This window comes from Sceloporus occidentalis, unplaced genomic scaffold (genome assembly GCF_023333645.1).
Source record: "Sceloporus occidentalis isolate IW3139 unplaced genomic scaffold, rSceOcc1.0.p SCAF_1, whole genome shotgun sequence".
Taxonomy (NCBI): Eukaryota; Metazoa; Chordata; class Lepidosauria; order Squamata; family Phrynosomatidae; genus Sceloporus; species Sceloporus occidentalis.
In genome coordinates, this window is record NW_028316981.1 from 71,510,668 (window position 1) to 72,026,879 (window position 516,212).

The following is a 516,212-nucleotide window of genomic DNA, read 5'->3' on the forward strand; positions in this document are numbered from 1 at the left end:
TACACTGAAGGACATTGTTTCTGGTACAATTCGGAAGATATATCTCCAACAGCTCTGCATTACTTTATCCTCCAGAAATTTGTCCAGTTCCCTTTTAATGTGAGGCAAACAGTCAACCACCATCGTATTCTACAGTAGTGATTTTCACCATTTAATTATGTGCTGCCTTCCTTTAACCTATCCCAGGTTTCACATGAGTCAGCTTGAGCAGCTGATCACAGGTCCAAGCATTATGAGAGAGGGATACAGACTTATGCCTAACCACTTTCTCCACAGTGTGCATCATCTTATGCACCTCTTTCCATATCTCCTATTAATCACTTCCTCTTTCTTTTCTTTTCTTTATCTTTTAAGCTGTACAACACCAAATGCTGTAAACTTTCCTTGAAGGGGAGTTACTCCAGCCCTCCTTGATCCTTTTGTTTGCCCCTGCCACTGTTCAGTTCAGTCCTGGGTAGCCTGAATTGTTGTTGCTGCTGCTGCTGCTATTGTGTTCATCTGAGTACTTTCCAACGTATAGTGACCCTGAGGTGACCCTATCATAAGATTTCTTTTTTAATTTTTTTTATTTTAATCAAACAAAACATATACCATAAGATTTCTTGGAAAGATTTGTTCAGAGGAGGTTTGCCGTTGCCTTTGCTCTGAGGCTGAGAGAATATGACTTGTCCAAGATTATCCAGTGGATTTCCAGGGATCTGAATTCTGGTCTCCCAGGGTCCTAGTCCATCATTCAAACCACTACACCATGCTGGTGTAAAATATCCTATTTTAGTCTTGTAAGTGTGGCCATCATTCAATATTTTTATATAAAACCTACCCTGAGCCTCCAAAAGATGATATTGACTTCTACTGGTTGAAATATTCTGTTGAGGCAAAATTAAATTTCCTCACATTTGAAGCAAAGAAACCTGAATTCCAAGTTTGTGTGTGTGCATGTGCTTTCAAGTCACCTGCCGACTTACAGCAACCCCATGAACTATGTAGGGGTCCCCCCCCCCCATTTATCTATTTATTTATTTTACTTCTTAGGCAAGGAATGCTCAGAGGTAATTTTTTAAGGGTGTATTAAACAATTTACACACTTGTTCCCTTTGCATGCTTTGCTTCAGTAGTATAGTCAAGGGCCAGGAGAGAGTGTAGTGTAGCAGAATGTAATGCTTCACTCAAATTTTTCGAACTCTAGTTCCAAACGCCCTGTGGAGGTTCGAAATTGGGTTTCTGTTGACTTTAATTCTCTCCCCAAGCTAAAGGTCTCCCCTGTTGCTGTTTTGTCTTTTTCCATTGCTATAAAGACCAAGGCCTCTGCTGAGCAGCTTGATGTGGATGTGCTTTATATAGCTGAAGGGTTGAGCAGGTGGCCATTACTATGCCATGCAGGTGGCTGCATAAAGGCGAGTGATATAACATTTGGGGACGCATTGTTGCAACTCCCCTGGGGAATCATGTTTCCAGCTACTAGGGCAGGCAAGTGGGGTTATGGTTGTTATCCAAGATTTCAGAATACATTGTTAAGGGTTACTACCGTGGCAATTTGTGATCCTCTTTGTGAGACAGTTTTGAGAAAGCGGCTGGGAGGAGAGAAATAAAATGTCAAAGGAGATACAGAGAAAGGCAAGCTGGGTATCAAAGAGATAGGGCAGGACCATTTGTAGATCTCACCTGCCTACCTGCAATCATTTTTCTGTGGGAGCTGGCTGCTCTGCTGGGCATAATTTATAGAGTATAATTAACTCCTGCTCCAGTTTTCACACCAGCACTGTTATGACTTATTGGTACTGCAGAGGTCCCTGGAGTGTATGATAGTAGGCCCATTCTGCTGGACTCTGTGGGTGCATATATGTGGAATGGAATGGAATAGCTGATGCTTTCAGAAAAGAAAAGAAAAGCTGTTTAAGATGGAAGGTGTGGGTCAGTAGATGGGTGGAAGAGTACAAATACAGAAACATTTCTGACCCAGGTCCTCATCATGGATCCTAGACTAAAAACAGGCTTGGTACTGTGTATAATCCTTCCAAACGAGGATGTGCTCAGAAGAATTGCCTGGGGCAGGGTGCTGCTGGCTGAAAGTGGGCTCACAGAACTAGATGTGTACTTTCCTGCATTTATTGTTGCTATTACTGAAATATGCCTTGTACTAATAACATGCTAGCTGTACAGTGTAGAGAGCCAGAGTAGCATAGTCTGAGCATTGGACTATGACTCTGGAGACCACAATTTGAACCCCAGCTTGGCCATGGAAACCCAATGAATGACCCTGGGCCAGTCGCACTCTCTCAGAGTATGGCAAAGGCAATCCCTCTCTGAAGAAACATGCCAAGAAAACCCTGTGATAGGTTCACTTTATGGTTGTCATAATTCGGAAATGACTTGAAGGCACACAGCACAGAGATGCACAGACAGAAAAGCATGTAAACTGATGAGGACATATCGTGTAAGTCATCCTAGGAGCTATTTTGGCTAAACCAAAGAATGTAAATGCAAGAAAGGAAGGAAGGACTGGCACTGCTGTGTTACTGATATTTGTTTGTGCAGGAATTCTTTCCCCTACCTCTCTTCTGTCACCTTGAACCAGCAAACAATTTAATATACAACCATCAACACTAGTACATACATATATTGCCAGAATCGTACACTGTAGAAATAGGTTTGCCATTTATTTTTCCTACTTGTGCAAAAACTGCCCCCAAAATGGCTAGAACACTATTAGCTAGAGAGCAGGACAGAAGAGTTAGTGAAGTTGTATTCGTTGGTATCCATATTGCACAATTAGAGCAGTTTGATACTACCTTATCAGCCATGGCTGTATTCTGTGGAATCCCAGGATTGGTATTTTGGTCACCAAATTTCCCCAGATTATGGTATGACAGTTTTGTGACAGAGAATTCTAAGTACCTCATGAAACTATACATTGCAGGATTCCATAGGATAGAGCCATGGTAGGGAAAGTGGCTTCAGAGGGCTGTAATGTATAATGTAGATACACCCTTAGAGTGTGGAAACCCAAATTCAAATCCCCACTCAACTGTGAAGCTCACATACCAATCAATAGTATATTTTGCCCTCCCCGACCATAGAGTTGCTATGATAATAAAACCAAAAACCAAAAAAGAGGATTAATGTACAGGTATACCTTCTTGTGCTTCATGGATGAAAAGCAGAATATAAATGTATAACAAAATCAATACAGATGTATAAATATTAAGCCAATTAATATGTTGAAAGAAAGGTTTATCATCAGCATCTATGGTCCAGTGACTCTCTCTTCATGATAGCTGTTCTTAATATTTTTGCTTCATCCTTTTTACCCTTTCTGGCTATGGTCTCTGCTTTGCACGTTAAGAAACAAAACTAAAAGTGATAGGCTAGCCCTAAACATTGAAAAACATGTGTGGGGATGAGAAGAGGAAAACAGAAAGAGAGAGAGAGAGAGATCAAATAGTTTTCATGTAAAAAAAAATTAAAGAGTTGGGTAAGAAGGATAGGAGAAGAAAGAAAATAAAGCACCGAGTACAGGATTATGTGAATGTGTACAGGATCAGATGACATGGGTGAAAAGAAAGCGTACAATGACTAAGACAGAAGACAGAACACAAATGGGCAAGATGAAGGGAGTTTGCCCAGGCACTTGTTTCTAACATCAAGAGGCACAAGTGGTAGGAATGTGATTTATTCAGTAGTCAGGCCACTAGCCTCAGCCTTAGACACCCTGTCTCAAGTGCCATAAGAAGCAAACAATGTACGTGTATTCAAATCTTAAAGAAATCAGGACTAACGATCTCAAGGGGAACAGCTTGGTATGGTGGTACTCCCACTTGTGGGTGCCATGGAGAAAATGAGGAAGTGACCCAGATTTGGGAGCATCAATAAGGCTGTTGATCAGCTACCCAAACTGCTGTCAGTGCTGCTGAGGCTTCTCGTAAAAGGGGCTGCAGAGCTTTCTTTGGTACCCTCAGCATCACACCATTAACCACAGTTAAGAATGTCACCCTTGTATTGGGAGCACTTTTTCGACTTCTGGTCCAACTGGGCTCTCCAGGCTTCCATTGATAAATTGTATTCCCTACCAGCACATGAATTCGTCTTTGCCACTGCACTGCACAGGGCGGCAAGACCAGGATGGGGAGCTCTGGAATGGCAACATCCTGGCTCACAGTACCATCCTTGCTGAGGAAAAAGCACTTATGGGTGCCAGAAATCAGAGCTCGGATTACAGTGCCAGGAGTCTCACGCCGGCTGCTTTCCTCAACTAATCCACCTATTACAAAAATCCCATTGTCCATGGTCACTGCCGTTGATTTGTAACACTGAAAAGCCAGGGGCACCTGGTTCCACACATTTAAGTTTGTATTATAAATCAGGATGCCACGATGAGCAAGGCCACTTGCCCTTGTGTGAGAGAATCCTCCAATTAGGTACAGCTTGTCTTTCAGGGTGGCAGAAGCAAAATGACTGACTGCAAAGGGTAGGCTGGCAATGGGAGACCAGAACTTCTGTACCAAGTCAAAGCTTTCTGCAGAATCAAGCACACTTCTTCCACTTCGTCCCCCCAGTGCATAGAGTTTCTGTTTACATGCTAGAAAGCCGTGTTCTCGGCGGGGTATGGACATGGAAGGCAGCTGTATCCACTGGCCTGTAAGAGCATCAAATTCATGTAGATTGCCTAAGACAGATCCATTGAGCCTTTGCCCCCCAGAGACATAGAGCTTGTGCCCCACAGACAAGAAGCCAGAGGAGTCAAGGTACATCAAAGGTGGGATCTCCTCCCAACTTTCCATCTGCAGGTTGAATCCCAAGAAATGAGTTTTCAGACGTTCAACAACTCCTCCTTGCATGTTGCTTACAAAAAGGCCCAAACTCACAATCCAGTCGTCATACATGCCATGCCTGAGACCCCCACACTTCAGGAGTCTCCCAGCTCCATCCAGCTGCTCCCATTGCAAATGTGCATGCCCATATTCTGCAATGATATCTTGCTGGACAGTAGCAACCTCCTCAGATGTTAGAAGTGGGAGGCGGACTTGTCTGATGAGCTTCTTGATCAGTGACAGATGCTCAGCTGGTTGAGACCTCACCCAGTGCTGCACAGCATGGTACACAGTCAGTTCTGAGGATACTAGAAGTTTGTCTGAAGAAATAATGCTGACCACTGTGCTAAGATCCAGGCCTGGGAAGGTCTCATGTACAGAAAGAGGTTCAAAGTTCAAGAAAATGTGACGTGCAGCCACACGGAGCAAAGCATGGTGGTTATGAGCATATGCCAAAGCATAAGTCCCTAGGCTGCTGTCCATAGAAATACTGTCAGCCAAGAATCTGGGAAAAGAGAGAGAAGAAATGAGCACCAACAGGAAACTGCTAAGAAATCTTACACTCCAAAAGGTAATGATCTGATCACACCCATTAGCATGCTGAATTGTGTTCCCCTGCATAGAAGGCCACATTGTGAACTTGGCAATGAATTTGTCAAGGTTTTTGAAAATCATGTAGTTGTATCTTTTGTTAAACCCTGAAGACCAAGATAGTTAGGGTGAGGCTGCAGTTCTTTCCATCTGTCTAATGGTCACCTCGTGGACCTAACAGTAAAGTGCCTCTCATCCCCATTCCATTTTAGAGTGAAGCATTCCCACTTTGCTTGGACTATAAGCTGCCATTCATCTTTCCCTAGGCTTCCTGTAGTTATGAAGTGACCTTCCCCATTCCTCACACACTTTGCCTAAACTTCTAAACAGTGAGAAGAAAAGAGGTGAAGGTATGTCTCTCAGAAGGTGATGAATGAGTGACTGTTTAGAATCTAAGGTGATATGGGCAACTACTGGAGTTTAGGGGGATACATTGGCTCCCTAAGAGACCTTGGAGGGCCACATCCTTCCACTGCATACATGCATCTACAAAAAGTTCACTTTTTGTCCCCAAATGCTCCTGGAGGGCACTTTTCCCTTGTTTAAGGTCCACTTCACTTCAGTTTCTAATCTACTATCTTTAAAAGGACCAAAGACATGGTAAAAATGCCCCCCTCACACCTTCAGAATGCATTTGGGAGCAAAACATTTATTTGTTTATTTTGCCATGGGGAGCCACATATTACCTATATGTTGTAGTTTCTTCATTCTTGATCTAAGGGCTTTTAAAGTTGTGTTAAAAAAAGGAATTCCTAGGAGAGGAAGATGTAGCAGATCAGCATTGGAAAGCAGCAGATCAGGACTTGATAAGAAGAGACCAGTAGAAACAGAGGTAAGCCATAGTAAGGGCAGGGACGTAGCCAGGATTTTGGGAAGGGGGGGGGTCAAGACTAAGTGCCACCATTTTGAAAGGCTAAGAGCCCTCCCCCAAGACACAAAAAGAGGGTTGAGTGTTTACCCTCGACACCTCGATGGCACCACTTTAACTTCCGTTATGGCTTCATGCTATGGAATCTTGGGATCTGTAGTTTTGAGGACCTGTTGAGTCATCTGTCAGGTGCCACAACAAACTACAAATCCCAGCATTTCACAACATGGAGCCAAGGGCAGTTAAAGTGGCATCAAACTGGATTATTTTTTCAGTGCAGATGCAAACTGAGTCCTTCCGCTGAAGGTGTTTACATCAGATAAATTCAGCTCGATAAAGCAAAGAGCAGCTGCTCACGCAATGAGCGGCAGCCACTCTGTTCATGCTCAGAGACACTCTGCTCATGCTTTGAGACACTGCATTCCAACTTCTGAGCTGAGCTAAGAACCCAGGCTGCATCCACACAACATTTCATTCCCACTTCCAAGAGGGATTTTTAATTCCAAGACACACACACACGATTTTTAATTCCAAGACTCATCTATCTATCTATCATAATTTTAAATTCCAAGACATTATACCTTCCTTTCTTTTTATGAAAAACAAACCCCTTTAAGAGAATCCTATTTTGGGAGAAAGGCAGGGTATAAAATCAATCAATAAAAAATTATAGTGCAATAGTCCATCAGTGCATGGCTTGCATTATAAGACTTTATACCTTTATACATTTAAAAACAATTAAAATCACAGTAGGCTCAGAGTGCTATAGAATCATGGAATCATAGAGTTGGAAGAGACCTCAAGGGCCATCCAGTCCAACCCCATTCTGCCATGCAGGAACTCCCAGTCAAAGCATCCCCAACAAATTATGTAATGGAGGTGTCCATCTACATTGTAGAAAGATATACTATAGATTAATGCTATGGAAAATCACCACCTTGAGTCCGTATATTGGGAGAAAGGCGGGATATAAGAAAACAACAACAACAACAACAACAACAACATCTGGGTATTGTAGTTTTGTGAGACATTTAGCATTCTTTGTCAGAGAGCTCTGGTGGCACAACATACTACAAATCCCAGGATTTTCCATAGCATTAAAGTGGTGTCGAACTGGATTATTTCTGCAGTGTGCAGCCTTATTACACTGCAGTTCCCAGCAGTCTGTGGTGCTGCTGGATGATGGGGCCTGCAGTCTAGCATTGCCTGGAGCAGGGCCATAGGACTCCACAGCCCCGATTCATCATCTTAGATTGATTCCATATATTAATTAATTAATCATAAAATCATAGAGTTGGAAGAGACCCCAAGAAGGGCCATCCAGTCCAACCCCATTCTGCCATGCAGGAACTCTCAGTCAAAGCACCCCCATTGACATGCTAAAAAGGGGCCAGCTAACTGTATTTTATTCTATTTGTCTTTTAAAAAAGAGAAAAAGCAAGGCTGGAAGGAAGCCTCTTGCCTTTTTGCATCACTGACCCTCCTCTTTTTTGTTGTTGCAAAAATCCAGAATGACTGTTTTTGAAAACCTGAGTTCATTATCAGAAGAAATGTCCAGAGTAGAGTCTGAGTCTCCATTCTCTGGACTTCTGAAACCTGAATTATTCCAAAACCCAAAACTGACCCTAAGAGCATCTGGTCTGACCCCAACTCAAGGATACCTGGGAATCCTGAAGGTTTAGATCAATTACTGAATTATTGAATTATACAAGGAATAGTGGTCTCAGGGTTTTGCTGAAGCTCAGTGTGCAGAAGCACAACATTATTTTGAAAATATTGTGTATTAAATTACCTTCAGTCTATGTCTATGAGATGCATATGAAACATACATGGATCCCATCTCCCATTATATCCCATTTGACATACTGTATATAAATATACCAAACTCTGAAAAAATCCAAAATACATCTAGTCCTCAGCATTTTGAGTAAGGGATATCATTATTATCATTATTATTATTATTATTATTATTTTACTATATTGTATATGGATATAACTGCTGAAAGGAAAGTTAAAAGTCACCTTTTCTTTCTTTTATATTTCCCTTTAGAAGCTTCCTTCCTTCCTTTTTCTTCCTTCCTTTCTCCCCTTCCTCTTCCTCCCTTTCTTTTCCTTCTTTTCTTCAGTTCTCCCTCCCTCCCTATCATTCTTCCTTCCTTTTCCCCCTTCCTTCCCTTCTTCTTCCTACTCCCTTCTGCAGGAAAGAAGAGACTTTTATTCTGGCAAAAGCACAAGGGAGGAGGGGGGAGGAGGCGGCGGAGGAGTGGAAGCCGGACTCCGATGGAAACGAAAGAGAAAGAAATCACAAGGACCCCCTCCCTCCCCTCCCTCCCCCTCCTCTCTCTCTCTCTCTCCCTCTCTCTCTCTGAGCTTGCAACTTTTCTTTTGTCTTTCCCCTTTTCCCCCTCCGAGTTCTCCATGGTTTTGATGGAGGGGAGGAGGGGGGAGGAAGGAGCTTGAAGGCCCCCAGGGCCTGAAGGGGGGGTCCGGACCCCCAAACCCCCCCCCCCCTTCCCTACGTCCCTGGTAAGGGAAGGTACCAGTGGGCCAAGCAAAAGATCAACAAGTCCAAAGATACTGTGGGAATGAAACAGTGAGCATAAATGTCAGATCACAGCTATGTAATACTTTTCTTTTGTGAAGTCAAGGAGAAGAGGCAACAGGAAAACTCTGCAAACAAAGGCATGTGTCTGCCGACATTCTCTAAAAGGCCTGGTGAAAATGGCATGGAAGGAAGGGCTGAATGAGGCCAACAGTGCCCTACAAAGGGAGTCAGTAAAGGACATCTTACATCACTTTTAACTAAGAAGATTCCCTAAACTAGCCCCTCAGCTGCAGGTAAATTCTTATGGGTTAGTGGGAGAGTCCTAGTCATTTTCCTTAAATGGTGAATTCTTTTGGTGAATAAGGAATGTGGTGATGCTTTCTATGAACCTCCACATTTAAGAGACTCCTGTATGAACCAGGAATTTTCCCATTCTTTATTGGCCCTACCAGTTCATGTCAAAACTGAAACTGACTGTGGACCAGGTGAAATATAGTCCTTGACCTTTGCCAAGATCCTGGACCTTGGTTGGGGTGAAGAGATTCATTATATTAAAGATAGGTATGAAAAGCCTGCTTAATATACTCCAGGAAAATAAGTGTGGGACACCTTCTATTCAGCAGATACTGGTACTGAAAATTCTGTGGCACATATCTCCATGTTCTCATTTACTATCCTGATATGTTTCTTATTCATTTCAGACTTGTTGCAAAAATATTAAATAAGTGGTGTTGTATAATGGTTTTGGGCACCAGTGTAGTGAGTGGTTTAAATGTTGGATCACAACTCTGGGGACCAGGTTTTCATTCTCTCTCAGCCATGAAACCCACTGGTGACCTTGGGCAAGTCACATGCTTTCATCCTCAGGCGAAGACAATAGCAGACCTCCTCTGAACAAATTTTGCTAAGAAAATCCCATGATAGGTTCAAGTTGGAAATGACTTGAAGGCACACAACAATAACAACAACAACAACAACATAACAACAACGGTCTTAAAGCTTTTGGGATCACAGACCTCTATGAAAACCTGATGAATGCTAGGGACCCCCCCACACACACCTGAAAAATGTACCTAAGGTGCAGTACAGACCACCCGAAAATGGCGGTCTGCAGGCGCTCATTTTAACTCCGGAGGGACGCCACAGCTGCCAAACAGCGTGATGTCCCTCCAGAGTAAAAAGAACCCAGTACTTCCAGGTTCTTCTTGTGGTGCCTGGGTTACATCGCGAGTGCACCACTGGTGCACTCGTGACGTAACGGACGCACAGCAACGTGCATATGCTGCACATTCCTTACGTAAAGATGGTGGTGCCCATGTGGATGGGACACTGCCATCAGGACACCGCCATTACATACTAGGGTTCCAGACCGTTCGGTTGCTGTGCAGTCCAGAACCCTAGGATTGCCATCACCCTTTCAGCCTGTCTTTCTCGGGCTGTGGTGAAGTTTTCAAAATAACAAGGAGGAAATTGAAAGGAAGGAAATCCACTTTCTTTTCTTTTTGGTGCTTGGTTCACAGGTCCTCTGAAGGCTACTCATAGACCCTCAATGTCATTTATGGACCACAAAAAAGTGTGCCTTCTCCTGCAAGGGTGAGCTCCATATCTCTTAAAGCAGTGGTTCTCAAACTTTGGCCTGCCAGATGTTTTGGACTTCAGCTCCCAGAATTCCTTATTGTTGGCCATGGTGGCTGGAGCCTCTGGGAGCTGCAGTCTAAAATAACCTGAAGGATCACAGTTTGGGAACCACTATCACCAGTAACTACCCAAACATAGCCCCTCTTCCATTTCTAAAACAGGATTCTGTCTTACTTGCCAATGATCTCCTGTAATGGGAGGATGATAAGCCTGCTAGCTGCTGTGAAGAGATCCTGAGCAGTTTCAGGTATGAGCAATAATTCCCCAGTGTAGATATAATTTAGGATTCTCTGAAGGATGGAAGATTTCATCTCTTCAAACACAACATGTCTTTCCCAACATTCCCTAAAGGGCCTGGTGAACATAGCATAGAAGTAGGGGCTGAATGAGGCCAACAGAGCCCTGTAAAGAAAGACAGTAAAGCAACGGCATCAAAACATGAAATGAGCTCATGCTAATTATAAATACCCTAAAGCTTTTGAATTCATGTAATCCAGCTAAAGTGGGACAGGGAGAAACTCATTCAGTTTGCATATGAATGTGAAACTACCTAGCATTACTCTTCTTTAATATGCAAACAAAAACATATTTTCCCCTTAATATTCCAATGTATTTGAATTTTGGGATGCAACTTTCCAAATACAGGTGTCTACAAAAAAATGTCTATTATTGAGCCTCATGAACAAATATGGATTACATTAAGAGAATATGGCTTGCAAAAGTTTGTTTCAGGCAATATTATTTTCATAAATACATATATTAAGATAAAATAATGTAAGCATCCTTATGTCCACCTAAAAAAATCATAGACTGATCCAGAAATGGGACACAACAATTTTAAGATAATAAGTAATTGGGAGTAACTAAAATTAAAATAACTGAGAAAAATGAAATTGATAATTTGTCCATTTCTGTCTCTAAACAGAAATGAGTACCACTCAGGATGGAAGAACTCTAAGGACATAGTTTTTTGTGGATTTTTCGGGCTATGTGGCCATGTTTTAGAAGAGTTTCTTCCTGACGTTTCACCAGTATCTGTGGCTGGCATCTTCAGAAACTCTTCTAGACCATGGCCACATAGCCCGAAAAACCCACAAAAAACTATGGATGCCGGCCATGAAAGCCTTCGATTTCACAACCCTAAGGACACTTATATTCAGCTTTTTCAGGGCCAAACCATATAATACTGTACACTTAGAATGAATTTGGAAGAGGTGCTCCCCCAAGTGGTAAAATATGTGTTTGTCATAATACATACCTTTCCTCACTAATGTATAGCATTCATTTTTGAAAAGCATAAAGAGGCTTAATTTGCAGTTCTGACCGCTGGATCACTTATTTTCTGTTGTTAGAGGGGAAATGTGTTCAATCACAGTGAATATGCTGTGCCCATTATGCTTAGTTTGACCCACAATTAGTGTCATTTGGAATAACTTGGAAATCCACCTTACCTCCCATGTACCTCTGGACTAGTTTACCTGTAAATCTGCTAGGAGGAGAGAAATGTCAAGGATATACATGAAAGAACACAAGCATTTTGAAACAAGTGGTAGGGCTAGTCTATACTTCCTTTCAAATGTACATTTCTCTGCAGGCTAAATGGTTCATGTAGAGATCTCATATTTTTTTTGTGAACAGAGGTGTTCACCTATTACCATGAGGCACAGTACCAAGGAGAATATCTACAGAAAATCTCCCTATTTGAAAGGACGTCAAGAGCATCATGTGCAGGTGAAAAACAACAGGAGGAGGCCATTGTCATCTTTCCATGCTTCTGAAATACCTGAAGCACCTGGCTGCTTATTGTTAGAAAGAGTAGGACACAATCCTGAGTTATACCTGCTGGACAGTACCAGTGGAGGCTAAAGATACATTGTTACTGGGGATCCAAACAGGTGTAGGATGGTGTAGTTATAAACCTGTGCTTGCTAAAGGTTTGGTCCTTCCCCCTGGGCATTTGTAATGTTATGCCTGCAAAAGTCATGCTCATTCATGACTAAAAATGGAGGTACCATTTAACTATCATAGCCAATAACTGTGCTATTCCTTTTTGGAACTACAGTTCCCAGAATGTCCCTACCAGCAATGGGCATGACCATATTGGCTGGGGGATTCTAGGAGCTATATTCCTAGAAGTCCCAAGCAAGTTTTCAAAGTAATTCATAATTTTATCCTTCATGATTTTTTCTAATCCCCTTTTAATGTCATCTAATGTTGTGGTCATCACCATACTGGATGGCAATTAAATCCATAAATTAATTATGTGTTGTGTGAGGAAGTACTTTGTTCTGCCAGACCTTAATCTCCTGCCAATCAGTTTTACTGAATGATCTTGAGTTCTATTGTTAAGAGAGGGGGGGGGGCGAATCTATCCACTTTCCCCACAGTATGCATAATTTTATAAACCTTAATTATAAACTGTAGTATTACCAAGAGCAGGGTTTGTGCTAATCTTACAAAAAATATATAAAAATAAAAACTGAGCTTGTGTCAGACAAGAATTACAAAATTTAAGCTTTTCCAGGCATCTAACTAGTGCTAGAACAGAATCATTGGCTTATTAGGGGAAGTGATCTGGTAGGATTCATGGTGACAAAGTTTGTTATATGCAATGCTAGTGGTTATAACATTCCCTCAAAACTGGAGCATCTCTGTGCTGATGTGTGCACTCTACTTTTGGTTAGGCAACTCCTCCTTCCTAAGTAAAGCACCCTTTTGGTAACTATAAGGACATGCCCTGATTTATCAGGCCAATATTCACCAAAGAAGCTAGTAAAGCAGCAAATACAGAAACTCACCGATGACATGGGAATTTCCTTCCTTCAGCGACCAAGGTGGCATCACAGAGCTGATGGTTCTCATAAAGCTGTCTTAAACCTGTATGGATGGAGAGACAGAGGCTGTGTCTGAACAAGTCAAATAGCAGGTCTTCCCCACACCCTGTTTTTACAGCAATCAGTCGAGATGACACAGGGCCTGATTTTGGTGCAAACTGTCCGAATAACATATGGCCAGTTCAGCACCAAACCCACATTATATAACCCTTAAAACAGATGTTGAAAACTTACGTTTTGCTCCAGATCTTCCCAGAAAATCCAGAGACCTCCAGAGTGATGCTGGGTGGCTGTTCTCAGTGTCCCCCACTACCACTGTGACAAGTTACTCCCTCTGTGGTCAGAACGAGGTGCCCAGCCATGTGATTGATGCTGGCCATTTTCAGCCTCAAAGGGAGTAACTTGAGCTGGCAGCAACAGGTGGCACAATGGGATGTATGTGAGTAGATAGCCACCTGGCATCACTCCAGAATGCTTAGGTAACAGGGGGAATTTAGGGCAATTTGGGAGCCAGAATACTGCTCTTGCTGTTCATGGGGTTTTCTGGTCCATGTAGACATGGTCAAAGGTAGGTTTGTGTTACATCTTGATTTAGAAACAACTAGGGCAATACACTTGGCTAACTGCCTATGCCAGAAAGACATAATGATAGCATTAGACCTCCTGTTTCCAATGCCATTCCTATTCTGAGCACATATTGAGGCTATTTTTATTGTACTGAGTATGTTATGTTCAGGAAATATAACGCTTCTGCTAGAAATGCCTTGGATTCTATTTATTGTTTTAATCTCCTTTCTGTTATGGTGAAAGCCGGGAGAGTAGCATTGTCCAGATGCAAAGCTGAAGGAATCCATTTACATTCAGAGCATAAATCCAGGCATCCAGTAAAGGCGCGCCAATGCACAACATTACAGCCCTAAATCACTTCCAGACTACATCTCTCTAGAACACTGAATGTTCCTCACCGTGTGTGAGAACAAGAACTTATGATGATGAGACATAGCTTCAAGTTAAAAAACCAAAAATTAAGGAACTGCATAAATTACAGTGAGACCTTGTTATCCACTGGGGTTTGGTTCCAGGATCCCCCGTAGATAACTCAATCAGTGGATGCTCAAGTCCATTAAATATAATGGCACAGCAAAATGGTGTCCCTTATATAAAATGAAAAATCAAGGTTTGCTATTTGGAATTTATACTTAAAAAATATTTTCAAGCCGTGGATGTTTGAATTCATGGATAAAAAAATCTATGGATAAGGAGGGCCAACTGTAAATTAACATTTCTGTGGATCCAAAACACAACTGTAATTTTTACAGGAAGTAATGCTGAGCCCTTTCATGCAGCCCCTCTAGGCTGAAAATGCTGAGGACTTCATAGCAAAGGCAATCATGAGTCTGTTACAAGTGGTGTCTGGCTTCGCTCATAGTTCTGGGCCCTTTCTAGGCATTGTTTTCTGTTCAGGATGTGATGATGATGATCTGGGAATGGAGAAGTGTTCTGTTGTTGTGGACAGATCACTTTTTGATCAGGTTTAGACATGCTAGGACTCAGAGTCTTTGCAGGGGCAGGTGACCCATTAAGATGGAACACACCAGGAGATTTAAGATTCTAGATGGCTTCCTGATACAGTTTGCTGTTGCTTTGTCTTATAATCTTGATGAAGCCATGATTGATCTCTGGAATGAAGAAATGGCCACATCACTGGAATAGGTGGTGGACACAACCACTCCTAAGCATTCCTTCTCACAGAATGGAGGTAAACCTGCCCCCTAGTTTTCAAAGGAGCTGACAGCAATGAAACAAGACAGAGATGAGAACAACACAGGCAGACAACTCAAAAGTGAGTCTGACTGAAAACAGGATAAAATCTATCTGAAAGCCTATGGTAAGGCAATAAAGGTAACAAAAAAGACATTTTTGTCTAACACCATAGCCTTCTCACAGAACCATCTAATGGAGCTGTTTCAAGTGATCAGAGATCTGTTACCATCTCAACCAAAGGAAAATGTAAGCCTCTCAACAATCCACTGTAAAGAATTTTCTCACCACTTTGCAGATAAAATTGCTTGGATTCACTCTGACCTGGACACCAGAGTTGATACAGGTCCAGTGGATATAACCTTGGCCCCTGCTTGTCCAGTGTTGATGGATATTTTTCAATTTGTGCAGCCTGAGAATGTGACAGGATCCTTGGAGAGGTGAGATTCACCACGTGTATACTAGACCTTTGCCCTCCCTAGCTTATTAAACAGACCAGAGGAGGACAGGCCGAGTGAGTAAGGAAAGTTATTAATGCCTCTTTAGGACAAGGAAGACACAACTTGCCTGAATGAGGTTGCTGTAAGATCTCTTTTTTTTTTTTTGGGGGGGGGGGGGAACCTTTCGTGTATCCTATTGTTCTAGATAACTATAGGCCAGTCTCCAATATCCCTTTTTTAGCTAAGGTAGACAAGTGTGTGGTGGCTTCACAACTCCAGGAATTCCTGGATGAGGCAGATTATCTATCTGTGAGCTATTGCCCAGAGTTTGGCAGTCAGGTATCACCAGTATACTGAGGATTCCTAGCTATATTACTCCTTTCCACCTAATTCAAGGAAGCTATTCTTGTGCTAAACACAGCCTGGCAACTGTAACTGAGTAGAGAAGAGGGAACAAATTGAAGCTTAATCCAGGCAAAACAGAGGTGCTCCTGGTCAGTCAAAAGACAGATCATGGAACAGGGATTCAGGTTTGCACTTTAGGAGTACTCCGGGATTCAACTCTGAGCCTAGAGGCATAGCTTTCAGTGGTGCCCAGAAATGTATTTGCACAGTTAAAGCGAGTGTACCAACTACATTTGTTCCTGGAGAAATTGGATATGGCCACAGTAACATATGCCTTGGTTACATCCCTTTTGGATTACTGTAATGTGCTCTATATGGGATTGCCTTTGAAAAGTGCTCAGAAACATCTGTTGATCCAAAAGGCTGGAGCCAGATTGTTGTTGCTGGATACAGAGAGCACCCAACTCCTTTGTTGCAACAACTCCACTGGCTGCCAGTCCATTTCCAGGCAGAATTCAAAGCACTGGTGATGACCTATAAAGCTCTATATGGCTTGGGTACAGGCTACTTGAAGGATGGAGAGACTGTACAGATGGGTGGTGGGACGCCGCCCCTTTTTGCCCTGGATCGGTGCCTCAAGAGCCGCACGCAGCAATACAAATCTGTTCCCTGTAGGGAGCAAAAAGACGCTGCTCTAAGCAGCTTCCTGGAAGGGGCATCATAAGTGCCATTTGGGGGCTGTGCCTGACGTGCGTCATCATGGGCACATGCCATAATGGTGGCTGGGCAGCGCAGTAAGAGCTTCGATCGTGTGGACACTCAGCCCTCACCATGTGTACAGGCTGGCACAAAGTACCGGTCTGTACAGCCCCTGTATTTCTCTTTCTAAGTCAGTTAGAGTTCTGTGCTCTTCTGGACAGGCCCTTCTCTCAGTCCTACTAGCTTCTCAGGCTCATTTAGTGGGAAAGAGGGAGAGAGTCTACTTGGTAGCTGCTCCCAGTTTTAGGAACTCCCACCCTGGGGAGATATGGGTGGCTCTCTTTTGGTTTCCTTCCATAGGCAAGCGAAAACTTTCATGTGCCACCCAGCTTTGGATGTGCTGTTTTATGGTTTTTATCATCTTTTAATTAATGTTGAGGTTTTAAAGGTTTAATCTTTTAACTTTATAAATTGTTTAATTTCTTTTAAAGTAACTTTTATATTTTTACTTTTATCGAAGCTTTGTATAATTTTTAATCTACACTCATAATAATAAAGTGCGCCCTTGCTTTACACAGGGGATCCCTTCCGGACTCCCCCATGTAAAGCAAATTACGCATGTGCTCAAGCCCTATTTAACCTAATGGGGCTCATGCTTGTGGTGGTGCAGCAGCATGCGCATGCATGGGCACACATCCCATTAGTCCCTATGCGACATGCCGCCCCTTCCTCCCCATGTGGCTTTCAGCGTATGCTGAAAGCTGCGTATGACACGGGCACACTTATTATTATTATTATTATTATTATTATTATTATTTGTATTCTGCTTTTTCACAAAGGAATCAAAGCAGACTCCAACAGTATAAGTAAAACATCAAACAATTAAAAATTACAATTTAAAAACCCCAAAACCTCAGCCCTCCCCTCAATCATAAAAACAGTGATCAATCCATAAAAAGAGATTAAACATAAAAAATTAAAAACTGTCCAATAGAAATACATTAAAATTTCGGGCAGATTAGCGGAAGAAATGAATCTTCCTCTAGAGGAGGGAGGGACGGGAGTGATGGTATTAAACAATTTTGGTATCAGTAGCAATAGAGGTGTCAACAGAAGGGGAGGCAAGTCTAATGGATCTAACCTAGTCTGGGAAGGCCTGCCAGAATATCCTTAATAGCCTTTTTAAAGGCTTCCAAGGTGATAATATGGCGAATCTCGTCCAGCAGGTCATTCCAGAGCCTGGGGGTAGCTGATGAGAAAGTCCTCTGGGTCACTGCTGAAAGTCTGGTCTTCTTAGGTTGTAGCAGATTCTTCCCAGAGGTCTGAAGTGTGCAGGGATGATTGTATGGAAGTAGGCGCTCCCGCAAGTAGTCAGGACCCAAGCCATGTAGGGCTTTAAAGGGTAGAACCAACACCTTCTACCTTGCCCAGAAACTGATAGACAGCCAGTGAAGAGATTTTAGAACTGGTGTAATATGGACAGTTCTGGATGTGCCCATGACAACCCGGCTGACATATTTTGTACCAATTGAAGTTTCCGAACTGGGTACAAAGGTAGCCCCATGTAGAGAACATTGCAGAAGTAGAGTCGAGAGGTTACCAGTGCAAGTACTACTGTTTCAAGGTCTTGTTTTTAAGTATGTTGTTAGCTGCCTTGAGCCCCATTATAGTGCAACCTTCCCATCTGCAGGAGTTTGGCTCCAGGAGGCCCTGCAGATGAGAAAAAATGTGCATGCTCAAGCCCATTATAGTAAGTGGGCAGTGATGGGGCAGGGTGATCTGTGGACTGTTGAGTCCATGGATGGCTAGCCCGCTGATATGGTAGGGCCACTGTATTAGGAGAAAGGCAGGATATAAATGAATAAAATAACAGCAATAAAAGTAATATACAATTGTAGCCCTATGGTTCCATTTTACTTGCCATTCTGGCCTTTGAGGTTTGGTGGGGCACTATTGCTCTTTGGCTAAGAATTCTAAACACATCTAAACACTCAGCGGCTTTCGATACCATAGACCATGGTATCCTTCTGGAGCGCCTGGTAGAGGTGGGAATCGGTGGCACTGCGCTCCAGTGGTTCCGATCCTACCTCTCTGGGAGGTTCCAGATGGTGCAGCTGGGAGACGTGTGCTCCGATAAGAGGGCCCTTACATCTGGGGTCCCTCAAGGAGCCATTCTGTCTCCCATGCTTTTTAACATTTACATGAAACCGCTGGGAGAGATCATCCGGAGACATGGGGCGCGGGGTTATCAGTACGCTGATGACACCCAAATAGTCTTCTCTATGTCTCCGACTGATGCAGTGACTGGGGATGGCGTCTCTCCTCTCGTGGCCTGTCTGGAGTCGGTAATGGGCTGGATGAGGGAAAACCGACTCAGTCTGAATCCAGAGAAAACGGAGGTGCTCGTGATAGGTTCCCCTGGCCCAGGGATGGCGGTGGTTCCACCTGTCCTGAACGGGATCACGCTTCCTGTGAAGGACTCGGTATGCAGTTTGGGGGTACTCCTTGACTCGTCGCTCCACCTTACATCTCAGGTGGATGCGACGGTCAAGGGCACCTGTTATCAGCTTCGGCTGATTCGCCAGCTGCGTCCCTACCTGGACTGGAGGGACCTTGAAACGGTAGTACATGCTCTGGTAACCTCTCGTTTGGACTTCTGCAATGCGCTCTACATGGGGCAACCCTTGTACCATACCTAGAAGCTACAATTAGTGCAGAATATGGCAGCCAGACTGGTTACTGGCATATCCAGAGCCAGTCACATAACACCAGTGCTAAAAGATCTGCACTGACTGCCTATTCGCTTCTGGGCGCAATACAAGGTGTTGGTTATTACCTATAAAGCCCTAAATGGCTTGGGCCCAGGATACCTTGAGGACCACCTCTCCCCATACAATCCGCCCCGCACTCTCAGAACATCTGGGCAGCAGCTATTGAGGGTTCCAGGGGCCAGATTAGCCTCCACGACTAGGAGGACTTTTACCATCTCGGCCCCGACCCACTGGAATTCCCTGCCCATTGAGCTCCGCTCGGCCACCTCCCTGGCCCAGTTTAAAAAGGGGCTGAAGACTTTCTTGTTTAAATCAGCATTCCCTGATACAGGCCCCAACTAGTTCTTCCCCCCCTCTATGTTCAGCAGTGGCAAGCTGGCTAGAATGTTTTTAATGTATTGTTTTAATGTTTTTGTAACCCATGTATTTTATGATGTTGTACACCGCCCTGGTTATATAGAAGGGCAGTATATAAATAAAATTTTTATTATTATTATTATTATCTTTCCCCCATCCGCAGCTCCCAAGATTCCACAGTATGTTGCTACAGCAGTTAAAGTGGAATCAGCACTATAAATGTGTATTGTGAAAGAATCCACTGTGTTATGGTAAGGCCAGCCTCTACATATTTATATTAGAATGCATCCCTCATAGGCAGATTCGTGAGTCTTACACCCCAAGAGTCAGTGTGTACCAGCTTCTGCTAGGAAAACAGACTGCATAAGAGTATTGAAGGGCACTTTATATTGCCGTGTTCTTCAGTAAACTTACCCTGAGTTGTGTAATGTCCCAAAGAATAAGGCCTCATATTTATGTCATTCTCTTCACCATCATACTGGTCCTTTTTGGTATCCATAATCCACAAGCAGATTCAAGAATCTCCAAAAGAAGGACCTTCTGTGAGATTCATCAATTGGTCATATCTAGAGGACAAGATAGAGCAAAAGAGAGCATTTAACTGGCAAAAAGGTGTTACTAGCAGCCTCATGTGAGTTGAAATACTAATGATGCACAGCTGCTGGGTACAACAATATCAGACCAAATATAGCCTTACTAATGCTTTGCTGTCCCATTGTTATATATAACACATTGGAAATCTGGAGGATTTTTACTTAATTCTTTCAGAAACAACTAGAAGGCACACACCACTACCACCACTACGAACAACAACCACCTATCTTGCACTTCTGAACTACATGGACAATGATAATTCTTGCAGATAATCACCCTGAAGTCTGATCTAATTCTTTTTCTCTTCTTCCACTCACCACTGATCATGTTGTTTCCTCTTCTCACAGGACTTTAGAAATACCATTCTCTGGATCAGGCATTTACTGATGCCTTTCTCTTTGTCTGCCCTTTTAAACAGCCACCTTCCTGGCCTTGTAGCTCAAGAGAAAGGAGGCAACATACTTCCATAGCAGAGCAGGTACTTTGTATGCAGAAGGCAACAGGTTCAAGATCTGGCATCTCCACTTCAAAATGAAAAGGATGGGGAAGTTGGTGATAGAAAAGACCCCTTCCCAAGACTGTAGAGAGCCACTGCTAGTCTAAATCCTACTGACTTAGATGGACAAATAATCTGACCTGGTAAAAATGCAGCTTCTTATGTTCTATGCAGAAAGGTGAGAGCTTCAAGGTCTCAAAGATTCACAGATCCTCTTTCTACCATGTTATCTTAGTTGATGTTCAAATAACTATGCAATCTATATACCTATTCCACTATTAAGACCTGGCTTCAAGATGGCACCTGTACCTGAGACAGGGGTTTGTTGTTGAGTAGCCACTTTGGGGTATTACTTTGGGCCTGGAACAAAGCTTGGCACAGGAGCAGTCCCCCAAACCAGTGAAAGAAAGGCCCAGTGCTACACACAACATAGTATGAGATGGTTTCACTTATGAAAAGGGGTTGGCCTTGAGTGTTTGGTTGCTGGCAGTTGGTGAAACCAAGGTTTTTAGGCCATTGTGGCCAAAGTCAAAAGTACAGAGCACAAGAATAACCCTAAATCGCTCAGGACATCTAGACCCCCATTATGACTGCCAGCCTTGAAACAGACAGGCAGCAGCCAATGAGCTGTTACTATTATACCATCCCTATTCCTTATTTGCATACTGGGGAGGGAGGGTGGCTTACAAGGGATGCTTTCAGAGAGTGTTGGCTCACTTGATGACCAGACTTTGGCAGGCTAGGTGCTGGGTGACCAGACCTCCTAACTGCAAAGGAGGGCAAAGCACTGTAAAAGGTACATCATTCAAGAAAAATGGAGGACATCCCAACATAAAAGCCAAAACCATTCATAGAAATATAAATTCATGCTTCTTAGGCACATTCTAAATGGAGGACATTTTGGAATTTCTCCTTGACAGAAGGTTGAAATAAAGGACTTGTCTTGGAAAAAGAGGCTCTCTGGTCACCCTGGTAAGTGCTGCAGATTTGTCTCCACGTTTACTCGTGGCCTCTTTGGGTAGTTTTTCTCCCCTTTACCATTGTAGATCATTAAAGAAAAACAAAATGGAAGGATAGCATACAGCTATTGAGTTCTAGAAAAAGGGAGATCCTATAGTTAAAGAATTCCCATACCTAGGATCAAATATAGGCGTGTTACAGACCGCCCCTTTGGGGCGGCCTGTAGGCGCACCTTTTCCCGCCGGATCGGGGCCTCAGTGTCCAGAGCGGCAGCCGCTGAGGCCCCGATCCGCCGCTTTCCGGGCTGCGGGGAAGCGGCAAAAGGCCCCTTCCCCGCAGCCTGGAAAGGGGTGTCCTTGGGGCTTCAAGCCCCAAGGACACCCTGCGGTGGCGGGGAGAAGGAGAAAGGGGCCCTTTGGTCCGCTGGGTGCAGCCGTCTGAAGGCTGTGCCCAGCGGACCAAACCAGGATGGAGCTCCGAAACGGAGCTCCTTCTGGGGTCGCGGAAAGGGCGCCCTAGGCGCCCTGCCGCGACCCCAATACATCACAACTGCGCCGCCTTGTTTGGAGGCAATGCGGTCATGACGTATCGATGGCGGCAGCTGTGTGGAATGGCCGGTGCCATTTTGTGCGCGCACAGCGCGCACTAGGGTTAGGGCAGTGCGGAAGCACCGCCCCGCTTTAACCATAGTACGCACTCCGCGCGTACTTTTAAGCCTGTCTGTAGTGGGCCACAGACAAGAATGGTGACTGCAGTCAAGAAATAAGAAGAAGATTGGGAATGGGAAGGACAGCTATAAAAGAACTAGAAAAACTACTGAAGAATAAAGATATACAGCTGAGCACAAAAGTTAGAATTGCCCAAGCCAATGTATTCCCCATCACTATGTATGGATGTGAGGGTTGGACAGTAGAGAAAGCAGACAGAAGAAAAATCAACTCATCTGAGATATGGTGCTGAAGAAGAATGCTTAGGATACTGTGGACAGCCAAAAAGACAAACAGCTGGGTCTTGGAACAGATCAAGCCAGAGATATCATTAGAAGCCAAGATGATAAAATTGAGACTGATGTACTTTGATCATATAATGAGAAGGCATAGATCATTGGAAAAGACAATAATGCTAGGAAATGTAGAAGACAGAGGAAGGAGAGGAAGACCACAAACTGGATGGATAGACTCAATCAGGGCGGATATGGGCATGGGATTGCAGGAACTAAGCAGCCAAGTGGAAGATGGGGGTTCTTGGAGGTGTCCCATCCACAGGGTCGCCATGGGTTGAGGTCAACTCGTGGACAGTTAACAACAACATTTTTACATTCATGTAAGATTAAGTGACAAAATAGTAATAGCCACATGATGGTGAATCATTCTCCATCCTTTAGGCTATACAAAGTGGTATAGGTGGTAAGGGTGCTTACCAACCTGCTAACAACCAATGCTAGAAGACACACACACACACACACACACACACACTTACAACAACTCTTGAGTGGGTAAGTGACCTGTGAGCCTGCTGATTCTGCTGAGGTGCTAACTGTGGCAACAGCCCTTTGCCAGCCCTTCAAAATAAAAGGTTCTCCTTTGTAAAAGGGGACACTGGTCATCCCAGCAGGGCTAAAACATAGCTTCTGTGTTGAATCAGATTCTTTAGGGATATCAAACTAATAAGAAATATTTCAAAATTTGGAATACCTATTAACCCTGGTGATGGAGCGGAGTAGTGGTTTGGGTGCTGGACTACAAGTCTGGAGATCAGGGTTGGAATCCCTGCTCAACCATGAAACCAACTGGGTGAACTTGGGCAAGTTACATGCTCTCAGCCTTAGGGGAAGGGAATGGCAAACCTCCTCTGAACAAATCTTGCCAAGAAAACCCCATGACATGGTTGCCTTAGGGTCATCATAAAACTTGAAGGCACACAACAACAACAATGTGGTGGCCTAAGTTTCCACACACTGCCTGTAGTAAAGCTATAGTCCCACTATATGATACTTTGATACGTGAATGGTCACTTGTAAGTAATGACTATTCTCCATACAGGAACAAATGAATATCAAATTGTACAACTCTTCTATTGATAACAGCCTTTCTCAATAGCAACAAATCTTTTTAGGTGAAGTTGAAGGCTTTCGTGGCCAGCATTCATAGTTTTTTGTGGGTTTTTTCGGACTATGTGGCCATGTTCTAGAAGAGTTTCTTCCTGACATTTTGCCAGCATCTGTGGCTGGCATCTTTCACATTATAAAATAATTCCTTTGAATCTTCCTTGGTTTTGTTGCTGCTCTTTGAGGTTAGGTATGTTTAGAGCTTGAAAATAATTAATTACAAAAAAATTGTCTTCCCAATTTGTTAAAAATTTTCAACACTAAATTTAAAATTCATTATTTTAATCATTAAAAGCCAGCAACATTATTTTTTTGAAACATGATTAACAGTTGACACTATTTTAATCCATTACTTTTGGGGTACAGTTTAGGGGGTCATGGTGGCCATTTTAGTAATTCTGAATTAATTTCTAATTTGATGATTTAATGATGAATGAGTTTGTTAGCAATTTGGTGTACATGCTGCTTTTTACATTTAATATTAATGAACTGCCTTACTCTCACAATGTAACATTGATGCATTAGTGCAAACACTAACACTTCTCAGATCAGAGAGTGTTTTAATCACCCTGAAAAGGATTGCAGAACTTTAATCCATAAACTGAATTTACAAGGTCTGTTCTCCATTAATAATGAGAAAGAGTCTGTTTTTAAAATATTTTTTTCATAGCTAGCTTCCTTATCTCACAGTAGATTGGCTAAATAGAATCACTCTAAAACACAGTATCAGTTTTGTGATCTCATTCACCTCACCACCATTTACCTCCTTGCTAATAATAGACACACAAAAGTCATGAATCTTATGATGTACAGTGAGTGATGAGGAAAAGGCATGCTGCATTTTCTTAGAAATAGCCCGTCTGTTATTTCTGCACACATTTCATGGCTAAGCTGAGGCCCTGAAAGGAAGTTTCTGTGCTTTGTGATCCCCATCTCAGCCCAGGCCCAGCTTGTAGCTTTTGTACACTTGAAATAGATGACAGTACTGCCTAATGACTCGAAGAAGGAGTGGTGAAAAATGAGAGTATGATATTGCCCCCTGACACTAGTGGTGGGCACAATTAAGCTTTCAGTGCTTTGAACTGAGACCAATACTAAGTGTCTGGCCTTTGGTCCTTGCCTGATAAACAGGGCAAAACCTTTACATCAGATGTCAGAGACCCAAGAACCCTTTCGCAAACATGCATTGTGTCCTGGCTGACCTTGGCATGGCCCTCACGTAGGCTCCATAATTCCAGAATAAGAGCATCACAATCAACTTTAAGATGCCCAAGTACTGTAGCCTAGTATCTATTCTGTCCAAGACATTTATGTGCAGCTTATGTAGTCATTTATATAAACCAGCTGTAACCTTCCAACTCCAATGTGATCTTCAAAGCTAAATTCAGTATTCTGTCTTGTCCCCTATGAATTACAAAGCATCTAGAATGAGAGTTTGTGCAGTCTTATACAATTTTGATGTAGAACAGGAATAGGGAACCTTTGTCCATCTGATATGTTGTGGTCAATAATTCCTGATCAGTTCCAGTGTAAGACTTGTAGTCTAAAAAAATTGCTGAGCCAAAGGTTCCCTCCACTCTGCTATAGGATATAATCTTGAACACTGAGCAATTGACTGTACTGCTTTCTGGCTCAGTAGCTAATCAGCTTAGTTTAGTTTAACCCAGTTTAACGTTAAGTCACTATGCTGCTCCATACTGGCATCTCAGCTCTTGTTCCCAAATTTCCATCCTCCCTGTTCTGCCTCCTGGGGTGTCCTCATGGGTTTTTGTAGAGACTGATCCTTTCTCTGAGATTCTCCATGACAAGTAGCATATCTCATGTTCAGTGTTTATGTTCTTCAGATGCCAAACCATTTGCAAGCATACTAAAAGCAAAGCAGAAGTGCCACTCCAGGGAGAAATAAACATATGGACCTAAAGACATAATTTCTAACATTTTTTAAATTGCATTGGCCCACAAGTGGCCAATTCAGTATGTTCACATTTACTGAGCTGTGATAATCAAAGCTGTTAAAACAATGTTATTGTTTTTAACTGCATTTTCCCTCATTTTATTGTTCCAAAATTTGTGACATGGTATTTAGAGCTTTTAAGCAAGTGTTTTGTGCCACTCTTGATTTTATTTCCATATTTATTTATGAGTGCCATAAATGTTTATTATTCACCCTCACCCCTATTATGCCTTTGCCCTGGACATTTATGAAGGTGCTTAACTCTACTAGATAAAGAGTGAGTCATTCTCCCTTTTGCAAAGTTAATTGAAATCTGTTATCTTCATCTAAGCAATCCCTAAAGAGACACTTGTGGCCATCCAGATGTTGTTGGACTACAACCCATAGTATTCATGACCACTGACAATACTGGTCAAGGTGGATGGGACCTGAAATCCATCAACAATATCTGGAGACCCACAGGTTTCCCACCCCATCTTTAAACAGTTGTAAATCAGGCCAGAGGTCCACGTTATCCTAATATATCAGTATTCACTAGAAGCAACTTCAGAAAGAAAAATGTCCTCCTTCAGTACTTCTGGACTGTTTTACTTGTCATAGATACCAAAGATTGAACATGGAATCTTGTGCATGAAAAGTACCTGATATGACACTGAATTTTTTTCAATGACATCTAGAAGGTTAGGACTAATTCAAATGCTAGAGGTCGTGAAAAATGTTTCTCTACACCCAAGCTTCATGCAAAAACCATAATGTCCAGGAATGCTGCCAACACACACTCACACAGCTAAAAAGAGCCTGCTGGGCAAAAGGTAAACATGCGAAGCTGCCAAGAAGCAGTTCCTCAACAATACCAAACAATGTCCAATAGAATGAGAGAGCAATACTACCAATCCAGTCCAAGGTCAAGAGTGCCAGAGGGTTGGTCAAAGTGTCCAGTCTGAGGTCAAGGATTCAAAGGCAGTCAAGGGTCTAGGAAGCCAGGAGTCAGACCAAGCAGCATTCACTAATGAGAACTAATAGTCTGTGGCAAGAGAGCTCAGCGTCTGCCAGGTGCCTTATATCTAGCTCCCTTATCACAGCTGCTGATTGTCTAATGAGCATTTTTCAGCAAGCCTCTTGGAACGCTGAAGGCACGCCTTTTCTGATCTCCTCTGGCTAAAGGTAGGAACCTCAATGCTCTGCTGCTCTATGTCTCTCAGGTCTAATAATAAATAAATAATAAAAATTTTATTTCTATACCACCCTTCTATATAATCAGGGCGGTGTACAACATCATAAAAACATCAACACAATACAACAAATTACAATTACGTTAAAATTACAACATATTAAAACAATCAAGCCAGCTTGCCACTACTGGCCTGGGGGTGGGGGAAGAGCTCATTGGGGCTTGTGTCGGGGAATGCCGATTTAAACAAAAAAATTTTAAGCCCCTTTTTAAACTGGGCCAGGGAGGTGGCCGAGCGGAGCTCAATGGGCAGAGAATTCCAGAGGGTCGGGGCCGAGATGGTGAAAGCTCTCCTAGACGTGGAGACTAGTCTGGCCCCTGGGACCCTCAATAACTGATGCCCAGATGTTCTGAGAGCACAGGGCGGATTGTATGGGGAGAGGCGGTCCTCAAGGTATCCTGGGCCCAAGCCATTTAGGGCTTTATAGGTAATAACCAGCACCTTGTATTGCGCCTGGAAGCGAATCGGCAGCCAGTGCAGATCCTTAAGCACTGGTGTTATGTGGCTGGCTCTGGGTGCGCCAGTAACCAGCCTAGCTGCCATATTCTGCACTAGTTGTAGCTTCCGGGTATGGTACAAGGGCTGCCCCATGTAGAGCGCATTGCAGAAGTCCAAACGAGAGGTTACCAGAGCATGTACTACCGTTTCAAGGTCCCTCCAGTCCAGGTAGGGACGCAGCTGGCGAATCAGCCGAAGCTGATAACAGGTGCCCTTGACCGTCGCATCCACCTGAGATGTAAGGTGGAGCGACGAATCAAGGAGCACCCCCAGACTGCGTACCGAGTCCTTCACGGGAAGTGTGATCCCGTTCAGGACAGGTGGAACCACCGCCATCCCCGGGCCGGGGGAACCTATCACGAGCACCTCCGTTTTCTCTGGATTCAGACTGAGTCGGTTTTCCCTCATCCAGCCCATTACCGACTCCAGACAGGCCATGAGAGGAGAGACGCCATCCCCAGTCACTGCATCAGTTGGAGACATAGAGAAGACTATTTGGGTGTCATCAGCGTACTGATAACCCCGCGCCCCATGTCTCCGGATGATCTCTCCCAGCAGTTTCATGTAAATGTTAAAAAGCATGGGAGACAGAATGGCTCCTTGAGGGACCCCAGATGTAAGGGCCCTCTTGTCGGAGCACACGTCTCCCAGCTGCACCATCTGGAACCTCCCAGAGAGGTAGGACCGGAACCACTGGAGCACAGTGCCCCCGATCCCCACCTCTGCCAGGCGTTCCAGAAGGATACCATGGTCTATGGTATCGAAAGCCGCTGAGATGTCCAAGAGCACCAACAGGGACACGCTTCCCCTGTCAATGCCCAGACGGAGATCATCGACCAAGGCGACCATGGCGGTCTCAACCCCGTAACCCGCCCGAAACCCGGTTTGAAATGGGTCCAGATAATCCGTTTCATCCAAGATCGATTGAAGCTGGATTGCAACCGCCCTCTCGATCACCTTCCCCAAAAATGGCAGCAGCGAAACTGGCCGATAATTATTATGCATCAGGGGGTCGAGGGAGGGCTTTTTTAACAGCGGTTTTACTATGGCCAATTTTAAGCTGGATGGAAATTGCCCGTCCCTCAAAGATGTATTTATAATCCGGTATAACAATGAAGTTACCACCGGTCCCCCCTGAGCCGCTAGCCATGAGGGACAGGGATCGAGAGAGCAGGTTGTCTTCCGAACGCTTCCAAGGATCTTGTCCACATCATCGGTACTAACCAACTCAAACTGATCCAGTTTAATAGAGTCCACGGAGGCTCTGGACACCTCTACTCTGGGTTCTGCCCTAATGCCGGCTTTTAGACCTTCGCTTATCCGAGAGATTTTATCCGCGAAGAAGTTGTTAAATTGGTCGCAGCAGGCCTTAGAAGGTTCAAGGATCTGGTTCGGGGCAGGAGGGAGCTGAGTTAGCTCCCTGACTACCCTGAACAACTCTGCTGGACGCGACTCCTCGAACGCGATACGAGCACCATAGAACGAGTTCTTAGCTGCTCGTATCGCCTCTCCATAGTCCTCCAAAAGGCAGTCTAGGAGAGACTTGTCGGCTAAGCGTAGGTGTTTCCGCCAGCGATGCTCTAGCCGTCGCAGAACCCGCTTCCTCGCCCGGAGATCTTCCGTATACCAGGGCTTTCGCTTGGAAGCAGGCCTGAGAGGGCGCTTGGGAGCGATCCTGTGTATAGCCCTAGAAAGACCGGTATCCCAGATACCAGTCAGGGCATCAACAGAGTCACCGTCATTTCCAACCATGTGCCCCTCTAAGGCTTCCTGGAACCTTTTGGGTTCCATCTGCCTTCGAGGGTGGACCATTCTAACAGGTCTACCACCCCCGGGGGGGATCTGGGTAGGAGCCTTGATTTTCACCTCCACCAGGAAATGATCCGTCCATGACAGGGCGGAAATATTAGTTATTTCCGCCCACGGATTTTCCGCATCCGTACAAAAGACCAAATCGAGTGTATTACCCACGAAATGCGTCGGACCCGAGACCAGTTGGGACAGGCCCATGGCCACCATGGTATCCATGAATTCCCGAGCCGCACCGGATGGAATATAGTTGGCCGCGAAGGGGATGTTGAAGTCACCCAGGACAAGTAGCCTGGGTGTTTCCAGCATCAGCTCTGAGACCAACTGTGTCAGCTCGTTAAGGGAATCTGTTAGCGCACGGGGTGGCCGGTACACCAACAGAATCCCTAGACTGTCCCTGGCCTTCAGGGTCAAGTAAATACACTCGATGAAGGAAGTTTGACGGATGTGGTTCCTGGTGAAAGACAAGTTGTTCTTATGTACCAAGGCAACACCCCCCCCGCCCACCTAACCTGGACTGGTCCTTCACTGAAAACCCGGTAGGAAAGGCCTGCGCCCACACAGCATCCCCCTCAGGCCCAAGCCAGGTTTCAGTAATGCAAGCCAGGTCACAGTTGCTATTGTCCAGCAAATCATGTATAATGTGGGTCTTGTTGTTTATAGACCTGGCGTTGCACAGGAGCAGAGACAGGGTTTGTGGCACGGTTGGAGTGACCCTCAGGTCCTTTTGATTAGGAGAAGGACCGGAAGGAGAGATAGATATGACGCATCGATCTCGCCTTCCTCTGTAACGCAAGTCCATTCTCCTACCACCATACCTCCCCTTGCCCCACACCACCTCAATAGGAGCTCCGCTCATGCCGGTGTTATCCTCTTCCTCCCCAGCCGAAGCATTCCCCGCATCCATATCCTCCCCCTCCCCCTACCAAGCAACAAAAAGAACAGAGGTGTGCCACAGCAGACATTCTCTGTTCAATAGGCTGGCAAGGGCACAGTCCTCCAGCTATTGCACCGCTACCAAGGTGCGCAGTTGCGCAGTTGCGGAGCTGCGGAGTCCCAGAATGCAGTCCGTGGGCGGCCTCCCCGGGCCGGTGCGCAGCTGCGCACCTCCGACAACCCGAGGAGAACCGCCCGGCAGCAACGCAGCTCTTGGCAAAGTCCGGTGGCAAGGGGAGGCGTGACGGAGGAGGAGACCAGGCAGGCTGGCTTTAAGCGTGCTGCTGCCCCGACACGCCCCTCTCTCCGCCTTCCCCCCAGGTGTCCCAATTCAGCTCACCAGAGCCGCTGCCGAGATGCAAAAGGAAAAGGGAGTCCCAGAATGCAGTCCGTGGGCGGCCTCCCCGGGCCGGTGCGCAGCTGCGCACCTCCGACAACCCGAGGAGAACCGCCCGGCAGCAACGCAGCTCTTGGCAAAGTCCGGTGGCAAGGGGAGGCGTGACTGCCACTTCTCTATGTCTCCCAGGTCTGCCACTTCTACTGGGGCAAGGATGGGCTGCTGAGCCTCAGGTTCCACTGGAGGAGATCCCACAGAACTAGGGTCTGGCTGAGCCAAATCCACTGGGGCTGGGAGAGCAGAGCTCGGACCTAGCAGAGCAGAACTGGGGCCTGGCACAGCCTCAGGTTCCTCCTGCACCTGAGGAGCTGTCTTCCTCGTCGTCCTCTGAGTCCTCCTTATGGCTGGCCATGACATATAATATATATTTCCCCGAGTGATGACTCTTGGGAATCCCCTTTCCTAATTTTGGGTGGGGCAAAATGGATATTTGACAGTACTACAAGTCTTGGGGAGGGCATTTTCCTTTTATACAAAGTTCAGGAAACCCCACACATTTAAAAAGACAAACATTTTTTCACTCAAACCCAGAAGTGGATGTCTGACTACTTCTGGATATATTTAAATGTGCTGTGAATGCAGGTTTTTTTTTTTTGGGGGGGGGGGCAAGTTCAGAAATTGATCCCTGGAGCTTTGGCCACCCCCAATTTATCTTGTTATCATTGTTATCTGTTGTCAAGTCATCTTCAACATATGATTATCCTATGAATGAGAGGACAGCCAGCATGGAGTAGTGGTATGAGTGTTGGACTATGACTCTGGAGACCAGAGTCTCATTCCCTGTTCTGACATGAAACTCACTGGGTGACCTTAGGTAAGTCACACATTCTCAGCTTCAAGCAAAGGCAATAGCAAACCTCCTCTGAATGAATCTTGGGGGAAAAAACACCCTGTGATAGGGTTGCCATAAGTTGGAAACAACTTGAAGGCACACAACAACAAAAACAAATGAATAAGAGACCTCCAACTCACCTTATCAACAGCCATACTCAGTTTTTGCAGACTCTGGGCCCTAGCTTCCGTGATTGAGTCCATCCACATGAAATGAGGTCTTGCTCTTTTCCAACTGCTTTCTACCTAACCAAGCATTATTGTCTTTTCTAGGGAATCATGTCTGCTTATGATATGTCCAAAGTGTGACACTCTCAGTTTAGTCATCTTGGCTTCTAGGAAGAGTTCAGGCTTGATTTGTTCTGGACCCATTTATTGATCTTTTTAGTAGTCCACAGCGACTGTAGAACTCTTCTCCAGCACCATATTGCAAATGAGTTGATATTCTTCCGATCAGCTTTCTCCACTGTCCAGATTTCACACAGACAATCTTGACTTTAGTATTTATTCAGTAATGTGTCTTGACATTTCAAGCATTTGTCTAGCTCCGTCATAGCTGCCCTTTGAAGTCCTAGACTTCTGGTTTCTTGACTGCAATCTCAATTCTAATTAAAGACTGAGTCAAGGTATGGAAAATCAATGGCCCAGTACAGATGGGCCTCGTGGCACATCTTGATGACGTGCTAGGGTTGCCTTGGGGTGTTGCTTACAGATGCCCCGTAACCCTAATATGTCTTCCGTACAAATGGGCGCCGCTATTTTGACGTGACGGATGCCTAGCGTTTGCACATGGCAGCACCATAAGGATGTCGCGAGTGCACCATTAGCGCCTCTTTTTGCAGGTTCTCTTTGCTCCTCGAGGAAGCCACACGATTTGTCCACTGTGGCTTCCTTGTGGAGCAAACCAGGGTGCTGGCAGACCACCCTTTTTGGGTGGTCTGTACTGGGCCACTGTCTTAATTGTCTGCTTTAAAGTTATGTAAATTGTCTGTGGTCTTTCTTTTTTTTTTAATGTTCAACTGTAAACCTTACATTACACTTTTACCTTTGACTTTGGTGTCATCTGCATATCTTAAATTGTTGATATTCCTTTGTCCACATTTCACCCCTCCTTCCTCAAATCTAATCCTATTTTATGTATGATATGTTTGGCATACAAGTTAAATAGATAGGATGAGAAAATGCAGCCTTACCTGAATCCCCCTTGCCAATTGGAAACCATTCCATTTCTTCATATTCTGTCCTAACAGTAGCCTATTGTCCTGAATACAGGTTATGAATCATAAAAAATGTTGTAGCACACCCATTTCTTTAAGAGCAATCCATAGTTTTTCATGATCTATGCAATCAAGGCTTTGGTATAATCTACAATGCTCAGGCTGATTCTCTTTTGAAATTATTTGCTGTGCTCCATTATACAAGATAATGTTTTTGCAATATGATCCCTTGTTCCTCTTCCTTTCCTGATCCCAGTTTGGACATCTGGCATTTCTCTCTTTATATATATATATATATGGTAAAAGTCCTTATTACAGAATTTGAACAGCACTTTCCTTGTAATTAATGCAATGGTCCTGTGATTACTGCAATTAATGTTGTGCCCTTTCTTAGGCACTGGAATGTATATGGAGTGTTTCCAATATGTAGGCCATTATATTGTTTTCCATATTTGTTGACAGATTGATCCTATGGAGAGTCTCAAATTAGGTAAAGGTTCCCCATACCAGAACCAGAGCCAGCAAGTGTTGGTGTGGAGCTCTCCATAGAGTCAGGGTCATCCCTGTGGTAAGAGGATATGAAAAAGTACACTTCTTTGGAAAAGTATTATTACGTTCAGTGATTTCAGGACTGCACACTGTTGTCTTTGTATTATGCTTACAGGTGATGGCATATAATTATTGTACTATTACCATCATGTTGTAACAAGGGGAATCTGCACATTAGCTTGGAGTGTATCTCATGTACTGCACTCTTTTTGCCAAATGCTGCAGCCAAAAGCACTTTGTTTTCACCTGGAATAAGCTATGCAGTAGATTTAGAAATTCAGTTTTTAATTGCTTTGCTGATCTTCCTGCTAGTGGTTGGCCTCTCGTTAAAAAATGCCACCCAGCAGTGTGTGGGCTTGGTGTCAATGACTGTATGTACAGCCCCATCTGGCTCTATAATTACTACCTTCACATCAGCAAAAGAATGTTAATGGGTAATGTGTAAACACAAAATCTTTTATGTTTACCTAGCAAACATCTGGATGGGAGACTTTGGATAATCTCTTTGACTTGGTTGAAAAAAAGACAGTGGAATTGTTGGAAGTTAAACCAGCAAGACATTGACAGAGATCACTGGAAGACAGGATTGCAACATAAAGAGAAATGAGACATCCAAACAATAGGGGAGGAAAACATGACTAGAATAGCCAAGTATATAGAATTAGATGTAGATATACAGCAGGGTACAGTGAAAACCATAGCTAGTGAAACTGTTTCATGAGAGGAGTTGCATGTTCCCTGTCCAGGTCAGAAGCCTGGCTGCAGTGCTTTGGACCTACTAAAGTTTCTGAACTGTTCACAAAGGAACACAATGTGTGTTATACCAGTGCTTCTCAGATTATCTGGTGTAGGGGACTGGCACTTATTATTTTTTCCAATGTGCCAGGGACTGGAACCATATTTGTACATACTGGCTACAATTTGTTTTTCCTGGAAATTCTCCAGAGACCAGCAACCAATGGCTTAAAGATTAGCACTGGTCCAGAGACCACCACTTTGAACAGCACCACATTGCATTATTGTAACCACCACTTTGAACAGCACGGCATTACATCATTACATTATTGCAACGTAAACAGTAACAGTAAACCAAACATATTCATGGGCAGACATGTTGGCCATGAAGCAAAATACAACATAATCCAAAATCCACAAAACAGTGATACCTTTATGGGGCCAACCAACATGCAAAAAATACAAGCTTCCAAAGCTTCCTTGGCTTCTTCATCAGGCAAAGATGTTAAGGAATGGCAAACCTCCTCTGAACAAATTTTGCCAAGCAAGCCCCATTATAGGTTCAATCACCTTAGAGTCACCATGTCAGAAATGTCTTGAAGGCACACAACACACACACACACACTATTAATCAGACCCTCAATTTCTCAATTTCTATTTCCTTAACTGTCATCTTCAGAACATCATTCCTAACTGGATCTCTCATCTTAATTTTTACCATATCACACCAGCAAGACCTCTCTCCTCTCCATGGACTCTGCAGCTTGGGTCCTCCCATGAAATGATCTGACAAAAGTGGACCACAAAAACTGATGGGTAACTTACCTTCCTCAGGAGTTATCAATCTGATATGTACTACATGATCAAGCACACAAAAATGATGAAGACAGCTTTTGAAGTTCAGTCTCCCAGCTATAAATGAAGAGGTATGCAACCCTGAACATATGGGGGTGAATTCTAGGTAGTCATTCTGCTTATGAATGTTCATACTCAAGGCTAAATCAAGGGGAGGTAGAAGGAAAATAAGGTGAAGATCTTGCAGCAATCATTTTTATTCTGTGAACTAGAGAAAAACCCAAAAAGAAAAAGGCTACTACAGGGGTGAACAAAAGGTAGCCCACAGGTTGCATGGCATTCCCAGGGCCTGCCTAGCTAGGATCCCTCCCTTTTGTTGCCATTTTTATCCCAAATACCCTCTGTGATGCGGCGGGGGGGGGGGGGGGGGGCATTGTTGACATACTTTTAGGACCTCCTAGACTAATTTAGGCCCAGAAAGGCTGTTTTGAAACAGAAAGTGAAGCAACTTCTGTTTTAACTTGCTACAGACACAGTATCTATTCCAATTCTAACAAAATTCTGTCAACAAATATGGAAAACAAAACAGTGGCCCAAAAACTGAAATGCTCAATATATATTCAAGACCCACTAAAAGGGATACCAAGGACTAAAGCAACCAACAGACTATTGCACTGATCTCCTGTGCAAGAAAAGTGATTCTTAAGCTTTTGAAACAAAGACTTTTACCATATATGAACAAGAAATACCAGACATTCCAAAATGGATTAAGAAAAGGTAGAACCACTAGGAATCATATTGCAAACATAATTTGGTTAATACAATATAGCAAAGAATTTCAGCAAAAAATCAACTTGTGCTTTATAGATTATAGCAAAACCATTGACTGGGAGATCATGAGAAACTATGCTTTGCTCTAAAAGAAATGGGAATGCTACAGCTTCTGATTGCCTTGATGCATAATCTCTACTCTGGACAAGAGGTCCCTGGCAGGACATAATATCGAGAAACAAAATGGCAGTCCATCAACAAGGGGGAAGGGTTCAGATAAGGCTGCATTTTATCACCCTATCAGTTTAATTTCTTTGCAGAACATATCATACAGAAAGCAAGATTAGACTCAGTGCAAAGGGGGAAATGGGGGGAATAGCAATAATTTTATATGCATAACAGTATAATAATAACAGCAACAATAACAACAACATCTTGCATATTGTTTAATCTGCTAATAAATTAATGTTATGCTTTAATCAGTTTTGCAGTATTTCATTTATTGTTTTATTATTGCCTTCCTGGTAGTCATGATTCTAACTCCTTCCAAGAATGGTAAAGATGGTGATGATAATGTTCGTGATGATGAAATGCTTTTTCTGTTTCTGTTTTGTAAAAATGCAGATGCAAACAAACAAAATTCATAATGACCTGTCAGACAGTTTTGAGCCCTAAACCTTGAAAAACAGGATGCCTCCCCACCTCACTCTCCTATCCAGGCTGGATCTATATGCAAACTTCCTTTCTTCCAGCCCACACCTGACATTCTATCTTCACATACATACACACATACACACTCCTTCCACCTGGCCGACCCTTACTATAACACAGAAACACAAACTGTTTTTGTTTTGTTTTTTTGTTTTTTGTTCCCCCCCCCCCCAAGTAATTAAGGTGCTGATGCTAATTTTTAAAGGTCTTAATGGTTTGGGGCTAGAATATCCAAAATACTGCCTTGTCCCAGGTATACCTTTCCAGGTATCCCTATCAAGATCTGCGGTCCTTCAGCAGTCTCCCCACTCTCAGGAGTGAGGCAAGTGGACATGAAAGATAGTACCTACCATTTGTGATTCCCACATTGCAAAATACCCTGTCAGGGCAATCCATTTCTCTCAGTTATTTTCTGGTTAAAACTTGGTTTTTAAAAGAAAAGTGGGAACCTGGGTGACCTTGGGCAAGTCACACTTTCTCAGCCTCAGAGGAAGGGAAAGATAAACCCTCTCTGAACAAATCTTGCCAAGAAAATCCTGTGATAGGTTGCCATAACTCAGAAACAACACGAAGGCATACAGCACACATAGGCACAAACACAAGGGTAAATAAAAGATGTGTAATGTTCCATGTTGTTTTTAGGTTGTTACTTGTACTTTAGCACATTTCTGTGAGCCATGGGGGTCTTTCAAGATGAAAATTGAGAATATTTATTAAATAAACAAGCAAGCAAGCAAAAAGTAGAAAAGTGTCTTTGTCTTTGTTCAATATTTCCTATGGCTGTAGGAAACAATGCTTCCCACCTCAAATAAACATTGTTTATTTATTTATTTACTGAAATGTTGGTCTAGTAATCCTAAGGCTAAGGAAGATTTTCTTACTACACACCTGCAGGTGAAACAGTACTATAATATCTGCAGTATTTTATATATCCCTGTCACCACTGTCTCTGTAGTTTGTGTTGGGAGAAGTCTAAATTACAGAAAATGTCAGAATAATAAATGTCTTTTCAAAATACCAAATGGCTCCAGTAATTCCAATTACATGCCCAAGTCAGGTCAATTTTGGCATCGTCACTACGAAGAGATGCTCAGCTTGGCAAACTTTAAAGACTAAACCTGACAGACCAAAATAAATCAATCAATAAATAAATCAGCCATCTCTTCTCCCAGTTTCTACACAGTTATCTCCTCAGAGCTGATAATAAAAGGAGAGAGAGGCGGCAGGAGGGAAGGAGAGCTGAATGCTCAATAGCTTCATGAGACTAATTATGATAAACAGCCCCATCGCTGTTAATATCCGGCCATTAATTCCCAGATGGAGCTGTGGAAAATGTCAGGATTGCAAATGTCAACTCTTTAAGAGGACCTGGCAGGTACTGAAGTGGAGACTGAAGCCTGAGCTTTATATTTGGAGGGTAAGGACAGAGGCACAACCTAATGCTAGGTTATATGGCATGGTAATTGCAGTTGGGAGGAAGAAGAAGAGAACACAGTCATCGGGTCATAGAATCATAATGTTTCCTAATGTTTGGAAGGGGCTTCAGGGGCCATTGAGTCTAACCCTCTGCTCAATGCAGGATCTCCAGCTAGAACATCCCCAGCGGGTAGCTTTCCAGACTCTTTTTGAAGGCTTCCAGAGATCCCACCACCTCTCTAGGCAATTGGTTCCATTGCCAAACAACCCTTACTTCCAAGAATAATAGAAGCATAGAATTGGAAGAGACCCCAAGGGCCATCCAGTCCAATCCCCTGCCATGCAGGAACTCACAATCAAAACATCCCCTGTGACAGATGGCCATCCAACCTCTGCTTAAAAACTTCCAAAGGAGACTCCAGCACACTCTGAGGCAACATATTCCACTGTCAAACACCTCTTACAGTAAGGAGGTTCTTACTAACTTTTAGGTAGAATGTCTTTTATTGTTGTTTGAATCCATTGCTCTGTGTTGTAGTTGTTGGACCAGCAGAAAACAAGCTCGCTCCATCTTCAACATGACACCACTTCAAATATTTAAACATGGCTATCATGTCACCCCTTTATCTTCTCTTCCCCAGGCTAAACATAGTCAGCTTCCTAAGCTATTCCTCCTAGGGCATGGTTACCAGAGCTTTCACCATTTTGGTCGCCCTCTTCTGCACAACCTCCAGCTAATCCAAGTATAAGGATAGGTCAACCGGTCCTAGACGGGGTCACACTCCTGTTAAAGGACTGAGTTCGCAGTCTGAGAGTGCTCCTGGACTCGTTGCTTCAGATGTCAGATCAGGTAAATGCGACAGTCAGGAGTACTTGCTATCAGCTGTGTCCTTTCCTGGAACAAAGGGACCTAGAAACTGTAACCTCACGACTCGATTTCTGTAATGCTCTCTACATGGGGCTACCCTTGTGCCGAGTCCGGAAACTTCAACTAATCCAAAACATGGCAACCAGATTGGTCACCGGGACAGCTAGAGGTGACCACATTATTCCCATCTTAAAATCTCTCCACTGGCTGCCTATTAGTTGCTGGGCACAGTACAAGGTGTTGGTTATGACCTTTAAAGCCCTTCATGGCTTGGGTACAACCTATCTGCGGGATCGCCTCCTTCCATACAATCCATCCCACACACTTAGGTTCTCTGGGAAAAACCTACTACAACTAATAAAGACCAGGTTGACTCCGGTTACCCAGAGGGCCTTTTCATCTGCTGCTCCCAAACTATGAAATGGCCTGTCAGAGGAGATCCAGAACACTGCCAATCTTGACAGCTTTAAAAAAGCTGTCAAGACGGATCTCTTCTGAGAGGCCTTCCCCGAGTACCCCACCTGGTCTCCCATGGATACAGACTATCATACAGAACACCCAAAACTGCCCATCCCCTGTTGCTGACTGTTTCAAGTATTTAATTGTTTGAATGATATTTTATGACAGTATAGTTTGGGGGAGAGGGAATAATAGAGTCTATTTTAATATATGTTGTATTTTATATTGTATTTTACCGATGTTGTAAGCCGCCTCGATCCTGCAGGACAGGTAGGATAAAAATAAAATAGTAGTAGTAGTAGTAGTAGTAGTAGTAGAGTTTATTTATATTTCCGGACTCTCCAAAGATAGTAGTAGTGGTAGTAAAAAGTTCCTTACTGTCATGAAATAAAGGCACCATATACTGTCTGATCTTAGAAGATAAGTAGGGTTGGTCCTGGTTAGTACTCAGTTGAGTGATTACAACCTGCTGTAGGCAGAAGACAGAACTGGCAAAACCACCACTGAGTATTCCTTGCTTAAGAAAATGCTGTGAAATTTATGGGGTTGCCATAAGTCAAAAGGTGACTTGAAGGAACACACACTCACTGACATCACAGTGGGAAAAGGCTGCCGTCATTCTAATCTTTTGCACACATATTTTTTTCTTCTGACTTCACAGTACTGGCAAGTGGTTGGCATAAACAAATTTCTGGCATTGCCAGTAAGATTCTGGATACTACATCAGATGCCACAAGGTGGAAGACCTCCATCTGGGAGCTTGATGTCTACTTGAACATCTAAAAACCAGTGGGAGATTAGATGTTTTAGATTGATGAAATGGCTGCCAGGAGGATGAATGTTTAATCCTCTCTCCACCTGCCAGTCCTCCTTTGCCCACTGCTGTTTTTCTCCAGATGAGAAATTAGCATGTCTGCCATGTATAAGATAGAGAAAAATGACTCCTTCTCCCCATTCCTGGGGAAGGAAAGTCTACGGAAGAAGTGGTGGATTGGAAAAAGTGTCTGTCTTCCTGCCAACTTCCTCTTTGCTTCAAAGGATAATTTCCTCCATTTTTATAGATGCTTGGAGATTTAACCTTGGGTTTTCACAGGACATTCAACTAGATCTGTGATCAAGAAGAAAATCAAAGACAGCACTTTCTAGCATGGTCTCCAGAACAAGGTATTGGGGGAGGGGGGGAGCTAGAGCTCCTCCTAAGGCATCTCTGAGGGCATCTCTGAGGGCATGCAGAGACATCTGAAAGCACGGAAGGATGGGGGAAGAGGAGGAACAGGCATGCACCTGTTCCTACACTTCCCCCAGCCTCCCGTGCCTTTAACTGTCTCCCAGGAAGTCCTGCACCTGAAGTCCCACCCCCGGCACTGGGTGACACCCGCTGCAGGAATGCCATTGAGTTGGGCACTCGGTTTCTAAAAGGTTCACCATCACTGCCCTAAAGCTAGGCTAGGAAGGACTGACAACACTCTCAAACAGTGCACCAAGGACCAGAACCATGAATACTCTTGTGTAATTGGGTCCCCTGAGGAACTACCATTTAAAAGTGTCCTAGTTTGTAGTAATCTTTGTATTTGCATAATAGGATCCTTTGTGTGGAGAACACAGGCAATTTAAAATGTTGAGATCAGCCAATGGGAGTGAAAGTAGAAAAGGTGGGGGCTGCTGCCTGGAGCAGGAATAAACAGAGAGGTGTAGCCATGCATTAAGAGAGTGTGTCATTGCACCCTGAAGAGTTAGCAGCCAAGAAGTCTGAGGGAAACTGCTGTGAGGTGCAGTTAGAAGGGGTTTAGTTACCCAAGTTAGGGACTAGGGAATCCGGAATTATAGGATATGTGTTAATATCCTGCGGGATATATAGATTGCTAGGAGACAGTGGAGATTATTACGGTCATCTGGAGAACAGATGAAATAAAATTTTAAGAAATTGAGGAAGTTCAGTTAGAGTGGTTGTTGGTGTAAGAGATAACTAGAAGGGCTAGGAAATACCGAGTCTCAATAAAGATTCTGTGAGAACTAAGGTTATAAGGGAATGTTTATAAAGTCAAATGAAAGAAACTGTTAAACTTTGTAACTGCTGAAGCAATTTATACACTGTATCAAGCTTGAATATCATCCTAAAAGAAAGATACTGTATTTAATCTTGTTTGTAAATAAAATTAGTTCCTTTGTTTCAACAAGTAGTTGCCTGAAGTGTGCTTACAGATAACATCATCCATGCTACCAAACATACATAAAACACTACCAAAGGAAAATAACCTTTTATTATTTAGGACACTTCAGATAGTGGTGGTGTAGTTATCAGTTGACAATTGGTGTCAAGGTGTTGGGATTTTAAAACCCTAGAGTGCTGGCAGTTGAAGAGAGTTCTAGTGTGCGAGTTGTTTGTGAGAGATCTGCGTTCGAGGATCTCCACACATCATTCATCTCACGGTGTAAAGGGGTTTAAGAAATTTGAAAGTGAGGCATTGTCACCCCATCACATAATTGATGGCAGCAAGTGAGATAGTAGCAGTGGTCATTACATGATCTGTGGCAGATGGCAAGGTAGTTGCCAAGCCATCACATAATTGGTGACAGTGGTGGGATGACATAAGTAAGGAATCACCATAGGGTCCTGGTCCTGAGTGAGAGTCTCACTTACTCCACATCATATATTAGTGCCAAGCGGTGGGATTTGAAAGTCCCATTGTGTTGGCATCTGAGAAAGGTAGTGAGGCAGGGTGTGTCTCATCACACTTTGTATTTCCCCCTTTCATTGATACATTAATCTTATGATTTCAACATTTAATGCTTCTATAATATTTCATTTATTATTTTGTCATTGTCTTCATGGTAGTCATGTTGTTAACTGTTTTAGTTGGGAGTTTTAGGAGCCTTGGTGGCACAGTAGTTAAATGTTGGTACTCCAGCCACAAGGTTGTGAGTTCAGTCCCAGGATTCCAAGGTCCATTCAGCTTTCCGTCCTTTCATAGGTCAGTAAAAGGAGTACCCAGTTTGTTGGGGGAAGTTGTCTTACAGACTGTAAACTGCTTAGAAAGTGCTGAGTTCACTGATAAGCGGTATGGAAATGTAAATGCTAATGTTATTGCTATTCACTATATTTTCTGTTTTTACTGTTTGGTAAAAACATACATACAAGTGTGCAAATTTCATATTGAGCATCCTGCCTGTTTTGAGCCCCATTAGCACCAGCTCAAAAGCAATTGTAGGGTCCCTGCTTCTCATGTGATGCAAGGCACTGGCAATTATCCCTCCCCCGCCCCCCAATATGTCAGGAACCAACACTTTTGGAACAAAAAATTGGAAATAAATTGTTTTCTGGAAATTCAGCAGGGACTGGCAGCCAATGGTTGGGGAGCTGCTACTTTGTTGACTGGCACTACAGTGTATTCAAAGCAAGTTCATGGAATCAAGTAACTGCTCAGAACCAGGGAGTCCAACAATTAAACATACACAAAAACACAGGCTGAGATAGCCAGGAAAGACACTTAGAGGCATCTTAATGAACAGGCAGATTAAAGAGAGGGAGGAGGGAGTGTTGGGTTTTCATTCAAGGAATTAACATTTAACCTCTAGCCAAACTGTTCAAACAAGAGAGACAGAGTCAAGGAACAGGAAATTAACAAGTCATGGCCATCCTTCCTTGGTTGCTAGCTTGGATCTTGTAGCCTGACTCAGACATTCCTGCCCTCATATCACCTGGCAACTAACTGGAATGGGTAAGCGTTCATTCTGCTATTTTGATTTGATAGCTTGGTGACTGAGGAAATGGGCTTCTTTATATTATCCTTAGGTCACCAGGTTTAAAGTCTGCAGTGCCCAGTTAAGGGAAAATGCCACAATTATGAATACACACTTTACATTTAGAAGTGCATCACAGAAAATGTTTGACATGACTAAGCTGGGATGTAATCTGCTTCCTCCCAGTCAGTGTAACATAATGACTATGCTATCACCCTAACACGGTGTCTGGAAGCAGTTATGGTTCTCTCGCAATACACCTTCTCTTATATATTTAGCTATGCCTTAAGGGGAGCAGAAAATGTGCAGAAAGTTCTAACAGCACACCCTCCAACACTTGTCAAATGATGCTTGTTTTAGTTATATGGGAGTGTAGCTCCTCATAGTGGGAGTGAAAGCAACTGGCATGGATGGGCATTTTATATTGGCTGGCATGCAAAACCAAGGTATTTTTGGAAAATATGCTTCACATGTTGTATTGTTTTCACCATATATTAACATTTTGGTAGGGAAGATTTATATCTTTTTCAGTACATTATGAAAAGATAGTTCCCAAGTGCTATAATTTTGAAGTTCCAATAAAAGGTAACAAAAGTTATTGGGTCCAAAATGGATAGAAAACCAGTGGTCCCCTACTTACCAGTTAACTAGCTTCAAAACGGAGTTGAAAACCATCCTGTTCAGAGAAGCCTTCCCAGGCATTGCATAATTGTCGCTTACTATCTGATGTTCTTTTGTTGCCTGTTTATCGAACCATTTCCTGTATTGCTATGTACTGTATATGTATTATCCTACTTGAGAGTATGTATTTTCCCTGGATGAAGATTAACCTTCCATTTTGAAGCCAAGCCCTCCCTCCAGTCCATCTGCCTTGGTCCAGGCCTCGGAGGTAGAGAAGAACTGCTGGACCTCTTACCCTTTCCCGCCACCACTCCCTTCTCCTTCTGTGTCATGTCTTTTTAGATTGTAAGCCTGAGGGCAGGGAACCGTCTAACTAAAAAGATTGCATGTACAGCGCTGTGTAAATTTACAGCGCTTCATAAATAAAGAATAATAATAATAATAATAATAATAATAATAATAATAATAATAATAATAATAATTCATTCAGGGCAGGGCTGGAGAAATGTTGTTGGACTCTCATTCCAATCATCCTTCAAAGCTGGATAGATTTAATTATTGTCATGGTCCAGCAGCTTCTGAAAAGCAATGTTCTCTCTACCTGGTTTTGGAGGGCTAGTTCCAGCACAAGCCAAACAAGGATATATCAGTTCACTGAAAAGGTAAGGTATTCCCCGTTGAGAAGGCTGTCAAGTCATGTCCAACTGTAGGGGGCAGTGTTCATCTCCGTTACTAAGCCAAAGAGCCTGTGATCGTGTGGCCAGCAAGATTGCACAGAACATTTCCCACCGGAGTGGTACCTATTTATTTACTTTCATTTCCATGCATTTCAACTGCTAGGTTGTCAGAAGCTGGGACTAGGGATGGGAGCTGATCTCATTATGCAGCACCCGGGCCTCAAACTGCCAACCTGCTGATCTTGCAATCAACAGAGTCAGCATCCTAGCTACTTGAGCCACTGCATCCCTGACTAATATATTCTACTAATCTACTGAATAATAATAATAATAATAATAATAATAATAATAATAATAATATACTGATTAATAATTCCTAATGCTCAGGAACTACATAAAAGCCAAGTAAGAACTCATTCATTACATGGAATCTCCACAATGCATTTCAGCCAAAACCATGTTGATCTCCTGCTCAGTTTCCTGTAAAGTAGCAAAGAACTGTGGCAGAAATAATATAAGGTGTATTACACAAACAAACAAAGATACAATATTGGCTCAGGCTATCCTATGAACATCCTATCTACTTTTCAGAGAAGAATTGTAAACCTTCTAGTTTACTTTTAATTTGCCATCCTAGGAGCTGAAAGCACAGCACAAACTTAGAATCATTTCCACAGATTTAGAACTGGGGTGGGGTCTAGGATGTAAGACCTCAAATATATATATTCTGATCCACACAGTAGGCTAGGCAGCAAGGGTGTTGCTGAAGATGCCTTCCGCATGATTATAAGCCTTCTGGCTGCATGAACATACTTAATAAATAATAAGTAAATGCCTAAAAATACTAAGCACAACCAATCCCACCTCACCCCACCCCAGTAGAACAGGTTTGTACTCTTAAAGAAAAATGGCATAGCTAGTGGTGCTTGAAAGATTTCAAAATTTATATCCAAAATTTCATGTCATGGAGTACATTCTGTGAAGAAAGATGGCAGATGACAAAGGGGATGTGAGAAACAAAGAGCAACAGGCTGGTGCTAATTAACTTTGAAAGCACTGTTATTATATATTGACCTGGTGTCATTTTAATATATATATATATATATATATATATATATATATATTCAGAAGAAATAAAACTGAACTGTTCTATAAATAGCCTTCTTTCTCTATCACAGAACACTGGGTTATTTTTGCTGTAAAAATTAAGCATATTTCTCAGATGTATTTTAAGGCTATTGCCATAATATGTAATGTTTACTCCAGATTAACGCTCTACTTTGTGGGCGAGAATGTAGGGGTAATGTTAAAAAACAGAATCCTTGCTACTCCACGCAGCCTATGCAATCACACCCACCCCTGCAGGGCAAATTATATGATGGACATAAAATGTCAGCATTCAGATTTGGTGCAGTAGTACTCCTACTACACAAAATATAAATGATGACGCAAGGCAATAAAAATGTAACCCATAGTGCTGTGTTTGTTATTTTAAAGCATATAAAATAAGGGCAAGGCAAACAACTAAATTCTATTCAATCTCCTGTACCTTCAGTGATTATTTGCACTGATTAAGCAACTGCATCAATGATGACATTTTCTAATCATTTGAATTCTAGGTCTGCAGAACATAGACACATAGTCTAGATTATTTATTACTCAGAAATATCCAGATATCATATTACTTGTGAAAATAAATCCATCAAAAATATTGTATATGCTCGACTATAAGTCAACCTCATGTATCAGTCAAGGGCAGGTTTTAAGACAAAATTATGGACTTTGATATGACCTGTGGATAAGATGAGGGTAAATCTTAGGGGCATGTAACAAAGGATGAAGCAAAGCAAAACAATGCCAAAGGCCTGCCATTAGCAACAAAACAATATACATGCAAATCACTCCTCCTTTCCCAGGGTGACACAGTATATACTGTATATAGAATCATAGAGTTGGAAGAGATGGCAAGGGCCATCCAGTCCAACCCCCTGCCATGCAGGAAATCCAGATCAAAGCATCCCCAACAGATGACCTTCCAGCCTCTGTTTGAAGACCTCCAAGGAAGGAGACTCCACTACACTCCGAGGGAGTTTGTTCCACTGTCGAACAGCCCTTACTGTCAGGAAGTTCCTCCTAATGTTGAGGTGGAATCTCTTTTCCTGGAGCTTGCATCCATTGCTCCGCGTTCTAGTCTCTGGAGCAGCAGAAAACAAGCTTGTTCCCTCCTCAATATGACATTCCTTCAAATATTTAAACAGGGCTATCACCTCTTAACCTTCTTTTCTTCAGGCTAAATATACCCAGCTCCCAAAGGCATTCCTCATAGGACATGGTTTCCAGACCCGTCACCATTTTAGTTGCCCTCCTTTGGACACGCTCCAGTTTCTCAATGTCCTTTTTTAATTGTGGTGTCCAGAACTGGACACAATATTCCAGGTGAGCCTTGACCAAAGCAGAATAGAATGGCACTATTACTTCCCTTGATCTAGACATTCTACTTCTGTTGATGCAACCTAAAATGGCATTGGCCTTGTTAGCTGCCGCATCACACTGTTGACTCATATTCAACTTGTGGTCTACTTGGACTCCTAGATCCCTTTCACATGTACTTTCATTCAGCCAGGTGTCCCCAATCCTATATCTGTGCATTTCATTGTTTCCACCCTAAGTGCAGTACCTTACATTTCTCCGTGTTGAATTTCATTTTGTTAGCTTTGACCCAGCTTTCAAGTCTATTCAGGTCTTTTTGAATTTTGATCCTGTCCTAAGGGGTATTAGCTACTCCCCCTAATTTGGTCTCATCTGCAAATTTGATAAGTATGCCCCCAAGTTTTTCCTCCAAGTCATTGATAAAGATGTTGAATAGCACTGGGCCCAGGACAGAGCCCTGTGGGACCCCACTGGTCACTTCTCTCCAGGGTGAAAAGGAGCCATTGTTGAGCACCCTTTGGGTTCGGCCGGTCAATCAATTACAGATCCATTTAACAGTTGACTTGTCTAGCCCACATTCTATAAGCTTGTTTGCAAGAATGTCATGGGGAACTTTGTCAAAGGCCTTACTGAAATCAAGATATACTATATACATACCCAACTCTTTTCCAGGCAAGCATTCTCTGAAGATGCCAGCCACAGATGCTGGCAAAATGTCATGAAGAAAACTCTTCTAGAACATGGCCACATACCCTGAAAAACCCACAAAAAACTATGGATGCCGGCCATGAAAGCCTTTGACTCCACAATGCCAAAGAACTTACAAAATTCCAGCAGGCATAACTGGTTTGTGCTAACACAAAAGACTGGATGGATGAGAGAGTGAGGGGGGGGGGGGGGAGTCAGTGCTTCTAAGACACATTAGACTCTTGCCTTTCACCAAGATATGAGTCCTTTTAAAATAAGACTTAAAGTACCGTACTTACAGGACTTACCTATGGATATGTCAACTCAGGTTTTTTTGGTCAAATTTTTGACTAAAATTTCTAGACCTATACATGAGTATATACAGTAATAAAATCACAGAGATTTAACTTTAACACCTGTCTTATACTATTTTTATTTATCTGAAATAGTCATAATTCTCATTTTAGATATATGAGTAAAACAGTTGAAAAGGTAAATAAATTAGATCATCTTAAGGGAGAATGACAAAATATATAAAACAACATACATACATACATACATACATACATAAAATGTATAAAATAGTACACAAATGAAAGTAAAGATGGAAGTGCTGTACCTTTTACCAAGTCACTCTAGAAGATTTTTATCTCAAAGCACATTGGTCTGTATCTTTAACTCAACAATGTACGATAGATGGTTGTAAAATAGGACAGGACTGGCCTCCGGTCTCAGAGGTGGAAATTTCCTTTCTTATACAACTCTCCAAGGTTCAGCAGTCCTGTCCTCTTTTGCATTTGGCCCTGTTACTTTGCTGTGGGTAGTATCCAAAGGCTCTCTTGCCTCATTGCCACTTGCTTACTCAGAGGTGATGGCAGAAGGGCCTCCAATTTTGATTTTAATGCACAGACAGGTTCGTGAGGGAGGAGATGGTTCTTGAGATACTGAAATCCCAACCCATGAACTACAAAATGTTATGTGTCTATTCATACTTAAGCCTCATTGCTTTCAATAGCACTTACTCTCGTATAAGTATGGCCTTAAACTTTGGAAGCAGCACTTTGAATTGTACCCAAAATCAAATAAGAAGTCAGTGGAGTTATTTCAAAACTTCTCAATATTTGACTCCTCCCTTCCCACCCTCCCATCCGGGGCAATTGTAGTGTTTTAGTAGTTTTTGAAGGTAGACTCATGTATAAATCATTGCAATATAAAAGAATACTCTGCCAACATGCTCCATTTGTATATATATCCCATGCTTATAAACTTACAAGTCAGTACTTTGCCATCATGTTCCATACTTATCAACCCAAGCTTATAAACTTGTAAGCCAATACTCAATCAAAGATGAGATTCCACCTCAACATTAGGAGGAACTTCCTGACAGTAAGGGCTGTTCGACAGTGGAACAAACTCCCTCGGAGTGTAGTGGAGTCTCCCTGCTTGGGGGTCTTTAAACAGGGGCTGGATGGCCATCTGTCAGGGATGCTTTGATTGAGAGTTCCTGCATGGCAGAATGGGGTTGGACTGGATGGCCCTTGTGGTCTCTTCCAGCTGTAGAAGAGCCCTCCCTCCAGTCAACTTGCCTTGGTCCAGGCTTCAGAGGGAGAGAATAAGCACTGGACCTCATCCCCTTTCCCACCACCATTCCCTTCTCCTTTTGTGTCGTGTCTTTTAGATTGTAGGCCCGAGGGCAGGGAACCATCTAATTAAAAATAATAATTGTAAGCCGCTCTGATAGCTTTTAGGGCTGAAGAGCAGGGTATAAATAACCTTAATAATAATAATACAATTCCATGATTCTATCCCTGAAAGGAAATGTTGTTTCTTCAAGGATATATTTCAACAAATTAACCAGTCAAACATGTCAAAGCGATGGAGGCAAACCTTGGGCCCAGATGCTTGGTGTGAGGACAACTGGCTAGACTCTGACAGGGATGCTGTACTTTTCAGAGTTACATACAGTGCAAGGTTCTGAGAGCTATAGCTTCTTCCATCATGCCTGTGTAATACTGCCTTGGAAAGAAGGCAAGTATGATGTAGATCAATCTCTAGAAAGCCAAGGCAGACTTCAGATCCCTCACTCTATCCATTCTTCAAGCTATAGATAGCTTCAGGAAGAGACATAATGGTGTTGTTAGGTATGTTTTAAAGGGGCTATTGCTCAACAGACTCACATAAATACCAATAATGAAGCTCATAACAAAGGGAGAACTCATTCCATTTTGGAGATAATAAATTCAGTCAGCCTTTTTATCCACGGATTTAAGCATCCACAGTTTGAAAATATTTTTTAAATGTATACATTCCCAAAAGCAAACCTTCATTTTGCCATTTTATATATGGGACACCATTTTACTGTGCAATTGTATTTAATGGAACATGAGCATCCATGGATATTGTTATCCATGGAGGGTCCTGGAACCAAACCCCAGTGGATACCAAGAGCCCATTGTACAATCAGTTCTCCATATTTGCAGTTACTTTTGCATTTGATTATTTGAGGATTTTATTAATATGTTCTCTTGAGGACTCTTTAGGCCCTCCAGCATGACTCTATGGCCACTTTTTGCCAGATATTGTGCTGGAGGACCTAGAGCTTTCTAGAGAGAACACTTTTCTAGACATTTGTAGGTTTTCCTGCACAATTCTGTGGTCAGTTTCTGGAGGACCTAGAGATTCCTAGATTCCTAGAGAGGTGTTCTTTTGGGTTTAAAAAATGTGTGTGTGTGTGTGTGTGTGTGTGTGTGTGTGGTTTTTCCACTTTCACAGGGGTCCCCAGTCCCTAACTCCAGTAATGCGGAGGACTCATTGCAGTCACAGGCTGTTTGTTGATGGACCCCTCCACAGGATCTACTTGCACCTCATGTCTTGGAAGATATAAGCTTTCATGTTTAGTAAAGGCTAGTGCGTATGAGAATGCAATCATAAGCACAGACACTTATTTACCCGTCAATCACAAAACTGTTGGGCCTGTTATGGCCCAGTAAATTCTTGAACTCCCAGCTAGTTAAACTTCTATGCTTTAATCTTCTGACTCAGTGAAGCATTTTGTCTCAAGCCTTGAAACACACAGAAAAAAATTAGATGAGATGAACCACATAGACAGAGGAGACTTGCTGTGAATTCAGGCTTTGAAGGGTCTCAGATAAATCACCTGGATATTCTACAGGGACTGTACTTGGCCTGGGTTCATCTAGCAATCCTTTACTACTTTTCAAGAGGGGAATCCATCTCAGGCTGCAGTGGAAATTAGAAAACGATTAAGATATAAAGACACGCATTCCCTTTTACGTTGTGCTTTTGCTAGGTAGAAGTAAATGCTTGCAGGTTTCATAGTAAATATTGAAGTGGGCAGCTCTGTTTACAGAGTTTCAAACACCAGGGTGTGTTCTCTGTTAGTGGAAAGCTAATCATAAAACTGATCAGCTGTAGCTCTGTGTTTTTGGAGGAATACTTTCCCATGAGAGCAGCATGTTTCTGGTCTCCAGTTCTGTTGCAAGTGGGTTGCAGCTTTCCCATCAAAGCAGCAACCCCAGCCATTCTCTTCCATTCATTAAGGCAAGGACTTCACTTTCTGTGCATGCTGACTGGATTCTTAATTAAGAGAAGTCCTGGACCCCACAGAAAATGGCAATCGCCTATGGTTCATTAGGTGATTACTGCCCTCTTGTGGCCAAGTTGCTGGTCCCCACTCACAAGAATAAAACCATCTCTAGCATCTGAAGTTCTTTAGAGATGACTGATGGCTGTAATGCAAACCTCATAGTCGGCATTGGTTTCCTGCCTGCCGTGTCTTTTCACAAGGTTTTTTTTTAAATAGAAAAATGTTGTGACTAGCTCAAAATCATGAAATGACCAGATCGGTTTTCTTTCTGTAACTGTTTCTAATTTCTGTTTTTACAGAGTGTATCTACACTGCCCCATTATAACCCCTGGTTACTACTTTAACAGCCATAGCACAGTTCCATGGGGCTTATCATTTGATGAGGCACTTAGAATTTGTTCCTAGAGCACTGTATTGCAACTCATTGAACTACACCAGAGAAGTAACTTTGTTGTTGCTACTGTTGTTGTTGTGTGCCTTCAAGAGGTTTCCAACTTATGGTGACCCTAAGACGACCCTCTCATTAGGTTTTCTTGACAAGACCTATTCAGAGGGGGATTGCCATTGTTTTCCCCTGAGGCTGAGAGTGTGTGACTTGCCCAAAGTCACCCAGTGAGATTCATGGCCAGGCGGGGAATTGAACCCTGGTCTCCAGAGTCACAGTCCAGCCACTATACCATGCTGGCTCTCTTACAAAACTCATATTAGTCTGCACTGGTTTCCTGCCTGTCATGTCTTTTCACAAGGTATTTTGAAGTAGCTTACCATAATAACAAATCACCAAAATCCCTCAGATGGAAACTGTCACTATTACAATGGTATCAAAGTGTTGTAGCTGTGCAGTGCGGATGCATCGTTAGAGAAAAAGTGAAAGTATAGTGCCATTCCATGTGCTGCACAAACTCTAAAGCGAAACATGAAGGGTGCCTCTGTGCACAGCAATCCTATGTTTTCTCAGAAGAAGATTCAGTTGTGTAATAGAATTTATTCTCAGGACTGTAGCCTTCAACAGCAGTCCTTCACTTGGCAGCTAACCAGATGCCAAAGAGAACAGAGCTGTGACCCTTTCAATGGTTGTGCAAAAGAGGGAATTTCAACAGATGCTACTTGCCTGACAAATTACAACTGTTGAAATTCCTGCTTATACACAACCATTAAAGGTATAGCAGTCCTCTTTTCCAGTCTATTTGTGATGCATTTTTCAGACCCATTACTTCCTGCATAACTGTTCTTTATATTATCATTCTCTCACACTGTTGTTTTGCTTTTGTCTTTATTTTCATTGAATCACAGAATTGGAAGGGACCTCAAGGGGCATTTAGTCTGAGTTCCTGCCATGCAGTACTACACAACTAAATCACTCCTGAGAAATAATCATGTAACTTTTGTTTAAGAGCCTCCAAAGGAGAGTCTACCATCTTTTGAGGTAATCCATTCCACTGCTGAACAACTCTCACCATTAAGAAGTTTTTCCTATGTTGAGGTGGAATCTCTTTTTGTACCATTTAAATCCATTGGTTCATGTTCCAGTACAGCAGAATACAAGCTGACTCCATCTTCTACATGACATCTCACCAGTTATTTAAATATGGCTATCATGTTACCTCTCAGTCTTTTCTTCTCCAAGCTAGACGTACTCTACTCCTTAAGCTAGTCTTCTTAAGACTTGGTTTCCAGACCTTTTATCATCTTAGGATGTATGTACATTGTAGAAATAATGCAGTTTGACACCACTTTAACTGCCATGGCTCCATTCTACAGAATCCTGGGATATGTAGTTTTGTGAAACACCAGCACACCTTGGCAGAGAATGTAAAAGTACAAATTCCAAGATTCCATCTGGCTGAACAGAAGGTTTTCACTTGCTGGCAGAAGGACAACTGGGGATGAAATGGACTTATTCTCCCTTGGAAGAGAGTTCCACAGTCTGAGAGCAGCCATCAAGAAGATCCTCTCTTGTGTCTGATCAAACATTTCCCTAAATATAGTAAGACTGAAAGAAGGGTCTTTCCTGCCGATCTCAAAACCTGCTGGACTCATATGGTCTTTCAGACAGCCTGGATCCAAACCATATAGGCCTTTATAAATCATAACTATCACTTTGAATTGTTCCTGGAATGAGACCAGCAGCCAGTGAAGCAGTTGTAACAGGAGGATTTTATGAGTGCTGTATCCAGTCTCGGTCAAAAGTGTGGCTACAGGGTTTTGGTTCAATTTAAGTGCCCAAATGCTTTTTAGTGTAACCCCATGTACACCATGTACCAACAATCCAAACAGTAGGTAAAGAAGGCTATGTGTTTCTGTGACCAGATCAGACAGTTTCAGGAATGGACCAACCAGCTGTGCTAGTTTTAATTGTGCAAACGATTTCTCAGCTACTGCAGAAACCTGGAAATCCAGGTTCGGGGTTGAATTCAGGAGTAAAGTTGGCCCTCCTTATCCACATATTTTTTATCCATGGATTCAAACATCCATGGCTTGAAAATATTTTTAAAAAGTATAAAATCCCAACAGCAAACCTTGATTTTCCATTTTATATAAGGGACACCATTTTGCTATGCCATTGTATTTAAGGGGACTTTGTTAGCCATAGTGCATTTTTCTGAATTTTGGTGTGTGGTATTCCACATGACCCCAGATGGGCTCTGCCTTGTAGTCCGCCATGATCCTCAAAGCGGCAGGACATGTATGCACTGAAGTCAGCCTCATGGTATCTTTTGAGAACAATGCCCCTCGGACTTGCCCAACAGGTAATTTGGGAGTCACTAATGGGACTATCATCACCTCCAATATTCAGAAGAATGGGCAATGATTGTCTAGATGTCTCACCTGATGAGCCAACTATTAACTTAACGCCCTTCCCATTTCCCTTGATTATGGACAGACCAGATTACCTCACCCCAGACAACCAAACACCTTTGTCTAGGGGCTAGTTTTCACCCTTAAAAACCCTTGGAAATCTCCCCTCAGTGTCCTAGTTTAGATTTCACGGGGACTCTATGTCACTGTGGTCTCTGGTCTAGCTCCAGCACTTCCGTTCAACTAATGCTTTCTGAATAACTGTGTCTTATTCTATTTCACCCAATTGGACCTTGGAAGCAAACCTCATATATAGTAAATATCACATGTAGTGCTGCCTCAAACCTTTTCCACACTAACCCCTGATTTCCTGAGCCTTGAATGAATGAGTGTGTGATAGTGAATTGCTGTGTGATTTCCCCCTTTAAATAAAATATACTTAATTAGAGAAGCTTGCCTCTGTATTATTTCTTATATCCATCGGTCCCTTGGTATACAGACGAAAAACAATTTCGTAAGGTCCTTGTAGCTGACCTTCTCTTAATTTTGAGCTAAGTAAAAATCCCCCTGCATAGATTTTAGCTAAAACGTGTATATCCATGGATTTTGTTATCCAAGGGTATGTGTGTGTCTCCTGGAACCAAACCCCAGTGATTAAGAAGGGCCACTGTACACCTAAAGTGTGAACATGTTTCTTAAAGAAGAATGTAATAATTAATAATAATAATTTGTTTTATTTATATATCACTATTCCAAAGATCATAGTGGTGAACAGCAAGTAAGCTAATTAGCAAGTAAGCTAATTTGCCCCCAACAGTCTGGGTACTCATTCAACACAGACTTACTGCCAGATCCCCATTTCTGTATCTGACTTGACTGGTCGCTTGATTTTCTGTCTTGCCTTCAGTTTGTTTTCTGAGAGCAAATACTGGTTTAGTACCAAAACAACTTTCTCCAATTTAAATGGAAAGGAGAAATAGAAGTGAGTGGCACACAACCAGAAATCTCAGGACTACTTTTCCCAGTGGTTTCATATAAATGCTGAATAGTAGGGGGAACAAAGATAGAGCCCAAAGTGACCCCACGAGCCAATGGCCAAGATAATGAACAGGTCAGAGTTTCCCACATCACCATGGAACCTGGTGCAAATGTAAAATGGTGCATCTTAACCCTTGTACACACCGGCATTAAAGGCCAAGTTGGGGGCAGAGTTGGGTCGTAGTGTCTACATGATGCACACCCCAGCTCTGCCTCCAGGGCAGTGTGACACCATGTGCCGCACCACACGGCATGCAGGGTGTCACAGTGCTCTTCCGGTGTTTGCGTCCACATGACACAGTGCCAAAAGAGCACCATAGAGCCACACTACCACAGCTATCACACCCTCTCCAGGGCACAAAAAGGAGCTGCAGCCCTGATCTGGTGAAAATGGAGGCATCTGCAAGCCGTCCATTAGGGGCGCCTCAGTCTTATTCCAGCCCCTCACTCCTATCCCAGAGAGGAGGTCCAGATGGATACTATGACCAATGGTGGAGGCTTTTAAACAGAGCCTGGATGGCCATCTGTCAGGGATGCTTTGATTGTGTATTCCTGCATGGCAAGGGCTTGGACTGGGTGGCCCTTGGTGTCCAATTCTGTGATTCTGTGGTGTCAGTTACTATTGAGAAGTCCAGTTGAACCAGAAGGGACACTCTGTTTTCCAGTCCATTCCTCAGCTGAAATCATCCAAGCTGATTAAAGCTGTCTCTGTCTCATTGCCTCAAGAGAAGGCAAATTGAAAAAGAATTACATAAGAGAACTGTTGGAGTGACAGACCACCATACACTTCATGACCTTGCCAAAAATGTAACACTGGAGACTGAAGGCCCTAACACTCTACACTGTTATAGGACTATGATTCCACACTAATTGCCATGGCAACATAATATGGAATGCTATTATTTGTAGTTTAGGGAGGGAAATTTACAATTCTCAGCTAGAGGGCTCTTGGGCCTCAATAAACAACAAACCCCAGAATTCCACATAAGTAGAATATAGCACAGTAACAGTGAAGTGTGATAGGGCCCTGACTAGTAATTATCCAGTATAGTGGGGGTCATAGAGGGTCCCCCTTCAAGTAATGGTCATCTTTTGTAATGTCTCCATCTTTTAGGTGCATTGGGCCCTGTCCTTGTTGCAAGTCTACATTCACACCCAGGGTGACCAGATGTTCTCTTTTTTCAGGACATGCCGTACATATCAACCTTCTGTCAATACAACCTTCCACAATACATTGATGGCAGTAATAGAACATTACTGTTTAAAAATTACTTTCTCCATTTGTTTTCCAGTTCTCTTCCCATCCCTTTTTCTTTTAATGTTGTATCTTCCAGATTGTAATATGGTGTGGTAGCAATAGTTTCCCCCCTCCCCTGCTTTGGGAGTCTTTTAAACTGAAGAGTGGGGTAAAAATGTTTTAAATAAGTAAATCACTCCCAGAATATCATCTTCAGAACCTGAGTCATCACTTTGGAGTTGTTTTGGGCCTCACTGATGCCAAAGGATTGGTGAATAATCTAGTTAATAAATAGGAAAAAAGTCTCGTGCAATATTAAGGGCCAATGAATTTATCACGGCATAAACATTTGTGGACAGAATCAATTGCATCAGATAAAACTGTAGTGAATTCTAATACACAAAAACCTATCCTAAGCTATAACCAACATGAAATTTGTAATGTGTAGTGTGGTTCCAGTTGAGACTTTTACTGCATCCTCAGCCATGCTGCATTCACTCAATTTTATGGGGGCTTCAGACAACATCATCTTCCATCCTCAATCCTCCCTTGTTTTTCCTTTGCTTCTTCCATCTTTCTTGTACTGTGGAAATCAGTTGCAAGAAAAGATGGAAAAGGTACACAGGGCCTTTCAATTGCTAGGAGGATAAATAAAGCATCCTTAAGCTCTTAAGATGTCACAAAGGCCTGTGCTCTTTTTTTCTTTTCTTTTTTCCCCCTGTAACAGTCCAACATATTTATCCCTCTGAGAAATGTTTCAGTGAATGGAAATTGCTATTTCTCTCCTGCCCAATTGAAGCTGGTTATATTGCAGAACAAGACTACAGGGCAGTTCAAAATTAAGGAAAGGTGCAGAGACTTCTCACATACCCCAGATTCATTCAGAGAAATTATTCTGTGGTGTCATAAGATAAAATACCTGCTCTAGGAATTTACCCATTCAGACTTAAGCATTTTCAAATTAGTTTTCTCTGGGCATCTGCATATAGCTATCTTGGAGAAGAAAAACAAATACATTGGTTGCTTGCTAAGGAACCACAGGAGTCTTTGCTGCTTTCGCCGTGACAGAACTATCCCTTTGTAAACTTAACAAAATAATTCTTTTTCTTTTCTAATTTCAAATGTTTTGTTGATCAGTTTGTTAGAGTATCATCACTCTTCCATGAACTGTAAATTACTCTTAGATCATTTCTCTGGATAATTACAAAGTTTAAAACTTTGTTTTAATCAGAGCTTGGTAAAGTAACATTTTGGTCTTAGAATTCTCTGGCCAGCATAGCCAGGGGTGATTGTCAGAACTGCAATCCAAAAAAGTTACTTTATTAACTTCTGAACATAATGTGTACACACCACCTCAACTGCAACCTTCCTTATCATTTACCATGGAACCATTTCTTGTGCTTTACATAAAATCAGAATCATAGAGTTGGAAGAGACCACTATGGTCATCCAGTCCACATCCTGCGATACAGGAAAACAAAATCAAAGCATCACAGACAGATGGTCATCCAGCCTCTGTTTAAAGACCTCCAAAGAAGGAGACTCCACCACACTTTGAGACAGCATATTCCACTGTTGAACAGCTTTTATCATTTGTTTTATCCTTTTGTCATGTAACTGGGTAAACAGAAGCAGGGAAGGGGATTACACAGGGGACATGACATTGGGGGGGGGGGAATGTTAAGTGGGTGTCCATCTCACTCCCAATCTGAATTGCATCCACCTTTTCATAGTGGCTTCCACTACTACCACTCTCATCAAAATTAAAGGAATGAAAAATTACAATTCCTGTACTCCACCTTATGCATCTGAGGAAGTAGGCTCAAGTCTATGAAAGCTCATGCTACCTGCTTCTTTTTTCAGTTAGTCTCAAAGGTGTTTGTTGCTGTTGTGTGCCTTCAAATCATTTCCGACTTATGGTGACCCTAAGGCGAACCTATCAAGGGGTTTTCCTGGTAAAATTTGTTCAGAGAAGGTTTCCCGCTGCCTTCCCCTGAGGCTGAAAGCACATGACTTGCCTGAGGTAGAGTGACCAGCCGTCATCCTCTTCCAGGATGTGTCCTCCATTTCAATCTTCTATCCAGAAAGAATTTGAAAATGTCTTCCATTCTGAGCATGACTAAGAAGCATGAATTTATATTTATATTAATATTGTTAGCTTTTATTTTTCTAATGGCCTACATTTTTCTTGAACACCCTACATTTTGCAGTGCCTTGTCCTGCTTTGTGGTAAGGATATCTGGTTACCTTAGCCTGAGGACACCCCATGGGTTTTATGGCCAAGTGGGAAATCAAACCCTGGTCTCCATAGTCACAGCCCAACACTCAAACCACTATTCCATGTTGATTCTCTCTCAAAAGTGCTACTGTAAACTGAATCCTGAAACCATATGAGTAATTCAATGATTTATCTAAAAGTTCAAACCAAGATTCCCAAGTTCCTTGTAGCCAGGATCAGGCTGGTTGTTCTCAGGGTGTGATTTTCTATAATGAAGGGATTTTCACATTTAAAGGCCCAAAATCAATTATCATTAGCAAACTAGTATATTGTGCATTTTGGTTAGCCTATAAAGGCATCACTGATGGATTTTTGTTTGGATTTGTTAAATGGCCAAGACAGCTACCCCTGCATGTTTTCTGTATAGCAAACTAGAGTTCACCTGTGTTGATGATGGGGTTGTGAATAGTAAGATTGGAAAGTGACCTTAGTCAGTCTGGAATGTTACAGATGCTGTTGCAGCTGCTGGAAAACTGCTATGAACTATGGCTCCCTCCGCTCATTGTATCATTTACTATTAGATTTAGGCAATGTGGCGTGACTAAGGGAAAGTAAATTGAATGCTCAATTGTTGTTTGTTAAAAACTAAGACCAAGTAAACACATGCACCAAATGAAATCACGGGAATCTCAGTAACGTACACATGAATTTTTAGTCCTCTGTAACATCACTTTGCAAGCTTATACATTTTGGAACCCTATAAATAAAGTTGTTCTTCTTTCCTCCTGGTACAGACTACTTGGCTGTGCTGTTCTGGAGGGGAGAGAACCTCCTTGATCAAGGATAACAATCTTCCCACCCAGATTCAGGGCTGAAATCTGCAGTCCAGGTACATCCTGTGCTGTGTGTTCATATCTCATTCTCTGCTTAAGCTACTAAGTCCCTTTATCTACAAGAAAAATCAGCAGTAGCAGAGCATGTTATAAACCACCCTGGGCATAAAATGCTCCTTGAAAACACTGAAATTCTGGACCATAATTAGATTGTAAGCCTGAGGGTAGGGAACCGTCTAATTAAAAATAATAATTGTAAGCCGCTCCGATAGCCATTAGGGCTGAAGGGCAGGGTATAAATACCATAATAAATAAAATAAAAATAAAATACCAACAACTATCAGGTCAGAATGCACAGGGATGTCACTGAAATCCATAAACACCTGGACAACTTCAACAGAAAAGAAGAAATTCTTAGTAAACGAAGTTTGGCTATCGGTCCTGAAAAACAGCAAAATCAAGACCCAGCAAGTGCAAATGAACATCACCCAGGATTAGGGTTGCCATCCCTGAGGACCTCCAAACCGGGAAAAATGTAGGACAAGGTTTAAAAATGTAGGACCTTTTTAAAAAATATCCTGGCCAGGAAAAAAAGGTCCTACATTTTAAAACGTTGTCCTTTTTCCCGGCTTGGGAGGAAGCCTCGGCCTCCTCTCAGGCCGGGAAGGGGCGCGGAGGCCGCCCGTCATCGCGGCCATCACCGCAGTGGCAAGCAGCCTCCTCCTCCTCCCAGGCCCCGGCGAGGCCTTGGAGGACTCCGCGATCGCGGAGCCGCCTCCAGGGCCTCACTGGGGGGGGGGGGGAATCCCGGGGGCGGGGCCAAACCGGGGCAGGACCGTGCGGACCCGCCCCAAACCGGGAAAGTCCCGCCCCCAGGCGGGATATGGCAGCCCTACCCAGGATCAGCGGGGGTTCCCCACAGACAATGGATCACTGATTGATGGACACACATATCCTCCTGCATTGCCATGCACCAACACCCTGAGGCCTTGCCATGCACCAACAGACCAACACACAGATTAATGTGTCAATAAACTTTATTACGGTCAAAGACCAGCAAATCAATGATAAAAAAATACATAAGAAGTAAAATAACACACATATAAGAAACTGCACGAGTTTTAAAAGCAGGGGGATTAATGTGTAAATCATTTCATCTCAGCCAAGGGTCACACGGTGTGTGTGTGTGTATGCCAGCATTCTCTGAAGATGTCAGTCAAAGATGCTGGCAAAACGTCAGGAATAAATACTTCCAGATCATGGCCACATAGCCCGAAAACCCCACAAAAAAAACATCCACAGTTTGTCTAGTTTGGCCCTCAGGCCATCCATGATTTATGTTATGTCTCTTCTAGAATGGCGACACTTCTAACATGAGGTTTGATGTGATGCAAGGATTGTAACCCAGATGGCTTTGCCTAACCCAGAGTGAGGCCCTGAGGTTGCATGTTCCTCCTCAGGCTGTTTCTTAAAAATTAGGCACAGCTCCTCCGGACTCCCTGAATTTTCTTGCCCCTCCTAGGGATGGATTTCCTTTCCTGGAAACCTCTGGGTCTGTGTGACCTTTGGAGGGGCCCAGTGAGAGAATATTTGGGGCCCAGACTCATTGCAGTTGTCCTCTCTGGCCTAGCCCAAGCATCTGTGATTTTGTGTCTGTGTGCCTTCAGGTTGTCACCTTAAACCTCAGACAGGCCTGTCTTTTTTATGGCGATCCCATGAATTTAAGAGGCTTTCCATAGGCTAGGGTGACCAGTCGTCCTCCTCTTCCAGGACATGTCCTCCATTTCAACCTTCACTCCAGAAGGAATTTCACACTGTCCTCCATTTTGAGCAGAACTAAGGAGCTTGAATTTACTTTTTAAAAAATGAGTGCTGTTAGCCTTTATTTTGTAATGTCCCATATTTTTCTTGAATCATAGAATCGTAGAGTTGGGAGAAAGTCCAAGGACCATCCAGTCCAACTTCATTCTGCCATGCAGGAACTCACCATCAGAGCACCCTCAAACGTCCTACATTTTTCCAGATCCTGCCCTTTTACGTGGTTAGGACATCTGGACACCCTGTTTTATGCAGAGAGGACTCTTAAGAGGTGGTTTGTCCAGTTCCTTCCTCTTAAATAAAGCCTACAGCCCCTGATATTCATGCCATGATATCCTATAAGAAAACCTCCCCACTGAAGGTGCCTCTAGTCTGCAAACTGTATGAAATAAGGTAGTTTGACACCACTTTTGAGTGCTGTAGCTCTATCCTATGGAATCCTGGGATCTGTAGTTTTGCAAGGCCTTCAGCCTTCTCTCTGTCAAAGAGTGCAGGTGCCTCATGAAACCACATATCCCAGGATGGAGCCATGACAGCTAAAATGGCGTGTCAAACTGCTTTATTTCTACAGTGTAGGTCATGGATGGTCTCCAAACTGTGCCCTTTAAGGGAATTTTGGACTTCATCTCCCAGAATCCCAGACTATTGGCCAACGTGGCTGAGGATTCTGGGAGCTGAAGTCCAAAATCTCTCAAAGGGCACAGTTTGGTGGAGGAGGGACACCCTGAAAAGCTCTTGGCGGCTTCAACTGTCGCCAGGAGGAGCAGGCTTTGCTTGGAAGAAACCAATTTCTCGCCCGCGGGGGGGCATGGAGATATGAGGGAGAGAAAAGTGTGGAAAAGCGAAACTATCCGAGGCGTCGGAAAGGGGCTAGGTTTTAGAAAAGTATCCTCTAAGGCTTAAGGAAGAAAAAGCTCGACTTCGAAGGGCAAAAGGGGCAACCCTGTTCCCTCAGGGACCCATTCACCCCCCTAGTTCTGGAATGGTTTAACCCTCCCCAGAGCAACGGTCTCAGGAGGCATCCTGAGTCTTGGAGACAGTCAAACAGAGCAGTTGATCAGCGCCAGGGGCGGCTGGGTGCGTAAGATGGGGGACAGCGAGGGCTTTACTGGGTTATACTGGGATATACTGGGAAGCCTGGGGGAAGGAGGCACTCTTTGGGACCCCTCTCCACCCAGCAGTGACGGAAAAGCTCCAGAAACCCAGTGCCTTCCAGTGTTTCCCCACTTTGGGCAACCTTCTCTGCATCCACACTGGGGAAATAACCCGGTTTGGCACCGCTTTAACTCTTTTTCTGGCTCAAGGCTATGGAATTCTGGGAGCTGGAGTTTGTTGCTGGCCCGGAGCGGAAAGTAAAAAAACAAACAAAAAAACAACAACAACAAAATATTCTGTGAAACTTAAAGACAGTCTGTTTGTATCAGAACTTTATCTTATATAGCTTTTCATTCCATATATATATATATATAGTATATGTGTGTGTGTATATATATATATGTACACACACACTATATATATATATATATATATAGTGTGTGTATATACACACACACACACAATATATATATATATATATATATATATAAAGAATGAAAAGCTATATACGATAACATTTATAATGTTATAAAACTATAATTTTTTTATTTACAGTAGGACCCTTTTGCATCACCCAGTGACAGTGATACGGTTTCATTTCTGACCGTCATGAAAACCACCTGTAAATCGTGGGATCTGTAGTTTAGGGAGGGGAATTAGAGTTCCCCGCTGGAGATCTCCAGTGCCTTACAGAGCCTATGTAGGATTCTGCAGTAGGGGCCAAAGTGGAGTCCTAGTGCTACAATGCTGTAGCGTGAGAGACATTTAGCCTCCTCTATCAGAGAGCTCTGGTGCCACAACAAAACTACAAGTCTCAAGTTTTGTAACTGTTACTGTAGACTTTAATAAACAACAACATTAATAAATTTGATCTCTTTCCCACCTCTCCTCAAGGCAGGGTACAACAAGTTAAAATACAAACACAGTTTAAAAAAACACATAAACCAACAATACTATAAAAACATTAAAATACATTTATATAATACAGTCTTTACACTACAGTCACCCCTTGAAATTCACAGGGGATCCATTCTGGACCCCCCCACCAGTTCCAAATCTTGTGCATATTCAAGCCCCATAGGCTTGAATGGGACGTGTGCATGTGGGGCGTGCGCTACAGGTGCATACCCATTAAGGTTAATGACAGTCGCCCCTCCACAGATTTTCAAGTCCATGGATTTCAAGTCCGCAGACTTGGAGGGGCAACTGTATACCAATTAAAAAGTCATGATTTAAAATTGACTGGGTAGGCTTGTCTTTAATACTATTTTAAATGCTCTCAGCATTTTTAGCTGTCGTGTTTCCTCCGGCAGGTCATTCTACGAAGTGGGGGGGGGGGGGGGAAGCAGAGGAAAATGATAACCATAATTAATAATAAGAGTAATGCTTTATTACAGTTGGTTGAAGTAGCTTCAGAAATTGAATTAACCTGAGTTAGAAGACACAGATGAACACACTGTTTTAATCCTTTTAATTTTTCAAGTGCCAATAATCTGTTTATCTGATATTCTCCCGCTTCTTTCAGGAGATTATATTTAGGTATATTTAAGCTTCTGAGAACATACACATCCAGTTGAATTGAATCAGGTGAAATTCACATAAACTTCAGTTTACCAACTTCCCATTGATTTAGTGGGTCTGTTGTAATTGGCACTAACAATTGGATATAACTCATTGACTGTAAACCTTTTAACTATTGTGAGAGACTGGCACAATATTTATCTGCTGGCTGATTAAACTGAAACTGAATTAAATTCAGTTGCTCTTAAATCCATAGATTGAAGCAAATTGGATATAATTTTTTCTATGCAGGAGAAAGCTTTCTGATACAACATTTCATGTTTCCAGTTCATTGTTTTTATGCCTCTGTAGTGACCCTTCCTTAGTCTGCTGCTCAACTGTAATGAGCTCACAGTAGTTTGCAACCTTGCAGAGATGACACTGCCAAACAATATTCTTCTGTTTAGTATTACTTTTCTGCCTATTAAAATACCAATGTTGGAATATATCAATTTTCCATCGATGCATACACATCAGGACATCTATTCTCTGTCCTTTAATATATTATTCAAATTTATAATCCACAAGTTCTGTGTTTATTGTCTAAAAATAAGAGATGATGGGATTCAAGACAATCTGGAAGCTTTCCCCACAAATTTCAAAGAGGCAAAGCTGATCACAGATCCCCACTAGTAGCAGAAACACTGTGTATTTTGAAACCACTTTATGATTATTTCACATGTTTTTGCACTGAAATTAAAAAGATCCAGGTACATCCAACCTGAGAGCCTAAATGCCTAAAAGAACTAGGTCCTCTCTGATCTTGGAAGTTAAACAGGGTCAGTCCCAGTTAGTACTTGGGTAGGAGACCGCCAATCAAAACCAGGCTATATTTCAGAGGAAGGAACTGGCAAAGCTGTATTCTTTTCCTAAGAAAACCCTATGAAATTGTGGCATTGCCATAAGTTGACAGGCAACTTAAAAGTAGCAATAGCAAGTACATTTCTATACTGCTTATCAGTGCACTTAAGCACTCCCTAAACAGTTTACAAAGTGTAAGTTAATTGCCCCTAACAACTTGGGTACTCATTTTAGCGACTTCAGAAGGATGCAAGCCTAGTGGAGCTTGACCCCTTCTGCTGGTATTGAACTCCCAACCTTTGTGAGTGGCAGTAGTACAGGCATTTAACCACTGCACCAACAGGACTCTTACATGCGTGCTTCTTCTCCCCTCCCCTCCCCTCCCCAACATACCTCAACCAGCCATCACTTATATTTAGGTGCAACAGTGGGAGTGCCAGTGGGCTTCAATTCTCAACAGAAATCGGGATTTGTTTGTGTAAAGTTCTTTTTAAAATCTGGCACATCTCCCACCGCCCCCAGCCCATGAATGGGATGTTAAGTATGCCTAAACAGACAGAAAGAGCTAACATTTTCTTTCCCAGATTTATCTGTCAACTAGTTTGATGTTGCCCCTTTTTTTGTTGTTAGGACTGAATTTTAAAAGTAATTTTCTCTTTCCATTATAACCATTGAGTCATTTTGAACCTCATTAAAAAACAATTGTTTTTTTAGCCCACTTGGTTGAAGTATGGATCAAAGAGATGCAGCTAAAATACTAGATCAAAAGCCCATGCCAGAGCATAAGAAAAATGTGTGAATTGTAATGTCTTTAAAGTGTAATACTGGCTTTGATTGAGGAACTGAAATTGTAGTCTTGCCACCATGACTTGTGTTGTGGTTTTTGTTGTATCAGCATTTCTATTACAACATGATCATATTTCTCTTACTACCATGAAATAAGTACAGAATTATGTTCCAGGCTTGTTCTGAAAATGTGTTTTTAAGGTGTTGAAGAATTTGTGATATACCTTAATGAGCAACATTGATTGTGTGATGTATAAATGAACTGCAATAGCAGCAAATATACTGTGTCAGCATCAGTTTAATGTTTTTATAATTGTTTGTTCTGGATGAGACTGTAATGGATTTCATAAGAATGTAAGCATTTATTACCCTATTCAGGACAAACAAGAGATTTCTTTTTGTGCATTAATTAAATAAGGTAAAACAGACTTAAGGGAAATTTCCCCCCAATATACACAGTATAATCACGTTGCCAGTTATGCTTAAAAGTCAACATAGGCCAGTGAGGGCGAACCTTTTTGTGGCCATGTGCCCCAACCAAGTATTTTTCTGGCACCTTGTGTTACCTGGTGCTGGGGACAGGATTCTGCCCTCTGGGGGCAGGACTTCCGGGGTGGGATTTCTCCCCTTGTGCCTTTCCTGGCCTTCAGCTATCTCCGAGAGACAGCTGAAGGCCAGGAAATGTCCAGTACTAGGAGGCACAGGAGCATGCCTATGGCTCCTGCTCTCCCCACCCTGTTCGCAGCCCCAATTGTATGCTTTCTTGACTGTATTTGTATAGTACATTCCAAATCCTTTAGGAATGGAGAAATACTATCTGATATAGTATCTGCTTTGCATCTTAACCTCATGAAGTACATGTCAGCAGTTATTGTTGCTGTGTGCCTTCTTTTTTATTTTTAAATTTTTATTAGTTAAAAACATCAAACAGTCAGTCAAACAATCTGTTCAATCACCTCTCACCATTTTAAAACTTTGGGTCTAACATTCATCTTATATTAACATAAACTATAATACTGGAGGTCATGAGATTTTCATTGCTTCAAATCTTGTAGATTTTCTTATTCTTTCTTCCGTTCTTCTTTTCTCTTCTCTTCTTCCCTTCTCATTCCTTCTCTTTACATAACCCTGCTTCCCCAAATCCTTCTCCTTCCCCATCCAACAACTCTCACATCATCATTTTCCAATCTTCTTACGTACTGACATTTTCTATTCTCCCCTCTCTGACCTTCTACATAACCTGCTTATACCTTCATTCACCTCTCCTCACAAACTAATTTCCTCCTCAACCCTTAACAGTTTCTTTTCCTCATGACCTCTTGGATTTCCAAAATATTCTGTTTTATGTAACTTGATTTTATTCCCTAGCTTTAATCCCTTTGTATTTCTATCAATATCTTTGCTACTGTTTATACCAAATATCTATTACCTTTCTCTCTTAGTCTATGAAAATTCATGAGTTTATAAGCTACTTATTTTTATACGTTTCTTTCTAAACATAAACATAAAAAATTCAAAATATATGCCATTAAATAGTTATTCAATTAGTTAATTAATTAATTAAGCCATATAATAATTTCTCGGGCGGGTTACAGACGGGCAAAAATGGGTGTGCTCATGACGTCATGAAGGTATAGCCTTTAGATGGCCCTTACCTGAATGCCGCCATGAACGCGCCACCTGCACGCCCCAAGCGGGAAGAAGTGGCATTAAAAAGGTGCCGCTTTTTCCCGCTTCTTTTCTATATACTGCGCAACTGTGCATCTCCGTCTGTAAGCTGCTGCACCTGTATGCCACAATTGTCACGCCGCAAATTTAAGTTGCCCATTTAAAGGCTCCGAGTCAGCTGCGTCACATAATGAGTCGGAGTCCTGGAACATGCGCAGTTTGCACCGAAGCTCTAATTAGAGCGTCAGATGCCATGCAGATGTGGAAGCTGCAGCACAGCTGCACTCTATTTTAATGCTCGTAACCCTAACCCTAGAGCAACATGTACGCATGCGCTGCTAGAATTGTGGAAAGTTTGGAATTTAAAGTGAACCCCTACACACATTACTGCGCCATTTTCACCTAACAATAAATAAACACTAAAACTTTAAATATTTACATATGTACAAGGGAGGTGATGGGGGATGGCAGGGGGACAGCGGTGGCAGCGGCGACAGCTGTGACTGTGCATTGCAGATTCAGCAAGAGCACGGGGACCAAAGGAGAGGAGGCATCCATGATGCCGGTGAGACTGGCAACGTGCAAGTGGACAAGGATGCCAACACCAGCTGATCACCAGCTGGCAGGAGGCCACCTTTGTTCTTGGGTAGGGCGGGGGGAAAAGTTTAAATGGGCCTGGGCGCTTTAAATGTGCACATACGCTTTCTGCCGCCGGTGCTGACCGCCGCAGCTGCGCAGCTGCGCAGCTGCGCATCCGCCAGCCAGCAAAAGAAAAAAAAGCCGGGTTTTTGGCCGCCCGTGCGGAAGCTGCCTCTCTCTTTGCAGCGTCCTGTGAGGCGGCGGTATGGAAGCTGCAGGTAAGAAACGGCCCCAGGTGAGGCGTCTTCACTACCCCCAGTGTGGAAGCCCCATCCACCTTAGCCACGCCCCCAGGGCGGGCGGTCTGGAGGCTCCGTATTCAGGGGAAGACACCTTCAAGACGTCTTCCCCTGCCCATCTGTAACCCGCCTCTCTCTCCCATTCCCTCTCCGCTTCTTCGTAACCTCCAGCTCATACCTGTCAATTAAATATTAATTCTTTTTGTTAAGTCTATATCCTATTTGTTTGTTTTCCTTTCCTCAAAATATACTAAGATTGGTTCCCATTCTTTTTGTATTTCTTCCAGGGGTTTTAATGCCAATTTTTGAGATAATATATCCATTTCCAATGCTTCATATAGTTTGAGTAGCCAATCTCTTTCTTCTGGTATTGTTTTTAATTTCCAATGTTGTGCAAATGTAATACATCCCGTCATGGTCATGTAAAAACAATTTTTTTCTTTTTTTTTCTATTTCTGGTCTCATGCTTAATAAGTAAAATTCAGGTTTGAACTTAATTGTTTTCTTCAAGATTTTTGTCATTATGTTGTTTATGCTCTTCCAATACTCTTTAACTTTTTTACATGACCACCAACAGTGGTCAAACATCCCCCGTTCTCTATCACATTTCCAACATGTATCTGAATTATTTTTGTATATTTTTGCAAGTTTATCTGAGGTAATATACCAGCATAGATACATTTATAAATAATTTCCCTCCAACTTTGAGACTTTGTGTACTTTGTTATTTTATTCCACATGTTTTCCCATTCGCTCATTTCGATTGGGTACCCTATATTCTGCATCCACTGTATCGTTACATTTTTAATGGTTTCAGGTCCTTGATCCAGCTTAAGTATAACTTTATAAATGTTGCTAATCATTTTATCTTTGTCGCCAGATAAAAGTTTATCCAATTCATTCTCTTCTTCCTCAAATCCCTGCTTTTTGAGGTCTTGTCTAAAACATTCTCTAATTTGTCCATAATTAAACCAATTGATCTCTTCCCTTCTTTTTGCAGTTTCTCCAAAGTTCTCATTTTCCAATTTCCTTCTGCTTTTTTAATTAATGTTTTATATGTTAGCCACTTTTCACCTCCCATCATTTCTCTACTATAAAATGCTTCTTGTGGTGAAATCCACTTCGGGATTTTTCTATATAATTTGCATTTGTGTTTTTGCCAGACTCTTCGGCAGCACATATACTAAAATTGGAACGATACAGAGAAGATTAGTATGGCCCCTGTGCTGAATAATAATAATAATAATAATAATAATAATAATAATAATAATAATAATAGGTTTTATTTATAAACCGCTATTCCATGCTGATCATAGCGGTGTACAGGTAAAAATTGCAATATCAAATACAAAATACAAGATAAAAATTGCAATACATAAATAAAACCTCAATAAAAACATTTCAAAATACAGATTAAAACCATACATCAAATCCATACATCAAATCCAGGCCAGCTAAATGTGCTCGATAATGCTGTACATATAAGGGGGAGTCATATATCATCAAGGAGCATCGGGGAAGGCTTGCCGAAACAGGAAGGTCTTAAGTCTCTTTTTAAAGAGATCCAGGGAGGTGGCGGAGCGGAGTTCCTCAGGAAGGGTGTTCCAGATCCCAGGGGCCGAAATAGAAAAGGCCCTTTGTGAGGTTGATACATATCTCGTTATCGGGATGCTCAACAGATTCTTCCCAGACGACCTGAGTGTGCGGGGCGGACTATATGGGAAGAGGCGGTCCTCCAAGTACCCTGGGCCCAAGCCATTTAGGGCTTTATAGGTTATAACCAACACCTTGTATTGTGCCCGGAAGCGAACAGGCAGCCAATGGAGATCATGCAGAATCGGTGTTATATGGTCGGCCCTGGGACATCCAGTGACCAACCTAGCTGCCATATTCTGCACTAGCTGAAGCTTCCGGGTTTGGTACAAGGGTTGCCCCATGTAGAGCGCATTACAGAAATCCAACCGAGAGGTTACAAGAGCATGTATAATAATAATAATAATAATAATAATAATATAATAAAATTTTATTTATATAACGTCTTTCCAAGGATCAAGGCGGTTTAACAACATAGTTAAAAACATCCACAATACAATAAAAACCGACAGTAAAAAACAGGATAAAACACAGTTACATTTTCCCCTCAAAAAATAAAAAATCTCAAGCCAGCTTCCAATGCTGTTGAGAGGTAAGGGGGGAGTACTTCAGGGGTCAGGGGTATGCCTGCTGGAACAAGTATGTCTTCAACCCATTCTTGAATTGGTCCAGTGAGACGGCCGAGCAGAGCTCGCCGGGGAGCGAGTTCCAGAGCTTGGGGGCCAAGGTGGAAAAGGCCCTCTGGATGGTGGTAGTATATCTGGCTTCTGGAACCCTTAACAATTACTTCCCGGCTGACCTGAGTGTGCGAGGCGGATTGTATGGAGAGAGGCGGTCCTCCAAGTACCCTGGGCCCAAGCCATTTAGGGCTTTATACCTTGTATTGTGCCCGGAAGCGAATAGGCAGCCAATGAAGGTCTTTAAGGACCGGTGTTATATGACTGACCGGTGTTATATATGACCGGTGTTATATCACTGTTTCAAGGTCCTCACAGCCTGGGTAGGGTCACAGCTGGCGTATCAGCCGAAGCTGGTAACAGGTGCTTCTGACCGTTGCATCCACCTGAGAAGTCAGCTGGAACGACGAGTCCAAAAGCACCCCCAGACTGCGAACTGAGTCCTTCAGGAGGAGCGTGACCCCATTCAGGACAGGTGGACAAATTTCACCACCCGGACCGGGCGAGCCTATCACTAGTACTTCCGTTTTCTCTGGATTCAAGCTGAGTTTGTTTTTCCGCATGCCTTCAAGTAGTTTACAACTTACGGTGACCCTAAGCCAATCCTATCAGGGTTTTCTGAGGCTGAGAATGTGTGACCCTGTGGGTTTCCATGGCTGATTGGGGAACTGAACTCTGATCTCCAGAGGCTCTAACCACTATACCACACTGGCTCTCACTGTGACCAGCAGTGTATCTAAAGAAACCTCAAGCTAGTTGCTTGCTGAGGGATGTAATGGAACTTTCCCCTCCACCTCTTCTATTAAGTAAGAGAGTTTTTCAGTCAGATCAAGAAGCCAATACCTTTTTTGCTGCATTTAAAGGAGAATTTTGCCCTAGGACTTCGAAAGAAGGGCAAAGGAGCTTCCAGAAAATCCAAACATCATGCTTGAGGTCGGGTTATCACCTCTTAACTGGCCCCAGGCATTGCTACTTTTCAAAGTTTGCACAGCGGGGAGAAACGAACAGATTGGTATTTTTATACTCATCCTCCAAGCTGAAGAAAAATACAATATACCAGACTGTCTCTAAGAAAAGTAGCAGGGGCCATCTCAATAGGACAAGGGCAGCTGAGCTTCTTTCCTCTGCATTGCTGTTTTGTTTTGAAATATTGGATTCTTGGTCTTTGGTTTAATTAGCAGAGTCTTAAAAATTAAATAAATAGATGTTGAGTAAATTCTTTTTGGGCCTTATTTTATTTCCCCGTACTCTGGAAAGACTCTGCCAATTTCACAATTGTCAAGAACTAGCATGAGTGCATCCTCCTGTGCATCTGACAGATGGGCATGCTTTTGATCAGGATACTAAGCAGGAGTTTATTTTAATTGGTGAATAGATTTTGGTGATTACAGAGAACTTCAGTGAAGGACCAGTAACTGTACCAGCTGCACAGCAGTAAAGATACAGGTCCGTTGTGGGTAGGTGTATTGCTCACTTCCCCCACACAGCTGTCAATGGAATACAGCCCTGTCCTATAGCAGCATCTGTTGTTTCCATTGTGGGCAGAGCTTGCCAATCATCTATATACCATGCTTGGTCTACTTCCCACTGTGCATGTCCTTTTTGGGCATATGCTGTTGAGGTAGCTATGCAGACTGTGTCAGCTTCAAACATAAAATAGATATATTTATTTTTGAGTATCACACACACACACACACACACACACATTAAGAAGTGACAGGAACTTGACAAATGACCAACCCAAAATGAAACGAGAGAATGCCAACACTCCCAGGTTGGATAGCAATCTATTGGAGTAGAGCAGGGGAGAACTATGAGTAGTGCTGTGGCTAATGGCACAACTAGACTCAAGCCAAAAGGATGTTCACATGTTGTCATGCTCAAAAGCAAAAGAAAAGTTCAAAGCTTCATAATACTTATTATAGGAACATGGAATGTGAGAAGCATGAATCAGGGAAAGCTAAACATAGTATATCATTGAATACTAAAGTTAGAATTGTCCATGCCATCATATTTCCCATTTCTATATATGATTGTGAAAACTGGACAGTGAAGAAAGCTAATAAGAAGAAAATCAATGAGTTTGAAATGTGCTGCTGAAGAAGAATTCTATGGATACCATGGACTGTTAAAAAGACAAACAAACAGGTCCTAGAACAAATTAAGTCTGCATTCTTCCTAGACAACAAGATGACTAAAATGAGACTATCATACTTTGGACATTTAATGAGAAGACGTGTTGTTGTTGTTGCTGTTATGTGCCTTCAAGTTATTTCTGTGTCTAGTGACCCTGTCATAAGGTTTTCTTGCCAAGATTCTTTCAGAGGAGGTTTGCCATTGCTATCCTCTGAGATTGAGAGATTGTGACTTGCCCAAGGTCGCCCAGTGGGTTCTGCGGCTGAGCAGGGATTTGAACTCTGGTTTCCAGAGTCACAGTCCAACGCTTAAAGCACTAGGCTATGCTGGTTTTCATGAGAAGATATGACTCACTAGAAAACACAACAACGCTTGGTAAGGTAGAGGGGCAGTAGAAAAAGAGGAAAGTGTGTTCCAGATGGGTAGACTCAGTCAAGGAAGCTATAGCCCTGAGTCTGCAAGACCTGAACAGGGCTGTTGATGACAGGGTGATTTGCAGGTCTCTCATTCATGGATTCTCCATGAGTCAAAGTCATCTTGACAACATTTACGGTAATGACTACAACAAATAGCCAAACTAGTGAGTGTGTTCAGCAGCTATGTGGATGTCTGACTTGGATGTGCTGACATTCAGCCATTGGACGAACCTACTTCATATTGCTGAATATTTATGAATACATGTTGAATCTCCCTTATCTGAAATGTTTGGAACCAAAAGTGTTTTGGAGTTCTGAGTTTTTTGGAGTCTGGAATATTTGCATATACTTAATGAGATATCTTGTAGATGGGACCCAGGCTTAAACATGAAATTCATTTTTGTTTTGTATATGTCTTACACACATAGCCTGAAGATAGTTTTATACACAATATTTTTAATAATTTTGGGCATGAAACAAAGTTGTATACATTGAGCCATCAGAAAACAAGTGTGCCTCTCTCTAATCCATCTGCATGGAGAATTCTGGATTTTGGAATATTTTGTATTTTGGAATTCTAGATAAGGGAAACTCAACCTGTATTCTGTCAGAAGATGGAAAGGAGTCCAGTGAGGTGAGGACTGCGTTTGTTTCCAATATGAATACAGAGGTATTTGCATCATTTTTTTAAAGTGAATTTGATAGACTGAATTTAGAATTAAATAGATTAATAAATATATGTGAAATTCTAAAAGTCAAAACCTTTGCAAACTAAATTTAAAAGGAGTTTTGTCATATTCTCAAAGATGGTGTAAAATAGCACTTATGTGTTTCTTTTGGATTTTTTTACTTGAAATAAAAGGTATTGAACTCAAGACTGCCAAGGTGTAAGGTCAGCACAGTTGCTTCATGACCTTTCCTACCCCGTCAACAGGACACTGAACAGATATGAGGGGAGGAAGACACAGCAGGGTAATTTTACATTAGTGGTGTTTTATAGTAGCAGCTCAGCAGGCATAAAAGGTCCAGCTATGATTCCTCAGGAGGTCTTAGATTTCAGCAGCCAGTCATGCTGCACAGCAAAAATAGCTATAGCCAAAACATAAAATAGCTAATAAAAATAAAATGTGACAAACTCATTCTTTAGCTTTTGTAAGTTAGTAAAACGGACAATAGCTAGGGGTTACTGAAGGTAAGAGGAGGGAAGTTGATGGACTAAAAATCAAGTTGCTCACCCATTCCATTACGTAATACTTTTTTAAAAAAATGCTTATTGATAATATATGTGTTTTTCACATGGTAGCTCTCAATGCTGTCCTGCCTAAGAGACTTATTAGGTCTATGCTTTCAGAAATTTTCCAGCACTCACTGGGTGTTTCATTCAATTATTGTTTCACAGCTCTGTAACTATCTTGTTGTTGTTATGTGTCTTCAAGTTGTTTTTGACTTATGGTGACCCTAAGGCAAACCTATTACAGGATTTTCTTGTTAAGATTTGTGCAGAGGGGGGTTGTCTTTGCCTTCCTCCAAGGCTAAGAATGTGCGACTTGCCCAAGGTCACCCAGTGATTTTCCATGGCCAAGTGGAGATTTGAACTCTGGTCTCCACAGTCATAATCCAATGCACAAATTGCTACACTTTGTTGGCTCCACTATGTGTTTGTGTGCGCGGACTTATGCACACACACCTTCGTCTGCCCATTTTTGGTGACCCCATGAATTTATAGGGTTTTCTTAGGCAAGGAATACTCAGGAGTTGTTGCCAGTTTCTTTCTCTAAAACAGCTCCACTGTAGCTATTTATTATTGCTTTAATATATGTTTACTCCTCTCAGCATGCTCACATTATGAATTGATGTATACATATCCTTTGCCATGTAAGGGCAATTCCAGGAGTTATGAATTTCCTGAAAGGCAGATGCTTCCACAGAAAAAGCTCTCTCATGTTTCCTGTAAATCATAATGTGTGATGGTTATTCATGTGGCTGCATCATTGTGTGTAGATATCATAGGAAACAATCTTGATCCATTTCAAACTGGCTTCAGGTGAGGATATGGAGACTGCTATGGTCCTCTTGGTTGATGATCTCCGTCTGTGCATTGACAGGGGAAGTATGACCCTGTTGGTGCTCTTGGACCTCTCAGTGGCCTACGATACTGTAGACCATGGTATCCTTCTGGAGCGCCTGAGGGAATTGGGAATCGGAGGCACTGCTCTGCAGTGGTTCCAGTCCTATCTCTCGGGCAAGTTCCAGATGGTGTCGCTTGGCGACAGTTGTTTGGCCAAGAGGGAGCTAAAATCGGGCGTCCCTCAGTGCGCAATACTATCACCGGTGCTATTCAACATTTACACGAAGCCGCTGGGTGAGATCATCCTGAGACATGGGCCGGGGTGTTATCAGTACGCTGATGACACCCAAATTTGTTTCTCCATGTATTGGACTGCTTCAGTGACCAAGGAAGGTATCTCCCTTCTGAATGACTGTCTGAAGTCAGTAATGGATTGGATGAGGGAAAATAGACTTAAATTGAATACAAATAAAACGGAGGTACTCACTATAGGCAACCCCAATCCGGGTATGGTGATAAGCTCTCCAGTTCTGGATGGGGTCACGCTTCTCCTAAATGACTGTGTTTGTAGCATGGGTGTGCTCCTGGACTTGTCGCTTCAGCTGTCATCCCAGGTGGATGCGACAGCCAGGAGTGCACATTATCAGCTTCGGCTGATTCTCCAGCTACGAACCTTCCTGGAATGGGAAAACCTAGAAATGGTTGTACATTCACTGGTAACCTCTCATCTCAATTTCTGCAATGCGCTCTACATGGGGCAACCCTCATGCCACGTTCGGAAGCTGCAATTGGTCCAAAATATGGCAGCCATATTGGTGACAGGGAGTTCCAAATTTGATTCTATTACACCTATCTTAAAATCCCTGCACTGGCTGCCCATTAGCTTCAGGGCACAGTATAAGGTCTTGGTTATTACCTATAAAGCCCTGCATGGCTTGGGCCCAGCTTACCTGAGGGAATGCCTCCTCCCATACAATCCTTCCCACACTCTCAGGCAAGTTACATACCGCCATTTGGGACGTCCCCAGGACGTCCCAGTTTAAAAAAACTCCTATTACGGACTCTGTCTGTAACAAATGGCGGCGGCCATTCCACACAGCCACCGCCATCTTGACGTAGCGGATGCTGTGCGTCCGCATGTTGCATGGCGCTTATGACATCGCGAGGGCGCCATTGGCGCCTCGCGGCGTCATAACTGCGACGCGAGAAGAAGCTCCATTTTGGAGCTTTTTTGCTCCGCTTGGGAGCCGCGCGGTTTGGCTGCTGCAGCTCCCTCTCGGAGCAAACAGCAGCGCCGGCAGACCGCCGCAAAGCGGCGGTCTGTAACGGACCTCAGATCCTCTGGGAAGAACCTACAGCAGTTAGAGAGAACTAGACTGAAGACGACTTCCCAGAGGAAGTTCTCTGTTGCTGCTCCAAAAATGACCTGCCGGATGAGATCCGCCATCTAACATCTTTGGAGGCCATTAAGAAGGCAATAAAAATGGATCTCTTCTGGCAGGCCTTCCCAAACTGATCTCCTCAGAATTTTCACTCTCCATTTGTTTAGCTGTACCCACTGGACTTTGATCTCAATGTATTTTATTAACCATTTTTATTGGAAATTGTTTTTAATGGTATTTTAGAGTGGGAGGGAGATTGGGGAACTAGGATCTAATATGTCCTGCTTTTATCTATTGATACTCATGTTTGATTTTATTGTTTTTGTTTGTTGTTACCCGCCTTGATCCAATATAGGGAGAGGCAGGATACTACTACTACTACTATTACTACTACTACTACTAATAATAATAACTATCCCTTAAACAAATGACTTTTGTTTGCATTTGGGACTTTTTTTATTCTACAAGTTTTACTGTGACTCCCATTTTCTCCCTGAGAGTTTCTCCTCTAACATTCATATCCTTGTGTTTAGAGCTTCCTTTTGGAAAGATGTTTAAGCTGTTATCTCCACCCTCTGAAAGATTTAGTTTAACATCTTCTTGATCAGATTTGCAATGCTACTACTGAAGACATTCTTCCCAGTCTTTGTGAGATGCATGCAGCCTATCTATAGCCAGTAGTCCTCTGTCTAAGAAGTGAAGATCATGGTCATAGAAGTCAAACTTCTCCCATCTATACCATTTACATAGCCAGTCACTTTTAGTATCTTCCTGTCCCTGTATAGACCTCTATGCTTCACTGGCAGAATTGATGAGGACACTACCTTTGTGTCAGGGTCCAAGGAGTGGGTAGTCTGGATTCAGAGGTGGACTGCTGGGGCTAGGATTGCAAATGGTGAATTTATTTTAGAGAGTCCAATGGGACAGAGACCGATGGTAGAGTCAGGAAGCAAAGAGCTAAACACAGCAAGGTAGACTTCCAGGAGTCCAAAGTGCCAGAGGCAGGAGGTAGAGGCAGACTAAGGTCTAAGTACAGCAGGGGTTACCAAGACAAGGCAAAATGCAACCAGAACAGCTACTAGGAGAACAAGAAACCATGTTGCTGTGGCAAGGGTGGAGAGGCCAATGTAGCCTTAAATGGTTGTACCTTCAGCTGCCCCAGCTGCCTATCATGAGTACAGCTGGCTCTGCCTATTGGCTTAGCTCTTATCCTTCCAGGACTGCCTGGCAGCTCAGGCCGGATCCTGCAATGTTGTGTAGGGATTTCTTCTGTCTAAAATTTGCTCATGGTTGATTTGCATAGAAGGCAGCTTTCCTTTGCAGAAACCAGCACTTTCTGCACAGAAGTATTATTTTCTCATGCAGAAAAATGTTAAAATGCTGTTTCCTGCACAGAAAATGCTGTATTCTGTACAAAACAACCATGTGCAAATTTGGTACAGAATAAATCTTGAATTGTAAATAGCCACCATGTGGTTTTCAAAGTCCCCCTTGCAATAGGAAGAAGAGTGCTGAAATTATCTGTTGCAACCTTCAAGAAGAAACTTAGTGAAGAATTACATCCTTATGAGAATTAGACTGAGCATTTTGGCCCTCAGATTGTCTAGATAGTCAGGTTGCTTGCTGAGTAAAGCAGAAATTCATGCATGATTGCCCTATTTCTATTTCATAAAAATTAGATCACTACCAAAATAACATTATTGTGATACTGGCAGTGCTATAATTCCGCTACAACAGGAAGTTACTATTTTTCAAGGGGAAGGGAATTGTCTACTCCTTCTGTCTTTCTGTGTACAGAAAGCAAAGACATGGGAATTCTAGCACTGGGGAAACCTTCACATCTTTGTGGGGAAAATGGAATGACAAAACACACACAAAATGTCAAGAAATTATTGACCTTTTTAAAAATTAAAAGTCTATGAAAACTGACCCGTTGTAAGAGTACAGGCAGCACAATGGATGTTAGGTCATGAGTAAAGAGTTTTGTGAGGAGTCATTTTATAATTATTTTAATTCAATTTCTTAAGAGTATAGTGTATAATGTGGCAGCTTCTTGGGAAAGAATCAACTTGCTGAGCCGGCACATAATACATTATATTGACCCTTCTAAGGTATGTAGATTTTGCTCATGCCTAGATTTTTATTGCCATTTCACCTTCTAATTACAATACAACATCTGCTCAGTCACTGATCACCAAGTCTTATTTGCTGATGCCATCCTGCTATGGTGCAGCCAGCCATGTGTGCAGGCTGCAGCCAATCCAAAAAGATGTTGCTCTGTGAGGTTAAGTTGGGCACAGAAAGAATAGCTTTGGGGGCTAAATTTTGCACAACAAAAGGCTGCATTAGCCCCTTGCCAGAATGCTGAGGGCAGCACTTAATTAACACCATCATTTACATAAGTATCCTTATCTAGCTCAGATACCCAGGCTCATAATAATTGCTTGGGCTTGCATTTAACCTGACAGCTGAAAAGCAACTGAGATGAGATCACGCAAGAAAAACAAAAGCACCATCAGGCAACTGAACAAAAAGTCTTCTCGGGCCAATTTCGTTCTTAATTCTAATGACAAAAACGCTGAAATTGAACATTTAATGTTTCTATTGAGGGGATTATAAAAAAACACCTTTATCTTAATATTTGAGTTTTTAATTTTTTTGTGTGTGGTTTTGCATGGTTCTGTTGATTTTGTCTTAAGATATATCTGCCTATGTTGGGGTGTGATTTATTGTGGAACAGGTTTTTGTCATGTTTAATATTTTTTCATGTAATTAATGATTTATTGCCATTACTTAATGCATTTTGGCAAACTATGATTGTGAGAAGAAATCTGGTTGGCTATTGTTGAAGACAGATGGACTAGATGATCAGCTGTAGACAGCTTTTAAAAAGATGAATGGAGCATGTAGTATGTAGGTTGGGGTGATCACCAGTCAGGATGGTATAACAACGCAAGTGGGCTGGAACTGTCATGAAACATGAGTGTGATATTTTGCAGCCTGGCATGCTAATGGGAGCCACTTGGATATGGCCACATTAAAGGATTATTCTACTGTTCATGTATTCTTGAGTTTTTTGCTTAGATAATGTTGCAATGGATAAGGCATTCCTCTCATCAGGATTTCTGAAGTCAGTTTTGGTAGGCAGGTGACTGCCCTCCATTTGAGCATACTTGGTGTTCTGTCTGAGAACATTATTTTGTCTATTTCAATGTTTTCTACTTTGACTCTGAGACTACAGGCAGAGATTTTTCTCAGCTCATTCTTTAAATGGTAAGCACTTATTAGAGAGGCACATCTTGTAATCTCATCAGTCGTATGGCATAGGCCTTACAAGAAGGATACTGTAATGTTGTAATTTTTTTGCTAAGAACGAGGTAAAGGAAGCATAGCTCAGAGTAGATGACACTGTTTTAATGGAGAAGATCCAACGTGGAAACCTGTCATCTCTTACTAAAATGATTCCAAATGGATAGTGAGAAAGAAAGAGTGAGAAAGATTTCTCTTCAAGATCTTTCAGCATGACATCTTGGCTATCTGCTGCCTAAGTAATAATAGACTTGTTGTGTGTCTTCAAGTCATTTCCAATTCATGGCAACCCTAAGGCAAACTTCTTTATTTATTTTATTTATTTGAAGGATTTAAATAATAATAATAATAATAATAATAATAATAATAATAATAATTTATTTTTATTCAGCCCCTCTGTGCAACGCAACCGGGTTGGCTTACAACATTAAAATATACATTCCAATAAAAATATGTTCCATATCCTACAATCCTCCCCTTAAAATACAATAAAAGTTAATAGTTTAAAACATCTCTTAAAATAATAGCAAACAAACAACAGCAGAGTCAGGGTAAACAGGCTGGGCATTCTTTTGTATCTATTCGGGAAAGGCCTGCCAGAAGAAATCCGTCTTAACAGCTTTTTAAAAGCTGTTTAGGGTGGTGATATGACGGAGCTCATCTGACAGGCCAGTCCATAATTTGGGAGTGGTAGCCGAAAAGGTCCTCTGGGTGGTTGCAGACAAACCAGTTTTTATAGGTTGCAGCAAATTCCTCCCAGAGGACCTAAGTGCAAGGGGTGGATTGTATGGAAGGAGGAGGTCCCGAAGATAGGTTGGACTCAAGCCATGTAGGGCTTTAAAGGTAGTAACCAACACTTTGTACTAGGCCTGGAAACTAATTGCCAGCCAGTGAAGTGCTCAGTGTTAAGTGGTCTCTTCTCATTGTTCCTGAGACCAGTCTGGCAGCCATATTTTGTACTAGTTGAAGTTTCCGGACCAAGTACAAGGGAAGACCCATGTAGAACACATTGCAGAAAAAAGGCGGGAGGTTACCAGCGCGTGAACCACAGTTTCAAGGTCCCTAACTTCCAGGAAAGGGCGCAGCTGGAGTATATCCCCCCTTTCTCCCACAGTGGGATTCACAGGGTTTTCTTGGCACGATTTGTTCAGAGGAGGTTTGCCATTGTTTTCTCCTGAGGCTGAAAGCATGCGATTTGCCCAAGGTCACCCAGTGGCTGAATTGAGAATCCAGCACTCAAGCCACTATGCCACACTGACCCTCTTGGTCAGTGGTATTCAAACATTTTACCTTTGGGACACCCATTTACATCTGCATACAAACATTGCTCACATAGTACATGAATAAAAATATTTTGTTTATTTTGCATGTTTATTTTCAGTCATGTGTTCATATATATTCATATTTTAACATTTTATAAAGAAATAACATTGTTCACATTAGAACAGTTTTATTTAAGTAAATTTAGTATTTAACTCAGATAAAAACCTTTGGGAGGAGGAGGAAGGATCAGGGCCTCCAAGTCTCCCCCCTCCAGAGCCCCATTTGAGAATCATTGGACTAGATGGCCCAGTCCTCTAAAATGTAGCTTTATAGCTTCAGTGCCTTAAGCCTCTTGTTCTGTTTTTTTTTTTTAAATATCTTTGCTATTGGTATTGTAGAGAGATATTTATTGACTTGGAACACAATCCCCTTCTCAGTTGTTGCCTACCCATGGGAGCATAGTATAAGTTCACGTTAGCTTAATATGGCCAAATCATATCCATATTTTGCACATTTGCAGTCTCATTTTACCAGTGTAAACAGTGGCTCTGTTTCAACAGCCTTTTTCCAAATACTGGAATCAGCTGTAATAAGAATTCCTTCAGCAGTATACCTGCAGCATTACGGATTAATTCAAACTAGCCTCTCAACACTGGAGACCAGTCATAACAGGTTGCTGGTGTATATACTTTGTATGTAGAAAGTGTCTCTGATATTCACAGTAGGGATGGGAAGGACATTCTCTGTACCCTGAACAACTGGTGCCAGTCAGTTTAGATAATAGTAATATGGACAAGTGATCTGCTTTAATATAAGGAAGCTTCCTAGGTACCTATCAGGGATCTTGTGGGCAGCTTACAATTCTAGGTTAAGCCTATGGCTTACATGAAATTTCAACCCTCAGAACCTTTTCTGTGGAAATTAGTAATAAACATGCACAAGGCTCTTAATCTCTTCTTCTGAAGGGCTGTAGGTTCTTAGTAAAGATACTAAAAGCAATTTGTTTCCTCTACAGGATGCAAAGGTCTGTTCTGTGATGTCATTTCCCTATCTGTGAAATCAAGAGCAGGATGGATAAAGCCAAGAAGGAACTGACGAACTCTTTGGGGAGGAGCCCCTATCTCCCTTATCCCAGTAGTCCAGTATCAGACTCCTCCCCAGGACCCAGTTCATCCCCATCAGATAGTCCCAGCAGAACAAGCAGAAAAAAGTACCCAGTGATGAAAGAACGGGGATTTTACTCTGATGTCCTCGCACCAGGAGCTGCAGATCTTTTAGAGGTAAGTGTTTAGATTCCATGCTATGAAAGAAAACCCCTTGCTTCTCTGTCTCTTATTGGTCTGCAAATAGATCCTGTGTAAATAATATTTTCTAATGTAAAAACTAAATGGATTTTAAAAATACTGTATATATTAGTGATAAGCTCCTATCTCATCAATACAGAACAGCTTTTTTCTAACTCCACATGTCTCTCCTTTGCTCACAAGGCTTTTCATCATAGGCAGCAGCAAGTAGATATGTTGTTGTGTTTCCAATCCTCATCTAATAAATGTTAGAGTTATGGGCAATGAATATTGATGATGTTAATGAACGTAGCAGTTCCAATTCTCAAGTGTTTTTATAATTTTATAATGGCATGACTTTGCCATTGGTAGGGTTTTTGATTCAGTTTGTTATAGCTACTAGAATGGGAGGAAAGGCCTGAGATCTCTAAAAAGGGGGCAAAAATGACTTTGTAATGCTAAGGATATGAGAAGACACATCACTCCATGGTTACTGAAACCTCAAGGGCTTTTAGTATTCCTATGCCTTGCTAGTAATATATTTTATCTCAGGCTGCAGAAACCTGAAATTTGTCATCATGTAATTAATGCTGAGATTCTCATAGAGTTGCATAAGGCTCTGGATGTAACTTTTCCTTTGCTGTCTTGTTGCTGTCATGTAAACACCTAGATCTCCAAATAATACTGCAATTACTGCTTTGTTTTTTATTCATATATAGCAACATCTGTTTGCACATAGATGTTTTCATATTTTTTGGTGTCTCCTTGAAATGCTTCTTGTATTTAATTTCAGGATGTGTGTGCTGGTCCCAGTGTCTATAAGGATTTACTGAAACAGTCAGAACTTGAGGAGCACACTCCAAAAGGTAACAATACAGGCGAGGGCACTATTCAGTATCTTTCTTTCCATAGAGGAAGGGAGAAAGTTGAATTCATGAAATCAAAAAACTGAAAAATGTAATTGATCATTGACAGTACAAAGTGCAGCAAAGCAGTCAAATAGAAGAAGGGCCAAATGAACACCTGTGGATTTACAGACAGGAACAGATTTGAAGTATTGAGCATAATCAACCAGGAACCTGAGGAACTGTGGACAGAAGTCAAAGACATAATTAAGGATGAATGCAAGAAAACACTAACAGTGGCCAAAAAGAAAGATAAGAAACAATTGATGACAGATGAAAGACTTCATGCAATAAAAGAAGAAAAGCAAAAGGAAAGGGAGATAGGAGCCTGAGCCAGAAGTATGAACACAGCTGTCCAACGTCTGACACAGAGGGATAAGGAGAAATACTACAATGACGAATGCAGAGAAATAGAAGAAAACAATAAAAAGGGAACAACAAGAGATCTCTATCAAAAAAAATCTGAGAAATTAAACCCAAGTTCAAACTGAGGGCAGGGATGCTCTATGGACACCCCCCCCCCCATTATACAGGAAAAAGGAGAAATAAAAAGATGTAGGAGGCAATACACAGAAGAGTTATACAAAATCTGAGAGAATTAATGATATTTGGAATGAGGAGCCATGTGAAGATGAACCCCAAATTCTAAGAAGTGAAATCAAACCTACAATAAAGGAAATGGGAAAATATAAATCACCAGGAACAGATGATATCCCAATTGAACTACTACAGTTCCTACAGACAGATGCAACTTTAGTACTAACTGAAATATGGCAACAAATATGGATAACAAAGCGTTGGCCAACAGACTGGAAACGCTTAATATACATACCAACCCACAAGAAAGGAGATACAAAAGACTGCAGCAACTGTAGGACAATAGCACTAATCTCACATGCAAGTAAAATAATGCTCAAAATTCTGCAGCATAGACTACAGCCATACATGAAGAGAGAAATTCCAGAGGTGGAAGCAGGATTTAGAAAAGGAAGAGGCACTAGGGACCACATTGCAAACATGTGATGGCTAATGGAGTGCACTAAAGAATTTCAAAGAATCAGTATGTGTTTTATAGACAACAGCAAAGCATTTGATTGTATAAATCATGAAAAGCTATGTCATGCACTCAAAGACATGGGCGTGCCACTACATTTGATAATCCTGATGAGGAATCAGGCCACCATCAGAACAGAATTTAGGGAAACAGAGTGGTTCCCAATAGGAAAAGGGATCAGGCAAGGCTGAATCCTATTACCTTACTTGTTTAATTTATATGCTGAAAACATCATAAGAAAAGCAGAATTAGAATCAGAAAAAGGAGGAGGAAGCAACATAACAACCTAAGATATACAGACGACACCATAATATTAACAGAAGACATTCAGGAATTCGAACAGTTAATAAGAAAGGTCAAAGATGAAAGTGCAAAGGCAGATCTGATGCTGAACGTAAAGAAAATGAAAATAATGACCACAGAAGAAATACACAAATTCAGTCTAGACAATGAGGAAATTGAAATAGTTACCTTATTTAGGATCAAACAATAAGCAGAATGGAGACTGCAGTCAAGAAATAAGAAGTCGTCTAGGAATGGGGAGGGGCAGCTATGAAAGAACTGGAAGATACTGAGGAGCAAAGACATACAACTGAGCACTAAAATCAGAATCGTTCAGGCCACTGTATTCCCAATTACCATGTATGGATGTGACAGCTGGACAGTGAAGGAAGTAGACAGAAAGAAAACCAACTGATTGAAAATGTGGTGCTGGAGAGAAGAGTACAGTCATCTCTTCTCTTAGGCAGGGGAACCTTTCCGGACTCCCCTCGCGTAAGGGAAATTCCGTGTACATTTGAGCCCCATCAAAGCCAATGGGGCCTGTGCCCACAGTGGCACATGGTGCGCGTGCCATTACTCTTTCCGGCGCATGGCGCCGCTTCTTCCAGTGCAGCTTCCAGCATATGCTGTAAGGTGCGCCAGTGTATGATGCAGGCGTACTGTACTTAGGATACCATGTATCGCCAAGAAGACAAACGAATGGGTTCTAGAACAGATCAGACCAGGGTTCTCTTTGGAAGCAAAGATGATCAAGCTGAGACTATCATACTTTGGCTACATAATAAGAAGGCACAGCTCACTAGAAAAAACAATAATGCTAAAAATGGTAGAGGGTAGAAGAAAGAGAGGAAGGCCACCAACCAGATGGATAGACTCAATCGGGGGTTATGGTCAAGGGCTTGCAGGATGTGGACAGGGTTGCCATGAGTTGGAACCGACTCGAGGGGAGCTAACAACAACAACAAAGATTGCAGCAGCACTGTTTCAGAACAGTGAAGAAGAACCATGCTGAAGGAACAGAGAAAGAGAGGAGAGACAATTAAGAAGTCCTGATGGTTTGATTTGTTCAAATATCTTGATTTAAAAGGGAGATGCTTGAAGTAGTAGTAGTAGTAGTCATAGTTATTGCTATTGTTATTGTTATTATTATTTATTCTTGTCACCATATTGTGGGAGATAGTATAAGTGCAATATTTAAGATGTTTTACTATTTTTGCATCTAGTGTGCACTTTTTAAAATATGTTGAACTTGATAATCATAGAATCATAGAATAATAGAGTTGGAAGAGACCGTAAGGGCCATCCAGTCCAACCCCACTGCCATGCAGGAAATCCAAATCAAAGCATTCCCGACAGATGGCCATCCAGCCTCTGTTTAAAGACCTCCAAGGAGGGAGATTCCACTACACTCTGAGTGAGTGTGTTCCACTGTCAGACAGCCCTTACTGTCAGGAAGTTCTTCCTAATGTTGAGATGGAATCTCTTTTGCTGTAGCTTACATCCATTGTTCCGAGTCCTAGTATCTGGAGCAGGAGAAAACAAGCTTGTTCCCTCCTCAATATGACATCCCTTCAAATATTTAAACAAGGCTTTCATATCACCTCTTAACCTTCCCTTCTCCAGGCTAAACATCCCCAGCTCCCTAAGTCGTTCCTCGTAGGGCCTGGCTTCCCGACCCTTCACCATTTTAGTTGCTCTCCTTTAGACATGCTCCAGTTTCTCCACATCCTTTTTAAATTGTGGTGGCCAGAACTAGACACAGTATTCCAGGTGGGGCCTGACCAAAGCAGAATATAGTGGTACTGTCACTTCTCTTGATCTAGACACTATACTTTTATTGATGCAGCCTAAAATTTCATTGGCCTTTTTAGTTGCTGCGTCGCACTGTTGACTCATGTTCAACTTGTGGTCTACTTGGACTCCCAGATCCCTTTCACATGTAGTTTCATTCAGCCAGGTGTCACCCATCCTTTATCTGTGCATTTCATTTTTCCGCCCTAAGTGCAGTACCTTACATTTCTCCGTGTTGAATTTCATTTTGTTAGCTTTGGCCCAGCTTTCTAGTCTATTCAAGTCATCTTGAATTTTGATCCTGTCCTCTGGGGTATTAGCCACTCCCCCTAATTTGGTGTCATCTGCAAATTTGATAAGTATGCCCCCAATTTTGTCCTCCAAGTCATTGATAAAGATGCTGAATAGCACTGGGCCCAGGACAGAGCCCTGTGGGACCCCACTGGTCACTTCTCTCCAGGATGAAAAGGAGCCATTATTGAGCACTCTTTGGCTTTCCATGAGATATATATAAATTAATAGCTCTCTTAACTCATAGAATCAAGAATTGTGAAGCTGGAAGAGGGCCTAAATTTCTATATATCCAGATGCTAACTCCAAATTAGACTAACTCCAAATTCATCACAATATTACTTTTCCTTTATATCTCTTAATTGAGATTGCTTCTCTTTCCTCTTTTCCCTTCCCTTTCATTTCAGAAGCCTGGCTGATATTAAATCAAGTTTAATAAAATTGGTCTTGTGACCCACCATTTAAAGAGCAAAACCTAATACACAAAGTTTAAAATCAAAACTAAACCCTAGTTACCTATCATCTAAGACAAGAACTATTTCAGAAATGGGACCTGTTCTGTCCAAGATTAGTATGTGGCCACACAGGATTGTCACACAGATGTAGGACTCCTAAATCACAGTTTGCATAACCATAGGTGTATGAAATAGAATAAGAGTTTGTAGATCAGAAATGGGAACATTAGAATCATTTGAAAATTCAGGACATGCAAACTTGCAATTTGAGATGGTACTGAATTTCCAAATGAGTGTAGGGTATGGAAAAATCAACACAGAAGCCTTTCACTCCAGCTCCTTTGAGAAATGCTGATGAATTAGTGTAGCCCAGCCTGCTTCCGGATTTAACATGGGTTTATGCCTTCCTCTTACTACTTTCAGCATGCTTTTTTATTAGCTTGCTTGCTTATTATTATTATTACTGTAATGCCTTTCATCCAAGAGGCGATGATTATTTTCCCTTCACGTTATCCTAACATCCTAATTTTGTAAGGAGATTAGGTAGAAAGAGTGAGTAGTTGAAGATTACTTTGTGAGCTTTCTGACTGAGTGGTGATTTGAACTCGGTTCTTTCCTGTCGTCTAATAGTTGTACCACACTGGCTTTGTTAATGCTAAAACAGAAGCTAAAAACTCCAGAGTGTCATCTGAGAAAGACATATTTCTAAGCACATATATATCATAGAGTGTATGCATACAAACATGCTGGTATGAGGTAACTTATAACTGACTAAATAACTTTTAAATGATTGTGTTTTCCCCCCCACAATTTTATTTCCTGTCAGTCACAACATTTGCTACACCTGAGAATATTGGAAATATCTTGAATAACCAACAAATTGGACCAACTACAGAAATTATCAAAGAATCAGACTTTCCCTTGCAGGCATATAAGCCAAAAGTTCAAGTTCCCTTTGAGGTGCTTCCAGGACAATGCCCCAGAAAGATTGAGATTGAGAGGTAATTAATGGATGGGAAAAAGAGATAAAGCATTTGTTACAATATGGGAAAGTAAGATTTAGACTTTGCTTTTGCCTGTGAAGCTATCGAACTTGTGTATAAATAAGAGTCCAGTTCTAATCAGAGTTAGGTGTACATCCAGTAAATCTATTGATATGAATAATCTCACCTAACAGAGCTAGGTGTGGCTATTCTATGCCCGTTACAATAAATAGGCTCACCTAACTACAGTGCTGATGGGGCTGATTTTTCAGGCTAAAGGTCCCATTTCCTCATGACTAACCTTCTAGAGGGAGCATGACATTGACAAGTGAGATTACACTTCATATACACAACCACTCATATAAATTCATTTCCACACCGATGCACAACCAGTTGTAGAGTAGAGTACTGTGCTCTGTTTTGCCACCACTGTACAACTGATGTGACTAGCACAGCAGCTTCAGTATTGCTCAGCTGAGTGGTAAAGTATAGTAGGGGGGTGTATGAAAGGGAGATTAGTTAAAATTATGATCCCACCAGACTCTACAGCTGAAAAAATAATCAAAAATGGATAAAGTGGAAGATGCTCTGTTGGGAGCTACCACCTCAGGACATTTCACACTCTGAGGAAGTATTCACTGACAGCAAGGTTCCTCACTCCTCACATCTCCCATCATAAAATGTTACTAGCAAAGGAAATTTGAATTGAACCTTGTAGTATCAAGGTTCTCCAGGCAACATGAGCTGCTTTATTATAGGACAAGGCTTCAGGAAGATGGCAGGTTCCTTGCATGGGACCTTGTTGGACCAATTTTGAGACTGGCAGGCCAGGTCCATTTCATAGGTTGGAGGCTACACTCTATTGGTTCCATATTCAGGATAGAAAACAGTCTGGCATATACTTGTCAATAAGATAAGGTAACAGAAGCAGATTGATACATCATTAGCAATGAGATATGGGTATGCCCTTTAATGAATGTCTCTCATTAATTATTCTAACTCATCTCCTGCTGTTGACATGTGCCATTTAGTTTGGCTTCTTTGTTATTCACTGAAACAAACAATAGACTGTTGTTTACTCAATTTGTATGCCACCCTTCCTAATGAATGCTCAAGGTGAATAACAGTCTGTTTAAATAAAGACTTTTGTTTTGTTTTGTTTTTAGTTTATTTAGTTTTAGCTTATTTAGTTTATTAATAATCTTGTTATATTGATTGAAGAAAGCAATAAATATAAATAATTTAATATAATTGTTTAACCAGGAGAAGGCGATTATATCTCAGCCTAGATATCACTGAACTTTTAAAAAATGAAGGAATAGATTCCAATGAGCTGATGCCAAGACACCAAGACCCTGCCAATATGCCAACTATTGAGGATAACAAAGACCCACTTTTCCCTCTCTATCTCCCATTAAAGGTAAGACAGAGAACTGAGTAGTCTCTCTCTTCTACAGGTGTTCCCAAATATTTAATTAATCTGACATACCAGTTGCATTTGTTAAGATGGTGGTGACTATCCATCACATTTTCTGTGGAAGTATATGAATACTACATTACTATTTGAAAGTAGCTGCTTACATTGTGTTTAGGACAGGAGAGCCTTTTTAAAAACACTTGGTACACCGGATTTGGGATTTGAATGGGAAGGAGAGGTGGTGCTTAACAGAAGCTAAATATGTTTGGATAAGAGACTGATGTCTAGGAAGAGGTTTTCATCAAACAACATGCACATCAGATTACAGAACATCTCCTACAAAGTGCTGGGAAAGGTACAAAGAGCTAAGAGAGAAATGTGTAGGTATTCACACATGCACTCAGAGAGACCCTTCTCCTTCCTTCCATTGTCTTCATGCTCTCACACCATTATAAAAGGCTATGGACTTTCTGGAGTAGTTTTGCTGGAACACAGGAGCTGAAATCAGAAAGACAAAATGAACATGAACATGCTTAAATGCCTGGATATGGAAAGATGCCTCTGTGAATTCCGTCCTAGTGATTGCTTTTATAAGTCTTAATTTATTTTTTATTGCTTGCTTAGTTTTTTGATGATGAAGAGTATGATTGCCGGACCCCAGAAGAGTGGCTCTTGTTGGGGGTGGAGCCTGGCTCTGAAGATCGGAAACCAGTTCCAGGAAAAGCACTCCTACCTACAGATGATGTACTGGGACATGGTATGATATAAGTGGCATGGATCAGAGTTAATGTCATTTATGGTGGGAGGAGATACAAGACTGTATTTCCCCCATCCTCCTTTTAATTATTTCTATTACAAATGCTTTTTTGTATTCTAGGTGTTTCATAATTGAAGTTTATTTATTAATTGCCATAGGCCTAAACCCAATTGATAGTCTCACCTAGAATAGGCCCATTGAAATCAGTACTTAGGTAAGGGCCATTGATTCATTTGATTTACATGGATTGGGACTAACAGTTAAATTTAGGACATAATCTATATCCCACATTTTCAACAGTTGCAGGACAGCTAATAAAAATGCTTTAAAAACCCCACTAAAAGTAAAATAAATAAAATACTTAAAACGCGAAAACAAAATAATAAAAGTAGAAAATAATAAAGCATCAGAACTAACTTGAAACACTTTAAAAAAAACACTTCCCCCTTCAAAGAGACAGTAACATAGAAACTGCTCTAAGGTAAAAATGATTATGTTACCACTTCTGAAAAGCCAGGGGAAATAGACCTGTTTTTCCCTAAACTGTAGAAGGAAGGGTGCCAGACAAGCCTTCCTAGAGCGGGTCTTTTTGAGGAGCCACTTGAGGTGAGGAGCCACTGTTGAAAAGACTTTGGGGCTCAACAGCTGGGGAGAAAGGGGCGGCGTCTCGTCCCCGATGGAGGCCACAGCAACCAATGATGCACATGTGGCACGGCACTGTTTGGACGTGGCACCACACATACGTCATCATGGCAGGCCCTGTATGGATGGGCAAGCCATGAGGGCGCCCGGGCAGCGTGGTAGGGTTCAGGAGTGTGCAGATGCTCCGCTCTCCCAAGCAGTAAAATCGGCCCCAGGCCAGAGCATAGTGCCAGTCTGTACCAGGCCTTTGATTCCATTTGACATATATTGCATTTCAAATGTTGGGTCTCATGGGATGGGCAAATTGATGCAGGAGACAATGTCTCAGTTGGTATTTGGTCCTTATACATCATTGTTTTGCTTTCTTTTTATTGTTAGCTAAATGTTTTTAGCTGAAATTCACAGAAAGTCATTCTGCGACACTAAAGGTTCTGTACTACCATAAACTTTCATGTTTATAGAGCTAAATCAGCACCATGCTTCAATAGCTAAGCCTATTGTGGTGGTTAACTATTTAACTAACACAAAGTATTGGTACTCAGAAATTCTAAAAATGAAACCCAGAAGTTGTACACTTCAGGTAAAAACATTTCTGTATTAACATTTTAGTGTGACTTTTTCTTAAGATACTTTTATATGTTGTAATTTTCTTTAAAAAAATTAGAGAGCAAATATGGAACCTCGAACAAAATGAGGAACCATTAGGGTAGCACAACAGGGCATATTGTATTTTTGTTTATTTTAATGAAGACAATTGTGAAAATGTGTAACTCTCTTTGTCATTCATATATCAGAAGATCCAAAAAGTCGGAAACTAGTCTATAAATGGATAAATGTTGGTGTCTTGGATTATGATGCAGAGACAAAACTCTATTTGGTGCACAAGACAAACCATATGGGCCTAGTCCGGGACAAAAATGGGAGATGTGTACTCAATGGAGGAATGACTGAAGAAGGTGGGCTTTGATTAATTTATTATTTGATTATGATGGGATGGCCAAATTAAGAGCAGTTCATACATTCACCACTTTTCACAAAAGGAATGCACTATGATGAGTTTCCTGGCCTGTTTAATAAGAAACAGCTGAGCATTTTTCTTCTTTCTGTACTGGTTATTTTCAGGGCCACAAGAACAAATTCAAGATCATTTCATGCCCTCCATTCTCATACACATCATTTGACTATCTACCACAAGGTTCAGTATGGTTTATTGTTAGGAGACACAAACAGAAGAGACAGTGTAATCTCCATGACTGGATCACCAGCTTTTAAAAAATGGTTAATCTAAGTGGAGGGTAGAATGATCATTCTGATGATCTACATAACACTCCACCCATACAAAAGCTGCCAATTTGCTCTAAAAGTACCATATGATAACTGCATGTTTGCTATCATACAGCAAACGATACTTGATGAGTGGAGGGAACTGAGATTGAGAAAATAATTCAGGAGAAGGTTAACGGGCATCACTGCTTTTACCTTTAAAAAAGCTGCGAAAGATTTGATAACAGATTTCCCTCTATCTCTTGTGGTTAGGCACATTTATATTTCCATTCAGTAATCCTTTCAGTCTCAGTTTTGATTCTCTAATTCACCTTCTCTTTATAGCCATGAAAGATTCAACCTTATGCTAGTGTTATCACAGACCTATTTCATGTCCAGTTTTCTTTTATATGTTGTTATGGCCCTCAATGCATTTAATTTCTTTCTGATATTTTTTCCAGGGAGAGCCCCATTGATGCCCTGTCAGTATTGGGTGTCCCGAGTACGTTTGCTTTTTCTTGCTGAAGATCCCCGCATTTTTGCCCAGCGGGTGATTTCTGCAAATAACATGAGGAAAGAAACACAGGCTCTGTTGTTGTATAATTTGTATGTAGACTGTATGCCAGTGGATGGATTACAAACCATTGAAGAGAAGAGTTTGCAACACATGAAGCAGATGGCGATGGAGACTTCACATCTGAGAAAAGGGAATAAGTAAGTATTCCAGCAGTATTCATAGGTAATTAGACTGCCTTATTAAAACACTTTAACCTTCACTGATTTTTGTTTGTTTTTAAAATCTTATTTATAACTAAAGCCAAGTTACAGCAGGAGTGTAAAGTTACAAATTCCCTTCCTTTTCCTCCTCTTCATATGTCTTCCCCCTCCTTCCTCTGCACACCTCAGTAAACATAAACACAGGCGGATAACACTTGGCTGCGATTCAGATGCCATCACAGGTATAATGCAATAAAATAATGTGAAATCCTGAAGGTTTATTATATGTTTTATTCTTGTATACTGTTGTTGTTGCTCGATTGTAATCCCGTTTCAATCCATCTGGGAGAGGCGGGAAAATACAATTATTATTATTATTATTATTATTATTATTATTATTAGGTGTACTGCTCTAATTTTTGATATAGGATTTACCAGATGGCACCTTCTCCATCCACTGGAACTCACAGTTTACATGTTTTTCAAGATTTCTTTCTATGTGTGTGTGTGGGTTGGTGGGTGGTTGGAACCTAGTTTTGCTATTTACTGAGAACTGGTTCCTGACTAAGTTTGACTATATTCACAGCTCCTAAGGTTTTTTTAGGCCTAATTTCTAATTCAATGAGAGTGGAATCTGGGAAATGGGTGGGTTAAGTGTGGAAAGGGGTCTTGGCAGTTCTGCAAAGTCCATGACTCAGAGAAATTTGTTAGATCAATAAAAAGTTAGATTATTAATCTAACCTAGTTCTCCAAGTCATGAACTGTGAAGAACAAATTAGATTGTTCTGACATGTTAAGTTAGATATATTCAGCCAGTAGCATCATAGATATTTAAATCCATTGACAGGGAGGACTGCTTTGGTATTTTGATCTTCATATACTTCAGATGTAATTGTTTTCATCCTTCAGTGTAAATGGGACACACTGCAGAGCCTTAACTGGGAAGTATGAAATAATAGTGGAAATCTAATTGTCTTCCTCTCAGTTAGTAGTAATAGAATCTTAGATGCCACACAACTGTGTTCCACTGTCCCTTGATCTTTCAGCATCACTGGCTGTTGCACTTCAGGTTTGCTATCAAGGTCTGTTAATATGCTGTAAACACTTTTAATGAAGAAGCAAAGCATAAGTGAACACAGGAGACCTGAATATAGGTCTATAGATGTATGAATGACACAGATGTATCATATTGAGAGGTCATTGTTCATTCAGTTAATTAGTTTTTTAATTACATTTAGCATTTTAGATCGACTGTACCGCCTGGGGAGAGAAGTGTCTCTAGACTATGAACGTACCATGAACAAGATTAATTTTGACAGAATTGTCAGTTCCAAGCCTCAGACATTCTCTTATGTCACTCTACCCAAGAAAGAGGAGGAGAAGATACCAGAAAAAGGTAGGTGGCACAGCAGAGAAAGATAGTGTTTTCCAGGTTGTAAGAACTCTATAAAATAGCGTTGTTTGTTGTGTTTAGTATTAGATTATGCTTGATAGATATCACAGAAAAAGATAATCAATAGGATAATAGATTATCCTATTTGTATAGTTTACAGACAGCTAACAAGATAGGTGGATCATCTTGAATCTTTTTCTTGGATACACAGAAACTTCTATTTCCTAAATCTCCTATGGCAACTATGTTTTCCCTATGTCATGTATTGTCTTTTAATGTAAACACCGTTGGCACAGTATCTCTCAAACGTTTTGGATACAAATGAGGTGCTGCATCATACAAGCAAATTGCTGCCATGAAACCTTCAAGAAACAGAGGCTGGCAAAGAGTTGAGGCAGTGCTGCATATGATAGATGTCACCCTTACCTTACCCCCTTTTTGAAGCAGTACATCCATAGATACTTTTATTCTTAAATTCTGTGCGAGTGTAGAATGAAATATTGGATATGCTCAGCACTCTAAAGAATCATTGTTTGAACAAGTTAACTTTTTTATGTTACAATTACAAGACTAGATTTGAAAGTTTATGGGAGATGCTTGGTGAAATTTCAGAGGTAAGAAGGGAAACACTGGGATTTCCAGTAGTCAGGAGAAAGGAGAATAGTAGTTGACTGTAGTGCCTGGAAAATGTCCATGCAAAATAAGCAAGCATCTGATTTATGCAAACTTGTTTAATTTTCATAATTTAAACAAGTCTTCAAATTCAGCTTTTCTTGGCACAAATTATCCTGATTGAATCTGGAAATGCTAGCAGGCATGGTTTGAATAAATGTGACCTTGATGTTAGCCTTGGGTACTGTAGGCCATGGAGTCACTTGGGAATCTTTTTTGAGGAATAGATGAGAAGAAACCATCACTTTATTTAAAAAACAGGGTGATATGAATTCTGGAAGGTATTTGAGGATGGTGAGAAAACATGGAGATGGTATATTTCCTGTTTTAAAGGAAGCTTAGTTGGAGAGAAGAGAAGCTATAGATGGTAACCAACACTAAGCCCTTTCAAGTGTTCTCAGAGGGGCAGTATTCTTGCATGTGATACACAGATCTATTTGCTCAAGGTACTGTTGTTCTACTCCTAACAATAATGTATTGCTTCAGTGTTTGGCAGGAACTGTTGTGAGACTTCTTTTACTGCTTAAGCAACATTGCTTTTTCTGTCATCAGGTCTCATTGAGGTCCCAGAATACCCATTTAACGAGCAAAGAGAATCTTTTATATTTGTGTCTCTCTTGACCCGAGCTGAAGTCATCATGGCTTTGTGTCAGGTGCGGGATGAGTGTAATAAAACTGCAGCTATGTCACTCTTCCATTCAACTCTGACAAAGTATGGCCGGCTAGAAGAATTTGAACAGATCCAGACACAGACCTTTTCCCAGGTATAATGGTGGGGAGATTGTTCTATGGAAAAGTGGCTGTGACCAGTGTATGTGAGAGAGAATGCTAATATGATGTTGTCAAACTAGGACATTGAGTTCATAATTCCTCAGCCATGTGGTGACCTTTGTGCAACAGCTCTGTTTCAGCCTAAGCTACCTCACAATATAGTTGTAAGAATAAAAACAGGAAAGGCAGTGAGAAAAACTAGGCACACTGTCTAGAGTTCTGTGGACAGTGGTGGAATTTTAAAAAAAATGTAATTTATATGTACTAATAATGAATTCAATAACATCTAAAATCCTCAAAACAGTGATAACATTATTGGGCCAACCAAAATGCATAAAATGTACAATGAGCCCTCCGTATTCACTGGGGTTAGGGGTGCAAGACCCATGTGAAAATAAAAAACATGTAACATGAGAGAACACCTCTCTGGGAATCTCTATTCTTCATGGTCTCTGTGCCTCACACAATAGGATTTGTGCCTATGCAGAGACTCCATTCGAAAGTAGATTGGCAGGTAGCCCCACCCACTCCCATCTACTGAGCGTTCCTAACCCTGCCAATCTAGCTCCATCTTCAGTTCTCTTTTGTACACTGCAAGAGAAACTTCTTTCGGTCATTCTCTAGCTAAGCAGCACTCTGTGTACGGTCAGATTCAAGTCTCCAGCCAAGGCTTATAGGCTGTCTTTTTTGTCTCCGCTCCCATGCTCATGAGCTGCCTCTCCTATCAGGTCTCATAGCTCTCCAACTCCACATGGAGATCGGGCACATTCTGCTCCTGTTGATAAGGACGGGCAATGCCTGGACATCTTTGGCCAGCGTTTCTACTCTTCGCCAGCACACTCATCTCAAGTTGGCAACATGCAGGCTTGCATGGCAGCCTGTCACAAGTTTCTATGGGACTGAATGACAGTTTGCCTGAGGACCTAGTCTGCCTGAGGACTAGGAGGCAGCTGCATTGAACTTCTATAGTAAAGCCCTCTCACTGGTGAACCAGCAAACCCACTCAGCCAGACATTCTGTGGATTGTGCCTCTAAAGTCATCTCTGGTGCTGTAGCTCTCTGGCATTATGCCTGGCTAAAATCCACTGACCTCTCTGATGAGGCTAAAAAGCGTATTGAAGATCTCCCATTTGAAGGGGAAGGTCTTTTTGCTGCTAAAACTGATGAATCCATGGATCACCTTTGCAAAGCCCGGCTTACGGGGAAGAAGTTAGATGTCACTGGCCAGAGGCAACAATACTGTCCATTCCGCCCCCAATGACGCTCTAGACCTGCTTCTTCTACATATTCCTGGCCTTGCTCTTCTACATCTTCATCTCTCTAGAAAATGCGAAGTGCCCACTTTTTTGTACCAGGACCAGACAAACTCCCTAGGAGATGCCTTCTTTTTAAATTGGACCAGCCATCTCCTCTATGCCATTCCCCCACTTCACCTAGTGGTGAGGGTAGTGGTCAAGATGACAGAGAACAGATCCAACACAATACTGATTGCACTATACTGGCCAAGGCAACCTTGATTTGCCCCTATCCTTCACCTCTCCAAGGGCCGTTACCTCAAGCTTTCAGATTGGCCAGACCTCCTCTCCCTCTCCAGTGGGGCAGTCCTCCACCCAGATGTGCACAGCCTCTTATCTAACAGCCTGAAGAATCCAGTACTGATCTCTCCTGAACTTTCGAGGGTTCTCTCTGCCTCTCGTAAGGACTCTACCAAGTGCTCCTATTCTTACAAGTGGAGGTGCTACTGTGTGTTTTTTGAAGAATGTGCAGAGACTTCCTCACCTATGGCTCTGCCCTTCCTACTTCACCTACATGACCAAGGACTGGGTTTCTCTTCTCTAAAAGTTTATTTGTCTGCCATAGTGGCTAACCAGCCTCATGGCTTTCCTTCTGCACAACTCTTCCCTTCTCCTACAGTTAAACAATTCTTCAAGGGGCTACATCTCCTGTACCCTCCAGTTCCTCCATTAACACCTCCTTGGACCTCCATTTGAGCCTTTGGGTTCAACTTCACTGAGGCTATTGTCCTTTACTGGCATTATTGGTTGGTATCACCTCAGCCAGAAGATCTTCTGAACCCACTGCTTTGCATTCAGATGAACTCTATCTGATTTTCCACAAGGACAAACCTGTGCTCAGGCTAGATATTTCCTTCCTCCCCCAAGGTGGTCTCAGGACATCATTCTGCCTACCTTTTATCCAGAACCACCCACTCCTTTGGAAAAGACTATGCATGTTCACCATGCTTTGGCTTTTTATATTCAATGTTCTGCTGAGTTCAGGTTGACCAGCAAATTGTTTGTTTGTTATGGTGGACCTAAGAAAAGCTGTTTCTTCACAAAGGTTTGCAAAATGGATTGCACAAACTATTCTCCCAGCCTGTAAACTGGCTAAATGCCCTTCTCCTGTTGGTGTGTACTCACACTCAACCAGGGCGCTCTCCTTATCTGCTGCTTTCATCCACGGTGTTTCCCTGCCTGATCTCTGCAAGGCTGCTGTGTGGTTTGAACCCTCCATGTTTGTCCAGCACTAAAGGCTTGATTCCAGGTCTGGTCGGGATGCCAATTTTGGTTGTGCTGTTCTCTCATCCATTCTACTATGTCTTCCCACTGTCCTCAGGTAAGCTTTTTAATCATCTTATTGTGTGAGGCACAGAGACCATGAAGAAAAAGAACAGGTTCCTTACCTATAACTGTGCTGCTTAAAGTGGTCATCTGTGCCCTCACACAAACCTGCCCTACCTCCCCTCTTTCAGGTCACTGTAATTTTTTGTGGTGAACTTGAACTGAAGATGGAGCTAGATTGGTGGGATTGGGCATGCTCAGTATAGGAGAGTAGATGGGGCTACCTGCCAATCTACTCAGCTTTTGAGCTTCCAAATGGAGTCTCTTTGCAGGCACAAACTCTATAGTGTGAGGGCACAGATGACCACTTGAAGAACCACAGTTACAAGTAAGCAACCTGTTCTTCCTCCAGAGCAACTCTGGTCAAATTCTGTCAGAAGTTGACCATAGAATTGCTCTGGAGAACCTACAAATGCCCAGAGAACTGTACTCTTGAGGAATATCTAAGTCATGCAGCATGACTTCTGGTCAATGTTGACCATAAAGTCACACTGGAGGATCAAGAGATCTCTAGAGAGAATACATTAATCCAGTCTGTGAATAATCAAACCCACAAAAGTCAAAATTGCAAATGTGGAGGGATGACTATATGTTGCAAAGATTTTGAAGCTCTACTTGAAGCTTCTTCATCAGGCAAAGGTGTTAAAAATAATACAGGAGGAAAACATTTGAAGATGTTAGTCACAGACCTGCATTTTGTTTAAGATATTGGTGGTGTTCTTTTGAGCATGGCGGGACAGCCATGCAGGCAGACCACTCCTCCTTCTGGTCTTGTGGTACTGGGAAACATTTTTTTTTAAATTCCAGGAAATTTAAATTCCATTTGCAAAACAAAAATTCAGTTCTTCTAGTACAGATTTCAAAGAGTCAGAAAAACTTTAAAAGAGGGTACCCTCCTAAATGGTTTGGATCTCAGAGCCAGCCCACTGAGGTCTAAGCATGCTCATTGGCTATAGTATGTTGACTGACTTTTGGAATGAAATGGAAAACTAGTAGGGAGGGAGAATGGGATGGAGTATGCCGGAAAGGGGCTGGTTGCTTAAACTCTGAATGAGAGCACTCCACACTGGAATATTGTGTGGCAGGTTGGAATTTGGAATAAATAAATAGCCATCGAGCAAACAGCCACCAACTTTAAATTACAACTCTTAGATCCGGTACAGATGGGTCTTGTGGCATGTCTTGATGACATGCTAGGGTTGCCTCGGGGCGTCTCTTACAAATGCTCCGCAACCCTACTATGTCTTCTGTACATCAAAATGGCGGCGCCCTGTACAGATGGGCGCTGGCTTTTTGACACAACAGACGCCTAGTGTCCGCATGTCGCAGCACCATAATGATGTTGCAAGTGCAGCATTGGCGCACTGCGGTGTCATTATGGTGCCTCAAAAAGAACCTGCTTTTTGCGGGTTCTTTTTGCTTCACCAGGAAGCCGCACGGTTTGTCTGCTGCGGCTTCTTCGCGGAGTAAACCAGGGCACCGGCAGACCACCCTTTTTGGGCGGTCTGTACCAGGCCATAGTTACCACTGTGTGCAACTTAACCACAGATATATTGAGGACAAAGTTCCTTAGAGGAAGAAGTATGAGATGCTCCTTCAGCGTAAGCAGGTATTTTTAAAGGCAACACAGTTTTTCAGACACTGTTTTCAGTTTTGATTCTTGGGCTCCAGAGGTTTTACTTTCCCAAAGCAGGCACATTGGGTTGTTTGAAGACACTAGCTTCCCAAACTCCCCAAATGTCTTTAATCTGTAATCCACCTCACATTTAAAAAGCAGCCTGGAGGTTAAGAAGGAAACAAGTTTAAAAGAAAACAGTGGGAAATGTACATGTTGTTTTTCTCAGGGGATAAAGCTGTTTTGTGTGAAAGATGGGCAAGGTTCAGCATTTTGCTATTTCTTTATGAAATGTAGCAGCACTTGTATATTTCCCCCCTGAAAATGTAAATGGATATTAGAAAGAAGAGCTCTAACTCTCATATTTTAGTAACATCCAGATTTCCCCCCTCAGTTTTTAAAAGCCAGTGTTGCACACTTACCCAAAAATAGACGGAGAGATGAAAATAAATCTACAGGGAAATTTTTGTCTTGATGTAAATTGCTGTGGGAACAGTTGGTACCATTATCAGACTGTTACTGAAGTTGAACTTGCTGCATGCTATTCTGTGGATAACCCCCCCCCCCCCCCACACACACACACATATAGTAAGTCCCTAATGCCTGCTTTTTCAAAGCAAAGCAGCTTCACATTACAATAACATCTAAAATCCACCATCCTTTATTGGGCCAATCAAAATGCAGAAAATACATGATGCAAGCTTTCCAAGCTCTACTGGCTATCTTCATCAGGTAAATGCATTAAAATCATACAGGATAAAAAAATAAAATAAATATGATGCTGTTAGTTATAGGCCTGCATTTTGTCCCAGTGTTGTTGGTGTTGTTCTTAGTTGAGATGATGGGGAGGAATATCTATGGTGGCAGCCCCCCCTCCCCCCCCCCCCCCCCCCCGGCTGTGTGGCACAGATAACAAAGTATTCCAAAGTCCAGGAGATAAAATTTAAATTTTATTAGCAATACAAAAGGTACTTTAACACCTTTGCCTGGTGAAGAAGCTAGTGGAACTTTGAAAGTTTGCATGTGTTTGTGCATTTTGGTTATTAATAAAGGTATCACTGTTTTGTGGATTTTGGATGTTGTACTTTGGTATATAGCCAACACAGCTCCCCTGAATAAGCTTCATAGTGATGATTTGAGAAGTAAAGAGAGGAGACTTAACTTGTGCCCCATTCCATTTTTTTTTTTGCTGCTGTCTCCATCCACTGACCTCATACATCAGAACATTTCCAACCTTATGAATCCTCCATGTGATATTGCCTATTGAAAGATGCAATTGTTCGTTTATGATTTTTAAAATAACGTGTATTTAAATAAAATGTATTTAAAAAAGAAAAGAAAGCCAAATATATACAGGAAGCTCCTTACCTCATGCTCTCCTTGCTGTTTTTCCACTGGAAATCAGCTGCCGTTCTCCAGATTTTGTTACATAGTTATGTGTGTCTATCAGTATTGAAGCTGACGTTCTTTGTTGTGTTATTTTCCCCTAGATATCAATGTTCCTAAAGGATACTTGGATCAATACTTTAAAGATAGCAGTGAGAAGTAGTCTGAGGGACATAGGCAAAGGCTGGTACAACTTATATGAGACCAAATGGGAAGTATACCAGATGTCCAAGCTTCATCAACTGATGGAGCTTATCAAGTTTATGTTGCAGGACTCTGTACGTTACCTTGTCCAGGATTCATTAGTAAACTTCACTCAGCTTTTTGTGGATGCCTGCTACAGTGTCCTTAATTGTCCTGAAAAAATGGAATGGGGAAGTGACCTTGTTAATAGTCCGTACAGGTAAGGAGAGATGAGTGGAAATGTTTCAAGTTTGGGGAAAGGGGAAAACACACTGATCAATGTATTCTATTCATATGACTAGAGGTTTCCTTTTTTGTACTCTGAAGAAAAAATGTATATCTGGTCTGTCATTTATAAGGCCTCTGATGAGTGATATCACTGTGCATAGCACTGTCTGTCAGAACAGAGCACACTATAGTTATGTCCTCTCCTGTGGCAGGCTTCAGTTTTCCCGCTGCAACAGGTCTGATTAGCAAAGGCTGGGACATACTTCCACATTTCTCATTTTATGATTACTGGCTTCTGACAGACAGGAGTTTCAGGGTACAAAGTGAAATCAGCAGAGCACAGGCCACTGCGTTTATTAGAATATCCTATGTACACTGACCTAGAACGAAACAGAACTGAAATGTGAGATTGCCATGTCCTAATTACTGCCTACAAGGACCATCCCTAAAGCACCCTATATCAGCAGGTATAATGGGATTCCAGCTTCCCTCTTCTTCAGTACACCAGAGAATGGCAATCTCTCAAGTGTGTCTTGTTGGGATATAAAGTCACCAGGAAAATGTACAATGTGGGTTTTAATAGTAACCAGGCATTAAAGGGTTACTGTGAGCCTGGGACACACTGGTTTCACTAATTTGGGGAAACTGGGAAGTGTTTGTCCTGGGCTGAAATTGAATGACTGCAGGAATCATCTGGATTGTTCTGTGTGCAGCAAGATAAAGCTAAAGGCTTTTCCTGTTGTCAAGAAAAGCAAATGCATCACCCAGACACCTTTCCAAATGGTGCATGCTGATCTGGCCGGTCCCTTCACTAAATCTGTGGGCAACAGTAGATATCTGATGGACGTTGTCGATAGGCATAGTTAATTCATGTCATCTTGTTAAACTGGTGAAATGGGCTGAAACAATAGACTTCACATGGGGCATGTAATCTATTTTAAAATGCATATATTAAGACAAAAGTAAACAAATTGAATGTAACTCCATTGAGAATCGTAAAGATGAAAGTAAGAAAGCATAGTACTAAGAAAAGCTGAAGGAATGAAAACTATGGTTGCACTTTGCCTATACCTGGACTCAGTGATCTCTAACATTCTTTACAGTTCTGTGATTCTATCATTGCCAGCTTAGTGGATCTTTTAAAAAAAATCAACAAAGAAGGTACTGCTGGAAGCTATTCATTTTTAACAATCTCAGCAGTCTCCATGTGTTCTCCCTATTGCAGACCACGAAAAAATCCTCTGTTCATAATTGATCTGGTTCTCGACAATTCTGGTGTTCATTTCAGCACACCTTTGGAGAACTTTGAGACATCTGTTGTTTCTCTGTTTAATAAAGGAATCTTGGCTACCCACACCATACCACAGCTGGAGAAAGTAAGTTATTTGTAGAATTTGAGATACCTTACTCGAATCATATTATTTTATTCCACAGAAAATACACTTAGACCATTGCATTTTGGCTGAAAATAAATGCTTATACTAGAGAGGGAGGCTACAGAACTCCTGTTACTGTTCCTAATTATTACCTTATTATGACATTGCACTAGCACTGCAGGCATTTTATATTAGTTATTGTAGAGTAATATGACAAAACTAATGCTGAGTGCTGGAGATTTCCAGGCCAGTTCCCCTTTCTGAAAAACAGTGCTGTGGCTCATATTTCAGTGAAATTTGGAAAAGCTGAAAGTGTGTGGGAACACAGCTTAGGGATAATGAAAAGTCTTGAATGATTTTCTGTATGCATATGTTCATCCATTCTAAAATTACTGTATACTGTACTGAGATGTAGGAAAGGAAGAGTTGCTTTGATTTCTTAGCCTTAATGTGTTCACTGGTGGCACAATGTTTAAATGTCAGTACTGCAGCCACTCACTCACAAACCATAAGGTTGTGAGTTCAGTAACAGCCAGGGGCTCAGGGTCGAGTCAGCCTTGCATCCTTCCAAGTTATAAACCACTGAGACTGGTTAGTGTGGTATGAAGCGGTATATAAATGAAACTGCTATTGCAGTTCAGATAATATCAGCTGAATCTCAGTTGGCATTCCAGACGTCATATATAGAGCAACTAATGTGTAGACAGCAGGGGTTCATGGACAATTTTGCAGAAGGAGGATTTAGCTAATATTTGTGACTTATTTCCAGAGGATCCATCTAACATTTATAGTATTGAGTAAAACATACCTCATCAAATTACATGTGCTAGCAATAATGTCTGCTGTTTGTGCTGACATTAAAGTAAATGGCACTGTATAAGATGTGTGATTACATGTTTCATACATTTATTACCTCTTTATCTAGTGGTGCTTTATCTTCTTTATTATATCAGTATTGGATAACTCAACACACATCGTTATTAAAGTGACCTTCAGAATAAATTAAAGATTATTTGTCCACAGTTTTTGAAATGTGTTGCTATTGATTTTGGCTAAGGTGAGAAGTCATTTTTCCATCAAGAGCTGTCTTTCACAGCCCATTTCTTGTTTCCTTTATATTCTTTCTATAAGCATTGTTTAAGGAGGCTGTAAGGAGGGTTGCAGTACCATCTGTTTAAAGGAGGAGAATATGACAGGCAAAAACAGTCCCTTATTCTTCTTATACTGGCTCTCAGTCTCACCGTAATAAAAAGCCCAGCTCCCGTCCTTTCTTCAGCATTATCTCCTACTCACTGAGTGACCTTGGGCAATTCTCAGTCTCTCAGCCTCCAAGGATGGCAATGTCAAACTGTCTCTGAAGAAACATTCCAGGAAGACCCTGTGATAGGTTCACCTTAGGGTTGCCATAAGTCAGAAATGACTTGAAAGCAAACAACACACAGTTTCATCAGGGTCCCCCTTTGTGTCTAGAAACCTCAGTCTTACTCCAGTGTCCAGATAGGTTGGTGTAGTTGATAGTGTGTTTCTGACTGTTGGTAGTCTGTTTCTGACAGACTGTAACTTTTATTGTTGTAATAAGTATAAGATCTCTCAGTCAAGTTCGAATTCAATAACCCTTTAGTCATATCAGGTTATATGATTATATAACAAATAATTCCCCTTCAGATATTACTTTCTCTTTCTATCACATCACAATACACAACCACAGCCCTTCCCGTCTGAAGGTGCCTCTCTCTGAGGTCCCTTTCTGCTAATTCTCCTCCTTTAAACTGACATTATTTTCCTCTTCTCAGCGTTTTTACGCCTCCCATACACTTCTGCTGTGATAGTTTGGACATTTCATCTTCCCAGCTACTGATGTCAATTTTGGCTGCAGCTCACTAGGCAGATGTTCCAAAGGGGTCTGTGTCACAGAGAGCATTAGCTGGATTTGGTTGTTTTATCTAAATGCCAGAAAACGATAGTAAATGAGGCTGCAAGAAGGTGATGCTGTGTTCCTAGCAGCCAATGGGGAACAAGTTGTTTGCTTGGCTCCCATTGGCTGCTGGGAAGCCAACCAGAGGGAAGACTTCAATCTTGCAGTCTTCATTCTGGTCGGTCAGAGTGGCATATATTGCTGTGTTCCCAGACAGTTGGGCCAGTTCTCCTTCTGTGTGAGGAGCTCCAGGCTACCCTCCCACCCTAGATTCTAGGTTCATTTGGCAAATTGTATTTTGCTTTGCATGCTTTTGTCACAACTATGCAGGACAGGGCATGGGCTTGGGATATGGGAAGTTGGAATACTCTGGTAAATGTATGGATGGGGGTCCCCTTATGGGACCTGGGGTGGAGAATGTGGCAGAAATGGCTGGCCCAGGTGAGGGGTTTATGCATTTCCACTACCACTACCCCAAGAGGAGGTGTAGAAATTCTTGCTGAGAAAACTCCCGTTTGGGCGAATTCTCATTGCCCCACTTCCTAACAGAGACTGGAGGTTCATCTCATCTGGCAGAGGATAAAGGTTGGTCTCACTGGTCAGCAGGCGGGTTGTCCAATGCCCTGATCCAATCCCATGCTTGTTCTAACTAACTATACCTGTAATCAATAAATAGTTGTGGCCATTTTTATTCAATTCTGTGTGTGAGTCTTTATTCAGGCAGAAGGAGACTCACACCTGGACATGCACATGATACTGTATAGACAAAATACCTGCTCTCTGAACAGGATGGAATGTTTGCAACTATAGGTAGGCCACAGCTATTCATTACGGCTGCATCTCACTGCAGAAATAATCCAGTTTGACACTACTTTAATTGCCATGGCTCAATGCTGTGGAATTGTGGGAATTTTAGTTTTGTGAGACATTTATCCTTCTTTGTCAGAGAGCTCTAGTGCCACAACAAACTACAATTCCCAGGATTCCGTAGTAATGAGGCATGACAGTTAAAGTGGTGTCGATCTTTCTGCAGTGCAAATTCAGCCTTGGAACAAATGAAATTACCCTTGATGTGGGTAATTCAAATAAGGTTCTTTTATAAATGTGTTTCTATATTGTGATCCTTCCAGACCTCTGTTCATACTGGTCAAATTCTGGTAACTATTATTATGCATCAGTGTTCCTGCAACATGGAACTCTGAAGATATATGGGACTACAGCTTCCATCTTATCCGATAGCATGGCCATACTTGCTTGAAGAAATTGGGAAGCTGTCTTCCAACAAATTTCTAAGATATCATCTTGTGAAAGGCTGCTACACAGAGACACTCTCTCACACACAGAAACACTGGTGCGTTTTAATTTTATACAGTTGCTTTGTTGGAAAAAAATGGGAGTAGATGGCAATCTAGTTTATGATAAATGATTATTCTTTTTGTCCCCTTTTCAGTATGTGCTTGAAAATATATTCATCTGTGGCACACCACTGTTGGAGTCTGTGGGCATAAATGAGCCAGCAGTGGTAGAGCTGCGGAATACTATCTGCACATGCATCTGCAAAGCACTGATCCCACTCCAGGCTTATGCCAAGAATTATGAAAAATACTTAGAACTGAATAACCGTGATATCCATAATCTTCTAAAGTAAGTCTCTTTTAAATGATGCTGTGGGAACTAGTGTAGGAAATTCTAAAAACTGGGAGGATGGGTTGATGAACTCCCTGCTTCACTGACAAATGTTTTCTTTAAAAAAGAAGGTTTCTCAAAACACATTGACTTGGCTCCTAAACTGCTCTTCTCTTCACATAAGAAAAGGTCATTTTCATCACCTCCAATCCATCTGCAGCCCTCCTCCCCAGATATCTCACTCCACTCTCTGGATATGTCAGGCAGCAATCCACAAATGCATGGATTGTATCCCTTGCACCAGTTCCAGATTTAGATATACAATATTCTGTTCCAGCTGTGACCACTTAGGATTTTGTGTCTACTGAAGGACATTGTGAAATAGATCATATTGGTTCTCTTTGCTATAATATCTTTGTGGTACATCACTGGTTTTTTTTGCTAATGCTACTAAGAGTGTTTGAGTCCCTGTTTTTTTGTTTTTTTTTTTTACTGTAACAATTCAGGTTGATAACATGAGTAAGGTAATACTTTTCATAAAACTACCCATATTTTAGTGCAGTTTCACAGATCAGATAACAACTAACAAGAATTTTCCTCCAGTTGAACACTGAACAGGGAACTACAAGCCATGTCTTCTCTTTGTCAGATGTGATACCCTGTTCAAACTTTACCTTTTTCAGTTTACTCTTTAAAATCTCAGGTATATCGCTAAAAATCAAAATACTCAAAGTAACACTTCATATTCCTTTGCTTTTTTTTTAAACTGGTCTTTGCCCCAGAAGTACTTGCACCTTTCTTCAGTCCAAAATGCTCAAAGGCTGGTTTTTGCTTTTGTGTTTTTTTTTTAGAGTGATTCTGTCTTGTAGCATAACAAATTCAGCTTCCTGAGCCTATTCACCAAAGTTTAATATTGTTGGATATCAGTGAATATATTTTCTCACATACTTAATGCTCTATTTTCCTCCTCTAACATTCAGTTTGTTGTATGTGATTTTTCTTATTACCCTCTTATTAATATTTCTCTTGCTGTTCGATGAGCACTTGTAATCACCATCTAAGAACCTTGAATCTTAAAAAACTCTAGGTTGCCTTTCATAATCCATCTCTCCTTTTTCTCTCTTCACTCAGATGGGTTCGGATTCATTTTGTGGTTATTTGCCCTTGATATTTCTCTTTGTATTTTTGATTTGTGTAAGTATGATCTTTTTGACTATTTTCAAACCTTTCTATTTCTTCATCACTTTCTCCAGTAACAAAGTATATATGGCAGTGGTGTCGATTTAGCTGCTGCTTTTCTTACACAAATTAAGACCTACATCAAGTTCCAAATTAAAGTAGCCAACATGACCTTGAGGTCTTGAGACATGATCCCCGCTTTTCATCTTATTAGCACAGGCACTGAAAACTGTCTTCACCTGCACTCGATTCCTCTGTTCTTATGCAAAATTATAGCCATAATAATAATAATAATAATAATAATAAGAAGTTCTATTTCTATTTTCCCACCCCTCCTAACGGATCGAAGCGGGATTACAACAGTATTTCAACAACACATATCTAAAATTACAAAATGTCTAAAATTACAATTTAAAAACATTTTAAAACCTTGTAATAACAAAGTATGACAGTACAATATTAAAACCACAATACATCCTGTGATAAAGTTATCTTAATTTTTCCTGAGGTGAAGTTTTCTTCTGTTTTTATAGGAGATCAGGGGGGTATGTTTGCCGGAAGAGGTGTGTTTTTAGTACCTTCTTAAAGGCATCTAAAGTTGGAATCCTTCTGATCTCTTCCGGAAGATTGTTCCAAAGCGTGGGCGTCATAGTAGTGTATGCTCTTTGGGAAGTAGTTACTAGTCTGACTTTTGTGTGAACCACTAGATTCTTCCCAGTCGTTGTGTTTGTTTACCTAGAATAAACCCCATTAATTTTACTGCTACTAATTTTGGTGTAAACATGTATGAGAGCTGGCTGAACAGTCTATGGCAATACACAGATTTTTGAATGACAAAATCCTGGGAGATTTTGAATGACATCAAAGAGTGAAATCCTATGCATGTCTACTGAAAAAAAATGACTGAGTTCAGTGAGACTTATTCACAAATAGATGTGCATAGTATTACAGCCTGGAATGAAAATACAAGTTCATTTGAATGATCTTGAAGGCTTTTACTGGGGTAATACTGGCAGATGTCTCTTTTTGGTTACTGCAAGAAGTGGGGATTCAACACATCCTGTGTGCAATGATGCCAAACCGCCTTAAAAGCCATCTGTCTCATGTTGGTAAAGAGCAGAAGGCAATAGAAGAGCATCTGGATGTGTCCCTGTAGCTAGATGCACAATGAGAAAGACATATTCTGGACATCCTAGGATACCTCCAAACATCCCAAAGGATGAAAGGGGCATAGCCACCACTATCCCTTGCTCTGCACTAGCCATGCTTATTGAGAGGGTGGGACCAGCATTAGAAAGGTAGGTTTTAAGGGAGGGAAGAGGACAAAAGGAGCATGGTTCCACTTGGGCAGAATTTTTCTCTCCATCTCCCAGTGCAGGATATTGCACATTATTTCTCAAGTATATACAAATGTGAATACACAAGTATGTTCTGGAGTGTTGTGTTCAACTCTTATTTGGGTAACTCTTTCCTCAATAATACTTCTGTGTATTTCTAGACAATATGAAGTCCAATGTCCCCCTGCTCAAGAAGTGAGAGAGATCGTAAACATGCATTTAACAGAAAAGGACTTACTGGACAACAGTTTGCCCAGCAACATGGTCATTGGTCCCTTTCATCTCAGTGTTGAAGGTGTAAGGCAAAACCTCTCCAAGAAATGCAAAGCTTTGGCCACTTCTATGCTGGATATATTGGCTAAGAATTTACACAACCAAGTGGAAGATGTGAGTTTCATAGCTTGTACTTGTCACCTAAAGAAGTATTTTATAGCCAAGTTGGAAATGTGCAATTATAAGAAAATATTTTGGCTGCAGTCATAAACATTTTTTCCAAGACCTCCTAGAATGCATAAATAAAACAGAACAACTCTGGTGTGAGACAGAACAGCCAATTAAATCACATGGTTCTCTGCAAAAGAGTCAGTGAAGGGGAAGCATCAGACAGAAAGTTTGATAATTCTCCTCTTTCCATTCCTAAGCATATTCATGAGCAAAATTGTTATTTTTCAGTATTATCCTGTAAAGTATATTCAGTGTGGTCTGCTGTTTTCATTTTAGTCATGTCTAATGCCTTTCTAATAGTGACAGTCAGTTTGCTGCCTTGAAATGAAGACCTATGTCACAGAGGTTCAAGATCTAGGACCCAAACTGCACATTACAAGGAATGCTCAGTTTCCTCCACCTCACATTTTTTTCCTGATGTTCCACAATAATATTTAGAAGAACACACATGGTGTAATTGGTGTGATTAGAGTTCCTCTGCTCCAAATCCACTTTGTTTGTGGAGACATTAATAGGACAACATAAAGCATGTCACATGTTTTCTTAGGTAATTTTTGCCATGAGGTTGCAGGAAGATGTCACTATTCTTATAGGCAGCAGCCATATATTCTTCATAATATGTACTTCGCCCTCAGTTTCACTGATATTAAATATATTTCTTTTGTCTCAGTTGACTGAACTATTTGTTTCAGTCTCAACGTTCACACCTTCATAACTTTTTTCTGCAGATCTGTGAAGCCTTCAAAGCCATCAGCCGAAAAATTTATGAAAAACCAAACAGCATTGAGGAACTAGCTGAGCTGCGGGAGTGGATGAAAGGAATTCCTGAGAAGCAGAAAGCTCAGGAGGTAACGGGAAAGTTAGGCTTCTTTAAGAGCATGGTTGTGAGGCCATGAGAGTGATGTTAAACATACTGAACTTGCTTTTTCCTTGACTTTATATCACAGAAGCCATTTTTAAAACTTCTCTTAAAACCAATAAATATGTATAGACCTAATAAACTAATATTGAGTGCTTTAAACACAATGTTAGATATATGAATATCTGCCCCCTGGGAAGAAGCTATAAATCTGTGTTCTTGGTGAGAAATTCCTTTTGTTTAAGGCTAGATAGCTAACATGGAGATTCTGAGAACTCAGTTTGATTTTGGAAAACAAACAGTACCCCCAACCTGAAGTCACTACAGTACCAAAGGATGTTTCTACATGACCATGTATTTAATGAATTGGATTCTTTTTAGGACACATGAAAATAGCAGTTGATGGTTTTTTGCTTGCTGGTATGCACACCATATTAACCGATAGCCTTTCTTGTTTTCCTGTCCTCCTTACTGCCCACCTGCACTCCCATTGGATGGTTCCCTTGCCAGGTTCCCTTGCCTGGCTCCTCGCCCCATTTATGGAAATGTACAGCTTTCAGGAAAGAAGAAAAGACAGAGAAGGAAGGGCACAATGAGAAGGAAAGAGATTTCTAAAGTTTATTTTAGTTCCAACTGCTATCTCCCCACAGCAAATCACTCAAATCTGCCCTCTAGCTGCCATATGAAGCCAACTTAATCTGCTTTACAAAGGAGCCATTCAGACTACATTTTATCCCGGTTCCCAAACTGGTTTAAAAGTTGGAAGTTCTCACTCACACCGATTTTTCACTCCCCGATTAGGGGCTTCCACACCAGATCCAGGGCAAATCCCCCTTAGCGCAATGTTTATGAAAGCAGACTATTTACCCTTTCTTTCTGTAAAAACCGGTTCTTCCTTGCTGCCGGCAAATATGAATTCAGCCCCAGTAATGATCAGGTCAAGTTCAGGCAGGGATTTAGGTTAGAGAGCGGGCAGTGATAGGATCATGCCTCCCCTCTCCCATCGGCTTTTTGCAAGCGGCTTTCCCCCCCCCCCTTTTTTGTAATTTTATTGACAGATTATGCGCATGCTTGTGCTACAGATGGGTACATATGGATAGAATGTGTATGCTTTTGCTACATTTCTCTTTCCTTTGCTTGCTGCCACCCCCTCGCCAATGTCAGCCTCACCACTCTCATTGTTGCAGGCAGCAGAGGGATACCTCTTCTGTCTTCTTCCCCCTCTCCTCCTCCTCTTCCTCTTCTTCACTGTCGCCACTGCTGCGGCTCTTCCTTCTCCTCTTCTCTCACCTTCTCTGCTTTCCTCCTCCCCCTCTTTATCCCCCTCTCACCCTCCTGCTGCTGCTTGCCCTCCTTTTTTTCCTGCTCCTCTTCCCCTTCTCTGCTCTTCCTTATTCGCCCTCCTCTTCCTCTGCCAATGCCACCAACCCTGTGGGCTCTTTCTCCTCCTCCTGACCTCCTCTTCCTCCTGCTCTTCTTCCTTCTCTTCCTTTTCCTGTTCCTCTTCTTCCTCTTCTCCCCACGCCTTCTCCTCGTTCCTCCTCTTTTTCCTCCTTTTACCCCCCTCCATTGCCCTGTTGCTGCTCGTCATCATCGTCCTCCTCCTCCTCCTTTTCCTTCTTCCGCTCCTCCTCTTTCACCTTCCACTGCCCTGCGCTGCTCGCCCTAATTTTTTAGCTTCTTCATCCATCTCCTCTTTCCCTCTCTTCCTCCTCTTCCCGCTTCCTCTGCACTTGCAACCAAGAAAGAGGAAGAGCAGAGTAGAGGAGGAGGAAGGAAAAGTAGGCCAAGTGGTGGCAGCGTGAAGGAGTGGGGAAAGGGAGCAGGAGGAACTCACAGGAGGCAGGGTGGGCTGGGAGTGACACCCGGGAGCCGAAGAGCAGCATGTTTGCTTGACCCTCGGCCCCCAAGGCAGGCAGGCGGGCAAGGCAGGCCAGGAGGGGCCCCTCGACCACTCAGCCAGCTGGCATTCCCTCCTTCTGGAGAGGCCAAGGGCTGGGTAGAGCAGAGTGGAGCCGAGCCTATCGGAAGGTGGTGGGCACTCGGGTCTGAATCAGGCGGAGGGCACGGCCTCCTTCCCTGCCTCCCTCTGTCCCTCCACCGCCTCCTGGTCTCTGCCGGGTCACCATGCACCACGGGGCTGAGGAGGAGGACGGTGGCCGGTGGCCGCGGCCATGGAGTGCCGCTGACTGAGAGGCCCTTCCCCCTCCAAAGCAGGAGCAGGAGCTGGGTGGTGGCAAGTGGGGACAGGCACCTGGATCCTGCAGGAGCTGCCTGCCTTCCTGGTTCCTTCGCTTCTGCTGGCCTCCCAAAGTCCCCCGTGAACAAGTTGACAGAATATGCGCACACTGCCGCCAGTTTTTTTAAAAAAAGGAGGGGGGAAAGGCCCCATTCAGTTGGCCAATGGATTGACAGCAAAGGAGGCTTCATTTTAAACCAGTACCACATCAAAGTAAAAGATAGTGGGTACTTGTTTCCGAGCAGATTTGAGAGGGGGGAACCCGGATCTGCCCAATTCTATCCAGGGCAAATGAGTGAGTGGGAATGGGGCCAAAGAAGCACTCAGGGCCAGGAGAAGTCTGGTTTACCTTCTCATTCAAGCACTCCCCCCCCCAAAAAAAAAACTTGATCTCTCAGCTAATTATATATCCTCTTTGTCCTGGACATAACACTTCTTTCTAAAAACTAAAATTTCTTTCTGAATTTCTGTTGGTATTATTAAATATCACTAAATGATCAATTAAAATTGTCACAATTTAAACACAGTGAAGGTTAGGATTATTTCTAATTGCAATGATCACAGATTAATATAGTAGAGCCACTGGCCTACGGGCTCAGTCCTGTCCCCTATGCTTTTTAATATATAGATGAAATTGCTGGGAGAGGTTGTGCAGAGCTTTGAAGCAGGATGTCACCTGTACATTGATGATATCGAGCTCTATCACGCCTTTCCACCTAATTCCAAGGAAGCTGTGTCCTAAACCTGTGTTTCTGTCCTAAACTGTTCTGTCAGCTGTTTCTGTCCTAAACCCCTCAGTAGTGGCCTGGATGAGGGCAAACAAATTGAAGCTTAATCCAGATAAAGCAGAGGTGTTCCTGGTCAGTTGAAAGACAGATCTGGGAATATGGCTTCACCCTGTGTTAGATGGGGTTACATTCCCCCTGAAAACTCAGGTTTGTAATTTGGGGATACTTTTGGATTTAGCTCTGAGCATGGAAGCCCAGGTATTGGTGGTGACCAGGATTGCTTTTGCACAGCTCATGCACCAACTGTGCCCATTCTTGGAGATGTCAGATCTGGCCATGGTGGTACATGCCTTGGTGACATCCCATCTGGATTACTGTTATGTGCTTTATGTGGGGCTGCCTTTGAAAAGTGCTCAGAAACTTCAACTGGTCCAAAGAGCTGCAGCCAGGCTACAGGGAGCATAGAACTCCCTTGTTGAAACAGCTCAATTGGCTGCCACTTCGTTTCTGGGCACAATTCAAAGTGCTGATTTTGACTTAGAAAGCCCTATACGGCTTGGGTATCTGTATCTCCCTGTACTAGCCCCCGCCCCCCAAGTATTGAGATCATCTGGAGAGGCCCTTCTCTCTGTCCCACCACCCTCTCAGGTGGGAACAAGAGAGAGAACCATTTCAGTGGCTGCTCCCAAGCTTTGGAACTTGCTCCCTAGGGAGGCCAAGGTGGCTCCACCCCTACTGTCTTTCCAGTGACAGACATTCTTGTACCTGCAGGCCTTTGCAAACTGGTAAGGGCTGAGAATGTTGTGCTAATTACATTTTAAGGTTTGTATTTTTAACATATTTTATTTTAACTCATAACTGTTTTAACTTTTAAAATGGTTTAATTGTTTTTCAAATTTTATATTTATATATTTTAATGTTGCATTGTTTTTAAATTGTATTTTTAAATCTGCTATTCACCGCCTTGAGTCCCTATATTGGGAGAAAGGTGGGATATAAGAAGATGATGATGATGATGATGATGATGATGATGATGATGATGATGATATTTAAAGTATTTAGTCCTTATTTTGGGCACTGAATATTAGCATATTGATAAACTGTCCATTAACATTTACAGTACTTTTCTTAATCTCCTAGTATCAAAATAGTATCATATTAAATTAACCAGAGCAATTTTCTGATTAACAAAATGCATCATTGCAATGACCTAAAGGAACTTGCAGGTCCCGAGGACCCCTGTTTTGCCCCAAGCCTTTAGTACTTTTACTGAAGCCCCCCCCCGCCACTTTGTTTTTCCTTACCACCCCCACCACTCCCTTTTCCTTCACTGCCCCCCCAATCTTTCCATTGTCCCTGGGGGAGCAGTACCACCCACTTTGGGAATCACAGCCATAACCTAAGAGCTACCCAATAGAATACTTTCCCTCTTTTCATTTTACCAGAATCTAACTAGATTCAGAGACTCATAGATACTACTTTTTGTACAATAATAATATACCATGCATGGAATGAAATACAGATCATGCCAATAAAGCCTGCCTGTCTGCTTCTTTTTCCACCTGCCACTATGTAGGAGTTGATAAGTAAGGTCATGGAAGAATATGAAATCATGGAGGAATTCCTTTACAATTTGACTCAAGATGACTTCAATGACAAGTAAGTACAAGGCATTTTCCCTGCAGTCAGAGCAAGACCTTTGGCTTTAGTTACCATATTTTCTGCCTCAGGGCTTTATTTACACATCAGAGGGCTTCAGCAAATCTCTTCAGGCAGCCAGAAAAGATGCCCACTGAACTACCTGATTCAAATGCAGAAGCTGTGGTGGTGAGGCACTCCTGTAATTTCTGACCTTTTTAGAAAACTGGAAGCTTTTATTTTGTCTTGTATTTCAGGAAGAAACAATGAACTTAATGGCTGCACAGTATGCAGATGTACAGGGCTTACATAGCTCAAGGGTGTCAGCTGGCTGTCAGGCAGTGCCAGAGTTTCACAGATAAATTGTAATGCAGTAAGTCAAGCATCCAGTCTATAAAGCATAGCACATGCTTATAAGAAAACAGAGGCTGCATCCGTACTGCAGAAATAATCCAGTTTGAGACCGCTTTAATTGCCCTGGCTCAGTGCTAGGGAATCATGGGAACTGTAGTTTTGTGAGACATTTGGCTCACAAATATATTTCTCTGTGTCTCCGACTTATGCAGTGACCAGGGATGGCATCTCTCCTCTGGATGCCTGTCTGGAGTCGGTAATGGGCTGGATGAGGGAAAACAGACTCAGTTTGAATCCAGAGAAAACAGAAGTGCTCGTGATAGGTTCCCCGGGCCCGGGGATGGTTATTTGTCCACCTGTCCTGAACGGGATCACGCTCCCCGTGAAGGACTCAGTTCGCAGTCTCGGGGTGCTCCTTGACTCGTCGCTCCACCTTACATCTCAGGTGGATGCGACGGTCAGGAGCACCTGTTATCAGCTTCAGCTGATACGCCAGCTGCGACCCTACCTGGGCCGGGGGGACCTTGAAACGGTGGTACATGCTCTGGTGACCTCTCGGTTGGATTTCTGTAATGCGCTCTACATGAGGCAACCCTTGTACCACTCTCGGAAGCTACAATTGGTTCAGAATATGGCAGCCAGACTGGTCTCTGGATCCTCCAGGGCCAGCCATATAACACCTGTGCTTAAAGACCTTCATTGGCTGCCCATTTGCTTCCAGGCACAATACAAGGTGTTGGTTATTACCTCTAAAGCCCTAAATGGCTTGGGCCCAGGGTACTTGGAGGACCACCTCTCTCCATACAATCCGCCCCGCACACTCCTGGTCGGCCGGGAAGCAACTGCTGAGAGTTCCAGAAGCTAGATATTCTGCCACCGCACAGAGGGCCTTTTCCATCTCGGCCCCTAAGCTCTGGACCTTGCTTCCCAGCGAGCTCCGCTCGGCCTCCTCCCTTGACCAATTTAAAAAGGGGCTAAAAACATATCTTTTTCAGGAGCATACCCCTAATGCCCCGATGTAGCTTCTTCTCTCCCCTTCTGCTGCTTTATTGGTGCTAGTTGGATATTGTTATGTGTATTTTTAATCTGTATAATTGTACTTTGTTTGCTGCTTTTATTATGTGTTATGTGACTGCATAACTTATTTATTGGAACCCGCCTTGATCTTTGGAAAGGAGGGCTAGAAATAAAGTTTTTATTATTTATTATTATTAGTTAGAGAGCTTCTGGGGCCACAACAAACTACAATTCCTAGGATTCCCAAGCGCAGCCAAGTCAGTTAAAGTGGCTTCAAACTGGATTATTTCTGCAGTGTGTTTCAGACCAGAGTTCCTGTCCAAACAGAATTGTAATCAATAGGAAAGGCTGTAGAGGAGGGAAATAACTTGTTCAGGGTTGCACAGTGGGGCTAGAACTAGGCACCAAGTTCAGATCTTCCTGAATGCTGGTCATTCCATTGCATGTACACCACATTGTGATGTTTTCCAATGATTTTGTCTTCATCGTCCAAAAAAGGGGTAGGTAGATTAGAGGGAGAGAGAGGGCGAGACAGATACATGGGGCAGGGGTGAGATGAATGGAGAGAATAGAACAAAGGGAGAACTGAGTCCTATATCTGTATATAATAGTAACATTTACAGGCAAGAAATGCTACTTATACTATGGGCCAATTCACACTATGGTATAAACCGGTTTGCCATCCAGTTTAAAATGAAGTTATTTATACTTGCACCAGGTTTTCCCAACCTGAGTTGGGGGGGGGGGGGGGAGAACAACTCAAATCTCCCTTAACCTGGTGCTTTTGAAATCAAGGCATTTCCCACATCTTTTCAAAAGCACCGGGATTTTTTAGGGAGCTGCCAATGGGAATGCGTTTACAATCCCATTCAGGGCACCCAGGAGGTAGGGGTAATGAGCAGAAAGTGAGCAGGGGATGGAACTGTTGGGGCGTAGAGAGACAAGCTGTGTCCCCAACTATGATTCTATGAGGCACATAGGCAGGAGGCCTAGAAGAAGGTCTGTGAAGAGCGAAGCTTCTGCGAGGCCTGCAGCTGCACAGCAAATTTCACTCTCAAATAATCTTTATTAATTTTGCAGTACATAAAAATTAAGGAACACAAAATCTAGTTCATATACTTATGTCCTGTTGATCTTCATTTTCTTTATTTCCTGTCTTCTCGCTGTTTCCTTGAGTTGCTTCTTATATGTTTAATTCTTTTCTTGCAAATAATTCTATATACAACCCCAGATCACAAAAAAAGCTTCAAAATAATACATTTTTCCTTCTAATACAGTTGTATAACCACATGTATTCTCCAATTTCTATCTCCAATTTCCATAACCTTGTTCTTTCTTTTCTATATATATTTCTAACCCTGGTCCAGATCATTTCCTCTTTTTATACTGTACATCTATATATCATAAAGTAAACCAGCTTTTATCTACACACCATCTTTTTTCTAGGAATATCACAATTTGTCTCCATTCTTTTTCAATATTTTCCTTCTTCTTTATCATCTATTGCACATGAGAGAGTATGTCTGTCTAATTTCATTCAACTTCCATAACCACTCATCTATTTGCAGTTTTCCCTCTAGTTTCCAATTTTTAGCTATAAGTACTCTAGCCAACGTTATCATATATAAGATAATTCTCCATAGACTTTTCTCATCCTCTGTCTTTAAGTAATAAGTCATATTTAATAAATACAATTCTAGTCTTTTTCTATATTTAATACCAAATATTTGCTGTATTATTTTATGTATTTCGTCCCAAAATCCTTTTACCTTTTTGCACTTCCACCACATATGAGCCATTGTTCCTTTTTCTTTTTGGCACTTCCAACAGATATCTGAATCGGTTTTTAATATCTTTCTCAATCTGGCAGCTGTATAGTACCATCTGTTACTGATTTTCAAAAAGTTTTCTTTTAAAATTTGACTTTTCGTGAATGAATTTGTTCTTTTCCAGGCTTTTCCCCATGCTAACAATGGTATATTATGCCCGAAATCCTTTGCCCAGTCTATCATATATTGTTTTATTGGTTCTCTGTCTCTGAATAAATTATAGAATTTTGGTATTTTCTTTTCTTCCTCATTCATTATTATCTTATCTACTTCTGTTAAATTCAATTCAATCCCTGTTGTTTTTATGTCTTCTTTAAATCTACATCTCATTTGATAGTAGCTGTACCAATTACTTTCTCTTTTCTCCTTATCTAGTTCCTCCTTAGATTTCATGATTATCTCTTGTTTTTCATTTTTCTTAATTATATCTTTGTATTTCAGCCAGTATTCTTTTTGGTCCCATCTATTAGCAAATGCTTCCTGTGTTGACACCCATCCTGGTATTTTATAGTAAAACTTTAATTTAATTACATTCCATGTTTCTATTAACGCTCTTTGTATTGGGTTATAAAAATCTTTATGTATCTTAGCTTTATTGTACTAAAGATACGCGTGCCATCCGAAAGGAAGTTCAGCTCCTTCCAAGTTTAAAGTATCTTTTCCCTCCAATTTAATCCACTCTTGTAACCATAGCATATTGCACGCCCATCTGTACATTTTTAAATACGGCATACTACATCCTCCATTTTCCTTCTTCTCCTTTAGATTATTCCATCTAATTCTTGCTTTTCCTCCTTTCCAGATAAAGCTTCTAAATTCTTTATTCCATTGATCTAAGATCTTATACTTTATGTTGATTGGTAGATTAGTAAATAGGATTTTTGGTAATATACACATTTTTATTGCATATATTCTACCAAGGATAGACAGGTTTAGATTGGACCATCTAGATAATTCCTTTTTAATATTTTTCCATATTACTTTATAATTGTTATCAAAAAGATTCATATTATTATTAGAAATCCATATTCCTAAATATTTTACTTTATTTGTCACTTCACATACTGTTTTTTGTTTCAATATCTCCTTTTTCTTTTTACTTAGATTTTTAGTTATTATCATCGATTTTCCCTTATTAATTTTAAATCCTGATAGCTTTCCATACTATTTTAGTTCATGCATCGCATGTTCGACATTATTTATTGGATTTTCCACTATTACCACCAGGTCACCAGCATATGCTTGAACCTTTACCTCTGTTCCCTTTATTTTGATTCCTCTTATCTTTTGATTTTTCCTAATCTTGTTCAACAAAAATTCCAACACCAAGATAAACAGTAGTGGGGATAGTGGGCATCCTTGCCTTGTCTGCAAATTTCCTCCCACACACAGACTGCCACTTTCAGCTCCAGCCTGGGGAAATAAATCTCCAGACTGCGAGACTTCACCCAACACGAGGGCCTTTTAATCTTTGTTGCAGACTATTTACAAAGATTGCACAGAGTATCAGACAGCCATCTTGAATACTCACAGCTATACAAACTTAACAAAGTGCTTTGCCAACCACCAACCATAAAAACCCAACAACGGAGATGAATGGAGAGAATATAGGTGGTCTTCTTGGATATCATGTAGGTGGTCTTCTTGGAAGTCATGTGCTAGTCATGCCACCAATGAAACTTGGTTGGTTTCATATCCAGTACCTGTTGCATCATAACATTGCCCATGATGCACTGTAACTGTTACATGGATTTGTAATTGATTGACTAGATGAACCCAAAGGGTGCTCAACAGTGGCTCCTATTCATCCTGGAGAGAAGTGACCAACAGGGTGCCACAGGGTTCTGTCCTGGGCCCAGTGCTAATCAACATCTCTATCAATGACTTGGATGACAGAACTGGAGGCATACTTATCAAATTTGCAGATGACACCAACTTCGAAATGACCTAATAGACTAGAAAGCTGAGCCAAAGCTAACAAAATGAATTTCAACACGGAGAAATGAAAGGTGCTTCACTTAGGGCAGAAAAATGAAATGCACAGATATAGGATGGGGGACACCTGGCTGAACAAGACTACATGTGAAAGGGATCTAGGAGTCCAAGTAGACCACAAGTTGAACATGAGTCAACAGTGTGATGTGGCAGCTAAAAAGGCCAATGCAATTTTAGGCTGCATCAATAAAAGTATAGTGTCTAGATCAAGAGAAGTAATAGTGCCACTGTATTCTGCTCTGGTCAGGCCCCAGCTGGAATATTGTGTCCAGTCCTGGGCACCACAATTCAAAAAGGACATTGAGAAACTGAAGCATGTCCAAAGGAGGGCGACTAAAATGGTGAAGGGTCTGGAAACCATGCCCTATGACGAATGACTCAGGGAGCTGGGGATGTTTAGCCTGGAGAAGAGAAGGTTAAGAGGCGGTATGATAGCCCTGTTTAAATATTTAAAGGGATGCCATATTGAGGAGGGAGAAAGCTTGTTTTCTGGTGCTCCAGAGACTAGGACCTGGAAAAATGGATGCAAGCTACAGGAAAAGAGATTCCACTGCAACATTAAGAGGAACTTTCTGACATAAGGTCTGTTCGACAGTGGCACACACTCCCTTGGAGTGTAGTGGAGTCTCCTTCCTTAGAGGTCTTTAAACAGATGGCCATTTGTCGGGAATGCTTTGAGTGAGAATTCCTGCATGGCAGGGGGTTGAACTGGATGGCCCTTGTGGTCTCTTTCAACTCTGATTCTATGATTCTATGATGCACTGCTGGCTGGCTTAATCCACTGTGCATGTTGCATCAGACTTCCCATGATGCACAGCTCACCAAATGCTGACTCATGCACCTGCCACTTGAACTGTAGTAACCTCTGCTCCAGTTACACCTAGTGGCCACATCCATGTCTTTTGTCAGACTAGTGTGGCACATGGTCCATCCCGCCATTGTTTTTTCCCCTTGGTGCTCATGACCAACCTTTATATCCAGAGGATTTAAATTTCCCACACTGTCAATTTAAACCACCACACAACTGTTTTCTTCTGCTGGTGGTGAATTAGTCCCCTTTATCTGCACCAATGCTTGATGCCCAGATGTCGCCAAGGTTCAGGAGGCAGTTCTTTTGGGAACATGGTGTGGCTTGGTTGGTTTTTTTTTTTAAGTTTGACAGTATATGTGCACTGTTGCATTTGCACGGCTTCAAGGGGAGGTCTGGGGGGTGTTCTTGACCAGAGTTCTTCTTGAGGAGCTTGCCATAAACTCTGAGGCTGAGACAGGCTAGGGAGAAGCAGCCGCCTCTTGGCTGGGCTCCTCTCCACAGCCCGACCCCTGGAGGCCGGAGCCAGGCACCGGAGAGATGAAGCGGGGGGGGGGGGGGTTCTACTGGCCAAAAATCCCCCTGTAGCCACCTCATTCCCCCCTACTCTTTCTTTTGACTAGCCCCCACGGAGGAAGGCTCCTGTGATTCTCAGCCACAACCTCCCAGGGATTGGATGGGATGAGTAAACAGAGGGTGTTGTTTGGCCCCCTTCTTTCCATTCTGCCATCCCTCCATCCCTTTCCTGGACCCCCCCCCCCCCCCCAATTGCCAGGACTATCGGGACAATGGCAATAATCTTTGAGAGTATGCTTTGAGAGTTCCTGCATGGCAGGAGGTTGAACTGGATGGACCTTGTGGTCTTTTTCAACTCTATGTTTCTATGGCTTCAGGATTTCTTCATGTCCTGATATAGAGTCACGTCACCAACTATGACAGTGGAAGTGGAATGATACAGATGCCCATAATTTGATTGACAGGTTTAAAAAACCCTAGGACAATAGAAAACGTTCAATATGGTGGCTCCATATTAAATCGATACAAATGGTAATGTGAACATCAACAGGGTTAAATTGCCATGGAGAGATTTGATTGTGGCAAACGTAGCGTGAACTTCAGTTCGGAATCTCAACATTGAATCTACTTGGATCTCCTTACTACAAAAAACACTAGTATGAATGCTCCTTTTGTCTTTCTGCTACTGTGGCTCTAGTATAATGTCTTTCCGTACTGATTTTACCCTGAGAAGCTATCTGTCACAGTACATACCACAAATAAATACAGTTTTAATTAGGTCCTTGATCTACTTTGTTTGATAGACAATTATGATGAGAATTTTATCCTTCTAGAGTTTAAAGACCATGTAAAAAACTAAGACTAATTGACAGGGAACCAGAAGAACTCTAGATCAAAGCAAGGACATTGTCTTGAAAGGATGCAAACACTATATGTAGTCAAAAATAATTTTAAAAAAGCTTCAGTGCATAATTGACGAAACTCTTCAAATAGTTAAGGACAGGTGGGATGCAAAAATAAAATATGACAAAATCAGGATTAGAATCCACTTTGTCCCTGTTTAGGGAAAAAGGCAAATGTTATAATAATTAATGGACAGGAATAACAATAAATATACAATAAAAGATGGAACTAAAGACCTCTTCCACCAGAATTGAGAAATTACAGAGAAATTCAAACCAATAGTGGGGATGATGTATCACCAACAGGGAAAAACGTTTTGTTATTAGGTTAAAATTAAAAATTGATGAAAGCAATATGCTCAGGAATTATATAAAACTGCTGAAAGGATGAAAGGTTACTTCAGGGAAGAAGGTTTTGATAATGAACCTGCAATTTTAAAAGGTGAAGTGAAAGATGGCATCAAAGCACTTGGGAGAATTAAATCAGGAATAGATGACTTATCGATACATACCAATATAGTTGTTATGCTATAAAGGAAGAGTCCAGCCTAATTTAAAAAAAAACACCTTCCAACAAATATGGAAAACAAAAGAATGACCCCAGACTGTAAAGTAGACACTAGGGACAATTGCATTTAACTCCTATGTAAGCAAGATGATATTCAAGATTTTACATATGGAGTGAGAAATGCCAAAGAAGGAAGAGGCACTAGGGATCATACTGCAAGCATATGCTGGATAATGGAAAACAGCAAAGAATTTTGAAGAAAATCTACTTGTGTTTTATAGATTATAGCAAAGACTTTCGTTTTGTGATTACAGATTACAGCAAAACTATGGGTTCTGTAGTCCATGAGAAATTATGGTTTGCTGTAAAATAAATTGATTGTCCTGATGAATAATATATACTGTGGGCAAGAGTCCACTGTTAAGACAAAATATGGAAAAGAGGATGGTTTCTCATTAGAAAATGGGTGAGACAAGAGAAGAAAAATGAATGACATGGAAGGAAATATGAAGATAAACCCTAAAATATGAAAAGTGAGGTGAAATAAGAGAAATTGGGAAAAATAAATCACAGATGATATTCCAACTGAACTGCTAGAATCCACATAGACAGAATCAACTCTAGTATTAACTAATATATGTCAAGAAATCTAGAAAACAAAGTGGTGGCTAACAGACTAGAAAAGATAAATATACAACCCCATCCATAAAATAGGAGACAGAAGACTGCAACAACTATAGGACCAAAGCATTAATTTCCTACACAAGCAAATTTATATTCAAAATTCTACAACACGGACTCCAATCATACATGGAGAGAAAAATTCCAAAGATGAAAACAGGGTTCAGGAAAGGAAGAGGCACTAGGGACCACACCAAGGAATTGCAGGGGGAAAAAAAATCAACATGTCCTTTATTGACTGTAGCAATATTTGGATTAGCTAATTTGTTAAACATTGAATAGATAGGAACACTGTCAAATGGATTCATGATTGATTGGAAAACCGTGCTTGAAGAGTTGTGATCAGTGGCTGCACTTCAAACTAGGAAGAGGTCTTGAGTGAAGTGCTACGGGGTCCTATCCTGGAGCCATTACTCTTCAAGATTTTTTAAATCAATGACTTAGACGACGGGCTGGAGGGAATATTTACCAAGTTTGCAGATGACAAAAAACTGGGAACAGTGGCTACCACATTGGAATATGGGGGGGGGGGGGAATTAAAAACAACAACAAGATAAACTAGAAAATGTAGCTGAAATTAATAAAATTAAATTCATTAGGGATGAATGTAAAAATCTGTTTAGGCCACAGAAAAACAAATGCACAGGTATATGATAAGGCTCAGCAGTACTACCTGTGAAAAGGACCTTGAGATTATTGTTGATCTTAAGCTGAACATGAAATAGCAGTGTGATGGTGCAGCAAAGAAGGCAAATGCTATATTAGCCTGCATTAATAGCGGCATAATTTCCAAGTCGAAGCAAGTAATAAGTTGAACTATATTCTGCATTGATCAGGCCTCATTTGGTGTATTGTTCACTTATGGATCCTTCATTTTAAGATTATATATAGAGATAATTTGGAGCAGGTTCAGAGAAGGACAATGAGGATGATAAGAGGCATGGAGAACAAAACATAGGAAAGGCTGAAGGAGCTGGGCGTGGTCACTATGGTGAAGAAAAGACTGATGGGTGATATGATTGCACTCTTTAAATACCTTTCTGTCACAGAGAGAAGGGACAGCTGTGTTCTCTGCTGCCCAAAGTGTAGGAGCAAATCAATGGTCTGAAGTTATAGGAGAGTAGATTTCAATTGAACTAGAGGGAACTTATTGACAGTAAGAGCAGTTCATCCATACAACCAATTGTCTAGAGAGGTGATGGGGTCTCCTTTTCTGGACATCTTTTAAAAAAAAGACTGGTTAGCTACCTACTAGGGATGTTTTAGCTGGAGATCCTTCACTGACCAGGGGGTTGGACTCAATGGCCCATGAGGCTGTCAGGAATGATGGGAGTTGTTGCACTTCACCTCAGGCTGTAACTCACCACCTTGTTAATGAAGCTGAGCTGACCAGCTTTGGTCAGTGGTTATTGCTTTATCCAAAGCAGCAGAGTTTTCTGAGAATAGGCTGAAGACCCTGACAATCTTCTCCAAGCCTTCTCACTCTTCTTCTTCAGATGTCTCCAAACACCATCAGGATTCTGCTGGTTCTTGTATCTTCACTCAAGACACCAACACAACTCAGTAGTCTTAGATAAAAGATCTACTTTATTCTACTATATACAGTTACTATTTCTATATGCCCAACAATCCACAATATCTCTACACTCTACCAATACTCCACAACTACCCACAAATTATATTAGCAAAACTGGCAATTATTATAGCAAATGTTTGTTACCACCCACTAGACAATTACCACCCAGTGGGTGTGTACATTCACAATGATTGGTTGACTTTTGTTCATCCCATAGTCAAGTCCAACCCATGAACATCATCTGATCACCTTGTACATGTAACAAGTCTCAGGTGTTACCAATGTACATTCCATAATTTTGTCCTTGGCTCCCAAGACTTCTAAATTATATTATCCTTTACACCTGTGTGATTTCTTAATTGTTCATGCTTAGTCATTCTGACTCTCACATACATATTTTATTTCTATAACTGCATGTCCCATGTTGCATTTCCTTGACAGAGGCTTCTTCCAATTCTATGGTTCTAATTCATGCCATAGCGCCTAAATACCCTAAAGGCACCAGATCCCATCTGAACTTGGAACTATAAACAGGGTCAGCCCTGGTTAGTACTTGGATAGAAAACTGCCAAGGAATGCCAGATGCAGTAGGCTATATTTCAGAGGAATAAACTGGCAAAGCCATCTGTGAGTAGTTCTTGCCTTAGAAAACCCTATGAAATTCATGGGGTCACCATGCTATCAACAGGAAGCTTGAAGGCACATACACATGCCATAGTATTTCTGATTTCTACTTTTATAGTCTTTTCCATTGAATCCCGTTCTCTTGATACATCCAAAGTATGACAGTCTCAGTTTAGTCATTTGACTTCTGGTGAGAATTCAGACTTGTTTTACTTGTATGGTTGTGTATGCAGCAATGAAAGCTAACAGGAAGAATAACAAGTCATTTGAAGGGTGGTGCTGTAGAAGAGATCTACCGATACCCTGGGCCCTCAAAAAGACAAAGAAATGTGTCTGTTAGTAAATCAAATCTGAATTCTCACCAGAAGTCAAATGACTAAACTGAGACTGTCATACTTTGGATGTATCAAGAGACAGCAGGATGCATTGGAAAAGACTACAATTTTTCATAAATTGGAAGAAAATAGGAAAAGAAGACAATTACATTCCATATGGACCTAAGTTTGCAAGACATGTGCAGGTCTGTTGATGATCAAAGGTCAAGGAGGTCTTGTTCTTTGGGTCATCCTAAGTCAAGAGACAGCTAACAACAGCTGGCACATTTTGGTATGCAAAGTAATTACTCTCTATTATCAACTTCCCTATGAGGTAGGCAAGCATCATTATTTCTGCTTTACAAGCTGGGAGCTAGTGTAGTTTGATTTGGAACTCATTTTCCTTTGACTCTGTAGAATGGTATGGCACTCAGTATAGGTGAAACTATTTTATTATAGTTAAGATAGTTTATATCTTCTTTTAACCATTATTTGCACTTTAAGTTGGGACAGGAATTGGAGACTGAGAAATTATAGTGGTAACTGTCTCTTCCTGTTTTTATTCCTCAATTTTTGCTTACATTTAGTCTTATTGATTGCATTAACATTAACCTTCTGTATCCTCATGAAACATTTGTGTGACTCTCCTCCTGTTCTCAGGTGGGCTGCAAGCAACTGGCCTCTGAAAATCACCACACAGATTGAACTGATACGACAGCAGCACATTGAAGATGAAGAGCGGTTCCGTAAAATTCAACTCATGGACCAAACTAATTTCTTGGAACGTCTGGATGGACTGCAGGTACTGCTGTCTAGCACTTAAATGCTTCTCTACATTTGTCTTCAGTGCAAACAGTCATCAATAAGTAGATGCGAAGAAGCTAAAGCAAGTATAAGCATGTGCAAGCTTGGTGTTACTCAGAATTCTTTGGAAGTATCGGTACAGGAGGAGGAGGGATGTGCCACCTATGTGGAAGAAATCTGTATCAAAAGCAACTTTTTAAAAATGGCATACAAACAATTTCAGTCATGAGACATAAGTTATGAAAAAAAAATACAAGGAAACTGAGGTTATCTTTGTGAGAACTTTTCTTCAAATATTATAAAATATTACATTTTTTCCATATTCTTCGGGGTCCATATTGTGAGAAAGGTGGGATATAAATTAGAAAACCAAACAAACTTTTTGACTCTATACCAAACTTTCTGAACATGATGCCTTCTGGATGTGTTGCATTAAAGTTCTCATAATTCCCCATCTGATCTGATTATAGTTAACATCTAGCCACATTAGGAAGGTACCAGCTTGTCATGTATGACATTTCATATCCAATAAATTACTTCCAACCTGCTGGAAAGGATGACAAGTAAAAAATTCCATCTTGCCAGAACCAGCTGCCAATAGTTAATTATTCCACCTGAAGTGTTCAAAAGTCATGTTTTAGTTCCTAAAGTAAATGTAGACTTTGGGTTATTTTCTGTTTTCTGTGAATGCGAGTCACATCAGCATAATGCTTTCAAATTATTTCCACATCCTTGAAGGTTGGATTAAACTTTAAAAATATTTTGCATTTCTGTTCCCAGTGCAATAGAAAGTTCAAGCAATCTTTGTAGAAGAAAGTATTGGAGATTATGATGTCTTTGGATCATCTCTTTTATTTCAAATATTACAGGTTAAACAAGTATTGTGGGATTATAGCAGCAGGCATGCTTGTTTTCATGGTAATATTAATCTCCTAAATTAAATTTAAAGAAAACAAAATGCCTGTCTCAAGAATTTTCTGTTAGTGCTACCATTACCCATTAAAGACTACATTGAACCTGGAGAGAAATGAATTATTGCTGCAGCTAATTGTTCATTAATCAAGTTCATTATTGTCTTCATTAGTGAGCATATTCCATCATGAGAGGGCAGGTTTCCATCTTGCATAAGAGAAACCTATGGTCATAGCAATGTGCAACTTGAAATTCTCAGTATTCTGTCATGGATTTATGGCTATTCACAGGATCCTGTGTTAACATATTTCATAAACCCATTTCTAAACTTGTGTGTTTTGTCTCATGGAGTACCTCCCCACATATTGTGCCTGTTTTTCTTTTCACAGCTTGCTGTGGCTGGATTTTCTGCACACTCAGATATTAATCGTGCCCATGAGATAGCTAATGAAGCAAGAAGAATCAGGAAGCAATTGAAAGATTCCCAGCAAATGGCCCTACTTTACAACAATAGGGAGCGCATTTTTGGCACACCAGTGACTAATGTAAGTATCAAACTCCTTTAAACCTTAATCATCCCTTGCACACCTCTGTGAACTGATGATAATAAAAGCTTCACCAAATATTGCCAGTCTTTCTTTACAATTTCATGATAATTCTTACCTGTATCTGACCTAGCAGAAATTAGCAATCCAATATGTTTTCCATTCCACTGATTTCTTCTCTGTGCTTATTAGACATTACCTTGGAGTATTCATTCAAAAATATCCAGGCGATATTTATATTGCAGTGATCTAAAAATGTTAGTAGAGCAATGGCCATAGAATATAATGTTGGCATGGCTTTCTGGTTTAAAAACAACAGACAACTCAAGAAACTGCAATAAATGACAAGTTCCTATGATGGTTTCACTTGCTGCAACCTTAAAACATCCCAAGATGGTTTGTTTAATCGCTTGCAAGATTTTGCTGTTTCTTTATGTTTTTTTCTGGAAATAAGGATATTATTTTTATGCACTTATATGAACTTCTCTTCTGTAAGAGAATATGTAATGTTCCAAATCTTTGAGATTTATGAGTGCAAAACACACAACAGAAATAATTCATCTTGAGACAACTTTAACTTCCCTGGCTCAATGCTAGGGAATTCTGGGTACTGTAGTTTTGTGGGACATTTAGCCTTTTCTGTCAGAGCGCTCTGGTACCACAATAAATTACAATTCCTAAGATTCCCTAGCACTGAGCCAGGGCAGTTAAAGTGGTCTGAAACTGGATTATTTCTGCAGTGTATTTTGGACCATTGATTAGCTCCAGAATCTTAATCATGCCTTATTCTTTGGTAATGTATTGGGAATATTGTAATGCAGGAGTGTAGAGCCTATGGTCCTCCAGATGATTTTGAACTCCCAACTCCCATCAGGTCCATCTAGCGTGGTCAATAGTCAGGAATGAAGAGAGTGGTAGTCCAACAATTGAAGAACCAGATGCTCTCGCCTTCTATGGGAAATACCAGGAAAAGTATCAGTGGTTGACCATCATTTCTAAAAATATAAGGTCCAGCCATTGTTTAGATCTCTCTCTTGCCATCACCAGAGAAAATGGATTATCTACCAGTTGAAGTGGAACACTGTATATTAAAGATTGCGTTTCTTCCATCCATTACACAGATAGATTTGATTGACCTTTTCTTTTTACCTACTATTCTACCTAAAATTAATCTCTAGTACTGTTGAATCCAAGCTTGGCTGGGTGACCTTGGGCAAGTTGTACTCTCAGCCGCAGAGAATGGCAATGGGAAACCTCATCTGAAAAACATGCCAAGAAAACATTGTGATGGGGTTGCTTTAGGGTTGCCATATCTTGAAGGTCCACAGCAACAGCAAACAGCATTGTTGATTTAAGTACTAAGAAGTTTGTGCATCTGCTTTCTGCTTATTCAAGGAATCTGGATGTTTCACCCAAGAGAAAACATAGTTCCTCTAAATAATAGCCGCTTTTTGTTCTTTTTTTCTTCTTGTAGAAATGAGGCCAGTTTTTGCTTATTAAATCCAGATTATGGAGTATAATCTGATTACTTGCAGGGATTTATTCTTTCATTCACCAGTCTCCATCCTGAGATTGAATCTAAAGTGTAGGCTTCATGGCCACAATATCTTGGTTAATTTTGGGGTTCTGTTTTTTAAATCTGTCCATTCCTCACAGGATGAAAAATCTTGCAAGACGTGTTTTGTATTGTATATAGTGTATTATAACAACTTTTAATATATGCTGTCCAGGGAATATCACTTAGGGAAGACAGTGAATCAATAGAAACACTGTAAATAAATAAAAATGAATAACATATGGGAATTTTATTTTTAATGTTTGCTGGGTTCTCTCTCTGCTACATGTTTTATGTCCACTTCTATAGTGTGGGTCTAGGTGCATGCTGTTTTCATTTCTCCTCTTCTCTTTTTTCTTTTCATGTGAAAGTAATTCCTTGGTACACATACATTTTTTCTTAAACCTGTGTAATTCATATTATTGTAATTAATACCCATAAGACTTTATTTTTCCATTCTCTTTTGTCTTCTTTCTTTCTATTTCTTCTATAGTTGGTAATTCATGATTATAGCCATGATCTTGGTTTCTTTTCAACTGCTATAGATGCGATTGTTTTCTTCTTGGTTGGTGTGTTTTCACTTTACTTTCACTAAAAGCACTCAACCTTTAGTGAAAAGAAGTGCTTTTAGTGCATGAGTGGGAAACATGTAGTCCTCCAGAAGTTGTTGAATATCAGCTCCCAGCATTCTTCATCATTGCTATGCTCACTAGGGCTGCTGGAACTTGCAATAATATTTGAAGGACTACGTGTTTGCTACTGTGGATTTAAAAATCAGTTTTACTGATGTACACATATATTGAGAGCTAGATGTAACTAAGTAACTGAAAACAGTAACCAGGACGCCCACTGGTTCATGTCTCTGGAGCAACAAACTTTAGACTTAATGTTTGCCCAATGGGAACTTACACATACCCATCAGCAGTTAATAATATTTGTGGGGGTTATTTTGTTTTGTTTTTCTAGTATGATAAGTTGAACAGGATGGTGAAGGACTTTCAGCCTTTCTATGATCTCTGGACTACAGCATCAGACTGGCTTCGCTGGGCTGAGAGCTGGATGAATGATCCTTTGTCTGCAATCGATGCAGAGCAACTGGAGAAGAATGTCAACGAATCATTTAAGACAATGCACAAGTGTGTGAAACAATTCAAGGATATTCCAGGTAACAACGGACCTTGAACTGTTTGATTGCTTGTTGTTCTTGAGAGACGCAAGACAGAACTCATATACCTGTTTATGTAGCATTTATTCTCCTGTCCAACATGTGTTGATATAACAGCTCTGCAAAGCCAGTTTCGAAGAACTGCAAACAACAGTGAAGAAGTGTTGACCAAGATACTGGTGGTATAGCAAATCTACAAACTTTCTCAAAAACTACACAAAATATTTTTTGTTGTAAAATTTTCTGCGGTGTGGGATCTTGTTTCCTTTTTTGACTTGTGCTTTGCACAAAACAATGAATTCTGTACAAAATGCTGCAATGAATCAGCTTAACGGAGGAGGAGGTGAAGGAATATGTATGAGATAGGGTGAATCATTCAGAGCAAGAGGATTAAAAATACACACTTGTATAATAGAGTAATTCCTCCAAAACTTGGCTTTCATATATCATAATGTTCCAGTCTTGTCAATGGCAGTGCTAGAGTGTTACTCCTCCATTGTGAGAGCAGCTGGAGCCTACACAATTGTACATTACAGTTTGCTAGGTTCCACTGTTTAGAAGTAGATGTCTCTTGCCCTTTGCAAAGCCACTGCCTTTCTCATAGCTGTAATATTGATGGAACTATATATATTTGACTAAGAACACATAAATTTAACTTTGATTCAAATATGTTGATAAGTGATCTTGAGTCCTAGTTGCTGCGTTGTGTCCTAATTTTGGGGAGAAAGGCATAAAATGATTGATTGAAATAAGGAACGAATATGCTGGTCACTCCCCAGAATTTCCTTTTGGATCATATGTTGTTGCATTCCCAAGGTCTCTTACCTTTACCATACTGTTTATCCCTGTGCTTATGTTCACAGTGTTCCTGATTTATATTGTGTTATATTGTACTGATATCCTCAGCACCATCCTTAATGGTACATTTTCATGTTCTTTACAGCATGCCAAGATGTGGCTGTGGAAATCCGTGGCAAGATTGAGGAATTCAGACCATATATACCACTGATTCAAGGGCTGCGTAATCCTGGAATGCGCAACCGTCATTGGGAGATGCTTTCTGAGGAGATCAAAATCAATGTTAAGCCCAAGGCGAATTTAACATTTGCACGCTGTCTGGAGATGAAGCTTCAGGATCACATCGAGATCATATCTAAAATAGCGGAGATTGCAGGGAAAGAGTACTCAATTGAGCATGTGAGGACAACATTCCAACTGACATTCCTTGCAGTGTCAACTGTTAGGTTGCTCTCTCTCTCTCTCTCTCTCCCTCCCTCCCTCCCCCGCCTCTCTCTCTGTGTAAATATGTTTTTGTAATGGTTGTTCCTCACAATAATTATTTTAACTTTTACTAAGTACTAGGTTTCTAGCAAAAGTATTAGTCAGCTAAGAATAATAAGGCCTTTAAATAAGAGAGAAAAAGTCCACCGGATGGACTTTCTGCCTCATGCTAGGAAATTAGGATGATGGAATATTTGGGTAATCTTACATCTCTGTGCATTTAATCCGTCAAGTTCCCTGCACAAAGTAGGTCTTGTGGCAGAAAGTAATTTCCATTTTTAAATGTTTTCCTCTCTTTTCTGATGGTTTCAATTTATTACTAGTATCATCATCTCTATTAAGTTTTCCTTCCCTCTTGTGCTTGATGCAGTAATTCCTATGCAATGTATAATAATAAATAAGAAGTGGGTTTTTTGTTTCTTGTTTCTTAGGCCTTGGATAAGATGGAGAATGAATGGGAATCCATCCTCTTCAACATAGTTCCCTACAAAGAAACAGACACATTCATTCTGAAAAGTCCTGATGAAGCTTCTCAGCTTCTGGATGATCATATTGTTATGACCCAAAGCATGTCATTCTCGCCATTCAAAAAGCCATTTGAGGATAGGATCAACACATGGGAAAATAAACTGAAGATGACTCAGGTACAAACATTCATCAAAAGGCAAACCAGAATTCATATCAAAGATATCCCCAAAATAGTTTGGATGATGGAACAGTGGTAACTAGTGAACCAATATGGCGGTAAATCCACTCTGGGTTTTAGTTCAAACTCTGAAGGAAGCCAATAAACTCTAATGTTTAGTACCTTGGATAGCTCCTTTAAAGTTCACACTAAAAGAATGGAGTCACCACCCTACTGATATTTAAATCACTGTGGCTGTAGACAGCTCTTGGTATATTCTCCCATTAAAGGCAAAGGTAAAGGTAGTCCCTTGACTACCTTGTCAATGTCTACCTAAGACTAGACATTGTCTTAACCAACTGTAGGGGGCGGTGCTCATTTCTGTTTCTAAGCCGAAGAGCCAGGAGTGTCCGAGGACTGTTCTGGCGGTCATATGGCCAGCATGACTCCACCAAACGCTGTTACCTACCCACTGAGAAGTGGTTCCTATTTACCTACTTGTATTTACATGCTCTCAAACTGCTAGGTTGGCAGAAGCTGGGACTAGTGACAGGAGCTCACCCCATCATGCAGCACCTGGGCCTTGAACTGCCAACCTGCCAAACTTGCAATCAACAGAGTCAGTGTCTTAATCACTTGAGCCACTGCATCCCTATATTCTCTATATTCTATATTCACTGCATTCCTATATTCTATATATATTCTCCAACTACATGCTGAGAAATCATGCTGTGTTGACATAGGAGCTCTCTGTATACATTATAACTTCCACAAAGCTTTGGATCAGAGTCTAACTTTAATGAGGCTGGATAGCTGTCAGGCTTGACTTCCTTCAGTAAATTAAAGAGAACTTTTCATCCTGTGAAAACTTTGTACTCTGAATATAATATTTTTGTTAAAAATATAGCATTCCATATATTAGTCACACTACTGCATAACTTTCAGCCCTGAATGACCTGATTTTATAAGATATTTATTTCTAGGTTTCACCTGTAGCATGAAAGTCATTCATGGCCAGCTAGGATAGTGACAGAGTCATGTGTCAGAAATTAGATCTGCCATCAAACCACTATAGAAGCGAGGACATTTAAAAGTAAGTTAGGGACATGTAAGATGGACTTGCTCCCACTTCTAATTCAAAGTCAAAATTAAGCCAATTAACACTGAAGCTACTTAGGAAATGATACAGCATGCTGTCACAAAAAATCCTCTTTTTGTGTATGCAATTTACTGTGTATTAGGAGTATGCTAGGGTTAAAGTGCTGAACCATCACCCTTCTTCACTTTATATATGGAGATAATGTTAAAATACTGTTTTTATCTTTGTGTCTGGTTTTTGGAGCATCACTGAAATGAAAACAAAGTTCTAAAGTAATTGAAAGGGGGCATATTCTTTTGTATGTGTTGCTGGGCTAGAGCTAGGGTATTCAAAGAAACCTTTAACAGATAGGGAGAAGCATGTCTGTGCTTAACAATGACTGGGTATTAGTACATTGCTTTTATCAGTGAAGTGCTCTGACAAATCACTTGAAGAGTTGGCTTTTATTTTATTATTCTTTTGCTTTATTTATGGTCATTAGCCATCCTTATGTACTTGAACCAGAGTCTTCAGCATATGTTCTGGTTATCTCAGGATGACACAGGGATGGAACCCCAGATGATAAGGAATCAGGTGACTTGCTTGCTGTGATGTAACTATGTGTGCCTTAAACGTGTGGTTGTGCTTGGTTTTCCTCCTTTTTACCTAGAGCACTAAGGATGGGGATATTATAGGCATGCTGAGACTTAAAAAAAAACCTAAAGAAGAAAAGTCTTCCCACAAAATAATAATTTCAGGCATTATAACATTTTTTTAAAAAAATCAGAATGCAAAATATTATCGTCAGAAGGTCACAAGATTATGATGAGCTTAGAAAGGAGGCTAAATAACCATCTGTAAGTACTAAAATATTGCTACCAGTAGGATGGGCAATTGTTGCTTCTTGCCATGAGTGACAAGTTAAGGGGGGAAAGGGTTAAATTGCAGTTCATTTTATGTTGGAAATGTAGGCATTTGAACCAAGTTAAATGTCTAGAACTGAGATGCCCTTTACGTCAGTCTCAGAAAGTCTCAATACACATTTATTTTCCTGTATGGCTTCTTGACCATCCACACAAGACTCAGGGCTGCTTGCTTTGAAGAAGACACTTAATTACACACCTGTCTGCCCACGAAATCCAAAGAGCAGAGAGCAAAGTAATTTCTTAACCTCCAGCCTTACTCTGAGAGATATTGTATGTCTGCCAGTACCAATGAGACTAGAAGAGTTCCGAGCATCTTTAATCAGGCACTGGGGAAGTGATGTTTTGAACCAGTCTAAGCCACTAGACTTCAAAAAGTGTGATTTTAAAAATAAATAAACAAACAAACATCAGAGGCATCCTGCAAGTAATTACTTTTAGCTGTCCTTAGAGAACATTGTGCCGTTATATCAGTTGGACCATTAACTAATTTAATGTGAACTAGATCTGGCTTCTGGAGCCCAACTGTTCCACTTTTAGCCCCAACTGAGAAGTGTGACTCTTCTTGATTAATAAACTAGGATGAACTCTAATTTCAGTGACACTATGGAAAGCTGGTTGATAGTTTAGAATGATTCTGAGAAAGAAAAGCCATTCTATTTGCATCAACTCTTGACTAGAAACAAGGATGAGGAATATGTTAATCTCTAAATGTTGCTGTACTGTAGCTCCCATGACTCCTCACTATTGACTATGGGATGTGTAGCCCAAAAATATCTGGAGAGCCACACCCTTCCCATCCCTGGCCTGAAGGAAACTTCTTTGTAATGTGTTCAAAGAATGTCCATTGATATCTGAGATGAAGAATTTTGAAATGGATACCAGGGTGTGGACATGTTTGTTTCTCAGAGCAAGAGCATCAGTTGAGTGCCTTACAGTGCATGACAAGGAGAAACAGTAGAACACTGCACCACTGTTCCAAAATGGCCCCTTCACTGTAGTCTGCCAAAACCCAGAATAATCATAGAATCATAGTAGAGTTGGAAAGCACCACAAGGACCATCCAGTCCAACCCCCTGCCATATAGGAACTCTTAATCAAAGCATGCCCGACAGATGGTCATCCAGCCTCTGTTTAAAGACCTCCAAGGAAGGTGACCTCCAAGGATAGAATAAAAGTGTTGGAACAGACCCCAAGTGCCATCCAGTCTAATCCCCTGCCATGCAGAAAGACACAGTCAAAGAATTCTGGAAAGATGGCCATCCAGCATCTGTTTAAAAACCTCTGAGGGGAAGAGGGCAAAAATGATCCCTAGACACTGAGAAAACGTCCTCCCTGACTTAGACCCACAGAAGCTACCACATATGTGTTGTTCCAATTGCCAGGAACAAGAGAAGACCCTGAAATGGGATGCTTCAGAGATAGTTATAGGACAGAGGTTGTCTTAACTGAACCCAAAGTCCTTTGATTGGATGCTGAGGCCCAAGAATGCCGGGGGGGGGGGGGGCACTCTATGCCAGCCCAGAACTGTCACAAAATAACCCCTCACATAGCCAATGACAAGAATGAAAAAAAAAACCAACAACCAAGTCTGAGAGTGGGGCAATAAGTGAGTCTACATGAACTAGCACAAACTGGTAAGATTTTAGAGGATCTGCTGCTTCATTTCTTCTCATATCAACCTAGGTTAGGTCCTCCATCAGTTCACAACAATCATAATCTTGTGGGGTTTTTAAAAAATTCTTAAATTGTATGAGCATTATTGTGCTTCCAGTTTTCAGTTATGATAATGCTTGCACCAAGAATACCTTCTTCACTAAGTCTGGATGTTTCAGTCGATCTGAATCTCAAAAATGACTTATTAGTATCCTATTGTCTCAAGTGACTAGGTTTGTATTACAAAGTTATTCCTTTTAGTTAAAATCAAATGTACTATCATTACCCAGCATATCTTTAACAAAATATCCCTGTTATCATACAAATCCTTCTGTCAGATTTAGCAACACTTCTCAGAAAACGTTCAGACTGGATACTGAATCGCATTGTCATTCCAAGGCTATTCCCAGTGGAGTTTATTCATAAGCTTATTTTATAAGTTTTAATGCAACTCTGCTCACCCATGAAAATCCACTAGGTGACCTTGGACAAGTCACACTCTCTCAGCATCAGGGGGTTTTCCCCTTCGGTGCTCGTGGCCAGCCTTTATATCCAGAGGATTTAAATTTCCCACGCTGTCAATTGGTCCCTTTAAACCACCACACATCTGTTTTCTTATGCTGCTGTTGAATTAGTCCTCTATCTGCACCAATGCCTGATGCCCAGATGTCGCTAGATTTGGGGAGGCAGTTCTTTCGGGAACATAGTGTGGCTTGTTTTTTTGTTTTTTAAAGTTTGACAGTATATGCTCACCCTCTGAACAATTTTTGCCAAGAAAATCCCATTATAGAGTTGCCATAAGTCAGAAACAACACACAATAAAAACATTAACATTTGTACAAAAGCAACTAAATAGTACAATGGCTATTATCTTTACTACAAGTGCTGTAATCGAGACTGTACGTGGACTTTACGGGGATTCAAACAACATAACTGCACACAGAATTGCATCCAAAACTCCTTTGTTACAGCTTTAGCCTTTAATATATATATTTGGCTGTTGAAATTACTGATACCACTGAAACCTGGTTATGTTAAAAGAATCATTCCAAGGAGTTTGGGATTTGGCACAAACATAAAGTGGAACTAAATTACCTATTTTTCTATTTGTTTTTGTGTCTTGTTTTGCTCCTTCATTCTTTGTATCATAAATCTTTAGAATGCTTTCCAAATACTTTACTCTGCTTGTGTGGTATAGAATGAATGGAAATGTTTAACACTGCAATGTGTGGCTCTTTCCCTTTACAGCTTTGCAGACCACTAAGGAGGTTTCATAGTACACTGAAGCAGTTGCACAAAAGCTTTGTTTCTGAGGAGATATAGGATATTACCCATCATCTCCTGAGTTGCCCTCTTGGGGCAGATTTCTTTCTAGCATTTTCCAGTGCCTTGCCAACATGCCAAACCTAGAGCAGATTCTTTTAGAAGGGGATTATTTGTTCAATACATTGATAGTTTCAAATTTGCTAAGACAGCTGAGAAAATGGGAAACCCATCATATGAAGGACAATGGGATCTCCTCTGTTTTTGATCCTCTTACTTGATATATTCTAGAAGTATATCTCACCCTTTTGAATTCTTTTTGCAATAAGCCTTGTCAAGCCTAGAGAAGACTCTTTCATTTTTCATTTTTTAATCCATGGGGAAGTTTTGAAGCCATTGTTTATAGCATATTTGTCTCTTTATTTCTGTATATATTTTGTGTTTCCTTATTTTTGGACTACGGTGGCCTCTGGATAGGAACAATAACATTTGTATTATAAAATATCTGGACTTTCCTCCAAAGTTTCAGTTGGCTTTCTTTTTCTCTTTTTATCCTCTCACAGGGGTATTTTCTATGAAATCAGTGGATTATAGCTTGAGTACTATTTCACAGCTCCTTTTGTAAAGAAAATCCTGCTGCTCGATTGTTTCTGATATTTATGTCATTTGCCAATTTCCACTCATGTTATCTTAAGTCTGCGCCCCAAACATGAAAAACTGAGCTGATTGTTTTAGTTGATGTGCTTTCTCAGGATGTCTTGGAGGAATGGCTGACTTGTCAGCGTTCATGGCTATATCTGGAGCCCATTTTTAGCTCAGAAGACATTAATAGACAATTGCCAGTGGAAAGCAAACGATATCAAACCATGGAGAGGATGTGGAGAAAGATCATGCAAAATGCTGAAGAGAACAGGGAGGTGAGGCAATGTCTATTTGTGTGTCCTGGTGTGTCCACAGCAGCATACTTTATTTCACATGAGGGTTTAAAACAACATATTAACCAACAACAATTATTACTGGTAATTTTTTCTTTTGGAATTGCTGAGCACCTGCTTCATCTATACATTTCTGGTGGCTCAGTGGTTAAATGCCTGTACTACGGTCACTCACTCACAAACCATAAGGTTGTGAGTTCAATACCTTCCAGGGGCTCAGGGTTGACTCAGACTGGCATCCTTCTGTAAGTCACTAAAAGGAGTACCCAGTTCGTTTGGGGCAATTGACTTACACATTGTAAACTGCCTAGGGAGTGCATAAGTATAGAAATAAGTATAAGCGGCATAGAAATGTACATGCTATTGCTGTTGCTAACTAAGGCGCTGTACAGATGGGCCCTATGGGGCGCAGTCGTTATTTGCGAGGGGTGGCGCTTCCAGATGCGACTCGCCCCTCGCACGGGACTAGGGCGTCAAAGTGGCGGTGCCCTGTACATACGGGCGCCGCCATTTTGACGTGATGGACGCCTAGCGTCCGCACGCCCCGGTGTCACTGTGACGCCACTAGTGTGCCACTGGCGCACTGTGGTGTCACAACCACCCTTTTTGCTGCGCAAGGGAGACCACCCTTTTTGGGTGGCCTGTATCCCGCCTAAGTCTAATTCTAATATTAATGCATTTCTTGATGTTTGGCCTTATACTAGAACTCATTGTGCTTCTGTTTCCCCATTCCATTCTCAGGATGACAAGGTGGAGTTATCTATGACCATTGGCTTTAGCCCACATGCATCATCCTCATGCTGGCAAGAGTCCTTGTTATTTTCTGTTACAGCTGTTAGGACTCCCTCCTCCTCCATCAGTTTTTTATTCTCCTGCCTACGTAACTGGTCATGCAAAGCCCTCCTCTATTTATATTTAGTTACAGTAGGGTTAACCTTAGGTTAAAAAAAATAGAAAGTGGAAAATAGGGGGGAAAGTACTAAGGAGACATCCTCAGAAATGAAAAATAAGACCACATAACAAAGAGAAAATGACAGACAAGAAAAGAATTGAAATTAAAAAACCTTGGAAGGCCACTGCGCAGAGTGCCTCTGGTGATGGCAAATAAGATAAAAATACTTCAAACCTCCAGTGAATTGGAGGCAGATAGGACACCTCAGCTAAAAAGGCCAGGGTGTAAAGAAGCTGGGCAGAAGCGAGGCTTTGACTCGTTAAGAAGAGACAACACCAATTCTAAGGCTAAAAAAGAAAAAAAGAAAAAATCTCAAACAGCCACAAAAACCAAAGCCTTATCTGAGAAAGCCACAGAAAACCCCAGCTGCAGCTGCAGTTCCTCCTAGCAGCACTTCCAACCACTATTGTTCAGAACACTCAGAGGCAAGCAGGTCCGACTATCAATTTGAATCCGAGGAGGAAGGCAGAACCAAGGCTCAACACAGCTACTGCCACCTAAAGGCAAGTTTAAAAACAACAGAGAAATCAGCCTCCAAACCCAAAGCCTTGCTAATGAATGTTAATAATGTATCTGGCAACTGTCAGGAATCAGTACTTCTAATGACAGCGCAACAGAGAAATTACTAAAATGCTTAACATCCGTATCAACAACCCAAAATATAACAAGTCCAGAACAAGCACCTATATTAACAAGGGAAGTATTTAGTGCTGACGAAGATGAGAAGGATGAGAATATACAAAGGGAAAGTGATACAGAACAGTATGTAGAAGTAACAAATTTGGAATCCATGATTAAAAATACAATAAGCACAGAATTAAAAAAGATCTTTGCAGATAAAGACACAATGCCCCATAGTAAAACTAAGAAAAGATGTAACACAGCTATACAACAAAATTTTAAAAACATAAATTTACTAACTATGATTCAAAAATCAACAAATAGAGCTGACAATATCAGCCAGGCACATAGACAGCATATGCAGCATGTCAGCAACAAGATGACAAAAGGCAAACACAGTGCACAGAGGATAGGAAACAAACGAGAAATAGTGATAGACCAAGGAAGTGTACTAGGAAAAAGAAGCACACAGATGAGTCTGATATTGAAGAATGGGATGATGATGATTGGGAACATCAAGGTGAATCATGATGATGATTCTGATGTAGAAGAGGATACAGAGATAAATGCAGACAGCCTTTTTCAGGGTGAACTGTTTTAAGAATTTATTGAAAATATTAAAAACCTTAGACCTAACAAATTTAGAAAACAACAAAAATACACAAACTACAAAGGAAAAGAATGAAAGAATACCTTTGATTTTAGGGGAAAAGACAATACAAACTGAGGAAATGCCAATGCCACCTATGTTCACAGATACCATTGAAAATGAATGGAAAACGTGCATCAGTACAAGAAATATTTATTTATTTATTTATTCATTCATTTATTCATCCATTCATTCATTCATTCATTCATTCCTATAGCCCTGTAAATGTACACATGTATACATGGGATTTTGCCAAAAACTGTACCCATTTAATAAAAATGAATTGGATCTATTGAAAATAGCCCTTATTGATGGACCGATAGCAGTTTTGACATCAGGAGCAATCACTCCAGAGATTAATGAAAGGCGAGCTGACGCTTCTTTGCGAAAACCACACGAAGGTTCAGCTTCAGCTATAAGAGCATCAGTAGCATCATCAATGTTTGTGAAGTCTGCTGTACTTTGGATAAATGAACTAGAGGAAACATAGAATTTGAGCATAATCAATTTACAGAAAGCATTAGACAGATTCAGTATGTGGCGGATGCAGGACATGGCACAACTGCATTATCAGCAAGAAGTATTAATGCTATGGTAATTGGTCAAAGACCTTTGTGGTTATGTCACTAGGAGGTGGACCAGAAATCGTGGAATAAGTTGGCATATGTCCCCTTTAAGGGAGGATTGTTATTTGGAGATGAAAATAGAGGAACATGCAGCTTTCAGCTTACGTGGAAGCCGCCGGGAGATTGGGTGAATGGCGCATGCGCCCATGGCCGCACAGCAAGCACAAGCCCCATTATATCTAATAGAGCTCGAGCATACATACTTTTTGCTTTATGCAGAGGGTCTGAAACAGGTCTCCTGCGTAAGGGAAGGGTGGACTGTATAACTTGTACAATTCCTTTCATGGTAAAGGAATGGGTAGATTCCCCGATTATAGGTCAACAAGACAAAACTGGTATCAACAAAGGACAGGATTTACAAGACAATTACAGAATTACAAACAAGTTCCAGCAAGAGGGGGGATCATTCTCCTCTTGTAGGAGACATCAGCAATCTTGACATGAAAACACCACCAGTAGGAGGAAGGTTACTACAGTTAGGACATTTGTGGCCACAAATAACATTGGATCAATGGGTTCTTCAAGTTGTGACATCTGGCTACAGAAAATTGTTCGACCACAAACCAAAAGAACAATATCTTCCATCTCCGGTTAAAAAAAAAATGCAGACCTTCAAAACATAGTCAGATTGGGAAATCCAACACTGGTGCAAAAGAACCTATTCCAGAAATAGAAATGGGCAAGGGAGCTTATTCCATATTTTTCGTTGTGCCCAAGAACTATGGCACTTAACGTCCAATTTTAAACTTAAAATATTTAAATCTTTCAGTAAGTTACCTAAGATTCAAAATGAAGACTTTCCAAACCATAAAAGACAGTCTACAGATAGAGGATCACATGATATCTATAGACCTGAAGGAAGCCTATTTGCACATTTCAATGGCAACAGATCACAGGAAGCACCTAAGATTCAAGTATTTAGGACACTATTACCAATTCAGAGCATTGCCTTTTGGCCTTGCTTCTGCACCAAGAGTACTTCCACTAATATCATTCTTGAGGGGAAAAAACGGATACAACTTCATCCATATTTGGACGATATTCCTCTGAATGCATCATCAACAGAGGAAGCAATAATGCATCGTAACAAGACCCTGTATTGGCATGCATTTTCCTCTGTTGTAATCTGGAAAAAACACAAGACCAAGTAATGTATACACCCATTTGACAAGATCAATGGCTACAAGTAAGGCATATGCGGTGATGACTTCCTTAGAGAACATGTCAGGCAGCAGGCTGGAGTGAGCCAAACACTTTTATAAGACATTATAAACTGGATAAATACAAATCAGCACAAGCATACTTTGGAAGGAGTGTGCTCCAAGCAGTAGTAATGGAAAGATAAAACAAAACAAAACCCATCCTGACATGAAGCTTGGATAAATTCCAATGGTTGTGGATAACTCCACCTTGCCATTCTGAGAATGAGAAGTTATACTTACTGAGAAGGTTCATTCTAGGATGGCAGGGTGAGTTATCACTGTCAAAGTGGGCAGAGCTATCTCCATCCCTCCTTCCTCTTTTGTGCCTTCTTTAACTCTCTCCTTCTCTCTTTTTATTTTCTTCCTTATGCTGTGAGCTGCCAATGATGGATTAGATCTGTCTTGCCAGAAGTCTGCACTGTTTATAGTGCACTTTTGAAATCAGGGCTAGACCTGCAAAGTTTTTCTGCTGCCGTAGACTGAAGCTGGTATTTGGAGAGTAATGCTAACTATAACAGCTGGCTCTCCAAAACTCATTCTGTGATAATACAGTGTCACTCTGCTTTATCTTGACACTAGCTTATATCCACAATGCCAAGATTCTAATAATAATAATAATAACAACCACCATTCCTTATTTGAAGGTAGCTTCAAAATGCAGAGCTCCATTCCATTTTGAAAGTTTATTCTGTTTACGTCATGTGTGTTCCTGTGACTAATCTGTTCAAGGGCTGACTGAACTAAATATGGTCTATGCTGTTCCCAGGTGATTAATGTATGTCCAGATCCTAGGCTGCTGGAAAAGCTGAGGGAATGTAATAAACTGCTGGACCTGGTGCAGAAAGGCCTAAGTGAATACTTGGAGACCAAGAGAGGAGCTTTCCCAAGGTATTTCTGTGATGTCGTGTACTTGGACATACTGTACTTCTTGGGGCAAAAGTGAAGGAGCTGAAGATCCTTCTCATTCTTGTCTGTCTGTCTGTCTATATACCCTTATTGTTGTTGTTGTTGTTGTTGTTATTTGTATCCCGCTCTTTTCCCAGAACTGGGACTCAGAGCAGCTTCACAACATTAAAAAACAGTACAATTAAAAACATAGAAAAAAGTACATTAAAAAGGAATTCAGTTATTACAATATTAAAACAGTTATTAAAAGAATAAAACACATTTTTAAGAATAACACTATATATATATATATACGTATGTAAATTGTTATCAGATTTTTTAAAATGGCACAACATCCCAACCTGTCCTTATAACAATTCTTTAAAAGCCAGTGTGAACAGTTAGGTCTTAACCTGCCAGCGGAAGGCCATCAAGGAGGAAGCCATTCTGATCTCCCTGGGCAGGGAGTTCCAGAGTCTAGGGGCAGCCACCAAGAAGGCCCTCTCTCGTATCCCCACCAACCATGCTTGTGACGGTTTAGGGGTGGAGAGAAGGGCCTCTCTAGAGGATCTCAGACTCCGGGCCAGTTCATACAAGGAGATACAGTCTGCCAAATAGTGTAGAACTGAGCCATATAGGGCTTTATAGGTAATAACCAGCATCTTGAATTATGCCCAGAAACAAACTGGCAGCCAATGAAGCTGTTTCAGCATGGGCATTGTGTGGTCTCTGTAATCTGCCCCTGTTAGCAGTCTGGTAGAAGCTCTTTGAACCAGCTGGATTTTCCAAACACTCTTCAGAGGCAGCCCCATGTAGAACCCATAACAGTAGTCCAAATGAGATGTAACCAAGACATGTACCACCGTGGCCAGATCCGGTGTTTCAAGGAACAGGCGCAGCTGGTGCACAAGTTTTAAATGTACAAAAGCACTCTTGATCACAGCAGAGACCTGGGCCTCCAGGATCAAAGCTGAGTCCAAGAGTACCCCCAAACTGCGAACCTGTGTCTTCAGGGAGAGTGTGACCCCATCTAACATAGGCTGGATCCCTATTCCCTGATCTGCCTTCCGAATGACCTGGAGCACCTCCGTCTTGTCTGGATTAAGTTTCAACTTGTTTGCCCTCATCCAGTCCATTACTGATGACATACACTGGTTTAGGACCAGGACAGCCTCCTTGGACTGAGATGGGAAGGAGTAGTAGAGTTGAGTGTCATCTACATATTGATGACACTGCACCCCAAAATTCCAGACACCCTCTCCCAGCGGTTTCATATATATGTTAAACAGCACAGAACACTAAGGAGCACCACAGCCAATAGCCAGGGGGTGAGCAAGAGTCCCCCCAGCACTACCTTCTGGGCTTACCTCTCCAGGAAGGAACAGTAGAACAGTACCTCCAAGCCCTATCCCAGACAGGCGGTCCAGAAGGATACCATGATCGATGGTATTGAAAGCTGCTAACAGGTCCAGGAGAACCAACAAGGACACACTCCCCGTGTCCAGTTCCCTGCGTAGGTCATCCACCAAGGCGACCAAGGCTGTCTCTGTTCCATATCCATGCCTGGAACCAGATTGATAATCCATTTCAGCCAGAAACCCTTGGACCTTAATTTATATGCTGTCTTTCCCCTAATATGGGAACCAAAGCAGGACATTGTTCTATTCATTTTTTAATATATGGCAAAGTATGTATGTCTATATGTATGTGTTTTATCTACTTACAGTAGTCCCTTCCCTTACGCAGGGGATCCGTTCCAGACCCCCCTCCCCACATAAGGGAAATTCCACATAAGCTCAAGCTGCATTAAAGCCAATGGGACTCGTGCTCGCAGCGGTGTGGCAGCACACGCGCACCATGGGCACACGCGGCATTACTCTTTCCGGCATGTGGCACTATTTATTCCGATGCGGCTTCCAGCATATGCTGGAAGCTGCGTAAGGTGTACCTGCATATAACACAGGTGCACTGTAGATCCCAGTTTTCTTAGCTTTTAAGAAGGCGAGTTAGGTATTAGGTATTTAGTATTAGGACTAGAATTTTAGAAACAGAGACAATCTGAGCATATTGCTACCTTGTTGCAATATTAGAGAAAAGCATGTCAAGAGAGGGAGAGAAAGAGTAGGTAAGGAAGTGGTAACATGTAAGCTTGGTTCTTTGCTGTCAAGAGCATTAAAATGCTCTAATTCTTAGGTTCGGAATTTGGTATTTAAAATGGTGAAAGCTTTAAAACAGGGATGGGAATTGCACAGCCCACCATTCATGTGGCCATTGGGGTAGTATCCATTGCAGCTCTTGGGATCTTTAGTGGCTCCCCCAAACTCCCAATCACATCCCAAACCTTGAGCCAAAAAACATTTTAAAGCAAAAACACACATACTTTAAATAGTTTGAATTGCTGAAATATCCTGTTTTGGAGGGTTAAGCAGCAAGAATTCACACCCCAATACTCCAAAAGGCAATCAGGAGTGAGTGACATGATGTTTCTTCAGATCATCAAAATAGCAAACATAATGGTGTGGCTGTGGCCCTCTGGCACTTCAGAGGTGCACAAAATCAGTGGCTGTGCGGGCTTACCCACCCCTGCTTTAAGTTTAGTTTCCAACATTATACCTATTCTTAGCTGCAGAAATAAAGAACAGAAACAAAACAGAAATCTTTTCTCTTTCCAGATTCTACTTTCTTTCTGATGATGAACTGTTGGAAATATTGTCTCAAACAAAGGACCCCACAGCTGTGCAACCTCATCTTCGCAAATGTTTTGAGAATATTGCACGGGTAAATGATCACCATTTTTTCCTTGGGGATGTGGCAGATCCTGTTTGCTTTCTTGAGAGTCAGAGAGAGAGTGAGGCATAGGGCTATTGTGCTAGCATGAATGTGATAGCAATGCAAATGTACCCAGGTGTAGAAATGAACAGGGAGTGGAAATCTGTATCTTTACATTGAGCTGAGAATCATGCAGGTCCCCAGATTTGTTTGTACTGCAGCTCCTGGTATTCCTCACCATTGGATTTGTTGGCAAGGGCTGCTGGAACTTGCAGTTCAATAGCATCTGATTCCCAGTCTTGCTTTACATGAATGAAATTTACTGCAAGACTGAATGTTTATACTAGGCTTATAACAGCAACGCTATCAAGTCATATATAATCTATGAAAAGTGACCACACCATTTCAAGAACTTGCAAGCTATCTATGTATTTTAGAGACAACTATATATTGAAGCATATACACAAACATACAAATTAATTCTAGCAATATGGCTAGGGTTGCCCATTAATTTCAGAGGCCTCAACATTCACTTTAATCCAGTACCTTTGACTAGTAAGTTATTCATGAAAATGACCAACGTGAATGTTAGTTGTAACTTGTAAAATCCTAATGCCTAGTATTAGTTGCTATGTTTTACACACACACACACACACACACACACACACAAAATCTTACACATAGAAAATTCACCAAAAATCTCCTTAAAATGATATTTTTAAAAAGTGCTTTTGTAATAAGTAAATATAATATGATAAACATAAACATATTATAAACCTAATATGATAATATTAATGTTAAAATGCAAAAAAAAAGCTCATCATTATGAGTTATTATGAAATAATCTGCGCCTGCACAGCAATGCTAGGAAACGTCTAGAATCTCTGGGCAGAGGTTAGTTTGCAACTTTCTGCAACTTTTTAGCGGTAGCTCTGCCCATCCTATATATTTCTCCCAATAGGTCCTCTCTTCCCCAGTTCCTTCGTTCCGTCGCGCTTAGCAGCTCAAGGAACTTCGTTAGCTCAGTTTCTACCTTGCTAACGGCTTGTGTGGGAAAGAAATCTCTGGACAGTTTACCATTTGGCTTGTGTAATCTACTGTTCTTCTTGGCTCATCCTACTGGACTCTGTTTGCAACCTTCGAAAATGACCTGGTCTGTTGATGATTCTTTTTCTTCGTGGCTTCATTTAAGAGGTGTGCAAAATGTGGGGTGAAAATCCCCATTTAGGATGGCCACAACAAATGTGTTTATGTCTTGGGGAGGCTCATAATATTAAAGCTTGCCCCCACTGTAAGGCCATGACTTCTCAGGCCCTTAAAAATCAGGATCAGAAGCTAAAGCCTCTCTATGGGAAAAGGCCCTTCAGCCACCTCCAGCCTTGACTTCTGACTCCCAGCAGGAGGCTTCTACGAGGTGTTCTAATTCGGCTGTTCCTCCTAAGGGAAAGCCTTCCAGGACTGGAAAGGACTGTGGGGAGGATGCTAAGAAATCCTTTAACAGGAAGCAGTCAGAGAGGTGTGAAAAGCCTTCTAAAGCAATGGATCAGGTTGAGGATTACCCTCCCAGATGGGCTCACTCTGCCTCCCCGGTGGCTAAGTCATGCTGTAAAGGCCCTTCGAGCACGGTCTCTGCTCCACCAGCCGCTGTGGCCTCTGATCCCATGCTTCCAGAGCAGACAACTCTTCCACTTCGATCCCACTTGGCTCTCACAGAGGACGACCTTGAAATTGTCTTCCTCGACTAGAATCTCTAATTCTAACTCCTCCAGTCCATATGGAGAGATCTGGATCCCGATCCCCTCCATGTCAGGACCGAGCCAACCTTGGTACAGAGGCCGATGAAGCACAGATGGTGGTCGAGGAAGAGGTCAACAGGGACCTGTTTCATCTCTATCCTGACCTTGTTTTTGACTGTGAGACCAGATAGTATCTCTTGCTGTTGGGCCCTCTACACCTCCGCCGTAAATTGCTGGGCCTGACGAGAGTTGTCACCCAGGCTCAGGTCCTGAAAGATCCTGTTCCATCCACACTGGATGCACCGTCCCATAAACAACAGGTCTCTCATTTGGATGAGGACACACTCGATCCCATCAAGCGAAGAATTCACAGCTCCATTCCGGCACCTCCATCTCTAGACTACTTACCATCCCTAGAGAAGATAGCCAAGAGGTCGTGGAATACTGCCACTGTCACGTCCACCTCACGCAAGATAGAAAACCTCTATCGCATGGCCCCCTCAGGCCCTGCATGGCTCTTTGAACACCCAAAGCCAAACTTGGACATCGTTGAGGGGTCCCAGATGGCATTTACTTCCTGCACGTCCTCATCTCCTGTGGACAAGGAGAGTAAAAAGATTGATGTGTTGACGAAGAAATTCTATGCCTCAGCTGCACTCGATATGAAGATTGCCAACTATGCAGCATGTATGGGGGTCTATATACAGCACCTTATGGAAAATTTGGGGCCTGCCATCGACGAGTTCCCAGAGGAGAGGAAGAGGTTCAACTCTGCCATCCGGAACAAGGCTCACCTTGTGGGAGAACAGCAGATCATCTCTGCAAGGTATTCAACTAACTGTGCTGCTAAGGTCTTGTCGGGATCGATCGCCCTCAGGAGTTATGCCTGGCTCCGTTCATCTGACCTGACTCCACATGCTAAGTCTGCCATCAAGGACATGGCCTTTGATGATTCCGGCCTCTTTAATAAGGAGACAGATGAGAAGATAACTTTTCGCTACAGAATGAAAGCGGCAACAAAAAAACATGGCATGTCCTCCTCCTTGGAACGGTCCTCTCGGCTTCAGTATGGTTCTCAACGTCCCTGGTACATGCCATACCAACAGCATCCATATCAGCCGCAGGAGTGTCAGTACCAGCTCCAAAAGAGACCTCGGCAGCATATGCCTTCTCAATCTACCTGTCCCCTGGTCTGGCTGCCCCCAGCCTTCTCAGCCTCGGTACCAGCAAGGTCATAAGAAGAAGGACCGTCAACTAGGCAAGAGCAGATATTGAAGTGTTGCTGTGCACTCCATCCAGACCAGTTTTGGTGATAGATTACCACCTGGGCCTCTATCACTTCGGACTCGTGGGTTTTAGACATTGTCTGTAGGGGTTATGCCCTTGAGTTTGAAGAGCTCCCTACCACTGGAGCTGTTCTTTCCACCGTCTTCTCAGACACCCTACTTGACGAAGTGCACACACTTTTGCAGAAGGGCGCTATCGAACCCATAGATCCCTCACGGACCCGATATTGCTTTTTCTCTTGATACTTCACCATCCTTAAGCGGGACTCTGATCTTAGACCAATTTTGGACTTATTCCAGTTAAACACTTTTATTGTTTACTGTCATTTTAGAATGGTAACCCTTGCTTCCATTCTACCACTCTTGCAGAAGGACTACTGGTTCGTGACTCTCGATTTGAAGGATACCTATTTCCACATCAGAATTCAGAAGGCTCATCGGAAGTTCCTTGCCTTTGCCATCGAGACCGAGTTGTTCCAGTACAGGGTCCTTCCTTTCGGCCTCTCCACGGCACCAAGGGTCTTCACAAAGTGCATGGCACCAGTTGTCTTCTACCTGCACCAACGCGGAATCACAGTCTTCCCCTAGATTTTTGTGGGTTTTTCGGGCTATGTGGCTATATTCTAGAAGAGTTTCTTCCTGACATTTCGCCAGCATCTGTGGCTGGCATCTTCAGAGAGAGGTTGCTCCAAGATGTCCAGTTCGATTTATCTCTCTTGGAGTCCCTCGGCCTCAAGGCCAGTGTCGAGAAATCTCTCCGTTTTTGATCACATGCGGGACCCTCCATCCAGGCTGCTCACGATCCTGAGATTAGTTCAAAGATCCTTACGTTGGTGGCTCAAACTTGACAACATGTGTGTTGGGATGCCATTTCTGCCCCCACAACCAGAGACCACTCTAACAACAGATGCATCCCTGGGAGGTTGGGGGGCACACACCCTGAACTTTACCATCAAGGACAAATGGACTTTGTCAGAAAGCCAACTCCATATCAATGCTGTAGAGATGTTGGCAGTGGAAAAGGCACTCAGAGCCTTTCAGTCGCTCCTCTACAACAAGGTATTACTTCTGACAGACAACACCATTGTCATGTACTACCTGAACAAAAAAGGAGGTACAAAGTCCCAGACACTGCTTGAAATCACCCTCAGGATCTGGGACTGGTGCATCAACAACAGAATCCTTCTCCAATCCATACACCTCCCAGGAGAAGAGAGCGAACTGGCAGACCAGCTCAGCGGGTCTTCCAACCCATGCCACGAGTGCCGGCTCCATCCCGAGACATTTGCTTATCTCTTTCAACTGTGGGGCGAGCTGACGATTGACCTCTTTACCTCACCTCAGAACACTCACTGTTCAAGGTCCTGCTCTCAAACCCATGCTCTGGATTCTATAGGAGATGCCTTCCAGTTTGAGTGGTCAGAAGGATTGGTTTACGCCTTCCCTCCCTTCCCACTCATCACAAGGGCCATGGCAAAGATGATGTAAGACCAGTCCAATGCCATCCTCATCACACCGTGGTGGTCGAGACAACAGTGGTTCGCCCCCCTTCTCCACCAGTCTTGAAGGACTTACCTCTGGCTGGTATTCCGACCTGACCTTCCGTCCTGACATGCAGACTCTCCCATTGGTGGCATGGAGGATTTGTCCTTAAGGTCTTTGCCAGATCCAATCAGGACTGTTATTTTGGCTGCACAAAAGCCTTCAACTCAAAAATCTTACCAATGTAAGTGGAACAAGTTCCTGGACTTCCTATCCAAGAGAGACATCTCTCCATCCTGAGCATTGGTCCCGACAGTACTGGAGTTCTTGATGTCCCTGCCGGACTCGGGACTGTGTCTGACTTCTATCAAGTGCTACTTGTCAGCTACTTGTTCTCACTACCATTTCGAGGACAGAGCTTCACTTTTCAAGGACCCTCTGGTAAAGAGATTCCTCAGAGGATTTAACAACCTCCATCCTTGGTATTGACACTGGCATGGAGTTTAGACTTGTGCTTTCCTGCCTGGCATGCAAGCCCTTTGAACCCATAGCCACTATAGATATGAGGTTGCTGACCTGGAAAACAGCTTTCCTTGTGGCCATCACCTCCGCTCGCCATGCAAGCAAACTCTGTTCTTTGCAGGTGGACCAGCCCTACCACAAGGACAAAGCGGTCCTCTGTACCGATATCACCTTCCTTCTGAAGGTCGTGTTGGCTTTTCACGTAACCAGGACATTGTGTTGCCGACTCTGACCCCAAACCCGACCACTGATACCGAGTGCCAGCTCCATACCTTGGATGTTTGGAGGGTGCTGGCCTTCTATCTGGACAGAACTTTGGCTTCAAGGTGCTCCAAGAGACTGTTTGTCTGCTACTTGGAGGCTAAAAAGGGACTACCTGTAACTCCGCAGAGATTTTCCAAATGGGTGGCTGGTACCATTCACCTTTGCTATGAACTGTCAGGTAGACCTCTTCCTGCTCGGATTTGGGCCCATGCAACTTGGGCGGTAGCTGCATCCTCCACTTTTTTGACTGGGGTGATCTTGGGGGATGTCTGCAAAGCTGCTGTCTGGTCCCAGCCATTGACATTCATCAAGCATTACAGGCTGGACACCAGGACCAGACAGGATGCAGCTTTTGGGAGGGCAGTGTTACTTTCAGGGTTACACTGAAGTGTTTGTTTGTGTCAAAAAAATTTTAGGCACTGATATTGCCATTTACTGCATTTGATGCCTTTACTATTGATATTCTTTTTCTGTTGTGCACTTACACTCAGAGAGTGAACTTGACAACTGCATTTGATGATTGGTTTCTATTCGCAAATGCACTGTTTATGCCTTTTTACTTGAAACTAATGAGTTTGATATAAAGAGAACGTGGCAATGCAAATGCACTTTGAAGTTCACTGTTTAGTGTTCAATAAATGCAACTTATTTGACCTTTACGACTTGTGTCATGACACTCCCTCCTTCACTGACCAAAGCTTGTCAGTGTAACCCATTTGTGTGATTTGCAGAGACCACAAAGAAGAAGGACAGGTTGCTTACTTGTAACAGTATTTCTTCGAGTGGTCATCTGCGAATTCACACAAATCCTGCCCATCCACCCCTCAAGTGTCTTGCTCAGTTTTGCTAGCTTCTGCTGTCGCTTTTTGCGCAGAGTACGTGTAACTGGGGAAGATCAGGACCATTGGGGGAAATATATAGGATATATTTGTTGTAGAAAGTTGCAAATTAACTTCTGCCCATAGATTCTAGAAGTTTCTGAGCATTGCTGCTCAGGCGCAGATTAACACATTTGTGTGAATTCACAGATGACCACTTGAAGAAATACTTTTACAGGTAAGCAACCTGTCCATACACACACACACACACACACACACATATGGAAAAAACAATTCCTTACTTGGCATCTCATGCTGTGATTTCTCTCACTAGCTACTCTTTCAGGAAGATCTCCAGATTACACACATGTATTCAGCAGAGGGGGAAGAAGTGAAACTCGTTTGTTCTGTTTATCCCACGGGAAATGTAGAAGACTGGCTGCTGGAAGTTGAGAAGATCATGAAGGCCAGTGTGCGAGACAACATTGAAAGGGCAATCAAGGTTTACCCACATGTAAGTGTTTTGGCTAGAACCATCAATTTTATCTAGAAATGCATGTTTTTCATCATAATGTTTTGGGAGATATTTCATCTCAAGAATTGATAATCATTGCTACTGACACATTACCTTATCACTTGGATTGCAATAGTGCTTATGAATGTGTCTTTATTGCTGTCTCTTCAGTGTGGGACAGACTGACCCAAAAGGGTGGATTCCCGGCGCCTGTTTTTCTGCCGGAGGGAAGCCATAGCTGCCAAACTGAGTGGCTTCCCACAGGCGGAAAAAGAACCAGCAAAAAGCGGGTTCCTCTAAAGCTGCGGTGGCATTCTAAAAAGCGCGCCACTGATGCACTCGTTACGTAAGTGCTGTGCGGTGTCATGCAGACACCACACGGCACTTATGTAATGATGGCGGCACCCATGTATACAGGGTGCTGCCACTGTTATGCCCTCGTCACATGCTAGGGTTGAGGGGTGTGTGGGCGCTCCACCCCCAGGCAACCCTAGAATGTGATGAGGGTGTCGCAAAGGGCCTGTATGTACCGGGCCATCGTGTTGTTTTGGAAAAAGAAGCTGTCACTTTCTTGGATCATTCTTCAAATGTATTGTGCAGATAGGGATACCAAAAAATAATGCCATACAGTTTGAGTATCCCTTATCTAGAATTCCAAAATCCAGAATCCTCCAGAATTCAAAATTGTTCACATGGGTGGCTGGGATAGTGATATCTTTGCTTTCTGATGGTTCATTGTACACAAACTTGTTTCATGCATAAAATGACATATTATGTGTAAACTTGCCTTCAGTCTATGTATATAAAGTGTATCCAAAATATAAATTAATTTCTTGTTTAGACTTGGGTCCCATCTTCAAGATATATTGTTATGTATATTTAAATGTTCCAAAGTCCAAAATCCAAAGCACTTCTAATCCCAGAAATTTTGGGTAAGGGACACTCAACCTGTAAGTAGATGGTCTGTTATGGGTTATGATTTACCAAATCACAAACAAGGAAATGCAATGAATATTAAACCTCTTTCCCCATATCACCTTATCTCTTGCCATCAAAATCTTAGGAGATGGTGAAAAGTCTCATGCTACTTACTAGAAGGTACTTTTTGTTAGAGGGGATGGATGGCAAGATATTATTACTGGAATGAAAAGCCTGTTAATTATGGCAGAGGTGCCCATATTAGGATGGTGAGTTTGAAAGAACCAGATTGCAGGCAGAAAAATAAGGTTAAAATCCTCAACAGGAGGAATATTTATTATAGAAATACATTCTTAGATAGAAAATGCCTGATCCTTTCTAAACTAATCTAAAATAGAAAAGGATGGGAGGGAGACATGCTGTAGACATGCTCCGTCCTCATCAAATAGGAGACAGGGAGAGAGCAGAGAGGTTCAGTCTGGGCTGGTTCTTTTTCTTTTACAACATAGGGCAGTCTCTTAATTAACCCTGACTGAACCAGTGTTATCTGCTCATAATGCTTTTGGGATAGGTGGCTGACAGAGGAAGGAAAAGCAAGCAAGAAAGGAACACAAAAGAACCTAATTGCCTCCAGTGGACAAGAGAACAGCATTAACAAGCGCATAAGCTACTGTTTCTTCCAACACTTTGAAGGTCTGAGGGGCTTCAACCAGATAATTGTATGAAGATTCCCCTCTGTTCTTAGTGTTAATTTTGCTCACAGATGGTAAAAGAGCATCTCAGGCACAGGACAGACGGCCGCGATAGGGCGCCCTCATCACGTGTGAGGGGTGATGCTTCCAGATGCCCCTCGCACATGATGAGGGCATCAAAATGGTGGCGCCCTGTACAGATGGGTGCCGCCATTTTGACACAACGCCATAATGACATTGTGAGTGCGCCACTGGCGCACTGCAGCGTCATTATGGCGCCGCCAAAAGAACCTGCTTTTTGCTGGTTCTTTTTGCTGCGTGAGGAAGCTGCACAGTTTGTCTGTTGCAACTTCATTGCGCAGCAAAACAAGGCACCGGCAGACCACCCTTTTTTGGGTGCTCTGTACCAGGCCTACGTTAAGCTTGGAAAAGTGGAAGAAAGTACTGTTTCTGTGGGCCAGAACTAATTAAGTCATAAGCAACACATTAAAGTCAATGATGAACTAGTGCAGAAGGAAGTAATTTGCTCCCAGTGATACTGTGTTTTGTAACTATTAAGTCTTCTAAAAGCCCATCAGGCACATTCAGGCCTATACTGATGGTATTAGAGTAATCTAGATGTGAGGTTATAAAGTCATGAATTATAATTGTGAAGTGAGTCAGGCAGAAAGAACTGCAGTATTCTGTTGTGAGTTTATGAATGGCTTTCTTGGTCACGATTACAAGCTGGGCTGCTAGAAACATTTTAAGACTACATACAGTACACCCATGTCATACGCGGATTTGAGCATACGCTGAAACCTGTGGAGAGCTGTGCAGGGCGCAATGGAGTGGCGCGTCCCATTCGAATGAATGGGGCATGCGCCGCTGCGCTGTCATGCCGTTGCGCCGCCACCACATGCAGAAGCCCCATTCAAGTGAATGGGGCTTGAGCATACCTGTTTTTTGGCTTACGTGGGGGGGGGGGGGGGTCCGGAATGGATCCCCTGCAAAAGCCAAGGGCACACTGTATTTGCTTTACCACAAGAGAGTAAGACCTGATGGTGGGAGTTTCTTCGTCCCTATGTAGTCCAGGTCACAAGATCTCTGCTTTTGTAATTATTTGAGAATTGTCTAAATTTGCTTTCAATCTGGTCAACTTGGTTAGCATTTGAGAGACATTGATGTATAAGAGAATATCAAATGATACTGTTCTTGTAATTATCTCAATGAAATAATTTTCATTTGCAGAAAATGAAAATGTGCTTTGATTGTAGATATCTCTTTTCCACTTACATGGATATCCACTATAAAGGAAAAGAAAAAACTGTAGCCAGATCTCTTTCTATAGAAAGTTCAAATGCATTGGCAAGTACTATATCATACAAATCAAGATAAATATAATACTCACATATGGTGAAACAAGTACCATCTAATACAGTGTTGGTTAGATCCAACCTAGGGAATAATGAAGAAAGGGAAAGTTATACATTGTATTTACTATGAAAATAATATTTTTTAAATAAAGACACCACGGACTACATGGGTCTTAGATTGGCCTGGCCAAGTAACCATTGCTGGATGTCAGACATTCTGGACAAAGGAGGTATCTGAGGCCCTAGAAGCTCAAGATTTGGCTACCAGGCTGTTTCCCCAGCTAAGTGCTCAGGTAAAAATGTCACTTAATGATATTTGTGAGTTCATTTTTTCTCCCTGTATTGAAACCTCCTCTGGAGCAACCTTTCCCACCTTAGGTTTGGATCCCAGATATTTTAGACCTCCTGACCATCTTGTTTAGGAGGGATTTCTAATCCAGAACATGTGGAGGTACTTTGCACTACAGCAGTCATTCACAAAGTGGGTGGTATGCCCCCACCAGAGTCAGTGGAAAGATCCAGAGGGCAGTGAGGGGGGAAAGGGGGCAGCAGGCGGGCCTTCGGTGAAATTAGTGCACAAGAAAGACAAAGCGAAAAGGCAGCCTTTAGGACCATGGTAAGGATAAAGTTTGTTTGAAACTTTGCACCTGGTCACCTTGGGAGCTGAGCAGCCACCAAGAGACCTCTTGCCTACACTGGCCTTGTTACCTGAAGAACCATCTCCTCCCAAATAGACCAAATAGTTTAACCTCAGAGTTTCTGCTTATTGTGTCTTTGCCTTGTGAGAGGTGAGCTTGAAAGAAAAAAACCTTCTCGTTGATAGTTTTGGAACTCTGAAATACCCTGTGCTGCTCCTATGTCAAATGCTGGATTGCTGAAGATATCTTCCCATTCAGTGGCCTGGGAATTCATGGCATGATCTTAAGATCTATAGTGTTAGAGCAGTCAGAGTGGCTGTTGGATGGATGGAAAGCTGAGACAGGAAACTGCGAGTGGATTTCTGATCTCTGCTCCCCTACACTAGTCCACACTATCTTTACCACATGGGGCTCATTGAGAGCCAGTCATTTGTTTCTTCCTTTCCATAAACCACCAATTTATTGTGATAGTAAATATAAAGAAGTAAAATGTAAGGGCTATGTTTGTTGTCTTTTCTTGCATGAAATATCCATTTTTTATGCATCAGAATATTTCTAGCTAAAGAATACCAAGTACTGTAGATCCAAGATATTTTCTCCAGGGCCCAGACTGATTTGTTTTGCTTTACTTGTACAGCTCAGTGATCTAGTAGCACTTGTACGAGGAAAGCTGTCTCGGATGCAGCGGACAGTGTTATCTGCTCTCATTGTGATTGAAGTGCATGCCAAAGATGTGGCAGCTAAACTTATTGAGGAGAATGTCATGAGTGAGAATGATTTTGAATGGATTTCCCAGCTCAGGTGAGGAATTTCCTACTATATACTGTATGATCACTGATTTTAAATTCAGTGCTACTGACATGTTCTGTTTCCCAGTTATGAAGTGTTCGGGAGTATTGTGGGCCTTATTATCATTATTATTATTATTATTATTATTATTATTATTATTATGCTTTATTTACATAGTGCTGTAGATTTGCACAGTGCTGTGCATACAAACAATAAAATAGATAAGAGTAAACCTGACCATGGCGTACAATCTAAGAAATAATAGCATAATACATACATAATTATATCATCATCCACAATGTTATCAACAATAACATCATCTTGCACTTTTACCTGTTTATAATTATATCACTTTATAAAGATCATTACTGCAGCCCAACATCACCCCTGTCCTGAGAAAGATAATATTATATTTCTTCTTTTCACTTAACAAGCCAGGTGTTGATGTATTGTGTCCACAGGAATTTTTTGTTAACTCTACTAAATTTTGCCCACCACAGTTGTATGTATGGCCATTTTTTTTAAAGTGTGAAGGTGAAACACGCAGCTTTTATTGGATCGTAGAGTTATAAAATGATATGAATGTTGATATTTATAGGCCTGGTAAATACGGGTGGGAAGCGGCGTCCTGGCGGCGATTCTAGGGTTCGGGAGCATGCAGCCACCACATGCTCCCAATCCCTAGTCTGTACAGACACTGCCATCATGGCGGCGTCCTGTACACATGGGGGGGGGGGGGGGCGCCATGATGATGCAAGTGCAGCACAACATCCAGATGGTGCTGTGCCGTGCTTGCATCATTGACGTGCACCAGGGTGCCAATGGTGCCTTGGCAGCATCTCCGAAAGGAGCTGCATTTCACAGCTCCTTTTTGGGGCGGATCGTTGCTGCAGCTGTACGGTTACCACGACAATGATCTGGGGAAGAAAGGGGCGGCGTCTCGCTGTCCCTTCCTGCCCGTCTGTACTGGGCCATAGTGACTCTTTGTTAACTGGTTAAGACCTATAAAATGCTGTATGAGTTGAATCCACACTGTCTGAAAGCCTATATTTTTACCTATGTGAGCCTCCTTCCCCCCCCCCCCCCCCGCTAATCTATTTTAAAATTATTTTTTAAATTTGCTTATCTTTTTTATTGTTTGGCACTAAATAAAATTCATTTAACTGTAGTTTAACATTATAACTTGTGTTATAACTTGTGTTTTTAGTTGTATCTGTTTGTAATCTTGTTGTGAGCAACCCTGGGTTTTCATACGGGGAGAAAGACAGACCGACAGCTTGCTCCTGTAATCTTGTTCTGATATTCATTGTCCATTTTTCTTTTTCTTTATCATTAGATACTACTGGACAAGAGAGGATTTGTATATCCGAGCAGTAAATGCTGAATTTATCTATGGCTATGAATACTTGGGCAACAGTGGGCGCCTGGTGATCACTCCTCTCACTGACAGGTTATACAAAAAAGAAAACAAGCCCAAATAATCTTGAAAAAGTACACTGAGGATTGCTAGTTTTATTTCAGGACTTGTCTATACTGATGAAAAACGCCATACTCACTTCGAAGCCAGTGCTGGCAGTGTTTTTCTGTCCCTAACCCAACTTTGCCCTTAACTAACAGGAAAAATATCTGTGTTTCCAGGAAATCCCAGAGTGACCTTGTTTGTTTGTTTGTTTGTTTGTTTGGAATATTTATACTTTGTTCTTTAGCCACAAAGGCTCTCAGACCTGCTTATAATTAAAAAAAAAATAGACAGTTCCCTGCCCTCAGGCTTACAATGTAAAAAAGACATGGCACAAAAAGAGAAGGGAATGGTGTTGGGGAAGGGATTAAGTTCATTGTTCTTCTCTCCCTCTGGGGCCATGGTCATGGCAATTGGGCTGGAGGGAGCATGTGGACAGCTAGATTGGGTCAAATCCATTGCATATGCTGAATAGCCCAGGGAAAGGGGATAGCCTATTTTCAGAACCACCACAGCCACTTCATCATGGGCTGGTTACAGCTCAGCTGGTCTATGATGTGACATTGCACCAGGTTCGGCCCAGTGCACGTGGTTGCCATTGTGGCTGGTCCAGGGCCAGTTCAAGGCATAATGCTCCAGACTGGCCCTCTATTTAATGGCCATTATAGATGCACCCTTAGTCTTATTATTTTTTGTGTCTTGTATCTTACATTCCTAATGTTCCCCAGACAACTTTTGTTATTGCGTGGTTTAAAAGTAAAACAAATAAATAATCCCTTCAAGATCTGAACCAAGGGTCAAATCTACCACCTTTGTTGCTCAGGTATTATTAGCAACTGAGGTGTAGGGCATCTTGTCAGGAACAGGTTATAGGACTTAGGCATCCCTAAGATGATCAGTGAAATTCATTTTTCATTGTGTTCATGGCAGCAGTGACTTGGTTCTTTTGTGTGTTGTTGGAAAAGTAATCAGAAAACAAATTACACTGGAATTTTAATTTAAGTTGAATAGTATGCCAGTGGTAGTAAGCTGAGATCACAGTACAAGAAGGAGAGAGTCTAACAACAGGGTTGGAACTGAGGAAGGCAGGTACTGCAGGGGAGAGAAATTTGCAGGACTGAAAGATACTAAAAGCAGGAACAGGCAGTTAGGCAACAGGACTGCAACCTACTTACTGCCAGCCCCAAAGCGCCTGTAAACCTTTCACAGTGCACAGTAATAGCAATATGGTTCCACTTTAACCACCATGGAAGTATCATGTGGAATCCTGAGGTTTGTAGTTTGTTGAGATAGTATTGCTTTCTGGCCAAGAATTCTAAACACTAATTCTTAAAGTGTCAAATCCCAGAATTCATTCTGATATTGTCATGGCTATTAAAGTGGAATCAGACTGTGTAGTCTCAAAGAGTCCCCAGACACATTTATATAGAGTCAGTGGGAAAGTGGGAATGGAGTTGAGCATATAACTCAGTTCAACCTAGCTGATTTTGGCAATGGTTCAGCAGTATCTGCATACCTGTTGCTTTTGCCTAAGGCAAATACAGCAATTATTTGTGACAATATAAATTTTACATATATCTTATGAGAGCCCTATTTGAGGCATACCTTTAAAAAATGGTTTTGGTTTAATTAGATGAATGTAAACCAGCACTTAGATATGCTTCTTTAATTATGGCAATGTAGCTGTTATTTATATTCATGGAGGATAGATTGACACTTCTTGGACTGAACAAGGATATAACCATTCAGCTCTCTCTAATGGTAATGGAAGCAGATTAAGCAAATAGTCCTCTGTGGGTAATTTGGAATGATGGATATTCATCATTAAAGAGTATGGTTAAAGCACTTCTCAGAGAATAATAGTATAAGATCTGCATTGTAGTGCTTGATGTTGCACAGCATTATTGATTATTGGTGCTTTGACCCAGCTGGGGAGGAGATATTTAATTGATTTCTGATTTGCCATGGCAATTATTTTCAGAGGGCTTGTCAGCTGAATGTTGCTTGCCTGTTTTATATCTAACATCAGGTTCAAAAAGAATGTAAAGATTGGGCAGGGTAGTGAACCCTTCTTAAACCTTTTTTCTCAGTATGTCATTTACCTGTATTGAATTGAACTTTTGTTTACCACAGGTGGCCTGTTAGACGTGTTGCTCTCCACTAGTGGTATACTGTAACTTGAATAATTATATTCTATACTCCTGCATTCTATATTCTTATTATATTAACCCAGTGAGCTAATTAGTAATGCTGATGTGTGAAACATAAATGTTTTTGTGTAGTGGATTTGGCTGGGTGACTTGGGGATCACTTCTAATTTAAACAACAATCTGCTTCTTTGTGATAGATGTTACCTGACACTCACTGGAGCATTGCACTTGAAATTTGGAGGTGCTCCTGCAGGACCAGCTGGAACAGGCAAAACAGAGACAACTAAGGATTTGGGGAAAGCTTTAGCTATCCAGACGGTTGTATTTAATTGCTCTGATCAGCTTGATTTCATGGCAATGGGGAAATTCCTGAAAGGATTAGCCAGGTAAACTTAAACACAATGCTATATCTGAATGTGCTCTTGTTGGTGTGAATCATAGCATACAGTCAAAGGTAATGACTGGTCTGATAATCATAATGCCTGAATCAAGGTACTACTGTATCTCATGAAGCGCAGAGTAGGACTATGAAGGCTCAGAACAGTGTCTGATGATACTTTGTTTTAAGCTAAATTGTTTTCCTTGCATAGTCTATTAGCCAAGCCATAGAGAAATACATATTATCATATTTTATCCCAGAGTATGAAAATAACCACATTTCATTGACTAAAGTATAAAGTCATCTTTTGCACCAGGGCTTATTTACATATCTTGTCTGCCCCAAGAGGTCATGATGAAAAGCTCCACACAAAGGTTGGTGTAGTTTTGTGACCCATCTGTAACAGGCACTTCTAGGCATATTCCTCAAGTAAACCTAGATGCAGTATGACCTGACCCTGTTTCAGGTTGGTATGCAGCTGAGCTTTAAGATGAGAACTGCTTTGGTTATTCTGGTAGAAAACACCTTCCAACACATTTGTCTTCAATAATGCTTATTCAGGTGCCATCATAGTCAGCTATGTGAGGATCTGCCTGGAACAGAGATTCTTAGAGGTGGCATCTGTGGTAGTGATCTCTTGTCACAGTAGGAATTCACAGGCCTACTTGTGTGATGTTTTTAAACAGTTACTGGAAATGTTTTTGTCACACTGTCCTTGTCTAATTTGGTTTAGACATGCTGCTTCTGCCTCCCAGTATATATGTTAGTCCTATGAATTGTGTTATTTCATCAATTTTAATGCAATTTTACACTGTTTTGTTTTATGTTATTATAAGCCTCTTAAAGAAGTCATTATATGGTACAAATCTAAATCAGTGTAAGTAAATAAAGTAGAACTACTCATATTTTGCTTTTAGAAGGGAAAACCAAGAAGACTGTTTAAAGACATACACATGTGAGGGCCAAAACAGATGGCCCTAAAGGGGAAGCGTGAAGCTGCCCCTCTGAGCACTGGATCAGGGCCGCGGCAACTGCACGCCACAGGTGGCAAAATGTCTCTCCTTTCTGAGCCAGCAAAAGGGTGCCCTTTCCACTGCTGCTGCCACTTTACAGCGCTCCTGTGGTGTGCGCTGGAACTCTACAATGCTTCCCACCATCTGGTTGGGCAGGCAGCATGACGCCAGCTTGGGGGCGACATTGGGGCATATGTCATTGTGACTGGGTGGAGGATGGACTTCAGGTTGGCCAGGTGTCACAGGAGGGCGCGGCCGAGAGAAGAGGCGAGCTGCTGCATCCAGAAGGTGAGGCAACAGCGTGGGAAGAAGTGGAAGGCCGGTTGGAAGAATGGAGGGTTGAAGAAGGCTGGTGGGAGGACCAAGGGGAAAAGAGAAGGAGAGGAGGTGGAGCCAGAGAGTGAAGGTATAAAAGTGGAGGCACAGGTGGAGACAAGAAGAAGGAGGCATGGAGAGGAGGACATGGAAGGGGAAGCTAGGATAATGAGCCTAGGAAGGGCAGGGTGATGGGTTGCCTTACAGAGAGGGCATGGAAGACCCTGCGTGGGACCACATAAGGAAGTTTTGTTCAGGGAACCTCGCTTGGAAGGGGAACTGGACTATTGGCCTGACCAGACCAGGGCTGTTTTAGTGGAGGAAACTTGGAAGGAACCTGGTGGGATGTAAGAGGGAAGAAGTGGGAACACAGACCAGGACCAACTATTTTGGAGAAAGCTGATTGGGAGGAGGCGGAAAAGTGTTTCCAAGCAGCCATAAACCTGTGTAAGGAGGGAGGCAGTAAGTGTTAATTAGAATACTTATGTATTTAGTGCACTGAAGTTTGGCTTAGAGTAAAGTTGTTAAAGCATTCTCACATGGATGTGCATTTGGTTGGGACTGAATCATGGACCCTCATGGAGCCATGCCCATCCAGAGGGAGGGCGGCACACCCACAGTCTTCTAAATGCCATGCCCCCACACTGCCCCCGAGCCAGCGCTTACTGCTGGTCTGTTTCAGTCCTAAATCTGTATCACTATACAAAGGGATCTTGTAGCACTTTTGAGAGTGAAAAATTGGTAGCATAAGTTTTTGTAGATTCAGTCTACTGATGAAGTAGACTGAGTCTATGAAATCTTATGCTGCAAACTTCTCTCAGTCTTAAAGTGCTGCAAGATCCATTTGTATGCAATAAGACTATGTAAGACTTGACAACCAGGAAAAAAAATCTTTTAAAAAATCCTTATAATGGCCTTTTAAAAAGCTGTGCATGAAAAACAGGATTGGTTGCAAAACTGGCCTCATTAGTTGGCATCCAATTTACCTGACATTATGCACTTTTCTTAACTTAGGTCTGAGCACATTGTGACAACTTCATTTTGTCCTGTTTAAAGTGGAGACATAGTTGTTGCCCTAGGTCATGAAAAGCTTTTAATTTATTGTTATCACATGGTGTAGTTAATTGAATACATTTGATTGAATAATGGACCAATGATACTATGTTTTGTAGCTGATGAAGCTAAATAATTACTTTGCTGTAGCTATAAAGAGATTCTTAAAATATTTATTGTTGTGCTTCAAGGTTTGAGATTTGTCCTCTTAGTTTTACAACCTAAACCTGTAATACTATGGACACAAACCAAGTAGATAGCCTATGTTTGCTGTGCCTAGTATACATCTTACATGCATGGGTGTCTTTTCAATATGTCCTCCATTTGCAACAGGCTATGGATAATAGTAAGAAATATTTGGGATTGGAATATGTCCTCCACACAGGTGAACACAAGAAGTCCTAATAGTGGATGGAGAAGTCATTCCCTTTACTATCTCCATCGTTTCACATGACTTAAAGTTGACTGGATTGCAAGCAATTTTTGGATTTACTTTTCATATTGTCATCTTTTTATTTGCTCAGTTCTGGAGCCTGGGCTTGCTTTGATGAGTTTAACCGAATTGACATTGAAGTGTTGTCTGTAGTTGCCCAGCAGATCACAACAATTCAAAAAGCTCAGCAACAGAGGGTAAGTCCTGGGAGTGAATCTAAGAAGGCATGTCAGTTAAGAGAAAAAGCAGAACTTTTTGGTTTTTCCTTTGATTTCTCTTTACTTGGTTGTCAGCTAGAGTCAAACTGGATTCTGGTAGTTGTAGTTCAAAAAGCTCACCTTTCCAGGTTCTGTATAGAATTTTGACCACTATATAGGACTTTGACCTTTTCTGCTCCTATTGAAGGATCACAGAAAAGCTTCACTAGTGACAAAAACACAACAAAGGCATAGAACTGATTTGGAAACTACTGTTTGTATAGTGTTGCCGCTACTCACTATCCCAAGCTCCTATAATTAATTAAACAAAGTTGGAAGTTATCAAGACACTAATACCATTACTAACATTTGTTTTTACCAATGAGAGGTTTTAGTGACAGAAGGTTTGCTGAACTCTGCCAGAGACATGATAAACGCAAAAAATCAACCTGCTTTACTCTCTCAATGTGACAGTTATACAGTACTTGTTTTTGGCAAAGACTTGTGTTGCATATATGTCTTGGGGATTGATTCTAAGTAAGATTCTTTGAGCTGTGTTTATTGTTACAGTTCCACTGCATTTTAATAAATAGTCTTAAGTTGTTACCTATTAAGCTTTTCATAAAAGGATCAAAACTTTCCATGCTTGATTCATCACATAATCATTCAGTTGGTTGCTAGTTCATTAAAAACATGAAATTGCTAGAAGGATGTTTATAGCTGGAGAAATGGCATCTTCTTAATAATAAAATAGTTATTCAATCGAATCATAATAAAACAGGGATTTATCTAATTAGTGAAGAAAAGCCTGTTCCTGTAAGGGAAAAACCCTGCTGCATGTCAGTCTGGATTTCAAGGGTGTCTGGCCAAACTTAAAAATTAGTTACTGGATAGCTTGAGCTGGCCCTATAAAGCCATTTAATTGAATCCCTAGGAGATTAACGTCATCAGTTTTGATACAAAATTGATTTTGTTCCTTGTGGAATTGAAGATGCTTTTACTCAACCACAAATCATTCACTGAGAGTAACCATCTTTTTGATGTATTTAGGTGGATCGCTTCATGTTTGAAGGAGCCGAGATACCACTGGTCCCGTCTTGTGCAGTGTTCATAACAATGAACCCTGGCTATGCAGGACGCACTGAATTACCAGATAACTTAAAGGTATCTAAAGCCTGCAGGATGCTGCATTAATTCCATACATAGTAAAGAACTGTTTCTTTCTTACTTATAATGGTATAAAATGGATTCTTTTGTTGTTGTTTTATGCTTTCAAATCATTTTTGACTTAGGATTGCCTCAGGATTGCCATATCATGGGGTTTTCTTGACCATACTGTATATAGTTTACTATAAGTTGACCGTATGTATAAATTGAGGGCAGGTTTGGGGGCCAAAATTATGGATTTTGATATGACCCGAGGATAAGTCGAGGGTAAAACTTAAGGGAATGTAACAAAGGATTTAAAGAATGAAGGAAAGAAAAATAATGCCAAAGAATTTGCAAAATTCCTGCAGGCATAACTGTGCTCATGCTTAAAGTCTGGCTGGATGAGAGAATAGATGGGGGTCAGTGTTTCCATGACAGATTACACGCTTGTCTTTCACCGGGGGATAGTTCCTTTTTTAAATAAGAGTTAAAGTACAGTACTTACATTGACCCATGGATAAGCTGACCCAGGTTTTGGGGGTCAATTTTTAGACTAAAATTTCTAGACTTATACATGAGTATATACAGTACAGTATTTGTTCAGAGGGGATTTGCCTTTGCCTTTCTGTGAGGTTGAGAAAGTGTGGCTTAATTTGTCTACTGGTGTAACTGTAAAACAATCCCTGGACTCTATAATTTTTCTTCATGTGGGGAGCAAATAAATACAGTTCTTCATGGTCTCTGTGAATCACACAAATGGGTTATTCTGCACCTGTGCAGATAGCTTCAGAACCTTCTGGAATTGCTAGGGAAGACTTTTTGGCGGTAGCCTCACCCACTTGTATATACACAAAACAAAAGACAAACAAACAGCTTCATTTATATACTGCTTCATACCGAACTAACAGTGTCTAAACGGTTTACAACTGTAAGCTAATTTGCCCCAACCATCTGGGTACTCATTTTAGCAACCTTGAAAGGATGCAAACCTTGAGCTTTTTTGCTGGTATTGAACTTGCAACCTTATGGTTTTGAGCAAGTGGCTGCAGTACAGGCATTTAACCACTGTGCCACCAGGGCTCCTATACCCCTAGTGTTCCTGCTCTTTTCTCAGTTCCTTTCATCCGTCACGCTAACAACTTGAAGAAACTTCCCACTTGGACTCTCTCCACAATTCTTACTTGTATTGACCTTGGACTGTTGATTTTACTATTTTTCGGCCTTAGGAACTGAATTTTGTTGGTATATTCAGATCTTGTCTTCCATCTCAAACGGATGCTTCTGGTGCTGCTCAGCTCTCCCCGGGCTGCTCCTTCCATGTGGTCAAGGCCAACGTCACTTTGGTGTCCAAGGGTGAGATTCATGAGATTCCCCCTGAAACAGTTGACACCACATCCTTCTCAACTTGAACATTCTACCAGGCCATGGGAGAGACTCTCTGCCTCTCCTGAGGTTCTCTGTCATGGCGAGGAAGAGGAGGCCGACAGCCACGAATATACTGTTCCTTCCACTCCTGGACCTCCCCGGCTTCCACGCCATCAACCACCAGGAAGATTGAGAACCTACAGGATTACACCTTCCGAGGAATCCTGGTGGTCTGAACACCCACGGCCCAATTCCACTATTATTGAGGCTTCCCAGTTGCACTTTACACTGAAAACTTCCACTACCCCTACCAACAAAGAGGGATCTAAACTGGACAGGATGGCTAGAAAACTTGATGCAGCAGCCATTCTCAACATCAAAAAAGATGAGGACCTTCGCCCCATTTTGGACTTGCACCACTTGAACTTTTTTATTTCCTACAAGCACTTCCCAATGTTAACCCTTTATTCTATTCTTGTGTTATTACAGAAAAGAGACTGGTTTGCCACCCTCAATTCGAAGGATGCTTATTTTCACATAGGAATCCGGGAAGAGCCCTCCCTCCAGTTCATCTGGTGCTTTCCGGCCACAGAGGGAGAGATGCAGGCCCAGCTCCATCGGGCCTGGCCTGAACTAAGAAGAACCACCTTCCCTATAGTCCATCTGCCTTGGTCCAGGTCTCAGAGGGAGAGAAGAACTGCTGGACCTGATCCCTTCCCCACCACCATTCTCTTCTACTTTTGTGGTGTGTCTTTTTAGATTGTAAGCCTGAGGCCAGGGAACAATTGTAAGCCACTCTGAGAGCCTTTAGGGCTGAAGAGTGGGGTATAAATACCATAAATAAATAAATAAATAAATAAGATCATTGCAGATTCCTTGCCTTTTCTGTCAGCATCAAACTTTTTTGGTTCCGAGTCTTGCCTATCTATGTGTCATGGCCAGCCACAAGGAAGACTCGGAGGACTATGAGGAGGACTCGGCTCCTCAGGTACAGGAGGAACCTGAGGCTGTGCCAGGCTCCAGTTATGCCCTGCCAGGTCCCAGCTCTGCTCTCCCAGCCCCAGTGGATTTGGCTCAGCCAGACCCTAGGTCTGTGGGATGTTCTCCAGTGGAACCTGGGGCTCAGCAGCCCAGCCTTGACCCAGTAGAAGTTCCAGACTTGGGAGACATAGAACAGCAGAGCATTGAGATTCCTACCTTCAGCCAGAGAGATCAAAAAGGGTGTGCCTTCGGTGTTCCTAGAGGCTTGCTGAGAAATGCTTATTAGCTACTCAGCAGCTGTGATAAGATAGCTAGACATAAGACACCTGGCAGACACTGAGCTCTCTTGTCAAGAGTCTATTGGTTCTTTAGTGAATGCTTCTTGATCTGACTCCTGGTTTCCTAGACCTTTGACTGCCTTTGAATCCTTGACCTCAGACCGGACACCTTGACCAACCCTCTGGCATTCTTGACCTCGGACTGGTTGGTAGTATTGCTCTCTGTAATCCTGAATTTTCGACTGGCTAGTGGCTTATTCTATTGGACATCATTTGGCATTGTTGCTTGAGGAACTGCTTCTTGGCAGATGGTGTGGTTTCCTTTTACTAAGCAGGCTCATCGGCCGTGTGAGTATGTTTTGGCAGCATTCCCAGACACTATGGCTCCGAGGGGGGCTTCATGAAGTGCATAGCAGTAATGGCGGCTTACCTCCATCAACACAGAATTTCCATCTTCCCATACCTGGACAATTGGCTCTTCGTCGCACCATCACAACACACCTTTGTTCAACATGGTGATTTCATCCTAGCATTGCTACTTTCCCTCGGTCTCTTAGTCAACTAGACCAAATCCAGCTTGTCCCCATCCCAAAAGGTGTGTTTCATAGGTGCCATGTTGGACTCCATAAAAGCAAAAGCTTACCTACCTGAGGACAGGTTTGCTGCTCCTGCAAACATGGGTCAGGCTTCCTTTGTCTGACCAAAAAAGAATCACAACTCACACTGCTCAGGTGGCCCTTGGACACTTGGCTTCAACAACATATGTCACACCTTGGTCTTGACTTTGGTTCTGACCTTTTCAGTCTTGGTTTCTCTCAGTCTTCGATCCATGACAGACCGTCCCCTAAAATGGCTGACAGTACAGAGATCTGTTGCCAGAACTTTGCATTGGTGGCTGGACCGGTCAACGTATGTTCTGGAATGCCTTTCCTGCCACCTCAACCACAAATTACCCTAACCACAGATGCATCTATGGAAGGTTGGGACGACCACACTGAAGGGCTCATTGTGAAGGAAAAGTGGTCCTCGAAAGAAAAATGCCTTCACATCAAAGCCCCTGAGTTGCTTGCGGTCAACAAAGCTCTCAGATCCTTCTAATCCCTCATTCGGCACCAAACGGGCCTTCCGTTGATGGACAGTACCCCTGCCATGTACTGCCTTAACAAACAAGGAGGAACAAGATCTTGTACATTACTTGACCTCACCCTTCACATCTGAGACTGGTGCATAGAATGAGAAATCCTGCTCCAAGCTATTCTCCTACCCGGAGAGGACAAACTCAGAAGGTCATCAGATTCGTGCCACAAGTGGATGCCCAACCTACGGACTGTATTCCACCAATGGGGCGCTCCAGAGATCAATCTACTTGCATTACAGCTTAACCAACAGTGCCTACAGTTTTGTTCCAAATCATGGGCCAGGGACTCTCGAGGAGATGCCTTCCACTTCGAATGGTATGGGAAAATGTTGTACGCCTTCCCTCCCTTTCCACTAATCACCAAAGTCATGGCCAAGATGAGGACTGACCATTCAAATGCCATCCTCATCACTGTGGTGGCTGAGATGACCATGGTTTGCTCCACCCCTCTGCATGTCCCAGAGGTAATTCCTTTAACTGTTGGTCCGTCCCAACTTCCTCACCCTCCACAAGGGTCAGGTTCGACACCTGGAAATCAAAACTCTCCGCCTTGTGGCATGGAGAATCCATCCTTAGCCTCCCTACCTGTGCAGACAGTAATCCTCATGGCTCATGAGCCAGATGGCCTATTTCCTCAAATGGAACAAGTTTCAAGCCTTTTTGACCAAGAAGGGACTACTCTTCTCTCGGGTTGAAGTGCCTACTGTTTTGGAATTTCTCCTCTCACTAGATACTGCTGGACCTTCTCATTCTTCTTTGAAGTGTTACCTGGTGGCAATCTGTGCACACTTCCAGTTTGGTGGCTGTCCTTCCTTCTTTAAAGACTCTCTTGTTAAGAAGTGCCTCAAAGGGTTTAGCAACCTCCACCCTCCGTCCTTGATGCCAACACCAACGTGGAACCTTGAGCTGGTCCTTGTCTACCTATCAGGAAAGCCATGTGAACCTATGGCTACTACTGACATGAGACTCTTCACCTGGAAGACTGCCTTCCTAGTTGCAATCACCTTGGCCCGCCGTGCAAGTGACTTTTGTGCTCTCTGTGTTGACCACTCTTCTCTCCAGTTTCACAGAGACAAGGTTGTGCTGCAGCCTGACATCATCTTTTTACCTAAAATCATGTCTGCCTTCCATTTAAGTCAAGACATTGTACTGCCTATCTTGGCCCCAAACCCAACCACTGATACCAAGCTCTGTCTTCATGGCCTCAATGTCCGAAGGGCGCGCACTTTTTACATTTACAGAACTTCGAGTGTGAGGTAATCCATGAGCCTTTTCATTTGTTACTCAGATTTGAAGTTGGGATTCCCTGTTATGCCTCAACAATTCTCTAAGTGGGTATCTGCTACTATTCACTTGTGTTATGAATGATCAGGAAAGATTCCTCCTGCTCGAGTTCGAGCTCATTCCACTAGGCCGGTAGGAGCTTCTTCTGCCTTTCTCAGTAGTGTGCCCTTGTCTGTAAAGCTGCTGTCTGGTCCCAGCCATTGACTTTCATCTCACATTACAGACTGGACACCAGATCAAAACGAGACACAGATTTTGGGAGAGCAGTATTGCTTTCTGGTTTGCATTAATAATAATAATAATTAATAATTTGTTTTATTTATATACCGCTATTCCAAAGATCATAGCGGTGAACAGCAAGTAAGCTAATTAGCAAATAAGCTAATTTGCCCGCAACAGTCTGGGTACTCATTTTAGCGACCTCGGCAAGCCTGAGTCAAGCTTGGGCCCTTTTGCTGGTCTTGAACTCGCAACCTTGTGGTTTTGAGTGAATGGCTGCAGTACAGGCATTTAACCACTGCGCCACCAGGTTTGTTGGATTGCATGTCTTAAACTTACGCACTACAATACATGACACATACTCAAGTTATCATTTCATACCATTATTGACTGTTTAATAAATTCATGTTTGATTAAATGCACATACTTGCTGTCATGACACTCCCTCCTCTGTTTACCAAAACTTGTCAGTCTAACCCATTTGTGTGAATCACAGAGACCATGGAAAAGAAGAACAGGTTGCTTATCTGTAACTGTGGTTCTTCGAGTGGTCGTCTGTGAATTCACACAAATCTCACATATTCTTCCCTCTTGTCATATCCTGCTTGTAGTTCTTAATTAGAAACTGAGAAACAGAAAAAAGTAGGAACGTTAGGGCTATATATATTTTATATTTTCTGTGCAGATGCACATTTACCCATTTATGTGAATTCTCAGATGACCACTCAAAGAAAAACTGTTACAGGTAAGCAACCTGTCCATATGGGGGGTGGGGCTACCACCAAAAAAGTCTTCGCTAGCGATTCCCGAAGATTCCAAAGCTATCTGTGCAGGTGCAGAATAACCCATTTGTGTGAAGAAAGCTGTCCACATGGGTGGTAGGGCTAAGTTGTTAAGTCTTCCCTAGTGATTCCCAAAGATTCCAAAGCTATCTGTGCATGTGCAGAATAACCCATTTGTGTGAATTCACAAATGACCACTCGAAGAACCACAGTTACAGGTAAGCAACCTGTCCTCATCCCTCAACATTTGTGGCTTTGACACCTGTGGTTTTGATCATTCACAAGGTCAAGGCTGACATGTGTACTCCTGCTCCCTCTCCTCCCCCTTCTTGGGCTCTTTCCCTATGGAGGAAAAAAGCCCATGAGGGAGGGAGCAGCCAAGAAGGGTGTGCATGCCAACCCTGCCTTTTCCAGGCAGCTCTCCAGCCTGGAGAGGGGCATGGAGGGGCCGATCCTCCACACCCTTCCAAGACGGAAAGGCAGCTATGCTTGGGAAAGAGACGGTGATCCAGTTAAAGGGCCGGGAGGGCGGGGTAAGGAGCATGCACATTCCTGCTCCTCTTGCCCCACCCACCCTCCCCTTTAACTGGCTTCCTGAGGGTGGAAGTTACTTGGCTTTTTCCACATTCACAGGGGTCTTGTGCCCTTAACCCCCACAAATATGTGGGATGACTGTAATTCCAATTACAGGCATAGGGCATGAGCCATTAAAACCTGTTCCACCGGCCTCATGTCACCTGTCAAGACAACACAGGGCTTAAGCTTCGGTTTGGGTGCAGACTGTCTTCACTTGGGAAGGTCAGTTCCACACTGAATCTGGACCAAACTTTTGTTCCTCAGAAACCTCATACTTTTGAAAATTAACTGGGATACATGTGATTGCTTTTATATATTCTCTCCTCAGCATGTAGGCTTGTTTGATTTGTTTTAGGTAAGGAGCTTTAAAAAGTATGTGATAATTTTCTGCTTCATCTATATGAATGCATATCTTCCAGGCTCTCTTTCGTCCTGTGGCAATGATGGTTCCTGATTATTCTATGATTGCTGAAATTTCTCTGTATTCCTTTGGATTCAATGAAGCCAAAGTTCTGGCAAAGAAGATCACTACCACATTCAAGCTGTCTTCTGAACAACTCAGTTCCCAGGTCAGTATTTCTGACCGTCCAAACTTTCTAACACAGAAAGAATTTCTGCTGGTCAGTTAGGGTCCTTTTCACAACTCATAATTGTTAATTTTGATATTTTGAAACAACAGTAGTCTCTTCTTGCTTTGATTGCTACCTTAGCGGCTGTCTTTTTATCCATGTTATCCATGTTGATCCTCCTTGGCTCAGAATTTCATGCAGTCTTATAAATGCTATCATTTATGCCCTGGTTTTATTTATTTTAAGCTGTTACCAAGACATTTGCCCTATGAGAATACAGGGATGAACAGAAGGATTGCTGTAGTTGCTAAAACACCTTTTTGTAGCATTATTCTCTGCCATTCTATTCTCTGTCTATACCAGGGATCGGCAATCCCTGGCCCGCGGGCCGCCTCCTCCTCCTGGGCCTCTGCGGGCTCCTCCCAGGGCCCACGTGGCTCCAGGCCTCTCCTTCTGAGGCCCCCTCAGAGGCCGGGAAGGAGCCGGCAGAGCCACCTGCGCGGGTGTCCTCCTCCTCCTTCCCGCCCTCTGAGGCCCCTCAGAAGCCGGGAAGGAGCCGGCGAGGACGCCCGCGCGGGTGTCCCCCTCCTCCTTCCCGGCCTCTGAGGGCCTCGAGGCCCCTCAGAAGCCGGGAAGGAGCCCTTGATGTTCTCTGTGCAAAATCCCCTCTCAGCACCTTGTGCCTTTCTGGGTTGAGACAGTGTGCATGCTTTCTTCCTTTTTTTTTTTTTTTTTTAATTGCTTTGTAGTAGTTTCCATGCTTGAAACTATTATTATTATTATTATTATTATTATTATTATTATTATCATCATCATCACTCCGGGGGCGGAGCATGTGGCCCCGCCCCCAGAGGGTGGAAGCTCCACCCCCCAGCTTCGGCCCCCCAGTTGTCTGAGGGACAGCAACCCGGCCCCTGGCTCAAAAAGGTTGCCTACCCCTGATCTATACCTTTGATCCATTAGCATGGCATAGTGGTTTGAGTATGGACTGCAACTCGAAACCAGGATTCAATTTTCCACTAGACTATGAAACCCCCCAGGTGACCTTGGGCAAGTCACATGCTCTCAGCCTCGGGAAGGCAATGGCACACCTCTCAGAACAAATCTTGCCAAGAAAACCTCCTGATAGGGTCGCCTTACGGTTGCCATAAGTCAGAAACAACTTGAAGACACACAACAACCACTTTGATTGCAATAAAAATATTGGGTTAATTATAGAAGCATTCTTACTTCTTTTACTTACTTAGAAAGGCTGGGCTACATATGAAGTGGCAGGCTGTCAGAATTCCCTTTTCTTACCCAATTCATAAGCTAGTTTCCATTCTGTCATTTCTATTTCTGCTGTTGACATTTCCAATACTTCTGCTTCAGGATCACTACGACTTTGGAATGAGAGCTGTGAAGACTGTGATTTCAGCTGCTGGCAATCTCAAAAGAGAAAATCCAACAATGAATGAGGCAAGTCATGACAGTCTCACATGAAAGGACTCCATATGGAGTGGTGCATTGTCACTAGGATATCTGTTTCCACGTCATAAAAAATGACCAGGGAAAGAATACTATAGTACTTCTGTTTTCTTTCTGGCTGAGCAGTATGTGTATATGTTAGGTATGTATTTAATATATATCCCATCTTTCTCCCTGTGTGGGAACTGACATGGCTCATAATGTAGATAAAAACAAAATGAAGCTAAAAATCAACCATTATTATGAAAAAATGTATGAAAACAATTAAACAAGTTATCATATTAAAAACAGCACTGCTTTAAAATAGTTTAAGAACTTTTCAAACATAACAATTAAAAGATCTTTAAAATATCCTCTTCCAGCAACTAATTAATGGCCAAAAGCCTGTCTAAATGAAAATATCCTTTGCTTACTGATGAACACAGATGGGGCATGCCTCGGTCGCTAGGAGAGGAAATGCCATGGCTTGGGGGTAGTTATCGAGAAGGCCTGCATCCTCCCAGAACACAATTCACTTTCCATTTTCATTTCGTATCTATGTACAAATTTCCTTCTCTCTCTCTCTCTCTCTCTCTCTCTCTCTTTTTTTTCTTTTGAAGGTCTGGCTTGGTTATCAACAAATACAACTAAATCAAACATAGTAGTACAAATAAACCTGCTCAATTTTACTATCTTGAAGAGACAGTTTTAAAAATATTTTAATGGCATGGTAACAATTTTCTGTTACCTAACAAAATCAGTCAAGAAAAGTACTTAGATTAGAACAAAAGCAGATTTGGAGTTTTTACTCATTTGTTATGCAGAATTCTAATTTCTTCCCTCCAAATTGTGGTTTCTTTCTGGGAGTAGTGTTTTAAACATGGAATGACTTTTTTATTGCAAGAAAAATAAAATGACATTAAAACAAAATCTAAACAAGGGAAGTGAAAATAGAGAAAGGTGTATGTTAAAGATGGGATAAGTTCTCATCTGTATTTTTATTCACATTTGTTAGCAGGGAAGTGCTGTTGAAACCAGTGGATTTTACATCTACAAGTTGTAAAAGAGTGTTGTTGTTTTTTTAAATCTTTCTTCTTTTGAACTACAAGTTCTTATCTGTTGTTCCATGCTGCATATCAGCTACAATGGGCCCTTGGTATCCATTGGGGTTTGGTTCCAGCCCCTACGGCAATGGATAGCACAGTCCATGGATGCTCAAGTCCCATTAAATACAATCACATAGTATAAAATGGGATCCTTCATATAAAATGGCAAAAATCAAGGTTTGCTTTTTGGAATTTATGTATTTTAAAGCTGTGGATGCTTGAATCCATGGATGAAATATCAATGAATGTGGACAGCTAACTGTAAATTGAGCTCCTAAATAAAACACGTAAACTAAACCAAGCAAACTAGACTTTGTCAGTATTTATATTCAATAAAGCCATCATTCCTTGTTACCACTTAATGTTGATATTGAGCCAGTGTGGTGTAGTGGTTTGAGAATTGGATTATGACTCTGCAGACCAGAGTTTAGATCCATGCTCAGCCATGGAAACCCACTGCATGACCTATGACAAGTCACAATCTCTCAGCCTCAGAGGAAGGCAAAGGCAAACCCCCTCTGAACAAATCTTGCCAAGAAAACCCCATGATATGTTCACATAAGTCAGAAATGACTTGACGACACACAATAACAGCAATGCCAAAACTAACCTTTTATGTTTTGTTTTATTCAACATTTCATGTATTATACGTACTTGTGAAGCTTATTTGGCTAATCCTATTTCTTTAAAAATTACTCTTCACTGTTGATAACTTTCACTGAATTCCCCTCTCCCTGTACACTTTTAAAAATCACATTAACTAAAGATGACTGAAATAAGACCATACTATATAATTGAAAAGAACTGGTAGCATTTGACTTCAAGCATGAAAAGCTACGGATGGCTTTTAAAGACATGAGAGTATCACTACATCTGATAGTCCCGATGAAAAATCTGTACTTAGGACAAAAACAAACTACTGTTAGAATAGAATTTGCAGAAATTGAATGGTCCCCAATTGGCAAAGGGGTCAAGGCAAGGCTATATTCTATCATCCAATTTGTTCAACTTGTAAGCAGAAATTTTCATATGAAGAGCAGATTTTGAATCCAGAAAAGGATGAGTGAAGACAGGAGGAAAGAATCTAAGATATGCGAATGACACCATACTACTACCAGAAAACTTTGAAGACTTGGAACAATTATTGAGGAAAGTCAAAGAAGAAAGTTCCAAGGCAGGCTTAATACGGAACATAAAGAAGACAAAAATAATAACAGAGGAACTGCATAAATTCAACCTAAGCAATGAGGAAATCAAAATAGTTAAAGATTTCCCATACCTTGGATCAAACATTGAACAGAACAGAGACTGCAGTTAAGAAATCAGAAGAAGACTAGGAATGGGAATGGCTGCTATGAACGAACTAGAATGATCCTAAAGACTCTACTGTTTTATAGTCCTTGTTTTAAAGTTATTTTAATGACATGGTGTTAATTTTATACATTCTTCTCTTTTTGTTTTTAGACTGTACGCCGTAGGCAGGCTTTTATCTGTATTTTGACTATTTACTTTGTACAGCTCTGTGTAAACCAATGGTGATTTATAAATAATAATAATAATAATAATAATAATAATAATAATAATAGTATTCAAGAAATATTTAATACTAAAATGAACTTAGAACCTGAACTTTTTCTTCTCAATATGGTTGTTAGCCAAGAAGTTAGAAAATGGCTCAAACAAGTATTGTACCTGCTCACCACAGCTAGAATGTCAATAGCTCAGTACTGGCATACGGAGGAAACGCCAACAATTGACATGTGGTTACAAAAATCCTTTGTTATAATTGAAATAGACAAAATTACCATGGACTTACGAGACAATGTTAATGTGGAGAAGCAAACATGGGAACCGTTTCTGAAGTATTGTAAAAAGAGATGGGGCCTCATTTAAGAGGGAATAGGCCTCCTATATGAACAATGGGTTGTAAGGTCTCAAGGATAACTTTCTCTTCTTTTATTATAGACTGTTAAGAGTTTTGAAAAGATAAAGCATGGTTTTTGTTTATTAAGCAGAAAATATATAATTTAACGAAGTAAGTTACGTTTAGGCTACTATGACTAATAGAGGTTTGTGAGTAGGTAGTGCTATTAACAAGATATCAGTCATCTCAAAGCTGCTATGTAAGGGGTGGGGGGTGGGGGGAAATTAGTAATGAAGAGACAGACTAAGTATGATGTTAATAGGATGTAAATATTTAAGATTATATTTGGGCGTATAATTTCAATAAAGATAATAATAATGATAATAATAATAATAATAATAATAATAATAATAATAATAATAATAGCTATTCAACTGAACGCTAAAGTGAGAATCATCCAAGCCATTGTATTCCCCATCACTGTCCAAATGTGGGAACTGGACAGTGAAAATAGTGGACAAGAAGAAAATCAATTCATTTGAGATGTGGTGCTGGAGAAGAGTGCTGAGGATATTGTGGACAGCCAAAAAGACAAACAGACGGGTCCTAGAACATATCAAGCCTGAAATCTCCCTGGAAGCCAATGATCAAATTGGGGCTGTTATGCTTTGGGCACAAGAAGGCGTAACTAATTAGAAATGACAATAATTCTAGGAAAGGTAAAGGTAAGTAGAAAGAGAGGAAGACTGTATACTAGATGGATAGACTCAATTGGGGAGGTCATAGGTCTGAATTTGCAGTACATAGGCAGGGCTGTGGAGAACAGAGAGGCCTGGAGATGTCTCATCCACATGGTTGCCATAAGTCAGGTCAACTTGTGGACAGTTAACAACAAAATACAAAAAATAGCTTTTCTGTAGAATAATCAACACTTTAAAAAATAATAGTTTTGCCATTGAGGGCCAATATGATAATTGTCTAGAGTGACCAAGTAAAAATAATCAGGATGTAGTGAGGTGGGGGAGGATGAGGAAAGGGTTGATCGGGGTGAGATGAGGAACGAGGAAGAGGAGGTCCCGGGGGAGGCGGGGGAGGCAGAGTTGAAAGGTGAGGGAGAGTTGAGCACGGGGTGGAAGGGAAGACGCGGAAGAGTTGGTTGAGGAGAGGCGGTCAGAAGAGGGAGAGAAAGGTGACTAGAAGCCCGAGGAGAGAGGGTCAGCCTGTCTCTTTGGAAGGTCACTACAGGCTGTTGCGAATGGGTCCTCACGTGGAGGTGAAGTTACGGGACCCCAAAGAAGAGGGGGACTTCAGGTATCCCCGAGAAGGCGAGTGGAGGGCGAAGGAAGGCGGCACCTTAGAGAAGGAGTGGTGAGACCCAAAGGGAGAAAAGTGGGAGCAAGGCCCGGTCCCTACGGAGTGGGACAAGTCTGAAAGGGAACCTCAAGAAAAGTGCTTTGCTCCGAGGGTTGAACAAGCCACGGACAAGCCCTGAGAAAGGACCGGCGGTCAGAGTGTTTTTGTTTGTGTTGGGATATTGGGAGAGGGAGTCTGTTCTGTTCCTGTTAAAACTAGGGCGGGATACAAACCGCCGCTTTGCGGCGCTTCCCCGCCGCCGTCGCCGTTTGCTCCGCGCGGGAGCTGCAGCAGCCAAACCGCGCGGCTCCCGCGCAGAGCAAAAAAGAAGCTCCAAAATGGAGCTTCTTTTGGAGTCGCGTTTGCGACGTAGCGAGGCGCCAGGGGCGCACTCACTACGTCACAAAGGACGCGACACGTCTGGACGCTATGCGTCCAGTACGTAAAGATGGCGGCGCCCATGTGGAAGGGGCGCCGCCATCTTGTACGTATAGGATATGTACTAGGGTTAGGGGGGTGCGGAAGCACCGCTCCTTCCTAACCCTAGTACGTATCCTATACGTACTATATGGCGGTTTGTATCCCGCCAATATAAACTTTAACTGCATACACTTCCAGAGTTTGCAAGTTTGTTTCCCACGTGGCTCAGTTTGGAGGATGTCCAGTCAAAATGCAGGCGGGAGCATAGGCCCCGCCCACACAGGCATTAGTTGTTCTTAACTGTAATTATTTCCCGGGCATAGTACAAAGTGTTGGTTATTACCTTTAAAGCCCTATGTGGTTTGTATCAAGATTAACTACAGGATCGCCTTCTCCTATACAACCTGTCCTTTACACTCAGGTCTTCTGGGAAATGTTTGCTTCAACCAGCCAGGGTTAGACTGGGAATGGTTTCCCAGAGTATTTTTTGTCTTCTTCTCCCACATTGTGGAATGACTTGCCAGAAGAGATACAAAAGCTGGAAACACTGACGGCATTTAAAACAGCATTAAACACATATCTCTTCCAGGAGGCCTATCCAATCAATTTTAAATCATGACTTTTTAATCTGTATATGAACTCTTATGAGGGTGTTTTAATGATTTTATAGTATTGTATTTTAACTGCTGGTTTGTGTGTTTTTAGTTGTGTTTTGTAATTTAATATGCTGTACATCCCCTCAAGCCTTGAGGAGAGGTGGAAAAGAAATAAAATTATTTGTTGTTATTCTTATGATTGATTGATTGCAGGAACTGATTTGCCTAAGGGCCATTAAGGATGTCAATGTTCCTAAGTTCCTGCAGGATGATCTCAAGCTTTTCAATGGTATAATTTCTGACCTGTTTCCCATGATCAAAGAGGAGCCTATTGACTATGGCATCCTAGAAGAAGCAATACACAGATGCAGCCTCAAAGACAACTTGAAGGATGTGGATGGTGAGTGAAAAAAGAAGAAACCCTCTCTGTAATTGTTTTTATTGTTTTATTGTACAGTGGACCCTTGTTATACGCTCGGGTTTGGTTCCAAGATCCCCCGTGTATAACAAAATCTGTGTATGCTCAAGTCCCGTTAAATATAATGACATAGCAAAATGGTGTCCCTAATAAAAAATGGAACTTCAAGGTAAATTTATACTTTTTTGGAACATTTTCAAACCGTGTATGCTTGAATCCGTGTATAAAAAATCCGTGTATAAGAAGGACCGACTGTATTATTATTTTTTTTAAAGTCATGCTTGCTGGATATTGAAAAATATGTCTTTCCCTGGAGGACCTTGGAAATTTGTCATTACAGCAGCAAGTTACAACTCGACCTTCAGAGTGTGAGGAAAGATCATGTCAAGTGTCTGGCTGGGAGTCATCTGGGAACTTTGTACTTTGCCTAGAGTACTGTGGAAGAAATCCAAGATATAAACACTGTGCTAAAACAACAGTGCAGTTCACTATAGGTCTACTCAAGTCCATCTCAATTCAGTGGATCTTAAGAAAGTGTAGGATTACAGCCTCAGCTTTTAAGATTAAAAAATACAATCCTTCCTTCTCTGGATCTTAAGAAAGTGTAGCATTACAGCCTCATCTTTTTAGATAAAAAAAACAATCCTTCCTTCTATGGACATCCCTTTTAATTGGATACTGTGATGGTCCAGGGACTCCAGAGCCTTCCCTATTGGAAAAAAATAGTGTAAAACATAAGTTACAGCAGTTACAGAAGCTGTATATATCTCAAAGGAAAAGTAGTGAAAATCAAAAACAAATTTTCATTTTGTTTCTCAGATTGTATTTGGTATCCTTTTGTATTGGGAGTACTCATGGATTCAGCTTTGAACCTGGAGGCCCAGGTCTCTGCAATGACCAGGAGTGCTTTTGCACATTTAAAACATGTGTGCCAACTGCGCCTGTTCCCTGAAACGCCAGACCTGGCCACAGTGGTATATGCCTTGATTACATCCTGTTTGGACTACTGTAATGTACTCTACTTGGGACTGCCTTTGAAGAGTTTGGAAATGTTAGCTGGTTTAAAGAGCTGCAAGCAGGCTGCTAACGGGCAGGTTATAGAGATCATACAATGCCCCTGTTGAAACAGCTCCACTGGCTGCCAGTTTGTTTCCGAGCACAATTCAAAGTGCTGGTGATGACCTTTAAAGCTCTATATGGCTCAGGTCCAGGACATTTGGCAGACCATGTCTCCCTCTATGAGATCCTCAGGGGAAGCCCTTCTCTTTATCCCACCCCCATCACAAGCATGGTTGGTGGGGACATAAGAGAGGGCCTTTTCTGTACCTGCCCCTAGACTCTGGAACTCCCTTGCCAGGGAGGCCAGAATGGCCCCTTGATGGCCTTCGGGCGACAGACTAAAACATTCCTTTGCAAATAGGCATTCAAAACAGAAAACTTTCACAGAACGCCCTGGGGTGCTATATTGTTTTAATGTATTTTAGACATTTTTATCTTCTTTTTTTATTTCATTGTGGTAGTTTACTATTATTTTAATGTAATATTTTTGTATCTTTTTAATTGTATTGTTTTAAATGTTATAAGCCGCCCTGAGTCCCAATCCTGGGAGAAGGGTGGGATATAAATAAATAATAACTAAATCTGGATTCTTTTTATAGTAGCAGTTGGGCAAATATTGAGCACTTGAACATTATTTATTTATTTATACCCCACTCTTCAGCCAAAAGGCTATCAGAGCGGCTTACAAATTGTTAATTAGACATTTTCTTGCCCTCAAGCTTACGATCTAAAAAGACAAGACACAAAAGGAGAAGGGAATGGTAGTGGAGAAGGGGGAAAGTTTTGCAGATCTTCTCTTCCTAGGAGGCCTGGACTATGGCAGATGGACTGGAGGGAGTGCCCTTCTTCTTACTCTGATTAAGCCCGATGGGCCAAATATTTGCTATGCATATCTACATGAGAGAGCATGTTAATGTAGCATACATTAACAAAACAATACGATGAACTATAAAGTGGCTAAAACATTAGGTGAGAGTAATAATTTTAGTGATTTCAAAAATCAGGTCCTGTAAAGGGGTAGGTAGTTTGCATATCCAGGGGTATATGTAGCCCTTGGCTTAAGTTCAGAAATCCTTTTCTGGTGTTTCATTCCATCTTCCAGGAAGAGTGATTTGTCTCTTGTATGGCAGTCCATTTGGCCAGCAGGAAGGCAGAAGAAAGAGGGGTGTGGAAGAAAAGATCTGGTTTGGAATTGCCCATTTACAGGCATGCTTTCCCTTACAACATTTTCCTCCTAAGTGCTCCCAAGTCACCTTCTGTAGGATCTAAAAGACATCAGCCAATATAAAGGTTTCCATCACTAGATATTGAAAAGAAAGCGAAACTGGCACCAAACATATTTCCACAGAGAGAGAATTCAAAAACTGCACTGCTGTCACTTACACATATGTGTGTATACTGTATGTTCCCATGATTCCAAAATGTGCAGTAGCACCAAACGTACTGTGACATAGTAACCTAGTAGGCTAAGTTATTGCTATACAAACAAAACAAAATCAATCATTATACCAAACCATCATCTGAAGAATGTCCCAGCAGAATTTACTGACATGTAAGAAACATATTTGCACTACTAAACATAATCAACTGAGAACCAGAAAAAATATGGGCAGAACTCAAGGACATAATTTAGGAAGGATGCAGAAAAACACTACCTGTGATCAAAAGGAAAGAGAACAACAATGGATAACAGACAAAATGTTTCAAGTAGTAAAGGAAAGAAGAGAAGCAAAAGAAAAGGGAGATAGGAACAAAACCAGGACCATGAATGCAACTGTACAATGGCTAGTTTGCAAGGATAAAGACAACTGTTACAATGATCAAGAGAGACCTCTTCCATGAGATCCAGGAAATCAAAGGGAAATTCAAATCAATGCTGTATGACAATAATAAGAATATACTACAAGATCAAGAAAAAATAAAGAGACGTTGGATGCAATACACAGAAGAGTTATATAAAAGAGATGAAAAAAATGAATGCCACATGGACCAAAGAACCATATGAAAATGAACCCAAAATTCAAAGCAGAGCAGTGGAGGATAGGGGGTCCTTGTAGATGTCTCATCCACAGGATCACCATGAGTTGGGGTCACCTCGAGGGCTGTTAACAACAAGAAGTAGGCTAAGTTACCATCTTTGTCTGGATATCTAAAGAACAAACTCTTCTTTTCTTCCATGTTGCTTATGGTCTGTGGACCATAAGCACCAACTTCAGTAGATGCACAAATCATTCCACTAACAGTTGATGTTTGAAAACACAGATTTGCAAGCAATGAAATCAACTGTAAGGCATTCAATTCTAAATATTTTTCCTCTAGGATTTGTGACAAAGTGTATCCAGCTGTATGAAACTACTGTGGTACGACATGGCCTCATGCTAGTGGGGCCCACAGGCTCTGGAAAAACTAAGGTAAGGGTTGCAGAAGATATATTGTGATGCTCTCACCAACAGAGGAACTGAAAAGAGCAGAGATTTTCCTGAGCACTAACACCCATAGTGTGAACATTTCTGGCTTTTTTTTTTTTTTTTTTTTTTTTTTTTGCTTAATCTAATGGGGTTAGAGATTCTTTTTCTGCTAAATTCATTTCTTGTAAACTGTACTGGCAGTCTGCATAGTAGAGCTTTAAAGTAAGACCAGGAGATTTAAAATTGATTCACTGAACTTATGCGTACTGTGGAAGAGTCTCATTAAGGTTGGTGTAGATGACTTTGAGCTTCCACAGCTTTAGTAGGATTTCTGCAATGTGATGTTTCCCATTTCTGTTTCTGTGATCAGTGCTTCTGTTTTATAATCCTGTTTTCTTAATAATGCCAAACCCGTGAGTAAAGACTTTTGTTACTGCTTTGTAGTCTTCATTATAGTAGATTCATTATGAGTTTGGATTGGCTTTGTCTTCCATCTGAAAATACTAGATGTTTGATTCTCTTGCACTGTTTTTCTTTAGTGTTATAAAGTTTTGGCTGCTGCAATGACATCTTTGAAAGGTCAGCCTTCAGTCAGCGGTGGAAATTATGAAGCAGTCAATTATTATATATTAAATCCCAAATCTATTACAATGGGCCAACTGTATGGAGAATTTGACTTGTTAACTCATGAATGGTAAAATAAAATTTCCTTTTTTCTGTTCTTCTTCCTTTTCTAGGAGTAAAAACTCTGCATAAGCTACAACTGTAGAAAGTCCATGAGGGTCTTAATGATAAGATATAAGGGTATGAACAAGCCACAGTTAAGCACTGTGGTTATTCATCTCCCTTCCATATCCATTGGACTTTAAGTTTGAAAGTTTAATTTTGGATAGGGCATGTCCTCTCTTTTGAGTGTTGAATATTGGGTTTCTGATTATGAGCTTACATGGTTTAGTGGTTTGAGCATTGGACAACGACTGTGGAGACCAGATTTCAATTTTCTGCTCGGCCATGGAAACCCACTGGGTGACCTTGGATGAGTCACACACTCTCAGCCCCAGAAAGCCACGTGATAGGGTTGCCTTAAAGTCACCATAAGTTGGAAATGATTTGAGGCACATGACAACACAATGTAAACATAAAACAGATGGTATGTACTGAAATCTAACAAAAACTGAGCACCAAATATTGATTTGCTGTTGCAAATGTATCTCATTCATTATTCCATGGGCCATTATTTTTATTCCTGCTTTGAGTAGTGCTGCTCTACTTGAAAAGCCAGCATGGTGCTTGATTTGAATGTTGGATATGACTCTAGAGACCAAAGTTTGAATCCTGCTCAGTCATGGGAAACCACTGGATGAGCTTGAGCCAGTCTTAGTCTCTCAACATCAGAGAGAGGTAAAGAACAAATTTTGCCAAGAAACCCCCATGGCCTTGGGGTCACTATAAGTCAAAATTAACTTGAAGGCACACAACAACAACAACAAACTCTGCTTAAGAAATGCAGAATAATCTTTGACCATTGTACCTTGGTGATCTCACAACACTCTGAATTAAAGTGTTTTGCCCAGTGGACTTTTCATGAAATCTGTGAATAGTTTCTATGAATCACTACAGTCATGGCTCCCTTCTCAGAAGTGAAATAATAAAAAGTCCATAAAACTATAGAAGAACTCCTGTATAATATTGCCTTTTTATTTGCCATGCCAAGCATATATTTTGTTGCACAGCACATAATTATATAAATGCATTAAAGTTAATAAAAAGAACTCAAAAAAGAAGTGATTCCAAATAAACATCTCCTGCACTTTACCCTGAAACTCCTGGATTTGGGCTAAAGAGTGTATTTATGGAAGATTTTTCCATAACAAATTTTACGTTAAGTGTAACAGCTTATGCTCAAAAGACAGCATACAAATGCAGCCGAATGGCCAAATAATAATAATAATAATAATAATAATAACAACAATAACGACAACAACCACAATACCCATAAAATATTGTTCATCGGCATAAAACCATCTGTTCTCTCCAGCTGGGCTTCAGAGGGTTTTATTTTCTTTTGATCTTGTAAAAAAAAAAAAACCCTTGCACATTCTCAGTGTCTAGATGAATGAAAGAAATGAATGATAATTATAAATGTTTTACATTGGTAGCAGTGTTAATTTAATGATAGAGATAAAATGTTGGACTAGCCCCCCCCCCCCCCCCAGTAGCTATTATGGCCTTTGCATTTCTGGCAATTAATTCTTACCTGCTTTTATACTTCCTTTCCTCATACCAAGATAACATTTGGTAGACTCTGTTCTTTAAAACTCTATAATTGTTAACTGAATACTTCAGATATATTTAAGAAAATTGATATGGTGTTCTCGTAATATGTATGATGATTTGATTGACTTCTGTATCTCTCCCTCCTCACCTAACAGGACAGATGGAATTCTTCCTGCCCTCATTCGGGTGGGAGCTGTAGCCACAGATAACAAAAAGAAATGGTATATGTTTGATGGTCCAGTTGATGCTGTTTGGATTGAAAATATGAACACTGTGCTGGATGACAACAAGAAACTATGTCTTAGCTCTGGAGAAATTATTAAGCTAACAGAGGTACTGTATATACTTGATTATAAGTCAACCTCATGTATACATTGATCACAGGTTTGGGGGCCAAAATTATGGATTTTGCCATGACCCATGGATAGGTTGAGGGTAAACCCTGGAGGCTTCTTCAGTGTGTGTATGTGTGCGTGCGGCAAGAGGGACTCTCACTTTTTGCTTCAACATTCAGCTTTCGTTTCAGCCTTCCTGCAGGCAGGAGAGGGACTCTTAAACAAACGGCAATACCAGTCAACCAGGACTCTTTCTGCTTGGCTCAAGAGAGAAAGAAACTGCATGGGGAAGTCTGAAAGAGCTGCTATCACATTACCATAATCACTCGTAAATAAATCGACCTGGGATTTTGGAGTCAATTTTTGGGCATAAATTTTTAGACTTATAGACTTATATATGGTATCTTACTATTTTCCTTCTTTTTCTCCAGGTACTTACACAAACATACATACACATACTGTACGCATTCACACATTTCATTTTAATACTTGTGGACAAAAATAAACTCCTTCTCCCTCAGTGGAGGACAGTAACCTGATGTGGGTCACTTGCTTCACAGACAAATATCATGGCAACTGTTGGAAATTTCTTTTTCTCCTGTGAGAAACTCCTGCACTTTTGCTTGGTAGATTTGTGGTCATATAGCTGAAAGGCTACACTAAGCATTCAACATTGTCAGAAACATGACTGAGTAATGTATATATATATAGAGAGAGAGAGAGAGAGAGTTTGCATTTCTTTGAGAGAGGGTGGACATACTGGTTAAAATAAAATGAATTGATTTTAATGGATCATACCAGAATCATTTTTCTTAAAGTTGTTATTTGAGTATTTCTGCTAGATGCTGCTGGACCCTATTGTGATCCCCCCCCCCCAACACATAGGCTTAGTTCCCTTCGGGTTGTAGAGGCTAAATATTAGGGACTGTCCACATTATTGTACTCGCAGCATCGGAAATACAAGTTATTCTTGCATCTTTTGTGATAAGCTGGAGCAAACATCTGAATTTTTACCTATTGTTTCTAGGCAATGACCATGATGTTTGAAGTCCAGGATTTAGCTGTTGCCTCTCCAGCCACTGTTTCCCGATGTGGCATGGTATACCTAGAGCCCAGCATTTTGGGACTAAAGCCCTTTATAGAATGCTGGCTGAAGAAGATTCCAGACATTATGAAGCCATTTTCAGAGAAGCTGGATTCCCTTTTCAGCAGATTCGTAGAGGTGAACAATTGCAGTATTAGTCCTGTTTTCATTCAGTGCAAAATCTGTAATTCAGTCCAGGTTTTAGCCAACCAGATTATTTATTTATTTTATTTATTTATGGTATGTATACCCCACCCTTCAGCCCTAATGGCTATCAGAGTGGCTTACAATTATTATTTTTAATTAGACGGTTCCCTGTCCTGAGGCTTACAATCTAAAAGACACAACACAAAAGGAGAAGGGAATGGTGGTGGGAAAGGGGATGAGGTCCAGTGGTTCTTCTCTCCCTCTGAGGCCTGGACCAAGGCTGATGGACTGGAGGGAGGGCTCTTCTTCTTCAGGCTAGCCCTGATAGAGCTGGGCCTGCCTGTTTACCCCCTCGCAGGCCGGAAGATGACAGTTATGGAGGGAGGAGCCTCTTTCTTCAGGCTAGCCCTGATGGAAGTGTGAACCAGTCCCATTTGTCTTCCACAGTTTTATGGTGACCATTAGGTCTAGTCCATCTGATGTAGGGTGATCAGATGTCTTAACCACAAAGGAGGACAAGGCACCATGAAATATAGGACATTACAAAATAAAAGCTAGAAATTCTGACAGAAACATAAACTCATACTCAAAATGGAGGACATTTTGGAATTCCTCCTGGATAGAAGGCTTAAACGTGGGACATGTCCTGGAAAAGGAGGATGTCTAGTTACCCTCATCGGGTGACGGGAACTTTCCATGTGCTCCTGTGAGCTAGTTTCTCCCACATGTCCAATCAATTGCATTTGTGATTGCAGTGGGAAAGTTTGCTGTGAATTGAGTCCTGTGTCTCTTGTGCTCAAGATTACCAAAGTTTCCATACACAGAAGGGTTGAGATTTTGACAGGTATACATAATCATATGGATTACTGTGCTGTTTTGCATCTAAAGCTTAAAGTGGAAATGTTTCTATTATTTTATAATGTGAATCATAAAAACTACCTTGCCTATAACACTCATCTGCAAACTTTCCCACACTTTTCCCTTCTAGAGGAGAGGTCCCGTGACAACATAGTCGGCCCTCTGTATCCACAGATTTTTTATCCATGGATTCAACCATCCATGGCTTGAAAATATTCAAAAAATATATAAATTCCAAAAAGCAAATGTTGATTTTTCCATTTTTCCATAAGGGATTCTATTTTATTATGCCATTGTATTTAATGGGACTTGATATTCCTAGACTTTATCCTTTTGCTATGCAAAATGTATGTTAGTCAGTGACAGCATTTTCTTCCATTGTGACAGCAGTAGGCAATTCCCAAAAGGGAGCTCCTTGTCCCTTCCAAACGAAGCAAGAACAGCACCCTAACTTCCCAGTGCCCTACTGCTGAATTGGTAAAAAAAAAACCCACCTCCACACAATTATCTTCTAAAACAAAATGCATGTGGAGCACATGCTTTCTTTTGAAGGAAAATCACACTTGTGGGAGGCTTTCAGGAATGCATTTTGGTTATCCCAAGTTTTTACAAAAGGCATATCTTCCTCTTTCTCCCATTCTTTTTACCATGAGGGAGAAAGAGCCTAAAAATGACCTTGGGATGGTCATGTAGTCTGTGAGGTACATGCTCCTACATTTATTCTGTGGTGTCATCTCAAAAGTTTGTATAGCTCAGGGTTGCCATGTCATAGTTACCATTATACTGTACAATTAATATAATCCCATGAACCATATCACCAGGTTATGAGCCATGTTATGCTGAAGTTCTGTGTTTGAAATGTCCAGTGCTGTCTTATTTTCTAAGAGCAGATGTGGGTAGATGGCTGATGTGAATTGGCTCTCTAGCGTGTGTGTGTGTGTGTATTCTACCCTTTCCTCCTGAGCTAGAGCCCCAACATCCTGAAGCTCCTGTTAACTGTAGGAGGAGGCTGTAACAAGCTCTCCCCTTATTTACCTACAAGCTCTCCCCTCTTCTATTAATATCAGAATTGGGAAATTTCTCTTAAGAGGTCAAAGGTGGTATTCTACCTTACTGTACTTGTTTCTACAGCAACTACCGGTTGACTTTTTATCTGTTAAAGCAAGTTTTCTCAGTTGTTGATATCCACTGTCTGTACACTTTGAAACAATAACAATTTCAGAGGAACAGGCTGCTAAGAAACACGAGTTTTCTAAATAGATTTGAAAATAAGTTAAGTTTGGATCTCTCTCATTCTTTCAGGAATCCGTCATTTTTGTTCGGACTTCTGTGAAAGAGACAATTGCTTCCACAGATTCTAACCTGACAAGGAGTCTTCTGAAGTTACTGGACTGTTTCTTTCAACCCTTCATTCCAGTTGAGGTAGGATTGTTGCCTTGTTGATGCTTTAGAATTTAGAGAGGTAAATTGCAATGGGAAATAGGTTCATCAAAATAGTTGCATCATTTTTTATATGGTTAGCAATTATGAAGATATTTGAGACCAATTGGAATTCACCACCTTTGCCTAGTAGTCATAAACAATTCTGTAATTTCTACTAGGCCCCACAAGTACTTTAAGAACCTAAACTCTCAGCAGTTCTAAGACTATGTGAATTTATTGTTAACAGAAAGGAGTCGTGGCATTGGCTTTATGCTTCTTTCTGTTATCTTTAGTAATATAGGATCTGTTCTAGAATTAAAACCCAGAAAGTAAGTGGCTTTGCGTTCACAGAGTAATAATGGTGAATTTTTTAGCTGGAGACCTGATATGACTCTGTTCCAACAAACCTGAAATGGATCTCTTGTCTGCAGACTGTGAACTAGTTTCAGAAAAGAAACTTAGATGGGAAATTTAGAGATTCAGCAAATGTCTTTATGTCTCAATTCATTATTATCTGAATTTAGTAAAAGACATAGCCGTGTTATTCTGGAATATCAGTAGGCAAAGGGATCTTGTTGCAACTTTGAGTCTTAACTGTGTGAAAGAGGTTGTAGCATAAGCTTTCATAGAATCATAGAGTTGGAGGAAACCACAAGGGCCATCCAATCCAACCCCCTGCCATGCAGGAAATCTTAATCAAAACATACCTGACAGATGGCCATCCCGCCTCTGTTTAAAGACCTCCAAGGAGGGAGACTCCACCACTCTCAGAGGAAGTGTGTTCCACTGTCGAACAGCACTTACTGTCAGGAAGTGTCTCCTAATGTTGAGGTGGAATCTCATCATCCATTGTTCCAGGTCCTAGTCTCTGGAGCAGCAGAAAACAAGCTTTCTCCCTCCTCAATATGACATCCCTTTAAGTATTTAAACAGGGCTGTCATATCAGCTCATAAACTTCTCTTCTCCAGGCTAAACATCCCCAGCTCCCTAAGTCGTTCTTCATAGGGCATGATTTCCAAACCCTTCACCATTTTAGTCGCCTTCCTTTGGACACACTCTAGTTTCTCCACATCCTATTTCCTCAGATGCTCAGTTCACTCCATTCATCTGAGGATGTAGACCAAACATACAGCAGCTTATGCTACATCTTCTTTCACACAGTTAGTTTCAAATGTGCTACAAGATCCTTTTGCATACTGGGATTATTAAATTTGTACTGCCACTTCACTCTTCAGGGGATGAGAAAAATTCCTCCAGAGAAGACAGCTCGTATTGGTGAACTGATTGAACCCTGGTTCATATTCGCCTTGGTATGGAGTGTGGGTGCAACTGGGGATGCCCAAAGTCGTGTATTATTCAGCAAGTGGTTGAGGACGAAGATGTCAGAAGAGAAGGCAAGTTGATGGAGGAAGATCATGTGCTCCTAATAGCATCTCCTGAAGTCTTATGTTACCAGATCTTGTGTGATTACATCATTCATGTAGTTGTTATTGAATGCATAATATTATTAAATTACATTTTCAGTGTTGTTTATGAGAAAATGTGATTATTTGAATTTTTAAAAACTGGATCAAATTTCTATGAAATCATTGCCACACTCCTATATTCATGTTAGCCTCTTCTAATCTGAAACTAGCTACAGTGCTCATTATCTGTTTCATTCTTCACAGATGGAAATACCATTCCCAGAAGAAGGGTTGGTCTATGACTATAAACTGGATGATGCTGGAATTAGCAGTGTTGAAGAAGAGGATGATGAAGATGTTGTTAAAACGGTAAATGAGATTTTCAATGGAGAGATTCAATTAATACCTGTTCACACATATTAAAAGACCAGCTGATGGGAAGCCATGTAGATTAGCCACCCTTGACAACACACCCATCAGCCAAGTTACTTGTATCTTCAGCCAGTGCATAGAGCAATTCCCCTTACTTAAGAATATATACATATGGAGTTTTTTCATAAGAGGAGGAGGTTTCTCACCCATTCGGTGTGCCCTCATATGGAGGAGCTTTGGGTGCATTCATTGGTATATGAATAAAGTCTTTCGACATGCTGGCTGAATGTATGGTGCCAAGCCAATGTATCTATTAGGCATCTCAATGTGATGATGTTACCAGATGCAGTACTGCAACCCTCGTCATATGTCCTTTCATCAGATGCAGACACTAAATAATTCGTCATAAGAAGTGGTCCTTGCTTGGATCTTGGAGCTGATTCCTACTCTTTTAATAGAAGAAGCAAGAAAACAGAAATGTACTATTCACTCAGCAAGGCTTTCTCTGGCTCAAAACAGATGGGCCAAAAGGTGCAGCTTCCAGCCATTTGGGGGGTGGGGGGTGCAGATGATGCACACTCCTGACACTTCTGGAAGCTTCTCTGAGGCTGCCGGCAAAAGGAACAGCGAAAATCCACTCCTTGCCAGCGGCTCATTTGTGACTGTGGCAGCAGATCGCTTTCAGAACGGGCCATCCAGTTGCCAGGGTCCCTGGCCAATCAAAGGGCAATTGTAGGTGGAGTGACCAGTGGCTACTCCAAGCAACTCATCTGCTTTGCCCCTCTCTTCCTGAAACTAGATTTGAAGTAGAAATTCTTGCCATTTCTTCTAGCCAAGGAATATATACAATCTCTGTTTGTTTGGTATCCTAGTACTTCACAATATTTATTTATCTCTTTTTAAATGATGATGTATTGTTCCATAGTGCAGTGATCAGAACTGTGTCAAAAAACCAAAACATAACCCACCCACCTCAAAACCCAACTCAGTTCGGGACCACTACTTGACATTTTTTATTACAATGATGTACACATCCTGTCTAATCCGGTCCTTATGACTGGAGTGTGGCTTTGGCGTGGCTTCCAGACTCTTAGGACGCATGCATCATTTAAACAGCATACCTCAAAGTGATTCGAAGCAGCTTTATTTTGGCCTGTCTGTATGGGGCCATAGTTTCAGTGGGCTTTTGTCATGACTAATTTTGACATACTGAAGGGCTGTTGTCTTACTGACATTAGTGGAATAAAAGCATTGTAAGTATTCATAGGTCTCTGGCCATTACTTGCAAACATCAGTCTGTATTCCATTTCTAAATGAAGGGACTATAGGACGTTTTAAGCCTTTACGTGCTTCTGTCAAACTCTCTTTGTCTCTTAGGTTTGCTGGGAAAACTGGATGGATTCTGCCACAGAGTTTACCATGGTGCCTGATAGCAGTTTTTGTGACATTATTGTTCCCACAATGAACACTGTCCAAATGGCATACCTGCTGGAAATGTTGCTTACCAACCACAAACCGGTATGTTTCTTGAATTTCAAATAGGGTTGATCTAGCACAGTAGCAATGTAAGCATTCTGTTCCCAATCAGACAAGCACCAATCCTTTGTTCAACTAGCCAGAAGAATAACTACCCAATAGGATTTTCTTGCATCTGTCTCTGCTTTTCCAGCTGTTGTTGTTTCCTGTCTAAAACACAATCTTCTGGCCCAATTTGCTTCAATAATTAACAAAGAGGCCTTAAAGATTTCATTTGAAAAGTGCAGTAGAGTTCAGGATTGCCCAATTATAATAAACTGTCAGAAATTCTATTGGTTGGCAAATGGGACTGTGAATGTGTGATTACAGTCAGTACATTTGCTCAGTAATAACAGGTTCCTTTTCTAACTATAGGTTCTCTGTATTGGCCCCACGGGAACTGGGAAAACACTCACAATAGCAGACAAGCTTCTGAAGAACTTGCCACTTGAATACATCAGCCACTTTCTGATGTTCTCTGCTCGAACTTCAGCTAATCAGACTCAAGATCTCATTGACAGCAAGTTGGATAAAAGGCAAAACTCTCTATGTTGCCAAATTTCATCTTTTGGTTTAGTATTTTTTTCATAGTGCATTAATTTTTTCAGCTGTCTGTCTAAAATTCATAATGAACAACAAAAAACAAAGCAAAACAGAAAACAGAAGAATCAAAGTATTAAGAAATGAATATAGTTGTTCACCCATCCTGAGAATAGGAACAGGAACACTTGGCTGATTAGCCCCTTTATAAAATTAACACAGGGGATATTGGATATATGTTCAGTGAATGACTCAGTCCAAAGAGTTCCCATTTGTTACTGAATACACTGGATATTTTGACACTTCTGTTAGTAAATAACCCACAAAACCTGGGGCCTAAACATTTGTGAATTTACTGCATTATTCATAGAGTCATATCTTAAGTTTGGCAGTTTTGTTTGTACTCACTGAGCTCTTCTTCATATTCAAAATTATTTTATCTACTGAATTACTGCAGAAAGCTCATATGAAATACATTTTGGCTCTCTAGTTTCTCTCAGCTGGTACTGAAAAACTGAAGAGCTCTTTCTCTATTTGAAATATTATTCCATAATTATTAATGGATTATGCACAAATTCACTCTTCAAGCAACAGGGTCACTGCATTCATTTATGCTCGTAATAATAATTGCTGAATCTACAAGACATCTGTATTTCTGGAGACAGAATTTGCTCTGTCAAATTCTGAATTTGTCCCAGGTCTCCTCAACCGTTTCAACTTCATTTTGGCATCAAATTAAAGCATGGCTTTTTATTAAAGCTGTTGAGAGTCTAAACATTTTTATTCAACTTGTACATGTGCAGTATATTTAGCTGTTTTGACTTGTTATATTGTTTAATCTGCAATTAGATTGCTTGCCTTTTATTGCTTTAATCGGTTTAAAGTTATTTTTTGTATTCTGACCTGAAATAAATAAATGTCACTCTGCCTTATCAGAGCTTGGTAACAAGTTAAAATAGCTACTTGACTAGCACAGAACCGTTAACAAGGCAAACTGGCAACTTTTGGCTAGGGATTCTGGGAACTATAGTCCACAAAATTAACTCTGTGTACTACCAAAAAAATAGATGGACCTGATAACACAACTTGACAAAAGTATGAGGATCAGTGTACAGTCTGTGGAATAGACTACATTTGGAACATTGGCTCAGTGGTTAAGACGTCAATTCTGACAATCGTAAAATTGGAAGGTTGGCATTTTGAATCCCAAGTGCCATATGATGGGGTGAGCTCCCATCACTAGTCCCAGCTTCTGCCAACCTAACCATTCGAAAGCATGTAAAATGCAAGTAGATAAATACATACCACTTCATTAGGAAGGTAACAGTATTCGGTTTAGTCATGCTGGCCACATGACCACTGGTATCATCTTCAGACAGTGCTGGCTCTTCGGCTTAGTACCAGAGCTGAGCACCATCTCCTACAGTCAGTTACAACTAGACATTAATGTCAAAGGGCTACTCTTACCTTTTACCTTTAAAGATTTCGTACAACTGATCTACTCAGTAATTTGTATCTTTCTCTGGATATGTACAGGCGCAAAGGAGTCTTTGGTCCTCCACTTGGAAGGTACTTCATATTTTTCATTGATGATCTCAATATGCCTGCTCTGGAAACCTATGGTGCCCAGCCACCCATTGAGCTTCTTCGTCAATGGATGGATCACCATGGCTGGTATGACAGGAAACAAATTGGTATGCCATAAGTTCTTTACTTTAATTCTGTACATTAAACAGAGGCCAGCTAGATGAGCTCTGAAGAGCTCTGCTTCTGGTACACATAAATCCCCTGCCCCTGTCATCCGTTTAAGTCTTGTCTTTCAGATTTATTGTTATTCTTCTCTGGAATGTTTTTAGGTACCTTCAAGAAGTTAGTAGATATTAATTTTGTTGGTGCCATGGGACCACCTGGTGGAGGAAGAAATGCCATCAGTCCACGCCTCACCCGCCATTTCAACTACCTCTCATTCACTGAGATGGAGGATAGTAGCAAGAAGAAGATCTTCTCCACTATTCTAGGCAGTTGGATGGGTGGGTTATGAGAATGCAGGTTCTTCCTTTCCTTCTTTCTTTCTTAGCCTTCCATATGCTATAGAACTCATAAATTTCACATTGATACTGTAATGTGAGAGATGTTTGAAGAAGAGGACTATTAGTTTCATGAGAATGTTGCTTGTTCACCTCTATATTATTCTGATTGGTTTTGCTTTTTCATTAGATTCAAAGATCTCAGGAATGACAAAGTAGGATGAAAGCTGTGTGAAGTCCAGTTTGTGGTTGTTGATATATGTGGTTCAGTTTAATATATGTCTTTATTTCCTAAGCATAATTAGTTGAATTAGCTGATGATGGTGAACCTTTTACAGACCGAGTGCCCAAACTGCAACCCAGACCCCACTTATTTATTGCAAAGTGCCACGTCCCTCTGGCTTTCTGGTAAGAAACTGTGGCAAATGCACGCGTGCCATAGGTTTGCCATCAAATGCAGTCCACAAGCCAGGTACAGTGGAATGTCAGATGCTCAGTCAGCTACCCATTATTGCTGTTTGGTAGTCTGAAAGTTTTCTTTTTATCTGGGCTACATATGGCCTCATGAGTCATGTAGGCCTAATTTTTTTTCTTATAATGTCTGCATTAATATTTACATACTTTACACAGGATTTATTAGATGCAATCCAATAATATTTTGTCTAAGTTTGACATTCTAGATAGACTATATACTGTGGACTTTGAAAAGACAGCTGGGCTATTTATGTTTTGTAGGTTGTTGTTTTTTCCAGTTAAAAGGCAGTGTGCTTTCAAATATCTCCTATTCTGAGCTTGGGCAAGGAGCCTCTCCAAGTGCTTTGTATGATACTAACACAGGCACAAACCAGTGCTGTAAAATATGATTTTGACTGATGATTAATGAATGCAGCAAAGATTTTATAGCATAGAAAGCTCACACTTGCCCTTCAGCTGATAGGGAGGCAGAATCCACTCACAGCGTACGGTGGGTTGGGTTCCCTAAAACAAGCCTATACAGGTTTGCTTCACATATGCTGCTGACTAGTTCTTTTCAGTGGCCAAGGTCCCTTCTCACCCTAAATATTTTATGCTACATATTCCTATAACGTTTAAATTAAAAAAGAAAAATCAGTGTGATTGTATTAATATCTGTGAAAGGAGAAAAAGGCTATAAAAATGCAATTTTTAATTTAATTTGGGGGGGGGGGTAGACTGTCAATTTAGATGTATACTAAAATATATTTGTTCCTTATTTAATTAAACTATCTAAAACATATGTTCATTATAGCAAAAAAAAAAAAGTGGTGTAAATTACTGTTTTACTTGGTTTAGGTCATATTCTATTCTACTCACATAAATTCTGAAGAATTGTTCTTAAACCAGACAGTATCCGGATTGTCTCAGTGGCTCAAAGCAAACATTGTACTGGCACACAGTTGCCACTGCAGCACAACTTGTGTTTCTTCGTCGTGGTCTCTGTGAATCACACAAATGGGTTTTCCTGCACCTGCACACCTTCCCTTCTAGAGTCGCTAGGGAAGACTTTTTGGTGATAGCTCCCTATATATTCCCCTAGCATTCCCACTCTTTTCCCTCAGTTACTTTTCGTCTGCCGCACTAGCAGCATTGAAAGAACTGCTTGGAATCTATTTCCATTCAAATTTAATAATGGTTGTAGTGGTTTATCAGATCGGTTTTTGCTTTGGATATTGGCTTTTCTCATTGAAATTTGGCATTGATGTAGAGTTTTTCTGGCTTTGACGCGGTTTGACCTCAACTATTCTCTGCCTCACAATTTGGACTTTGTTGGTTTTATTGGATTCGACCTCAGATTGTTGACGATGTTCACCTCCATTGGCAAGTATAGCTTCCCAGTCCATGTCTTTCAAACGCTGCAAGGAATATGGGGCAAAATTCCGTGGCAAGACGAGCATTCCTGTTGCTTGCTCTGCCTTGGCGAGGGGCACAACATGCCTGTGCTCATTGCAGAGCCTTTATCCCTCAGGCGCATAAAAATAGCCTTTCTTCTCCATGGTCTCTGTGAATCACACAAATGGTTTATTCTGCACCTGTACAGTTAGCTTCGGAACCTTCTTGGAGATATTAGAGGCGTTTTGCCGGTAGCCCCTTCCACTCTCCAACTCCCTTATTAGCCGGTTTCCCACCTAAACCTTCAGTTCCTTTTGTCCGCTACACTAGCAGCATCTAGGAACTCTTCAGAGATTCATTTTCCTGTCAGACTTTTAAAAAACTCAATTTGACAGGATCAATCTGCATTTTGGTGGTAATTTTTAACACCGTTGTTCATATTTTAAAGCAAATGCTGTGACTTTTTAAGATAATCTTATACTTAAATGTGAATTTAAATTCTGAGGTAAAGTTGCTTTAACAACTTGCCCTCCAATTTCTTAGATAATTGCTTACTTGAATGTGAATTTAAATTCTGAAATAAAGCTGTTTCTCAGGGCCATTCGCCTTGCTTTTGTCTCTTCATTCTCCTGAGGAGGAGTTGTTACTGGCTGCCTTGACTTTGGTCCTCACCGGTCCCTGGATCCCCAGGGTCAAACCAATTGGATGTCATCATCTTTAGTCCCTGACTCTCTGGAGCCAAACCGACTTGCTTGCAGCCCGACATGGATCCTCATTGGTCCCTGACTTTCTGGAGTCAAATAGATTGGCTTGCAGCCTGACTTCGACCCTCGTTGGTCCCTGACTCTCCGGGGTCAAACCGATTGGATGGCTGCCCAACTTTGATCTCCATTGGTCCCATACCGACTGGATCGCAACCTAACATGGATACTCATCGGTCCCTGACTTTTCCAAGTCATACCAATTGGATGGTTGCTTGACTTCAATCTGCATTGGTCCATGATGCTCCGAAGTCATACTGATTGGATGGCAGCCCAACATCGCTCCTCGTTGGGCCCTGACTCTCCAGAGTCATACCGATTGGCTTCAAGCCCATCTTTGATCCTTGTCAATCCCTGACTCTCCGGGGTGAAACTGTTTGATTGGCTGCACGATTTGGATCTTCATCAGTCCCTGACTCTTTGGGATCAAACCGTTTGGTTTTCAGCCCAACATTGATCCTCATTACTCCCTGACTTTGCCAAGTCATACCAATTGGCCTGCAGCCTGGCTTCGACCCTCGTCGGTCCCTCACTCTCTGGGGTCAAACCGATTAGATGGCTGTTTGACTTCAATCTGCATCAGTCCTGACTTTTCGGAGTCTTACTGACCGATCATCGTTGGTCCCTGGCTCTCCGGAGTTATTCCGATTGACTTGTAGCCTGGCTTTGAGGCTTGTTGGTCTCTGACTCTCCAAGGTCAAGCTGTTTGGCTGGCAGCCCAACGTGGATCCTCATCAGTCCCTGGCCTTCCGAAGTCGTATCGATTGGCTTGTAGCCTGACTTTGACCTTGGTAGGTCCCTGATTCTCCATGGTCAAATTGATTGGATGGCTGCCCAATTTCGATCCACACCGATCCCTGGCTTCCAGAGTCATACAAATTGGATGGCTGCCCGACTTCGACCCTCATCGGTCCCTGACTCTCCAACTGATTGGCTGACAGCCCGACTTTGATCCTCATCGGTCTCATACTGACTGGATGATAGCCTGTCATTGATCCTCTTTGGTCCCCGACTCTCTGGAGTCATACCAATTGGCTTGTGACCCGACTTCAATCCTCATCAATCCTTGATTCTCTGGGGTCAAACGAATTGACTGGCTGCCAGGCTTCGATCTTCATTGGTACCTGACTTTCAGGAGTCACTCGGATTGGCTTACAGCCTGACTTCATCCCTCGTCGGTCCCTGACTCTCCAGGATCAGACCAATTGGCTCATAGCCACATTTTGATCCTCCTCAATGTTTCCGGGTCAAACCATTGGGCTCACAGCAGGTCTCTGCCTGCCAAAAAGAAGAGCCCTCCTCCCGACCACCATCTTGAGGGGAGAGAAGCAGGCAAGAAACAACAGGCCTCTGCCTGCCAAGAAGAAGAGCCCTCCTCCCGACCACCATCTTGAGGGGAGAGAAGCAGAGTCATGATGTGTTATGTATTGTTAATCTGATATTGGAAACCGCTTTGATCGTCCACAGAAAAGTGGTATACAAATAAAGCTTATTATTATTACTACCTCTGCCCTCGTCTCTTCAGGATCAAACCTATTGCCTCGTATTCCTGCTTTGATGCTCGTTTGCCCAATGTTGGTTCCATTTAAGCTGCACAAGAGGACTTGGATGCAGCTGGCCTTTCAATTTTCAAGGGCCATTATTCGTACTGCTGCATGCTTCTCACCGCCAAATGGTTGCTCTCGTGGCCGCAATTAGGTGTTTCCTCTAGCCAGTGTGGCTGATGTTGGTTCTGGTTTGAGGCCATAGTAGCTGCCTCTGTACCAAGGTCAACTTCCAGTGAGCATTTTGTCAATTTGGTGCCATGATTTCCCCTCTGCACATTGGGGTACAGCACTGGCTCTTGCCTCCCTAACTCGGGTCCATAGTGTTTCCTCGGTACCTGAGTTCACTAGTGGTCCCTTCTTTGCCTCCGAACCAAAATGATCCCCTTGGCACATACAGACCCTGGGCCCATTTCATTTGAAACGGAGTTATATTTCACGTTGCTCCCTCGATATCAGGGGATGCCATCATCATTGGACTGGAAAACAGTGAGAATGCTCCTTCCATATCGAGACTCGACATCACAGTTATCTCTATATAACTGATTCGGGAGATGTGGTGCCTCCTCCATACTGAGGGAGGACATTACCAGTCAGAAGCTCAGCCTTCTGACAAGCCTTCCTCACCTACATCCTCTCTCAAAGTGGTTGAGGCTCAGGCAGCTTCAGTTTCCAAAGGTAGACTCTCCTGTGAGACAAATCAAATGGTCTCCTTCTCCAAGGCCTAATTCTCCTTGCTTGTCTACAAGGAGTCTTTCGCCCCATGTTTGAACGAGCGATCATCTCTCAGTGTCCTTGGCATACCAACCCAACTATAAGTCTGAGTCTGAGTTCTGCCTCAGTACCAACCATAGAAATGAACCCAACTTTCGATCTCATGTCAGTTCTGACCATAACCAATATCAGATCTGATGATACAGAACGAGCTCAATTCTCTCCATGATCTCTTCCCAGCTGGACAACCTTGTGTTTGACTGAGAGACAGACCGTTACTACATGCCAGTTGAACCTGAAGCCTATCTCTGGCACAACGTCTGGGAAGCACCTAGGGGCCATCGGGGCTCTCCTACAGGTTCGGTTATTCTGCAGTCAGCTCCATCTTCCAGACCTCATCCACCTGCACCTCATTCTAGCTGCTCAGAACATTGAGCCCCACCTGTTACTCCTCATCACAAATCTCTGGCAGACAGGCCCTTGCCAGCTCTTCCTCGTTCTCCACGTTTGGCCTTGCCACATTCTGACTCCTCATTTATTCAAATCCGTGAATAGGCTCCTTCTAATGCTCTTGTGGTCCATGAGTCAGCCTCCCATAGACAATGTCCATTGTCTGGGAAAGCTGCCAACAGAAAGCTGATAACACTCTGCCAGGCAAAGGTAAACCAAAGCAAGGCTTTACAACAGCAAAGAAATAGTTCCGAAAGCACAATACCAATCTAGTGTCTGATAGAGCAAAACCAAAAGCCAGTCCAGGGTCCAGGGTTCCAGAGGGCAGTTCCACAAGTCCAGTCCAGAGTCAAGAGTGCCAGAGGTCAAAGAGTCCAGTCCAAGGTCTAGAGGTCTAGGTCTATGCGAGGTCTAGGAAGCAAGGAGTCCAGCAACAAAGTCTGAGGGAGTCAGAGAGAGCAGCTTTCACCAAAGGAATGCAGATAAAATCTGTTGAAGAGGCTCGGTGTCTGCCAGGTGTTTATATCAGCCAGCTCCTTATCGCAGCTGCTGGGTTATTAATGAGCATTTCTCACCCAACCTTTGGGAATGCCGAAGGCACGCCCTTTCAGTCCTTCTTTGGCTGAAGGTAGGTATCTCAGTATCTTGCTCCTCTATGTCTCCCAAGCCTGGAGCCTCTGCTAGGGAAAGACTGGGCTGCTGAGCCACAGGGTCCACTGGAGGTGATTCAACAGGGCTAGGGCCTGGCTGAGCCAACTCTCCAGGAGGCTGGGAGAGCAGAGCTGAGACCTGGCAGGGCAGAGCTGGGGCCTGGCTCAGCCTCAGGTTTCCCCTGCACCTGAGGGGCCAAGTCCTCCTCCCCATCCTCCGAATCTTCCTCGTGACTGACCATGACATCCATTCATTTTCAGAACAAGTCATCCAGATGGCCAATGCACTGGATCTCAGTGTGGTGCATCATGATGCAGAGCCTCTGTATTCCATATATGAGAGGATCCAGTTGAAAGTCCCCACTCTAGCTTTCAATTGCACTCCCTCCATCTATGCTGCACATTGCCAAGTGTTCTTGGACTGCCCTGACCACCATACCGTCAACCTCATGGAAGATTGATAATCTGTACTGTATTACTCCATCTGACTCTACTTGGTTTTTCGAGCAGCCAAGACTGAATTTGGCCATTGTAGGAGCTTCCCAACTTAAACCAACCCGCAGGATGTCCTCAACACCAACAAACAATGAGGGTCAGAAGGTTCATGGTGTGGCCAGAAAGTTGTACTCTGTGGCCGTTTTGGGCCTCTGTGTTGCAAACTACTCTGCATGCATGGAGCATATCAACAACAGCTCTGGGTAAGACTTCTTCCCCTTTTTGATAAGCTCCCAGATGAAGACCGACACTTGGCTCAGGCCTTACAAATCAAAGCATACTCCCTTGGGGCCCAGCAGGTCAACTCTGCCTGTCACTTGGCTGATGATGCAGCGAAGGTGATATCAGGGTCTGTGGCCCTCCAACAACACACTTGGCTTTGAGCCTCGGACCTCTCCCATCAGGCCCAAGCCACCATTGAGGACATGCCCTGTGATGATTCTGGTCTCTTCAACAAAGAGACAGATGAGCAGTTGGACTTCGAACATAAAATGAGGACCATGACTAGGAAGTACGGCATGTGAGCAGCCTCACCACGCTTTGTTCCACATCAGAGATGGGGCTGGCAGCATCCATCCTATGGCCAAACAATGTCCTACAGTCCACCAGGACAGAGGAGGCAAAGATTCCCTTCACAGTTCTTTTCCTTCTCCAGCAGGCATAATACCACTCAACCTCGGTACCAACAATCTTTCAAGAGGAAAGACAACCAAGGTAAAAAGTGCCTGTGACTTTTCCCCTCTGTGCGCTTCTTTCCTTTACCTACCTTTAGTCATAGACTAGCCCATAGTCTAGTCATAGACTTGGTCCTCTGTAACATCAGATTTGTGGGTGCTTAACATCATTGCTGAGGGCTATGCTCTCGAATTCAAAGAACTATCAACTGCGGGGCACCTAAGACCTACCTGTCTTCAAACACCCTACTTGATGAAGTGCATGCACACACTTCTTTCCAGGGGCTCTATTGAACCCTTTTGCATTCAACATTGCTTCTTCTCCAGATACTTTATTCTTTCTAAATGGGATGGAGGCCTGCTGCCCATTCTAGACTTGCGCCGTCTGAACTCTTACATTGCTTACAGATGGTTCCGTATAGTAACTCTTTTTTCAATCCTTCTTCTTTTGCAGAAAGAAGACTGGTTCACCACCCTCAACCTCAAGGATGCCTGCTTCCATATAGTAATCACGGAGTGCCTCCGAAGGTTCCTGGCATTTGCAGTGAGGCAACACCTCTATCAGTTTCGAGTCTTGCCATTTGGTCGGTCCACAGCCCCCAGAGTCTTCACAAAATGTATGGCCATCATAGCCACCTACCTTCATCAGCAAGGTATATCCATCATCCCATATCTGGACAACTGGATCTTCACAGCATCCTTGAGGCAGGCTCTGCATTAACATACCTAATGTCAAAACGCTTTTGATGTTGTGCAGCACATGAGGCAACACGTCAACATTTTGTACCAGATTTTCCACCTTCGTGTCAGCAGCTTCTGAGCTGGAGAAACACCTCTCCCTTTCTCAATGAGCAAAGAGACACTGTAATCTACTCTCAGAGGAGGCTTTTATTCTTAGAAGATGTTCCACTGTGTACAACAATATATACATCGACACCATCCACCATCCACACTAGTAACAACCCACTCTGAGTAAAATGCTCATCACTACTTTAGCAAAGGCTCCGTGAGCCCTGCCAGGCCTTGCCTCTCCCTGTGCCTGAGTGACTTCTCAGACTGACGACATTCTACACTACTTTACAGCACTTGCTGACTATCTTTTTGATGTCACTGCCTGTTTAAATGCCTAATCATTATGGCTCACAGTAACCCTTTAATGCCTGGTTACTATTAAAAACCATATTGTACATTTTCCTTGTGACTCTATATCCCAACATCGAATTCATAACATCTCTACTCGAATCCCTTGGCTTCATAATCAATGACGTGAAGTCCATCCTCTCTCCATCTCAAGAGGTCAGATCCATTGGAGCAATACTGGATTTGAGACGGGGTCTGGTGTATATCTTCCCCAGGACAGGTTTGACTCTGGTTCGAGTAGTACAGACCTGCACCTGGCACAGGATAATTATGCCCATTCACTGCAGATCACTCTAGGCCATATGTCCTCCACCATTTCCATCACTCCTTGATCACGGCTTTGGTTCTGACGGTTCCAATCTTGGTTCCTGTCTGTCTTTGACCCTCTACAGGATTCTTCTTTCAAAAGACTTAGGATCCCAAGTAACTGTAGTCAGGACATTGGACTGATGGCTGGACTCTACCAATGTGTATGTGAGCATGCCCTTTCTGCCCCCACAACCACAGCTCACCCTCACGACTGATGCCTCAATGGAGAGTTGGGGAGCACACTTAGAAGATCTCATGGTGAAGGAAAAATGGCCCCCCAGGGCGAAGCTTCTTCACATCAACACTCTCAAGAAACTTGCAATGGAAAAAGCTGTGAGGTCAATTGAATACCTTCTTCGAAACCAAATGGTGTAGCTGGTTACAGACAACACCACTGTCATGCTTGACCTCACCCTTTAGATCTGGGAGTGGTGCATCACAAGGCACATTGCTCTGCAAGCAATCCACTGGTCCTTAAGATTCATGTCACGAATGGAAGCTCCATCCAGAGGTGACACAAAAATTGTTCCACTGTTGGGTTTCTCCACAGATTGATCTCTCCATTGAGGCATCTGACCCGTCAGTGACCTCAGTTTTGCTCAACGAGTAGGACTCTCAAGTCAACGCGTTCCTGTTTGAGTGGACAGGACACTTGCTGTATGCCTTCCCTCCATTCCTGCTCATCACCAGGGTTGTGGCAAAGATGAGGTGGGACAGGTCGGATGCCATCCTGATCACCCCTTGTTGGCCGAGACAAGTATGGATTGTGCCTCTCCTGTGGCTAGCTCACGGAGAGCACCTCTGGCTTCCATTGTGTCTAGACCTCCTCACTGTACATGATGGTCAGGTTCAACATCCAGACGTGGAGTCACTTCACCTCATTGCTTGGTGGATTTGACTATGACTTCCTTGTCTGAATTCATGCAAAATGTTATTCAAGCAGCTCATAAGCCGTCCTACCATCTGAAGTGGACGAAATTTCTGGCATTCTTAACTGATACGGATTTGTCCACCTCTTGGGTTCGTGTTCTACACATTTTGGACTTTCTCATATCTCTAGTAGAAGCTGGACGTTTCATTTCCTCCTTAAAGTGTTACCTGGCAGCCATCTGTGCACACTACCATTTGACGGTTGCCCATCTTTCTTTCAAGATCCTTTGATCAAAAAAATTCCTCAAAGGTTTCATTAGCCTCCACCCTCCTGCCTCGGTACCAACCCCAGCTTGGAGTCTTGAATTGGTCCTCTCACAATATTACAAGCAACCTTTCGAACTCATAGCTACAGCTGATCTCAGGCTTCTTACATGGAAGATTGCCTTCCTTGTTGCCATCACTTTAACTCACTGTTCTGATGAACTTTGTGCACTTCAAGTGGACCAATCTTATCTTCATTTTCATAAAGACGAAGTTGTTCTACGCCCAGATATCACTTTCTTGACTAAGATGGTGTCTTCCTTCACCTGAGCCAGGATATTGTTTTACCTACCTTGGCTCTGAATCCAACCACCAGTACCATGTACTTTTTGCATTTGCTCAGCATCTGAAAAGTGCTCGCATTCTTTGTTGAGCAGACTTCGAATTCAATCCAATCTGAGATTTTGTTTCCTACTTGGATTTGAAGCTTGGACTTCCTGTCACCGAGTGACTGCTAACATTCTACTAACTTTCAGGGAAGACTCCTCTCGCTCGAATTCGAGTACACTCTATGAGGGCGGTCACAGTGTCCTCTGCTTTTCTCAATGGGGTGCCCCTAGAGGATGTCTGTAAAGCTGCAGTCTGGTCCCAGACATTGACTTTCTTCTCATACTACAGGCTGGATACCAGGGCAAGGAATGATGCAGCTTTTGAGAGGGCAGTGTTGCTTTCTGGTTTCCATTGAGGTTTGTTGCATTGCATGCTTTCTACTTGCATGTTTAATAAAACATATTTAGTTTACTCCCTCCTCTTATGACTGCAGCTTGCTAGTCTAACTCATTTGTGTGATTTACAGAGACCATGATGAAGAAGGACAGGTTGCTTACCTATAACTGTAGTTCTTTGAGTGGTCATCTGTGAAGTCACACAAACCTGCCCATTCTTCTCCCAGGTCATGTCTTGTACATGTTTCCTCATGTACAAGACGCTGCTATGCGGCGTCTAGCTGGAACTGAGGGAAAAGAGCAAGAACACTAGGGGTATATTTAAAGTGGCAAAGCTACTGCCAAAAAATCTTCCCAAGCGATTCTAGAAGGTTCCAAATGTCTCTGCATAGGCACAGAAAACTAATTTGTGTGAATACACAGATGACCACTGAAAGAACTACAGTTACAGATAAGCAACCTGTCCTTCTCCTCTCACCTCTGCAGCATGGTCTATCTGTGAAATCACACCTTTTGGATTTGGTCATAAACTAGAAAATGCTTTTGGTTATGTAGCAGACTGAGGTCTAATGTCTAAAACAGGGGTTGTCAACTGTTGGGGTGTGGGGTCCTTGGCCACTGTGGGATACTGGAGAGCTGTGCTCCCCCACTGTACATGCACACCACAGTGGAAGCTGTAGTTCGTTTTCATCACTCTTTCAAAGTTCCCCATGAGCCTAAAAACTGCAGAATCCACTGAGAAAACCAAAGTGTGATGGGCATACGTCTACTCCATTGGGATTACTAACATACAGTTAAGAGAATGCTCCATTGAAGAGGAAATGTAGTAATCTGATGATACTGGGAGGGAAAGACAGGTCTCCCTGAATTGGTACTTGACTTGGATCTGTCTCCATGCACTGAGGAATAGGTCTTCTTTTTTGTAATTCATAAGAAAAAAAATACTGCCAGTGTATGTGCTTCATGAAGGGTGTGATCATATGTACTAGTACTGGTCACAGTGTCTTTGGGCTCTGTTCCTGTTCACTACTGGCCAGTGGCTATAACAAATTTCCCATGGAGCTAATGTTATCCTTGTGTTTAGAAAGTTTCTCACCTTGTCTTAGGTAGTGAAAATATGCTGCAACATTTTTGTTGCACATCCCAATTTTTACTACAGTGCTTAATGTAAAAAAAAAGTTCTTATGTGTTTCTGCATGCAATGCTGTGTATATGTATATAAAATGACTTACAGTGTGTGGAGCTGAGTGATAAATATATCTGAATTATGTAAACATTTTTATATTTTCCTCTTGATATTTTAGCTGGACAACTTGGAGAAGTATGTTACAGAGATCCAGTTCGTAAGTGATGTCAACTCATACTTATCTATCTTTTGTGTAAAGCTTGAACAGGGATGGGTGGAGAGTGTCATTTGCTTACAGAATCATAGAATCATAGAGTTGGAAGAGACTGCAAGGGCCATCCAGTCCAACCCCCTGCCATGCAGGAAATCTAAATGAAAGCATCCCCGACAGATGGCCATCAAGCCTCTGTTTAAAGACCACTACACTCCAAGGGAGTGTGTTCCACTGTCGAACAGCCCTTACTGTCAGGAAGTTCCTCCTAATGTTCAAGTGGAATCTCTTTTCTTGTAGCTTGCATCCATTGCTCTGGGTCCTGGTCTCTGGAGCAGCAAAAAACAAGTTAGCTCCCTCCTCAAGGCTATCATATCACATCTTAACCTTCTCTTCTCCAGAATAAACATCCCCAACTCCCTAAGTCGTTCCTCATAGGGCATGGTTTCCAGACCTTTCACGATTTTTGTCGTCCTCCTTTGGACACGCTTCAGTTTCTCAATAATATAAAATGTTCTCATGAAAATAAGGGACGTGAAGTTCATGTTTTGTTATTGGTTCACATGGGCCTTACAAACCACAGTTTCCTCTTCTGAAAAACATGTAGGTAGAGGATCCATGTTTTTTACCTCGATCAGACTCACTACTGAATGGGTTATTAAAAAGACAGGTACCTGCCTTGTCATCAGTATTAACAATAACAGGAAAGTCTCTTTTAGTTCATCCACATGTTAAATGTTTTTTAAGAGGTTCCACCTACTGTTCATAGATTCCTAACTTGGGATCTAAATTGGGTTATAAACACTTTGACAAAATCACCATTTGAACCTCTTAAGAAGGCCTTCTTGAAGCTGCTGTCTTTCAAAGCGGTATTTTTGATTGTTATAACTTTGGCAAGAGGAGTTTCCAAATTAGCATCATTATCAATCAATACAGCATTTTGTGAGTTTCAGAAGGAAAAATTGTCTGTAACAATTAATCCTACTTTTGTTCCTAAGACTTCAACTGTAAAATCTGGGCATCAATCATTGGAATTACCAACATTCTGCCCAGACCCAGTTCATCCACTGGAGAAGAGATGAAATTCGCTAGATGTGAGAAGAGGGGTAAAAGTTTATTTGCAGAGATCCAAAGCCATTCGTTGAACTGTGATACAATTGATTTCCTTTCACCTGCGGACATTGGGTTATAGGACATCAAAACAAATGCTGTCTAGGTGGATAAAAAGCTATATATAGTTATATGATTATCCTAAAATGCCAAGGCCTCAGCAGGTATACACACATTCCATAAGATCTGTGGGAACAACAGCAGCATTAAGAGTTTCATCATCATTAGAAGAGGTGTGTAAGGTTACAGAAGGGAGCCATCAGCTTTCATTAGACACTGTGACAAATTTAAGTCAGGACAAGCAATAGCAATAGCAGGCAGTAATCCAAGAAGAATGCAGTCGTTTTTGCCCTTCATGTGGAGCTTGGATGTATCCCACAAATTGTGGATTACTTCTTCAACCAGACTGAGAACAAGAGGCTGACATTTGCCATGAATGTTCATTCTAGGAGGGCTGAAGGAACAAGCCACCTCTACTTCATTAATGCTTCTGTCAGAGCTTTGCCTCTAAACTATTTTCTCTTGGTGAGCAAGGCTATGCAATACAACAGTTGAGGGGGACAGAACAGTAAATGAACCAAACACGTTTAAAACTTTAGGTCTTCTGCCTCAATTAGCTGATGCAAGGGAATAACCCACTAATTGTGGATTGTGTCTTCAGTCCTCCTAGAATGTTTATTAACGCTAAGGGCCCATTCAGACTGACCTTTTTGCGCTGGAAGGAACTGGAAAGATTTCCCCCTCCCCAAATCCCTCTGGAAGCAAGTGCTCACTACCAATCAGAGTATTTTAACCCTGAATGCCCTCTCGGAAAATCGGGTTAAAGTTGCTGTCAATCAAATTTAGTTCCGCGATCGTCATAGGTGACATTTCCTGAACTCATTGGCCAATCGGAAGTGTGCTTCCCCCCTCCTTTTAAAAAAACAAAAACCAGGCGCCAGTATGCACAGATGCTGTCAAATTTAAAAATCTCTTCTCTGTGTGTGTGTGTGTGTGTTGTGGGTATTTGGGTCAGTGCAGGTTATGATCTTCCCTTGGCCCCATTTTTAACCCCAAAATGCAAGCTAATGCCATCTCTGCATCCTGTATCCTCCCTCCTTGACACCCCAGAATGCCTCATACACATGTAATAATAATAATGATAATGATAGTAATAATAATAATAATAATAATAATAATAATAATAATAATAATAATAATAAATTCCTCACCTCGGAATGCCAGAAAAGGATGCGATGCCATGCATTCTTTGCTTTCCCTAGGCTACCCCAATTCCTTAGAGATAGTAGCAAAACCATTCTGTATCAATTTGCCAAATTAGAAAGAGAAACATTGTAACATTCTCATTGTAGCATTCCCAAAGGAAAAAAGGTCCCTTGCAAAGTGCTATTTGCAGTATTTCCTTTGCTGGAAGCGACGAAATGAAAGGGAAAGTGAACAAGCAGCTAGCCACATTCTATCTAAATATATATCTACCTGAAGCAAAAATCATGCACATAGTAGACTGCCAAAAATAATTTTAAAAAATATTTTAAAAAAGGGAAAACTCCCTGGTGTGAGAGAGAGGCTTGCTCCGTCCTGTGGCCTCCCTGTGATCTACCCTGAATTGACCATTCTGCTTACGTTCTATCTATATATCTATCTACCTACTGCAAAAAACATGTGCATAGTTTGTCAAAAATAATAAAAATAAATTAAAAAGAGAGTTCTGTCCTGTGGCCTCCCTCTGACCTGCCCTGAACTGACCCTTCCTCCTGCCCCTTCCTTCTCCTCCTTCTGCTCTGTTACAGAATGCCCTCCATGGCCCCCTTCTTCCCCCCGGCTCCTTCATCCTCCTCCTCCTCCTCCATCACTTTCTCCAATTCCCCCTTCTGCCCTCCCTCTGACTGCCCATTACATCCCCTGTCAGTCACCCCGATTCCCCTTTTTTGCCTCCTGTCACCCCGATTCCCCTTTTTTGCCTCCTGTCACCCTTTGCCTCCTGTCACCCTGATTCCCCCTTTTTCCACCCTTCCTCCAGCTTCTTCTTCCTCCTCCTCCTCCTCCTCCTTCGCCCCGATGAAGGGGAGGGAATGCTCTGCCCACTGCCCTCCCTCTGACCTAAATCCCTCCCATGAACTTGCCCTGATCATAATCAGGGGCAAGTTCATATTCGCAGAACCCGTGTTTTTTCAAAGGAGACGGCTTTCCCCCCAATTCTAAATGGCCTGCGCTAAGGGGCATTTACCACAAAACGGTTGTGCATGCCTCACATTCGATTGTGAAAGATTTGGGACCAATATGAACTTCACATGCAAGATTCGATTCCGGATCTGGGGTAAAAGGTAGTCTGAATAGCCCCTAAGTGTGAACCTCTCAGTTCCTAACTTCCTGAAGCTAGCCATTCAAATTATTTTTGATAGTACCTGCTGTTTAGGATAGAACCTGTAAATGGTGGATTAAAAGATGCTTTTGCTGATCTTTTTTTATCAGTTGTACACTTCCAGACTTGAAAGATTCTGTGCCTTTCCAAATGAAGTCTGTTTAATCTTACATATTACTCTTTTTCCTTCTAATTTTAATTTTCCATATACTATCCAATTGTTATTTCCCAACTAATTTTGCATTTTGGTTGATTAATGTAAAACAAAAAAGAACTCTTAAATTATCCCCCCCCCCAAAAAAAAACCAAAAAAAAAAAACCCTGAATTATAGGGATGCAAATAGCTGTCCAAATTCTTGTCATCCCTGGAGAAGGGTGGGAAATATATTTACTGTTCTCTCCACAGGTGAAGTAAGAAAAAAATTAAATCTTTTGTCTCTCACACAGCGGGAGAGGGGTTCCATTTGAAATTTGATGTTCTGGGTGATTTTATTACCTCAGTACTAAGTTGAGTGGGGGTGTAATTGAATTACATAGTTCTAGTTTTGTTGTTGTTGTTGCATACTTTCAAGTTATTTCTGACTTTTGATGACCCTAAGGCAGACCTGTCACAGGGTTTTCTTGGCAAGATTTGTTCACAGGGGGTTTGCCATTGCCTTCCTCTGAGGTTGAGAAAGCATGACTTCTCCAAGGTAACCCAGTGGGATTTTGTGATTTAGCTTCTCTGTTGCTTTTGGAGGGCATCTTAGATCATAATAAATAAAGGCAGGCTAGTACATACATATTGACAATGAGATGTTGAAATTCTATGTTGTTTTTGTTTTTGCAAATGACTGGATTCAAATTTCTCAACCCTAAAATAGAAAATGTCACACAAAGAGGGGGGAAGTATCTTTTATGGGAAAGTATAGTTTATGGAAAAGTATAGTTTATGAGAATATAGTAAAAAGCTGGGATCAGTTTTCCATTTCAGCTCCTTATGTGTTGCATTCCATCCAAAATGATCTGTTAAAGAAGCACTCTTGTGTAGCTCAGGAAAAAGACAAACACTGTGGTGTTGTACTATCTTCAAAGGCAGCTCCCTGAAGAGACTACAAATATTAAATCAATTGTATTGTTCCTTATCTATGTAAACTTGGAAACATTGCCTTTTTTTTAACTACAGTTCCCACACAAGCAAAATTATGCTTAAAACTCTCTAGTCCAAGACTTTTCCAAACTCTAATCCCCCCTCCAATGTATTTGGATAATCTCCAACTTATTTGGATCATCTAACACACATAGATAATAAAGTCTAGCATAGTGATTAGCATGTTGGACTTTAGGTGGAACAATTTGGAGTCCCATCCTTGATACAACTTAAATTTACATTGTTACTTTATGTCAGTCAATGGCCTGGTACAAATGGGCCCAAAAGGGTGGGATGGGGCTGCCTTTTGTTGCTGCACAGCAGCACTGCAGCAATCAAATTGTGCGATGCTGCTGCACAGCAAAAAAGAACACTAAAAAGTGTCTCCTTTTTGCACTGCCGCAAGCAGCCTGCGGTGGCGCAAAAACATTGCGGCTGCACTGCTCCATTTGGACGCAGTGCAGAAGTGACATCATTGCTACACACGCTGTCTATTGCTAGCCATGTGCTAGGATTGCGGTGTGTGTGGGCGCTCTGCCCCAAGGCAACCCTAGCACATGACGAGGACATCATTCAAGGGCCTGTCTGTACCAGGCCTCTGTCAGAGTTTAAGGCCTACTTTACAAGATTATTGGGATAATATGTGGGTGTATATGACTTAATCCAAGCCCATGTATTCCTCCCTGAACTCAGTGGAGGATACAGATGCCCCATTCAGTTATTGAGATATTCCTTTTAAAAGAGAAATGGGACCCATTTTAAGCTAGTTTTGGGACACAGTGGCCCGTTACATATGGGCACTTGAGTACGCATGGAGTGCGCACTAGGGTTAGAAAGGGGCAGTGCTTCTGCACCCCCCTAACCCTAGTGCACACTCCGTGCGCACAAAATGGCGGCAGCCATTCCACACGGCCGCCGCCATGAGGACGTCATGGCCGCGCTGCCTCTATACGGGGCAGCATGGACGTGACGTCCTTGCTCCGCGCCAGGGCGCATGGTGCGCCCTTAGCACGGAGCAGGAAGGAGCTCCGTTTTGGAGCTCCTTCCTGGTTTGGTCCGCTGGGCACAGCCTTCACACGGCTGCACCCAGTGGACCAAAGGAGAAAGGGGCCAAGCAGCCCCTTTCTCCTCCTCCCCGCTGCCGCAGGGTGTCCTTGGGGCTTGAAGCCCCAGGGACACCCCTTTTCAGGCTGCGGGGAAGCGGCGTTTTGCCGCTTCCCCGCAGCCTGAAAAACGGCGGATCGGGGCCTCAGCGGCTGCCGTTCTAGCCGCTGAGGCCCCGATACACCGGGGAAAGGGCGGGTACAGCCCGCCCCAAATGGGCGGTCTGTAAGCCGCCAGTGTTACTTTATCATAACATATGGTTCTCCAGCATATGGTCCTACAAGTTCCAGCACACCTAGCTGGTGTAGCCAATGCTGAGAAATACTGGGAGTTGCAGTCCAGCAACATCTGGATCATGGAAACTGTTCCAGGTAAAGGCACATGCACACATACTTTGCAACTTCTGCAGATCCTGGACTTTATTTTCTAGGATGACAGCAAAATGTAACAGATCAGCTAGACCACCGAAACTTACTAGGTGACCTTGGGCAAGTTACACACACTGAGCCTCAGAGGAAGGCAAAAGCAAAACCCCTCTGAACAAATGTTGCCAAGAAAAACCTGTGACTGGTTTGTCTTAGGATTATCATAAATCAGAAATGACTTGAAGACACGCAACAACAGGAAAGATAGACCCATGCAAGAGACAGAGTCAGTAGCACCTCTGCTGTTTAATTGCTCAGCTTAGTACTGTGGCAATAAAACCATTCAGAAATAATTTCAAATGGACATTCTTGCCTCATCAGTCCATTTGGAAGATTCTTTCAACTGGCCTGAGAAAGTGACAAATTTCTAGGCTAGTAAATAAAAATTTAAAGGGGGGGGGGGGGGAGAGAAAACAAAAGTCAATATGTTTACAAAACTGCAGTAAATGGTCCCTAAACTGAAACAGATTAGAAGTGTGGTCCTTCACTAATACTTTGAAAAGGTAAGAAAATTGTATGGACAAAAACAATAATAAAGTGTGTGATTTTTTGTAGATGGATACCAAATTTTTTTTTACTTCATTTTACAATTTTGCTTGTTATTCACAGTGGCAGCATTCCAGTGACAAAAAAATAAACAAGCAAATAAAGCAATCTAGAATTGTATAAATATAGTGGCAACCCCCCCCCCCAAAAAAAAAAAACCACCAGTTGTTTAAACCCAGTTAAAAAGCAACTTGTTCTGCAAAATACTTGACAAAACATAACATTCTCCACTGCTCATCTACTAATGAAGTAGACAAAATTTTCTGCAAGGCATGATGTGTGTGCCATAACCAAAATGTCAGAACAAGAATAATATGAGCTATGTGTATAGGTAATATCTTTTGTGAGGTAAGTATTGATACATACAGTTTTGCAAAATTAGATTACTGTGTTTAAAGCCAGCCCTATGCTATTGTCAAGTGATTGCTGCTGGGTTCTTTTCTGTGTTGAAGAATCACTACAGTGCTGATCAGTATCTTTTGCATTTTTAGCTGGATGCCCTGAGGTAGTGCACCTAAATGAACCTCTTGTTGATGCTACTATACAAGTGTACTCAACCATAACATCCCAATTATTGCCTACACCAGCAAAATCGCATTATACATTTAATTTGAGGGACCTATCCAAGGTTTTCCAGGGGATACTCATGGCAGAACCTGCCAAAATTGTGGTGAGCGCTACTCTCAATACTTACCATGTGGTAGAAATACAAGTTGAATAGAAATTACATGCCTTTTAATTTTCTGGATATTTATCTCTTTCTGTGTATTTGATACAATCCAGTGCAAGGGAAACAGTTCTGTTCTCATTTGGTATTTGTGACAGAAATCCATGTGGACAATAGCTGTGGTAGCTCTGAAGCAAAATGACCCTCCTTTTAATGACATATAGGTATCTTAGTTGTATAATGTGTGCACAGTCATCCTGACTCTTCCATATTTTAACATCATCTGGGTTTTCTGGAACACTTCAGTATCTAGCACCAAAATATGAATATATGGATTTAGTCACAGAAATATACATCTTCATTTCCCAAGGTTTTTTTAAATTGTGAATTTATGAACATTGGGCTAAAACCCAGATTTGTCTATCTAGAACAGAATCACTAGAATCAACTGAACATGTTAGTTATGATGATTAATAAGTCCCATTCTACTCTATTTAGAATCAGTTTTGGATTTAACCCATTATTTCCACAAAAAGTAGGTTGAAAACAGAGATTTCTTACTGTATTAGCATCAGCTGGGGTGAGATGTACAAGAATACACAGCTGATTTTAAATTCTGTTTTAAGGGGAAAGGTTTTGTGTGTTTATTCCAGTATTAATTCCTCTGTAGATAATTCTACAGTTTGAGATGCTGTTCAGAAAATTAGCTGTAGACTCCACCATGCTTCTATCATGTCCAGAAATGTCAATTTAGAAAATTATTTGGACCTATGAGGGGTACTATCAGAAGAACCTTGTTTAAGCTGTTGCTGGATTTTTTGCCAGGATAAACTGCCCCTCTTGAGGCTTTGGTATCATGAGAGCTGCCGTGTGTTCCGTGACCGCCTGGTGAATGAAGAGGATCGAACTTGGTTTGATGACCTTATGAAGGATATGATGTTGGGATGGGAAATTACCTTTGATGAAGTTGTACCTTTTCAGCCCCTTCTCTATGGGGATTTCATGTTCCCTGGTTCTGATGTGAAACTTTATGAAATGATTGATGATAAAGAAAAGGTAAGATGGTTTCTTGTGTGTTCATTTCCCTTTAATTTATTCTGCATAACATATAATATGGTTGCATGGAATAAAAACATATGGTAACCTCTTAGTTGAATTTCTAGAATAGCTCTGATATACAAGGTTGATTTGGCAGCCCAAGCCCATATGGGGTTGGACTGGATGGCCCTTGTGGTCTCTTCCAACTCTATGATTCTATGATATCCAGTTGAAAACAAAACACTAAGGTTGTGTAAGAATAGACTTGAGTTCTAGAAGCATGCTGAGAATGATAGATGAACCTGGGTGGAAGAGAACAGAACAGACCTAGATTGTGATTTTTCCCCCAAAGCCCCTCTGCTTCTTTGGTGTTCAAGCAAGTAATATATAGCAGTTGGGAATCTGCTATGCAAATTACTTGAGCACAGTACTTAGGTTTGGTAAATGCAATAAACTAGGAGGGGGAACATGTTTTATATTCATAGTACTACAGTGAATGCCATTAAATTTTTTAGAGCTGACCTTTGCAAGTGATTACCCTTCCCATTGAACTCCCAAGTGGAAGGATATTGTGCATACTGAGACAATGTTAATTAAGCAAAGGGTAAAAATATAAAGATTTTAATAAAGAGCAGTGTGCTTTGCGTTCACTTCCATGTAGTGAAGGATAATAATGATAACAGTATGCTTCATTTTATAACTTCTAAGAGAGTTACAGTATTAATTATTCCAGCTTCATCGGTAGGCAAATGTTTCTCATGCCTATTGCTCAGATGGACACATTGTGGATTAGGGAGCCAATGTTTTAACCAACTTCATATCATGACATACTAGTTAACCTGAGATTAATGCTCTTTAAATTCAGTCTTTTGATCTAATGCTCAGCTGTAATTTACAGTGGACAACAGGTAAATCATGATATTACTTGTGTAACATCTTACTTGAGGAATTAAAAGCAAACTGTTTGTGTCCCTTTCCTGAAGAGTATCTGTCTTAGATCTTGGTTTTGTCTTCCCATTGATCAATCTTGCTAAAACAAGTGTAGGATGGGTCGTCTTCTCTATGAGTGGCCTCCTGTAATCTGGCATTCTTAGTGACTTCTTATTGCTTTCTTCTTGACTGTAGCTTATGCAGGTCATTGAGGAGTACATGGAGGAGTACAATCAGATCAATACTACCAAGATGAAGCTTGTGCTCTTTATGGATGCTATGCAGCACATTTGCCGTATCACCCGTATTCTGCGCCAGGCACTAGGCAATGCTCTTCTCTTGGGTGTTGGTGGCAGTGGAAGGCAGTCTCTCACCAAGCTAGCATCTCACATGTAAGAGATGAATGCATGCCACAAATATTTGAGCAAGCAGGCTGTGACAGGATTATTTGAAATGGAGAATGTTTGAAACATGATTGTTTTTCTCTGATGAACTTTGCTTATTCCTACCTTTGTGTTCAGTTACACTATATTTTATTTAATTTTAATCTTTTTATCTATTATGTTGAGAAGGTACATTGAATATATTTATACAAGGTGGCAACTGCATAATCTGAATACAGCAATAGAGTTAGATTGTGTCTGCCATTCCTAGATCTATTAACATACATACATTGGACATAACATTGAATTAGGGTTGGCAAGTTTGTGCACATAGATTCTAATATATATGTGGGCACTGTTTAATTGCTCCCCCTCATAATGAAGAAATTGCGCAGGTCAGGTCAGCATACATTAGACGTTTAGCACATATACCCTATTTCAGTCATGTACATATGAATGGAGCAAATACATTAGCTGGCCAGGTAGATGCAATACCAGTGCTCCATTGCAAACAGAATCTATATACCAGTTATGAAGTAGTCCATTGCTTTCTTCTGCAGAAGAATATTTCTTTCATTTCACCCATTTTTGTAAGGTCTGTCTCTGTTATGGAAGAATGTGGAGAATGAGCTTTTTACAATCTACAGTGCTGATATTTTTATTTTATTTTATTCCATTTATATTTTTTTTCCTCTGAGTAACCTTGCAACCCCAAAAAGTGTCTCCAAAACAACTTATAATGTGAAACATGAAAACAAGTTGAAATCCTTTAAACGTAATAAAACAGTAAATTAAAAATAGGAGAAAACCAGTCTTTTGAGAACAGAAAGTAGAGTTAATACATTGAAATTCATTCAAAGGACACATGGAACAAAATAGTTTGTAAAGCTTCCTCTTTTAAAAGTGAACAAAAAAGAGGTCAGTGAAACTGCCCTGGGGAAAGAAAGAATGCCACTGCTAAGATGTCATCAAAGAGAAGGTGTGTTTTCACCAACATAGCCCCATTTCACAATGGGATACACAGAAGGACCTCCAAAGTAGACCATAAACTGCTGGCAGGCTCATATGGGATGGTCTTTCAGATGCCCTTGCCCCAAAACATTGAGGTTTGTATAGGTAAGAATTATCCCCTTGGATTTTGCTGAAAAATAAATTGGTAGCCAGTGCAATTTGTGCAAAAAAATTGTTGTGAAGTTTTCACTGAAGTTCCAGAAGTAATTTTAAAGATTCTCCCAAAGGCCATAAATAGTGCTATGTGTGCATAAAAAAATCACATACATAAGTGGATTTTTTTCCTGGTGAAGAGGCTAGCTATTGTTTCATTTAAAAAGTGTTCTCCTTTGTGTATACATTAACATAGTTAAGATTACAGTCTATGCCAGGCCTACTCAACATATGGTCCGGGTGGCCTGCAGGGATGTGGGACGACTTCAAGGTTCCTATGTCACTCGGCCTCCTCCTGAGGAGAGGGCCATACAGAGGAGGAGGAGGTAGGGTGAACACTCACCCTGCAAGGCTTGTCTGCCACCTGGTTTCCTCCTGAGGAGGCCAGGTGATGGGGGAAGAGGAGAACAGGTGAACACTCACCCTGCAAGGCTCCTCCACTGCTTGGTTTTCTGTGAAGGAAAAGGCTGAGTGGAGGAGGAGCCGAAGGATGGACAAATGCTTCCTCCTCAAGGCTCCTCCACTGCCTGGCTTTTTCCCAAGGAGAAGGCCAGGTGGCAGAGGAGGAAGATGGGCAAATGCTTGCCCTGCAAGGCTCACTTTTGCCTGGCTTTCTCCCGAGAAGGAGGAAGAGGAGCAAACGCTCACCCCTCAAGGCTTCTCTGTCACTCGGTCTTCCCCCAAGGAGAAATCTGGGTGGAAGAGGAGAAGGACACAAAAAGCTCCTCTGCTGCTCAGCTTTCTCCTGAGGAGAGGACCAGGCAGAGGAGGAGGAGGAGGAAGGAATTATTATTAATAATAAATATTAATTAATTAATTAATTAATTAATTAATTCTTAATTAAACCTATCTGCAGCCCAAAGAAGTTTAGCCTATTTTAATTTTGGCTCCTACCTACTGCCAAGTTGTACAGGCCTGATCTATGCCCTGATTCTGCTGCTTTTATTTTTTTTAGAGCTGATTATGAATGTTTTCAGATAGAACTTTCTAAGAACTATGGGATGACTGAGTGGAGAGACGATATCAAAAAGATCATGATGAAGGCTGGCCTACAAAGTATACCCATCACATTTCTGTTTACAGATACTCAGGTAATGAAATTTGGTGACAAGCCACAAGGACAAACTGTCATCATCAAGTAGTTAGCTAGTGTTTCACATGTATGCTAGTCAAATTCATTTCAGTATAACCATCTTCTGTTATTGTCCTTAGTCTTTCAATTAGTTCTGGGTAGAGAAAGTTATCCTGGGAAGCTATGAATTAAGAGAAACTCGGGAAGATGTGTATTGCATCTGATTCCTGAACAACATTGCTGTTTGGGGAATTAAGAATTCTAGCTTTTATAGAGTCATGCTATTCAACACATTGGCTAAATTTTACTCATCATGATTGTAAGGAACTAACAGGCATCAAGCATACATGTATTGTTCTAAATCTAAAATGCCTTGGAAGGTTATGGGAATGCAACATTAGATACTAAAGATGGGACTTACATTTCAAATGTTAGCTCAGTATCTAATTGTCATACATAACATATCTAATCATAATTAGTAAGTGCTGATTTACCAAGCTCCCACTGATTCAGTGGTTCACTCTAGTTAGACTAGTAATGATACTGAAGTCCCAATATATGGACCCAAACACATTCACTAGAAAAAAACTATTTGTGAGACCTAGATTTTTCTCTAACAGATCACTGAACTGAGTTAGGATAATTAAATATTTGGTGTGTAAATTTAGGTAAAGGCATTGGGCACAGCATTATAATTTTCAAATAACCCATTTATTTATTTATTTATTTATTTATTTATTTATTTATTAGATTAAAAGTGAGTCCTTCCTTGAGGATATCAACAACCTGCTAAATTCTGGAGACATACCCAACTTGTATGCCCTAGATGAACAGGACCAGATTATGACCACCATGAAACCTATTGTTCAGGACCAGGGGCTTCAGCCCACTAAGGCCAATCTGATGGCTGCATACACGGGGAGAGTGCGCAGTAATATCCACACAGTTCTCTGCATGAGGTAGGAGCTTGCCTTGTCCAAAGGGTCAAATGGTGATAGGGAACCCTTCAATCTAACAGCAGCTTTTTTTCTATTAGTGGCTAAGCATGCCACAGGGAGATAGAGGTTGTGCTTTAGAAGACTAGGTCCCCTCATTCAAATTTTCTCTACTATGAGGTTTAGGGACCAGTGCTGCCTCAGTTATTAATATCAAACATATTTCATCTCATGAGTTACCACATGCTAAAGGAATTACTAGAGAAGTTGGTACTACAAAACCAGAAGCAAACGATGAATACTTTGTGGGGGCACAGCAGTGATGCACACTGTCTCTGGATTTTCACTAAATGGAGTAACTACCAGTTTAATTCTCAGATTTTTAAAAATTATTAATTAATGCTAGCCCATCCCAAGTAAATATAAAACTTGTCCTACTATTCCTGCAAAATTATGGTTTATTTGAGATCCTGTATGTTGGGAAACTCCCTCTGTGTGATTTATCATTGTTGTGTCTTCTGTTTAATGCCAAGAGAATCTTGAAATAACATCCTTTTCTCCTTAGTGGAAAGATATTTGCTGAGTTGGGTTATTCCTCCTACTTACTTCAAAGGCAGAGCTGTGCCATCATTGTAGCCTTATGGGAGTTTGTGCTCCCTATATTTTATGCAAAGATGGGTGTGGGCGGGGCTGGGTTAGCGGGTTGCATAATGAGCGTCCTCAACTAGCTCCTCCCTCCGGTGTAGGCGGTAGGCGGCAACAAACTTGCAGGCACATTGCAAGAAACTAAATTCTTTAATGGCAACTTTTAAAGTAACACCATAACACCAACTTGATCGTCCCTTAGCCCTCGATAAACTGTAAGTCCCAACAATACCAAAGCAAAAACCTTTATCTTTCAGTTGTCTTCCTCCGCCACACGGCCTCGTGATGCAGGTCTTCCTCCGGAGTGTTTTTCCAGGGGTTCTAAATCTGCCTTTTCTTTATCTCGGGGCTCTGGGCCCGTTTGCCACTGCTCTCCCTTAGGGTCCCACCAGGCACCCTCCAGAGGGTCTCTCCTTCCTACAGCCCAACTCTCGGAGTCAGGGAAAGGGAACTCTCCCTCCACGCGGGGGTCTCTTAGGACAACCTCCTTGTGCGGCCCCTTGCGCCGACCACCTGACCTTGTCTGTAACACTGCAGGCACCCCGTCCCTTATTGCTTTCCGCTTCACCTCCTCTCTCCCTTCTCCGACCGCAACTCCCCGGCCTCCTCTTCCGCCACGTGTTTCTCCTCCCGACCGCCTCACTCCTCCTCTTATTCCCCCCGGGCCGACTCCTCCCTCTCCTGGCTCCACCTCACGCCCCTCCTGTCCCACCTGACCCTCATTAGCCCCTTCAGCCCTCTCTCTTAAGGGTACCTCCTCACTACAATGGGGTTTTTCTTCCACATCTTTTTTGGTCATTGCTATTGTGTTTTCTTATGAAGGATTTAAATCAGGGATGGCCAACAGTGGCTATCCAGATAATTTTGAAATACAACTGTCATAGTTTGGGGACAGGATATCTGGAAAATAACCTCCTCCTCTATGAGCCTTGCTGAAATCTAAGATGATTAGCAGAGGCCCAAGTATGTGTCCCACCACCCAATGAGGCTAGGCCCATGGGTACATGCGACAGGGTTTTCTCTGTAGCAGCACCCTGCTACCTAGTTGCCATCCCTTTAGGGATCTAGGTTTGAAGATTTTGCTTTGGGTGGCCATACCATCAGACTCCCCTTTTTCATCTTTGAGGAATGATGTGCTTTCTTCACTTGCAGCTCTTCTGAAGGTTTTCTCCAAGTTATGATGTTATTCCACAGGAGCTAGGAAAGTGTGTTGTCTACTCTTTGTCCTTGTCCTGAGCAGCCCAAGCCCACAAATAGTAGAGAAACTGGGTCTTTACGAAGAACATTTCCATAAATCCCTGTCCTCCACTGCTCTGCTCAGGTCCTGCAGGCCCATGGCCTCTCTTTTTTAAATTTATTTTAAAAAATTATTCACGATCACATAAATATACATACGAAAACAAGTTACAATACCTAAACATACAGTTACAAATACACTAAAATACATACTAGAATTATACATAAACTTGTGACTTCCATCCTCTATAGTTTAATATGTTGCTTTGTGTATCTCTTATTTATGTACTTTCAGATTCCCATATATATTTATATATTTCATCAAACTAGTTCAGTACTATTCTCGTATTTCATTACATCTCCCTGTACAAAAATTATTTCTCTCCCTTTTGAGTGCCTTCAGCAGATATTTGTACTACTTTATCCACACATCATTTCTATTACTCTGTCTTCTTAGAAATTAAAAAAAAAAAATCAGTCTTTAAGAAAGTACCGTATTTTCCAGCGTATAAGATGACTGGGCGTATAAGACGACCCCCAACTTTTCCAGTTAAAATATAGAGTTTGGGATATACTTGGCGTATAAGACTACCCCTCTTCCAATGCATACCAAATTAAAATTAAAAAACATCAATATGGTAATTTTAATTCAAATGCTTATGACATGCAGGTACTTAGCAGGAAAACTTGTTGTATACAAAGCCTGCTTGGATTGGTCAGCTCTCCCTGCCTGCCCAGCCCTCCCTGTCTCCAAGATTTTCTTTTACTGTACTTGTACAGCGCCGCCTTTGCTGCTTTCATATGGTCACCACATACGGAGGGGATGCAACCGCTGTTTTTGAGCTCCCCACTATATGCAGCAACCGCAGATTCTCCAGTCCGGCTCAGAAGTTTCAGCACCCACCCTAAAAGATGACACCCGGCGTATAAGACGACCCCCGACTTTTGAGAAGATTCTCCTGGGTTAAAAAGTAGTCTTATACGCCAGAAAATACAGTATTCACCCCCCCCCCCCCATTGCTCCCTCATATATTCAAATACTAAACTCCAATCTTCTTCTATTTTACTCTGAGAGTTATTATTTTTTAAAATTTGGGTCAGTTTGTCCATCTCTATTATTTCTATTAGTTTAATTAACCATTCCTCTTTATTCAGAATATCTTTTCCCCCATTTTTGTGCTACTAAAATTCCTGCCATAGCCATCATATAAAAAAATTGCTTTCCATATTTTTTTTTTTTTCAATTTCACTCTCACATTCTGGTCTTAATTCTAATTCAATATTAAATATTTTACAAATTATTTCTCTGATTTGTTTTCTTTTTTTTTCTTTTTTCTTTTTTTTGCAGTTCCACCAGCTGTGTATAAATGTTCCTATTGTATCCCCACGTTTCCAACATTTATTATTTTTATTTTTGTAAATTGAAGCTAATCTCTCTGGAGTTAAATACCAACGGTAAAACATCTTATACCAGTTTACTTTTATACTTTGAGAGTCCTCTCGTCTGATCATATCCCCATTGATCTAGTTGAATGTTATACCCAATATATCTAGCCCATTTTACCATAGTATCTTTGACAAATTCATTTTCCATTTCCAATTCTAATATTTTCTTGTAAAGTTTCCCAATTAGTTTTTCATTCTCATTAATTAATATTTTTCCAAATCTGTATTACTTGCTTCATCCCCAAATTCTTTTACATCCTTCATAGTTCTTTCATAGATCTGTCTCTAGGCAAACCACCCCATATCAAAACCTAGTTGTTCCACTTCTTCTTGAGATTTTATTTTAATTTTACCCATACATTTCTTAGTCAGTTCACTATACTTGAACCATTTTTCTCATGTGATCATTTCTTTTCTATATATAGCTTCATGGAAGATAACCACATGGGAAATTTATATATAATATTCCTTTTATATTTGTTCCACACTCTCAATAAATTTCTCCTTACACAATGTTTGTTAACTACAGTGGACCCTTGTTATACACTGGGGTTTGGTTCCAAGATCCCCCGTGGATAACAAAATCCGTGGATGCTCAAGTCCCATCAAATATAATGACATAGCAAAATGGTGTCCCTGATAAAAAATAGAAAATCAAGGTTTGATATTTGAAATTTATACTTTTTTTTAACATTTTCAAACCCTGGATGCTTGAATCCATGTATAAAAAATCCTTGTATAAAAAGGGCCTACTGTATTTGGTTACCTTTTTACTTCCCATATGCCAAATATTCATGAAAACCAAAACTAATTCCTTCCCCTTCTAATTCTAGCATTCTTCTCTCTTCTAAATTCATTCAGTCTCTGATCCACATAAGACTACATGCATCAGTGTACAACTGTAAGTTCAGGAGAGTCAGACCACCTCTTTCGCGAGCATCTTGCAGCAATTTAAGTCTGATCCTTGGTCTTTTATTTTGCCAGATAAAGTGTGATAGATCTTTTTCCTAAATCTTAAAGGGTTTGTTTGAGTTTATGATTGGAATCATTTGAAATAAAAAAGGATTTTGGGGAGGATGGACATTTTAATTGCCACTATCCTATCTAGAAATGATAATTGAAGGTGTTTCCAATTTGTTAAATCTTTTTTAATTTCAGACCAAAGTTTTTGATAATTATTTTCGAATAACTCATTGTTGTTGTTTTTGTTAACCATATACACAAATACTTAATTTTAATTCCTGCTTCTTCTTGTAACCACATTTCCTCCTCATTTTTCATGTTTTTTAAAATATCTTTATTAATTTTTCATTTAAATACAACAAACAAAAACAAAAACAAACAAACAAAAAAGAATTACTACCATATCGACTAATCAGTCGAATATGGTAGAATCCCTCACATAATTGTAGCATATGCTAGAGAATAGGGGTTCCAACACTTCCTCAATATTTCTACAATCATATATACATTTCCTAAAACAACTCTTTATTTATCCCCCATATGTTATTCCAGTATATCACAATGGGATGCCAATTTTTTTCATATTGAGTCATGTTTCTATTTTTTATTTCGTATGATAGTTTATCCATCTTTTTCATTTCATGTATTCTTTGTAACCACTTTTCCATGCTGTGTGCCTCTGCTTTTTTCCATATAGCTGATATTGCTAATCTTGCAGCCGTGATTAGGTAGAGTAATATTCTCCATATTTCATTTTCTTTTGGATTCTTCATAAGTGTTGTCATATTTAATAAGTAAATCTCAGGTTCCTTGTTAAATTTAATCTTAAATATTTCTTGTATTGCTAAGTGAACTTTTTCCCAGAATTCCTCAATCACCTCGCAAGTCCACCACATATGATACATAGTCCCTCTAGCCTTATTGCACCTCCAGCATCTGTCTTCTTGCAAATTGAACATTTTCTTAAGTTTAGCAGGAGTAAAATACCACCTGCTATAAATCTTCATAAAATTCTCCTTTAGATTATAAGAAGCTGTAAATTTTCCATGATCATACCCAGTTTTCGAGCTCTATTGCACAACTGATATCTTGAACCCAGCTAATCATGTTAGCTTTTATTACCTCCTTCTCTGTGTCTCTTTTAAGTAAGATTTTATAAATCTTGTTTATTTTCTTTTTATCATGTTTCCAAAGGAGATCATCTAATTAGTTTTGTTTGGTATCAATTCCTTCTTTTTTAGAATCCTCAATAAATTTGCTCTTAATCTGAGAGTAATTGAACCAATGCAACTCAAGTCCCTTCTTGTTGATTTCTTCTAATGTTTTCAATTTTCTGTGGCCTGATTTATCTTCCACCATTAATTCTTGATATGTTAGCCACTTCGAGTTTTCTGACCATCTACCAAATAAGCCTTCTTGAGAGGAGACCCAATTCGGAATTTTCTTGTACCATTTCTGTTTGATTTTTTGCCATGAGTATAACAATGCTTTCCTGATTGGATGGTTGTTAAATGCTTTATCTGCTCCCAGTTTATTGTACCATAAATATCCGTGCCATCCGTATTTTCATGTTTTTTGTTAAGATGGCCGACTTATTCCTATTAATTTTACATCCTGTGTAATCTCCAAATTCATCTATGTTCATTATATTTTTTTATTTCTTCCTGTGGGTTCTCTAAATTTATCACCACATCGTCCGCAAATTGTTTTCCATTCTTTATTGTTTCTTTGCTGTCTAGTCCTATTGGAGAAGTATTCCGAGCACGACTGAGGCAGTTCCCATCGCTAGTGAATTGCTGTACCATTGACTGGTTTAATGAGTGGCCTGCTGAAGCCCTGAAGTCTGTTGCGACCTCCTCCTTCCATGATCTCCCAGATGCTGAAGCCACACCTGAAGTCATACAGGGAATGGTAAGTGTCTTTCTCAGAACAGACATGCCAGTGACCTCAGATGGTACATATATGCTGTGGGATACATGACAGAGAGCTAGCAGCTGCCTAATAATTGAATATGATTCATTATTAGAATTCAAAGTGTTTGATTCACTCTGCCAGTGTTTGTAACAGTTGTCACTTCTCCATTTATTATGCATTTGATCCTTTGGGGAAATGCTGACTTTATAAGTATCTGAATTATATATTTTAACTTCCACACATCTCATTTGTAAGTCATGCTCTACGTCCTTCTTAGCATTAAGAAACTTCTAACAGCTTCTGGTTCTTACCCTTTACAGATTGAGATGTGTGTAGAAATTCATCAGAGTGTTGCACTTAAGTGCAAGGCATATTTGGCAGAACTTGCAAGGCATAATTACGTCACTCCCAAAAGCTACCTTGAGTTGCTTGGCATCTTCATCACCTTGATAGGAACAAAGAAACAGGAACTCAAAGTTGCCAAAAATAGGATGAAGAGTGGCTTGGACAAGGTGAGTTCCTTCCAGTCTTGAAGCTTCCATGATTTATGCTGAACAGTAAAATACACAATCCACAAGACAGTGATACAAAAAAGCTTTCAAAGCTTCACTGGCTTCTTCATTCAACAAAGATACTAAAAATCATACAGGAAAAGAAAAATGAAGATTTTCATGTATGATTTTTAACATCTTTGCATGATGAAGAAGCCATTGAAACTTTGAAAGCTTGCATTATGTATTTTGTGCATTTTGGTTTGGCAATAAAGGCAACTGTTTTGTGGATTTTAAGTTTTGTTGTATTTTGCTGCATGGTGAACATGGTTACCCCTGATTATGCTAAACAATGTATTCAGGTTAATAGATACCCATGGTGACCACCTACTCTCATTTTAAGGCACTTCAAATAAGCTTACTGCGTCATAGGAAATAACCTGCCATTGTGAAGGCTTGGATTTACTGCTACTGTTTTGTGTTATAGAGGTTGCTCACTCCCAGTAAGTTTGAAACAGCAGCAGTTGGTACAGACACATGTGCAACAAAATGGCTTGGTGCTTGATAGTAGACATCAATACTTCGGAATAGCCTAAACTAATATTTTTATTACTGATTATGACTTAAAAGAAAATAACAGTCTACATGAGATCAAAGACTACCAAGATAAAAATATATTTAATGTGTAATAGTAGCAGAAAACATCAAGATGAAAAGGATAAAATTAAATAGGCACTCTTACATTTCACCTTTAAAGATGCAAAATAGGTGAAATCAATTGTCATGCATTCCCAAAACCCATTCAAATGGATTTAGAGTTGATGAAACACAAGCACAGATTAAATGTTTTCTATCATTTTGACACCATAGCACAGAAGACACTGACTGATCAAGGTTCACTAGCTGAACTGGACTGGATCTGTCTGTCACTTAGTGATATACTAGACAGAAGATGTCTGCCTTTCAATTGTTGTTTTAGACGATACGGATCTGGAGAAACCGAGTGAAGGTATGATTTCACTTGGCAGATACTGAATACATGGTTCATGTGAAAATGCAGGCCTGGTTTGGACATAATATAGAACCACACTTGTCAGTTGTGTGAATAAATCTGTGGCCCTCAGGTTTATGTGCCCCCTCTTCTCTTCTACCATAGCTTCGAGGAGATGAGAAATGTGAAACAAACTAATGTTCTCCGTGGCATCTGAACTCAGGACATTGGTGTGTGTGTTTTGTTTTTTAAGTAAGATTGTTGAAAATAACCCAATATCAACACCTGGACTTGTTCATAATCTGTTGTTTAGATCAGGGATGGGGAGACTTTCTAGATCAAAGGTGAGCAAATTGCAGACTGTGAGCCTCATGCAGGCCCCAGGGCCCTTAAATACAGCCTCTGAAGCCCTCCAGAAGCTACCAATGTCCTCATTTACCTCCCATAATTTTTTTAAATGGACCATTTTGTGGTCCATTTTTTGCACCAAATTTGGTGAAAATATGCCAGAAGAAAAGTGGTTTGCTTCCCTTAACCTCCAAAGGCCCCTGACCAAAACCTCCCAAAAACACTGAAGAAAGAAAAGGTAATGATGTTGCAGCACTTCAGATGTGTTAAAACGCACCAGTCTGCCCCCTGAACAGATGCAGGGTGGAAAAATGGTCCCTGCCACCTGCATAGTTGCCTATCCCTAATCTAGATGTGTATGATTGCATTCTTTAAATACCTCAGGGGCTGTCACACAGAGAAGGGGGCAGGCTTGTTCTCTGCTGCCCCAGTGGGTAGGACCAAGTGTAATGGTTTAACATTACAGAAGAGTAGATTTCTATTGAATATCAGAAGAAATGTTTTGCCAATGGAATCAATTGGTGGTGGGGTCATCTTCTTTGGACATGCTCAAAAAAGAGACTGGACAGTTACCTGCTGGGGATGCTTCAGCTGGAGATCTTGCACTGAGCAGTGGGCTGGATTTGATGGCCCATAAGGCCCCTTCCAGCTGTTTTAGTCTAGGGTTCTATGACTAAAGTTTCTTTTTTATTATTATTTTAATTGTGTGAAAAATACAAAGAATAAAAGAGAAATAACACATATAATAACCAGCAATTACAAATTATATAAAACAAACTACAAAAATGACAACTAACAAAATTGAAAAGAAAAAGACTTCCAACTTCCTCTTCTGCAGGTACAGTTCATTATAAATGCCACCCTCTTTACTATTAATTAACTTTCTTCTATATATTTAATGCATGTTAATTAATAAAAACAGCAACCATCAAATCACCTTCATTATTTTTCAGACAAATCAATTAGCAGCTTCAAATCGTTCCAGAATCTTTCAATTAATTTTCTTTTATCCTTCTCTGCTAAACTCTTCAGCTTAGATCAGTAATGGCGAACCTTTTAGAGACCGAGTGCCCAAACTCAGTAGTGTTCCAGAACTGGGTGTCACCTGGTGCCAGGGGTCAAGACTTCCGGGGGAGGGGGAACCCAAGACACACTCTCTCAGCCTCAGGCTAGTAGTTGAATGGACAGGAGGGTGGGGGAGGAGGAGGAACTGGCACACACTGTCCCTTCCTCTTCCCCCACTCTCCTGGCTGTTTGTGCTGTATAAGCAGCACAAAGTGTTTCAAACAGGTTCTCCGCCTCAAAACTTTTCGCATGCCATGTATTCTGCCCTTGGTGGAGAATCCACTGTTCCAGTTTGTCAGTGGGCTTCTGGGCTTGCAACATGCAAGTTCACAGTCCTCCTGAACTAAAATCAAATCCTTGCTTGTGTGAGGCTTGCCTTGCCTGTAGGCACGAAGCTTTATGGAGGAAATTTTTGAAAAGTCAGGAACTCACGGATCAGGAAGACGACGCGATACCACTCCTGTCCGACCTCAACCAACCCTTCAAAAGGCACTAACCTGTGACAATTTCAACTACATTCTTTCTCATTGCTCCATTTGTATGTTATGTCCCAAACTTTGTAACCCTGGAAACCATACTATCCTTTGTTGCTCAAGATGCTGGGGTCCAGGGAAGATGGCTACGAACTGATATATTTTTAGAGGAATTACAGTATTAGTTCAAATGAAAGATGTAGTATGGCCAGGGTAACAGCGGCCTTGGGATGGCAACCCAATTATACCAGGTCTGAATCACACAGAACTCCAGAGACAAATAGATTTTTTATTTTTCTTAAGAGGAAATTACCAGCACACACGAGCACACGTACACTCATGCACACACAAGAGCTAGGCAACCAAAGGTAGGAGAATTGGAACAGGTTTAAGGCCTTGCTAATGGTAATATGTTACCGATATGCATCTTGATTGCAGTTGATGCGAGTATGGAATGGGGAAGAACTCAGTAGCCACTGCAGCAAAGGGGCATTAGCCAGTGTATTGAGGATCATGGTCTAGTCAAACTGACAGAATGCCTGCCTGTTTGCAAACTAGACCAAGACTGGAAAATGGCTGTTTTACTAGCTGCATATATAACCAGAATTATGTATTGGGGGCAGGAACCAAGGCTTGAAAGGATTAGAAGTTCTGCTAAATGGTTTCCCATGGCAAAAAGAATAGTTTGGAATAGAAGCGAATAATTGGGTGATGGCTGCAAACGTGCTAGACAAAGGGATTTGCCAGTGCTCCCTTGTCTCAGGTACTTTTGAGCAATCACCTTTGGCCATGATTCTCTCATTGCCCCCTGTAGACAAAAAGGATTATGCAGGAGCCTCTGGGAATCCCATCACAGTGGGTGCTTTTTTGACCCCGCCTAAGCCTAACCATTTTTGCACATGTGAGCAGGTAAGGCATCCACAGCAGGGGGTCATGCCTTGGTCACCTAACCCCAGCTTCCCTTTTAATATTAATTTGATATAAAACTATGAGGGGCAATCAGAGGCCTAGTCTCACAGTAACACCTTCACTTGTTCAGATTCCATTTCATATAACAAAAGTTTATATACTTTACAAATCATTTGTTCATCATTTGATTTTATCATTTCGAAACCTTAACTTTTTTGTTTAATCTAAATCTTTCAAACCGTTGCAAATAAGAAAACCATTGAAATCCATATCCTTCCCTCTGTTAATGATCTTTCATTTATAACATATGCTTTTTGACAAGTCTCCAGCATATCTTTGTACCTTAACAATTTTTCTTTATGTATTGCTTCTTTTCTGTAAAAGACTTCTTATGAAGACCCCCGTAATGGAATTTTCTGACATAACAGAAGTTTAAGTTTTGGCCATATTCTCAATAAAATACATCTCACATAATCATTATTAAAGCCAAATTAACTTATGATACTATAAATATTTAGGCCACCCAAATCTTAAATTATTTCCTCCTATTTCTTACAGTCTTTTGATTTGTAGCATGCAGCAAATTATAATTTTAAATTTGGTAAGCCCAGACCACCTCATTGTTTTGCATCTTGCAGTATTTTCATCTTCACTCTCAGTTTCTTCTTTTGCCAAATAAATCTCTACTAATCTTTCTACCACTGATTAAAAGAATATGCTTTGTGAAATAATAGGTATTTGTCTGGAACAGAAATAACATTCTAGGTAACACATTCATTTTTACTACAGAAATTCTCCCTAACAGAGACAGTCTTAAAATCTCACATCTCTTTTTATTACATTCCACAACTTAACAAAATTATTTTGAAGCAACATACGGTTTGAGTTAGTGGTTGTAATACCTAAGTATCTCACCTTCTTTTAAATTCTATAACCAATTTTCCCTTAAATTGTATTTGATTTTCAACTCCATATTTTATTCAGTTTGTTGTTGTTGTTGTTGTTGTGTGCTTTCCAGTTGTTTCAGACGTATAGCAACACTAAGGTGACTCTGTCATGGGTTTTCTGAGGATGAGGGCATGGGGCTCACCGAAGGTCACCCAGCAGGTTTCCATGGCCAAGTGGAGAATTGAATCCTGGTCTCCATAGTCCAGTCCTACACACAAACCACTATACCATGTTGGCTCATTTTAGTCTTGTTCATTGATTTTAAATTTCCAAATTATTTTAATGTTTCTTTCCACCTTCCCACATTTTCCAGTAGATTTGTCAAAGTTACTACTATGTCATCTGCAGATACCCTCAAAGGGATCATTCCTACTATCTTTTGCTCCGAATCGTGATGCGGGGTATATAACCCTAATTCCCACTGGAAATCGATTCTGAATCTATTCTGATTCTCATTGGATCGATTCCAGTTGGAATAAAGTGGGGCATATGCAAAAAAACTTGGGTTTTCCTGATACTAGGTTTTTTGAGGTTCTTTTGAGAAGAATAGATTCTGACACATGTGTAATAAGTGGGAGCACCAGATCAGAATATATTCTTTCTGAGGGGAGGGAGAAATGGCAGAGGGGTGTTACCATCTCTCCCTCCTCAGAGATGTCACACACGCCCCCAGTGCTGCCTGCTTAGGTCCTTTTAAAAAAAATTAATTGAAAAATCAATAGATTGGTAAAGCAACTACTTTTGCAAAGGCAAGTAGTTGATATACCATTCTATCAATTTTCAATTAATTAATTACTTAATTAATTTAAAAAAAAATGTCCTCCATCCTCCTCCTTCCAGGTCCCTTGCCTCCATCCCATGTGTGTGATAGCTGTCCGTGCCCTCCAGGTCTCTCCTTGCATCGTGGGCCACACGGAGGGCTTAATAATAATAATAATAATAATAAATTTTATTTCTACCCCGCCCTTCCATGGAAATGATCAGGGCGGCTTACATAATTTATAAAAACATTATAATACAGGATTAAAAATTCAGTATAACAATTAAAACCATTACTACAAAGAACAGGAACAGGAAACAGTAAAATAGGAAAATACATATATCAGGGCAGAAGAAAAATGCAAAAAAGTTCCATCGGTCCAGGGTCAGAAGGGAAAAAAGGGGGCAGGAAGAATAGACAAACAAATTAAGGTGGGAAGGCCAGCCGAAATAGATATGTTTTCAGCTGTTTTTTAAAAACAGCTAATGAGGCGGCGGAGCGAAGCTCTGCAGGGAGCTTATTCCAAAGTAAAGGGGCAGCAGTAGTAAAAGCCCTCTGTGAGGTCCGGGTAAGGTTAGACCTAGGGACCTCCAACAATTTAGTCCCGGATGTTCTGAGTGTGCGGGGTGGATTATATGGGGAGAGGCGGTCCTCCAAGTACCCTGGGCCCAAGCCATTTAGGGCTTTATAGGTCAAAACCAACACCTTGTATTGAGCTCGGAAGCGAATAGGCAGCCAGTGAAGGTCTTTTAAAATAGGTGTTATATGGTCCGACCTGGAGCTACCAGGGACCAATCTGGCTGCCATGTTCTGCACCAATTGCAGCTTCCGAGTTTGGTACAAGGGTTGCCCCATGTAGAGCGCGTTGCAGAAATCCAATCGAGAGGTTACCAAAGCATGTACAACAGATTCTAGGTCCTTTCAGTCCAGGTAGGGACGCAGCTGGCGTATCAGCCGAAGCTGATAACAGGCACTCCTGACCGTCGCATCCACCTGAGAAGTCAGCTGGAGCAACGAATCAAGGAGTACTCCCAAGCTGCGCACTGAGTCCTTCAGGGGGAGCGTGACCCCGTTCAGGGCCGGGTGACAGATCTCACCACCAGAAACCGGGGAACCTATCACCAGTACTTCCGTTTTCCCTGGATTCACACTGAGTTTGTTCTCCCTCATCCAGCCCATTACCGACGCCAAGCAGGCATCTAGAGGAGAGATGCCATCCTTAGTTACTGCATCAGTCGGAGACATAGAGAAAATTATCTGGGTGTCATCAGCGTACTGATAACACCACGCCCCATGTCTCCGGATGATCTCTCCCAGCGGCTTCATGTAAATGTTGAATAGCATAGGGGACAGAATCGCTCCCTGAGGGACACCAGATGTCAGGGCCCTCCTGTCGGAGCGACAGTCCCCCAGCTCCACCATCTGGGACCTACCCGAGAGGTAGGAACGGAACCACTGCAAAGCAGTGCCCCCAATTCCCAACTCCCTCAGGCGTCCCAGAAGGATACCATGGTCGATGGTATCGAAGGCCGCTGAGATGTCCAAGAGCACTAACAGGGACACGCTCCCCCTGTCCATGCCCAGACGGAGATCATCAACTAAGGCAACCATGGCGGTCTCAACTCCATAGCCCGCCCGGAAGCCAGTTTGAAATGGGTCCAGAAAATCGGTGTCATCCAAGATCGACTGAAGCTGGAAGGCGACTGCTCTCTCGATCACCTTCCCTAAGAAAGGTAGCAGCGAGATGGGTCTATAATTATTATGAAGCAGGGGGTCTAAGGAGGGCTTCTTTAGCAGGGGTTTAACCACTGCTAATTTTAATTTAGATGGAAACTGACCCTCACTTAGAGATGTATTGATTATGTGATGCAACATTAGTCGCACCACATCTCCCCCCTGAGCTGCCAACCATGAGGGACAGGGATCAAGAGAGCAAGTCGTCCTCCTAACACTTCGGAGGATCTTGTCCACTTCATCGGTACTAACAAACTCAAAGTGATCCAGTATAACAGGGACCACGGACACTTCGGACACCTCTCCTATAGGATCTGCACAAAAACTGGCGTCGAGATCAGCCCTTACCCGAGAGATTTTATCCGCAAAGAAGTTGTTAAAATCGTCGCAGCAGGCTTTAGATGGCTCCAAGATAGGGCTCAGGGTGGGAGGGAGCCGAGTTAGCTCCCTCACAACCCTGAACAGCTCTGCCAGACGCGACTCTGCGGACGTAATACGTGCAGCATAGAAGGAGTTCTTTGCTGCATGTATTGCCACTCCATAAGCTCTCAAATGAGAGCGAAGGAGTGTCCTGTCAGACAAGCGCTGATGTCTTCGCCATTTATGCTCTAGTCGTTGCACGACCCGCTTCCTTGCCCTGAGATCTTCCGTATACCAGGGTTGTTTATTGGAAGCAGGCTGGAAAGGACGCTTGGGAGCGATGCTGTGTATAGCCCTAGAGAGATTAGTATCCCAGATGTCGGTTAGGGCATCAACAGAATCGCTGTCAGAGCCAGTCGTATACCCCTCTAGGGCTTCTTGGAACCTTATGGGTTCCATCAGCCTTCGAGGGTGGACCATCCTAATAGGTCCGCCACCCCCGGGAGGGTTAATGATAGGAGCCTTGATTCTAGCCTCAACCAGGAAATGATCCGTCCATGACAAAGGAGAGACATTAGAAATCTCTACCCACGGAGCCTCCATGTCCGTACTGAAGATCACATCAAGAGTATTACCAGCACAATGAGTTGGCCCTGAGACTAATTGAGACAGGCCCATGGCTGCCATGATAGTCATGAACTCCCGAGCTGCACCTGTTAGAATATCACTGGCCTCGAAAGGGATGTTGAGGTCCCTTGAGCTTGAGTTTTCCCGCCTCCTTTCTTTTCCATCCTGTGGCCTTGGGCATTTTCGCCTGCTCCTTTCTGGTGGCGCGGAGTTGCACTGAGTATTTAGCTGGCTCCCCCCCGCCGCCTTTTCTCAGCAGTGAAGGGGCCTTCCAGCCCTGCTTGTGCTCGTCAGGGGCACCTGTAGCTTCCCGGCAGCTCTGGCAGCATGCTGGCCCTTTCAGCCCCGTCCTGGGCTTTGCTCGTGCCTGGCTCAGGAGGTGGGCCTCAGCCAGGGTCTCCAGGGGAGGGATCCTCAGCCGCTCAGAGCCAGGTGGTGAGTTTCTCGGCTTGGTTCATGCCTCCATCTCCCCTTTTCTCTGGCGGAGGTGGCAGGAGCCCAGTGAAAGGAGGAGGCATGGGAAAAGCTTGGGTCCCTGTGTGGGTAGACTTTTCAAGCCCCAGCAACCAGTGACTCTGGCTCCGGCTCCTTCCCAAGCGACTGACCTGACCAGTAAACCAGGTCCAGCCCTCCTACGGAGCAGGCCTGCCGCTTCCCTCCTGGCTCCAGCCTTTGCCACATTCTCCTCAGCCACACTTGCTCCAGAGTCAATCTCCTTCCGGGTCCCTTGCCATGACACTCTCTGTGCCTCACACTCTCACAGCCTCAGGTCACACTCTCACAGCCTCCAACACCCACCCCCCAAAAAATTCCAAACCGGGCTGCCACTTACGTCACAGATGATTGATGTGGGATTCCAAAGCTGCACTGTGAGTGGGGACAACAATCGTGCCAAAAAAAAAAAAAAAGCAATCACACTGGGTAAGGTGGGGGAACCCATTCATAGTGGGAACCAGGGATTTTTTGAAATTGCTTTCCAAACCGGGGCAAGAGCAAATCAGGAAGCGATTCATCCTGCCAGTAGGAATGAGCCCAAAATGTCCTCAATTTGTATGTTTCTTTTTAAATCGAGACCTATAATCTCATTTTTCTTATAGCTCTTTTCAAGACTAACAGTGTTAACATAAACAGCAATAGAGACAGCAGACACCCTTGCTTCATCAATTTCAGTATTTAACATGTTAGATAACTCTTCATTCAATGTTGTTTGGGCTGCCTATAATTAATAAATGAGTCTTAAAGTTGTCTCCAAATAAATGCCATCTCCTCCCATACTTTAAAAAGAAAAATCCAATTTAAATTGTCAGCCTTTCTGCATCCAGAAAAATCAGTGCAGCCTGTTTATCGTTATTTTTTTCTAAGTATTCCCATATATTTAACACATTTCTAATGTTGTCTCTCAGTTGTCTTTTAGGCAGAAGTCCAGTTTGGTGTTCATGAATAAAATCTTGAAGAATAGTTTTCACTATATTAGACAAAAGCATTCTCAACATTTCAACAAGTTATATTGGTCTGTAATTTTTTTGTCAATATCGAGTCCTGGTCTTCTTCATATATCAAGGCTATACAGTCTGCCCTTGCCATATGCGGGGGATCCATTCTAGAACACACACACACCGCGTAAGGTAAATTTCACATATGCTTGAGTCCCATTTATATGAATGACAGCACGCTCCTCATCTTTCCCCCATCCTTCTCCTCCTCCTCCACCCCCCCCCCCCCCCAAAGGAAGATGGGAAAACACAGGGCTCGAACAGCAGGGCTTCTTACCTGCCTCCTTGCCGGGGGCTCAGAAAGCCAGAGAAGCCTTACTGGAACACAAAAAGTTAACTCAGGGCCCACTAGACTGCCTCCATCCCACCTCTTCCACATTCTCAGCCACTGATCAGAGGGAGCCATAAATCACCCAGTCCTCCTTCCAAGTGGATTGGTGGCTCCCTCTGACCAGTGGCTGATGAGAATGTGAAAGAGGCAAGACAGAAGTGGCCTAGCAGGCCCCCAGTTAACTTTCTGTGTTCTGGCAAGGCTTCTCTGGCTTTCTGAGCCCTTGGCAGGGAGGCAGGTGAGTCCTACGGCACGCATGCCCACAGAGAGGGCTTCGTATGCCGCCTGTGGCACGCATGCCATAGGTTCACCACCAGAGGTCTAGGGTATCCACAGACACATTTTTCTCGTCACCATAATTTCTATGCACCACTTGTCACCAAATTTAGTAGGGATTTTAAAGATTTATCTTTGGTGGGATTGTGCTCAGGTTGGTTGTTATTATTCTGGACCTCTGCCAAATTGCAGGTGCTTTGAAGCAATGTGGAACCACTTTTAAGACTCTTCCTCTAAACACCTACCCTGTAAGTATTGTGGCAATACTTTTTTCTACTTTTCACTAATCAAATGTTATTCTCTGTTCCTCTAGCTTTTACGAACAGCAGAAGATGTGGCAAAAATGCAGGAAGAGCTGGAATTAGCTCGCCCTCTGCTGGCAGAAGCTGCCAAAGATACACTAGTGACCATGGAACAAATACAGGTATGCAGTGTTCCTTCAGCAACTGCCACAGAACAGATAATATTCCCAGGATAAGAAATTAGAAAATACGTATATGTGACTGTGGTATAAAGGATAGAGTGCCATTTGAATTTCCTCACTCAGATGCCACAATGGTATTTTATCCCAACCCCTCTCCCCACTTTATTTTTCTTTTCCAGATGTCCAGCTGCATTCTGTGGTCACAGAGTGTCCTGAATTCTCAGACTGTTTTGGAGGATTTAAGTGTTTTACTTCTTAGTCTCTTTACCTACAATTTATTTCTGTGTTAAACATACTAAAGCTGAATGTTCACCAAGGATACAGATACCTCCTCTCAATTTGTTAATACCCTCATTTAGGATATAATATATTATTTGTCCTTGAGGGTGACTAGGAAACAACAGCTAGATATCTGACCCAAAAGTCTACAGAAACTGTAACAGTGGTTCTAAAGGAATTACACTGGCTGCCAATACATTCCTGGTCTAGATCCAAAGTTCTTGTAATGGCATGTAAAATTGTAAAAAAATTAGGCTTCAATATTTGAAAGAGCACTTCTTCCCATGTATGCCTCCCCAAGGACTAAGATCTGCTGGAGGGACTCTCCACTCTGTTCCACCAGTGGGAGCAATAAACTGTGTGAGAACATGGAAGAAGAACTTCTGTGACATGGCTCCCTGCTAGTACAATGCCTGGAAGCTTTATTATTTTTGACATTGGCTTTATTCCTGTGCCCTTAAAGCCTAATTATTTAATTCACATTGTATACATGTGATTTTATATAATTTTTCACATTAACTTTTTAAACAATTTTTTATCTTTAGAATAGTAAAATTATTGTTTTAAATTTTATTCTCTTGCATTTAAAATTATTCAAACTTATTTTAATTTAATCTGCCCAGAGATCTTATGACATGGGAAAGGTTACAAATATGTAAATACATATATACTCACCAGCTGAATTTGTTACTAGAGGAAACAATAGTTAAATACTACTCTGCTTTTTATTCAGTAAGTACTCCTAAACAGTTTGAGACCATTTTAATTAACACTTCAAATGTATTTAAATTGCTGTAAACTCTTTTGAGTAGGATTTAAAGAAACCCCTGAGTAAATATGCACAGGATTGTGACATCTATCTTTCTAGTATGTGATTTCTGTGCATCTTAAAGAAAGATTGGTGTCAGTCTGAACCTATGGAAGCACATTTACAAGCGAGTTGAACTCTGTCCTTGTTTACCTAAGGCTTAACAACATACATCAATAAAATAAGATTTTTGGTTGGTAATACTTTGTGATATACATGAGGAACTGGTGATCTTCCAGCTATTGTCCTCCAACCCAGCCTTCATGGCCAGTGGTCAGAGACTATATGAACTGGAGTCGAACAAGTGGAGACACACACCTTCCATACAGTTGTTGTACACAAATCAGTATGCTCTAGCCACTTTGGCAATTGTGGTCTCCCCAGAAACTGCAAGGGACTGGAGGAGGAGAAGGGAAGGGAGCATGTGCATTGTGCAATGTCAGACATCAGTAATGTACCAACAATATACATTATGTCGAACAAAAGTAATGTTTATGATCAAGTTTACCTACTGATGGATGAAAGGGTTTCACCCCACTACAGTAGCAGGATGGGGAAAAGACAACTACAAAGCAATTATACAAGACAAGAGCTTATAACTAAAGAAAATTCATTTGATATTTAGTAGTAATCACTGTATCATAGGTGGACAATTGCATAAGAACAAACCTTATGCAACTGTGGTTGATGCAGCCTGGGTGCTACCAGCCAGACCTCCTGAAAGCACTCTTATGATTCCAAACATCTTTGTGGTGCTGTAGGTAGACACAGCTGTAGCAGAAGAGACAAGAAATACTGTGCAGGCAGAGGAAATGAAAGCTAAGGTGAAAGCTCAGACTGCTCAGGCTATTGCTGATGATGCACAGAAGGACCTTGCAGAAGCCCTCCCTGCATTGGATGCTGCTCTTGCAAGCTTAAGAAACCTCAACAAAAATGATGTCACTGAGGTAAGAGAATGAAAAGAGAATTACACGGAGCCCATTGACATCAGTGAATCCCTATTAGGTGACCCAAACATTCTCATTCTGCCCCCAAACTTTGTGTGAGTTGTTATCAAATTGTAAAAAGTCTTATTACTCTTCATCAATTATTATACTGTCTCAAACTATAATTGGCTTTATAATGTTAGCATGTAACTCCATTTTATTAGGCAAGATGAATGAGGGGGATAAATGTAAGAATCACCTCATGCAACACAATCCTATGCACATTTATGTAGAAGTAAGTTCAATAGAATTTACTGCATAGAACTGCAGCCTTAATACCAAGTTGCCACAAAACATCTCGGTTGGAAAGAATGTTTTGACAACCAATGGAAAACAAGCCAAAGCCTATAGTTCCTTATCTAATACTTTATCCACTGACATTTAAAAGTTACATGCTTGCTGGGATATTATCCTATCATAATTCAGCATACCCAGAACATTTACAATTATTGGGATTTTTTTAAGTCGTGTACCTTGTTCAGGGAGTAAGAACTTTCAGAGTGGAGCTGTAATTAACCAGTTGTGAAATTCTTGAGTTGATTTTAAGCTCTGAGATACTTAGACTGAGTACATGGAGATTTGTGATGCTATAGTTGCACATCTTTGCTTTGCACGTGAAGATAAATTGTTGGTTGTTGCCTATACCCATGTGCATCAACACATATTCCCATATATACCACTGAGAAGTAATTTGTGTTGTCAAGTACCAGCAACATGCCACCCTAAAGCATTTGTGATCTATCATTCATAGTGGAAATACAGCTAGAGTATGAGAAAAGAGCCCATCCTTAGCAATGGATCAATTCAGTTTAACAGGGGCTTCTAGAACCTTACTGCAGAATTCTGAAAGCGTGCATATAGACCTGACTGTCATGGATCACAGACAGCTCTTTCTTACAATTCCTATATACCTTGATCCTATTTTATATGAAAAATTTAGTTTGACTGCCTTGACAACTAGCAATGTACTGTGTTTTGTATCCATGCTCTTATTTTATTATAACTTTTAAAGTCAGATGTGGAGTTGAAACAGAAAAATAAGTACATAAGAAAAATGTAAAACAAGTGTGTCATATCTGTTAGAAATGCAAACTATATCTTTCATTCTACCCAATGTGTCTCAGTCTGTGCAGCCAACACTACCTCCACCCTGTCATCCAAACTTGAATGGAGACTGATTTAAAAGTCTTTCCCCTAGTATCATCATATGGTAACTGGTATCATCTCCCAAACCGACTCTTTAATGCTGTTTACATTTGAATACATCATAGTTGAGGTCCATAAATTCTTAGGATCCAAAAGACAAGTGATAATCTGCAGAAAGGACATGTAAGCAGTTGAAAGTTTATGCTGTTAAGAAAATGTCAAAGACCTTACTATTCAATCCAAATTATGATAAAATGAGTATCCTTGGAGTAAGCCATCACACTTGTTTCCTACCCAACTACTCCTGTGTTCTGGTATTGACTATATCTACACATATGAAGATGCCATTGTCTGCTTCTCAGCTTCTTCTACTAGCTCCTTCAGATGGTCTGGGTTTTTGAAGAAGTGCATGTAGAGGCTGCGTTCAGTCTTCTGAAAGTGGCTCTGTAGGGATTTGCGTTTGACCTTCAAGTCACTCAGGGTGTCCATTAGCATTTGGTAGAGTTTGGCATGTGTGATGCTGAGCTGCTCCAAAGGTTCTGAAAGTTCCTGTAAGGAAAAAGGGTAAACAGATGGTGCTACAAACAGGACCAGAAAGTGCAGTACATCTCTCTAGATTTACCCTTTGGAAAATTCACAGGGAAGGATGTTAACTACTCAGCAGATGATCAGGTGTCCAAAGGACACAAAACATAATGATATCACAAAAAACAGGAATTATTGTGTGGCGGGACCGATAGCATTCCCTTGTGTTTTAGAGAGTAAATTCACATGCAGAGGCAATATGGTGGAAAAAAATAAGATTTACACAGGATGGTTGAAGACTCTATCATACCTGTGCATGAAGCATTAGCTGTTTGGAGTCACCATACATCAGGCAGTACAGGACCTTGTTTTCAGACTCCAGTTTAGGAAGCTGGGTGAGTGGTGTGGCTAGCTGCACTTGGAGCATCCTTAGTTGCTGCCACAGTCGTGAGGCTCGACTTGCTAGGGTCTCATAGGAATGGAAGAGTTGCTTCTCTTGACTGTGCTTGTCCAACATCTCCCACAGCCTAAGAAAGAGATGAAAACAGATTCATCAATTAGAAGATTTGCCAGCTGTATCCATGAGATATGCAAAGGGATAGTGTAGCACCTTTGAGACTAACTAAGAGAAGTTTGTAGCATAATCTTTTGTAGACTGAGGGCTTGTCTACACTGGCCAGAATACTCCAGACTTCTCCTGAAGTTTTCTAGCCCCAGAGTTGTCCCAGATCCCCCCCCCTCCTCTGCACCCCATAGTGATGTTGGTTAGCTGTCAACACATGTGTCCTGCTGTGCTACTGAGCAGTGATGCCACTGGCACAAGTTGCTCCCTCTGAGGTCGGAAACAAGACATACAGCATCAATCAGATAACTGGGCACCTTCTTCTGACCTCCAAGGGAGCAACTTGCACCAGCAATAGCACCAGGCAACACAGAGGAATGTGAGTGCAAAGAGCAGCTGGATATCACTATGGAGTGTTCCAGATTTTCCTGAAAAATCTGGAGATAAAAGTGAGGTTTTTTAAAAAAGATGGCTTAAACTGACCTCACCTTTCTTCCATTGCGCTTCACTTCACTCACACCATCTCTTCAGCATTTTAAAGGAACGCAGGCAAATGCCACGCCTCTTTTTTGCCCAAAGGCAGATGTTTGGGAAACCGTGGTGTCACCCCCATTAGGGTGTCACCTGGTGTGGCCCATACCTTCTGCACCTCCCCAGTAATGCCCCTGCATGAGAAAGATGAGAATGAGTGACTAAGGCAAGAATCATAGAATTGGAAGAGATCTCAAGGGCCACCCAGTCCAGTCCCCTGCCATGCAGGAATATACAATCAAAGCATCCTAAAAGATGGCCATCCAGCCTCTATTTAAAACCCTCCAAAGAAGAATGGAAACTGCTTTTCTTCAGAAGGCCAGTTTTCATTTCAGAGAAGTTCTAAGGGTCAGGTATAGGCAAGGCAAAAGAGTGGAACCAACAATACCAACCTATTTTAACTTCAAATATTTTACTGCCAATAATTTGGAGTCATTCTAGATTATATGTTTAACGTGTTGTTTGCAGTGAGGCCCTCTCAAACAGTGAAAGATGTTTCTTTGTCATCATAGCATATCTCTTTCCCAGATACTTAGATTAAGACCTTTAACCTTTTTTTAAAAAAATGGTCATTGGAAGAACAGGCTTGATTAGAAGATCTGGTTGCTGAGTCACACATCTCTAAAGAAATCCCATTCTGAAGGGGAAACAAGCTAATAATAAGTAATATGCATTCCCCTTAACTTCTAGTTTGACCCCAAGCCTTGGAAAAAGCAGTTCATCCCTTAAGAATGGGGGAGGGGGGAACAGATTCAAAAGGTTAGAAACTATCAAATGCTGGTGTCTAGGGGAAGATTTGACCCAGGGCTAGAGCTCCCCCACACCTGGACTGAACAAATAATCATATACTTTAAGAATACGTATAAGTGATGGATGGAGGACTACACTAGGAATAGTAACTTTTTTAAAAATCTCTTTATGAGGAAATTTAAATTCTGCCTTGGATTTATAAATAAAAAACATCAGATTTTATGCTGACATTAGTGATGATTAGTTGGGCCTATTGATTAGTAACACTAGACATTTACATTCTCAGCACAGGTAAAGCTGTTTTCTTTTTTTAAATTCAATTGTGCTGCATAATAGTTGTAGAGGAAGATACTAACACATTTTCCCTTCTCTGGAATATTCTTTATTTGTGTTTTAGTACTCTACGATCTCATTTTCCTTTTTGAAGTCTCTCTTTCTTAAGTCAAAAAAGTATTCCCTGGTTTCTAAATACTGTCAGGGACCTGCAATAATTCACCTCTTCCCAAACTTTACCGTAATGTGGTGAAATCACTGGGGTCTATCAGAGTTCGTGGACATTGCTTTATGGAGAACCTTGAATCTTCAAAGCAGGATTGCCAGTCCTGTAACTTTGAGAACAACCCATTCCGGATCATCAACATCTCCTTCAACAAAGTCCCCATCTGTTGCAGATTCTTCTTCTCCAGCACTAGCAAAAGTCTCAGCAGCTCCAAATGGCTCAGGTGGCCCACCATTTGGCTAGCAGCTTCCTCTTGCATCAGCTCAAGACGTTCAAGTCTGAAGGTTTCTAAGTCAAGTTCCCCACTTACTATAGGCAAGCGAAGAAGGCGGGCACTGCCCTGAAGCAGAGGCACAAGCTGTTGCATCTTTGCCTGTTCTACCTCAGTTTGGAGGATGCACAGCTGCTCCTGGCAATTGGCTATGTGAAGGCATAGTTTTCCTTTGTCTTCCTCCACCTATAAAAGACAAGGACATTAAATCCCATGTTTCCTTGCAGTTACTGAAAAATCTGTTTGAACTTGACAAGAAAAGACAACAGCTTTTATGTGAGTTTTGTTGGCAAGTATAAAATGTCTTCTCCCCTACAACAGCTTATAGAAGACGGTTAAGAATGTGGTTTGTAAAGGAGCATCGGTAAAACTGGCTTTGAATCAGTTTTTTGAGGCGCTTTATAGACCAGCCCTATTGGGCGCTGTTGTTACGCGCAAGAGGTGGCACTTCCTGATGCGCCTTGCCCCTCGCATGTAATGAGTGTCAAAATGGCGGCGCCCTATACAGATGGGCATCACCATTTTGACGTGATGGACGCTTAGCGTCCGCACATCACGGCGCGGTTGTGACACTGCAAGGGCGCCATTGGCACCTTGCGGCGTCACAACTGCACCACAAGAAGAACCCACTTTTTGCTGGGTGGGGAAGCTGAGCGGTTTGTCCACTGTGGCTCCCTTGCGCAGCAAACAAGGGCGGCAGCAGACCGCCCTTTTGGGCGGTCTGTAAAACACCTGAGACTCTTATCTGTTTTCCAAAGCACTAAGCATCCACTGGTATTCCCCTCACACACAAAAAATCTCCCAGTTGGTTTTGCTCATTTGGAGCCCATCAGGAGTGTTGTTAAGTTCTAAAAGCAATGCAGAAAGCTTCTCAACCACCAAAAATCAGAAAGTGAAACCAGAACTGGATCTAGGGGAGACTTCAAGGCCCACATATTTCCTGGGGGTGAATTATTGGCCCCCAGATTGTGGGAAGTTTTCCACCCTTCATGTACAATAGGGCTACATGGGCCTTGTTGTGGAATACATTGCAGGGACTGACGGTTGGGGTGGGGGATGCTGTACCAAAACAGCAGCTCATTTCTCAATTTTGTCACATTCAGTCTGAGTAAAAAAACAAATAAAAAAGAACTGCAGGCCTGCCAGGAGCAGATGAGTGAGAGTCTATTTCCCTTGTACTTTCAGCTCTTTGTTATCCTTATAGCAACAGTCACAGAATGCATTTCTGTCTTTGGGAGACTATTCCACAAGTGTGGTTTACTGAAGTCACTTACCTTCTTCTCTTTAACAGTCTTCAAAGCCTTCACTGCCCATTGCAAAGAGGATGAAATTCCTTTCACTTTTGCAGAGGTCATCACTACTGCCATCTGGCTCTGCATGTAAGCTAACTCCATGCGCCCCAATTCCTCCTGATAGGTGTCCAAGTTGTTTCCTTCAGAATGCTCCTTTTCATCAACTTTTGTCTCTTTCAGCCCTCCTTGACAACTATTCTGAGCTAGGCCCCAAGATCTGAAACCTTCTGTTTTTGGCTTGTCCATTTCTTCTGACAGGGCTTTCTGACTAAACTTTGCTTCATTTTTTCTAGCCAGCTGTCCTTCAGCAAGTACATGGCTTTTTAGCACACTTGTGGTTATTGTGTGATCTTCAGGCTCTTCCTTAATGGTTATGCTCTTGGTTATTGTATGATCTTCAGGCTCTTCCTTAATGGTTATGCTCGTGTCTTCTTGCTCTTCCTTAATGGTTACGCTTGTGGTTATTGTATGATCTTCAGGCTCTTCCTTACTGGTTATGCTCATGTCTTGTAACAGCCCTCCCTGAGTTAGTCTTGCTATAGTATCTGTATCCAGGTCTTCCCAAGTGCTTCCCTGCTGCTTCTTTACCAGAACAATTTTATTAGCCTCCATATCATGAATAATACTTGGCATAATCTTTGAAAAGTATCCTGAAAATGCTTTTGTGGTTGTTTCTTCTGATTCTAGGTAATGTCTCAGGTCTGCTGTAGCCATGGATATTCTCATTCGCTCATTTCCAGGGTCTGTGTGCCACTGAAACAGCTCCTTTGCTGTCTTACAGACCTGGCTGAGAACATCATTGCTCTGATAATTCTCTAACTCCAGCTTCAGATGTGTCTTTTCCAGCTCTTTGATACCTTTCTCTTTCTTCTTTATTGAACAACAGATCTCTTGCTTCAAGCTGCCTAAACAAGCCTGAAGCTTGTTGTGCCGCTTTATGCAACAGGTACGTTGGCTCTTCAGTGACTGCATCTCTTGTTTGAGAGTTTCAAGGGACATGGCTTCATTCTCCTGTGGAGCACCCTTTAGCTCCGAGGATTGGGGGTAGATCTTCAACACCTCCTCCAACGCTTCCCCTTCAAGAACAGGCTTTCCAGAAATGACCAGTTTCTCATAGTTTTCCAGTTCATTGGAGTCCAATACGTTCTCCTCACCCACTGTGTTGCAAAACCACTCAAGAAACTGCTCTGTTTGGGGACAGTCAAAGAGCCAGTCAAAGTCCTCCTGGTGAAGGCAGCCTGCCTTTGGATAGATAGTCTTCAGGATCTCCACAAACTCAGCTCCTCTGTCAACTGTATCAAGAAGAAATTGTCTGGAATGTCTCCGGGCAAACATGTTTATGCTGCTTCTCTCACCTGAGAGAAGTAAAAGAAAATTGTTTATTGGAATGGAGAAGTGTATGCATTTTATCTACCTGTGGTATTGTTATGGAAGCAAGGTATCTATCAGTTTTTCACCAGCACTCCATGACCACATTGGAAGAATCCTATGTATATAAGAACTTGCTTTGCTTTTCAGTTTACACTTAACATGCCACAATAGCAAGTAGCTTCTTACCTTTGCAACTTTCTTCTTTAACAATGAAGTTTAGACATGTTTCCCCACTCCCTTCAAAAACAGCATCCAAGATTCTCAATAACTTTTTATGCACTTGTAGCCCACTTCCACCTGCCTTTCATCTGAAGTTCAGGAAACCACTTGTTTCTTCTTCTTCAGTAGCAAGCTGATAAGCAAGGAAAAACAGTCTGGCATATAGTGCTCTTGTGGCTGATTTATAGAAATAAGCAGGGACAGCTTTTCACAGTATGGAGTTAAATGTTATCACCTGCTAATTTTCCTGGCAAGAAAGTTAAAGCTATAGCAACAAAGCCTGGCTAAAAAAAATGTAAGTTTTAAGTTCTGAAATTCTTTTTCTTGTTTAGCTGAAACATGCAGGAAGCTTTGTTATTCTTTGCCTCTGGCCACTTTATGCATGTTTAAATAAAATCTGAGGAAGCATCATTTCAAACTTGAAGAGACAGACACATTTAATTAGGACAGCTAAAGATTCTCTTCCCATGAAATAGAGAGCACAAGGCCAAGCAGTTGCCTCATGGGTCAGGGTGATACTGCTCTTCATATCCCAACACTGATGATCTCTCTGCTCCTGGATGGAGCACAGACTTCTCACTTTTGTTGTTGCGTGCCTTCAAGTTGTTTTCAACTTATGGAGACCCTAAGGCAAACCTATTCTGGGGTTTTCTTGGCAAGATTTGTTCAGAGGTGGTTTGCCAAGAGCATGTGACTTGTCCAAGGTCACCCAGTGTGTTTCATGGCCAAGCTGGTAATCAAGCCCTGGTCTCCAGAATGATAGTCCCAACATTCAAACCACTATGCCACACTGGCTCAGTTTATTATGTACTCTCTCTCTCTCTCTCTCTCTCTGCTTTTATACCTTATCCCTGCCTGTGACCTCTACTCATTCTGCTGTACCACCATCAGACACTCAAAGAGGAGTTCTTTGAAATTATTCCACCTTTTTTCCTTGTATCTGGAACTGCCCTTTTCCTGGTGCCATCTCTTTTCAGTTTCAGCACTTACCATTTTTTGTCAGCAAGCAAACCATGTATGAGTCTTTAAAACAACTGTACATTCTTTCTCTTATTACTGCTTTCATTTCTGCTCCTTGTATTTTTTCTAGATTGTAAGCCCCTTGGGACAGAGACCTACCATCTCCTCTTTTGCAAATTGTCCTGTTCCTAAATGGTGCTATGCAAATACAACATCATCATCATCATGAGTGTCAGTTTTTATTCTGATAGACACAGCTAATGTGATATTGTACCAAAGAACATATTCTAAGTTCTGTGCAGAGATGATGTGTTTTAATCTTGTTTAATCTTGAGGAAAGAAAAATGGGAGCTGTCTCAAGAAACCAGGATGAATGACTAAGGAACTTTCAACTGAGCTAAGTTTTAAATGGAACATGTATAAGAAATGGAAAAAGGGGGAAATCACCAAAGGGGAATTCAAAGAAATAGCGAGCCTGTGTAGGGGTAAAGTCAGAAAAGCTAAAGCGCAGAATGAACTCAGGCTTGCTATAGAGGTTAAAAACAATAAAAAGGGCTTTTTTGGATATATCTGCAGCAAAAGGAAGAAGGAGGAAATGGTAGGGCCACTACGTGGAGAAGATGACAAAATGCTAACAGAAGACAGAGAAAAGGCAGAATTACTCAACACCTTCTTTGCCTCACTGTTCTCAGAAAAGAAAAAGGGTGCTCAACCTGAGGATAGTGGAGCAGAGGACAGAACAGGGGAATTTCAGCACAGAAAATTAAAGAGATAGTACAGGAATATCTGGTTAATTTAAATGAATTTAAGTCTCCAGGACCAGATGAACTACATCCAAGGGTATTAAAAGAACTGGCAAATGTAATATTGGAGCCATTGGCAATAATCTTTGAGAACTCCTGGAGAACAGGAGAAGTCCCAGTAGACTGGAGGAGCGCAAACATTGTCCATATCTTCAAAAAGGGGAAAAAAGAGAATCCCAACAATTATCATCCAGTTAGCCTGACATCAATACCATGAACGATTCTAGAGCAGATCATTAGACAGAGAGTCTGTGTAAATGGCAATTCCATAATCACAAAAAGTCAACATGGTTTTCAGAGAAACAAGTCATGCCAGACTAGTCTTATCTCTTTCTTTGATAAAAATTACCAACTTGTTAGATAAAGGGAATGCTGTGGATATAGTACATCTTGATTTCAGTAAGGCCTTTGACAAGGTTTCCCATGACATTCTTGCAAACAAGCTTGTAAAATGTGGGGTAGACAAAGGAACTGTTACATGGATTTGTAATTGGTTGACTGGCCGAACCCAAAGGGTGCTCAACAGTGGCTCCTTTTCATCCTGGAAAGAAATGACCAGTGGGGTCCCACAGGGCGCTGTCCTGGGCCCAGTGCTATTCAACATTCTTATCAATGACTTGGATGGCAGAATTGGGGGCACACTTATCAAATTTGCAGATGACACCAAATTAGGAGGAATAGCTAATACTCCAGAGGACAGGATCACAATTCAAAATGACTTGAATAAACTAGAAAGCTGGGTCAAAGCTAACAAAATGAAATTCAACACAGATAAATGTAATGCACTGCACTTAGGGCGGAAAAATGAAATGCACAGATATAGGATGGCGGACACCTGGCTGAATGAGATACATGTGAAAGGGATCTAGGAGTCCAAATAGACGACAAGTTGAACATGAATCAACAGTGTGATGCGGCAACTAAAAAGGCCATTGCAATTTTAGGCTGCATCAATAAAAGTATAGTGTCTAGATCAAGAGAAGTAATAGTACCACTATATTCTGCTTTGGTCAGGCCTCACCAGGAATATTGTGTCCAGTTCTGGGCACCACAATTCAAAAAGGACATTGTGAAACTCAAGCATGTCCAAGGGAGGGTGACTAAAATGGTGAAGGATCTGGAAACTATGTCCTATGAGGAACGACTTAGGGAGCTGGGATGTTTAGCCTGGAGAAGAGATGGTTAAGAGGTGATGTGATAGCCCTGTTTAAATATTTGACGGATGTCATAATTGAGGAGGGAGTAAGCTTGTTTTCTGATGCTTCAGAGAACAGGACCCGGAACAATGGATGCAAGCTGCAGGAAAAGAGATTCCACCACAACATTAGGAGGAACTTCCTGACAGTAAGGGCTGTTCGACAGTGGAACACACTCCCTCGGAGTGTGGTGGAGTCTCCTCCTTTGGAGGTCTTTAAGCAGAAGCTGGATGGCCATCTGTCGCGGATGCTTTGATTGAGATTTCCTGCACGGCAGGGGGTTGGACTGGATGGCCCTTGTGGTCTCTTCCAAATCTACGATTCTAATTTCATGTCTTAATACTGTAGCCCACAACAGAATTCTGTATAGCAGATAAGACACTATTCTGATCTAATGATTTTCTTCTTTCCCCCATATTTTCAATTAGGTACGAGCGATGCAGCGTCCTCCAGTTGGAGTTAAAATGGTTATTGAAGCGGTCTGCATTATGAAGGGAGTTAAACCCAAGAAAGTGGCAGGAGAGAAGCTAGGCTCTAAGATAGATGATTATTGGGAACCTGGCAAAGGCCTTCTTCAGGACCCAGGGAGATTTCTTGAAAGCCTATTTAAATATGATAAGGTAATGGTCATAGTGGTGGCTATCTTCTTCTTCTCCCCCCATCTCCCTCCTCCCCATTTAACATCTATCCAGCATCACAATTTGCCTTTCAAGAATAAAAAGAACTTGTTTCAAAAATTTGACACACACACAGTACTTCTTTGTGGACTGGGGGTCTAGGAGACTAGTATCAGAACCCCTGCTCTGCTGTGGAAACTCACTGGATGATCTTGGTCAAATCAGACTCTCTCAGCCTCAGAGGAAAGCAATGGTAAAACTCCCCTGAATAAAATCTTGATAAGAAAACCCCATGATAGGTTCACCATAAGGTTGTGGTAAGTCAGAAATAACATGAAGACACATAAAAACAACACCATTCAGAACTTTCTGTTGGCTTGCAGAAAGGCCACATCAAGCTTTCTTGGGAAATCTTGGGGGGTGGGGAGTCCTCCGGAGGGTGTAGATATTTCCTCATGGCAGCAGCAGTTTCCATAAGGACAACTCCTGCTGAATTTTCTACCTCTTCAGCAGTGTTTTAACAAATGCAGCTTTTATATATATACTTTCTCAATTTAATGTAGCAGCATGGCTTTGTTAAGATTAAATATGGAGATATAAAGATACTGCACCCAGTAACACTATACAGAGCAAAACAGACATGCACACATAGAGAGTACCTTTTAGCAAGAGGATCCTTTGCTGAAAGCGAGTTATCTTCTTCATCCAGTAGTTTTACTCCATGTAGCATATTTACCTCAGCTGCTTTCCTTGACCAGGAGAGAAAGTGAAAGGCATGTAAGTACCCCCAACTACCCAGTGCTGCTGGAAGAGCGGGGGGGGGGGGGCATTGAGTTCAAGTTGTCTGCTAATGAACCACACCTTTTCCCAATGTTGGGATCAGGTGGGAAGAATGTTTAGGGTTATTTCCAGAACAATTTGGTAGAAGCCAGAAGTTGTACAGGAAAGATACTGTGGTGTAGTAGTTTTAACATTGAACTACAGCTCCAGGATGGAAGGGTTCAAATCCCGCGTGTGTGACCTTTGGTAAGACACACTCTCAGTCTAAGAGGAAGGTAGACAGACATTCACATCTGGTTTGGGGGAAATTATATTGTAAAATGTGAATTGCTATACTCAGAGGCTTCAAGAGGAGGGAATTCACCCTTGTTTGCCAGGAAATGGGTGGTCTGAGAAGAGCCTGGGGTCACAAACATAGCATGGATGGACAGTGATTTGTCCATTCCTATGTTAGAATCTTGATTGCCCAGATATCACATCCGTTGCCTTGTGTTCATAAGTCATTTTAGTGGAGTCTAGAAGCTTCACACTGGCTTCATAGTAACTGGAGAACAGCGTGTGGCAAGTACAAGGGAAGTAATGTTTTCATTGATGCTGCACTGATAAATATTTGCTATAGGACTTTGTTTTCACAGCTGACTTTCTAGAGTTTTCAGGGCTTTATTCTTCCAATCTCTTCAACCCATTTCAGGATAACATTGCGGATGCTGTCATTAAATTAATCCAGCCATATATTGACAGTGAAGAATTTCAGCCATCAGCCATCGCCAAAGTGTCTAAAGCCTGCACATCCATCTGCCAGTGGGTCAGAGCCATGCATAAATACCACTTTGTGGCAAAAGCTGTGGAGCCAAAACGAGTAAGAACTATAACAATGCTTTTCCCTTCATAGGGGTCTCATATACACAATTTAAAATAAACAGAGACTTCCAAAGAAAAGCAGCTCTTTGCTTATCACTACAGAGGTCTTTGGACTTCACAAGTATTTGTCTTTCCCTAGCAAGCCCTGAGAGAGGCTGAAGAAGACCTACAAGCCACACAAAAGATCCTTGATGAGGCTAAGGAACGTCTACGAGATGTGGAGGAGGGGATTGCTCATCTTCAAGCCAAATACAGAGGCACCCTAGCCACAAAAGAGGAGCTGGAAATGAAGTGTGAACAGTGTGAACAGAGACTGAATCGGGCTGACAAGGTCAGTGAGAGAGCCAAGTTGCAATGCTGATTCGTTCAGCCATATTAGTCTGGGGATAGTAGTATGCAAAGGGATCTTGCAGCACCTTTGAGACCAACTATGTGAAAGAAGTTGTAGCATAAGCTTTTGCAGACTTAGGTGCGTTACAGACTGCCCCTTTGGGGTGGCCTGTAACTGGCCCTTTCCCCACCAGATCGGGGCCTCAGCTGCCAGAACAGCAGCCTCCGAGGCCCCGATCTGCCGCTTCATGCCCCAAGGACACCCAATGGCGGCAGGGAGGAGCAGAAAGGGGCTGCTCGGCCCCTTTCTCCCTTGCGTCCCTGGCACAGCCGTCTAAAGGCTGCGCCAGCAAACCACAGAAGGAGCTCTGTTTCGGAGCTCCTTCTCGCACCGCGGAAAGGGCGCTCGGCGCCCTCTCCCGGCACGACGATGTCACAACCATGCCGCCTCGTTTGTGTTTAGGCAGGCCTTTGAAATGTGGATTGTGTTAACTGTAGAATGTGTGAAATGGTGTGCTATAATTTATTTTAATTTTTAACTTTTTAAATAGTAACTTATTTTGAATATGTTTCAATTGTTTGGTTTGAATAACATTAGCACTTTTGTAGAGTAGGATTTTTGATGTAATATTATTTTATATTTTTGTAAGCTACCTTAGATCCCATCTTGGGAGAAAGGCAGGTATAAATTAAATAAACAAGAGTGTCCCACACAAAGTAGGAACAGCATTGTATGTCAGAAAACATTTGACTGACCCTAATTTGCAGTAATCTTTTCACCCCAATCACAATTCTGGCTGCTACTTTCATTTTCCATAATTCTTTGAATTTTAGGGGGAAGGTCCCAGTCATTGTTCTTTGGGATTTTCTGATGGGACATAGTGGAGGCTCCCCTAACAAAGAAGGTGAATGACAATGTTTGTATGTTTTTCTTTTCTCAAAGTTAATTAATGGCCTTGCTGATGAAAGGGTGCGCTGGCAGGAAACTGTCCAGAACCTAGATTATATGATCAACAACATTGCAGGAGATGTGCTAGTTTCAGCTGGCTTCATTGCATATTTGGGCCCTTTCACGGTAAGCAAGAGAAACATTTCCCCCCAAAATACCTGATCTTTAGGTCTGCTAATGAGTTATGACACTCAGAGGAAAATGTCTATATCTGAATCAAATTCTTTCTGTCTACTGTGATGTTAGGTCATTCTCAGGATGGCAAGTGGTGCAATCCACCACTTACGGGTTTATCCCCATGCACCAACCAATAAGGCAGGAGCCTAATGTTCTTTTTTCTTCAGTTTAACTGCCATGGCTTCCCTTCACCATCAGTTTATTTTTTCCTGCCCTGTCAACCAGATATGTTTTTAGATTTCTCCATTAAAAAAGGCAGTACAGGAGATGGGAGAAGACAAATAGAAAAATGAATAACCCGATTACGGAAGCAGGTGAGAGAGAAAATTTAATGGAGTCAGGTAGGCAGGTGACCACTACACAGCGGATATCTGATCAGCAAAGAAAAGTAGTACTTCAAAAAAAATTTCCTGTCCTCTGTTGAAAGTGACTCCGAGGACACTACCTTAAAAGATTTTTTTTAAAAACCCTTACTGTTTCAGACACCAGGTGGAAGCTCAGGTCTAGATCCGATGAGGCAACACCTAAGGGGGAAAAAAGAAAATTAGTGAAATTGTGGGTGGGTTCTGAACAGATCCCCTTCAAGTTTCAAGGGGCAACTGTACTTCAAATGCTAGGCCAGAAGACAAAATTACACAATTGAATGTGACAATAAAGATTTCAAAATAACATCAGTATTGAGAAAACAAGTAGATAATGGAAAAGAGATTCCAGTGCCAGAGATGTTTCGGGAGTTGGTCGAATCCAAATGGAAAATACCACTATACACAAGAAAATGTATAGGATACATTCAGAAATTTTATTTATTAGAAAAGTCTGTAGTGAATTTATTAAAAATGCCCCTAGTGGCTGGTCCTGTTGCAGCTTTGGTATCAGGAGCTATCTCACCTTGATACTATGAGAGGTGGCCTCTCATGAAGCTTCAGCCACAGTGATAAGAGCATCAATTATATTATCATTTTTTTCCAGAGCTGCTCTGTTGTGGATACAGGAAATGGAGGAATCACAGGAATTAAATGTTACATCATTGCATAGAGCACTAGATAAATTAAGGAAAGCTTTATAGTATGTGGTAGATGCTAGGTACGATGCCATGGCATTTGCTGCCAGAAGCATAAATGCAGTTACATTTGGTAGAATATCCCTATGGTTACGGCATTGGGGAGCCATCCGGTAGATGCTAGGTACGATGCCATGGCATTTGCTGCCAGAAGCATAAATGCAGTTACATTTGGTAGAATATCCCTATGGTTACGGCATTGGGGAGCCATCCAGAAATCCAGAAATAATTTGGCCTTCGTACCCTATACAGGAGGTCTTCTTTTCAGAGAACAGATCTTAGACAAAGTGTTCGTGGAGAAGAAAAGAAACATGTAATGCCCACATTAGAAAGAAAACGTACTGACAGATAATTTTACAGCTCAAAGTACAGCAATAATAATTCCTTTTGTAATAGAGGAACATCAAGACAGACAGATTTCCGAGGATATAGACAACAGTGGAATAGACAAAGGTTTGGATATGGAAAACAGTCCTTCACAAACAATCAAGGTCAAGATAGAGGAAGAGGATCAGCCTCTGCAAAAAGGGGCAGATCACAGTATTGACCAGAGGAGCATACTGGTGGGGAGAAGATTACTGCAGTTTGGTCACTTGAAGAAAGAGATAACTGCAGACAAATAGGTACTTCAGGTGGTAATATCAGGGTACAAAATAACTTTCAAGAACAGACCAAATGGCAGATTCCTCTCCTCACCAGTACCAAGAAGACCAGAAAAACGGCAGATAATAAGAAATGAAATACAACATCTACTAAACATAGGTGCAATAGAAGAAGTAACCAATGGAACACAGAGAAAGTGGATTTTACTCTATTTTCTTTATTGTGTCCCCAAAAAAAGCGGTACTTATCGTCCAGTTTTGGATCTGAAGTACCTCAATAGTTTCATGAGGTACTTCAGATTCAAAATGGAGACATCACAAACAAAAGAAAACTTGAGGATTGGAGATACACTTATATGTTTCAATGTCACCAATGCACAAGACATTTCTTAGGTTTCTCAGTCATACCTCACACACCTCCATGCCACCATTCTCTGAAGATGCCAACCACAGATGCAAGCGAAACATCAGGAATACATTCTTCTAGAACGTAGCCTCATAGCCTGAAAAACCCACAAAAAATTATGTCTCAGGAATTCCTTGGAATGTCATCTCTCAGCAAGCCTTGAGATTGGCATAGTAATCTCTGTCTCTTCCTCCTCCTCCAAGTCCTGCTTGTTCTCTGACGCTGCAGGGGAATCCCCCAGCCCAGGGTACTCCTCTGAGCCTCCTGATACGCCCCCAAGTCTATCTCTGCATCAGACTCAAAGTCCCTCTCTCCACATCAGCTCCAGGACAGGCCATGACAATGGGTCTTGAGAGGGACAGATTATAACTATGTGGCTATTCGAATGAGGTCATTAAGACAGTAATGGCATCCAGACATAAATTGACCCAAGGCATGTATAATAGAACATGGAAAACATTTTCATCATGGTGCAATGAACGGAAAATAGAAACGGAATCAATAACAATAAAATAATAAATATGTACTACAGTTTTTTGCAGGATGGGTTAGGTAGAGATTTATGACCTAACACACTGAAAAGAAAAGTATCCTGAAGTGGTGGCTTGCTTTGACATCCAAAAGATGAAAAAGGCTAATTTGATTTATAGTAGCCTCATTGATTTCACAACACCCTGACAAGATCTGGAGTATCTTAGAACAAGCAGACAGGAAGGGTTTTTTGGAATACATCAGGAGGTGAATGGAAATCCAGTCTTGTTTGATATAGTTGTGCAGAACTCATCTTTTGACTTTCAGTTTTCGTAAGAAATGCAGAATATGAGGTGGGGGTGTGTGTCTTCTATCAAGCCCTTTCTCCCATTGTTTTCAGCCTTCCACATGTTTGAGATGTACATGCTAAATTCACAATACTAACTTTTCCAGTATTTCGTAAGTCATCACAGTCTCCAGCAATTTGATATCACTCAGGCATAGAGGTGGGGTTGAATGTAAGTACTTAGGAGAGGTTTTTATTGAAATTAAAACAGTACTGTCTTACTGTAAGAAATGAAACACATTTTCCTTCACAGGGTCACTACCGCACAGCACTTTGTGAGGAATGGATAAGTCAGCTGGACACATATAATGTTCCACATACCAAAGAACCAAATCTGATAGCCACACTTGGAGACCCGGTGAAAATCCGATCATGGCAGGTAATATTAAGAGTGCATGCTGAACAGTTTTGTGGTGCCTCTGTATGTCTTGATTAGCTGTACTTTAAAAAATAAAAATAAAAAGAGGTACATGCATTCCAGTGAGTGGTTTATTTTTATTTATTTTTTTGGAGAGGACCTCACAGAGTTTCTAAAAATCTTGGGTTGCTCTAAATTCTGCTTTAATAGAATAGATACAAGTCAATTTATGTTACAGAGAAAAATCCTTAATAAATGCTGCTTAGAGCAATTTAAGACTGAATCATTGGAGACAGAACTATTTTAATTAATTAATTAATTGGTTTTATATCCTACCTTTCTCTCTAACTGGGATTTAAGGCAGCTAAGAAGGGTGAGGAACCTTTGGCCTTCCCATATTTTTTGGAATTTGATTCCCAGAAGAGCAATGGATTATAATGGGTGTAGTCCAAAGTGTCTGGTAAGCAAAAAGGTCACCATCCCTGTTGTAAAGTCATGTTTTGGAATTCATTTTGAACCCAGATCCCACGTTCAAACAACTCAGAGATGTAGTGAGATGGCAATGTTTCCACACAATCATGAGCATATAAAATATCCCTGAAGAGAAGTTCTTGCCCCTTGCAGCTTTTCCTTTGTGAGATACCTATCTACTGAAACAACTGAAACTAGGAAGCCTGTACTGGTTTCTGTTATTTATCAGAACCAGTGCCATCAGTACCATGTCCTTAGATGTTGTCAGATTTAGATGCATTGAAAAAGGCCAGCCCAGTTTATAAAGAATTTACAGACATTTCCTTGTTGCCCTGCTCCTATGTCAATTATAGACATACATGAGACTGGTTGTTATGAATGAAAGGCTAGCCATATAATAGATTGCAAAATGTCATATATACAGTAGCTCTTTGTCTTCCCAGGAGTAAGCAGGAGTAATATGAATTATGCAAAATGAAGAGATGTGCAGATTGGTTGACTGATAGGAAATAACTCTTCTTGATTTAAAAAATGTGTTCTCCTGAGGCAGTTTTGTTTTGTTTGTTTAGGCCAGAGGTAAACATAAATTTGCATTTGTTGTGAAAACAAAAAATGCTTTTTCTTCTTATACAGATAGCAGGTCTGCCCAATGATACCTTATCTGTGGAGAATGGAATGATAACACAGTTCTCTCAGCGTTGGACTCTATTCATAGACCCTCAAGGACAAGCTAACAAATGGATAAAAAACTTGGTAAACATTGTTCCTTCTGAAAAATTATTGACCACATTTGCTTCAAACCAGGGATTTTTGGTTCCTCTGATGTTAAAGGTCTATTCTTATGAAGGCTTGTATTTACATCTCATACCTAAAATTCCCAGTTTACAAATCATAATTTCAAAATTAAGAAAGAGAAGGAAAAAAGTTAATAACTGAGATAGGAACAGCTACAACTCAAAAAGACATTCAAAACAAATTCTATAAATTCTTCTTGAGAATCTATAAAAAATAAGTAAACTCCACTATAGAGGAAATACCAATAGCTTCTTTTATGGACAACCTAGACTATATGACCCTAAATCCAGATGACAGAAACAAACTAAACCAGGACATCACCGCTCAAGAGATAGCTTGCATTCAAAATTTAAAATCAGGTAAATCGCCTGGCCAAGATGGCTATACAGCTGATTATTATAAAAAGTTGGAGACCATTTTAGTAAATCCTCTGAAAGAAGTGTTTAATAATATCCAAAAAGATGGAATACCAGATTCATGGAAGCAGGCTGACATTTTTCTCATACCAAAAGAAGAGAAAGACTAAAAAACATAAATAAAAAAATAGAGAACTATAGACCAATCTCTTGAATTTAGATTATAAAATCTATGCAACCATTTTAACAGCCAGATTAAAAGAAATCTTGAATAGTAACATGCATGAGGATCAGGCAGACTTTCTGCCAAATAGACAAATGAGAGAAAACGTCAGAATAGCCTTAGATGTTATAGAATATTATGAAAAAAATAATGACAGAAAGTTGAGACTATTTCTAATAGACACGGAGAAAGCTTTCGACTCAGTCAATTGGGACATACCTTATTATTATTATTATTATTAAACTTTATTTCTAAAGCGCTGTAATTATATATACAGTACCTCACCGAAAGGGAGGGCTGGAGGCATTTGTTTTTCTTCCGGAGGAACACTGCAGCAGCCAAACAGTGCAGCATCCCTCCACATTAAAAAGAACCCGGAAAAAACGGGTTCTTTTTAAGGCGCCCAGTGCACATCACGAATGCATCATTGGCGCACCAGTGATGTAAGCGACGCACAGCGACATCTGTATACTGCATGTTGTTTATGTCACCATGGTGCCGCCTGTATGGACGGGACTCTGCCATGATGCCACCGCCATTACACGCTAGGGTTCGGGAGCGTGCGGTTCCTGGGGGCTCCCGAATTCTAGTATCGGCGACAGCATGCCACTTTTGGCCCATCTGTTTGATCTATGTTTCTGGTCTTTAAAAAACTGCAATTTGGTGAAAAGCTCATCGGATGGATTAAAAATATATATACAGAACAAAAGGCTAGATTAATAATGAATGGTGAAAGAACAAAAGAATTCATCATATCAAGAGGTGTTAGACAAGGCTGCCCTCTCTCACCATTACTTTTCATAAGTCTTGGAACCACTTCTTAATAAAATCCATCAAGAACAATTGATTAAAGGAACTAAAATAAAAGGCTCAGAATTTAAACTGAGAGCATATGCTGATGATGTAATACTCTTTTTAGAGAACCCAGTAGAAAGCATAAATACAATAATGGACATTCTAGACAAATTTGGAAAAAATAGCTGGATTTAAACTAAATAAAACAAAATTAATATTTATTACTAAAAATATGTCAACTAATGAACAAAATCCTCTATCGGAAAAAAACCATTGTAATGTAGTAAAAAAGCCAAATATTTAGGTATATACCTTTTACGGAGGAACACAGAACTGTTTAAACACAACTATGAAAAAACTTGGAAGGAAATTAAAATGGATCCAGCAAAATGAACTAAATTAAAACTGTCATTTTATGGCAGGTTGTCTATAATCAAAATGTCAGTTCTTCCAAATTTTATATTTTTATTTACCAATTTGCCCATCATACATAACACCTAACCCTTTACAGTGTGGAGTAAAGAGCTTAAAAATTCATTTGGGAAGGTAAAAAAAACCCAGGGGAAGGATGGAGACTTTGTTGGACTTGGGGGGGAAAAGATGTTGTGCTCTACCAGACCTAGAATCTTATTTTCAGACTTGTGTTTTAGTCTGGATACAAGAATGGACAAAACATAAAAATAAAAATAAAAGACTGTTGGATTTGGAAGGCTTCAGTCTAAGGTTTGGATGGAACGCTTACCTATGGTATGATAAAGCCAAAATTTGAACACCACATTGTAAGAAAGGTCTTAATAAATGTTTGGAAGAAAATAAAGGCAGTCTTCTATCAAGATATTCCAGGATGGATGTCACCACAAGAAGCTCTCCTAAGCAAATATAAAATGACAGACCTATGGCTAAGGTACGATGACATCGTAAAGATAAACAAACACTTAAAGATCCAGAATTGAAAGATATGAAGGACATCCAGTCCATTGATAGTAAAATGCATTGGCTACTGTATTATCAATTACTTGAGAGATTCAAGATAGATAAAAAGAACACAGGGCTCTATCTTCAAAAAAATGAGATGGACAAAATAATGATCAAAGAAAAATCTAAACAAATCACCAAATTTTATAAAACAATTCTAGACAGAAAATTAGAAGAAGATGTAATCAAGGACCATATGCTAAGATGGGCAAGAGACCTTGATAAAGAAATTCCCTTAGATAACTGGAATCAAGCCAGACAACAAAACCAAAAAGTTTATGAAACATCAAAATCTTAGGGAAAACTATTTTAAGATGGAGGTAAGATGGCACCTGACCCTGTCTAGATTGGCCGATATATAAAGATCCAACTATTGTCTGTTGGAAATGGAAAAAAAATCTCTGGTAGCTGGCTCCACATGTGGTAGACATACCCAATGATAGAAAAATTTTGGAAACAAATTCACAACTGACTTCAATGTATCTTAGACATTTATTTTGAAGCCACACCTGAACTGTATCTTTTAAATATGACTGATAGCATCCAATCAAAAGAACAAACTAAATACTGGAAGCAGAATCTTTACATGATTTCAGCAGCTAGAGTGATGTTGGCACAGAAATGGAAAATGTCTGAAGTACTTTCAACAGACAATTAGCTGCTGAGAATGATAGAAATTGCTGAAATAAACAAATTAGCAGATACCATAGCAGGAGAATCAAACACCAAATCCAAAGAATGCTGGAAAAGCCTTCTCTTATACTGTGAAAAAATCTGGAACAGTGCAAGTTAGACAAAATAGTCTAAAATAGTTAGCTATGAGATAATTTTCTTTTTCATAAAATTTTCTATTGTATCAAAGCTTTTGTATTTTTTTTTTTGAGGGAACAAAGATAATTAAACAAGTAACTTAAAAAGAAATCGATAAAACAAAATAGAAAGAACACGGCTTCTAAGGTTTTTTTTTTTCACCGTGGAAGACAATAGCTTGATAAGGATAGTGAAAGACATTACTTTTCTAGATATGAACTTGTGGCTATCTACATCTTTCAGAATTTAATTTGTTATGTTCATCCTCCCATTAACTCCAGTTTTGTTCTGGTCGTGCAAAGATTGTCATAATGAAGAAAACTAAAATTCTCTAGATGGCATGGAGAAGCTGTCCACAAAGTTGGGTTACTCTTTGCAGTCCACCAAATGTTGCAGGAGTCACCAAGCCCAAATTCTTTTCAGTTAATAACAGTTAACTCCCACACTTTCACCTCAGTGTTTTTAATTTCCTACCAGCCAGTTAGATGTGTTTTTGACCCTTCACCAAATATAAATTAAAATTAATGGGAGACTTTCCAAAGAAAAGGAAAGATTTGGCAGAAGAAGAAGTAAACATGGCAGCATTTAAGCATAAGTGAGGGGAAAGAAAGAAAATCAGTACTGAGGTGGCAGTGAGAGAAGCTGTATCACTGACTTTTCCCCAGCAGATTGGGACTGCACCAATAAATTAATAATTCAAGCCCAGATGACCACAGATCATCATATCTCATGAGATAAAAGCTGATAAATCCTTAAAGAGAATTTTTCAGAGAACCCGCAGCAGCAGTTCAGATATCACCAATTCATTCAAAGAAACTAAAATCTCAAGCATCGGTTTTAAAAAAAGAAAATGAAGTGGCAACCATGGTAAAAAAAAAAAAAGTCTAAAATGTTTAAAAGGACGCTAAAACTAAGGAAGTAAAGTTACCTGTGTCTAAAAGGGTCAGGTCCTGTGCAGAATTCAAAGGAGAAAATACCAACCCTCACTTCAGGCCACCATCTTGAAAATGGACATTCAAGGTGGGAGTACAAGCCAACATGCTGACTATTGCTAAGCAGCAGGCACAGCTTAAAAAGACTGGAATGCAGGTTTTGATTGATAACCCCTACATAAAAAGAGAACAAAGTCAAGAGTACAGTGCACCCGTGGGGGATCCGTTCTGAACCCCCCTCACAGATAGCAAAAAAAGCAGCACCTTAAGTCCCGTTCTTTCAATGGGTGTGCACTCCTGCTCATGCCACCATGACACGCCCATTGAAAAAAATGGGGTTTGCTATCCATGGAAGCTCAAACTGTGGATGGCAAGCCCACAGTTGGCGCAGGTGCGCTGTACTAATTCTCAGCCTTCTTTTCTGTCATTCTTGAGAGGCACATTTCAAAATAGTCAGACAGATTTGAATGTAATTGAGCAGATTCAGCCTCAGTGTTCATCAGTAATGAATGAGACTGCTATGAATTTACAATACGTAATTAAAGAGTCAGTTACACAGGAATTTAATAAGTTGCTAAATTCTCAAACAGCTCATTTTTTTAAAAAAAGCCATAATTTGGATATAATTAATTCAAGGGCTATAAGGTCAGATCAGTTAACTCAAAGGACACAAGAAATTCAATGCCTACAAATTCATTAAAATTAGAAATACAGGAAGGAATGAGATCAAACAACCAACAACATGTTGTCATGACAAACAAAAGCACACTATAGGAAAGGAGAGAGAACAAGATAGGAAGTCAGAAATGAAAAAACAACAATGTAGGGGGGAAATGTCTAGCTAAATTAAAATGTACAGAGAGTGATTTTAAGGACAGAGTAAGCCAAATTAAAACATACAGACAGCAATAATAGAGCAGAGAGCGATGTTCACATATCTGAAGGGGAATTTCAACATGACAGTAGCTCAGATATAGAAGACATATCAGAGAGTGGAGTTGAAAAAGAATTAGCATCAAACATGTTATTTTAAAAAAACACCTTTAACACATTAAAAAGAGTTTCACAAACTCTGGAGTTAGATGAAGTTCAAGGAGAACAAGGCAATAAGGTAACACAGAACGTAGAGCAGCAGCAGTATTGAAAACTCCTGTAGTTAAGGGGATAGAATTTCTAATTCCTGACATGTTTAGGGAATTAATTGGGGTTGCTTGTATTGTGCTGTCTTTCAGGAGAAAGATAGTGGGTTAGACACGTCTAAGCTGAGTGACCGGGACTTCCTACGCACCTTGGAAAATGCAATTCGTTTTGGAAAGCCATTTCTCCTGGAAAATGTAGGGGAAGAACTGGACCCAGCTCTTGAACCTGTCTTGCTGAAACAGGTGCCCTATCTCATAAGCATGGTGGGGGGGAGCAGTCTCAGAGCTTGGAAATTATGAAAAAGCAACAGTGTTACACTTTGGCTGGCATCCTGATAGTGCCATACACAAATGTAAATCCACTTTATTCCTGTGTATATGTGGTTGTTTTTTTCATTGCAGAGGTTTGAATTCTCTTCTACCTCCACACCAACCATACCCGCTCACAATTTACCATTTAGGCACTGCAGCCCCCACCCCACCATTCTGTGGCTGGAGGAGGGGACAGTCAGAGAAGCTTCTGGCTATATTCTTGTAGCCAGACGCACAATGATAACATCTCTTGAGACTTCCAAAGGACCTCAGCATTTCTCAGAGGGTGATATAATGATTCTCTGTCTGTCTACAGGAAGATAGCCAGATACTTCTCTAATCTCATTGCTTCACTCTCTACCGGCTACAAAAGAGCTGTGGGGTGAAAGCTGGAGTAATTTTGGTCATTTTGGTACTGGGGAAAGAAATCAATAAAGATAAACTTGAAAGTAAAATATCAGTAATGCATTATGATATTCATTATCGTTAATGGGTGCTTATTACCCTTGACAAATAACTAGTGCTGAGTGATATGTTGTTTGTTTCCAAGCTCTAGTAATTCTCTTATAACATTAAGTGGTCTTGATAAGCATTCTTCTGCCAGCACTGAATGGTGTGGCAGGGACTGCTGGAATCAGGGCAGTATTACGTATTCCCTGAATAGCCCAGTTTTGCATCTTTAAGGCCTGACATCTGCATTGCATGTATAAATCACAACTAGAAGAATGATATAGATTACCATTGAGGAGCATGGGTCAGGAGAAGATGTCTGTAATCCTTCTGCCATCAGTTATTTTTCTTCACCATAACTTCTCTGTACTAACTGGTCTTGTCCCAGCACATCCTCTATAGACATTTAATGTGACAGCTAGTTCATTTTGATACTGAAAGTGGACCATGTTTCTATAATGAGGTGAATTTCTCCCAAATGGGACTGTAAAGAAGGTCAGCTATGACTAATAATGACATATTTCAACTTTCTCTTTGCACCTGAGACTCATCACCACTACATTCCAGTGTTGCTTGCTCTAAATCACAACAGTCACATGCTATCACTGAAAGAAGACTCTCTGAATATCATGATACTTGCTTAAAATAGAATTTTCTCTTTATATTTTGCATAGAACTTTATACATTTTAACCTTTTCCCTAATGCACAGACTTACAAACAGCAAGGCAGCACTGTGCTGAAACTGGGTGACACAGTGATTCCATATCATGAGGATTTCAAGATGTACATCACCACCAACCTGCCTAACCCACATTACACACCAGAGCTATCCACCAAGCTGACACTGATTAACTTCACCCTGTCCCCCAGGTAATATTGGTTTTCAGTACTTTTTCACAGTATCCTATGTTGGCCCCTGAACTCTGTCTGCCCTTCTTATACTGAATAGTGGAAGCCATATACACTGAATAAAGACATTGATTTGAAAGCTTTGAAAACAAAGCAATGCTTTTCATTTTTTATTTTTACTGTTTGCCAAATGTACAATCTCTTTCCTTGTTCCCCTTTAATTATGTCAGCTTTGTTCCCATGTTTCAAAGTAAAGGCAGCATCCCATCAGTCTTGTCAGTTCAAACTATTACTATTACTATTACCTAGTGTGAACATGGCAGTTGGAAAGTGGGAACAATCAGAATCAAGTTATAAATATGTAAGGTTTGATTTATTTCTTTATTTTATAGCGGCTTAGAGGACCAGTTGTTAGGCCAAGTGGTGGCTGAAGAACGTCCTGACTTGGAAGAGGCCAAGAACCAGCTGATTGTGAGTAATGCCAAGATGAGGCAAGAGCTGAAAGAAATAGAAGATCAGATCCTCTATCGTCTGAGTTCCTCTGAGGGAAACCCTGTTGATGATTTGGAGCTCATCAAAGTGCTGGAGGCATCCAAGCTAAAAGCAGGGGAAATTCAGGTTGGTAACAGATTTGCAGTTCCACCCAATTAGCTGTTCCTTTTAATATATTGTGAAACTGCATTTTGTTTTGTTGTGTTTCCTCCAGGCCAAAGTGAAGGCAGCTGAGCAGACAGAGAAGGATATTGATATCACTCGGCTGGAATATGTACCTGTGGCAGTTCGCACCCAGATCCTATTCTTCTGTGTTTCAGATCTGTCCAACGTTGACCCCATGTACCAATATTCATTGGAATGGTTCCTCAATATATTCCTGACAGGAATTTCAAACTCTGAAAGAGCAGGTAGTTTTAATAACTTAATGGGAATCTCCACTGATCCAGAAAATTCCAGTACCACATATATTCTGATTAGGACCAAAAGAACATAATCAGCCCTATTTAGATTTTGCAGAAAATTATCACTGGCATCCTGTTCAATAATTACAATGTTGTAAATCAAACATACAACATCAGAAATATTGAAATTCACATTTAATCTTGGCACCATTTCAACAACCACAAATACTGTCCTAAATCTACATTGGCGGCCAGGCAGCCACACCAGTTAAAGGAGCTATGGGGCATTGGAGAATATGGTGTTGAATTATTACATGGCCAGCCCCCTTCTACAAGTGACATCTAGACTACAACAGAAGATGCCACCTTTAAAAAAGAAAGCAGTGTGATGAAACCATGCAGGGTGCAGCTACTTGGCTAGTAAGGTGGGTTTGCAGGGATTGAATAAGGAGATGTAGCTTCAGTGACATAGGATCTTGGTCTATATTTTGTATAGTAAAATCATTAGCAGTAAGGTTTAAATCTTGACAGACAGTTAAAGTAGAACATATCTACGGTCAGAATAAAAATTCCCATGAAGTTAAAAAAAATTGAAATCCAAAACACCATTCCTTTTATATTCTGTTGCAGTCTAGACTCATCTATTTAAGGTCTTGGCTCTCACACTTGAGAGAATGGAGATCCAGTAAGAATGAAATTCACAGATCTTTCAAGAGGGCACCAATACCTCCTCATTCCAGGTCATAAATCAAGTCCTACAAAATCATTACCAGTGTTGTAGAATCTCTATCATGTCCAGATTAGCGACAAAACAGACATCCTCAAAGGAGCAGCTTCTGGCCACCCCTTTCAGCGCCAGATCGGGGCTACAGCAACTGCATGCTGAAAGCTGCTCCTTTTTGCTCTGATTGGAATTGCTCATTTTTTACTACTGGAATCGAATTTAGCTTGTTTTTTTTTTACTATCTTGGATTTCAAAGACTTCGGTTCATCTCAGACTTCTATGGATTTCAATTTGACTTCTCATTCATTATGGCTTCCTGCTCTACACCATTTAAGAGATGTGAGACCTGTGGCGGTAAGATGGCAGTTGGCAGGTGGGGATCCCCACACTGCTTGCCTCTTCTGCCTGGGTGAAGGATAAGTGGCCTGACAAGGATCAAGGCTCGAAATCCTCTGCCAAGAGACGGAGGCCTCGTCTGCCAAGAAGGGCCGTTCTGAACATTCGGCTTCAGATGACAGTGCCAGGAGGTCCCGTTCCGATCCCTTAGGTTCACAAAGGGCGTCTTCGGTACCGACGGAGATCAAGCGGGACCAGCCCCGACGTACAACTCCACCGACTTCTCACACTGTTCCAATGACTCCTCCAGCTCACACTGGCCCAGCCACATGCTTCCAAGAACTGAGAATCCGTGTCTTGTCCAATTCCGATGAGGAAGAGGTGATTGATACCGAACTCCTGATCCTCATACCCCACCTTCAGAATTCAGGGTCTTCCCATAAGACCCAGCGTCGCCAGTCTCAGACTCCAATACTGGCGAGGGAACCAGCTACAGGCCTCTCTGAACCTGCCTTTGAAGACAACCCAGAGTGTTACTATGACAACAAGACTATATGCCAGACGACCTCAAGGTCATCCACTGTCAGTTTGGAACAAAGCCCTCGACTTTGAAGACAGCGGCTGCTGTGTCTTCCAACCCTACTCAGACCCAGGCCCAGAGTCTCCACCTCCGGTTTCGAAGCAGACTACTCTCCATGACTAGCAGTCTTTGGATTCGGAGTTGGGCAGATCGGCCACCGATGCCGTCCATTCGCTTCAGGAATTGACTTGTTCTTCTCCAACGGATGATGTAAAGTCTTTTGCAGAACACATCCTGACTGTGTACATTTACAGCGCTTTAGAAATAAACTATAATAATAATAACAACAACAACAACATGTAATCTGCATGGGCAATGTTCTTGAACTCAAGATCACCTACCTGGACGATGATGCTTTGAACCCAAATGAGCGACGCGTACATGGCAAGGTACCGACTCTGGCCTCCATTCCTTTTCTGCCTTCCTTGGAACAAATCATGAGACGTTCTTGGGACACCCCAGCTTCAGTGGCATCAACTTCCAAGAAGGTGGAGAACCTTTACAAGATCTCTTCATCCCAATCTGCCTGGCTTTTCAATCAACCCCAAACCCAACTCGGCCATCGTGGAGAGGTCTCAGTCCACCTTTACACCCAAAACCTCCACGTTTCCGATGGATCGTGAGAGTAAAAAGATAGACAGTTTAGCCAAGAAGGTATATGTGTCTAACATCCCGGACTTAAAGGTGGCCAATTATATGGCCTGTATGGGGGCCTATCAGCAACATTTGATGGAACATTTTCTTCCACTCATCAATGATCTCCGTGAAGAACGATGTCCTTTGGCCAACATGCTTCAGGAGGAGGCACATGCTATCAGCGGCCTTCAGATCACTGCCACTAGACATTCATCAGACTGTGCCTCAAAGTCTTTGCACCAGCACACGTGACTCAGAGCTTCCAATCTGATGCCCCACGGAAAAGCAGTGATTGAAGACATGCCTTTCAACAATGCTGGTCTCTTTAACAAAGAAACTGATGACTGTTTGAATTACAAATACTGGATGAAAACAGCAGCCAAAAAACATGGCATGTCTTCATCTGGTTTTCAGCCTTCTCAGAAGTGGCGCTTTGGAGGCCAGTACCCACGCTATGGAAGCCAGCAGAGGTCCTTTCCACAAAGCCAGGATTGTCCTTATCACCAATAGCAGGAGCAGACCAGGCAGCGCTACCCATCTCAATCCTCCTTCTCTTCTGGTGGTCGTCAGCAGCAGCAGCCTCAGTACTGGAAAAACTTCCACAAAGCCAACACCGACCATAGTAAGAAAAGGCTCTGAAGGCCAGCTGCGTACTCCATCTGCCTCCACCCTTCCCTTTGTCATGCCTTAAGGCCCTTCCTCAACACCTGGGCCATGGTAACTTCCAACTCCTGGATCCATGACATCATCTGCAGAGGCTATGCCCTCGAGTTCGAAGAGCTCCCGTTCACTAGAGCTGTTGTTTCCACACATCCCTCAGACACCTTCCTTGACGAAGTACACACCTTCTTGCAAAAGGTTGCTATATCACACTTGGACGGTCGGACCCTTCTCAGATTCACAGCTGTTATTTTTCTCGGTACTTTACTGTACCCAAGTCAGATGAGGGCCTGAGGCCCATTCTGGACCTTCATTTCGTTAATGCTTATTTGATTTAGCATCGCTTTCATATGGTAACTCTTGCCTCCATTTTGCCCCTGTTGCAGCAGGACCTCTGGTTCACCACCATCGATCTGAAAGACGCTTACTTTCACATTTCAATACAGGAGAATCACAGAAGGTTCCTGTCCTTCACCACTGGGACCAAGGTGTACCAAGAGGTACCATAACAACAGCACCAAGGGTCTTCCCCAAGTGCATGGCTCCTGTTGTGGCGTACTTTCACCAGAGTGGAATCAAAGTCTTCCCATATACTTGGACAACTGGCTCTTTGCCGCATCTTCCAAGGAAGACCTACAGAAAGATATCAAATTTGCAATGTCTCCTCAATTCTCTCGGGCACACACCCCATCCAGGCAGATAAGATTCATCGGAACCATCCTCGATTCTGAAGATTCCATCACCTACCTGGCTTCCAACCGGTTTCAGACCCTCTTCTCCGCAGTTCAAGAATGCCTTTCCCACAGAGGGGTCAGAGCCCACACCGTTCAGGTGGCATTGGGTCACATGGCCTCAACAACTTTTGTCACCCCATGGGTAAGCCTTCAGCTTTGTCCACTACAGTACTGGTTTCTCCCGCTCTTCAACTGCATGATAGACTCTCTAACCAAATGGCTCACAGTACTGAGACCTGTCACCCTGTCCCTCCATTGGTGGCTCGACTCCGAGAATGTCTGCATTGGCATGCCATTCTCGCCTCCTCAGCTGCAGATAACGCTGACCATGGTTGTTTCCATGGAAGGTTGGGGAGCTCACACTTCCAGCTTCACCGTCAGGGACAAGGGGTCCTTCCTGGAGCAGACCTTCCACATCAACATACTCAAATTGAAAGCTGTTTGGGCCTTTGAGACATCCCTGACAAGCAAGGTAGCACTGTTACTGACAGACATCACTGTCTTGTACTACCTCAACAAACAAGGAGGCATGAGATCCCCAATACTCCTCGAGATCAGCATTGTACATCTGGGACTGGTGCATCCCAAAAGGGATTTTCCTTCAGGCAGTTCACCTTCTAGGAGAGGACAACAAATTGGCCAACCAGCTGAGCTGATCCTCAACCTCATGCCATGAGTAAATGCTCCATCCTGAGATGGTCACTGACCTTTTCTGTCTCTGAAGGACTCCCTGGATAGACCTGTCTGCAACTCAGCTCAACTCCCACTGTATTCTGTTTTGTTCCAGAACTCAATCCCTGAACTCCCTTGGAGATGCCTTCCTGTTCAGGTGGCCAGGGGAAATGCTGTACACCTTCCCTCCACTTCCTCTGGTCACGAGGGTCGTGGTGAAGATAACGAGAAACCGCGCCAATGCCATCCTGATAACACCTTGGTGGCCGAGACAGCCATGATTTGCCCCACTCCTCCACCTCTCCTGAAGAGAATTTCACTGACTTGAGCCTTGTCCCAACCTTCTCACCCTGCAAGGAGGTCGGGTTCATCACCTGAACATGGACAATTTGCCTCTGGTAACCCATCCCTAGAGGCGCTCCCTCCTTCGGTATGGACAGTGATCCTGGCTGCACAGAAGCCTTTCACTAAGAAGTTCTATGCTGCTAAGTGGAAGAAGTTTGTTGATTTTCTTTCTTCTAAAGATCTCTCTCCATCTCATGTGTCAATACCAACGGTGCTGGAGTTTCTGATGGCACTTGCAGATGCGGGGCTGTGCCTCACTTCCATCAAGTGCTGCCTTTCTGCCATCTGCTCTCACTACCATTTCGAACGTAGACCTTCATTCTTCAAACACCCCTTTGTCAAGAGTTTCCTGAAAGGGTTTAACTATCTCCATCCCCCGGCCTCAGTAGTGGTGCCTGCCTGGAGTTTGGACATTGTGCTGTCCTGCTTGTCATCCAAGCCTTTCGAACCCATGGCCACTACAGACATGAGACTACTGACATGGAAGACAGCCTTCCTTGTAGCCATCACTTCTACCCACCGTGCGGGCGAACTCTGTGCCTTACGGAGTGACCAGCCTTACCTTCAGATCCACAAGACCAAGATCCATACAGACATCACTTTCCTTCCGAAGGTGATGTCATCCTTCCACATGAGCCAAGACATTGTGTTGCCAACCCTGGCGCTGAACCCAACCACCAATACCAAGTGCCACTTGCACACTTCGGACGTTCAAAGGGTGTTGGCCTTTTATCAGGACAGGATCTCGGGGTTTAAGGCGCTCTGAGCGGCTGTTTGTTTGCTACTCAGAGCCCAAGAAAGGACTACCTGTGACTGTGCAGAGATTTTCTAAACGGGTGGCCGAAAGCATCCACCTCTGCTATGAACTGTCAGGGAGACTGTTCCCTGCCAGGGTTCGAGCCCATGCAACTAGGGTGATAGCTGCATCCTCTGCTTTTCTGACTGGGGTGCCCCTGGAGGATGGCTGCAAAGCTGCTGTCTGGTCCCAGCCATTGATATTCATCAAGCACTGCAGGCTGGACACCAGGGTCAGACAGGATACAGCTTTTGGGAGGGCAGTGTTATTATCTGGTTTGCACTGATTTTATTGCATTCAAATTTGTATGATTGGTTTGAACTCATTACATTCAAATTTTATGTACTTTATTGCCTCCATTACCTATGATTCATATGCACTGACATGGCCATTGATTCATATATGGCAGAGGTTCTTGTTGTACATATTACATTATGCATTTGCACTTTTTGAATTATTTGACAACTACTTACAGTATTTGACTTTTTTTGTTCTATGCATTGTTATAGTTAACACAGGTGCTTTTCTGACTTGAAATGCCTTTTACTTGAAATTACCAGATTTGATATCAAGAATGTGACAAACAAGGTGTACTTTGGTTCGTCACTTTATTGTTGTTTAATAAATACACCCTTATTTAAACCTTTCATTTGGTGTCATGACACTCCCTCCTCCACTGACCGAAGCTTGTCAGTCTAACCCATTTGTGTGATTCGCAGAGACCATGAAGAAGTAGGACAGGTTGCATAACTGTAACAGTATTTCTTTGAGTGGTCATCTGTGAATTCACACAAATCCCGCACATCTTCCCCTCACTCCTTGTCACTATTACATGGCATAAATTCCGGAACTGAGAAAGAGCAGGAATGCTAGGGGATTTATATAGAGTGGGCAGAGCTACCACCCCAAAGTTGCTAAAAGTTGCAAAGTTAACTTTGCTCAGTGATTCCAGAAGGTTCCGAGCTGTACTGCGCAGGCGTAGAAGAACCCATTTGTGTGAATTCACAGATGACCACTCAAAGAAATACCGGTACAGGTATGCAACCTGTCCTTATCCTGCCAAGCTAACCTGACGTGTTTGACCCTTCTCTGGTATAACAGAGCAGATAGGAGAATTAGACATAAAAGATGGAAAAGAAACATAAGGAACTAAAAGAAATACATCTGAGACCAAGACTAAATATGAACAAAGGAAAAAAGACTAAATGGTAACCCCATACCAATTGCTGTGCACATGGCGGAGACAAGTAGAAAATAAACTAAAAGTCACACAGAAGACTACTGCCAAGTGTGTTTCTGGTGATGAGTCAAATAACACCTTGACAAAAACATTTTTAACTTCAAGAGAAAGTGAAGTTACAACACAGGTAAAAAGAAGCCAGAGGAAAAGGAGACTGGGCGAAAGTATGGCTCCGACTCCAAATTCAATGAAAAAGATGAGTCTAAGGCTAAAAAACCAAAATAGACAATTTTAAAAATACAAAAAAGACAAGATTACCTGCAAAAGCTTGAGAAAAACACTGCGGTAGTGGCAAGTTCCCAAGCTCACTGTCCAACCATCATTGCTCAGAACGGTCGAAGGCAGGCAGCCCCATGCTATCCACCTTGCTGTCACCTAAATGATACCTTATTAATTTTAAAGGTTTTTTATTTATTAAAATATTTATATCATGACCTCAGATTGCCACTGTTCTGTGGTTTCAGGTACTTTCTGATTTATGCCAACCCTACAGTGACTCTATTCTAGGGTTTTCTTGGCAAGATTTTTCAGAGGATGTTTGCCATTGCTTTCCCCTAAGGCTGAAGGAATGTGACTTTCACCCAGTCTGTTTCCATGGCTCAAGAGGCATTTGAACCTTGGTCTTCCAGTGTCCTAGTTCATCACTCAAACCACTACACTGGTTCCCAAGAACTCAGGGTAGTGTATAAATAACATGAATGTAATACTTTCCTGCATGGTAGTATTCTTTTAAAGTTCTAACATATCAGTTGATATCCTTATACCAACTGAGCCATAAATGTGTTTTAAATAACCTCCAGACATCCTCATGGTCTTCATCTTCAGACAAAGCTCAGTATGCTTCCAAGGGGAAGCATGAAGCAAGCCTTCAAATCAGACTGCTGTTCAGCTCGGTCCCCATTGTATAAAGAACTCTCCAGTGACAAAGAGCTAGACTATGGTACTGTGGTGGTCTTTATCTCTCTCTCTCTCTCTCTCTCTCTCTCTCTCTCTGCATTGCTATTTTCAGATACTCTAAAGAAGCGGATAGCAAATATCAATAAGTACCTCACCTTCAGCCTCTACAGCAATGTTTGTCGCAGTCTCTTTGAGAAGCACAAGCTCATGTTTGCATTTCTAGTGTGCATCCGAATCATGATGAATGAAGGCAAAATAGATATGGTGAGTAAAATGACTGTTAAATGCCCAGGAAGGACATGCAGATTGCACTATTTTATGCTGCTGTTTGTTATCACTGCTGAATGGGAGAACTAAATAAAGTTATGTATTCCCCCCCCCACACACATACACACACTGTCACACACTTTTGTGAGCCATTCATACCTTGTTCAGCTGCTTTCAGAAGACAAATGAGTTTCTCAAAAGCATCCATGAGCTCACCTTAGTTTAACTGAGGCAGCCAAAGATCCTCTCACAATACCTTTTATTTTATCTTATTTCTTTTTCATAATTTTTAAAAGCCTTTCTGTCTGTTTTATGATGACAAGGCTCTCCACAGTCCTATGGCCACGTTGACTTATCCAGCATGCCCATGGCATAGTGGACATTCCTAGTTTTTTTCAGAAAGGCTACCCCAATTGGGAAAGTGGGGAGAGAGGAAACTTTGACCACTTCATTTAAATTCAAGTCAGCAAAGCTAAAATTGCACACTGAGCTATCCTCTGGCACTTTGAAAAATTCAGGCGAGGGCACGGGAGGGCTTTTAGGATTTGCCCAGCTTCAGTGTTATATATATATAACCATAATACATCATTGATCAGTACAGAAGTAATACATCTCTTTGAATAGCCCCTACAGAAGTGATAACTGCCACTGATAAATAGTAGCACTGAATGGCCCCAGCTACATCTGCCAACATTTTAGCAAGTGCCATTTATGGAACGGGTATATTGGCACTTCTAGCGAAGACTGACAGAGGGAAACTTTGGAAAAGGCTACCTATTATTTTTCGGCCACAGTACAAGGTGTTGGTTATTGCCTTTAAAGCACTACATGGCTTGGGCCCAACTTATTTAAACAATCGGCTACTTCCATACAATCCGCCCCATGCTCTCAGGTCCTCTGGGAGGAACTTACTGCATCCTATAAAGATCAGATTGACTGCGACCTCCCAGAGGGCTTTTTCTGCAACTGCCCCCAACCTAAGGAATGGCCTGCCAGACAAGAACTGTCAAGTCACCAATCTAGATAGCTTCAAGAAAGCTGTTAAGATGGATCTCTTCCAGCAGGCCTTCCCAGAATAAATTTACTTGGCCATGTAGCGACCCCCCCCCCCCCCATATATATCTGATGACTCTGCCCACCATTAATTGTTTTAGTTGTTCATGTAATTTAACCTTAAACTGTTTAATTCTTTTTTAAGGTGGGATATTTTGTATTTCTTCTTCGTGGTCTCTGCGAATCATACAAATGGGTTTCACTGCACCTGCGCAGTGCTGTTCAGAAACGCCCTGGGCAATCGCTGAAGTGAGGCGAGATTCCCGGTTCTTTCTCACCTGGGATGTAAGGGACTTACAGAGCGGGCAAGCCTTGGCGTTGTGGTCCCTTCCCAAACAAAGAAGGCAGGAGGAATGGGGGTCCTGGACCGGCACCTTACCGCCACAGACGTCACATTTTTTGAATGGAGCCAGAGACATAGTCGAAAGCGAAGCCAGAGTCAAAGCGATCCAAAGTCAACAATACACGGGGAGAGTAGAGTAAGGAGAGTCAAAAACACGGTCTGAGGTCAAAAAATTTCCAGTGATTCAGTCAGAAAAGCTAGCAAACACAAGTGAAGTTCCCTAAACAGCAGCCAACGCGGCAGAAAAAACGAACTGGGGAAAAGAGTGGGAACGCAGGGGCCTTATAACGGGTGGGTGGAGTTACCGCCAAAAAGTTACCATATGTTGTAAAGTGTACTTTGCCCAGTGATTCTAGAAGTTTCCAAACAGCACTGCGCAGGCGCAGTGAAAGCCATTTGTATGTATTCGCAGATGACCACTCAAAGAAATACTGTTACAGGTAAGCAACCTGTCCATATGGTGTATTCTTTTAACATTGTAAGCCGCTATGATTGTTTTCACAAAAAGCGAGGTAGAAATAAAAGTTTTATTTATTATTATTTATTATCTTCCTACATCCTCTTTGTGGTTTCATCTTACAGGATGAGTGGCGATACCTCATTTCTGGTGGCGCTGTGAAGATCATGAAAGATAATCCAGCTCCTACCTGGTTATATGAAAGAGCATGGAATGATATCCTGGCCTTAACCAACCTGCCCAATTTTTCCCAATTTGCCAATGATTTTGTGTCAAATTTGTATGCTTTCCGAAAAATCTTTGACAGCACTGAACCTCACAGGTAACTTTCCCTTCACCTCTTGGTATAATTACAGATACTGATGCTTCCTTGACCCAACTCCAACCCCTATCCCACCCCATGCCAATAAAGAAAAACGGATGAAAAGGATAATTTTCCTCAGGAAATTTCCAGATATTTCCATCTGTTCTCTAGTCCTGCATGTGGAACCTTTTTGTGCATAATGCACCAAATTTATGTACCCGACATGGTCTATTTCTCTCTTCTAGGGAGCCTCTGCCTGGCATTTGGAACACCAAGCTGGATAGTTTCCAGAAGCTGCTGGTTCTGCGCTGTCTGCGAGGGGACAAAGTTACTAACGCAATGCAGGACTTTGTGGCTGCAAATTTGGGGCAGAGCTTTATCGAGCCACAGGTAGGAAGCCACTGTGAAACAGGTGTCTAGGGCAGAAAGGAAGCCCTCTGCAGATGTGAAAATAGCTAATGTGTTGGCTTAGGCAATCAACTTGTGGTCTTTATTGTGTTTTTTCCATTCTGGCTGCGTTCAGTTGTAGCAACAATCTTATTCTTCTTTGTGGTCTTGAAAATCACACAAATGGATTATTCTGCTCTTGTGCAGTTAGCTTCAGAACCTTCTTGGAGATATTAGAGACGTTTTGGCAGTAGCCCTGCCCACTCTCCAACTGCTCCATTGGGCCAGTTTCCCACCTAAACCCTCAGTTCCTTTTGTCTGCCATGCTAGCAGCATTTAAGAACTCTGTCAAACTTTACAACTCGATTTGACAGGATCAATCTGCATTTTGATGGGAACATTTTAACATCGTGTTCATATTTTAAAACAAAATGCATATTTTAAAACAAAATGCTACAATTTTTTAAAAGTATACAGAGAAGTGTATACTTTAATATGGATTTAAATTCTGAAGTATAATTGCTTAATGACAACTTCAACTGTGATTTCTTAGAGAGTCACGTACTTAAGTGTGAATTTAAATTCTGAGGTGCAGCTGTTTTAACGACAGCCAACACTGTGATTTCTTAGACAATCACATACTTAAATGTAAATTTTAATTCTGAGGTAAAGTTGTTTTAACAGCAACTTGCCTTGCCTCTCATTGGCAAGGCCCTTGCCCTATTTATTTATTTTGATACAGTGGCTGCTCACCTCAATTTATGTGCTTGGCAGAGTCCCCCCTTTTTTTCTTCCCACTTACTCTTGAGGAGAAGTTTTTAAAATGATGCCTGCCTTACTGGCGCACTTGGCATACTCCCTTTGTAATCCCGAGGCAAATTTTTTAAAATGATGCCCACTTCCCTGGCATACTTTTCACCTCTTATCTCTGAGGGAAAGTTATAAAATGGCCACCAGCCTTGCTTCTTTGCTTGGTTAGAGCCGCTCTTTTTCCTGAGGACAATCTGTCTCATGGCCATTCGCCTTGCTTTCATGCCTGGCTAAGTACCATCATACTTCTGAGGAGGAGTTATTATTTGCTGCCTCAACTTCGGTCCTCACTGCTCCCTGGCTCTCTAGGGTCAAACCAATTTGATGGCATCATCATCGGTTCCTGATTCTCCACGGCCAAACCAGCTGGCTTGCAGCCCAACGTTGATCCTCATCGGTCCCTGACTCTTCGGGGTCATACTGATTGGCTTCTAGCCTGACTTCAACCCTCGTCAGTCAATGACTCTTCGGATCAAACCGATTGGATGGCTGCTTGACTTCGATCTGCATCGGTCCCTGACTCTCCAGAGTCATACCGATTGGCTTCTAGCCCAACTTTGACCCTCATCAGTTCCTGACTCTCCGGGGTCAAACTGATTGGCTGGCTACACAACCTGGATCTTTATCTGTCCACGACTCTTTGGGATCAAACAGATTAGCTGGCAGCCCAACATGGATTCTCATCAATTTCTGACTCTCCAGGGTCATATCAATTGGCTTGCAGCCTGACTTCGACCCTCATCGGTCCCTGACTTTCTGGGGTCAAACCAATTGAATGGCTGCCCAATGTCAGTCTGCATTGGTCCCTGACTCCATAGTCATACCAACTGAATGGCAGCCTGACAGAGATCATCTCCGGAGTCTGTTCTGGGAGGGACTCTTTTCTGGATATCAATGTCCCAACCTGTGCAACCTCGCATTGTTGCAAGCATTTGCCATTCATGTTGGCTTCAATTCATCTTTCAGATTAGCCAATGTCTATATGTCAGACCTTCTAGTTTGTTATTTCCCTTAACCTCTTCCTTCGCTTTCATGCCACCTACCTATTCGGTAGCTTTGGCATAATCACCATTGACAACACACCTATGCTATTTAGGTCGGGGGGGGGGGGGTCCCTGACCTTAGTTTACACCTGCCATTTATTAAGGACCATCACGGTCTACCTACAGTCTTCGCAATATACGGTTAGCTGGCAAGCCTGTTTCCTGCCAATGGGCATGTTTTACCTCCATTGGTGACTGTTTCCACTATGTCTCACTATTGGATTTCTGCTCGACTCTGTAGAGTCATCATTTTAGTGGGATTCTCTGTCCTCATCTTTGCATGCCCTTGGGCTTCATTTCCCGGATGGTGTTTCTGTTTGGGGTCAGTATGCCTTTCTTGTGTGCCATGGCACTCCCTCCTCCATTGACCAAAGGTTGTCAGTCGAACCCATTTGTGTGATTCGCAGAGACCATGAAGAAGAAGAACAGGTTGCTTACCTATAATGGTATTTCTTCAAGTGATCATCTACAAACTCACACAAATCTCACCCATCCTCACCCATCCTCCCCACCCTGCCTCTCCTTTGGCCTGAGCTGCTACTGCTTGGCATCCATGGAACGGAGGGTTTAGGTGGGAAACTGGCCCAATAGGGCAGTTGGAGAATTTGGGGGGGGGGGGTCTACTGCCTCTAGTATCTCCAAGAAGGTTCCAAAGATAGCTGTGCAGACACAGAATACCCCATTTGTGTGAATTCACAGATGACCACTCAGAGAAATACCGTTACAGATAAGCAACTTGTCTTTCCCCACAAGTAAATGAAATCATTGGAAGGAGATGCAGTAGCCTTTGCCTATGTAAGCAGACTCTTTTTTTCTCTTGTGAACCACAAGTTCTTAACAGCAACATCCCCCTTTTCCTCTTTTAGACTGCAAACCTCTCTGTAGTATTTAAGGAGTCTGCTGCAACCACCCCGCTGATCTTCGTCCTCTCTCCAGGCACAGACCCAGCTGCTGATCTCTACAAATTTGCTGAAGAAATGAAGTTTTCCAAGAAGCTATCTGCCATTTCTCTTGGCCAAGGACAAGTAAGAGCCCAGAGCAAAGCTTACTGTGGAGTGTTTAGTCTTCAGGGTGCTTTCCACCTAAGTGGAAGAGCTTGGGATGTGATCAATTCCACCAATGGGCTTTCAAGTAGAGAAGGGGAATTTGACTAAGGCAGACATTGAATATAGCAATTCCCCAACACTCAAGAGCACTGTCTAGCAGCTCTCCAAGGACCTGAAAAAACACACCCTGGCCACAGTCCTCCATTTCTCAGTGTAGAGTAATAGGTCCACTTGTGGACCTATGCTACGATGAGCCATATACATCAGCATCCCCTGCTTCTATACATCATGGGGAGTGGGCAGGTTCACAGAAACATCTGGCTATGTCCCCATAGTCAGACATGAAATGATTATATCAATGCTGAGACATCTGGAAGACCCTGACAGATCTCATTGCTGATGTCATAATTTCATGTCTGGTTATTTCACATCATTTCTGTATTCCTATCTACCTTCCATGAGTTATGGAATTACAGTGCAGGGACCTTCAAGCTATTCAATATATCCAGGGCTTTTGGCCCTGCAGAGGCCGAAAAAAGACACATACACATGTAAGGGAAATTTATATGTGCATATGTCCTTAAGATGCCAGCCATTGGCCATCTGGAGTACTAAGTTCCACCATTCTGTCTCCTTGGATGATCTCAGACATGGCTCACATCATTTCAGACACATCTTTGCTAACATCAGAACTAGGAACTGGCAAACAGGATCACAGATTTCTTAATTTTTGTTCCTAGTCCTCAGGTCCTGTTAGAGAATAAGATCTTTGGGATGGTTGATGTCTCTTGTTACCGGTGGTTCTGGACTGGTACCAACTGGAACAGATGCAGTCTTCTCAGCTACTCAGGATCAAAGTAACTTCCACACAGATTTTCACTCAAATGAGGATTTATTGACTTTGTTGCTATTTACACAATGCACAGCAAGCTACTATACATCTATTCTCTTTCATAGTCCATGCTAGAGAAAAAAACTTGGAACATGACATCAGTCTTTGTTCTCTCAAAAGATCAACTTTTCCACCAAGTGGACACACCTCTTTCCCATGAAGTCACCATACTACATAAGAGCATAACAATAATACATTTTGTTTATATTATGTCTCAGCCAATGACCTTGAAGACTTGCTCTTCCAGGCCTAGACTTTCTAGCCTTCAACAGGAACCATTTTAAACCTTAGTTAACCATTGACACATCTGAACATTTTCAATACAAATTAGAAATATATTTTAACAGGTCCATATTGACAAAGGGTGCATCTACACTGTAGAAATAATGCAGTTTCATAACTCTATCCATAGGATCCTGGGATATATAGTTTTGTCAGGACCTTATAAAACTATATATCCCAGGATTTAATAGCATGGAGCTCTACAGCATTTAAAATGGTGTCAAACTTCATTCTTTCTACAGTGCAGATACACCTAAAGGGATACAGTAATAGATATGAGGGGTGTATGTATAACTGAAGAATTGTGGTTGGTTGTATAATTCTGTTTTACTTCTTAGGGCCCCCGAGCAGAAGCCATGATGCGCAATGGTATGGAGCGTGGGAAGTGGATCTTCTTCCAGAATTGCCACCTGGCTCCAAGCTGGATGCCTTCTTTGGAGAGATTAATTGAAGGCATCAACCCTGACAAGGTGGGGGAAAAAAGATTTGTACTTAAATGTTTATTCCTGCCCTCATCAGTAACTGGTTATGCTAGATATTTTTAGGGGAAGGATTGTGCCCCTTCACCTAGGTACAAAGACTCCACTCAGATTCTGCCTGTCTTGTCCAGGGGTGAAGACAGTCCACTTTTAGGAAAAGGAGAATATCAGTAACTACCTGTCTTCCTTCATTCACTATTTCCCAATAGTTTAAATTCCCAACAGAAACAAAACAATAAAGTACAGTCAACCCTTGACTTTCCCAGGGATTAGGGGCACAAGACCCCCATGAAAGTATTTGATTATGGGGACATAGCCAGACATTTCTCCAATCCCTCCCCCCACTCTCCACCAGGCATGGAATGGCCATTGAGGGGGAGCGGACAGGACTTCACCAGCTCTACAGTAGGTCTGGGAAGGGTGATAAATGATTCCATATGTGGAACTACTACATAACTATGCTTTGTTGAGTCATGTTGGATTGCAGGCTATATCTGGGTGATTTCCTAAGAGTAAAGTACAGTTTTAATGCAGGATATATTGAAAGTTCAAAGTGGTTGCAAGATCTCCTTAGCAGAAATTATTCATAGAATCATAGAGTTGGAAGAGACCACAAGAACCATCCAGTCCAACCCCCTGCCGTGCAGGATCTCTGAATCAAAGCATACCCAGCTTGTTTCCTCCTTCTACAACCTTACCCCCTAAATATCATAGCTTATTTTTATTAATGATGGAAGAACATTTCTCAGGTGGGAAGGGAAAGGGGCTCTTCAGTAGAAATGTTGCTGCTAAAGAGGACATGCTGGATAACATTTCTTGGTCCAGGTGCACCGGGACTTCCGGCTTTGGCTCACCAGTTTGCCTAGTAACAAGTTTCCAGTGTCCATCCTCCAGAATGGATCCAAGATGACCATTGAACCCCCTCGAGGAGTGAAGGCCAATCTGCTGAAGTCATATAGTGGTCTGAGCAATGACTTCTTGCAGTCCTGCAGCAAGGTGAGAGAGCCCTTTCCCTCCATCCACCTTCAGGCACCTCTCTGCCCTTACCAGCTTTTTCTGCTTTCATCAAAGAAACTTTTGGCTGTCACCTTTTTAATCAACCCAAAATGGACTTTCCCACTCTTCCCCACAGTCACTGTGCCTCTACACTGGGATTAATACAGACACACACCCCATCTTAACATTTTAGCCTGTAACATTTTAAAAACATACAAGCTTTTACCAATATTATATCTATGCCTTGCAGTGTTCAGAGTTCAAGTCCTTGCTCCTCTCACTTTGCCTCTTCCATGGGAATGCCTTGGAAAGAAGGAAGTTTGGGCCACTGGGGTTCAACATTCCTTATGAGTTCACAGACGGAGACTTGCGCATCTGCGTCAGCCAGCTAAAGATGTTTCTGGATGAATATGAAGACATTCCTTACAAGGTGGGATTTTGGTGCAAGCAAAGTGTGTACTGGGGAAACCGAGCCCTTTCATGCTACACTATTAGAGCACTATGATTCCACCGTAAAAGCCATGCCTGCATCCTATGGAATCCTGGGAACCCTGTTTGTAGAGTTTATTGTTGTTGTTGTATTTATACCCTGCTTTTTAGACATGCTCTCAGAATGGCTTACAAATTGTTCATTAGACAGGATAACTGTGTAGTATGAAAGGGCCCTTGCAAATACAAGCTTAGTAATGAAAAGGACTGAGTGAATGTTTGAATGTCAAAATATTCAGTGAGTGGGAGTTCACTTCTAGTAATATTAAGAATATTGTTAAATGGCATGGAATTCAATAATTATGTTTGGCTGTAAACATTTACCTTCATTTTTTTCTGGATTTCTCAAGAAAGCATCAGAATAACTTACTGGAGCAAAATAGGCTTCCTTTGCCTTGCTCTGTGACAAGGTATCTTGACATTTTACACCATCATTTTTCTTAGTGTATGAAAGCAACTCTCCCTCCTCCACATACACCAGATTTTGGGCCCCATATGCCCAATGGTACCTTTTGGTGTAGTGGTTCCCAAACTTTGCTCCTCTTGATGTTTTGGACTTCAATTTCCTGACTACTGGCCTAGCTGACTAGAGCATCTGGGAGTTGGGAATCCAAAATACCCGGAGAACCAAAGTTTTGGCATGGAATGCAATTGGCTACTTTCCCATCTTCTCCCTTCATAACCTGTTTTAGACTTATAGGTGTTCCTCCTCAAACTGGATAATCATTTTTTGGTTCTGAAAAAAGGATCCGCACAGGCCCAAAGCAATTCAGTCCATTCCTGCCCAAAATGGCTGATCTTTTGTGGGCTAACTGTTCTTTGAGGTTGAGGCAGGGTGTCAGTACTGCACATTATTCCAGATGGTCATCTGAACCTTTCAAGTGCCTTTTGAGATGAACAAAGGAAACAAGAAAAGTCCCAGTATGCTCAGAGAAGCATTCCCTGCTCTACACACACACACACACACACACACACACACACACACACACACACACAAAAACTGGGATACTGAGATTCAAGCGAAGGATAGCTTTTTGTGGCTTTTTCAGGCTATGTGGTCATGTTCTAAAAGAGTTTCTTCCTGACGTTTTGCCAGCATCTGTGGCTGGCATCTTCAGAGAATTTCTCTGAAGATACCAGCCACAGATACTGGCGAAACGTCAGGAAGAAACTCTTTTAGAACATGACCACATAGCCTGAAAAAGCCACAAAAAACAATGAAAGCCTTCAACTTCACTCAAGCCAAGGTCTTTGTTTTCAACTGGTTCCCAATGATTGACTATTAAGCATCATTTGCCTGATTTTCATACCATTTGTTTTGATGGTGCTTTTTTTGATGTGTACTCAGTTTTATTGTCAGCAGTCTAAAGGCAGGTGGCATATAATTTTTTTAAAAAAAGAAATGACTTCTTTGCCCTGGTTCTTTGTAGGTTTTGAAGTATACCGCTGGTGAGATTAACTACGGAGGCAGGGTGACGGATGACTGGGACAGACGCTGCATCATGAATATTTTAGAAGATTTCTATAACCCCGATGTTCTAACTCCAGACCATTGTTACTCAGAATCTGGCATCTACAAGCAGATTAGTACCACTTATGATCTTGTTGTAAGTAGAACAAAATAGGAAGCACACACTGAACTGTACAAAAAGTCCAGTTAGTCTGACATCAATACCAGGAAAGACTCTAGAGCAGATCATTAAACAGAGAGTCTGTGAACATCTAGATGGCAATGCCATAATCACAAAAAGTCAACGTGGGTTTCCGAGAAACAAGTCATGCCAGACAAATCTGATCTCTTAGGCGGGTTACAGACTGCCGCTTTGTGGCGGTCTGCCGCCGCCGCTGTTTGCTCCATGCGGGAGCTGCAGCAGCCACACCGCGCGGCTCCCGCACGGACCGAAAAAGAAGCTCCAAAATGGAGCTTCTTTAAGTGGCGCCTCTATGATGTTGTGAGGCGCCAGGGGCGGACTCGCGATGTCATAGACGCCACGACACATGCAGACGCACAGCATCCAATACGTAAATATGGCGGCGGCCGTGTGGAACAGCCGCCGCCATATTGTACGTACAGATTATGTACTAGGGTTAGGGGGGTGCGGAAGCACCGCCCCTTCCTAATCCTAGTACGTATTCATTACGTACTAAATGGCGGTGTGTAACCCGCCTTAGTTTGATAAATTGCCAGCTTGGTAGATGAAGGGAATGCTTTGGATATAGTATATCTTGATTTCAGTAAGGCCTTTGACAAGGTTTCCCATGACATTCTTGCAAACAAGCTTGTAAAATGTGGGCTAGACAAGGTAACTGTTACATGGATTTGTAATTGGTTGACCGGCCGAACCCAAAGGGTGCTCAACAATGGCTCTTTTTCATCCTGGAAAGAAGTGATCAGTGGGGTCCCACTGGGCTCTGTCCTGGACCCAGTGCTATTCAACATCTTCATCAATGACCTGGATAGCAGAATTGGGGGCATACTTTTTGCAGATGACACCAAATTAGGAGGAATAGCTAATACTCCTGAGGACAGGATCAAAATTCAAAATGACATGCATAGACTAGAAAGCTGGACCAAAGCTAACAAAATGAAATTCAACACTGCACTTAGGGCGAAAAAAATGAAATGCACAGATATAGGATGGGGGACACATAGCTGAATGAAACTATGTGTGAAAGGGATCTAGGAGTCCAAGTAGACCACAAGTTGAACATGAGTCAACAGTGTGATGCGGCAGCTAAAAAGGCCAATGCAATTTTAGGCTGCGTCAATAAAAGTATAGTGTCTAGATCAAGAGAAGTAATAGTGCCACTATATTCTGCTTTGGTCAGGCCCCACCTGGAATATTGTGTCCAGTTCTGGGCACCAAAATTAAAAAAGGATATTGACAAACTGGAGCATGTCCAAAGGAGTTGGAAGAGACCACTAGGGCTATCCAGTCCAACCCCCTGCCATGCAGGAACTCTCAATCAAAGCATCCCCGACAGATGGCCATTCAGCCTGTGCTTAAAGACCTCCAAAGAAGGAGACTCCGCCACACTCTGAGGGAGTTTGTTGCACTGTCAAACAGCCCTGACTGTCAGAAAGTTCTTCCTAATGTTGAGGCGGAATCTCTTTTCCTGTACACTCTTACCCCGGGTTACGAAATTAATTCGTTCCGCCGCCATTTTCGTAACCCGGAAGGCTTCGTAAGCCGAAAAAGCCATAGGCGCTAATGGAGAAAAGCCGTGATTTGGTGCGAAATAGCGCCGAAAAGCACCAAAAGGTTATTCGTAACCCGGAATAACCTTCGTAACCCGGAAATATATTTTTTTTTTCGTAACCCGGAAATTTCGTATCCCGGCGCATTCGTATCCCGAGGTAAGAGTGTAGTTTGCATCCATTGTTCCGCGTTCTAGTCTCTGGAGCAGCAGAAAACAAGCTTGCTCCCTCCTCAATATGACATCCCTTCAAATATTTAAACAGAGCTATCATATCACCCCTTAAACTTATTTTCTCCAGGCTAAACATACCCAGCTCCCTAAGGCGTTCCTCATAGGGCATGGTTTCCAGACCCTTCACCATTTTAGTCGCCCTCCGTTGGACACGCTCCAGTTTCTTTCGTCATAGGGCATGGTTTCCAGACACTTCACCATTTTAGTTGTTTTTGTTTTCCAGTGGAAGGGAACAGGACCATCTAGCTCCCTGCCCAGGAAGTTGAGTGATACTGTAGAGCAAGGGTGAGCAACTGCAGAAGAGTAAGGGGCCTTATTATCCTCCCTTGATAACTTGGAGGGCTGTACTCCCTCCCACAAAAAATGCAACTTTTTGCACCCAAATACCATCTGTGGGACAAGGGGAGCATTTTCACTGTGTTTTAGAGCCTTCCTGGGTCATTTTGGGCCCAGGACCTTTAGTTTTTCAGGAAAATCTTTCTTGGGACTAAATTGGCAGAGGGGTAACCCAAAACATGGTGACAATGCCCCCCGCACCTCCTAAAGAGCATTTTCAAGAGAACTTTTTTAATCCAAAAAAGGTTTAAATTTTTGTTTGGTCCCTGAGGGTTAAAGCCCCCTTCCAAAACATTTTGGAAATGCCCTTCTCACCCTTTGGAAGGCTTTGGGAGCATTTTCTGGAAAGAAATGGGGGACCTCCGAGGGCCACAGAAATGACGCTTGGGCCACACTTTGTCCATCCCTGCTATAGAGGGAGTTTTTACACAGTGGCCATTTGTCTAAAAAGGATCTAAGCTGTACCCAGCAGCCATGTGGCTATGGAGCGAGGAACAAGTTGTTACTTGTTACAAGGACAGTGGGGGGATACTGATTTATAAATTATTAATGTTAAGTAATGAGGTACTAGATACATTCTTGTGCAACATCCAAAAATTATACTGTTGTAATTCCCATTTACTCAAGCATAAGTCACCAAGAAAATTCAAGCTTTGAGTTTTTCAATATTAATGACTCTGCGAGGGCAAGAAACTGTGTGAAATCTGTATTACTGCTGTTACTGTCAGGGATGATGGGAGTTGTTGCTCTTCACCTCTGGCTCGAACTCACCACCTTGTTACGCACCGGCGCTGACCAGTTTTGGCCAGTGGTTAAAGCTTTGCTCTAAAGCAGCAGAGTTACAGAGAATAGGCTGAAGACCCTGACAAACTCTCCAAGCCTTCTCACTCTTGCTTCCACAGAAGTCTTCCCACTTCTTCAGGATCCAGCTGGCTCTTGTATCTTCACTCAAGACACCAGACAACTCAATAGTCTTATATAAAAGATCTACTTTATTCTACTATATACAGCTCCAAAACTATCCAACACAACTCCTCACTACTATCCACTACTACCCACAAAATACATTGGGATTCATAGCCATTATTATAGTCCTTGCAAAATACCACCCACTCTTGTCAGTTTCCACCCAGTGGGCGTGTACATCCACTCTCATTGGTTCTCTTGTTTCTACCCAGAATTAATGATTTCATCATCTCAGCCTTGACCACTTTAACAATTCTCAGGTGTGTTCAATTATCCACTTTACATTTCTGTCCTTGGCATTTAGGACTTTTTAATTCCATTACCTTTTACACCTGTGTGGCTTCTAATTGCTTTTGCTGAGTCATCCTGACTCTCACATACATGTTTTATTTCATTCACTGTATATTCCATGTTGCTTTTTCCTTAACAGTTACTGGCACCATTTCTCTCTTCTTTCTATTTTTTCTATGACTTTGGAAATTTGAAAGATATTCTTCCTTGTTCTGATGCTGATTTTTTTCTCCATAGGGATACCTCCAGTACATCAAGAGCCTCCCGCTCAATGACATGCCTGAGATATTTGGATTGCATGACAATGCTAACATCACTTTTGCTCAGAATGAGACATATGCATTGCTTGGAGCCATTATTCAACTGCAGCCAAAGACATCAACGGCAGGAGGCCGAAGCAGGGAGGAGGTTTGTTAGCTTGTTACCTGCATGGCACAGACACACCCATTTACTGCAAAACATTTTTTTAACAAACAGCACTGTCTGTTTCACTCTCTGCTTCATAGTTCCACAGGAAAGCAGAAAAGGTGCAGAATGTCACACTGGGTATGAAATGAAGCTTCCTAGGAATTGTTTTTGTAGGTCTACGAGTTTCTAGTCCTTAAGTTGTATAGGCAATTATTTCTGGAGTTGCAGCCAGAAGAATTAAGAGAATAATATTTCCAGGGGATGAGGGCAGATATTCATTGTCTACCATAGCCCTTGGCCACAATTAAAATGATACAGAATTATTTATACAAAATAATTGAAATGCTTAATTAGTATAATTTATCTTAGATTTCAGTACTTCTTTCTGCCAATTTGGAATGCCCAGATTCAGTGTATTATTAATTTTTTACTAAAGCCACACATACCCCTGGCTATAGACTTCCTCTGCTGTGTGAGGATCTCCAGAAGGCTAGATAATAGAACACTCAGGTTACTGTCACTAGAGCAAGGTGGCAGTTTAGCTTACATGAACCTTCAAGTCCAATTGCAATTCAATTTTGTGTGGAAGCTGGGAGCTTATGATGTACTTTTTTCTAAGGCAAGTCACCTTTCTCTCAACCAATATATAAATAGGCTCACTCTAATTTCTGTAAATGTGTCCTTTCAATCCATTTTCTAGATTGTTGAGGAGACCTCAAAAGACATATTGAATAAGGTGCCTAAGCCTATTGACCTGCATGAAGTAATGCTAAAATACCCTGTACTCTATGAGGAGTCCATGAATACTGTTTTGGCACAAGAGGTGATCAGGTACAGGTTCTACTATGACTCATATATCTGCCTTTCACTCTCTGCAGTGTGCTAATTCAAAGAGCAGGTACTAGGGAAATAGATGGGGAGAAGGTGGAACTGGAGGCAGGTATGTTTAATGAGGCACAAACTGCCTTGCAGTCACAAATCATTTGCTTTGCCTACACAAAATATAAACTTATCTACACGTTAAGATAGTAGAAATATAGAAGGAAGAATCACACTAGTTTATTGGCTTGCTTTGGTTTCTCAGATATAATCGTCTGCTGGAAGTAATTGCAGCGAGTTTAAAGGATCTGCTCAAAGCTCTCAAAGGCCTTGTGGTAATGTCATCCCAGCTGGAACTGATGTCCAATAGTTTGTACAACAATTCTGTCCCAGAGATGTGGAACAATAAGGTACATATGATGGTGAATCAGTATTTTTAAAGTTGCAGAAATTTAGATGTGTGATATGAAAATGCCTCTGCTTCATTTGTCTGCTGTGATGATTAGTCGCTTCATAAGCAATATCAAAACATGCTGAAACTTCACAGATGTAGAAACAGATCAGAGCCAACTGTCAGAGCACTTGCTGCTTGTAGAAATCTGGAATCATAGATTTTGAACCAATTACCTGAATTTTACATTTTATTAGAAATGCTAACGTTGTAACTATAGTACTTTGAACTGTTCATGGATACTTAAACTTAATTTAAAGGCCCATCTCTATGAAGACTGCTCTTGAATCTTTCTTTCCCCACAGGCGTACCCATCCCTAAAGCCCTTGGCCTCCTGGGTAAATGATCTATTGCTGCGCATTGAATTCTTGCAGAAGTGGATTGCTAAGGGGATACCACCAGTGTTCTGGATAAGCGGGTTCTTCTTTCCCCAGGCCTTTTTAACAGGAACACTACAGAATTTTGCCAGGAAGTCTGTCATATCCATAGATACTATCTCTTTTGATTTTAAGGTCAGTGAATCAGATTTTTTTAAGCTGAGTGACACATATCCACTATCTATTTCACTAAAACCCCAAACATCAAAAGCTGCTCTGCTAACCAATCATGGCTCCCTATTATAGTTAAACAGCTGCAAGCATCTACCATCCAGTGAATTTTGTTACAGGGTAATAATGTCAGCATAATATGTATAGGCAGACTGACCGTTCTCTTATTGTTCTGTATTGGGAGATTTTTGTTTTGTACTTTTACGTGGTAAATAATTGATTTTCATTGCCTAGTAAATAATAAATACACAGTTTCAATTGATACACATATATCCAGTTCTTCTTATCCTTACTTCCTGTCTTCAAAAAGATTCTTTGTGTTGCCTTTTATTCTTTTGTTTGCTTCTTGCAAATAATTCTATATACAACCTCTTTCCTGAAAAAAATAAAATTATAACATTTTTCTTTTTTACACAGTTGTATATCCATATGCATTCTCCAAATTCTATCTTATAGTGGTCTATAACCTTTTCTTTCCCGAAAATATTTCTGTTCCTGGTCCACACATTTTCTTATTCTTATTCTATATAACATTTATAAACCAGGTTTTTGTCCAAACACCATCTTTTTTCCAAGAATGTCATTATTTGCCTCCATTCTTTTTCCATTTTATCTTTCTTTTTATCTTCTAATGCACATGAGAGTATATCTAATTGTCTAATTTCATCCAATTTCCATAACCATTCATCTATTTGTAGTTTCTCCTTTGATTTCCAGTATTTACCTATAATCATTCTAGCAAGTTACCATATATAGAATAATTCTCCATAATCTCCTCTCGTCCTCTGCCTTTAAGAAAAAAGTCATGTTTAGTAAATATAATTCTGTTTTTTTCTTGTACTGTATTTTATATCAAATATTTGCTGTATTATGTTATGTATATCCTCCCAAAATTCTTTTACCTTTTCATGTGGATCATCTTTTTCTTTTTGGCAGTTTCAGCAGCTATTTTGTTTTGTACTTTTGTGAGAACTTGCTTTTTCATCTTCACAATGTAGGTGATGAATCAACCAGTGCATGACCTAACCCAGCGGCCTAATGAGGGATGTTATATCCATGGTTTATTTCTGGAAGGGGCTCGGTGGGATCCCATTTTATGTCAGCTCACAGAATCACGGCCCAAGGAGCTGTATACAGAAATGGCAGTTCTGTGGTTAGTGCCTGTGCCCAACCGCAAGCCTCCAGCCACAGGCATCTATCTCTGCCCTATCTACAAGACACTCACGCGGGCAGGTAAGCATTGCCTTTATCTCAAATTTTTAGGAGGAAGATTGGGGGAAAGGATTGCTCTAAAGGCCAAAATTTTGCAGGAATATTCCTAGAGGTTTATTAGATTCTAAAACAATTGTTTTTGTGTGTGTCTTTGACCCACCAATAGCAAAATAGGAAGCCTGTCTTTTTCTAAAAATATTTTATATGCAGAATGGTGAGATTAAATCCTTTCCTTCATGGACAAGGCTAAGCATGCTCTTTTGTTTAGATTCTGCAATCTTGTACTACTAGTACAGATGAAGCACACTGCATAAATTTGCAGATATTTGTTAGACAAAGTGATTGGGAAAACGAGCACTGAACTTGTGCCCCTTGCTACTAGAAATCTTTTCTGACGACTGAGTTTCACCAAGAGATGCAGCCATGAAGCCTAGGATTTAAGATTCTTTTACATTCAGCAATTCCTTTTGTGTGTGCAGATCTGACCATGGCAACACATGCCCTTTTATTTTATTCCAGCCTGTGGAACGGCCTGCCGGACGAGATCCGTCAAATTACCAACTTAGACAGCTTCAAGAAAGCTGTCAAGATGGATCTCTTCCAGCAGGCCTTTCCAGAATAAACTACTTGGCAATGTGGTGATTGCCCCACCCCCACCCCATATATATATTATGACTCTGCCACTTTTATTGGTTTTAATTGTTATGTAGTTTTAAATTCTATATTGTTTAATTGTATTTTAAGGGGGGATATTTTGTATATATGGTCGTATTTTAACTCTTGTAAGCTGCTTTGATTGTTTTAAACAAAAAGTGGGATATAAATAAAACTTTTATTATTATTATTTTATTATTATTGGTTACTGTAACACACTCTACATAGGGCTGTCTGAAAAGTGCTTAGGAACTTCAGTTGGTCCAAAGAGCTGCAGCCAATTGTCTAAAGAGCTGCTGTTACGAATGCTGGCAAATATTTTTTTTTGCGCAGACATGGATACTCCTGCCAACACTGCAGTCAACATTGTTATGCCACTAACAGCAACTTCTCATTGGCAAACAATACTTTTTCCAGCCCAAATGCTTGCAATTATTTACTATGTAACTTTCCTCCCCTCACATTCTCCTTTTCCATCCCGGCAGTTGCTTAGCGAGCATTATCTAGCTGTGTACAGTGCACCCGTGTCATACATGGGCACGCTTTATGTGGCTTTCAGCATATGCTGAAAGCTACGCAGGGAGGAAGGGGTGGCACATCCCATAGGGAGTAATGGGGCGTGTATCTGTGGTGCGCGTGCTGCCGCCGCCGTATATGTGAGCCCCATTCATTTAAATGGGGCATGAGCATGTGCGGAATTTGATTTACGCAGGGGAGTCTGGAACGGATTCCCCACGTAAAGCAAGGGCACACTGTTTTCCTGCAAGACTCTCCCAATATTTCTAGGAATAGGAATGTAGAAATCAATATTGCCTGTTTGTCATGCTGGCAGTATGCTCTAGCAGCAACCCACATTTTATAGGCAGAAGTATCCATCTCTAAAGGATATTATTCTCTCTTAACAGTCTCCCCATTTTCATTTTGTCTTGCTTAGGGACTCTGTCAACAACAGGTCATTCTACTAACTATGTGATTGCTGTAGAAATTCCCACCAAAAAGCCTCAGAAGCACTGGATTAAACGTGGTGTTGCTTTGATCTGTGCCTTGGACTTCTAAATACAGATGAGTTGCCTTCATGGTTTATTCAAACAATGGACCTACAAAGAAAACTGAATTATTCAGCAACTCAACCAAATTGTTTGATTATCTGAAGAAACATAGCTGAATGTAACTGTACCTGAACTAAAATTCCCTACCCACAAATTTTAAGTCATGTAACAGTTATTTTAATAAAATATTATACTTTTCTTAGTTTCACAGATGAGTTTCTAGTATTATTCACTGATACTATAGATTGTGATAAGATACACATCAAAAACAAATTTTGAGCTGTATAGGAATAAAACCATGTAGAAATGTATTAGACAGAAATTAATGAAGTATTAGCCCAATGTGCCCTTGACCAAAACCAGTCTTGGGAATCTTCAACAGTAATGCCAGATACTACAGTGAATTAGAAAGAAAAAAAAAACCAATTTGCGAAATGGTGTAGAGTAGCTACTTCACAGATACCAAGTGTACAACTGTAACCTAATGATCATGTTAAACACCCTTTACAATTCAGAACAGCAGCAGCTCACAAACCAAATTCTGCCTAATTTTTTGCTGCCAGGCTTTCATACTGCAGCCAAGAACTTCAGATGAAGCAGGCCTCTGCCCCAGGAAACCAATGTATAATCCAACTATATTGTGTACCACATTCAGCAGTCCAGTTACAGTCAGAGCCACCTTCAGAGGCAAGAGATATACATTTTATTTTTTAAAACTGAACTGTTATTTACAGCACTTGAAATTGACAAAACAAAAGGCAGATTATTCTGCCAACATATAAAAAAAAGATTAATTTTACAGTCCGCATCTGTACATATTTGCAGAGTAAGTCAATGTAGTACTGCTTCCAGCTACACAACCCTCTCCTCAGAGGGCACTGCCTTTACACGCTGCAGTCTGTGGTCATCCTTTGAATTCCTCTAAATATTTCCTGGTGAATACAAAAGGGGAGAGAAAGGAAATCTTCCAGAAACAACGATTGCTGTGGCCTCTGGATAGCATAATCTAGAGCAAGGGTGATGAAAATATGTCCTGTCTTGTTATTGGACTCTACCCAGGTATAGAGAGCTGCAGTCCAAAAACACCAGATGGCCACACTTTCCCTAACCCTGATCTATAGCAAACGAGCAGTTGTGACTTGCTGAGTTTTTCCTCCCAATTGTAACATACTGACAAATGCTGCTGTATACATCACAGCATTCCTTTTCATAGGACATAAAAATAAACTAATCTACACAAAGAGAGTTGGCAAGGCTTGCACAAGAGAGCTGTAGTAGCTGGAGAAGTGCCCCTTAGGCAAACCAGATCTCATGGCAGCAAAAGGCTACCTCTGAGGAGGAGGGGTGGTAGAATTTGGGGGACCCTGAACCAGCGTTAGCCAAAGAGCATGCTACAGATGTGTGGCACAGACATCACCCATTTCTAAAGCAATGACCCAGCTATCTCAACCTGAAAACATCATCTGATGGTAAAGACATGTTTACCATCCTTTGCTTCTTGCTCCTGTATCCTGACCTGTCTAACAAGCCACATATTCTACTCCCAGAAACAGAAAAATGAGATTTCAAAGCAAAACCAATTCATGGAATTATCAGCCTAGTAGTCCTTGGTGCCAGCATCACACAACTTAGTACTTCAAAGGTATGCAAAACAGAAGGGCCATTCACATTTACTAACAGCAAGATGGGAGTACCTTGCCATATCTTCCTCCCACATTTGTCCTGAAACACATAAAAGAAGGAATCACAAAAGACAAAGAACAATGCCATGATTCCTTTCCACTAACATAACTCTCTATCCTTATACATATTTATTTTGGTTTAACAGATCAATACAACTGTGGTTAAATGCAAGCCAACTGAGTTTACTCCTAGTATTTTCACCGGACCTCACAGCCATTCTGTTTGTCTCAGATTTGTTCACCTTCATAAAAGGAGGCTTTGTTCAGCAGAAGTTAAGCAAAAGCAAACAGCTTCCTCAAGAAAACCTGAGGCTAGGGCTTATCTGCCCCAAGATAATATCTGAAAAATTATCTCAAACAATTTCATAATTCTGATCATTTTGTGCAGAGGGCTTCCACACATATAAAACACCAGAAGGCAGCACTTCAACTGCAAGGTACAATACAAGGTGTACTACAAATTGTGAGCAGCACTCACACCACAAGGCCTTATGCAGTACAGACACAGTCCACAATGGAAAGTCCTCTCTGCTCCTGCAACAAATTAAAGAAATCACTAGGAAAAGTTAGTCATACTGATAGTGACTCTGAGGAACAGCTGCAAAGAAAACTCTCAGAAATGGATAGCATCCCCTCAAACCTAGACAATAAAAGGTATCCAAAGTAAGATTGATGACCACCTGTAATCCTATTTACAGTGATAATATGGCTCAGGGGAAAAATACAGAAAACAGATATGGCTCTATACTCTTGTGGACTGCACAGCCAAAAGCAGTGGTCAGGAACATTACTTTGGCCCTGAACAGACGGGCACCCAAGTACGTACTCTGTAAGTACTAGGGTTGCCTGGGGACGTCTCTTTTATGCATGTACAAAATGGCAGCACCTTGTTCACATGGGCGCCACCATTTTGATGTAACGGACGCCTAGCGTCCACACATCGCATCACCCAGGTGACGTTGCAAGTGCGCCAATGGGCGGTCTGTAGCCCTCCATAGTTACCTCTTACTCTTTGGGAAAACTGAACACTGCACCAACTCCAGCTGCAATGTTCTCCTAGAGGATAACAGTGATTTGGTTCCTTCCCTTCTAAACAACCTTCAGACAGAGCCCCGGAAGAATGCCAGTGCCTACTGCAAGACATACAGATCGATCAAGGAGTCAGAGCAGCAGATTCAAAAGCCTACCCAGTAGTCCATTCCAGTGGTTCTGGTGATTGTGCTGCCGGCATCCCCTTTGAGGAAAAAATTACACCAGAATGGGCAACATCTAAAACCCAGCTGAACGTAGGTGGGTTCATGTGTAACATTACACTAATACTGATTATTTGAACAGAATTTTAGTGCAAAGCCCCCCACCTGAGCACTGCCCAGCTGGTAGAGAAGTGCATGAAATGTGTACCAGATTATCCAAGTAGCAAACAGAGCACAGAGTACTGTCCAAATGTTGATGCTACTGACGCTTGGCTTTATAAGGTCGGGAACGTTTCCGCCGGTCAGGCTTCCGTTGTTTGTGGAGGCGCCCAATGCTGACCCCTTGCCGTCTGCGTACAGAGATGTTCTGCTCTACAAGGCTAGCCAACATTCCTGCAGAAAGATAGTTTGCAAAATTGGCAAGTGTTAATAAATCAATGTTATATAATGATGGTCTTCTTTCCTTTTCAGTCAAATCAGATTAGCCTGTGAGGCAGGCACAATAAGACACAAAGAGACTTATATAGATACATTTTTGCAAAGTAAAACTTCTGGGGCACAAGTCCAGATTATGTTATAATCAAGATTAGCCTTTGCTGGAAATTTTGAACCAGCAAAGGAAACTGGATAGCTGAAGTAAGGAACATCATATTCAGCACATGTTTGTGACTGGATATTAGAAAAAACAGAACAGAATCTTAAATTAGCATTTAAGATAGTTTGTAAACAAATAGATGTGGATATAAATTTTACTAAAAACAAGCATAACACATCCCTACAAGAATTTTAGAATCAAAATTCATCTAAAAGAGACATTGCCTTTTGGGAAGGTACAGAATGTGAAATAGACCCATCCATCCCCAGAATCACTTTATCCCTTTTCTCCCTATCCAAATACTCTTTCTTCTGGTGCCATGATTGCTCAGCGAGCATCTCACCTTCTTGTGCAAGCATGGAGATAAAGGTACATATGAATTCATCGTAATTGTGCGTTCGTCTCTGGTCATCGATCTAAAAGTCAGAAAAGTAGATGAAAAGCATCTGTTCAGCAAGTGTTGTGCTCAGACAAGTAAAAGAAAAGTTCATCTATATTAACTATGCTTACTTGGCTAGCAAGATAAAAGCAAGTTTGCACTATGCCAAAGCACAGGCAAAACCAGCTTGGCAACTGTAACCAATGGCACATTAGTGCTAAGTCAACAGGCAAAATGGCAAAACCTCAATTTTATCCAGTTTTTCAAAGACAAATCTGTTAAAGACAGACACACAGAAATGTCTAGCTACAAACAACAAGCGCTGCTCAAAAGTTATTGCTCTAAGTTTAGCAGGAGATAGAAAAAGACAGCAACTAAGCATGTTGAGTGGACTTGTGAGTACATGTGATCTCTGCCAACTTTGCTAGTTTGAAGACTATCAGAAAGTAGAACCATAATGACTATCAGAAAGTAGAACCATAATGAAGGAAAGTCATCCCAGGATTCCCCACTTCCTCTGCCAAACACCACATCACCCCTTTAGCCTACCTTGAACTTCTTTCTTTTCTCCACCTCCTCCTTTAGACAGGCTTCATAGTTGGCAATCTCAGCCTCTACACACTTCAACAGTGCCAGCAGCTCCTGCCAAAGCCAAACAGATACAATGTGAGTCCTGCCATTCCCCAACAGTGTACCTTCCTAGTTGCAGTAACAGGATAAGTAAGAGCCAATTCCAACTAAGGAAAGAGTCTTACTATCAGCCTGATGCATCAGTGACATCTCAAGGTTAGGTTTCAACACAGATTGTTCTTCTGTACCTTCAAATAATTTCCGACTTATGGCAACTCTAAGTCAAATCTATCATGGGTTTTTCTTGGCAAGATTTGTTCATTGCCTTCCCGTGAGGCTGAGAGCATGTGACTTGCCCAAAGTCACCCTGTGGGTTTCATGGCCAAGCTGAAAATTGAACCCTGGTCTCCAAAATTGCAGTCCAACACTCAAACCACAATGCAACACAGGACTGGGCCATTAATTACAATTGAGTGCAAAAGGTTTACACAACCCAGAAGCATGGCTGTATTGGGCAGGCAGGGGGAATCATTCTAACAAATAAAGTGCAAAACAAAAGTTAATTTGATGAAGTTAGATCACCAGCAATGTGGAAAATTAAACAGGAAAAATTAATCTTGAATTTATCCACAGATCTCAGACCTTTAATGAGCACATCTGAGGGGGGAGCAAAACATTTGAACATCCTTGCCCTAAATAACTATCAATTTTGTATTTTCTGTATTCTGCTTAATAAGTATCTTCAACTAAATATTCCTGGCATTTGTGTCAGTATGTATTTGGAACAAGAGTCTGAGTAACTGAATCACAACGAAGAGGTATCACCTTCTGCCCTGGCATGGCTGTTGTAGGACACTGATACTTACTTTAGGAGAATACTTTTCCCCACCAGGGGTATCACCAGACCGGGAAATTCCAGCCTTCTCCTTGCTGTCATTTGGCTCATTCAAGTCTCTCTCTTCTAGCTTAACAACTGACTGAACCTCTTCATTCACTTTGTTAGAGGAAAGGGAGCTTTTCCCATTATCTGGTATTCATGAAAACAACAAAGAAAGAAAGAATATTAAGCATAAACCGCATGTAGGTAAGCAAACAGCATGGGGTATTACTGAAATGGACTGTACATAAGGATGTTTCTTGACTCAGGAGAATTATATACACAGATTTCAGAGGAAATGAGTCCCAACCTCATGCCATGAAGCTAAAATTTTCAGGCAACTTTACAAAGCATGGAGACAAGCTCTTAAAGGAGTTCCACTGAGACCATCCCATGCTATGTTCACATTAACATCTGGGTGTTTCAGCAGGGATTATGTCTATATGCATGCTTTATTTTTGTACAGGATTTTCTTGATTATTACTTTTTTCTTTGCTTTGTTTTTACTTTTTAAAAACTTAAAGGGTCTATCCATAAAGTCATGTAAGATTACCCCACAGCTCTTTTTGGCTTTCCTTGCCAAACGACAGGAAGCCACATCTTTAGAGGTGGAGAGAGATTATCATGAGAAAGGAACTGCTGACTCAGCCTAGTTCTCTGCTCTAGCATGGAGGTTACACTGACTCCTTGTGACTAGTGGAAGATCCTCAGTGCATATTAAATTTGTAAAATGTATGAATATGTCCAACATTACATATCACAGCATGAACAAAACCTTTGCAACAAAGAAGCCTGACACCAACCTAAACACCTCTTTGTTAAACAGTTGGCCCTCCTTATATGTGGATTTGCCATGGGCAGATTTGAGCATATGCACATGGCAAACCCGGAAGTTGTCCTCAATGGCGGCACACGTGCACGTGTGCCGCCATTGGGGACAAAAGTCCCTCTCCTCCCCTCCTCTTTCCCCCCTCCTTCCTACCTTCCTTCCCTCCTTTCCTACCTTCCCTCCCTCCCCTGTCCCCTCCCTGCTTACCTGCTTGGTCACCGTCGCCGCCTCCTCCTCCTCGTTGCCGCCTCCACCGCTGCGAAAAGGCCGGGTGGTGCTCTTGGAGACCAAGAGGCCTCCAGGCTTCACCCGGCCCTTGTGCAGTGGCAGCGAGGAGACCGAGGCTGAACTTCACCCTCCTTGACGGCGGCACCACCGTGAAAGGGCCAGGTGCAGCCTGGAGGCCTCTTGGCCTCCAAGAGCACCACCCGGCCTTTTTGCAGTGGCGGCGAGGAAGACGAGGCTTGACCTCCCGGCCTCCGCCACTGTGAAAAGGCCAGGTGGTGTTCTTAGAGGCCAAGAGGCCTCCAGGTTGCACCCGGCTCTTTTGGGGTGGCAGCGGCAGCAGGGGAGCTGTGGTTGCGAGGAGGCCGGAAGGCCAAGCCTCAGACTCCTCTCCGCTGGTGGCGGATGGGGCGGCGGAGAGGAGGCCGAGGAGAGTGCCAGAGGCTTCCTCTCCACCGCTGCCTCTGCCTCGGCGTGAGGGCCGGGTGGCGGGCTGGAGGCTTCTTGGCCTCCAGCCCCGGCACCCAGCCCTTCTGCAGTAGCGGCAAGGAGGCCTCTGGTGCTGCTGCTCTGCCGCCTCGGCCTCCTCATCGCCACGGCCAGGGAAAAAGGTCAGGTGTTGCTCCTGGAGGCCAAGAGGCCTCCAGGAGCAGTGGCAGCGGCCTCCTTGGCCCCATCTCCGCCACTGCCGCCTCCAAGCAAGGGCCGTGTGGGGATGTTGGAGGCCAAGCAGCCTCCAGCCTGCCACCCAGCCCTCACGCAGAGGCAGACGCGGCGGCAGAGGGGAGGCCGAGGCGGTGGAGCAGCAGCGCCAGAGGCCTCCTCACTGCCTTGGCCTGCATGCCTCCGCCACCGCGGAAGGGCCAAGTGGGGCTATTGGAGGCCAAGAGGCCTCCAGGTCACCACTCGGCCCTTCCGCGGTGGCGGCAGAGGAGGTGTGCAGGCCGAGGCAGCGAGGAGGTCTCCAGCGCTGCTCCTCTGCCTTCACTTCGCTGCCGCCGCCGCCATCACCATCACCTCTGCGGAAGGGCTGGGTGGTGGGCTGGAGGCTTTTTTCCTCCGGCCGTGGTGGCGAGGAGGTTCTGTGGAGGCGGCGGCAGCAAAGAGGAGGTTGCAGCGGCGAGGACAAGGTAAGTAGGAAAGGAACAAGGGAGGGAAGCAGGTAGGGAAAAAGTAGGGGAGGAGAGGGACAATGGACTTGAGCATACGCGGATTTTGGTATATGCGGGGGTGTCTGGAACGGATCCCCCGCGTATACAAAGGGCCCACTGTATTCATGTATTTTTAACATCCACTGGTCATTCTGTTCTTACTCACCATGGGGCCTAGACAGGGCCCAAAAGTAGGGGGGGGGGCTTTAAAGCCTCAGCAGACTGGTGTGGCTTCAAGGGTACAATAACCACAGTCCTTCCCCTGAACCTCACCTGTGATTGTAAGTGACCCAAAAACACCATCTTCCGTGAGGTGCAGCAAGCCTGTGCTGATAACAGGACCCAAATCTCTCACTGCTCGATTGTAGCGTATACAGTCCACACGAAGCAAACTGTCCTCATCCCCAAATAGCACCTTAGAGATGTGGGAGGTGACAGGACTGGAGGGGCGAGTGGGATTGGCTGACCGGATGGGGGAGCGGAGTGGGGAATTGAAGGCACTCCCAATCTCTGAAGCAGTGTCTGTGCTCTCGTTGCTGGGGGTAGGAGATGGCTGGGAATGGGCAACAACTGCAACTGCACTGCCTCCGCCACTGGTCTTGATAGACAGAGGAATAGAGAGGTCCTTCTGTGTCTCCTTCAGCTTCTCAGTGAGGACACTGATTGTGTTGGGCTGGAGCATGGAGAGCTGACCATCTGCACTCCCCACCAGGTGCTCATGCTTCACCTGGCCCTTCCTTTTGTAACTGTACCAAAACCAGAAGATAAAAGAGAAAGATTTGGAGGGCAAAAAGACCAACATATCACAGTCTTTGACAATCAGATCAAGAGGCTGTGCAGACCACCTCCAGCTGTGCTAGACTGGGGCCATGGCAACCACATACTGCGGCCTCAATCTCTCCTCTCCGCAGTGCAAAAAGAAGCTGCAAAAAGTGGTTCCTTTTTGCACCCTGGAAAGGGTGCAATAGCCGTGGCTTTAAGGCGCTCCTTTGGCGCTGCATCATGTGGACGCAGTGCCAGAGGAGCCGCATGGACACACACCCCAACTCCGCCCCCTGGCCAGCCTTAATGGCCGGTGTGCACATCTCCTAAGACACAAAGGTAAACATCAATGTACATTTACAGTGCTATAGAAATAAACTATGGGCCCATACAGACAGGCCAAAATAAAGCTGCTTTGGATCACTTTGGAGGTGTGCTGTTTAAATGATGCATGTGTCCTAAGAGGCCAGAGGCCATGCCAAAGCCATGCTCCAGTCCTAAGCACCAGAGCGCAAATTTGGCGCCGCTTCTGGTATCTTAAAATGCATGTGTCATTTAAACAGCATGCCTCCAAAGTGACCCAAAGCAGCATTATTTTGCCTGTCTGTACGGGCCCAACAACAACAACAACAACAACAACGTATTTTCCGGTGTATAAGACGACTGGGTGTATAAGACGACCCCCAACTTTTCCATTTAAAAGTTAGAGTTTGGCATATATTTGGCATATAAGACTACCCCTCTTCCAATGCATGCTAAGGCTAAGAGATGCCTCAGAGAGGGGTGTCTTTTCCCCCTCAGCACACTCGGGCTGCATCCACACTGGAGAAATAACCTGGTTTGGCACCACTTTAACTCTTTTCTGGCTCAAGGCTATGGAATTCTGAGAGTTGGAGTTTGTTGTGGGCCCAACCCCACAACAAACTCCAACTCCCAGAATTCCATAGCCTTGAGCCAGGGCAGTTAAAGCGGTACCAAACTGAGTTATTTCTCCAGTGTGGATACAGCCTCCCTTTCCTCCCTTTCTAGTGCAAAATCCTCATTTCGCGCCATTGAGGTGGGTCCTTGCAGCACCACAAAACCAACTCTGGGGTCTAAAAATAAAAGATCCACCCTTTCCCCCTCCTTTCCTATCTCTTGGCTTTCCTTCCATATGAGTGAGTGAGAGAAGGGCCAGAGGAGAATACTTTCAAAAAAAAAAAAAAAAAAAAAAGGAAAGAAAGAAAGAAAGAAAGAAAGAAAGAAAGAAAGAAAGCCAGGCCTCTTTTTTTTACCCCCCTTTCAGGACCTCTGCTGCTGCTGTGAACCCGAGGAGCATAGGAGCATGAAATGGAGGATGGATCTAGGGGGAGACAGAGGAGGAGGAGAACTGTGGCTGCATCCACACTGGAGAAATAAAGAGGTTTGGCAGCGTGTTAACTCTAGGTCTGGCTCTTTGCTATGGAATTCTGGGAGTTGGAGTTTGTTGTGGGGCCCAGAGCAAAGCTCCGCGGCCATTTTTCAGCTCCCCCCACCATATGCGGTGACCAGTCTAGCTCGGAAGTTTCTGCACCTGGCGTATAAGACCCCCCCCCAAACATCTGAGAAGATTTTCCAGGGTTAGAAAGTCGTCTTATACGCCAGAAAATACGGTAGTAATAGTAATACTCATACCCACAGGAACTACTTTAAAAGAAATAAGAAGAACTTTCTGTAGTTGGGAAGATAAGGGCTTCTGCATTCAAGAGAACCATCTAAGTGTCTAATCCTCAGCCATGTGGAAAGTCTTCTTTGCTATCTGGTAGTCGTTCTGGTAAAAGCTCTTAAAGGCAATTCTTGGCAGCCCTATTCCAAATTTCTTTTATTTGAGAAAATTGCCAACAATCAAGCTTTCTTAGTGGCTGCCAACCTTTTACAAAATGTTTATCTCCAATGGACATTCATCACCCTATTCTTTAACACATTTGCAAGTTGGAGGGTGACACTAATACTGGTTTGATGCTGCATCACTGTGTGTGTTTATTATCTTTATACTAATGCTGGTTTATATGGTATCTGAAAGCATTTTATACTTTTCTTGATTTAATTCAGGAAGCCCGCACTTTTCGACACCTCACTCAACACTTGCAAATTACAGCCAAGTTCCAACGAGAGGTTAGTTCTTCCTGCCTACAAGGCTCGCTTGGGATTACCTACTTGTTTGGCCCTAAGGCTTGCGTAAGGAAACAGCAGATCCCCTCCTTGAATTAATGGAACTCGTCTGTGTTTGAAAGCATGGATAGAGCAGGCTTGTATCATTTCTTCTTCCTCTGGAGGCTTGCTTTGCTTTCTATGGAGCAGTCTCTTCCTATGAAGACTGCTTGCATGCACACTGCTTGCAAAGTGAAAGCTGAGAGGGTGAGGAAAGTGGCAAGCCTCCATAATCAGCTAAAAACAGGCAACAAGCATGGTCTAATAAGTCCATGCATTTATTATTTTCAGCTGGGTATCTCCCCATGTGCCCTGAATCCTGGCATGTTACAGGAAACTGTGTAGTTGTTCCCTTGGCAGATAAGCACTAGCAGTGGGTGAGGAAAGAAAAGTTATTTCCAATTATAATTCTCTAACCTGAGAAGTCATAGAATCCTTGTTTTGCAATGTTAAGGATGCTTCCATTAGGATTTCTCCTCCCACAATTGTATTACACATCAGCTCAAAGCCAAGTATCACAGGAATTCATTCTGTCATACTTCCCTGTAAAACTGTATATTCTGGCTTTCAAAAGATAATCTTCTACCAACATTGAAAACTTTGCACCTTTTGGAGACTATTTTCTCTCTACAGAGGACCAAGGAGAGAATGAGCCAACACTGGAGACAACTGTTACCTCATGGCAGTATTGGTACTGCACACTTCCTCTTCCTCTTCATCATCATAGTCATCCTCATCATCAGAGTACTGCTGGTGTTGCCGCACTGGAACCCGGCTCCGGCCTACCCCTGCTGCAAGATCTTCTTCCTCCTGAAATACATTTTATAGGACTGCCTTCAAAACGCAGCCTAGGAATTCTATCATGGAAAACCAAGTGCCCCTCTCAAAGCCCATCTTTTAAGAGAACTGCATCATGGTGTGACTGGCTGTGTTACCACCTGAACCTCATGTCTCTGCACAGACTTCTGGGGCTCATCAAAAGCTACAATGGCAAGCCTGGCAGGATGTACAGAGAAGAGTTCCACAGATTTCAAATGTAATCTACTCACATGAACAAAACCTCCTCCCAGTAAATTTTAGATCTTCTAAAGGGCAGTTATTCAAGTATGGGATAGTTATGCAGCAGCAATCAAGTCAAAGTAAGCACAGAAGCACGCCTTGCTCCCTGTGAAGCAACTATTTTCCCTGGAGGCTCAGGGGCCACAAGTTACAGCTTCATGTACAGTTCATGTACATTATGCTCTCCCAGGTGGTGAACAATTGTTTCCCAAACTCCACTTACCTGCATGGGTGACTTGGCATAGTTGTGATTATCCAGAAAAGCTGGAAGTCTCTGCACAATGGGATTCGGGTTGGACAGTGTCCCATTTATACTGCTCACATGTGCCTTACTGCCCAGCTTCAACTTGCTGGGAGGGCTCTGGTTTGAGGTGGGTGGATCCTGGCCTCCAGGCTCCTCTGTAGCCCCTGCAAAACACACATCTTTTTTTATCTCTAGAAGCAATTACACCAGGTTTTGCATGTACTTACTGAAAAAGTGCACACCTCCAAACAGGATGCAATACTTTCATATTCAATAAATAGAACATCATCCCTTCCCTCAAATCCAATTAATATAACAGGAAGATTGACTGATTGATAGATTGATTTGTTGATATAGCCTGCTTTCTCCCAAAATGGGGTTTGAGGAAAGGTTTATATGATAGACACAACTATCTATAGTTTGCAACCCCATCTGAATTAAGATGAGGCCCAGAGTGCACATTAATTTTCATCATCCATAAATACTAGCCTTCAGCAGCCTCCATTGTAAAAACTGGCCCTTAATGAGTTCAGGCTTCAAATCGGGGTTTGTTGTTGTTGTTGTTACCGTATGGCTTCAAGTAGTTTCCAACTTAGGCCGACCCTAAGTCTTGGCAAGAATTGTTCAAAGGAGACTTGCCATTCCCTTCCCCTGAGGTTCAGAGTATGTGACTTGCTCAAGATAGGGAAACCTTATACATGTAGCGGTGACACAAGGGACAAATGTGCTGGATGGAGCCTTCCTCCTTCCCTCTTTCACACATATCTATTCCCCCCTTTTTCTCCTTCCCTTACCGTGATTTGATGGGGGGGGGGGGGGTTATCTACATCTTCACTGGCCTTTTTCCTAAGCTTAATAACATGGTGGATCTAAGACCAAAACCTTAAAACCTCACAAAATTCCCCCTTTACATAGAGGGAAGGTCATCCTCTCCCGAGAAGCTACTCCTTTAGTCCACTATACTCCATGATAAGACACAAACAAACAACAAAGCAAAAGAAAAACTGTATTCAGTAAAAATGCAGCAATAGGATACTATGGGAAGGGGTTAGAAGAGGATGTGGCAGAAGGTAGATTAAGTTTTAGTGACAGATCTCAGGGTAATTTGCAAATTAAAACTGAGAAGGGGAATTGGGTCCAATAGAAAAAAGTTAACAGTTTAGAACTTTGGACTCCTGCCTCACAGTCAGTGCATGGGTGGAATCCAGTATCAGTGGATTGATGTGCCCTGCCATCCAGAGAATGACTTCCCCCACACGTTAAGTTATACTACTGAAATGAAAGACACTTGGCATATCCAGGACTAGAATTTGGGGCAGAAGGACTGTTAACTCTGTTCATATTTGGTTGTGAAAAAAGAAAAAAAATAATCTTGGGCTCTGAATTCTTCAACTCTAGGTATATGTATTTTGCACCAGGCTTTAGTTGGTGGGTCATGGGGGTTGCAGTAAAACTTTAAAGCAGCCCTAAGGACACTGGCTGGCCAGCCACCCATATGTACTTTATATTCTGAGCATAGCTCCTCTACATTGCAGCCCACCTTCACTGTCTTATCAAATACAACACTTGCACTTTCTAATATTCTCATACCTGCCTGTGAGCTCTCTGCAACCGGTTGCACTTTCCCTATTTCCAGTGCAGCGGAAGAGGTCTTGCTGTTGACTGGTTTGGGCTCCTCAGAAGCCTGAGATTCTTGAGCTTTTGGTGTGTGGACCAACTCTGGTTGAGTCACTCTGATTAACTTACAGAGGGGAAAAAAGAGGAACATAAGCTATTCACAAAAGGAAAATACAACACAAATACGAAAAGCAATGAAGGTCTCTACAATGTTAAATTCCATCTCCATGACTTCTGACAAATGGAAAAGCAGAGAAACATTTTGGGAGATAAGGAAGAGATAATCATCTGATCTCTTGAGTAGTACAGTCGACCCTTCCCTTACGCGGGCATCCGTTCTGGACCCACCCCCCACATAAGGGAAATACTGCGTACGCTCGAGCCCCATTGGAAACAATGGGGTTTGTGCATGCGGCGTGCGTGCCATTGTTTCTTCTGGTGCGCTGCTTCAACTAAGTTGAAAGCCATGTATGTCGCACCCGCATATAAACTGGGCGCACTGTATGTCCATTCTACATCCTCCTGCAGTTATGACATTAAAGGCATTCATTCAAGCAATTATTTCAGAAGAGTCTTCACCTTTAGGTCAAGTACTAGGGAAACTACCAGCCATCTTAACATAGATTAGTTCAGGTCTGACCTTCAGAAGATAGTCTAGGGGTTTATTATTTCTGCCTGGGAAATATTATCTATAGCTTTGCTGTAGCACCTTGATTATGTAATGCTCTCCCCTTGGGGCCCAGATAGGTATTAACATTGCTTGCTTTGGGGGAACAAGTCTTTTTTTAACATGCATAGGCGTGTTACAGACCGCCTGAAAGTGGCGGTCTGCCACCGCCTCCATTTCCGCCTCCAGGAAGCTGCAGCCTCCAAACGGGGAGGCTTCCCAGCAGCGGAAAAAGAAGCCGCAAAAAGCAGCTTCTTTTTGCGCTGCGTTTGCCATGCACAAGTGCGCAAAAGGCACACTCGTGACGTCGCAAGGCAAGGGGGCGTGCGGACGCTAAGCGTCCGGCATGTAAAAATGGCCGTGCCCATGTGTATAGGGTGCCACCATTTTTACGCCCCCGTCACGTGCTAGGGGTAAGGCCGGTATGGACGCTAGGTCCTCGGCCAACCCCTAGCACATGACGGGGGTGGCGCAAAGGCCCGTGCAGAATGGGCCATAGTTTTTAATTGTTTTAGCTTTTTTGTTGTTTTAATTCAGTGATCTATTTAATATGCTTTTTAAAATGATTGCTATCTGCAATTGTTTTAAATTGTTTATACTGTTTTAATTGTATGATGCTCTCAGCTATCATGATAGAGGGTCGGACAAAAATATTTTGGTTACTGGTAAATAAATAAACCACATGTCATTCATTCTGGACAGCAAGCAGAATGGTTGGGCTGCAAGTTAAATACTAATTAAAAAGATGAAACGAAAAATGAACAAGATGTCACTAGGGCAGATGCCCATTGTTCAAAATAGTGAAGCTCTATATACTACAGAGATCCAGTGTGGAGTATTGGTATGAGTGTTGAACTACAGCTCTGGACACCAGGGTTCAACTCCCCATTCAGCCATGGAAACCAACTGGGTGACCTTGGGCAAATCACTTTCTCTCCACCTCAGATGAAGGCAAACCCTCTTCGGAAAAAATCTTGCTAAGAAAACCCTGTGATAAGTTGCAAGGCCCACTTATTCTATTTCTACTTTGGAGGCTCTGAGGGATGTGACTATATTTTTTACTTTTTTGTCTATCCTTGACACATACATAATTTGGGTTCTCCTTCTATAGTTTCCAAAGTGTGGAAATGTTGTTCACAACCCAGAGCTCCAGTAGTGTTGCACAATATCAGAACTAAACAGGGAATCTTTGAGTTAGAAGAGTCCACAGGGGCCATGTAGTCCAAACCTCTGCAATGCAGGCAGACACAACTAAAGCATTCCTGAAAGACACCCATTCAACATCTGTTTAAGGACCCCCAAAGACAGGAAATTCCAGCCCTCAAGGTAGTCCACTTCACTATTAAACAGTTCTTACAACAAAGGAGTTCTTCTTAATGTTTAGGCTGAATCTCTTTTCTTGCAATATCTCTCCTCTTGAAAACCAGAAACAACCAGGATAAGAGATCTAACCATTGGGCTGACTCCTCCACTCTTACCTGTTGCAAAGCCTCTAATACAGTTTGCCGGTTCATCTTCAAGATCTGCAGCTTGGATTCATATTTCACCCTCCTGTCAGGCACCACTGCCATTAAGTTAAAGCGGATGTCATGATATGGCTCACTGCAGAAAGGCAACATCAGATCTTAAATATGTATCTGCAGCAGAATCCACCCCTGCAACACACTAAAGCCAATCCAACACTAGAGTTTGAGGCACTGCACTATTGGACCTGCTAATAAGCTTCATTCTAGGTATTCTGTACACAAGGTACAGCAGGTCTTAGGTCAAGAGCAAAGCCTTCAAAAAAAGGATTTTCAGAACACAACATCAAAGAAAAGGGTTTGGGGGAGGTTTTTTAAGCAGAGCTCCCAAATTGTCAAACAGTCCTAACTAATGATTGTGATATGGCTTAGATTTTAGGAAACTGTGAATTTGTATCTAGTGAGGTATTCTACTGTTCTGTACTGTGACATGTGTCACATACCCACTATATTGTAAACCGCTTTGATCCATAGGAAAGGCAGTATATAAATAAAGTTTTTATTTATTTATTATTTAATGTTGGCTGGTCTATTATTTATTTATTTATTTTATTGAACATGTTTGGAGGACTCCAGTTTGTTTTTGCTGCGGCTCGGAGGCGGCTCCGGAGGACCAGCTGGGGACACCTGGGGGGAAGGCGGAGCGAGGGGCGTGTCGGTGGCAGCGACACGCTGAAAGCCAGCTGCCTGGACTCCTCCTCCACCACGCCTCCTTCCTGCCGGACTTTGGGCCAGGGGCCACGCTGCTGCTGCCGGGCGGCTCTCTCTGGGGTGTCGGAGGTGCGCATCTGCGCACCGCCCCAGGGAGGCCGCCCACGGACTGTTGCAGGACTCCTCAGCGTCACAACTGTGCAGTTGCGCATTTTTGCAGGATTAAGGAGGCTGTGTAGATGTTAGCCTTAGAGCAGGGGATGCCTGAAGTGGCTAACCTCTGCTCTTTCAATTGCTGGGGAAGGGTGGGGGGAGGTTATGGATGCGGGGGATGCATGGGCTGGGGAGGGGAGGGGGGGGATAACATCGATACGAGCGGAGCTCCCATTGAGGTAGTGTGGGGCAGGGGGAGGTATGGCGGTGGGAGAAGGGACTTGCGTTCCAGGGGAAGGCGAGATCGATGCGTCATATCTATCTCTCCTTCCGGTCCCCCTCCCAACCTAAGGGACCTGAGGGTCACTCCAACCGTGCCACAAACCCTGTCGCTGCTCCTGTGCAATGCCAGATCGATTAACAACAAGTCCCACATCCTCCATGATCTGTTGGAGGATTATAATTGCGATCTGGCTTGCATTACCGAGACCTGGCTTGGGCCTGAGGGAGATGCTGTGTGGGCTCAGGCCCTGCCTGCTGGGTTCTCGGTGAAGGACCAGCCCAGGTTAGGTGGGCAGCGGGGTGTGTGGCCTTGATACATAGGAACACCTTGTCTCTCACCAGGAACCACATCCGACAGACTTCCTATATCGAGTGTATTTACCTGACCCTGAAGGCTAGGGACAGTCTGGGGATTCTGTTGGTGTACCGGCCACCCCGTGCGCTAACGGACTCCCTTAACGAGCTGACACAGCTGGTCGCGGAGTTGATGCTGGAGACGCCCAGGCTACTTGTCCTGGGTGACTTCAACATCTCCCTCACGGCCAGCTATGTTCCATCCGGTGCGGCTCGGGAATTCATGGATACCATGGCGGCCATGGGCCTGTCCCAGCTGATTTCGGGTCCTACGCATTTTGCGGGTAATACTCTTGATTTGATCTTCTGTTCGGAAGCGGAAAATCCGTGGGCGGAAATAACTAACATTTCCCCCCTGTCATGGACGGATCATTTCCTGGTGGAGGCAAAAATCAAGGTCTCTACCCAGATCCCCCCCGGGGGAGGCGGACCTATTAGGATGGTCCACCCTCGAAGGCTGATGGAACCCAAGAGGTTCCAGGAAGCTCTAGAGGGACACATGGTTGGAAGTGACGGCGACTCTGTTGATGCCCTGACTGGTATTTGGAATACCGGTCTCTCTAGGGCTATACACAGTATCGCTCCCAAGCACCCTCTCAGACCCGCTTCCAAGCGTAAGCCCTGGTATACGGAAGATCTCCGGGCAAGGAAGCAGGAACTGCGACGGCTAGAGTACCGTTGGCGGAAACACCTTCGCTCAGACGACAAGGCTCTCCTAGACCAACTGTTAAAGGACTATGGAGAGGCGATACGAGCAGCTAAGAACTCGTTCTATGGTGCTCGTGTCGCGTCCGCGGAGTCGCGTCCGGCAGAGTTGTTCAGGGTAGTCAGGGAGCTAACTCAGCTCCCTCCTGCCCTGAACCAGATCCTTGAACCTTCTAAGGCCTGCTGTGACCAATTTAACAACTTCTTCGCGGATAAAACCTCTCGGATAAGCGAAGGTCTTAACGCCGACATTAGAGCAGAACCTAGGGTAGAGGCGTCCAGAGCCTCCGTGGACTCCATTAAACTGGATCAGTTTGAGTTGGTAAGTACTGATGATGTGGACAAGATCCTTGGAAGTGTTCGGAAGACAACCTGCTCTCTCGATCCCTGTCCCTCATGGTTAGCGGCTCAGGGGGGACCGGCAGTAACGGGTTTGCTACGCCGGATTATTAATACATCTTTGAGGGAGGGGCAATTTCCATCTGATTTAAAATTGGCCATGGTAAAACCTTTACTAAAAAAGCCCTCCCCCGACCCCCTGTTACATAGTAGTTATCGGCCAGTCTCGCTGCTACCATTTTTGGGGAGGGTGATCGAGAGGGCGGTTGCACTCCAGCTTCGATCGATCTTGGATGAAACGGATTATCTGGACCCATTTCAAACTGGCTTTCGGGCGGGTTACGGGGTCGAGACGGCCATGGTCGCCTTGGTCGATGATCTCCGTCTGGGCATCGACAGGGGGAGCGTGTCCCTGTTGGTGCTCTTGGACATCTCAGCGGCTTTCGATACCATAGACCATGGTATCCTTTTGGAGCGCCTGGCAGAGGTGGGAATCGGGGGCACTGCGCTCCAGTGGTTCCGGTCCTACCTCTCTGGGAGGTTCCAGATGGTGCAGCTGGGAGACGTGTGCTCCGATAAGAGGGCCCTCATAACTGGGGTCCCTCAAGGAGCCATTCTGTCTCCCATGCTTTTTAACATTTACATGAAACCGCTGGGAGAGATCATCCGGAGACATGGGGCGCGGGGTTATCAGTACGCTGATGACACCCAAATAGTCTTCTGTATGTCTCCGACTGATGCAGTGACTGAGGATGGCGTCTCTCCTCTCGTGGCCTGTCTGGAGTCAGTAATGGGCTGGATGAGGGAAAACCGACTCAGACTGAATCCAGAGAAAACGGAGGTACTTGTGATAGGTTCCCCTGGTCCAGGAATGGCGGTGGTTCCACCTGTCCTGAACGGGATCACGCTTCCTGTGAAGGACTCCGTGCGCAGTCTGGGGGTGCTTCTTGACTCGTTGCTTCACCTGACAGCTCAGGTGAATGCGACGGTCAAGAGCACCTGTTATCAGCTTCGGCTTATTCGCCAGCTGCGCCCATACCTGGCCCAGAGGGACCTTGAAACTGTGGTACATGCTCTGGTAACCTCGAGACTGGATTTCTGCAATGCACTCTACATGGGGCAACCCTTATACCAAACCCGGAAGCTACAGATGGTACAGAATATGGCAGCCAGGCTGATCACTGGTACTTCCAGGGCCAGCCATATTACACCGGTGCTAAAAGACCTGCATTGGCTGCCTATTCGCTTCCGGGCACAGTATAAGGTGTTGGTGATTACCTATAAAGCCCTAAATGGCTTGGGCCCAGGATACCTGAATGACCGCCTCTCCCCATACATTCCGCCCCGCACCCTCAGAACCTCTGGGCAGCAACTACTTAGGGTCCCAGGGGCCAGGCTAACCTCTACAACAAGGAAGACATATTCCATCGCCGCCCCGGCCCTATGGAACACGCTGCCCACAGAGCTCCGCTCGGCCACCTCCCTGGCTCAATTCAGAAGGGACTTAAAAACCTTCTTATTCCATGCTGCATTCCCCGATTGAAGTTCCAGCTGGCCTCCCTTCCTCCTAGCGGGCAAGAAGGTTGGCTAAAGGGGTTTTTAAAATTGTTTTTATTGATGTATTTGTATATCTGATTGTATTTGATGTTATGTAACTTGTGGTATTGTTTGATTTTATTATGCTGTTCACCGCCCTGATCCTTGGAAGGGCGGTATATAAATATTATTATTATTATTATTATTATTATTATTATTATTATTATTATTATTATTATAACATATAGCCAACCTTTCACCCAAAAAAGGATCTAAACCAATTCTCAACCTTCCTAATGCCACAACCCTTTAATACAGTTCCTCATATTGTGGTGACCCCCAACCATAAAACTATTTTAACCTCAGTTTCGAAGACCATTGGAAATATGTGTTTTCTGACATTCTTAGGCAACCCCTGTGAAAGGGTCTTTGAACCACCAAAGGGGTCACAACCTACAGGCTGAGAACCACTGATCTAGACACTCACCCTGCTGTAGCCAGTCCAATCCTCTCCATGATAACTCTTCTGGCTTTATCTGTCCATTCCTCATCCTCTGCCCAGGGCCCTGAAAAAACAAGAAACAGCAAGTGTAAGATGTGTATAAAGAAATAATCCAGGCTGTTGGGGTTTGTTTCCAGGACCCCATGTGAATACCAAAATCCATGAATGCTCCAGTCCCAAATGGTTTCCTTGATAAAAAATGGCAAAATCAACATTTGTTTATTGGAATTTATATATTTTTAAAAATATTTTCAAGCTGTGAATGGTTTAATCCATGGATAAATAAAATCCATAGATATGGAGGGCTAACTGCACCCAAAAACAAATTCAGATAATTATTTTTTTAAGAGAGAGAGAGATTACTGTCATTATAGCCTAGTGTTTTCTAACTCTATTCCATACCTAAACCCCTTTCACTGTCAAAAGAATCAGATATTCACATACAAAGCCAAAGAAAATATACATAGGCTGCATCCGTACTGCAGAAATAATTCAGGTTAACAATACTTTGTCTTGATTCAGTACTATGGAATTCTGGGAACTGTTGTTTTGTGAGACATTTACCCTTCCTTGTCAGAAACCTCTGGTAGCAAACCAAACTACAAATCCCAGGAGGCCGTATCACTGAGCCATGGCAGTTAAAGTGGTATCAACCTGGATTATTTTTGCAATGCAGATGTAACCATAACAAAATATTAGTACCTAGCGCGTAAGACACTTGCTATTTGTCCATTGCCCTTATTTAATCATGATCCAGTCCTTCCTACGGACTATGAAATTATTCAACAAATAAATAAGAGTATGAAAAAATAGCTAAGATTTTACCCTTCTCTATCATCCTGCTTAACCCCCTTCTCTTTGCCATCATTCCTAAATTTCTTTATTTAGATTACAAAGTCAAAGATTATTAGTTTTCATTTGCTATAGTTATTACCGTATATACTTGACTATAAGTCAAAAAAATGCATACCCCAAAATGGACTCCAAAATCATGGGTAGACTTTTAGATGGGGCAATGAGTTTATGCTTATAAATTTCCTGAAATAATAAGTGCCCACCTTCCTCTGTAGCCTTGTAAGAGCTCCCTGTTTCAAGCCCCGGCGCACGCACTCCTCCTCTCTCCCTGTGTGTGTGTGTGTGTCTTTTTTTCCCTCTCAGCCTTCCCACGCAGCCAGAGCTAACAAGTTGCTGCTGAGTCAAAGGACACAAACACATTATATGACCTGGCTTGTCCCCCCCCCCCCCCCCCCCCCCCCGTTTTGCCTGGAAATCCTGGGGTTGAAAGGCAAAGAGAGAGAAAGGTCTGTCCTGCTTTTTTGCAAGCCCTGATCCTTGGGGGTCTTTGGGGTGGAGAGCAGAAAAAGAGTGGGGTCTGTCCTCCTTTTTTGCAAGCCCTGATCCTTGGCAGTCCTTGGGGTGGAGAGCAGAGAGTGGGGTCTGTCCTTTTTTGCAAGCCCTGATCCTTGGGGTGGAGAGCAGAGAAAGAATGGGGTCTGTCCTCCTTTTTTGCAAACCCTGATCCTTGGGAGTCCTTGGAGTGGAAAGCAGAGAAAGAGTGGGGTCTGTCCTCCTTTTTTGCAAGTCCTGATCCTTGGGAGTCCTTGGGGTGGAGAGCAGAGAAAGAGTGGGGTCTGTCCTCCTTTTTTGCAAGCCCTGATCCTTGGGGTTCCTTGGGGTGGAGAGCAGAGAAAGAGTGGGGTCTGTCCTCTTTTTTTGGCAAGCCCTGATCCTTGGGAGTCCTTGGGGTGGAAAGCAGAGAAAGGCCTGTTACAGACAGCCAAAATAAAGTTGCTTCGAGTCACAGTGGAGGTATGGTATTTCAATGATGCATGCGTCCTAAGAGTCCAGAAGTCGCACCAAAGCCACGCTCCAGCCCTAAGGACTGGAATGTGGCTTTGGTGTGGCTTCTGGACTCTTAGGACGCATGCATCATTGAAACACCATGCCTCCACTGTGACTCGAAGCAGCTTTATTTTGGCTGTCTGTAACAGGCCAAAGTGTGGTTTTGTAAGGGGAAGAGTGTGTGTGTGTGTGCCAAGGTTTGTTTCCCCTTTTTCATGCTGAGACTGATGCTTGGGAGATGTCCAGAGAGAGATATATAGGGAGGGAAGTGGTGCTTTGTTTCCCCCTTTAGATCTTTTGTAACATCCTCCAGTGTTTGACCCTCAACTTATTCATGGGTCATATCAAAATCCATGATTTTGGATCCAAAAACTGCCCTCGACTTATACATGAGGTTGACTTATACATGAGTATATACGGTATCTATTGTAACTGTATACTTGGTAATCTGAGACACCATATATATATATATATATGGAAAGTAATTCACAGGTGGGGCACCATCAAAAGTCGCATTCTCACCTCAGCAGCTGAAAATTTAGAGAAGAGTGTGCAGGCAGATTCACAGAAGAACAAGCAGATATTGAAAGACCTCTGGCCCTAAAACACATTTAATTTATACTGCACATATTTGTAGAAAGTATTTTACTCTTCTGTTGCTACCTCAACTTGATATTAGCCTCTGGAGAGCAAATCTGAGTTGCTGCTAGACAGACATGGATAACCAACAGAATGTTTTTTTCCCTCTCTGCTATTAACTCCCTTCATTTTATATGCTATACTTAACAACCCCAATCCTAAATATGCTGTAAATTTTAAATTAAATTAAATTAATGTATTTAAAAGATATATTCAGAACAGCAGCGATGGCCAACTTTAGTCTTGTTAGATACAACTTATTGTTAGAGTAATTAAAATAAGAGGTTAATACAACAGGGTTAACATGTAAAAATGTTGTTATATGTAAACTACTGAACCACTGATTATTCAAAACAGTTTCTAACATAAGATGACATTTTCAACACTCTGGTAAGATAAAAGTTTAGGTGACGGGGTCCCTTACCATGGTCAATGGGATAAACCTTCAGCCCATCCAGTTCAAAAAGTCGTCCCTTAATAGGAACGTAACTGACAAAGTGAAAAGCCTCCATTGTCCGCACAGCACTGATCCCATTCTGTTTTTCTGGTAAATGTCTGGGCTCTGGCCTGCCAAATAAACAAGTATTCATGTTTGATTTATTTGTTCTATTTTATTTATCTCCCACCTTTCTTCTGAACGGGAGTTCACATAGGAGTCAAAACAAATACATGAATTAAAATGTAATAATAATAATAATAATAATAATAGAATTTATTTGTATCCCGCCCCTCTGAGAACAATCGGGGCGGCTAACAAAGTTAAAAATACAGAACATATAAAATCCCTACTACCCTCCCCTCCTTAAAAAAGTATTACATCCAATACAGTATTAAAAAGGCACACACAAAAAAAAAAACACAAACAAACATACAAGTTAAAAACTGACCAAAAAGTCAGCAGCATCACACCCGCAAACAATCAGTGGGATCAGCAGTATCTTTCCCAGACATTCTTCTAAGGCCGGGTTCTCTATTCTGGGAAGGCCTGCCGGAAGAGATCTGTCTTAACAGCCTTTTTAAAGCTGTCTAAGGATGTAAGCAGACGGATCTCATCCGGCAGGCCATTCCACAGTCTGGGGGCGACGATGGAAAATGCCCTCTGGGAGGTAGTCGAAAGCCTAGATTTTTGTGGCTGAAGTAGGCCTCTCCCAGAGGAGCGGAGTGCGCAGGGAGGATTGTAGGGGAGAAGGCGGTCCCGAAGATAGTTTGGACCCAAGCCATTTAGGGCTTTAAAGGTGATAACCAACACCTTGTACTGTAGTAGTAAACAGGGTTAAAACACTATTATTAAAACATAAAAGCATTTAAAATCATGTCAACAACAGTTAAAAACAATGCAGCACACGAACCTCATTAAAGATCTTTCCATATAGCCACTTTGTCACCAAATGCTTGTTCAAATAAAAAGTCTTTACCTGCCGACAGAAGATGATCAGGGAGGGGGCATATGTTGTCAGAGCATATGTAGTCTGCTTCGCAATACACTGTGTTCTGTGACCATCTCACTTACCTAGCATGGCTGTTATGTGCCTTGGCCAGTTCTGGGGCATTTCCAATGGCATAACCTTTACTCTATGAGAGTGGGTGGCAGTGATGGAGAAACAAAACAAGAAGAGAGGACAAATTCTATCAGAATCAGATACAGTTTTATTTACACAATCATCTCCTATCACCTCAGAAAGTGCCTTTGCCCCATACACTTACAATATATTTCCCGCCACGTAGAGAAAGAAAGAAAACACACATCCTTGCCTTGGCACAACCAGAATTCTACTTTGCTGGCTAGATGCCTGCTTTCACACAGCCTTATATGCATAAGGGTTTTCTGGTGAAACTACAACCATTGTTTGACCAAACTTTTTTTAAAGGCCATCTCCTGTTGTGGTACTTCATTTTTTAGTTTTTGAATTTATTTAATATCCCACATATCTTCTAGCACTGAATCCAAGGCAGCTTACAAGAAGTTGGCAAGTACCCAAAATACTTATGTACCATGTTTGTCTATAGGTTGTGTGTGGAAATCATTGGAACAATTATTAGGAATTATTAGAAAAATCTATTGCAACCTGCATACACTCCATGTTACTTTGTGTTTCTGAAGAAAGGAGGAAATCACCTTAGGTGCAAATGCCTCACCGCAACATTTCCAGTTCCCAAACATCTAACCCCTCCTTCTTCATAGCCATACTACTGACACAGCACTAATGGTCTATTGTCTGAATAGGTGCCCCCTACTGCAGTTCAAACCATAGACCTTCAGTACAAAATGATACACATAGACACTAAAGCTTCCTTAAATAATAAGGGCAATAATAATAATAATAATAATAGTAATAATAATGTTTCATTATTTTTTCTGTGACTTTGTATTTAAAATTTTCCTTACTGTTATCCACCTCAATCTTCAAACGGGAGAGGCAGGATACAAATAAATATTTTATTATTTTATTATTATTATTATTAAACCATAGACCTTCAGTACAAAATGATATACATATACAGTTAAGCTTCCTTATATCATAAGGGCAAACAAGAAGAGGGGAATAGACCAAGGTGGCAAAAAAAAAAAAAAAAGGTTGGCACCAAGAAAGATGTTACTAAAGTACTATGGGATATCAGCAGCTTACAATGATCTCAGCTTGACTCAAGTCTCCATGCACACTGCCACACCATACCTCTGGACTAAATCCTTTGGTAAACTCCTTCATTCGGCTCAGAGTAGGCCCCAGATCCACACTACTGCAGTTCAAGAGGACACTCAGCAATGCATGTGTGGCACAAGAATTGGGAATCAACTATATAAAAAGAGAAAACATTTACATACAATACGAAAAGCAAAGCAACCAAACAACCAACTAGACTATGCAAAAAAGTAGTAGGACTCTGTCCTGGGCCCAGTGCTATTCAACATCTTTATCAATGACCTGGATGACAGAATTGGGAGCATACTGATCAAATTTGCAGATGACACCAAATTAGGGGGAATAGCTAATACCCCAGAGGACAGGATCAAGATTCAAAATGACCTGAATAGACTAGAAAGCTGGGCCAAAGCTAACAAAATGAAATTCAACACAGAGAAATGTAAGGTATTGCACTTAGGGCGGAAAAATAAAATGCACAGATATAGGATGGGTGACACCTGGCTGAATGAAACTACGTGTGAAAGGGATCTAGGAGTCCAAGTAGACCACAAGTTGAACATGAGTGAACAGTGTGATGCGGCAGCTAAAAAGGCCAATGCTATTTTAGGCTGCATCAATAGAAGTATAGTGTCTAGATCAAGAGAAGTAATAGTGCCACTCTATTCTGCTTTGGTCAGGCCCCACCTAGAATATTGTGTCCAGTTCTGGGCACCACAATTCAGAAAGGACATTGAGAAACTGGAGCGTGTCCAAAGGAGGGCGACAAAAATGGTGAAGGGTCTGGAAACCATGCCCTATGAGGAACGACTTAGGGAGCTGGGGATGTTTAGCCTGGAGAAAAGAAGGTTAAGAGGTGATATGATAGCCCTGTTTAAATATTTGAAAGGATGTCATATTGAAGAGGGAGCAAGCTTGTTTTCTGCTGCTCCAGAGAACAGGACCCGGAACAATGGATGCAAGCTACAGGAAAAGAGATTCCACCTGAACATTAGGAGGAACTTCCTGACAGTAAGGGCTGTTTGACAATGGAATGCACTCCCTCAGAGGGTGATAGAGTCTCCTTCCTTGGAGGTCTTTAAACAGAGGCTGGATGGCCATCTGTCAGGGATGCTTTGATTTGGATTTCCTGCATGGCAGGGGGTTGGACTGGATGGCCCTAGTGGTCTCTTCCAACTCTACGATTCTATTATTCTATGAAAATTGTGATGTCAAAGTAATTATTATTCTATTATTTATCAAACATATATAGCCTCTCATCAAAGAAATTATCTGAGTAGCTTACAGAGCAAAACATAAAACACATACAGTATCAAAAATGCAATATACATAACTAAAAGGAATAAATAGGCCATTGAATTTCATCTCCTGCTGCAAGACCCATCTATTTGTCAGCTCTACAGAGATCAACCTTCACAGCTCAGACTACAGAATTACATCAATATGCCATTACTAGAAAATCAGACTGACAAAAATCATTTAAGAATGCACATCACAGGGTAAACAAAGAGTAAACACTGCATCCAATGCAATGACACTCCTCAAACCCAGATCCATCTCAATCATGTTATTTATATATGATTGAAAAGAATGTATGTGTGTATGTAGATGTATGAGAGAGAGAAAGAATGAATGTGTATGCATGTATGAATAAACAGCACTGTTTACATACAGAACAAAGGTTTATGGGGGGAAATGCAAAATAGAAATACATTCCTCAGTGATGTCAGTTGGAATGGGAATAATAATGAACAGCATTCAATAGCAGCAATCAAATGATACTTCAGTTTACAAGAAAACATGATATCTTTCTAAGCAGCCTAACAGATGCACTCATTTCTTGAACATTTCAGAACTCAAAATCAAGGTGGACACTGCAACTAAATTAAACCGGAAAGTCTGTTTCAGTATAAACAGATATAAGGGAATCTTGTAGCATCTTTTGAGTCTGAAAAAAAATTATAACAAACTTTCACTCTAGCCCAGTGATGGCGAACCTATGTGACGCGTGCCAGAGGTGGCACTCAGAGCCCTCTCTGTGGGCACACATGCTGTTGCCCTAGCAGAGTTTGCCAGAGTTTCTTACTAGAAAGCCAGACGAACGTGGCACTTTGCAATAAATAAGTGGGGTCTAGGTTACAGTTTGGGCACTCAGTCTGTAAAAGGTTCACCATCCCTGCTCTAGCCCATGCATTGCATCTGATGAAGTGGACTAGACTCCATAAAAGAATATGCTAGAAATTTCTTTTTATCAGGGTGGGTCTATACCAGCCAGAATATTCCAGGCTACTCTCAAAGTATTATGGCCTTAAACCTGTCCAAAATTCTCCCTGTCACCTCCACATTTCAGGTTGATGCCAAGTGGCTGTCTACATATGCATCCCACTGTACTGCTTAGCACTGTTACTGCTGGTACAAGTTGCTCCCTCTGGGATCAAATACAAGGCCTCCAGCATCCATCACATACCTGGGTGCTTTGTTGTGACCTCAATGGGAGAGACTTGAGGCAGTGGCAGTGATGCCGGGCAGCACAGTGGGATGCATGTGTAGACAGCCACCCAGCGTCACTTCAGAGTACTTTGGATTTTTTTTGGAAAATCCAGGGCAAAAGGTAAATCTTTTTAATGTGGTTTAAAGCAAGGATGGCCTAGATTCAATGTGGAACTGGCTTCATTTCCTAAAGACAGTTGGCACTTTGGCCCTGCATCATAAGAACAGGCCACAGCAAGAGGGACAAAATAGTTACAGTGGGCCCTCTCCTTAAGCAGGAGATCCTCCCGCATAAGGGAAAATCCGCCTATGCTCAAGCCCCACAGAAAATAATGCATGTGGCAGAGCGGCACTAAGGATCAGATATTTTGCTCTTATTCTACCCAATTGTGGAGACTGTTTTCTCTTCATCCATAACTGCTTACCTGATGAGCAAAGAACATGTTATTGACAATGTCATCATCAATCACTGATGTCTCATCTACCAGAGTAGAGACTTTCCGTCGGGAGCGGCGCTCTTCAATCCATTTGAAAAGGAAGATGAACCCATAGACTGGCCTGGTAAAAAGAATGGAAACACCAGAGCAAGAGTGGAGCTGCATCCCTTTTGAAGTAATGTGAACAATTCTCTAGCCTGAAAATTCTACTCATTTAGTCAACAACTGGCAATCACAGGGAGCTTGTAAAATGCAGACAAAGCCAATACAGCCACATAACATATTCCCATTCCAGCCTTCCTCACCAATTCTCTAGATGGTCCCAAATACAGGCAGTTGGATACTCAGACAACAACTGAGCATACTACCAGCCATTTGGGAATTTATCAGTCTCTACATTTGTCCCACTCAACTATCACCTAATCACTCACTGAATCTGTACTACTCTGTGTTGCAGCAGAGGGCCTGGAGCACAGTTGTTCACAGCAGTTTGCATGTGGTAGGACAGAACCTCAAGCAACTCTAGAACTTTCTATAAAAGTCATTATCATCAAACAAACTAACAATCTGAATGCAACAGCACTGTGGTATGGTTTACTTTTACAATACATGTTAAAGACTACTTTTCTTGAATCTCTTTCCCAATTATAACCTGCTATGGCACTCATCATTAACAACCACCCCATTCTAAAGATTCTTGGCACTTCCTTTAGGGCAGTAACAGAACACTGAAACAGTCATTCACAAATGTGGGAACAAGTCACAACTTCAGAAAAATATTTTGGTTCTCTCTAATTCATAGAAATGCTTGTAGCTTACCCTTGACATTTGCTTTGTAGATCATAGATTTCTTCAACTTGCACCCCCTTAACACCTGTAGGAAGATACAACAAGAGTTAGCGTATGAGAGACAGAGCTCAGGACGGGTTCATCCATTAGACTATCATCATACTCACCAAAATCCTCTACTAAGAGTGTGAAGAGCCCTGGAAAAGGATATAAAAAAGTATTACTTGCTAATCATGTGTATTTGGCAGAGGGTAAATCCTGACATTTCATTTAAATTAACCTAAAGTAAATTCCCCCATGTACATTCTATTCTTCCTCAAAACCCCACAATAATGTACATGGAGAGGGCAACACTATGTGGTAGGCTAGGGCAAGAAAGTGTGAGAAGCTCAGTTTCAGGCAGTGAGCTTTGCAGTATGAGTAAGAATTCAAACCAAGATCTGTAGTCCAAGTCTGATACAGAGTAAAAGGGGCTGGGTGATATTTCTTGAGTCTGGCATATTCTGGGGTAGTCAAATTCATACTTGGAATATGCACATGAAAGTAGTACAGAAATCTCCCTAGCCCTGGAAAATAGGTGCATTATCTCTAGTACAGAAGGGATAAAGAAGACTAATGATGAAAGACGTGATAACTGGATACATGATTTAAGCTAATTTAATAATGTCTGCAAGCATGGTATAGTGGCTTGAGTCTTGGACTGCAAAAGATCAGGGTTCGATTCTTGGTTCAGCCATGAAACCAACTGGGTGACCTTGGGCAAGTCACATACTCTCAACCCCAGAAAATCCTCTGATAGGTTTGCCTTAGGGTCTTCATGAGTCAGAAAAGGCTTGAAGGCACACAACATTTGCTTTTAGGGCAGCAATGGCTAACAGGATTTGTGCAACTAAATTGTTTAGCCTTTCTATTCCTGATAGAATATTGTTCCTAAAGAAGCCAGAGTGGCATAGTGGTTTGAGCATTGGACTATGATTGGAGATCAGGGTTCGATTCTGCGCTTGGCCATGAAACCCGCTGGGTGTCCCTGAGCAAGTCACACTCTCTCAGCCTCAGAGGAAGACAATGGCAAACACCATCTAAGCATACCATGCTATGACAGGGCTGCTTAAGTCAGAAACAACTTGAAGGCACACAACAACAAACAAGTGTGGCATAATGTTTTGAGCTTTTGTCTATAACTCTGGAGAGCAGGGTTCAAATCCCTTCAGCCATGGAAACCCACCAGGTGACCCTCAGCAAGTCACATTCTCTCAGCCTCAGGAAAGGCAATGGCAAAAACCCCTCTGAACACATCTTTCCAAGAAAACCCCGTCGCCATAAGTCAGAAACAACCAGAAGGCACAACACAATACCTCCTGTATCGTAACTGTATTATATTTATTTGTATCCCACTCTTTCCTCAAAACTGGGGCCCAGTGCTGCTCACAACATTAAAAAGGCCAGTACAGTCAAAAGCATATATAAAAGTGATACGTCAAAACAGAATTAAATTCTTACAATACTTAAACAGACTAATCATTAAAAGAATTAAAAAAAAAACATTAGAGCAAAATACTGGTCCAAAACACACTGCAGAGATCATCCAGGTTGAGACCGTTTTAACTGCCCTGGCTCAGTGCTAGGGAATCCTGGGAACTGCAGTTTGTTATGGCACCAGAGCTCTCTCTCTCTCTCTGACAGAGAAGGCTCAGTGTCCCACAAAACTACAGTCCCCAGAATTGCCTAGGACTGCGCCAGGGCAGTTAAAGAGGTCTCAAGCTGGATTATTTCTGCAGTGTGTTTAAGACCACTGTCGCAAGCCATCCTGAGTTCCAGTTCTGGAAGGAGGGAAGGCAGCATATAAAACAACAACAACAACAACAACACGGTTCCAGCTTTCAAGCTGAGTTAGAGACAATACTGTTCAGGGAAGCTTTCCCAGACATCACTGGATTGATACTGCAGGTTTATCTTTTTTATTTATGAGCTGCTATATTTTATTATTCAATGATAATATTATTAATGTGTATCTTGACAAACTATTTTTGTAGAATGTACACCACAGGCGGGCGGGCGGGCGAGTTTTATTCTATTCGACTTTTCACTGAGTGTGTGTACAGCGCTGTGTCAATTTACAGTGCTTTATAAACAAAGCTTAATAATAATAATAATAACATAATTAATAATACAATAATAATAATAAAAATAAGGCTGATTATATTTAGTTCTACTTTTAACTGATTGTATGTGCAGCGCTGTGTCAATTTACAGTGCTTTATAAATAAAGCTTAATAATAATAACATTATTAATAATTAAATAATAATAATAATAATAACACAATAACAATAATAATATTAAGGCTTATTTTGTTTTATCCTATTTTATTCTATCCTTAACTGACCAACCGTGCAAATTTACAGCTAAAGCTTAATAACAGAGTAATAATAATAGCATTCTTAATAATACAGAAATAATAATAATACAATAATAATAATAATAACCCAGCTCCTGCAAAGTTAAAAATAAAAGGGGGGGGAGTCCTTTATTCCTCCTCCTCCTCCCCTACCCGCCTCCTTACCCTCAGGGAGGGTCCCCTCCCTGCCTCCCTCCCTGCTCACCGGGGTCGCTCTCCAGCTCCAGCCAGCCCTTATTCATCTTCCCCTGGGTCAGGACTCAGCGCCATGACCGGGCCCAGGCCCCGCCCACTCCGCCTCCAGCGCCCCCCCGCAGCCGTTAGGAACGTTAGCCACGCCCCTGCCTTCCCCCCCCTCCAATGCGCGCGCGCTCTCCCTTCGGTTTCCTTCTCGCTCCCTCTGTCCCCCCCTCAACACGCAACACAGAAACCCCTCACGACCATAGCACCGCCCACCGCGCTGCGTCATATCAACGCGCCGGGTCGCGAATTGCGCGCATGCGCACACAGCCAAAAGGAAGCCAGCAACGGCAGACCAGGCCCATGGTCTCCAAAACCACAGAGCCCAGTTGGAGAGCGTTCTGTAACTGCCCTGGCTTCAGTGCCAGGGAGAAATCCTGGGAACTGTAGTTTTGTGAGACATTGAGCCTTCTCTGTCAGAGAGCTCGAACTACGTTTCCCAGGATTCCCTAGCACTCAAGACTACCTGCTAGCATTCAAATACATTTTAAAAGCCTGTTGTGCCCCACACACACACTTAGGGGCCAGGTGAATCCGGCTTGCTATTGCTGTGTGCCATCAAGTCGTTACCAACTTATGGCGACCCTAACCTATCTTTGGGTTGTCTTGGCAAGATTTCTTCAGAGGAGGTTTGCCATTGCCTTCCCCTGAGGCTGAGAGAGTGTGACTTGCCCAAGGTCACCCAGTGGGTTTCATGGCCACGCTTGGAATCGAACCCTGGTCTCCAAAGTCATCGTCCAGTGCTCAAACCACTGTGCCACACTGCTCTCTCGATTTGGCATCACCACCTAAATCAAAAAATGGATGTATAGTTCCTCCCAGTGCCAAGGTCTGAGTCCTGTACCCTCAGTAATGTGTGGGAGCAGGAATTTCGGCAGTGGCGTCAGTAGCGTTGGCGTCACCCGGTGCGGTAACTCAAGGTGTCACCACCACCTCCACTGAGCTCCTGTCATTTCACACCATACAGAACCCTTAGTAATGTTTTGTGTACTAATGTTATTCATATATCACTGAATGTAACGGTAGCAGTCGTGATATAATTAATTAAAAATTAAAATGATACTTTTAAATCACAAATATTCAAATACTTACATACCACCAGGTTAGGACAAATAAAACAAAACAAAATGGAAATCCAGAACACATGGGAGGAATGGAGGCTAGTTGCACAGAGAAATACACAGAGGCTGCATCCACACTGCAGAAGTAATACATTTTGACACCACTATAACTGTCATGGTTCAATGCTATGGAATTCTGGGAATTGTAGTCTCGTGAGACTTTTAGCTCTGGTGTCACAACAAACTACAAATCCCAGAATTCCATAGCATTGACCCGTAGCAATTAAATGTTAAAGTGGTGTCAAATTACATTATTTCTGCAGCAGTGCAGATGCAGCCAAAAATAAACCTCAGGATTGGTGCTACTTTTGCTATTCCAAGAAGAAGAGCATCATCAGTTTACCATAAGATGGCAGCATTGTCAAAGGCGGGGAATTTCATGCAAACAGTCCAGGGTTGGTTGTTTTTTTCAAAACCTTACCCATTTAATAGCCATTGGCATTTTTAACACTTGCATGTGTAATTACCTACATCTTTCAAGAATAAGATAGATCATATGAAAACTGTTGATGTCTGCTTCTTTGGAGATACCGGGGTGGGGGGTGGGGGGTAGTGAGCAGTTTTGGTCCATAAAGAAAAATGCTAGTATCCATATTTAGATCACAACTTTATGACATCAAACAAAATGTCACACAATAGTGTGCAGGCTTTCAGTTTCTCCAGGCATTTCCAAGACAGTAAGCAAAGCAAGGAAAAAGTAAGCTTGATGGTGCTGAAGCTATATTTGGTCTATGACCATAAATAAAGGATTGCTTGATTGATTAGTGCTGAACTTATATTGTTCAATTATAACAGTTTGATACCACTTTAACTACCATGGCTATTTCCTATATAGTTCTAGGATCTGTAGTGTCATACTAAGCATTCTCTGTCTTGTAGCAATGAGTCTCTCCAGGGGAATTTTTAATTAGCTCAATTAATTATTAGGTTGTGCTACAAGCAAGCTTTTATGGAACCGTTTCCCACCTGTATACCAAGCAAAAAGAGATCAAAGTAATATTGCAGAGGCAGAATTTTCTGCATAGAGTGTTTCTTTTATTAAGGGAGAAATCACACAACAATCCATATCCATTCACACATACATGCCAGGACTAAGGAAATCAGGAGTTAGCTTGGAATAGCTGGAGGCTGAACTAATAGCAATACTTATACAAGACAAGGCTCAACTCCAGATCCAGTTGTGAGGGGGATGGCATTGGATATGACTGTTCAGATGAGCAAAGGGAGGGGGGGGGGACACAGATGTACAGGGACCAGTCAGAGTTCACAGTGACAGAGTGTCCCTGTGTCTTCCAACTAGCCCACTAACAAAGGATTTTGGGGATCTTTTTTAGGCAAAAACTAGCCTGAAGACAAAGATGTTTGTCCTACATCAAAGGAAATCAAATCTACATTGTAAAGTATTGCTTGGACTGGCCACATCCAGGGTGAGGATGAAGTTGTAAATCATCCTTATCGGGCTTGTCCAGCAAAACAGCCTGCTTCAATCACCTGTCTTCCTGACTTCGGAGGTGTTAAAGTTTCTCATTTGCAACTCCCAAGCTATTCTGTTTGATGTGTATATGGGGTAGTGTGGAAGTGACCACTTGCCTCAGAGATTATGGTTGCCCAGGGTACAGCGTCCGTTTGGGGCCATAGGCACACACACCAAAATTCAGAAGATTTCGGCTTAGCTTAACAGTCTAGTGTCCTTCTTGAACTATAATACTGAAGCTCTTTGTAGCAGGGAATTCTACAGTGAGCCCTCCACATTCACAGCTTTGACTTTTGCGGATTTGATTATTCATGGATTTGATTAATATGTTCTCTCTTGAAATCTCTAGATCCTCCAACATGCCCCTATCGTCAACTTTTGCCAAAAATCACACAGGAAAACCTAGAAATTCCTAGAGAGAACACTTTTCTAGGCATTTGTAGGGCCTCCAGTACAATGCTATGGTCAATTTATGGCAGATATTGGTCATAGAGTTGCTCCAGAGGACCTAGAGATTCCTTGAGAGGTAAATAAGTAGGGTTTTTTTATTTGCATTTTTCCCATTTTCCCACTTTCACAGAGATCCTATGCCCCTAACACCAGTGAATGTGGAGGGCCCACTCTAATTTCTTCACAAAAATATAAATCCCATTATTCCATAGTATAGAGCCATGGCCATTAACGTGGTATCAAAGCATTACCATTGTCTAATGAGGATCTATCTATCTATCTATCTATCTATCTATCTATCTATCTATCTATCTATCCAAAGTCAGCATTTAGACATTGTTGAAATATTTACCCTGTCCAGTGCAGGAACTTATGTGATGTTGGTTCCAGGCGTGCCTTCACGTTGGTTCTGACATATGACAACCCTAAGGGATCATGCAGTTTTCTTGGGAAGATTTGTTCAGAGGAGGTTTGCTGTTGCCTTCCCCTGAGGCCAAGAGCATATGACATGGTCCTCCAGTAAATTTCATGGCCAAACTGGGAATCTCATCTTTGTCTCAAGAGCCCTAGTCCAACACTCAAACTACTACACCATGCTGGCAAGCTAAATTTTAAATTTAAATATTGTGCTACCATTTAAAAAAAAATCATATGCATGATAGAAATCAAATGGGCATTTTCAAGTAGTAGTTGGATGGAATATAGCCTCACAAAATAAAGATCTATTTCTGCTTGCACAGGACCAAAAGCTGCTACACAATTATACGACTTTGGTATTACTTTAACTGCCATGGCTTCATTGTGTGAATCCTATGATTTATTGTTTGGGAATATACTTAGAATCTGCTGGCCAAGAATTCTAATGCATAAAACAGAGAGGTGGTGAGTACCAAAGGTCACTTAAGAGGAGTTTCACATGTCTGAGAGACAATTTAAACCTGCACTCTTTTGGTCATAGTGAGACAGCCAAAGCACTAGACCACACTGACTCCCAGACCTGCAGGAATTATTACCTGTAGCAGAAGTTGGAAAAGTTACTGTTTTAGACTGTAGACCCCAGAATCTCACAGCCAGTATTGCCACTGGTGATGTTGAGTGTGGGATTCTGGATGATTTAGTCCACAAAAGCCATTTCTCCAAGCTCGGACCTAGAGTAGATAGGAGCTTGCATTCTCATGTAGTCACCCAACCATCTTTTATCCCTGCAAAGCCTAAACAGTAAAACAGATATGACATAGTTGCTACCATTGTAAGCAATAGCCCTGTTTAAAAATAAATAAATAAAATAATGGCCTATCAGACTAAAGTTATCCCTTTAAATAAGGAGGGGACATCTGGTAACTATTAAACACGGACCAACCATCTATCTTAAGTGTCCAGCTCATCTGCTATTGAATTAGACAATCTGATAGAAGACTTTATGTGATTGCAAAAGCACCCTATTTCAGTTGCATCACAGTCAGAAGATATATTATCCTCTTCTTTATTGCAGATTTCCATAAAACCTTCTTAATACTACCAGTGAACATTCCCATATAAGTAAAATATTATTTGTGCAATCATTATACTGTAATTTGAACAGCATGCCAGGAATTACACAGTTTATTGTGAAACAAGCACTTGCTTAGCCTGAAAGTGGGGCGGAGGAGAATAGCTGTAATCTTCATTTTTTGGCACTGGCAAGCATGTTGTGATTTCTTGTTCCGAGTGAGCAGAAGCCCCACTTGGGGATAATAGCTGCCAGGGCTGTGCTGAACCAAATATTGTCAATAAAGCAGCTGCTTAAAGAGGTCCCCAAGGAGTTGTCTCAATTGCCCAAAAAGCAATCAGGTCTTAGCAAGTCCCACCTGGGTCTGAGGAGATCCACCATGAAACAATATAGAACTGAATTAGGAGATCTTTAGCTATCCAGGTGTTAATTAATGACTACACTCATCCCTCCATATTTGCGGCTTTGATTATTCACGGATTTTATTAATATATTCTCTCTAGGAATATCTAGGTCCCCCAGCACAACTCTATGGTCAATTTTAACCAAAAGTCACACTGAGGGACCTAGAGATTCCTAGAGTGAATACTTCTCTAGGTATTTGTAGCTCCTCCAGTGCAATTCTGTGTCAATGTCTGGCAGATGTTGACCACAGAGATGCACTGGAGAACCTAAAGATTCCAAGATAGGTGTTCTCTCAGGTAAAAACATAATGTTTTTGTTATTTGCAGTTTTTCCACGTTCACAGGGGTCCTGTGCCCCTAACCCCAGCAAATGTGGAGGGATGAGTGTACAGTGGACCCTTGTTATACGCTGGGGTTTGGTTCCAAGATCCCCCGTGTATAACAAAATCCGTGTATGCTCAAGTCCCATTAAATATAATGACATAGCAAAATGATGTCCCTAATAAAAAATGGAACATCAAGGTAAATTTATACTTTTTTGGAACATTTTCAAACCGTGTATGCTTGAATCCGTGTATAAAAAAATCCGTGTATAAGAAGGGCCGACTGTACATGCATTACAGCTCTCCAGAGATCAGACTGGTTAGGGTTCCTTGGAATTTGAGGCTCAATAACATCTGGAGGACTGCAGGTTCTCCCAGCCCTGGTGCAGAATCTGAAATGTCTTTCCAACTATAAATTTACAAGATAAGGAATGTTCGTGATTAGTTTTTACACCTTTTACAAAAGAAACTGCACCCAAGTACTAATTTGAGTGCTTCCCTTGTAAAACTAACATATTGTCCATATTCATAAATTGCACAATGCACACATTTCTGTCTTTATGAACGATTCACACTCAAATGTAGTCGGCCCTCTGTATCCACAGATTCTATGTCCACGGATTCAAGCCATCCACAGCTTGAAAATACTTTCTAAAAAAAGCAAGCTTGATTTTGCCATTTTATATAAGGGACACCAGTTTACTACCCTATTATATATAGTGAGACTTGAGCATCTATGGATTTTGGTATCCATAGGGTATCCTGGAACCAAACCCCAGTGAATACCAAGGGCCCACTGTATATGGGGTTTTGTTGTTGTCTCATGCAATCTATATCAAAGGAAAAGCTTTCCAATCCTCAAGTAGGGATATTGCTTAAATAAAGGACACAAAATACTCCTATTAAGTCTGGAGAAGAGAAGGTTGAGGTGATATAATACCCGTGTTTAAATATTTGAAGTGGTGTCACACTGAGGATGGATTTCTCCTGCTTGTTTCTGCTGCTCCAGAGAATAGGACCCAAAACAATGGATGCAAACTATAGGAAAAGAGATTCCACCTCAACATTAGGAGAAACTTCCTGATAGTAAGAGCTGTTCAACAATGGAACACACTCCCTTGGAGAGTGATGAAGTCTCCTTTGGAGATCTTTAAACAGAGGCTGGATGGCCATTTGTCAGGGGTCCTTGGAGAGTCCTTGCATGGCAGAATGGGTTTGGACTGGATGGTCTTTGTGGTCTCTTCCAACTTTATGATTCTGTGATTCTATGATGCCCCTGACAAATTATACATGCACTGAGTAATTACAGCCTTTCCCCCAAACCTCTAGTTGGGCAGCAGCTGCGACAATCAATGAGATCCTGTTCCCCTGTCATTTGGGAAGTAGCGGATTGACATTTCCATCTCTCCTCATGTGAGCAATTTCCAGTGTAAGGGGGAATTTTAGGGATAAAATAAAATAAAGTTGTATTTATTTGCAAAGACTCTGCCCACTGTTATATTATTATTGTAGTATTGTTTTTAGATTTTTATTGCCAGTAATTTTAATGGATGGAATTGTTTAATCCTTTTTTAAGGGGGGGAATTGTATATATTGTATTTTTTAAAGGTTGTACACTGCTTTGATTGTGGAAACAAAAAGCGGGATATAAATTAAAGTTTTATTATTTATTATTTTATTATCTTGTTTTTGCCTGTTGCAATGGAGATTGTTCACAATACAGGGTTGGGAATCATCTGCTTCCCAAAATACAGGGGAATTGGACCTCCCCTGATTGCTGGCCAGTAAGTTGGGATCGGTGTAGTTGGGTCAGGAGTCACTGCCTAGCTGTGTAATTACAGTGGTTATGAATTCATAAGTGACCACATGGATTCCAGCCATATAGATGGGGAAATTCACCAGTCTTAAAACCCTAAGTTTTTTAAAAGAGAAATTACTGGTAATCCACTTAAAATGTTTTTGAGTATACGCCTAGTGGTCTGGATCCTATTAGTAGTCCCAGCTAGAGTAGATGCATTGAGTTAACTCATGTCCCAGCCAAATACTACTGTGCAATATTAATAACAATGAGGGAGGCTACAAACAGGAAACCAGGCATCTCTTTTTAGCTTGCTGTCAAGTTGCTAACCAATGATGAGAAACATGAGAATTCCTGCTAACTCCCTCATCCCTAGACAGTGGAATGACCTGCCAGGAGAGATTTGATAGCTAAACATACTATCAGAATTAAAGACCTATTTCTTCTGGCAGACCCACAGTTGCTATTAAAATAATAATTTTAAATCAGTATATTTTAATTGGGATGATTTTAATGTTTAATGGTTGTTTTAGTCCGATGTTTATGTGTTTTAAGTTATATGTTTTGTGGCCAGTCATATATTGTATTTTAAAGCATGATGTACCTGGCCTCGAGCCTTGCAGCGAGATGTATAAGAAATACAAATTATTATTCTCCTTCTCCATCTCCTTCTCCTTCTTCAAACCAGGCTTGGACTGAACAAGGCTTCAAATAAAGGTCTGGACTCTGTAAAAAAGAGCACATGCTTACCAAGGAGTGTATCCGAGAGGGGATGAGGGCATTGTTCCCCAAATAAAAATTCTCTCCTCTCATTAATTTTTCTTTCATTCTCCAAATATTTAGCATTGAAGAGAGTTGAGACTCTGAAAACTGTTCACACCTAGAACTCTTCTACTCCCTATGTTCACGTTCCCTCAATATCTTCACCTGCCCCTTTTCTTTGGATGCTTAAGCTGTAGTTCCAAATGCTCAAATGGTTGGTTTATTTTAAAAATTACTGCAATGCTAGAAATTTGAGAGCTGAAGGAAAATTTTATTGGGAGAGCAGAATTGTTATTTGGGGGGCAATGCCCTCATCCCACCTCTCCATATCCTCCCCTAACTGAAACGCCTTCATAATGGAGTTTATCACATGAAGGAGATCGGGAGTTTATCCTGTGAATATCCCAGAAAAATTGTGTAATTACGTGAAACGATTTCATATGATGTCACACAAAACCCGCCATGAAAGTGGTCACAAAGCATTAACATACATCTTTTTACTTTTAGGATTTCAGTAACAATGTATTTCCAATATCACTTTTTTATTTGTGCAATTGCGTGTGATAATTATTTGTGCAATTACTTGCCATTTTTGCTTTATTTGCGGGATGCTTTAAATGCGCTTTAATCTCTCTTTAATGCCGAAATTAGCCCCAGTGTGATTACCTCCATGGTCCCAGAGACTCAGGCTGGCTGAGATCTAATGGCCTCCCTTTCATTGAGGTCAGGAGAAGTTAAGGAAGCAAGGCAACATCTAATCTCTCAAAAGAAGGTACTGCTACTTTTTATTTCATTTGCTACTTTCCTTTAGTGCCGAATTCAGAACAGGCCAGTAGGTGGACTATGAGATCAGTCTAAAGACACAGTATTTTCTGTAGCCCAGGATTTTTATCATAAAACAAGCACGGAGATCACTGCTGTCTCCCTTTACCCCCCCCCCCCCCCGCCTCGCAGCAAGCACCATTAAACCCATTGGGATGTAGTCAATGGAAAAGATGTATATAGAACTGCCCTGGAACTCTATCTCTGGTAAGAAACAAGTAAACAGAAATGTGCTGAGTTTTCATAAATACCAGCCAAGTGGTGCATTTTAATTTAAAAGTATGTTGTGAAGTCCCCCCCGCCAAAAAAACCCCCAATCAATTTAAAATACAATATTTTCCACAATGCTTAAACTAAATAACAGTGACTATGAAGTAAATGAATGCTGTGCAAGTAATCCTGCTATAACAATCTAAACTGTTAGTAAAGGCTCATGCATTATGATTTATCTGCAAACCTCCAGGGAAACTGTCCACTTGAAATTCCTTCAAATATCTTACTTCCAAAAGATTACTACATTTACTTCTCTCTGATGAAACACTGAATGCCATTGTGGCGTCAGCACATGTGTCAAATCTGAGAATGTGTTTTGTCACCCCGTTGTCGATGCACTAAAGTTTAGTTCTGCTGCATACAAAATGTACAGATGTGGAATGCCTTCCTTGAACATGTACAATGTCTTAATAATTTCATGAACTGTAAGTGATGAGGTTTTGCTTTTGCACAATTCTCCCATCCTTTTGTGGAGGGTTCCTTAAATTATGGTATAGAGTATTTGTAAATATTCATCTGCAAAGTAGAAATTTGGGTACTGAGGGAAACTTTCATTGGAGAGGCAGAATCACTTCATCCCTGCAAGTTCCCTCCACAGAAAAACTCCCTTCAGATCTATTTGCATGTTTGAAATGAGGACACACACTGGCACACTAAGGTTCCTTGTATTTGTTTTTGGGTTTTGTTGTTGTTGTTTTGTGCCTTCAGGTTAATTCTGCTTTATAGCAACCCTGGCATAAGGTTTGTTCAGAGGGGGCTCACCATGGCCTTTCTCGTGCTGTAAAATTATAGCGTAATGATTCCACTTTAATTGTCATGGAAACATTGTTATAGAATTCTGGGACATACAGTTTCTGAAGGAATATTTTGAATTCTCAGTCAGTTCCTCTGGTGCTCCATCAGACTGCCAATCCCAGGATTTCATAGGATGCAGCTATGCAGTTAAACTGGAATCATAGCATCATAACTGTGTGAAAAGGTCTCACCATTCTGTCTCCACAGCACCCAGTCAGACAGTTCTAGGAAACCCAGAAGCAAAACATATGCACTTGAGCACTCTTCTCACTTTAGTCCCTCAGCAAAGGGTCTTCAGAGGCATGCTGCCTCTGGTAATATATACCAATAATGACTAGAAACCATTGACAACCTTATCTTCAATTAAGTTTTCTTATTCCCTTTTAAAGCTAGCTAGGTCAATAGCCATCAGATTCCACAGATTAACTATGTGCTATATGAAATTGGATGTCCTTTTACAAGTCTTCAGTCTCCCAGCATTCAGCAAGTGATACTACTTCATCAAAAATTGGAATGCTGTAGAGTTTCTTGGTGCTCACCCTATTAATATTTTTGTTTAGTATGCCTTTGAGACATATTAGAAATATTAATAGACCCTGCTTTTTAAAAACTCCATTCTCAAAACCTTTTTTCATGTGCTTTACACTGGGTCCTCACACTTCAAAACATTTGCATCTTTGTAAACTGAGAGATGATCAGCCAGATAGCTAAAACACATGTTTGGCAAACATAAGGGAAGCTGGCTGGACTATGCCTGAGATACACATCTTACTATTCCCAAGATTGTGATTTTTTTCTGTTAATAATTTGATGGATTAGAACAATAAAAGCAGCCTACAAATAATTCTATCAGAAGTTGGAATCTTTCAATAATATGATATATAAATGTAGTGGATTATTTTAAACAGATATTAACTCCATCATGATCAGATTGGATAAATGTAACAATAAACCAAGAAAAGCAAAGAAAATTGAATGAAAGAACAGAGGAATAAATACATTCAATAGACATATACAGGCAAACACACAAACATAAGCAGTGGAAGACAGGCTGAACAGAAAGGGCAGAATATATATTGGGATCATTGGTGGATCTCTTTCATGATTTGCCATAGATCAGAAAGGACTTGGGAACTCCTGAGGTCCACAGATTATAGCAAAGCCTTTGATTGTGTAGATCATGGGGGGGGGGGGGGGGACTTTGTATTGCTCTTTAAAAAATGGGTGTGATACAACATTTGATTGTCCTGATGTGCAACCTGTACTCAGGACAAGAGGCTACTGTCAAGATAGAATATAGAGAAAGGGAATGGTTTCCTGTTGGCAAAGGGGTCAGACAAGGCTGCATTCTATCACTCTATTTGTTTAATTTGTATGCTGAAAATATCATACATAAAAGCAGGATTAGACTCAGGAGACATGAAAATTGGAGGAAATAACATCAACAATTTAAGATATGCATGTGATACCATACTACTAGTGGAAAATAGAAAAAACTTTTGATGATTCCTGAAGAAAGTCAAGGAAGAAAGTGCATAGGTAAGTTTACAGCTGAACATTAAGAAAACAAAAAGAATGGCCACAGATGTTTTACATTACTTTAAAGTTGACAATGAAGACATTGAAATAGTTCAAGATTTTCCATATCTTGGCTCAGTCATTAATCAGAATGCAGACTGCAGTCAAGAAATCAGAAGAAGTCTAGGAACTGGAAAGGCAGCTATGAAGAAACTAGACAAGATCCTGAAGTGTCAAGATGTATTATTGAATACTAAAGTTAGGACTGTCTATGCCATTATATTTCCCATTTCTATGTATGGTCATGAATGCTAGGCAGTGAAGAAAGCAGAGAGGAAGGGAATCAACTGAGATGTGGTGCTGGAGATGAGTGCTGCAGATACCATAGACTGCTCAAAAGACAAAGAAATGGGTTCTAGAGCAAATAAGGCTGAATTCTCCATAGAAGCCAAGGTGACTCAACTGAGACTGTCATACTTCAGATTTATTACAAAAAGACATGACTCATTAGAAAAGACAATAATGCATGCCAAGGCACAAGACAGTAGGAAAAGAAGGCATGTCCGATGGATAGGCTCAATCAATGAAGCCATAGCCCTTAGTCTAGATTCTAGAAGATCTGAGCAGGGCTGTTGATGGTAGGATGACTTGGAGTTATCTCATTCATAAGTGTAAAGGGGGTCACAAGTGTAAAAAGTTTAATAACCATTACATTAGACTTTTGGTCCATTTCGACCAGGAACAGAGATCTGCTGTGTCTAGTGCAGAAGTCTTCCCCATCTCAAGGTACTGACCATTCCAGTGACATGCCACGAATTGAACTTGGGACTATTTAGACACAGAGAGCTATAGCCAAGCTTGGAAAATTTATGTTTTGACTGTACAGTGGGCCCTTAGTATCTGCTGGGATTTGGTACTGGACCCCCTGTGGATACCAAAATCCATGGATGCTCAAGTCCCATTAAATACAGTGTCATAGGGCCTTATCTCACTAGATGAATCTCACTCAGAAACGGGATTTAAAAATAGGGGGGGGGGGGGGGGGGGAAGCAAATGCGGAAGGTTTTTCAGATGACGTTTCTCCCAAACATAAATAATCGAAAATAAAGCAAATGGAAAGTGTACAACGACACTTTTTACTTTTGAGAACTTCCTTAAAGTAAAAAGGTGTCATTTTTGTCCACTCTCCATTCGCTTTATTTTCGTGTTATTTCTGTTTGGGACAAATGCATCTGAAAATCATCCTGCTTTTGTGTTTTTTTTTCTACTTCTGAAATCCCGTTTCTGAGTGGGATTCATCTAGTGTGATAAGGCTCATAGTGAAATTGTGCCCCTATATAAAATGACAAAGACAAGGTTTGCTTTAGGAACTGATATTATTGTTTAATATTTTCAAGCCGTGGATGGTTGAATCTGTGGATAAGAAATCAGTGGATACAGAAGGCTGACTGTATTTCCCAGAATCACACAACCAGCATGAGCACTCAGAGTTGTAGAGCTGTTGTTTTGAAAATAATGCCTCCATGCTCTGATGTATGTGCTATGGGGGCCTTATCAGTAAGAGCAAATGAGGCACTTAGGATGCATTCTATAATACAGAATGGCAAGTGTCATGAACAGAAAGAGGCGAACCTATGCAAACCTCATCTATACCAGTCTGCTGCCTCTTATCAAAGCCTTACCCTCTAGTATAGTCCCTCATTCACCAAAGTTAGAACTGCAAGGGCATGTAGGAGCTTCATAGTTGTTTTCACACACACACACCCCTGGAATTTTGCTCCCCTGAGAGGTTTAACCAACCCTATCAGTTCTATTTATCTATGTTTAGCATCAGGTTCCAGAGTTCTTCTTTTGGGAAGGATGTATTTTAAAAAGCACCATGAGCAAGCCCAGTTTTATTTTTCTTATACTGGCTTTTGCTTTTGCTAGCTTCAGATGTTGTTTGTGCTTTCTTTCACATTGTATCCCTCTAATTTTATACTTTTATTTATCTCATTTCAGGTATTTTATAACAGAGCAAACCAATACAGTTTCTAAATAAATATGCAGTGTTTTGCCTAGTGCCCTTTCCCACAGCAAACATTAGCTTAACTCCCATTTAATTAAAGAGGATACAAACAAAGCTCTCAGGGGCATTTTCACTCTATTTGCCCAACCTAATAAGCTGTGAGATTCCACTGAGTTGCTGGGCTGCATTAGATTTTTCCCCATGGAAATCATTCCTGGCAAAGCATTTTACTGTGCTGAATGAAGGCCCTGTTTAACTCCTATTACGACCGGGCAAGAGAGAGAGGGTGGTGACAGCGGTTGGCACAGATTTCAAAGGGAAGATGGATCAGGGCCTTTAGGATTTAAAATGCTACATTCTCTTCTAGGTAATTACAGTTGTTAATTGGCCATGTAGTTCCTGGGGCATTTATCCTCATCTTGTAAAGAGTTTAGTGGTCCCAGTCCTGCCGAGCCACTGGTGCTTGAGCATTGTTTACATGTTCCATCTTGGCAGCGGATGCCAGTTTCTGATGTTCCACTTCCATTGCGCAGTTCCTAACATGGAAACAATGGACCCAGGAGACTCTCTCTTTTGTTCCTCCAACCATATGGATGTTAGTAGCATGAGCTTTACAAACTGCCTGATCTGCCCAGCCCTGAGAAAACTCTTCCATGTGTATGAAGGTCAAACACACACATTACACTGAATGGATATTTAAACTTGTCAACTCTCTTTTATTTAAAAAATCCCAAACACACAACAGTCAGGGCAGCTGATCTTCATTGGCAGAGGTTAAGGGGGGACAAAATGGGCAAATTGCAAAGCAAAGGGAGCAAACTGTCTCAGGCTGCATCCGCACTGCAGAAATAATTCAGTTTGACACCACTTTAATGGCCATGGCTCAATGTGATGGAATTTGGTGAATTGTAATTTTGCTGCAGCACCAGAGCTCTTTGAAAGAGAAGGTTAAATGTCTCACAAAACTAATTCCCAGAATTCCATAGCACTGAGCCATGGCAGGTAAAGCAGTGTCAAACTGGATTATTTCTAAAGTGAAAGGCACTAGGAAAGGGAGAAAACCACATTACATATATATAGGCTCAATCAAGAAAGCCACAGCCATGAGTTTGCAAGACCTGAGCAGGGCTGCTGATGAGAGTGTGCCTAGGAGACTTCTCATTGATAGGACTGCCATAAATTGATGGCAAACAACAACAACTCTGAAGATCACACCCTGCCTCCCAGGACACCAGAAAGGATGCAGTGTCACTTCTAGAAACCAATTATGGATGGGGATTTGCTTTTGGATGGTTTATTTGTTTGTCCGTTGGCATTTTGGGAGTATTTGGGGCTGGGGGTGGTGGTTTAAGTGAAACTGCTATGTTTGTTTAAATCCAGGAAACATATTCAGGGTTAGCTATGTTGGCCACGCAGCAGAATAACAACAAAATCCAAATCGACAAAAGAGTGATAAAAATGCAGAAAATACATCATGTGAACTTTTGAAGTTCCACTGACTTCATCAGGCAAAAGATGTTTAAAATTGTACAGGAGAAGAAAGGTGTAGAGTCACAGGCCTACATTTTATAGCAGATGTTGCTTCTGTAGTTGTTTTGGAGAGATACCTGTACTGACAGAGGCCACTCTGCTTCTTGGCCATGTGGGGACAAGGGACAAAAGGCAATAAAAGACAGGTAATAAAATTTCAAGTGCAACAGAAAAGTAACTTCCCTTGAGATCCAGGCTGCCCCTTTTCTGCATTTTATTTTGCCAATAAAGTTTTGCTGTTTTGTGGATATTGCTGTGTTTTTGCATGGTTTGGGAGAGTCTGGAGTCTAAGGGTGAAAAACATCTAAAAATTAGCTTGATTTTTTCCTATGCAATTAATGGGTCACACTTTCCCCAGCCCCCTGGACTAAGGCTTAAATTCAAATATTTGGATCCAGTTAGGATTAATAATTTGATTTAGCTTTCAAACTAGGGAGATCTGTCCACAAATTCCAGCTATTGTTTTTGTCTTTCACTTTTGTATGTGTTAATTCTTGTTATGTGCTTTGTTTATTAAAATGGGCATGCAATGAATGTTAACAATAACAACAACAACACTTTAGTCATTAAGGTCACTGTGTGTCCTTGGCCCTAGTGGCCATCACTCAAGGCTAATCTATTTTACAGGGTTGTTGTGTTTGTTCAGGATAGAGAAATAACCACAGGTGTGTAGCTACTATGAGAAATAAAATGAGGTCCTGCCAAATAATAATTCCCCCCCACCCTAATTTTACTTCTAGCATTGCAGAGAGTGAGACACTGCAAACTGTTCATTCCTAAACACTAGAATTTGCTGTCTGTCTCATTCCTTTGACAACTTTGGTTGACCCTTTTGTTTGAATGCCTAAACTGTATTTTTAAATGTTCATCTGAAGTTTTAAGTTACAATGGGCCCTCCACTTTTGCTGTGGTTAGGGGCACAGGGTCCCCAAGAAAGTGAGAAAACTGCAAATAAAAATCCACTATTTATTTTACATGTGAAAGCACCTCTTTAGGAATATCTAGGTCCTCCAGTGCATCTCTATGGCCAATGTTTGCCAGACATCAACCATAGTATCACGCTGGATGACCTACAAATGCCTAGATAAATGTTTTCTCTAATAATTTTTAGGCTCTCCAGCACAACACTATGATCAACTTCTGGCAGAGTTATGCTAGAAGGTCTAGAGATCCCTTAGTTATTGTTGTTAACTGCCCTCAAGTCCACCTTGACCCATGTGCATGAGGCATCACCAAGACTCCCTGTCCTCCACTGTCCTCCTCAAGCTCTGCAAATTCATACCTGTGACCTCCTTAATAGAGTCCATCCATCTAGCATGCAGCCTTCTGCTCTTTCTACTTCCCTCCACCTTTCCTAGCATTATTTTTTTTCCAGTGAGTCCTCCCTTCTCATGATGTGTCCGAAGTATGACAGCCTCAGTTTTGTCATCTTGGCTTCAAAGGAGTTTTCTGGCTTGATCTGTTGTAGGACCTATTTGAGAGATCCCTAGAAAGAATGTATAAATCATATTCACAAATAATAAAAAGCCAAAGACAAAAATGTGGAAGACTGACTGTACTGTCATGCTAGAAATTTGAAGACTTAAGGAAAATTTTATGGGACAGAATAATTCTTATGTATGTGAGAGGGGGGCAATGCCTTCACACACACACACACCCAACAGCAGTGTTTGGTGGAACAGTGGGATAAAAAATGTAATCCATAAAAGGAAGACATCCAGCTGATTGGTCTCTCATTAGTGTATTCTGGGAGGAATGGTGATACCTTTTGGCTAGATTTTATTGCCTGGTATATGTTTATAATCACTGAATATGGTGGGTTCCTCCCTGCCCTCTGAAATAGCTGAGATTGCAGCTCACAAGTGTTCACAGGTAGCTGATAAGCACATCTCTTTCTTGGAGTCATTTCAACAGCTCGCCTTTGGCCCAGCTTTGAACTAGCATTCCTTCCACTTTAATGACATTTGACACATAAAATCTAAAGCCAACACAAAGAACTGCAGTATTTGCTGTTGCCCATTTATGTGTTCCAGGATATGCAGTGCCATGTTACTGTTTGTCTTTGCTAATTAAACAAAGTGGCTAAACAGGAACATTACAATAAAGCAGGATTTTTCTACATGCAGTATCTTGCTGCATCAAAATAGAAATGCAGGAGCTGGCAAAGACAGATATTAGACTGGTTCTAGCAGATTTCATCAGCATTTAAATATATAATTGGATGAGGTCAGTGAACAGATAAAGTCAGGTCGCTTTTGTTGTTGTTGTTGTTGTGTGTGTGTGTGTGTGTGTGTGTGAGGGGAAGTGTCTCAAATTAAAAGCTAAAATATATTACCTTTTATAAAGCGTTCCTTTAATGGAGCCTAGCATCATTGAGGGCATTTCCTGATGAGCCTAATTTGAGAATTTACTGCTGACCATTTCACAACAACATGAAGCTACATGACTCTCAAATTCACCACTTTCTCTGCTTTTTAAAAGCATCTTTGCTTGATAAAGAAACTTATGGTTTCAAAAATTTGCATAGAAATATTTGTTCCTCTGTGGAGCCTGTTGTCTATTTCTTGTTGTTAACTGCCCTTGAGTTGACACCAACCTATGGTGACCCTATGGATGAGACATTTCCAAGACCCCTTGTCCTCCATTTCCTTGCTTAGGTCCTGCAAACATAGAGGTTTATCAGACTCAAGTTTTGGACCCTGCAGTTGCGCTAAGGAAGTGTAAAGAACGTTGCGAAATGACTATTTCGCGCGATGTCTTACCATATTGCTTGCTTTTCCGTCATTCACCCGTAACGTTATGTTAGCGCTACAAACGCGTTTTGACCTACGTCTTTTTCAGAGGCCTGAAGGTCGTAGGTCAAAACGCGTCTGGCCTTTTGTTTTATAAATAGTATTGTTTATAATTGCCAAAACAAAAATATAGAGGGGGCTTTTCTTCACTCTTTCTGTGGTTTTATTGGCTTTTTACCAGGGTTTAGTTTCTCTGGATTTGTATTTTGGATATTTTATTCACCCTTAGCATTTTAGATCTTCCAGTGGGGTAATTTTACGCTTTTAGATAACACATTTTTTTGTTCCAGGGTGCTGTTATTCTTTTTTAGTTTTTACCAGAACCCTTTGGTTGTTTTGTTTGGTTATAGCTTGGGTTATAGGGACTTTGGTTGGTTTGGCTCTAAAGACAGAGACAGACCTGTTTCTTGTTAATAAATGCAATACTGCTGGTCAGGTCCCATTAAAGAAAACTTAAAATGACGCAAAGCCTACATTCAGCACAAAATTACAAAGAAACTACATATCCAAGATTCTGTAACAGACAGCTGTAGGATTGAGGATGGAGGAATCTCTCCTAGGAGAAGGTTGGAAAACTCTGGAGAAAACAGAATTTTCATACTGTTGAAATTTCTGAAATATTCATCGGCTCCAGAGTAGAGTTTCTGCATTTCCCAATGGATACAGACAGCAATTTTCCTAAATGTGTTACATCATGCTTTTTAAAATGTTGATCCTTTCCATTCTTCCCTATCTAATCACTGCTGTCAGGTTTTTTTTCAAAATGGCTGGAGAGCCAAGAACTTTTCCTTCAAACATCCCTTTTGCTGTACATTCCATACTATAAACCAAAAAAGAGACTCACCTGTTTTTAAACTAACCTGCCTGCATGAGGAATGAGGTCATTCCTTGCTTGACTCACTGTGAGACATCACTAATATCATTTCCTCCCTTTACTAATCCCTTAGCCTCAGTGGAAGGCAATAACAAACCTCCTCTGAACAAATTGTGCCAAGAAAACCCCATGATAGGGTTGCCAGAAGTCAGAAATGACTTGAAAGCACACAACAACAAATATGTCACTTTGTTGTTGTTAACTGTCCTCTAGTTGACTCATGGTCACCCTGAGGATGAGATCTCTCCAAGGGAGTCCTCCAGCCCTCTGCATGTCCTGCAGGCTCAGGCCTGTGGCCTCTCTGACTGAGTCTAACCATCTGGCGTGTGGCCTTCCTCTCCTTCTATTGTCTTCTACCTTCCCTTGCATCATTGTCTTTTCCAGTGATTCATGTCTTCTCATGATGTGGGCTAAGTACGATTATCTCAGTTCAGTCATCTTGGCATCCAAGGAGAATTTGGGCTTGATGTGGTCTAGAATCAATTTGTTTGTTTTCTTGGCTGTCCATAGTATCCACAGCACTCTTTTCCAGTACCACATCTCAAATGAGTTGATTTCCTTCTGTTGCCTTGCTTCAGTGTCCAGGTGTTGCATCCATATATGGTGATGGGGAATACAATGGCTTGGATGATCCTCACTTTAGTGTTCAGAGTTCAAAGTTAGGATCTTGCCCAGTTTTTTTTTCATAGCTGCCATTCCTAATTCTGGTCTTCTTCTAATCCTAGTCTTTTTGTGTCACTAAAGGCCCTCAATTCCAGATATGTTTGTGTATTGAGAGTGTGGATTCGGAAGAAACATGATAGAGTGAAATCTTACTTTTCTCTGTCACAGAGACAACTTAGTGTGAGCCTCCATTCCAAATTGCCTCTCTCTGACCAGTTATCATTTCCTTTCCCTCTCTGCACACCTGAAAAGATAAGCAGCATTCCTTCCAACTCAGCAACCCAGTGTCTGGTAATTTTTTGATGCAGTTAAGGAGATCCTTACTTTCTGTTGTGAATGAAGAGTAGTCAACATGAAACAGTTATTTGTTATGCCATCCTTTGCCTCAGTGTTTTCCAGGCCTGAAAAGGGTTTCCTAAGTTTTTGGAAAATCCTGCTGGGATGTATAGATGCACCAACAACACTGACGTAAAATTCTTTGCAGTTTGGTAATTATTTATCTGCACAGAAATATGCATGATTTCTTTGTTGTAGCACAGAAAGGGGGTTTCCTGCACAGAATACAATGTATGTTGCTCAGTAAACACTGTTCCCTCACTAGGAAACACCTTTTCTGCACAGAAGATGTATTTTTGTATAGATTTTGTTGTTAATTGCTGTCAAGTCAGCTTTGACCCTTTGAAAGAGAGGCCACAAAGACACCCTGTTATCAATCGTTCTGCTCAGGTCCTCCAAACTCAAGGCTGTTAGTTGTCAAACCACCTGCAATATGGTGTTCCCTTTTTTCTACTGTCTTCCACTTTACCAAGCATTTTCCAATAAATCATATTGTCTCATGATATATCCAAAGTACAACAGCTCATTTTAATACTCTCAAGAGTTCAACCTTGAACACATTTATTTGTCTTTTTGGCAGTCCATGGTGTCGGTACAACCCTTCTCCGGCACATTTCAGTTCAGTCGGTTTTCTTTTTGTCAGCTTTCTTCACTCTCTGCCTTTTACAACCATACATAAATTCTTCTCAAAATACAACAGAAATCAAAAATAGTGCAGGAATCTTCAGTTTTTTGTCCAGCAGTTAGAATACTGCAAGAGTTTTTCTTCTCTGCAGAGACAAAAAGCAGAAAGATTTATATCCCCATGATATGTAAGTCTCAACTCATCCTCTTTTGAAGCATTCTGAACCCCTGCTATCATCTGTTCCAGCCAACTGAGTTGTCAGCTAATGATAGATTACATCTGGTGCTAAGATTATCAATGTTGTCAATGTTTTCATACACATACACACCCTGATTATTAATATGTTGTTTTGTATGACTGCAATAGTGATGCAAAACTTTGCAGGGGGATAAGTGTTGCCAGTGAAAAACTAGAAGAGAGTGAATAATCTAAGAACAGAAGAAAGATAGTGTTTGCATAAAATTTGAATTTGCTCAATTTTTATGTGTAGATACAAATTAATGCAAAAAATTGCCTGAGATCTTGTATCAGCTACTTTGTTAAGTAGGCTAACAAAGAAGACTTAGACTTAACTAAGTAGTGTCTCCTGGCCCAACCCACACCTCCTACTTTACTGGGCAGCAGTTGCTGTGAGTAATGGGGATCTGTTTTCTTGTCAAAAGGGCACAGTATACTGAGATTTCCACCCCCTTCCTCCCATGATCTTGGTTGCAACAAACAGAAACAGGATCCCTGTTGCAATTCCTCCCCACACCGGTGGCTTGCTGGAAGGAGTGGATGAAAACATCAGTATGCTGTGTCCCAATCAATAGAACAAACCTCAGTTGCTCACAGTAAGTCCAGATTGGGGGGCTTTCATGACTGCAGCAATAGTGCTACCTTCATAAATTCCTAGGGACCATGAATGCAGCTCAGTTACAGAAACCTAACTCTAGGTTAGGTATCTATAACTGCAATAGTGAATTCTAGACATTCTTACATTTAATGAAAGATGTAGTCCATCTTATGATGTTAGGGAACTGCATCCCTCTTCAGTCTACTGTTCATATGCTAATTGTTGTTGAACAGTTTCAAGACACCTGCTTTCCTTTCTTTCATAGTACTTTATCTGGCCAGTGATCAAAAGATGAGACATCTTCCAACAGAGTACTGCCCTTAGAAGTCTAAATCACCCCTTCTCATTACTGGTATTTCCCTTTTAATGTCTTTGATTTCTAAGCAATACGTACGGTGTGTGGGCACTTTCAAAATCCACAGGGCCCATCTCACAGTATCTGCCATTTTTAACAAAATCATCCCTGCCAGCATTTGCTTTCTTAAAAGGGCCCGGAAAAATTAGGGAGGAGGGCAGGCCTCCTTCAATCTCCTTATAACCCAAGCACTGACTTCAGAGTAGCTGATTCTGCTCTGCTCCCCCTCTGTTGTGAGGGTGCTTATTTATCAAAATAGGAAGAGGTCCTCCACCATATGGTATGGTCATCACACATGGCCAGCTGCTTTTCCAAACATATTGATGTGTAAACGACTCAAACCAGACACCCAAACAGTGTGTGCATAGTGGCAGGTGGGTGGGTAGGTTCTACTCTTCTTCTTTATAAAAATAAAACTAAATTAATTTGGACACTGCCTCTGGAGTTCTTTGAGTTTGGAACCCAGGTGGGGTTCCCAGAAAAAGAAAGGTGGAGATCCTGGCTTTCCATTACCGAAGCCTTTTCACTGCTTCTCTATGATTCTATGATTCCCATTGAATACAATGAGTCGGTGCCTTCTTGGGACTCCCTGCAATTATTTTTTTATAAATAATCTTTATTATATTTTACAGTATATACAGAAATGAAAATGAAATGAAATAAAAAGAAAGAAAATAACCGTAAGCTTTTGTCTTCTTATTTCTCTTTACCCCCCACCCCCTTTATTAACTATGTAAATACAAGCTTAACAGCTGTGCGAATATATTCCTCAATTGATGTTTAAATTGATATGGCTACTATTCCTTCACAACACCATAGCTTTGTGTTTGAATAAATGTATATGATCTTGAAATATAAAAGATTGCCTTTTTATCAAAACATGTTGTAACATTCTGATCTTCTTCCAATTTGTCTCAAAATATATATTTAGATAATAAAAAGAAAAACAATGATAGTTTTAAATAAACCTTATTAAGAAATTCCTTTTAAACTGACCATCTATCTTTACGAAATTTTATTAACGGGTCCCAGATCTGATTTGCTTCTTCTACTCCATCTCTTAGTGTCTTTGTAATTTTATCCATCTCCACTATTTCCAAAACTTTGTATAACCAAGTATCCACTGTCGGGACTTCCTCATTTCTCCAGGCTTTGGCTAGGGAGATCCTTGCGGCTGTTATTAAGTACAAAGTCGGTTTTAAATTCTGTCTTATCTCCTTACTGTCTATCATGTTCAACAGAAATAATTCTGGTTCCATTTTCATTTCAATTTGTAGTATATTTTGTATTATCTTGTGGATCTTGTTCCAATAAGCTTTAACTTTCGGGCATGTCCACCACATGTGGTAGAATGAACCCACTTTCCCATTACATCTCCTACATAGTCCTGCCTTGCTTTTATATATTTTACTTAATCTGGAAGGGGTCAAATACCACCTGTGGATCATTTTTAATAGATTTTCTTTGATGTCCATGCATAATGAAAATTTTAGATCTTTACCCCAGGCTCTTTCCCATTTTTCCAGTGGTATTGAGTGTCTGACATTTTTAGCCCAATTGATCATAGGGACTCCCTGCAATTTTAAGTAACAAACTTATACATGAGTGAATGCAATTTGCATCCAGCGACAAGGCACTTTCTTGGCAGGGTGGGGGTTGCACTGATTTTGTCCACCTTGGCATCACAGTGTCTTCGACTCATAGCCATGGGAGCCATCCATTAGGAGGCATCATATGAAACATTAGTTGTTAAGGTACCACAGGACTAATGTAGTTGCTATACTTTTTGGGGGGGAAAATGGGTGTTTTTGAGCTACCGTGAGAGATAGTTTAGTAAGAGGAATGTTTATTTTATAAATTACTTGCATAAAAATATCTGAATGATCAGATTTTTATCCTTTGATAACTGAGATGCATGTCTCTAGGAGTCTGAAAAGGCCATAGTAAATGGAATGCTATGGTTTAGGCCTACTCGGCATGTGTATACACAGCTTGTGAAATTTATTCCTCTGTTCACTCCCACTGTTTGTTATTTTATCTCATGTCATGCTCACTTTCCACTTTGTAGGCCTTTTGCAAAAATAAGCTGAATGTAATTACACTCCAACAGATGCAGGGAAGGAGTTCATCGTCTGCCTGTCTTCTCCTCATCCCTTTGCACACCCAGCTTCAAAGACCTACCTAACTGGTGCTCATGGGGCTGGGCTAGAAAGAGGGCAAATATCATAGAGGCTGTCTCCTTTCAGAGGGAGTACTCTTAACAGGGCATATATCAGTTATCACATATAGACTGTATACACAAGGCATAATTTCCCATCTCCTTCCCCAACAAATATAATAGCAGTAATGCCTATCGGTCACTTTACTGGCATCTTGGGAATCTTTACACGCTGAACACTTTGGCCTTCTATAGCAAAATGTTCTTATGGACAGACAGCATGGTTCTTGCAAACTGAGGCAAAGTGGAGGAAATAACTAAACCCAGGACTGTGCAGAACCTAGAGATTCATTCACTTTTAGTTTGAGATGATAAAACTGCCATTAAAATAACCACTGGAGTGTGAAATAGTTAAACATAATCATAACTATAGTCATTAATGTGGTAGTAAATATTGAGTACAGCTAGAAAGCCAAATTGTGAGGCACGTTGTCAGGCAACACATTACTAATATAGCCTGAAATGCAGTGCCATTTGTTTTCCTTTGAAATTAGAGATGTGGCAACTACTCCCAAGAGCAGCCAATGCTTCAGAGCAAATCCAGGCAAGGATAAGCCCAAATGAAGCATTTCTATATCTCATATCTTAACTGGTAAGGGTTGGTCATATTTATATTTGCAGAATCAAAAATGCATTTGAACTCAGTCTTAGAAAGAGAACCTTGTTGTTTTGTCTTCTTCAGTCATTCTCCTACCTTGCTGCATATATGTGATGGGCTCATGTCGTGATTTTCACACACTCCCACATACACCCAGTGACATTCAGTGTCTATGCTTCTTATCAAATAACCCATACCTCCTCCTGACCACTTGGTATTTAAAAGTTAACTATGCATCTTCTTTTCTCCATTTAATTAGGTTCTAGACCAGAGCTTTCTTCCCAAGGTAGCTGATGTAAGGGACCAACAAAGTTTTCCCCCCCAATGTGCTGGAAACTAGTACCATAGTTGTGTCCATTCAGTAGAACTACTTCTTTCTTTCCTAGAAACTTGCCAGGAAAGATAATCCAACCAATGGCTTCTGGACTGGCAGTGATCCTTGGGCCACCCCTTTGAATAGCACTGCTCTACACAGTGGGTGGGAATAATCCAGATATTGTGAAATTGAAGGATTTCACAGCCAGCATCCATAGTTTTTCGTGGGTTTTTCTCTAGGGGCTATGTGGCCATGTTCTAGAACAGTTTATTCCTGACGTTTCACTGGCATCTGTGGCTGGCATCTTCAGAGAATGCTATCATGGAGTGTGTGTGTGTGTACACACACACACACACACCACTCTCTTTCATGACAGCTTTCTCTAAAGATACCAGCCATAGCTGCTGGTGAAACGTCAGGTATAAACTATTCTAGGACATGGCCACATAGCTCGAAAACCCACAAAAAAATCCAGATATTGTTGGACTGCAACTCCCATGAGTTCTAGCCAGCATTCACACCAAATTAATCAAGCTGCAAATATTTTATTTCCACACAGCTGGGTCATAGTGAGTAAAACAAACCATTTGACCTTGATATTAATCCTTTTAAACTAGGCTTGGAGACTGGACCTCTCACCCTGCCCTAATACAACAGATGGGACTCCAGGAAAAGTGAGTTTTACTGCAAGACTTGCACAGAAATGTCTCATGAATCCCATGCTTAGAATATCAAAGATGCATTCCCACCTCCACCTCCAGGAGTTTTTGACACGCTCTTGGAGATATCTTTTCAATGGAGAGGCATTAAAATTCCTTTGTATGTAGTGGGGCAACACATTGCCACACAGATAAAACAGGGACTGCTAGGTAACACTTGAAGCCAAGGATCTCTCTAGGGGAACGATTATTTAGCTCAGTTTATTGGGTCATCTACAAGGACTCTCAAGACCGTTTCCCTTGTGTATACTGAGAGAAAAGAGATAAAAGGACTATCACAGAATTCTCTGAATGGAGTGTTTCTTTTATTAAGGGGGAAAATCACACAACAATCCACATTCATTCACACAAACATGCCAGGACTAAGGAAATCAGGAGTTAGCTTGGAATAGCTGGAGGCTGAACTAATGGCAATACTTACACAAGATGAGGCTCGACTATGGATTCAGTTGTGAGGGGGATACTGTTGGATACAACTGCTTGGGTGAGCAGAGGGGGAACAGATGTACCAGGACCAGTCGGAGTTCACAGTAACAGAGTGCCCCCATACTTTCCAACTAGCCCACTGTTGAGGAATTTTGGGAATCTTTGCCTGAGGGCAAATTTGTTCTACATCAACTCTACATTGTAGCATATTGCTTGGTCTGGCTGAGAATTGAGTTGTAAATCAGCTTTATTGGGTTTGTCCGGCAAAACATTCTGCCTCAATTGCCTGTCTTCCTAACTTCACAGGTGTTAAAAGTTTTCATTTGCCACTGTCAAACTATTCTGTTTGATGTGCATATAGAGTAGTGTGCTCACACACTTCAGGGATCATGGTTGCCCAGAGTATAGCATCCATTTGGGGCCATAGGGAAAGCACACACACCAAAATTCAGAGGATTTTGGCTTAGCATATGACATTTGAAGCAAACAGGAGCCCTTTCTTCAGTGCAGAAGTCAGTCCCTGGACACAAAGGATAGACCAAAGCTGACGCCATTGCCTTCAGAATGAAGCACTATCAGGAGGAAGAGTTCAGAGACATAGCCATGTTAGTGTGGAACATCAATATGTAAAGGGATCTTGTAGCACCTCTGAGACATAGGAGCAAAACAGACTGCTCCGAAAGAGTGGCTCTGTGCTGTCCATTTTAGTGCCGGATCAGGGCTGTGGCAATCACACACCGTGGCTCTGATCTGCCGCTTTGCTGGCGCTAAAAGAAATGGCAAAATGCCACTCTTTTTAGAGCTGGCAAAAAGGTGTCCATGCCACCGTGGCGGCACTTTTTGATGTTCCTTTTGGCATGCCTTGTATAAACACTGCACCAAAGCAGCACTGACGGCACCCGCAGTGCAATTGGGCAGGTTGCATGACGCTGGCATGGGGGCAGCGTCAGGGAGTGCATCATCCAAATGCCACGCCCCACGGCAGCATTTCAAGCCAGTCTGTACAGCCCCTAACTGTATGAAAGAAATTATAGCATAATCTTTTCTAGATTTTTCGTTTACTTCCTCATGCATCTGTGCCATGCATCTGAGGAAGTAGAGTCTATGAAAGCTTATGCAAGAGGAAGAGTGTCACTGTTAGATCTTAAGAATACAAACTGCAACAGGGAATGGAGGTTTTTAAATCAGATCATCTTTTTTATCCCTAGCATGATCTGAATATATCCACCTTCAACAGGTTCAAATTTTTGCAAGGCTGGACACTTTTGAAAAAGTGGAGGTAAACTCACAAAAGAGAGGTAGTACTTTGGAGAGGTAGACAAATAGGCCTGGCGTTTTCTCATTGTTTTAATGGGAAAGCTGAAAGTTTCTAACTGGACTTAGCATAAACTCAGCTTTGCCAGATTCCCTTGGCATGCATTGCAGGAGTGCCAGTTTGCCTCCAATTATACTCCAGAAAGCAAACTGCTACACAAAACAGCAAGTCACAGGACTCCATAGGATTGAACCAGGGCAAATAAAGTGGAATCATAATGCTATAACTGGTAGTGTGAAAAGGACCCAGCATTACACAAAGCCTTCATGGTGAAATAGTGATGGTACTTCCATTCATATTGTGCCAGTGATTCCAAGATTTATTTGGGGCATCCATTGCATAGTTTAAATCTATACACACTGGATTATTCATTTGTCTCACAGCATCTGCCAGCCCACATGCTCCTCATCTTACCCCGTGTCAAGAAGACAGCCACATGTGGAAGCTAACTTGGCCCACAGCCTGAAAATTTCTCAGGCTGGACAGTGGCAACCCGCACACAGAACAAACAGGTTTGTTAGGATAATTTCAAGGCTGCAGAAAAGCAAATTTACGTATATGTACTTTATAGTACATGGAATTTAACATTTTGAAATGTGCAGTGTTTCAATTATAAAGGGAATATAAATAAACAAACACTTCAGTATGGGTTATTGTTAGTTCCAATTATATATTTTGGGGTGCTGAAGCAATGTGATGCCAATAAGTGATTCCTTATGTGTCAATCCTTGAGCTAATCCAGTGATCCAAGGTGGTGCAGTCCCATTGAAGATTTCCCCAGAGAATGTTGCTGCTGCACAAATTTCAGCATGCCTTATTTCTTGGCAGGAGAAGGATGGTGGTATAACTTTCTGGAGCTATTCTGCCAGCATAACATGCAAATGCATAACCAGGAATAAACAGCTGACTGGAGAGTTGGACATAAACAATGGTCTGTAGCTGCCCATTTATAACAGTACCACTTATGAATGTAAATAACTCTTTCCAGAAATGGGTCACCTAAAACAGTGTTACTCTAACTGGTGGAGGCAGTCTCCAATTCATTTCTTGCCAAACCTTGGAAATTTTCCAAGAAAGTTATTGGGCAAAAATGGTGCCAGTCCATGGGACATTGTGGGGGAAAGCCTCTGGCAGTCCCTCACATCAGATAAGAAGCACTGACATAGAGGGCACCTTACTTCAGGAAGAATTTGCACATAGCCATGCTTCCTGTTCGTTTTACAAAAGCATAGTAATTCCATGAACAGACTCTTTTAACATGTTTGGTATGAGGGTAGCTATGTTAATCTGCCTCACCAAAATTAATAACATAGAGCGTAATGGCACCTTAAAGATCAACAAGTTTTGTTTGGCACCCTATTCAGTGGTCTGGAGCCATCTTCAGATTCATCTGTTAAAGTGGGCTTCTCTACATGAAAAGCTATGCCAAAGTTGTTAGTCTTTAAGACTCCACAGAGTCTTTGTTGTTTTTTAGTAAGTATTTGTAGAAAACAAGCAGCATTTAATTCCACAGGAAAACTGTAAAAAGAAGTTTTACCAAACCAACGAACAAAATTCTCAATCCCAGGCACAACTTGCTATAAGGCCACTCACTGTGCTGAAGAACACCAAATCTTTGAAAACAAGAAAGGAAAAAGTTATCCTCAAGCCTCTACTTGCTGCATAAGGGTTTGATTTATTGTTGAATAAACTGATGGTTTTCATTCAGCTGCTTGTGTTTAAATCAATTTCTTCTAAGGGATCAACACAGCCCCAGAGACACAAGAATGAAAGACAGAGCTTACTTAAGGTAAACACCCTTCTGGGGTTCTGACATTGGGTCATAGAAATGTTGCTAGGAATGCTTGAAAGATACAAGCTGGGAGGATCCTGCATATTGTTAAAGTCTATTCTGGGTAGAATGAGATCACATGCAAAGCATAGGAAGTTCACATATACACGGCTGAGGATTAAAGCTATATTACTCTGCTGCCATGCGTAAATTATTATTATTAATTAATTGCTATACCACATCCCATATCTACTGATATCTGGAAGTGATGTACAAATGGTGGCTCCTTCTCTGTTCCCACACGAAGGAGGGTGCTTTATGACAGAAAGGGATAGAGGGAAACAACAGCTTAGCTCCTTTTTTTGCTGTTCATTTGACCTCCCCCTGAAATCCTCATTCTCACTTCATTTTGCAATTGAGAAGGCACACTGCCTGCCAGGCAATATTTATGTTCAAATCTGACTGCTGCTCACTTAAAAGACAAAGCAGAAGAGAGGAGCGTTTTTCAAATAACTATTCTGGTGAACATAGGCTTTACAGTCACTTTACAAAAACAGCTGGCCACTTTAAGCCTTCTGTGCTCAAATGTCCTAAGAGTTTAGACTGCTTTCTGCCTGCTGGTCAGAGCACGCCTGGGACCATCCAGATCCTTAGCTCCACAAGTAATATTTGTCTGGCCAGCACAAATGACAACTGCATCTGTGGCCTATGGTCCAAATCCATTCACCTTCCAACTACCAACATTATAGCAGAAGTCCAGTTAGATCAGGTATATTCACGTCCAAGGTGTGATACCTGCTGTACACACCTGCTGCACCCAAGGCTCATGTTGCTGTCCTTTGTCCCCTCCAGGAGAGTACTGTTTGGATGTGTCCACCAATACCCAGCAGCCAGCCTCCCTACTATTTTCATAAATATTTTAAAGCAAAGTATGGATGGTGCTTCCATTCCTGCTGCTGGTAGTCTACTTTTGCAGGCACACAGAACTAGCTTATCTCCATTGGTGCCTCAGTCACACTGTACATCATTCTCATATGGGGCAGCTCTCTGAGTATACACAACTTGGGAAACCAGGAGTTCCAACATCAAGGCTATCCCAAACTTTTCCAGACTCAATATTATCCCCATTCCCCAGGCCCATAGCCAGTACTTCTGAATCCAGGTGACCTGAGAATAAAGAGGATGGCTGTCATAGTTAAATGAAAAGTAGCTGATGGGCAACATCTGTAAATACATGATGCCCTGTCAATATAATTTGCTTCACATCATCCACCAGGAAATAAATATGGGCATAGTCAGGGCAAGCACAACTTGGTGAGATCAATGACCAGTCTGTCCCTGTTTCAGGGACAAGACCCAAAAAGGATGTTTGGGAGGTCATGCCTGCTTCCCAGTCCCAATCCTGATAGCTCTAGGCTTGCCACCCACCACTGTGTGAGTGAAAATTATCAAAATGGGATGGCAAGTTAACAGTCTTTTGTCTTTTGTGGTGTGCTTCCAGCAAGAAGAAATTCCAGGCTCAGCTATTCAGCAAGGTAGTCCCTTTCACCAAGACAAGCCCCATCACAAGGACAGTTCCTGGAGTGGCTGGTTTTCTTTCAAGAAGAGGAAGGTTGGTCCAGAATTACCTTCCTCCTTTTGTGTTCCCCTCTGGCCAAGCATCCACTACCCTTTCTTCTTATGTGGCCACCGCTTGCCTAGGCACCCGGTTCCTCTCAGTATGCTGCTTGCCCCGTCCTTTTTTGCCACCATCCAACATGTTCTTGCTCTTAAGGGGGCGGCCTTTGTGCCTTAGTTGGCGATCCCCACACCACACCCTTTCACAGTACTCCTCCACTCTCTGCAGGTTGGCATAGCCAATGAGGTGCATGATGTCCTTGAACAACATCCTCTGGCCGTGGAGCATGCGGGGATCCGGACCCCGGCAAGGTGGGCGAGGCAGCTCCTCCTCCTGCTCCCGCTGGAAAACTTGTTCCAGTTGCTCACTCTCAATCACTTCCAACACGATTTTGGTGATGGTCTGAGTGAAGCCATGCTCCTGGGCCCTGCAGTAATATGTGCCAGCATCCTGACGGAAGAGCTTCCGGAACAGCAGTCCTTGCTCTGTCTTGATGATCCGGTCATCTGTTTTCACCTGGAAGAACAGACATTATGGGAAATGAAATAAAGTAGGCAGCTCAATGAGACCAGATGTCCACTAGTGCACTAGGCCCTTTTTCAAGGCATCAAAAAAGCCCTGAGAGAACAGATTGCAACTTGTCAGAAGGTCAGCAGAGCTGTAAATATTCCCATAGATGTGGTACTGGATGAAAAAATGTAGCACCCTATATTTTTTCATACACAGCATGAATATTCATACAGAGTATGAATGTCATATTCATACATTTTGGGTGGGTGGGTGGGTGGGAAGCAAAGCTTGACATTATGTTACTAGTAGATGCCAAATATTCGGAAGTGGCACAGGTGTGTCTGTCTGCGTACAGCAGAGGTGGGCATGCTTTGGACTCTGGAGGGCCTGATTACTGAATTTTCATCTCCTCCAGAGGACCACAGGATGTCAGGCTGGCTGCCATTTTGGTGACCAAAGTGATGAAGCATTTCATCATGATACTTCCTGGGCTGTTTTCAGAAGGAAAGTGGATTGGCTATTTTAAGGTGGGGTGCCCCTGGAAACAACTTGTTATGGTCTCTTTTTTTCCCCCTGCACAGGTTTTTTTTTTGGCCTGGTGAAAACAGCTGGGGGTGTGTGACTTCCAGGGCCTATAAGGATTGGCCTTGGAATACCACCTTCACTCCAAAAGGGTTGCATACTTCCCAAACCACCATGTTCCAATGTCCAGAAAGAATATTTCCAGGGAATCAGGATTTGCCTGAACTAGCTGCTACACCCAGGAGGGCCACCCAAAAAGCTAGACAGATATGTAACCTTTCTGGTTCTTTTTCTTTTCTTTTTTCCTTTTTTGTTTTAACAATGCACAAAGGAACAGCATTAACAGGCTTTGACTTGGAGAAAGCTTTTGCTCTTCTGTTGACATATTTTACTTGTAAAAAGCCCATTCTAGTCAGGCTCTCGGACACAAACGTCACCTCCCCAAAGGAAAGCTGGTGCACTCATAATCTAAGCTGGGTGGGGTAGGGTGGACGTACACAAGAATGCCCTGAATTTATTCCTTTTTTCCCCTCATGTTGATGAGTGACTTGTATTTATTAGTTTTAAATACTGAACAAGAAATTCAGCAGGAATGGCACATTCCATTGCTCTGTGTGGTCCTTTCAAAAGCTATGAGGCTTGGGCAGGGAGGGGGACAGGGCAATGGAGAGGTTTGACACCACTCCAATCTCTCTATCACACCATTGCTGTCCTTACTAGCAACTGACAGGAATTTACCAGCTGTGTTTACTGGTCATTCCTGCTTTCTACATTCCTTTCACTTCAGGGAATTCCCTCCAAACCTTACACTATTATCACTTCTTTCTCAGCCTAGCTTCCTGGGAATTACCCTGGCCTTCCAACTATGGGAAGAGAAGGGTGAGACCCCACACAGTAGGAGCAATATTCAGTTTAATTCAATAATTCCTAGCAAAGCAGGCAAGACTAAGAAACCAAATAAAGAGAGACAAGAGAAAAGAGAATCTAGTAAAATGTGTGTGTGGTATATTGGCGGCAACAGAGGCCAAAGGGAAGTACAAAGTAGAGGAAGATAAGGAAACTATCAGCATCTGGAAAGGGGGACTCTGTGATTCTAGTCTGTCTTTGATGGCATCCCAGTGGTTCTCCACAATGTGTAACCAGATCTAGTCTCCTTCTTCCTGACCAACTCTTGCCAAGTGGTTTTCTTAGATGGTCCTGATTCCAACAGACACTTTCAGACCTCCTCAGCTCAAGTTTAAAGAGCTTGAAAGATAATTAGTGTTCTACAGTAGAAAAAAAATTAAAAGAAGTCCAGAGGGAAATGAGTCTTTGATTTAGATTTTAATGCATGGCAGGGGGTTGGACTGGATGGCCCTTGCGGTCTCTTCCAACTCTATGATTCTATGAGTCAGAGCGTTGTTGCATTTGCTGGAAGATCTTTGTATCAACTTGAAGATTTTTGACTGTGCGTTTAATAGCTACCTAACATGCTATATGTTATAATACGGAGAACATAAACACTTCAGACTGTAGGATCCACAGCCTTCATACACCTAGGAATAGGTGTCTTGCCAGGGGAAAAAAGGCATCAACTTGAAGAACTAGCAGAATCAGTAATTTGTCATGAAGACTGTCCATTTGTGTGCATTCACAGAGAAAGAGAGAGATTTTAAAAAAGTCTTTATTGTTAACAAAGCAAGAGAACTGAAAATGTGGGGAAAAGAACCTGCCTCACCTCATCTCTTAGTTCCTCAGGGGATCTGTGGACAAACCATTGCACTGCAGATTGGGGTGACTTTGGGACACACTCCAAGAAGGTGCTGTTGTGCTCAGTCCCATACACCATCTTCTCCTCGGCACTGTCAAAATCATCAACTGTGAAAATATGAGAGCGCCTATATCAGAGATTAAGAGATCAGCAGAAGCCACCAATTTCCCTATCAGTAATTCTGGTCAGTTTGGTGTAGTGGCTTGAGTGTTGGACTGTGACTCTGGAGACCACAGTTCGATTCCCAGCTGAGCCATGAAACCCACTGGGTGGCCTTGGGCAAAGTCACATGGTCTCACCTTCAGAAAGGCAATGACAAACCTCTTATCAACAAATTTTGCCAAGAAAAACCCATGATAGGTTCCCCTTAAGGTCACCATAAGTAAAAAATAACTTGAAGGCACACAACAACAATGCTGGTCCAGGTCTGTGGCTTTCCTTGATGGTTCTTTGATTCAGAGAGATATGTTTAACACCCCCAAAAGTGCTCTGCATTCAAGAAGTAAAATTCCAACCCAGATAATTCAAGAGGTTAGTAGGTGAGGGGTCTCTTCTCTATATCCATTTATTCCAAGCAGGAACACTGCAATACATCTTTGATAATACAACTTAGGTTTCAGTTGATGGTAATCAACCATTGCTGTTATGTGCCTTGTTTCCATCTTATCGTGACCCTAAGGGGAAAGGTTGGCTTTTGCTTCCCCTGAGGCTGAGAGAGTGTGATTTGCCTATGCTCACCCATTACTACCTATCAAATTTTTTTTGGCCTGTTACAGACTGCCAAAATAAAGCTGCTTTGGGTCTCTTTGGAGGTATGCTGTTTAAATGATGCATGCACCCTAAGAATCTGGAAGCTGCACCAAAGCTGCACTCCAGTGCTTAGGAATGGAGTGTGGCTTTGGCGTGACCTCCGGACTCTTAGGACCCATGCATCATTTAAATAGCATACCTCCAAAGAGACCCGAAGCAGCTTTATTTTGGCAGTCTGTAACAGGCCTTTGAAAAGTTTTTAATGGTGTTTATCACACACACAAGAAAGGACACTGTTAAATAGGCCATGACTAGAAAAGGAGCAGGATGTAGGGTTGCCAGAAACTGGAGAGGGCTCCTGTACCTCTAATGGTTGTGCTGAAGAGGGAGTTTCACCAACTGTTGCTTGTTACACAACCAGGTAACAGGTAACACATTCTTGTAAACAGCAATGAAAGCTATAGGAGACATTTCCAGTTTTTACTTGGGCAGCCCCCTAAGGAGGAAGAGGAATTATAGTACTATGATTTAAACACTTGTTTTGTTAGTACTCTACATATAAAAATGATTGATGCTGAAAAGTTTCTGTGCCAATACAACCAGAAATAAACAAACAAAAAACAAAAACTTTACCACAAAGCAAAGGATCAGATGTCCATATCCACCAACTGTGGGTTTCCATGGCTAAGCAGGGATTTGAGCCTTGGTCTCCACAGTTGTAGTACAATGTTTAAACAAACTACTGTACATCATACTGGCTCTCTGACCATACAGTTGTAATTTTCATTCCTACTCCCAAAAGATTTTCAGGGGCTTTGGGTAAGACATATGACAGGTTCCTCCAGACATAGCTTCCACCTCCTCTTCTACATCTCATGGCCTTTGCAGGTTATCACCAGAGCTTGGAAATTTTGCCTTTTCTGGACTACAGTTCCTAGCATTCCACACTGGCTGGGCGAGAGTCTCAGAGCAGGACTACAAAAATGTAACAAAACCTTGGTCAAGACCAAGTTTTTACTCACCTGTCAAGTTCTGATCCAGGCACTGGTGCATAGGGTTCCCATTCCGGATGTCCTGCCGGCGGAAGCGACGCTTGCCTGATGACTGGTACCGAGTGCAGGTGAGGCCATCCCAGGCACAGTAGGGATCCCGAGCTAGGCAACACTCTGCACAGGCTGTCCCATATGTTTCACACTGATGCAGTTTCACTTGGGCAATTCCCACCTGAGAGCCCACATAAAGCATTTGCTGTCAGAACAAGAAGAGAAGACAAGGCTAGTTATATATCCCAAATTCATTGTTGCTCCAGTAAACAATTAATCAGCTACAATTTGTGTAAAACTAAATCTAGAACAGCCAGGGCAAAGCAACTATACTGACAGCTCTGTACAGGAGAATCCAGTTAGAACAGAAGTATAAGGGATGAGGTAGGCCATAGGAAAATATAGTGACAGAACTAACCATGAGTACAGCTATGCAGCAACATGCTGAACATAGAGAAAACAAAAATAATGATCACGGAGGATTTACATAAGTTCAACCTAGATAATGAAGAAATTTAAATAGTTAAACTTTTCCTATACCTTGGATCAAACAGAGACTGCAGTCAAGAAATCAGAAGATTAGGAATGGGAAGGGCAGCTTTGAAAGTACTAGACAAGATCCTAGCTGATCACTAAAGTCAGAATTGTCTAATCCATTGTATTCCGCATTACCATGTATGGATGCAAAAGCTGGATAGTGAAGAAAGCAGACAGGAAGAAAATTAACTCAAGCCTGAACTCACCCTGGAAGCCAAGGGCTCAAGTAGACTGGCACCTTGGAGCTGCTTTTGGCCGCTCCAGCCCCAGTTGGCTGCAGACCGCAGCTCCTTTTCTGGCTGGCTTCGGGATGCCTTAGGTGGCCGCAGAGCAACTTCTGGCCAATCCAGGGGCATGCGTTGTTTGCACACTACGCCCCCAAAGTGGCTGGAAGCTGCTCTTTTTTGCCTGTGTGTTTCGAGCCTGTGGTACTTTGGCCACATCATAAGAAGGCACGACTCACTAGAAAGGCAATAATGGTAGGGAAAGTGGAAGGCAATAGAAAGAGAGAAAGACCATATGCCAGATGTCAGGTAGGTCACAGGTCTGAACCTGCAAGATCTGAGCAGAGAGGCTGAGAATAGGGGGTCATGGAAATGTCTCATTCACATGGTCACCATGATTCAAAGTCAACTCAAAGGCAGCTAACAACAACAACACTCTCTATGTGGGGCTGTCCTCAAAAACAGTGTGGAAGCTGCAGCTAATGAAAAATATATTAGCCAGATTGCTAACCGGAACATCTTATAAAATCCATATAACTGTGGTTTTAAAGGAATTGCACTGGCTGCTAATATGCTTCTAATCTCAGTTCATGATGATGATGATGATGATGATGATGATGATGATGATGATGATATTTAAGGCCCTTGATCCTTGAAGGTGTGCCTACCTATATGTGCCTGACTGAGAACTGAAGTCTGTTGAGGTCCCTCCTCTGTGTCCCACAAGTGGGACCAGTACATTTTGTGGGGAAGAGGGGGAAAGAGTGCATCTCCAACAAGGCACCATGGTTATGCAACAGAATGCCCACCCTTTGGAAACTTGTTTGGCACCACTGTTGGTTTCATTCCAGTGCCAAGTTAAAACTTAGCTTTTTATTTAAAAAATAATAAAGGTGGAGAATCTTAATGATTTCATCCTAATTTATTTATATTTAAAATTATTCAACTTATAAATGATTCACTTATTTAATACATTTTTAGAATGTTTACTTTTTATTTAAAAAATTTTTTTAAAATGCTTAAGCGGGACCTTATAATATAAGGAGGGATATAATTTTAATAAATAAAATAAATCTGTATCTCGAGTATAGATGGTATGTGTTAGTCACTGAGGCTGAAATGCAGCTTTAAATGTGATTCATCAGAATTAAGAAAGTGTAAAAAGTCTTCAACCAGTTCTGCTAGTCATCCTGAGAAGTAAAGATTAGAGGAAGATCAAAGTCAGGAGCACTTTTACAGGTCTAAGCAAACACTATGTAAGAAAAGTCCATCTGGTTTTGGACTGTAATAATAAACAAGGCAATGAAGAAGAGCAAATTGGATGAACTGAGTTTAAAAAGTACATTAATAGATTTCTGCATGATCAGACTGTACTCAAACAAGGCTCTCACAGAACTATATTAGATAATATCTCCATATTTCACTGAGATGTATTATTTTGCATTGCCCCTTTGGATAATAATAATAATAATAATAATAATAATAATAATAATTTGTTTTATTTATATACCACTATTCCAAAGATCATAGCGGTGAACAGCAAGTAAGCTAATTAGCAAGTAAGCTAATTTGCCCCCAACAGTCTGGGTACTCATTTTAGCGACCTTGGAAGGATGCAAGCCTGAGTCGAGCTTGGGCCCTTTTGCTGGTCTTGAACTCACAACCTTGTGGTTTTGAGTGAATGGCTGCAGTACAGGCATTTAACCACTGCGCCACCAGGGCTCCTATAGGTCATGGCATTCAAATAAATTTCAAAGTACTGTCCACCTCCCCTGCATCCAAAGACTTCCAGCTGTGATGGTTCCTGTTAATTAATTACAAGCCCAGAAACTGAAAACCATCTCCATTAATGCTCTCCTTCCTGCACATCGTGCTGTCACCACCTGATACCAACCCATTTGTCACATTTGTTAACCCAGCAGGCTCATGTAGATTGAGGGCCAAACAGCACAAGTTAGGAAATCTGTGCCTGGAGCTCCATGTATGTGGCTGGTAGAGGCTTCAGCTTTCATGGGAACAGCACTGTAGGAAGAGTGATTCAGGTCCAAAACACACTGCAGACTTAATCTAGACTTTAACTGCCCTGGCTCAATGCTAGGGAATTCTGGGAACTATAGCTTTGTGAGACATTTAGCCTTCTCTATCAGAGAGCTCTGGTGCCACAACAAACTACAGTTGCCAGGATTCCCTTGCACTGAGCCAGGACAGTTAAAGTGGTCTCAAACTTGATTACTTCTGAAGTGTGTTTTGGATCTTAGTCTTCAAAGCTCACAGCAGGGAGGGGTAAAATCATGGGTTTATTATATATTCATGATAAAAATAAAGTTGTTTTGAATAGATTTGAGAAGGTCATAGAGAATCTAGTCATACAGAGAGGGACCACATGTTGGAGCATTAGCTATTATGCACTGTTCTTTATAGACTGGTCTTGCTTAAAATGAGATCTGAATAATAAATAAATGACTTTTACTTTATATTTATGTACCATTTATTTTATTGACTGTCGTCAATTGTTTGTATAATTTGCAAGTTCGTTGTTGCATACTCTTAGGTTGACTCTGAGCTATGGCAAACCTATTTTACAGCTCTTCCACACTGCAGGAAAAAAAGCAATTTGTCACCACTTTAACTGGCATAGCCGAGAGACAACGAGAGAGAAGCAGCTTTCTCCTCGCCTCTCTACATGCTGTTGTAGCACTTCTGTTCACCTTCCAGAAGGAGACAATAGTAAAAGCATGCCTTTTGCCAAACAGATTTTTTTCCTGCATAACAAAAGACATGCTTTTATGACTGTCTACTTTGGGAAGAGAATGGAAGTGCTTTGACGGCAAGTAGAAAGGCAAAGGGAAAACCGCTTCTCCCTCATTGCTTCTTGGCATTCTTGTATCATGAAATAAGGCTTGTAGAGTTTTCTTGGTAAGATCGATTCACAGGAGGTTTGCCATTGTCTTGCTCTGAGTGTGACTGGGCTAAGCCCACCAAGTGGGTTTCCATGGCTGAGTGGGGATTTGAACCCTGGCATCCCAGAGTTCTAGTACAACATTCAAACACTACATGATGCTGGCAAGTTTGTCCCATTATACCAATGGACTGTTGTATTTCTGTTGTATTTCTTAGACCCAAAAGAATGTTGCCTGTAGAGCCAGACCAACAGCCCTGACTCCCTCCTTAAGCATTGGTTAAGGCTTTCTTTCAACAACAGTGCTGAATGCATTCCACCACAGCCTACCAAAACCTATGGCCTGTGGCAGTATTTTGGCTCTCCTGCACAGTTGTTTCTCTACCACCACACTTGTCATGCAAAGAAGCCATTTGTTACTCACTCGTTTGACAGAGATTTCCATCTCAGTAATGGGGACTGGTGCCTGAAGGGAGAAAATGAAATGATTCTTCAGTTAAAATCTGACATAAAAATAAACCCCTATTCCAAAGCAGCACATTTCTGACCTGCATTTTCATTAACCCATATAGGGTCATTAATCTCCCAGCTATTTTTACACAGAAACAAAGATGTGCACATACATATGCATGCACACACGTGTGCGTGCGAACACACACACACACACACACACACACACACACACACACACCCCTACAACTGGTAAAAAATGCTCTCAAGGTTACAAGTTTTGTAGGGCTTGAAAGTAAAGTCCTAAGTGGAAACTTAATGTTCTTCCCCAGGTAACTTAACAGCTACCACTAGCCATCTTTTATTCTCCACAGGTCTGTTTCTTAATCCCACAAAAAATCTGGTGAAGACTAATAGATTTGTAACTGGAGAGATTGGGGATCAAAATCCACCCAACTCAGCTATATGAAACAGGAACAATAACAATATTTTTCTCTATCTGGGTATTTATAATTGCCTCTTATCAGGAGATACTAAGGCAGAGAATAATTAATATATTATAAACTTTTATAATAAATACATTATAAAAACAATAAAATAAAACTTAATACTGCTAGGGGAGTTTGTTTTTCAAGTACCTCCAGGTACATTATGTGTCAACAAGGGGAAAAGGCCATTATCGATTGCAGCATCCCACATATGATGTATCTTCCTCAACCAAGTGCCACTGGGACCAATGCTACAGTTTTTTTTCTGCATCAGATAGAACCATTTTGTTTGCCAAGGCATTTGAATTGGCTGATTCTGCCTGTTTTACTGTATCCATCACTTTTGTTTTTACTATAATGACGTATTTCTGGTGTCATAAATCATAACAAAGCATAAAACAGATTTATAGCCAGTAGCCTGCATCCATGGATTCTACACCCATGGATTCAACCATCCATAGCTTGAATGTATGTATGTATGTATGTATTTCAATCAGTAGAAATAATAAAGAAATCCAAACAGTAAACCCCGATTTTGCCATTTTACTGTATATAAGGGATATCATTTCACTGTGCTCCTGTATATAATGGGACTTGAGGATCCACAAATTTTGGTATCCACAAGGGGTCCTGGAATAAAACACCAGTTTGTACCCAGGGCCCATGGAACTAGCTTATAGTGTCTGGACAAATAGAAAGATTTCGACCCAGCACTAAAATGATTGCAAGGTCAGCGCCAGCTGCAGCTCTTGAGAGGAGGGTGTTTCGCAAACAAGGTGCCACCACACAGAGAAGGTTCTTTATCTCTTCTTTTTAATATACAGTGTGAAAGGAAGGGGGTGTGCAGTATTAAATTATTCACTCCCACAGAGGTCAACAAATAATTTAATTTTCTTTGCACTCCCAGACATCTTTGAAACTCTGCAGTTTTTAAAGACGTCTCGGGAAGGAGGAGTTGCTAGCAGCAGGAATCCTCTACTAACATCCTCTCCTGGCTTCCACCCACCCCTCATGGCACCAGGGATGGGGAAGGAAGGAAGGAAGGTGAGGATTAGCAGGCTGTAGCCTCATTACTAGTTTTTAAGTTTGCTCGCAATAATGCAGAGATCATCACTATGTGCTGACTATTTGACTATAGCCTGCAAAGATGATCTTCCACTGGGCTGGCCCTCCTGGGTGACTCAGTGGTAGAAGGCAGGAGTAGACTTCAGTTCTCTTTGAGGCAGAGAAAAATGAGAAAGAGGCTTGAGGAGGATTTTCATTGTCAGGGTTTTTGGACACTCAAAAAGCTCCTTTCTCATTCTTTTTCCCCATCAGGCATTGTACAATGTTGTGGACCTATGCCTGGGAAAGCACTGGGCTAGACATGGTAGGAATCATGTCATGCTCCCAATGCAGGAGAACTGCATCTCTCAACATTCCTCATCACTGGCTATGCTGGCTGAAAGCAGTCCACTTACCACATCTGGAAGGCTGCTTAATTCTCATCCCTGGGCTAAACAGGTGAGACACATAACAGGCTGCTCTCATAATCCACAAGATCTCACTGTCCTTTTACATTCATAAACAATATAAATCTATTCAGTACTATACTTAATTATAGAGCAGAACTTTAATTGTGGACTTTTACATATCTTGGCCACCAACATATCTTAAAAAAAAGCTGATATGTACATTGGTGTGCATTTTTCTTATATATCACCACAGAGGGCAGCCAATGTGTGCCTTGCATATACAAGGTTCATTAAATAGGTCTACTACTGAGAACTTGCAACAAAATTAAAGCACATATCTATGGCATAAGATAAAAGGACAAGTCTGCACATTAACAGGGCTGTAACAAACTTTACTTCTTCTGCGACATAAACACAAAGTTGGAGAGCTTTGTCAATTAGTCCACTGCATCTTAACCTACCTGATGGGGGGAACTGGCAGAGCCTCTTTCCCAATGTGCCTGGGGCTGGCATAATATTTGTGCCCCTTGACTACACCTATTTCTTTCTTTTCTGGACACTAGTTGCAGCCTATCTGCCAATAACTTTCAGACCATGGCCATGGAGTACCACTCTGAGGAGCAGTGCATCAATCCACAAATATACATCTACACTGTAACAGGAATGTGTAAACAAATGGAAGACCCATGTACAACATGTTCCTGATGACCCATGGAACACAATTATTATTTTGGTCTGTGTAAATCGCACACATAAGCTTGCTTAAGTACTGCCTTTTTACATCACCTTAAACAACTGAAGCTCCTCCAAAATGACTTCTTCAGGTGCTGCAGAGTTCCCTCCCTGAAGGGCTATGACCTTCAGTACTGAGCCAGCATCTAGAAGGCAGAATGAAAAGAAAGATGCTGAAATAAGACAATGTATGCAATCACATATCACCTGGACCAAGATTTAAACCTACTCTTCTTTGAATGTCTCTGTTATTCCAGATGGTGTCGCTTGGGGACAGTTATTCGTCCAAGAGGGTGCTCAGGTCGGGCATCCCTCAGGGCGCAATTCTGTCCCCAATGCTGTTTAACATTTACATGAAGCCACTGGGTGAGATCATCCAGAGACATGGGGCGGGGTGTTATCAATATGCTGATGACACCCAAATTTGTTTCTCTATATCTCTGACTGCTTCAGTGACCAAGGAAGGTATCTCCCCTCTGAATGACTGTCTGAGGTCAGTAATGGATTGGATGAGGGAAAATAGACTTAAATTGAATCCAAATAAAACGGAGGTACTTGCTATAGGAAATCCTACACCATGTATGGAGATTTGTTCACCGGTCCTGGATGGGGTCATACTTCCCCTAAAGGACTGTGTCTGCAGCTTGGAGGTACTTCTGGATTCGTCACTTCAGCTGTCTTCCCAGGTTGAAGCGACTTCCCAGGTTGAAGCGTGTTATCAGCTTTGGCTGATATGCCAGCTGCAACCCTACCTGTAGCAGAGGGACCTAGAAATAATTGTACATTTGCTGGTAACCTCTCATCTTGATTTCTGTAATGCGCTGTACATGGGGCAACCCTTGTGCCACGTTCGGAAGCTGCAACTGATTCAGAATATGGCAGCCAGGTTGGTTGTAGGTAAAGCTAAATTTGACCCTATTACACCTATATTGAAATCTCTTCATTGGCTGCCTATTAGCTTCTGGGCTCAGTACAAGGTGTTGGTTATTACCTATAAAGCCCTACATGGCTTGGGTCCAGCATACTTGAAGGAACGCCTCCTCCCATACAATCCTTCCTGCGCACTCAGGTCCTCTAGGAGGAACCTACTCCAGCCAAAGAAAACACTAACTTCCAGACTAACCTCCGGCTGAATTAATCATATTGATCCGTTCACTCTTTCACCGCCTCTGCTGATGGTCTCTTGGAATAATTCGACTTGTGTTGATCCTTAGTTACAAAATTTGTAACCAAGTACACTATACTGAGGATACTGTATTGTATCTTGATATTTAGGTGTAATTTTAGCAGAAGGAGGGAGGATTAGGGAAATTTTATTATTGTCTGTATATCTGTTTTGTTGTTACCTGCCTAGATCCTGGAAGGGAGAGGCGATATATATAAATAAATATTTTATTAATATTTTTATTATTATGGACAGAAAAGTGTAAACATAGCTTGCTGTTGATTTTTCAGAATATGTGGCTGTGTTCTGGAAGAATTTATTCCTGATGTTTTGCCTGCATTTGTGGCTGGCATCTTCAGAGAATGGTGACACAGAAGTGAGTGGGGTATATATATTGTGTGACCCTTGGTTGAGAGGAAGTGATCACTAATTAAATAGACACAAATCTTCCTTGCATATTCTGCCATCCTGAGGCCTTGCCATTCACCCAGACCAATACACAGGTTAACATTTCAACCACTTTCTCTCAATCAAGAATCACACATTATATATATATGCCACACACCTCCATGCCACCATTCTCTGAAGATGCCAGCTACAGATGTAAGCGAAATGTCAGGAAATTCTTCCAGAACACAGCCACATTGCCCCAAAAAGCCCCAAAAAACTATGGATGCCAGCTGTGAAAACCTTCAACTTCACATTGTGTAAACATAGTTTGTTCGTGCTAGAGACCATACTTTGCTCCCTGATAAGGAAAGAGTTGCTTTTGGAAATGAAAACATGTAGAAGGTGCCTTTCAGTTTATGCCATGAACTGTATGTGTGAATGTGGATATCCATTTTACTCCTTCTGCCATTGGAATGTTTTACTTTATAAACTGCTAGGTAGTCTATCTGATGTTGATAATGCTGACATCAACCTACACAAAGTTTCGTGCAGTGGGTTCTACACACCCCACATTCAATTGCATGCAACATGGAGTGAGAAAGAAAGGAAAAGAAAGGAAAGGAAAGGAATTTTCTTTTTTAAAAAATACCCAGCACTTATTTGCTCCTAAACTTGCAAACAAATTGCTCCTAAACTTGCACAAAAATATTTGGAATGTCAACATAAATCTATATATTGGGTTTGTTCAAATTAGTATGAACATATACATTCTAGAGCAAATAATAATAATAATAAAGAAGAAATCTTAAGTGTTCTTTCAGAAATAGACTGACTGTGTCAAACTCTTGTGATCTTCATTTTGATCCCATTAGATAATATACCAAACTTGAAGAGTGTGGGATCAAGCATGTAGAGTTATGTAGCATAAAACATAAACACAGAATTGGTGAAAAATCTAAATGAAGGAAAACTGGTTTTGCAATAGACAGAGAATCGCTTGCCCAACTTCCCACCATATTGGGGGGGGGGGGGGAGAGGCTCACTGGGGAAAAATGAAAAAGTATGATCTCTTTGTCCTTCCTTAACCTTGGCCAGAAGAATACTTTTCTGCTTCTTGCACCTAGTCAAAGAAAGACTTCATCACACCTGAGAACATAGTGCACCCAACAGAAGACAAGGAAACATCAAAATTACTACAGTGGGCTCAAACAGAACCAAAGCAAGAAAAATGCTAAGCAGAACACTCTAAAGACAGTCACATTCAAAAAATTAAAGGAAAACCACAGATGGGAGTGGACAACTCAACAAGGAAGAACTAAGGAGAGATCACTATTGAAAAACTTTAGGAGAAGCTCTGTGCAAGAAGATATGACCTTGCCGATGCCAATAGGGTTTCACCCTACCTATGAAATATTAACTTGACCAAAGGCATCACTAGTACTCAGGCTGGGGCAGGGGAATACTTGTTTGGATTGACTAGGGGGTTCTGGGCAGGATTGTCAAGTATGAATTAGCCCAGGCCCTGAGATATCAGAGCAAAAACCTGAGAATGAAGGACTGGGATGTGGTGATATTACAAATTTGTTGGTACAATGAGCAGCCCCTGATAAGCAAAAGACTTTACACATCAGCTGCAGTTACTCCGAGTATATCATTCAAATCAAAAACATCATGTATAGTAAATAAAGAAAATACAAACACAGATACTTTCCAAGACCGTTCTCTCATCCTGAGAAAAGAGAGTCCAGGGCCTGACCTTGAGATTCGGCAACATTAGTTCTGAGAGCAATATTTCTAATTTATGACCGTACTCAATCCAGAACCTTCTTTTCCTCCATATCAGTCTTGGGGACATAGGCATTCTAAACACAATGTTTTTATCCATAACAACAACCATGGATATAATTAAGGAGAGTGTTTCGACCCAGAAGATGTAGCTCTCCAGGTATGGCTAAGGCTTAACGCTCCATGTGATCCACACTGACCTGTGCCAATGAACATCACATCATACTGCCCATCCTCAGCTTCCACACGGTCCACTACAATCTGTCGCAGGTGGTGTTGTAGGTTGGTTTTCACCAGCACAGGTCGGCGATGGAATGGATACACAGATTTGCTCATCAGTGGATGGGCACGTGCAAAATGTAGAACCTCATCAGGGTAGTCTTTGGTGGAGGAGTATTGCCGGCTTGGCTGATTGGTGGTTTTGCTGGGACACTGGCAGTGATGAGAAATGATACCCTTTCAGCAACAGTGGTGGCCCTGTGTATGCTGTCTATCTATTTGTCAGCAATGTCATTTGTCAACATGAAAGCATCCAATATGCACTACCTTACAAAAATGATTTGGAGCACAACTTTAGAGAACATAGTGACTGCTTTGGTGGATCAGGCTAAACATCTGTTTAAATAAGAGTCATCTTCAACCACTACAATTCAGGAACTCTTGAGAATATTGTATAAATTAGTCAAACAGCAGAAGTCTCAACAGAGAACTTGTGAGGTGTGTGCACTTGTAGTTTACTTTTGTTATCTAACCTAAATATATACATTACACTAAATCTCATAATAATTAATTATTCTGATTGGATAATGTTCATGCAAGCTTCTGAAATCACTATTAACAGAGTAATATGCTACTTTTTTATGATAAAGAAGTTCCCTGCTGCCAAGCCAGACAACTGGTCCATCTAGCACAGTATCCTCTACAACAGAGAGTGGAGGTTATGCCACCCTCAAAGTGTTATTGCATTATAACTCCTACTAGTCCTAGGCAGCTAAGGTAAAGGGGAGAAATGCCTAGAACAACATCTGGAGGACAATACTTTGCCCACCCCTGCCCTACACAATTTGGCATGGATTCTGCTGGTTTCAGGCAGGACTCTTTCACAGCTCTACCCAAAGTTACCACCTGGGACCATTTCCCTTGAAAGTATGTGCTCCCTCACTGACATACAAGCCATTTGCTCCTCTTGGAACTTGCTCTGAAGTATATAGTCTATCTTGAACTATGCTTTAATCATTTGAGATGTTTTGAGGTTGAAGAAGGGAGCATTTTGGTTATTTGCAATAATGCAAATATTTACAACTAGACATCAGGAGTGTCTGTTTCCTGACCAGAATGTTGTGTCTTTGAAAACGTTAATCACTTCCAGCTTTTCATCTTGGCATGAGCCTTGACAATGCTCAACCAAGAAAAATAACTGGTTTGCATATGCTAATTTATAAACACATACAACAGTGCCCTGCTTAATCCCTGAAAATGCTCGGGATGTTTTCTCTCTGCAGGATATTGAAAGTCAGCTAAGTTCATTTTGTATTGAATTTTCAGTTCACCTTGTGCTAGTCACAAACTACCAAGTAGCTCATCAGTATTAAAGAGTGGTTTGAGGAGGCATATGGATATATGCCATACTAATGTCAAATAACACCTTAACCTATTGTTGGCATTGCATTTTAAGATAGGCTGGGCTTCTTTCCTGTTTTAAAACCAAGTCATTCTGGTTCTACCCATGTCTAAGAGTGTTTAGATCACAGTTTGAAAAACCTACCTTTTGGACTATAACTCCCAGAACTTCTATCAACATAGCCAGCAGGACTAGGGATTATGGGAATTTTAATCAAAACAAGTAATATTTCCAAGTTTAAGGCAACCTTATTTGTATAGATAACTATGAGTTCCTCCAAACAGGGCAAAAACAATGTTTTGGTTGTCCTGGACTATTTTCTGGTAATTCCCTAGTACCAGATATATATTTATTTCTATGCTTGTGTGGGTTTCTCTTTGATTCTAAGATATAGTTTAACAAAATGTCCCCTTCCTTCCTTTCTTAAACATGCATTTAAGATGCAAAGGGATCTTGTAGCACCTTTGAAACTAACTGAAAGAGTCTCTCTTGCAGTTAGTCTCAAAGGTGCTACAAGATCCCTTTGAATCTTAAAAGCATGTTTAAGAAAAAAAGTAAGAGAAGAGAATGTAGCATGAGCATTCGTAAGTCTTTTTTGTAATATAACACTTAAGGGGGGGAAATAAAAAAATCAAAGAGGAGAAAATTCAAACCATTGAAGCACCTCAGCAAATCATGCCCCAACTGTAAAAAATAAAACCTTTCGATGAGCGCTAGTGCAGATTCAATAAATTGCTACCAACAGCCCCCTGAAAAAATGGAATGAATGGTGGCAACAACTGGCAAAACCCAAGGAACTATAGTGCAAGAACACATACTTCATTAAACCCATCTTTAAACCTATATGTGTAGTTAATAAAGTGATTTGCACTTTACAAAAATGAATTCCAAGAGTGAAGTGAGAGATAACAGAATATCGGGAAGTGGGGTGGGGGATATTTAATCACTCTCTCCCCAGCCAACAGCATACTGTAAGTAAAACTTTCTCCACTTCTTGTGAGGTGATCAACATTAGGAAAAAGCGCAGTTTGGGCACAAAGACTTAACCTTAAACTTCTCCTCCACATTAACTCCTGGTATTTAATTTTTAAAATACCATGACATGTTTGCTAATAATGCTGTTAAGTTCAGCTGCATTTAGGTCCCATTTTAACATTTTGGGTGGGCGTTTTTGTTTTTGGATAGGGCAAGACACACAGCTAGAGGTTGAAGGATGGGCATGATAAATCTTCAAAATCAGAAGAGCCTTTGACTAGGAATTTCAACATTAAAAAGGTGGAGACAGCAATAGGCCAGATTATGAAAGAAGTTTGCTGTGCATTCATCATCAATGTCTGTAGTGAATGTAACTACCCATAATGCACCTTTCCTTTGCAAATATTTTTAGAAATATACTTACAACTCCTGGTCTTGGGTAAGGCACTTTGCCTTCATAAGCTGACCACTGATGATCTGGACCATCTTTATGAGCAAATGGTCCATTAAAAACTTCCCAGATGTCTGCCATACGATATACACAGATGGCAAAGCCTTGGAAGACATTGCTGAAATGAGAAAGGTTAGGCATAATAAGAACCTCTTTGGAGAAAACACTCACCTGACCAAAAATATTGTTTTAATAATTATTAGAGCACATATTCAAATTGTAGGTAAACAAATTAAATTTCAGAGTGATGTTTCCAACTGAAAACCTTCAATATTTTTACCCATATGCCACCCTGAGAACTATTTCAATATTGTAATATGGTTTATAACTATAAAATATGCTTAATAGTATTATATTATATTAATAATAATATGCTTTATAGAATATAGCAAAGCATTTGACTGTATAGATCATGAAAAGCTATGGATGTCTCTTAAGGCCATGGGAGTGCAACTACATCTGATAGTCCTGATGAGAAAGCTGTACTCAGGACAAGAGGCAACTGTTAGAACAGAATATGGAGACTGGCAAAGGGATCAGACAAGGCTGCATTCTATCACTTTATTTGTTCAACTACAGTAGTATGGAGAAAATATCACAAGAAAGGCAGGTTTAGACTCAGAAGGAGAAGGAGTGAAGATACTGGTAGGAACATCAACCATCTTAGCTATGATGATGACACTATATTGCTAGCAGATTTGGAACAATTGCTAAGGAAGAACAAAGATGAAAGTGCAAGGGCAGTCTTAATTCTGATCATAAAGATAACAAAAATAATGACTATGCAAGGAATACAAAAATTCAACCTACACAATGAGGAGATCAAAATGGTACCTGTACATAGGATCAAGCATTGATCAGAATGGTGGCTGCAGTCAAGAAATTAGAAGACTTGGAATTGGGAGGGCAACTATGAAAGAACAGGAAAAGATCCTAAAGAGTAAAGATATACAACTGAGCACAATGAAGTTAGAATCAATGCATTTCCCCATCACCATGCATGGATGTGAGAGCTGGACAGTGAAAAAAGCTGAAAAGAAGAAAATCAGTTAATTTGAAATATGGTACTGGAGAAGAGTGTTGAGCAATAGCAATAGCGATAGCAAGTACATTTCTATACCGCTTATCAGTGCACTTAAGCACTCCCTAAGTGGTTTACAAAGTGTACGCTCATTGCCCCCAAAAATCTGGGTACTCATTTTAGCGACCTCGGAAGGATGCAAGCCTGAGTCGAGCTTGAGCCCTTTTGCTAGTATTGAACTCGCAACCTTATGGTTTGTGAGAGAGTGGCTGCAGTGCAGGCATTTAACCATTGCGCCACCAGGGTTGAGGATACTGTGGACTGCCTAAGCAAACAAATGGGCCCTTGAACAGATCAGCTTTGAAATCTCCTTGGAAGCCAAGATAATCAAATTGAGGTTGTCATACATTGGCCTCATCATGAGAAGGTACAACTCATTAGAAAAAACAATAATGCCAGGATAGGTAGAGGGTAGTACAAAGAGAGGAAGACTGCACACCAAATACATAGACACAATTAGGGAGGTCATGGGTCTGAGTTTGCAGGACCCAAGCAGAGGTGTATAGGATAGGGGATCTTGGAGAAGTCTCATTCAGAGGTTTGCCATGAGTCGAGGTTGACTTAAGGGAAGTTAACAACAACAATATTTTGCTTACAATGTGAAAGTAATCGTGTAACTTCATGTGAAAGTAACAGGATAGGTAGAGATGTCGTATTATCTTACCTTATGCCTTACTATGTGAAGGTAGCTTATACAGACAAGAGCAAGCGCTTCTTGGTAAAACAAAAGGATAGAATCTTAAAATCACACAGTTGCAATAGAATCATAGGCGCATTACAGACCGCCCAGAAGGGGCGGCGCCTTCATTTGCAGTGCTGACGAGCCCCAGCGTCCAAACCGCGAGGCTCCTCTGCGCTGCAAATAAGAAGCGCCAAAATGGTGCTTTTTTTTGTGGCGTGGATATGACGCCGCGAGGTGCCAATGGTGCACTCGCAGCGTCATGTGCGCTACGTAAAGATGGCAGCCCCCGTGTGGAACAGGTGCCGCCATTTTGTACGGACTCGGTCCGTATTAGTGTTAGGGGCATCTGGAAGTGACGCCCCTTTCCAATCCTAATACGGACCCAGTCCGTACTTTATGCCCGTTTGTAATGGGCCATAGAATCATAAAATCGTAGAGTTGGAAGAGACCACAAGGGCCATCCAGTCCAACCCCCTGCCATGCAGGAACTCTCAATCAAAGCATCCCTGACAGATGGCCATCCAGTCTCTGCTTAAAGACCTCCAAAGAAGGAGATCCCACTACACTCCGAGGGGGTGTGTTCCACTGTTGAACATCCCTTACTGTCAGGAAGTTCCTCTTAATGTTGAGGTGGAATCCCTTTTCCTGTAGCTTGCATCCATTGCTCCAGGTCCTGTTCTCTGGAGCAGCAGAAAACAAGCGTGCTCCCTCCTCAATATGACATCCCTTCAAATATTTAAACAAGGCTATCATATCACCTCTTAACCTTCTCTTCTCCAGGATAAACATCCCCAGCTCCCTAAGTCATTCCTCATAGGACATGGTTTCCAGACCCTTCACCATTTTAGTCGCCCTCCTTTGAACACGCTCCAGTTTCTCAAAGTCCTTTTTGAATTGTGGTGCCCAGAACTGGACACAATATTCCAGGTGGGGCCTGACCAAAGTAGAATATAGTGGCACTATTACATCTCTTGATCAAGAGACTATACTTTTATTGATGCAGCTTAAAATTGCATTGGCCTTTTTAGCTGCCGCATCACACTACTGACTCATGTTTTACTTGTGGTCTACTTGGACTCCTAGATCCCTTTCACACATAGTTTCGTTCAGCCAGGTCTCCCCCATCCTATATCTGTGCATTTCATTTCTCCGCCCTAAGTGCAGTACCTTACATTTCTCTGTGTTGAATTTCATTTTGTTAGCTTTGGCCCAGCTTTCTAGTCTATTCAGGTCGTTTTGAATTTTGATCCTATCCTCTAGGGTATTAGCTATTCCTCCTAATTTGGTGTCATCTGTAAATTTGATGAGTTTGCCCCCAAGAGACCACAAGGACTATCTAGTCCAACCGCCTGCCATGCAGGAACTCAAAGCATCCCGGACAGATGCCCATGCAGCCTCTGTTTAAAGACCTCAAAGGAAAGAGACTCCACCACACTCCGAGGGAGTGTGTTCCACTATCGAACAGCCCTTACTGTCAGGAAGTTCCTCCTAATGTTGAGGTGGAATCACTTTTCCTGTAGCTTGCATCCATTGTTCCACATCCTATTTTCTGGAGCATCAGAAAACAAGCTTGCTCCATCTCTCAATATGACATCCCTTAAACAGGGCTTTCATCTCACCTCTTAACTGTCTTTCTCTAGGTTAAACATGCCCAGCTCCCTAAGTCTCTTCTCACAGGGCATTTTGGTTGTCCTCTGGACACACACCAGCTTCGCAACATCCTTTTTGAATTGTGGGGCCCAGAACTAGACATAATATTCTAATTGAGGCCTGACCAAAGCAGAATAGAGTGGCACTATTACTTCCCTTGATATAGACACTATACTTCTATTGATGCAACCTAGAATTGCATTGGCCTTTTAGCTGCCACATCACACTGTTGACTGATGTTCAATTTGTGGTCTACTAGGACTCCTAGATCCCTTTCACACATAGTCTCCTTAAGTCAGGTGTCCCCCATCCCATATCTATGCATTTCATTCTTTTTCTGCCTAAGTGCAATACCTTACATTTCTCTGTCCTGAAATTCATTTTGTTAGCTTTGGCCCAGCTTTCTAATCTATTAAGGTCATTTTGAATTTTGATCGCCCTCTGGGGTATTAGCTATTACTCCTAATTTGTTGTCATCTGCAGATTTGATAACCATGCCCTCTATTCTCTTGTCCACATCATTGATAAAGATAATTAATAGCACTGGGCCCAGGACTGAACCTTGTGGCGCCCAACTGGTCACTTCTCTCCAGGATGAAAAAGAGCCATTGGTGAGCACTGTTTGGGTTTGGCTGGTCAACTAATTAGAAATCCATTTAAAGTTGCATTGTCTAACCCACATTTTACTAGCTTGTTTGCAAGAATGTCATAGGGGACATTGTCAAAGGCTTTACTGAAATCAAGATATGCTATATTTACAGCATTCCCTTCATCTACCAAGCTGGGAATTTTATCAAAAAGAGATCAGTTTAGTCTGGCATGACTTGTTTTTCAGAAAATCATGTTGATATTTTTGTGATTATACCATCCCCTTCTAAATGTTTACAAACTCTCTGTTTAATGATCCACTCTAGAATCTTTCTTGGTACTAATGTCAGACCAACTGGCAGACTAATTCTTAGGATCCTCTTTTTTCCTCACTGAGGAAAAGCAGAGTTGTCTTTATTTAACTCTACTCTTTCTTCAACTCTTGACAGCTTTGCCCCTGTTTCTGTGCGCGGGTCTTCCTCTACGAATAGGCCTCAGCCCTGGCTTACTCCCATTGTTAGGTTCCTCCGGTCCTGCTTTTGAGCAGCCAAATGTCTTTGGAAAAAGTCCCGGGAGTGGGCCAATTTTATTCATTATAAATTCATCCTTTTATCTTTCTTATGTGCCCTGTCTATGGCAAAATAGAATTACTATAAATCATTGATCTGCACCAATGAGAGGGCCTGCAGCGTTTGTTCTCCTGCTTCAACTTTTTGTTAAAACCTTTCTCTCCCCCGTCTCTTCATTATTTTTCCCTACTGACTTCGCCAACTATTTCATCACTAAGATCACTACTATCTGATCTGAGATAGTTCTTCCTGTCTTGTCTTCTATCACTAATCTTATGGTACCTTCAACTAAAAAAATCTCTGTGTTTTCTCAAGTTTGTTTGGTCTCCTGTGAGACCTTTTGTCTTCTATGTCGGAAAGCTCTGGTGCCACAAGAAACAACAAAGCCAAGATCCCATAGGAAGGAGCTATGCAGTTAAAGCAGAGTCAGACATTTCTCCAGTGTGTTTTGGACCCAAGTCTCCATGCACATTCCTTTTCCCTTGTAGCCAGAGATCTTTAAACAGCTACTGAGACAAGGCACAGAGAGTACCCTCAACTTATCCATGGGTCATATCAAAATCCACAGTGTTGGCCCAAAACTTGCCCTTTACTAATACATGAAGTCAACTTATAGTTGAGTATATACGGTAACTAAAAATATCAGCATATTTTAGTTTAAATGTCTTACTGCCTTTCAGTAATGAAGCTTTGGAAGTGGTATTTTAGCCTTTTAGAATCAAAGGAAACCTGTACAAAAGCTGAGAATCCACTGAATGATGGTATCATGAGGAAGGGGTGTGGCCATCCATGGAAGCTCAGAAGGTCAAATTGAGGTTCTCTATTCCTGGTCTATGGCTAAGGAGGGGAGAACATGAAGAACTACGATGGCATCAGGTCCTCCTTGTTTATTAGGTAAGAAACAACCAGAGAAGAAAGGAAGACTGTCACATTTTTCTCTGTACCCAGTCTCTCCATCCTCCCACCCCACAAGGTCATTGCAGACCCCAATCCTGTAACCAGCAACTAGAAATGTGTGTGTGTGTGTGTTTAAATCAGCCTTAAAAATAAAACCGCAAAGGACTAAACCAAACACCCACAAGCAAAAATCTCACCTGATGGTGCTAAACAGTGCATAGACCTCAGGGCTTTTCCCATCTTTAGTTCTTAGAAGAAAGACATCCTCTGTTTAAGAAAAGTTTGGTTCACATTATTTAATGGATTCTGACCACTGGTCTGTTAACATACACATTTGAAGGACATAAAATCCTATTAAGTTGTGTTCCTTCATTTTCTGCCTACAAAATGGATTTCTGGAAACCCTACTTTTGTCTGAGGGCATACAAGTTATTGAACCCAAAAGTTCTTTTACCACCTAGACGACTAATAAGATGGGGCAGGGGGACTATTTCATTGTTGCAGTGGAACCCACACTTTATACTAAGAGGAACTGAATGACATATAAAGCTTTTATGTGTTTCACCTTAGCACTCACTGCTCCCAACTTTCTATTTTTGCAGTTCAGCAGCCAATACATCAGGCCATCAGTTAGGGTTTTCTATTACAGCAGGCCCTCTCCTTATGCAGGGGATCCATTCCAGACCCCACTGCGTAAGGAAAAATCCACGTATACTCGTGCCCTATGGGAAACAATGGGGTGCGTGCACGTGGCGGCAGTGCGGTACATGCGCCATATGCACCATTGTCTATATTGTCGTCCGGCTTCCGTGTAAGCAAGAAGCAATGTATAGTGTGCCCGTGTGTGACGCGGGCGCACTGTATATAACATGGGTGGACAACTGCAATGGGGGCAAGAGTCAATTTTATTTTCTGCAGAGGACCATAAAAGTGCACTTTGACTAAATATTGGGTGAAAACGAGATCCAAAAGTGACCAAAAATATTGGTTTGTACTGCCATAATTTTCATTTGATTTTTTTTATATTTAGATGATTTGGAGGAGGGACAGAGGGGTTGTAAAAGACAAGCTGGTTCACTGAGAAGAATTTTGGGACCTTTTGGTGGGCACTATGTGAGGCTTGAGGGATAAATGAGTGTCTGCAAAAGCGAGGCAGGGGCTTCATGTGGGCTGGGCTGCCTTTTCCCCCTCACCTACTCTTACATGGGGTCCACATTGAACTCTGAGAAGGTACTAATCAGCACCGTTTCAGTATTGTTGTAGAATCAAATGCTTCCAAGTCACTCATTGAGTCCCCTTTCTCACACTGCATTAAAGTAGACCCCAATAATCAGGCCTTGACTTTTAACTGACATACTGGAGAGCTTATCCTGTACAAAAGTGAGGAAAAACGTTCCCCTTACCCAGTTCATCGAAGTACGTGTCAATGCCATCTGGTCCTGGGACAGAGCACACCAACCGGGCCTTGTTGAAGGTGCTCCACTTGTTGACTAGCACCCGTTGTCCCCCAGCATCATTCTGAAAGAGAAAAACAAATGTTGCTCAGAAGGGGAGGCAGCTAATGTTCCCAGTAAGAGGCCTCCTTATAAACTAAAAGTGGGGAAAGTGAGGTTGAAAGGTCTCATGTAGCCCCTTGGAGAGCCAGAGGACACCCCCATTGACCACCTCAAGCTCCCAAAATTGTCCCCTCCATTCAGCCCAAACACCACCATTTATCACAACCCCCCCTTGAAAAATCTTTAAAATGTTGAAATGTGCTGTTTTAACATGATTCCCCTAGCTAAAACAGCAAGAACCTACTCTTAAAAAAACTGGTTATCCAAAAAAGCAACCAGGTATGGCATGACATCATTTCCTTTCACCCAGATGTAGGCTGTAGCCTTGCAGAGCTCTGGAACTGCCTGAAAGTGGCTACTGCAGCCCTCTAGGCTTTGGCGTATGCTATTAAAATAACTAAATACGGCATCTGAATATGCTTAAACTGGGCTTCAGGAATCAAACCCAAACACACAAAAACTGAGAAATAAGAAAAGCATAGATACTGTCTTCTATTCTAGCAGTTTCTAATTTTTTCTTCTGTTTAGCTAATTTAACAATCAAGGAGGGATGGCCTCCAAAGCCGATATCTTTACAAGCAACTGCTCAAATTCATAGTGCTTAAGGCAATCAATGCCTTAAATCCAAATGTCTGAACCAGGGTAGCCCTATTAAGTCCATGTAACTTACATAAGTCTTGAATCGCCAAGTTCCCATTGATTCAATGGGACTGTCCTAGTTGGGACTAATAATTGCGCTAATTGCTATTCTTCCTTACTAGTTTGAGATGATGGGAGTTGAAGAGTTCCACAACATCTTGAGGGCCACACAATCCCTCATCCCTATCTTGTAGGATAAGAATTCTCATATCTGGTTTTCCTTCCTTTGTGGGATTTTACAAATGTGGGTGGGCTTTTTACACTTTAATTTTCAGGTTTTGCCTCTGCAACAATTATGTCCAGAAGTTGGAATAGTTTTTAAATTCTCCAAAGACATATGTTTTATATCTCCCCTCCCCACCTCAAAAACTGTGTGGAATCATTTATTTTGTGTACTACACAAGCACAAAATCAAATGGAAAATTCCAAACTTGGTTGCTGAAGCTTCATCTCTCCAAAAGAGACTGCTGGGGTTTGAGTTGTTCCTGCTTTTATGTGCTCACCCCCATCCTACAATTTCAGACACCAACTCAGAGGCAGCCCTTTTGTTTTCATACTGCCACCGCAAGGAGCCTTATGTTGGAAAGGATGCTGCTCTTTAATCCCTTTTTGTTGTTCCTTTATTTCACAGTTATCTGTGGATATTCCAATTCCCATATTTTGGTCATCGCAAATAACAGTATCTTATTTTGATTTATCCCTTATTTTAGTTTAACATTTTCTCCTGCCAAATTTTCAAGAGAAATTCACAGCTGCTGACAATAAAGCAGAATGTAAAAAAACAACGAAGCTCAGTTAAACACCAGGGGGTAGAGGATATCAGGATTTGCTCTCTGATTCCATTTGTTCTGAAGTTCTGTCCCCAAGAGTCCACAAGAACCTGACCTTCAAGGCTATATTGATGCTGTTTGGAACTGTAAACAGAAGGGTGGCCAAATTAATTTCATTGTGATTTCTGAAAACAATTACATTCTCTTTCCTATACACAGCCACACATCACCTGATACCTAGACCAGATCTGTCCCCACAGGACCTTACTTAACTTATTGACTGGCTAAAATAGTTAAATTCCTTCCATCTCACACTAGTAACAATCAAGGTGGATAACAGTGATATAATTTTAAGGACAAGCTTATAATGACTTAAAAATAACAGGCTCAAACTAATAATGCACCAAGTTAGCAGCAGCATATTATCAAGCAAAAGATCTGGATTGGAGTGCTGTGTTTTGTTAGTTGTTTTATATCCTGCTTGTTCTCTCCAGAACTGGGACTAAAGGTAGCTAAAAAAAATAAATTGTTGTAGTTTCAGGCCTGAGTGGGTTAAAAGGAAAACAAATACTGTAAGATAGCCAAGAGAATGGAGAATAAGTGTTTTGGAGATTGGACCATAGTATTTATAGCCTAGAGAAGCCTGGAGAATGAGAAACTGGGGAGGGGAGGGGAGAAAAACACGATAGCACTGTTCAAACTTCTGAAAGAGAACACAGAGAACAGACCACATACTCATTCTGCTGCTCCAAAGGGCAGGACTGAATGAAATGGGCTTAAACTGCAATCGTGTATATTTCAGTTTAACAGTAGCATAACTTCACCTTAACAGTCAGACAACAAAAATAAATTATTAAACATGTATGGGCTTGCTCTCTCTTGCAGAAGATCTTCAAACCAATGCTGGACAGCCATCAGGTAAGGACAGTCTAGCTCCTGATTGGTTATTCTGAGCAGAGGTGCTTTTCCAAAGATGCAGAATTATTGCATCTGATGGTTCAACCCATCCAACTCTATGATTCAAAGATTTAAGAGCATATCAAATCTGCTGGAATAAAAAGGTTTCTGTCAAGGTCAAAAGGGGAAGGGCCAATTGCATCTCTAAGGGCAGGAAGTTTCCCTGTTTAGGCACAACAATGGAGAAAGCATTCCACTCTGTCCCAAACCACCTCTACTTCTAACTGATAGGACCAAAGGACCAAGTTGTCCCTGAAGGTCTGAGAGGACAGGCAGGATCACCCACAACTGACAAGCTCAAAAAATGTCCTGAGAGAATCTCTTGCTAGAAAACAGTTGGGGGGAGCCAAAATGATCCAGTGGGGTATTCCTAGGCACAAGTCTCTCTTTTTCTTCCACCCTTGAACAATGCTTTGGTGACACAAAGCTCATTCAAGTCTAAATGATCTCTACTGTCTCATTCCATAGAAGAACCAAAACTGGCACAGCCTGCATTTCCATAATCGCAGGCCACCAGGTTCCAGCGATAGTGTTAATCCTAAAAATGCAAGAAATATATCTGATAAAATATTTGTTTCCCTCCAACTAAGACCATGAATTGCAAGCTAAACCCAGCTGCTAATTGACTTCGGAATCACCCAGGCAGGAGTTTATTGTGTGTTCACACTCCTAAAGATGTGATGGCTGGATGCAGGAGCTTAACCTGTTTATTGTTGTGTTATTTTCTGCCTGCCAAAGAAACTGAAGAAGATAGAGAATAGCCTTTCTTGGCTACAATGAGCAGAGCATTTCCTTTGACTGATTTGGCAACTGGACAGCTCTGGAAGTTGAAATTACAGCCCCATTCCTTCCTCTCAAACACAGAATCTCTCTCCATGCAGGGATTGATTAATCCAATAAATAACTGCTTTATTTCTGTGTCTTAGTGTTTATTTCTAGGATTAGGGGGAGAGCAAGAAATTCACAGCCAGCAGAACTGTTGCTTGTATGGAAAGTTGCCATCACTCCTCCTCCCTCTCTCCATCCTTAGCCTGGTGCGTGCTGCTTGGTGCTCGTTCCAAAGAAACTGAGTTATTGCAGGCAGGCGCCTCCACGATAATTTCCAGCTGACAAATGCTTTTTCCCAAAAATCTCAGAGATTTCTACTTTTCAAGAGGTAGGAACTAAATGGATCTTAGGTATCACATGCCTCTTTTGCTTCCCAGAACTTTCTATTCTTGTTCAGTAACTGTGAGTTACTGATTCCATGTTCATTTGGTGGGACTTAGACCCCAGAATTCTAAAATGAATTCAAACCACTCTAGTGGGACTATTACCAATATCATATCTATTGATAAAGACTGCTTATCTATCTGGTGTGTTGCCTTCAAGTCAACCTGTGTGTTGCCTTCAAATCATCTATTGACTTAGCAGGCAAAAGGAATCGTTTAAGTTGAAGGTTTTTCTTTACTACAACAGTTAACTGAACATGGGTACTGCAGTCTGGCAGAGCCTTCTTACTACTTACCTATACTTGTATGTCTCCCACAGCCGGTATGTCCCCCACCAGATATTACCTATCTATACTTGTGTGTCTCCTTTCCCTTTAACAATACTTTACAACTGGCAGTTTACAAATAAACTGGTTATTCTTAAAGGTGTCACAAGACTCTTTCCTTCATCTCTTTGAAAATTGCCATAAAGTATAGGGATAGCCTTATCTGTGCATCTCTTCCTTCCTAAATAAACTGACTGGAGAGCCAAGGTGCTGGTCTTGTTAGTTGTTGTTCTGTTGTTAATGTAAACCTTCCCCTTTGGCAAGCAGACTCTATGAGATAAAGCTCATTCAGGCTCTGCCACATTGCAATATCCATGTTAAGTTAACTACTGTAGTAAAGAAAATCCTGCAACAATGAACTATTACTTTAGCCTTCTATTAAAGGAGATTTGCCTAGTGGGTTGGCATTCATTATAATTAATGAATTTATCATAATTGAATACTACATTTTGAATTATATATTTAATATGCCAATACTGGCTTCTGCCAACCTAGCTGCTCAAAAGCATGCAAATGCAAGTAGATAAATAGGTAACATGTACCCACACAGAGGTTAGGCCTAGATGTTTTAAAATCATGCTTCTGGTGGCGCAGTGGTTAAATGCCTGTACTGCAGCCATTCACTCAAAACCACAAGGTTGCGAGTTCAAGACCAGCAAAAGGGCCCAAGCTCGACTCAGGCTTGCATCCTTCCGAGGTCGCTAAAATGAGTACCCAGACTGTTGGGGGCAAATTAGCTTACTTGCTAATTAGCTTACTTGCTGTTCACTGCTATGATCTTTGGAATAGCGGTATATAAATAAAACATATTCATATTATTATTATTATTATTATTATTAATATGGAAGGAAACAGCAACAGAGATGGGGCCTGATGACATGGAACAGTGAGGTCCATTCCATTCATCTATGAGATATTAATCTGGCAATGTCTCTTCAACAGAGTGCGTACAACAGCTGTAGTATTCCCAAGAGACAAAACAAGAACGAATAAGCATATTTTACAGATCCATTATCCGAAAGTTCTGGAGTAATCCCAACCAAATGGCACTCTAAGAAAAGGAAAGCTAGGCAGGGGGTAGATCCACAGTGTTACCATATGGTGAGATTCTCATCAACATTCCAAATGTATGATGCATATCCAATATATATATTTGGGCACAGGGAGCATCTCTCAATATGCAGAAGGATCCCACATATCTTCACATCCCTTATGTAAACTGAATTCCTGAGAACCTGATGTTTCTTCTTCATTCCCCCCCCCCCGAACAGATCAACCTGTCTTGCTTTTTATAATCCCCTACTATCAAAGTATATTCAATTAACATCAGTTCTTCAATTAAAGGGGGAATTTATCTTCCACTTTTCATTTTCCATGAAGGAAAAGAATTGTTCAGGCATTTCACAGTCAATAAAAACATCTACGAATAGCTTTAAGAGAAGAGACCAATTCTAGTATACCTTATACAGAATGTTTTCTCCTAAGTGCTCCTGGAAAGAGTGTCCAGCTTTTACTTCTGTTATAATGAGAGGTTAAATTTGAAGTTCCATGGAACAGGTCTTTCTTGGTGGTGACATCATGTCTTTGACACATATGTACTCTCCCAAAATTTAGGAAACAAACAAAAGTTGTAACTCATTGGAGTTTGGGAACTCATCCTAAAGTTCCATTGGTCCTGAAAAATGACACTATCTTTTGTATATTAATCTTCAGGCTTTACTGTTGTAGTAGGTTACCAGGTTTACTGAAGAGATTCTGTTGTTTTAATCTCAGATAGAAACCTAAAGGGCAATTATATATATATATATTTAAAAAATAAAAGCTAATTAATAAAAACAAGCTGGGGAAAATAAATGGTGTATCACTATATTAAGATGGAATTTCAGTGCATATATAAGAATTATACCCAAACTCTGGTGAATGACAACATTGTCAATATGAGAATACTGACCATTCTAGAAGAATTTTGAGAACTAGTATACATTTTCCCACTGCCAGCAGATAAAGTCAATCATATTCACTGGTGTAACTCTCTAAAATGGTCAAAACTGAAGTAAATATCAATATTAATCAAATTTTTCATTCACATACATACATAATCATCTCTGCATAGCCATAGATGAACATTCAGCCCTCAAGAATTCTTCTGAAAGCTTCATGTACATTCAGTGATAATTGCATCAGACAAAAGCCATTCTTTTTTCTGTTGTTGTTGTTCTGTGCTTTCAAGTCATTTTCGATTTAGGGAAATCCTATGGCAAACTTATCATGGGATTTTCTTGGCAAGTTTCTTCAGAGGTGGTTTAATAATAATAATAATAATAATAATAATAAATTTTATTTGTATACCGTTTTTCCATAGATCAAAATGGTTTACAGATTATTAAAACTATTACACATAAAAATAGATAAAATCGAGTAATACAATTATACAGAACACAATCATTCATAGGGTAAGAGAATTGATGGCATCAAGAACACTCAACTTCATTCCTTGTGGGGGGGGAAGGCTTGACAAAAGAGGAAGGTTTTAAGCCTCTTTTTAAATGTTTCTAGGGGGGTCATAAGACGGAGCTCCTCAGGAAGACTATTCCAGATCTGCGGGGCCGCCACTGAAAAGGCCATCTGGGATGTGGAAACATATTTGGAAGATGGAGTTTCCAACAGATTCTTCCCAGATGTTCTGAGTGTGCGGGGCGGATTATATGGGAAGATGCGGTCCCTCAAGTAACTCGGGCCCAAGCCATGTAGGGCTTTATAGGTAATAACCAACACCTTGTATTGCGCTCGGAAGCGAATGGGCAGCCAGTGAAGATTTTTCAGAATAGGTGTTATATGGTCAAACCTGGATGCGCCGGTGACCAGTCTGGCTGCCATGTTTTGTACTAACTGAAGCTTCCGGGCTTGGTACAAGGGTAGCCCCATGTAGAGCACATTACAGGAATCTAAGCAAGAGGTTACCAAAGCATGTACCACAGTTTCAAGGTCCCTTTGGCCCAGGTAGGGTCGCAGTTGGCGTATCAACCAAAGTTGATAGCAAGCACTTCTGACCGTCGCATCTACTTGAGATGTCAACTGCAGGAATGAGTCCAGAAGTACTCCTAAACTGCGAACTTCGTCTTTCAGGGGAAGTGTGACCCCATCCAGGACAGGTTGATAAATTTCCTTCCCTGGGCTTGGGGAATCTATCACCAGTACTTCCGTTTTCTCTGGATTCAGACTGAGTTTGTTTTCCCTCATCCAGCCCATTACTGACTCCAGGCAGGCATTCAGAGGAGAGACGCCATCCTTAGTCACTGCATCAGTCGTAGACACAGAGAAACATATTTGGGTGTCATCGACATACTGATAACACCGCGCCCCGTGTCTCCGGATGATCTCTCCCAGCAGTTTCATGTAAATGTTAAACAAAGTGGGGGACAAAATAGCTCCCTGAGGGACACCAGATGTTAGTTCCCTCTTAGAAGAGCAAGTGTCCCCCAACTGCATCATCTGGAATCTACCCGAGAGGTAGGATCGGAACCACTGGAGCGCAGTGCCCCCGATGCCCAACTCCCTCAGGCGTTCCAGAAGGATACCGTGGTCTATGGTATCGAAAGCCGCTAAGATGTCCAAAAGCACCAACAAGGTCACACTTCCCCTGTCGATACCCAGATGGAGATCACTGACTAAGGCGACCATGGCGGTCTCAACTCCATATCCTGCTCTGAAGCCAGTTTGAAATGGGTCCAGATAATCGGTTTCATCCAAAACTGCTTGGAGTTGGAAGGCGACCGCTCTCTCGATCACCTTACCTAAAAATGGCAATAATGAGACCGGTCTGTAGTTGTTCCTTACCAGGGGGTCCAGGGAGGGTTTTCTGAGCAACGGTTTGACCGTTGCTAGTTTTAAACTAGATGGAAATTTCCCTTCCTGAAGATGCATTGATTATGCGTTGTAATAATAAGATTACAGCATCACCACCCTGGGCGGTCAGCCAAGAAGGACAGGGATCAAGAGAGCGCGTCGTCTTCCTAACGCTTCCAAGAAGCTTGTCCACTTCATCGGTATTAACAAACTCAAAATTATCCAGTTTAATAGAGTCCATGGTTTGCCATTGCCATCCCCTCAGGCTGAGAGAGTGTGACTTGCCGAGCTTGGATCTTTTTTTCTACTCTTCAGTTATTTATCTATTTTGCATAGAGGGTCAGAGTGGACTGCTCTGGCACATGACTTTCTCACTTCTCAATAAGGTTCCTTTCCTCTCCTGCTACCTGAGAACTGGAGATCCCAGGGGCTGAACTAAGGACTCTCTCCATGCAAGGTATATGTTCTGTCAGTGAGCCATGGCCACCTATGCACAGCTTTAAGGAGAATATATATCTTGGTTGTAAGTTACTGAACTTTCCTGCTCAGCACTTACTCTGAAGCAATGTTGTCAAATTTCAGACTGGCTTTATGAAAACAAGCACTAAATCACTCAGTGCTGGAAAAAAATGCATTACCTGAGGCTTGTTTAAACAAGGCTTGCCCAAATCTCACTTCCAGAAGTTTACTTTTGTCTCCAAGAAAGCACTATATTGTTTATTTGAAAGAGGCATGAATGGTGTTGATTCAAGTAAGTATAATTTTAAAGTATGCATTTGGTATCACTCTCACTCTTTCACAATGTAGTAGCAGAACAGTGATTCATCATTTGAGCTGACAAGCAAGAAACCTGGAACAAATGAGGATGACTGAAGCTGAGGGCAGGGGTAGCACGAACACTCATGCTGCACAAAGCATGTCATTAACTTAAACAATATATTCAGATATTATTGCCTAGATGCTTGACTGGGGACTGGCTATCAGGTTTTGTTTTTTGTTTCCACCAATGTAACTCAGTAATGGTCGCATGGTTGAAATAGGAAATCCAGAATTAAAAACTCATCTTAGCCACAAACACAATTTCTGTGCAGTTCTGATTCACATAAGTCCGTTGTTTTCAGTCAGCAACCTGTCCCAGTGCTCACAGCAACCTAGCATCCGGGAAACATAGCCAGTGGGATTTCATCACCAAGAAGAGATGCTTCTTTCCCCCAAATCACCAGACTAACCAACTGTGTTTAAGTAGCGGTGAACAAAATGGCATCTTTCATTTTTCTGATTTTGGATCATTGCAAGCAAGCCTAATTAGCTCTAGACAGAGGAGTAATTTCCGATGGAGATGGGTAAAGAGTCTGATTGACATTTGAAAACCAGTTTTGTGATATTTTAAAGATTGAAAAGCAAAGAAATTTTTGCTGCTGTATTTTTTTACAAAAAGAAGCAAACACCTCACCTTCAACCTTCACCTGTGATGTATTTACCTGTAAATCATAAATCATATAATTGTCTGTAACAATGATGTGTAGAATCAACAGAGTGGAGAGGAGAAATAATCCTGAGGAATAATCAGAAGTTATACATAACACTAGAAGGATACCCTCTTTACCCTTCTTAAAATGTCCATTAGTATGGAAGTGCTCCCTCATCAGCGTACCATCATAAAAATGTTGGGAAGATATCCCAAATCCAGAAGAAAAGTAGGCTAAATCCCCAGAATATACAGGTAATATCAGTCCAGAAAATGGATGACTGAATTATGAATACCTGGTCTCAAAAAAGTAGAATCTGCGAGACAAACTACGCAAGAGGTTTCAAAATTCTTGCCTCAAGAAGAAGAACCCTCCCTCCATACCTAGTGTCATCATCAGACCTGAGAGGGAGTGAAAAATACAGTTCCATCAGGTCTAACTTTGAATTCTGTAACTCACGTCACTCTCTTTTATTGTATTGTATTTATTTATTTATTGTATTTTATTTTATAGTATTCTCTGTATTTTTATTGCTGTAACCCGCCCAGATTTCTTGTGATTGGGCGGGCTATAAATAAGTCATTATTATTATTATTATTATTATTATTATTATTATTATTATTATTATTATGGTTTAACATTGTGCACATTTTTCTCTTGAACTGCACAGTGCAGCCATGATCCCGATCCTGGTAATAATGCCCCACTCCTCACTCCAATCAGCTGGAACATGTGACTCAACACTGTGTGTTACTTCTTTTTAATTTTGGAGTCATTTGCCTAATGCAGCATGTAGTTTGGACTGTTGTGGAAATGGGCCACTAATTCCAGTTTAGCATTTTAAAAAGCAAGTTAGGTTTAAGATGGAGTAACTACTGAAAGTAAGAACCACAACATGTTAGTTCTTTAGAACAAAAAAGGTGTCCCGATCCAAGTTGTGAATCACTCCGATCTGAAAAAATCCACGTGGATAGAGACAATATAATTAAATAACGATTTAGCATTAGACATCCAATAAAAATAGAGAAATCACATTTATCTCATTTTGGAGAAGATATAGCATTTAAATTAGTTTCAAACCATATTAGACAGTGGCAGAAAGAGACATGCTTATAAATTTCACAAAAGGCACAGGAAAGAGCAACGTCACCTGAAGGAACTTGGCATGTGAGGGCAACACATGCTCTATTCCCACACAACATGCAAGTCATAAAAGGGTAATCTCAGACATTATATCTCCTAATCTCTGCTAAAACATTATTACTCTAGCAGCGTTACTCAGTGCACAAGGGCTCATGGGAAAATGAGTCATTTTTTTCATGGAACCTTCATTATTTGTGCAGCAATTCAATTTAATTAAACCATAAGCAGACAACTGTGGTGGGTCCAGGGGTCACTCTTCTGCCCTGGGACCCTCCAGAGGCCACACAAACTGCCAAAAATACAAAATAACAGCAACAACAAAGAGGAAGTGGTTGTGGGTGGGTGGGTGCATGGGAATAAACATTAATAAGTATAGAGGGACAACCCTGAACAAAACTTTTTCATTACGTTAAGAGGTATAGCTGATGTACTGGAGAAAGTTTCTAAGAAAAAAAGGTAAGCAGTATTAGTGAGCTTTGATGGAATTTTTGGGCAAGGAGAAGTACTCCTGAAACAGCTGTGGCAAGAAAAATTGAGGAAGAGGGAAAGGCTGAAATGGAAAGTGAACTGAAGGCAAAACTGAGGAGCTTCCATCTGGATGAAAGACTGAAAAATTCAAAGGCTCAAGGGGAATGCTCCCCTCCCTTCCTCCACTTCAAGTTTCTCTTGCCAACCACATTAAAGAGAATCACCAAAGTGGAGGGAAAACATGCTCGTAACTTTGGCTGGAAAACAAACAATTGCACTCACACAGCCCTCACAAGCCAGGCACTACTGCTGATGAGGTCTTGATTGAAGTGCTTGCAAAATGCTGTGTATGCCAAAGAGACTTCCCATACCATAGAGCACTATACATTAGGAACTTAATAGGGCAGCATATCTGATTTCAGAGCTCACTACAATATAAACCAGGATGAAGCCCTAAGTCGACAGTCAAAATGGGCTCAGCCCTGGCTTATATATTTCTGAACATTTTGTCTCCCACTCCTGCAAAAGGCACCCTCCTTACTTGGTGGTTTTGAGGGCTGGTGATTTGGAGGGGGGCATGAACAACCATAAAGACAAACAAATGGGTCCTAGAACAGATCAATCCTGAAATCTCCCTGGAAACCAAGATGATAAAGTTGAGGCTGTCATAGTCATGAAAAAGAAAAGACAATAATCCAAGGAAAAGTAGAGGGAAGTAGAAAGATGGGAAGATCACGTGCTGGATGGATAGATTCTATTAAGGACCTCACAGGTATAACTTTACAGGACCTAAGTAGAGCAGTGGAACATAAAGCGTCTTGGAGCTGTCTCATCCACAGGGTTGCCATATGTATGGATGGACTCGAGGGCGGTTGATATTGCAGATCATAGAAGTAAGACACTGTGGTGAGACATTGCATATAGATCAGATAAGGAAATTGGCAGCACTTGATCATGAACCAGCTGCACTTTGTTGGATGTTTTTGTTCTGTAACTTGAAAATTCAGTTGAGCATGTAGAAATACAGGTTGAGTCTTCCTTATCTAAAATGTTTGGGACCAGCTGTCTTTTGGATTTTGGAATATTTGCATATACATAATGAGATATCTGGGAAATGGGACTCAAGTCTAAACATGAAATTTATTTACATTTTATATACACTCTACACATATAGTCTGAAGGTATTTTCTGTTGTCATTGTGTGCATTCAAGAATTTCTGACTTATGGCGACACTAAGGTGATGGGATTTTCTTGGCACATTTCTTCAGAGGGGTTTGCCATTATCATCATCTTATACACAATATTTTTTAATTATTTTGTGCATGAAACAAAGTTTGTGTACATTGAACCATCAGAAAGCATAGGCATCCTATCTCAGCCACCTAAATTGACAATTTTGGATTTTGGAATATTTCAGAATTCCAGATAGGTTAATGCAACTTTGCCTGAATTTGGATCAGCTTAGGTTTGTATCAACCATCTATGACTACTTTGATCTGTTATTATTCCCGGGCAAGAAAATCGACCCTGGGATATGCAACAGACATGCAGAGCTCACAGTCGAGTAATTGGTATAGAGGTGATAACAGAAACAAAGAGCTTTACTGCATAAGAACAGAAAGATGAAAAGGAACAGAAGAGAGGCGGCTTTCTCCAAGCCCCTCCGCATGCCATCTTCCATTCTCTTCCTGGAGGAGATTGTCGTCAAAGCATACCTTTTGTCAAAAGGATAGCGCAACAAAAGACATGCTTTATGACCATCTCCTTTTTAAAGAGCTGGCAGTCTGATTTGATTATGAAGTCCAGAGCTCCATGTTTCCTCTGCTTTTTAATGTGGTAACTATATGGCTTTCAACGATGCCTGTACTTACGTGCTAAATGCTCTGGAAAAATTTCTAGGAAATTTAGTTGAGTCCCCATTGTTCAGTGCCCATTATAATGTCTCATCACAAAAATAGCCCTGCAAACTCACCACACAAATCCTTCCCACACGGCTGAATATGGCACGTCCTTTGCTCTCTGACTCTACTGCCTTTTCAGTAAAGAAGAAGTAGACCTTATCATTATCTCGATCATCATTGTCTGGGATCAGATAAGCAGCAACAAATTTGGGAGCTGTGCAAAAGACCAAATGGCATATTAGCAAGAAATTATCAGAAGCTGTTAATAGTTTCCATAGACAGCAAAACAGAGATGGGAAATCTGGGCCCTGTGGTGGTTGCTGCATTACAACTGCTGCCCTCCTTCACCATCAGCCATGTCCTGGTTTGGCCACTTTACTACCACACACACCTCTTTTAATCCAAAGTGAAATCAGTTTGGAAAGCCACACAAGATCCTGTTTACATGGCCACATAACTGCAAGGGGGATGTTTCTACTGTGTGTGTGTGTGATTGCAGCATTGGTTTATGCATGGTTGCACAACTGCAGCAACTGCAGATGGAGAAGGAGTATTTCCACAACTCATATGCCTTTTTGCACATTGCTTAATCAAATAGCCTTTGTTTTCCCTTCATTCTGATTGCTCATCTCCTATAAAGTAAAGACCATAGAAAAGGGAAAACTAAAATGTCAACCTGCAAATATGTGCATACAAACACCAAATACAAAAAACAAAAAGGCAACACTGCCTTTTCTGGAGGCCAATATAAACAAGATAGCTACCCTTCTGGGTCAGGAATGATCAGGTGACCTAGGTGACTACCTGACTTAGGTGACCACCCCAATCTGTTCCCACCATTCCCCCAGCCCCAATTGCATCATAATCCCAATTCAAGTGTCAAACCACACATTTTAAAAATCCAGTTCTTTCCCAAAACAGAAGAATAAATGCCACCGCTACTGTCTAAAACTGCCTTAAAGCCCTCAGGCATGTTTTCACAATGGAGAGAAATGCCATGTGTCCCAAAAGGACTGGGATCAAGGTAAGGATATGCTATTTAGCCTGTGGAGATTCAGCCTGGGAGTCTACCTCATCGGGTGCCCAGACATTCCTCAGATATGTGCTAAAAGTTGAAAACATTGCAAACTTACTTTTGGAGCAGCTGGTTGTAAAGGGCAATAATACAAAAAAGCTTACTTCTACAAACACATCCATGCACCTCACCTTCATTTTCCAAGCAGAAATTTCTTATAATCTTAACCTCTAATCTACCTCTCATACTATCTCAGTTCCAGCTACTAATGCTTCCGGTCTCATTCACCATTGTGTGGGATGTATATGCTTCATCCATTCCCTTTTTCTGTTGCCTTTCTGTTTGCATCCAGCTTCCACCAGCTGTCTTTAGATGTTTGCTATGATCTTGAGCCCAAAATGTGCAAAGGTATAGCTATCCCTTTTTACTCAAAGCAATTTCCCCTCTGCCCTAAATATTGTATAATGACAAGTGCACAGCCTCCTCTTTGATTAGATGAAGTTACCTAATTTTCTCCTACCATTAAGCAACCGCTGGTCCATCTCAGTGCGCAAAGAGGAGCGGTGTCCCATGGTTCGGAAGATCACAGAGTCCCTGCCCAAGAAATCTGCTGTTAGTCCAGTATACAAGTCTCCACCTAGGAAAGAAATCCCACAGAAAGATCAAAATCATACATAACACACTTGAATTTATGACACTAATAATAATATTAACACTTAGTATTGCAAAACCTATTTCTATATTCAGTGATATCTGCCCTATATCAGGATTATCTTTTAACATGAAAGTCAGCACAGTATATGGAGGTGCTGAGGCTGAGAAAGTATACGCTAAAGCTTTGAAAATAATGGCTTTGCAAAGTCAACCAGGCTGCATCCATACTGCAGAAATAATCCAGTTTGACACCACTTTAACTGCCATGGCTCAATGCTATGGAATTCTGGGAATTGTAGTTTGTTGTGGCACCACAGCTCTCTGACAGAAGATGCTAAACAAAACTACAATTTCATAGCACTAGCCATAGCAGTTAAAAGTGGTGTTAAATTGGATTATTTCTGCAGTGTGGATGCAGCCTATATAGTGAGTTAATAGCAGCAACACCAATGGAATGGAAATCACTTAAGTCACAGTTCCCTCCCTTCCCCACTTACTCTCTCTCTCTCTCTCTCTCTCTCTCTCTCTCTCTCTTTCTCTCTTTGTATTTCTTTCAATTAATTTTTCCAAGTTTATTACACAATTTCTTGGAAAACATGGGAACTGTGGAACTGCACATCTAAAATAAAAAACAGGCACATTTATTTTCTGCAACTGTATGAGAAAGGAGAATGTTTTATATCTGGACTGGTAGGAATGGCAGTAGCCTGACCAATACCATTACCATCCACACAAAGCAGGCTCCCTTGGCTTGCTTCCCCTGTCACTACCTACTCAGAGTAATATAGGCAGAGGCATCTGCTTTCTGTTACTGCCCAGGTATAGCATTGCAAAGCCATCAGTTTTCCTTCCCTGAATGTCTCTGAAGCCCAGCGTTGGAGAAAAAGACAAGAATAGCTCCATCATCATCTACCTTGTTCTGTCCATGCTTTACACTGTAAACTTTCTTGTGCAGCCTGGGAGGCTGAAGCCGATTTAAAATGCCAAGTGATATGCTTCTTAGTCTATTCACCCTCATCCAGTCCTTTACTGCATCCAGATAATCTGGTACTATCACAGCCTCCTTGCCATCATTTGTAAAGGAGAGATAGATGGTCCATACTATTTAAAACCTACCAATGAAAGTGCTTGCAAATGCCTTGTTGGGTTCATGAGGACATCTGCCCCGGCCACTTTCTACTGTTGTTGGGTCCAAGCGGAACACATGCTGGAAAGGGAAGGAGAAAAAAATTATGAGGTGGTAGAAAAGCACTAATGAAGCATGGGTTGGATTGTCATAAATTAAGATATGATGTGGCTGTGCTCACACAAGAAAGACATCCTGGAAAGATGCTCACATATGCAAGCATATGCAAGAAGGCTCACATATTGCAAGCATATGCTGTTATCAATTTGCCAGAATGAAATAATAATAGCTTTTTTTCCTTGGAATAAGTAAAACATGCTGTTGATATTGTCACTATTAAGTAAAAAACAATGTGAAGATACTGTTAAATCTGTAGCCTTCTCAAATGTGTATATTTTTGTAATCATTTTGGATCTGGTATGTTCTTCAAATAAGGAGTATGAATAGGTTGCTTACCTGTAACTGGTTCTTCGAGTGGTCATCTGTGCCCTCCCACATTTGGGTTTTGCGCCTGCGCAGAGACTCCATTTGGAAGCTGAAAAGCTGAGCAGATGGGTGGAAGCCCCACCCACTCCCATGCACTGAGCATGCCCAGTCCCGCCAATCTAGCTCCTCCTTCAGTTCAAGTCTGCCGCAAAAACATGGCACACTCCTGACCAAGGGGAGGTAGGGCGGGATTTGTGTGAGGGCACAGATGACTACTCGAAGAACCACAGTAAGCAACCTGTTCTTCTTCTTCGTGGTTACTGTGCCTCACACAATTTAGTGACTAAAAAGCTACCTAAGGAGGTGGGAAGGTTACTGCAAAATAGGGGAAAGGACATCACGACCAAAACTGGCATCTCGACGAGATCTGGAATCAAGCCAGTAGTGCCGAACAAAAGTGGAAGGCTGGGACCACGTGGCTGCCTTGCAGTCATCAGGTAGAGGGACACCTCTGAAGAAGGCAGCAGAGGAGGAAACAGCCCTGGTTGAGTATGGGCGCACACCAACTGGAAGAGGGCATTTCACCAGCTCATAAACCAGTACAATGGTCTAGGCAATCCATTTTGAAAATCTTTGTGAAGAAACAGGGTGGCCTTTTCTAGGTCCACCATAACAATCAAACAACTTGTTGGTCAACCTGAACTCAGCAGAATGTTGAATATAGAACGCCAAAGCACGGCAAACATCAAGAATGTGCATAGTCTATTCCAGAGGTGATGAAGGATCTGGGTAGAAATTGGGTAGCACAATGTCTTGAGAAAGGTGGAAAGGGCAAACCACCTTAGGGAGCAATGAGATGTCCAGTTTGAGGACCACTTTGCCTTTATGGAAAATGAGGAAAGGCTCGTCACAGCGCAGTGCCGTCAGTTCAGAAGCACGTCTGGCTGAAGTAATGGCCACAAGGAAAGTCACCTTGAGAGTCAGTAGTCTCAGAGATGTCGAGCCCAAAGGCTCAAAGGGAGGCCTTGTTAGCTGTGTGAGTACCAATGAAAGAGACCACGCTGGGGCCAATGGAAGCATCAGGGGATAGAGATGATGGAGGTCCTTGAAGAACCTTTTCAGAGTTGGAGAGGCGAAGAGGGGAGCTGATGGCGAGCCAGGTATCTGGTTGGCTACAATAGCCAACAGATAAACCTTGAGAGAAGAGAACACCAAACCTTGATTGCGAAGATGGAGTAGGAAGTGTAAGGCAGTAGACAGACTCACAAGAGATCAGCTCTTGCTGCAGCAAAATCACAAAAAAACTTCCATTTGTAGGAGTAAGACTGTTTAGTGGAGTCCTTCCTGGAAGCTGATAAGACCTTCAGCAGTTCAGGAGAATTTAAGGTCTGACCCTCCAAGCTGTCAAGTGTAGGCTGAGGAGGTCTGGATAAAGGACTGCCCCATGAGAGTGAGACAGAAGGTCTGGCCACCTTTGAAGTTTGAAGTATTGACCTCTGGACAGGTGAAGCAGAGGGTTGAACCATGGTTGTCCTGGCCAGGAGGGGGACAGAAGAATTGCATCAGCTCTGTCTTTGGTCATTTTGGACACAACCTTTGCCATTAATTGTAGTGGGGAAAAGGCATAAAGAAAGCCTTGGCTCCAATTGCGGAGAAACACATCTCTCAGAGAGTCGTGTCCTCTGCCCGCTCTGGTGCCGAACTGTTAGCATTGGGCATTCTCTGGGTGGCGAAGAGGTCCACAGAAGGAGTCCCCCATTGAGAGTTGAGAAGACGAAAGGCCTGAGCGGATAGTGTCCATTCGTGTTGGAGGACCTTGTTTCTGCTGAGAGAGTCTGCTAGAACATTGTTCTTGCCCGCTAAATGAATCGCCACTGGATGAATGGAGCTATGATGGCGCCATGCCCAAAGTTGTTGTGCCAGATGAAGTAGGACAGGGGAGTGTGTGCCGCCCTGTTTGTTGATGTAACAGACTGTCGTGGTATTGTCTGTTACCACCTGGACAACTCTGTGGAGAAGGTGACGTTCAAAGGCTCGAAAAGCTTTGATCATGGCCAAAAGTTCTAGAGCGTTGATGTGCATCTCCTTCTCCGAAGGGGACCAACGACCCTGAATGCAGAAGTTTTTGTAGTGAGCACCCCAGCCTGTTGTGGGCGCGTCTATGGTGACCATCCTGGATGGTTCTGGGGTTTGGAAGGGCATCCCCTTGAGGATGTTGTTGGGGACAAGCCACCCGTGTAGGGAGTCCCTAATGTGGTGAGGGACTGTGAGCCTCTTGGACTGGTTGTCTCTGAGGTGATCGAATATGGAGAGAAACCATTTTTGTAGAGGCCTGAACCTCAGGCAAGAAAGATACACCACGGCTGTGGGGAGGCCATGTATCCCAGACGTCATTGAATGTCCCTTGCTGTGAGACGACAGTTGGAGAGGACTGAATGAAGATGATCCCATAGGGAGTCTGCCCTTCTGGTGGGCAGGTAGGCATGTGCCATAACAGAGTCCAGAGACGTGCCTAGATATTCTATCACTCTGACAGGTTGAAGAATAGACTTGGAGAGATTGATCATAAGGCCCAAGTCGGTGATGAGAGAAAGGGTGACATGAATGTCTTTGAACAGTTGGGTCCGAGAGAACGACACTAGCAGCCAATCGTCAATATAAGGAAAGATCTTTATGCCCTGTATTTGCAGATGAGAGATGACTGCCACCATACACTTGGTGAACACGCATGGGGTGGTAGAGAGACCGAAGGGAAGAACAATATATTGAAAGAGATCTCCATCGATGGCAAACTGAAGAAATTTGTAGTGCTGTGGCCTGATGCTGATGTGGAAGTAAGCATCTTTCAGATCCACAGACGCAAACCAATCTCCTTGATGGAGGAAGAGGAGGATCGATTGAAGAGTCACCATCTTGAATCTGGGAGGTTTGATGTATGAGTTGACCCCTCTCAGGTCCAGAATGGGGCAAAGACCACCACCTCTTTTTGGTACAGTGAAGTATTGAGAGAAGTAGCCGTTTAGTCTGGAGTTGAGTGGAACGCATTGAATAGCACCGTTGTCGAGAAGGGAGAAGATCTCTTCTTGTAGAGTAGGGGAAGATGGAGTAGAGCAAGACGCCAAGTGGCGGAATACTTGCGAATTCTATGGTGTAACCCAGATGGATGATAGTAAAGACCCACGTGTCAGTGGTGATTTGACGCCATTTGTTGTAGAAGTGGCAGAGTCTTGGGTGGTGTTGAGAAACCAGAGGTGAAAGATTGAGTGAAGGTGTCGTCCTGGTGGAGATGTCAAAAATGAGATTTTGAAGAAGATGACTTTTCTGAGGACTGTTGTTGTTGTTGTTGATGCTGTTGTTGATGACCTTGTTGTTGATTGTGTTGTTTATAGATTGCTGAAAAGATCCTTTATATTGAGAGGAGTTTCCTGAATGTGGCTGGGAATAGGTAGAAGGGGCTGATTTATCACACCACTGTCACCTCTTGTACTGTTGTTTGTTGGAGGTCAATCCAAGGCGTTTTCCAGTGAGACATGCCTTAGCCAAAGTGCTCAGGGAGTCATCGGTGTTGGCTGCAAACAGGTCCGCACCCTCAAAGGGAAGATCCTCAATCTTGTTTTTGACCTCATCTGTTAGGTCAGTAGATCTGAGCCAGGCAAATCTACGAAGGGCAACAGCCCCAGAAATGATCTTACCCGAACAGTCGACAGAGTGCCTTGCAGAGTGGAGCTGCTGATTGACTAGAGAAAGGGCTTCTGCATAAAAGCCCATAGTAGCTGATTTTTGTTCTTCAGGTAGGTAAGGAATGAAAGAAGCCAGTGGGCACAGAAAGGACTACTGATGGGACCACGTGAGGCATCTTCAATGGAACCATTGGCATAGAAGGCACTATCAGGATCACTGATGGTATCAGTGTCGGCATCAACGTCAAGGTCGACGTTGAGACAGGAGCCTCCACCATCAAGTGAATAGGCGAAGCTTGAGGGCGGGAGACTGTGGCAGTGGTTCTAGGTGGCAGAGAGGGAACTCGATAGCCTCCATCGTCAATGGGAGAGTGAAATCAAGAGCGACATTGTGTTGCGGAATGAGATCAAGAACAACGCCGATATTGGGAAGGAGAATCATAGCGGAGGTCTCAGTGATGGTAGCAATCTCGGTATGATGGAGAATAAGATCTGTAAGACGAGGGTCTCTTGTGCCAATAATCTTTGGCTCAATAGCGAGTGATGTACAATGCCAAAGAGTGAAGAGAATCATAGTGGCATCCATCACGGTCTCGTGGAGATGGAGACCTATGAGCTCTGCTGGGTGACAGCTGTCGAGGAGGTGGAAGCGGAGGCGAAAAGAAAAGACTGTATGCCCTCAGTATAGTAGCCAGGATTTGTGTCAAAACTGTCGTTGGGACCGGAGGTAGAGGAGAAACCATAGATGGCACAAGAGTGGCGACAGATGATGGCGTATGTAGAGCAACAGCCATCAATGTTGAATGCAGCGCCCCAACGTGACTGGGATGGGAGCTGGTAAATCAACCACTGTTGTCGAGGCAGGCATCAGAAAAGCCATGGTAGATTGAAGCTTAGCTGCTGCTAAAGCTACCAACGTCGATGCCTAGGCAGGCAGTGATGTCGAGGTCGATATCGCTGTTGAGGTCGAAGTGGTTGAAGGGGCAGCTGCCACCTTCAATTTGTGTTTCTTCCTGGGCTTGTCCAAACCACCAGGAGAAACATTAGGCCTCTTTCTGGCTTTCTGAGGATGTTGGGGTGCCAATAATTGGTCAGAAGAAGATGGCTGCAACATCGAAGTTGTTAATGCCAAGGTTGTCGACACCGAGATCAAGAGGGAAGGCTTTGAAAATGACGTTGATGTTGATGTCAACGTTGAGGCAGTGGTTGTCAACGCTGATGAAAATTTGGAGAGCTTGGGAATCCGGGGAAGTTTGTGAATGAGAATCCTACCCAAAGGCTCTATAGGCAAAGCAGACTTTTGGGCAACAGAAAGAGAACATTCTCATAAAAAAGAATTAAGTTTAGAAGTCCTGTTTCTAAGAGTCACGGAGGTGAAAACTCTACAATGGGGATACCTATCAGTAACATGGGTTTCCCCTAAACAAAAAAGACATTTGGAATGGCCATCATTAAAGGCAATCTTGTTATCAAAGGGCAGCCATAAGAGGCCTGGAAGTGGTGGTCCCATCCAGGCCAGGAAAGGGTCGCTTCCAAGTACAAAAAAGGAAAAAAGGGCAATGCTCAAGTGAGGAAAAAGAAAGGGAGAGAAAGACAAAATCTACTGTACAATAGAAATCTACTCAGCTCAGAAGCAAACCAAAGGAGATGTTTCTCTTGTGGCAGACGAGAGAACTGAAGGAGGAGCTAGATTGGCGGACTGGGCATGCTCAGTGCATGGCAGTGGGCGGGGCTTCCGCCAATCGGCTCAGCTTTTCAGCTTCCGAATGGAGTCTCTGCGCAGGTGCAAAACCCACCTGTGTGAGGCACAGAGACCACAAAGACCTTATTTCAGTTTTGGTTGCAAAAAAATTTACTAACAATGCTTATCTTTCCAACTATCTTCTGCTAATATTAATCAGTCATAATTTAAGGAAACTCATGAAGAAAACAGATGGGACTTAGAAGTGTAACAGATTAAACTCTGCCAGTACAAGATAAACCTTTCCAGTCAGCCAAGCTTTTAGAAGATCTCGGGTCAGACCAGGTCAACAGTGCTTGCCCATTTCTCCAGAGGGTCAGGAAATCATCTTACAATCTAATGCTGTAACCTCAAGTGAGAACATCAGTAGGAAGAGTCAAGACTCTTGAAAATTCTTACTCTTGCCCTAGATCCTGACTTGCTGTTGAGAGGAGGGTCTTTTAGTGCAAACAAACATGTACTTTGTCAGATTGTAGCCACATACATCCCATAGCACCAGATTTGTGAAACATCATGAGAATTTAAGAGCCATATTGGATTAAACCAAAGGCCCATTTAGTTCAATGTTTCCACAGCTGTCAACCAAATTTGCTTGGGAAACCAACAAACAGAACATGAGGGCAACGGCACTTTTTTGCTCGTTTCCCAAAAGCTAGTACTCAGGATAGGGTTGCCAAAGTGCAAACTGAAGATACCTCCTGTACTGTTAACAATTGTATAAAAGATGGATTTTCAGCAAGGTGTTGCTTGTTAACCTGGTTGAATGGCAATGCTTGCTGAAATTCCATCTTCTACACAACATTAAAAATACCGGAGTTGCCTCCAGTTATCAATCAAACGTTGTCCCCATCTTCAGAAAGGGGAAAAATAGGATCCCAACAATTATCGCCCAGTTAGGTTGACATCAATACCAGGGAAGATTCTAGAGCAGATCATTAAACAGTGAGTCTGTGAACATTTAGAAGGCAATGCCATAATCACAAAAAGTCAACATGGGTTTCAGAGAAAGAAGTCATGCCAGACAAACCTGATCTCTTTTTTTGATAAAATTACTAGCTTGTTAGATGAAGGGAACGCTGTGGATATAGTATATCTTGATTTCAGTAAGGCCTTTGACAAAGTTCCCCATGATATTCTTGCAAACAACCTTGTAAAATGTGGGCTAGACAAGGCGACTGTTACATGGATTTGTAACTGGTTGACCGAGCGAACGCAAAGGGTGCTCAACAATGGCTCCTTTTCACCCTGGAGAGAAGTGACCAGTGGGGTCCCACAGGGCTCTGTCCTGGGCCCAGTGCTATTCAACATCTTTATTAATGACTTGGATGACAGAATTGGGGGCATACTTATCAAATTTGCAGATGACACCAAATTAGGAGGAATAGCTAATACTCCAGAGGACAGGATCAAAATTCAAATTTATGACCTGAATAGACTAGAAAGCTGGGCCAAAGCTGACAAAATGAAATTCAACAGGGAGAAATGTAAGGTACTGCACTTAGGGCAGAAAAATGAAATGCACAGATATAGGATGGGGGAGACCTGGCTGAATAAGACAACACGTGAAAGGGATCTGGGAGTCCAAGTAGACCACAAGTTGAACATGAGTCAACAGTGTGATGCAGCAGCTAAAAAGGCCAATGCAATTTTAGGCTGCATCAATGAAAGTATAGTCTCTAGATCAAGAGAAGTAACAGTGCCACTCTATTCTGCTTTGGCTAGGCCCCACCTGGAATATTATGTCCAGTTCTGGGCACCACAATTCAAAAAGGACATTGAGAAACTGGAGCGTGTCCAAAGGAGGGCGCCTAAAATGGTGAAGGGTCTGGAAACCATGCCCTATGAGGAATGACTTAGGGAGCTGGGGATGTTTAGGGTTGCCATAAGTCAGGACCTCCAAACTGGGACAAATGTGGGACAAATGTAGGATGACATTTTCAAATGTAGGACACAGTTTTAATAAATGGAGGACATGCGGAAAAAATTGATGATTTTTTAAAAATGTTAATATAAATGCATGTTTCTTAGGCATGATCCAAATGGAGGACATTTTGAAATTTGACAGAAGAGGACGTGTCCTGGAAAAGGAGGAGGATGCCTGGTCACCTTGTCTCTGGTCCAAAATACACTGCAGAAATAAAACATAGCTGAACTGAAATGCCCAGAGTTCGTCACCAAAGTTGCATCCACACTGAGGAAATAATCCAGTTCGAGAGTAATTTAACTGTCCTGGGTTAGTGCTGGGAATGCTGGGAATTGTAGTACACTGTGGCCCCAGAGCTATCTCTGGGAGGGTCCCATAACCCTCCAAACGTAGTTGAACTGCAGTCCCCAGGATTCCTCACCAGGTGCATCCACACTGAGGAAATGGTCCAGTTTGAGACTGCTCAGTGCTGGGGAATCCTGGGAATTGTAGTCTATTGTGGTCTCAGAGCCATCTCTGACAGAAAAGTCTCAATGTCTCCCAAACACTAACATTCCCAGGATTCCCTAGCATTGGGTTAAAGCAGTTTCAAAGTGGGTTATTACTCCTGCAGTGTGTGAGAGATATAAAGGCTAGGGACTGGATTCATTCATTAACTCACAAAAGAAGGATATCTGTGTTCAAAACACACTGCTTTGACTGCCAGGGCTCAGTGCTATGGAATCCTGGGAATTGTAGTTTATTGTGGCACCAGAGCTCTCTGACAGAGAAGGCTAAATGCCTCACAGACACCAGAATTCCAGAGCATTGAGCCCTGGCAGTCAAAGTCAGAAAAAATACACAGGGGCAAAATAAATATTGAAAATGGCCACGCACCTCCTCCTCCTCCTCTTCCTCATCATCATCCTCGCCTCGGTGCCAAAGGAAATGGCCCTCTCCCCCCTGCTGCCTTGCTGGGACCAAACAGAGGAGGAGCTCCTCTTCTTGAGTCTGGCAACCTCCAACAAGCCTCGAAGATAATTCCCCAAACGTTTGGCCAAAACTCACCACATCCCCCCCATATCTCACCAAATATTCAGTCAAAATCCCCGAAAAGTCCCTGTAATGTTAATATGGCAATAAAACGTAGCCCTAATTGAATAAAAATAATTGGAACTTATTTCAACTCTCAAAATTACCATTAAAACCAACCACCAAAATCACACCAAAGGCTCTGAAAAGGACCCATTTTGGTGTGAAAGTCACCAGATTGGCAAAACCCAGGACAAACCTGAGTCAAGGAGGAAACCATGCAGGGACGCCCCCTAGTGGTGAAAAACCGGGAATGTCCCGCCGGCAGGATGGTTATGGCAACCCTAGGGATGTTTAGCCTGGAGAAGAGAAGGTTAAGAGCTGATATGATAGCCCTGTTTAAATATTTGAAGGGATGTCATATTGAGGAGGGAACAAGCTTGTTTTGTGCTGCTCCAGAGAACAGGACCAGGGACAATGGATCCAAGCTGCAGGAAAAGGGATTCCACCTCAACATTAGGAGGAACTTCCTGACAGTAAGGGCTGTTCGATAGTGGAACACACTCCCTCGGAGTGTGGTGGAGTCTCACTCCTTGGATGTCTTTAAGCAGCGGCTGGATGGCCATCTTTGGATGCTTTGATTGAGAGTTCCTGCATGGCAGGGGGTTGGACTGGATGGCCCTTGTGGTCTCTCTGCAATTCAATGATTCTATGATGACCCTAATGCAGGAGCATGCTACCTTTGACTCTGGAGGTGCAATGACTAATTGCCATGGAAAGCCTTGAACTTTGTCTAAACCTCCTTTACAGGAGTCTCAGTTGGTGGTTATTGCTACATTTTGTGGTAGCGCATTCCACATTGTGTGAGGAAGTACCTTCCTCTTGAATGACACCCAAATCTGTCACCATATGGCTTGACCCTGGTTGTATGTTTTAAAAAGAGGGAGAAAAACCTCCCCCTCCGATTCATTTTCTCAGTGGCAATATTTGTAGAAAACAAGCCTCCTTCAAAAAGAGGCAGACATGAGACAGCAGGCCCAAGGGTGCTGGGAATCTGTATTCTTCCCCTCCTGCTTTGGAAGGCTGATACAACTTGTGCAGTCCCTGAACATCTGCTTGCTTGCCAGGCAGTTATCCTCTTGGCCAGACAAAGCAACCTCTTTAAGCTGCCTAATTATGGGTCTCCATCAAGCCCACAACTTTCCGCCTACACCCAGACCATGTACTATCCCCCATGCAACTTGCATATTGAGCTAAGGGCAAGGCGAGGCCTTGTTAAATGCTAAAAATCTGCAATAGCAACACAGGGGCCTGATTGTATTTTGCCATGCATCTCAATACCTCACTTGAAATCAGTATGAAGGTTGGCTGAGCTAGGGGTGAGGACCAGTGGAAGAAATGATTGTGGTGCGAGAGGTCAGAGGAGAGTCTGAACATCCCTTTTGCTCATGATAAACAGTTGTGCTGAAAGGATCTTTTCTCTCTCTCGCTCTCTCTTTCAATAAAATTTTCTGAATTGGCCAGAATGAGAGAGGTTACAGGGTGAAACTGGAAGACCTTTCTGGTAAAGCCAGCTTGATTTATGAGCAATGACTCCAATGGAAAGCAAATGAGGAGAAATAAGAAATACCACCCACAAGTTTTTTATAGCTATCTATTGGTTTATCATGGCTTTTTTCAGTAAGAGGGAAAGACTTCTAATACTTAGTTTTAGCTGATGGTTGTTATTTCTACTGGATTCTGTTTTGATTAGCATTTTTGGGATAAAGGTTTTAAATGTGCTTGATTTCACACTAGTGTTTATTAATGTTTTATCATATTGAAGTTTGGGGGGGGGGGAGGCCCTGGGGGTTGGATAAAGCTTCCTTGAAAGGATTCTACTCAAAAGAGTGGCATGCACAGCCACAAAACTTTTAATACCTCCATACCTGTATACACACAACACACACATACACAATCTCCCAGCAAGACTATAAGGAGATCGCAGAGATTAGTCCAGAAAGGGATCAGCTAGTAAATGAGATCTGTGTCAGATAAGCAGTATTCCTGGCTTGAAGGAAGTTTGGCTGTTTTGGATAGTAACTCTTTCCCTCCCACATCCACCCCATCAACAGATAATCTGCAGGTCAAAACTGTTATCTTTTAGCCTTCTCTGTCACCAACCCAGTCAGCTTACACATAAGACAGCCAAGCTATGTATTAAAAAGAGAAACATAACTGTTCTTAATGTGTCCACCCCACCCATTGATTAAAAGAGATAAGGATTTAGTACTAATCTACACAGTCATTTAGGTCTCAATTTCACCTGCCTCTTCCCTTCTTTCTTAATATTTGCTGTTGTGTGCCTTCAAGTTGTTTCCGACTTATGGCAGTCCTAAGGGTATCTTGGAGTGGTTTGGCAAGATTTGTTTAGAGGAAGTTTGCCATTGTCTTCCCCTGAGGCTGAGACTTGCCTAAGGTCACCCAATGGGAGTTGGGAATTGAACCCTAGTTTCCAGAGTCGTAGTCCAACATCCAAACTACTATGCTGGCTCTATTTTATTTTCTTCCTTCAACAACACCTCATACTGAGAGAATTTGCTCAGAATGTGTGCTGAAAAGATGGTTTCTTTTCTTGAAAATGGGGAAAAAACAAGGAAAAAGTGATAGGGCTAGGTGTACATACCCACACAGATATATAGGGGGGAAATTCACCAATTAGCCTGACAGCTTAATAGACCCAAATCCATTTCCTTCCTGGATACTTGTAAGGTTGGATGAATTCCACAATGGCTGCTATATTTAAGTTCCAGCAGGAAGGGGACCATGTGCAGTGGATCTCAGAAATTAGTTTACTGAGCAATATGGGCCTTTTTCTGTTTAAGAGAACTGAGCACTTAAATTGGTCTCTGCATTTCATATGGCACTATAAATGTATGACAAGGAAAGATGTGATTGATGTTGAGGGAAAGCAAAATTAAACAGTTCCTAGCCCCACCTTTTGTGGAAAATATTTCCATTCATCCTAAGACGGTGTATTTCTTGGATGAGATAGACTATTACATACAAGAATAGTAAAAAAAATAAAAATAAAAAAAGGTGCTGCTGGATCAAACTTTAAACCTATCTGTTTCAATATCCTGTTTCCCACAGGAATTTTTTTGGCCACTGTGGGAAACAGGATGCCGGACTGCACAAGGCTTTGGTCTGCAGCCCTTTCATACTAGATAATTATAGCACTATGACTCCACTTTAACTCTCATGGCTGCATCTTATGAAATTCTGGGGAATTGTAGTTTAGTGAAGCATTAGAGCTGGCTGAGAATTTTAAGTACCCCTCCTTAAAGTCCAGACCTGAGGATTCCATAGGATGCAGCCATGGGAGTTAAAGTGGAATTGCAGCACTATAATGCTGTAATGTGAAAGGGCCCTTGATCCAGCAGAACTCTTTTAATGTTTTTATATGCAACAGTTTACCTTGTTACCTCTCCCTCCTTCAACTGTACCAAATCCATCCTTGGCTTGGATCTCACCTGAGTGCTGACCATGGCATTACCAAGACCAGTGTGTGTGGTGGGAGGGTGTAAGCCTCTCACCATGGATGAAAGCAGCCATCAAAGATGCTGCCTAATGCTAGAGCGGATCTGTCCCTCAGTGGAAAGAAAGAGAAAGTAAGCTAGAAAATGAAAGGTAAATGAAAAAGGAGAGTTAGAAAGGAGTTTCTTTTTAAGGTAAAAGAAAAGAATAGAATAGCTGTTTGGACAGAGAACAAAAACACAGCCTAAAAGAGGAAAGGCAGGAACAAGACTGATTAGTCATGGCTGCACTCATTGCTGGCTGCTCCTGCAAACTTTGGCTACATCCAAACTGCAGAAATAATGCAGTTTGACAACACTTTAGCTGCCAAGACTCAATGAATTGCTGGAATTTGTAGTTCTGAGATATTTAGTCTTCTCTGTCAGGGAGTTCTGATGCCACCACAAACTACAGTTTCCAGAATTCCACAGTATGGAGCCATGGCAGTTAAAGCAGTGTCAAACATGATTCTTTCTGCAGTGCAAATGCTGTCTTTGCCCCACCTGTCAGACCATTGGGAGGAATGGACTACAACTGAGTGTTTCACCTGTATTGCTGGAAAATGAGGCCGGTCTTCTGAACAATAACAGAGAGGATATTTAAAAACTGTTGGAAAACATATTTCCAGAAAACCCTGAGGAAAATTATGTACTGACAAGAAATTATTCTGATAAGGGGTTATTCTGACAAGGACTTGTTCTGTGCAAAATCTGCACATAGTACTTTTCCACAGAAAAAGCTTTTTTTTTTCCTTTACAGAAAATACTGTTTTCTGCTTAAAAATACCATGTTTAAATTTTGCACACAGTAAATCCCCAATTTCTGCATTTCCTACAGAGGAAATAGCAAAAAATGTTGTTTTTTGCACAAAAACACCACATGCAAATTTTCTTCAGATTAACTCCCAAATGGCAAACAGACTTCAAAAATGGCAGATTTTGTTTTGCCAGGAAGAAAACTGCTAAAATTACCCACCGCTTCCCTCAAGAATATATATAGGAATTCATTGCATTTCTACTTCCACAGACTCTTCTGTTTTCCCTTCAATCGCCTCCACAGTTGCAAGGAGTAATTAATAAATGCTTGTTCCCATTTTTTGTAAGCCACAGGTTAGAGTATTACCAGATAAACTATGGTTAATTTTAGTTTTGGATACTAGACACAAGCCAGTCTCAATAACTGTTTATGGAAATGGTTTGTTTCCAGCTATTTAACCACAGTTTAGGATATCATCATCATCATCATCATCATCATCATCATCATCATCATCATCATCATCATTTTGTATCCCACTTTTCTCCCTATATGGGGTCTGAAGGAGGATGCAGATGACATGCTTATCTACCATTTAAAAACAAACAAAAGTTTTCAACTTCACAACAGTCTGCAGCAGCACATGGGAGAAGTGTACAAGGCAAGCCCAAGAGGCAATTAGGATTGCATACGTCATATAGCTACAATCAATGGATGAACAATAAGATCATCTGCAAAAGATGAGCTCAAGATTTATTATGACTCTGTAGCCCATATTTATTTATTTATTTATTTATTTAAACAAAAAAAAAAAAGGAAGTTACCATCTGGAACCCAATAATAAGTATTGTGGGAGGTATTTACTATTAATGTTGCTTGGCAGCCTACAGAGTTTGAAAATTTTACTATTTAGAATAGAACTCCCAGATTCTGCTGGCCTTTATGATTAATGACCACAGTGGCTGTGGATTCTGTGAGTTGTAGTTCAAAATGGTAACCTTTCCAAGCTCTGGTTGTTACAAGAAAGGGCCTGAACCTTCATCTCAGAGCTGATTCCGTTGCCTTTCGCTATGAATTAAAAGCGAGTCTATAAAAACTTACACCATCTGGAAGAACACAGCAGTTTCATTACCATTTCTTACCTCACCCCTGGGTCCCACATAGATGAGAGCACAGATGGGATGGAAAGCTCCAGTCCCACAGGCCAAGAGATGTGTCCGGTTGAAAGGATATAGCACTCGGATGAAGTTGGCACATTCTGTCTGGAAAAGAAATAGCGATCTCCATTTAGTGATGCTTTATTGCTGCATCAGAAATTACTTTAATATGTACCTCTGTGTGTGTGTGTTTGGAGCATGAGGCAGGATGATGGAGAGGGTGGAGATACAGGCAAAGGCACACTCCCTGTGGTGCAAAAACAAGCAGTGTGGGCACAATAACAAAAGCTAGTGTCACTTTGGAATTGTCAACATTGTCTCTACAGTCATAGTAATGATGCTGATTACTGGGATTTGTCTGTCGCTTTCTCACTGTCTCCAAGGATCAAAATAACAGGAAGCTACATTCTGAGGTATATGTTCAGGGGTTTCTCATCCTCCAAGGACCAATATTATTCAAGGACTCCAATGTCAGAGAGAACAATACAATTCCCGTGAGGCCTAGTTTCCCTGTATCACACAATTCCTTTTCAGCTTTGGGGTCCCATGGCCAATTCCAATAATACTGCCACCAAAAATGCCCATAAGTTTTCCTTTTCACTGCAGAAGCAAGTAGCAAATTCCTGTTGACTTTTAGGTTGTTTGGCACATAGTCCACGTTCCCTGCCATTCCACTCTACTCAAAGCACGTCTTTCTCCAACTCCAATTATAAATGAGACTCCGTCTGTTTCAATCCTATTGTATTATCATCTCAGGCCAGGAAATGAGGTCTTCATATTGCCCTGTGCAGTGATTTCCTGAATTAGCCCACATACTTACAACGTCATGGTCACAGTGGTGTTGGGTCAGCAGAAAACAGGAAGAAAATATAACAATTGGACCAAATTCAGCATAAAAAAAGAAACGTAATTCCAAGAATCAGAGTTAATAACTGTTGTTGTTGTGTGCCTTCAAGTTGTTTCCAATTTATGGTGACCCTAAGGCAAAACTATTATGCGATTTTCTTGGCAAGAGTTTTCAGAGGAGGTCTGCCACTGCCTTCCATGATTCTTCTTAAAAATAACTGTTTTGCTCTTGCAGCAGATTATATTAGAATACTGTACTAAAATGTTTCTTTAAAAAATTGATATCAATTTTACCCTCCTCTTTTAGTAATTTAACTTGTTATATCTGCATTCCAAGTTATTTGAACTGTTTTGTCTTTAATCCAAACCATAGTGAGTTATTTTCTTTCTTAATGATACTTTATAAATTCTAGCAACTTTGATTATTAATAATTATGTATTATGAATTTATCACAACTGCAAGAGTCTGCCCATTTGCTTCCGAGCGCAATACAAGGTGTTGGTTACTACCTATAAAGCCCTATATGGCTTAGGCCCGAGTTACTTGAGGGACCGCATCTCCCCATATGATCCGCCCCACACACTCAGAACATCTGGGAAGAACTTATTGGTAATTCCACCTTCCAAATATGTTGCCACATCCCAGATGGCCTTTTCAGTAGTGGCCCCGCGGATGTGGAATGATCTACCCGAGGAGCTCCGTCTGACAACCCCCCTAGAAACATTCAAAAAGAGGCTTAAAACTTTTCTTTTTTGTCAAGCCTTCCCCCCTGAAGAATGAAACTGCCTACTCTGTTGCCATCGATTCCCTACGCTTAGCCCTGAATGTGAACGATTGTGTTTAAAATGTTTGTGATTGCACGGTTTTATTATGGGATTTTATCTATTTTATGCAATGTTTTTATGGGTTTTTAATTGTTTGTACACCACTTTGATCTGCAGAAAAGCGGTATATAAATAAAATTTATTATCATCATCATCATCATCATCATCATCATCATCATCATCATCATCATATAACAATGGGCCAAAAGACATTGCAGAGATAACCCAGTTTGTGAGCACTTTAATTGCCCTGGCTCAGTGCTGGGGAAGTCTGGGAACTGTAGTTTCTTGTAGCACCAGAGCTCTCTGGCAAGGGAAGGTTAGATGTCTCACAAAACTACTATTCTTAGAATTCCCTAGCATTGAGCCAGGGCAGTTAAAGCGGTCTCAAATTGGATTATTTCTGCAGTATTTTTGGCACTATGTTGACCAAAATCTACAAAAGGGAAAAGATAATGATAAACTACTTCAAAGATTAAAAAGGCTACCTCAGAGCAGATAAGGAGCAGCTGGTTAAATCCAACATTAGCATCCAGAGCAGACTTACTGAAATAAATGGGAATCAAGGTTGTGAGTAACTAATTTCATTTACTTCAATGGATCTACTGTAGATAGTATTACTATTGGATTTAGCCCATTGCTTCTACTTTCAGAGCTGATATATTCTATATCTTCTGAGATTATATAAACAAGAGGCAATCAGGAAAGACCTAGCACGTAGTATTTCTTTACTCCATTTATATCACACATTTCCTCCAAGGAGATCAAAACAGAATACACAGTTCTCCTCTCTGCTTTTATCCACACAACAAATGTGTGTAGGTTAAGATGAGAAGCTGTGTCTAGACCAAGATGACCCAGTAAGCTTCACAGTTGTGTCAGAATTTGAACTGAGATCTGCTCTCTCTATGTCCATCACTTCAACTGATGCATCAACACTCACTCACAAATACTATTCCAAAACTATAAATTACTATAGCCACTAGCTATGCTGAGCGGAGGTGCTAGGAACTGTAGTCCAAACAGTAACTGCCTTCCAACTCCAGAAAAAAGTACCGTAAAAAGTGAAAACCAGCAACTAAACTGGCTTGTGCTGCCCTTCAGTCCTGGTCAAGATTGGGGAGGGGGTGATGAAGTATAGGAGGGGGGAAACAATCCCAGGAAATGCAAGAGACACATAACCTTGATCTGGAGAAACTAGCCATTGAAAAAGCAAATTTAGCTAGTTACAGCAGCAAGATGACAAATGCCCATTCACAAGTCTGACCTGGATTAATTGCTCCTTTTCCGGAACACTGATCACTGGCAGATAAGCACAGAGAAGACAGGGAGTCTATTGGAGGCACCTCCAGATTCCAATGTTCTCTAAAGATCTATCCATCTCACAACGCAACAGAAAGAACTATGTGCATCCTGCTGTGGAAAAATAGTCACTCCCACTCTTACTCTGGCCTTCTTTTCAATCTCTCCCTCTACATCGCCTCATCAGAGTGTGGTATATCCTACTCTGAACTCCGTTCTAGCTTTATTATTATTAATTGTGTGCATTGGTGGGGATGAATAAAGGGATACACTACCCTTTGTTTTTAGAAGAAGGTTCATATCCCGGGCAAAGTTGGTCCGCACTTAAAACTATACAGCAATTATTATATGTCATAGCACAGTGGTATCACAATCAAAACAACAACAACAACAACAAAAGGTTACAGCCCATATCCTGTATTTTACTGCTAGTCCCAGCTAGAGAAAACCCACTGAATGAATGAAATTTACCTACAGGTATTCAACAATTTATTTAATAGTTCTAGTAGGGATTAAACTATAGGATTCAGATCTAAAGGAGCATCAAAGAAATCCACTATTTCAATAATGCCCCTCCCCTCCTAAAGGTGAGGACTAAGCCAACTGTAATCTATTTATTTTTAGACAGGGGAATCTGATTGCAGTGCACATTTTAATACCATTGTTTGTTTATCTACAAGTTTTTCAATAGGCAATTGCATTTCCAAAACAACTTTTCATTTAAAAAAAAAATTATATCAGACTGACTCACTACCAAAAAGATGTGATCCATCCAAACAAAAGCATCAGGACATCAGCACAGAGTAGCTAAGAATGAGGATTTCAAAGAATAAAGAGAGGAAGGAAGGAAGGAAGGAAGGAAGGAAGGAAGGAAGGAAGGGAATCATGCAAACCTTTTCAATGAGGTTTGAAATAGATAGCTGTGGCGGGTTACAGACTGCCATTAAAGTACGCGCAGAGCGCGTACTAGGGTTAGGAAGGGGTGGTGCTTCCACACACTCCTAACCCTAGTACGCGCTCCACATGCACAAAATGGTGACGGCCGTTCCACACGGCCGCCGCCATCAATACGTCACGGCCGCGCCACCTCCAAATGAGGCAGCGCGGTTGTGACGTATTGAGGCCGTGCTGCGGCGCATAGTGCGCCCTTTGCGCGACCCTGGAAGGAGCTCCGTTTCGGAGCTCCTTCCTGCTTTGCGTTGCTGGGCGCAGCCTTCAGACGGCTGCGCCCAGCGACGCAAGGGAGAAAGGGGCCAAGTGGCCCCTTTCTCCTCCTCCTCCCCGCCGCCGCGGGGTGTCCTTGGGGCTTGAAGCCCCAAGGACACCCCTTTCCAGGCTGCGGGGAAGCGGCCTTTTGCCACTTCCCCGCAGCCTGCAAAGCGGCGGATCGGGGCCTCGGAGGCTGCCGGTCTGGTAGCTGAGGCCCCGATACACCGGGGAAAGGGGCGGGTGCAGGCTGCCCCAAACGGGCGGTCTGTAACCCACCTGTGTTAGTCTGGCACAACATAAAAAGGAGTGATGGGAGGAGGGAATCTGGTAGTTTTACTGAAATTGGTTTATTTCAGCACGGGCTTTTGTGGATATTAATCCACTTCTTCAGATGTACTAATGGGGTACAATATTACAGCACAGTTAATGAGAATGGGTTCAGAATGTAATAAGACACACAAAAATGCTAATTATAAATCTGGCCAGAAAGAGTAGTTTACGATTCTAAAACAAAATAAGCCACACAAATACCCAATACAACCCATTTACTGAACTTCTGAGTTAGGGGTTGTGCAGATCGGCAGTTTGGGGCAGCTTGGGGACAGTCAGGGTGTAGTGTCTACACGACACACGCCCTGGCTTCGCCCCCAGGGCAGTGTGACATCTCGCGCCACACCGCATGGCGTGTGGCAGCACGGCACTTCTCCAGCACTGCATACATATGACACAGTGCCGAAGGAGCATCATCAAGCCATGGTAATGTGCCTATCGCGCCCTTTGCAGGGCGCAAAAAGGAGCCACAGAAAGCACCCTGCAAAGGCCAGATCAGGGCCGAGGTGTGCGGTTGCCACGACCCCAATCTGGCTGTAACAGGGGTGGCCTCCAGCTCCTTATTCACCAGTTCTGTATCTCTGACTGACTCTCCCCTCTCAGTGCCATAAAGTGAATCAGAAAGCGAGTCAGTCATAAAGGGTAATTTATAATTACGTTTAGAGGTGCAAGTACTTTAAATCAGAACATTATGTTTTTTCATAGGAACATAACATATACATACAATTTGCATTTGCCTTTGTTGTTAACTGTTGTCAAGTCTGTTAACTATTATCAAGTTGACTATGACTTATGGTGACACTATGGATAGGAAAGAGACCTAAAGGTCATCAACAGCCCTGCTCAGGTCTTGCAGACTCATGGCCATGGCTTCTTTCACATTCTGTTCATCTAGACTGCAATATTCTTCTTTTCCTGCTGATTTCTACTTCCCAAGCATTATTCTCTTTTCTAAGGAGTCATGTCTTGTCATGATATGGCCAAATTATGACAGTATCAGGTTAGTCACCTTGGCTTCTAGGGAGAATTCAGGCTTGATTTGCTCTAGGACCCATTTATTTATCTTTTGAGCAGTCTACGATATCTGCAGAACTCTTTCGCAGCACCTCATTTCAAATTAGTTGATTCCCTTCCTATATGCTTTCTTCACTACCTAGCTTTCATGAGCATTTTAATATATTTTGCAATACAACATGAGATTTTTGTGACAAAAATCCGCTTCCCAATAGGGACGTAGCTAAGATTTTGAGAAGGGAGGGAATCAAGACTAAGTGCCACCATTATAATGGGGCTTGGGCGTGGTGGCGCAGCGGCACACACCATTCATTGTACCTAACGGAAGGGAAGGTCCGGACCCCACAGACCCCCCGCCGGCTACGTCCCTGTTCCCAATAATTTAGGAATGTTGATTTAGCAATAGTTTGCTAATCTAACATTGCATTTTACGGTATTTCGACTATGAACCTTTTTTACAAGAAAGTGGATAAAAATTAATTGCTCAAATCAGACTGATTTCTAGACTTGTTGCCTTCTCTAACAGTGATAGCAGCAGCAACCCAAACTTGACAGTATTCTGAAATGAAAAAGGTTGGTGTTCCTATTTTATAAATCTTCATAATTTATGAAATGTAAAAGTGATTTTTGAAGACAGTTTCATAATTACCCGTTCGCTGACATTTTTTTAAATTCAACATCGACAAGACTAGAATAGTGTTTCAACAAAGTTCTAATACACCTATTGCTATATGTTAAGTGAAAACCAAAACAGAGGAATTCAGTATTAGTATCAAATTACTTAGATCATTACTAAAGATAAACAAGCAAAATTTGCTACTGATAATCTAATTGCTTTCATACACTCATTTCTCTTCCTCATATAATAAGAAACTTTGCTCTGCAGCTCTCATTTCCGTTTCTTTAGCATTTACCACTGCTGTTTTTCTAGTGACATGAGGAGTTCTAATGAGTCTATTTAATCCTGTCAACCATGATTAATCTCTGTTTCCATTTAGTTGAATTATGGTGTTTAAAGAAGCCTTCTGATGCTCCTAGTCTTGCAAATATACTTCAGGAGCAAATGATTTTTCTCAGGCAAGAGGATGCCAGTCTTACGGGGATAACCTAACTGTGGCACCCGAAAACATAAATTTTAGGGCTCCATCCTATGGAAACCTGGGAATTGCAGTTTGTTGTGTACTAGAGCTCTCTGACAGAGAAGGCTAAATCTTTCACAAAAGAGGGAGGTGCAGAAAGTACTGTAACATGGTAACCCTAAAGGAATTGTTGGCGGGGGTGGGTGGGGTGGGGGGGTGGAGAGGGACAGTTTTATTGATTTACATTATTTATAAACTGCTTTTCTGCCTACTGAACCCCCCAAACAAATGTACAATGCAGTGGGCCCTTGGTATCCACTGGGGCTTGGTTCTAGGACCCTCCATGGATACCTAAATCTGTGGATGCTCAATTCCCATTATATACAATCACATAATAAAATGGTGTCCATTATATAAAATGGAAAAATCAAAGTTTACTTTTTGGATATATTTTTTTAAAAATTATTTTGGAGAGGGGATCTTTTCAAGTCATAGAAGGCAGAATCTGTGGGTGCAGAAGCCATGGATACAGGGGGCTGACTGTACAGTCGGGATATGGAAAACAAAAAACCCACACAAACAAAACAAGAAAACAAACAAAAAACCCACAAGGCCAATAATTATTTTAAAACATATTAAAGAAATGCTAAAAGCCAAACTCCTGAATAAATAATAATTTTGACCGGTAGCCAGATATATAACTACCACTACTTTTCTGCAAGGAAGGGGGTCTTTCTCAAGGGTAGAAATCCTCTCCTACTCTACCTTTCCCACAGAACTGCAGGCATTTGTTCTTGTTAGGTGCTCTTGAGTCAAGCTCAACTCATGGCAACACAGTGGAAGCAGTATCTCCATGCCCCCCTATCCTCCATTGCTCTGCTTGGGTCTTGTAGATGCAGGCCTGTGACCTCCCTAATTGAGTTTAGCCATCTGGCATGCGGTCTTCTTCCTCTCCTAATGCTTTCTACCTTTCCTAGTATTACTGTCTTTTCTAATGAGTCATGCTTAATCGTGATGTGGCCAAAGTACGACAGCCTCAATTTTATCATCTTGGCTTCCAGAGAGAGTTCAGGCTTGATCCTACTAAAGAAAAGCAGGCACTCATAAGAACAGACTTCCTTGTGTTCACAAAAGCAGAGTGCTTCTGAATTTGGTGTACTCCCTCTTGAATAGCCACATTTTAATATATGGGGCATCATCACATAATATCATCATTTAACAGGTTGCTGTGTGAAAAATGCTAGAAAATAAATGTGTTCTTCAATCACTTTTCAGAATTTCACAAACGTCATTTATTTTATATGCTGATGAGGATATAAATAAAATAACAAACAAATAAATGTTCATGAAAAGATTTTGCAACACCACAGGCCCCTATGAACCCAGTGAAAAATGGAACACTTCATTAGCAACTCTAACATTTATTTCATTCCACACTGATAATGATGAAGACAAGAGATCAGAGGATCCCTCATGGCCAGTATATCTGTATATTTACTGATCTCATAGCTTTATTCCTTCCACAATGGCATTGGTGAAGTTCCCATTGATCCAGGAATACTGCACTACCATTCTTGGTCACTGAATTGGGGGGGGGGGGGGGGGGAGAGGAGAGGAGAGTTTCTGTTTTGAGCAAAAGCTACCCCCTAAAATAGCAAGAAATGGCAATTTTAGAAGGCTTTCCCAAAAGCTTACAGCCGTTGGTGACAGATTGAAAAATAAACATGTGGAAGCTGGAGTGAGTGACAACCACTCTAGGGAGCAATTACTTTGGGATGAACTGTCAACGTGGGGTTCCCATCTCCTCTTAGGCCTCTGCAATTTCCCCATTGTCTCACACTGTGTTTTTAAAAACTACTGCATGACTGCAAAGTGAAGTAATATTTAAAGGACAGGCACTATGTGCCTGGGATGTAAAATGTGCACTGTATTTTGTCACAAAAGCTTCAAATATTATTTTCCCTTACTTCATCAGCAATATTAATGGTTGGACAGAATGGGAAACTTGAGTGCCAATGCTAGCCTCTGTGCATGTGTGTACCTTAAAGTTGCCTGTGGACTTATGGCAACCCCTTGAATTTCATAGAGTTTTCTTAGGCAAGGAGTCCTCAGAGGTGGTTTTGCTAGTACCTTCAGAAGTGGGATTGCTTTGGGCAAGTCATTGTATTTCAGCCTCTACTAGAAATGTGAATGTAAAGAAATGTAAAAAAAAATGTTGGAGCAAAAGCAATATAGAATGGTGCCAAATATGTATTTGTTTATTTTAAAATAAATTATATCTTGTATCATTTACCCAAATAAGGTATTCATTGCAGTTTGCACTCAAAGGAGCATTTAAAAAACACAATCTGGAAGCTCTCCTCACAATTAAAAACAGCCATGAGAAATTAAGAACAGCCATTGTTTCCACAAAATGCTTCTTGTTACTTCTAGGAGCATTTTCAGTCAATTTTCAGCCCAAAAGGCAGTATACTCCAACTCACTGAGCTTAATGTCACTTATCTGATATCACTTTCCTCAGAGGATTCTAGCAGTCTTCTGAAAATGATGATCTCAGCAACTGGGGATGTTATCCCTCCTATTTTTAAGACCATGAAGACTGCTTTGCAGTAAGTGACCACCTGAGGACAACTTCAAGAAAGTAAATCAGTTGACTCTTTGGTAACTAGATGTGTGACACTTCTTTCTTGCATCTCTGGTGTTTCCAGCTATGTCTCAGGCACCCCCAAACTGTAGGTAACTGCGTGTGGCTGGCATTAATTTCCTCTTTGCTTAAGAAATCCTCCACCTGCCTGTGCCTGAAGGAACAAACATACTAAGAGCTTTATGGCACAAGCCCTGTTATTGCAGCAGTCACATTAGTAAAAATAAAATGGAAACATGCAGTCCTCAAGGCAGCCATCACTGCACCTCCTCTCAATCATGCAACCAGGGCTACTACCACTATCATGCTCTCCTCCTTACGTTCCCTTAAGCCTGCATCCCTGCTTTATTCCCTACCCAGCATACCATTGTTGTTGTTGTTTGCCTTCAAGTCATTTCTGACTTATGGTGACCATAAGGTGAACCTATAATGGGGTTTACTTGGCAGAATTTATTCAGAGGAGGTTTGCTATTGCCGTCCCCTGAGGTTGGGAACATGTGACTTGCTCAAGGACACTCAGTGTGTTTATGGGCAAGCTGGGAATCAAACCCTGGTCTCCAGAGTCATAGTCCAACACTCAAACCACTACACACCCTGGCTATCACCCCCCCCCCCCCATGCAGCTGCCCACTTTTTTGTGCAATTCTGGACCTCTAATAAACAGAAAAATATATAAAGATACTACAGGTAATCTGGAATAGCAAGGTGGAAGGAGTACAGGGAGGAGGGAACACTGACACCACATGACTGCCAGTTGCACAACTGTCTTGGGCACAATGTTTCACACCTGGGGACCTGCACACTTGCCAGGTCTTTGCTAAATTTCCTCCTGTCAATGAAAAGGGACCAGTCGAAAAAGAGGAGCTATGGGTCAGAGGCATCGTTATGCAATGAGTATGGCCAATGCCATTTTTTCCTAGTGTAATAATGGTTAAAAAGCCTCAAGCAGTAATGTCCTAAGAAGGAAACTATCTGCTCTGTCTAGTAGTGAACCTGGCAACAGTTGGGGAAACCAACAGCTGTGATAACAGGTGCTTCCATGTCCATGTGCTTGTGAATCCATTCTCTGTTTTAGTATGAACACTGAAGGTGCTGAACTCTATTTCCTTGGACAGTTCCTTTAAAGTCTGGACTAAAATCCAGAACACATTTACTACCACAGTGAAATGGAAGCCATGGCCTGGGACTTAACTGGGCTACTCAATAAACTTATTTTCTAGTATTACGATAATTATTCAATTTTTTGTTTTGGCTTGATAAATACATTTGGAAAAGAAAGCAGGGATCAGACCAACGTCGTGATTAAAGTGCCATTATCCCGGGAATAAACAGGCAATAAACAGCAACAAAGAATTTACAGGGAAATCCCATGAATGATTGTTGCTGCTTATTGCCTGTTTATTCCCATAATTACTCTTTAATCGCAATGTGTATCAAAATGTAAATCGCTATTGCGCAATTTCCCCATGTGATAAAATCCATAGACAATCACAGACCAATGTTGTAAGATCTGTTCTAAAAATATGCCTGTAAAACTATTTTAAATTAGACAATATAACTTATCACATAAACATCTGGATTTTCATACACATAATAAAATGTAATAAAGAGTCTCTGAAAACAAATTTATTCCTTAATAAATGCATTTAATCACCTCTCTATAAAAACATATTCAAAAGCAACCTGAAAGCTGTAAATATTTTCATGTGCTTATACCAATGGGAGCACATCCAAATCCAATTTGTGGGAGCTAAACATTGATCTGTCCCTCAAGCTACTCACATTCTCTTGTGGTGAGCTTGCTGTTTTAACAAACCAAACAGCTAAAATTTGTAAAGATGTGGTGTCTATGTATGGACATATCAGGGACGTGAAGCCCGAAGGACTCATTCCTATATCAGGGACGTAGCCAGGATTTTAGGAAGGGGGGGGGAGGGGCTCCAGACTAAGTGCCACCATTATAATGGGGCTTGGGCACGGCGGCGCAGCAGCACGCACCATTCATTTTTCTAATGGATGGGGGGGTCCGGACCCCAAGAATCCCCCCCCTTGGCTACGTCCCTGCCTATATGCACTAGAAGGTTTTAATATTATTAGAATGATTCCAGAATCTTACACCGCATTGGACCTACCACACAGAGTCAGATCAACCAACCCATCTCTTCACTATTCTTTCATGGTTTTCCCTACTAATAACCAATTATTTATTTTCTACACTTAAAATTAGTATTCAGAGTTTTTTTTTTTTTTTTTGTTTTGGGTTGAAAAACACATACATAAGCCATGAAGGTATGTATAGGCTGAGTCTCCCTTATCCATAAGTCCGAAATTCAAAATAACCCAAAAAATCAAAACATCTTTATGGGTGGCTGAGATAGTGACACTTTTGCATCCAGATAATTTAGTGTGCACAAACTTTGGCTGCATTTGCACTGTAGACATAATCCAGTTTGACACCACTTTAATTGCCACAGCTCAATCCTATGGAATTCTGGGATTTGTAGTTTTGTAAAATATTTAGCCTTCCCTCTCAGAGTATTCTGGTACCTTAACAATTGTTAGAATCCTGATGTATTCTATCAGATGTATTGAAACTGTGGATGCTGGGGGGATGGGTTGCGCTTTGGCTAGGCTTTAGAGATAGTGATATGTAGTGCTAGGCTGGACCAGGTGTGGACTATCTGGTGTCCTTGAAGATCTGGCTCGCAGAGGCTGGGAATGCAGTTTCGTTTCTGTGAGAAGAGCAGCTCAGGGAAAAGGAATGGAGGATGGGAACTAGTGAGGGGAAGGAGGGGTCCAGTTGCGCGGGCTTTTGCTAGGGGTGGAGCAGGGGGGAATTTATGCATTGGTTTGGCTGGGAGGGGTCAGTCTCTGCTAGGAAGCTGAGTGATGTGGAATTGCTGATTCTGGAACTATCAATAAAGTGCTGTTGATTTATCAATCAAGCCGACTAGTTGATTGTCCAGGATTCTGGTCTTGCACTCTGACAACAATCTACAAATCCAAAAATTCCATAGCAATGAGCCATGGCACTTAAAGTGATGTCCAGCTGGATTGTTCCTGCAGTGAAAATGCAGCCATTTGTTTCATACACAACATTATTTAAAATATTGAATAAAATTATCTTCAACCTATGTGTATCAAGTGCATATGAAACATAAATGATTTTTGCGTTTAGACTTATGCCCCACCCCCAAGATATCTCATGTACATATATGCAAATACAGGTACCAGTATTCCAAAATAAATAAATAAATAAATCCAAAATCCAAAACACTTCTGGTTCCAAGCATTTTGGATAAGGGAGACTTAACCTATATATTATGTCTGTGACCATCTGTTCCCCAAACTTTTATTGGCTTTATATAACCCTTGTAATGGTTGTACCACAAAGAATTTTTGGAAATTAAAGTTTAATGTAGTATTAAGACATCTAAATCAGGTATCTCTCTTCTCTCACATTAATACCCAGGATTATATGGGATCAGGAAATGATTGCTAAATGAGATTTCAGTATTGAGTAATGGATGTACTTGGGAAGGCAAGCAAGATCAGTTTGATTGTAATTGCAAAAGAGGACCCTATATGCCTTATTCCAGCAGTTGCAAATATGTCATTACAATAGACCCAAAAGACATCAGCAAATCTATTTTTTTTAGTAGCAAGGTGATGACTTACCACTGGGTCTTTTCCTTTCCGAAAACATTCTTCTTTCTGCCCAGGGAGAGGAGGCCAGTAAATCTGAAATATAAGTTAAATATATATATATATATATATATATATATATATATATATATATATATTAAGAAGTATTTTTTTAATAAAAAAAAGAGAAAAGACAGAAAGAAAAAAAGAAAAGAAACATAAGGCAGAACGTGAGTCCAAAACATTTTAAGCATTAGGGGTTGCAAAAATAAAAATAAAAAAGTAAAAATCTGTGGCTCAGGAAAACCTGATCTTTTGGGACCTGCTTATTCAAAGCCATTCTGGAAACCCTCTAAATTCCTTGTTCTATTGACACCAACTACCAGGAACACATCTGCCCAGGCTTAGCACTTGAATTTTCCCTGAAAGAAATTTGGCTAATTTATTTAGAAGAAGTCACAAGAAGAAGCCTGCTTCAAGATGTAATTTGAGTGCTGCACCTTGAATGTTATACCTGACAAAATACTCCTCAACATAAATCAGTTTAAAGAAACAAGATTCCAATGAGAAGACAAACAAAAAAAGAAATTAGATAAGATTTTTTAAAAAGTGTCTGACTTAACATCGTGGCTATGCATTCTTAAAAGCAACAGCTATAAAGATATGCAAAGTCATCTTGCAGCAATGAGACTGACTGAAAAAAAACAAGTTGGTAGCATGAGCCCTCTTATACTTGAGCCTACTACATCTGAAGAATTAGGCTCAAGTCTATGAAAGTTTATGCTACCAAATTCTCTCTTTCAGTTAGGGTCTGAATAGACAGGCCAAAATAAAGCTGCTTTGGGTCACTTTCAAGGTATGCTGTTTAAATTACATGCACATCTTAAGAGGCCAGAAGCTGCGCCAAAGCTGTGCTCCAGTCCTTAGGACTGGAGTGTGGCTTTGGTGCGGCTTCCGGCCTCTTAAGACGCATGCATCATTTAAACAGCATACCTCCAAAGTGATCCAAAGCAACTTTATTTTGGCCTGTCTATTCGGGTGATGCAAGATCCCTTTGCCTACTGATTTTCCAGACTAACACAGCTATATCTTTGAATTCTACAGCTATAAAGGTAGTAAAAGAAATGACAGAGTCAAGAATAATACTTTGAGGAGGGAAAGAGCAACAACAGCAGGTAGAACAGGTGAGACAGAAAGTTCATGTGCTGACAAAAAAACGGAAGGACATAAAACAGTAGTGGAGCCAGGAGAAGAAGAAGGGAGAACAGGAGCTCAGACAATTACAACACATTAAGGAAAGAAATCCATACATATTCAAGAATAATTATGAATTACCATAACAGGAGGAGAGGAAGATGAGACAGTTACAAAAAATGATCAAAGAGAGAAGAAAACGATCAGGCATAAGAAAAGGAGACCATACAGACACAATAGAGAGTAAACACTCATGTATGTTGAACAAGGCAATTATGAAGCATGGAAACAGGAGGTCTGGAAGAGCTAAGACAAAACACCAACAAAATGGATCAATAACAAGAGGATAATGAATATTAAAGATCATCCAAGACAGTAACAAGAGGAAAACACAAAAAACAAAAAGAGAAAGTTCTTCTCTAGGGAATGAGATAGTATCTTATTCTGTTGACTGTAAGACAGTAGATGCATCACTCCATTTATTCTGGTAAAATGGATATAAGAAGCTAGATCAAAATTTCATAAAAATACAGAAGTCTCTAGAGTTGCTCTATCTGATAGTAGAAGACATCCATTATGCTCCACTGTGTTGCAGTTTCATAAATTAGGAGAGAATTAAAATGATTATTTTAGATAAGGGACATCTGGTTAACCCTAACCTGGCCTTCCAGCTTGGTTCTTTATCCTAGCAATTGTTTATGCAAGCCAAGAACTGATTTATAAAGTTTGTTTTACAGGCTGATGTGCTGGAAGATAATTCAGAGGGAACATTAATTTTAAAAAAGACAAGTAGAGGAGAAGGATCTCCTTTGACCTCCCATTTCCCTTTTGTGGGGTCTCACACTCTCTAGGACATATCATTGTACAACAACAGTTTGATCTCCTTGCTCCATCTAAATAAAACTAAAACTTACAGCTAGCTAAGACTTCAGCTGAACTTAGAAGTATTCCCAATCCTCCTTCAAAAATGGCTTCAAGATACAAATTTATATGATTAACAATAATAAATTGGCTCTTCTCTCACAGAACATTTATTAGGTCTGTCTCAGTGTGTTTAACAAAGAAGGAATCAAGGTGAGTGGAACCTTTTAGAATATAAAAGGGCCAGTGAGAACCAGTGTTGTGTAGTGGTTTGAATGTTGGAGTAGGAATCTGGGAGCTCAGGGTTCAAATCCCTGTTCAGCCATGGAAACCCACTGGGTGATATTGGGCCAGTCACACACTATCTGCCTTAGAAGAAGGCCATGGCTAAATTCAGCTGAATAAATCTCATCAAGAAAACCTTATGATAGGATAATCATAATTCAAAGTTGTCTTGAAGGAATATGACAACTTTACTTTTCTCTTTATATACTCCTCCGCCCCCGCACAACAGGGTCTAAGAACAGAACAAAAATTCTGTCTCCAGCTGGACAAACAAGCAGGCACATCTGATCAGAAGGCATATCTCCCCACTCCGCTTTCCAAATCTAAGCCATTTTAGATGTCTACAAGTGCAAAGAGAGGAAAAGGGAATGAGAAATATACAGTCCTTGACCTATACATAGCAATTAGAAAGTTGAAGTGGATTCTAATGACATACAACTGCATGGTTTTCCTTATGTAATCGGGAATTATTTCAGGCTTTCCTTTTACATGGGAAAGGCCAGCTACATACAGTGAAGTGACCACAAATAATTTAAATAACTTTAAAGTAGATGATGAAGACATTGAAATAGTTCAGGATGTTCCATACCTTGGCCCAGTCATTAATCACTGTGGGGACTGCATCAAGAAATCAGAAGAAGAATAGGACTTGGAAGGGCAGCTATGAAGAAACTAGACAAGATCCTGGAGTGTCAAGATATATCACTGAATACTAAAGTTAGGATGGTCCACATCATCCCATTTCCAGTTTCTAGGTATGGTTGTGAAAGCTGGACAGTACAGAAAGGATAGGAAGAAAATCAATTCATTGGGAATGAAGTGCTGGAAGAGAGCTCTATGAGTACCATGAACTGCTAAAAAGACAAACAAATAAGTCCTAGAGCAAATGAAACCTGAACTCTCCCTAGAAGCCAAGTTGACTGAACTGAGACTGTTGTACTTTGGCCATATCATGAGAAAATATGACTCTATAGAAAATAATGCTTAACAAGGTGGAAGGCAGTAGGAAAAGAGGAAGATCACATTCCAGAGGGATAATCAAGCCACAGCTCTGAGTCTGCAAGACCTGAGCTGGGCAGTTGATGACAAAGTAACTTGGAGGTCTCATTCATAGGGTCACCATAAGTGGATTTCAATGGCAGTTAACAAAATAAAAGGTGTTTCTCAAGATGTCACATTTCGTAATACAGGGACAGGATGGTCCTTCAGATGTTCTTGGAATACAATCACCACAGTCCTTCACCAATAAAGCTAATGGTGAGGAATGATGGAAACTGCTAGTCAAACATCTGGAAGGTCACACATCTTCCATATCTGCTGTACCAAAAATCTGGCTAGAGACTCTCTAGTGCACTGCTTCTCAAAGTGGTGGTTCATGGACCAGTGTTATTGTCTGCCAATCCATGGCCAATTTCCATGAAAGAAAGCTTGTAGTCACTGGGCACAAAGATGGTGCTGGTCCCTGGTATATTGCAAAAATAACCCTTCCAGTTCCCCACATCAGATAGCTTGGGAACAGTCTTCACCTTTCCCTTTATAGCATAATTCCCTATAAGTAAAATGATAACATCAGCAAGCTACTTCACATAATTAGTCTAAGAAGGAATGGAATTATTAGTATAAAAGTGATTTGTACACCAAAAAGGTCTTAGAGACATTTACTCTGTCAAATATTTCATTTCCTATCACAATTATGCTGAAGTTGATTTTATCATTTAACATTTATGATAGACAGATCATTCTGTAAACTTATATTAATTGCTCATAACCTGATCACATGTCTAGACTTCCCATGCTTCCAATTACATTTAATTGCAATATAATCTCTTTTTGGCTGGAATTCCCTTTACACAAACTTCCCACCCCACCCCCACCGTGGCTGGTGTCACATTTCTGGCTTCCTTTTAATAAAGGTCTTTGCCCTGGGCTCTAAAGTTGCTTATGGCCTAGCTTTGCTGAGCTCCTTCTGTTCACCTCAAATTTCAGCTTCTACGGAATAAAAGCTCCTCAGAGGGGCAATTTCATGACCCTTTGGGAGGCCACCATGCAAGCTTGCTCATGCTGGTCTATCTTTCAATGCGCATTAACACAAAAGCATCACCATAAGTGAATGCAGAATTTATTCAGTATTTCAAATGCTTGTAATATACATTGATGGTTTATAAACAGTGCACACATATGGCAAATATACAGGGTAAAGAAGGGATGGGGGTCTGTGGAAGGTTGGGAGCACACTATCCCCCCTAAGATATAATGAAGGGCCACATCCCTGTCACCAAAACCTAAACGGTTTGCTCCCATGACATACTCTAGGGTTTGGGGGCATTTTTGTCATGTTTTAGGTCCCTTGGGCAGTTTTAGGCTCAGCAGGGCTTTAAATAAGTTTGTTGTTGTCTGTCTTCAAATTGATTTTAATTTGTGATGACCCTAAACATATTATGGGGTTTTCTTGGCAGAATTTGTTCAGAGGGGTTTGCCCTTGCCTTCCTTTGAGACTGAGAGAATATGATTTGCCTAAGGTCACTCAATTGCTAACTCTGTTCCTTTTTTCCATTCAGTAACAATACAGTTGGAGGATCCTCCCCTTAGGGAAAAAAGGGGGAGCAGTTACTTTTCTGGGCTGCTGCCCCTATCCCAACTGATCTTCCTTAACTTTCTCTTTTCTCCTTTTAATGAAACGCAAGCTATGTGGGAGATGCATGCCTTCTCTGATCAGCTACAAGTGAACCAAGAAATCTCCAGGAAGCATAGATTATTTAATATACCCTGGGACACCTGACAGAGCTATGGCTCTAGAGTTCCTCAGAGTTACAGTCAAGTGTGCTCTGAGTCACTGCTGAGGGTGGGGATGACAATGATAACACTGATGGTACACACTAATGGTCAGGACATGGGGGAAGATCTTCTTGTTGGCTGCTTTCACACTCTGGAACTCCCTTCCTAGAAGTCAGACTGGTACCTTTCTTGTTATCTTTCCGCAAGCAAGTGAAGACTCTTGTTTCAGCAGACCTTTAGGTGCTGATTACTCAGGGGCAAAGGATATCTATAAAAGTAAATTGGTAAAGGTTTTCCTTTTGACAAGGTTGTAAAGTCCAATTGTAGGAGTGGTGATGATCTCTGTTACTAAGCCAAAGAACCAATGTTATCAAAGACAATTCTGTGATCATGTGGCCAGCATGACTACACAAAACACTGTTACCTTCCCACCAAAATAGTACCTATTTATCTACTTGCACTTTTACATGCAAGGTTGGCAGAAGCTAGGACTAGTGACACGAGCTCACTCCATCATGCGGCACCTGGGACTCGAACTGCCAAACTGCCAGTCTTGCAATTGTCAGAGTCAATGTCTTAACCGCTGAACCATTGTAATTATGTATGTTTTTCTTTTTAATGGTCATGATTTTTACTGTTTTAATTCTACTGATAGCTTAATTATATGTTTAACTTTTGTATAACATGAATTCTTAGCTGTATTTGTTTTAAAAGAAAGCCAGTGTGGTACAGTATTTTGAATGCTGGAATATGACTATGGAGCCCAGGGTCCAAATACTGCTCAGTCATGGACACCTACTGGGCAAGTCACACTCCCTCAGGCTCAGAGAAAGGCAAGGGCAAACCCCTGTGAACAAATTCTGCAAAAAAAAAAAAAAAACCACACACACACACACACAAAACCACAAACCTGTGTTAGGTTCCCCTTGGGTTCACCATAAGTCAGAAATTACTTGAAGGCACACAAAACAACAATAGATATCTTTTTAAAAGTGGGATGACAACCATAACTGACCAGCAACCATAACTGACAGTAGTAGTCCCTTCTGTTGGCAGACCAAATGATGAATAATTCATCAGTATTTTCCTTTTTTACAGTAGACTTCCAAGCTCTGGTTATTTTCCAGCCAAAGCTTCAGCTCACTGAACTATTATCCCTCACCAGTAAGACCTGCTTGTCTGGTGTGTAATGAACATATAGCTAACATCTGTCACATACTGGAGTGTTTAAATGCATGAACTGAAAGTCTTCAGCCCTAACTTCAGCTGAACCTTGAACTCAGTGGGTGGCCTCAGGCAAGCTACTGCCTCCAACTAACCTTCATCCTGCCATACGGCCATAAGAACATTGCCCTATCTTCAGTTGTTGCTGTCAAAAATATAGGTACTTTTGAGTGCCCCAGGAAAGTGCTATATAAATCTCTATCTCTCATATATATATATATATATATATATATATATATATATACACACACACACACACACACACACACACACACACACACACAGCATGTAGGATTGTAAATATGAGATTTGCATATGTCTCAAAACCATTACCTCCTTAGCATCCATGTTCGTTTGATCCAGACGAAGAGAGTAAAGTGTGTCTTTTCCTCCAATGAACAGGCGATCACGATATTCATCAAGGTACAAAGAACGGAAATCCAAAATTCCTCGGTGCCCAAGAAATAGGACTGAGCGATTAGTGGCCAGAAGATCTACAAGATAGGAATCAAAAGACAAAACTGTTGGTGAGATTTAAAAGAAAAACAAAATGGTAAGAATAAGGTCCACAGTCCCATTTTAAACTAACTTTAACTCTGAGCATCTACACACTTGGACAATTCATAGCATTGCTCTGTTACGGGACACAATGTGACTAGTTAGTAATAGCAGCAGCAAGTCAAATACACTATATTAAAGTGTAGTGTGCAAATGAATACACAGATATGCAGTACAGTACTTAACATGGAATATTAAAAATGTAATGCACAGCGAATCTGGATGAGGTCCCCAGTGTCTACCCATGTATGGTGAAAGGTCTGGAAACCATGCCCTATGAGGAATGCCTTAGGGAGCTGGGTATGTTTAGACTGGAGAAAAGAAGGTTAAGTGGTGATATGATAGCCCTATTTAAATATTTGAAGGGATGTCATATTGAGGAGGGAGCAAGCTTGTTTTCTGCTGCTCCAGAGACTAGGACCTGGAGCAATGGATGCAAGCTGCAGGAAAAGAGATTCCACCTCAACATTAGGAGGAATTTCCTGACAGTAAGGGCTGTTCGACAGTGGAACACACTTCCTAGGCGTGTAGTGGAGTCTCCCTCCTTGGAGGTCTTCAAACGGAGGCTGGATGGCCATCTGTCGGGGGTGCTTTGATCTGGATTTCCTGCATGGCAGGGGGTTGGACTGGATGGCCCTTGCGGTCTCTTCCAACTCTATGATTCTATGATTCTAACTTTACATTATACCACTCAGCCATTTCTCCCAGTCAGTTCCAATCCCCCCTCCCATGAGGGCATTTAAAAACCCTTCATTGGCATCATTGGAGCTTTTCTCTTTACCTTAAATCCTTAAAGATGGTGGGGATGGGGGAATCTAGTGGAAGTTATATCTCCCCTATCCATGTTCAGTAAATCCAATCTGGTTCAAACCCCTCAAAGTCACTTCAAATAAAAAAAGAATCCTATCTCAACTGTATGCTTCATATTTAACGTAGCTTAATGAAGTTTAGGCAGACCCAGTAAAAGCAATGGATTGGAAATTCACTGTGACTGGGTTAATAAAATCAAGCAGCAAATTTGAGGTTTCTATGATCCAGAAGTGATCATATTACACTAATATTACAATCACTCCACTGGGTGTCAGTTAGTTTCCAGGCAAGGTACAAAGTGTTGGTTATTATATTTAAAAGCCCTACATGGTTTGGGTTCAGGTTATCTACAGGATCACCTCCTCCCGTATAATCCTCCCCATACACCCAGGTCCTCTGGCAGACATTTACTCCAGTTAGCCAGGATTAGACTGGCAATGATCAACCAAAGGACTACTTCTTCAACTGCTCCAAAATGTGGAATGACCTGCCAGAGGAAATTAGACAGCTGAATACCCTGTCTGGATTTATAACAGCATTAAAGACCAGTCTCTTCTTGCAGGCTTATCCAGATTAATTTTAAATTGTGAATTTAGATGATGAATTTTAAATGTGGATTGTTTTAAAATGTGTATGTCTTATTTATTCTTTTAAACTGTTGCATGTCTAATTTATTTTAACTGATGCTGTGCATTGTTGATTTGTTGTTGTTCTCTGCCTCGAACCACGGGGAGAGGCAAGTGAGTATTATTATTGTTGCTATTATTATTATTATTATTCTACATCTCCCAAACCTCTGAGTGACTGGAGAGCTGTTTGAGTGGTGTAGTAAGTAAAGAGGCCTTCAAATTCTTCTTGTATTGCCGTGGTAATTTCTGCTGTTGATCTACAGTGAGTTCTTCTAAAGTCAAATGGATTTAATTTTCTTTTTTCAAAGAAGAGTCACAAAATCGGTGGAAATGGATACACTAGAAGCAGACTTGAGGCATGGCTCTAATTTTCACCTTTACCTTGAGCCACAACAATAAAGCCATTTGGTTTGGAGATGGGGACCTCTTAGAAAGGCAATCCTTTGGCATACCCCCACTTTATGTTTGTAGCCCCAGGTCTGGGGGTTTGAATCTGATCTATTGGAAATTAACCTTGTTGGTCAAAAGGAAGGTCGGGTTTTTTACACCCTGATACAGAGGCCCAGGTCGCCACGGAATTTCTGGAGAGAGGAACACTCAAGGCACTGCCTTGAAAGGCTGGAAGGAGTAGTCATTAGCTGGAGTGAAGACAGCAGGGCTCTTTATTGCTGATTTAAACCAAACGGGGGAGGGGGGGACGGGAGGACTAAAAGATAAATGTCCTATAAAACAGTCCACTTATGTGACAGGGATAATTCCCTGACAGTTGCAGAATGGAGTTTTATCAGTGACTGCTGAAAGCTGGGGTGGGTTTGAGGTTTCCATGTGTGAAAATTTGTGGGGAAAGGTAAGAAAAGCAATATGGTGGGAAAGAGAAGGGAGGGATGACTTGGGGTCTTGGTGGAAGAGGAAATGTAGCGACAGATTGCCCAATTTAAAGCATAGGTCTAAACAAGGGGCAAGAATTGTGCATCCCACAACTCCCAGCATTCCTCACCACTGACTATGTTGGCTGTGGCCATTGGAAACTGCAGTACAACACCAGAGAGTTGCACAAAGCTTTCCCATCTGGGTGTCCTGTGGCTTTGCTGAACTACAGCTCCTACCATCTAACATGGGAACTATGTTATACCATCTAACATGGTATAAAATCTCTCTCAGTAGTCTGCATTTGCTAGGGCATGCTGCTCCTTTATTTCCTTTTGCATTATTTAATTCAGTAAATATGATGAAATACCCTCAAGACTCGAGAACCTGTCTGATCTTGGAAGCTAAGCAGGGTCAGCCCTGGTTAGTACTTGAAAGGGAGCCCAACACCAAATACCAAATTCTGTAGGCTCTGTTTCTCAGGAGGAAATTGGCAAACCTTCCCTGAGTATTAGTTTATGTCGGTTTTTCAGGCGATGTGGCCATGTTTTGGAAGAGTTGAATATTCTTTGCCTAAGTATTCCTTGCCTAAGAAAGCGCTATGAAATTCATGGGGTGGCTGTAGGTCAACAGGCAACTTGAAGGCATGAACACACAAAATTTAGTAAGTAACTGTTCTTTGTTACCTCAATCTTCCCTTCCAAAGACTAGTCTTTCCTAAGCAAAATGCACCCATTCACTGTAAGGGTTGTGAATTAAGCAGAAATCTAAATCAGAGCACTAAAGGAAGGGAGGAAATCTGAAGGGCATATGGGAGATGCTGCTGAGCAATTATACATTGGATGGCCAGGCAAAGGTTTAAAAAACACACCAATAAATCCTGATCTGAACATATTCTCCACATTCCAGAATGAGTTCTGGATGAGCTAATTTCCCATTCATCATCTTGTCTCAGCTCTTGTCATTCTGTAACCCCTCCTCTAGCTTGCAGGAAATTTCTAAATTGGCCAGACAGCAAAAAGCCCAGTTTGAAGACAGCTCCATGTTTTGCTCTATCTGCCCCACAGTCTGAAGAGCTCAAGGCAGGGGTCTCCTTTCTCATTCCAAGGCAACTTTTCAATAGGGGTTTTATGTCCATTTATGAATATTTATTTATTTATTTATTTCAATTACATGCTGGTTTTCTGCTGGAGTGAGACCCAAGGTGGCTCACATAAAGAATAATCTCAAACCTAATAATAATAATAATAATAATAATAATAATAATATGTATTTATATCCCGCCTCTTCCAATTGAGGATCAAGGCGGGTAACAACAAAGAAAATACAACATACAACAATAAAAACAACAAGCCCCACAAAACCCCGACCCAACCCTCCCTCCCAACTATAAAATTAAACAATAAAAAAATTGTTTTAAAAGTACATAACAATACATCAAAGTTAAAAACAAATCACAAGTAAGAAAAATAATAAAAGGGGGATTCAATTGGTTCTGGGCATTATCAATCGGGGAAGGCCTGCCGGAAGAGAAAGGTTTTTGTCGCCTTTTTAAAAGCCTCAAGTGAGGATAATTGGCGAATCTCTTCCGGCAGGTCATAGCGGTGACAGAAAAGGACCTCTAACATGGGAACTTGGAAGGTGACTAGACTCAGTGGACATGTGGAAGCCACAGATATCAGCAAATGACTCAAATGCACATACACCTCTGCATTCAAATGTGCATGCACCTCTGAATGCGCACATGCACTTCTGCATTCAGATCCCATTTTGTCACTGTAGATTTACTCTCCAAAAGCCTTCCTCACAACATCAAATGTCTGGATTTGATATTGACCATTTATTTAGTAATTTAAGTGAATCTGCCTGCAGTGTTTCTGTTGCTATGCTTGGCATAGGGAGGGCCTTGTTTTGCATGGGGAAGAAGCTCATCCAATAAGAGCAAATGTTGGATCCATGCAACTGTTCAAACTAGTTCTGGAACTGTGCTGAATTTAGAAAGTATGTTTTGTTTTAATTGTGGGTTTTAGAGTAGTATTTTTTGTTGTTGTTATGTAATTGTATTTTATTGTAAATTCTTCTGATGGATTGCACTGGGATATATTTGTATTGAAAGCAGGACACAAATACCACAAATAAATAAAAGCTACAGCTGTACTTAATAAAGCAAATACCTTTGGTGGTTTGCCCTTGCTGTCATCTCCACAGTCTTTTTGTTTTTTAAAGACTCATAAGAAATTTATTAAACCATAAACCATAAACCAAAACCATGGTAGTGTGACGGTATGCAGATAGTGGAAATCAAGATAGAAGCCATTTGGGGAGCTTGGAGACCATCTGTAGACCTCCTGCTCTATCAGAGTCAGACAGAACGTCTGAAGAACAACTGGAGACAATGTTCAGTGGACAAGCTAGGAGAGAAACCCATTTGATGGTTCTTCATGGATGCCATGCCAGAGCCTTCATTTCCAACAGCTGCTCCTATGTCTTCTCTTGGCTTCCTTTCTGTGTAAGTTGCCTTTTTACTGAACCCGATTGTTCAAGCTTGGACAGAAAGCAAAAATGGGTCACTGTTAGGCTCAACCCCCCCCCCATCCCTCAATCCACTGGATTTTTTTCCCCATGAATGTGTTTATATGTGGGCCCCTCTTCCTCTACGTCCCAGTTATGTTCTCACAGAAAACAGCCCCCTACTTCACTGCCACACATCTGGAATGGGTTTGACTGTCTCCACATTCTAATTTCCAATGAAAGGAAAGCTATTTCATGCTTTACTGCCAAGCCTTGTAAGACATGCTGCTCCCCTCCATGGCTGTCAAACCAGAATTAGGATGTAACAAGGAGGCAGGCTATCAAAACAGCAGAAATGGCAGATGGGTCACAACTCAGTGGGGGCCTCTGCGAACTTGTTTATCAAACGCTCAGATATAGTAATCATAACCATTTCCCTCTTTTAAAAACTGTAATATGTTACGGTGGATTAGACAGAGGTAGTAAAGTCTGCCCATATGCTGCAAAACTCAGCCAGGTTCCTTCATGGGTTATCATAAGATTCAGTACTAACTGACCCCTGAATGGCAATTTAAATGCTACCTGTCAACTAAGAAAATAACTAAAATCAAGTCCATTTGGGACCACCTGTAGCACTTGGGTCTAATTTGCACTGCAGAATTAATGCAGTTTGATAACTCTTTAACTGCCATGCCATTGAGAACCAGTGCAATGTAGTGGTTTGAATGCTGGATCTGAATTCCAGGAGGCATGGAAACCCACTAGGTGACACTGAGCAAGTCAAATTCTCTCAGCCTCAGAGAAAAGGAATGGCAGCCTCCCTTCAAGAATCCCCTAAGGTAAGTTAGAGCTGATTTTACAACAACTAATAGGAATCACAGCAGGACAACTGTAATGCAGTCTTTCTCAATCTAGATTGCTCCAGATTTTGACAGCTATTGTAGTCCAATCCATTTGGAAGATAACAGATTAAGGATACAATAAAGCAGTGTCTGGGTGTCACTATCACTTCTGCATGAATGATTAAGGGGCAATTTCCAGCTCTTGCTGGTGTTGCAGCTGGGAGAAGAGAACCAGCTCCCTTTTGCTGAGAACCAGTATTGACAGAAGCAGGTTGGATTCTGTGCATTTGCTCATTCAAGCATTAATCTGTAAATCCACTCTTAAATATCACCTACACACACACGTGACTGTGCTATTTATATAATATACACCTTGCGTTCACCATGCTACTAAAATGGAATACCTAGGCTGGGATCCTGTTGTGTATTTACATTGGTGTAACTCCTATTGTGCCAGCAGTTGTAGTTTCTCAGTCCTAGTGGAAGAGATATATCCAGAACATCTTTGCACAAGTGTCTCCACCACTTACACAAAGGTTTAGAAGATGGTGGTACTTCCTCTAAGTGTGTATATGTGAAAACTCCAACTAGGACATGTCCTTAAATAGTTGTGTGATGGAGATCCCCTGCTTGACGCTCTTCTTGGACAGTCACTTGTGCAATGGTGTAACCAAGCACAACTGCATCAACATACTGTATATTTAAAATACCGAAAAGTTGAAAGAAGCAGTACAGGAGGTAGAAAATCTGAAGAGTCAAAGAGCAGACACTTGTGCTCCAAGTATAAAGGTAAAGGCAGTCTAATCCTTCGAGATAAATCAGCAAAGGTCTGCACCCCATTATTAGCTTTTCACTCCAACCTTCACCAGCCCTCTCCACTTGGGAGCCCTAATCCTTTCCCAAATCCTCCTCTTCATTTTCCCCTCCTTTGCTTTTGATGGGAGTTTATTTTAAAAGCCCCACATCCTTCCCACCCTACATCCCAGTTATGTTTTCTTTAGCTGTGTCATTTGTTTCCAGTTGACTCTTTGCTTATTTGCATTGGGATATGTAATTATTTCTCTAGAGGAGCTGGCTGGGCTCTGACAGGGCCAAAGTCACTCAATCCTGTGAGAGACCAGAAGCAGAAAAAGCCATTTATAACCCAGTTGGGGATTACAACAAGAATCCTGTCAACACCACAGCAAGCAAGCAGGGCTGGGTTGGGGGTAAGGTAGGGTAGGGGCAGGCAGAACATAATGAAGAAATGTGCAAAGGAAAAGGGAGGAGAGCCACAGAAAGCAATTCCCAGAAATGGGACAAGACAATAAAACTCTTTAAGAAACTATTAATAAACACAAGGACATATTGACAGTGCAGAAGAAAAGTAACACAAGTGACACAGCTTGCTTGAAATAATTTGGACTCCCCTTGCTAGATCTACAAATCTTTCCCACTGTCCCTATGCAGACATTATTTCTAGTTATTTAGCTTTAAATAGTATTGGTAATACATTCTAGCATTTGTCAAAGGGGTGGTCTTATAGTCAATGTTGCAGAAAGACAAGAAAGAGTTGTGTGGCACCTTTAAGACAAAACTATAGATTATAGAGGACAGCCAGTTTAATGTAGTGGTTTGAGTGTTGGACTATGACTCTGGAGGTCTGGGTTTGAATCCCTGCTAGAGCATAAAGACTCACCTTAGACAAATCACACTCTCTCAGTCTCAGCGGATGGGAATGGAAAACCACCTCTGAAGAGAACCATATGATAGGGCCACCTTAGAGTCTCCATGAGTCAATAATGAGGTACTCAACAACAACAGCAGCAGCATTTATTATAGAGCTTTGCTGAATTACAATCCACTTTGTAAGATGCCATTATGCTTGTGTTAGCACCAACAGTTTTGTAATGGCCAGTGTTAATAATGTAATTCCCGCATTCTATTTTGGCTTCATCCCATTCCTAACTATGTACACTGCAATACATCTTTAAACTCTAAAATTACACTCCATGGATTTAACAGAGTAGATTGTAATTTTAAAAAGAGCATGCTATAGTCAATCTCATTGTCTTAAAAATGCTACACAACTCTTCCTTGGTACTTCTACAGCACCATGTGATCAAAAAGAACTGCTGGGCAATTCATTTAACCTGAAGAGGTATACTGGCAGAAGGAGACTGGTTTTGCAATCCATATGATAGTAACTAGTTAGGAAATAAATGATAATTTTCTCTTATTACCCTATAATTGCCTCCTCTATTATCCTTTGTTAGTGGGACATTCCCAGAGCAACAGAACACAATTTGTTTCCTTTCAGTGGGAGACAGCCCCCCTGAACACCAACGATCTGTAATATTTTCTCAGTCAACAAATGCACAAGCAAAGCATAAGCAAATGGGCACTGCTATCATGGGCAGCACGTTCCTCCAGACAGCAACTTATTCATTTAGGAATTTATTAGCTGTTCTTCAGCGCTGACTCTCAGAAGTGATTACAAATAAAATAATGAGAGAGAATAAACCCAATAGAATGCAGGCACAACAGATTTTTAAAGTTATTTAACACAGCAAACTAAAATGCCTGTTATATGTTTTGGGTGGAAAAAGTTTTCCTCTGGCACCAAAAAAGAATATAAAAGTAGTACCAAGTAAACACTATTGGCTTTAAGCATGTCCGTATGTGCATGCACACATCTGGACACAGCAAAAGCCAAGACAGATCTTTCTCCCATCCCACATATCCCCATGCCCTTGGTGAGAAGTCACGTTCAGATCCCGACACCTCCCACCTCTCTCAGACACAGGCACAGCTTGGAGTCTGCTTTTTCTGCAAAGAAGGTTTGGGCATGCCGTCCCTATTTTTCTAACAAGGTTTTACAGACCTAAATGGATTATTATTGTTCCATTGCCAGATGTAGCGTAACTGTGAAGGTCACTGGGTCTTCCCTTTGCCTTGGTGGCCACTGCAAGGCTAGCCTTAATACTATATCACTATACCATACTATAGCACTGGAATCAGTTTCATTTCCAAGATTTATTTATTTATTATACAGTCAGCCCTCCACATTTGTGGCTTTGACTTCTTCAGATTTGATTATTTGCGGATTAATATGTCTCTCCAGGAATTTCTAGGTCTTCTGGCACAACTCTGCTAGAAATTGGCCATAAGGTTGTGCTGAAAAACTTGGAGATTCTTAGAGAAAAACCTTCTCTAGGCATTTGTAGGTCCTCCAGTATGTCTCTATGGTCAAATTCTGGCAGATGTTGACCATAGTGTTGCGCTGGAGGACCTAGAGATTTCTATGTACCTATTTTCTTAGGTAAAAAAAAAAATGCTGTTTGTTTTTTTTAAATGTGGTTTTTCCACTTTCACTGAGGTCCTGTGCCCCTACCCTTGCAAACGTGGAGGGCCCACTGTATTTATTGGTATCCCACTTTCCTCCCAGAATTTCTACTCAAGGAGACTTACAGTTTCAAAGAGCAATACAGTTAAAACATACAAAAAGTAGACATTAAAATAGAATTAACTATCACAATATTAAAACATTTTATAGTAAATAAATTAAATAAAATGCCATGTAAAAGATTTTTAAAAACTATTAAAAGCAGTACAGTTTACAACAATACGGCACCCGTTCCTTTCTAATGGTTTGCAACATGACATCTTGTGCTATTTTGCAAAACTAGAAATCCTAGGATTCCATAGGATGGTGCTAGAGCACTTAAACTAGTATCAAATGGTATAATTTCTACAGTGTAGATACACCCACAGACTCCCAATTTCTGTGTGTGTGTGTGTGTGTGTGTGTGTATAGTTGCATTTAAAAAACATAGTTCATACAAAATCCATACTTCAGCAACCTGCAGATGCTCTCAACATGATACATCTTGGCCACTGTATTTTCCATGTACACTCTGAGACTAATGTGAAATTAGACAGATTAAATTCAGTGCACATGCACACACACACACACACACACAAACTGAGCAATATATCTTCTGTTTCTGAATTCCAGTTTCTCTGCCAGGAATGGAAGCTCATAGAAAAGGCTGTAACCTGTCTTAATAGGCAATGAGCTGATCCCAGGCATTCTCAGCTAGAACGACTGGGCAACAGCTGCCACCTGCCTGACCAAGAAACCCATTTCTCCTGCTGTGGCATCCAGTCTCCTTCCTTACATTCACTCAAGTATGAAGGATTATTACTAAAGGGCAGTGGACCAGCACAGGAGTCTTGCAGCTGTTTCACAAGAGACAGGGACCCTTGCCCTTCCTTCTCATTCCTATGGTTTCCCATGGAACACACACAGGCATAAATGAAAGGCAAAATGTGAGAAACATGAACCAGTCTGGGACCTGAACTGCTGAGCTCTCAGTTTGTGCAAACCAAGCCCCTGAATATAACTATCTAGCTGTTTCAATAACCATGAGTGGGGTTGGGGGGGGGGGGGAACCCTACAGCTCTGCACAAAGGCCATGTTTACAATAGGAACAAAGTTACAAATGGACTCCCCAACCTGTTCTGCCCCGAACCTGCCCCAGAGCCACCCCACTACCTGTTTCTCTGCAGGGACAGAGGGCAGATGTCTATCTGCATCCCTGCATCCAGATGTTACTTTTATCTGCTTCTGCTACCTTTCCTCTGTCAGCTCTTGCTGTCACTGCCTTTTCTGCTGACTTTCCTTGCAGGTTAGATTGCTGTCTGGCAGGTATCACCACTTACCTCAATGTCCTGGCCAGTTTCTAACCCACTGGTGGCACACAGTACCTTGTACTGTTTTCTGATGCCTCGTTTCCAATCTCAGAGCAAGCACCCCATACACTAGCAGTGGTGGCATTGAGATGGGGAAACTTTTCTATAATCCAGCCCAGACTGTAACCTGCCAAGCAACAAACTGTCTTGCCTCCCTGCACCCTCAAATCCAGGGCCAATCTATTGTTCGCACAACAGGAAACACCAAAGTTTCCTGCAAACTCTGGAGAAAAGTGTGCATTTTTAAAAATCCAGGTTAAGGTGGTATACCCCAAGTTTGGCACAGATAGGGCCGTATGTCATGTCGCCTTATCACACCAGCTTTGGAGGTCAGGTGGAAGGTTTTTTTTTCCGTTGTGTAAATAAGCCCTACAGTGAATGAACATTTAAGTTCTCAAAAACACGGGCCACATTTTAAGAGGAACCTAGATGAGTAAAAGAGCAGAAAGAAAACTAACTTGCATGTAGTGTGTGTGTGTCTGTCTGTGTGTGAGAGAGAGGTCCTTCAAATCACCTGTAGACTTATGGTGATCCAATGAATTCATCAGGGTTTTGTCAGGAAAGTAATACCCAGAGGTGGTTTGGCCAGTTCCTTAATCTGAAATATAGCCTACAGCATCTGGTATTCCTTGGTGGTCTCCCACCATACCACCCTCTTTTCCATAAAAGGGTTATTTCCCAATTCCTTGCACATTAATTTAACTAGTATATTTCATAGAATCATAGAGCTGGAAGAGACCACAAGGGCCATCCAGTCCAACCCCCTGCCATGCAGGAACTCACCATCAAAGCACCCCCAACAGATGGCCATCCAGCCTCTGTTTAAAGACTTCCAAGGGGGACGACTCCACTACACTCCAAGGGAGTGTGTTCCACTGTTGAACAGCCCTTACTGTCAGGAAGTTCTCCTAATGTTGAGGTGGAATCTCTTTTCCTGGAGCTTGCATCCATTGTTCCGGGTCCTATTCTCTGGAGCAACAGAAAAAAAGCTTGCTCCAGCCTCAATATGACACCCCTTCAAGTACTTAAACAGGACTATCATATCACCTCTTATCCATCTCTTCTCCAGGCTAAACATACCCAACTTCCTAAGTCTCTCCTCATAGGGCATGGTTTCCAGACCCTTCACCATCTTGGTCACCCTCCTCTGGACATACTCCAGCTTCTCAACATCCTTTTTGAACTGTGATGCCTGGAACTGGACACAGTATTCCAGGTGAGGCCTGACCAAAGCAGAATGGCACTATTCCTTCCCTTGATCTAGACAGTATAACAAGGCCAATGCAATTTTAGGCTGCATCAATAGAAGTATAGTGTTTATACAGTTCCTGCATGGCAGGGGGTTGGACTGGATGGCCCTTGTGGTCTGATCCAACTGTATAATTCTATGATTCTACTTCTATTGATACAGCCTAGAATTGCATTGGGTTTTTTAGCTGCCAGTTCATGCTGTTGACTCATGTTCAACATGTGGTCTACGAGGACTCCAGGTTCCATTTCACAAATAGTCTTATTAAGCAAATATTTGATTGAGTTGTTGCATGTTGCTTTTATCTCTTTGGAAAGATGATCTTATAAATGAATGAAACAAATTAACAGGCCAATTGCTACTTTCTCTACTTCAGCTCTAGACATTGTTCTTCTCCTCACTGTTTCCAATGAGGCAGTTCCAAAATGGTAATTTCTTTTCCACTGTAAACTACAAATGGAATTCACCTGACTTTCTACACTACCAGGAACCCCTGCAATTTTTCTGTTTGTAGGTCTCAGGCACTATGATCCACTTATACCAGTGCATGTGATAAGGCTGCAGTAAGTGGGGAAGATGTGATTAACCAAACAAGCCATTAAAAAACCCAAGTCACCATTTAAAAGCAACAACTTTTTATTATCAGTAAGCAGCTTTTCCGTCTGCAAACAGTTACCCATTAGTACCTAAGAGCTTTTTTTAAAAATTTTACTGTGTATTTAGCACAAAAGAAAAGCACATTGATAAATAGTGATTAGATGATATAAAAAATGGCTGGTGCTGAACTGTTTCAGGGCTAATTCGGTCAGAGATTTAAAAAATAAATAAATGAATGTGACGGAGTTACTGGGCAGAGTTGGGTTCCTGACAGCCAATCCCAGTTAGGGCTGACTGTGAGGGAGGGGCTGCCAGGGAAGGAGTAGATATAAAAGGGAGGAATGAGTGACTGGGAAGTCAGCGAAGATGAGATGGGATGGGATGGGATGGGATGGGATGGGATGGGATGGGATGGGATGGGATGGGATGGGATGGGATGGGTTGGGTTGGGTTGGGTTGGGTTGGGTTGGGTTGGGTTGGGTTGAGCTCAGCTCAGCTCAAGAGAGTTCTGCTCAAGAGTTCAGTGCAGAGCAGTTGAGTGGGAGGTGAGAGGGAGTTCAGGAGCAATGAAGAGAGTTGAAAGGAAATGAAGGGAACTGAGTTGAGAGAAGGATACTGAAAGGGAGAAAAAGTGTATTGCAGATTATGAAGAGGAAACTGTGAAATGTCTGCAACTGTAATATTTATGTAACCACCTCGGAACTATTCACTGTACCTAAGTTACATTCTTGCTAAATGTTATTGAATAAAGTCAGTGTTTGTTTGTTACAGCTGAAGCCTCTGTCTAATTCTAAACCACATCATAGACACATATAAACACACTACCAAACATATTAAACTTATAAGATGAAGACACTTGGGACCCTAGCCCTTATACATTTAGGGAAAGTGTATAAAGAATGGATGCTGGGCAGGTTTCATTGACGAGGGGCCTTCTAATAAGTAAGAGGCCAAAGGTAACCCCAAGGTATAGAGAGGTCTTGCGTGATAATGAACTAACAAAACTGTCATCCAGCACCAATAAAGGATCAGATGTCCATATCCACCAACCGTCCCAATTTGATGATGAACTCCTAATCCTCTGCATTGCACTTTTTGAGTTACAGCAGAATGTCTCGGTTTCTTTTCCCTACTCCTACGTTCTCTCCTTATCCTTAGCTGGCATCCATTGCTGTAAACTGAGTTCAAAGTGCACAAGTAGTTTGCAATCAATTAGCCCGGGGGGGGGGGGAGAGGTTGAGAGGAGAGGAAGGAGTGGAATCATGTCCTTCTCTGTAGACTCAAGCAAAAGCCAGATGCTGCAGCCATTCCCAGATTGTGGCTTCTTCCTCATTAATAACCTTTGCCAACTTGACCTCACTGTGATTGTGCTTAGTATCATATGTGCCAGTTTTCAACTGTGCAACATTGCAGGGTATGGATGCTTCACATCTTGCTGAATTTAACACAACTTGCTGTTTTTACACCAGTTCTCTGGCTGCAAAAATGGATCTCTGACCTCAGCATTTGGGGGGGGCAGGGACATAGCCGGGGGGGATCTTGGGGTTAGGACCCCCCCCCTTCCATTAGAAAAATGAATGGTGTGTGCTGCTGCGCTGCTGCACCCAAGCCCCATTATAATGGTGGCACTTAGTCTGGACCCCCCCCCTTCCTAAAATCCTGGCTACGTCCCGGGGAGGGTGAAATATGTAATAGTTTGGGGGACCAGGGACTTAACAGTTAATGGTGGGCTGCAGATGCATTTCCCACTCCCAAATGGGGCAAAATGGACATCCATTCCCCTGCCCCACCAACAACATCTCTAGGAAGAAATTACATTCCCATAGCCTCCTTCCATAGAAACAGTGGAGGAGAAAGACCCCTGGAATCAACTGAAAGCAGTTGTTGTTAGCTTCTGTAGCAAAAAAGTTGGTGTGTTTGTGCATGTGTGTACCCCCTGTTATCCAACATTAAATTCACATTACCTACTCTACACATTTTTATTTAGGTGTCCACTTCAAACACTTTTATTCCCCTTTCCTTCCTCCACCTGTCCATAGTGAGTGTGCCCAAAATGTTTCCCTTGACAAAAGTTTACAATGCTTCATTATATTCAAGAAAACCACATATCTTCAAGAGATGGAAGAATATAGTAGCTCTTAAAAGGCATCACCACTTCTGGTATCTGCACTAATGTTATTTTTTTTAATGTCAAATTTTCTGATCTGAGAAAAGAAAACAGCTGGAACAAAGAGGAAGGACAACTGGATGTTGATGTCATGCAGATGACCCATTACAAGTGAGTAAATGAAGCACAGTGATGGCACACTAAAATCTACTGTGGAAGCACCTCTGGTCCACCTTCTTTTTTATTCTGGCAACTAACGTTATTTTCTAACCACATTTTAGCACTTTTGCAAGGTTCTTGCAACTCCTCCATGGTTCAATATCCAAACTGCAGATATAGGATGAAACTGTTGGGGTGAGGGAGATCTGAATAATTTTTCTGGTATTTATTTCAAGACTCTCCAAATGGCGAAGAGAGGAACCAATACAGCCGAAGAGAAGGCTACTTGTGGACATTCTGCTTGAGATATCAAGTGGCCAAGGGAGGACTGATGCTGAACATAATTTTCAAACCCCCAAATATTCACCAAACAACATGATGGGGAGTGAAACTGTGATACTAGTCATCACTCACACTGTACAGGCAACATTCACAGTGTTTCTGTGACAGTTACATAAACAACTTTTGTGTGAAAACTGTGTTAGTAGTGCCAGTATTTGGGAGCATGGAAGTGGGGGGGGGGGGGAGGTAAGCACAGGATTTTCCCAGCAAAAACAAATTTGTGGTTTGGATGTTAAGGAATGGAGATTTTCCCATTACAGAAAATGTCCAAAGAGGTCTGAAATGACTCCAGCAACAAATAGACATTTATAGCAAACTATATAAACCAATAATCTGGAAAGGACCTCTGCTATTTGGGACCTAAATAAGGGTAGTAACTAGGCACTCACATTTATCTTGCTAGACCCACACTGTACAATTAGCCTGTCTCAGTTCCTGCCAGTTTATAGGCCCTTCAGAAATACAAGTTCAAGAAGTGGCCACTTAAGGGACCCGTCTATTTTTCTATTATTAAACAGAAATAATATTTTCCTGTCTCAGAATAGCATTGGCAAGGGCTCTTAGGTTTTTGTTGTTTTAGAAAACTTCCCTAGAAAATTCTTCCTTCAATAGGGAGCTCTCATTATTTGTTTTAATCTGGCAAGAGACTTTCCCCTCTTGCTTAAGTATTGTGGCCATACAGAAAGAGATTAATGGTCGACAGCATAAACTACAACAGTGAGGTTCAGGAATTATGCCCAGCTCCCCACCCCCACCCCCTGAGTGTGATATTTCACCAAATCCATTATGTAGGGGGCATGAATGATATTTTTTTTTTTTTGCAACATCATATAATACTGTAATACATCTATCACACATTCATCAGTGAAAGGATCCATTTATAACCAGAGACTTCACTGCAATCAGACATTCAATCTTTTGAGTCTTGAGAGCTCATTGAACTTCATTTTTTAGGTCACATTCAGAAAGAGTTTGTCATGCTAAAATTCCCTTGCTGCCAAGTTACTGTGAATTCCTGTAGCTGCTGTGGCTCAAGGGTTTCTACCCAGATCCATTTTAATGTATGGATTCCTCTCAGGAGTTTTAGTATCGACTGCTAGAGGCGTAACTATGGGGGTGCAATGGGTTGAGACCGCATGGGTTTCACTGGGAGGGGGTGAAAGAACACTGTGGGCAAGCCATGGGTACGTGTGAAAGGGACCTAGGAGTCCTAATAGACCACAAGTTGAACATGAGTCAATGGTGTGATGTGGCAGCTAAAAAAGTCAATGCAATTCTAGTATAGTGTCTATGAGGGAAGTAATAGTGCCACTCTATTCTGCTTTGATCAGGACTCACCTGGAATTCTGGGCACCACAATTCAGGAAGCATGTTGAGAAGCTAGAGCATATCCAGAGGAGGGCGACCCGAATAGTGTTTCCAGGATCTGGAAACCATGCCCTATGAGGAGAGACTTAGAAAGCTGGGTATGTTTAGCCTGGGGAAGAGAAGGTTAAGAGGTGATATGATAGCCCTGTTTAAACAATTGAAGGAGTGGCATATTGATGCTGGAGCAAGCTTTTTTTTCTGCTGCTCCAGAACCTAGGACCCACAGCAATGGATGCAAGGTACAGGAAAACAGATTCGACCTCAACTTTAGGAGGAACTTCTTGACAGTGAGAGCTGTTCAACAGTCCCTTGGGCTGTGGTGGCATCTCCTTTGGTGATTTCTTATTTTTAAGCAGAGGCTGGACAGTCCCCTGTCAAGAGTGTTTTGATTGTGTGTTCCTGTATGGCAAGGGGGTTGGACTGAATGGCCTTTGTTGTCTCCTGCAACTCTCTGATCCTAAGCCATTCTCGTAGCCCTCAAACAGCGCCCATCCCTGATGTGTTCTGGTGGCAGCAGCACTGCTCTCACCTTGAGCTGCACTCAGTCCCTCTGTGCTTCTTCACTCCAGAGAAATGAATACTCCCCCCTGCCTCCTTTGTGGCATTCTCATTGCTCTTGGGACACAACTTCTTGCCCCCCTAATTGCATTTGGAGCCCTGGGAACTGACTGGCTGAGGCACATTTTAAGTTGGTTTGATTCTAGAGGGTCCTTCTCCTCTGTCTCTGCATAGTCGGCACTTTGGTTTTCTTTTTTCTCATGCCATTTTAAAAGTGCACAAAAATGCCTAAAATGTTAGCTCAGAGGTGGAAGGGGGAATTCTTCTTCCTCCTCCTCCCCCCATGGAACTTTTCCAAGCTATGTGACAAGTATGCTTATGGCATTATTATTATTATTATTATTATTATTATTATTATTATTATTATTATTAACCTTTATTTATAAAGCGCTGTAAATTTACACAGTGCTGTACATACAATCTTTTTAATTAGATGGTTCCCTGCCCTCAGGCTTACAATCTGAAAAGACATGACACAAAAGAAGAAGGGAGTGGTGGTGGGGAAGGGGATGAGGTCCAGCAGTTATGGCATGGTAAGAAAATAATAACATCATGAATTAACATAGTGTTTTGTAACTGCCATATTGTCCCATATTGAAAGAAAAGCAGAGTAAAAGTTAAACAGTCAACGTTTTTAAAAAATAATCATTTTGGACTACAGTTATACACAATTATATAATCATGTCAGGGAAGCTTTTATATGGTATGTGTGTTCTAGTTATTTTTTTAAAAAAAAACTTTTAAGTTTTATGTAATTTTATATTGTTTTTAGCTAGGTGATTTTAATTGTTTTTAAATGTTAATCATAAAGTTTTTTAAAAAAACAATTATCTTTGAGCTGTGTTGGGTACCTTTCTGGGAAGAAGAAACATAGAAATAATAAATAGATAAATAAATTCTAAACTTCTATTACACAAATCCAGCTTTGTAAAACAAACTAATGGTGTAATAACAACAACATACTGCATCTCCCTGCAATGTCACATCTCTTGTGTCTCTCTGCAGCCTGCAAATAATGCACCATTTTATTTTATATAAGAGACCTTAGTTATCCCCCATGGATACTAAAATCAGTGCATGCTATAGTTCCATTATATGCAATGTAGCACAAAAGTTAGAATCATACATCCATTGTATTTCCTATAACTATGTATGGATGTAAGAGCTTCTTAAGAAAGAAGATAGGGAGCACATCCATTCATTTGAGATGTGGTGCTGGAGAAGAGTGCTGAGGATCCCATGGACAGCCAAAAGGACAAACAAATGGCTCCTAGAACAGATCAAGTCAGAAACCTCCCTGGAAGCCAAGATGACCAAACTGAGGCTGTCGTACTTCGGATAAGAAAGGACTCATTGGAAAAGACAATAATGCTGGGAAAGATGGAGCATTTGGGGCTGGGTGTGCAAAATGTCAATTGGCTGTGGCAGAGGGGGCAGGGCATGTGCTGAGAAAGAGAGTTTTGATGGCTGCCGGGGCCGATTACAAGCCCTGGTGGCCCAGGCTCCAATTAAATCTCCAGCACCAGGAAGAAGATGCTGGTAAGGGAGGGAGAAAATTTCACAAATAGTCAATGACACCACTGAGGACAATGGAACTTGAATATTCATGAAATTTTGGGTTCACAGCTCCCACCCACCCCGGAACATATCCCCCACGAATCCGGAGTGACCACTGTACTTTTTATTGTTAATTGCCCTTGAGTCAATCTCAACTCATGGCGACCCTATGGATGGGACATCTCCAAGACCCTTTGTCCTCTGATTAAAGTCCCCATTGCCGAGGGGAAGATGCCAGTAAGGGAGGGAGGGAGGGAGCTGCAGCCTTGGCTTCATGAATGACTGAAACTGTGAGTGCCAAGGCCGTGAATCCGGAGGGACCACTGTAAAATGTTTTCCTTTATATAAAATGGCAAAATCAAGGTTTGCTTTTTATATATATATATGGTTGAATTCATAGATACAGAATCTGTGGATACGGAGGGCTTAATGTATCATCTTTTCCAGTAAGTCACATCATCTCATGATGTGTTCAAAGTATGACAGCCTTAGTGTAGTCTTCTTTGCTTCCAGTGAAAGTTCAGGCCCAATTTGCTCTAGGACCACTCATACAAAACACTTAATTTTATATGTTTGACTTTGAAAAGTTCCATTTTTAATAGATTCCCATGTCTGGCAAAGACTCATGTATATCTGATTCAGTTTCCTTCTCTACAGGAATAAACCTGGCAGTGCCTGCCACAAGCAGCTGTTTCCTCCGCAGTGATAAATGTCAGAGAAATTCAAAAGATTCCTTATCAGAGGACCATTCACAGCCAGCCAAGAAATGAACACACTTCAAGTATTAAAAATCCTCTCTCCTCAACACAGATATTACCATGGGGTAAATTTCAAGGAAAGAGCAGCATGAAATTGTAGGCACCTAAAGTATCATCTTAGCTTGTCCATCTCATTAAATGCTTCAGTGTTACATACTTCAGAACCTGCCTGAAACTTTCCCAACAAGAATAAAATTGGCTCTGGACATTTTTCAGCTTATAGCTGGTTGTCTTAATAGAACTAAATCCAGTGTCAGGACATAGCTATGGGAAGAGGATGAGGGCATTGTTCCTCCAATCCCTGCATTTCTAGCATTGAAGAGAATGAGATACCAAAACTGTATTGTTAAATGCTCAGCTCAAGTTTTAAATTATAATGGACTCTCCGTGCTCCAAAGTCAGGGCTGCAGGACCCCATGAAAGTGGGAAAACTGCATAGAGAGACTGAGAGAACATCTCCGTAAGAATCTCTAGGTCTTCCAGTGCATCTCTATGATCAACATCCACTGTAAACTGACCAGAGAATCACACTGGAGGAAATACAAATTCTGTAGAAGTGTTTTCTCTAGCAATCTCTAGGTTCTCCAGTGTGGTTCCATGGTCAACTTCTGGCAGAGTTGTGCTGGAGAACTTAAAGATTCCTGGAGATAACATATTGATGAAATCCGCATACTGTATAATCAAATCCGCAAAAGTCAAAACTGCAAATATAGAGGGCCAATTGTACTGCAGTGCTTGAAATTTGGGTACTAGAAGAGAATTTCACTCAGGGGACAGAATTCTTATTTGGGGAAGGTCAGCCCTCATCCATTCCCACCTAGCTACACCTCTGCTCAGTGCCTTCAACTTTGAAACACACTTTTATCTCTCTATCAAATGTAGAATTACTGCGTGCATGAGTGTGACGTATTTTAATCACTGTACTGAAGGTAAAAAAATAAAATACCTCACTAATGCACTGAGAGATTCAATTTGAGGCACTCAAGGAGAGATGATAATTTGCCCTTTGGCACCTAATAAGTCACTCCTGCTTCATCTAACAGGCCCAGTCCTACCATTAGACAGAATGAGAATCCACCTTAGGGAGCATGTCTTAGGTGTCATGACACGGCAGCAAACTGTCAGTTGTTTACCTTGTTACTATTGTATTTCTCCTGCCATAGAAATGAAGGAGGTGCTTGTAGGATTATCTGCCTCAGGTGCCAAGATAATTTGATCTCTAAGAAACCATTTGCTGGCTTGCCTCAGAGAGTAAAACCATTTGGGTCAATCCTACCTTCTGAATCTTGTCTTGGGACAAGAGAAGGATGTTTACACAGTTTCAGTTAAAATGGGAATTTCCTCAACTGGTCTTCCCAAACAAGCACAGAGTTTTGACTTCTGCTGGCCATGTACAAACAAACAAATCAAGAAGTCCCCATGGCACAAATGTAGCTGTTCTTATCAGGGTAAACTCAGGGCTTCCTTAAACGCACCTACACACTGTGAAGGAAGCTATGAAAATCTACCGCACAGTTTCTGGAAGTGGAAAACAACATCCAGAAATGCTTGCAAGAACTCCAAAGGGTGAGGCAGAATCTTGCCTTTTTCCAGTTAATCCTGTATGTTGACACATTTCATCTGGCATCTCCACTAGATTGTCCCACTGCCAGCTCTTGCTCTTCGAAGATTTTATCTCCTTCCCTCTTACAATAGAAGATCCAACCACAACCTCCCAATAGGGAATTCCTGACCTAATTTTCTTGTGCCTCTGGTTATAACTGCTACACTATACACGCAGCCTCAAGAACTGTAGCTCTCCTATGAACCTGTGAGGTCTCTGCCTAGCTTGAGGAGACCACTGCATGTGCAATCCCATCCAAGTACTAACCAGAACTGACCTTACTTCGTTTCCAGGATCAGATGGGACCTGGTGCCTTAGGATATTTAGACTTGCTACCCATGTGTAAAATAGAGTCAGTAATACAGCACTCCACTCTGGAGTAAGGATAGACAACTGCAAATAACTGGAAAATAATAACTCAGATCCTCAGAAGACATAATTAATTTGCAAACAAATACATGTGGAGTAACCCTTATCCAGAATTCCAAAATCCAAAATATTCCAAAATCCAAAACTATGCACTCACATGGGTGGCTGTGTTACTGACACCTTTTCTTTCTGATGGTTCAGTGTACAAAAACTTTTGTCTCAGGCACAAAATTATTAAAAATATTATGAACAAATTTACCTTCAGACTATGTGCATAAAGTGAGTACAAAATATAAATGAATTTCAAGTTTTGACTTGGGTTCCATCTCAAAGATATCTCATCATGTATATACAAATATTCCCACCTCCAAAACACCTCTGGTTGCAGACACTTTGGATACCGGAGACTCAACCTGTGGTTAAATGGTCTCTAGAAGCTTTCAAGCCATGTGAGCAGGATGGAGAAAAGAAAACAGCTCATTTTATTACTATGGGGAAGCTGAAGACAATGCAGAGGAAACAAATAAAAGAAAATTCAGCCCTGGTTATACTTGTAGCCAGCCTCAACAGTTTCTGCAAGGCATGCTGCGTATGTTGAGAAGGGGAGAAACTAAGTCTTGACCGTGAGAGTCTTCCCCTCCACAAATAAACAACAGCATGAAGGGAGGAACCATTTAAAAATAAACTACAAGGGAAAGGAAACTGAGAGGATGAGAGGGAAGCAAGACACTTCACTGTGTCAAAGGAGAGAGAGGATGTCTTGGCCCTGTTATTCTGAAACAAATCAAGTGGAGGGAGGTCATTTTCAATGTGAGATGGAATAAACACTGATCCACAGCACAGTTCTCCGGAAACAAACACCAACTGTCTTGCTTAGTATAAGCTCATGCCACTGACCTTCCTATTGCACAAGACTGGGGAAAAAATTGGTTGAATGTGCACCCAATACCCAATACAGTATTCCGAGCTCCCACACAGCTTGACTTTGTAGTCCTGTTGCTGGTGGCTCTGTGTGGCAGGTGCTCCTTCGAATCTTACAACATCTCAGGGGGAACCTTGGAGATCTCCCAGAAATCAGAAAGCCATCCAGCAGTCAATAAAGGAGTGTATGATTGAAAACAGGTTTACAATTCACCCTCCATGTCCACAGATTCCTCATCCATGGATTTAAGCATCAGCTTGCAAATATTAAAAAAATAAATATATTCCAAAAAGCAAAACTTGGGCCCCATATAGACAGACCAAAATAAAGCTGCTTTGAATCACTTTGGAGGTATGCTGTTTAAATGATGCATGCGAACTAAGAGCGAACTAAGTTGTGCCAAAGCTGCACTCCAGTCCTTAGGACTGGATCGTGGCTTTGGTGCAGCTTCCAGACTCTTAGTACGCATGCATCATTTAAAGTGACTCAAAGCAGCTTTATTTTGGCCTGTCTGTATCGGGCCTTGATTTTGCCATTTTATATAAGAGTCACCATTTTACTATCCATTTTATTTGATGGGGCTTGAGCATCCATGGATTTTGGTATCCATGGGGTAAGAAAACCCCAGAGGATACCAAAGGCCCACTGTATAAGTATTACTTGTTTATTAGGAAGATGTGCTTTCATCAGAACTCCACAAGACAGCTAAAGACACATCTTTGAAATGAAACACACATGTACCTACACATTTATCACCCTTTTAAATGACTGGTCTAAATGTTCTTTTATTCACTCTTATTCTAAGCTGGCAGTTTCCTGGAGTGTAGCATTGTGAGGAAGGAAAGTAAGACTTTTGCTGAACTAATGATTTTTTCCTTCAGTCCCCAAATTTCTAGTATTGCAAAGAGTGAGACACTGAAAATATTTCACATCTGGAACTCTTATATTTGCTGTGTTCACATTCCTTTGATTACTTTGCCTACTACAACACTACAGATTTGGAAAGTGAAGGGACATTTCATGGTGCGACGTATTTTCACTCTGTACATGCCACATGCTACCTGGGGCATTCTGGGAGATATACCACCAAAAAGTAACATTTATACTAACAAAGAACAGAGGGTCCAGGGACAGGGTAAGGGAAGACTAAACTCTAAGATTTAATCCATATCACCCAAATTATAGCAAGCTAACAAAAGGGCAACAGACAGATATATGTCAGAGGTGCTTGCAATGATTCAGAAAACTCAGGCAAAAGAGCAAAATAATAATGTTGATGGAAAATCATAACAACACAAGTATATCTTCAAATGCCCTATTTCATCCTAAGTATGGTAATTTGCTGGTGCTGACAAAGCAGAGACTAGACCATCAACTTAATGATCACAACCTGTTGCCTTCAGAGTGTGCTGGCATATTTTTGACCAGATGTCACATACCATTCAAGTGCTGGGATTTAGATCTGGCTCTTGACTGTGTTCTACTAAGTACAGCATCAATGTAAAAATTACACAATCAGCGCAGCCTGAAAGCAGATGCTGAGAAATGTATTTTGAGAGGCATTTTAGCAGGGTTAGTTTTCTGGAACAAAAACAACAGTATTGTGGTACCTTAAAAACTAAGGGGCTATACAGATTGTCCCTAAGGAGCGACATGCAACCGCCCCTTTCCTGGCCAGATCATGCCCCAGCCCCAATCCAGCCTCTGGGGTGCAAAAAGGATCCCCAAAAAGCAGCTCCTTTTTCGCCCTCCAAGGGGTGCCATAGCCACGCTGGCACAACTTAATAACGCCCCTTCGGTGCTGCATCATTTGTACGCAGTGCTGGACTGGCGCATGCCAAAATGGCGCCATGGGGCAGAGTTAGGGCAAGCATTGTCAGTATGCTGAGCCCTGACTCTGCCCACAGGCTGGTGCTTTCTGGCAGTCTGTATAGGGCCTATGTGACCAAAAAGACTAACCAGGAAAGTCTGGTACTTTTGGTTAGTCTGTTTTGGCCCTCAGTTTAGAGACCTGTGTGTAAAGGTATATTACCTTATATTTACCTTGAAAACTAACAAACTGATTGTGGGGAAAGTTTTCATGGATACTTTCCACTCTATCTGGTGCATGTTGTAATGCTATCTCCAGTTGTCAGGAATGGTTCATGATTGGATGAGTTGATTATCAACAGGAAGGACAAAGGGAAGGAAAATTTTGAAAGTATGTAATCACCTGGCAATTTACACTTAATTTCTAAGTTTGCAGTTATCCAACAAATGCACAAAGTATGGTATTAATTATTAAATGGGCATCCTTGTATTGATTAACATATGTTAAATCACTGTCTCTGTTCAAACCAGAAGAGCTGAACTACAGATCAATTTTTTCCCAGTTGTTTCATGTTGTAAAATGTCTTTGAAGCACCTTTGTTCCAGAATGACCACCTTAAGATCCGTGATCAAAGTGTTGTGGTAAGTTTAAAAGTTTTGAATATGCCATTTTCTGATGCCACAGATAAGTATAGCTGTCTACAAAAATGCTTCTCAGGCTATCTAATGTGATGCAAAACCAGCTACTTTTTTCTAATGTACCCCTACACATACAAAAACAAACCCTTTGATCCTTCATTGAAAGCCTGCCATTACAGAGAAAAACATTCAGTTAGAGCAGACCACATGTTATACTGTAAACAGTGTCTTTCACTGCTATTATCACACCTCTTTTAAGAAATAAACAAAAGATGACTAAACTGAGGCAGGAAACACATTAGATATAAATACAAAGATATGAAGAAGCTGTGAGATTCTCTGAATCTGCGTATCGCTGGACTCATGCATATAATGCAGATATGACCATGCTCCTGATTACTTTTTAAGCATTTGTTTTTATTAAAATTCCAGCAAAGGTGGTCCATGAACTAACACTAGAATACTTGTGGCTTCTAGGGTTGGCTATGAAGTTTTCTCTCCTTTGAATTCCCACAGACCCCAACAGACTAAATTGAACATGTAAGTGCCTGTGGTTTTGTGGCACCTTATACCCCAAGACTCTTTCCCCTGTCTGTTTTTAAAAAGCAAAGCGGCTGTTCTGCTGGAATTCCATGCCCATTGTTATCTTGAGCAATTCATTCACATTCTTCTTAGGCACTCTTATCACAGGAATAATTTGTGGCCCTTTTTGTAGTAATAGCTCCTATTATTGTTTCTATGAGCATTCATATGCTCCTATACAAATTACAGCAGAGAGGTGGTGAAAGAGAAGCTATTTAAAACTGCCAAGTATTTTCTTCTCTTTTCTTTTTAAATTAAACAGGTCAGGACAAGAGCTATTTCCAAATGTTCCTAACTTGAATCTGTTTGAACATTTCAGATGTCTGTTTTCCTTGTTTTATAATGTTTCCATACTATTTGATAATATATTTTAGAAAACCCAGGATATCATGCTAAATTGCACAGATTACAAAGTTGCAGAAAAGTTAGGGTTTTAGACCACAACTCCCAGGATTCTCCTGTCAAAATGGCCACTGGCCATGCCTAAGGCAGGTAAAAGAGTATGTAAAGCATAATGCAAGCATTAATTTGATCTAGTTATTTGCTGGTTACATTTAGTGCCTGTGAATGTTATGTTCATCCTATGATAAACATCATGTTCAGGCTTCATCCTATGGAACCCTGGAATTTGTAGTTTACTGTGGCACCAGAGCTCTCTGACAGAAAAGGCTAAATATCTCCCTAAACTATAAATCCCAGAATTCCATAGTATTGAGCTATGGCAGTTAAAGTGGTGTCAAACTGCCTTAATTCTGCAATGTAGATCCAAGTCTTACTTTAATAATAACTTTTCCAGCTTCTGAGTGTAATTACTAAATATGTTTTTACTAAATGAATAAACTCTGGAAGTAATTGGGAGACAACAGTGGAATGTGCTGCCTCTCTGAATGTAGTGGAATCTCCTTTTGTGGTCTTTAAACAGAGGCTGGATGGGCATTTATCAGGAGTATCTTCCTGCATGGCAGGGTGGAATTGGACTGGATGGCCTTTGAGGTCTCTTCTAACTCTGTGATTCTACAACCTCTGTCACAATTTAATGTTTGCACCTTACGCTATTTAAGGAGATTCATTTTACTTCCCTTCTGTGATGAGGCAAAAGACCATAACTACAGTGTCCTCATGGATAACTCCACTGGGGATTGTTACCTTTCCCAGCTCTGACAATTTTCCATAATAAAAAAATTAGGCTGGGCCTCAGCCAGTACCACATCTGCCCTCTCAAATCTGGTGCAAACCCAACTCTTCTGTTTTGTGTTTCCGCTATTCAATGAACTGCTCCCAAAAGCAGGCTACCCCCTATTTCCTTTAGTCTGTTTGAGGTTAAGAAGACTTTGCTTTCTTGCCACAGGCTCTCATTTTGCATTCAGATGGATCCTTGAACAATCGGAAAGAGAAATTTGTGCCCAAAGTGCAGATGCTGCTTTAAACTTAGCAATACTTCACAGGGTTGCCGTACTCCAAATTACTTGCAAATACAGCCCTCTGTAGCTATTCCCATGAGATCCAACTGTGAGTTTTACCAGTAGCTTATGCAATGGCAAATAATGAGATATAGCCTGATTATATCCTGATATAACTGTATCCTGCTTGGATATAGCCCCCATTTTAACTCTTGTTCTTTCCTGGCTTTTTCTACCTCCCATTCACATTTCAAGATACTGAAACAATAAAAGTCTGCAGGTATGTCCAGTATTCAAAGCCAGTATGGTTAGGGATTCTGGGATCTATAATCCAATAATATTCGGATACTAAATATTGGAGCCATTGCCTGACAAGCAAGCTTCTTAACCCAGGAAACACTATTCCCAAAGAAAGCTGTACATTTCTCAGCCACAATATCAAGTGTCTTTGTGGCTGGAGTTGCCTAAATTAAAACTGTCCAAGTGCCATTGACTTTTACTCTTGCTGTAACTTTGCCATGTTTGTAGTGTGAGGAAACACTAAGACTTCCTATGGAAGAACTTTAAAGTACTACCTAGTCTTCAAGGCTTCACTCCCCAGTTCTCCAAGCAGTGAAACTTTATGGCTGCAAATGTTTTACCCAAAGTTTTGTTTTCCTCTGAATGTGTTCGTTGGAGACTTATGGCATTTTGAGTGGAGATTCAAGCACATGAGTGCTCCAACAGACATGACTCTCCACATTACGTTTTTGAGTTTTTGTACTCTGTAGATAATGCCAAAGCTGAAAATCACTTTCATCCCAATCTTACCTGAAAGACTCACCCAGAACTGTTGTTCCTTCATGCCCCACTGCCATCAAAAAGATGTCCTGTATCTTTCCAGTGATTTCATTAATCCTTTTCTGACCAAACCTCAGTCTAAATACCAGGGTTATGAGGTAGTACCTGATGAAGTAGACTGAGTCCACAAAGGTTATGCTACAAATTCAGTCTCTAAGGTGCTACAAGCTCCCTTGGGACTATATGGTAAAATCAGAAGTCAGTTAAACTAACCCTTCAAACTTATACCAGTATTCTCAAACATATGTAAAGCAGATTGTAAGGGACTGAAGAGAGATGCCTGTTTCTACACAGGGAGACAGACTCATTTCACACCTTTCTCATGGATGAGGAAGCTACAAGTTGCATAACAGTTACCAAAGTGAAATGCTAATAAGCAATGACAGATCTCATAAACTTTGCTATCGCAATATACAATATGATAGCATTAAGGTGCAGATTTATCCCTAGCCCCTGTTTAAATATTTGGTGGTGCTTGCTATCATTTACCAAGTCCTTATCCTTTGACTAGTGAAAGAAACAGAATAAAAAGCAGTCCCAGTTTCATCATTAAAGCCAGACAGGCAGAAACACCGCCTACCAATCTCTTTATGATCACCTTTATACTGAGCACTCTAAGAGCACTTATCTCTGTGATCTGGAAGTGATCATTAATTGGAGGATGACAGTTGAATTATGGCTAGGTGCCGATGATGTTTCCAACATACAATAGATCGGTCATGTAATCTTCCAGTGAAACAACATTACCCAAATTTAGAAAGCAGGCATTCCATACAAGCATCCTTCCTAAATCCTAAAATCCTAAACTGTGGAGGGAGCTCTGGTGGCACAGTGGTTAAATGCCAATACTGCAGCCACAAGGTTGCGAGTCTGACCCCATGCAGGGCTTCAAGTCTGACTCAGCCTTCCATCCTTTCGTAGGTCGGTAAAATGAGTACTTGTTGGGGGCAATTAGCTTACAGACTGTAAACTGCTTAGGGAGTGCTTAGTACACTGATAAGCAGTATATAAATGTGCATGCTAAAATGTACATGCTAAACCCTCATGCTCAGCCTCTACTGACAGAAACAATGTTATGATGATAATAAGAGTGGGTGAGGAAAAAGATCAAACTCCCTATGCCACATCCTGGAGGTACTAGCCCTGAGTCTGATAGACCCACTGTCGAGAGGCTTCAGAAATTTTTAGAAGCATCTAGGACACCTTTGAGCATCTCTTCTTGTTGCCATTAACACCACCTGTTCTAAGATAAGATTGTCATTGGGTAAAGAAAAAGATCTTTAACAGCTGAAACAAAACAATTCTCCAGGAAACATGGGGAAAGAAGGAAAAGAGGCCCAGATTTCAGCAGAATACAATTTATATATAGGAAGCTACCATTTCAGTCTCTGGCAGGGCTGCTTGAGGGGGAGGGGGATGTGAACATTCCCCCCCATAAGAATTCTCCTTCTTCAGTCAATTTTCTTTTTCACTTCAGTCCCCAAATTTCTAGCATTGCAATAATTTAAAACTTCAATTGAGCATTTAGAAATACATTTGAGGCATCCGAAGAAACAAATGAAACAAAGGGCCTGAACAGGACAGGCCAAAATAAAGCTGCTTCGGGTCACTTTGGAGGGGTATGCTGTTTAAATGACACATGCATCTTAAGAGGCCAGAAGCTGCGCCAAAGCTGCGCTCCAGTCCTTAGGACTGGAGCATGGCTTTGGTGTGGCATCTACCCTCTTAGGATGCATGCATTATTTAAACAGCATACCTCCAAAGTGACCTGAAGCAGCTTTATTTTGGTCTGTCTGTTCGGGCCCAAAGTTACCAAGAGAATGTGAACAGAGCAAGAGTTCTAGATGTGAACAATCTTCAGTATCTACCCTTTGCAATGCTAGAAATATGGATACGGAAGGAAAATTTCATTGTGGAGCAGAACGTAATGGGGGAGAGAGCATTGGCTTCATTTTCGTTCCCCTCCCATAGCTATACAGTACTCCTGTTCCCTGGCATCTCTAGATAAGAAGCGCCTACAATCTCAAAGCTGGGAAGGACTCCTGCCCATAGTCAGAGCAGAGCACCATTGGCTCATGGATGAAGCAAAGCAACACCAATTTAAGCTCCTACAGGGATGTAGCCAGGATTTTGGGAAGGGGGGTGGTGCCACCATTATATTGGGGCTTGGGCACAGCGGTGCGACGATAGACACCATTCATTGTATCTAATGGAAAGGGGCCCCGGACCCCTCGGACCCCCCCCCCATTGGCTACGTCCCTGGCTCCTATGAGATGCCTTTTAATATTCTCTTGATGACAAGTTGCTACTCGTGTGGATAAGAGTTTCCAGAAACAAACTTCACATTATTTTCAAAGGCACAGCCGTGTTAATCTGGCAAATCAGTATGCAAAGCGATCTTGCAGTAGCATCTTTGAGACTGCCTGAAGTCTCAAAGGTGCTGCAAGATCCCTTTGCATCTATATTATTTTGTTAGATTTATTTATATGCCACCTGTTTGGATACTGACTTACAGAGTGGCTTACAAAATCCTGATGCTATTAAAATTTCACTTAATCAAGCAAAGCAATAAAATCACATCATAGCACACAAACCAGCTCAAAAGGCAGAGAGATCTTGTAGCACCTTTGAGACTAACTGAAAGGAAAAAATTGGCATCATGAGCTTTTGTAAACTTCAGTCTACTTCCTCAGATGCATTACGTACAAACTGGGGAGAGAAAAGCATGGAAGGGGGGATTAAAGAGTGAAGCAAGCCTCCAAAATGGTACTGGAAAATGTAAAAAGCTTCAATAAAACAGTCCATTGTTTTGGTGGCCATGCTTGCCAGGGATCATGGGAACTGGAGGGCAAAAGGGTTATTTTTTCCGAGCTCTGCTCCCCAGGTGCTGGCAATGGGAGCCAGCCCTTTTCGTGTGACCAAATGAATTACTGGCATGTATTCACGGGATCATGGGGCGGGGATGTCACTGGTGCGTCTAATACCTCCAAAAGTGGAAGAGAAATATTAACCTTCCCATTGCAAACTGTGCTGTATAAGAAATAAAAGTAGATAGGGAAAACAAATAAAAACAGCTGGACACTTGCTCCTAGATTCAGGAGCGTTGCCATGTTTTTAATGGGTCCTTGTAGCTGTACTTTTCCATTCTGACATGCAAATATTTAGCAAGTAATTTTTCTTTTCTTTTCAGGCTATGAAAATCTGCAGCTGATTCCATACATCTGCCTATGGTTTTGCATGCTATATGTGCTCCATTATACATATGCATATGTCTGGAAACAGTCCTTTCCGATGTGTGCACTGCATGCATGGCAGGAGACCACACATATAGAGGGAAACAATTCATTTTGATCTATAAAAACTGCATGCACCTCAACTTAGTCATGTTCAGAACTGTTAAATGGATTCTGTCATCCATAAGAATTCAAGTTCTGGGGAGAAATGGAAAGATTTTTGAACTGTAGGAATATTTTTTGTTTGCAGCTTCCCCTCCAAACAGAACTGTTGTATTTCAATGTCCAGTCTAGTACCAGATCTGTACTTGATTATATTAGATATATATGTTTATTCATCAGACTGGATAAATATGATTTTCAATTAAAAGGGAAAGAATTTAGATCTCGGCCCTTGAAAATATCCCTCTTGGCTTTGATGGTCAATGATGCGAGTTCCTAGGAAACAGTTAGTATGAGGACCTCTAGCCTATGATTCAAAACTATTAATGGGTTTCAGAGGATGATGTCTTAATACTGCTGTCAGGAATTAAAAGAAAGAAGCATCACTGAGTTTCATTTCTATTTAAGGAGCACAACTGGCAAATGCCCAAGGTACAGTAGAAAGTGGAAGAGATAATATCAGATCAAGATGTTATACATCCTGGAAATGTAAACTGAAGTGGGTTTATGGCTGCATCTGTCCTGCAGAAATAATCCAGTGTGACACTGCTTCAATGCCATGGAGTTTACTATCAGAGAGGTCTGGTGCCACAACAAAGGACAGCATCATTCTCAAATTTCCATTCCATTCTCCATGGCAGTTAAAGTGGTGTCAAACTGGCTTATTTCTGCAGTGTGGATGCTGCCACCAATATGAGACCAAAGTCTAATATTAGGACCCATTTCTGTAACCCAGGCACCCTCTTCGCAGCCCTTCCTCAAACTGCACTTTGGAAGCCTCAGTTGACCATCTGCAAAATGGGAAGGGTTTTTTCTTTTCTTGCTTTTGAAAAGCCCCCCCCCCCCCCCAACAGTCATTGGAATTAAGACAAGGAAGAGAAAGCTTTCAAAGAGAATAGGAGAATTTAGAAAGAGAGCCAATGGGGGGCAGTGGTTTGGACCTTGGGAGCCCAGGGCTGGACTCCCTGCTCAGCCATGGAAGCCCACCGGGAGACCTTGGGCGAGTCACACTCTCTCAGCCTCAGAGGAGGGCCAATGCGGGGGGGGGGGCAAACTCCGAAGCAACCTTAGAGCCCACTCTGGACTTGCAATCAGTCGGAAACACAACCCTCCGAGAAAGAGAGAGTGGCTTACCTTTGTAGGCGAGGCGGAGGCGAGGCAGGGTGCCCTTGGTGCCCTGGCAGTGGGCAAGGAGATGCCAGGAGAGCCCCCACCAGGCTGCCAGCCCTGCCAAGGAGCCTCCCTGGCGGGGCTTCATGGCCACTGGCATCCCTCGCCCCAGCCAGGGACCCCAAAGACTCCTCTTGGAAAGCCAGCCAGGACTCGGGGGGCACCCCCTTCCCGCCCTTTAGCTGCCCTCCTTCCTCTCTTTCTCTCAGGGCTGCTCAGGGGCAGGCAGGGTGGCCAAGGTTTATACAAGGAGGGCTCCTCCTCCTCCTCCTCCTCCTCCTCCCAGCCAGGCTCAGGCACACTCTCTGGCTCCGGCGGGGACTCCCTCTCCCTCCTCCTGACAGACAGGGGAGCTGCAGCTGGGGAAAGAAAGGCAGCCCCAAAAGGCCCGGCAGCAGCACAGCTCTCCCTCCTCCTCCTCCTGCTGCTGCTGCTGCTGCTGCAGCTCCACTGACTGGGCAGCGAAGTCGGGAAGAAATGGTAGTAGTACTACTGCCCACAGAGAAACCATACTTGCCCAGAGGGAACCATTGGAGGATACTTGCCCATAGCAGGCATTCCCCAATCATCTCCTATGGGCAAGTATGGTTTCCATAGGGGCAGCAGGTGTTCCCCAACAATTCCCTACCTATGGGCAAGGATTCCCCAATGATTCCCTATGGGCAAGGACTGGCATTTGTTTTAGTGCGCCCCACTTTAGGTCCTCCAGGTTTTTTGGACTTCAGCTCCCAGAATTCCGAAGCACCGGCCCAGCTAACTGGGAATTTTGGGAGCTGAAGTCCAAAACTCCTGGAGGACTACAGTTTGGGGATCCCTGACTGATCTTTGCCAATACAGTGGGATTTCATTTCATTTATTTATTTTGAAAGGCAAGGAAATCATGGATCTAATTTCCTGGAATGTTTTTCCTCTTCCTCACCATTTTTTCATGCAGTTTCCCCCCATTTCAAAGAATGCACTATTATTATTAATATTATTATTATTATTATTATTATTATTATTATTATTATTATTTACATCCCACCTTCCTCCTGGTACAGGGACTCAAGGCAGGTCATAAAATTCAAAACAGTCCCAAATTAAAACAGTACAAAGCACTAAATATACAAAGTTTTATTTTAAAAAAAACTATTTCAAAAAGTTAATCCCCCAAAGCCCCTTCTTGGAAAAAAGATTGATCATAACTTCAGGAGAATGGAGAGAGTCCCAAAGTGTGTGTTTGTGTGTGTTTGTGTTTGTGTGTGTGTGTGTTTCTTTTCTCAATGCTCCAGCTTTCGCTTTCTGCCAGAGTCTTTCTCTTTGTGCCAAGGGTCCATCTGAAGTGCCTTTGTGCCAACTGCCTTCAGTTTTTCGTTGTTGTTGTTGCTGCTGCTGTTGTTGCTGTGTGCCTTCAAGCACTTTCTGACTTATGGTGGTGACCCCAAGGCGGGATGAACAGATGTCATAACTGCAAAAGTGGACAAGGCACCACAAAATGTAGAATATTCAAGAAAAACGGAGGACATCACATAAAAAAGCTCAGAACATTCACATAAGTGTAAATTCGTGCTTCTTAAGTCATTCTCAAAATGGAGGACACTTGGGAATTCCTCCTGGACAGAAGGCTGAAACGGAGGGTGTCTGGTCATCCTGCCCCATCACAGGGTTTTCTTGGCATGATTTGTTCAGAGGAGGTTTGCCATTGCCTTCTTCTGAGGCTGAGAGCATGTGTCTTGCCCAAGGTCACCCAGTGGGTCTCATAGCCAAGCAGGGAATTGAATCCTGGTCTCCAGAATCGTAGTCCTAATGCTCAAACAATTATGCCGTACTGGCTCTCTTTGTCTTTCTGGAGCCAGTGATAAATATGGGCCAAGAAACATGTTGCTTAAGATAGGCTTGAAATCAATAAACTTAGAGGTCTGACTGGACTGGCTATCATGCCAGGGCAATACAAAGTTGAGAGCAGAGCTGCTAAGGCTGTGCTCCTGCACACTTATATATTCTTTAATTTCTATGCCACCTTTCTCCCAGAAAGGAACCCAAGGCAGCTCACAAATAAAACTCTTTAAAAACTTATTACAATAAAACAATTAAAAATCACATTAAAAAAATATAAAATTACAAACTTTAAAAACACAGTAAAACCACGATACCCACTCCATATAGCAAATTCGCATTCCTAACACCCAGCTGTGTATGCCTCCTTACTCAAAGGAAACACTCACAGGAAGAGGCCACAAACTGCCTTGAGCAGTCTGTTGTCTTGAAAGCTAAAGATGTACACAGAAATGCTGATGGTCATAAATAGTCAGGCGCATCCTAGAGACAATCATCTCCCTAACAATGGTCACTACCTGTTTTAGGGTTTTATAATGCCTTCAGTTTTTGTAACGGAATACTTCATTCCATCTTAGTATTAGACTCTAGAAGGGAATAACATATATTTTGCTGCCATGCTTTGGATCTAATGACCATTTTCTAAGGCAGCTCCACAGTTAGTTGATTGATAGAGAGTTATCAATACATGAATAACCATAGCTAGGCTGTCTCTGTCCAGATAAATGGTGGATAAAGCTGATAAGCCAGTGTGGTCTAGCTGTTTGAGTGTTGGATCAGGACTCTGGAGGCCAAGGTTCAAATCTTGGCTCAGCCATGGAAATCCACTGGGTGACCTTGGGCAAGTCACACTCTCTCATCCTCAGAGGATGGCAGTGGCAAACCCCCTCTGAAGAAAGTTGCCAAGAAAATTCCATGATATGCCTTATGGTTCCCATAAGTCAGAAATGAAGGCACACAACAACAACAAGGTACTCTCTCAGCATTGAGTCCACCTGTGTCTCAATTGCACCCTCAAATAATAATAATAATAATAATAATAATAATAATACCCCTTTCTTTCAAAAGCTGGAACTCAAAGTATCTTACTGTTTAAAAGACTTCAGTTAAAAACATACAAAAGTGAACATTAAAATAGAATTAAACTGTTACAGTATTAAAACACATTACAGTCGGCCCTTCTTCTACATGGATTTTTTATACACAATTTGAAAATGTTAAAAAAAAGTATAAATTTCAAATATCAAACCTTGATTTTCCATTTTTTATAAGGGACACCATTTTGCTATGTCATTATTTTTAATGGGACTTGAGCATCCATGGATTTTGTTATTCATGGGGGATCTTGGAACCAAACCCCAGCGTATAACAAAGGTCCACTGTACTCATTAAAAGAATAAAATGCACTTAAAATGAACCTGGTCCTTTAGGGGGATACGTAACTCCCTCCAGAACAGGGTAAATGCCATTTAATTTAGGAAGAGGAGAATGTGATGATTTCCACCAGAGGTTGTAGGTTTCCAAAACCCAGCATTCACCAACATTGGCTATGCTGGCTAGTTACCATTTGTTGGATGCTGCATTTGCTTCTTATCTGCCATAATTTAGGGACAAACTGAGGTATGGGGATGGGATATGCAGTATAACAATGAATGAAAGTGAATGATTATTACACAGATGGCATGAAAATAAGACAGAAGAGGCAAGCAAGCTTGTTATTACACAGATAGCATGAAAACAAGATAGAAGAGGCAAGCAACTTGCTTTCTGCTGCTCCAGAGACTAGAACATGGAACAACGAATGCAAGCTACAGGAAAAGAGATTCCGCCTTAACATTAGGAGGAACTTCCTGACAGTAAGAGCTGTTCAACAGTGGAACACACTTCCTCAGAGTGTGATGGAGTCTCCTTCTTTGGATGTCTTTAAACAGAGGCTGGATGGCCATCTGTCGGGGGTGCTTTGATTGTGAGTTCCTGCATGGAGGGGGTTGGACTGGTCTCTTCCAACTCTATGATTCTATGAGCACCTGTTATTCATTACCAGTCTCCCATACAAGTACTAATCAGGGCTGACCCTGCTTAGCTGCCAAGATCAGCTGGGATCTTGTGCTTTTGAGGTATTTAGGTCCTTTTCCTACCTATGCAGGTAGGAAAAAACGCTCTTGGGTCTGTTGTTAATATCCAGATGTCAAGCATCTGCTCTGCCACGGTCCAGATAAGAAAGAAATCAGAATGGCCAAAACTCTGTTGAGAAACAGGTGACTCAGTTTTAAAGTGTCCCAAGTAAATTTATTACCTGGCTTCCCTTGAGAGCAAGCGAAGCGAGGCGAAGCTTTAGAACCATTGGCTGAATTCCTAAACCTGTTCTCAGATCTCTCTTTGAAAACAGATTGTACTCGGTACTTCTCTCCCCTAAATCTTGCCAAAACACTTCACATCTTTTCTCGCCAATCCTCAATTCAGATTTTGCATGGCTTTGGAAACCAGTGATGTGTAGTGACTAATGTATCTCTGTAGGACTGCAGAGCTGATGATTCAAAGTCCCACTCAGTGGGACTGATTTTGGGCCAGTCCACTACTCCTCACCCTTGCATACCTCACAGCGTTGTTGTGAGATAAAACTGAAGGGGCAGACTCATATGTCACCCTGAACTACTTGCAGGAAAACCTGTATAAAAATATTTTGAACATTATTACAGCTCTGTCCTGATCATCTACTTTGTAATAAGGTTAGCAGATCAAATGGTTCCTTATTCACAAAGCTCAGGCTGGTTTCTTAGGGCTAGCCTATATGTACCATAAGCGTATTATGCAAATTGCTGCAGATATTTGCACATTCCCATTGATAGTTAATTGTCTTCACTTTTCTGTGCAAATTCACATCTGTATACCCTTCCTCTGCCAAAAATGCACAGCCATACAAATCCACATTTGATAATGTGCATCATTGCAGATATGCCAGTAAAAACCGTGATACCTTTTCCTGTGGAATTTAAGGAGTTCCCACCCAGCCACCCACAAAAAGCCCAGATTCCTTCAAATAGCTGTGGAGGGATCACATTCTGTTAGAATAGTATGAGAAGTAGTTAAATCATGTAGACAAGCTCTTTTTTGCCCAAAACTTTGAAAAGTAACCAAATCATATGAATTTCAAAGTTTCACAGAAACAAGGAACTGGGAATAAGGAAGTAATTCCAACCTTGTTATCAGTTGGTGAAAAATAGCAAGCAGAATGCCATTCACACATTCAAGCATCAGGAGAAGACCATGCATGCTGACTTCTTCCCAGTCTGTGGATTCTGGGGCAGACATAGATGCTTGCAGGCAATAGCAAGGAAAATGTTTTAAACAGATGTCAAGGGAGGGTAGTTGGGGGGGGGGGGGAGTCCAGCATGCCATCAATTACAGCATGTCATGGAGGAGGGAGTGCTAATTGAATTCAATTAGTTCAGGGCCTGCCCCAGGATCCCCAAGGAAGAATTTAGGAAGCTGAGAAAGGTAAAGGACTTGTATTTTAGACAGGAGGAGCAGTAAAGACATCAGAGATGGGGAAAAGACCCAGGCCAGATTAACAGCAGGACTACTTCAGCCTGTGCCAATAGCCCTTGGCCCTCAAGCAAAAAAGACAACTGTGTGCTCTTGTGGTGTGAACAGGCTGATTAATTAACATATTTGTACTTGTCAAATAACCACAAGCAGGCTGTCCTGTAGTAAGTCTTTCATGTGTGAAACTGAATTGAAAGGAGAAACCTTCACATGGACAGTAAAACTTTTAAATGTCTGTGTTAAAGACTCTGGCAGGTACCTTCAACCCTATATTCCCAAGGTAAGATTAAAACAGTAAATTAACGTGGAAAGCCACTGAACAGACTTGTTCATATTTAACCCCAACCTTGGGGATTTTAAAAAAAAATTTAAAGTATATTTTACATGTATGTGTCTCTTTTCCAACACTCATCTATGGCCTGGTGCACACAGGCAGGAAGCGGTGTGCCACCGCCAATACTAAAGTTCCGGAGTCCGCAGCAACCTCATGCTCCAGAACCCTAGTCCATATGGGCAGCATCATCATGGCAGCATCCCATCCACATGGGTGCTGCCATGATGCCGCCGCCGCCATGCAACGTCCCCACATCCGCGCCAGGAAGAGACGTCATAAGGGCTGCGACACAGTCTTTATGATGTCTCAGGAAGGAGCTGCATTTTGCGTATCGTTCGTATCAGCCGCAGGAACAATCCAGAGGCCGCCCCTTTCTCCTCATGGCTGTTGGGCTGTCCGGGGGCATGAAGCTGCACAGACACCCCTTTTCCGGGCCAAAGAGGAGTGGCAGGTTGACTATCTGGTTACTGTGGCCCCAATCCAGAGCTTCCAGAGGCAGCACAGACCCGCCCCTTTTGGGCTGGTCTGTACAGCCCCTATTTAACTGCAAGGTAATTTATTTTTATATGGTAGAATTCAAAGACATAGCCATTTTAGTTTTTAGAATCAGTACACTGAGAGAACTTGTAGCACCTCTGAGACTAATTGAAAGAAAGAAATTGGCAGCATGAGCTTTCAGTCTACTTCCTCAACACATCTGAGGAAGTAGATTGAAGTCTACGAAAACTCATGCTGCCAATTTCTTTCTTTCAGTTAGTCTCAAAGGTGCTACAAGATTTACATACTTATTATATCTTTGAATTTGGGCATGGTAGAGTTGGATAAACTCACTCACTCACTCAAAATGCAAAGGTTTATGGCCAGGGGAAGTGTGCTGAAGAAGATCATGTTGAGGAAAAGACACTGAAATATCAATCCCTTTGGAACTGTGACTCCTCTGAGCCACATAGAGCATTTCATATTTGGATTTTCCTTCCTGCAATGAACTGGGTGGGGGAAGAGTGTCTTGGGGCAAGATGTGTTTCTGGGCTCCCTCCAGCTCTGTTCCTCACACTGCTATTCTGTCTTTCAAATGTTATGTGTCTGCAGACAAGTTCAGGCAAGGAAGCACAGAAAGGTTTGTACAAGCTGGAAAAGTGCATCATGGCAGCATGTACAGAAAAATAAAGACATTATTCCATTAAGTATATTACTACATTGCCATAAGCGTCTATTCTGTTGTATTAGAGTGGGGTGTGATATCTGTACTTAGCAATGATACATTAATTTCTCAAGTGGATTCCTATGCCTAGAAAAACCCCATCCCCACCCCTTTACGGCTCCTTTTGGTGCTCTTGGCATTTCTGTCTTCTCATTTCTCCACTAATATTTGCTACTTTCACCGATCAATCACTTTTTCCATCATCATCTTGGGGATTTTTGTGCATACTTTACATCCGTTTCTCCTGCCCTATGATCACACATGGCCTTTCTCCAATTTTATTTATTTATTGTTCCATATTAAATTCTTTACACAGGAAGCATAACATTTCTGTGTTCTAGGTAGCACCTAGCACACTGTGGATACTAATAAATATTAACGGGCAGTCATAAGGAAAATAAATGAAGTTTCTAAGACTTCTGGTTCCTTCTCAGTCATGTTGTGTGCCTTCAGATCTTTCTGACTGGGGGTTTCTTGGCAAATTTCTTCAGAGTGGGTTTGACATTGTGATCCTATGATGCTAAGAGTGTGTGATTTGCCCATGATCACTCAATGAGTTTCCATGGTGGAGCCAGGATTCAAATTCTTGTCTCCAGAGTCATAGTGCAACGCTCAAATTACTACACCATGCTGGCTCTCTAAAATGCTAATCCTAATCATTATTATTTAGGGGGGAAATATCTAAGCTGTGTTAGGAAGGATCCTGATTCCCAATATTCTCATGCACAGAACTGATGCAAATGGAGGTAGCCCAGTTGCTCTTACCACTCCGTGATACACTCATTGATCTCATAGCATTAGAGTGCTGAACACAGAGGTGGTAACTAAGAATGCTGGCCACCAACAGGTCTTCAGCATGTTAATCCTATCAGGCACCCCAGCCAGGGAGTGAGATCCCATTTAATTAATCACAGTCTCACTTGACTCAGAGCCAACCCTGATGCTGTGGTTCATGTGCTCCCCAGCTGGCTCCTTCTTGCCTCCTTCCCTTCAGCCCCCTTTTTTCACGCTTTTCTCACTTGGGTTCTCCATGGTTTGTTTATTTTCCATTCTAGCTTATGTGCATATTCTTGGCCAAGCTCTTAACCCCCTTCCCACAGATCCTTTTAATAAAGGCAGCATTAGTTAGCAATAACCAGCCCAGTCTGAATCTCTGCCAAGCTTTGAGAATCCCATATAATCTCCTTCCTCCATCCATTTACTTTGTGCAGTAAACTCTGCAGCTTGTAGAGCTGAAATGACCTCATCCAGGTTGTCCGGGCACATGTCACAACATTACCATGGAGCAGCAGCTTCCCCCAAGTCCTGGGATATAGCAAATATCTGACCTTTGTCCCTTACCCCTGCTTTTGCGGGGGGGGGGGGGGGGAGACACATCTCAGTAGCCAGGCTTCTGTCATCAGCACCCTGTGCCATCATTCTTCTGAGCTCATTTTCCTTTTCTCTAAAGCTTTATGGAAGAGTGGGAGATAGGTGTTGTCCAAGCAACCAAACCCTTGCTCACAGAAGTTGGAAAAAAGCAAAAAGCAAAATGTGGTTGGGATAGTAGAAGAGATCTAAAGCAGACTCATTCTCAGGGCAAAATCAATTGTAATCATGATGCCACAAAAATTAATCCAGAGCAGCCCCCTCTCAATGACAACTGTTGTGCGTGGTCCCACTGGTTGACTAGGGCTCCATTCCATTCAGAGGGAGGGTGCAAGTGGGTGAGCAAGGGAATGAGGCAGCTGCTCCTTCTAAGACCTACCCTCAAAGGCATCAATGGAATCAGTGGAATATACTCAGGTCTACTGTCTCATGCATGTTGGTTTATTTGTTCTTATCAGTTACATTAATCTCTTGCCTTTCTTCCAATGAGTGTAAGCTAACATTCATGGCGATCTTCCTTGCAACAAAATCCTTATAACAATCCTGGTAGTTCAGGATGTGAGAAGACTGTCAGTGGCTGGCCCAAAGTCTCTCAGTGAGAGTCACCCCTCTGTGGGGACTTAGTCCTCAATCTTCTCCCAAGTCACAGTCCAGCACAATAACCACTGTATGTCATTGTGGAACTTACTTCCTAACAAGCATGCATTGGATCAGGAAGTAAGCCTCACTGTGTTACTTCCACCATTAATGGGACTCTGTCATGACCAAAGTTTTCTGCACTGGGACCAGGTCAGGATTTAATGGCCTAGAAACATTAACAGAAGCAGGGTTTAGTCTAAACTTTTTTTCTCCAACTGCACAAGAAGCCCCAGGGCCACTACCAAAGAGAGATTTCTCCTCAATCTGCCTAGTACCAAGTGTTAGTTTGCATGACCACACGGGGCATTGGAGAAAGCGAAAGAGACATCCTCACCAAGACACTAAATGATGAAACTTTGGCACTGTCCCTGAGGTATGATGGTATTGTGAACCAAACCAGAACTGACAAAAATTATGTAATGATAAAAGTCTTTACAAAATCTGGGAATGAAAAGGTGCTTTCTAGATGTCAGAGACCCTGCAGCTACGGTGGCAAAAGTTGATGCAGTTGGCAAACCTGCAAGATACAGCTGGATCAAAAGGAGCTTGACAGTTGGCTCCGATTTTTGTTATCGTGTGCCTTCAAGACATTTCTAACTTATGTTGACCCTAAGGTCACCCTATCGTGGAGTTTTCTGGGACTGAGAGTGTGTGACATGCCCAAGGTCACCGAAAGGCTTTTCATGGCAGAGTGGAAAACTGGACCTTGATCTCTAGAGTCATCATCCAATACTCAGACCACTATACCATGCTGCCTTCACAAAAAGAAGAAGAAAGAAAAGATGAAGAAGAGGGGCCACATTCTGAAGAAGAGGAAGACAAAGAGGGAAAAGAGGAAGAGGAGACAGGAAATACAGAAATTTAAAGAAAATGGAGGGGGGGGGAAGGTAAACAGAGTAAAAGATTTACTAAAGACCAAAAAAGCTCTAAAATAAAGATAATATCTTGGAATGTAAGGGGTATGAATTCTCCCCAAAAACGGGAAAAAATCTTCCATTTTCTTAAAAAAACAAAACGCAGATGTGGCGTGCCTTCAAGAAACACATATAAAGCAAAAAGATATCAGACTTCTTAAGAATAAGAGATTTGGTAATGAATATGTCTCAGCTAATGTTAAAAAGAAAAATGGAGTTGCATTATATATAAATGACAAATATAAGACCAAAGTGCTCTTTGAAGACAAAGAAGGAAGATACATTGATTTAGAAGTAACCCTACAAGATGGAAAATGTTTAATCGTTGGTTTTTATGCTCCACTAGATAGGAAAGACCAATTTTACAAAAAGTTGAATGAAGAATTAAGCAAATTTAATTACGAAAAACTTTGATAATGGGAGATTGGTATGGGGTGGATGACCCTGAGATGGATAGACAATCTGGAAAAAGAATTAAAAAAACACAAGGGAAACTACGCAAATCATTTGAAAAATTAATAGAAGAACAGACTTTATATGACATATGGAGATACAAATACAACAACTCAAAGGATTTTACTCTTTTTTCGGAGAGACACAAGTCCCTCTCCCAAATAGACATGATGTTCGCTACGAAATCGTGGTGCAAGGACATCATAAAAATGGACAGCGAACCTAGGACAGTGTCAGACCATAGTCCAATAATAATTATGATCAGAACAAAACAGGCTGAATATGCATGGAGGCTTAATGACTTCTTATTGCAAAAAGAGGAAATTGTGGAGAGGGGGAAAAAAAAGAACTTAATACTATTTTTGAAGAAAATCTAAGGTCTGTTACAGATGTTACAACAGTATGGGAAGCATCCAAAGCATATATGAGGGGTTTCTTCATACAACAAAATCATATCTTAAAGAAAAAAAGAGAGAGAAATTAGAGGCCATGTATAATCTCCTCAAAGAAAAAGAAAAAGAATTAAATATAAACACAACTAACAGAAAAACAATCAAGGAAATTAAAACAATCAAGAAACAAATTGATCTGGAAGAAAATGAGGAGATACAAAAGACTTAAATATCTTAAACAAAGATATTACGAACACTCAAACAAACCAGGGCGCTGGCTAGCACATAGATTAAAAAAACAAAAAGAACGGAACATCATATCAGAAATAAAGACAAAGGAATCAATACTGACAACAGACCAAGACATAATTAAGAGAGAATTTAAAGACTTTTATAGTGAACTATATAAGGGAAATAAGATACCAAAACAAAAAGCAATAGAATTTCTTGAAAAAGCCCAACTAAAAACATTTGACAAACATCAGAGAGAGTTATTAAATGAGCCGATCACAATTGCAGAGATAACTGAGGCAATCAAGAAGAGCAAAAAAGGGAAAACACCAGGCCCAGATGGGTTTCCGGCCGAATATTATAAAACATTCGAAGAACAAATAATAATTCCATATAAGCTGACTGTCAATGCAATAGGAAAACAAAAATACCCGGAAACATGGAAACAAGCCAACATTGTTCTACTGGCAAAAGAAAATAGAGATCAGAAAGATGTAAAAAGTTACAGGCCAATCTCACTGCTGAACATGGACTACAAATTGTTCGCAATGATCTTAGCAGAGAGGGTTAAAAAAGTCCTTAAGGAATGGATACAAGAAGAGCAAGGAGGCTTTCTGCCAGAAAGACAACTCAAAGAGAACATATGCCACATCTTAAACATAGTAGAATACTATGAAAAACATAATGAAAAAAGCTTAGCACTTGTCTTCATGGACCTGGAGAAGGCGTTTGATAACGTCAGCTGGGAATTGCTGTCAATGATGTTCGTAAAGACCGAAGTAGGAATAACATTCAGTAGATGGATTCAGGAGATGTATAATGAACAGAATGCCAAATTGATTGTGAATCAGAGTAAGACAAAAGACTTTAAGATCACAAAGGGCACACGGCAAGGTTGCCCACTGTCTCCGCTTCTGTTTATTTTTATTCTGGAGTCATTGAACAACAGAATAAGAGGAGAAAATAGAATACAGGGCCTAAAGATCAAGAAATATGAATATAAGATGCGTTTGTACGCAGATGACATTGTATATATTTTGGAAAATCCAAATGATAGTATTGAGAACTTAATTGAAATTCTAAGGGAGTTTGAAGAAGTTTCAGGTTTAAAAGTAAACATGGACAAAACAGTTATGCTAACAAAAAATATGCAAAGTAAGGAGGAAGTACTACTACAAGAGAGAAGTGATTTTAAGACTGTAAAGAAAGTAAAATACTTGGGCATTATACTCACCAGTAAAAATGTAGATATATACCATAACAACTATGAAAAAACGTGGAAGGAGGTGAAGAAGGATTTAGATAAATGGGGGGATTTACAACTTTCAATGATGGGAAGAATTTCTGTTATTCAAAAACCTATTTTCTACTACACATTTTATTTTCCTATTGCACAAAACATGACCACATGCACATTAGACTAATGCCTACATTTAAGGTTCTTATCTTCTCTAGGAATATACCTTTGTTGACTACCTGCAAGAAATATATCAGTTCACTGGAAGCCATAAGAATGCTTTCCTGGCCTAAGAAATTTGTTCTGAATAGGATCTCCTGAGTACGGCTGGCAAAGATTAACCAGGAGGAACCTAGTGTGTGCCCTGAGCTTGCAGAATGCTAGGGTCTGCATCTGACTATCCCTTTTCAATCAATAAAATATATAAACAGATTTTCAGAAGTATGCTGTAAGCCTGAGCTTTTCTTTCCCCCAAAGGAAGCTGGCCTCCACAGAGAGGTTAACTAATTTGAAAAAGCTTGGGGAAGTGAGAGAGAGAATTACTAGTTATTAACCAAAGTGCTCCAGCAGGAATTTAATAACACTTCAATAAGAGAATGTCTTTGAAAAAGCCAGTGCCTGTCAGAATCTGCTTATTCTCACCACTGAATAACTTGCAGTCCATCTCCAAGAGCCATGAATTAAAAAGCATGGCTCCAGGGCAGGCTTGAGGCTGGGCAATTTCTATTACAATTCACCATTATCCTATCATGCTAGATACTTTGCGAAATAACGTAGCTCAACACTGTCAGAAGGTGCTGAGTGGTGTAAATGTAGTGTTGCAAAGAATCCAGATTGTAAAATATTGCTGAAATGAGGCAGGGTGGGGAGGAACAAGGGATTGCACCCATTGGCACTGGCCCAGTTTCCTTTCTTGTTTATGGACATATAACGTGGTGTACACTACAACCTGAGAGATCCATGTTCAAGTCCTCACTGAAGCCTGACACTCACTGAATGACCCTGAGCCAGTCATTCACTTTCTCATCTTGACATATCCACCTCACAGGGTTATTGTGTGGAGAGGAGGAGAGTGGCCAAATAAATAAATAAATAAATCCTAATCTACAATCATAGAATCATAGAGTTGGAAGAGACCACAAGGGCCATCCAGTCCAACCCCCTGCCATGCAGGAAATCCAAATCAAAGCATCCCCGACAAATGGCCATCCAGCCTCCGTTTGAAGACCTCCAAGGAGGGAGACTCCACTACACTCCGAGGAAGTGTGTTCCACTGTCGAACAGCCCTTACTGTCAGGAAGTTCCTCCTAATGTTGAGGTGGAATCAGTTTTTGCAAAGCATACTAAGCAGCACAAGTTTAGCAAAGAAGGGAACCAGAGGCAATCCTGTTGTATTTCCTCACCATTCATTCATTCATTCATTCATTCATTCATTCATTCATTCATTCCTGTGCTTTGACCACCTGCCCTGCATAGGGATAGACATTTTTGCCCATACCCTTAAAAGATTGATTGGATTCAAACAGCTGTAGCCTACCATACCAAATTGGCCATAAAACAGTGCTGGAATGTCTCCCATGGCCATACAGAATTATTGTGTTCGCTGCCTTGCAAAATCCTTCTTCCCCCTTCTTGCCCCATGGCTGAACCCTGATGTTAAATCTCTCCATAATGCAGGCTCAAGGTTAATGGAGAACAGGAAGGGAGGGTAGGGTTAGGGATGCTTTCACAAATCTTGTAATGCAGCACTCAGGCGAAGGAATGCCCATAAAGAGCAGAAGAGCCGACAGCGTATGAATTTAGGCTCCAATGGACATCAGTGGTAAAGAAATCCTTGTTCATTGGTCTATTTATTTTGGATTTAATTTCCTGCTGGCATATTGACAAAGAAGAGCAAAGAAAATGCTTTGAAGACATTTTGGGGATCCTCCCTGAGGAGGATGAAGAGATAGCAGCACAATGCTGTTTGTCTGAACAAGCATCCCATCATTGCTTGACCTGATTGGCTAATGAGAGGAAAGCAAGCATCTGTTGTGGATGGATCTTAGAAGGGTTTTCAGTCAAATCCCATCTATAAGCCTAGAGCAGGCATAGGCATTCAGTGCCGTCCAGATATTTTGGACTCCCACAGTCTATGTCTATTGGCCATGCTGACCAGGACTGGTAGGAAACTGAAATTCAAAAACATCTGGAGAGTGCCAGGTCAGATCTGATTCTTAACCACAAATACAAAACCATAATAATTCTAACACATAGTTTGGCCAGAAGCACCAGAGGAGTTCTTTGGCTTGAATTCTAAATGCTTCTCCCTAAACTGTCAGTCCCAGGATTCCATAGGATGGAACCACTGTAGGTAAAGTGGAATCATCGTGCTATAATTTTGTAGTGTGAAGAGGCCCTAACATTCACTGCTACACTGACATGAAAGCAACCTTCCACCTTGAACTTTGTGACAAGAACAGTGTTGAAGAGTGATGCACCTTCCAGCCCAATTGGCTTTTGTACATGGAAGTAAGTCAGCAAAAAGGACTTGGTCTGGCCATGCGCAAGGTTGCCTATTCCCAATCATGAGAGGAACTTATCTGACCTTCAATGAAAACACAGCTTTTTCTCTTAATGCTCAATATGAAAGTGGAAGCCAGCAATTGAAGGCCAAGCGGAGGAGGAGATGGGCAGAGAAACACGCCAGGAAAAACTTGGGTATGTAACTGACACTATTATTGGCTCTTGGAAGCACAGCAAGAACACAACGTGGGCTTTCACGTGAAGTCCCCACAGTGGGATTACCTCATAACTGTGCAAAGCTAGGCCATTTAGTTGACAGCCCAAGAGGGCTGGGCATTCATATGCTGCAACAAAGCTCCTCTTCATATGCAGTATGAGGTCTGTTGTCAAAGTCATTGGGAAATTCATTGTGCTTTTTGGACATTTACACCTGTTTCACTGCTCAGACTGACGATTCTAGGGATGCCTCCATTGCTTGCTGGAACATTCCATATACAGTACTTCAACTGATGTTTTTAGCAGTTAGTTGATAGAAAGCAGAAAGCAGAAAACCATCTATCTTAGACTATCTGGATATAAATACAATACTAGCCCTCAAAATAAAGAAATGAATGGGTGAAATGTAACCATGTTTTTTGTTTAAGGTGAGGTCACATTGTGGAACTATGTGCCATCTCGTGGCGAATTTTTCTGGTTTTTGCTCCCTTCCCACCCCATGCTGCTCTGGTTAAGGCAGGAATCATGCAGGAGAGGGATATGTCAATATCATGAAAGGCCAATTTAGAGAGCTAATCTTTTAGAGTGTTTCTTCTTTCCATCTGGTTCTGCCCTTCTTTCCTTGTAGCCTCTGCATTCCCATGTGACTGGTGCAGGATGAAATGGGGTGAATCCTTTCCTTTAAAGGAAGAAGGCCTGGAAAAGGTTTTTTTTAAATCAAATCCTACAAGTCACTTAATGAAAAACATTGAATTTGCCAGGCTTTGACCTCAAGGTTGTAGTGTCAAAAGTCAACCATATCACTATATCAGGAGCAGTAACTAGAACTGACTTTATTGTGACTGATCTCCCAGAGAGAGGGAATCCCCTCTAATCCCAGACTTTTGCATTGCATCTTCAAAGGAGAATTGGTTTACAAGCGGCTTTCCTTCATCTGAAAGAAAGATATCATTCCTTCCCCAACCCCAAACCTTGTTAGTTCATGAAGTTTTCAGCAGGAGATAAAACTAACTCCTTTCAGCCAATCAAAAGCAGGTATTTGTTTTAGTTCATCCATTTGGCTTTCCATTTTTTCCAGTCATATAATAACTCTGATAAACACTGAAACACTGGAATGAAATTTGGTACAGATATTCAGGACACAATTCTAAATTTCAAGTCTCAGTACCAGTCCAACTCCATGTCTGATTTCAAAGTGGTGAGGAAAATGCAAGAACATAATGCAAGATCTCTGCAACTATGCAATCAAAGTTGTTGTGTTTGTTCAGGGCACCAGTTTGATACTAACATATTAAAATACAATCCAGTGTTGTTCCTTACATGCATTTACAATGGATTTGGGGGGGGGGGGGAGGGGGGCAATATAATATGATTTTTTTTCTTTTGAATACTAAGACATCCAACTGAACAATGGTGTGCTGGTTTAGATTATGTTTCTCCATTTAAAAAAAAAACCCACAACCCATCTTGGCACATATACTATAATCTTCAGGGCAAAGACAGGTTCAGGAAATCACATGCTTTAAGAAGCATGGATATAAAAACTTTCCTGGTGATACCTATTTGCACCTGTGGAGGAGTACTGAATACATGGCAGGACCTGGCTGAACTACAGCACAACAAACTATCTTTTTCTGAGAAGCTTTTGTGTTTTCGCAAGCTTTCAGAATAGCAGGAATAGGAGGCCAGTCAATGAAAATACTGGCAGGATTAGGATGTGAGGCTTGCTAACTAGACACTGAAGGGGAGGTTGTTAGTCTAGTCCCCAGGCATGGATAAAACCACTTCCCTGAGGCATTATTCCTCAGTCAGCACCAGCAGTGGCTTACCCACTCCCTCTATGTCATGATTTGATTGACGATGTGGTTTTGAGCTGTGTTTTGTAACAGAGTACATTCACAGTCTTAGGTGGTCTTGATATGAAACCAGACCCAATTTGTGATAAATGGGCCTACGTGTCCACCATCTTTAGTTCAGGGGACTTCGGGATGAGGCATTCAGGGATGTGTCAGGAACTCTGGTCCTGCCACATCCCAACTCTACATTAGCTTTTGCCCAGATGAAATCCTGTATCTGTCAACCTGGGTTCCCTCCAGTAACTGGGTTAACTGTTGCTGTTGTGTGTCTTCAAGTCATTTATGACTTATGGCAACCCTATCCTCATTTTTTGGTGGGGGCAAGATTTCTTCAGGGGAGGCTTGCCATTGCCTTCCCCTGAGGTGGACAAAATGTGATTTTCCCAGGATCACCCATGTTTAAATGGAGATTTGCACCCTTTTCTCCAGATGTCCTAGTCCAACATTCAAATAACTATACCACACTGGCTCTCCTAAACAGTAAGAGAAAACATCATAAATAAGAATAAACAATAATTCAATAGCATGACACAATTGGACAAAAGAAAAACTTGGAAGCATTCCATAGGTATATCTGAAATCAGAACTAAAATGCTATTATGCTGTCATATTGCCAGTCTAAGGTGTTCAATATTTAAGTGAGATTCAGAGGGTTCTTTGGCAGGGTCCCTGTTTGTACCAGAAAACATAATAAAGCTAAACCAGAATCACTGAAAGTGTCTGTTTATGTTTTGAATAATCAATTGCTGCACCAGTTTCTCTACTAAAGCTAGTGGCCAATCTCCTATGTACCAGTTATCAATATAAATTGAATTAGTTAGCATTTCCCTATATTTGGCTACTTCTGTTCTGCTGCAGTTGGAAAGAGGGGAATTGTCTCTTCATCCAGCATGGTAGTATTTATTCTCAAAGAGGGTTAAGAGTGCAAGTTCAGGCATAAGATGAAGGATCTCATTTCAAATTACACTAATCATACACTGCACCAGTAATGTACATGGCCACTTTATAATTTTGTCCTCTCTGCATTTATCCCCACAACAAGCCAATAAGTTAGGATTCAACAATATAGCCATGTTAGTCTGTAGAATCAGTATGTAGAGAGATCTTGTAGCACTTTGAGACTAACTAAAAAAAGAAGTTGGTAGCTTGAGCTTTCATAGACTTAAGTCTATGAAAGCTCATGCTGCCAACTTCTTTCTTTAGTTAGTCTCAATGGTGCTACAAGATCTCTCTACATACAAATAAGTTAGGGTTAGCTCAGAGGCAAAGATTGGCCAAATGGCCCAAGTAACCACATGCTCAGAGGGATTTCAACTGATGTTTCCCCTTTCCATGGCCAACACTATAACCTGCCCTCTCATTGTACCAGCTATCTCAGATCAGCTCTTGTTATATAAATAGTCCCAGTGCTGATCTACAGTGGCAGAGTCTTTCAGATGTTCAAGTAATGCCACAATTAATGTACATAACATGCATGTTATATAAATTAATTTTCATAAAATGCAAAAGAGGCTGGCTGGATATGGAGGATGAACATGGCAACCCTACAATATCTGTGTTTAGACATAGAAGTTTATCATACGCGAGTTTTTGGCGATTTTTCCTGCCTATCGCGCAATGTTAGCATCACCAACGTTGCGCAATAATGTGAAAGCACAACGTCCTTCCAGACGCCATTCATTTCTATGGGAGCCCGTTGCACAACGCTCCCGTAGTTTAAGCGTCATTCCTCCCCTTTTTGGGCATTGCAGGCAAAAAGGGAAGCCCGGCCAGGTCTCCCGTTATCCTTGCGAAATATGTTGCGAAATGGTTTGGTGTGGTAGGCAGCAGTGCAACGCAACACTAAAGTTACTGATTGCAAAGTTCCCATTATGCTGGGCTGCTTTTTGACCCCATTCCCTTCCAGTGGCCTTCCTTTTTCAGGACAACCCCTTGGAGGGGGGGGGGGTGCCTTGTCTTGCATGAACACCTAGGAGGCTTCCAATGTAAGGAACCCCCAGGGGTCATCCCTTCCAGCCCCGCATAAACTCCGTGGAGGCTTCGGATTGAAAGGGCCCCTAATGTAGGGGCCCCTAGGGGTCATCCATCCTAGCTCCATTGCTCGGTCCTGCAAGGACACCTAGGAGGCTGCAAATGAAAGGGGCCCCTAGGGGTCATCCATTCCGGTGGCCTTCCTTTCCCCTCTCCCCCCCGGAAGCACAAAGGTCAGGATGCCACCAAAACCTCCAAGGCGCATGCGCAAATATGTTGTTGTGAAATGCGAAAGACAAAAGGAAGGTGCTTGTGTAATAAATAGTTCCGCAATGCATGGTTTCGCATCACGGAAATCGCAACTTTCGCGCAATTGTAGCGCAATTGTAGCACTAACGTAACATTACGGGGGGATAATGGAAAAGCAAGCAATGTGGTAAGACATCGCGCGAAACAGTCATTTTACAACAACATTCTTTACACTTCCTTAGCGCAATTGCAGGGTCCAAAACTTGAGTCTGATAAACTCCATAGTCTGGCTTGATTTACAGCTCCATTCATTCTGCTCCTCAGGCATGAGTTGAAGGGACATAACAACAACAACAACAAAGTATATGTCTTAAAAATCTGACATATTTATTGCACTGCCACACTTGAGAATATCTCACTAATCATATGTTTTCATATAAAATCTTCAACTTATTACAAAGAAGAAATTGGAGCATTATTTCGAAAAAGACATTGGATTGGGCCATTAAAGGTGTTATCTTTGATGTTAGTAATTCAATCAGCAAATTAATTAATTTCAAAGCCTATGAGTAGTAGGGTTTAGCAAGAAATAGAGAAGCAAATGGGAAACATACAGTTTATCTTTGCCATGAACTCATTAACTGGTTTAGCCAACCCATCCATTAGGCAGAATGGGGCAGCCAGAAGCAGTGAATTGCTTCACTCCCTCCTTCTTGTGGTGGTGGTGGTGGGATGGCAACTCTGTCACTGATGCTTGGCCTTACTCCATTCCTCTGCCATCTCCCACATTACTTCACCCTTACCTCTTTTCCCTTACACCCCTGCTTTGCTCCTTGAAGCTGCTACTGTGCTTTCCTCTTTCCTTCTGCTTCATCTCTGCCTTCTTCCTCCCTCTATTTGCATCACTTCATGCTGCCACCTGCCCATATGCCCTCTGTAAAACATATTTCAAAATTATTGGGAGGGGGCACTCATGGATTAGTCAAGGGAGACCATGGTAATCAATCTGCCAGCACTCATCTTCATAAATAGGTACCAGATTCCAGATATAGAAGAGAGGTAAATGAAAAGGGTATTCTGAGCAGGGAAGGATTATTAGCTAAACAGTTTCATGAGAGCTGGATCTCATTATTTTTTGTTAGTTTTACTACAGGTAAGGTAATCTGTCCTATTGGGTCAACTTGGGTTTACTAGGTTTTTCCAGCCTCACTCTCTCAAAGCTGTTCCAAGAAATGGCATCATTTTTCTACTTTTACGCTGAACTAACATATTTTCCACGAGAACTACTTACAGAATGATGGCTGAATTGCACATTACATGCAAATGTATGTAACTCTCTCCTGGCATCTCTCCCCCACCACACCTTACAATAAATATGTCAGAAGGGCAGCTGGGAAAGGAGGGTGGTGTAAGAGAAAGATTTTGTGTGAGGTGGAGGATGGGGAGAGATTTCCTGCCTTCCTTTTCCATTCCAAGTGATTGCCTCAAACCAAGCTGATTTTCCTTCCATTGGCATTTGCTCTGATAAATCTGACCTTTGCAGGTGTGATGTAACGAAAACAAACCAAAACAAAAAGATTATTAACACTCTGCATACATATATCTTCTACTGAATCTAGTTCCTTTTTAAAGGTGTGACTATCATATGGAAAAGTGGACCCTCCTGGGATGGGGCATGAAAACATCTGGGGATCAGGAATGCAGGAGGTAGAGAGTATAGCTATCTTGTCCTGGGCAAACAACTAGACTGAGGGAACAGTAGCGGGGTTTGGAGTTGTGTTTTTCCCTTTTCTTTTTGTTGATATTTTTGGTTTTTGGTTTTGTTTTGTGTTGTTTTTGGAGTTGTGATGTTTTTAGAACTGCTGCCCATCTCCACCTGGTTATTTCAAGGAGATCCTGACAGTGAAACATGGGGATGGTCCAGGACTCTGTTGATCTGGTGCCAGGTATCTGCAGAGTAGGGAAGCATGGTTCAATAGTCAGAATTTCTGTTGGGGACTTGCATCTTTGTGAGTGGACTTACATCAGTGGGAATTAAAATTGAGCAGTTTCATAATGGTCATATCCAGCAAGGACTGGTGTTATGTTATTACACAGAGGAGTCATCAAAATGATCGATACACATCAAGACTGACATGCATTGGTCCCATCATCCATTGGGATACTGGCTAGGGAGTGTCAATGGCCATCAGGTCACTCTTACCAGTGTCCCATTATGCACTTTGCAATTCACTCACTGGACTTCTTAACACCTCTGCTATGTAGCTAAGTATACATAAAGATATATAATGTGCATTGTGATAGAGGATTCTGGACAGAGTTAATGTACAAGTGGGTCCTGATAGGCTCAGTAATTACAAATCACCAATGTGGCAATATGTTTTGTTTTTATTGCAACCCAAATGTGGTGTTCTTGTGTCTGCAAAGTTCTCTGTGGACATGCCATGGTTTTCTGGGGCATTTTCATTCCATCCTAATCCCTCATCAGAATGGATGTCAGAATTACCGTATAGGCTATTGTACTATGTTAGAACACTGAGCTCCTTGTCCAGTTGAAGATCATTTTGTAGCAAAAACGGTACCACTTACACATGAGAGGCAAATATCAGTAGGATTGGGATGGGGAGAGCTCATGGTCTGCAGAAATTGAGGGAGAGGGAGAGGGAGAGACACACACACACGCAGAGAGAGAGAGAGAGAGAGAGAGAGAGAGAGAGAGAGTGTGTGGAGGGGTCAAGAACAACTCAATTGGATCTGAACATGCGTAGTAGTCATACAAAGTTTAAGGTCTGTTAGAGAGAGACACAAAACTAGAAGGAGGGAAGTGGATGGAATAACTTGGAAAAGGCTGTGGCAGACTAGAAGACAGACCAGAAGCACTGCACAGTGCAAACACTGTATTTCAAACCTCACTTGTTTTTAATCATTAATCCCCCATTCATGCACATCTGAGGGGGAAATAAGATGTTTGAATCTCCAGAGAAACTTTTAGTTAACACTGCTGGGAATATTTGCTAAATAGAGACATACTTATAAACAAAGTGTATAGGGAGGCCTATGTCATGAAAGATAGGGTTGGATAATATAGTCCTACATTAAGTGCATTGTGAAACTTCCCATTTAAATCCAGCTAATTCCTATTTAATTCAAGCTAATTTCCTCAGTGCATTAAAGCAGCCCACTGTTCTGTGAAGGAGGGGAAATGACCGCTACTCATTTACATGAACAAATTCTTTGAAATTATGTAGATGGGTATAACGTCAGGAATTTTGAAGCTGATGTTTTCTTAGCCATGGTCCTAAAGAAAAATCTGAGGAAAGGAGCAATCTCATTTAAAGCTAGACCAATTTCAACTGAAAATCTACAAGCAGATAACCGGGGGCGGGGGGGTATGGACTTTATCACACCAGCCTGTTTTTTTCACAACAATCACATCAAGTGAAGCAAATGGGAACATACCCATTTGAAAACATTCAGTATCGCACTTTGCTGCAATTGCGCACTTATGCTGCTTTGATCATTCATTATCTCTTCCTCACTCCTCCGCCTGACTATATGAATGCCCTGTTCAGTGCATGTGTGCATTTCAATATTTTAATTTTAATTTTTTCCATGAGCTTGTAATTATGGGTAAATGAAAAAGGTCTTTTTATTTTATCGTTTTGCCCTATTTAAGCAACCACTGGGGAAAAAAAATTAAAAATGAAAGGCACAGAGTAAAAAGAACTGGAGCCTGCTTGGGAATAGCAAGGGAGAGAAGGAGAGAGGAGAAGAGTCATGCCCCTTGCATGCCACGGGACTGCTGCCATATCGTTACTGCTATGGAAGGTCCTTTCACACCAAGAGGATTAATGGGATAGCAGTGATATTGGGAGTCATTGACAGGTTTGTGCAGTAAGTGAAAAGGTGTGTGCCAACAACAATTTAAATGCAAAGCAGCAACAGGAGAAACACAACATCATGTTATAAGTACCGCCCAAAGTCACTCTTGTCCTACTGAAATTCCACTTTGCTAGCCTCATGTAATAAAGTCCTTTGTAAAGAACCTGATGCCACCTTTTATTGGTACAACTACTTTAGGTTGTTGTTGTTGTTGTTGTTGTTGTTGTTGTTGTTGTGTGCCTTCAATTTATTTCAGACTTATGGAGACCCTAAGGAGAACATATCATGGTGTTTTCTTGTCAAGATTTGTTCAGAGGCGATTTACCTTTGCCTCCTTCTGGGGATGAGAGTCTGATACTCCCAAGATTATCCAGCAGGTTACCATGCCCAAGAGGGGATTCAAATCTTGATCTCCAGAGTCATAGACCAATGTTCAAACCATTATACCACAATGGTTCTCTCTACATTGGTTATTGATTATCTCCACTAAAAAAGTATACAAAAACTTGTGATATTAGCAGTCCCACAAGAGCCATGTCCAGTCATTATCTCTTCTTCATAGAATTTCTATGGATTAAATAAGTCTTTTAAACAGAGAAAATCTTATCTCTGCCCAATTAAAGTCTCTGTAACTTGAACTGAGGGGACAGAGCTGGAATGTATGAGGCCCTCCACATTTAGTGCTGCTGACAAGAGCAGAGGTGGTTTCCTGTAACAACTCTCTCCTCCTTGGCAGCTCAGACATTTTGCTGAAAGATTAATTATCACTGAAACCTCCTTCTCAGTTGTATAGTTAATAGTTTCTTCCGTGTCTGCCGGGGACAGGCATAAAAGGGATGCTAAAGCATACTATCCAATATGGTAATATTGCATTAGGGCAAAGAAATAGCCCATGTGCTTATACTTCCCTTTCTTTCTCCAAGCAGGAGGCTTTTTGCAAAGATTTAATCTGCATCTTTTATGGCTGTGTAGGGTGATCACTGCCTTTCCTTCCTTTCGCTCCATGTGTGCTTTTCTGGACTGCTAGAAGTTCAGTACATACCCATCATTCCATCTGCCTAAGGACAGGACACATCCTGAAACTGAATTGCTACCTGGGGAAATAAAAGGAAAAAAGACAAAAGATCTGGTAGTTTAGCATGTACTCAGAGTTAACATCACCAACGGACAAACCTGATCCACCTGAGGAAGTTGATCCTGACTGTCATGGTGAAAGGCAGCAAATGGTTATATCATTATTCCCTTTGTTGCTGTTTTTAACTGCCATCAAGTCAACTTCAACACTGTGAATGAGACCTCCAAGTCATCCTCTCATCAACAGCCCTGCTCAGGTTTTACAAACTCTTACCTGACTCAGTTTATCTATCAGTAATATGGTTGTCTTCTTTTCCTACTGCCTTCTATCTTACCAAGCATTATTGTATTTCCTAAAGAGTACTGTAATGTGCTCTCATGATATAGCAAAAGTACAATGGTCTCAGTTTAGTCAACTTGGCATCTAGGAAAGTTACATTTTGATTTGCTCTAGAGCTCCCCCCCCCCCCCCCCCGTGTGTGTGTGTATGTGTGTTTTAAGCAATCCATGGTATTCATAGAATTCTTCTCCAGCATCACATCTCAAATGAATTTGTTTTCTTCCTATCAGCTTTCTTCACTGTCCAGCTTTCACTACCATACACAGAAATGGGGATAGCATGGACAGTCCTAACTTTAGTCTGCAATCATATATCTTGATATGTCAGGGTCTTGTCTAGTTCCTTTATAGCTGCCCTAACGTGTCCTTGTCTTCTGATTTCTTGACTGCAGTCTCCATTCTGATTAAGGACTGAGCCAAAGTATGGAAAATCTTGAACTATTTCAGTGTCTTAATAGTCTACTTTAAAGTTATATAAATCATCTGCGGTCATTATTTTTGTTTTCTTTCCATTCTGCTGTAAACCTGCCTTTGCACTTTCTTCCTTGACTTTCTTCAGTAATCGTTCCAAGTCTTTGCTATTTTCTGGTCATAGGATGGTGTCATCTTCATATCTTAAACTGGTCAGATTCCTTCCTCCAACTGAATGCCTCCTTCCTCAAAGTCAAATCCTTCTTTATATATTATACATTCAGCACACAAGTTAAATAGATAGGGTGATAAAATGTGGCATTGCCTGATCTGATTGCTAACTGAAAACCATTCTGTTTCTCCATATTCTGTCATCACTCCATCTTTACTGCCAAAAATAAGGGAAATTTATTTGTGAGGTTCTCTGTACCAAAATAATTTGGCCAGCCTGGAGTACTATATCCACCTTGACTTTTGTGTGTGCAGGGATGGGGGCATTTGTTTCTTCTGGCTCCAGGCAACAAAATATCCTGGCCGCCCTGACATCATCATTGGGCATCCCTCACCCTTTGATCATGACATACCTCATGATTTTAGGTTATTTGATGCAGAGCTTGCTTCATTCAGATTTTTGAATGAATCGGTATTGTGCTTTGTTTCATTTACCTCACTCTCACAGACTGTCAATCACTGCAGGAGCCCTGAGGGAATTCTCCAAATTTCACTGTGTCTAGGAGCTCCTTCTCTGAAATCACAGTGACATCGCTTTCTGCACCAAAAAGGAGGTAATCATATCTTGCTCCCCTGCCAACTCAAATACCACCAGAGATCCTACCCGGACAGTGGTGAGAATCCAAAATCCCAGCAAAAGCCTTTTATTTCCTGTTGCTCACAGGGCCACAGCCTAAATAAATAACATTTCAGAGGAAGAGAGAGGGGAGAAGGTCTTAACCTACACAGCTGTTTTAAAAACAAGGTATTTGTTTCCCCTGAAGAAAGATTCTGAGAAGAATGGAAAGTGTGTTTATAAAACGTTAATAGCTATTGAATTATACGGAAAATTGGAAATAAAAAAGTATTTATAAAACACAATGCTAACAATAACATTGACCCCCAACCAGAGACTGCAGGAAAAAGTCAAGATATAACCAAGATAGTTAAACAATCCCATCAGTTTTCATTATTCCTTTTTAGATTATATATCTAACCAGGCTCCAGAGTTCACATAGCGGCTGCTCAGCATTCACACAAAAAGGGTAGGCAGGTCCCAGTAATTCACCATGTTCAAGGCTCTCTATTGTATGTAACTTCAGGTAAATATAGGATATAATTATACATTTTCCTCCCACTGGGATGGAAATGTTGGGCCAAACCAAAGAGTAAAAGGGCGATTAACAAGTATGAGTAGTAGTAATAGTATTTTGAGGTTCACCTGATTACTGCAGTTCAACAGCATGGAGGTTTAGCCCTCCCTTAGATGCAGGTTCTCAGCTTTCCTGAATCTCAAGGCTGCCCCAATATATTTTACTTCCAGAGCTTTGAAAATTAATTTCTGGATAATAACCGCTATGACAAGCAAGGAATTTGGGGAGCTGTGGTCCAAAAAGTCATGTTTTCAAGCTCTGTTATTGCCTCATAGAAAGGACAAGTTGTTGCCCTCACCCTACCTGATCCCCAGTTTCATGTACAGAACCTAATTGGATTGTTTTTTTAACTAAACATCAGCACATTCAATAGGGCAATGCCCTCCATTGCACTTGATAACAACTCACTAGCTGAAGTGGTATAGCGCTAGCTATATGGCACATACAGATCTTTCATAGGAACGTAGGAAGCTGATGCCAAGTCAAACCTTTGGTCCATCTAACCCTGTTTTGTACCCTCTCACTAGAGCAGCTCCTCAGGATTTCAAACCAAATTTCTTCTGAGCCTCCTACCTGGAAACCCCTTGGCATTACCTAGTGGTCTTCCTCCCAGGAATTAACCAGGCCATATACCATGTATCTTCTAAAATCAAACAAGATCAGATCATTTGGGATAGTATGATTATCAGCCAGCATCTCACATAAATGTCTGCAGCCCCTATAGCCTGAAACTGCTGTTTCTCTCCAAGTAGTGGTTGGGAAACCCAGCCTAATGCTGGGAAAGAAAAGCACTTCAGCATCTCCAGGGGAAAATAAGAAAATAAAAAGTGACTTGGCTGTTGATGTCCACTCTTCTCTTAGATTGTGGGATGAATATATGGAAAGCATACTTTTGACATATCATGAGATGACATTGTTATTCCACGAATCACCCCTAGTCGACCTTCAGGGATGTAGTCAGGGGGGGGTCCGAGAGGTCCGGACCCCCCCTTCTATTAGAAAAATGAATGGCATGCATTGCTGCACCGCCGTGCCCAAGCCCCATTATAATGGTGGCACTTCCTAAAATCCTGGCTACGTCCCTGTGACCTCTGATATCAACTTAATATTAAAAGGGATGTTTAGGTTAAGTAGCTGTGAGGACATCTTCAGTGTAGGAAACCAGCCATGCCATACAAGAACTTCCTCCTAATGTTGAGGTGGAATCTCTGTTCCTGGAGCTTGCATCCATTGTTCTGGGTCCTGTTCTCTGGAGCAGCAGAAAACAAGCTTGCTCTGTCCTCACTATTACACCCCTTCAAATACTTAAACAGAGCTATCATATCATCTCCTAACCTTCTCTTCTCCAGGCTAAACATCCCCAGCTCCCTGAGGCTCTTCTCAAAGGCATGGTTTCTAGACCCTAGGAGTGAGATGGAGAACGATATACTGGGTACTTTCCAGAAAGCTGAGAAACAAAGGGCACTTCTCTCTAGAGATGACAGCTCTCCTTCTGAAGATGACACCTCTTTGTTTAAAACAAGATCTTGTAGCACCTTTGAGACTAACTGAAAGAAAGAAGTTGGCAGCATGAGCTTTCATAGACTTAAGTATACTTCCCCAAATGTATCTGAGGAAGTAACCTTAAGTCTACGAAAGCTCATGCTGCCAACCTCTTACTTTCAGTTAGACTCAAAGGTGCTACAAGATCTCTCTACATACTAATTCTAGAGACTAACACGGCTGTGGAGATTATCGCATTAGCTTCGCTGCCGGGTAGATCCAGGATGTAACTTACTGAAGGGTGATCACATTCACCCATCACCAGGTAGTATGCAGCCTGTATGCAACCAGGGTTTCTCTCGCAGCTTTTCGAGAACAGGATTTTACCGTTCTTGAAAAGATGTGGGACAAGCCCAGAGAAACCCGGGTTGCATACGAGCTGCATACTGCCCAGCGATGGGTGAATGCGATAAGATCCCCTTATGAAAGTTACATCCCATCTTTTAATTCTACCACTTTGTGTAAAACATTTGCACTGATTGTTCTGCCATTTCCACACATCTCTAGCCATTCTGCCTCCTGTAAAATCCACTCAAACTCCTAAGAAAGTGACTCAGGACACATTTCACCTTATAAATATGCCCACTTGGGCACCTTAAATTTGATGTTTGTAAATCACACAAATCCATTTTTAGGAGGGGAAAATACCCAAATGCAGTTTGTCACACTTGTTAACATGGACAGGGAAGGGTTGTATAGGAGAGGCATCAGTTTCAGTGGTGACACCAAACTGTGGAATACCCTCCATGGAAATAGTTCCTTAAATCTTGCTGGCACTTGCTTGTGGTCATTTCAGTCCTGGGCAAAGATCATTCAATTCCCCAAGCCTTTTAAGATTTATCAAATTGTGTTTCAATCTGCTAATTTATGATTGTTGAATTTTAATACTTTGATAGTGTGAGCTACCCAGACAATGTTATATACTGGGTATTATATAAATGTGATGTAAAGAGAGACAGATAGCATGCCCAGTGGCTACTTGATACTTTTGTGTGATTACTTTCCTCTCATAGGATCACAGAAGTGTTTTCTGACAGAAATGTGGCTATTTTTTGTCTGTTACTAGAGGGCTCTTAACAGGAACAGGGTTTCTTGCATGGGAACAAGGTGACAAACCCACCCATATATAAAAGGAATTGCAAACAAACCCATGACTGCATTGCCTCCTCTCTTGTCTCAACACTCACAAAGTCAGAATAAGAGGGATAGTTACAGATATTGTGCAGAATTGGTGTTCTGCTTATATTTCTTTCTAGGCTCAGGATCTGCTTCGGCATCTCTCTGTCATCTGAATCCAGATATATGGTTTCTGTTCAAGGACTAAGAACATGATTGTCCACTCATCAACTGAAGTCTTTCTTAAGACTCACTAGACTGGAGGCTGATATGTTTCCAGCTGGAGAGAGTTATCACACAAGAATGTATTTTAGTCTGGAATGTATCACTTTTGAATATCTTTAATTTACTGTAGAAAGAGGAAGTGGAAGATGGCCATTTTCAAATCAAATGCACATTCTAGTAAAGATCAACATTTTTGTTTGATTTTCAGTGAAATACCTCCCACGTCCATACACATGCAGGTTAAAGCACTTCATCAGTTAAGAAAACAACCACCCTTAGAAAATGATTTTATCTGGTATTCATAGTCTATGAGACACAGATTTGGTGAAGAGATCTAAAAAATTAAAATGCATGACTTTGTGGTTTCAGGGTTTGACTACTGTAATGTAGCAATACTCTGTCTTGCAGCTTCTCTTGAGGAATATTTGGATTCAGAAATTGTAGATGATCCAGAATGCTTCGTCCTCCATCCTGATCAACATGTGCTCTTGTCAGAAGTCTAATCTCTAGGCCAGCCTTTCTTAACCTTTTTACCTTGGAAGAACCAATGTTCAGATAAAAATCATTATATCAATAGCTATATAAAAGTTTGGCTGTTTTTCAAGACAGGGATGTCCCCTATCCCCCTTGCTCTTCATAATATGTTTGGAGATATTATGTAATCGAATAAGAGAAGACACCAATGTTAAAGGAACCTGGATAAAAGGCAATGAGTTTTGAATTAGAGCATATGCAGATGATATAGCTGTAGTAATAGAAGAACCATTAGAAAATGCATCTAAAAATATTAGAAATTATAAATGAGTTTGGGGGATGTGCAGGACTGAAAATAAATAAAAATAAATCGGCCATGATAATGTGCAACATGATGAAGAAGAACCAAGATTTATTACAGAAGAAAACTGAAATTGAATTTTTTTAAAAAAAATCAAATATTTAGGAATATACATTATATATATATAAAAATGGAGACCTGTATGACAACAACTATAAAGTTATATGACAAGAAATCAAGAAAAATTTAGAAAAATTGTCAAAATTGTACTTATCTCTAATGGGTAAAGTAGTGGTTATAAAAATGTGTGTACTCCCTAAAGTGATGTTCTTGTTTCAGAACTTACCAATTATCCTAAATGACTCAATATTTAATCAGTGGAAAAAAGATATAACAAAATTTATCTGGGCAGGGAGGAAAGCAAGAATAAAATGGAGTTCCTTAACAGATACGAAAGACTGTCATTGCCAGATTTGAGACTATATTATCATGCTTGCTGTTTGGAATGGATGTTAGATTGGATATATTTAGAAAATGAGAAATTACTAAATTTAGAAGGGTTCAACTTAAGGCATGGCTGGCACGGCTACCTGTGGTATGGTAAACTGGAATTAAACAAAGAATTTAATGATCATGTAATTAGGAAATCAATATACAGAATCTAGAAAATGAATAAAAATAAAATATACAGGGAAATACCAAACTGGGTATCACCTCAAGAAGCATTTTTGAATAAAGGAAAATTAAGAGGAAAAGATTGGCTCCGATATAAAGAAATTTTGAAAAAAGAAAATGGAAAATTTATCATGAAAATGCATGAAGAATTAGCAGAAGAAGGGTATAATTTGCAATGGTTCCCAGCCTTGAGCTGTTTTTAAAGGGCTCAAAGAAATGGAGCCATGTCCTCTCCAGTGACGTCCCTCTCAAAAGATCAACTAGAAGTGCTCCCTTGACTATTCTAGCCATGCATGAGGTCAAAATATTACAACACGTTTTTATTGCTCTCATAAAGTTGGAATTCCTTGGTCTGGAGGCGGAAAATGTTGAGAACCTCAGTATAACCTAATTAAGTAGTTGTCTTTTTGTGGTCATATTTAAACCAGTATGGAGTTGTTTTAATTTCTGTTTTGAAACGCTGATACCTGAAGTCCTCAGGGGAAAAGTTTTTTCCCCTTAATATATACAAACATATATATTTAAACAAATAAATAGGATGGGAAATTCTGTTTTTATCATTCCCCCCCCTGTCTTGTGTCATCCTTCATTACCAATATCTGCTAAGGGACCTATGGAAGCTGTTGGCAGAGTCAGTACGATTTTTATTGCCACGGCCAAAACCAAGAGCAATATCCAAGAGAACGGGGGCCAAGTGGTGGGAATCATGTCAGTCGCTGATGCTGTTGACATCTTCTTTATCCCCATCCAGCTGACTCTGAAGCTTAACCTTCCAAAGGGCTGGATTAATTTTTCCACACATGGCTTGTGATGACACAGGGAGTTATTTGACAAGAAGACCCACAATAAGAGCAAAAAACTGAGTGTCTAGAACTCAGTTTATTTAAAAAAAAAGACCAAAACAACAAAAACATTAACACATCAAGATTCTCAGTGCTGTCTTATATCAGTAATTTTTCAAGACAGATTTTACAGCATTCTTATGAAACAATTTAATTATGTGATTTGATGACAATACCCTGCCAACATCACACAATGTCTTCCCAATATAAGTGCTTTGTAGAGTTAATCACATCAGATCTGTATGTGAGAAAACCTTGGGCCCATCTCTTAAGGCACATTTCAGGTATGACTACCAACATGAGTTTTCTGGAGACAATCAAATACAAAGATGAAGAGAATTTGCTCCCAAAAATTCTTCACAGCATTATCTTCAGCATATTTGTATGATCAATATTCAACCAAGTTTCTTTGAAACTTTGATGTCAAGTCTGTATTTGATAACTAATGAAATGTAATTATAACTAATGAGAAATATTAGTATTTGCAATGACAGTTGGCATACATTAGTATTTGTCATCTGTAATGATGATGTTTGAATTCAAAGATATAGCCATGTTAGTCTGTAGAATCTGTAGACAGAATAGCATTGTACTTTTCTCCAGTAACCGACTGTTTGGATCCTTTTAGTTATTGTATGCTGCAAAATTTCCTGAAAACAATATTTATTTATGAATATTGTTAAACTCCCCCCCCCCACATGCTTTTTCCAGTGCAGCTTTTGGCCCCTTCTCCTATATGTTGCTAGATCTCAACTTTTCAACCCCGCTCATAGGAAATGACATTTGCATGTATATGTTTGCATATATCCATTCTCTGCAACATCACAAGAGTGCCAAACTGTGTACAATATTTGGGTTAACCCCTGTCCCTGCAACATTTCATGCCATAATCACTGTTAGGACATATTTTCCATGGTTTGACATTTCTTGTCAAAACTGCATAGCTAGGGCCCTTTAACTTTCTGAATGTCCATTGCCTTCAGTAGTGGGTAAAGAAACTATTTAGATGTGGAAATTGAATACCAGATTCAAATGGCCAGTTTCAAACTGATTAAAAAAGAAAGTTGTAAAATGCCAAGGAGAATAAGCAAATCCTATATGCATCTAGCTGACAAAAAAACAAAGTAATGCTCATCCACCCACCTATCCACCCACCCTTTGCCGAAATGTGCTACCATGTGAAGGCATGCAACATCTGATAATGGTAAAAGCCACAAATGCATTTTCTGCAGAGTTTGAGGATCCACCCCCCCCCCAAAAAAAAAGCCTGAACACCTGTACATTGTATATGGTGGGACCACATTTTATTCGCACAGAATTCAGAGAATTTTAATCATACAGACTATATCTTAGATTATCTCTCATCTGCAAAACCACTAGGCAGACTCAGTACACTGCAGCTTACCTGGCAGGCTAGACATCTAACCATCAGAGTCCCAGAAGAGAACACAGGGAGATAATTAAAAGCTTCCAGCCTACAAGGTTAAAGGGAAGGCAGGAGGGGAGGAACTGCTTCCCTTTCCCTATAACACTCAAGGCTTCTCTGACCTCTCACCCTTCTCCAGGGACATGTTCTCCAGGCCACTGACTTCATGAAAGGCTCATTAATACTAGAGAGAGCGCTTCCTCCCATTCTCCCCCCTCTAGGGTTTCAGTCCAGAGACCTAATTAAAAAAAAAGCCAAGAAGATGAGGTTCATGTCTGACTTCAGTCCATTTTGGATGAACAATGACTGATGGCATGTCAACCCACCTCCTGCAAGTAATCTCCCAGTTGGATCACCCTAGCAAGAGACGGCTTCTTTCCCCACCACACCCACTGCCATCACCTTGCTCTCACATTTCCCTAATATTGCTTTTGAAATCCATCCTAGCCTTCCAGCTGCAGAGAGCAAGTAAAAATTGCCTCTGATCCTGCTGGCAGAATGGTTATCGCAGAGGAGTCAGGGAACTGTAATTTGAAGCCAACTTAAAAGGAAAGAATAGTTGCTGAGAAGTGGGTAGGGGCAAGATGATCACCCCTTGTTAGCATCTGGGTCTCCATGTATAGTTTATGTTGCTGATTCAGCAAGCTAAAATATACTTCAGTAGTCCTGTTCAGCAAACAACAACAGATTAAGCACATACCTAGAATACAGGGGATATCTCTCCTTGGCACTGGTTGCTCTTCCAGAAACATAAATATCATCAAGGCCCTGATCGGGTCATATTTTTGCATAATTTGGGAGAGTGGTATTAAATTTTCCATAGCTTTCAAAATCTTTAATGTAGGAGCTTAATGATCCAAGGAGTGCCAAAAAGAAAAAGAAAAGAAAAAAAGCTCTGTTTTAAAGCCAACCTGATGAGGTATTTTTCTCCAGGCTGGTTTTATTAATACTAAATTTTCATTATATTTAAATTATCAAATACAAACAAGATTCAGGGGCATTTTTAATCTCTAAGCCATTCAAACCACCTTTCTCTGAACCTACAAATTTAAAACAGTTTAACACCTATTTAGAAATGACAACCTAGAGAACTGCAGTTCAGCTGGAGTTCTAGAGATTTCTAACAAAGGATTTTGAAATATTTTGCCAGAACTACAGTACTGTATAGATCTTCTTTGAATAATGATAACATCACAATCACCATGATCTCCACTACCATCACCACCAACAACCATACATTTTCTTCCTGCCATGGATTCATACGTGACTTATGAAGAGGACTAAAAAGGTTCTGTAATAAAGCTTTTTCTTTAATTATTGTGTGCAAGAGGGAATTGTGGTGGGACTGCTTTTCAAAAAATTGCATGACATATGTAACACCAGCCAAAAATTCTGTCTTCCATGTGATTCCTTATGGCATGACATCTACTACATCTGGTCACTCTGTGACCTCCATTAACTATGACCCTCTAGTTATATTTCTTGAACATCTCCAGGATCCACCCCCCCCCCCCCAAAAAAAAGCCTGAACACCTGTACATTGTATATGGTGGGACCACATTTTATTCGCACAGAATTCAGAGAAATTCAGGACACACTAGCATGTGAGTAGGTGGTAGAAAAAGTCAGCTCCCACCACTGCCAAATATCTCTTATTCTTTCCTCATTCTTAATGAGGAAGTGGGGATGAGCGAGGTAAATATGTTATTGCTGTGTGCCTTCAAGCCATTTCTGACTTGTGGCGACCCTCGGGCAAACCTATCATAGGGTTTTCTTGGCAAGATTTGTTCAGAGGAGGGTTTGCCATTGGCTTGCCCTGAGGCTGAGAGAATGTGACTTGCCCTAGGCCACCCAGTGGGGAATGGAGAATTTGAACTCTGATCTCCAGAGTCATAATTCAAGATTCAAACCACTACGCCATGCTGGCACTCCAAGGTTAGTACACTTGATGGCAAAAAACAAAACAAAACAAAACCACCTGAAAATGATCCAGACTCCAAGGTCACAGTGATCTCAAAAATTTGGTGCTTGTTCGAATGACCTGTTGTTTGTTCACCCATTCAAGAATCTAAGCATGCATATTGAAATCCCCACCCATAAGGAAGCAATTTCAGCCAAGTTAAAAGTGGATTCTTAAGGTGCAGCAGACCCCTGTTTGGAACACTAGGCTAGAGGCAAGCTGGTGGAGATCCAGTTTTTTCCTCCTGACCTATCCCTCTTCATAGTTCAGTTGGGCGGCACACAAACCTTTCATCTGAGTTTTGGCTTCAGTTGTGGGGAGAGGGAGCTTTCTTGGCTGTCATCCTTTTGACATGGAACAAATAGCAGGAGTCCAAGAAATGAGTCCATTGCTCCTGGTCTACTTCCCTTATGACTGTCAGAGCAAACATATGCAGAATACCTCTGAACATTAGAGCTTCAGCACCAATACATTTTGGTGAACACAGCTAGGTGTTTGGGAGTGTTTCAGCGAGGCAAAGCAGCCTATTCCCATTAATCACAAATTACAGAGGGATCTCTGGATAATGTCTCTTCTACTTGAGCTCCAGTTGGATATATATCATATTAAGAAAAAAGGGCTTCTTTGTAGAGGCAAACACTGACACATTGTCAGTGTGAAACAAATTGTACCAGCCTCAGAGACAAAATGCCTCCCTAATGTCCCCCCACCCCCCACAGAGCCCAACATTTCCATCAGATTCTTCTGCCCACTGGCTTCAGCTTCTCTTTCTTTTACCCAGTATTCAGTCGACTCCATCCTCAGCATGAGTGCTGGATGCAGCTAGAGTCCAATTTAAATATGATGTCCTGCATGTATAAAACATGCATGTATCTACTCATTTAAAATGTGGTGCTGCAGAAGAGTTCGGTGGGTACTCCAGATGATGCAGCACCAAAGAGAGTGCCAGAAGGAGCCACCACAGCACAAAGCTGCATGTAGTTGCCGTGGCCCTGATCTGGTGCTGAAAGGGGTGGCTGCAGAACATACACCTCCAAAGAAGTACTCAGGAGCACAGTGATAAAACCCTCAAAGGGCTCCATGGCATTTTTATAGATTTTTTTTAATAAATTGATTGAAGATTCAATTCATTCATTTTGCAACTACTTGCCTTTACAAGTAGTTGCAAAATCAGTGAATTGGATCTTCAATGAATTTTTTTAAAAAATGTACCCATAGGTCACACCACAGGCACAAAGGCAGCGCTGAGAGGTGGGGGGGGGGGGAATAGTGGACCTACTAAAAAATTGAGAAGGGGTGGTAAACATCCCTCTGCCATTGTTCCCTCCCCTTCAGAATGATGCGATTCAGATCAGTCATTCCCACTTGTTGAACACGCCCTGGGATCGATTCTTACAAAGAACTAGTGTCAGGAAACACGGGGGGGGGGGGGGTTGCATTTGCTTCACTACATTGTGATTGAAACTAGGATCAGAACTGGATTAAAATGGGAACGATGGTCATATAAATCGATTGGCAATTCTCTTTAAAGCATAATGGGAATGAGACCTTAAGATGTTTTCTGCTAGTTGTATGGTGCATATCAACAATTTATGGCGGGATACACCTCCAAAGAAGCACTCAGGAGCACAGTGCCGCCGCCCTAGTGCCACCGCCCTAGTTTGCTGCGTGAGGGAGCCGCAGTGGACAAACTGCGCAGCTCCCTCGTGCAGCAAAAAGAAGTCGTAAAAAGCGGCTTCTTTTTCTGGCACCGTTGTGACATCGCAAGGCACCAATAGCACACTTGCAGCATCATAAAGGCGCCGAGACGTGCAGACGCTAGACGTCTGTCACATCAAAATGGCGGTGCCCATATGTACAGGGCACCACCATTTTGACGCCCTTGTCACGTGTGAGGGGCGTCTGAAAGCACCGCCCCTCACACATGACGGGGGCGCCTCATAGCGCCTGTTTAAATAGGGCCTAAGATACAGAAAGAACACCATAATACTTGCAGAAAGCCTACACCTGTACCTAGGACAAGAGGGCATTGTTAAAACAGAACAAGGAAAAACAAAAACAGAATGCTTCCCAATTGGTGAAGAAGTCAGACAAGGCTGCAACTTATCATCCTACCTATTCAACTTATATGCAGAACATATTGTAAGAAAAGCAGGCTTGGACATAGAAGAAGGAGGAGTGAAAATAGCGGGAAAGAATATAAACAATTTAACATACACAGACACCATAATACTAGCAGAAAACCTCAAAGACCTGGAACAACTACTAAGGAAGATCAAGGAAGAAAGTGAAAAGGCAGGCTTATTGTTGAACATAAAGAAAACAAAAATAATGACCATGGAGAATCTACACAAATTCAACCTTGACAACAGACACATAGAAATAGTAAGACTTCTCATATCTAGGATCAAACATTGATAGGAATGGGGACTGCAGCCAGGAAACCAGAAGAAGATTAAGAATGAGGAGGGTGGCTATAAAAGAACTAGAAAAGATCCTGAAATGCAAAGATATACAACTCAGCACAAAATCAGCATTATACAAGCCATTGTATTCCCTATTACCATGTATGGATGTGAGAGCTGGACAGTTAAGACAGAAGATAGGAAGCAAATAAATTCATTCAAAATGTGGTGCTGGAGAAGAGTGTTGAGGATCCTATGGGCAGCCAAAAAAACAAGCAAATGGGTCCTAGAGCAGATCAAGAAAGAAATCTCCTTGGAAGCCAAGATGACAAAAAGAAGAAAGAGAGAAAGGGCGTATACTAGATGGATGGACTCTATTAAGAGTTCATGGGTATGAGTTTATAGAAACTAAGCAGAGCAGTGGAGGAAAGGGAGTCTTGGAGATGTCTCATCTACAGGGTCGCCATGGGTTAAGATCGACTCAAGGATGGTTAACAACAACAACAAAGTATGGTGCCATCTGCATATCTTAGATTACAGATGTTACTTCCTCCAGTCTTCACTCCTTCCTCTAAGTCTAAACCTGCTCCTGTGATATTCTCTGTGTACAAGGTGAACAAACAGGGTGGTAGAATGCAGCCTTGCCTGACCCCTTTGACAATTGAGAGCAATTTGGTTTCTCCATATTCTATTCTAAGAGTACTCTTGTGTCCTAAATACAGGACTATCAGTTGTGTTGGCACCCATGTCTTTTAAGTGCAGTCCATAGATTTTCATGATCTATGCAGTCAAATGCTTTGGTATTGTCTATAAAGAACATGCTGATTTTCTTCTGGAATTCCTTGGTGTGCTGCATTATATTTACACTATAGTCCCTAGTGCCTTTTCCTTTCCTGAACCCTGCTTGGACCTCTGAGATTTCTCTCTCCATATATGGTTGGAATCTGTGCTGCGGAATTTTGAGCATAATTTTTCTAGCACTGAAAATTAATACTACAGTCCTATACAGTAGTTGCTGCAGTCTTTTATGTCTCCCTTTTGTGGATGGAGATATATATAGGTCATTTCCAGTCTGTTTGCCACTGTTTTGTTTTCCATATTTGCTGGCATATTTTAGTTAGCATTTTGGTTGATTCTGTCTGTGTGGATTGTAGCAATTCAACTGGAATATCATCTGTTCCTGGTTTATTCTTTCCCAATTCTCTTATTAGAGAGTCCACCCCACTTCTTAGAATTTGGGGTTTGTCTTTGTATAGTTCTTCACTCTGTATGTCATTCATTTTTTGATCTCTTTTATATAACTCTTCTCTGTGTTGCATCCAATATCTTTTTATTTCTTCTTGATCTTGTAGTGTGTTCTTATTCTTGTCATATAGCATCCTGGCCCTTGGTTTGAACTTTTTTTTTTAATCCTGAAAATTTCACCTTTCAAAGTTTTCAACATCACAAACTTGATGTAAAACAGGTACAACCTTATGTAAACTAAGCAAACAGAATTTGGATCAAGAGCTGTAGAACAAAATTTGATAAGGAATCAGTTCCTGCACCTTAGAATTATGGAAATAAACTCATGATGTTAACAGCTATAATGAACCTCTCCCAAACTGCAATCTTATAGCATGGCCAAACTAAAAAGAGATCATACTGTATGCTCTGGAGGAGAGAGATGTGATTATACAAGAAATATTGAAGGAATCACAAGAAAAAAGTTTGTTGCCCCTAGTAACCATTTAGGCCTCTTGAAGGACTTTCCTTCCCCTTAAGAGGATCTTGGGACTAGAGAATCAAAGGAGGAACAGGGCAAATGTAGAGTCAGCCATCTTTCAGAGATTTAGTGATACCTTGAGAATGGAGTTATATCTCATGAGCATCTTGGCTAGTTGCCATGGATGAGTCTCTCCTTCACATATTTATTCAATCATTTTCAGAATTCAATTAGCTCAACAGCCATGTCATTGCTCTTTGAAGTGGATTTTTCGAAACTGTTGGATGCCATATGACCAGAACTTCCTCCTTTGTCTGTCATAAACCTGTTTCCTGTTAATTTCGTTATGTGTCCCTTAGCTCTTTTATAATAAGAAATCATGGTTGTTTTCTCTGCAACAATGATGATCTCATTCTGTAGTTTTTATAGACAACCGTGCTGCCAGTTTTCTGATAAACACAGGTCTAATATTTTAGTTTTCCATAGGGATGTCAGATATATAACTGGACAAGGCTTCTGTCAGGGACGTAGCTAGGATTTTAGGAAGGGGGGGGTCCAGACTAAGTGCCACCATTATAATGGGGCTTGAGTGTGGCAGCGCAGCAGGACACACCATTCATTTTTCTAATGGAAGGGGGGGTCCGGACCCCAAGAACCCCCCCCCTTGGCTACGTCCCTGCTTCTGTACCTTTAATGGCTGCGTTGAAGAGGAATTGCAATCGGTGTTGCTTGTCACGCAACCAGCTAATATGCAACACCTGCTGAAATTCCATGTTCTGCAGAACTGTTAAAGGTACAGGAGCCCTCTCCAATTTTTACTCTTGTTGGTGCTTTTGTATGCCTTCAGGTTGTTTCATAAGATGAAGTAGACTTAAGTCTATGAAATCTTATGCTACCAACTTATTTCTCTAAATTAGTCTTAAAGGTGTGGCAAGATCCCTTTGCATACTGATTTTCTAGACTAACATGGGGCTATGTCTTTGAATTCTACCACCAATTTTCTTTTAGTAACGTTAAATTATAACTGTTAGATTCATGTCTTACTTTCTGTACAGTACTCTGAAAAATGGGTTAAATACCCTGAAATCACCAGATCCTCTCTGATCTTGGAAGCCAAATTGTGGGTGCATTTATAGTAGAATTATGCAGTTTGACATCTGATGCAATCCATCCAATGCAATCCTGAGATTTGTAGTTTTAGGAGGTCTGTAGCTTTCTGTGTGAAAGAATGATGGTACCTCACAAAAGTACAGATTCCAGGATTCTTGATACCCAAATGCAAGGGTCCTGGGAGAGCACCCACAATAAATATTCAATGAGGGAATTTTATTATCTGAATTGAAAGCAGCGAGGGGGCTCAGACAACTGAAGCAGGGGTCTAGCCTGTGTATACGGTCCTGAAAAACAGAACTCCAGAGTGTGGGGTCCAAATTAGTTTTATTTATTGAACAGAAGAAACTCTCCATCCATGCAAATACACTCTCACAGACACATCCAAGAATTAACAATATAAAAGGGGACACCGTGAAGTGGAAGTAGCTCAGCAAGCTGCCTGGAGATCGTGGCACAGCCAGCAAGCTGAGGAGTCAAGTGAGATGCAGTTAAAAATGGGTTGCCTGACTTCAAGCAAGATCAACCTGTTAGTGCCCAAGCAGACATATTTATATTGTAAAACCTATCCCGGGGCAGAACCTGGGATTGGAGCGAATTGTCCAGGAGAGAAGAATGGGAGGGGAAGTTGGGAATGGTCAGACAATCAATGCAAATGTCCATGGACAAAGGAATATCGTTCCCAGAGAGGGGTACTCTTGGATTTTTGTTTACTTGTAAACACAAAGTTTATTACTCAGAGTCGCTCACATCAGCGGATGGATTATGCAGATTCTGATCCTGATGGATCTCTCCTCAGTGATGTGCTCTTGCCCCTCTCATGCTGAGCCTTCCAGATTCCCAAATAGAGTCTGGATCACCTTATATGGTTTGGCAGTTTCCTTGCACAGGAGGTGTATTTGTGGCTATGAGCCTCAAACAATCATTTTATATTAATTTAATATCAGAAGGGAGGGGTGAAAGGAGGAGAGATCCTGGGGTAATATTCTGTAGGATGGAACCAAAGCAGACTGAATTATTTCTACAATATAGATGCATCCTGTGACATGCCTGGTTAATACACTTGGATGGGGAGCTCCCAAGGAATATGAAGTGTAACTGTAGGCTATATTTCAAAGGAATGCAATGGCAAATCATCTCTGAGCATTCCTTGCCTAAGAAACCCCTGTGAAATTCATGGGGTCACTATAAATCAGCAGATGGCTTGAAGGCATACGCATGCACACACACACTGAAAATTAGAGCTGCTTTATAAAAGGAAGTGGTGGTAAAAGCAGCGGCAACAGTAGCTGTTGTTTCACTGAGTAGCAGTTGTTTCATTTCCAAGTAAATATACTAAGACTGAAGCCTAAATCAAGATAAATTCCACCAATGCAATGGCCTGACTGGAATGTAAGGCAGGGATGGGGAATGAGACTGAAGACATTACTTCTTATAATGAGAGCATTACTGGTAATTAAACAAGAGAAAGACATCCAGCTTCAGAAAACTAATATTTTGACAGAGATTAACTCGCCTGGAAGCAATTGGACTTGTTGGTAACATAAGACAAAACATGTGTTCTGGTCTATGGTTGGAGATCGTGAAGGGAAACAGACAAGAGTCAATGAAGAAGAATTCCTAGCTGGCTGCTTAACTATAATTTGCAAGACAAAAAACAAACAAACAAACAAACAACAAACAGAATACGCCTCTATAGCAACCCAAAACCTGAAGCTTCTTTTCCTGCAAATGAAATGAGCACAAACCTGTTGGCTTAAGCATCTCTAAATGTAAGTGAAAGATGCACAATCACAGAATAAGACCCTTATGAAAGTTGATCACCATAGTCCATCTATCTTCTTTTACATGGATAGCCTTATTTTCACCTAATTTGTCATTGTCTTCCAAAGGACATGTTTTTTAACCTGTTTGAGGGAAGGGCAAAAAAAATTATCAAAGTGATACAGCCCAGCAATATGAATTTGTTTAATTCCTTTAAAACAAAGGTCTAACTACTTGAGTGTCAAACAGAAATCCAGATTTGTTTATTTATTTATTTGCAAAGTATCCTTTCACAAAGCAGTTCATAGCTCTCTTGCTTTCTAAAGGGGGGAAGAAGAAAACTTAAAGATTGTGAAAAATAATGTTTTCTCTGTTTAGTCAGTTGGGGGGGGGGATCTAGGTTTGATTGACAAGCAAGAAAAATATTGAAATATGTGTTCAAATGCAAGTGACACATGACCAAAGAATCATTTTAGATCTAGCTCATAGATTCATTTCTTCACGCCGGAGCATAATGTATGAAAAACCTGGTACCATTTAGTCATTCACTGCACATGAGTGTGATTCTATCATTTACTTTTTGTATAGCAGCAGCATAAAAATCCCACAAACCTCATTATCTCAATGCCTGTTGTACAAAGTTTTTAATGGGTTTTTCGGGCTATGTGGCCATGTTCTAGCAGAGTTTCTTTCTGACGTTTCACCAGCATCTGTGGCTGGCATCTTCAGAGAATGCTTTGCCTGGAAAAATTGGGTGTATATATACTGTGTGAGCCTGGGAATGCAGGAGTGATTTGCATGTGTATAGTTCTGTGTTGATGGCTGACCTCAGGCTGGGAGGCTAATGCAAACGAGGATTAATGTCTGCTAATTGGTGATCAATTATCTGCTGGGAAAGCCCCTGATTCTGAATGGTTTTCTATTTGCATTTGCTGAGTCCTTATTTTGCTATTCTTCAGGACTGGTAGCCAAATTTTGTTCACTTTAAGGGTTTCTTCTTTCCAGTTGAAATTATCCAGATGTTTGTGAATCTCAATGGCTTCCCTGTGCATCCTGACATGGTAAAGGTTGGCATGGTCCAGAACTTCAGTGTTTTCAAACAGTATTTTATGCCCAGGATGGTTTGTGGCATGTTCTGCTACTGCTTATTTTTCTGGCTGGCCCAGTCTGCAGTGTCTCTCGTGTTCCTTGATTCTTGTTTGCACACTGCATTTTGTGGTCCCTATGTAGACTTTTCCGCAGCTGCATGGTATGTGGTAAACTCCTGCAGCTGTGAGAGGGTCTCTCTGGTCCTTGGCTGAGCGAAGCATTTGCTGAATTTTCTTTGTCAGTTTGTAAACCATTTGAAGGCTGTGCTTCCTCACCACTTTGCCTATTCTGTCTGTGACTCCTTTGATGTATGGTAAAAAAATACCTTCCCTTTGGGTGGCTGCCAGGAAGGAACACTGCCATTTTTGGATGTACTTGTCATCCGCAAACCGAACCTATCCTTGGGTCACACAATATACCAAAAACCCACACATACAGACCGATACCTGCCCAAGAACTCCAAGCATCACCCAGGACAAAAAAGAAGCACAAACACTGGTAGACTGAGCAAAATGCATCTGTGAACCCCACTTCTTGGAAGATGAACTGAAGCACTTGGACCGGGCTCTACAGGCCAATGGTTATTCCAGCTCAGACATCAGAAGGGCTGCCAGGCCCAGGAAAACCCAGAGAAGTGAAGACAAGCAGCCACCCAAAGGGAAGGTGGTTTTACCATACATCAAAGGAGTCACAGACAGAATAGGGAAACTAGTGAAGAAGCACAGCCTCCAAATGGTTTACAAACCGACAAAGAAAATCCAGCAAATGCTTCACTCATCCCAATGGAGCTGTTGTTTCCTCTTCTCTCAAGCAGTCACTACACCAAACGCCAGATGGATAGAAAACACTTGAGGAAACACCACTCTGCCATATTACCAACAAGTCATGCAGATGTTTCAAGAAAACAGAAAACAGAGTTGGTCATATATCAACCTAGTATATAAGGCATAACGAAAAGTTAGTAAATGCCTGGTTTAACTGATAAAGCAATTCAACTGCAGAAGACAGAGGGTCTAAACTGGTTTAGAATCAACCGTTCAGAGTGTCCATCTTGCCAGAGGTTCTGTAGAACAGGTATAACAGTGGTTATTTATTACAATAATAATATTTTTAAAAGAGTTGAATCTGCTTTGAAGTAAGGTACTGTGGGCATGTCACACTGCCTTAGCCTCATGGCAACCTCCCTTTGAAGAAATTTGCCAAGAAAATCCCATGGTAGGTTCACCTTAGAATGGCCATAAATCAGAAATTTTCATGATTATCTTGAAGGCACACAACAACAACAACAACAACAAAAATTCTGAAAGGCAGGGCCTAAAAAGGCACCAGATCCCATCTGATCTTGGAAGATAAACAAGGTCAACCTGGTTGGGAGATTGCCAATGCATACCAGGTGCTGTCGGCTATATTTCGGAGATAGGAACTGGCCAAATCACCTCTGAGGATGCCTTGCCTAAGAAATCCCTATGAAATTAATAAGTGACCATAAGTTGACAGATGACTTGAAGGCGTACGTGCGTGCGCACACAGACACACTGAAAGGTCCTTGTTCTTTTTCATGGGTCTCTGCTGCCATTTGAGCTAGGATCAGAGCAGACTACCAGAAGATAAGCACACAGATGGAAACTGGCTGGAGCAGATGGTCTGCTTTTGGAGAAATGGTTTCATTTGAGGAATTCATGGAGACTGTGATAATGCCTTGTAATTAGAGCAGGAGCAGGAGCCTGTACCAAGGTGTAAGGTCTCTAGACATGACCCAGAGCTAGACCTTTTGAGGGCTGGTGCAGATAAGCTATCCATTCTTCAGGTCTTCAGGCTGGGCAACAATACCTATCTCAAAAGACAAATCCCAAGGGAGAACTGGATTAAACCTTAATGAAGAGTAATCACTAGGCCTATCTATCACCCCACATTTAAAGCTCTTTTGTGAAAGAGAATGGCTGCAACAGACTTGTATAACTAATCATTTTGGCCAAACAATTCTGTCAAACATTACAGAAAATGTAGAGAAGTTGAACTCATGATTCAAATATCCTCTTTACGTGTGGGCAGTATAAGGTGTTGAGTAACAAGCATATCTGTGGTTCATAGTTTGGGGAGTTATAGCATTGGGAGAAAGTCAAACACAATCAGCACAGCTTTGCTCTGTTGGTTCCTTTTGTGCACACAGAGTACCAAGTGATAACTCATACTGAGCATATTACTTGACATGTAAGTAAGTAACTGTATAAGGCAGAAGATATTAAACTAGATCAAATCTTGTTGTATATTTGTTTTATGGGCAGATTGTTGTTATTTTCTGTCTTCAGATTGTTTCCAACTTATGGTGACCCTATCATGGGGTTTTCTTGGCAAGATTTGTTCAGAAGAGATTTGCTATTGCCTTCCCCTGAGGCTGAGAGCATGTGACTTGCCCAAAGTCACCCAGTGGATTTCATGACGAAGTTGGAAATCAAACCCTAGTCTCTGGAGTCATAATCCAACACTCATACCACCATACCACGTAAAACTTCACATTTATCTGCCTTTCCCTTTCCCTGTGCAAAATCAACACACAAACCACTAATATCTTTCCGAACATCTAGCCCCAGACTGATCACGATCAATGTCATGTGAACCCCATCACTCACACCCGGACACGGCCAGAGATCCGATAAAGTGGCAAGGGATCTTGGAAGATGACTTCATTAAGTCCTTCTGGGGATAACTACAGCCAACTCATTGCTGGCTAATTAAACACATACTAGTCGGATAAAAGGCTGTTGGAACCCACAAGGAGCCATACCAGCTTCACTCTCACTTCCTCAATTAAGCAGAAATGCAAATCCAAGGGAGCCGTAATTGGAGTCAGATGCTTTCATTAAGCAGCACACATTGCCTCTATTGTCTTCATGTGTCTCTCCTCAGCGGGAGCAGCGTGGTCCCAACTGTTAGACTTAATGGGATGCGTTCTACAGGGCCAAAGAGTCAGTGAAAGATGCATGCATGTTGAGAATGCTATCATCCAAAATATAGATTCCACTGGCCCAAGGACACACGGTCCCCAAAAATGCTTGTCTTCCCCACAAAAAAACATGAAATTGAAGTGATGCTCGTCACTCTGCTGAATTATGTTTGAGAATCTTATCCTTCTGTATATATGAGGCCCCTTCAGAATCACTGATTTCAGAAGCAGTGAAAACATTACTCTCACAACATTCATTAGGTTAGGAGCAATGAATATGTTTATATAATCTGCTCTTCAATAAAGTTGTGTAGTGTGGTCCAGTCAATGACATCTGAGTAATAAGATATGCACAGTTTTTCCCTCAGTGCAGAAGAGAACATTTTGAACTGTTTCAGACTCACCCATTTCAAAAGTGTCCCAACATCCCACAGGATCCTGACCCACCAATTCATAATGATAGCTTTCAATAGCATTTACATCTCAACTGCATTGTGTAAGAAGATTCTTCCCCTCATGTAAGATTGAAACAATTTTTCAAAAATCATTTTATCAATACACAAAAATATAAACAAATATACTACAGTATATATTTTTTCTACACATAAACACAAGCTACACACAAGTACACAATACAAATTCACAAACATAACTACATATAACTAACATACTAGTAACTTCCCCCTCACTAAATGATGGTTATTTCTCTTTAATTTTCAGACTTCCTTTAAACAATAATGTATCTTTTAATTCTACTATATAATCTAGTCTAGTTCACTTAACAAATCTAAAATGGATATTTGACCCTAATAAGAATGCATAAAAGAAATAAGCAATTCCCAATATTTCTTAGAATTAATCAAAGCTTTTTCCTTGATCAAAGCTATCAGTTTACCCATCTCAGCAAGTTCAACAGTCTTTGTCAGTCAATCGTCTTGTATTGAAATAATTTTCTTTCCATCTCTGAACGTAGACAATTCTTACAGCAGTAATCATTTATTGTAGTCTTTCCATATTTCTTCATGAAAGACTGAGAGAATTCTGAGTGTATTTGAATGGATACGATTTTGAGCTTATAGTTAACAGGGCAAGAAGGAAGATTCAGGGCTGACTCGTACATCCATGCATGTCATTTAACGATTTCTCTCATATTTGATGCACGTCAGCCAGTGAAAAATATGTCTGTGTGCATTCTCTGGATATAAACTGGGGATGTTAAGAAACCTGTCATATGAATGACTGTGTGGGATCAGACCAAAGGCCCATCTAGTCTGACATTTTGTTCACACAGAAGCCTGTGAGAAGTCCACCAGCAAGACATAAACTGAACAACATCCTCAAGCTCAGGTTTCCCTGGTACTGAGAGGCTTATGGTCTCTGACACTGAAAATCACAAATAACAATAGAAATACTAGTTTGGCAGCCTTTGTTGTTGTTGTTGTTGTTGTTGTTGTTAACAGCCATCAAGCAGACTTCAACTCTTCTAAGTCATCCTGTCATCTTGCTTGCTTAGGTCTTACAGACTCAGGGCCATGGCTTCTTTGATTGAGTCTCTCCATCAAGATAAAATGTGGTCTTCTTCTTTTCCTGCTGCTTTCTACCCCACCGAGCATTCTTGTATTTTCTAGTGAATCATGTCTTCTCATGATATGGCCAAAGTAAGACAGCCTCAGTTTAGTCACTATGGCTTATACTAGGAAGAGTTATGGTGTGATTTGCTGTAGGATCCATTGATTTGGGTTTTTAGGAATCTATGGCCCAAGACAGATGGGCTAAAAGTGGCGTGCTACCGCCAATACTACAGTTCTGGAGCGCACAGCAACCACACGCTCCAGAACCCTAGCACATCACGGCAGCAGCCTAATGGCGGTCTCCTGTCCATACAGGAGCCGCCATCTTGACGTAAGCAACTCACAGCATACAGACATTGCTGCGCATTGCTTACGTCACTGGCGTGCCAATGGCACACTCGTGATGTGCACCGGGTGCCTTAGAAAGAACCTGCTTTCTGCAGGTTCTTTTTACTCCAGAGGGACACCGTGTGGTTTGACTGCTGTGGTGTCCTCCCAGAGTTAAAATGGGAGCCTCCAGTCTGCAGTTTTCAGGAGATCTGTCGAGCCCCTATGCTACTCATAGAACTCTCCTCCAGCATCACATTTCAAATAAGTGTATTGTTTTCTTTTCCACTTTCTTCACTGTTCAGCTTTCACAATCATACCTAGAAATGGGAAATACAATGGTATGCACAATCATAACTTTACTATTCAATTATATATATTGACACTTCAAGATCTTGTCTAGTTCCTTCACAGTTGCCCTTCCAAGTCTTAGTCTTGTTCTGATTTCTTGATTTCAGCCTCCAATCTGACTGATGATTAAGCTCAGATATGGGAAAGCTTGAAATATTTCAATGTCTTCGTCACCTACTTTAAAGGTATGTGAGGCCCGGGACAGACTGTCGAGAAATGGCGGCCTGCCAGCAGCCTAGTTTCCTCCACAGGGATGGCACAGCCCCCAAATGGTGTGCCGTCACTGCGGAGGAAAAAAGAAGCTGGAAAAAATGGGTTGTTTTTCCAGTGCCGCAATGATGTTGTGAGTGTGCCAATGGCACACTCGCAATGTAAGCGCCATGCGGCAACGTGCACATGCCTCACAGCACTTATGTAACAACGGCAGCACACGTGTACACAGGGCACCAACATTGTTACGCCACCACGACGTGCTAGGGTTAGGGACCATGCGGTTGCTGCATGGTCCCTAACCTAGAATCAATGCCGGTATGGTGCAAAAGGTCGGTGTGTACCGCACCTAAATCATCTGTGGTCATTTTTTTTGTTAATGTTCAACTGTAAATCTGCCTTTGTACTTGACTTTCTTCAGTAATCATTCCAAGTCTTTAATATTTTCAGCTAGTATATGGTGTCATCTGCAAATTGTTGATGATCCTTCCTGTAAATTTGACATTGCTGTCTTCCAAATCTAATCCTGCTTTATGTATTATTATTATTATTATTATTATTATTATTATTATTAATGGCCCTCTCCAGATAGGCCTTTTAGCACGTAAGGAATACGTGCTAGGGTTGCCTCAGGAAGTCGCTTACAGATGCCCCGCAACCCTAGCATGTATTCCGTACGTCAAAATGGCAGCACCCTGTACAGTTGGGTGCCACCATTTTGATGTGATGGCCGCGCTGCATCCAAACAGCATGGCACGGGTGTGACATGCTCGAGCCATGTCAGGCTGCTTGTGGTGGCCTAACAGTGGTGCCTGAAGGAGCTTCAAAACAGAGCTCCTTCTTGGGGAGCGCCTCGTTCCCACAGCCACAAAACAGCTGCGGGAACGAAGCTGGGGGAAAGGGGCCAAGCGGCCCCTTTCTCCCCTGGCAGCAGCTCCCCAGGGTGTCCTGGGGCATGAAGCCCCAAGGACACCCCTTTTCAGGACCAAAATGCCGCTCCTCCCTGGTCCCGAAAAGCGCCGGATTGGGGCCTTTGGGCTGCCACTGTGGTTGCCCTGGCCCCAATATGTGCCTGAAAGGAGCAGCTGCAGGCAGCCCCAAAGGGGCGGTCTGTATCCCGCCAATGTTTATTTATATAGTGCCATAAATTTACATGGCACTTTACAGACATAACCAATTCAACATTAAAACCTGTCAATGGCGTACAATATAAGAATAATAAAGTATAAAACTATCCAATAATTAAGCAATTATACAATTAAAGTACAAAACTGTAAAAACAGATAATACATATAATCAAATCTAAATTATTTAACAATATTAAAATTATGTGTACTGTGTACAGGTTAAACAGATAGGATGAGGAGATACAGCCTTGCCTGACCCCCGTGCCAACTGGAAACCATTGTTTCTCTGTATTCTGCCCTCACAGTAACCTCCTGTCTTGAGGACAGGTTATGTATCAGAACAATCAGAAGTTGTGGCACACCCATTTCTTTAAGAGCTATCCATAGTTTTTCATGATCTATACAGTCTAAGGATTTGCTATAATCTATAAAGCACAAGCTGATTTTCTTTTGAAATTCATTGGTGCACTCCATTATCAATGTTTGGTTTGCAATATGATCCTTAGGACTTCTTCTTTTCCTGAACCCAGCTTGTATATCTGGCATTTCTCATTCTATATATGTTAAAAGTCTTTGTTGTAGAATTTTTACGAGCACTTTGATTGCATGGGAAATTAATGCAGTGGTTACTGCAGCCTACCTCCCAATAAAGTTTCCCCTCAATCCCCTAATTTATACTATTGCCAAGACTGAGACATTGATAGTCATTCATACTTAGAACTCCTATATTTGCTTTGTTCACATTGCTTTTTGAACTTTGCCTGTCTCTTTTATTTGGATACCTACACTGTATTTCTAAAGGCTCAACTGAAGTTTCAAGTTATAGCAAAGACAGAGACTAAAGAAAGCTTTCATAGAAGAAGTAGAATTCTTATCTGAGGGCAATGTTCTCATTTTGCCCCTGCCCCATCTTTATACCCCTGGACAAAACCTAGGTACACACTAAGAAAGGTCTTGACTTGGCCATAATCCCTCAGAAAGATAATAAAACGGGACAAGCAGAGGGATCTGGAAGTGGTGGTAGCTTCAGTGGCTGCAGATACAGACTGAAAAGGCACTGGTGAAGATGAGGGTGGTGGGGATGAGGTAGTGGGAGGGGAGTACGTAGATCAAAATAACCCATGAAGGATCAATCTACAATTCAAGAGTGAGCTGCATTGCTAGAATAGCATGACTGCAGTCATATATCTTTAGCTTTGTGAAGGGGAGTCAAAGCTATGAAAGCAAGCTTTGGTCTGTCAGGGAAATGCCTCATTTACTTATGCCATCCCAAACTGGAATCCAGTTTCTTGTTACAAGAGCAGCACTATCATATTGGCTTCACTTCCTTCAAGGAGGAATCTTGCCTACAAAAGTGCAGAGGCTCTTGCCCTTTCCATTAACATTCCTTACCCGCCACTGGAGCCTTAAATTACCAGTCAGTGATCCAGAGACTTACCTTCCAGCAACACCACCAATGGGTCTCATTGTTCCAGTTCTGTTGAGCTTGACCCAAAATGTCATTGTAAGTCATGTATTCTCCAGGTCAGATCTCCCTCACCCACATCTACTTGCTTTACATTCAATGGTTTTCTCAAAGAAAAGGGATGAAAGTGAGAAGCAGAGGAGAATAGAGAATTTTCTTGGTATCAATAGCCAAAGTTTGAACAAGAGATTTTAGATGAAGTGGGAACCAGGCAAAGAGACTGAGGTAGACTAGCAACAAAAATGTGGCAGAACAAAAAAACAAAAGTAAAAATGCAGTTTGCCAAGGAAAGTTAGGCTTTGTTCTTATAAAGGTAAAGGGATAGGGATGCGGTGGCTCAAATGGTTAAGACGCTTACTCTGTTGATTGTAAGATCAGCAGGTTGGCAGCTCGAGGCCTGGGTGCCGCATGATGGGGTGAGCTCCCATCACTAGTCCCAGCTTCTGCCAACCTAGCAGTATGAAAGCATGCAAATTCAAGCAGATAGGTACCACTTTGGTGGGAAGGTAACTGCATTCGGTGCAGTCATGCTGGCCACATGATCATAGAGTAGTCTCTGACAACGCTGGCTCTTCGGCTTAGTAACAGAGATGAGCACTGCTCCCTATGGTTGGACATGACTTGTCAACAGGGAATACCTTTACCTTTAAAGGTAGTCCCTTGACATGAACTGACATAACTGACTGTAGGGGGCAGTGCTCATCTCCGTTTCTAAGCCGAAGAGCCAGCGTTGTTTGAGGACTGCTGTGGCGGTCATGTGGCCAGACTTACTACACCGAACGTTGTTACCTTCTCACTGAGAAGTGGAACTTATTTATCTTTTGAATTGCTAGGTCGGCAGAAGCTGGGACTAGTGACGGGAGCTCACCCCATCATGCAGTACTCAGGCCTCGAACTGCCAACCTTCTGATATTCTGATCATCACAACTGGCATCTTAACCACTAAGCCACCGCATACAAGGAGTGAAATTAAACATGTTTTAAATAAGGGGAGACCACTGTCCTACTTCTGACCTCCCAGAGGCTGACAACTTTGGAAAAAGGAAGACTAGATTACATTCACTTTGATGTGAACCACTATGAAGTAATTTGTATGTTCAATACAAGCCAGCTTCTCTGATAGAACTGAAAGTCCTTATTTTCAGTAGTTTTTTTCCTGTACGCTAAGACCACTAATCTCTTCCTTAGGAACTCTCTTTGTGTAACCTCTGTACCCTTTGTTTCTTGGAAGTTCCATGCACTGGAGATCTAAACTACCAGAGGTTTAGACAGGCTCCTCCATTCTGTGCCAAGAGGCAAAAGCCAGCACAAAGACGCTACTTAGTGGTATCAAAAGACATGTTCCACACACTCTGATCCCTTTAAGATGTGGGTTTCACTTAAAGAAAAGCCCAGTTGGTATTTTGCTTGGATTTGGGCCTCACCAACATGACAACTGAACAGAGCTCTACAACTGAACTGATCTTAGATATTAGATGCTTTTGCCTCTGAGCAGAACTGGAAAAAGGTGTTTGGCGGTTATATTAGACTTTACATGTTCATATTTAAATACAGTGGATTCCTTTTTTTTTTTTTTTTTTTTTTTTAGTCCTGTACTACTGGATTTGCATGGGACTTTAAAATCATCTCAGTTTTTATCATAATATAAAGAGTCTCACTCTGGATCTACAGTTGCAACAGACTGAGGTGGTGGAAGTCAGAGACTATAGAGTTATACCACTTTAGGCTGCAAATGGAAGTATCATTTTTGAGTATGCTCCTCGTCTTTAAAAAAATTCATTGCAAGCAGAAAATTAGCACATGAAGAAGAAATGTTCTAGTTCAGTCTTTTCCATACTGAGGTACTGTATATACTCAGGTATAAGTCTAGAAATTTTAGTCACATAATTGACCTAAAAAACCTGAGTTAATTTATCCACAGGTCAATGTAAGTACTGTACTCTACCTCTTATAAAATAAAGGGAACCATCTCTTGGTGAAAAGCAAGAGTGTAATCTGTCCTGGAAGCACTGAGACACACACACACACACACACACACACACCACTATTCTCTTATCCATCCAGCCTTTTAAAAAAAGGTAAAGGTAGTCCCTTGACATGAATGTCTAGTCATAACAGACTTTAGGCAGTTCAAGGGGGAATGGCGGTAACAGAGATGTTGCGCCGAATTGTCAATTCATCTCTCAGGGAGGGCCAATTTCCATCCAGTCTAAAAACAGCCATTGTAAAACCTCTATTAAAAAAGCCCTCCCTTGACCCCCTAATTCGAAATAATTATCGGCCTGTTTCACTGCTGCCATTTCTAGGAAAGGTGATTGAGAGAGCGGTTGCCTCCCAGCTGCAGGGGATCTTGGAGGATACGGATTTTCTAGACCCATTTCAAACCGGCTTCCGGGCGGGCTATGGGGTTGAGACTGCCATGGTCGCCTTAGTCGATGATCTCCATCTGGGCATGGACAGGGGTAGCGTGTCCCTGTTAGTGCTTTTGGACATCTCAGTGGCCTTCGATACCATCAACCATGGTATCCTTCTGGATCGCCTGAGGGAGTTGAGTATCGGGGGCACTGCTCTGCAGTGGTTCCGTTTCTACCTCTTGGGTAGATTCCAGATGGTGGAGCTGGGGGACTGTCGCTCCAATAAGAGGGCCCTTATATCTGGGGTCCCTCAGGGAGCAATCTTGTCCCCTATGCTATTTAACATTTACATGAAGCCGCTGGGAGAGATCATCTGGAGACACGGGGCGTGGTGTTATCAGTACGCTGATGACACCCAAATAGTCTTCTCTGTGTCTCCGACTGATGCAGTGACTAGGGATGGCATCTCTCCGCTCAATGCCTGTCTGGAGTCGGTAATGGGCTGGATGAGGGAAAATAGACTCAGCCTGAATCCAGAGAAAACGGAAATACTTGTGATAGGTTCCCTTGGTCCGGGGATGGAAATTTTTCCACCTGTCCTAAATGGGGTCACGCTCCCCATGAAGGACACAGTTTGCAGTCTGGGTGTGCTTCTGGACTCGTCGCTTCACCTGACTTCTCAGGTGGATGCGACAGTTAGAAGTGCCTGTTATCAGCTTCGGCTGATACGCCAGCTGTGACCCTTCCTGGGCCGGGGGGACCTTGAAACAGTGGTACATGCACTGGTAACCTCTCGACTCGAATTCTGTAATGCACTCTACATGGGGCAACCCTTGTACCAAACTCGGAAGCTACAATTGGTCCAGAATATGGCAGCTAGGCTGGTCACTGGCAACTCCAGAGCCAGCCATATAACACCGGTATTGAAAGATCTTCATTGGCTGCCAATCCGCTTCCGGGCGCAATACAAGGTGTTGGTTTTTACCTATAAAGCCCTAAATGGCTTGGGCCCAGGGTACTTGGAGGACCGCCTCTCTCCATATAATCCGCCCCGCACTCTCAGGTCAGGCGAGAAACAACTTTTGAGAGTCCCTGATACGAGATATGTGGTGTCTGCACATAGGGCTTTTTCTGCTTCGGCCCCGCAGACCTGGAACTCTCTGCCTGACGAGCTCCACTCAGCCCCCTCCCTGGAGTCTTTCAGGAAAAATCTAAAGACTCGCCTCTTTAGTCAAGCTTTCCCCCATGTTCCCTAATTCCATTCTTCTCCCCTTGTGTTGCTGTATTGTATTGGATGTAATTGGTGCTTTGGTTTTTAACTGTTTTTAACTGTGATTGAATGATGGATATTTTTATTGCTGTACTGTATTGTTTAATGTGGGGGGATTTCTTTCTATTGGATTTTGTAGTTTCAGTATGTTTTTATTACTGTTGTAAACCGCTGTGATCATGGGAATAGCGGTATACAAATAAAGATTCGTTCATTAGAGGGTGGTGCTCATCGTTACTAAGCCAAAGATCCAGCATTGTTCGAGGACTACTCTAGTGGTCATGTGGCCAACATGACTGCTCCAAACGCTGTTACTTTCCCACTGAAGTGGTACCTATTTATCTACTTGCATTTGAATGCTTACAATCTGCTAGCTTGGCAGAAAACCAGCCTTTAGGGTAAGCACAAATAGTTGTGCCGGCTGGAATTTTGTAAGTTCTTTGGCATAGTTTTCTTTTCCTTCATCCTTTAGATCCTTTGTTCCATGCTCCTATGTTTTACCCTCAATTTATCCATGGGTCATATCAAAATCCATAATTTTGGCTCCAAAACCTGCCCTTGATACATGAGGTCAACTTATAGTTGAGTATATACAGAGTTTTCTACTTGCAGATATATATTTTTTTACCATTCAAAAACATGCCCAGGTGGCACAGAGGTTCAACACCAGTACTGCAGCCACTCACTCACAGTCACAAGATTGTGAGTTCGATAGCAGCCAGGGGCTCCAGGGTCAACTCAGCCTGGCTTCCTTCCAAGGTTGCTAAAATGAGTACTCAGCTTGTTGGGGGCAATTGGCTTACAAATTGTAAACTGCTTAGGGAGTGCTTAAGTACACTGATAAGCTGTATAGAAATGTACTTGCTATTGCTATCTCCCACGTGCAGGCTGATGTACCTACAACTTCATTCTACTATGCATGCAGAATCCAGCCAGAGCCAGGTTGCTGATCTGCCTCGGTATGGGGGGGAAAGTGAAACAACAGTTATTAGTGATTCTTGATTTTGAACAAATGTATAGATTGACTTCAACTCTCAAACACATTCCCCTCCTGCGATGCAGTGATTCTGGAAGTATATAGTTCAGCAACATCTGGTAACAGCTGGAAAACCACTATATTAAATCCTAATCTCTTTGATGTTAAACCACCATTGAAATGAATGTTTACATAGTTGGCCCTTTAGCTCGGAATCAGTAACAGGATTAGTCTATTAAAAATGCTGGACATGAAGAAAATAGAAATAATTTGGCTTCCTGAACCAACTGGATAACCCTCTCCAGATGTCAAGTGATGCCAGCGACCATTAAGATTTGATCCTCAGTTATATTTCTTACCACAACCTTGTGAGTTTTGCCTGATTTCCCCATGTTGGCTATTAATTGTGGTAATTATTTCCACAATTCACATTACCTGATTTTTTGGCATCACAGCACACAGTGAGGGGATGTCTCCTGGTTTCAACTCAAGTTTGCAGTTGTTTGTGTCAGTAATGGCTTACAGCCACTCATGGCACAGCCCTGCCACCTCACAGCATGAGATCAGTCACAGTTAGTTTTAGAATTGTTAACTTCCTAAATAGTAAACTGTTATTCTTGGTGAATACCCTTTCCACTGCCCAACAACCCTTGCTTTGGGCTTGACCTAGTTAATGATCTTTCTGCAAAACTAGAGGTTTATTTGGCTAGTAATTCCAGAGGCAGGATCCTGTGGTTTTGGTAGCAGAACCATCTGGCAGCCAGCTGGAGTTCTACCTTTCAGTAGGTAGGCTTCAGGTTTCTCTTCCCTGAATAAATGGAACTCTTTCAGAATGTTCCCACCTGCAGTCATCATAATCAGCTATTTACTCAATGTGCCCCAGACACCCAAGAGATCACCAAGCACACTAGTTGCTCTTTCATTTAAAGTCTGTAGCAGAAGGTTTATTTCAACAGCCTACAGAAATAGGTTCCAAGCTGTCTACTTACTCAGGCTTATTGTCATACAGGAAAACTTAAACAAGGCAACTTGTGGGAAGTACATGGACAAGTAATCTCAACACTAACAGAAAGCCAGGATATTTGTTGTCATCATTAATTGCTGCGAGTTATGGGGATCCTGTGAACGAGAGACCTCCAAGTCCCCAGTCATGAACAGCTCTGCTCACCTCTTGCAAACTCAGGGCCCTGACTTCTTGATTTGAGTCTGGCCACTTGTAATGCAATTTTCCTCTTTTTC

General features: G+C 41.7%; 5 protein-coding genes, 1 long non-coding RNA gene and 1 other non-coding gene across 9 annotated transcripts; 2 read left to right on the forward strand and 5 right to left on the reverse strand.

Annotated features, from left to right (window-relative positions):
• Window positions 1–3,863: 3,863 nt before the first annotated feature.
• On the reverse strand, window positions 3,864–20,156 carry LOC149321575 (kelch-like protein 25). The gene is made up of 4 exons (XM_089499505.1): window positions 20,072–20,156; window positions 13,249–13,327; window positions 10,625–10,852; window positions 3,864–5,313 (listed from the first exon to the last, which is right to left on the reverse strand). The coding sequence occupies exons 1-4, from the start codon at window positions 20,154–20,156 to the stop codon at window positions 3,864–3,866; spliced, it is 1,842 nt and encodes a 613-aa protein (XP_089355631.1).
• Window positions 20,157–61,707: 41,551 nt separating this feature from the next.
• Window positions 61,708–292,000, forward strand: DNAH1 (dynein axonemal heavy chain 1). 3 transcript variants are annotated; one of them, XM_089524609.1, is made up of 79 exons: window positions 61,708–61,775; window positions 81,346–81,610; window positions 82,407–82,479; window positions 87,218–87,392; window positions 88,638–88,794; window positions 89,416–89,548; window positions 90,985–91,146; window positions 91,915–92,167; window positions 93,409–93,566; window positions 94,788–94,999; window positions 100,733–101,031; window positions 102,265–102,415; window positions 105,781–105,974; window positions 108,634–108,859; window positions 109,645–109,764; window positions 114,319–114,401; window positions 126,165–126,306; window positions 127,610–127,765; window positions 130,287–130,485; window positions 131,429–131,682; window positions 132,198–132,410; window positions 138,064–138,228; window positions 143,063–143,184; window positions 145,854–145,959; window positions 152,393–152,572; window positions 155,690–155,830; window positions 156,813–156,976; window positions 158,301–158,414; window positions 160,771–160,959; window positions 163,858–163,963; window positions 165,014–165,127; window positions 172,155–172,304; window positions 173,676–173,762; window positions 179,303–179,489; window positions 182,886–182,977; window positions 183,514–183,668; window positions 185,407–185,584; window positions 186,614–186,808; window positions 188,978–189,097; window positions 190,333–190,491; window positions 190,768–190,872; window positions 192,253–192,393; window positions 192,766–192,926; window positions 194,467–194,624; window positions 194,787–194,960; window positions 206,706–206,744; window positions 213,906–214,084; window positions 214,907–215,137; window positions 216,245–216,441; window positions 218,552–218,687; window positions 219,419–219,627; window positions 225,633–225,804; window positions 226,128–226,319; window positions 236,927–237,037; window positions 238,886–239,071; window positions 249,664–249,855; window positions 251,324–251,491; window positions 251,633–251,824; window positions 252,767–252,898; window positions 256,088–256,213; window positions 257,297–257,416; window positions 262,782–262,931; window positions 264,161–264,321; window positions 264,693–264,918; window positions 265,007–265,202; window positions 272,929–273,080; window positions 275,062–275,258; window positions 275,486–275,630; window positions 278,347–278,505; window positions 280,039–280,170; window positions 281,005–281,175; window positions 281,426–281,605; window positions 283,095–283,271; window positions 286,927–287,097; window positions 287,798–287,928; window positions 288,182–288,326; window positions 288,673–288,879; window positions 289,914–290,148; window positions 291,716–292,000. In XM_089524609.1, exons 2-79 carry the CDS (start codon window positions 81,401–81,403, stop codon window positions 291,835–291,837), a joined length of 12,672 nt encoding a protein of 4,223 aa, XP_089380735.1. In that variant the 5' UTR covers window positions 61,708–61,775; window positions 81,346–81,400; the 3' UTR covers window positions 291,838–292,000. The 3 variants fall into 3 exon arrangements, with proteins under 3 accessions (XP_089380735.1, XP_089380745.1, XP_089380754.1); XM_089524619.1 differs by lacking the exon at window positions 288,673–288,879; XM_089524628.1 differs by lacking the exons at window positions 281,005–281,175; window positions 281,426–281,605; window positions 283,095–283,271; ... (4 more) ...; window positions 289,914–290,148; window positions 291,716–292,000 and having other exon boundaries at window positions 278,417–278,505; window positions 280,039–280,127.
• On the forward strand, window positions 68,643–68,751 carry LOC149321577 (U6 spliceosomal RNA). The gene has a single exon (XR_016279637.1). It is a non-coding gene; the product is annotated as a U6 spliceosomal RNA (small nuclear RNA).
• LOC149321578 (HAUS augmin-like complex subunit 3) lies at window positions 240,399–253,006 on the reverse strand. Its single transcript, XM_089524654.1, has 7 exons — window positions 252,931–253,006; window positions 250,512–250,601; window positions 245,152–246,041; window positions 244,669–245,031; window positions 243,138–243,580; window positions 241,092–241,308; window positions 240,399–240,805 (listed from the first exon to the last, which is right to left on the reverse strand). The coding sequence occupies exons 2-7, from the start codon at window positions 250,555–250,557 to the stop codon at window positions 240,584–240,586; spliced, it is 2,181 nt and encodes a 726-aa protein (XP_089380780.1). The 5' UTR covers window positions 250,558–250,601; window positions 252,931–253,006; the 3' UTR covers window positions 240,399–240,583.
• On the reverse strand, window positions 288,029–289,925 carry LOC149321579 (uncharacterized). The gene is made up of 2 exons (XR_016281258.1): window positions 289,073–289,925; window positions 288,029–288,515 (listed from the first exon to the last, which is right to left on the reverse strand). It is a non-coding gene; the product is annotated as an uncharacterized LOC149321579 (long non-coding RNA).
• A 510-nt stretch (window positions 292,001–292,510) lies between the features above and the next one.
• Window positions 292,511–323,432, reverse strand: BAP1 (BRCA1 associated deubiquitinase 1). The gene is made up of 17 exons (XM_089524642.1): window positions 323,335–323,432; window positions 320,901–320,930; window positions 320,764–320,818; window positions 319,933–320,065; window positions 317,051–317,170; window positions 315,886–315,947; window positions 314,800–314,942; window positions 311,880–311,958; window positions 307,328–307,451; window positions 305,156–305,306; window positions 303,545–303,729; window positions 302,939–303,072; window positions 299,605–300,077; window positions 297,116–297,276; window positions 296,229–296,321; window positions 295,644–295,716; window positions 292,511–295,098 (listed from the first exon to the last, which is right to left on the reverse strand). The coding sequence occupies exons 1-17, from the start codon at window positions 323,369–323,371 to the stop codon at window positions 294,965–294,967; spliced, it is 2,187 nt and encodes a 728-aa protein (XP_089380768.1). The 5' UTR covers window positions 323,372–323,432; the 3' UTR covers window positions 292,511–294,964.
• Window positions 323,433–350,194: 26,762 nt separating this feature from the next.
• Window positions 350,195–459,944, reverse strand: SEMA3G (semaphorin 3G). The gene is made up of 16 exons (XM_089524676.1): window positions 459,712–459,944; window positions 427,706–427,866; window positions 421,067–421,129; window positions 408,125–408,244; window positions 393,883–393,973; window positions 392,633–392,749; window positions 391,169–391,311; window positions 378,214–378,328; window positions 377,008–377,077; window positions 371,317–371,461; window positions 368,497–368,728; window positions 365,011–365,102; window positions 362,257–362,298; window positions 358,152–358,377; window positions 356,347–356,486; window positions 350,195–354,113 (listed from the first exon to the last, which is right to left on the reverse strand). The coding sequence occupies exons 1-16, from the start codon at window positions 459,845–459,847 to the stop codon at window positions 353,658–353,660; spliced, it is 2,349 nt and encodes a 782-aa protein (XP_089380802.1). The 5' UTR covers window positions 459,848–459,944; the 3' UTR covers window positions 350,195–353,657.
• Between the last annotated feature and the right edge of the window lie 56,268 nt (window positions 459,945–516,212).

Bases quoted from the DNA above. Each gene is read 5' to 3' on its own strand.
- LOC149321578 (XM_089524654.1), bottom strand. From the start codon at position 250,557: ATGAAGAAGATAACTCGCTTTCAGCAAAGGATCCTCTTGCTAAAAG. The intron at 245,032-245,151 runs ATAACCACAAGC...CCTGAAGATCAC, and splicing joins AAGAGCCTGAAGATCATACA to ACAATAACCACAAGTGTGCT. The intron at 240,806-241,091 runs GTATGATAGAGT...TTTTCCTTACAG, and splicing joins AGCTAATGCTTCATGCACAG to GAACTTTCAGAACCTTTGGA.
- LOC149321575 (XM_089499505.1), bottom strand. From the start codon at position 20,156: ATGGATACCAAAAAGGACCAGTATGATGGTGAAGAGAATGACATAAAT. The intron at 13,328-20,071 runs GTAAGTTTACTG...CCATCCATACAG, and splicing joins GGGACATTACACAACTCAGG to GTTTAAGACAGCTTTATGAG. The intron at 5,314-10,624 runs GTAAGACAGAAT...CTCTTTTCCCAG, and splicing joins TTACAGGAGATCATTGGCAA to ATTCTTGGCTGACAGTATTT.
- SEMA3G (XM_089524676.1), bottom strand. From the start codon at position 459,847: ATGCCAGTGGCCATGAAGCCCCGCCAGGGAGGCTCCTTGGCAGGGCTG. The intron at 421,130-427,705 runs GTAATGGTTTTG...CTTATATTTCAG, and splicing joins CGAACATGGATGCTAAGGAG to ATTTACTGGCCTCCTCTCCC. The intron at 392,750-393,882 runs GTAGGTTTTAAA...TTTCTTTCCTAG, and splicing joins ATTTGCAAGCACTTTCATTG to GTGGAGACTTGTATACTGGA.
- BAP1 (XM_089524642.1), bottom strand. From the start codon at position 323,371: ATGAATAAGGGCTGGCTGGAGCTGGAGAGCGACCCCG. The intron at 317,171-319,932 runs GTAAGCAGTTAT...CTTTTTATATAG, and splicing joins ACATGTTCTTTGCTCATCAG to TTGATTCCCAATTCTTGTGC. The intron at 295,717-296,228 runs GTAGGCTAAAGG...TCTGACTTTTAG, and splicing joins AGAAAAGAAAGAAGTTCAAG to ATCGATGACCAGAGACGAAC.
- DNAH1 (XM_089524609.1), top strand. From the start codon at position 81,401: ATGGATAAAGCCAAGAAGGAACTGACGAACTCTTTGGGGAGGAGCCCC. The intron at 173,763-179,302 runs GCAAGTCATGAC...GATTGATTGCAG, and splicing joins AAAATCCAACAATGAATGAG to GAACTGATTTGCCTAAGGGC. The intron at 283,272-286,926 runs GTAAGTAGAACA...TTTTCTCCATAG, and splicing joins GTACCACTTATGATCTTGTT to GGATACCTCCAGTACATCAA.